The following is a 576,716-nucleotide window of genomic DNA, read 5'->3' as shown; positions in this document are numbered from 1 at the left end:
ATAGTTGCAGAAATTAGAGATTCTAGATTGGTAAGACTAGTGCAACTAGATGGAGAAATGCTACAAGGATGGGTAAACATCACACACCTAAATCCATTCCACAAGTCATTAAACACAAATTAAAGATAAAGGGGGGTCTTGGAAACGATCCCGCAAGTAGGTAGGAGGTAATAAGAGTTATTCAGTATTGTTAAACAGTGAATTTCGGTCATGCCTTTTATATCCTTTTCGTAAAATAAGTAAAAGTGTCAATAATGTTGCAGCAACATTATCATCATACCGCAACCCATTTGTGGTCGAGGGGGGAAGTAGAGTTAGTAGTCACTCGTAGGCATATTCTTTCACAACCCATAAGTTACACGTATTCAAATGCTTTTTCAATCTTTATGGTCACACATTGTATCTGTCCTTTCCATCGTACTAGTAGTCATTTCGATAATAAGTAACTAATAATGCAACTGTCAAGTAGGAGCCGTAAAATATTTTCCCGTTAGGAACAAGTTTAGTTAATAAATAACCCCCATCATAGCAAAATTAATACACCATGTGGCCCACTCTATCCTTCCCTAGTCCACATCATGAATGTCAGGTCTAGTCAACCGACGGTGGAAAAGCATGGCTAGAACAATGGGAAAAGTTGCCAGAGTAATTAGCTTCTAAATTCTAGTCAAGAAACATTCTGTCAAGTCCAGCTACTTAACTTGTAGGATAATGAAGGAAACTACAAAATTTCAATTGCAGATAGCAAAAGAAATCCAGGCCCACTCCCAAGAACAACTGCAGAAATGCAGGAGTGTGAAGCCTCAACTGACAATTGTTTACCAAAGACACAAAGAGATGGTGAAGGGAATTATCTCAATTCCACAAGATAAGTTAGATGAAAAAATTGAGCTGGCGTAGAATCTGCATGGGAAATATGATAAGTCGATTTTAATCAACAATGGGCTTACGAATTTCTTTTAGTTCTAAACTCTGAAGAGAGAGGTCTACACAGAAGATGTCCAAAAGGAAGACGAAACCAAGAACTCCAGAGTCAGGGAGGAATTCAGAGGATTGTAGAGGTCGACCTTAATCAACTTGAGAAGTTTACCAGTTTTCAGCACTCAATTCACTGCCATGCAATCCACCCACACCTTTATCATCAAAAAAAAAAAAAATCAGGAATAAAAATATCCTTGGGCGAAAACCTCTCTGAGGCACCCAGGGCAGACAGTGAGGGTGAAAACCTCATGGAGGCGCCCCAGTTGTCTCTCAAAAAAATAAATAAATGGAATAAAAAAGATCCTTGGGTGAAAATATCTTCGAGGCGCCCAAGGCAGACAGTGTAGGTGGAAACCTCATGGAGGCGCCCCAGCTGTCTCTCAAAAAAAAAAAAAAAAAAAAAGAGAAAAGAAAAAAGAAAAAAGAAACAAGCCTAATCTCTGTAAAATAATTGCAGGTTGCAGGGAATACATTGCAGGAAAAGGGGGTCGCGAAAAACGAGGACAGTGGTCCGTACCAGGCTACAGGACATCCTTACAGACACTCCCTCCATGGCCACTCGCCTTCCCTAGGATTTGATCACATTCGGGTTGAGATTCCACCTCCTACAAGAAGTTCTGGTCTTTCTACAGGAAGTTCTGTATTTCTACAAGAAACATCCTACAGAACCTTTGGGCGGGCCAAATTCGATTTTGGAAGGGGATCTGAAGCTTGGAATCTGTTGGTTAGGCCTGAATCCACCCCTTTATTCCATCCATCACCGTATGTCACCCTGTTTCATCTCTTTCCACCTCCATTGCACCCACCTAGTTATGTGTTCCTACATAGTCATACAAGAAACCCTATTTTCTTCAGATGGACAGAAAAAAGAAAAATTAAGCGACAAGTCAAGTAGAAAAGGCTCACACACTCTACCTGTTCAAGCTCCATCTAGACTCTTCATCAACGAATATATCCCTACTCGTTTAGCCTGCATCCAAGGAGGAGAAGCAGCTACAGGACATCCTACAGGAATCCTGTAGCAGCTGATCCCTCTGGAAGACATACTCTAGAGGCAGGGGTAGCTGAAACCAACAAAAAGAAACATGTAAAAAGGCTCCTCCTAGATGTGAAAACATCCTTGAAAGCTGCAACCAAAAAGAACCTATGCATGCAGCGTTTCCAACTGAAGGATCAGGTTCCAAAGCTAAGCATACAGCATCAACAAATGAAAGAATGGGTTCTAGCACCTATGCACGAGGCAGCAACAAGCGAAGCAGTGGTTCTAAGTCCCGAAGTCTGCATAACATGTCCACGACCACGCAGGTAAGTGTCTAACCTCATTTGTCAATTGCATAAACTATATTTCGAAAATTGCATGTCTGTGAAAATGGTTCGGATTGAACGAATTCGGTGGCCAGTCAACTGGCCGCCCACAGCCAGTCACATAGCTTCGTGGGATCAAAACAAGCTTAGTTACATTCAAATTTTCCAACGAGATGTGCAGCCGACACGTATGGAGTGTCCAGTCGGGGAAAATCAGCAGGACTAGCAATGGTGGCAGTGGTTAATGGCAGAGGAGAGGTAATGGCGGTCAGGGACACAGAGAGAAATGATGACTGTGACATTGGCTAACGGTTCGGTCCAGCCACCTCACCCCCTCACCACGAATTGCACCATAGTTCAAAAATGCTCGGTTGAAGACTCGCGTTACCCGCTGTTCATTTGCACTTGCAAACTTCCTCGGCCGAGGTACGTGCCCTCTTCTTCCACAATCTGTTAACCCATCATCCTCCACCAAGATTTTTGGCCTGTTTCAAAATTCTTTTGCGTACCAGGCTCGTTCAAAAGCGCAATGACATCCTACAGAAGCCGACAATAGTTCTACAGGAAGAAGCTCTACAGGAAGTACAGCATAGCCTTCCGGAGCAGAAAAGCATGGACTTTTCTTTGTCAAATTTGGAGTTCCGAGAGAGGTAGGCTCAAAAACACTCTTCCATGCGTGGTATATTTATAAAAGGTGGTGAATTGAGCTGTCTTGAATTGGAGGGTTAGAGACAAGTCTGCATGTGAGTCAAAAATAGTAGTTTACCTATGTGTTGCATGGAATTTCTCAGTTGGTTCTGCGTCAAAATTCTCCTCCACCATTCCTGTTAAGAAAATTCCTCCCTTAGAAAATATAAATCACTGTGAGGGCTAACCTGTGTATGAAGAATGTGAATTTTACATGGTTTTATGTATGTTGGGGATGAAAATTGAGCTCTGCACTCTGTCTGTGGAAACCTATTTCTTCCTTTTATACACGGAAAACCGAGTTTTGGGAAGCAAAAGCATTAGAACCAGGGAATTGGTGCAAGTTAAAAAATAAACACCTGAGAGATCCTGTCCTAGGGTTCAAAGGAGGAAACCATAAAACAGTAGTCCATCTCTACTCAGAGCATAAAACAGAGCACTCTCACTATGCTAGGGGGATTTATCAGGAAGGAACCCTCGGATTCCCGAAAATTGCGAGAACATCTCGAGGTGGTGAACCTCTTCACCCGTGCCAATTGGATGACCATTTGTGACAAAATTCAGGGTCATGACGATGAGATAATGGAGGAATTATTAATGTCCCTGCAACCTAAATCAAAGACACTGGCCATTGTGAATTTCAGAGGATTGACTCTAAATCTTACCCTTGAACTCATTAGTCGAGTTACTGATCTGCCATTGGGAATACCCTAAAGCAAAGAGGAGAGGGCATTGGGCCAAAAAGCTAAGAAATAATTCTTCCTACCCAAGGAACAGTTTGCAGAAGATAAGAACTGGGTATGGAGAGCTAGCTTACATCCTTTTTGGAGTGAAGTCAGTTTCCAAATCATGAAATACATTACCTGTGAGGGGCGGTTCAGTATTGTCTACAACTATCATTTCCGATTGCTGAGTGAACTCAGACATGGGATGGATTTACCTCCAGAACAGAAGTTAAGCATCCCCTATTTTCTTCTACAATCATTAATTAAGTGTGGCACGAAATTGAAGGAAGGGACACCGGATTAGCTAGCCCATCAAGGGTTCATCAAGATTTTAGTGGAAGATTTCCTTCACACCTAAACTGTCCCCCTCTCCTAGGAGATTTTCCCAACATGTCCAGAGATGACGATATTAGAATTATGGTCGAGGAACTCACCTCATCCAGCAGTGAAGAAAGGGAACACACTGAGGCAGGAGAGGAAGCTAGTGGTAAATAAACACAGGACAGACCACCATAGAAAGAACAAGAAGAGAAATGAGGGAAAGGCCAAGTTGTTGAGCCTAAAACTGTGGGAGGAAAAATGGCACAAACACCCGGGAAGAAACGATTGCAGAGTAGAGCAGAGAGGACTGAAAAAGTCCAAACAAAGGAGGGCACAACCAAGGAAACCACACAGAAATTAAAAGGAAAGACACATCCAGCCAAGTAGACCGAAACAGTTGGAACAATTTCTATAGGAAGCATGAAAACAGGCGACAGAGGACATTCTACAGGAAGCATGGAAACAGAGTAGCAAAAGGAGAAATCACCTGATATTTTGGCCAGGGAGGCAGCAGCTGTGCTGCCTGCCTTAAGCACATCTCCAAAGAAAAAAGGGAAGTGAAAAAGGGATCCTTCCATGTATTTTAAGGCAAGAAGGAGCATGCGGATAAAAACTGGCAGACCCCAGCCACAGTCAAAGGAGCCAATTACAAATGTGGACACCCCAGCTAAACAAAAGGAAAGGTCTCCTTCAAAGGCATCCATCACCTATGAATGGGGAAGCTCGAAAACATCCACCTGGAGAGAAAGGATTAAAATTTTCGACACAAAGACCTCTCTACAAGATGCTAAGACTATTCTACAGGAAACGCTAGCTAGGCTAAAGGAGACCGAATAATTGGAAGGAAATGTAGCTAAATCATCATATCGGGAAGAAAAGGCTAAGAACATCGTGGAACCAAGCCCCCAGGCCAGCTTGGTCTACTACTATAACTTGTTAGAGGCCGGAAAGAACATTCCCAAAAAGTCGTAGTGCCAGTTTTCCTTGCACTAGAAGAAGAGAGAGTGAGGACCCACACTTGGATGAAGATCGCCAAGTCCAAGGGTGTGGCAGATATAGGTCCCCTGGAGGAACAACTCAAAGAGGCGAGAAAGGAATTGGCTATTATATGGCATGTGGAAAGCAGCCAGTGGGCCAAGCTACAGGGAGAAAACAAGCTTCTTAAACAACAGCTACAGCTACAGGGACAGTATAAGGAAGACAGGCCCCACATCTTGGGAGAACAATAGCAACAGGAGGAGCCCACAATAGACAAAGAAACCCCTGATGAATAGCAGAGAAGAGATGCATTGCAGGCTGAAATTCAAACACTAACTAGACAGCTACAAGAGAAGGACTTGCAAGCAACACAGGAGATACAATCTCTGAAACAATAGGTGCAAGAAAAGGAGGCCCAACTGGCCTGCATGGCCAGCTGGGCAATGGAAGCTCTGCAGTGTAGGCAACCTGCCAAATCATACGCCCTATACCTTAAGGATCAGTGGTTGCAATTTCAGATTAACACCTTGGCCCAAAGGGGCATCACTCCATTTCAAAATTACCATCAATTCATGGCTTTATGTGACAACAGCTCATCAAAGGACAAGGCCAAACTATCAGAGTTCTACCTCCACATTTTAGCCCTTCCCAACATGAATTTGTGGGACCCCAATGTTGCGGTAGGACACGTGCAACTTATGGCCATGGCCTCGTGGCTAAATCACGAAGAAAAGAGAGCAGTAGAGGTCTGAAATGTTATGGACATGGAACTAAAGGAACCACTATTGATCAAAGCAGAGCCGGAGGATCCCTCAGCATTAATATCTGCCCACCAGCACTTGGCCAATGACTCTCAGACCCTACCAGATTACATGGAATGACAAGCTCAAGCCATATCCCATTTTGAGGACACAGAGAGACTGTTAGGGGATAATTGTGTTCATGCTTGCACACGAAGATGGAACACACTGTCCCGCAGCCTAAAGATAAGAGAATACCACTCCCCAACAAGGATGAGGGAGACCTTGGTAAGAGTACCCGTCTAGAAATAGTCCATGCAGAATCTTCAGGCCAACTGGATCGGCCTCAAGTTCAGTCCTCCTGTTATAGACATTTTTGTGCCTTACAGCTATAAGCATGAAATGTCCATAATCTAAGGGATCCAAAGTCCCTAAACATGTTGTTCCTACCCTTAGAGGAACAAGGCTAACAAACCACAGCAATTCACAGAAGTTGTCCACCAGAAACTGCTCAAAAACAAGTCAATTCAGGATCAATTCAGAGGCTCCACTAGCTGTCTGCGCTGAAATGCAAAGTCTGCACTGGCTACCTGCACTGCAACGCAGGTAGAAGCACTACCAGGGTGAGCTGAGCGGGAATTGACAAATGGCAAGTTCATTCAACGAGGTGTCAAGACCCAGGAAGCTTCCAGAATCTTCCTCAATGACACTTGCCTCAGTGAATTCGACTAGTGATGAGTAAGAGGTTCTCAATCTCCAAGTGGAAGCAAGAACCTCCAAGTGGAAACAAGAACTGACAGAGGGAGAGGACACTAGTCAGATCTCAAGCTGACTCATCCTCTCTCCAAACATCTATATATGGATCTCTCCTCCATGAGATCTAGAGGCTGGAATTTTGTTATTGCAAAGAATTTTGTTGGTTTGAGACTGGAATAATTGGGTGCTTAATGCTTTGAAGGGAGGTGAAGATAGGAATTCCATTTGCTGGGAAGGAGATGCTGGATTGGAGCCTTCTTGGTTGTATCCCTTCCTGAACCTTGTTATTCATCAATAAAGCTATCTTGGTTTCTCCTATATACTGATGTATCTTTGATGTATGATTGCATTAGTATGTTTAGTTTATTTCTAATCCTGAACTAGTTATGAATAGGAATCTATGTCTTTGTGTAGTGTTCTCTTCTTGTGATCTTGCAGAGACCTGTTGAAGTTGGGCGAGCGAGAAGGCAAGTAGCTGGGAACTCTCAAAGAGAAGAGAAACCGGATCGAGGGACAAACGGAAGACACCGGTTAGTCCATCCATCTCTCTTCATTCTTAATTCATAAAGGAAGAATACTAGAATAGCTGTCTCTATTTGTTGCTAAGGCACTGTCACACCTTAGGTGGATAGGATCGTCTTGCATAGGCATTTTTCCCCACAACAAATTGGCGACTCCACTGGGGAGATCTGTTTAGTCATTTTATTTGTGTCTCTATCATTGTTTGTTTCATAGACTCAACAGCAACAATCGAACTGCATCTGCTATTCTCAGATGCAAAGTAGACAACTGCTGCTTTGATCCAATCATTGGATTTGTCTATGATCTGAACAATGGACTCACAAATGATTTGATGATCCTTTGTGATAGATCTTAGTACTCCCTCAAAGCATCCCTTTGATTGTACCTTGCTTGTTGCTTTTATTTGGCCTGAAATCGTAGATTAATCAGCAAACTGTGACCCAGAACCCAGTGAGAAACTCTCGTTTCTCCTTCGGCGCAGACCCTGTGAAGAGGTTCTGCATTTCAACGCAGGTCCCGTGAAGGCTACCTGCGCTGAATGTCAAAACCCCTGTGTTGAGGGTGCGTTGATCCAGTGGGGCCTTATGCAGCTGGGGTTCTCTGCTCTGTTTTGCCTTGTTTTGATCTCTGATTTTTGCAGCCTGTAACCAGCATAGGTACCAGTCTGATAACTCCTTTTCTCTGCTTCAATTCCGCCTCCTTTTGTACAAAAAGACTGTGAGTGTTTTTATGTGTTTGTGGCGTCATTTACAGTTTTCCTTTGCAAGAGTGAAATAATCATCCTGTAGCCCTTGATTCAGATCTGTTGATTGTGATCTTAGGAGAGAGTTCATTGTTTGTTTACAGTTGATCATACATTTACTTTTTCTTTTGGTTTGAGTTTTTCTCTTTTAAGTGTTGAAACAAGTGTTCATTTCGAAAGTCGTAAAGTGTTGTATTCTCTTCTACCCTTTCTGATTTCGAAAAAGTAAACTTGTTTGTATTTTTCATTTAAAAGCAAATTCAAAGTTGTACAAAAAGATTTCTTTTTAGGCATCAATATTAAGAAAGCGGAAAACAAACACCTGCATTGTGCATTTGCATCTTGATAGTTTGCATGCTTGATTTAGGAAAATTGCATTAGAGTGTGTTGATTTCTCTTTGAGAAAAGATGGTGTCTTTCTTTTCCCTTTGTAGCTAGGATTTTCATAAGTTGAAAAGATATAAAGCTTGCTTATCATCTTTAGACTACATTTAGGAATTGTATCATACATCTCGTGGTGATCCAGAAAGGAAAACTTCTAAAAAGATCAACCTAAAATAAATCGAATGAACTTAACAACGCTTTGCAACATAACGCACAACATAGAGGTCTAGGCTAGAAACGTGTTCCGGCGTCGTAAAACCTGGTCACTGGTCGCCTCACTGATGGTTGGGTGATTCCTCCTGAGGGACGATTAGTACCAGTATGGATTGTACTCCCACGTACCGTCGCGTATATATTGGGAGACCCCTATAGGAATATAACCTTTATCAATAGGACGCCGTGTTGGCCGCCCTACTGATCGCAATGAACTAAACACAGCATTCAGGAAGATCGACCGCCCGTACCCTAAAAACTATTCTGCGGTTTTGCGAAAAGTTTGGCACACCCTCTGCCTAGAACTTCAGAGCAGTTCCTTTTGGCCTTTTTCAGACCCTATAACAGAAAAAGTCCATCCGAGCATTTGTCACTTCGGGCTCGTTAAAAAATCGAAGGAGACTAGAGTCATCTTTAGCTTTTTCTCGACTCTTTAAAATTGAAAAAGCAAGTTGTGTCTAAGCATCGTTAAAAATTTATTTTAAACGGAACAATCACCCTCTATTCCTGCGTTGATCTTTAGGTTGAGGAAAAATGGAGCACACCAACCAAGGAATTCCCCTTGGTGGAAATCCTAGTCCCTTCTCCTCTTGGGGAGATGTTGGTGCACCCCATATGGCCACATTGTCGCTTCCAGGACTGACAATTGGCTTGCCGGTCTGGCTCTTTTCAACCAATGTCGTTCAGAACACCACTATACCTGAACAGTCGAATCAATAGTTAGACCAGACCAGAGTTACCCACCAGCCTTCTACTTCATCTAATTCTTCCTCTCCTCCTTCCTCTTCGCTTGACAGAACTGGTAAAACAAAAAACCAAGCTCCTAAGGAGAAGAAGGAAAAGAAGAAGAAAGAGAAGAAGAAGAAGGAGCCAAAAGCGACTGGGGGCAAACAAGTGTCGTCTGACAAAAATCCACACACAGCACTGACTAGGCCTAAATCGCCATGTGTCATATGCAAGGGAGACCACTTCCACAGAGATTGTCCCTGCATCCCTCAGATACTAAGGGACTTGTCTCCCCGTTTGCACAATTCGGTGGTGTCAACCTCTGATAGCCATGTTGACAGCACACCGTCAACTAGTGAAAGTGAAGCCACAGGACAGAGAGGGAAAGCTAGATTTCCCTGCAAACTCTGTGAAGGCGACCATGCCATCCACCGTTGTCCCTTCTTAGACGAGGCTAAAAGATTTTTGGAAGATCGCCCGATTTTACGAGCGCAACTTCCTCCTAGATATCAAAAACTCCTGCCAAGTCCTTCACCAGTTGAGAACCTGGCTGGCCCGCCCAGGTGGTCGGCCAAAGCACCTATCATTGAAGATGAACCGTCTGAATCCATACCTGATGAAAGTCAAAAGGTTGAGGCGGCAGTTCACCCGGTTTTTCCTTCAGAGGCTCTCTCTTCGAATGATACCATCACAGAGGAGAATAAAGACGACACCGTCCAAATTCTCTTCATCAACACAGACTCCGACGAACACGGGGGCAATGCACCCATTCCTTTATCGCAGGAAGGAAGTTCGTCAGAGCGATATCCGGCCATCTATTCGGTCCCACCACCAAGCAACCTAGTTGTGTCCTTCGACTGGAACCAACTAGGCAGACCTCGGTTACCAGCCAGTATACCATTCAGAATTATCGTCCAAATATACAGAATGGTAATGGCTGGCACAATCATTGATGAGGGGGCATCTGTGAGTATCCTTTCCTCTATTGCTTGGAAAGCGCTTGGTTCGCCAGCGCTTTTGCCTGAAATGAGAAATCTATCAGGCTTCGATAAAGGAACCAGTCGACCTTTAGGGATCCTCCCCAATGTGCCTATCACATTGAAAGGGAAGACCGTTCAAATGAACATGATGGTCATTCAAGGACCCTTGGATTATAACCTACTCCTTGGACGAGAATATATATATTGCATGGGAGCCATCTTCTCCTCACTCTTTAGAGTAATGTGTTTTCCGCACGAAGGAAGAGTGGTCAAGCTCGTGGACCAGCTTTCATTTCCTGGATCACGCATCGCAAATAGTTGTGTACCATCCCTAAATGGTCTCTTCACGCAAGAAATGTCTCAACCCACGGTCCGTCCTCCCGATGAGCGCGAGTAATCCGGAAGGATATGACTGGAACCAAGGGGGCATGCGTCCTGGTCTGCTTTGGTAGGAAAACTTTGGGTATAGAGTAGGTTTCCGCGGGAGAATATGACTAGTCTGTACCCCGTCCGTCTAGGAAGAGGGGTTATTCTAGAATAAGATTCTTTTGTCAAAGTTATGTGAGTTGGCGGGCATCGTCGCTCACCTTTGTTTATCTCGGTAGACATCGCCGAAGAAGTGTTTTGTTTGAAAGTTTAATGGAACAATCTTTGGGTAACCTAAAAGAGGTAGGCCTCTCTCGGTAAAACAATTTTTTTGGGAAAAAGGAAGTAGGGGTAACCTTGAAATCGTACTTTATGCCTGGAGGCATGCAAACCTTTTTGAGTGAAAGCAAGGGGCGGCTATTTATCTTTTAAATTTTTAGGACCCCTAACCCTTTAAACTCGTAGGATTAGTCATTTTCGAACTTGCATAACGAAAGGATCCGGAGCAAAGCTTTGTGAGATGAAGCTCCATAAAAAATAGAATATTAATGAGACATTCTTATCATATGAATGGATTAATCGAGCAGTTTTAGCACACAGTTCATGCTCGTTAAAAAATAAACGCAAGATCCGAGCATTTTTAGCACATAGTTCATGCTCGTTAAAAAATAAACATAAGATTGAGCAAGTGTTTCAATCCGCATTTAAGCTCGTTAAAAAATGAACTACCCGGTAAATAACCACTATGAATGTAACATTATCAGCCATTAAAGCCTTGGTCGTGTTTGCACCGTCACCTCCACTTTTCCATTGGCCGATCGTTCACCTCCATATGATTGTTTACCCATTTTAAGAAACAGCTGCGAAGAGTGATTTCACTTAGCCATCCTTGTGACACTGCCGTGATTGGAAAATTCCAAGCTGTACCTGGAATCAGCTGCTAACCCATTTTATCACTCATTCCTCAAAAGACGAGTCTTCTTTAATCTCTTTTCATCTAACTCGTAAAATATGAAAAGATTGTCGAGTTTTGGCCTTCCAGCTCGTTAAAGCGACCGGAAGTGCTATCCCTCCTCTAGATTTTAATATTTTTGGACCTGAGGGATTATTGCACAAAAAGATCGAGCGCTTGTTTTGTTCGGCTCATTAAAACTATCGAAAACTCATCCCTTCTGTATTGTTTTATACTTTTTCGGACCTAATGGATTAGATGACGAAAAAGGACTTTCGGAGTTGACTTTACGTACCTTTTCAGACTCTCTAAAAATGAAAAGGACCGAGTTATCTTTGTCGTTAGACTTGTTAAAATCATTAAATAGCGACAAACTTGTCTTTAGACGAGAACGAGTTTCACTATCGCTAGGCTCATTAAAACATAGCGATGGGCTTGCCCGAAGGGCAAGTTATAGAACAAGCATATGTTATCCTCCTCAAGCTTGACAAAAATAAAGAGGTACTGGTCAGCAATGACTGGGGAAAATTGGGAGAAACTCAAGAAAAATTTGATGGTAGCAAGTCGCTCTTGAACATGACACTTTTCCTCCGTACCACAATCGGGTTGGGTTGTTTCGTTCACCGGTCACATCACCATGGTCTCACCATACCATCCACATTTGGGGTAATGCTACCGATCCATCGCATAAGTGTCGCCATATGTTCAAGAGAATTCATTTAGAGAAGTCAACCGTGTCCCATCCACTGCCGTACATTATCCTTCATCCTTTCATGACCGCCACCCTGAATCATATGTCACAGATCGTTTTCACCTCCATCAAAATCATTAGCTCCATTCCGTGTCATTGATGTGGGATTCATTAAGGCCCTCCTTTGACGGATCGCTTCTTGTCGACATCAGCTCATTATCCAAGAAGTTGATCTAGGAACACCCCCTTCAGTACTTTGAAGCTTGCATGCCTCAATGGCAAGTTTCTCACTTCCGGCGACAGGTATACATCAATGACCTTCGACCGAAAGATTTTGCGTGGTATTCGACGCCAAGTCCTTTATTCACACCACGTGAATTGTACTGCAGTACCTTGAGGGTCATTATCATTATCAGTGATTCCTCTCGCACTTGTTAACGGTTTACCTCATTGACCGGTAATCAAGCGATGTCTTTCCGTGTTCGACTTCAGAACATTTCTCACATGGATCGACTTGTACTTAGAGTGAAGATCAAACGAGTTTGAAGACCCCGGATCTAGTTTCATCCATCCGGGCTATGATATATATTCAGGAAAGATAAAGACATTGACATGTACATCATTGCAGCAGATAATCATCCTACCCAAAGGATGATAATTTCATCAAGATTATCAGTCTACCATCAGACGATTGTCTGTTCTATGTACAGAAAAATGAATTTATAAAGTTGAGCATGGGAATGCCCGCCTCAGCTAGATCATGAAAGCAGAATGAAAAATAATGTATTGTATTGTATCTTATTATAGGTCTCCTCCCAGCATTGGATGAACTTCGGATCCTCCTAATAAAGCATTTCACTCGATAAACGACCTCATACTTTAGGGGGCAACTGTTATAGACATTTTTGTGCCTTACAGCTATAAGCATGAAATGTCCATAATCTAAGGGATCCAAAGTCCCTAAACATGTTGTTCCTACCATTAGAGGAACAAGGCTAACAAACCACAGCAATTCACAGAAGTTCTCCACCAGAAACTGCTCAAAAACAAGTCAATTCAGGATCGATTCAGAGGCTCCACTAGTTGTCTGCGCTGAAATGCAAAGTTTGCACTGGCTACCTGCACTGCAACGCAGGTAGAAGCACTACCAGGGTGCGCTGAGCGGGAAATGACAAATGGCAGGTTCATTCAACAAGGTGTCAAGACCCAGGAAGCTTCCAGAATCTTCCTCAATGACACTTGCCTCAGTGAATTCGACTAGTGATGAGTAAGAGGTTCTCAATCTCCAAGTGGAAGCAAGAACCTCCAAGTGGAAACAAGAACTGACAGAGGGAGACGACACTAGTCAGATCTCAAGCTGACTCATCCTCTCTCCAAACATCTATATATGGATCTCTCCTCCATGAGATCTAGAGGCTGGAATTTTGTTATTGCAAAGAATTTTGTTGGTTTGAGACTGGAATCATTGGGTGCTTAATGCTTTGAAGGGAGGTGAAGATAGGAATTCCATTTGCTGGGAAGGAGATGCTGGATTGGAGCTTTCTTGGTTGTATCCCTTCCTGAACCTTGTTATTCATCAATAAAGCTATCTTGGTTTCTCCTATATACTGATATATCTTTGATGTATGATTGCATTAGTATGTTTAGTTTATTTCTAATCCTGAACTAGTTATGAATAGGAATCTATGTCTTTGTGTAGTGTTCTCTTCTTGTGATCTTGCAGAGACCTGTTGAAGCTGGGCGAGCGAGAAGGCAAGTAGCTGGGAACTCTCAAAGAGAAGAGAAACCGGATCGAGGGACAAACGGAAGACACCGATTAGTCCATCCATCTCTCTTCATTCTTAATTCATAAAGGAAGAATACTAGAATAGTTGTCTCTGTTTGTTGCTAAGGCACTGTCACACCTTAGGTGGATAGGATCGTCCTGCATAGGTATTTTTCCCCACAACACCTCCCTTGCTTTTAAGGCTACTGGAAGGAGGCAAAGAAGAGGAGGAACACAGGCAGTGGGAAGGAGTGGAAAGAAAGGCTGGATTTCATGACCATGAAGAAGGTATCACCTCAGAGGCTTGGGATGTGAGAGAGGTAGTCAAGGCAATCAAGGATGAGGAGCTGGATTAGTTCCTCAGAGGATGAGCAACCCATTTAGCAGGGGGGTGATGATGAGCCCCGAATTGGGTAAATTATTGGGCTCATTTTGCCTAATTGTTCTTGATCAATCCACCATTTTTCATAGTTTATGCATGTTTTTTGAGTATATTTATGTTAGTTGAATGAATGACGATGGTCACTTTACCAAGAAGGCTAATACGTGGTTATTTTAGGTTTTTGGACAAATTTTGGAACAAAGCCAAGCAATTATGAGCCAGATGAAAGCCAATCATGAAGGAACAAGGGTGAGGATTCGTAGGAAGGGTGTCTCGTGCATTAAATGGCCCTTCCTCAAAATCTCCACCCTCAACTCGGAGCTCAGCAGGCCACCAAAACGAATCCTAAAGGCAGCCGAGCAGCTTTGTGAAAAGTGACTGTTTACTGGCAGTTTGAATAGTCAAGCCCCTTGAGTTAAGAAGGGATGATGAAGCCCCTCATAGTGCATAATTAGGAAGGCTTTCAGCCTTCGTAGGTTACTTTTGAACTATTGTGTTTTGCACTATAGTGCTGTCATTTTCTTAGCTCATTTTCATAGCTACTGCTGTATAACTTTCTTTGTGACATGGTTATTTTTTAGTAATGAAAGCAGCTTTATTTGGCATCAGTTCTAAGTTTTTCTTAGGAGCCTACAGCTCTTGGGGTTGGGCCCAACCCAAGTGCCATGGCTTCCTTTGTGTACTGTTATTTTCTTTTGATGTCTTTGCAAAATAATTTCTGTTAAGTAGATTAAAATCTTGTTGGTTACCTAGGTCATTTTTGATGATTATAAAGGCTTTTTATGTTCATATTGAGTTGATAGGCTAATAACAGGGAATATCTTCAGAAAATGTCATCAAGCACCTCTAATCTCACCTCTCCCTCAGTGGGATCGTGAGCTGGGACAAAGGTGACCTTGTTGCCAAAAAAAACACTATCTTTTCCTCACCATGCAATCATTAGTGTTAGATTCTCATTTGCAGAAATTGATACCAGTTGTTGTTACATGTTTAGGTTCATGATTTCTTAGTTTGCATAGCTATTTCACATGATTTCATTGCAAATAAACTTCTGTTCATTTCCTTTGCTGTTACTTAGGTCATATTAGAGTAAAGTAGTTAGGTCATTGGTTCTCCAAGTCATTGTTTGTTCAGTTTGAGAAATAACTTGCAGAGCGCCTGTAATACCTCTCCATCTACCCGTACTCCATCAATCCCATCTGCTCCATCCTCTAACTTGGATTCTTGCCTCACGTTTGCCACATTCACTCGCGTAGCCCTAATTTTTGTGCAACATTGCTCTACTCCTCCTTGAACAAATCCAACCATCCTCATCACTCTTCAACTCCAACCACCAAGTCCTAGACCTCCTCACACCCTTATCCTACCCCCATACTCACTTCTCCACCTTTATCTCTCCATCCACCCTCCAAAATCTCATTTTTGAACATCCTGTAGAAAATACAGAACATCCTGTAGAACCCCTGCAGACTTCCTGTACAAGCTCACGAAAGTGGTTTCTTGATAGCCAAACTCTGTGAAACTCTCTGGAAGGGTGCTAGGGACCCCTTAGGCCCTATTCTAACCTTCCAAACCTCCTACAAGCATTTTCTCTCGCCAATCCACCTTTGCACAGTCAAAAACCAGTTAATGCACATGCGTGACAATTCTGACACTTTACTCAAACATACAAAAAGAAGTTTTTTTTCAGATTTTATTGTAGAAGTAGCTTAGGCACATGAATTTCACCTTCTTAGAAGTCAATGGCATATCTTTCAGTAGCTTTCGTCCTCTTTCTTGCATCAATAGGATTAGGTGGTAAAATTAGGGTTTGCTAGGGTTTGTGTTTCCTTTCAGCTTTTCAGTTTCCTTCTGCAAGTAGATTAGCCTCCTTTGAGTTAGCGTATGTCCATCAGTTAGAAAGCTTTTTCTCAGAGCTCATAGAAGTTTGCTTAAGCTCCTAGCGGACTTGTGCCAGCTGACCAAGTGACAGCTTCGGCAAGAGCTAGTACTTGTGCATACAGCACCGTCGCTTCCAAGTTTTTTACGAACTAACAAGTTGATAAAAGTAAAGAAGGGAGTCCCAGGAGTTGCAGCATTATTGCTGCAATACTGGAGCCCACCATCTTTTTTGGCGCTGTTGCCGAGGAAGCGTCAGAGTATTTGTGATTGTTTCTTTTATTCTATTTTTCTACTACAACCTTCTTCTAAGTATTTTATTTCATTTCCATTCTACAATTTCATTTCTGTAAAAGTAGATTAGACATTTCCTGCTTTCATAGATTAGCCTTTTAATTCCAAAGTTTCAATTCTACAAGCGTAGATTAGCATTTCAATTCCGCAATTTCAATTCTGCAAGCGTAGATTAGCATTTCAATTCCACAGTTTCATTTCAGCAAAATAGATTAGTCCTTTCCTGCTTTCATTTCAATTCTGCATTTTCATTTCCGCAAGATAGATTTTAGCTAGTTGCAATTCCATATGTTTCAGTTTTGTAGGTACAAGTAGAAAAAAGAAAAAATAACTAACAATCTTTCATTTCATGCCTCGTAGGAATAGAGACAATACCGGGAAATTCTTGCCCAACACCCCCACCACATCACTGAGTCACCCTTCTCTCTTCTTTGGTTGCAGTGATCCGGACGAACCTATAGGTGAACTCCTGAGATATACGAAGATCCTATAACAGAAGAAGAGTGAGAGAACATTCCTCTTGAGACCATGGCCTAGCACAGAAATGGTATAGGAAATGACGAGAGAATAGAAGGTGCCTTCCCCATCTGAGAGACTAATGGGAACATGAAAATGAAAAACATAAGTCCCTCAGCCTTACCTCGCTTCCATGGATTGACCATTGAAGACCCTGATACCTTCTTGTTTGATTTTTTTGTCCTTTGTCAAACTTATGACTATGCTGAGGATGAGCAAAAGTTGAAACTCTTTCCTTCTACCATCAAGGATGCAACACTATGCTGGTTCATGGGGTTACCTGGAAACAGTATCACCACTTGGGCTTAGATGCAGCAAGCCTTTAACAAAAAATATCGGGACTACTGTAGGTCAAAGGAAACAAAGGGAAAATATTTCGGATGACCATGGGAAATGATGAGTCTTTAGAAGACTACGAGGAAAGGTTCCAACTTAGTTATAAACTGGCCAGGTGCACACCTGACCCTGAATCTATGAAGCTGGTTCTGCTCCGAGTCCCTGAAGACCTTCTAGATACCCTTCATTTGCTCGCTAGAGGGGACATCTACCAACTACCTTATGAGGACATAAAGACTGTGTTTAGAAACCATTCTAGGGCAGCCCAGAAAGGAGGTAGGGGGAATCCACTTTTAGCTAGTGCCACCTTCTCCAAGCATGAGTTTGCTAATCAGATGGAAGACCTAAAAAGTGAGATGAGACACGCCATTGCCATGCAACTTGATACTTTCTAAATCCAACAAAAGAAAGAGGAAGCTGAGAGGGCTTTGGCCATTTTTTGTCCCAGATGTACAAGGAAGCACCCTAAGAACGAGTATCCATTGCACTCAGTGGAGGTATGTTTCGTTTGTGAGGAAAACCACCCCACAAACCAATGCCCAACCTTACCTAGATTTAAAGCCATGTACCAAGGGACTAAGGCAACCACTGAACCTCTCTACTTCCTCAACCAAAGGAGGCCGCATGGGCCCAGACCTTACCAGCAGGGGATGCAAGGGACATCCCAAGCTTATTATAGCCCCAACCAATCTGCTCACATACCTTCTTGGGGCCCCCCTGCTCATCCTTCCTAGTCCACACCTCCTCCGTGGTCTTATCCATCTCAATACCATACTCAACCCACTGCTCATTCATTTCACTCACATGTACAGCCACAACCTTAGTGGAATTCACCTCAACCGGGGTGGAGGCCCCAATACAACTCTCCTCCTTCCATTTTGCCTCCACCACCGGCTCAACCACAACCATTACCTCTTGCTCCTCCAAGACAACCCCAGATGCCTGCTCAACCGAACCCGAACCCCAACAACCGACAGGCCCAACAGGTATACACTGGGGAGACAACATGCCCTACCTATGTTGCGGAGATCCAGGAGATCAACCTATGATCTGGGAAGGTCCTTCCAGATCGCAAACCTCCTCCCTCGAAGGATGAGGAAGAGAAAGAGGAAAGTGAACCCAAAGCCATTCCACCCTTTCCTGAGCGACTAACAGTAACCACACAACCAAACCCAGAGGAGACTGAACCTTTGGGAGAACTTAAACAGTTGTGTGTGAAAATACCAATTCTCCAGGTCATAAAATATGTACCAATATACAACAAATTGATCAAGGAGAAGTGTTTCAGGCACCCAGGCAAGCAAAAGAGAGATGCCTTGTCTATCAATGTCATAGGACAACTGTCCGATCTAATGTTGGGGCAAGTAATCTGTCCAAAGTATTTGGACACTGGGAGTCCTGTAGTTGATGTCCACATCAATGGAACCATAATCCCCCATACCTTGATTGATTTAGGGGCTGCCATTAATGTGATGACTAGGGACACTATGCTTAAACTCAACCTTCAAAGTTCCTTAAGGAAGACCTCGACAGTACTGCAGTTAGCAGACCGCTCCACCTTGACTCCCGAAGGGACTATGGAAGATGTCCTGGTCTCTGTTGACTCTTGGGAGTACTCTGCGGACTTCTTGGTCCTTCAGCCAAAGGCAAAGCTCACTGGATACCCCCTCATTTTGGGAAGGCCTTGGTTAGCTACTACGGATGCTTACATCAGTTGTCGAGCTGGAAGCATGACCATCAAGAATGGGCCTATGTCCAAACAGTTAGTCCTATACCCTCCTGCCCAAACTCTGCTAGAACATGACTTACCACTCTGGTTGGAAGAGGGAGATGAGGATGAGGTCTAGTCTGCACCATTGTACAGAATAGAAACCACCAAGGGAGGCCCTCAAACCGAGGATGATTTGATTGAGAATTTGATTCAAAATCCACCACCCAATGCACTGTCCTTAGAGGAGTTGGTGGAAGGTACCCAAGGCAGTGCTTTAGTGGACCTCTGTGTGACTGATCTGACCTCTCCTTGAGTTAAGAATGTGGAATTTGGCCCCAAAAGAACCTTAAAGATCAGCTCCTCCCTATCTCCCTCCCAGGAGAAGGAGATGTGTAGCTTACTGAACAATCATTTGGATGATTTCTCTTGGAGCTATAAGGAGATGAAAGGATTCCACCCTTCGGTCTGTACCCATCACATTTACATTAAAGAAGATTGTAAACCAGTCAGGCAGCCTCAGAGGAGAATGAATCCAACCCTTAAAGACACTCTCAAAGAAGAATTGCAAAAATTGTTGGATGCGGGATTCATCTACCCCATCTCCGACAGTGAGTGCGTCTCACCTCTAGTGCTTGTACCCAAGAAAAACAAGAAGTGGAGAATCTATGTAGATTACCGAGAACTTAACAAAGCCACCAAGAAAGACCATTTCCCTTTGCCTTTCATAGATCAAGTGTTGGATGGACTGGCAGGGAAGAAGTTCTTCTCTTTCCTAGATGGGTTCAGCGGGTATAATCAGATCCAAATCAGCCCGGAGGACCAAGATAAGACCACCTTCAATTTCCATGGGGTAGCTTTTCCTACCGAGTCCTTCCCTTTGGGCTATGAAATGCTCCTGCCACTTTCCAGAGAGCAGTATTGAGCATATTTTCTGAGTTGGTCCACGATTCGGTAGAAATCTATATGGATGACTTTACTCCTTATGGGTCCAACTTCCAAGAAGCATTGACTAACCTAGGAAAAGTTTTAACGAAGTGCATTGAGATGAACCTGTCCCTTAGTCTCAAAAAATGTAAATTCCTGATAACTGAAGGAACTGTGCTAGGTCATAAAATTTCTCAGCAAGGATTACAGGTGGATCCTAACAAGATTGCTATCATCCAAAAGGTCCCACCTCCTCAAAAGGTAAGAGATGTTCGGAGTTTCCTAGGCTTAGCAGGATATTATAGAAGATTCATTAAAGATTTCAGGAAGCTAGCCTCACCATTGTTTAGCCTCTTAGGGAAAGATGTTGAGTTTAAATGGACTGACGACTGTCAAGGGGCTCTGGATGAGTTGAAAGATAAGCTGGTGTCCGCCCCGATCTTGAGAGGTCCAAACTGGGCCCTACCTTTCCACATCCACACCGATGCCTTGAACAAAGCCATAGGGGCAGCCTTAGGACAAGTTGAGGAGAAACTACCCTATGCCATATAGTTTGTCAGCAAAAACCTGTCCAAGGCAGAGATGAACTATACTGTAACCGAGAAAGAGTTTATGGTTGTAGTCCATTCCATAAACAAGTTCAAACACTACATCACTAGTTATCAAACATTCGTACACACTGATCATGCTGCGATTAGATATTTAATGAATAATCCAGATGTAAATGCTCATATCATTAGATGGTTACTTTTTTTGCAGCAATTTGATTTGAATATTGTCGACAAGCAAGTTAAGGAAAATGTTGTTGCTGACTTCCTATCTAGATTGGATTTGCCTGCAGGTGAAGAAGGGACAGTGGATGACCAGATGCTAGATGAACACCTGTTTCCTATATTAGTACTCTCTCCATGGTTTTCTGATATAGCAAATTACTTGGTCTCAACACAATTCCCTCCGCATCTATCCTCAAAGGAGAAGAGCAAAATTGTGAGGAAGAGTGCCCCCTTCACTTGGATTGGGGGCAACATGTTTAAACTTGGCCCAGATCAGATCTTGAGGCGTTGTGTTAGGGAGGAGGAAGTCTTTGACATCCTCCTAACCTGACACGACGGGCCCTGTGGAGGCCACTTTGCAGCAAAAAGGACTGCCTTAAAAATTCTACAGGTAGGCTACTATTGGCCTACTCTTCATCAAGATGTCAGAAGATACATCAGCCAGTGGGACCGATGTCAGAGGATGGGGAAAACGACTCCAAGGAATGAAATTCCTCTCTAGCATCAAGTGACCTTCGAGCCATTTGAGAAATGGGGCATGGATTTTGTGGGTCCTATCAACCCTCCTTCAAAGCAAAGGTCTTACATCATTTTGTGCACCGACTACCTGAAAAAGTGGGCAGAAACAAAGGCAATCAAAGCAATGACAGAAGAAAAGGTGGTTGAGTTCTTAAGGGGAAATATCTTCTACAAGTTTGGCTACCCAAGAGAGTTAGTCACCGATCAAGGAAGCCAGTTCACCTCTAACCTGATTGAAGACTTGCTCGCTCATCACAAGATCAAGCATAGGACTTCCACCCAATATCATCCACAAGCAAATGGGTAGGTGGAAGTCACTAATAGAGAATTGGAAGGGATTTTGACTAAGGTGGTGAGTATCAGTAGAAAGGATTGGGAAGATCACCTGGTTGAGGCCACCTGGGCCTACAACACCACTTGGAAGACTACAACATGTTTCACACCTTATGAGCTGGTCTACGGGAGGAAAGCTTTGTTGTCCATAGAGTTCGAGTACAACACATTGAGGGTGGCAGCTCAGCTAGACTTAGATCTCAGCCATGATCAAAGGGAAAGAACACTGCAGCTGAATGGATTAGATGAACAGAGAATGCAGGCCCTCCTCCACTCAGAAGTAGTTCAACTCCAAAGGAAGATATGGCATGACCGACAACTTAATTAAAAGAAATTCGAGCTAGGAGATTGGGCGCTACTGTATGACTCAAGATACAAAAATTTCAAAGGGAGGCTGAGGACACGATGGTTAGGACCATATACAATGGAGAAATGTAATGACAATGGTCTAGTCCTTATCAATACCATTGATGAAGAAGCCATCCTCATGCTTGTCAATGGGCATCGATTGAAAATCTACAGGAAACCCCTTTCGAGGCAGGAGTTCATTGAAACTTTGGACAAATCAGTGTTGGTAGTGGAGCAGGGCTCTGCCTCTATTCCACCCACACCTTGATCATCAAAAAAAAAAACAGGAATAAAAATATCCTTGGGCGAAAACCTCTCTGAGGCGACCAGGGCAGACAATGAGGGTGAAAACCTAATGGAGGCACCCCAGCTGTCTCTCAAAAAAATAAAGAAATGGAATAAAAATATCCTTGGGTGAAAATATCTTCGAGGCACCCAGGGCAGATAGTGGGGGTGAAAACCTCATGGAGGCACCCCAGCTGTCTCTTAAAAAAAAAGAAAAAAAAGGAGAAAAGAAAAAATAAAAAAGAAACATGCCTAATCTCTGTAAAATAATTGCAGGTAGCAGGGAATACATTGCAGGAAAAGAGGGTCACGCAAAACGAGGACAGGGGTCCATACCAGGCTACAGGACATCCTTACAGACACTCCTTCCATGGCCACTTACCTTCCCTAGGATTTGATCACATTCGGGTCGAGATTCCACCTCCTACAGAAAGTTCTGGTCTTTCTACAGGAAGTTCTGTACTTCTACAGGAAACATCCTGAAGAACCTTCGGGCGGGCCAAATTTGATTTTGGAAGGGGATCTGAAGCTTGGAATCTGTTGGTTAGGCCTGCAGCAACCCCTCTATTCCATCCATCACCGTACCTCCATTGAACCCACCTGGTTATGTGTTCCTGCACAGTCATACAAGAAACCCTATTTTCTTCAGATGGACAGAAAACAATTTCAAGTGACAAGTCAAGCAGCAAAGGCTCGCACACTCTACCTGTTCAAGCTCCATCTAGACTCTTCATCAACAAATATAGTCCTACTCATTTAGCCTGCATCCCAGGAGGAGAAGCAGCTACAGGACATCCTACAGGAATCCTGTAGCGGCTGATCCCTCTGGAAGACATACTCTAGAGGCAGGGGTAGTCGAAACCAACAAAAGGAAACCTGTAAAAAGGATCCTCCTAGATGTGAAAACATCCTCGACAACTGAAACCAAACAGAACCTGTGCATGCAGCATTGCCAACCAAAGGATCGGGTTCCAAAGACGTGCATACAGCATCAACAAATGAAAGAATGGGTTCTAGCACCTGTGCACGAGGCAGCAGCAAGCAAAGTAGTGGTTCCAAGTCCCAAAGTCTGCATAACACATCCACGGCCACACAGGTAAGTGTCTAACCTCATTCGTCAATTGCATAAACTATATTTCGAAAACTGCATGTCTGTGAAAATGGTTCGGATTCAACAAATTCAGTGGCCAGTCAACTAGCCACCCACAGCCAGTCACATAGCTTCGTGGGATCCGAACAAGCTCAGTTACGTTCAAATTTTCCAACAAGACATGCAGCCAACACGTGTGGAGCGTCCAGTCAGGGAAAATCAGCGGGACTGGCAGTGGTGGTAGTGGTTAATGGCAGAGGAGAGGTAATGGCGGTAAAGGACACACAGAGAAATGATGACCGTGACGTTGGCTAACAGTTCGGTCTGGCCACCTCACCCCCTCACCACAAATTGCGCCATAGTTCAAAAATGCTCGTCTGAAGACTCACATACCCACTGTTCATTTACACTTGCAAACTTCCTCGGCCGAAGTACGCGCCCTCTGCTTCCACAATCTGTTAACCGGTCGTCCTCCACCGAGCTTTTCGACCTGTTTCAAAATTCTTCCGCATACCAGGCTCGTTCAAAAGCGCAGTGATATCCTACAGAAACTGGCAAGAGTTCTATAGGAAGAAGCTCTACAAGAAGTATGGCATAGCCTTCCGGAGCAGAGAAGCCTGGACTTTTCTTCGTCAAATTCGGAGTTCCAAGAGAGGTAGGCTCAAAAACACTCTTCCATGCATGGTATATTTTGAAAAAGTGGTGAATTGAGCTGTCTTTAATTGGAGGGTTAGAGACAAGTCTTCTTGTGAGTCAAAAATAACAGTTTACCTGTGTGTTGCATGAAATTTCTCAGTTGTTTCTGTGTCAAAATTCTCCTCCACCATTCTTGTTAAGAAAATTCCTCCCATAGAAAATATAAAGCACTGAGAGGGCTAACTTATGTATGAAGAATGTGAATTTTACATGGTTGTATGTATGCTGGGGATGAAAATTGAGCTTTGCACTCTGTCTGTGGAAACCTAATTCTTCCTTTTATACATGGACAACCGAGTTTTGGGCAGAAAAATCATTAGAACTAGGGAATTGGTGCAAGTTAAAAAAAAACACCTGAGAGATCCTGTCCTGAGGTTCAAAGGAGGAAACCATAAAACAGCAGTCCCTCTCTGCTCAGAGCATAAAATAGAGCACTTTCACTATGTCAGGGGGGCTTATCAGGAAGGAACCCTCGGATTCCAGAAAATTGTGTGAACATCCTGAGGTGGTGAACCTCTTCACCTGTGCCAATTGGATGACCATTTGTGACAAAATTCAGGGTCATGACGATGACATAACGAGGAATTATTAGTGTCCCTGCAACCTAAATCAAAGACACTAGCCACTGTGAGTTTCAGAGGGTTGACTCTAAAGCTTACCCCTGAACTCATTAGTCGAGTTATTGATCTGCCATTGGGGATACCCTGGAGCAAAGAGGAGAGGGCATTGGGCCAAAAAGCTAAGAAATAAATGTTCCTACCTGAGGAACAGTTTGCAGAAGATAAGAACAGGGTATGGAGAGCTAGCTTACATCCTTTTTGGATCAAAGTAAGTTTCCAAATCATGAAATACATTACCTGTGAGGGGTGGTTCAGTATTGTCTACGGCTATCATTTCCAGTTGCTGAGTGAACTCAGACATGGGATGGATTTACCTCCAGAACAGAAATTAAGCATCCCCTATTTTCTTCTGCAATCATTAATTGAGTATGGCACGAAATTGAAGGAAGGGACACCGTATCAGCTAGCCCATCAAGGGCTCATCAAGCTTTTAGTGGAAGATTTCCTTCACACCTACACTGTCCCAATCTCCTGGGAGATTTTCCGCAACATGTCCAGAGATGACGATATTCGAATTCTGGCTGAGGAACTCACCTCATCCAGCAGAGAAGAAAGGGAATACACTGAGGCAGTAGAGAAAGCCAGTGGTAAAGAAACACAGGACAGACCACCATAGAAAGAACAAGAAGAGAAACGAGGGAAAGGAAAAGTTGCTGAGCCTAAAATTGTGGGAGGAACAATGGCACAAACACCCAGAAAGAAACGATTACAGTGTAGAACAGAGAGGACTGAAAAATTCCAAACAAAGGAGGGCACAACCAAGGCAACCACACAGAAATTAAAAGGAAAGACACATTCAGCCAAGCAGACCGAAACAGTTGGAACAGTTTCTACAGGAAACATGAAAACAGTTTCTACAGGAAGCATGAAAACAGTCGACACAAGACTTTCTACAGGAAGCATGAAAACAGTCGACACAGGACTTTCTACAGGAAGCATGGAAACAGAGCAGCAAAAGGAGAAATCACCTGAGATTTTGGCCAGGGAGGCAGCAGCTGTGCTGCCTACCTTAAGCACATCTCCAAAGAAATAATGGAAGCGAAAAAGGGAGCCTTCCATGTATTTTAAGGCAAGAAGGAGCATACAGATAAAAACTGGCAGACCCCAGCCACAGTCAAAGGAGCCAATTACGATTGTTGACACCCCAGCTAAACAAAAGGAAAGTTCTCCTTCAAAGGCATCAATCACCTATGAATGGGGAAGCCCGAAAACATCCACCTACAGAGAAAGGATTAAAATGTTGGACACAAAGACCTCTTTATAGGATGTTGAGACTGTTCTACAGGAAACGTTGGCTAGGCTAAAGGAGACCGAAAAATTGGAAGGAAAGGTAGCTAAATCATCACAGAAGGAAGAAAAGGTTGATAACATCGTGAAACCAAGCCCCTAGCCCAGCTTGGTCTCCTACTATAACTTTTTACAGGCCGGAAAGATCATTCCCCAAAAATTCCCAGTGCCTCTTTTCCTTGCACTAGAAGAAGAGAGAGTGAGGACCCACACTTGGATGAAGATTGCCAAGTCCAAGGGTGTGGCAAATATAGGTCCCCTGGAGGAACAACTCAAAGATGTGAGAAAGGAATTGGCTATGGTATGGCATGTGGAAAGCAGCCAGTGGGCCAAGCTACAGGAAGAAAACAAGCTTCTTAAACAGCAGCTACAACTACAGGGACAGTATAAGGAAGATAGGCCCCACATCTTGGGAGAACAAAAGCAACGGGAGGAGCCCACAATAGAAAAAGAAACCCTTGATGAACAATAGAGAAGAGATGTGTTACAGGCTGAAATTGAGACACTAACTAGATAGCTACAGGAGAAGTACTTGCAAGCAGCACAGGAGATGCAGTCTCTGAAATAGCAGGTGCAGGAAAAGGAGGCCCAACTGGCCTGCAGGTCCCTATAATACTAGTGACTACCCCATTACTATTGTAGTTATACCCCTTATTAATATTTTTGTGCCCCTATTTCCCCCATATTGTTATTACTATGCCCCATAGAATCCCTCTATTGTTATTTTTGTGGCTTTATATTATTATTGTTAGGTCGGCTGGGTTATATTGTGACTCCTTAGACTCCTATATATAGAAAGGAGGTTTTGTCATTTGTATCATCCAAGAATTGTTCATTTATGTAATGTAAAGGAGGTTTCCCCCTCGAAGAGGCTGAATTCTAAGGCGTTGATCTATCTTTTCTATCTTTTCTTGAGCTGGTTTCATAACATTTGGTATCAGATCTTTGGATTCTAGGGTTTCGCTGATCCAAACAGGTGATCGTGGCATTTTCACTATAAAACCATTTTCTGCGATGTTTCAAAAGCTACAAAAAAACCCATTTGAGAAGACATCATGCTAAATCTCGGGTCCAAATTTCAGAGCTTTGTGTGCTATATTTGCGGAGATATGATCTAAGGAAGTTTGTCTTCTTGTAGACTCCTGAATTACATTCCAAACAAGTGACCTAGGGAAAATCATCATAAATTTTTTCCCTGAGCATTAGATTGAAATTTCCTAAGAAGGTGCAGAAATAGGATGGACTGTAGTTTATTTTATATATTTTTCAGAGCCAAAGGATGAAATAGTGACTCGTGGCACGTCGTACAAGTTCACTCTTTTGAACTAGTCTATAATCAGATCACTGTGGGAGATTTCGCATAACTCTTCCTTGGAGAATCCAAATTGGATCAGAATGGTGGCATTGGAAAGCGGACACATATGGCTACCACAAGTTTCAATTTTAGAAATGGATGATCTGAAAGTACAGAGATACATCAGAGGCAATATCGAGCTCCTACAAAGTGAAAAAAAAAGGTGTGTAGATTCTTTTAAATTTTTGCTTAAGAGTGGTTTGAAAATTTATTTTGAAGGAATTCAAAGGGCTAGTAGAGCATTATTATTGGTAACGGATGCCCCAAGGAAAGAAAATGCAAACACCTAGTAATGAACCTGAAAGCTCTAGCATGAATCATGAAGAAGAAGAAGAAATGCTATATGATATATCAAAATTACAAGAACAAGTGCAACAAGTGTCACTTGCACGAAAAGAAACAGAATCTAAGATGGATGGTTTAAGGAAAGATGTAGAAGCTAATATGGATGCTTTAAAGAAAGGTGTAGAAGCTAAGATGGATTGTGTAAGAAAGGCGTAGAAGCTAAGGTGAATGGCATGGACGCTAAAATTGATGGCATGGATGACAAGCTGGAAGAATTGAAGATAAATATGAATAAGTTGCTACAAGAAATGGTCACTAATGGTGAAAGGGTACTAAAGGAAACTCATGATGAGAACAAAAGAAATTTTAATCATGATTCCATAGACTCTAATGTTGGATCGAAGACTCACCATATTCCAAAAATCGATATGAGGAAGTTTGATGGCAAGGATCCCGCCACATGGATATTACAGATGGAGAAATTCTTTGATCCCAATAATGTGAAAAACACACTAAAGGTATGTATGGCAACTTTATAATTGGAACCAAATCAGTTTGTATGGTATCAATGGCTTTGCTCTCATAAACAATTTATCACTTGGGAAATTTTTACGGAAAAATTGATAGCACATTATGAGGATACAAAAAGCAACACTTTTTTTAGCCAATTGATAAGTCTCAAACAAAAGGGTTCAATAATGGAGCACATTGAGGAGTTCCAAAAATTGAACATAAGGGTAAAAGATATTCCAGAGGAGCATAGGATTGATGTGTTCATAGGGTCTTTAAAGGATAATATCCAACATAATGTTCTCCTTTGGGAACTTGATTCATTAGAGAAGGCATTCAAGTTAGCAAGAAAAATGGAAAGCAAAATTATGGAAACCAGGAAGCATACCACTCACAACTATAAAGACAGAAGTGTTGTTGCCCCTAGTCTTCCATAACTATAAGGTTGACACCTCAACAATTGGAAGAAAAAAGAGAAAAAGGGCTTTGTTACAGTTGTGATAGAAAATACACTAAAGGTCATAAGTGTGCTGAGAAGAAATTATTCTACATAGATTGTGAAGAGAAAGAAGAAAAGGAGCAAGAAAGGTCAAGAGAAGAGGATATACTCCAGGAACAAAGCCTAGATGAAGAACAAATAAATCTGACCATATCTTGTAATACATTGGCGGGAATTACCACTCCTAAAACTATCAAGATAGAAGGACAAATCAAGAAGAAAATGGTAATAGTGTTGATTGATTCGGGAAGCACCCACAATTTTATTCATTGTAAGGTAGCAAAAGAATTGAATTGCTTCCTATATCTAGCACCAAAGTGTCAAGTGATGATTGCAAATGGAGGAACAATAAATTGCTCTAGAAAGTGCCATAATATCAAGCTATCCATGGGAGAATATGTATTGACTAGCCCAATGCTTTTCATTCCAATGGGAGGTGCTGATGTTGTACTCGGAGTCCAATGGCTACAACCCTTAGGTACAATAGCTTTTCATTTTCAAGAAATTTTTATCAAATTTTCTACGAAAGGAAAGGAAGTTGAATTAAGGGGTATTACAGGGAAACTAGGAAAGATAATCAGCTCTAATGGTATGACAAAGCTTCTAAAAAAGGAACAAAGAGGTTTAATTGCACAATTATGTTCGCTAGATGTTTCCACATCGGAATCATCTATTTCTCCAGATCTCCAAGAAGTCTTGGACAATCATTCCAAGGTATTTGATACTCCCAAAGGTATCCCACCTATGCGTGATCATGATCATGCTATTGATCTGATTCCAGAAAGTGTTCCTCCAAAGATCAGGCCGTACAGATATCCCTATGTCCAAAAGAGTGAAATTGAAGGTATGGTTGCAGAAATGCTAGAGGCTAGTATAATTCAACCGAGTCAAAGTTCTTTCTCTGCTCCAGTAGTATTGGTGCACAAGAAGGATGGATCATGGCGCATGTGTCTAGATTATAGGGAGCTCAACAAGCTCACTATTAAAGATAAGTTTCCCATTCCCGTCATTGATGAATTACTAGATGAATTGCATGGATCAATTTACTTCACCAAGTTGGATCTTCGTTCAAGATATCATCAAATCAGAATGAAGACTGAAGACATTCCGAAAAGAGCATTTAGAACTCATGAGGGTCATTATGAATTTTTGGTCATGCTTTTTGGCCTTACCAATGCACCTTCAACATTTCAAGTTTTGATGAATTCCATTTTCAAACCATTCCTTAGAAAAATTTTGTTAGTATTCTTTGATGATATACTAATCTACAGCAAGTCTTGGAAGGATCATGTTGAACATGTTGACAGGGTGCTACAACTATTGGAGGAGAAACAATTATATGCAAAAAGATCCAAATGTTTCTTTGGAGTACAAGAGGTGGAATATCTGGGTCATATTGTATCTCGTGAAGGAGGTAAGGTAGACACTAGAAAAATTAAAGCCATTAAGGAATGAAAAATCCCCACATCCATAAAGCATCTGCGAGGATTTCTCTAGGTAACAGGGTATTATCACAAGTTTGTTAATAATTATGGGAGAATAGCAGCACCTCTAACAACATTATTGAAGAAAGATGCATTTTCATGGACTCCAGAAGCAACAAAGGCCTTTGAACATCTTAAAGAGGCAATGTGCCAAGCACCGGTCTTAGCTACACCAGACTTCACAAAAACCTTTATTGTGGAATGTGATGCTTCATGAAATGGAATTGGTGTTGTTCTAATGCAAGATGAAAGACCCATTTCTTTTGAAAGTCGTCCAATCAAGGGAAATTTTTTAAGCAAAGCTATTTATGATAAGGAAATGTTGGCAATACTCCATGCACTTAAGAAATGGCAACCCTACCTAATGGGAAGACACTTCAAGGTAAAAACGGATCATGATAGCCTTAAATACTTTTTAGAACAAAGATTATCCTCTGAAGAGCAACAAAAGTGGGTCACAAAGATGTTGGGTTATGACTTTGAAATCATCTACAAAAAAGGGAAGCAAAATGTGGTGGCAGATGCACTCTCAAGAAAGGATGAGGATGTGGAAGCATTTTTGTGTGCCATTTCTATTATCCAACCAGATTGGATAAATGAAGCAGGGGAGGAATGGAAGAATGATGAAGAAGTGTGGGCACTTATTCAAAAGTTACAAAAAGATTCCATTACGTCTAATACATTTAGTTGGCAAAATGATTCATTATGGTACAAAGATCGCTTATACCTCTGTAAGAATTCCCAGCTAAAACAAAAGATTCTTATGGAATTACACACTTCTCCCTTAGGAGGGCACTCAGGAATTTTAAAAACTCACTACAGGGTTAAGAAGGAATTTTTTGGGATGGCCTTAAATCAGATATTCAAAAGTTTGTGGCAGAATGTTTGGTTTTCCAACAAAATAAAGTTGAAACAATTAAGACACCGGGTCTATTACAACCTTTATCCATTCCAAGCCAATGTTGGGAGGAGGTTTCAATGGATTTTATCACAGGTTTACGCAAGTCTTAGGGAAAGAGTTTCATCATGGTGGTAGTTGAAAGAGTTACCAAGTATGCACATTTTTGTGCATTATCACATCCATTTAAGGCCAGTACAGTTTCTACTGCATTTATGGAAACAATTCAAAAGCTACATGGAAACCCAAAGATTATTTTAAGTGATAGAGATCCCATTTTCAATGGAAATTTTTGGATAGAATTATTTTCTTGTCTTGGTACTCAGCTAGCTCATAGCTCATCTTATCATCCTCAATCTGATGGGTAAACTGAGATAGTAAACAAATGTTTGGAAGGATATCTTCGTTGCTTTGTATCTGATAAACAGACACAATGGGTCAAATGGTTGCCTCTGGCTGAATGGTGGTATAACACTTCCTTCCATATAGCAACAAAAATGACCCCATTTATGGCACTTTATGGGTATCAACCACCATCCATCACATCATATTTAAGAGAAAATTCTAAGGTTCAGGCAGTGGAACATCACATCAAACATCAACAAGTCCTCCAACTCTTAAAGGATTACCTCGTGTTGGCACAGAATAGAATGAAACAACAAGAAGATCAACATCGCAATGAAAGAAGTTTTGATGTAGGTAATTAGGTATTCCTACGGCTACAACCATATAATAAAATATCCCTCAAGAAAGTTAAGAAGGATAATAAATTATCGCCAAAGTATTATGGTCCGTACAAGGTGTTGCAAAAGATTGGTATTATGGCATACAAATTGGAGCTTCCTGCATCTTCTCGATTGCACCCAGTTTTCCATGTTTTATGATTAAAGAAGGTTATAGGCGACAAGCTCCCAGTTCAAACAATATTGCCTGAACTTGACAAGGAAGGAAAAATTATATTGGAACCGGAAGCAGTCACAGAAACAAGAACTCGACAGCTACGAAATCGATCAATTTCGGAGTATCTTATCAAGTGGAAGAACTTATCTGCTGAAGATTCCACATGGGAGGATGAGAATTTTATACAAAAGTATCCAGAACTACTCAAGCATTGAGGAAAACACGTTTTTGAAGGAGAGGGGCATGTTGGGTCCCTATAATACTAGTGATTACCCCATTACTATTGTAGTTATACCCCTTATTAATATTGTTGTGCCCCTATTTCCCCCATATTGTTATTACTGTGCCCCATAGAATCCCTCTATTGTTATTTTTGTGGCTTTATATTATTGTTGTTAGGTCAGCTGGGTTATATTGTGACTCCTTAGACTCCTATATATAGAAATGAGGTTTTGTCATTTGTATCATCCAAGAATTGTTCATTTATGTAATGTAAAGGAGGTTGCCCCCTCGAAGAGGCTGAATTCTAAGGCGTTGATATATCTTTTCTATCTTTTCTTGAGCTGGTTTCATAATAATGGCCAGCTGGGTGATGGAAGCTCTGCAGTGTAGGAAACCTACCAAATCATACGCCCTATACCTTAAGGATCAGTGGTGGAAGTTTCAGATTAACACCTTGGCCCAAAGGGACATCACTCCATTTAAAAATTACCATCAATTCGTGGCTTTATGTGATAGCAGCTCATCAGAGGATGAGACCAAACTATTAGAGTTCTACCTCCACAGTTTGGCCCTTCCCAACATGAATTTGTGGGACCCCAATGCTGCAGTAGGAGACTTGCAACTTATGGCCATGACCTCATGGCTAAATCATGAAGAAAAGAGAGCAGCAGAGGTCCGAAATGTTATGGACATGGAACTAAAAGAACCACTATTGATCAGAGCAGAGTCGGAGGATCCCTCAGCATTAATATTTGCCCACCAGCACTTGGCCAATGACTCTCAGGCCCTACCAGATTACAAGGAACGACAAGCTCAAGCCATAGCCCATTTCGAGGACATGGAGAGACTGTTGGGGGATAACTGTGTTCATGCTTGCACACAAAGGTGGAACACACTATCCCACAGCCTAAAGATAAGAGAATACCACTCCCCAACAAGGATGAATGAGGCCTTGGCAAGAGTACCCCTCTACAAACAGTCCATGCAGAATCTTCAGGCCAACTGGATCTGCCTCAAGTTCAGTCCTCCCTTGCTTTTGGGGTTGTTGGAAGGAGGCGAAGAAGAGGAGGAACATAGGCAATGGGAAGAAGTAGAAAGAAAGGCTCGATTTCATGACCATGAAGAATATATCACCTCGGAGGCCTGGGATGTGAGAGAGGCGGTCAAGGCAATCAAGGATGAGGAGCTGGATTAGTTGCTCAGAGGATGAGCAACCCATTTAGCAAGGGGGTGATGATGAGCCCCAAATTGGGTAACTTATTGGGCTCATTTTGCCTAACTGTTCTTGATCAATTCACCATTTTTCATAGTTTATGCATGTTTTTTGAGTATATTTATGTTATTTGAACAAATGAGGATGGTCAATTTACCAAGAAGGCTAATACGTGGTTATTTCAGGTTTTTGGACAAATTTTGGAACAAAGCCAAGCAATTATGAGCTAGATGGCAGCCAAGCATGAAGTAACAAGGGTGAGGATTCGTAGGAAGGGTGTCTCTTGCATTAAATGGTCCTTCCTTGAAATCTCCACCCTCAACTCGGAGCTCAGCAGGCCACCAAAACGAATCCTGAAGGCAGCCGAGCAGCTTTGTGAAAAGTGACTGTTTACTGGCAATTTGAACAGCCGAGCCCCTTGTGTTAAGGAGGGCTGTTGAAGACCCTTGTAGTGCATAAATAGGAAGGCTTTCAGCCTTCGTAGGTTACTTTTTGAACTGTTGTGTTTTGCACTATAGTGTTGTCATTTTCTCAGCTCATTTTTGTAGCTACTGCTGTATAACTTTCTTGTGACATGGTTATTTTTTAGTAATGAAAGCAGCTTTATTTGGCATCAGTTCTGATTTTTTCTTAGGAGCCTATAGCTCTTGGGGTTGGGCCCAACCCAAGTTCCAAGGCTTCCTTTGTGTACTGTTATTTTCTTTTTATGTCTTTGCAAAATAATTTCTGTTAAGTAGATTAAAATCTTGTTTGTTACCTAGGTCATTGTTGATGATTAGAAAGGATTTTTATGTTCAGATTGAGATGATAGGTTAATAACAGGGAATATCTTCAGAAAAATGCCATCAAGCACCTCTGATCTCACCTCTCCCATAGTGGGATCGTGAGCTGGGACAAAGGTGACCTTGCTACCAACAAAAACACTATCTTTGCCTCACTATGCAATCATTAGTGTTAGATTCTCATTTGCAAAAATTGATACCAGTTGTGGTTACATGTTCAGGTTCATGATTGCTTAGTTTGCATAGCTATTTCACGTGATTTCATTGCAAATAAACTTCTGTTCATTTCCTTTGCTGTTACTTAGGTCAAATTAGAGTAAAGTAGCTAGGTCATTGGTTTTCCAAGTCATTGTTTGTTCAGTTTGAGAAATAACTTGCAGAGCGCCTATAATACCTCTCCATCTACCTGTACTCCATCAACCCCATCTGCTCCATCACCTAACTCGGATTCTTTCCTCACGTTTGCCACATTCGCTTGCGTAGCCCTAATTTTTGTGCAACATTGCTCTACTCCTCCTTGAACAAATCCAACCATCCTCATCACTCTTCAACTCCATCCACCAAGTCCTAGACTTCCTCACACCCTTATCCTACCCCCATACTCACTTCTCCACCTTTCTCTCTCCATCCACCCTCCAAAATCCCGTTTTTGAACATCTTGTAGAACCCCTGCAGACTTCCTGTAGAAGCTCACGAAATCGGTTTCTTGATAGCCAAACTCTGTGAAACTCTCTTGAAGGGTACTAGGGACCCCTTAGGCCCTCTTCTAACCTTCCAAACCTCCTTCAAGCATTTCCTCTCGCCAATCCACCTCTGCACAGCTAAAAACCAGTTAAAGCACATGCGTGACAATTCTGAAACTTTACTCAAACATACAAAAAGATGTTTTTTTTTCATATTTTACTGTAGAAGTAGCTTAGATACATGCATTTCACCTTCTTATAAGTCAATGGCATCTCTTTCAGTATCTTTTGTCCTCTTTCTTGCATCAGTAGGATTAGCTGGTAAAATTAGGGTTTGTTAGGGTTTGTGTTTCCTTTCAGCTTTTCAGTTTCTTTCTGCAAGTAGATTAGCCTCCTTTGAGTTACCTTCCATCCATCAGTTAGAAAGCTTTTTCTCAGAGCTCATAGAAGTTGGATTAAGCTCCTAATGGACTTGTGTCAGCTAACCAAGTGACAGCTACGGCAAGAGCTAGTACTTGTGCATACAGCACCGTTTCTTCCAAGTTTGTTACGAACTACCGGGTTGATAAAAGTAAAGAATGGAGTCCCAGGAGTTCCAATATTATTGCTACAATACTGGAGCCCACCAATTTGCCTGCTACATCATAGCAGAGAAAAATATGAGACGCTTCTCGAGAAACAAATGCACACTGCACGCAATTTCAGTTGTAGAGTATTGCTCTCAACTGGTATGATTTTGTTCTCAACAAACTTTTTGAAGCATGAAAAGATATTTATAGGTGGTGTACCAATTTTATGTCTGGGTAAATTCTAATGTATCTAGCCATGTGGAAATGGAGGCTGCCAAGAGGGAGGGAAATGATTCTTATCGTTGAAAGATAGTCATTAGCACTCCGATATGAACCATGGAGAGTGTTGGGGGATCCGAACACGAAGGAAGTAAATTAAACGTCCTTCATAGACTGGTACAAAATGATGCTAATTGCAACAATGTTGACGTAGAGGATACCCAAAACTTTGCTAAATGATTTTTTTGAAAAAGTCTGGTTCAGAGCCTCGCATGGGCACACAGACATTCGACCACAGTGCATCCATCTAGAAACATTCAAAATGAGGCCACAAAAATTCATCCTAACTGAAGTAGCACTACATAGTGAGATGGGATCATGGTCGGGGGTGGCCTGATGGGAAGTAAAAATATAATTTTGGGGCCTTAAATTCATAGGAGAAAGAAGGATAAGTATGGGAAATTAGCATGAAAAGGCTAGCCAATGATAACTTCCACCCAATGGTGCTGCAAATGAAGGAGAAAATGTTCATGCTAAGGAAAACAATTGCAAGTTTCCACAGCCAATCAGGTGAGAGTAACCAACCCTTGTAATTTCAAGGTTACACTATGTTTTCACCCATCATTACAACTCCGTTGGATATGAAACCATCCACTGGGGTTTTTCGCACTCCATCCCAGCCAATATTCCCCAAGCGAAAGAAGAAAAGAGTCATTCGAAACCTGGTCGTTAAAAATCCAAGAACTACCTCAGTAATCCCAATTTTCGACCTTACTGATGAGTTTGGACACTCAATTTTTGCATCCCTAATAGTCAAATAAATGCCCCCCGCCACCTTTGTCACATTACATCAGTTGTAGGAATCTTCCCCATACATAGCCTCTACTTCCACGACCTTGTGAGAAACCTCCCTTTTGGGCCAACAATGAACAAATGTAGAAATAGAAGTTGAGTTAGTAGAGTGGGATAAGGGCACCACATCTACCAATGACACCTAGAAAATATCCCTAGTATCACTACTTTTTGGGTCAGACCCACCACACGGGAAAATACCAAGCACAAATATTCTGTAAGAGGATAGGGATGAACCATACTAACCACTTTTTCCTATAAATTTCCCAGTGGTCCCAAACCCTAACATTGTTCCACCTACTCTCAGTTCACCCCACTATCACATCCCATTCATTCACCCGCCTCCCACTTCGAAAAATCCATAACTAGAGGCCTACCCATATAGCAGCATTTTCCAGAGCCCGACACAATGCAAACCGACACACTACAACATTAGTCATTGGCGCAACTATTTGCATTCATACAACAAGTAGCACACAGTGCCAAAAAGATCCATGATGATTTGGCCAAAGATCATGAGCAATAGAGATAGCAACTGTAGGAGGTGACGGAAGAGTGATATCACCTGAGACAGGAAAACACATATTTACAAGCATAGACTAACCAGATCATGTAGATATTTTGATCGTTATGGCCAACGATCATTGATGCAAACATGGAAGCCTCGGTGAATATCACAGAATGCATAATGGTGAGCTGTTACAACCATATCCAAGTATCATGATCAAATCTCGTAGCCACCAATGATGACATGAGAAACAAACTGGAGACGGGAAGATCAATGCTACCAGACCCAATCGAGATATACGCGAGGACAGTCGAAGGAAAAAACAACAAAGTAGAAGCAAAGAAACAAGCACTCATTGATGCTCTTACTGATGGCTACGCCCTAATGAATAGATTCCACAACTAGCCAGAAATCCTGGCATTGAGAAATCATCTAGTATACCCCATAAGAGAATAGATACATGCATTGTTCACCAACACTAGGGACTGCGAGGACTTTGTCCACATTCAGCAAGTCAATGAACAGATCGACACAATCCAAGCGTAGGTTGATTTGATCAAGGAAGTGATCTAAAAATGGGGCTCTTAGGCTTCTTATCTAGCTTACAATAACCTCTCCCACTTCCAAAACTTGAATTTTCCCAAGTTTTTTATGATTAACCAATGCGGAATCAAGAAATGCTTGAAAACGTAGGTGTATGCTTGTATTTTTTTTAGCCGATTATTTGCTTTAAAATATGTTGTTTGTACTAATATGTGAATGTTCTTAAACTGATATATAAATGCATATAACATTAAACAAAGCAACAGTAAAAACAGACACATAATATAGCAAATTAATTTCGAGTTCACCCACAACTCTTGGTCTATGTCTCCGTGAGCTCTAATTAATTCAACTAGGTTCTCTGGGATTATGGTGTAATTCTTTTACAATACTTTGACTCAACTCCTATTGTTCTGTACAAAAACAGTGGGTTCAGATACCATTTTATCCCTTCGGCTCTTGAAGCTCTGGCTTTTGGCTCTTGGCTCTTGGCTCTGGCTCTTTGGCTCTTGGTTCTAGCTCTTGGCTTTGACTCTGGCTCTTTAGCTTTGGTTCTAGCTCTTGGCTCTAACTCTTGGCTCTTTGGCTTGGGCTCTTGGCTCTTTGGCTCTCTTGCTCTGGCTTCTTTCTGCCTTCTGCAACCTTCACGCTCTCTGGCTTTTCACTTGAACTTCAAGTGACCCCAAAGGCTCCCTCAGTTGCTTTTCACTTCTCTGCTGCTATTACTTTCAGCATTCAGCAACAAACAATCACTTAGCCACCAACAATAACTCAGCAGCAACTTGGCCACCATTCAATGACTCAGCAGCCCTCTATCTTTGACATTCATGGATTTTAATCCAAAATGGCACTGCCTGTTCATTATTCCTCTCAGGCTTTTTTTCTTCCTGCCACAATCCATACAAATCCCATCTCTGGGCGTTAGCAATCATTATTAAACACCCTCAGGGATGAATGCCACCTATTTGGTAACAGAAGGGGTCTATCAGCACTTTGAATCCTTAGTAATAGTCGTTCTCTGTTTATATAGAGAACACTCTAAAAACACAGGAAAGTCTGTATAAACACTGTTCCCCGAACCTGAAACATTCATAACTATGCTTTATATCCCTATCGAGTCTACTTAGGAATCACTATCGCATATCATAGTTAGCCTTCACCCTTCGCATTTCGTTTGATAAGTGAAACTACGAAAAGACAATGAAAAATGGTGTTTGATGGACTTCAAAATCCATACAATATGGTTTATATTGATGTTGGGTTCGACCAGTCACATCGGGCATATATATGTGTGTGTGTGTGTGTGTGTGTGCATATCGGCCCCACTCCACTGTAATGTGTCGATTGCAATCCACCAACATCGGCGATCGCACCATCGCATATTGCGTATATAGGTGTAAGCCCTACTCCATTGTGTTCGCCGATTACGATCCGCAGATATCAGCGATCGTGGTATTGCATCGGTCCATGGCACTTTATGCCTTTGACTACCTCCGACTACCACCGCTGATTGCGGTCGTCGATCGGATTTGGATTGTTGAATAGCCAATCCAACAACCCCTGTGCAACCACTATTCAAGCCTCGTGATATCCTTGTTTTCAGAGTTTTCTCCATGTTTTTAAGGCCCGATAGTGTAATGTGATAAGTCCAAGACTTCTCCTCTCTCAGTGGTCTCACCCTTTAGGGAGATTTGGAAGACTTAGAGGGTTTTTAGAGCTATATTTCAAGGGATTTTTGCCTCTTTTTCATTTGAAAAGGGGTAGCTTCATTTTATGATAGCTTTCCCATATAAAGTTCATTTTCGCTCATTTAAGTTGCGTTGGATTCAGAATGGAGGCACCTTTTACCTCTTACATGAAGTCTTTTAGACTTTGAGGTTTATCCAGGATCCATTTTTGGATCACGCCTTCCCACTAAAAGAACTTTTGGTCTCCAAAAGATTGATATACTGATCTGAACAGTAAATGAGAGTGACTCAACCTCTTCTTTCAGCCTCCCTTACACTTGCCTTTGCATAGTGCCTCTGAGCCAAAGTTTCTGACCACTTCCCTTGTCTGGATAGGATAGTCTTCTTGAGAAGAATTATCTTCCTCCTTGCCTTTCTGCAGAACTTCTACTAAAATGGTCATAGAAGGTAGTTTGAGCTTCTTTTCCTTGATCATTGATCCAAGGTGGCTCAACAAATGTGAAGTACATCTGCTCCAAAAAACTTTCATTTGTACCTGTTTGACAAGCTACCAAAAACAATTGTTAACAAAAACAAGCATACAAACAATAATTGGATGTACTAAACTCCTGCTTCAACAAAAGAAACAGATTTTCACATCTTGTGAACACCTCCATGTCTTACATCTACATACAAATGATGGACTAAACAACAAGCTCCCAAAACATGCCTTTAAAGCAAATGACTCTTCAAGTCAAGCATGTAGAAAAAGGCCATTAGGACTCTTTTTCTGAAAGATGAAACTTTCATCATTATCTCCATTTGGAGACCATGTTAACTTCTTTCAATTCAACATGGAATCACATGAAATGCATGCATTTCATCCCTCAACTTTCACTTAAGCACATTGTACTTTCGAAGCTGAAATGAAATATAATGTAGATGCATAAATAGACATGCAATCTTAATCGGATAAGAACTCTAATTGTTCCTTACCAATCCGTTTCAAAGGTACTACCTTTACCTGCATACCAGCATCATCATGTGAATCATTTTGAGACACATCATTCATGGAATCTTCACTTCCATTTCTACCATCTTCTCTTTCCACTTTCTTCAGCTTTGGTGGAAGCATTGTTGGATTTAGTGTCCAACATTTTGCAGTAAGATGTCCTTGCTTATGGCAGTAAGTGCACTGCACATGCATCCTCTTGATAGCATGATTTACCTTGTCCAATGGACCTTTCACTACTTGCTTCTTTTCCTTCTTATGTTTCCTGTATGCGACCATTTTCTTCCAACATCTAGAAACATCATGGTTATCCAAACCAAAAAATGAACATGCAACTCTTTTCCCATACATATGTGGAAATTCATCATGCTTTGCAAAATAAAAAGGAATATGTTTAGAACCAAATTTATACCTGCCTCTTTCACCTTTATTGACTTCATGAGGAGGTGAAGCAAATGAAGAAGTGGCTTCCTTTGGAACTCCATCAAACTCTTCAAGGTTTTTAGAGTCTCCCAAACTCTCTAGTTCAAGTGTGTGCTTTTGAACACCTGCATCCTGCAATTGATGTTTCAAGCTAATGTATTCCTCTTGGATACAACCTTCACACTTCTAAGGTAGAGGACATGAACTGAAACTCCTTCTTGGGACTGTTTCAATGGCTTTCATGGCATCTTTGGAATTCCCTCCATAAGACTGCCCATAGACTAGACCTAAATATTTATGCCTTTCCTCAGCCATTATTGGTTCAACAATACCTTGTGCATGCTTTCCCAAGCCCTTTCCTTCATAGCCCATATTGGACATTAGCTTGGAACTTATGCCTTTAGTATGTTTCTCAAAAGAACCAATACAAGAATTCTTAGAGGAATTTGAAGACAAACTGAAATGGCTTACCTCTTATTCAAGATGGTACTTGTCTAAAGCTTGTTGGGCAACAAAGAGTTGTTTCCAACTCATGCATCCTCTTGAGGTTCATATTTGCAATATGAAGTTACCTCTCCATTTCCTGCAATTTTTCAGCAAGCAATTGCTTCTTTTCCTCCATGGAATTCAGTTGCTTTCTAAGCATGTTGTTCTTCCTTCCATCCTCATACATTTCTCTCACCATATCCATCATGGTGGACAATTCTTGCTTCATGTCTTCATCAAAGAATCTTGTGAAGAGAGCAAAATTTGAGGACCCACTTGTAGAAGTTTTCATTGTGCCAATGAACAAAAAAACTTCAACAAGATAAATAAAGAGCTTATTTAAGCAACCTCTTGCAACAAAGCTCTTGTGCTTTGGATTGCCTTGAGGTCCTTGGGATAAAAGAATGCCTTCACCTCTTATTCATTATGAAAACTCAGCAAATAGTCGGTCTACAAACAAGCATAAAATCAGCCTCTTGTTGTTCAAACACCTTTGAGACAAGCAGTCTTCGCTCTCCCAATCAAGCATTTTGACATAATCCTTCTTTGAAGGTGGGGTTAATCAAACTTAAGCTCTGATACCATCTTATCTAAAATGACCCTCTTAGGCTTCTTGTCTAGCTTACAAGAACCTCTCCCACTTCCAAAGCTTGAATTTTCCCAAGTCTTTTATGATTAACCAATGCGGAATTAAGAAATGCTTGAAAATATAGGTGTATGCTTGTATTTGTTTTTAGCTGATTATTTTCTTTAAAATATGTTATTTGTATTGATATGTGAATGTGCTTAAACTGATATATAAATTCATATAACAGTAAATAAAGCAGCAGTAAAACAGACACATAAGACAATAAATTAATTTGGAGTTCACCCACAACTCTTGGGCTACGTCACCGTGAGCGCTAGTTAATTCAACTAAGTTCTCTGGGATTATGGTGTAAGTATTTTACAAGTCTTTGACTCAACTCCTATTTTTTTGTACAAAAACAGTGGGTTCGGATACCATTTTATCCCTTCGGCTCTTGAAGCTCTGGCTTTTGGCTCTTGGCTCTAGATCTTTGGCTCTTAGTTCTGGCTCTTAGCTCTGACTCTGGCTCTTTGGCTCTAGTTCTGGCTCTTGGCTCTGACTTTTGGCTCTGTGGCTCAGGCTCTTGGCTCTTTGGCTCTCCTGCTCTGGCTTCTTTCTGCCTTTTGCAACCTTCACACTCTCTGGTTTTCACTTGAACTTCAAGTGACCCCAAAGGCTCCCTCAACTACTTTTGGATTTTCTGATGCTATTTCTTTCAGCATTCAGCAAAAAAAATCACTTAGCCACCAACAATAACTCAGCAGCAACTTGGCCATTGTTCAATGACTTAGCAGCCCTCTGTCTTTGACATTCATGGCTTTTAAGCCAAAACGGTGCTACCTATTCATTGTTCCTCTTGGTCTTTTTGTCTTCCTACCACAATCCATTCAAATCCCATCTCTCAGTGTTAGAAATCATTTCTAAATGCCCTCAGGGATGAATGAAACCTATTTCGTAACGGCAGGGGTCTATCAATTCTTTGAATCATTAGTAACAGACGTTCTTTGTTTACACAAAGAACACTGTGAAAACACAAGAAAGTCTACGTAAACATTGTTCCCCATACTTGAAACATTCATAACTGTGCTTTATATCCCTATTGGGTCTGCTTAGGAATCATTATTGGATATCGCAGTTGGCCTTCACCCTTCACATTTTGTTTCATAAGAAAAACTGTGAAAATACATTGAAAAATGGTGTTTGACGAACTTCAAAATCCATATAATATGGTTTATATTATCGTCGGGTCCGACCAGTCGCATTGGGCATATATATATATATATATATATATATATATATATATATACATATCGGCCCCGATCCACTGTAATGTGCCGATTGCAATTCGCCAACATCGGTGATCACACCATTACATATTGCGTATATAGGTGTAAGCCCTGCTCCATTGTGTTCACCGATTGCGATCCACCGATATCGGTGATCGTGGTATCGTATCATCCCATGGCACTTTATGCCTCTGACTACCACCGTCGATTGTGATCACCGATCAGATCTGGACCATTGATCAACTATATTTGACAACCCCTATGCAACCACTGTTCAAGCCTCTCGATAGCCTTGTTTTCAGAGTTTTCTCCATGTTTTTAAGGCTCGATAGTGTAATGTGATAAGTCCAAGACTTCTCCTCTCTCGGTGGTCTCGCCCTTTAGGGAGATTTGGAAGACTTAGAGGGTTTTTAGACCCATATTTCAAGGGATTTTTTCCTCTTTTTCCTTTGAAAAATGGCAACTTCATTTTATGATAGCTTTCCCATCTGAAGTCCATTTTTTCCCATTTAAGTTGTGTTGGATTCAAAATGGAGGGATCCCTGCAATGAGACTATGTCTGAAAATAGCTTGCAACTTTCTTTTTCGTCTGATTTACAAAGGATTTGTGCCATTTGGCACCTTTTACCTCTTGCATGAAGTCTTTTAGACTTAAAGGTTTATCCAGGATCCATTTTTGGATCAGGAAGAGTCAGCAAGAACTAAGAAGGTGATTAGAGACATGAGCCCACCATTCCATCTAGAAGTTATAATTCTTAAAGAGGTTTGTGACACAAGCAGAGAACAATGGGACAATCTACAAAGTAAATGACCAACTGAGTTAATGTCTAATACGGCCGAGAACATCACTCAATGGGCTGATGCAATCCTCACAAGATGGGAAGCCGCCCTCCAGAAGTATAGAGAATTCATGCAGAAAACCATCGTAGTTGTTCTAGAGTTAGAGCCTTCATTTGAAATGGGGAAGCCTCAGAAGAAGGAAAGGTCAATGGGAGTAGATGCCACCCTGCAAGTGTTAGCTGAAACAAAGAAAGAAACAGGTCATAAGTCAACAGATTCAACACAACCAACAATGCAACCACCAACCGGAGCACCCATAGAGACACCAGCAAGACCCGATGAGATCGAATTGAATTGACTCATGGATGAGTCAAAGAATTGTGGTCAAGGCCAGTTGGGGCCCTTTTTTCGTTTTAAAAAGATTTTTATTATTTTAGCTTTCCAAAGAATGAGGAGGAAATAGGTGGTGGCAGCAATGGTTAGGTTTTCGGGAGGATAGCTGGAGGGGAAAGCAAGAATAGGCAGTTCACAAGTGGTTTTGTCAAAGTGTCAATAGAGGACATAGGCAATCGAGCAGACAGGAAGGAGGAGTGGCAGCCGAGGGAAAGAATGGTCGAGCGAGAACTGGTAGTCCACGCGGTAGGGAATTACAAAAGGAGAATACACGTAAGGAAGAGGGGTTGGTTTTTGTTGTTGGTGGTGGTGTTGCAGATGGGATAGTTGGTTGCGGTAGGATAGAACCAGAATGCACGAACATGGCCGAGTAGGACCCCTGAGTTAAAGAACAAGCCCATGAGTCTGTAAATAGGTATTCCTTGTAATCATATGTGGTAAATTCCTATATGTCATGTAGTAATCTATTGTTGAATTAATATGAAGTAAATTCCAGACATGTTTCTTAACATGGTGTGTATGGTTTTTTATGATGTGTCGACCCACTTAAAATTTTAAATATCCTATAAGATTCATGCATGTAGTAGTTTCTTAGTATTGGATGGTATGTTGTTATCTTGATTATGTATCTGATGTTTTTTATATATTACCGGCAGATGCATCCTTGACCCTATGAAAAAACCTTCTTAGTTATGGTCGTGGCATGCCTCGAGTGAGACTCCTTACCAGTTGGCTTAGTGGGTCCTAACCCAAGTTTAGAGTTAAGTTTTCCAAACAAATCCCTACATTATTGGCCCTTTCAGCATCAACCCACAGAGTGTGGACTGAAGTCTCACCCAGAGCAGTATGGGGGGATGTTGGAACCAAGTTTCGGCATCTAGAGATGAGCATGATTCCGTTTTATTCCATAAACCTTCCTTCGCATAGATCGATAAGCCCTGAGGGCTTATCAATATAACTTCTCTTAATCAAATTCTATACCTTCGTGAAGGTCTGTGACTGTCTTTCACAGACCCTAAACAGGTGATTCAACCGCTTTCGTGCCTCTGTAATTACCCTTAATTTTGTTTTTACCCAGACCGGCTTAAGTGTTTGATAACATTAACATTCATCAATATATTCTTCATGTAAACAATTATTATAAATTCTATTCATATGACAATATAATTCATGTAAAATCGTGCCTCAATAGAGTGTTAATTCATAAACCCATCATTCATCATAGAATAAAAGCGAATTCATTCATAGGAGAGGTAGATAGACAAAACACAAATATTTATAGAATAATCTCTTTATTAATACTTCAGTTCTTCTTACGGACTCAAGACTTCCCTGCGTACTCAGCTGTAGGGGTTTGCGCACTCAGCTACGAGCTCTACTTTAGGCCTCTATGCACATAGCTGCAGAGGCTCTCTTCTACTCTAAGACTCTTCGCTCTTCGCTTCTACTAACCCACTACATTCGTTGATCTCTATCATCATGCCTTATACTCTCTAAGACTCTCCTTTTTATACAATCCCATGGTCCGCGAACCATGGGTAGCTCTATACAAGCCGATACAACTTACATAATAGAAGGGTAAAAACCTTTTATGACACTTTACCATCTACGCATTTTGCAACCACATTTTGTGAAGAATTTACATTCTTTACACCAAAACTTGGGATTTTTGCCCCAAAACTTGGTCTTTTGCCCCAAAATTGACCCTAGGGGACCCTGTTCCAACATTACCCTTTGGGTAAGGTGAAAATGCTGGTGTTTTCCTAGACCACAACGATCCATTGTTGGCCCTCCGCGCTTGAACCTAGGTTCTTCTCCCCTAATGACTCTTTCGTGCCAACATTCTAGCTCAGTGTTCTAGAAAAAAATGTTCAAAACTCCAATTTTTTCTCACTCCATGAAGACCATCACATGGAAAGGACTTGTCTAGATTGGAAACGAGTTACAGACTCAGTGTACAATGGTATGAGGAACTTGGTAAATAATGTGCAGTATCAACTGGAAGACGAATATGATGAAGAATATGACGCATCTGATGAGGCACTAGGTGTCAGGCAGGTGATCAACATGTACCAATGCATGTATGCAACATAGAAAACAAACACCGAGAGGCAACCCCCAAAGAAAAATGGTCGATACAATCTCAGAATTCAAGGTGCTCCCCTTACTATTGGGGAGGTGCAAGAAAAGATTGAATTGATGAGGAAGGTTGATCTACCATCCATACCAAAGCAAAAATCACAAAGCAAGCCAAGAAAGATGGCTACAATCAAGATTACGTCCATGAGTAGTAAACTTTAGAACATTATGTTGGACAGTACAAACACGAGTCTAACCCGAACACCTTGGTGAGTTTACCCACTCTTGACTATAATATTGTTGAAGATATGAAGAAAACTCATGCAAATATCTCTTTGTTCAAGTTAGCCAAGATCAAGGGTTAGTGGGATATTATGTTGTGTGCATTGGGGAAAACATCCATAGACAGCTTAGCCTCTACTAGCAAGGGAGCAATCACATCTCCTGGTTCACTCACAACTATGCTCAACACACTTTGGATGGAAGAAGAAAACTCAATTTTCACCCCATTCTTACTCTCATTTGAAATATTTAACTGCAATGTTCACAACTGTTTGGTTGACTCTGGCACATCAGCTAATGCCATGCCACTCTACAATGCCAAGAGAATTGATGGGAATAGGTCCCCTGGGGTCAATTTTTGGGTTAAAACACAAGTTTTTGGGTAGAAGGCCTGAATTTGTATAAAGAAATGTAAAGTCTCTGCATTTTGTGGTTGTGGAGCGCGAAGATATCAAGATTCAAAAAGGGTTTCCGCCCTCAGTCTAGATAGGTTATGTCGGCTTGATGAGATCTCACCTTGGTCTACGGGCCATGGGATTGTATAAAAAGGAGGTCTTAGAGGAGTCTAAAGGGTTCAGTGAAGGGGAGTCAATGAGGATTCTATAAAGGAGCTATGAGCGAGAGTCTTAGCATAGGAAGAAGCCTTTGTAGCTGAGTGCACAAAGGCATAGGGTAGAAGTCCATAGCTGAGTGCGCAAACCCCTACAACTGTGTGTGCAGGGTAGTAAGAGTCTATACTGGAGATTTGGATCATCAATAAAGAATAATATTCTGAATTTTTTGTGTATTTTACTTCTGTTAATTGCAAGTGATTATGTTATGTTAAGCACTGGGTTTATGTTTTATTGCTAAATTCATGCACGAATCTATATGTTTTCTTATGTTATATGAATGAAAGTAGAGATATATGTTTACGCAAAGATAATCTAAATTTCATGATATAATTGGAGAAGACTTAAGATAATTCAGAGAACTATACAACAAAGTAGTTACAGAGGCACATAAGTGCCAAGGTTTCTTGTTAGGGTTATGCGAAGGACGATCGCGTACCTTCGTGGAGGTCCTAAAGGACTAATAGAGAAGTACATCAATAAGCCCTAGACGCCTATCGATCTACGCAAAGGTAGGATTAAGGTATAAAACTAACATCACAACCATCTCAAGGTGTGGAAACTTGGTTCCTGCATCCCCCCATACTGCTTCGGGTGAGACTTCAGTCTGGACTCCGCAAATTGATGACGAAAGGGCCAGTAGTGTAGGAACTTTCTTGGCTAACTAAATGCTAAACCTAGGTCAAGGCCCATCAAGCCAACAAATGGTTTTATTTCCGCGACTGGGATCTGCATAACGAGATGTGTGATTTCACATCATCGGAATCCAACTAAGAAGGAGATTGAAGAATAGTTGGATAGAACGATCAACGAGTTCGCAGCGCAAGAAAATAGGAATTGTGATTGACAAAGGAACAATGTTTGGATAGACATTTGTAAATATAAATTCACGAAATCTTCTTTTTTCTTTCCCAATTGAATTATTCGAGTGGATTGTGAAGTTGGCAGATGGTCACGGAAGGTGGAGGCTTGACAATCTGATTGTCTAGACCCCAGAGTTAGTGTGGATATTGGAAGCCTATGAAAATAAGATCATACATGCTATCGATCGTTGGCTTGACCATATCATCAGAGGGTTTGTGATAGAGTTCGCGATTGATACTTCGATCAACTACAGTGAAGCAGAGCACCTATTCTTCAAGGAGCCGCAAGGTAAGTATTTGAAATCATTAAATACTTGGATTAAGATGCTCTTGTGCGAAAAGTGGGTCATGCAGTTACCTTTATGTTTGGAGCTATGCGTAGTGGAAGGTCTTTCAGGGACGAAGGAAGAAAAGGTCATGAGTATAGCCCGCTAATTGAGGCTCCTCTGAGTGACGACGAAGGAGAAGCACAAGCTTCTTTGTTGAGCACTATTCAGTTGATAAGACAAGGGTTCTCGCGAATACCTACACTCCTCCATGCTCATCCCATCCATCCACACCGCCTCCATCCTCACCTCCACCAATTACCCCATGGCCCACACCGCCGCCACCTCCACCACTATTCAACATGGCAAACTTTGTAAAGCTACCTGTATTCAAGGGCATAGGAAATGAAGATCTGAACCAGTTTTGGTTCGTCGTGAAGGTTGTATGGGAATCTTAGGGTATCATGTACGATCAAATGAATAAAGCAATTTTGGTTAGTGCTTTGCAAGACCGCGTACTAACATGGTACATTAAGTACAGTATCGATAACTTGACATCCACATTGGCAGATATCCAGACTACGCTAAATAGGGAATTCAGTAGACCTAAGTCTTGAGTGCAATCCATTGTAGGATTCAAGGAGATCATGATGAAGCATGGGGAGAAACCTTGAGATTTGGATAAAATAATTAATTTTATGATCCATGAAGCCAACATGAACCTAACTGATGGCAGCACCGCGAATGATTTGTGTCCTCGCTTCTACCCGACCTAAGGGTTGCACTATCACAATAGAATATTGGGACCCACATGGAAGCTCTAGAAATCGTGATGAGACTACACAAGACACTAATGTAGGATGATAATCTGGGGTTTCAACAGATTCATGCACAGTTGTAAAACCTTTGCCTCGAAATGCAAAGTCTGAAGAAAGACAGAAAAGCTCGGCCAAAGGTGCGCGAAGAAGTCTGGTGCTTGAAATGAAAAGGTCAGGGGCATGACAAGGATCATTGTCTAGTCTTTCCGAACTGCATTGTAATAGGGGGACTAATTCCTCTAAGGTCAGAGGCTGTAGCAGGGCCAAGTACAGAGCCTGTGCTATGTTGTGTTATATGCCAGGTAACTTGGAAACATGCAGCCGACAATTGCTATTTGTTGCAGAAATTCGTACAGACACCACAATAGCTCTTCTGCAATTTATGTCAATTAGTAGGTCATGACGAGCGCAATTTCTGTAGTTACGAATTAATGATGGATAGGACACCTACATATAGGGTGTAGGCAGAAATGTGGCCTCCGCACCAAGGTGCAGGAGGAGCATGAGGTGAGTATCAGGGGCATGTCCGAGGACAAGGCGAAGGAGGACATCGTAGAGGTCGAGGGCAGCTTATTTGTTACAATTGTGGGGGACTAGGAAACTATGCAAGAGATTGACTAAACCCGACACGACTTTCGTGCCGCTATTGTACTCAGTTTGACTATGCAACTGAGGATTGCCCTATATTGTTGGCTAAGATTCGTGAAAAGGGGGTGCAACCTCCGTAGCTGACTCAGAACTTACAGATGATGAGGGCTGAGCCTTGCAAGGAATACCCTAAGGTAAAAATTATGCTATGAACTAGAATGGAAACTGGTGAGGATAAGGGGAAGCAGCCTGCAGAGGGTGAGTGGGTCCACAAAGCACTAGAAAAGGAAACCGAGTTTGATCTGGAATGCAAAAAAGAAACATTTATGGAAGCAAAGAAAAGTTTCATTAAGGCCTCTACCTAAAGAATTCAGGATAAACTGATTGAAGAAATGGACCCATATATGATTACCATGTTCTTGGAGACCTGCATGAAACTACTTTGTGATAATAAGGTTGTGAAGGGACTGCAGGCACTGATCAATTGGTGCACTAGAAAGGACAGCGCTACTAGCAAATTGCACGTAGTCATAAAACTTGTTAAGCATAAGGCAAGGACTAGACGTGAGATGAGACTCATCGTGCAGATAGGGGAATATGAAATGGACCAGGTTATCTTGGATCTGGGGTCCGACGTGAATGTTTTGCGAAAACAAACATGGGAAAGAATGGGGAGACCTATGCTCCAGTGGTCACCAATCCAGCTAAGGATGGCGAATCAATAGAAAATCATCCCGATGGGAAGGTTGCAAGGGTAACAATTGACATCGAAGGTGCGAGCACACTGGCGGATTTTGAAGTAATAGAGATTGTGGATGACAACAATCCCTACATGTTACACTAAAAAATGTCACCTTGACTACTTACAGTTAGTATGGCTCAAATCAACAGTCATGCTACCCTCTTAGGCAAGTCTCATGCCTCTGTTATCCATCTCAAACTCAAAGAAGAGAGAAAGTCTTGTAAAAACTATGTTTATCTCTGGGGTCGCAGGTTCTCTCTAGCCTTACCTGCGGGGACGCTGACCATGTTCACAAAATCTGCGTCCATGGACGCTCTGTATGTTAAGGGACAGGTGCGTCCCTCTGTAAAAGGCAAAATGCGCGAGTTTTATCTTGAAAAAGTTACTTGTGGTTACTTCTAGAACATTCTAGAGGTCGGTTTGATGAAATGGATGCGCCTCCAGTTGGTTCATGTATCTCTATTAAGGGGGAACTTATCCCATCAATAAGGGAGCTATCCCACCCATAGAGGGGGATGATCCCATTGATAGTGGACCTGAATAACCTCTTTACAGCACTATAAATAAAGGCATTGAGCCAAAAGGAGAGGAGGTTGGAGCTATACATTTTCTTTGGGTAAATGCTGCAGGATTTAGGTCTTCCATTAGAGCCTTTGTGAGGAGAGATTGTCTTCACTTGATTCTACTTGGGAGAGGGTGAGCTTTGTCAAAGTAGAGGAAAACCCTTGATGGACCCTGGGAGGAACTTGCACAACACCAAGGCCAGGTTGTAAGAGTTTCTTTGTTTCGTTATTAATACAAACTGGTTTATTTTTCTCAATAGCTTGTGTTAATGAGTTATTTCATGTGTTCCTTGGTCTGCATGTTGAATATATGTTTTATTATATGAAATGCAAGTGCTTGGTAATTGTTTGATTGTTTGTGGTTGCAGGAATTGACTTGAAGGAGGAGCTCATCCGGATCGTCAAGAACGGACTTCAACAACAGCGTTTTGGAATAAGGTAAGCCTAAACACTTGTAGTTTTCATGTTGTAAAAGGTGTATTTAGAGAAAGATCACTCCATTTTGTCTTGTTTGTCATTAGAATGTCTTAGACTTCTAGGAAGGTCAGTCGTGTCCGCACCCTTGACAGATTCCGTGTGACAAATTGGCGACTCCGCTGGGGAATCCATTAATGAGAGAGTCTTTTCCTTTATATGAACTTTGCTTTGAGAAAATCATTTTTATTTTCTGGTTTTTGACTGTGAGAATTAGTATTTGGGTGGCTTAGCTTTAGATTTAGTTGGCTTTAGTTTTTCTTCCTTTTTCCAGAAGGACGCAGTCTCTGTGTGCTGCACAGTGCGTCCTTGGACGCGCTGTTGTCAACTGCACAGTGCGGGGCCGCACCTGTGACAACGGGTGGCCTGCGTCTTCCTGTAAAAGTTAAGAAAATTCCATTTTTGCTTTAAATTACTTTTAGATTTTGTTTTTCCTTAGTGTTTTCTGCCCAGATCCTTTAGTACCCTGTCAAGAATTCTCACCTGAACTAGTTTTGTGAGCTTTGAGTGTTTTAGTGGTTTTCAACGAAGTTTAGACCTAGGGTTTGATTTTTGGAAAGGCTTTGTAGTGACTTTGATAGTAGAAAGTTGTCCAGCCTTAGATATCTCTGGTTAGTCAACCTTCTTAGAAGTTGGGCCTGTCGTAAAGTCTCCTTTTGTGAGCAACTTGCCATTTGAGTTGTTTTGGGTCAAATTTCGAATTACTTGTTTATAAAGTATTGATTTCCATTTTACAAAAAGAACAAAAAGATTAGAGTTTTGTTTTGGCTAGTTTTTGATTCTGCAATAAGCTAGTCCTTGATTTGATTGTGATCAAGTAAAACACCTTAGAAATAATCATTGTTAGTTTTGGCCTCGTTAAGATTGCTTAGAGTAAATTTGCCTTTAGTTTGCTTATGAGTGCATTTTCATAGATTTTAAGAGTTGTTAAGATTGATTTTTGGTTATATTAGATTTACTTGCTTTATTAAAAGAAAAATACAAAAACATCTTCTTAAAAAGTCTTGTTTCAAGTAGCTTTTTGTTTTCAAAAGAAGAAAAGAGTTTTTTCGTGCATGTAAAGAGAAGTTATGTTTTTATGCTTGGAAAAGAAAAACGAATTGTTTCTTTGATTGTCTTCAATTAAGAAGTTGCTTTTATAAAGATTGCATTCTCTCAACTTTTTAGTTAAGCAATTCATCGAAAAAGTAAAGTAGTGGATAAATCATTTTAGGTGCATTTTGTAGTGGTTTCGAGTCGAGTCAACACACCACTAGTTTCACTTCCATCACCTTTTGACTTAAGAAACAACCTTAAAAGTAACGCTTAAATTAAAATCAATCTAGTAATCTTTATTTTTCTAGGGCTCTGAAGCACCAACATAGCTTAGGCTAGGGTCTTGGAGTAGGTGAGTACTTAACTCTCCAAGACTACAAAACCAAACAGATAGTCTATCTTGAGTAGAACAAATCCAATTGTTTCAGTTACATTCTGGGAAAGCTCCTCTTAAAGGAGAAACACGAGCTCGTGTCCGAACCAGTGAGGGGATCATTCCTCCCTCGTTGGGAACGACGCCAGGCAGTACGTATTACAAACGGTAAACCTCGGATTAACCATTGTCGAGGAGCCAGGGGTCACTTATCGGTAAACCTTGGATTGTTGTCAAGGAGCCGGTAAGGGGATTGGAGCTTGCTACTCTGCCCTTGCGTGCTGTCGGAGTTTAGACTGTTCCCCCAGGTGTAATTGTTGTGATTGGTAACCTTAGTGGCCATAATATCTAGGATTCTACCCAAGGTGACGGTGGAGGGAAGGTCCCACTGTACCTGGAGCAGACGTCGGTTATACTCACTTGGATTTTCTGGGGGGTTCGCTTCACTTCGAGACGGTTAAAGTGGAGGAACTTGGTCCAGTCTATTCATTAAGCAGGTTGCCGGGGTAACTGTTCCACCCACTATTTCTGTACTGAATCCTGCGAGGTTGGGCCTAATCACCAACTAGCGTTTTTGGTCCGGAAGACTACTGTTTGTGTGTGGTTTGACGCTCTAGATTATTTAGGCGTGTGCTTCAAATTTGATTGGTTCTTTAGAAGACTTTAGGTGGTTTGATTTGAAATTTTTTACTTTGTTTTCGTGTGTTGTAGTTAAAATCTTTAATTGTGGCGGAATTACCGAGAAGGTCCCGTCGCATTGCGGGCCAGTCTCCTGAAGTTGTTTCTGTGGCCGAATTGTTGAGAAGATCCCGTGAACTTAGGGGTTCACCTCCTCGAGACGACCCCAGTAATTTAGAGGGTTTAAAGGTCCTTGTAACTCCTAGTGGCAGTAGAGTAGGTTCACCTGAAGAAGGAGAATCTTCTTTGGTAGTCCATCCAGATTACCAAAGATTAGAAACAGGTTACAATCCCGAAGCTGTTACAGTTTCCGAGCTTGCTGGTAGTTTTTCATCTGCCAGTGAAACAGGCGAAGAACCTGAAATTTCCGAACCTGTTACTCCAACTCCTAGTGTTCCTGATTCACCAAGAATAGAAAGAATTATCACCGAAAATCTTCCTGTTGGATTAATTGCTATAGAAGAACTTGTTCCAGAGGAAGAAATAGGCGTTTCTGATTCTGAAGATCTAATTACCCTTGATCTAAGGGAGCGTGAATCCATCTTTTACAGTCCTCCTAGAAGTGAATCTTGGTACCTTGCATTAACCAATTTTTTAGACAACTCAGTAGGTTTTTCTACACCTCGTACTCCGGTTCCACCTAGAGGAATTCATTCTCCTGTAAATATGTCTGGTCAGTCATCTGTGTTTTCACAAAGTCCTGAATCATTTTTACATGGCGGTCCTTCTGTTCCTACTGGGTATCAATCACTTTCTGGTACCTTTGCGGGAGCATCTCCTCAACCTGTTGATCATGGGTTATTAGTTGGAAACAGTGGTAATGTACCATTGAGTATAGGTGACGTTTATATGATGTCAGGTTCAACTCCCATTAACCAACCTCAAGGTGGCCAATTACCGCCTGGGGGGCAACCTTCGTTAATGCCTGGGGGGCAACCTCAAGGTACTTCATTCGTGACTGGGGGGCAACCTCAAGGGTATCAACCCCAAGGGTATCAACCCCAGCCTCAATATGTACCCCAAAGTCAACCTCAGTATCAATATCAACCTCAAGGATGGCAACCTCAAGGATGGCAACCCCAAGGGTATCAACCCCAAGGGTATCAACCTCAAGGATACCAACCTCAAGGTCAAGGTCAACCCCAGTATTCGTATTTACCTCAAGGTTATCAACCTACGGGTCAATACCCTGGTCAAGGTTATCAACCACCTCAAGGGCAATCATATGGGACTACACCTTACAGTTATCAACCCTATCCTCAATACGGCTATGGATCTCAGTATCCTCAACCTGTTACGAGTCAATACCCTGGAATGTTAACATGGGATCCGTCACAGGGTCAACAGATGTCGCAACCAAGTATACAGTCGGTACCTCAAGCAGGACAACCTGCAGTTCCTGGTCCACCCCAGCAACCGCAACCTGTCCAGTCAAGTGTTCAGACCCCTGTAACTTCCGTAGTTACTCAGCCGCCAATTGCACCTAGTACTCCACCTCACACGGCTGCAGCAACTACCGCTTCATCTACCATGCTTACTTCTGGAGTATCGGCAGCTCCGGTTTCTACTGTCCCTGTAACCGCTCCTCAGACATCTGTACCGTTGTCTGGACCCACGGTTCAAACCACAGTCCAGATGCCTGCAGGCCAACCTGGTACAAGTACGGTTGTTACTACTCAACCTCAATTTGTTCAACCTCCGTACCAGGGACAGTATCAACCTGGGCAAGCTGCCCAACAACCGGTTTACCAGTATCAACCGTATCCTGGGTACACTTATCAACCACCTCAGCAACCCCAGTACGGTCCGGTTAATCCTGGTTTTCCAGGAGGATATAATATCCCAAATGCGACTCCTGTTCCTAGTTATCCTGGATATCCTCCTCCTGGGGCTGGTATTGTGACTCAGAGTTTTAGAGATCCTAACCGGCAGTTACCGTTTATTGCGACTTTAGATTTACCCGACTTGACGCGCCTAACGAACGATCCAATTCAATATCTTCCGTTCTGGCCGCCAATGCCAAATAAGTTGCCCAGCGATATACCCAAGTTCGAAGGTAAGTCTGGAGAGGATCCGTCTAATCACGTGATGACTTACCACCTCTGGTGTGCATCAAATTCCATCTCAGATGATTCTATCCGCTTACGTCTTTTCCAGCGTACACTCATTGGTCTCGCAGCCAAGTGGTACATTGAGTTGCCACGGGCTTCTTTTTACAACTTTAGCCAGTTAGCTACTTCATTCTTAACTCATTTTCAGTTACCAGTCAGATACGATAATGGTACAGAATTATTAACTTCGCTAAAACAATCGACATCCACGTACATTTCTGATCACATCCATGAGTGGAGACGTCGAAGAAGATTAGTGAAAGTTTTTATCCCGGACCAAATTTTAGCTGAATGGTTTGTAAAATCATTATTACCAAGAATTACTGAAGATGTAGCTAAGGCCGGAGTAGTTACTGAGGAGCAAGTCATTGCTCAGGCACAATACCTTGACTTAGTTTACACTCAGTCGGGTACGTTACACGAGAAAATTCCGGATCTTCCAAAGTCAAACCAAATCGCTGCTGCTCCTTCGGGATCTCATGCCGCTGATGGTATGATCGGTATCGTGACTACGAAGAGTAAGAAGAAGTCTTCCAAGACCTCCAATACTCCAATTATCACTTTGCCTGATTCTCCGACAGGAGAGTCTTCTCCTCCTGAACTTACCGCCGACATTCACGCTGTAGAGTCATCTACGGCCAAATCCAAAAACGGTGGAAAGAAGAAAGGAAAGAAGAAGGCTAAAGCAGACAAGGCTCCAAAGGAGAAAACGGAAAAGTCGGAAACCAATGACGAAAAGCGCAAACCTCGCTATCCTTGTCTTATTTGTGAAGAAGATCATTTTACGAGAGACTGCCCTCATCGGGCCGAGGTAGTGAAAATAGTCAAAGGTTCTCCCACTCCTGCTGTGTTAAAAAATCCATTTCCAGAGCAGGAGAATAAGATGATAGGTTCTTCTTCGAATGCCAGTGAAGAACCCATTTTGATGATGTCTCATGTCAGGATTGCGACTCGATCGCAAGATTATGGTAGTAAGGCTCCTGTTGATGGTAAAGAAGCAGAATCTTCTCACTCTAACCCATCAACCTCAGCTCCTGGTTCCGATCCACTACAGATCGAAAAACCTAACCCAGACTTAGTGATTAAGCCGCCCGCCAAGGGTGTACTTCGAAGGTCTGCTTTCAATCCACATGCGAGAGCAGCCCAGAATTACAACATTGTTGAAGACTTAGCTGTTTCACCTTCAGCAATGTCGGCACTCGAAGTGCTGCAATCATGTCCAGCGCAACGAAAATTGCTTTTGTCGGCTATTGGAGCTGTCGATGTTCAGGACCCGAACCTAATGATCTTTGATCTAGAAAGTAGTACACCGCGTCTCCCCCATCAAATGGCTTTCCAAATTCCAGTGATAGTCAAAAACAGGCCTATTCATCGGACTGTGATTGATGAGGGAGCTTCTACGTGTATTATGTCGATTCAATGTTGGAGATCGCTTGGTTCTCCTTCGTTGAACCAATCCCCCACCATCCTTAAGGCCTTTGATGGCCGTGGGTTCCGTCCGTTTGGTATTCTACAAGAATTGCCTATAGGGGTCGAAGGTAAAACCGTTAGTCTGGATGTGGAAGTGGTTGATGCCCCTCTAGACTACAACCTTCTTTTGGGTCGAAGTTGGTCATATGCTATGACAGCGGTCGTTTCATCGGTCTTCAGAGTCATTAAGTTTCCACATAACGGTAAGATCGTGACTATTGATCAGCTGACATACTTTTCATCCGACCCAACCTCTTTAGAAACTATCCAGCATGTTGGTAAAACGACAATCCCTTATAGGGACATTGGTGTAGGTTTAGTTAAGGATTCCGGTTTACTGGGAACTTTTCCTCTCCCTCCACTCAATGCAGACCCTTCGTTTGCAACAATTCATATGATCACGTCAGAAAACATTATTTATGATGATCCTTGGTATGTTCCCTCTGACTCTGAGCTAGACTCACTCGGTGATGTTATGCCGTTGAGTCCGTATGAGATTGCTTATGAAGCTCTTATGTCTTTTACCGACTTTCATTCAACCGACCAAATGAATGTGGTCAGTGAAGAGTCACTTTTCACCTCACCCTTAGAACGGATAACGTTTCCCGAAGAAGTGTCATCTGACGAACAACTTCGCGAAATCCTAAGTGTAGATGATCTACCATGGGAAGATCTCCATCACAGATCTTCGTTTTTACCTAAGGATGATGCATTTGAAAATGATTTTTCATCTATCTTTACCGCTGAATATGTCAAAGACGCTCAGGATCCAACGAAACATTCTGATTCAGAGCTGAATTTAGGGAATATTTCTCGTACTATTCCCATTGATATTTCAGTGAAGCCCGGAATCGAGGAGAACATTCATATAGGTGCCGCATGTACTGAAGAAGAAATCCAAACTTACAAGGCCCTATTCCAAGAATTCCGCGACGTGTTTGCCTGGTCTTACGAGGAAATGCCGGGAATTGATCCTGCCATTGTTGTTCATGAAATCAAAACCTACCCGGATGCTAAACCCATTCGGCAACGGTTGCGTCAGATTCACCCTCGAAAAGCGGCTGCGATTAAAGCAGAAGTCGAAAAGCTGTTGAAAGCAGGTTTCATTTATCCGATCCCGTTAACGGATTGGGTATCGAATATTGTTCCCGTCAATAAAAAACAAGGAACAATAAGAATCTGTATCGACTATAGGGATATCAATCGAGCTTGTCCAAAAGACAACTATCCTACGCCTTATATCGATCAAATTATTGATGATTGTGCCGGAAGTGAGATGTTTTCCTTCATGGATGGTTTCTCAGGCTATAATCAAATCAATATTCTACCTGCCGATCAACCAAAAACGGCATTCATTTGTCCATGGGGGACATTTGCTTATTGCAAATTACCTTTTGGCCTTAAGAATGCCGGTGCTACTTTTCAACGGGCCATGTCTTATGCATTTCATGACATCAAGCACATTGTGCAACCCTATCTCGATGATTTGCCTGCTCATTCTTTACACCGAGCTGATCACCTTGTCCATTTACGAGCAATCTTTATGAGGTGTAGGCATTATCGAATTCGGTTGAATCCCCACAAGTGTGTTTTCTGTATAGAAACAGGTCGATTGCTGGGATTTGTTGTTTCCAAAACCGGCATTCGCGTCGATCCCTCGAAAGTCGAGGCTATCATCCAATTGCCTCCTCCTTCGAGTTTGCGCCAACTCCAAAGTTTGCAAGGGAAAGCGAACTTTTTACGCCGATTCATCCCTAACTACGCCGAGGTCACTAAAGGTTTTACACGGTTGTTGAAACAGAACGTACAATTCTTTTGGGACGAGATTGCTCAACAATCTTTTGATGCATTAAAACACGCGTTGACCCATGCACCGTTATTGCATCCTCCCAACTACAACCAGGACTACTTCTTATACCTCGCAGCTTCGCATTCCACCATTGGAATGGTGTTAGTTCAAGAAGATGAATTCAAGGCAGAGCATGTGATATATTACCTTAGCAGAACCTTAAATCCAACTGAGTTAAAATATTCACATGTGGAGAAATTGGCCCTGGCAGCCGTTCAAGCTGTCCAGCGTTTTCGTCACTACATTCTTCTCCGCAAAACTACTGTTATTTCGGATTGCAACCCTATGATTTATATCTTGACAAAACAACTGCTAGGGGGCAAGTACTCTAAATGGATCGTCATCCTGCAAGAGTTCGACTTGGAGTTTGAGAAGTCCAAGTCTAAGAAATCTTTAGTTTTTGCGGAATTGATGTGTGATTTCCCGAGTGCTGACACAGAGACTGTGGCAGAGGAGTCCATTGTGGACGAATCTTTGTTTCTTATTAGCACTTTAGATCCGTGGTATGGGGATATAATCATCTATCTCCAAACCCAAACCTTTCGGCCTGAAGCTTCCAAGGAAGACCGTCGAAAAATTCGGTTTCGATCCCAGCAATACAGAATTATTGGAGATACACTTTATCGCCGGGGGGCAGACTTAGTTTTTCGACGTTGTTTAACTCACGAAGAGGCTGAGAGAGTTTTGAATGATTGTCACTCTGGAGCATGTGGCGGTCATATGTCTGGGTATGCCACAGCTCAGAAGGTGTTGCGCGCTGGCTATTTCTGGCCGTCTATGTTTAAAGATTGTATCCTTGCTGTCAGAACATGCCACAACTGTCAAGTGTTTGATCGAAAGATGCGCGCTCCACCTGCTCCTCTCCACCCTATAATTGCCGCTGGTCCATTCGCCAAATGGGGCATTGACTTTATTACTTGTAACCCTCACTCGGCCGGGGGGCATGCGTATATCATCCTCGCGGTTGATTATTTTACGAAATGGGCCGAGGCGATGCCTACATTCGACGCAAGCGGCAAGACAGCTGCAGTTTTCGTATTCAATCATATCATAACTAGGTTTGGTGTCCCACAAGCAATCATTACGGACCATGGAAGCCATTTTCGAAATGTCATGATGACTGAGCTTACAAGCCAGCTTGGTTTGCGCCACGATAGCTCTACACCTTATTATCCGCAAGCCAACGGTTTGGTTGAGTCAATCAACAAAGTTCTAGTCGTCATGATTCGACGGATCATTGGTATCCATCGAACGAATTGGCATAACATGTTATTTTCGGCGCTATGGGCATATCGAACTTCAGTGAAAAATTCAACAGGTTTCACCCCTTTTCAGCTAGTTTATGGCTTAGAAGCTGTGTTACCTATTGAGTGCGAAATCCCATCACTTCAAATGGCTGTCGAATTACTTCCAGCTACTTCCGAAGAGGAGAAACGGTTGTTATACTTGGCTAAATTAGATGAGACTCGACGTGACGCTACTTTAGCTATCGAGACTCACGCGAAACGAATGAAAGCTCAGTACGATAAAAATGTAACCCCTCGAAGTTTTTCGGAAGGAGACCTAGTACTATTATATGATCAAGCGAACGATAAGCTAGGTGCTGGAAAATTCGTTCCCATGTGGCATGGGCCCTACATTGTAAAGCGAAAGCTAGCAAAAGGGGCTTATGAGTTAGTTGATTTTGATGGGGACTCTTTGGGCAAACCCAGAAATGGACTTTACCTAAAGAGGTATTATGCTTAAAATGATGGATGGAGAAATTTTTAGATAGGTTAGATTTCCTTTCTAGCTAGCAAGTGTGTTAGTTTAGTCAGTGTGCTTAGCTTAGCGAGTGTGGTTTTTCGTCATTATTCTGGCTTATCTTGGTTTTACTCTTGATATTGTAGATGTCGACGCCTCTCCAAACATACATTGGATTTGCTGATGGTGCTTGTCGTAGTACACGGAATATCTCTTCCGCAGCTTGGGTTATCTATTCACCCTCTGACGAGTTAGTTTCTATGCATGGGGTAAGCCTCGGTCAAACAACGAATAACATTGCAGAATACAGTGCAGTGGTTGAATTATTATCCGAATCTATTTCATTTGGAATTCGACGTTTGATAGTGAGGTTAGATTCTGAACTTGTTGTATTACAGCTTAATAGAGTTTATGCCATTAGAAATCCTGTGTTATTAAGGTTGTTTTTGAGAGTGCGTCTCTTGGAACGTGAATTTGATTACATTGAATATCAACATATTCCAAGGTCTTTGAATACATTAGCAGATGCAATTGCTTCTCGAGTGTTGGACAGACATTTATAATAATCATGCAAGTAAATTTAAAGACATTTCATCATACATGTTAAACAAGATAAGCCGGTAATAGTGATATATAGATATAGATAGAAGTGTGTCCAAAAATATATACATCGTCTTCGATCATAGGTTTAACACACCTTATGATCGGCAAAATGATAGTACAAAAAGTCAAAAATGTCACATGTGACTACAAAAGTGACTAGTCAATCACTGGTGGTGCTCTCTGTACGACACCACTGCGCGGGCTACCTTGCGCAAAAATCCTAAACGGTCCAGGGACCGCGACTACGAAGCGCTGAAGCCTGATAGGAATGTCGTCCATAGTAGTCTCAGGTATATCTGCCGTGAGACGCTCTAGATCATGCTCCAACTCAGCTAGTACTTCTGCAGCCGCGTCCTGTGGGGCGGTGCCGGTGCAGCTGGATGTCGTCTGTCGTAAGGCCGGAGATTGGCTGGACGCTGTGGTCCAACATCTGCATTTTTAAAATTTTACTGTTACTTTGAGACGATATATATGAAAAATAAAAAATACATAATTAGAAAACTTGTGAAAATGAAAGTACCTCTGTCATCCCATTGTTCTCCCTGTGGAAGAACCATGTCCGGATCACCTCTGAAATCCATTCCGGCATATGGAAAGTCTTGTATCACAAAAAGCTGGCCCTCTAGCCAGTCGAAGTAACTGTCTGAGAATCGAACCACTGCAGCACCCTCGTCAGGATGCCGGGCCATCACCGCAACCCATCGAACAAGCTTTGGCTCCCGAGGACCCAAGTCATCAACAGTGAGTTGCTGAGGGATCAGCATAGGAACTCTCTCCAAGGCAAAGCTCACGACTATAGGCCCATATCCAAAAGTTTTTAGTCGTCCGTTCTTTGCCTTGGTTAGTTGGCTCTTCATATGAGCCGACACAGCTTCGCACCAGTTGAAGATGGTGCCTTGGTAACAGTCAACTGCCATCCGCATTTGGGATCCGGAGGCAATGTGCAAGGCGGCCGCGCCACAAATCCTGGTGACCGTAAATGCAATAACTCTAAGTTCCGCCAGAGCGATGTGCTTTATCTCCACGCCTTTTTTATGGCGAGTCCCTGGTCTGCACCACTCCTCGCGGAGATCATCAAGGGATTGGCCACCCGGCCTGGTCCCCGCAAGGTTGAGTTGCTCACCTCTGTTTGGCAAGCCAGTGAGAAAGTATACATCCGAGGGCTCTATCTCGAGCTGGTGCCCTCCAATGTAAAAACATTGATCTTGAACGTTCCATCGCTCAACCAGCCATTCCAAAAATCTTACCTGGCCCCTCATGCCCGGTATGGTCCAATATTTGTACAATCCACATGTTCTTAAGGCATCCAGAGAGGGTTGGTGGTTAATCGCAGCTTCATCGTCCTCTACGTGCTCTCTCTCTCTCCAGTCTAACATGTTTTAGGTCCTGCACATCAAAAGAGTCAATTAGAAATTAATTTGAGCAATTTTGGTGGTTTTTTGAGAGAGTTGGGGTTTTGAAATGCGCCCTTTGCGGAAGACGCACCCCGGCTTTGTAGCACAGGGCGTCCGGACGCAGCTCGCCTGAAGGCGGACTGCGTCCCCCGACCTTTTTCCCGTGTGAGAAAAAGTCGGGGGACGCAGGTCACCCGAAGGGCACCTGCGTCCGCCGAGGGGCGCATTTTGAACCCAAAACCCCCCCAAAAAATGAAACAGAGACCAAAAACAAAAAACTAAACGGATAAAAATGAAGAGTGGGATGTGTAAAATACCTCGGTGAAGCGGCGTTCGATTCCGACGGTCAGATTTTCCGCAGCAACCACGGGAAGTTTCTTGTCAAAAGCTCCTTTTTCAACCTCAACAGTGAAACGGTAAAAATGACATGGTAAAAGGTCTTTTTATAGGTTTTTTGGATGAATTAGTTCATTTTTTACCATGAAAAGATGTTTTTGAATGTATTTTTGCCTATTTTAAACAGGTATGAGTAATGTGTCGCTTTTGTGCAGGACGAAGGGATTTCGAGGGAAATTGTAATTTTTCACAAACAAAATTTCAGAGTCATCTTTTAAGCCCTTTTCTGACTCCTAAAACATGAAAAGATCGCCGAGTGTTTCTTTTTCACTCGTTAAAACGGAATTAAAAGACGGTCCCCTTTTAGCTCTTTTCTGACCGCAAAATCAGGAAAAGATTGCCGGGTTTTTGTCGTTTCGAACTCGATAAGGAAATAAAACGACGTGTCCTTGATCGCTTTTTACTTTTCAGGTTAACGACACTATTATGAAAGTACTCCTTGGTCGCAAGATCAAGCGGTTCCCCCAGGTATTATTTTATACTTTTTCGGGCTTGAGGGACACAAATATACGAAAAAGTTCAACGTGGAGTCTCCTTTAGTTTTTTCAGACTCTCTAAAATTGAAAAACGCCGAGTTTCTCCTATACTGGGCTCGTTAAACTTTTACAGTAGAGGACCTGTTCAATTACAAACAGGAACGAACCACTCCTTCCTAGGGTTCGAATTTAAACTAGGTTGGACTCGTCCGAAGGATGAGCTTATAATCAAGCATATGTTATCCTCCTCAAGCTTGTTAAAAATAAAGAGGTACTTGCCAGAAATGGTGGGGGAAAAGAGAGAAGAATGAACCTGTTTGTCACCTTTTGTCTCAAAAGAAACTTTATTACCACTCTTGAACACGACACTTTTTCATTCACCTGGGTTGGGAAATCTTTTACCTCACAGTTGATCAAATCACTTTGAAAGTCTTTAACCGGGTTCCGGGGATTAACTTTGAGTTATTCGTCACCAAGCCATCTGTTGTGTCGTTATGTGTTCAAGAGGTCTGCAAGCAAAACTTTCATCTGCAAAATACTTGTCATCCATTTGACCATCCCTGAGTCAGTCCTTACAGCAACATTTCTTCAACTTGAACAATGATTTCGTGTTGCGGGCTTGCCTGCAACGGGTCGCTTTCTATCGACATCGACACATTATCTAGAAAGATGACTTAGGAATCGACAGTACCTTGAAGTCTGCATGCATCAATGGCAGGTTTCTCGCCTTTGACGTCAGTTTACATCATTGACTTTCGATCAGAGGATTCCGTGAAGTGTTCGACATCAAAACATCTATTCACATTTCACGGGTTGTGCTTGGTACTTTGAGAACCATTGACATTACTGGTGGTTTCTCTCACGCTTGTTAACAGTTTACATCATTGACTGGTAATCAAGTGGTTTCTACCATGTTCGACATCGAATCATTTAATCACATGGCTAGAATCGTACCAATTCGGGAAGTAGAAGTGAAGACCCTGGATCTAGTTTCTACCATCCAGGCTGCGAGGAGTTTTGTATTCATTGTCTATGTAGACTTATCATAAACAGATGGCTGCGTCCATACTGTATCTACAAAAGTCTATAAAAATGATGTACTGCAAGATCATTCCTGTATCAGAATAGTTAGTCCATTAGTTAAAGTTTTGAATCTGAGTATGGGAATGCCTACCTCAGTGATGATATAATCTTATCCATGTATTTTGTGTTGAAAATTGCAGGTTCCAACCAGGCCATCCACAAGGCAATCCTTGAAATGATAAAGCGCTTCACCCTTCCTAGAATTACAAAACCCTATTCTATTCCAGGCTTCGCACTTTAGGGGGCAATCTGTTACACTAAAAAATGTCACCTTGACTACTTACAGTTAGTATGGCTCAAATCAACAGTCATGCTACCCTCTTAGGCAAGTCTCATGCCTCTGTTATCCATCTCAAACTCAAAGAAGAGAGAAAGTCTTGTAAAAACTATGTTTATCTCTGGGGTCGCAGGTTCTCTCTAGCCTTACCTGCGGGGACGCTGACCATGTTCACAAAATCTGCGTCCATGGACGCTCTGTATGTTAAGGGACAGGTGCGTCCCTCTGTAAAAGGCAAAATGCGCGAGTTTTATCTTGAAAAAGTTACTTGTGGTTACTTCTAGAACATTCTAGAGGTCGGTTTGATGAAATGGATGCGCCTCCAGTTGGTTCATGTATCTCTATTAAGGGGGAACTTATCCCATCAATAAGGGAGCTATCCCACCCATAGAGGGGGATGATCCCATTGATAGTGGACCTGAATAACCTCTTTACAGCACTATAAATAAAGGCATTGAGCCAAAAGGAGAGGAGGTTGGAGCTATACATTTTCTTTGGGTAAATGCTGCAGGATTTAGGTCTTCCATTAGAGCCTTTGTGAGGAGAGATTGTCTTCACTTGATTCTACTTGGGAGAGGGTGAGCTTTGTCAAAGTAGAGGAAAACCCTTGATGGACCCTGGGAGGAACTTGCACAACACCAAGGCCAGGTTGTAAGAGTTTCTTTGTTTCGTTATTAATACAAACTGGTTTATTTTTCTCAATAGCTTGTGTTAATGAGTTATTTCATGTGTTCCTTGGTCTGCATGTTGAATATATGTTTTATTATATGAAATGCAAGTGCTTGGTAATTGTTTGATTGTTTGTGGTTGCAGGAATTGACTTGAAGGAGGAGCTCATCCAGATCGTCAAGAACAGACTTCAACAACAGCGTTTTGGAATAAGGTAAGCCTAAACACTTGTAGTTTTCATGTTGTAAAAGGTGTATTTAGAGAAAGATCACTCCATTTTGTCTTGTTTGTCATTAGAATGTCTTAGACTTCTAGGAAGGTCAGTCGTGTCCGCACCCTTGACAGATTCTGTGTGACACTACACCGTGCTCGTTGGGATTGATTGGGCCATTGACATGAATGGGGTAATCAACCTGAAAAATCAAATGATGATATTTGAAAACAAATCGCTCTGCATAGTGGTGCCACTGGATCCTACAAAAGGACCATGCTATATAGAACCAGTCCACAATTATGAAAGTGATGATGATTTGGACTAGATTTACAAGATAATGGTGCAATACCAAGATTGGGCGAATCCGACAGCAGACGGGCATATTGCATGGGACCTTGAGAGCTCCTGCACATCAGATTCAGATGAAGAACTAGAGCACTAGAAGAACCGGTTGCATGAAGTATCTACGCTGCGCTGTAATATGATGACCAAGTCGTTGTGCTGCATATCATCAGAGGTAAGAAATATGCCTCACTATGAAGGGTTAACTAACATTGATCGCTTTTTAGATGCATTCAAAAGGAAGTTCCCGAGAAGCATCACTTCCAGGCATTATATTGGGCATTGTACGCTACACATGCAAGATGGTGGGGTACACACAAGGATAGTTTTGAGGATTAGCGCGAATATAGAAGGATGGTGAGGATATGCTTTGGCTACCCAAAGGTACGACTAATAAAAAAGTATGATAGGAGGAATGGTCCACGCGGTCATTTGGCCAAATGGACTAAAGCATATGGAGTGAAGCCTCAGTCGGAATGGGTCCATATAGTTTTTCATACCTTGGATATTATACGAACGAATTGGTACTTGGAGATAGAACTTCATCATGGCACTGAAGAATGGGATGTTTTATGCCAAGGATTTCTGATGATGTTTAGTTTTGAGGATGGATTTGAATCTATCTATGAAGCATTGCAGGAGGTTAAGACAACCATCTTTAGGATACCAAAAGATCCTTTAGACATGATTCAACATGATTGGACTACCCAGCTGAGCCACGCACTGGAGTGTTACAATGTAACAATGGAAGAAGAAGACGAAGACCCGAGAAATATTAATATCCCAGAGACTAAAGGTCACCATGGAGTTGAAGGACCATAGCTAGAGTACCCAGATGTAACTGAACCGCTCAAGATTAGGCAAGTGAACATTAGCATAGAATCAGAACTAAAGTTTGCAAAGATTGGGGACTATTGGGATGACACGGCAGTAGATAAGGTCACCAAGTTGCTCTGCGAATATCAGGACTTGTTCCCCACGAAGTTTTCTTATCTGAAAGGGATAATAAGAGACCTGGGTGTCATGAAGATCACCCTAAAGCTAGACATGAAACCTATGAAACAAAGACCATACCGCCTCAATCCAAAGTATAAGGAAAGGGTCCGTGTTGAGTTAGATAATATGCTCGCAGCGGTTATTATTGAACCGGTGGAAGAATTTGATTGGGTAATCCCAATAGTGGTTCAGGAAAAGAAGCAAAAGGAAGAAATAAGGATATGCATAACCCTCAGGAAGTTGAATGATGCCTGCATGCATGATTCCTTCTCAACCCCATTCACCGATGAAGTCCTAGATAATGATGGTGGCCAAGAAGCGTATTCATTCACTAATGGGTTTTCTGGGTACCATCAAATTAAGATCCCGCTGAGAGATAGAAGTAAGACAACATTCGCGACCGAATGGGGATGTTTCTAGTATATGGTTATGCCTTTTGGGATGATAAACACGCTGGCGATGTTTTTGCACGTAGTCATCTCGACGTTCAAGGATTTTATTCATAAAGTTTGGGAAGTATACTTCGATGATTGGACAATGTTTGGATTGGTTAAGTGCCATGTGGCAAGTCTGCGCTTGATGCTAGAAACATGTCGGAGATACCATATCACACTCAATCTGAAGAAATGTTTGTTTTGCATCCCTTTTGGGATCTTGCTAGGCCATGTGGTATGTAGACAAGGCTTAATGGTAGACCTAGCTAAGATCGCGGTCATAATCAATTTGGAGGCACCCAAGAGTGTGAAACAGTTGCACACAACACTGGGGCATACAGGATACTATAGGAAATTCATCAAGAGTTATGCCCAGATTATCGCGCCGATGGAAAAATTGTTAAAAAAGGATGTTACGTTCTGTTGGAACGAAGAATGCTAGAAGAGCTTGGATGTGCTGAAGGAGAAGATGGTCATTTCACCGATCCTAGTCTTCCTAGATTGGAAGAAGGAATTTCATGTGCATGTGGATGCATCATGTATTGCACTAGGAGCAGTACTAAAATAGGCCGATGAAGGGGACTTGGATCATCCTATAGTGTTTGCAAGTAGGAATTTGTCCAAAGCATAGAAAAAATATTCCACAGCAGAGCGCGAAGGTTTAGCTATGGTGTACGTGCTCCAAAAGTTCAGGCACTATTTGTTGGGTGGACACTTTAAGATGTATACGGACCATTCCGCGTTGAAATACCTAGTCAAAAATCCTGTGATGGGGGGAAAGATATGTAGGCGGTTGTTGATGTTCCAGGAGTATTATTTTGAAGTTATTGTGAAACCAGGATGTTTAAATGTTGGATGGGATCATTTGTCGTGCATTAAAACGGGAGAGGAACCTAATAATTTTGAGGAGGGGCTACCTAACGCATAACTCTTTGTAGTGCGCATCGCAAACATTCACTTTGAAGACATTATACACTTCCTAATGATAGGTACCACTCCGGAAGGATATACAAGTCAATAGAAGAAGGAACTGGTGGTGTGTGCGGAAAACTTTTCTGTCATTACAGGGCACTTGTACAAAATGGGTTCAGATGAAATATTGTGATGTTATGTGCCATAGATTGAACGAAATATCATCCTCATTGAGGCTCATCACGGAGCGCGAGAGGTCATTATTCAGGAAAAGAAACAGAGCAGAAGATCCTGCGTGCTAGGTTATGGTGGCCAATCTTGCACAAGGATTCCAGAGCATATTGTATGGCATGAAATGCTTGCCAAAGGATGGGCAGACCCTTGCACAGGGATGAGCTTCCACTGAATCCACAAATGTCACTACAACCCTTCAATAAGTGGACGATTGACGTTGTAGGACCAATCCAACCTCCAGAAAAGAAGACAGGTGTGTGGTACATCATCACCGCAATTGAATATTTAACGATATGGGAAGAGGCACAGCCTATGAAAGACTGTACAAGTGCGATAGAAGAAAAAATTATCTTTGAGTGCGTGCTGACAAGCTTTGGTTTTCCAAGAATTCTAATGAGCGATCGTGGTACGAATTTTCTCAATGAGACAATCAACGCAATGACGGAAGAGTTTCAAGTGTACCATCAGAAGAGCACGCCTTATCATCTACAGGATAATGGGATGGTGGAAGAATTTAATAAAATTTTGGAGAGTGTGCTCACGAAGATTTGCAATGCTCAAAGAAACGATTCGGATTTTCACATATTCGTAGTGCTATGGGTTTATAGAATGACTTGCAAGAAGTTGACTGGACAAACACTGTTCAGACTGGTTTATGGCATGGAAGTTGTGATGCCAATGGAGTACATTATACATAGTCTACACATAGCGGCATTCACAGGAATGGAGGATCACAAATCCCTAGAGGAAAGGTTCGTGCAGCTAACAGAGCTTGAAGAAGATAGATTTCTAGCTAGATTCCATCAACAGGTCCAAAAGGAGCGTGAAAAGGCATGGCACAATTAGCACATCAAACTACGCACCTTCAAGGTGAATAATCTGGTTTTGTTATATGATAGCAAGTTTGATAAATTTCCAAGGAAATTTAGGATGCATTGGCTCGAGCCCTATTTCATCAAGGAGATTACCAATGGTGGAGTAGTTTAACTAGTAAAATTTAATGGAGAACCATTCCCACAACAAGTGAATGGAAGTCTATTGAAGCCATGCACCGGTGATCCAGCTAGATGACTACATGCTAGAAGGATATTCGTAGAGCTCCAGGCAGCTGAAAGGAGGTGCGATACTATAAACTACACTACACAATTGGGGAACTACATGGAATGAAGGAATGTCATAGTATCAATAGATATGCGCAAGGAATTGCGCTATCCAAGGAGGGACCGCATAGAGCAGCCAGAAAGTGACCGATATGGTCACAGTTCATGACTTTACAGTCAAAAAATGACCAAATGAAGCGCGGGGTGACATTTAAGTCAGAATTTAAGGGTGAGATCTATGAAAATCTGTTGCCAATCCAGCATTTATGAGCGAGTTATGGGGGGAACAGTCGGATTTGAATTTCAAAATGCCCATAAATTACAGATGGCTGCCCAGCGAAAAACACTTGGCATTTTGATAATTAAGGTATTAGGATCTCAGGAATGTATGAATCCTGAACTCTGTGAAGCCCTGATAGTGAATTCAGTATTTCAGAAGTTTCCAAAAGAGACACAAGCATTGTTGTCTAGCATAATGTCGTCTCCCATTGAAACCGTGAGTGTAGGAGAAGCAAAGGCAACTGAAGGAACTGACTCGAAGGTCGTAATGGCAGCTAAGGGAGCTGCCCTAGAGGCTGGAAGTGTAAACGTATTGGTAGAAGTGCTTAAATCTCCAATGATACCCGAGCCGAGGCCTACACTAACCTAGGAGGGTCCAAAATCAAATAAGGATAAGCAGAAAGCACCCACAGACAAGAAAGCCCACTGCGTAGGAAAAGGGTAAGGTGATTTCCCTGGAGCCTGAAGTCGAGGTTGAAGAACTCCATGTGTGTGCAGATGATATTGATGTGGAGGGGAAGAGTACATTGATGTGGAGGGGTTTGACCCCATTTCTAAAATTTCCAAGTACATTCCTCCACACAAAGACAGGATGAAGGTTTCGAAGGATATTGATGAAAGTAAGGTCACACTGCACACACCCTTGCTCCTAGACCAAATTGTCTTTAAAGGACAGCGCCTGGGGCACATCCTCCTGTTAAAATTGGAGGATTTGGATTTGGCCAATGCAGAACGATTTCCCCATTTAGCGACAGACCAGCTCATGCATCGTGTCTTTTACAAAGACTTTGGTGTGACCTTATTGGAGCTAACGAAATGGGTAAAATGGGTGGATAAGGTGGGTCTATTAAACATGTTGTGGGTACTTTATTATAACCGCACACCCATAACCATGGTCGTGATGAAGCAGCTATTTTTCTTGGTGCACAACAGGTTCTTATGGATAGAAGAGCTGATATGCATCACTGACATGCTAATCCATAGGCTCACTCGGTTGCCGTACTCGAGAGAAAATTCGGCCATGGCATTTGACAAAAATCCAGGCAAGCACGACCTCGCTGAAGCAATGAAGGACAAATTAAAACTCTCTAATAAGTTGTGTGCCTATGCCATCACAAGTATAGCTAACCCTCTGGTCAAGGTCGCAATGCTAATCTTGGTAGGAAAGATTATGCAAAAGTGTCGCGCAGATGAAGTTTCGGCACCAGTAGTAGGCTTAGCAGCCCAATGCACGGAGGAAATACAATTTAACTGGGCATGCTACCTGTGCGAAGAGTTCCTCACAGACTCTAGAGAGGCACAGGATCACAGCAAAACATTCCACTATGCCTGGCTACTGCTATCCATAGTGTTGGCCACATGGGAGTTACCAGAGGATAGCCGGTTTCCTCCGATCTCGACCGACCTACCAAAGGTAGCGAACTTCTCTTTGTTGAGGGCTAAGAAGGACCCTCAAAGGGTCAAGGACACAAAGGTATTTTGGATATTGATGGATATGAGCATCCATATGGCCATCAACCACAAACCGTGGTTGTTGCTAACTATGTACGAGAAGCTGCAGGAGTATGTGGAATTCAAGGCCGAGTTCCACTGGGTCTCGAGACGTGCGCGCAAGGAACCTGAGAAGAAATGGTATGACCTGCCATACCTAGCCACAGACGATGCAATTACATCGGTCCTCGACAGTTAGCCAGCAGATTGGCGCACTGCCGCAAATTTGACAGTTAGGTCTAGCAAGACCGTAGCACAACAGAAAAAAAAGGATCTCAAGCTGAAGATGGAGCAGTTGGACGCAAAAAGAAAAAAGGAGTCTAAGGACAAGGCCAAGGAAGATCATGCCACTGTGAAGCAAATGGGAGGATAGGCGAAAGAAGAAGAGCATGACTTTGATAGGTGTCAAAATTCGCATTCTCCAGAGACAGAGGAGGAGGAACAACAGTCGGACCAAGGAGGAGCGGACCTAGAGACCACTCTGTTCTGCATTAAGCACGACAAAGATCCATAGAAGGTAGGGCTGCAAAAGAAGTCTAAGGCCAACAATACGTCTCTCGATATAATCACCTTAACATAAGGTGATTTAAATGATATCGGTGATACAGTCATAGATACCACCATAGAACTGTGGCAGTAGTTCGAGCTAGAACAGAAGCAGGCCTTGGGGGCCATTCAGATGGGTCTGTGAGAGCTGCAAATCTAGGCGTCGCAAGTCTAGACCAGCATGGGACAAAGTAGTGTAGAATCAACTAGTTTGGTGCCTAGCACATTACAAGCATTAGCGATGGTGTGCACCCTGGATCCCCAAGCAATACTGTTACCGGAGGGAGCGCTAACCACAGAGACTGAAGCATACTAGACCACTTTTAGTGCCCTCAAAGGAATTAGGCTCAATTTGGTCGTGCTTCTCAGTGAGGTGCTTCACAATTTGTAGGATGGCGAGATCATGGAACTTCAGGCCTGCGAATAGTGGGCATTACAAGTAATCAGTGAGTAGAAAGTCAACAATGCTCAGATGATGGTACAAAGAGATTTTTTTGTCAACCTCGTTAAAGCCATCACAGAAAAAAATGAGCGCATGGCCAAGGTGGTGGCTAAGGCATGCAAGTATGTCCCAGAGCTAACCATTCTAGATGATGAGCTAGTAGATGTGCAGATTCGGGAGCTTGCTACTGGAGTGCATGACACCAAAACAGAGTTGGTGAAGGTTCAGTTTGAAATGAACCTCAAGATCCCAGAACTACAAATAAAGGCCCAGCCTTCAACCCTACCAGAAGTCAGAAAGAAGCATGAGATAGCTATGAAGGACATCGTGGCAGTAGTAAAAAACGTTGTAATGGAGTGTACCACACTCTTCAAGCAGGTGCTCGAAGTGGTTGCAAATTTGCAGGAAGATTCCACCTTGCAAAGGTTGGAAACGGAGGCTTGGGAGCTGCAGTAGCGATATGATGAAGTCAAAGCAATGGCACGCACCATCACCCTTACACAGATGCTAACCAAACTGCAGGAGGCAAAGGTACTAAGGAGCAAGTGGATGCAGCATAGCACAAAGAGAGTGTCCTCAAGGCCAGAATAGGGCCTTGGATTGATGAATCCTATGCACTCACTGCCACCATCGAAGGAAAGTTGGCTATTCTGCAGGTGACTTAGCAGAAGATACTATCAGATAGTACAAAGCCAGTGATGGAGTAGCTAGTTGAGGAGATGATGCAAGCGACAACACAGTGCATTACCGAAGTTGCAGTAGTCCAAGTAGAGATGGGAGGTCTTCGCGACAAGACCTTCATGCCGGCCAAGTGACTCGAGGGTAAGTCACTATGTTTGTGTTAGGGGCCTGCTGGGAATGGTTCCCTTGGGGTCAATTTTGGGGTTAAAAACCCAAGTTTTGGGACAAAAGGTCTGAACTTTGTATAAAGAAATGTAAAGTCTCCGCATTTTTTGGTCGTGGAGCGCGAACATATCAAGAGTCAAAAACGGTTTTCGCCCTTAGTCTAGATAGGTTGTGTCAGCTTGATGAGATCTGCCCTTGGTATGCAGACCATGGGATTGTATAAAAAGGAGGTCTTAGAGGAGTCTAAAGGGGTCAATGAAGGGGAGTCATTGAGGAGTCTATAAAGGATCTAAGAGCGAGAGTCTTAGCGTAGGAAGAAGGCTCTACAATTGAGTGCATAGAGGCCTAAGGTAGAAGTCTGCAGTTGAGTGCGCGGACCCCTGTAGTTGTGCACGCAGGGTAGTCAGAGTCTATATTGAACATATGGATCATCAATAAAGAAGAGTATTCTGAAATTGTTGTGTATTTTACTTCTGTCCATTACATGCAATTATGTTATATTAAGCACTAGGTTTATGTTTTATTGCTAAATTGATGGGCGAATCTATATGTTTTCCTCTGTTATATAAACGCAAGTAGAGATATATGTTTACGCAGATAATCTAAATTGCATGATAGAATTGGCGAACACTTAAGATAATTCGGAGAACTATACAGTAAAGTAGTTACAGAGGTGTTTAAGTGTCGAGATCTCTTGTTAGGGTTACGTGAAGGATGATCGCATACCTTCGCAGAGATCTTGAAAGACTAGAAGTACATCGATAAGCCCTAAAGGCCTATCGATCTACGTGAAGGCAGGGTTAAGGTATAAAACTAACATCATAACCATCTCAAGGTGTGGAAACTTGGTTCCTACATCCTCCCATACTACTTTGGGTGAGACTTCAGTCTGCACTCTACAGATTGATGCCAAAAGGACCAGTAGTATAGAGATTTGCTTGGCCGACTAAATGTTGAACCTGGGTCAGGGCCCATCAAGCCAAGAAGGATCAATGTGCAATGGAGTAAGACATCTATGCAAATCATCCAACTAGATCGAACATGTGTAACATCCATTGGTGAACTACAGTATGTGATCATCCGATTATCTCATGAAGGTCATGTTTGCCAATGCATCAACATTGTCATTGTGGGAAAAATAAATCATATTGGGTGTTATCCAAGAGTTACATGAAACATAATGTCAATCCCATCAATGGTGAGAATGAACCATTGGCTCTCATGGAACTCATGTTCAGAAATTGCCTCTTAGAAGCACAGTTGGGGTGTTATCTCTCATAGCTAGCTCCAACACCACTAGAGACGTAGTTAGGTCTTCTTCCTTTCCCAACTGATGGAAATGAAACATGTACAATAAATTGTAACACTAGTAGTAGTAGTAGTAGTAGTAGTAGTAGTAGTAGTAGTACTAGAGCATCAATCGATCTGTGTACAGATGAGTTTTGGACCATGTATTTTTCCAGATCAATGACACATGATGGCTCTAGAGTCGGGTCTGTCTTGATAGAGCCAAAGCAAAGGAAAAACTTGGTCTCAAGCTGCTTAGAGTTCAAGCGCATGAAAAACATTGTTGAATATGAAGCACTCGTATTTAGATTTCCCAAAGCCATTAGCCTCAATTTTGTTGCACTCAAAGTGGTAGGTGATTCAGAAATCATGGTACAGAAGATACATAACAACATACACTATTTTTCACCTCATCTCAAAATTTATCAAAAAGAGGTGTGGTGACTGATCTCTAACTTACAATCTTTCAATATCATTGTTCTACCAAGAATGCATAATACAACTTCCATGCTTTAGCTAATGCAACTACTAGGATGACACCAATTAGGGATAGGTTTACTATTGAAATTTTTTATAAGCCTTCTATCCCTGATAACATAACTAATCTATGTGTTTTTGACGATGATCAATAGATACTGCACTTCATGGCCAACATTGATGTCTTCAAGGATGTAGCAATTGATGAAGATGAGAACGAGTGATCTTTGTAGGCCGCAAGTGATGACAATAAAGGAAACCTCATCCCCAAGGGTGTGGTATCTCTTGAAAATATCTATGAATTGCAAAACTTCTTTCAAGTGCCAATGAATAGAAAAAACCCATAGTTCCACCATGATGCACGAACAGATCAACCTGGGAACAGAACAAGGTCTGAAGTTTGTCAATCTCAGTACGTGTTGCACACCATAGGAGCAAGAAGCCTTTGTCCGCTTGTTCAAGTAGTATCCGGATGTGTTCACATGGACATACGATAATTTGCAAACATATGACACGCGAATAATCCAACATGTGATTCCAATCAATGAAGGGGTCAAGTCATTTCAACAGAAGCTAATAAAAGTACATCCATCACTTGAACCCCTCATATAGAAAGAGTTGACTAAGTTGTTGGATGCTCGGATCATTTACAGAGTTCGTCATTCTACGTGGGTTTCTAACTTCATTCCTATACATAAGAAGTTCAGGGACATCCGCTTATGCGTTGAATTATGAAACTTGAACCATGTCATCAATGGAACATATTTTATTTTACACACAGTATCTAGAGCAAAAATGCTTTCTTTACTCGATGGTTTTTTGGGATACAACCAAGTTCTGGTAAGGTAACTTGATAGATTAAAAACTAACTTCTCTACCAAGAGGGGTAGGTTCACCTACAGAAGAATTCCATTTGGGCTTGTGAACGCAAGCGCAACCCTTCATTGTGCCATGGACATCGCCTTCCGTGGACTTATCAGATAGAGCATAGTGGTTTACCTTGATGACGTGACCATCTTTTCCAGAAAATGGTCAAACCACATACACCATCTGAATAAGATATTCGAGCCATGCCAAAAATATGGGATATCCTTGAATCCTAGGAAGAGCGTATTTGTAGTTTCTGAGGGGAACCTATTGCCAGAAGTGGGATCAAGTTTGATCCATACCAAGTTTGGAGGATCACACAGATTTCTCACCCAGATAATAAGAAATCCATGTAGTCCTTCTTGGGAAATATCAACTTCCTTCGAAATTTCATCTCGGATTATAAGAAAACAGTGAAACATATGCAAGACATGATCAAGAAGGATGTACTCTACAGCTGGGGTAAGAAGGAAAAGAATGCATTCGCCTGTATCAAGTAGGCTATAACAGATGCACATGAAATTTACAGTCCAAACTTTAAGAAGGATTTCATGTTATACACCTTCACCCATGACACTTCACTTGTTGCAATACTCACTCAAAAAGAAGAGTTGAACAACGAACATCCCATCTCCTTCATGAGTGCAAGCATGCAGGGACCCGAAATCATCTACCTCGTTGTTGATAAACAAACATATGCAGTATACAAGGTGGTGAAACATTTCAGACCCTACTTGCTGAAGAACCATTGCATAGTCTTTATACCACACCCAGCAGTCAGATCACTACCTGTACAACAAGAGCTAGGTGAAAGACATGCGAACTAGATGACAGGCTTGCAAGAGTATGATCTTGACATCAATCCAATTCATACTATCAAGGATCATGGTCTCTGTAGACTCATAGCCAAAGTAGTCCGTGCACAAGAGAAAGAAGAAGAGATCGCTGGTTGGGAGAAAGAAATCGAGATGTATGATGTAGAGTGTGCAACACCTAATTCATACAGAAACTCTTGGTACGAATATGTGCACTGGTACCTTGAGCATGGCACCATACCCTCTCACTTCTCCATGAGACAGAAGAGGGAACTTCACCTCAAATCATTACCTTATCAGTTGGTACACGGAGTGCTTTATAGAAAGCGTAGCAACATAATTTTTCTCAGGTCCCTAGAGGCACATGATTCAGAGAAGGTATTACATGATCTGCATAATGGACCAGCTAGGGGATAGTTTTCAGGAAACACCACTGTGCACAAAGTCATGCGATCCAGTTTCTATTGGCCCACATTATTCAAGGATGCACATTCTTATGCTTTCAAGTGCTCGATCTATCAGCGATGCGCTGGCGGAACACGAAGTTCAACAGCCCCGTTTCACCTTGTTGCTGTCGCACAGAATGAGTCGATCTTGTGGACAAGATAGACCTTCCTAGAATCTAAAGAAGACCTAATGACAAGCAAACCAACCAGACACTATCTTTCTCTAAATATGCTTCAATAAACAATAGCAAACAAGTGTTTTTAGGGCCTACCTTTGGTCCAACGCAAGCTTGTGGATGCCCTCGCTCCTTTGATCCAAATGATCTCCTTTTCGCGAATCTGCAAACAAAAACAAGGCAAACAAATTAAATAGCACCTGAAAAACCAATTGCATAAAACATATTTAACATGAAAGTCAAGGAGTCCATGAAACAAATAACATAAGATACTTGCTGAGAAAAATGAGTTTGATTGTATTAATTCAAAAGAAGAAGAACTTTACAACCTTTGCCTTGCGTTGTACAAGCTCCTCCCAGGGTCCAACAAGATGTCTCCTCTAATTTGACAAGTTTCACTCACTCTCCAATGGAACCAAGAGGTATGTGATCTCTCCTCTCAAGCTCAACCAAAGAGTCTTAATTTCACTAGCATTTACCCTCAAAATGTTCAGCTTCTAACCTCCCTAGTCCTCACCCCAATGCCTGTATTTATAGTGCAATGGAGGGAGGTTACTAGGTCCTCCTTCAAAGGGATAAATCCCTCCTTCAAAGGGATAGCTCCTTTAGTCAAGGGATTAGCTCCTTCTCTTTTGGGATGCATGAACCACCTCAGAGCGAACAATCCACGTCAAAATTCCTTCTAGAAAACTCTAGAATTAACCCAAAGTGAGTTTTTTAAGATAAAACTTGCGCCTTTTGACTTTCCCAGGGGTCCACACCTACACCGTTAGGGACATAGCGGGTAGGTACGCAAATTTTGTGCATAGAAGGTGCGGGACCGCAGGTGACCATGAGAGAAAGTGTGGAACCAGAGTTACATTGATTTTTAATGTCTTTCTCCCACTTCCAAAGCTTGATTTGAAGAGCTGAGGTCTTAGACTTGCTTAGGAGGACAGTACAAGTGATGATAGACCCATACTGACTGTAAATAATCATAGTGACGATATTTTTGTGTAACAGATTGCCCCCTAAAGTGCGAAGTCTGTAGTAGATGAGGATTTCATTTATCATATAGTAAGAGTGAAGTACTTTATCATTTCGAGGATCATCTTGTGGAGAGCCCGGTCGGAACCTGTAAAAACATTCAATGTAAGATATATATATGAGATCATATCATCTTTGAGGTAGGCATTCCCATACTCAGATCAAAACTAACTAGAAAACTATCTACTACTCTGATATAGGAATGACCTTGTAAAACATCACAAGTATAGACTCATGTGAACATAGTATGGACACAGCCATCTGTTTATGAATAGTCCACAATACAATGAATACAAAATTCCTTGCAGCCTGGATGGTAGAAACTAGATCCAGGGTCTTGTTGTGGTCACCAACAACCCCCCTCTTTGATTGGTATTAGCAATAACACCAAGAAAATGGGGACCCTTAACAAAAAATCCAAAAAAACATTTTATCAAAATTTTTGTGTTTTAACTCCCTAAAGCTGTATCGCAACACGAGAAGAGAGTAAGACGTTTTCTTATGCGCATAATAAGCTGCGAAGAAGCGACGCGAAATTCATCGCATCGCTTATATTGTGATGCGCTCTTAAATGAAAAACTTAAGGAATTGCCGACGGCCGATATGCGACATCGCATATCGCAACATCGCGTAAGTAGCACACAATGATTGGATGATTAAAGTGCGATCTGCGATATTGCGATCTGCGATTTGCGATCATCAATTCCTGGGATGACACATCTTGACGACACAATCCTCGACACTGCAATGCAAGTCGCAGAAATCACTCATCGCAAAATTTCCTCGACACAGTGTTCAAGGAAAGCTGTCTATAGACCAAAATTGGGTGCGCGCCTTAAAAGAAATTAATGATTGTACGCCAAAGTATCCAAGAAGGATTGTGTTGTGTTTTTCGAAGAGTCAGTTCATTATGAGTGTCATGATTATGCATTAATTAGAGCTTAAAGCTTTCATATCAATCTTTTCGTCATTACTCTTTTCCTTTGCGTAAACTGTAAGACAGCAACTAACATAAAGCAATGTGCAGGAAACATCTAAGGAAAAGGGGAAAGCGTCAATACTCGAAGAAAAGAGAGGAGATGCCTTCGCAAACGAATGCCGCATGCAGCAGGACCGCGGATTCCAGAGTATCACTCAACAGATACTGATGTCAATAGGCCATCCAAAACTCAGAGTCAAAGGCGCACAAAAGCAGCATGTTTACAAAAGATCCTGAAGCTTAGACTGGGTAAACCAAAAAGAAAAACGCTAAAGAGGGAAAACGCACCAGAAAATCCTGGAACAAAGAATGAAAGCAGTTTTCAATACAGAAAATTGTTCAGAGAGCAAAGTCCCTAACTTATTCAGTCATTCGCAAGGCCGGAAACCGAAATAGTAATAGCACAATCAGTTTGAGAGAAATTTGGGTTATTACCAAGTATACACACAGTGAATACACCAAGCCAGAGGAAAATATCTTCCAGTTTGTCAGAAAACGATGCCAGGTCTTGTTATTTCTATTTTCGTAACTCAAACGAAAGTAGAAGACAACCAGCCGACTCTTCCCAGGCGAATGTTGCATTGCTTACGGCACTAAGGAGAAAATACAGAAACAGTTAGAAATTAGATTCAATTTTTAGAAATAAATTTGCTTTAGTAGAAGGGCGGTCATTTGAAACCGTGTCCTAAATTTATGTAATTAAGATTAATTAGTTAGCAGTATTTAAACCCTTCTCAGGCATTTGGAGAAGGGTCCGGAAATTTGCCAAAAAACTTGTCCTCAGAACATGCACTTTTGCACCCTCGGAGGGGGTTTTGGTGAATGGATGGATCGAGAATTATCAATGTTTGCATTTAATGTCTGCTACTGATGTTGCACTTTTGTACTCTTAGTAGATGTTAGAACAAGTAGAGATAAATCATTATTGCTTGAAGCTTATGAGTGGAACCAGTCATAAATGGTACTTTTATCTCTTGACCAGTTTCTGCTTATATTCTTAAAGTGATATGCAGTTTTCAGTTGTTTATATGTTAATGCATGAATGTGTGGGTTACCATTTGGCACTTTTGTATGGTGGAGTCATTTATTTGTGCTCGATATATGAATAACTTATTATGCGATACGCTGTTCACAATTGTTTTGCTTAACTTTTTATGCAGAATGGTTTATCTTAATTGATTTCTATTCTTATGATAGTTGAATGATCTTTATTACCAGTTATTGTTCGAAATATCTTTAGATTGCATAATGGAAGAAATACACCCCGGGTTAGCGTAGATTAGATGTGTTTTTTTTATTAGATTACAATAGCATAGAGTTAGTTTAGAAGTTTGAATTAAATTAGATTAAAATACTCCTAGATCAACATCATCCAACTCTACACACACACACACCCCTTAGATTGGGAAACTGGTCCCATTATCCCCAGTCGGACCCGCCATACCAAATGGATAAGGAGCTGCCAACCAAGGTCCAGACCGGGTGGGTATCCCCCTTGTTGTCGACCCGATTTTCGGGGCTTCAACAGGTCTTCATTTCTACTTCCCAAAAAAGTACGATTCTATCCATGCGAATAAATGTGTTGATGTCGAACATGGTAGAAACCACTTGATTACCAGTCAATGATGTAAACTGTTAATAAGTGTGAGAGAAACCACCAGTGATGTCAATGGCTCTCAAAGTACCCAGTACAATCCATGAGATATGAATAAATGTGTTGATTTCGAACATATCACGGAATCCTTCGATCGAAAGTCAATGATGTAAACTGTCGTCAAAGGCGAGAAACCTGCCATTGAGGCATGCAGATCTCAAGGTACTGACGATTCCTAGATCATCTTTCTAGATAATGAGCTGATGTGGATAGAAAGCGATCCGTCGTAGGCAAGCCCACAACACGAAATCATAGATCAAGTTGAAGAAATTTGGTTGCAAGGACTGACTCAGGGATGGTCAAGATGGATGAAAAATATTTTTACATATGAATGGCTTATTGGTAGTGACCTCTTGAACACATAACGATACGACAGATGGCTTGGTGACAATTGACCCAAAGTTAATACCGAGAAACCGGCTGAAGAATTTCAATGTGGTTTGATCAACTGTTAGGCAAAGGATTTCCCAACCCAGGTGAATAAAAGTGTCGTGTTCAAGAGTGGTTACAAAGTATGACAAGCAGACTCATTTTTCTCTCTTTTCCCCCACCATTTCTAGCAAGTACCTCTTTATTTTTGACAAGCTTGAGGAGGATAACATTTGATTGATTATAAGCTCATCCTTTGGATGAGTCAAACTTAGTTTAAATTCGAACCCTAAGAAGGAGTGGTTCGTTCCTGTTTGTATTTGAACAAGTCCTTTACTGTGAAATTTTAACGAGTCCAGTATAGGACAAACTCGGCGTTTTTCAATTTTAGAGAGTCTTAAAAAAATGTAAGAAGACTCCAGGGTTGATTTTTTTCATAAATTTGTGTCTCCCAAGCCCGAAAAAGTATAAAATAATACTTGAGAGAACCACTTGATCTTTTACGACCAAGGAGTACTTTTCGTTAATAGTGCCCTTGACCAAAAAAAGTAAAAAAGCGATCAATGGCACGTCGTTTTATAACCAATATCGAATTCGAAACGACAAAAATCCGGCAATATTTTCATGTTTTTACAGTCGGAAAAGAGTTGTAAGTGGACCGTCTTTTAATTCCGTTTTAACAAGTTTAAAAGAAACACTCGGCAATGTTTTCATGTTTTAGGAGTTAGAAAAGAGCTTAAAGATGACTCTACATGTTTTTCTGTCGAAAATGATAGATTTCGCCTGAATAATCCTTTATTCTGCACAAATACCTTTTCAAAGTGAAACATAAACAAATTTGCGATTTATTTACTCAAAAAAATTATAAAAAGGGCCTTTGTCGATTCATTTTTACCGTTCGAGTTTGGGTGAGAAAATAGTGCTTTTGCTTAGAAAACTTCCCGTGAAGATTGTGGAAAGTCCAACCGTCGGAATCGAGCGCCGTCTTCTCCAGGTATTCCACATCATCCTACTCTTCATTTTCAACCATTTAGTTTTTTGATTTAGTCCTTCATTTCATTTTTTGGGAGGGTTTTTAGGCGCAAAACCCGTGCGCCGGGGTCCGCAGGTTTACCATTGCGGACCCGCAGACCCTGACTTTTTCTCCATTGGGAAAAATCTTAGGGTCCGCACCTTCCATGTAGACAAAGTGCGGACCCACGCACTGTGTCTAACTCGGAGGGTGCGTACCCCGCCGCAAGGGTTTTGAACCCAAAAATTCTCAAAAATGGACCAATCAAAATGTTTTCTAGCAATTTAATTAATCTTTATACTTGATGCAGAGAGTATATCATGCTAGATTGGCGTGAACGAGAGCATGAGGACGTGGATACTGCCACATGGAATCATCAACCTTCACTTGATGCTTTGAGGGCATGCGGACTGTACAAATTCTGGACCATTCCTGGCATGAGGGCTCAGGTGGATTTCTTACAATGGTTGGTTGACAGATGGAGCATACAGGACCAGTGTTTTTTCATTGGCAGCCACCGGCTCGAAATCAAGCCGGCGGAAATTTATTTCTTGACTGGTTTGCCTAAGAGAGGCGAAGACTTGACTCTGCATGGGACTAGGCCAGGTGGCCAGTCTGTCGATAGCCTCTGGCTAGAGTACTACAACAGCCAGGCTAGAGACAAAGGGATAGACATAAAGACCATATCCTGTCCTGAGCTCATGGTGATTGTGTTTACTGTCACCAGACTTTGCGGAGCTGCCGCATTACATATTGCCACCGAATCCCAGATGCGTATGGCAGTTGATTGCTTTCGAGGCACCATCTTCAGCTGGTGCAATGCTGTGATGGCCAATGTGAAAGGCCAACTGACCAGGGCCAAGAGCGGACGACTAAAGACCTTTGGTTATGGGGCTTTGGTCGTGAGTTTTGGCCTGGAGAGGGTTCCTATGCTGATCCCACAGCACCTTAATGTTGGAGCTGGGCTTCCTCGAGAGCCCAAATTGATGCGATGGGTCGCAGTCATGGCCCGTCACCCGGACGAGAGGACAGAAGTTGCTCGGTTCAAACCTAAGTATTTCCAATGGTTGGAAAGTCAGGTCTTTTCCATTCAGGACTTCCCTTACGCTGGGATAGATTTCCCTGGTGACCTAGACATGGCTCTTCCACCAGGAGAGCAGTGGGACGAGTCAGGTAAAATCCTTTTCAACTTTTCCTATTTTAATTTTTTTATTTTTCCATCGTCTCAAAACTGATAGTAAAAATTTCAAATGCAGATGTGGGTCCACAGTGACCAGCCGCTCTCCGGCCTTTCAAGAGGAGGCAACCAGTTGCACCCGTGCCAGCCCCACAGGACGAATCAGCAGAGGTTTTGGCCGAGTTGGAGGATCATCTTGAGCGCTTGACAGGGGATATTCCTGAGACCACTATAGACGACATTCGTCGTCGACTTCAGCGTTATGTGATTGGAGTCTCGGGACCTTTTAGGAGGTTCATTTGCAAGGTGGCCCGGGCAGTGGTTTCTTATAGAGATCATCACCAGTGATAGGATGATCGCCTTTTGTGGGCACATGTGACATTTTTGTTTTTTGTACTTATCATTTTGGTCGATCATAAGGTGTTTTTCAACCTATGATCGAAGACGATGTATTTTTTGACACACTCCTACATATATATCACTATTACCGACTTATCCTTTAAATCATGTTATGGAATGGTTTTAAATTTACATGTATGATTATTGCAAATGTCTATTTAACATTCGAGAAGCAATTTCATCTGCTAATGTATTTAAAGACCTTGGAATATGCTGATATTCAATATAATCAAACTCACGTTCCAAGATATGCACTCTCAAAAATAATCTTAATAACACTGGATTTCTAATGGCATACACTCTATTAAGCTGTAACACAACGAGTTCAGAATCTAACCTCACTATCAAACTCTGAATCCCAAATGAAATAGATTCAGACAATAACTCAATCACTGCATTGTACTCTGCAGTGTTGTTTGTTGTTTGACCGAGGCTTACCCCATGCATAGAAACTAACTCGTCAGAGGGAAAATAGATAACCCAAGCTGCAGAAGAGATGTTTCGTGTATTACGACAAGCACCATCAGCAAATCCAATGTATGTTTGGAGAGGCATCGACATCTGCAATATCAAGAGTAAAACCAAGATAAGCAGGAATAATGATGGAAAAACACTCTCTAAGCTAAGCACACTTTTTTTTTAACTAAAACACACCAGCTAGAAAGAAAAACTATCCTAACTAAAAATCTCCATACCCCATTCTTTTAAGCATAATACCTCTTCAAGTAAAGGCCATTTCTGGGTTTACCAAAAGAGTCCCCATCAAAGTCTACCAATTCATAAGCCCCTTTGGCTAGCTTTCGCTTGAAAACATAGGGACCATGCCACATAGGAACGAATTTTCCAGCACCTAATTTATCATTAGCTTGATCATAAACTAAGACTAGATCCCCTTCCGAAAAATTTCAAGGGGTCACATTTCGATCATACTGAGCTTTCATTCGCTTTGCGTGAGTCTCAATAGCCAATGCAGCATCACGTCAATTCTCATCTAATTGAGCTAAGTATAATAAATGCTTTTCCTCTTCGGAAGTGGCTGGAAGTAACTCGATGGCCATTTGCAGTGACGGGATTTCGCATTCAATGGGTAACATGGCTTCCAAACCATAGACTAGTTGGAAAGGAGTGAACCCTGTTGATGTTTTTACTGAGGTTCGGTACGCCCAAAGCGCTGAAAATAGCATGTTGTGCCAATTCAACTGATGAATCCCAATGATTCGTCGGATCATGATAACTAAACCTTTGTTGATGGATTCAACCAGACCATTCGCTTGTGGATAATAAGGGGTTGAACTATTGTGACGTAACCCAAGCTGGCCTGTAAGTTCAGTCATCATAACGTTTCGAAAATGACACCCATGATTAGTGATTATCGCTTGTGGGACACCAAACCTAGCAATTATATGATTGAACACGAAAATTGCAGCTGTTTTGCCGTCTGCCTCGAATGTAGGCATCGCCTCGGCCCACTTAGTAAAATAATCTACCGCAAGGATGATATACGCATGCCCCCCGGCCGAGTGAGGGTTACATGTAATAAAATCGATACCCCATTTGGAAAAGGACCAACGGAAATTATAGGGTGGAGAGGAGCAGGTGGAGCGTGCATCTTACGATCAAAAATCTGGCAGTTGTGGCATTTTCGGACCGCCGTAATACAATCTTTAAACAAGGACGGCCAGAAATAGCCAGCGCGCAATATCTTTTGGGTTGTGGCATACCCATACATATGACTACTACACGCTCGAGAGTGACAGTCATTTAGAACCCTTTCAGCCTCTTCGTGAGTTAAGCAACGTCGAAAAATAGAGTTCGCCCCACAGCGATAAAGAGTATCTCCAATAATTTTGAATTGTTGGGACTGGAATCGAATTTTCCGACGTTCCGACCTTGAAATTTCTGGCCGAAAGGATTGGTTCTAGAGATAGATGATGATATCCCCATACCACGGATCTAAAGTGCTGATTAGAAACAAAGATTCGTCCGCAATGGGCTCCTCTGCCACAGTTTCCGTGTCAACGCGCGGGAAGTCACACATTAATTCTGCAAAAACTAAAGATTTCTTAGACTTAGATTTCTCAAACTCCAAGTCGAACTCCTGCAGGATAACGATCCATTTAGAGTACTTGCCCCCTAGAAATTGTTTGGTCAAAATGTAGATCACAGGGTTGCAATCCGAAATTACCGTAGTTTTACGTAGTAAAATGTAGTGACGAAAACGTTGGACAGCTTGAACGGCTGCCAATGCCAATTTCTCCACATGTGAGTATTTTAGCTCAGTTGGATTTAACGTTCGACTAAGGTAATATATCACATGTTCCGTTCCGAATTCATCTTCCTGAACTAAGACCATTCCAATGGTGGAATGGGAGGCGGCGAGATACAAGAAGTAATCCTGGTTGTAGTTGGGAGGATGCAACAACGGTGCATGGGTCAACGCATGTTTGAGTGCATCAAAAGATTTCTGAGCTATCTCATCCCAAGAGAATTGAGTACTTTGTTTCAACAACCGGGTAAAACCCTTTTTAACTTCGGCGTAGTTAGGAATGAATCGTCGTAAAAAGTTTGCTTTCCCCTGCAAACTTTGGAGTTGGTGAAGACTCGAAGGAGGAGGAAATTTGATGATGTCTTCGACCTTTGAGGGATCAACGTGAATGCCGGCTTTCGAAACTACAAATCCCAACAATCGACCCATTTCTATACAGAAGACACATTTGTGTGGGTTCAACCAAATATGATAATGCATACACCTCATAAAGATTGTTCGTAAATGGATGAGGTGATCATATCGATGTAATGAATGAGCAGGCAAATCATCGAGATACGGTTGCACAATGTGTTTGATGTCATTAAACGCATAAGACATCGCCCTTTGAAAAGTTGCTCCGGCATTCTTAAGCCCAAAAGGAAATTTTCAATAAGCAAATGTCCCCCATGGACAAGTGAAAGTCGCTTTTGGTTGATCAGCAGGTAGAATGTTGATTTGATTGTATCCGGAAAAACCGTCCATAAAGGAAAATATTTCGCTGCCGGCATAATCATCAATGATTTGATCAATATAGGGGGTTGGGTAATTGTCCTTTGGACATTCTCGATTAATGTCCCTATAATTGATGCATATTCTTATTGTTCCCTGTTTTTTGTTAACCGGAACAATATTTGATACCCAATCCGTTAACAGGATCGGATAAATGAAACCTGCTTTCAACAGTTTTTCAAATTCTGCTTTAATTGCAGCAGCTTTTCGTGGGTGAATCTGACGCAAACGTTGCCGGACGGGTTTAGCGTCCGGGTAAGTCTTGATCTCATGAAAAACAATCGCGGGATCAATTCCTGGCATTTCCTCATAGGACCAGGCAAACACATCGCAGAATTCTTGAAATAGGGCCTTATATAATTGAATTTCGTCATCTGTACACAAGGCACCTATATGAATGTTCTCAACAATTTCGGGCTTAACCGAAATGTGAATGGGGATAGTTCGAGAGATGTTTCCCAAATTTAACTCTGAGTCGGGATGTTTCATTGGATTCTGAGGTTCCTTGACATATTCAGTCGTAAAGATTGATGATAAATCATTTTCAAAACGATCATCCTCAGGTAAAAACGAAGATCTGTGATGGAGATCTTCCCATGGTAAATCATATACACATAGGATTTCATGAATTTGCTCATCAGAGTGAACAAGTTCAGAAAACATAGTTAAATCCGAGGTTGATGTGAAAAGTGATTCCTCACAGACCACATTCATTAAGTCATTTTCGGTTGAACACGGGTCGGCAAAAGACTACACGGCTTCATAGGAAATTTCGTATGGACTCAAAGGCATGGAATTACCAAATGAGTCTATTTCAGATTCAGAAGGAACGATCCAAGGATCGTCATAAAAAATGGTGTCTGATGTAATCATATGAATGGTTGCAAATGAAGATGATGCGTTGATTGGAGGAAAAGGAAAAGTTCCCAGTAAACCGGCATCTTTAACTAATCCTACTCCAACATCCTTCTATGGGATAGTCGATTTACCGACATGCTGAATACTCTCCAAAGAGGCCAAGTCAGATGAAAAGTAAGCCAGCTGGTCTATTGTTACGATCTTTCCATTATGTGGAAACTTTATTACTCGAAAGACCGATGAAGCAACCGCTGTCATAGTGTAAGACCAACTTCGACCCAAGAGAAGGTTGTAGTCTAGAGGGGCATCAACCACCTCCACATCTAGACTAACGGTTTTTCCTTCAACCCCTATAGTAAAATCCTATAGAATTCCAAAAGGATGAAACCCACAGCCATCAAAGGCCTTAAGAATTGTCGGGGATTGATTTAGTGAAGGAGAACCAAGTGATCTCCAACACTGTATCGACATAATACACATTGAGGCTCCCTCATCAATTAAAGTCCAATGAATAGGCCTATTTTTTACTATCACTGGGATCTGGAAAGCCATTTGATGAGGCAAACGCGGTGTACTATTTTCTAGATCAAAGATTATTAGGTTCGGGTCCTGAACATCAACAGCTCCTATAGCCGAAAAAAGTAATTTACGCTGTGCTGGGCATGATTGCAGCACTTCCAAAGCCGACATTGCTGAGGGTGAAACAGCTAAATCCTCAACAATGTTATAATTCTGAGCCGCTCTCGCATGTGGATTGAAAGATGACTTTCGAAGTATACCCTTGGCGGGCGGTTTGATTACTAAGTCTGGATTAGGTTTCTCGATCTGTAGTGGATCAGAACCAGGAGCTGAGGTTGATGGATTAGAATGAGAAGATTTTGCTTCTTTACCATCAACAAGACTTTTACTGCCATAATCTTGCGATCGAGTCGCAATCCTTACATGGGACATCATCAATATGGGTTCTTCATTGGCACTCGAGGAAGAACCTATCATCTTGCTATCTTGACTTGGAAATGGATCCTTCAAAACAACAGGAGTTTGGGAACCTTTGACGATCTTCGCAACCTCTGCTCGATGAGGGCAGTCTCTTGTAAAATGTTCTTCATCAAAAATGAGACATGGATAACGAGGTTTGTGCTTTTCATCATTGGATTCCGCCTTTTTAGATTTCTCTTTTGAACTTTTGTCCGTTTTATTCTTCTTCTTTCCTTTCTTCTTCCCACCGGATTTTGATTTAGCTGTAGATGACTCTACAACGTGAATATTGGCGAAACCTCTGCAGAAGAATCTCCTGTCGGGGAATCAGGAAAGGTTATGATAGGAGAAGAATTCTTGGAAGACTTCTTCTTACTTTTAGTGTTAACCGTACCAATCATACTGTCAGCGGCATGAAATCCCGAAGGAGCTACAGTGATTTGATTTGACTTGGGAAGATCAGGGATCTTTTCGTGTAACGTACCAGACTGAGTATAGACCAAGTCAAGGTACTGTGCTTGAGCAATCACTTGCTCCTCAGTAACAACTCTGGCTTTAGCAACATCTTCAGTGATCCTTGGCAGCAAATATTTTACAAACCACTCAGCCAAGATTTGATCGGAATAAATACCTTCACTAAACGTCGTCGACGTCTCCACTCATGAATATGATCTGAAATGTACGTGGATGTTGACTGTTTTAGCGAAGTTAACAATTCCGTGCCATTGTCATATCGGACTGGCAACTGGAAATGAGTTAAAAACGAGGTAGCTAACTGACTAAAATTATAAAAAGTGCCTCGCGGTAACTCAATGTACCACTTGGCCACGAGACCAATTAAAGTGCACTGGAAAAGTCTAAGACGGATTGAATCATCTGTGATGGAGTTAGATGCACACCAGAGGTGGTAAGTCATCACATGGTTCGACGGGTCCTCTCCTGATTTACCTTCGAACTTGGGAATGTCACTGGGCAACTTATTCGGCATTGGTGGCCAAAACGGAAGATAACTAATCGGATCGTTCATTAGGCGCGACAAGTCTGGTAAGTCCAAAGTTGCGATAAATGGTAACTGCCGATTAGGATCCCTAAAACTCTGGTTCATGAGACCAGCCCCAGGAGGAGGATATCCGGGATAACTAGGAATAGGAATCGCATTCGGGATATTGTATCCTCCCGGAAAACCAGGATTAACCGAACCGTACTGGGGTTGTTGAGTTTGTTGATAAGTGTACCCAGGATACGGTTGATACTAATAAACTGGCTACTGGATAGCAGGACCGAATTGGTACTGTCCCTGGTATGGTTGATAGGTGAATTGTGGTTGACTTGTGACAACCGTACTTAAACGAGGTTGTCCTACATGCATCTGAACCGTAGTTTGAATCGTGGATCCAGACGGTGGTAAAGATGTCTGAGGAGTAGATACAGGAATAGTAGAAACCGGAGCTGTCGATACTCCAGAAGTAGGTGGGGTAGATTGAACAGATGTTGCGGCAGTTTCAGCAGTCGTTTGAGATGGAGTATGAGGCGAAGTAGGCCCAGACTGAGAAACTACCGAAGGTACAGAAGTTTGAATATTAGACTGGACTGGTTGCTGGGGTGTACCAGAAACTAAGGGTTGTCCAGTTTGAGACGAAAATTGTACACTTGGCTGCAACACCTGTTGGGTTTGCGATGGATCCCACACTATATTCATTCTGGGGTACTGACCCATAACAGGTTGAGAATATTGAGGACCATAACCGGGTTGAGGGTAGGATTGATAATTGACAGGTACATTTCCCGTTCCTTGAACATAAGATTGACCTTGGGGTGGTTGGAAACCTTGGTTTGAGTACTGACCTTGGGGTAGATTCCCTTGAGGCATGTACTGATACTGGGGTTGACCTTGAGGTATAAATTGATACTGGGGTTGACCTTGGGGTACATATTTAGTCTGGGGTTGACCTTGAGGAACGTACTGTATCGTAGGTACGTACTGTCCTTGAGGTTGCCCCCCAGATGCAAATTGTGTACCTTGAGGTTGCCCCCTAGGTGTCAATTGAGGCTGCCCCCCAGGCAGTAACTGGCCACCTTGAGGTTGAGAATTGGGAATAGAACCTGACATCATAAGAATGTCTTCTACGCTCAACGGCTTTGTACTATTGTTTCCAGTTAATAACCCTTGCTCAATCGGTTGAGGAGATTCTCCCGAAAAAGTACCAGAAAGTGACTGATACCCAGAGGGAACAGAAGGACCACCGTACAAAAAAGATTCAGGCGATTGAGTAAACATGGATGACTGACCTGACATATTTACGGGAGTATAAAAACCTCTAGGATGATAAGGAGCACGAGGTGGTGAAAAACTTAACGCTGGGTTTTCCAAATAATTAGTCAAAGAAAGATACCAAGTAGTACTCCAAGGCGAACTGTAAAAAATTGATTCACGCTCCCTTAGATCAAGAACAGGTTGATTTTCAAGGATAGGGATGCCTACTTCTTCTTCCGGAGCAAGTTCTTCAATAGCAATAAGTCCAGAAGGAAGATCTTGGGTAATTACTATTTCTACCCTAGGTGAATGAGGACCACTAGAAGTTGGGGAGACAAACCCCGATGTTGGAGTAACAGGTTCAGATATCTAAGGTTCTTCACCTATATCACTAGTAGATGAAAAGCTACCAGCAAGTTCGGAGACCGAAATAGATTCAGGATTATAACCTGTTACTAGAGTTTGGTAATCAGGATGTACAACCAATGAAGACTCTCCTTCTTCAGGTGACCCAAATTTACTACCACTAGGAGTTACGAGGACTTTCAAGCCTTCAAGCTGGCTCAGGACTTCTTCAGGAGGTTGGCCCTGAAGTCTACGGGACTTCCTCAATAAATCAGCCATGGTTACAAACTCAGGAGATTGGCCCCGAAGTCTACAGGACTGTCTTGGTAATTCAGCCACAGTTAAAAACTTTTAACTACTTCACACGCAAACAACGTAAAATATCAATGAAAACCACCTAAAGCCTCTAAAGAACCAAACAAATTTGAATCACACGCCTAAAGAATCTAGAGATCAAACACATACAAACAGTAACTTTCCGGACGGAAAACACTAGTTGGTGATGAAATCCAACGTCGCAGAATTCAGTACAGAAATGGCAGTTGGAACAGTTACCCCGGCAACCTGCTTAATGAATAGACTGGACCAAGTTCCTCCACTTAACCATCTCGAGTGAAGTGAAACCCCCAGAAAATCCAAGTGATTCTAGCCGACGTCTGCTCCAGGTACAGTGGGATCTTCCCACCACTGTCACCTTAGGAAGAATCCTAAATAATATGGCCACTAAGGTTACCAACTGAGACAAATACACCTGGGGGAACAATCTACGATCTGATACGCATGCAAGGGCAGAGTAGCAAGCTCAATCCCCTTGAAGGCTCCTTGACATAATCCAAGGTTTACTAACAAGTGACCCCAGGCTCCTCGACAATGGTTAATCCGAGGTTTACCGTTTTTAATACGTGAATATCTGGCATCGTTCCCAATGAGGAAGGATTGATTCCCACACTAGTTCAGACACGATCTCGTGCTTCTCCTTTAAGAGGAGCTTTCCCAGAGCATAAATGCAACAATTGGATTTCTTCCTACCACAAGATACAGCTACTTGTTTGTTTTTACTGTCTTGGAGAGTTAATTACTCTCCTACTCCAAGACACTAGCCTAAGCTAAGTTGGTGTATCAGAGCCCTAGAAATAAAATTTTACTAGGTGAGTTTTACTTTAAGCGTTAATTTTAGTGGTTGTTGTTTAATTCAAGAGGTGGCGGAGATGAAACTCGTGGTGTAAAGACTCGACTCGAAATCACTAAAAAGATGCACCTAAGATGATTTAAACAATCTTTTCTCTTCGATGAACTTCTATACTAAGAAAGAGTTTGAGAATGCAAATACTTTGTAAAGACAAATCTTTCTCAATTAAACAAATTTAAAGAAGAGCTTTTTCCTTTCCAAAGCACTCAAAACGAGACATCTAGTTATTTCACAAAAATTTCCCTTTTCTTTTCAAAGCACCCAATCACTACAAAAACAAAATTTTTCCAAAAGAGATTTTTTTTATATTTTGTAAATAAAACACTCAAAACTAATGAAAATGACTAACTTTGAGAGCTACAAACTATAAAAAGCTACTTGAAGTCAAAGCCTACTAAAAGTCTTTTTGAGGATGTTTTACTTAGCTAAATGTGAGCTAAGGACTAATTTATGCAGAATCACAATTAGTCAAAAAACAACCAATCTTTCGTTTTTCTTTTTTAAAAATGAAAATTCCAACTTTCAAATACAAGTTTTTCGAAATTTTGAAATGAGAAAACACAAAGCGGATTCCTCAACAAGGGGAGATTTCATAAATGGTCAGACTCATAAGAAGACTGGTAGACACCAAGGTAATCTGAGGTCCCTACGGCTTCTAAGCTCAGAGCCACTACACAACCAAAAACGAAAAACAAACCCAACAAGAAAAATTCCTAGGAATTCCACCTAAAACCCTAACGCTAATGAAATTAAACCAAGGAAATTTTTTGACAGGGAACAAGCAGGTCTGGGCAATGGCTAAAACCTATAAACAAATTCTAAACTGATAAAAAAGAGAAAAATTTAAAATTTTTCAAAATTTTGACAGGGTACACAGGTGTGTCCACGCTCTGTGCACAAAGGAAAAGTGCGTACAGGTACGCACTGTGCTTAACTCAGAGGGTGCATACCTCTCCCAAAACTATGAAAAATAAAAACAGACTCAAAATTAACTAAGTTCACCCAATCCCACAATCATCAAGTCAAAATCAGAAACAAAAAATACAGTTTCTCAGGTCAAAGTATAGACAAAGAAAACAATCAAGTCCCCAGCGGAGTCGCCATTTTGTCACACGGAATGAGTCGATCTTGCGGACAAGATAGACCTTCCTAGAATCTAAAGAAGACCTAATGACAAGCAAACCAACCAGACACTATCTTTCTCTAAATATGCTTCAATAAACAATAGCAAACAAGTGTTTTTAGGGTCTACCTTTGGTCCAACGCAAGCTTGTGGATTCCCTCGCTCCTTTGATCCAAATGAGCTCCTTTTTGCAAATATGCAAACACAAACAAGGCAAACAAATTAAATAGCACCTGAAAAACCAATTGCATAAAACATATTTAACATGAAAGTCAAGGAGTCCATGAAACAAATAACATAAGATACTTGTTGAAAAAAATGAGTTTGATTGTATTAATTCAAAAGAAGAAGAACTTTACAACCTTTGCCTTGACGCTGTACAAGCTCCTCCCAGGGTCCAACAAGATGTCTCCTCTACTTTGACAAGTTTCACTCACTCTCCAATGGAACCAAGAGGTATGTGATCTCTCCTCTCAAGCTCAACCAAAGAGTCTTAATTTCACCAGCATTTACCCTCAAAATGTTCAACTTCTAACCTCCCTAGTCCTCACCCCAATGCCTGTATTTATAGTGCAATGGAGGGAAGTTACTAGGTCCTCCTTCAAAGGGATAAAGCCCTCCTTCAAAGGGATAGCTCCTTTAGTCAAGGGATTAGCTCCTTCTCTTTTGGGATGCATGAACCACCTCAAAGCGAACAATCCACGTCAAAATTCCTTCTAGAGAACTCTAGAATTAACCCAAAGTGAGTTTTTTAAGATAAAACTTGCGCCTTTTGACTTTCACAGGGGTCCGCACCTACACCGTTAGGGACAGAGCGGGTAGGTACACAACTTTTGTACACAAAAGGTGCGGGACCATAGGTGACCATGAGAGAAAGTGTGGAACTAGAGTTATATTGATTTTTAATGTCTTTCTCCCACTTCCAAAGCTTGATTTGAAGAGCTAAGGTCTTAGACTTGCTTAGGAGGACAGTACAAGTGATGATACACCCATACTAACTGTAAATAATCATAGTGACGATATTTTTGTGTAACAGTTGCAGTGAGTGAACCATTTCAACAGTGGGGCTTAGACATAATTGGGGAAATCTTCCCACATTCATTGAGACAACACTGCTACATCTTGACAGCTACAGATTACTTCATGTGGTGGATAGAAGTAGTTCAGCTTAAGCAAGTGAACAACCAGGGATTCATCAACTTCCTCCAACAGAACATCATCTCACGATTTGGCATTCCAGTATCACTTGTGTTTGAAAATGAAACTTACTCTTCATCTTTAAAGCTTTATGATTTTGCATTGCAATATGGTATCGTGCTTAAACACTCAGCTAACTACTACTTGCAGGGAAATGGTTTTACTGAATCTACAAATGAAAACCTTATCTACATTATCAAGAAGACCATTTACTCTGAAAATAGAAACTAGAACTATGCTTTGATGAATGTTTTATGGGTTGACCATGTAGCAACCAAACTGTTAGGTCCCTATAATACTAGTGTATTCCCTCATTGTTATTAGTGTAGCCCCCTTATTGTTATTTTTGTGCCCCATAGAAGCCCATTATTCCCTCATTGTTATAAGTGTATCCCCCTTATTGTTATTTGTTGGTTAGTGGGTCTTGGCCCAAGTTCATAGTTAGTTGTGCCAAACAAATCCCTACACTACTAGCCCTTTCAGCATCAATCCATGGTGTGTGGACTAAAGTCTCACCCGAAGCAGTATGTAGGGATGTTGGAACCAAGTTTCTACACCGAGAGATCAGTGTGATGTCTTTTTGTGACCTAGATATTCTTTCACGCATATCGATAAGCCTTTATGTCTTATCGATGTAACTTCCTTTAATCAGCCTCTAGACCTCCACGAAGTTCTATGACTAACTTTTGCGAACACTGAACAGGAGAATTAGATACTTATGTGCACCATAAATTACTCTTAGTCCAATATTTACTCAGATCTACTTAACCATTCGATAGTGTTAACTTAAAGCATCATAATCTTCGCATAATCACATAACATCAATTGCATTCATATAACAATATGGATCAAGTAAAGTCGTGCATCAATATGTCATTATTTCATAAAACCATTATTCACCACAGCATAAAGCGAATTCATACATAATAGAGGTAAAGAGATAAGGAACAAGATTTTTTGCAACAATCTTCTTTATTGATGTTCAATTAAGTTTACAGACTCAAGACTTCCCTATGCACTCAGCTACAAGGGTCCACGGACTTAGTTGCGAACACTACTCTAGGCCTCTACGCACTCAACTGCAGAGCCTCTTCTCCTCTAAGACTACTATCTTGAACTTCCTTCTATTAACCCATTCCATTCATCATATCTTTGTCATCGTCCGTTAGACTCTCTAAAACACACATATTTATACAATCACATGGTTCAAAGACCATGGGTAGGTCTTCAAAAACCAACCCAAGTTACATAAAAGAAGGGTAAAACATTTTCTATCTTTTTAACTACCTACGCGCTCCACAACCACAACTTGCAGAGACTTTACATCAAAACTTGGGCTTTTGCCCCAAACCTGACGCAGGGAACCCCATTCCAATAGGCCCCCAACAAAAAGATCGTGACTCACCCTTGAGTATCTCGGTTGGCACAAAGATCTTATTGCGAAGATCCCCCAGCTCCACCTACACCATTGCTACATCAGCCACACTCTGCGTGGCTGCCTGCTTCACCTATTCGACCAGTTGTTCTGTGGCTGATCCTACACTATCTTGCTTGATCTTTTGCTGTGTAAGTTATAGGTTGGCCAACTTGTCCTATATGTTGATGGAGACTTGGTAGGTTTCTTCCAACCAAGGATCCAACCATGCCTTAAGGACTACCTCTTTTTTTGACGCTTCTTCCACTTTTTGAAGGAGTTTCTTCCCCTCCTATAACTTGGAGAAGCGATCTATTGTAGCCACTGAGCTAGCCATCACCCACACTTCGTCGTACTACTGTTGAAGCTCGCAGATCTTTGTTTGTAATCTCTGAAGGTTAGGATCTTCCTGCAGGGTCATTACTACTTCCATGGCCTACAAAAATAGCATTGTGCTGTCGACTACTACAGCATCGATAGTGGCTATTCCATCCTTAACAGTTTCTTCGCATTCTTCCCTAACTTCTAGCGGGCTCGAAGGCTGTGACTTGAGCTCCAGTTTTGTGATTTTCGTATTCAATTCAAATTGAACTCGAGCCACCTCTACCTTAGCATTGTGGACACCCATAGCAAGTTTCCTCATCTTGGCCTCAAGTGGTGCCTCCTCAAGTATGGGCAACTCTGGCACCATCCTGCATACCTTTGCCACCGCAACCGCTAGCTGAGCACTCTGTGCTATGATTGTATCCTTTGCCTTCAGGGCCTTTCTCTTCTCGGTGAAAATTTTCTCATTGATCACCTGATATTCACTTATGAGGCTGAGAGCGCGCTACTATTGATCTCTTAACTCCATTGTCACACCTGACTACAACGTGTGAAGATACTCGTTGCAAAGCGCTGCAAGGTTGAGGCTGATGTTCTTCAGAGTACTCGCAATGACCTTGTCATCAGATGATTCCATACTTAAAGACCTTTCTGGTAGCACGACTACCTCGAGATCCATTGATCTTTCCATCTTTGCAGCCTGACTGGTCCTGAGTGGCAGGCTCGTCTGTGCGGCGCTCACCTACCCCGCGCCCACTTGTACCCTGCTAGTTTGGATTTCCATCTCATGCAGATATTTTTGAATAGTACCTAGTGACTACAGGTGTTTTTGTTCGATCTGTTGCAACAATTCCATTGTGGTATCATGCACCTTATATCCAATCTCGTCAAGATCACCTTTTGTGAGCGTGATGGGATCTGGTGCTGGCTTCGTTGCTTTCGACTTCTTCCGGGGCCCCTCCTTCTATTGTTCCTTGTACCTCTTCACATGGAATGGAGTGCTTTTTCCTTCCTCACTGCCATCACCTTGCTCTGGTTGCTCCTCTTCCTTGGTTTGGGGCAAAGAGGATTTACCACTTCGCTCTGATTCACATTGCTCCTGCTCAACCTACTACTTTGCAGTGTTCTCCTATTCCAGTTGGGCCTTCTCCTCAGCCTCTTTCCTCCACTACATGGCCAACTTCTAGACTGCCTGCTTCGTTGCCTCCTTCTTTTTCTCTATGGAACTCCCCGCGCCTTTGCTGGTACCCACAACCAGATCAGATGTAGAGTGCCAATCTGTTGGCCAGCGCTTGATAACTTCTTGAATGGAATCGTCTGTGGCAAGATAGGGAAAATCAAACAACTTCTACTACAGATCCTTTCACACCCTGATATATACATGGTGGAAGTTTGCCCTGAACTTTGAGTATTCTGATAGTTGCTCGTACACAGTCGGGGACAACCATGGCTTCTAGTTGATGGCCATGTGAAGCCTTACTTCCATCAACACCCAAAAAACTTTTGTCTCTGTGACTCGTGTGGATTCCTTTATGGACCAAAGGGAGACAAACTATGCAGCCTCCGACAATCCTTTCTCCAAGGGAGGAAACTGAGTGTCCTCTGGCAGCTCCCAAGCAACTAACACGATGGAGAGTAGCAACCGCACGTGGTGGAATGGTTTTCTCTTGTCTTGAGCCTCACAACAATTCCCAAGGAACTTGCTGCAAAGGTAGTGCGACTAGTTAAACTACATGCCCTCTGCTCACTATGTAGCTAACGAGATTATTCGCTCTAGTACCTGATCCGCATGGCATTTCCTCATGAATTCACCAGCTAATATCTACGTAGCAATTTTCACCGCGGGGTCAGTGATGGATGTGATGGAGTACCCGTGTGGCTTCTTGACTAGGTCAAACTTTTCCTTCATCTTTTCTGCCAGGTCACGCTCACTTGTCTTTCCACTAAACTCCTTGGTCGGATTCAAGCCTGAATGTGGCAGAAGCGTGACCCGATGGATCAACATGTCTATGATGGGGATAGGCACGCTCAACCATAAAAATCCATCATGTACTAGAGTTAGCAGTTGCTTGATACAAATGATATTGATATTGGAGCAGTGGTAGTGGGGCACCCACAGCAGGTTCAACAACCCCGACTGGTTCACTCATTGAATCCACTCGACTTGCTCCAATGTGGTGACACTAGAATCTTTGTCGTACACCTACTTCATGTAGTTCTTCATTGCGAGGTGGGGGAACCTCTCATGGTCCACAAAATCCCAGTCTTCCATCATTAAATGGGAAACTCACGTCAGGCGCGGACCTTCAAAGGTGATGTTCTCGGGTGAGAGGGGCATATGGATGAGGAATTTCTCCACATCTGGGTCCTTGGTGACTTCCATCTTTCCTTTTCACGGAGGGATATACTCTGGCAACTTGGAGATGTGTTCCACACCCTTGGTATCTATATCCTTTATGCCCTCTTTGGCTTCCAAATTTACAAGCTTCTCCTTATCCTTCACTCGCTGCTTATCTTTCTTCTGGGCTTGGCTAGCAGAGTGATTTCTCAATGACTCGTGCACCACCATCGACCTCTTCTTCTTGTCTTTCTTTGGTTTGGGGGCTTCACGCACTGGTGTAGGCTTCAGCCTAAGTGACCTTGGCACCATGGGCATAAGAGCTGCAGCCTCCATGCTCACAACCTCTGGAACAGCTCCTTCAGAGGAGATAGTTCCTCATGTTCTTGTAGTCTCAGTGGGACCTGGTCCTACCATGATGGCGCAAATGAATTTTTAGTCTAAATCAAGCAATTTATCAAATGTGGGGCTTGTGATCAAATCTTCAAAGAACTCACGATTCATAAGTGATGAATAGCACAACCCACAAACTCTAAGGGTGCAAAGTGTCCTCTGCTGGATGGCCACACATAATTTGTAGGATATTTTGAATTCAAATTCAACTGTTCCCCCCAAAATCTGTCCATAAATGTTGATTTGGTGACAAATATCCAAAGATTTCAGTCTTATATTTAGCCTTAAATCTCCCCCCTGCTCCTCTTAACTGTCTCTTGGTTGTCAAATCATGAACAGTGACTGTAACGGTCATTTTTTGGTTATGTTACATGGTATCTCCCTCTATAGTGCAGCTCCCTTCACACCACTTCTGGTACTGTGACATCACCCTTTTTCATGCAGCCCCTATATCGCATGGTTCTACAAACCATGCAGTATATTTTATAGTCTCGTGCTCCCTTGTAGCTACCTGAAGTGCTAAGACTGTGCTATCGTCTTGTAGTCATTGGGCCAAATCCCCTGTGTATGGCTTCAATCAACTTCCATTTACCCTTCCCAAAAATGGTTCTCCATTCAACTTCGCGAGTTGAACTGTGACACCATCTGTAATTTCTTTGACTACATATGGCCCCAACCAGTGCATCTTAAACTTTCCTGGAAACTTAGCAAACATACTATCATATAAAAAAACCAAGTCATTTACCTTGAAGGTGCGTAGTTTGATGTGTTGATTGTGCCAAGCTTTTTCACGTTCCTTTTGAACCTATTGATGGAATCTAGTCGAAAACCTGTCTTCCTCGAGCTCACGGTCTGCAATTCCTATGAAATTCTCTATGCATAGACTAGGCATGATATACTCCATAGGCATCATAGCTTCTACACCATAAACCAACCGAAAAGGTGTCTGACCTGTGACTTTTTTGCAAGTAGTCCTATATGCCCATAATACTGCTAGTACATGTACGTCCCAATCATTCCATTGTGCGTTGCAAATCTTCATCAACGCATTCTCCAATATCTTATTGAAAGCCTCAAAAGTTCCATTGGCCTAAGGATGATATGGTGTAATTTTTGATGCTAACCCTGGAACTCTTATGTCAGTGCGTTGAACGTTTCATTCAAAAAATATGTACCGCTATCATGTTGGGTTCTATAATATTCTTTCCATGACTAGCCCAGGTAGTTAACGGGGGGTTAGAAGGGGGGCGAATCCCCCCTTTAGTTATGTTGATTGCCTAGCGGGGGGAGTCACAAGGGGGTTGAGGGGTGCAAGAAACCCCACTCTATGGAGGGTGGACCTACCTATGGTTTTGTGCATGTTTTTCGCACATGATTTTGGACACGATGGTTTTCAATCCGTGGTTTTGGATGCGATGGTTTTTCGGTCCATGGTATTGGATGCTTCGGCATGAATAAATATGTATTGTAACATTGAAAGGAACATAATGAAAAATCAAGCTAGTAGTCCCGATTTTGGGATGCGAGGGAAATATCTGTGTATATGTGTTTATGTGTTATGCTCTCACATTGTTTATTTTATGTGTTTTAGAATTCGTATGCAAGTAATTTCTGTACAGGGTTAAAACCTACATTTGGTATCAGAGCTGTTTTGGCTTCAAGGGGACGCCTTTGTTGCTGAGGGGTTTCACTCAGGCCTATGGTAGAACCTGTTTAGTGGGAGATCTGCAAGAGATATTCTGGTGGTGAAAGAAGATGGTGAGCAGTGGAAAGATAGATATTGAGAAATTTAATGGTCAGAGTTTTGAGTTGTGGAAACTTAAGATGGAGGATCTGTTGGTGGATAAATATCAGTGGATCGTGGTAGATCCAGGTACTAAACCAACGGGACTGTCCGATGAAGAATGGAAGAAGTTGGATTGGAAGGCAAAGAGCATAATATGATTGTGTGTCTTAGATTTAGTATTGCTAAATGTATCAGGGGAAGCTACAGCGAAGGCTTTGTGGGAAAAGTTAGGGACTTTATACCAATCTAAGTCTCTAGTAAATAAATTGTTCCTACGAAAAAAGTTGTATAACCTGAGGATGAAAGATGGAGACTCGGTGATAGAGAATTTGAATGCATTTAATACTGTGGTAAGTCAGTTATCTTCTGTTGATATTAAAATTTCAGATGAAGATAAGTGCATCAGTTTGTTGTGTTCTCTACCAGATTCGTGGGATAGTCTGGTTGCTGCAATAGGTAGCAATGCAATTGCCTTGTAGTTTGATGAAATAGTCTCACCCTTGCTGACAGAGGAAATGAGACGAAAAATATGGAGAGCCAGAATAGTGATGCCTTGTTTGTACGAGGAGGGTCCCAGAACAGAAACAAAAATAGGTCATTGAGTGGGAGGTCTAAATCTAGAGGGATATCTAAATCTCTGGGAAAACCTGTAAAGGTGGTGTGCTGGAAATGCGGAAAGGAAGGGCACTACAAAAGGGACTGTAAATATAAAGCTCCTAAAAAAGGAAAGGGATCTAATGATACTCCTTCTAGAGAGGCAAAAACCACCTCAAATCAAGGTGGGGATGTGTACTTAGCTTCTTCAAGTACACATGTAGATCACAAGGCATGGTTGATTGACTCAGGTGCATCCTTTCACTTCACTCCCCATAGAGAGTGGTTCTACAAGTATGAGAAATATGATGGTATTGATGTCTTCTTAGGGCATGATAGGAAGGCTAGAATCTTTGGTCGCTGAAAATTAAAGTTGAAGTTTCAAGGTGGAAGGGTTAGAACACTTCCGAGTGTTCTGCATATTCCTACATTAGCGAGAAATCTGATTTCTGTAAGCAAGCTAGATGGTGCAGGTGTAAAAATAGTGTTCGAGAAGGATACCTACAAGATGGTTCAGGGGGCACTAGTATTGATGCGGGGAGTTCAAATTGGAACTCTATACAAGCTACAAGGTAGCACTATTGTTGATGGGTGCAACAGTTCTGTGGTTCCTGAAAGTGGAGCAGAAAATCTAGTGGTCTCTAGAGAGAAGACCATGTTGTGGCATCAAAGGCTTGGACATATTGGAGAGAAGGGCCTTCAAATACTTCATGGTAAAGGTATGGTATAAGGTATGAGTAATAGCTCTTTGGATTTTTATTCCTGTGAAAATTGTGTATATGGGAAGCATAATTGGGTGAGTTTCCCTCTCGTGGTAAGAGGGTGAAACAGATATTAGAGCTTGTGCACAGTGATGTGTTTGGACCTATGAAGGTTCCATTATTGGGTAAGTCTGTGTACTATGTATCCTTTATAAATGACTTCTCAATGAATACATGGATATATTTCCTTAAGAAGAAATCTGAAATCTTTGACAGGTTTAAAGAATTTAACACTTTGGTGGAAAACTAGATAGAGAAGAAGATAAAGGTGTTGAGGACAGATAACAGTGGAGAGTTCTGCAGTAAGGAATTTGAAGAATTATGTAATAAGTGTGGTATAGCATGGAACAAGAATACTCCATACACACCTAAGCAAAATGGAGTTGCAGAAAGAATGAACAAGATGTTGATGGAAAGGGAAAGAAGCATGCTCAGTGGTGTCGGGTTAGGATAGGAATTCTAGGCAAAGGTGGTGGAGACATCGTGTTACCTGGTCAACAAATCACCTTCATTAGCGTTGGAAGATAAGACTCCACAAGAGGTTTGGACTAGTAAGAAACCCTCTCCTTCACATCTAAGGGTATTTGGATGTGATGCATATGTACATGTTACAAAGGAGAAATGAACCAAGTTGGATAGTAAATCTGAAAAATGCATCTTTATTGGGTATAAGGATAGTTTAAGGTATTATAAGCTTTGGAACCCAGTAACAAGGAAGGTTGTGTACAATTAAGATGTGGTGTTTACAGAAGTAAAATATGTTATTAAACATGAAGTCCAACCAAAGGAACATGAGAAGAAAGATTTTGAGCTAAAGGAGGAGGAATCAGATTCTACAGCAGATGAGGAATTAGAAGATGAAGAGCAACAAACACCAAGTGTGAGAAGATCAGTTCGCGAAAGAATGCAGCCAGAAAGGTATAGTCCATCTTATTTATGTTCAAATTTTGCTTTGACTATTACTAATGATGATCCCAAAAATGTGAAGGAAGCAGTAGATTCATAGGATGGAAAACTCTGCAAAGAGGCCATGGTTGATGAAATGACATCTTTGCACAAAAATGAGGCTTGGGATCTGGTTGGAGTTGTCGGCTGGAAGGAAACCCATTTACAGCAAATGGGCGTTCAAGAAGAATACAAATGCAAAAGGAAAGGTGGAGAAATACAAAGCTCGGTTGGAAGCAAAGTGTTATTCCCAGGTGCCGAGAATTGATTTTAGTGATATTTTTTCTCTTGCTTCCAAGGTAACTTCTAATAGGTTACTTTTATCTGTTGCTGTTGCTTTTGATTTTGAGGTAGAACAGATGGATGTGAAGACAACATTTCTTCACGGGGATTTGGAAGAATATATCTACATGAAGAAACCTGAAGGCTTTGCAATGAAGGGTAAGATAGAACTGGTATGCAAGTTAAATAAGTCTCTGTATGGATTAAAACAGTCACCAAGGATGTGCTATCAGAAATTTGATACATTTATACGGGGACTTGGCTTCACCAGAAGCAAAGGAGATCATTGTGTGTACTTTAAATTAATTGGTGACCATGTTATTTACCTGGTATTTTATGTGGATGATATGTTGTTGGTTGGAAATAACAAAGAAATTATCGAGGATTTGAAGACCCATTTGTCCTCCAAATTCGACATGAAAGATCTTGGTGCTGAAAACTATATTTTGGGCATGGAAATTAAAAGAGATCAGACAAACAGGAAGCTTTGGTTAAACCAGAGGAATTATTTCGAGACAATATTGCAAAGATTTAATATGTAGGATAGTAAACCGGTGAAGGTTCCTATTCCTGTAGGTGTAAAGTTATATGTTGAACAATGTCCCAAGACACAAGAAGAGGAAGAGGACATGTCCTGTGTTCCATATGCAAGTGCAGTCAGTAGCCTGATGTATGTGATGGTTTGTACTAGACCAGACATTGCACATGCAGTGGGAGTATTGAGCAAGTTTATGTCAAAACCAGGGAAGGAGCACTGGACAATAGTGAAGCGGGTTTTCAGGTATTTGCGTGGCACTAGTGATTATGGTTTGTGCTACCAAGGAAGACCAAGATTGGATAGAGTGTTGGATATTCGTGGCCTTGTTGATGCAAACTGGGCAGGATATCTAGATCAAAGAAGATCTACAAGTTGGTATGTGTTTAACCTATATGGAGGTGCAGTCAGTTGGATGAGTAAGAAACAATCTATAGTGGCACTATCAACTACAGAGGTAGAATACATGGCAGCCACTCATGCAAGCAAGGAAGCAGTTTGGTTGCAAAGATTGTGTTCAAGTATGGGGTTAGTACAGGGAACTATAAGGATAGACTGTGACAGCAAAAGTGAAATTTTCTTGGCAAAGAACCCTGCATATCATTCAAAGACAAAGCACATTGATGTTCAGTATCACTTTGTGAGGGATATGATAGAAGAGAAAAAGGTGTTGCTGGTAAAGGTGGACACTTTGAAGAATACTACAGATGCATAGACAAAATCTGCGAGCTCTGAGAAGTTCTCTTGGTGTAGAGAAAAATGGGTGTTGCAGGGCTAGACAAATGACTAAGCTCTCTTGTGGCCCCCTCTGGAAAAAGAACAACAAGTGGGAGAATATTTGGTTCTGTTATATTCTTTCCATGACTAGCCCACATAGTTAACTGGGGGGTTAGAAGAGGGGCGGAGCCCCCCCTTCGTTGCACCGATTACGTAGCGAGGGGAGTCACAGGGGGTTTGAGGGGTGTAGGTAACCCCACTCTATGGGGTCTGGGGTAGCGCCCTAGATAATTTTGGTTTTGGACCCTATATTAGGTTGGGAAAACCTACCTATGGTTTTGTGCATGTTTTTCGCACATAATTTTGGACGCGATGATTTTCGATCCATGGTTTTGGATGCGATGGTTTTTCAGTCCATGGTATTGGATGCTTCAACATGTATAAATATGTATTGTAACATTGAAAGGAACATAAAGAAAAATTAAACAGGTAGTCCCGGTTTTGGGATCCATGGGAAATCTCTATGTATATGTGGTTTACGTGTTATTCTCTTGCATTGTTTATTTTCTGTGTTTTAGAATTCGTATGCATGTAATTTATATAAAGGGTTGAACCCTACAGATCACTTATCAATACCTTTGGGAAACCAAACCTGGTCAACACATATTCAAAAAAAAACTTTGTTGTTTTTTCCCTGTACAGTATTTCATAGGCTGTGCATCCACCCATCTAGTCAAATATTCGGTCACATGTTTTCTTTCCTGAACGCTGAATCAGTCCTACAAAATCAATTGCCCATTTCTCAAATGGTTGCAATGACTCCTGCAAATTCATGGGCAAATCATCCTTTTGCGATGGTTTACCCATTCTCTAACATACATCACATGCCCTACAATAATCTTTATAATCTTTATGTAGCGTTAGCCACCACAACCCAGTGCGTAAAACCTTCTGCATTTTTGCTTTCCTTGCATAATTCCCTCCCGTGGCTCCTCCATGAGCTTCAGCAAGGATATTATTTCATTAAAAATCGGGCACATATCATCGAAGTATCTTGGTCGATCCCATCTTATACAGATGGCCTGCAATGACTAAGAAATTTGTCGCGTGCACCACCAACTCTTTCTTCTACTGACTGGTGTATCCTTCTGGAGTCATCCCTGTAGTAAAGAAGTGGATAATATCCACGAAGTGGTTATCCATAATGTGCACCGTGAAGAGATATACATCGGGCAGCCCTTCCTCCAAATTAGTAGGCTCCTCTCCTGTCTCAATGCGCGATAGATGGTCAGCGCCTGCATTCAAACTTCCTGGCTTCAAAATTACCTCAAAATCATATTCTTGAAATAAGAGTAGCCACCTTCATATTTCCCCCCCAACACAGGCTTATTTACTATATACTTCAATGCGGAATGGTCTGTGTACATCTTGAAATATCTGCCCAATAGGTAACGTCTAAATTTTTGGAGCACGTACACCATAGCCAATCCTTCGCACTCTTTCATCGAATAATTCTTTTCAACCTTTGCCAACTTTCTACTTGCAAATGATATAGGATCATCCATCTCTCCTTCACCAGCACGTGTTAGCACTACCCCTAGTGCAATACACAAGGCATTAACATGCACATGTAATTCCTTCTTCCAATCCAAGAAGACCAGGATCGGCACAGTAACCATATTTTCTTTCAATACATCCAGACTGCACTGACATTCTTCATCCCAGTAGAGTGTAGCATCCTTATTCAGCAATTTCTCCATAGCCGCAGTAGTTTGAGCATAACCCTTGATGAACTTTTGATAGTATCCAGTATGGCCCAGCATTGCACGCAACTGTTTAACACTTCTTAGAGCCTCCAAGTTAGCTATGACCGCAATCTTAACAGGGTCCACCATTAGTATGTGTTTTCACACCACATGACCCAGAAAGATTCTGAAAGGGACACAGAACAATCACTTTTTCAAGCTTAGCACAATTTGGTACCTTCGGCACATATCCAACATCAAGCAAAAACTGGCTACATGGTGCTTTACTAGCCCAAACACTATCCAGTCATCAAAATATACTTCCAAGAATTTGTGAATAAATTCTTTGAACGTCACGATGACTACACACGAGAATATCGTCAGCGTATTCTTGAGTCCAAACATCATTACTGTGTACTAGAAACAACCCCATTCCATTTCGAAGGTTGTCTTACTCCTATCCTATGGTGCAATCTTAATCTGATGGTACCCAGAGAACCCATCAGTGAATGAGTAGGCCTCCTGCCCTCCAACATTATCCAATACCTCATTTGTGAATGGTGTTGGAAAGGGATCATGAACACAGGCATCGTTAATCTTCCTAAGATCTACACAAATCCATATTTCTCCCTTCTACTTCCTTTATTGGACTACCATTGTGCTCACCTAATCAGATTCCTCGACTGGTTCGAGAATACCTGCCTCAAGCATCTTATCCAACTCTAAGCAAACCTTTTCTTTGTACTTGGGATTAAGGCGATATGGCTTCTGCTTAATCGGCTTTGCGTCCGGCTTCAAGGTAATTTTCATCACGCCCAAGTCTCCCATAATACCTTTCAGGTCTGAAAATTTTGTAGGGAACAAATCCTAATATTCACGGAGCAACTCGGCAACTTTATCTACTGTGGCATCATCCCAGAAATCCCCAATCTTCGCAAATTTTGGTTCTACTTCTGTGCCAATGTTCACTTTCCTAGTTTTCAATGGCGCAATGATGTTTGGATTCTCTATCTGTGATCCCTCAACCTCGTGTTTGCCTTCTGCTTCTGGTATGTTAATATTCCTTGGATCCTCATCCTCTCCTTTGATAGTCACATTATAGCACTCCACCGCATGGCGCAGCTCGGTGCTCCAATCTAGTTGAACCAATTCCAAAGGATCATATAGTATTTTGAAGATTGATGCCTTAACCTCCTGCAGTGCCTCGTCAATGCTTTCTAACCCATTCTCAAATTTGAAGGTCATAAAAAATTGTTCCTTTAAGGTGTCCCACTTTGTGGTGCCATGGTGGAGCTCTATTTCCATGTACTAATTCATAGGGATTATATCCAAAGTGTGACAGAATAAATGCACCCACTTTGGCTGTGGCTCCGTCCCATAAAGCTTAGTCCACTTTTCTAAATGATCGCATGGATCATTTCTCCCATCTTATTTCTCAGTTATCCAAAATTTTGGGTGGCCAAATCGCAGCCTCATCATTCTTTTGTAATCGTGCCATTCTTCAAAGATATCTTTATGCGTACCCCACCACCGTGCGGGCGTAGTGCGCAGCGCCAAATGCAGTGCTTGGAAGCGATGGTTCTCAGGTAATTCTCTTTCAAAGGCATCCAAAAACTTGTCAACATCAGTTAAACCATCATAATAAGGTAAACTTCGTACCTCTGATGACACACAGTGCAACGATTTAGTCATCATATTGCAGCACAGCATAGATACTTCATGCAACCTATTTTGTCAATGCTCTAATTCTTCATCTGAATCTAAAGTGCAGGAGATTTGTGTGGAGCACTTGGAAGGTATGCTTTTGACAAGAAATCTAGTGGTTTTTCAATAATAATTGTAACCTTTTCTGCATTAGGAATTCAAAGAAGATAAAGGATTTTGATAAAATGTGCAAAAATAGACAAAGGAAGCTCAAGTGCTAATAATTGACGTTTTCTATGCAGGAAGACATGCGAGCAAGGAGTTCCCGTCCAAAAGCGAGAAGCAGAGGAAAAATAACTGTTGTTCCTCCAGTGGGGAACCGGATGCAGACACGATCAAGCAAAATCAGAATTGAATAGTCCAGGAAAAGAATGCGGGATACCGGCTCGGCGAACGCAAGAAAGATTGAACGATTAGCGAATCCCTGAGGATCTTCGATCCTGAGGGATCGTTGCTTTACTTATCTATGATTATCTAGATATCTCCGTCATTTCTTTTATATAATGGCACAGCATCATTAAGCAAGAGGAGGACTGTGTTTGTAATTTTACAGTTCCAGAACAAACTTTAATCATTGAGTCTCACTGAGACCTGATTTTGTTATACTTTTGTGGATGCGATTAATATAAAAGACTTGGTGTTTATTCCGTCTCTGCGTCTGGAGTAATCTAAGGCGGTGTACCATTGGCAGCTAAGGGCCCGGCTCCGAAGGACACTTGCTTTTGTATCATTATACGGTGATTTGTGTGTGGTTTGTTTATCTTTATTACTTAGCAATCTGATAAATTCTTTATATGATACGCTATGCTCTGTTATGATCAATGAATGAATGATTTCTCCATGTAAGGACTCTGCACTGTATAATTGGATTTACACAGGGTTGAATTGTATCTTTATTCAGCCATTTCTGTAACAGAGTGCTGGTATGAATGTTACTGTCATTGGATTTATGTGAAACAATATTTGTGGGATTTGAGAGTAGCGTCATTCTGTTTAGAAACATAGTTATATCATCCAATATTCTCAGATTGCTATATTAGTGTAGAACATGTACATACAGGTGATGGTTGTTGTTCCATAAATCATTAAGGATTGCTGTTCCATTTGATTATTGTTGTTCCATTTTACTGCTGTTCCATTTCCGTTTTGTTGTTCCATTTTACTTTCCGCTGATTTATTTACCTGCCTTTGTTGTTTTGGTGTGAGAGAAGGCCTAAGGCTGTAGTGAGCCTCAGCAAGACGCTGCTTAGCTCCCAGACCTATAAGTCCATGCTCTAATTTCCCTTCTTTAATCAGTTTCTAGAGGGATGGGTTATTGCTTCCGTACCCTTGACTGATCAACTGTTTTGTGTGATTCCATCTTTTGGGTTAGTTTAGTTACAGCTTAGCATCTGTTTTCCTTTGAATCTTCTGAACACTGTACTACTAAGCATTACTCAGACAAATAGCCTTGGATTGAGCTACTTCTTGCAATAACAAAACGTTCCCGGATTGACTTATTAATGTGGAATAATTAGCGGTGTGAGAGACCCTAGTTATAGCTCTACATTTTGGCGCCGTTGTCGGGGAAGCAGTATAGCCATTTGCCCTTTATAGAGTAGTGCGCAAATCTGCTAGGGGGGAGTTGGATTTTAAAAACGGAAGGTAAGAACCTGCGTACGGAGCATGTAAAAGCCCTGCTCCACCGTCCGCTCTCTTAGCAGAATTGCTGGTTGAATAGAATTTAGTAGTTTTTAGAGTGCATGACTAAGCAGAAAAAGCTAGAAAAGAATATCAAACCTCCAGTCAAACCTGAAAAAGCCAAAGGACCGGTGACCCTTGGCCGAACAACCTTCATAGACGAAATCTATAAGAAAACTGAATCTCAGCCGTCAGTAGGCCTCAGAAAGATTCATTCTAAGCAGCCTACTAGTTCCCTTCAGGCTACAGCATCACCATCCGGAGCCTATGCTGAGGTGCATAGTCAGACTGATGAACAGGACTTCCAAGAAATTGAAAATTCTGTGTCAGAACGGCTGCAAGAAGGGAATTTAAGCAATCTTTGTGAAGGAGAAGGGGAAACAGGGAAAATAGAGGAACCAAGGTCTCCTTCTAGGATAATCCAATTGTTAAACAGCCCAGATAGGGGGAGCGCGGCCAAAGTTAACATTGAAGGCACCCCATTCCCTCAGACAGAAATCCCAGATAAGGGAAGTGTCATTAAAACAGTTCCTGCCAAGGCCGCCCTTCTCAACCTAGGAACACCCTCCTAGAAATTCCGGAAGGATATTGGCACATATTTGATCCAATGGCGCAGAATCATCCAAATACTCAAACTTCTACATTGCAATATCCTATAGTAGATTCTGCTGCAAATGCACCCATGAAAGCAATACCTCTTCAACACATCCCGACGTTTCATGGACTTACATCAGAAGACCCCGATGCATTTTTATTTGAATTCGATGTGCTATGTAGAGGGTACGATTACACCACTGACCCCCAGAAATTAAAGCTGTTCCCCTCCACTTTAAAAGGAGCAGCTCTGAGATGGTTCATGGGTTTAGGTGGTGGAGTCATAAACAACTGGGAGCAAATGAAAGAATCCTTTCTCAAAAAATATCAGGATTATTGTAGGTCGAGAGAGCTAAAAGATGAAACTTTCCAAATGACGGCTAGACCAAATGAAACTTTAGAAGAATACGTAGAACGTTTCCAGTATAATTTACAGAGATCCCCCTATGCATCACTACCTCTGCCTGATAATGTGTTGAAAACTGCATTGATTAGAGGAATGAAAGAACAGTGGATTGAAACATTGAATATCATGGGAAAAGGGGATATTTACCAAGAGAATTTTGCTGATATCATTAATTTATGCATCAGGAGTTCAAGAGGCAGCACAAGGATAAAATCAACAGAATATGATAGGTTTGTTAGAGATAACAAAATATCAACAGAAGGAGTAACACGTGTAGAACTAGGGAATTTATTAGAAAATTTTAAAACTGATATTCTAGGGACATTAACTACACAGCTTGATATTGTGCAGGCTAAACAAAAGCAAATGGAGGCAGAGCAAAATCTGGCAATTTTCTGCCCCCGATGCAGAAGAAAACACAGCCACAAGGAATGTCCGCTAGATACAGTTCAAACATGTGCTATCTGTACGAAAGACCACCTTACTGAGAGCTGCCCCTCACTTCCTGGATTGAAGGCAGTATACAAGGAAGCAGAAGAAGAATCAGAACCAGCATACTTTGTTAACCAACGTCGCCAATGGCAACCTAGGCAATCTGGTATGTTTTCGGACCCAACTTCTTCTTTCCAGCCTCCGTAGTATAATGCTCAGCAATATGGTATGTGGCAAAACCAATCTACACCCCCAGTCCCGAATTGGTCATCACAGCCGTTTCCTTCTCCGAATCCATGGATGAATCAGACAAGCCAATTCGGCTGGCCAAATTTTCCTTACACCCCACCATATTGGCAGAATAACTCATACCCTCCACAATGGATTCCCCCTACTCCACAAGGTTCACCCTGGCAGAAAAATTGGCCAAGATTGACATATAAGTCAACAGGAACTATTCCACTCCCTCAACCAACTCTGCCAGCCTTACAACAAAACCCCCAGTCTAATCTAAGGCCGCAACTCCCAGCCCAACCCAATCCCAATCCTAATAATAGACCAGTCCAATCCCTCCAAATTATAGAAACATCAGAAACTGGACCTGACCTAAGGGAGTGCAATGACCTTCAGTTACGATCTGGACGTATCATAGAAACAGAGGGAGACAAAACAGTTCACATTGAAGATCACTTACCAATAGAACAACCACCACAACAAGAGGGTGTAAATAAAGAACAGACCCATCAACAAGAAAATACATCCTCTCCTCCTTTCTCGGAACGATTAGTCATACCACGACCAGTACAACATCCAGACTTTGACATTTTGGGAGAGTTACAAAACCTGTACATAAAAATTCCATTCCTCCAAGCCATTCAAGATATTCCTATATACGCAAAAACTATAAAAGAACTGTGCATAAAAAAATCAAGGAGGAATACAACCACTAACCCAAGAGTCCAAGTAGTCGGCACCTTATCTGACTTATTATCGGGAAAAGAGACACCTATCAAATACGAAGATCCCGGAAATCCAATTGTAACTGTCCAAATCTATGGCCAAACCCTGACTAACGCTTTAGTTGATCTAGAAGCTGCAATCAATATTTTGACAACCTCTACCTGCCAAAAGCTTGGCATCACATCAGTAGAACCTACTTCTACTTTGCTAGAATTGGCAGATCGATCTGTAGTTCGACCAGAAGGCACTCTATACGATGTCATGGTTTATGTAGACTCCTGGGGATATCCAACTGATTTCCTGATAATTAATCCAAAAACCCGACTGGATGGAAATCCGCTAATACTAGGAAGACCTTGGCTTTCTACTGCCGATGCCTACATTGGTTGCCGGCAGGGAAACATGACCATAACTAAAGGACCAGATGTTAAAAATCTAGTTCTATATCCTCCAGCACAGCCAAGCCTGCCAATGATCAAAACCAATCAGTATCCTGTGTCATACCTTACTAACAATATCAGATCCCCATTGACTGTACAGAAGGCTTTAGATTTTAAGGATCAAATAGAAGATGATGCCATCAATAACTTCATTAGTCAAACTGAATCTAGATCTCACACACAGTGTTTTATGATAGAGGCAGCATTTGATAGTGAGCTAGAGGAAGACCCTTTGAAAGACGCACATGACCAAACAATACCAGTGACTGTTGTTGCCAATAGTAAAGTAGTGGAAATTGAACCTGGTAAGGCCCTAAATATCAACGCCAACCTTACAACAGACCAAGAAACAAAGCTTGTAAATCTATTACGAAAATATCAAGGAGCATTTGCGTGGGATTACCCTGACATGAAAGGGATCGATCCCCAATTATGTACCCACCACATCTATATAGAAAAAGATGCAAGACCTGTTTGTCAGCCGCAAAGAAGACTTAACCCCCATCTAAAAGAGGTAGTAAAAGCTGAACTTCAGAAACTTTTAGATGTTAATTTTATCTATCCCATCTCCGACAGTAAATGGGTCTCTCCCCTGGTGGTGGTACCCAAGAAAAATGGAAAATGGAGGATTTGTGTAGATTACAGGGAGTTAAATAAAGCCACACAGAAGGATCACTTCCCTCTCCTGTTTATAGATCAAGTATTGGACACTTGGCAGGAAAGAAATTCTTTTCTTTCCTGGATGGCTTCAGCGGATATAACCAAATCCAAATCGCCCCTCAAGACCAGGATAAAACTACCTTTACTTGCCCTTGGGGAACGTTTGCCTATCGAGGTTTGCCCTTCGGCCTATGTAATTCCCCTGCTACATTCCAAAGGGCTGTCCTTAGTATCTTCGCAGATCTAATAAATGACGGACTTGAAGTGTATATGGATGACTTTACACCATATGGAGATGATTTTGACCCAGCTCTAGATACCCTGGAAAAAGTCCTACAACGTTGTATCGCTACCAGACTTTGTCTGAGCCACGAAAAATGTTACATGATGATGACAGAAGGGCTCATTCTAGGGCACTATATCTCAGCAGCTGGCATCCAGGTAGACCCGGCTAAAATCCAGATTCTTTTGCTTATTCCTACCCCCACTACTCAAACGGAGGTACGCAGTTTTCTTGGATTTTCTGGGTATTACAGACGATTTATAGAACATTACTCACGTATTGCTGCACCTCTATATGCTTTAACTGGCAATGTTGATTTCTTGTGGACAGAAAAATGCGACCAGGCTTTTAAGGAATTGAAGAAGCTTGTATCAACAGCCCCAGTCCTTCGAGGACCAAACTGGAATTTGCCATTCCAAATCTCATCTGATGCCTCGGATACAGCAATTGGTGCAGTCCTAGGGCAAGAAGAGGATAAGAGACCATATGTTATCTACTATATCAGCAAAAATTTATCCTTTGCCGAACTCAATTATACTGTTACTGAAAAGGAATTCCTGGCTGTAATACATGCTGTTAACAAATTTAGACATTATATCATAGGCTATCCCGTTGTGTTATATACAGATCATTCTGCTATCAAATATTTGGCAAATAAACCTGTTACGAATGCTAGAATAACCAGATGGTTGATCTTATTGCAGGATTTCGACATCACAATCAAGGATCGACCTGGCAAGGAGAACTCTGTAGCTGATTTCCTCTCACGAATACCGAAAGCAATTGAAACAACAACAGTGGAAGATCAATTTCCTGACAAGCACCTGTTTGTTGTTGTTGTTCGAACACCCTGGTATGCTGATGTCGCCAATTACCTTGCAGTCGGTAAGCTACCAAAACACTTAACCCCTCAGGAACGTAAGCAGATTGTTCAGAAGAGCACTCCGTTTTCGTGGATTGGAGGCCATTTGTTCTATACAGGGGTAGACATGCAAATCAGAAGGTGTATTCGAGAAGACGAAATCTTCGACATTCTAAAAGCTTGCCATGACGGACCATGCAGGGGACATTTCGCTGAAAAGAGAACAGCACATAAAGTATTGCAGATGGGATACTATTGGCCTACAATTTTCAAGGATGCGAAAAAATTTGCACAAGCCTATGACAGCTGCCAGCGAGTAGGAAGACCTGGCCAAGCCGATGAAATGCCTCTGAGACCACAATTGGTCATTGAGCCATTTGAACGATGGGCTCTGGACTTCGTTGGGCCCATTAATCCATCATCAAATCAGAGGACATACATTCTGGTGGCGACAGACTATGTTACTAAATGGGTCGAGGCCGAATCATTACCTAAGGCTACAGAAGACTCTGTGATACAATTCTTGTTCCATTTGTTTGTACGTTATGGACTTCCGAGAGAACTAATCACCGATGGTGGACCACAATTTGTTGGAAATAAATTAGCTGCAACACTTAACAATTATCATGTCCAACATAAGATCACTACCCCATACCATCCGCAGGCAAATGGGCAAGTAGAAAGTAGTAATAAGGTAATAGAATCAATTTTAACAAAGACCATTGCATCGCATAGGCGTGATTGGGCCACTCGACTACTCGAGGCACTGTGGGCCTACAGAACCACATGGAGAAGTACTACAGGCTATTCACCTTATCAATTAGTGTTTGGAAAGCAGCCAATTTTCCCCATAGAATTCGAAATCCAAACGCTACGAACTGCACAGGAAGTCGGCCTAGATATGAGTGAGGCACAAATCAATCGATTACAGCAGATTAATGAATTGGACGAAATCAGGCTCTCTGCATTACAAAATACAGCATTGATTCAATAGCAGCGAGCTAAATGGCATGATGCACTTATCAAGAATAAAGTCTTTCATGAAGGAGACTGGGCTCTGTTATACGATTCTCAGTTTCAGGACTTCCCGGGGAAACTCCAGACTCGATGGTTAGGACCATACGAAATTCAGAAGGTACATGAAAATGGGACCCTTACCCTGATCACAATTGATGGTTCTGGATATGCATTCAAAGTAAATGGCCACCGAGTTCGCCTTTATCGAAAGCCACTCACTCGGGAATCCTTCTGTCAGCAACTACAACAAGATACTGATATGGAAATCTTAGGAGAGGAAGCGAAATCTTCCTCACCTATAATTTAAGAAATTCATTTTTATAACTTGTACATAACATCTTGTATATATGTTTTCTTGATTTTTTTGCTTGTATTCCAAGTGTTTTTGCTGTTCCTTTGCAAAAGGAGCAGCACTAGTGTTTTTTTGCTGTTCCTTTGCGAAAAGGAACAGCACTTGTGAGATTTTGCTATTCCTTTGCGAAAATGAACAACACTGGTGTGTTTTTGTTGTTCCTTTGCAAAAAGGAACAACACTTGTGCTTTTTGCTGTTCCTTTGCGAAAAGGAACAACACTTGTGTGATTTTGCTGTTCCTTTTCAAAAGGAACAGCCTTTGCGTGTTTCTGTTGTTCCTTTGCGAAAAGGAACAACACTTGTGTGTTTCTGTTGTTCCTTTGCGAAAAGGAACAGCACTTGTGTGTTTTTGCTGTTCCTTTGCGAAAAGGAACAGCACTTGTGTGTTTTTGTTGTTCCTTTGCGAAAAGGAACAGCACTTGTGTGTTTTTGTTGTTCCTTTGCGAAAAGGAACAACACCTGTGTGATTCTGTTGTTCCTTTTCAAAAGGAACAGCATTTGCGTGTTTTTGTTGTTCCTTTGCGAAAAGGAACAGCACTTGAGTGTGTCTGCTGTTCCTTTTCAAAAGGAACAGCATTTGAGTGTCTTTGTTGTTCCTTTCTCAAAAGGAACAACATTTGCGATTTTCCGTTGTTCCTCTCAAAGAAATGGTATCCTACGAATGAATTCTTCTCTCAGGAATGCCATCGACATGTTTTTGCCCTTATGGAGGATGCTTTGCCCCCATGTTCTCCTCAATCTTTTAGATACAACAATGAACTTATGCGGTGAACATAAACCATGATATACCGAAATCAGCACATCATAAATCGCTATCACTATGAAGCCAGTATGTATAAGAGGACAAGAGGAGGGACATGAACTTTTCATCTTCGCTGTCATTGTCATTTACCGGTACCCTGGTTGGTGATCTTTATCATGACGATTCCCCTAAAAATATTTCTTGATCATTACTTAGGAGTAAGAACGAACGATTTATATCTATCTGTTGGGATCATAAGACTTCTTCCACCATTCCCCGCTCTTAAGGAGTGCGGAACCACCCTTATGTGAAAATAAACAAGAGAGGTGCTCTGCAAAAGAAAACAAAAACAAAATATGAAAATTGTCAAATGCAGGATAGGGGGTCTCATTAAGAGCCAGCCTACCATGATCATAAGGATGGAAGCGAAGTGGCATTCCCATAACGGCCACCACACCAGGGATATGGTTCGAAGGTAAATTAACAAGCAAACCTTGGAACAGGGGGTCTCATCGCGAGCCGGCCTGACCACGTTTCGCGCCTACCTTGTGAATGGCATTATGGCTATCTGGTTACCAAGCCAGCATAATGGCCTGCATTTTGACAAAGCACTCTTTAGAATATACACAAAGGATCATGGTTCCGGAGGGTGAAATAAACAACTTTGCCAAGGTTATGAACACTTGTTGGCAGCAGAGCTCTGTTAATGGCATAGAAGTCGTAATAATTACACCAACAGGTATGATATTAAATTTTTCTGTCTCTTATCCTTTGCAAAGATCATATGTCACACCCGATGTATATATCGCATGAATATTCATTACCACCAATCATGGCAATGGAACTGACAGTGACCACCGGAGACTTCGTACGCTTGACAGACGTCCCATCCCCTAGCTCCTCATTATATCACGCAGGCTCTTATATAAAACGCGATCTACCTTTTTGCCTCGGTTTCGGCATTTCGTTGTTTTTCTAAAACATGGCATAATTTCATATGCTGTACTTTATGATTGGACCTCCGACTGGCTGCTGCTCCTCTCTTTGACGGCTGGGGACAGCCTATCAGATCGCGGGGGGGAGGTAATCTCATTACTCCATGATTACGTGGCTGCACACCATTCGGGCGAGATAATGTACGAAGGAATGACATGGTTTAACGGTATGATGATTCCATTCTACGGAAATTGCCATCCACGATCTCTTTTTTCGTTGCATGCTCGGTGATCTTTTCCAAAATTTGGCAACGATCATCCTCTCTGCGTCGCAAACACCGCAAGCAGTTGTTGTTCCATTTCTGAGTAGAATCATGGGCGGAAAGACGGTCCGAAGCGAACCTCACAAGCTGACAGTTTCCGCTGCTGCTCGCAAAATCCTGGAAAACGTAGGATGGTTGAATTACTTCAGCCGCCTGCAAGAATCAAATGAAGCCGTGGCGTTGGAATTCCTGCAGAATTTGCAGGAAAATTACTCCATAGTAGGAGGAAAGCGGATAGCGATTACAGAGGATATCATTGTAGAAGTCTCAGGATTACCAGCTGCTGGACCCATATGGACGCTGAAGAAGGAAAGATTACAAAAAGTTATGGAAATTTTCCAGGACGAAGGCCAAAGCTTGACAGTCAAAGGGAAAGGAGTTCTGCCGGCAACACTAGGGGAATCCTGGACCGAGCTAGCGAAGACAGTACAAAGTTATATCACCTGCAAAGGGAGAAAAGATGTGGTAAGACCTCGTCACCTGAAACTTTTAGCTGTTTTAAAAGGAAAATGTTCTGTAAATCTCCCTGCACTTTTAAATTCGCTACTACATGACGTGGCCCGAAGCCTGAGGAAGGCCCAGCACATAGATGCAGTCGTTAGCCACCATGGGCTGATTCGGTTGATAGTGAGCCACAGTCTCACTCAACAGCAAAGCACTTGGGAGGAACTGATCGCAATAGTCGAAGGAGGATCGGCTGCACCACCCCCAAAACCTGAACAGTCCTCTAGCACGCCGGAACGATTAGAGAAACGCAAGGAGTCAGCAGCAGAAAGACATGCCGCTTCAAAACGGAAACAACCTTCCGATATGCCAGAACGACCAGAGGAACCCAGAGAACCTGCTGGCACACCCGACCAACCTGAGAGACCAAGGAAGTCAGCTCGGCTGGCCCGGATATGAGGAAGGTTGGAAAGAATTCAGGGAACAACGGCCCAGCCAATTGAAATTGCGGACGAACCTCCAGAACCAGAAGGAGGACCCTCCGAAGGAAATGCTGAGTAATCAGGGCCCGGGACTGGCCAGCCGGAAGAGGAAGAAATGGTTATCGAACAGAGAAACCAAGAAGATGAGCACTCTGAGGAAGAAATGGCCACCAAACAGAGCAACCAAGAAGATGAGCACTCTGAGGAAGAAATGGCCACCGAACAGAGCAACCAAGAAGATGAGCACTCTGAGGAAGAAAGGGTTACCGAACAGGGCAATCAAGAAGAAGAAATAGCACAGCCAAGGGGTAGCCCGTTGCAGGACCCTGTAGGTGAGGAGGAATTGGTAGCAGTTCTGGCCAATATGGGGGAATATGGCCAGCCCTCCAGCACAGCAGGCGTCCCTGACAGTCCCGCAGAGGAAGAACTACCCGAGGAAGTACATGCAGAAAAGGCAGGAGAAGAAAACCTGCCTGGTTATGATAATGAAATTGAAGACAACAATCAGGGACAGTCTATCCCCAGGACGCCGGAAGATATCCCAGATGAAGAAGGAGCGGGCTTAAGGGCCAAACCCTCTGCCGAGGCAAAGGAAATTAAGAAATTAAGAAAGAAACAGCAGAGGTTGTTGGGCACTATAGCCAGGCTCCGGCAGCAAATTCGAATTTTGAAAGCCAATTTGAGAATACAAAGGACCACAAGGAAAAGGAGGAGGGCCACTACAGCAAAAACCCCGAGGACAAGAACCCGTTTTGTTGGTCGAAACCCCATCAGGAGACCTACTGCCGAGGAACAGTCTGTTGTTCCAAATGATAATGAGGAACAGGGTGTTGTTCCAAATAACATAGAGGAACAGACTGTTGTTCCATCTGACCCTGGAGAACAAACTGACATTCCAATTAAGGGAGAAGAACAGCAAGATGTTCCAATGGCAGGGGGACCTCAGCAGCCTTTCATTCGTGTCAAGAAAGAGAAAGAGAATAAGGGGATCCAAACAGAGGCACCACCCTCAGGGGTTATTCGGGTTCTGAACTCTAAATAGCGCAATAAAAAGTTTCAGGCAAAATTCCCGGCCTCTACGGCTCAATGGAAAAAGGATCCAAAAACGAGAACCTTGCACAGGATGATGAAGCAAGCCCAACAAGAATCTGAACAACTAAGAGAGCAAGCAATCCCCCGGGAGAAATACGAAGAGTTACAACAGCAACTTCGGAGTATTAGTCAATCCGAAAGCCAAGCCTTTGAGGGATGGCAGAAGGAACAAGAAAACGTTGCTAAGGTAACTCGTCGATTAGATAGTGTTGTTAAGCAGATGGACACTGTGTGTTCCTTATATAATGACGTTTTGACTTGTAGGGCCCCTGCTAAAAATTATGCTTTATTTTTGCTTGAAAGATATTTGAGATTGAAAATAAAAGCCGTTAGGGCAGGAGCACCTATCCACATCAACACTGTTAATGATTTTATAGACTGTTGCAAGCATTATGGGGTTAAGGTTCAAAGGTTATTGTGCGAGTTTTACTTGCACAACCTTGTGCTAGACCAGGAAACTGATTTAAATCCTGGCCCTTTTGTTGGCGATATACAATTCCAAGCCTTCATCTCATTTGGGGTTAATCAGCTGAAATGGCTCAGAGCTTATAACACCTTTCAGAGACAAGAAAATAGCCTAGACTTGTGGATACGAGCTGAACCTAGAAACCTAGTGACGCTATGGAGAGAGCATAGGAGTCTTATGAGGATCCCAGGTGTCTTCGAGATATTAGGACCCATGCACGAAGACTTGATCCGAAATGGTCTGGAATATTTCCTGACTATTAAAGATCTTGCCATCGACGCTGCAAAATTTCGATACCGGACCTCTAGTCCAAGCATCCAGCTCAGGGAACCATTCAAATATGAGAATTTTGAGCTGGCTGCCAGCCGATTGAACCTTTATGGGGAACGGATTCTGCAAGCAGGGCCATCCTGGTTGGGGTATCGATTTCGCAGTCCAATTATTTGGCACCCTGCACCCGGATATCAGGCCTTGTATGAGATGCCTGCAGATCAAATAGATCAGTTCTTTGATAATCTAGTTGCTCATCACGGTTGTCGGCCTCCTCACGAGATCCCTTCTCCGGCCTATTCTCTCACCGCCTTGCATGTCAACTATAATGTTTTCATGAGGCCATGAAACAGGGTAAGCAGGGGGGTGTGTGGAGCACTTGGAAGGTATGCTTTTGACAAGCAATCTAGTGGTTTTTCAATAATAATTGTAACCTTTTCTGCATTAGGAATTCAAAGAAGATAAAGGATTTTGATAAAATGTGCAAAAATAGACAAAGGAAGCTCAAGTGCTAATAATTGACGTTTTCTATGCAGGAAGACGTGCGAGCAAGGAGTTCCCGTCCAAAAGCGAGAAGCAGAGGAAAAATAACTGTTGTTCCTCCAGTGGGGAACCGGATGTGGACACGATCAAGCAAAATCAGAATTGAATAGTCCAGGAAAAGAATGCGGGATACCGGCTCGGCGAACGCAAGAAAGATTGAACGATTAGCGAATCCCTCAGGATCTTCGATCCTGAGGGATCGCTGCTTTACTTATCTATGATTATCTAGATATCTCCGTCATTTCTTTTATATAATGGCACAGCATCATTAAGCAAGAGGAGGACTGTGTTTGTAATTTTACAGTTCCAGAACAAACTTTAATCATTGAGTCTCACTGAGACCTGATTTTGTTATACTTTTGTGGATGCGATTAATATAAAAGACTTGGTGTTTATTCCGTCTCTGCGTCTGGAGTAATCTAAGGCGGTGTACCATTGGCAGCTAAATCTAAGGCAGTGTACATACAGGTGATGGTTGTTGTTCCATAAATCATTAAGGATTGCTGTTCCATTTGATTATTGTTGTTCCATTTGATTATTGTTGTTCCATTTGATTATTGCTGTTCCATTTTACTGTTGTTCCATTTACTACTGTTCCATTTCCGTTTTGTTGTTCCATTTTACTTTCCGCTAATTTATTTACCTGCCTTTGTTGTTTTGGTGTGAGATAAGGCCTAAGGCTGTAGTGATCCTCAGCAAGACGCTGCTTAGCTCCCAGACCTATAATTCCATGCTCTAATTTCCCTTCTTTAATCAGTTTCTAGAGGGATGGGTTATTGCTTCCGTACCCTTGACTGATCAACTGTTTTGTGTGATTACATCTTTTGGGTTAGTTTAGTTACAGCTTAGCATCTGTTTTCCTTTGAATCTTCTGAACACTGTACTACTAAGCATTACTCGGACAAATAGCCTCGGATTGAGCTACTTCTTGCAATAACAAAACGTTCCCGGATTGACTTATTAATGTGGAATAATTAGCGGTGTGAGAGACCCTAGTTATAGCTCTACAATTTGGTGGTACCATGAAATTTTTCCATCAGCTATTGGATTAACCCAATCTTGGTCTCGTACTGTTATTTTATAGACCTGATCCAAATCATCATCACTTTCCTCATTGTCGTGGATGAGTTCAGTGTAGCATGGTCCTTCTGCAGGCTCCAATGGTACTACAACACAGAGCGATTTACTCCCAAATGACATTGTCGGCTTCTTCAAATTTATGACCCCATTCATGTTGATAGCCCAATCAATTCCCAAGAGTGCGGGGTATGGATTGTTGTCATCCAACAATCCAATGGTACTACAATCTCTATCACTTCAAAATCAGCCAATGTGCTCGCACCTTCTATATCTACAGTCGCTCCATGCAATCGCCCCACAGGGATAATCTTCTATTGGTTTTCCATCCTTAATTCAATCAGAGACCACTGCAGCATAGGCCTCCCCATTCTTTCCCATGTATGTTTAGGAAAAACGTTCGCATTAGAGCCTAGATCCAAAATAACCTGGTCCATCCCATAGTCTCCTATTTGCACGGTGAGCCTCATTTCGTGCCCTTTCCTTGTCTTATGTTTGCCTATATTTCTAACTGCGCAGTGTCCTTCAAGAGCATTTTCCTTACCAGCACACTTGTTTATCAATTCCTGTAGCCCTTTCACAGCCTTGCTATCGCGTAGTAATTTCATACAAGTCTCCAAGAAGGTGGTAAACACATAGGGGTCAACCCCTATGGACAATTTATCCTGACTTCCTGAGGTAGAGGCCTTAGTGAAGCTCATTTTTTCTTCCATGAATGTTTCCTTCCCATGCTCTAGATCAAACCCAACCTACTTTTCTGGAGCCTTGCGGACCCACCCACTTTCTTCAAGTTGTTTCCCTTTATCATCACCAGTCTTCATTCTGATTCATAGCACAATATTTGGTGAGTGTTAGTATTGCAGCAAAAATGCTGCAACTCTTTGGCTACCAACTTCACTTTTATCAACCCGGTAGTTCGTAACAAACTTGGAAGCGTCGATGCTATATGCACAAGTACTAGTTCTCACTGCAGGTTGTCACTTGGTCAGTCGGTGTGAGATCACTAGGAACTCAAGCCAACTTCTATAGATTTTAGAATAAGCTCTATGTGTGATGAAATGAAAGAAATATTACTCTACATATGCTATTCTAACTGCAGAAAGGAGAAAGACTTGAATGTAAAGCAAAACCTAGTAAACCCTAATTAGCAAGCTAATTCTACTTTTGCCAAAAACATTATGAAACCAAGGAAAAAAATGCTATTACCTACTCAAGGAAGTAAAAAATATCTAACCATGCTATTTCTAGAAGTAAATAAGAAAAAAAACATATTTTTGGATTTTTATGTGTTTTTATGTGAATTTAACATGCATCTACTTTATTGTGTGTGAGTTTGGCAACAAATAGGTGGAGTTAGAGGGTGGTTTTGGAGGTTGGGAGAATTTAGGATGGTGTGGATAGGTCCTAAGAGGTCTTGGGTGGCCTTCTAGAGTCTTTTCCCACACTTGGCCTTCAAAAGAAATCCTATAGGAAAAACTACAGGAGGACATAGGAAAACTACAGGAGGAAAACAGGGAAACTACAAGAGGCCTACAGGAGGATGCCAAGAGAAATTTTCGATGTTTAGAGGGTGTGAGAGTGGGTGGAAAAGGTGTATGAAGGATAGAATGAGGTGTTAGGGTGCCTAAGGTCTACCATGAATCACTAGGAGAGAGAAAGATGATTGGGTTTTCTCAAGGAGACAGAAAGAAGTTCGATGAAAAATGAAGGAAACTAGGGCAGAATTGAGGTGAGGTTTGGGAGACCTATAGGGCATGGATCAGATGGAGGGTGTGATTGTTGGTAAGTTGGACTACTGCTAGAAGATATCTGCTGCATAGAAACTGATAGTCAACCAAGAAAATCAAGTAACCAATAAAATGACTGCATACTAGGAAAAACAGAGTTTTGCATTAAAATGGCCTAAACTATGATGTATAGAAGGAAATGTTGGGAAATGTTGTAAGAAATGAAAGCATGAAAAATGAATATTGTAGATCAGGAAGTGAACATGATAAAGAAGATCTAAATCAAAGCAAAACTGGACTATCAACCTACTAGAGAGCTATAAACACTAAAAGTCCTAGGAATGAGGAAAATTTGTGTTTTTGGGGCAGCAAGAGAGTCTTTGCCTCAAATCATGGTCCCAGAGGGAGGAAGAGAGGCCAAGGAACTGTTGCTAGCCTTTTGAATCTTCTTTGATAACTGCTTAACCTGCTATAGAAAGCACAAACAGACGCAAGCTATTAAATCATCAAAAGCAACTTATTCTTAACCATAAGAGAAATACATCTAACAGCAAACTAATCTACAAACTGAAGTAAAGAATACAAATACAGGTAAATAGAAGCTTGTCTACTTGGATTGGGCCCTAACCCAAGAGCTTCAGCCCTCTGAGGTAACTCAGTGCTAGCTCAAAAATGATTCCATCTTAATTATCAAAAAGTAGCAAGATTACATAAAATTGTCATAAAATAGTAAGCTCGAAATTTGAGCAGAGTTTACACAAGAAAAAAAGAAGTCAACCCTAGTGAGGCCCTATGCCTCTCTACTTATACATCTATAGCTACCAATAGCTTCCTTAAAATCAGGGAGGCTTGGCTCCCAAAACTCGAGATAACTATCAATCATCTTCCACTTGCTCAGCTGCATTCTAGTGCATGATTCGGCTGCTTGTACTCCGAGCTAAATGAAGGGGAATTTGAAGTGAGGAGCAATAAATGAGGGGTATTCCCTCATATAAGTCCTCTCCTCTATCTACTTCAAGCTATTTCTACAATTTGACCACTAGATCCTTGACTTTGACCTCGAAATCCATCAATAATTTGCATTAAATACATGTTAGACCACATGGCATAATAACTAACTCAACTCACCCTATAAGCATAAATATAATCAGAAAATCATATAATAAGCTAAGAGAACGGTTGATTTGACTAGGCTGTGACGTAAAATGAGCCCATATATTTACCCATTTATGAGGCTCATCATTACCCCCTACTAGAGGTGTTGCTCATCCTTTGAGAAACCTAGTCAATCTCTTGGTCTTTCATGGCCCTAGTGGCCTCCCTAGCATTCCAGGCTTCTAATGTGGTCTGCTCATGTTCTCCATAAAGTCCTTCCTTTCTGTCTATGTCCCTCCACTAATCCTTCTCTTATTCTTCTTCTCTTCTGCCTTCCAGCATGCCTAATATGAGTGGAGGACTTAGTTTGAGGCCAATCCAGTTGACCTTTAGCCTTTGCATGGAGTGATTGTACATTGGCACTCTTTTCAATGCCTCCTTCAACCTCATGGGGGATGGTATTCTCTGATCTACAAGCTGTGGGGTAGGGTGTTCCATCTTCTCATGCATGCATGCACACAGTCATCCCCAAGTAGCCTAAGCATATCTTCAAAGTGTGTAATGGCTTGTTGCTAATTGGCTAGATATTTAGGGGCAATCTGCGGGTCATTGGCAAGTAGGTTATGTGTGTTGATGAATGACATAGGATCTGATGGCTTATATCTTATCATCAATGGTTCATTATGCTCTTTTATTATCAATCTTTTCATTTCTACTACCCTCAATTCTTCATGGTTCATCCATGATGCCATGGCCATTAATTGCAGATCCCCTAGCTTGGCATTGGGATCCCACACATTCAGGTTTATGAGGGCCATGTTGTGTAGATAGAACTCTACCATATTTGTTTTGTCCTCGGAGGTGCTTTGGTCACACAAATCCATGAACTACCTGTAGTCTTGGAAAGGCATTATGCCTCTTTGTGCCAAAGTTTTTATTGGGAATTGAAGCCATTGATCCTTGAGATAGAGGCCATAAGATTTGGTTGGTGTTCTGGATTGTAATGCTTCTATGGATAAGCTGGCCATGTATGCCAAATGAGTCTCTTTCTCCTGTAGTTGCCTCCTTTGTAATTCATTCTCATTCTCAAGGTGGCTTCTTGTAATGGCTTCTCTGTCTCTGAGAGCACTAAATTCATTGCCCATTTCCCTGATTTTTTCTTCCATGTGGCTAATATCCTCAACTCCTTTGGACTTGGCTATATGCATCCACCTATGCATTCTTACTCTCTCTTTTTCCAATTCAAAAAATAGTGGAATTGCAAATTTCTATGGGATTATCTTTCCTCCCTCAAGTAGTCTGTAATAGGAGTCAAGATTAGGCTGGGGATCAGGTCCTTGTATCTCTTGTGCTTCCTCTTTCACCTCTAGTTGTCCTCCTATCTTTTCCTCAAGTTTTTGTGTCTCCTATAGTTTGGACAGTGTCTCTTATAGGACTGTTTTAGCCTCATGTAGGTCTAGCTTGCGGTCTTGTAGAATTTCCTTTCCTTTCCATGTAGAATATCTTGTAATCATCCTTTCATAGGTTATGTGTGTCTTGGAAGGAGATTTTTTCACCTTGGCAGATAGTGAATCTTCAATGTTAATGGGGGTATTTGATGAGGGCTGAGGTTTGCCTGTTTTAATTCTAGTACTCATCCTTGCCCTAAAATACATGGAGGTTTTTCTTTTCCTCTTCTGCTTCTGCTTGACTAGTGTACTAAGGGCAGTGAGGGCAGCTATTGCTTCTCTTACAAAGTTTCAGGGGACTCTTCTCTTTTCTCTTCCCTCTCTGCCTCCTTTTCTCCCTCTTCTGTTTCTTTTTCCTCCTCCTGTTCTGTCTCTTAAACTCTCCCCTCTTCTATTTCATTTCTTTCCTCCTTCCTCTCTTGATCTGCTATGTCACCATTGGCTTCATCTTCTCCTCCTTTCTGTTCTCCCTCCTCACTAACAGCAGGACTAACATCATACGTTAATGCCTTGATGTCATCCTCAACTGTCATATTTTTGAAAACTTCCCATGCTATAGGGATTGTAAGGGTGTGGAGGGCTTCTTCTACTAGGATCTTGATTAGGTCATGGTGATCCAGTTGTTGTGAATTTCCTTCTTGTACCTTGGTGTTGGAGTCAATGAAGGACTGAAGGAGAAAGTAAGGGATACTGAGCTTTTGATGTTCTAGGGTATCCATGCCATATCTCAATTCTTGGAGGATTCTGAAATGATATCCATAAACAATGTTGTGCCTATCCTCACAAGAAATGTATTTGATCACTTGGTAGCTAACCTCATCCCAGGGATATGGTACACTAGCCCTCCTAATTCCATTTTTGTCTTCAACAGGGGTTTCATTATCTTGGAAAACTTTCCTCTTGGCAGCCTGGCCAATTATTTTCTCATCTTTACTCCAAAGCAGCCCAAGGGGAAGGGTAGTGACCCTACTGATGAATTTAGGGGTTATTTCAATGGAGAGGCCTCTAATGGTTACAGTAGCATGAGTTCTTGTGTCAGGGACTAGAGAGAGAGCAAATTCATGGGAAATTTCATCATCAAACCCTCTAAACTTCTCAAAGAAATTCATCGAGTTTGCCCTTGTAAATATTTCCACCACTTGAGGATGTGCATGGAGTCTAGTGGAGCTAGTGGGCTCTTTTCTCATAAACCCCGCTGTCATACTACCTGTACTTATTTTAAAAAACTAGATATGGAGGTGGAGACAAATAATTTTGAGTGAAATAGAAAAACAAAGGGGACTGTGTTTTTTTTTTTAAACAGAAAGTTTTTTATGTATTTCTACCCTCTTAAAGACTCATTTTATCTTCAATTTGAGACCAACTCTTTCACATTTTGATATTCAACAGAGGGAATTCATGAACCCTACCTCTTCAAACTGAAATTTGTGCCAAAAATCGTGTTTCCTCCCTTCAAAATGACTCACTGCCCCTCCTGTAGAAGCCCGTTGTCCCTCCTGTAGATTTCCTGTAGGTGCTCCTGTAGAAAACTTGTAGGGCTCCTGTAGAAGATGCCGAGAGAAAAAATATGGAGGAAATCGATGGAGGATGGTGGATACGAGGCTGTGGGGGAATAATAAGACTATTGTGTGGCTGAGTTACGAGGAGAAACTGAAGAAAATGTGGTGAGAATGCGCGGGGAGGAGTGCTCATTACCTTTTATGGTTGTTTTCGGTTATGAGTGTTGAGCTGGCAAGGTGTACATTGCCCATATTATGACCATTGGTCCCCACCTGCTTGGTCATCATGACACCCCTTGTAATCATCCCCTCATTACTACATTGAATTTAAATCTTCCTCCCACTACCTATCTTTCGCATCTTTTGCTTGAGTTGATTGTACACACGTGTGGGTGATATCTCGATTAAGTGGAGTCAACTAAATGAAGGTGGCCAAGTTAACTGGCCACCTTCCCCTATTTTTATTTCAACCATCTTGCTGCCTTTGTATGATTCCTAACTACACAAATGTAGATAGAGGAGTGACTTAGCTACTTACCTGTAATCCAAGTGTATTTGCTGCCATCGATTGTGAGGTGTTGTGGCTTTCTCTATTGCATGCCTTCATTTTCCCTCATGCATGTTTTCTCTACTTGTTGATGTGTTGTTATGTGTTTATTTTGTTGGAGTTGAGTTGCATGTGCCTTTTCAACCTTCAGATGTGTTGTCCCTTATTGCTGGTGCTGGACTTCTATGGGATCAGCTGTTATAGGAATTCCTACAGGAGCTCCTGTAACTGCTTCTCCCCTTGAAACTTCAGCTATTTCCCTATGCTTGTAGCTCGAGAATGATGCCAGAGGTGGAGACGAATGATGGAGGGATAGTATTTAAGATTCAAGTAAATTTAATGGTGCCTTTTCCTCCTTTTATTTTTGTTTTCTTTCAAAACTGAAAAACTGTTTTTCTATGTTTTTTCTTGGAAAGGAAAAAAAATAATAATGATGCTTGGAGTGTGATGCAAGCTTGGAAATGATGGCAAGGAGGTTTGAATATGGTAAGAGGGATTATAGGTTCCTCATGAAGCTTTTCTTGTCCCTCAAACTGCCTCCTGTAGACACTTTTGGCTCTCTGTAATTCCTACAAGAGCCTCCTATAGAAAAAATAGAACCTCCTGTAGAAAACACAGTTTTGGAAGAAGAGCTATAGTGGGGTGAAAGAGATGCCAAAAATGATGGAGGAAGGTGTGGAGAAGATAAGATGGATGCTGGTATGAATGTCAAGGTCCCCTTGGCACCTTCTTCTACTCCCGGTAGTCCTCATGCAAACCTGCAATGAAATAAAAATTCATTTTTTCTTTCTCTCTCTCTTTTTTTTTTTTTTTTTGAAAACAACTAGGGCACCTCAAAGAGGTTTTCACCTTAATTGCCTGCCATGGGTGCCGCCAAGGTAGGTTTTCACCTATTTTTATAGCTCCAAATCTCACTCTTATGGTTTGTGATGCTGTACTCATGGCCTAGGGCAACCCCTCCTCCAGACCTGGTCCTAAAATTTAAAAAACAGTGTTTTATCCCTTATACGCGACATTGCCCTGAGTTAAACGCGTGTATACGCGGGTATGTGTATAGCCAACCCACGTGTATGTATTAAAACACTTAAAAAAATATAAAACTACTTATTTTCGGGCAGAGATCGCGAGTTTTACCTGTTAGTGCCCGTGGCCCAACTATTCCCAACCAACTCCTAACTAAAAAAATACTTTGGAGATGGTATAAAAAGACCTCAAAGGGAAGGCCTAAGGGAGGAGAGAAGAGAGAGAAAGGTTATGCTGAGATTTTTCCCTTGACCAGGTCTGAAGTCCCTTGTGCCTTCTGCACTTCCCCCATTTTGTACAGGAAACCTTTGTTTCCTTGTGTGTTGATGTTCATCCACCATTTATGACATCATGGAGAGAGTCATGGAAGGAGTTTATTAGAGGCTTGAGGCTGGAATGGATCCGGAAGGAAGCTTTGCTTGGATCCTGTTGAAGGTGACTCAGGTGAAAATATTCCTTTTTATGTACTTTATTTGTCTATAATAAAAGAAACACATGTCTTGGTTCCCGAAATGAATCTTCTTTATGTTAATGATATTCATGTTTAGAATTCATATATAAAAGGTTGTTTGGATTTCATAACTAACTACCTTTCTTTGTAACATGAAGATGATTTCTTTATAAGTTTTTGTCCATATACTACTGTGTTCTTTGAATTGATTGTTTTACAGGACAAAAGAGAAGAAGGGAACTCCAAGAAGGGTTTGGACCCTAAAGGCCTTCTCAAACGTAGGACCAAAGGTATGTACCCTTATCATAGAATTTTCTTATAATAGCAAAATGGCTGTATGAATGCATGTTTCTTTGAATAGATAACTTTCAGTCTGCTAGGGTTTCAACCCAAAAAGCCCTAGGGGAGTAATTCCCTCTATCAGAATTGGCGACTCCACTGGGGACAACACTCTTGTTGTTCCTAGTTTGGGTGTTTTTCAAGCCAATCAGGGCTCAGCTGCCTTGTCTGCTTGTTGTTACTATCTGGTCTGTTCTTGAACTTTAAGCTTTGCCAGTTTCTTCAGTTTGTTTTTTATTTTTCTTGAAGCTTTTCATATACGCTGTTTTTCTTAGATACAGAGGCATATATACGCTTGTTTCTTTGAGTAAACCCACGTATACGCAGGTTTCCTCAGATACAGTCGCGTATACACGCAATCTGTACTTCAGTACAGTCACGTATATATTGCAATTTTCAAGATTTATAAATTTTTTTAGTCTCTGAAGGTTTGTCTGGTGGTTTGAGTCAGTCTGAAACAGTCATTTTCCAGTATCAGTTATTTGTTTTACAGCGAGCATCTCGTTCTGATTTCTCTCTGAGTATAAGGAGTATTGGTCTTATTTTTTGTTGATTGCAAGCGTCATCGTTTTTTGCTAAAGCACGCAAGATTTCTTGCTAGGAATCTTGGCTGCTCTGATTCATCAGAGTAGGGAGATTGATCACAATCTTTGTGTTAATCTTGCTTTTGGTGACTTTTTTGTTTGCTTGACAAAATCGCTTTTTGTGACCATTCACTTCTTTCTTTCATGAAAGTTGTTGTTTGACACTTTCTTGGAATTTGTCTTTTTGATCTTTTGGTTTTCATTGCCAAAGCTTTCATTGCTGCTTTTGATTGAAGAGCGATTTTAAACACATTTATTTTTGTTGAGTTTTCATCCATTGAGTGATGTCAATTCGCAAAAGTGTTTGATTGCCTATTCTTCAATCACAAGTTTCAGTATTGAGAGCATCTTTTGAAAAGACTCTTTTGTTTGCTGCTTTGAAGAAAATCTTTTGAAAATCTTAGTTTTGCTTTCTTGAACTTGCTTTTCATTTGGTTTCCTTTTAGTAAAGTGAAAGTGCTTTATGTTTGTCTTAGTACTTGTTTTTAGTGTTTAGACGAAATGAATGGTAACATATCATATTCCATCTAGGCATTTTAAGTGGCAAGATAAAGATTGATAAGCAAGCAACTTTCATTTTTTTTGTTTTTAGAGTAGTTTTAAATCTTGCATCCACATATAGTTGTCGCATTAGGATAGATTTGCATCCCCTTTTTTAGGCATATAAAGCTTTCTTAACTTTTGTGAGTGTGAAGTGTGAATTAACAAAAAGAAAAAAAATTTGTTTTATTAGAAGTACCTCTAAACCCTATAGAAATTGCTCTTCATCGAGAAACGAAAAAGTGCAAGTGCATGTAGTTAAGTTTTTATTAATTTATTTTGTGTCAAAAAAAAAACACCACTAGTTTCACTTCCGTTACCTTGTGACTTAAAGAACAGCCTAATAAAATCAAGCGCTAACTAAAATTCACTAGAACTTTTTGTTTTAGTCAGTTACACCAACAAGATTAGGATTTTAGGTCCTTGGATTAGGCGAGTGGAGAGTTAACTCTCCAAGGCCATATAAACGTCAAACGTAGGAGTTTGAATAACAAGAGAAAATCCAATAGCGTTAGGAAGACCAGGAAAGCTCCAGATCTGGGAGTTAAGCACGAGGGTCTGTGAAGACAGGGAAGAGAGATACCCCCTCTCCTACTTGTCCGAACTTACCTCACGACTGTTCCGCCTGGCTTCTGCGACGAGTTGGTATCCATAGTTGCTGCTCCTAGGGAACTACACAGGTGGCTGTGGAGGGGAATCCCATGGCACCTGAGGTTGACATTGCATCACTCTCGACAGTACTACTGGAGGGCACCCTTGCGAAGCTTGGGGACCTGCACCGGCGCAGGCTGTTTTTAGGAGGTCAACGTAACTTCTGCTGATACCTTCGCTGATAGGACTGGGCCCTCATCATCCCAGACTATCTTCGGAAGGCCCCTTATTTCACTTTCTCGTATTTTGGTGTCCAGTCTTAATCACCCGGAGCGGAAATACTTGGAAGTTGTTTGACTGTCTGTATCTTTAGGGACTTTATAGTGTGTGCTCTGTGCTCCTAGTTGGCCTAGCTTTCAATTTTTTGAGTCTTTAGTTAGATCATAACAAAAAATTCAAAGTGGCTGACCAATCTCCTAGAAGGTCTCGAAGACTTCGTGGTCTTTCACCACCAATTTTAGAGCCTTCTCCTAGAAGGCGCAGAGGCAATACTACAGGTGGGTTCCGTCCCACGCCGGTTGACGCATCGGGGATTGATCCTCCTCTCGGGGGCATTAGCGGCCAAGCAAGGCCTGGCACTTCTGAACAAGAGAGAGACACTCCAGTCCTTTCTCGAGTTCTCTTTCAAGCGGAGAATAACATAAAGGTAGAAGAACTTTCAGAGTCGTTAGCGGCTCCAAATTCCCCACTACCATCTAGTCATCTAGACGTACTGCAATATGTTGGGACTCCGACGCATAGACCGTCAAGTCTAGGTTACGCTACGTGCTTACCATCGATGAACACTACTGGAAGCATGGCTTCTACAAGTGCTACACTATGCAAACCCCAACATCGGTGCAAGGGGGAGGAACCATTTCCGTCTCCTCTGCTTCCTTGTTTGGATCTTTTGCTAGCGCATCTTTAGTTGGGTCTACCTCCATTCCGTCCACGAGTGGAAATGCCCAAACCAATGCTTTTGGTACTGGATTCTTCCCATTTGGCACCAACTCACAGGGTATTCCATCGGTTCCATTTAGTGCTGCTACGTCCATGATGGGCAGATCGGCTTCATTCCAAGGTTTCCCTTTTGGAAGTGGTCATATACCACATTCCAACCCGACGGCAGGATCGATGCCTTTTTCTTCTGTAGGACAAAGCAGCAATCCTTTCCAAGGTTGGAATAACGCTGGGGTTAGTAGAGCAGGAACTGGGAATCCATTTATCAGCCAACAAGGGAATAGGCCGTACTCCATGGTTAGCTCGTTTCAAACTATTCCTCCTCTAGCTTCGGCTTGGAATCCGTATCAGGGGTTATCAACTCCTTACAATCCTTTCGAAGGAAATTTTGCTGGTTATGGAGGTTATACGGCCGCAGTTGGTCAAACTCCGAATTTTGCTGGACCACAAGGCTTGCCTTTTGGTTCAGCCGGTTCTACTGGTTACTTCGGGCAACCTGGTGCCTCTCAAATTCCAGGACAATCTTTTCAGAGCTTTGGAAGTTCTGCCCAGTCCGGGTGGAACCCCCAAGGTCCACCTAGGCTTCCATTTCTGGCAACGTTGAACTTGCCAGATCTCACTAAGTTAACAAATGACCCAATCAAGTACAATCCGGCCTGGCCTCCAGTCCCAACCAAACTCCCTTCGGACATTCCAAAATTCGAAGGGAAGAGTGGTGAAGACCCAGGCGACCATGTAACCACATTCCATTTGTGGTGCTCATCTAACTCCCTTATCGATGACTCGATTAGGTTGAGACTCTTTCAGCGCACCTTGACTGGTAATGCAGCCAAATGGTATATAGAGTTGCCAGGGGGCAGCTTTACATCGTTCGCTCACTTAGCCAATATCTTCTTAAATCATTTTCAGTTGCCTGTCCGCTATGATGCCGGAACTGAACTTCTGGCCACCTTTCGTCAGGATAAGGAAACCCACATTTCTGACCATATTCAGGAATGGAGACAGAGAAATAGGCTCATTAAAGCCGAAATCCCTCCGGAGTACCGTCTCGAATGGTTTTTGAAGTCTTTACAGCCCGAGATCTCCAAAGATGTCTCCATGTCTGGAGTCTATTCTGAGGAGCAAGCCATTTTTAGGGCCCAGCAATTAGAATTGATCTACTCTCAGTCTGGGATCCTACAGAAATACTTGCCAGATGCTCCTGGATCTACGGTTGACGTAGCTAAGTTGAAGCCAGGTCCGCACGTGGATGGTATCATTGGGTCAGTAGACACAACTACAGTGAACTTGTTGAATCAATTGCAGTAGTTGTCCTTGCAAGCTGCTTCTAACAACCAAGTCACATCGTCTAATCCCCCCGCTTCCCAAACTTCTTCAATAAATGTCGTCCAATCTGATAACCCCAAAGGAAATCAAAATTCCAATGGGAAAAAGAAAGGATGAGGTAAGAAAAAGAACCAGGACGGGAAGCCTGATGCAAATAAATCCGGCAACAACGCTGGTGGTGGTAGAAATGAGTTAAGAAATAAAGTTAAGTTTCCATGCAAATTGTGCAGTGGAGACCATCTAACTCATCTCTGTCGTAATATTGAAGACGCTCAGCACTTGTTAGGACAGCAAGGGACTTCTAGTTCTCAAGCTGTGTTAACCAACCTATTTCCCCAAGGACAGCAACTTCTTGCTGGCGCGAGTTCAAACCCTGGAACCTCCACTGGGGGCAACCAGGAAGGGGAAAAATCGTCAAATGTTTTTATGATGGGTTCTAATGTCCATGTGGCTACTCAGTCACTTGATTATGGTGGAGCCGAAACTTCCAAGGACAAGACTGTTCCCGGAAGTACTAACCTTCATATTGAGCGACCCCCTGTCGAGACTATACCACGGATACTGAAAGGTTCCGCTAAACGCGTGACGATTAATCCTAATGCTAGGGCCACCCAGAATTACTCCATTGTGGAGGATCTGGCTCAAAGTCCGTGTGCTATGTCCGCTTTAGAGGTTCTCCAGTCGTGTCCAGCTCAAAGAAGTGCTTTACTCTCTGCAATTGGAGCAGTCGATCCAGCTAACTCTTTAGTGCTCACTTTTGACATGTTAAATGTCAAAAAGTGACTCCCTCATCATATGGCTTTCCAAATAAAGTCTACATACTGAAAAATCAATATTTTTCGCACCGTGATAGATGAAGGAGCTTCCACATGCATTATGTCGATGTCATGCTGGAAGGCTATTGGATCACCCTCGGCTGTTCCTTCACCCACCACCTTGACTGCATTTGATGGTCATTCTCATAAGCCGCATGGGATTATCCCGGCCTTTCCTATATGTGTTGGGGGAAAGGTCGTCAATATTGAAGTAGAGGTCGTAGAAGCTAACCTAGACTATAATCTCCTATTAGGAAGGAACTGGGTATATGAGATGGATGTCGTTGTTTCGACTCTGTTTCGTGTCATTTGCTTTCCTCGTGAGGGGAAAATCGTTAAGGTTGATCAATTAGACTATTCTCCAGTCGATCCTCAAGCAAGATCTGACTCTACTGTCCCTTTAGTGGATAACCCTCACCCGCCAACTGAGAATTTAGGAGTAGGTATGTATTCCTCATTGATGGGTACATTTGATCTTCCCTCTCCTTTCACTAAAATCAATGACATTTCATCATCAAAGGAGTCTCCTCGAGAAGAGTTCTTTCGAACTTGTTATTTTTCAGACCCTTGGACCTTGCCTTCACCTACGACCACATTAGTTGAAGGACAAGTAAATGGAATGGCATTCCTTATATCTGCAGCTGAGCTTAGATATCAGTCTATCGTAGACTCTGTAGACAACCATTCTACTCCTTTTTCCGAAGAGGAGTTAGATGGTCATGTGGCCCCGGCTTGGAGCCTTGATTCTACCTCTGCCTTGGACTGCTTGGATTCGGTTTTACCTTCTGAAGAAGCAATCCTCGAAGTAATTGTTATCACTGACAAAATTTCAATGTCAAATGTCTTACATTTGTTTGATGGTAAAGCACATAAATCCTTTTAGCAGTTTCGCAGCGCAACATGTTTAGGTGATTTCGTAGCGGAAAACACCGATTTTGCACTAACTGCGCTACGAAATGGGGAATTCGTGCTGATCCATAGCACATCTCACTCCAGCTGTCATATTTTCTTGCAATTTTTTATCGGGGATAGCACGTATAAGGTCTTACATGTCGATCTTGACACGTGTTCTGTAGCCTTTTTCCCCCTCTAACTAGCCTTTGTTATGAATTTTATGGCGCCCAGGAGCAGCTGTAAATGCTTGCCAGACAATCTCAGAAACATTGCAAGGCCAACAACACTGCAGCTTAAAAGAGATCCATATGAGAAGTCCTATTCTTCCCGTTGCATGAAGGAATCGCTGCTAAAGAAAAACCGCAGTCCAAGACCAAAGTTGTTCAATAGCTGTGGCCATTCATTAATTTCGATCATACATTACTGTTGCGGGAAAGCAAAAGAATTGCCTATTCCTTTTGGACAGTTAGCAGTTGTAATTGAAAAAACTACAAGCTCATGGATGCTGCTTGTGATTGTGACAGTGGAGGATATGTTTCCTTGGGGGCATTGTTGAGTATATTTTATCATCAGTTTTCGTCTTGTTTGGAAAAGCTCAGAGACTAGAAGAATCTTCTATGCAACTACCAAGATATAATAATCACCACTGTGGACGGGAAGAGATGAATTATCAGTTCAGTTTGGGTAATTTTGAAGCTGCTGCTGCAATTCAAAAGAGGCTGGATCCAGATATAAATCCGTGAGCGCATTCTGTGGTGTTCATTTGCATTAAACTGTAGGATATTTGAAGTTCCTGCCAGGCTCTCATTTGTTTCACAATCGATCAGGCTTACCGGTATTGATCTGAATCGACAACTTCTAGAACCGACATTTTCTTTGACCGCTGTCTTCTTCTTCTCTTTGCCGGTATTGGGCGAGAAACTGCTCCCGTGTCTCCAATTCCACGCGCTCTTATCATCTTCTTCATCGACAAAAGATTCAGAGCTTAACGAGGAACTGGTATGGATTAAGTCCGATGGTGTCATCACAAACAGAGCATGAAAAAACTGTTGAATATTTAGGGGGATTATTGTGTGTTCCGTGGATATCAGTATTGTCAAATTGGTGGGAATTCGGCAGAGGATATTCCAATCGAGGCTCTCATTGATATATTTTCAAGGTTGGATTTGAAGGAAAGACGGAATGGTGCCTCTCTAGTATGCAAGGACCGGTTTAGGGCTTTCCAGGATCCGTCTTTCTGGAAAATTGTTGATTTCGAGAAGTATTTTGCAAGGAAGAGAGACACTGCTTCCTGGTGGAGTACAGAATTTGAGAAAAAAAAAAAATGAACAAAATGGTGGAGCTTGCAGTCGATTACAGTCATGGGGATCTTAGAAAATTGCATATCAAATATTGCTCTGATGAAGCGGTCACTTATTTGGCCCAAAGGTGTACAAATCTTCAACGTCTTTCAATCAAGGCATGTCAAAGTGTTACTGATGCATCAGTATGTCAAATCGCATTGGGCTGCCCCAGAATTGGGGAACTTGATATTAGTTACTGTCACAACATATCAAGGGCTGCTTTAACACCAGAGTCTAGCTACATTGCAAGTCCAGCCGCATCTTGGCTGGATGACTTTCTGGTATGGTTATCACCAAAAGCATTTGGGTGCTGCCGCAAATTTCCCAATGGGACCTACTATCCCCCTGATGATCAGCCACCTTGCTGTGCATCTGGAGATGCCTCCTGTGGAATAAGTGAGATTTGTCAGGACTGCACAACATGCTTCTTACATTCAGATCTGATTGGAGACCGCCCATCTACAACACAATTCAGAGAGAAACTACCATGGTTTTTGACTGCATTGCCATCTGCAGATTGTGCAAAAGGGGGTTATGGTGCTTACACCAATAGTGTTGATCTCAAAGGATATGAGAATGGAGTAATTCAAGCATCAGAATTCCGTACATATCATACACCCTTAAACAAACAGAGCGATTTTGTAAATGCAATGAAAGCTGCAAGGGAGTTCACTGGCAGAGTTTCATATTCTTTAAATATTTCTGTTTTTCCATATTCAGTCTTCTATATTTTCTTTGAGAAATACTTGGACATTTGGAGGACAACCTTTGTGAGTCTTTCAGTTGCACTTGGGACTGTGTTTATCGTTTGTCTTGTCATTACTTGCTATGGAAATCAGTTCTCAAGATCCTGAAAGTTCACCTGCTATAGATTCCCGTCAATCACCACATCATATGCTTTGAAAGGAGTCTTACATGAGTGCACAACCATCTGTAATGGATGCTTCAAGAGATTATCGTGCACCTTTTAAGGATGTTCCAGCAGTTAGTGGACAAGATCTCATGGGGGATTGGACTCATATGCGAGGGCTTCATTCTATACCAACAAAAGGATCAAGGCATTATTATTTACCTTCTGTGGATGATCCAGTGCTCAGTAAGTCACCCTACATGGATGTTGCGGGAGGCTCTAAGAGTTCTTTAACAGAGGAGACAAGGTCACTTTAACCATCTCTTGATCGCTTTCAAAGAGATTCAGTATTTTAAAGAGAAACTTCAGGAGAGAGTCATCAACCTATGGTTGATGTGAGGTCACGTGCTCTTGGAAAAACTCCTATTGAAGGTGGACATGACATTTATGCAGATGAGAGACATTACTTCTCTAGTTCAGGAGTTGCTAACAGTTCATATAGCTTGGATGCAAATGAAAATTATCATAAGAGTTCTTTGTATGGTTCTAGCTTACAGCCTTATGGCACTGGTGCCCAATACCATATGTTAAGTGAGGAAGCTGGGGGAAAAGGTAATTTTCCTGTTAAAGATAACCTTCCGGATTATATGCACTAATCTTATGCACTTAACCCCAGACAGTCATGGGATGGTGGCGTATTTGGTCAGAGGTTTAGTAATGCAGATGTAGAGAGAGGTAAATTCCTTTCCCGTGATTATCTTGAGTCTTTTGATAATCATCTTTCTGGATCTCAATTATGGCAACGGGCAGAGGTAACAGACAATGCATCCATTAATCAACCAGTGAGGTACCAGCCAGCTTCATACAGTTATATTTGGAACAGTCAATGGTGTTATTGATGTCATTGCATCTTTTCCTCAGGAGAAATATCTGTTTCTTGAAAAGTTGCAAGCAAATCTGTTCAAAATAATCAAGGGAGTAAGGTGCTTAAGCCATGAACACTGGTGATCATTTAGCTATGAAAGGAAGACTGTGTTTTTGAAATTACACAGCAGTTTCGTAGCGCGCTACGAAACTGCTGTAGGTGTTGTTTTTTAACGCAGACAAACAGTTTGATAAGATGATCGGAAATTTTCAAAGGAAACACCTAAGGGACATATAAGAGACCAAATGAAGCTATCACAGCCATTCAGATTATGACAAGTGTACCTTTAAAAAAGTGAAATGTTTTGACTCAAGTTTAAAGTTTTTATTATAAAGTCACTTTATTACCGGTCATTAGGGTTTGGAAGGAGTTGCATACGAGGAGTTTTGGCTTGCACACCTGTCCATCAATGAAGCCTCCAACACATCAGGAACATGGTGTTGTTCTATATTTTTGGGATATTAAAGAGCTAAAGACATGCTGCTGCATATTCGAATAAGGGGTGGAAGACTGGAACCGAAAAACAGGGGATATCACCTAGCATCACTGAGCAGATTAAAGTATTCAGCATCCAAGGCCAATATGGAGCTTTAAATGCTCATCTCAGCCATCTCAGCCAAACTGCAAAGAGTCCAGGTGTCAAAGAACAGGAAGGAATCATTCTACGAAGAAGATAGTGTTAGAGTTATAATCAAAGTAAAACTCTTTAGAACTCCACTTAGCATTAATTGTATTTAATAGTTTGTTGTAAAGCAGATAGGTGTCATTAGTGACAGTCATCGAGCTCCCCTCATGCTGGAGGAGGAAGCTCGAAGTGGTTAGAATAATGTTTCTATATATAGCTGAAATATCTATGTAAGGAGGGTTGGATATTTGAGAAAACAGAGTATTGTTTTGGCTTGTGTAAAAACTCAGTTTCAGTAATACAATTTGCTGCTTTTCTTCTCAGGATTCATACAGTGTTTCAATGCTCAAGATATGTGGTTTTGCTTTATCCTTAATGTTTTTACAGTTGTATAAATACACAATCACTCAGAATTCACTTATGTTGCTCTGATTTCCTGTGTGTATTTGTAAGCTGAGGTTTTCTATGAGATGTGTTTTGAGTATTTAAACATCACATGCCCTGACTTCTATGTATGAGTAGTGTTATAGTTCACTGAAGTATGATTAACTCCATAAGCCCAATGGAAGTCTTTGTAATGTCTGTCTAGCCAACATGTTTGTTAAATTCACCTTACAAGAGTTAGCCATCTTATCAATAGTCAAAATCAATAACCTTTTGAGAGAGCCCTCTCAGGCTAAGGAGGTTAAGCCTTAGTCAAAAGATTGGTCTGAAACAGTTACACAGAGTCTACCTGATCAGCAGCCCTTCAGTGCTTGATTTTGTGATAACATTTTGGTGCGTCTGCCGGGAGCCTGAAGTCTATTCATTCCCGAAATCATGAAGCTGAACTTCTGAAGGTAGCAGGAGCTCAGAAGGTTTTTGAGGCTGCAAATCTACCTTGGCGACTCCACACATCAAATAACAAATTAGAAGGTGACTCCACTGCTAGAAGATCAGTAGCTTGATGAAGTTACAAGATGAGTTCCACTGCAAGAATGAATGCCAGGTATGCTCCTATGAATCGGTCTCATATCCCTGGTTTTCCAAATCCTATGCCAGAGGTTGATTGGTTAGATGATCTTCCAATATTCAAAGATGAAAAGAAGGATAATGTTGCTCTCCATTCGGTTAAATTCCATATGCACGTACGCAATCTTAAGGTTCATTTCCCTGAAGATTGTCTCATGAAAATGTTTATGACCACTTTAGAAGGAAAAGCATGGTCTTGGTATAAAAGTCTGGAAAATGGTTCAATATATTCGCTTGCTAGTTTTCATGATGAATTCTGTGAAATGTATAAAGAAGGTTATCCTTCCTTATTGCTGCTTAAACATTGCTGTAAACATTCTTTAAATCTTATTCAGTACTTGGAGGATTGTTATGGTGATGATGAATTTATGGATGAAGAAATTTTAGAGGCTCTCCATAACAATGCATTTCAACACCAAGAAGAAAGTATAACATCTCATGAAATGCAGCATGAAGATCAACAGAGGTTTACTTATGAAAACCATGTTCAATCCTCTGATATTGATGTAGAGATGCAGCAGACTTGTCAGTCTTCGGATCATTATCAAAATGAACATGATTACAAACACCAAGAAGAAATGTTGGAAGAAATTTTTTATGACCTTCAGGCAGAGGAAAAGCTTGTTCAATTTTGTAATTCCTTGCAGCAGCTTACTTCAAATAATAATCATAATAGTGAGGAAAATTACATTGTTTGTGAGCATCATTCAGAAAGGCAGTTGGATAGCATATCAAATAAATTTGGTGTGGCTGAGGATAAGTTGTTTGAAGATATAGAATGTTATGAGAATCAGCAAACTAACCATGTGTTTTTTGACCCTATAGCTGAATACATGGAAAAGATTTACTGTTCAGGCTTCCAGTTATATTTTCATGTTGAAGAACAGTTACACCTCATGCTGCCTTGGTTACTTCAGTATCTGGTTTATTTTTGTTTCAAGCACAGCCAAAGGACTCAAATGTCAGATAAGATAAGTGATTGGCTACATTGGAAATTTCACATTGATTGAGCTGAAAGAAGTTTGAAATTGATAGGGTAGGTAGGTAGGATAATGCAAATAAGCTCAAGGTTGACTGAGCATTTTTCAGTAGATATAGATTTCTTTCTTCCACAGTGATCATCAAGTTCAAGCCCGAGGTGAAGGCCCAAAGAACTTAAAGAAGATGTTTGTCCAATAAATTTTATAAGGCACTGGAACTGCAGGTTCTTAGTGTACCACAAGGGCACACTATCCCAAGTGGAGCCACTATTATCACTGACAAAATTTCAATGCCAAATGTCTTACATTTGTTTGATGGTAAAGCACATAAATCCTTTTAGCAGTTTCGCAGCGCAACATGTTTAGGTGATTTCGTAGCGGAAAACACCGATTTTGCACTAACTGCGCTACAAAATGGGGAATTCGTGCTGATCCATAGCACATCTCACTCCAGCTGTCATATTTTCTTGCAATTTTTTATCGGGGATAGCACGTATAAGGTCTTACATGGCGATCTTAACATGTGTTCTGTAGCCTTTTTCCCCCTCTAACTAGCCTTTGTTATGAATTTTATGGCGCCCAGGAGCAGCTGTAAATGCTTGCCAGACAATCTCAGAAACATTGCAAGGCCAACAACATTGCAGCTTAAAAGAGATCCATATGAGAAGTCCTGTTCTTCCCGTTGCATGAAGGAATCGCTGCTAAAGAAAAACCGCAGTCCAAGACCAAAGTTGTTCAATAGCTGTGGCCATTCATTAATTTCGATCATACATTACTGTTGCGGGAAAGCAAAAGAATTGCCTATTCCTTTTGGACAGTTAGCAGTTGTAATTGAAAAAACTACAAGCTCATGGATGCTGCTTGTGATTGTGACAGTGGAGGATATGTTTCCTTGGGGTCGTTGTTGAGTATATTTTATCATCAGTTTCCGTCTTGTTTGGAAAAGCTCAGAGACTAGAAGAATCTTCTATGCAACTACCAAGATATAATAATCACCACTGTGGACGGGAAGAGATGAATTATCAGTTCAGTTTGGGTAATTTTGAAGCTGCTGCTGCAATTCAAAAGAGGCTGGATCCAGATATAAATCCGTGAGCGCATTCTGTGGTGTTCATTCACATTAAACTGTAGGATATTTGAAGTTCCTGCCAGGCTCTCATTTGTTTCACAATCAATCAGGCTTACCGGTATCGATCTGAATCGACAACTTCCAGAACCGACATTTTCTTTGACCGATGTCTTCTTCTTCTCTTTGCCGGTATTGGGTGAGAAACTGCTCCCGTGTCTCCAATTCCACGCGCTCTTATCATCTTCTTCATCGACAAAAGATTCAGAGCTTAACGAGGAACTGGTATGGATTAAGTCCGATGGTTTCATCACAAACAGAGCATGACAAAACTGTTGAATATTTAGGGGGATTATTGTGTGTTCCATGGATATCAGTATTGTCAAATTGGTGGGAATTCGGCAGAGGATATTCCAATTGAGGCTCTCATTGATATATTTTCAAGGTTGGATTTGAAGGAAAGACGGAATGGTGCCTCTCTAGTATGCAAGGACCGGTTTAGGGCTTTCCAGGATCCGTCTTTCTGGCAAATTGTTGATTTCGAGAAGTATTTTGCAAGGAAGAGAGACACTGCTTCCTGGTGGAGTACAGAATTTGAGAAAAAAAAATGAACAAAATGGTGGAGCTTGCAGTCGATTACAGTCATGGGGATCTTAGAAAATTGCATATCAGACATTGCTCTGATGAAGCGGTCACTTATTTGGCCCAAAGGTGTGCAAATCTTCAACGTCTTTCAATCAAGGCATGCCAAAGTGTTACTGATGCATCAGTATGTCAAATCGCATTGGGCTGCCCCAGAATTGGGGAACTTGATATTAGTTACTGTCACAACATATCAAGGGCTGCTTTAACACCAGAGTCTAGCTACATTGCAAGTCCAGCCGCATCTTGGCTGGATGACTTTCTTGTATGGTTATCACCAGAAGCATTTGGGTGCTGCCGCAAATTTCCCAATGGGACCTACTGTCCCCCTGATGATCAGCCACCTTGTTGTGCATCTGGAGATGCCTCCTGTGGAATAAGTGAGATTTGTCAGGACTGCACAACGTGCTTCTTACATTCAGATCTGATTGGAGACCGCCCATCTACAACACAATTCAGAGAGAAACTACCATGGTTTTTGACTGCATTGCCATCTGCAGATTGTGCAAAAGGGGGTTATGGTGCTTACACCAATAGTGTTGATCTCAAAGGATATGAGAATGGAGTAATTCAAGCATCAGAATTCCATACATATCATACACCCTTAAACAAACAGAGCGATTTTGTAAATGCAATGAAAGCTGCAAGGGAGTTCGCTGGCAGAGTTTCATATTCTTTAAATATTTCTGTTTTTCCATATTCAGTCTTCTATATTTTCTTTGAGCAATACTTGGACATTTGGAGGACAACCTTTGTGAGTCTTTCAGTTGCACTTGGGACTATGTTAATCGTTTGTCTTGTCATTACTTGCTATGGAAATCAGTTCTCAAGATCCTGAAAGTTCACCTGCTATAGATTCCCGTCAATCACCACATCATATGCTTTCCAAGGAGTCTTACATGAGTGCACAGCCATCTGTAATGGATGCTTCAAGAGATTATCGTGCACCTTTTAAGGATGTTCCAGCAGTTAGTGGACAAGATCTCATGGGGGATTGGACTCATATGCGAGGGCTTGATTCTATACCAACAGAAGGATCAAGGCATTATTATTTACCTTCTGTGGATGATCCAGTGCTCAGTAAGTCACCCTACATGGATGTTGTGGGAGGCTCTAAGAGTTCTTTAATAGAGGAGACAAGGTCACTTTAACCATCTCTTGATCGCTTTCAAAGAGATTCAGTATTTTTAAGAGAAACTTCAGGAGAGAGTCATCAACCTATGGTTGATGTGAGGTCACGTGCTCTTGGAAAAACTCCTATTGAAGGTGGACATGACATTTATGCAGATGAGAGACATTACTTCTCTAGTTCAGGAGTTGCTAACAGTTCATATAGCTTGGATGCAAATGAAAATTATCGTAAGAGTTCTTTGTATGGTTCTAGCTTACAGCCTTATGGCACTGGTGCCCAATACCGTATGTTAAGTGAGGAAGCTGAGGGAAAAGGTAATTTTCCTGTTAAAGATAACCTTCCAGATTATATGCACTAATCTTATGCACTTAACCCCAGACAGTCATGGGATGGTGGCGTATCTGGTCAGAGGTTTAGTAATGCAGATGTAGAGAGAGGTAAATTCCTTTCCCATGATTATCTTGAGTCTTCTGATAATCATCTTTCTGGATCTCAATTATGGCAACGGGCAAAGGTAACAGACAATGCATCCATTAATCAACCAGTGAGGTACCAGCCAGCACCATACAGTTATATTTGGAACAGTCAATGGTGTTATTGATGTCATTGCATCTTTTCCTCAGGAGAAATATCTGTTTCTTGAAAAGTTGCAAGCAAATCTGTTCAAAATAATCAAGGGAGTAAGGTGCTTAAGCCATGAACACTGGTGATCATTTAGCTATGAAAGGAAGACTGTGTTTTTGAAATTACACAGAAGTTTCGTAGCGCGCTACGAAACTGCTGTAGGTGTTGTTTTTTAACGCAGACAAACAGTTTGATAAGATGATCGGAAATTTTCAAAGGAAACACCTAAGGGACATATAAGAGACCAAATGAAGCTATCACAGCCATTCATATTATGACAGGTGTACCTTTAAAAAAGTGAAATGTTTTGACTCAAGTTTAAAGTTTTTATTATAAAGTCACTTTATTACCGGTCATTAGGGTTTGGAAGGAGTTGCATACGAGGAGTTTTGGCTTGCACACCTGTCCATCAATGAAGCCTCCAACACATCAGGAACATGGTGTTGTTCTATATTTTTGGGATATTAAAGAGCTAAAGACATGCTGCTGCATATTCGAATAAGGGGTGGAAGACTGGAACCGAAAAACAGGGGATATCACCTAGCATCACTGAGCAGATTAAAGTATTCAGCATCCGAGGCCAATATGGAGCTTTAAATGCTCATCTCAGCCATCTCAGCCAAACTGCAAAGAGTCCAGGTGTCAAAGAACAAGAAGGAATCATTCTACGAAGAAGATAGTGTTAGAGTTATAATCAAAGTAGAACTCTTTAGAACTCCACTTAGCATTAATTGTATTTAATAGTTTGTTGTAAAGCAGATAGGTGTCATTAGTGACAATCATCGAGCTCCCCTCATGCTGGAGGAGGAAGCTCGAAGTGGTTAGAATAATGTTTCTATATATAGCTGAAATATCTATGTAAGGAGGGTTGGATATTTGAGAAAACAGAGTATTGTTTTGGCTTGTGTAAAAACTCAGTTTCAGTAATACAATTTGCTGCTTTTCTTCTCAGGATTCATACAGTGTTTCAATGCTCAAGATATGTGGTTTTGCTTTATCCTTAATGTTTTTACAGTTGTATAAATACACAATCACTCAGAATTCACTTATGCTGCTCTGATTTCCTGTGTGTATTTGTAAGCTGAGGTTTTCTATGAGATGTGTTTTGAGTATTTAAACATCACATGCCCTGACTTCTATGTATGAGTAGTGTTATAGTTTACTGAAGTATGATTAACTCCATAAGCCCAATGGAAGTCTTTGTAATGTCTGTCCAGCCAGCATGTTTGTTAAATTCACCTTACAAGAGTTAGCCATCTTATCAATAGTCAAAATCAATAACCTTTTGAGAGAGCCCTCTCAGGCTAAGGAGGCTAAGCCTTAGTCAAAAGATTGGTCTGAAACAGTTACACAGAGTCTACCTGATCAGCAGCCCTTCAGTGCTTGATTTTGTGATAACATTTAATGATGGGTATAGATCTTCCTTGGGAAGACTTACACCATCGTTCATACTTTCTTCCTCCATTGCAAGAAGTCGAATCTAGATTCTCCGAGCTCCTCACTAGTGATGTTTGTAGGGTTTCAAACCCTTTGGCTCCAGCACACATTCGTGCCGAAGGTAATATGTCGGTAATTTCAAAAACGATACCTATAAACATCTCTAGGGACCCTAGTGTCATCGAGAATATCTTCATCGGAATTGAGTATTCCCCTGAAGAAATTCAAATCTACACCGACCTGTTCAAGGAATATCGTGATGTATTTGCTTGGTCTTATGAAGAAATGCCTGGCATTGATCCTCCTATAGTTCAACATGAGATCAAGAAATATGAAAAAGCGCAACCAGTTCATCAGAGGCTTCGGCCGGTTAACCCTAGGAAAGCTGCAGCTATCAAAGCTGAGGTTGAGAAGCTGCTAAAGGCAGGTTTTATATACCCTGTTCCTCTTACTGATTGGGTTTCTAATCCAGTCCCTGTGGACAAAAAGCAAGGAACAATCCGAGTATGCATCGATTTTAGGGACCTAAACAAGGCTTGTCGGAAAGATAATTACCCCACGCCTTTCATTGATCAGATTATCGACGAGTGTGCGGGTAATGAAATTATTTCCTTCATGGAAGGTTTTTTAGGTTATAATCAAATCTCTATCCGTCCTGAAGATCAACATAAGACATCTTTTATATGTCCCTGGGGTACCTTTGCATATAGAAAGATGCCTTTTGGTCTTAAAAATACTGGAGCCACTTTTCAGTGGGCCATGTCATATGCTTTCCACGACATCAAACATGTCATCGAGGCATACTTGGATGATCTCGCTGCTCGTTCTCAAAAGAGAACTGATCATCCTAGTCATCTTCGATTGGTTTTTGAACGATGTCGTTTTTATATAATCCGGTTAAATCCCAACAAGTGCATTTTCACGGTTACGTCCGATCGGTTGTTAGGGTTCATTGTGTCTAATGACGGGATTCAAGTTGATCCCTTCAAGGTTGAGGCAATAATTCAGTTGCCTCCCCCGTCCTCAATTTGACAACTTCAAAGTCTTCAAGGGAAGGCTAATTTCTTAAGACGGTTTATAGCAAACTATGCCAAGATCACTAAAGGGTTTATGCGTTTGCTACGGAAAAGAGTTCCATTTGTGTGGGATGACTTTGCGCAGCGGTCGTTTGATGCTTTGAAAAAGGCATTAGTCTCTGCCCCGCTTTTAAGTCCACCGGATTATGGTAGAGACTTCCTTTTACATCTTGCCACAGCAGAATCAACCATTGGTATGGTTCTGGTTCAGGAGGACGATGCTCTCACCGAGCACGTGATTTACTATTTGAGTCGAGGCTTAATAGGTCCTGAACTTCGCTATTCTCCGGTTAAGAAGTTGGCCTTGGCAGCTGTCCATGTTGTCCAAAGGCTCCGTCATTATATCTTGCTACTCAAAACTTTTGTCTTAGCGGCGGTCAATCCATTTCAATTTGTCCTTAGTAGGCGAGTGATTGGGGGCAAATATAATAGATGGATAGTCATTTTGCAAGAATTCGATCTCGAGTTCTTGTCTGCCAAGTCTAAGAAATCCATGGTTTTCGCGGAGCTAATTTATGAGCTTCCTTGTGGAGAGGATACTGTTTATGAGGAAAGTTTTCCCAACGAAAATTTATTCCTCATCTCTTCACTCGACCCTTGGTATGTAGATATCATTGTCTATCTCCAGACTTCAAAGTTTCCCTCTACTTTCTCCAAGGATGAACGTCGAAAATTACGTCACCTGGCTAAAAACTATGTTATCATTGGTGACACATTATACCGTCGAGGGGTTGATTCAATCCTTCGGCACTGTTTAACCTTAGAGGAATTAGAATCTGTGCTCAATGATTGTCACAATGGAGCTTGTGGCGGTCATCTATCAGGGCTTGCTACAGCCCAGCGCATCTTACGTGCCGGCTACTTTTGGCCTTCACTCTTTAAAGACTGTGTGGAAGTGGTCAAACGCTGTCACCCGTGTCAAATTTTTACTCGGAAGATGCACGCACACCCAGCTCCCCTTTTTCCCGTTGTCACCGTTGGTCCCTTTACTAAGTGGGGTATTGATTTTACAACTTGTCATCCGCCTTCAGCGGCAAATCACAAGTACATTATAGTGGCTATAGACTACTTTACGAAATGGGCTGAGGCCATGCCTACTTATAAGAACGATAGTGACACGGCAGCTTTGTTTCTTTTCAATCAGGTTATCTTAAGATTCGGTATCCCAAGAGAGATTGTCACTGACCACGGCAGTCATTTCCAGAATCAACTGATGTCTGAATTGGATCTTAAATTAGGTTTCCGCCCAGAGCATTCGTCCCCTTATTATCCTCAGGCCAATGGATAGGTCGAGGCAGTCAATAAAACTCTTAAGACGATACTCCAATGGACAATCGATAAAAATCGGTCCAATTGGCACATTATGTTGTATTCGGCTCTTTGGGCATACCGAACATCCGTCAAAACGGCTACTGGTTTTACTCCTTTTCAGTTGGTTTACGGGATGGAATCTATCTTTCTAGTTGAATGTGAAATTCCATCTCTTAAGTTAGCTGTTGAGCTTCTTCCTGAGACTTCGAGTCTCGAAGAGCGCCTAGTTCACTTGGAACATCTCGATGAGCAGCGTCGAGATGCCGCCACGATGAATGAGGCCAATAAGAAAAGGGTTAAAACGCAATATGATAAGTCTGTTCGTCCTCGAGTCTTTTCTGAAGGTGACCTTCTCCCGGTCTATGACCAAGATAAGGACGCCTTGGGGGTAGGAAAATTTAAGCCTATGTGGTACGGTCCTTTCATTATTAAACGAGTTTTAGAAAAAGGATTGTATGAGTTAATTGATTTCGAGGGAAACAAGCTGGTGGAGCCCCGAAACGGGCTCTACCTAAAGAAGTACTTTGCTTAGTTTTGACCAGGCAATGGCTTCTTTGTATTTTATGTATATTTGTACATATATCATCGAGAGTTTTCTGATATCAGTACTTTTTGGTCTGTTGTGGCAGGTGTTGATGGATGATTTGGTCTATTTTGAGTTCGCCGATGGTGCTAGTCGGCACACTCGGAATCTTGTTTCCGCAGCTTGGGTACTCTATTATCCAACTGGTCAATTGATGGCATCAAGAGGCATGTGCATCGGTCCTGCTTCAAACAATATGGCCAAGTATACTGCTGTTATTAATTTATTATCCAAGGCAATCTCTCATGGGATCGACTTGTTGGTAGTATATCTTGATTCTCAATTGATAGTGTCTCAATTAAATAACATTTATCGTGTACGGGATCCATATTTATATCGCCAGTATTTAAGGGTGAATTTGTTGCAAAGATCATTTACTTATATTAATTATTTTCATATTCCAAGATCTCATAGTTGGTTAGCTGATTCTATTGCTAATCAAGCATTAGACTGGCATATCTATCATTCATCACAATAAAATCAAGCATCAAAAAGTCAAACTGTATATATATATATATATATATATATATATATATATATATATATATATATATATATATATATATATATATATATATATATATATATATATATATATATATATATATATCATAAAACGTCTCGAGTGTACATATATGTGTCCAAAAAATATACAAAATTGGGACTCAAATGCCCATAATCATGTCTGGCATATCTAATGCCTCGGCTCAGGATGAGCGTCTAAGTATGTCACTATAGCATTGGCCACACGCCAAAAAATGCGAACCCAGTCACGTGGCATGCCAACCACATGATGCTGCATATCATCAGGAAGGTCCTCTATGACGGCCATCGGTACTCGGCAGCTCAGTCTCGCCAAGTGTCACTGGACGTTGTTCAGAGTCTATTCTGTATCAGCAGCTGCCTCTTCGGCTCCTCGGTCACGCCGTCCATGCCGTGGGAATCCATTTGGTCGTACTAGCCCGATGTCTGGAACATGATAATCATATCAGTCATTTGAATCTCATCAAAAATGTTTTTCAAAATTCATCATATTTGAAAAATCCAAAAAATCATAAAATCAAAAAATCTTACCAATCTCACCCCATGTTGCATTTGGTGGTAACGCTAGATCAGGATCTCCTCGGAAATCCAGCCCAGCATAGGGGTAGTCATCCACGGCGATGATCTGCTGATCCCACCAGGTGAAGAATTCATCGTCAAAGGTAGTCCTTGGGACCTCCCCACCCCCTAGACGTTTCATCAAATCAGCCCACCGGCCCATGTGTGGATCGCGTGGGGTGCTGATGGAAACTGCTACCCTGGGGCGGAGTGCAGGAACCTTCTCGAAAAAAGAAAGTACACAAGATGTTCCCATATCCAAAGTTTTTAGTCTGACCCCTCCTAATAGAAGTGATCTGGCTCTTCATGATGGCCAGAAGAGGAGTACACCAGTCGAACACAGTAGTGATCAGATGATCCATTATGTATCTTTCAGTCATTTATACTTGTATACTTAGTGGATCCGCTTGTACTTGATATGCGGACATGCTTTACTTTTTCTGAGCATGGGTATGCCCGCCTCAGACAGTGTTTCTTTCTGATCTCCTTTGGTGGCTTGGCAGGCTGAATTCTAGTGAAGTCCTCCTCAGTTTTTGACAGACTTCCTTTCCATGTACTCGCATAATATATTTCGGCCATCATGTACCCCTTCTGACCTCATATATTAGGGGGCATCTGTTATAGCTCCATATCTCACTCTTATGGTTTGTGATGTTGTACTCATGGCCTAGGGCAACCCCTCCTTCTAGACCTGGTCCTAAAATTTAAAAAACAGTGTTTTATCCCTTATACGCGACATCGCCCTGAGTTAAACGCGTGTATACGCGGGTATGTGTATATCCAACCCGCGTGTATGTATTAAAACACTTAAAAATATATAAAACTCCTTATTTTCAGGCGGAGATCGCAGGTTTTACCTGCTGATCACCTGTTAGTGCCCGTGGCCCAACTGTTCCCAACCAACTCCTAACTAAAAAACTACTTTGGAGATGGTATAAAAAGACCTCAAAGGGAAGGCCTAAGGGAGGAGAGAAGAGAGAGAAAGGTTATGCTGAGATTTTTCCCTTGACCAGGTCTGAAGTCCCTTGTGCCTTCTGCACTTCCCTGTTTTGTACAGGAAACCTTTGTTTCCTTGTGTGTTGATGTTCATCCACCATTTATTACATCATGGAGAGAGTCATGGAAGGAGTTTGTTAGAGGCTTGAGGCTGGAACGGATCCGGAAGGAAGCTTTGCTTGGAGCCTGCTGAAGGTGACTCAAGTGAAAATATTCCTTTTTATGTACTTTATTTGTCTATAATAAAAGAAACACATGTCTTGGTTCCCGAAATGAATCTTCTTTATGTTAATGATATTCATGTTTAGAATTCATATATAAAAGGTTGTTTGGATTTCATAACTAACTACCTTTCTTTGTAACATGAAGATGATTTCTTTATAAGTTTTTTTCCATATACTACTGTGTTCTTTGAATTGGTATTTTTGCAGGACAAAAGAGAAGAAGGGAACTCCAAGAAGGGTTTGTACCCTAAAGGCCTTCTCAAACGTAGGACCAAAGATACATACCCTTATCATAGAATTTGCTTATAATAGCATAATCGCTGTATGAATGCATGTTTCTTTGAATAGATAACTTTCAATCTGCTAGGGTTTCAACCCAAAAAGCCCTATGGGAGTAATTCCCTCTATCACCTAGGGACCTTATTCTTTTCCCCTTTTTTTTGACATCACTGGGCCGCCTTAGAATAGGTTTTCAACCCAATGATGGGACTCAAGTGCCTCATGGAGGTTTTCACTTGAGTCCTTATTTTTTCTCTTTTTTCTTTAGTGAGTGGGTGAAGTGGAAGCTAAGACATGCTCCACTACCATCACTGTTTTATTCAAATCTTCAATAAACTCTCACTTGGAGAGGGGTTAATTTTAGACTTTCAACCGATGTCCATTGACAAGCATGGGGATGGCTTCATCATCAATGGTTCTGATCAGAACTGAGCCATTTTCATTGAATTTCTCCACAGTGTAGGGTCCCAACCATTTAGTCCTTAGCTTGCCTTTGAAATCCTTGTATCTTGAATCATAGAGTAGTGCCCAATCTCCCTCTTGGAATTACTTCTCCCTGATATTTCTGTCATGCCATATCTTTCTCTGAATCTGAACTACCTCTGTACTGATAATGGCTTGCAATATGTATTCATCCAATCCATTGAGCTAAAGTAATCTCTCCTTCTATGAATTGCTGAGGTCTAGGTCCAACTGAGCTGCCATCCTTAGGGTATTGAATTCAAACTCTATTGATAGCAAATCCTTCTTCCCATAGACTAGTTCAGAGGGTGTGACCCCGGTGGTGGTCTTCCATGTTGTGTTGTAGGCCCAATATGTGATACTATTTCTAGGTAATCCCATGAATTAGCACATTACTGCGTCCTTGAGAGTAGAAGGGAACAGTTTCAAATTTTGCATATCTTCTGCATAGTCATAAGTTCAACAGATGACAGCAAACTCGAATAAGAAGGTGTCAAGATCTTCTATAGTCAGACCATGGAAGTGAGGTAGGGCTGAAGGACTTATATTCTTTATTTTGGTGTCCCCATTGATCTCCCAAATGGGGAAGGTACCCTCTATTCTCTCTCCATTTCCCCTGGCATTTCTGTTTTCAGCCATTGGCTCCAGAGGAATGTTTTCTTCTTCTTCTTCCCCTATAGGTTCTTCGAATATGTCTGGATTTTCACCTAAGGGTTCTTCTTGATTGCAGCCACTAAATAAGAGAGAAGGTTGGTTGTGTGAAGCAGTGTTGGTGTTGGGCAAAAATTTTCCTAAGTTATCTCTACTCCTAGGAGGCATGAAAGGGAATATTTTTGGTTGGTTTTTTGTTTCTTTTTCCCCACACTGAAAGTACCAACAGAAAATGAAATTTTGATTGAACAAAACAAATTGAAACTAGCTGAAATGAACTTGTTGAATGGAAATTTATAGAATTGAAAAGGAAAGCAAGGAAATGCAGAACTAAAAGAAAAGAAATGACTAGTCTACTTTTGCTTAAATAAACTATTAACAGAATGTTGCAATAGGAAATAGAAAAAAGCAGTAATCACAGAATACTCTGACACTTCCCCGGAAACGGCACCAAAAAGTGGTGAGCACCAGTATTACAGCAAGAATGTTGCAACTCCTGGGCTACCAACTTTACTTTTATCAACCCGGTAGTTCGTAACAAACTTGGAAGCGTCGGTGCTATATGCACAAGTACTAGTTCTCACTGCAGGTTGTCACTTCGTCAGCGGGCACAAGATCACTAGGAGCTCAAGCCAACTTCTATAGATTTCAGAAGAATCTCTATTTGTGATGAAAGGAAAGAAAGATTACTCTACAGATGCTATTCTAACTGCAGAAAGGAGAAAGATTGGAATGTAAAGTAAAGCCTAGTAAACCCAAATTAACAAGCTAATTCTTCTTTTTCCAAAAACACTATGAAAACCATGAAAGAAATGTCATTACCTACTCAAGGAAGTAAAAAACATCTAACCATGCTATTTCTAGAATTAAATAAGCAAAAAACATATTTTTGGATTTTTATGTGTTTTTATGTAATTTAACATGCTTCTAATTTATTATGTGTGAGTGTGGCAGCGAACATGTGGTGTTAGAGGGCGGTTTTGTAGCTTGGGAGGATGTAGGATGGTGTGGATGGGACCTAGGAGGTCTTGGGTGGCCTTCTGGAGGCTTTTCCTACAATTGGCCTTCAAAATAAGGCCTACAAGAAAAACTACAGGAGGACACAGGAAAACTACAGGAGGAAAACAGGGAAACTACAGGAGGCCTACAAGAGGAGGCTAAGAGTAATTTTCATTGTTTTGAGGGTGTGAGAGTGGGTGGAAAAGGTGGATTAAGGTTGGAATGAGGTGTTATGGTGCGTAAGGTCTACCATGAATCACCAGGAGAGAGAAAGATGATTGGGTTTGCTCAAGGAGAGAGGAAGAAGTTCTATGAAACATGAAGGAAACTAGGGCAGAATTGAGGTGAGGTTTGGGAGACCTATAGGGCATGGATCAGATGGATGGTGTGATTTATGGTAAGATGGCCTACTACTAGAAGAGAACTGCTGCATAGAAACTGACAGTCAACCAAGAAAATCAAGCAACCAATGAAATGAGTGCATCCTAGGAAAAACAGAGTTTTGCATTAAAATGGCCTAAACTATGATGTATAGAAGGAAATGTTGGGAAATGTTGTAAGAAAGGAAAGAATGCAAAAGGACTATTGAAAACATGATAAAAAATATCTAAATCAAAGTAAAATTGGACTATCAACCTACTATAGAGCTGCAAACACTATAAGTCCTTAGGAATGAGGAAAATTTGTGTTTTTGGGGCAACAAGAGAGTCTTTTCCTCAAATCATGGTCCCAAAGGGAGGAAGAGAGGCCAAGGCACTATTTCTAGCCTTTTGAATATTCTTTGATCACTGCTTAACCTGCTATAGAAAGCACAAACGAAAGCAAGCTACTAAATCATCAAAAGAAACCTATTCTTAACCATAAGAGAAATACATCTAACAGCAAACTAATATACAAACTAAAGTAAAGCATACAAATACAGGTAAAGAGAAGCTTGGCTACTTGGATTGGGCCCTAACCCAAGAGCTTCAGCCCTCTGAGGTAACTCAGTTCTAGCTCAAAAAGGATTCCATCTTCATTATCAAAAAATAGCAAGATTACATAAAACTGCCATAAAATAGTAAGCTCGAAATTTGAGCAGAGTTAACACAAGCAAAAAAAAATTCGACCCTAGTGAGGCCCTAGGAATCTCTACTTATACATCTAAAGCTACCAATATCTTCCTCAAAATCAAGGAGGCTTGGCTCCCAAAACTCAAGATAACTATCAATCATCTTCCACTTGCTCGGCTGCCTTCTAGTGCATGATTCGGCTGCTTGTACTCCGAGCTAAATGAAGGGGAATTCAAAGTGAGGAGCAATAAATGAGGGGGATTCCCTCCTATAAGTCCTCTCCTCTGTCTACTTTGATTTATTGTTGCATTTTGACCACTAGATCCTTGACTTTGACCTCGAAATCCATCAATAATCTGCATTAAATACATGTTATACCACATGGCATAATAACTAACTCAACTCACCCTATAAGCATAAATATAATCAGAAAATCATACAATAAGCTAAGAGAATGGTTGATTTGACTAGGTTAGGAGGTAAAATGAGCCCATATAATTACCCATTTATGAGGCTCATTAATATTCACATTTGGATCCTCCTCGCTGGGCTTGGCCCTCATCATCTGTAAATTTTGGGTAGGTTGTTGAGGTTGCGCCTTCTTCTCCTGCATCTTAACTATCAACACAAGAAATTCTTCTATTGCATGGTCAAACTGAGTGCAATATCAACATGATGGGTGTTTCTATCTCATGAATTCCTGTACATAGTGTCCTAGCATTCCGCAATTATAGAAAATAACTTGTCCACGACCTCTATCAGGTCCTCCTCCTCCTCAGCCTCATCCGCGCCATTGGTATCCTCCACGTGTTCCCCTAGCACTCTGATCTGGAGGCCAGGTTTCTACTTGCATTCGATACATGGGCATCATGTCCATGATTAATTCATAGCTACAGCAATGGCACTCATTGTGGCCCACCGATTTACAAAAATCGCAGAATAATTCTTGTGGTGTCTGCGCAAACTTTTGCAATAAATGAAAATTATTTGTTACATGTGTTCTAGCCACCTGACAAATAGCACACCATAGCATGGGCCCTATACTTGGTCCTGCTGGAGCTTCCTACCTCAAGGGAATTTTCCCTCTCCCTGTAATATAATTCATAAATACACGGCAATGATCTTTATCATGCCCCTGGATTTTACACTTAAGGCACCAAACTTCTTTGCACACCTCCAACTGAGCCACTTTTTCCATTTTCAAGTTCTACAACTCCAAGTAGAGGTTCTGTAATTCTACATGAATTTGTTGAACCCCCAAAGAAGCATCCTGGATAGGTGTCCCATGCAATCTCATCGCAATTTCCAGAGCCTCCACTTGAGTTCCTATCTTTTTTTGTGATAAATCAATCCTTAAGTGGGGTAGGACCACGGTTACAATCCAATCGTGGTGTTGACTATCTATGAGATTCATATTAGCTTGATGAATCTGGAACTTCAATATTTGATCTAATTTCCAAGGCATTTCACTAACCCTCATCGCAATTTTATTGAACCCAACTACTGATCGCAACTCATACTTAGTCTTACCGAATTCTTTGTTCAGAGTGGTCTGAGTGTCTACTAACGATGCCAATGGATTATGAGTGTAGTATTTAATGTACCATGTCAACGCATGATCTTTTAGAGTAGTAACCAACTGCGCCTTGTTTATATTATCATCTATAATCTGTTGTGTTATCCAGACAACCTTCACAACGAACCAAAATTGATTCGGGTCCTCAGTTCCCAAGTCCTTGAAAATGGGCAACTTCATTGTACTCGACATGTTGAATGGCGACGAAGGTGGTGAAGGTGTGGGTGAAGCTGTGTGTTGTGTAGGTGAAGGTGGAGGTGGCGTAGGAAAATGATGTATTCACAAAAAACTTTGTCTTATCAACTAGACAGTGCTTCATGGTGAGGCTTCTACCGCTCCTTCGTCATCACTTGAAGGAGGTTCAATCAATGGGCTATATTCAGGACCTCCTTTTTCTTGATTTCTAAAAATTCGCCCACTTTGCATAGATCCAAACATAAAGGAAATGGCATAACCCTTTTTTCACACAAGAGCATCTTAATCCAAGTATTCAAATATCTCAAATATTTACCGCACGGTCCCTTGAAGAAACGTTGTTCCACTTCACTGTAGTTGACTGAGGTGTCGACCGCGAATGCTATCACAAATCCTCCTATGACTCGATCAAGCTAGTGATCAACAATGCACGTGATCATATCTTCAAAAGTTTCAAACCTCCGCTCTAGCTCTAGGGTCCACACTATTGGACCATCAAGCCTCCACCTTCCTTGTCCATCTGCCAATTTTGCGATCCACTCGTATAGTTTGATTGGGAAGGTGCAGAAGAATATTTCATGTATTTTTTTGTATAAATATCTTTCCAACCATTTTTATTTTGTCAGGTGTGGATTTTGTTTTCTTGCCCCAAGAAATCATGAATCTTTCTATCCAACCACTTCTCAATTTCCTTCTTGGTCGGATTCCAGTGATGCAACATCACATATCTCTTTATGTAGATCCCAATCCTAACAACACAACCATTTTTTGGCATAGTGGGTCCTGACCCAGGTTCAGAATTAGTTGCACCAAACAAATCCGTACACTATTGGCCCTTTCGGAATCAATCTACGATGCGCAGACCAAAGTCTCACCCGAAGTAGTATGAGGGGATGTTGGAACCAAGTTTCCACACCTAGAGATCAATGTGATGTCTTTTTTGACCTAAATCTGCTTTTGCGCAGATCGATAAGCCTTTATGGCTTATTGATGTAACTTCCTTTAATCAGCCTTTAGACCTCTACGAAGGTCTACAACTGGCTTTTTTGGACCCCAAACAGGCGAATTAGCTACTTACGCACACCATAGATTACTCTTAGTCCATTATTTACTCAGATCTACTTAAGCATTCGATAACATTAACCGAAAGCATTATAATCTTCATGTAATCACATAACATAAATTGCATTCTGATAACAATATGGATCAAGTAAAGTCACGCATCAATACAACATTATTTCATAAAACCATTATTCATCATAGCATAAAGTGTATTCATACATAACAGAAGTAAAGATATAAGACACAGGATTTTCTGCAAAAATCTCCTTTATTGATGTTCAATTAACCTTACAGACTCAAGAATTCTCTGCGCACTCAACTGCGGCATTCCGCACACTCAGCTGCGAACACTACTCTAGGCCTCTGCACACTCAGCTGCATAGCCTCTTCTCCTCTAAGACTCTTACCTTGATGTTCCTTCTATTGACCCATTTTATTCATCATATCTTCATCATCGTCCATTAAACTCTCTAAAGCACACCTATTTATACAATCCCATGGTCTGAAGACCATGGGTAGGTCTTCAAAAACCAACTCAAGTTATATAAAAGAAGGGTAAAACCCTTTTTGGCTCTTTAACTAACTACGCGCTCCGTGACCACATCTTACGGAGACTTTACATCAAAACTTGGGCTTTTGCCCCAAAACTAACCCGGGGGATCCCATCCCAACATTATTGTTGTGCCCCATAGAAGCCCATTGTTGTTATAGTGGTGCCCTTACATTATTATTGTTATGTTGGCTCTGATTATATTTTCACCCCTTAGACTCCTATATAGAGAAAGGAGGTTGTGTCATTTGAATCATCTAAGAATTGTTCATTTATGTAATGTAAAGGAGGTTTCCCCCTCAAAGAGTCTAATTTTGAAGGCGTTGATCTATATTTTCTTCTATTTTGTGAGTTGTTTGCACATCCTCTAGATCAAAATATTGTTCCATCTGTAGCATCCAAGTTACGGGATCCTTGCCATCAAAATTTCTCATCTCTATCTATGGAATGTGGTGGTTCTCATCTCTATCATATTGGAACTTGAAGTAGTGATGGAAACAAGAACTTGACGATTACAAAATTGATCAATTTTAGAGTATCTCATCCAGTGGAAGAACTTACCCACGGAAGATTCCACATAAGAGGATGAGAATTTTATACAAAAGTATTCAAAACTACGCAAGCATTGAGGACAACGCTTTTTTTGAAGGAGATGGCCATGTTAGGTCCCTATAATACTAGTTTATTCCATCATTTTTATTAGCGTAGCCCCCTTTATTGTTATTTTTGTTCCCCATAGAAGCCCACTATTCCCTCATTGTCATTAGTGTAGCCCCCTAATTGTTATTGTTGTGCCCCATACAAACCCACTATTTTTATTATGGTGCCCTTACATTATTATTGTTCTATTAGTTTTGATTATATTATCACCCCTTAGACTCCTATATCTAGAAAGGAGGTTCTGTCATTTGAATCATCTAAAAAAATTTCTTTTTTGTAATGTAAAGGAGGCTTCCCCCTCGAGGAGGTTGATTTTGAAGGCATTGATCTATATTTTCTTCTTTTTTGTTAGTTGGTTGCATAACACTTCGCCATACTTCCTGGTTTATGGGAAAGAATTCATCCTCCCTCCAAACATCTACTTTCATGCTCTCAACTTGTCCCAGGAATCCCAAGGCAAGCCTTGACTATTAGTTCATCATAGGATGGGTACACTTCACAAGTTGCAGGAAGAAAGGATGAAAGCAAAAGAAAAATTCACACTCCACCAAAACCGTATCAAGAGATGGTTCGACAAGAAGTTTATAGGGAACGCTAACTTCGATGTGGGTAACTTAGTCTTGAGATGGGACAAACCCCATGAAGATAGAGGCAAACATACAAATTTCTAGTCCCTGTGGATTGGTCCATACACTATTCAAGAAAATCTTAGCCCACACATGTATCATCTGCAATCACTTGACGAGAGGATTGACAACCTTCATATCAACGGCCAAGACTTAAGCATTATTTGTTAGGTCCCTATAATACTAGTGATTCCCCATTATTATTGTCGTTGTATCCCTTATTGTTATTGTCGTGCCCCTATTGTCCCCATATTGTTATTATTGTGCGCCATAGAATCCCACTATTGTTATTTTTGTGTCTTTATATTATTATTGTTAGGTCGGATTTGGTTATATTGTGACCCCTTAGACTCCTATATAGAAAGGAGTTTTTTTCGTTTGAATCATCTAAGAATTGTTCATTTGTGTAATGTAAAGAAGGTTTCCCCCTCAAAGAGGCCTATTTCTAAGGCATTGATCTATCGTTTCTATCTTTTTGAGAGTTGGTTTCATAATATTTGGTATCAGAGCTTTGGATTCTAGGGTTTCACTGCTCCAAACAGGTCATCGTGGAATTTTATCTATAGCTTTTTCACTACAAAGTTTTAGAAGCTAAAAGAAATCCATTTGTGATGGAATTGGTCTGAACCTCAAGCCTCAATTTCAAATCTTGTCTCGCTGTTACACTAAAATTTGTCACCATGACTATCTGCAGTTAGTATGGCTGTATCAACTATCATACTATCCTCCTTGGCAAGTCTCATACCTCTGCTCCTCATGTCAAACTCCAAGAAAGAGAGAAAGTCCTTCAAAAGTCAATTAACTCTGGTTACGCAGTTTCTCCTGGCCTCACCTACGTGTACGCACCCCAAGTTCATAACACCTGCGTACTTGTACGCTCTGTATGTAAAGGTCTGGGTGCGTACTCCTGTAAAGGTCAAAAGGCGCAAGTTTCACTTCAAAAAAGTTACTTGTGGTCATTTCTAGAGCATTATAGAAGATGGTTTGACGTGGATTGGGCGCCTCCAGATGGTTCATGCATCCCTATGTAAGAGGAACTTATCCCATGAAGAGGGGAGCTATCACATTGAAAGAGGGGCTTATCCCATTCATGGTGGACCTGATTAACTTCCTCCACAGCACTATAAATACATGCATTGGGCCAGAGGGAGGGGAGGTTGAAAGCTGAACATTCCTAAGGGTGGATGCTGCTGAGATTAGGACTCCCTTATAGAGCTTGAGAGGAGAGATTCCCATCCTTTCTTGACTTCATTTAGAAGTGGGTGAGCTGATCAATGTAAAGGAAAACTCTTGTTGGACCCTGGGAGGAACTTGCACAACACCAAGGCTCAGGTTGTAATGGTTTCTTTTGTTTCCACTTAATGCAAATAAACTCATTTTTCTCAACAAGTTGTTATTCATGATTTGTTTCATATACTCATTGGTCTGTATGATGAATATGTGTTATTTTATAAGTTATTCAAGTGCTATGTAATCTTTTGGCTTGTTAGTGAATGCAGGTTTCGAAGAGAAGGAGGAGCGCATCTGGATCGGCGAGGTTGGACTACTAAAAAGCGTTGGACTAAAGGTATGTTACAAACATCTGATTACTTGTATTCTAAATGCATATTTAGAGAAAGGTAGTGTTTACTTGTCTTATTTGTCACTAGAAAGCCTTAGCTTCTAGGGAGGTTGGTTTTGTCCGCAAAATTGACTCTTTCTGCATGAAAAAATGGCGACTCCGCTGGGGAACTCCATTGATGTGAATGATTTTCCCTTTGTCTGAAACTTTGATATGCGAAAAGTATTTTTCTTTCTGGTTTTTGGTTGTCTGACTGTGTGTTTGGGTGGCTTAGCTTAGGGTTAAATTAGATTTTAGTTTTTCTTGGTTTTGCTAGAAGTACGCAGCCTCTGCTTTAAGCACAGTGCGTACTTGTACGCACTGCAGCTTTGTGTATAGAGCGTACACGCACCTGTGCAAACAGGTTGCCTGCGTACCCTGTCAAAATTGAGAAAATTTCAATTTTCTCCTTTTTGCCTCTTAGATTTTGTTTGTAAGTTGTTTTTACCACCCAGATCCACTAGTTACCTGCCAGAGATCTTCATCTGAACTTGTTTCATCAGTGTCAAGTGTTTTAGTGGAATTCATAGAGATTCTAGCCTTAGGGTTTGATTTTTACATTGGTCCTGTAGTGATTTTGGCTTTAGAAGTCGTAAAACCTTGGATCTCCCTGGTATTTGCAGTCTTCTTAGGAGTCGGACCTTTCATAGAATCTACCCTTGTGAGACACCTACCTTTTTTTTGTCTCTTTGCCGAATCTCGGAAAAGTTTGTTGATTGAACTGTGAATTTCATTTTACGAAAAAGAACAAAAGATTTTATGTTTGTTTTTGACTAGTTTTTTATTCTGCATTGACTAGTCCTTAGTTAAATCACGACTGAGTAAAACATCCTGGGATCATACTTTGTAGGTTTTGGCCTCATTAGATTTGCTTATTAGGTGAATTTCTTTTGATTTTCTTTTAAGTAGCTTTGGTTTGATTGTCATAGATTTGTAAAGGTTTGCTTTTTGATTTTTAAATGCTTTGTTAAGTAGGAAAAAATCCAAAAATCTCTTTTGAAAGAAAAGTTTGCTTAGGTAGCATTTGAGTCTTTGAAAAGAAAAGGAATTTTCGCGAAATAATTAGTGGTCATGTGTTGTATGTTTTGGAAAAGATAAAGAGATTGTTTCTTTGATTTTCATTGCCAAGAAAGTTGTCTTTATATCAATTTTTCATTCTCCAACTCTCTTAGCTAAGGAATTCATTGAAAAAGAGAATTAGTATAAATCATCCTAAGTGCATCTTTTTAGTGGTTTGAGTCGAGTCTACACACCATCAGTTTCATCTCCGCTACCTTTTGTCTTAAAGAAAAGCCATAAAAATTAACGCTTAAAGTAAAATCAACTTAGTAACTTTTTATTTACTAGGGCTCTGAAACACCAATATAGATCAGGCTAGTGTCTTGGAGTAGGAGAGTAATTAACTCTCCAAGACAGCAAAACCAAACAAGTAGCTTATCTTGTGGTAGGATAAATCCAACTGTTTCATTTGTACTTTGGGAAAGCTCCTCTTAAAGGAGAAGCACGAGACGATGTCCGAACTAGTGAGGGGATCAATCCTCCTTCATTGGGAAAGACGCCAGATACGCACGTATTACAAACGGTAAACCTCATATTATTTTCGAGGAGCCTGGGGTCACTTGTCGGTAAACCTTGGATTATTGTCAAGGAGCCGGCAAGGGGATTGAGCTTGTTACTCTGCCCTTGCGTGCTATCGGGTCGTAGACTGTTCCCCCAGGTATATTTGTTGCTGTTGGTAACCTTAGTGACCATTATCTTTAGGATTCTACCTGAGGTGACGGTGGAGGGAAGATCCCACTATACCTGGAGCAGACGTCGGCTAGACTCACTTGGATTTTCCGGGGGGTTCACTTCACTCGAGACGGTTAAAGTGGAGGAACTTGTGCCGGTCTATTCATTAAGCAGGTTGCCGGGGTAACTATTCCACCCACCACTTCTGTACTGAATTCGGCGATGTTGGGCTTCATCACCAACTAGTGTTTTCGGTCCGGAAGGCTACTGTTTGTGTATGGTTTGACGCCCTAGATTCTTTAGGCGTGTGATTCAAATTTGTTTGGTTCTTTAGAGACTTTAGGTGGTTTGCTTTGAGATTTTACTTTGTTTGCGTGTGCAGTAGTTAAAAGATTTAAACTGTGGCGGAATTACCGAGACAATCCCGTAGACTTCGGGGCAAGTCTCCTGAGATTGTTACCGTGGCCGATTTGTTGAGGAAGTCCCGTAGACTTCGGGGTGAGCCTCCTCAAGACGTCCCAAGTCATTACGAAGGTTTGAAAGTCCTTGTAACTCCTCCTAGTGGCAGTAAAGTAGGTTCACCTGAAGAAGGAGAATCTTCGTTGGTATTCCATCCAGATTACCAAAGTCTAGAAACAGGTTATAATCCTGAAGCTGTTGCAGTTTCCGAGCTTGCTAGTAGTTTTTCATCTACTAGTGATATAGGCGAAGAACCTGAAATATCTAAACCTGTTACTCCAACTTCTAGTGTTCCTGATTCACCTAGGGTAGAAAGAGTCATCACCGAAAATCTTCCTTCTGGTTTGATAGCTATTGAAGAACTTGCTCCAGAAGAAGAAGTAGGCGTCCCTATTCCTGAAGATCAACCTACCATTGATCTAAGGGAGCGTGAATCCATTTTTTACAGTCCACCTAGAAGTACTACTTGGTATCTTTCGTTAACTAATTACTTAGACAACTCAGGGATAGGTTTTTCTCCACCTCGTACTCCTTATCCACCCGGAGGTATTTATACTCTTGTAAATATGTCTAGTCAGTCGTTCGTGTTTACTCAATCTCCTGAATCTTTCTTGTATGGTGGTCTTTCTGTTCCTACTGGGTATCAGTCCCTTTCTGGTACTTTTGCAGGAGCATCTCCTCAACCCATTGGACATGGGTCATTAGCTGGAAACAATGGTAATAAACCGTTGGGCGTAGGAGACATTTATATGATGTCAGGTTCAATTCCCGGTTCTCAACCTCAAGGTGGTCAGTTACCGCCTTGGGGGCAGCCTCAATTAACGCCTGGGGGGCAACCTCAAGGTACACAACTTGAGTCTGGGGGGAAACCTCAAGGACAGTATGTACCCATGGTACAGTACATTCCTCAAGGTCAACCCCAGCCTCAATATGTACCCCAGGGTCAACCTCAGTATCAATTTATGCCTCAAGGTCAACCCCAGTATCAGTACTTACCTCAAGGGTATCTACCCCAAGGTCAGTACTCGAGTCAAGGTTATCAACCACCTCAAGGTCAATCTTATGTTCAAGGTACGGGAAATGTACCTTTCAATTATCAATCCTACCCTCAATCCGGTTATGGATCTCAATATCCTCAACCTATCATGGGTCAATACCCCGGAATGAACATAGTGTGGGATCCATCACAAGTTCAAAAAGTGTTGCAGCCAAGCGTACAGTTTTCATCTCAAACTGGACAACCTGTGGTTTCTGGTCCACCCCAGCAAGCAGTCCAGTCTAATGTTCAAACTTCTGTACCTTCGATAGTTACTCAGTCGCCAATTGCACCTAGTACTCCATCTCAAACGACTGCTGCAACTACCGAAACATCTGTTCCTTCCGCCACACTTACTTCTGGCGTATCGACAGCTCCGGTTTCTACTGTCTCTGCCACTACTCCGCAGACATCTTTACCCTTGTCTAGATCCACGATTCAAACTACGGTTCAGATGCCTGTGGGGCAGCCAGGTTTAAGTACGGTTGTCACTACTCAACCACAATTTGTTTATCAACCGTACAAGGGACAGTACCAATACGGGCCTGCTGTCCAACAACCGGTTTACCAGTATCAACCATATCCTGGGTACACTTATCAACAACCACAGAAACCCCAGTACGGTCCAGTTAATCCTGGTTTTCCGGGAGGATACAATATCCTGAATGCGATTCCTATTCCAAGTTATCCTGGATATCCTCCTCTTGGGATTGGTCTTGTGACTCAGAGTTTTAGGGATCCTAATCGGAAATTTCCGTTTATCGCAACTTTGGATTTACCAGACTTGACGCGCCTAACGAACGATCCAATAAATTATCTTCCGTTCTGGCCGCCAATGCCAAATAAGTTGCCCAGTGACATACCCAAGTTCGAAGGTAAGTCTAGAGAGGATGCATCAAATCACGTGATGACTTACCACCTCTGGTGTGCTTCAAATTCATCTCGGATGATTCGATCCATTTACGTCTTTTTCAGCGTACGCTCATTGGTCTCGCGGCCAAGTGGTACATTGAGTTACCACGGGCCTCTTTTTATAATTTTAGTCAGTTAGCTACCTCGTTCTTAACACATTTTCAGTTGTCGGTCAGATATGATAATTTCACCGAGTTATTAACTTCATTAAAACAGTCGACGTCCACTTATATTTCCGACCATATTCATGAATGGAGACGTCGAAGGCGATTAGTGAAAGTTTTTATCCCGGACCAAATCTTAGCTGAATGGTTTGTTAAATCATTATCACCGAAGATTACTGAAGACGTCGCTAAGGCCGGAGTAGTTACTGAAGAGCAAGTGATTGCTCAAGCGCAGTACCTTGACTTAGTTTATACTCAGTCGGGTACGTTACACGAAAATATCCCAGATCTTCCAAAGTAAAATCAAATTGTTGCTGCTCCTTCGGGATCTCATGCTGCTGATGGCATGATTGGTACGGTCAATACTAAAAGCAAGAAGAAGTCTTCAAAGAATTCTTCACCCATTATCACCTTACCAGACTCCCCGACAGGAGAATCTTCTGTTGAAGTCTCCGTTGATATTCACGTTGTAGAGTCATCTACGGCTAAATCAAAAAACGGTGGGAAGAAGAAAAGCAAGAAGAAGAATAAAGCAGACAAAAATCCAAAGGAGAAAACAGAAAAGTCGGAAACCAATGACAAAAAGCGCAAACCCCGTTATCCTTGTCTTATTTGTGAAGAAGATCATTTTACAAGAGATTGCCCTCATCGGGCCGAGGTTGCAAAACTCGTCAAGGGTTCCCAAATTCCTGTTGTCTTGAAGGACCCATTTCTGAAAGATAGCAAAATGATAGGTTCTTCCTCGAGTGTCATTGAAGAACCCATATTGATGATGTCTCATGTAAGGATTGCGACTCGGTCACATGATTATGGTAGTAAAAGTCCTGTTGATGGATCGAAAGAAGCAGAATCTTCTCAGTCAAATCCATCAACCTCAGCTCCCGATTCCGATCCACTATAGATCAAGAAACCTAACCCTGACTTAGTAATTAAACCGCCTGCCAAGGGTGTACTTCGAAGGTCCGCTTTCAATCCACATGCGAGAGCGGCCCAGAATTACAACATTGTTGAGGATTTAGCTGTTTCACCCTCAGCAATGTCGGCTTTAGAAGTGCTGCAAACATGCCCAGCACGACGAAAATTACTTTTGTCGGCTATAGGAGCTATTGATGTTCAGGACCCGAACCTGATAATCTTTGATCTAGAAAATAGTACACCGCGTTTACCTCATCAGATGGATTTCCAGATTCCAGTCATAGTCAAAAACAGGCCTATTCATCGGACTGTAATTGATGAGGGAGCTTCCACGTGTATTATGTCGATACAGTGCTGGAGATCGCTTGGTTCTCCTTCACTAAATCAATCCCTGACAATTCTTAAGGCCTTTGATGGCCGTGGGTTCCATCCGTTTGGCATTCTACAGGATTTGCCTATAGGGGTTGAAGGAAAAACCGTTAGTCTGGATGTGGAGGTGGTTGATGCCACTCTAGACTACAACCTTCTCTTGGGTCGAAGTTGGTCTTACGCTATGACAGCGGTCGTCTCATCGGTCTTCAGAGTAATAAAATTTCCACATAATGGCAAGATCGTGACCATAGACCAGCTGGCTTACTTTTCATCTGACCCAGCCTCTTCAGAAAGTATCCAGCATGTCGGTAAAACGACTATCCCTTATAAGGATGTTGGTGTAGGATTAGTTAAAGACGCCAATTTACTGGGAACTTTTCCTTTTCCTCCAATCAACGCCATGTCTTCGTTCGCATCCATTCATATGATTACATCAGATACCATTGTTTACGATGATCCTTGGATCGTTCCTTCCGAATCTGAAATAGACTCATTTGGTGATGCTATGCCTTTGAGTCCGTATGAAATTGCTTACGAAGCCGTGCAGTCTTTTACCAACCTGCGTTCAACCAAAATCGACCAAATGAATGTGGTCCATGAGGAATCACTTTTCACTTCAACCTCGGAGTTAATAGCGTTTCCCGAAGTTGTGTCATCTGACGAACAACTTTGTGAAGTCCTGTGTGTAGACGATTTACCATGGGAAGATCTCCATCATAGATCTTCGTTTTTGCCCGAGGATGATCGTTTTGAAAATGATTTCTCATCAGTTTTTACAGCTGAATATGTTAAGGAAGCTCAGAGTCCAATGAAACATCCTGATTCAGAGCTGAATTTGGGAAACATCTCTCGCACTATTCCCGTCGACATTTCAATCAAGTCCGGAATCATTGAAAACATTCATATAGGTGCCTCATGTTCAGATGACGAAATTCAGACATACAAGGCCCTATTTCAAGAATTTCGCGACGTGTTTGCCTGGTCCTATGAGGAAATGCCAGGAATTGATCCCGCAATTGTTGTCCATGAGATTAAGACTTACCCGGACGCTAAACCCGTCCGGCAACGTTTGCGTCAGATTCACCCACGAAAAGCGGCTGCAATTAAAGCAGAAGTCGAGAAGTTGTTGAAAGCAGGTTTCATTTATCCGATCCCCTTAACGAATTGGGTATCGAATATTGTTCCGGTTAACAAAAAACAAGGAACAATAAGAATATGTATCGATTATAGGGATATCAATCGTGCTTGTCCCAAGGACAACTATCCAACACCCTATATCGATCAAATAATTGATGACTGTGCCGGCAGTGAAATATTTTCCTTTATGGACGGTTTTTCCGGTTACAATCAAATCAATATTCTACCTGCCGATCAACCAAAAACGGCTTTCATTTGTCCATGGGGGACATTTTCTTATTGCAAACTACCTTTTGGGCTTAAGAATGCCGGAGCCACTTTTCAAAGGGCAATGTCTTATGCGTTTCATGACATCAAACACATTGTGCAACCGTACCTCGATGATTTTCCTGCTCATTCATTACATCGAGCTAATCACCTTGTCCATTTACGCGCAATCTTCATGAGGTGTAGGCATTATCGTATACGTTTGAACCCACACAAATGTGCATTCTGTATAGAAGTGGGACGATTGTTGGGATTTGTAGTTTCAAAATCCGGCATTCGCGTCGATCCCTCGAAGGTAGAAGCTATCATCAAGTTGCCTCCTCCTTCGAGTCTTCGCCAACTCCAAAGTTTGCAGGGGAAAGCAAACTTTCTACGCCGATTCATTCCTAACTACGCCGAGGTTACAAAAGGTTTTACACAGTTGTTGAAACAGAATGCTCAATTCTCTTGGGATGAGATAGCTCAGCAATCTTTTGATGCACTTAAACACGCGTTGACCCATGCACCGTTGTTGCATCCTCCCAACTACAACCAAGACTACTTTTGTTACCTCGCCGCCTCTCATTCCACTATTGGCATGGTGTTAGTTCAGGAAGACGAATTCGTAATGGAACATGTGATATATTATATTAGTAGGACGTTAAATCCCACTGAGCTAAAATATTCGCATGTGGAGAAATTGGCCCTGGTAGCCGTTCAGGCTGTCCAACGTTTTCGTCACTACATTCTTCTCCGTAAAACTACAGTCATTTCGGATTGCAACCCTATGATTTACATTTTGACTAAATAATTGCTAGGGGGCAAGTACTCTAAATGGATCTTTATCCTGCAAGAGTTCGACTTAGAGTTTTAAAAATCTAAGTCTAAGAAATCTTTAGTCTTTGCAGAGTTGATGTGTGATTTCCCGCGTGCTGACACGGAAACTGTGGCAGAGGAACCCATTGCGGACGAATCTTTGTTTCTCATCAGCACTTTAGATCCGTGGTATGGGGATATAATCGTCTATCTCCAAACCCAATCCTTTCGGCCTGAAGCTTCAAAGTCAGAACGTCGGAAAATTCGATTCCAGTCCCAACAATACAAAATTATTGGAGATACTCTTTATCGCCGTGGGGCGGACTTGGTTTTCCGACGTTGCTTAACTCACGAAGAGGTAGAAATGGTTTTGAATGACTGTCACTCTGGGGCGTGTGGCAGTCATATGTCTGGGTATGCCACAACTCAGAAGTTGTTGCGTGCTGGCTACTTCTGGCCGTCCTTGTTTAAAGATTGTATCATTGCGGTCCGAAAGTGCCACAATTGTCAAGTGTTTGATCGCAAGATGCGCGCACCACCAGCTCCTCTCCACCCTATAATTGTCGTTGGTCCTTTTGCCAAATGGGGTATCGACTTTATTACATGTAACCCTCACTTGGCCGGGGGGCATGCGTATATCATCCTTGCGGTTGATTATTTTACTAAGTGGGCCGAGGCGATGCCTACATTCGAGGCAGACGACAAGACAGCTGTGATTTTCGTATTCAATCACATTATTGCTAGGTTTGGTGTCCCACAAGCGATAATCACTGACCATGGGCGCCATTTTCGAAACATTATGATGACAGAACTTACAGGCCAGCTTGGTTTGCGTCACGATAGCTCAACTCCTTATTATCCACAAGCCAACGGTCTGGTTGAGTCCATCAACAAAGTTTTGGTTATCATGATCTGACGAATCATTGGGATTCATCGGTCGAATTGGCACAACATGTTATTTTTCGCGCTTTTGGCATATCGAACTTCAGTGAAAACATCAACAGGGTTCACTCCCTTCCAACTAGTTTATGGTTTGGAAGCTGTGTTACCCATTGAATGCGAAATCCCTTCACTTCAAATGGCTGTCGAATTACTTCCAGCTACTTCCGAAGAATAGAAGTGTTTATTATACTTAGCTCAATTAGATGAGACTTGACGCGATGCTGCACTGGCAATCGAGACACATGCAAAACGAATGAAAGCTCAGTATGATCGAAATGTGACCCCTCGAAATTTTTCGGAAGGAGACCTAGTGCTATTGTATGATCAAGCTAACGATAAATTAGGTGCTGGAAAATTCGTTCCTATGTGGCATGGACCCTACATTGTTAAGCGAAAGCTAGCAAAAGGGGCCTATGAGCTGGTTGACTTTGACGGGGACTCTTTGGGTAAACCCAGAAATGGACTTTACCTAAAGAGGTATTATGCTTAAATAATGGGTGTGGAGATTTTAGTTAGGTTAGTTAGGTTAATTTTTCTTTCTAGCTAGTATGTTTGTTAGTTTAGACAGTGTGCTTAGCTTAGAAAGTGTGTTTTTCGTCGTTATTCTACTTATCTTGGTTTTACCCTTGATGTTTGCAGATGTCGATGCCTCTCCAAACGTACATTGGATTTGCTGATGGTGCTTGTCGTAATACACGGAATATCTCTTCCACAGCTTGGGTTATTTATTCGCCCTCTCACGAGTTAGTTTCTATGCATGGGGTGAGCCTCAGTCAAACAACAAACAACATTGCAGAATACAGTGCAGTGATTGAGTTATTATCTGAATCTATTTCATTTGGGATTCAGAGTTTGATAGTGAGGTTAGATTCTAAACTCGTTGTATTACAGCTTAATAGAGTTTATGCCATTAGAAATCCAGTGTTATTAAGGTTATTTTTGAGAGTGCGTCTCTTGGAACGTGAGTTTGATTACATTGAATATCAACATATTCCAAGGTCTTTTAATACATTAGCGGATGCAATTGCTTCTCGAATGTTAGACAGACATTTGCGATAATCATACATGTAAATTTAAAAACATTAACATTTAATCACACATGTTTAACAAGATAAGCCGGTAATAATGATATATATAGATAGGAGTGTGTCAAAAATACATCGTCTTCGATCATAGGTTGCAAAACACCTTATGATCGGCAAAAATGATAAGTACAAAAAACCAAAATGTCACATGTGTCTACAAAAACGATCAACCAATCACTGGTGATGATCTCTATACGACACCACTGCACGGGCTACCCTACACAAGAACCTCCTAAAAGGTCCTGTAACTCCGACTACATAGCGCTGAAGCCTGATAGGAATATCATCTATAGTAGTCTCTGGTATATCTGCCGTCAGACGCTCTAGGTCTTGCTCCAACTCAGCTAAGGTCCCTGTAGCCTCGTTCTGTGGGACTGGTTCCGGTGCAACTGGTTGTCTCCTCTCAAAAGGCCGGAGATTGGCTGGACGCCGTGGGCCTACATCTGCATTTTGGAAATTGTCACGGTCAGTTTTGAGACGATATAAAAAACAAAAAAAAAAAAAAAAAAAAAAATTAAAAACACTTGTGAAAAATAAAGTACCTGTGTCATCCCACTGTTCTCCCGGTGGAAGAATCATGTCCGGGTCGCCACGAAAATCGACGCCGGCATAAGGAAAATCCTGAATAGAGAAGACCTGGTCCTCTAACCAGTGAAAATACTCCGGTCTAAATCGAACAACCTCAGTGCCCTCGTCAGGATGACGGGCCATCACCGCAACCCATCGCATCAACTTAGGCTCTCGGGGAAGCCCAGCCTCAACAGTGAGCTGCTGCAGGATCAACATCGGAACCCTCTCTAGGGCAAAACTCACAACTAAAGGCCCATAACCAAAAGTCTTCAGTTGCCCGTTTTTTTCCCTAGTCAGTTGGCCCTTTAAATTGGCCAACACAGCATCACACCAGTTGAAAATGGTGCCCTGATAGCAGTCAATCGCCATCCGCATTTGGGACCCGGTGGCAATGTGCAAAGCGACTGCGCCGCAGATTCTGGTAACTGTAAAGGCAATTACCATAAGTTCATGTCGGGATATCTTTTTGATTTCTATCCCTCTCTCCTGGTTCTGATTATTGCACCACTCTAGACGGAGACTAGCAATGGACTGGCCACCCGGCCTAGTCCCGGACAGAGTCAATTATTCACCCCTCTTGGGAAAACCAGTGAGAAAGTAAATGTCAAAGGGCTCTATTTCGAGCTGGTGCCCTCCAATGTAAAAGCACTGATCCTGGACGTTCCACCTTTCGACCAGCCACTCTAGAAATCTTACCTGTGCCCTCATGCCAGGTATGGCCCAGTATTTGTAAAGGTCGCATGCCTTTAAAGCATCAATGGAAGGTTGATGATTAATTGCGGCCAAATCGACATCTTCGTGCTCTCTTTTACACCAATCAAGCATGGTGGGCAATCTACACACCATAAAACATCTGTTAGAGTTAACAAATTTGAAAGATTTTGGTTCATTTTGGAGAAATTGGGATTCAAAAACCCACTCCACAGTGTACGCAGCCCACCTTTAGAAACAGAGCGTGTGTACGCGGGCTGTCTTAAGGCAAGCTGCGTACACCCAGCATTTTCCCAACTGAGAAAATGTCAGGGTACACAGGTCACCTTTGGGGCACCTGCGTACCCCGAAAAGCGGCCTTTGAAACCCCAAACCCTCCAAAAAATGAAACTAAAGCCTAAAATCAAATTCTAAACGGATGGAAATGCAAGGGAGGATGTTGTAGAATACCTGATGAGACGGTGTTCGGTTTCGACGGTCGGATTCTCCGCAACGACCACGGGAAGTTTCTTGCCAAAAGCCCTTTTTCTCTCCTCAACAGTGAAATGGTAAAAATGAAATGGTAAAACCCCTTTTTATAGGTTTTTTGAGTAAATGAATGTTAAATTTTTTTATTTTCCACCATGAAAAGGTATTTTGCAAAGTATTTTTATCTATATTAAACAGGTATGAGTAATGTGTTGGCTTTTGTGCAGGACAAAAGGATTTTCAGGGAAAATTGTTATTTTTCACAAACAAAAACATCAAAGTCATCTTTTAAGCCCTTTTCTGACTCCTAAAACATGAAAATATTGCCGAGTGTTTTTTTTACACTCGTTAAAACGGAATTAAAAGACGGTCCCCTTATAGCCCTTTTCTGACCGTAAAAACAGGAAAAGATTGCCGGGTTTTTGTCGTTTCAAACTCGATACTGGAAATAAAACGACGTGTCTTTGATCGCTTTTTACTTTTTAGGTCAAAGACACTAACTATGAAAGTACTCCTTGGTCGTAAAAAACCAAGCAGTTCTCTCAAGCATTATTTTATACTTTTTCGGGCTTGGGAGACACAAATTTAAGAAAAAGTTCAACCCTGGAGTCTTCTTAAAGTTTTTCATACTCTCTAAAATTGAAAAACGTCGAGTTTCTCCTATACTGGACTCATTAAAATTTCACAGTAAAGGACCTGTTCAATTAAAAACAGGAACGGACCACTCCTTCTTAGGGTTCGAATCTAAACTAAGTTGGACTCATCCGAAGGATGAGCTTATAATCAAGCATATGTTATCCTCCTCAAGCTTGTAAAAAATAAAGAGGTACTTGCCAGAAATGGTGGGGGAAAAGAGAGAAAAATGACCCTATTTGTTATCCTTTGTCTCAGAAGAAACCTTATCACCACTCTTTAACACGACACTTTTCATTCACCTGGGTTGGGAAATCCTTTGCCTCATAGCTGATTAAACCACATTGAAAGTCTTCAGTCGGGTATTAACTTTGGGTCAAATGTTACCAAGCCATCTGTTGTGTCGTTATGTGTTCAAGAGGTCACTGCAAACAAACCATTCATCTGCAAAATACATGTCATCCATCTTGACCATCCCTGAGTCAGTCCTTACAGCTACATTTCTTCAACTTGATCTATGATTTCGTGTTGTGGACTTGCCTGCGACGGATCGCTTTCTATCGACATCAGCACATTATCTAGAAAGATGATCTAGGAATCGTCAGTACCTTGAGATCCGCATGCATCAATGGAAGATTTCTCGTCTTCGACGACAATTTACATCATTGACTTTCGATCGAAGGATTCCGTGACATGTTTGACATCAACACATTCATTCACATCTCATGGATTGTACTGGGTACTTTGAGAACCATTGACATCACTGGTGGTTTCTCTCACACTTGTTAACAGTTTACATCATTGACTGGTAATCAAGTGGTTTCTACCATGCTCGACATCAACTCATTTATTCGCATGGATAGAATCGTACTATTTCGGGAAGTAGAAATGAAGACCCTGGATCTAGTTTCCACCATCCAGGCTGCGAGGAGTTTTGTATTCATTGTATAAGTAGACTAACTATAAACAAATGGTTGTGTCCATACTGTTTCTACATGAGTCTATGATTATGATGTACTGCAAAATCATTCATGTATCAGAGCAGTAGTTAGTTTGCTAGTTAAAGTTTTTGATCTGAGTATGGGAATGCCTACCTCAGCGATGTTATGATCTCATACATGTGTATTTTGTGTTGAATACTTGCAGGTTCCAACCAGGCTCTCCACAAGATAATCCTTGAAATGATAAAGTACTTCACCCTTCCTAGATGATATGAAACCCTAAATCTACTACAGGCTTCTCACTTTAGGGGGCAATCTGTTACACTAAAATTTGTCACCATGACTATCTACAGTTAGTATGGCTCTATCAACTGTCATACTATCCTCCTTGGCAAGTCTCATACCTCTACTCCTCATGTCAAACTCCAAGAAAGAGAGAAAGTCCTTCAAAAGTCAATTAACTCTGGTTACGCAGTTTCTCCTGGCCTCACCTGCGTGTACGCACCCAAAGTTCATAACACCTGCGTACTTGTACGCTCTGTATGTAAATGTCTGGGTGCGTATTCCTATAAAGGTCAAAAGGCGCAAGTTTCACTTCAAAAAAGTTACTTGTGGTCATTTCTAGAGCATTCTAGAAGATGGTTTGACGTGGATTGGGCGCCTCCAGATGGTTCATGCATCCCTATGTAAGACGAACTTATCCCATGAAGAGGGGAGCTATCCCATTGAAAGAGGGGCTTATCCCATTCATGGTGGACCTGATTAACTTCCTCCACAGCACTATAAATACATGCATTGGGCCAGAGGGAGGGGAGGTTGAAAGCTGAACATTCCTAAGGGTAGATGCTGCTGAGATTAGGACTCCCTTATAGAGCTTGAGAGGAGAGATTCCCATCCTTTCTTGACTTCATTTAGAATTGGGTGAGCTGATAAAAGTAAAGGAAAACTCTTGCTGAACCCTGGGAGGAACTTGCACAACACCAAGGCTCAGGTTGTAATGGTTTCTTTTGTTTCCACTTAATGCAAATAAACTCATTTTTCTCAACAAGTTGTTATTCATGATTTGTTTCATATACTCCTTGGTCTGTATGATGAATATGTGTTATTTTATAAGTTATTCAGGTGCTATGTAATCTTTTGGCTTGTTAGTGAATGCAGGATTCGAAGAGAAGGAGGAGCTCATCCGGATCGGCGAGGCTGGACTACTACAAAGCGTTGGACTAAAGGTATGTTACAAACATCGATTACTTGTATTCTAAATGCATATTTAGAGAAAGGTAGTGTTTACTTGTCTTATTTGTCACTAGAAAGCCTTAGCTTCTAGGGAGGTCGGTTTTGTCCGCAAAATTGACTCTTTCCGCATGACACTCGCTATATTTGTGGAGATATAATTTGAGGAAGTTAGGGTTTTTGCAGACCCCCGAATTACATTCCAAACAAATTACCTTGGGAAAATCATCATAACTTTCGCTCTGAGCATCAGATTTAATTTTTCTAAGACATTTCAGAAAGAGGACGGGCTTTAGTGTTTTGGATATCATTTTCAGAACCTAAGGTTGAAATAGTGACCCACGGCATGTCATACAAGTTCGCTCTACTAAACTAGTCTATACTCAGGTCATCATGGGAGATTTGGCATAACTCTTCATTGGAGAATCCAATCTTGATCAGTCTTGTGGGGTTAGAAAGATTACTCAAAGGGTTACCACAGGAAGAAATTTCAGATCTTGGATATCCAAAATTGCGGATATATATCAAATTCATTATAGACCTCCTATAAAGTGAAAAAAGGTGTGTAGTTTTTTTTAAATTTTTGCATAAGCTTGGTTTGGAAAAATAGTTTGAAGGAATTCAAAGGGCATATTGAAGCATTATTATCGATAATTGATGCCTCGAAGAAAGAAAATGGAAACACCTAGTAACCAACCTGAAAGCCCTAGCATGACTCATGAATAAGAAGAATAAATGCAACATGATATATCAAAATTACAAGACCAAGTGCAACAAATTTCACTCGCACAAAAAGTAACAGAAGCTAGGATGGATGGTTTAAAGAAAGGCGTAGAAGCTATGATGTATGGCATGGAAGCTAAGATTGATGGTTTAAATAAAGGCGTAGAAGCTAAGATGAAAGGCATAGAAGCTAAGATGAATGATGTGGAAGCTAAGATAGATGGCATGGAAGCTAAGATGGATGGCATGGAAGCTAAGATGGATGGTTTAAAGAAAGGTATGGAAGATTTGAAGACAAATTTGACAAAGTTTCTACAAGAAATGATTACTAATGACAAAATGGTATTAAAGAAACTCATGATGAGAACAAAATAAATGTTAATAATGATTTCATAGACTCCAACATTGGATCGAAGAACCACTATGTTCCAACGATTGATATGAGGAAGTTTGATGGCAAGGATCCTAGAACATGGATGCTATAGATGGAGAAATTTTTCAATCTCCATAATGTGCAAAACCCACAAAAGGTATGCATTGCAACTTTATATTTGGAACCAAATCAGTTTGTATGGTACTGATGGCTTTTCTCTCATAAATAAATTGTCACTTAGGCTATTTTTACGGATGAAATGATAGCACATTATGAGGATTAAAAAAGCAACACTTTTTTAAGCTAATTGATAAATCTCAAACAAAAGGGTTCAATGATGGAGCACATTGAGGACTTCCAAAAATTGAATATAAGGGTAAAAGATATTCCAAAGGAGCATAGGAGTGATGTGTTCATATGGACTTTAAAAGATAACATCCAACATGACGTTTGCATTTGGGAACCAGATTCATTGGAGAAGGCATTCAGGTTGGTAAGAAAAATGGAAAGAAAAAATATGGCGACAAAGAAGCCTACCACTCACAATCATAAAGATGGAAGTGTTATTGCCCCTAGCCAACCATAACCTACAAGGTTGACACCACAACAATTGGAAGAAAAAAGTGCAAAAGGGCTTTGTTACAAGCTGTGATAGCAAATACACTAAAGGTCATAAGTGTGCCGAGAATAAATTCTTTTACATAGATTTTGAAGAGGAGGAAGAAAAGGAACAAGAAATATCAAAGGAAGAGGATATACACAAGGAACAAACCCTATAAAAAGAAGAAATGAATCTGACCATATCTTGTAATGCATTAGCTGGAATTACCACTCCTCAAACTATAAAGATAGAAGGGAATATCAAGAAGAAAAAGGTAATGGTGTTGATTGATTCGGGAAGTACCCATAATTTTATTCATTGTAAGATAGCCAAGGAATTGAATTGCTTCCTCTATCTAGCACCAGAGTGTCAAGTGATGGTTGCAGGTGGAGGAACAATAAATTTCTCAGGAAATTCCCATAATATTCAGCTATCCATGGGAGAATATTTATTGAATAGCCCAATGCTTTCCATTCCAATGGGTCATGTTGATCTTGTACTAGGAGTCCAATGGCTACAATCATTGGGTACAATAGCTTTTAATTTTCAGGAACTTTCATGAAATTATCTTTAGAAGGAAAGGAAGTTGAATTAAGGGGTATCGCAGGGAAACCAGGAAAGATGATCAACTCTAACAGAATGACAAATCTTCTAAAGAAAGAACAACGAGGCATAATTACACAATTACGTTCACTAGAGGTTCCCACATCGAAATCATCCATTTCTCCAGATCTCCAAAAAGTCTTGGACAATCATTCCAAGGTATTTGAGACTCCCAAATGCCTCCCACCTACACCTATTCATGATCATGGTCATGCTATTAATTTGATTCTAGGAATTATTCCTCCAAACAGCAGGCCTTACAGATATCCCTATGCCCAAAAGAGTGAAATTGAACGTATGGTTTCAAAAATGCTAGAGGCTGGTATAATTCAACCTAGTCAAATTTCTTTCTCTGCTATAGTAGTATTGGTTCACAAGAAGTATGGATCATGGACCATGTGTCCATATTATAGGGAGCTCAACAAGCTCACTATTAAAGATAAATTTCCCATTCCTGTCATTGATGAATTATTGGATCAATTGCATGGATCAATTTACTTCACCAAGTTGGATCTTCATTCAAGATATCATCAAATAATAATGAAGACTGAAGACATTCCAAAAGCAGCATTTAGAACTCATGAGGGTCATTATGAATTTTTGGTCATGCCCTTTGGCCTTACTAATGCACCTTCTACATTTCAAGGTTTGATGAGTTCCATTTTCAAACCCTTCCTTAGAAAATTTGTGTTAGTATTGTTTGATGATATACTAATCTACATCAAGTCTTGGAAGGATCATGTCCAACATGTTGACATGGTGCTCAAAGTATTGGAGGAGAAACAATTATATGCAAAAATATCCAAATGTTTCTTTGGAGTACAAGAGGTGGAATATCTGGGTCATATTGTATCTCCTGAAGGTGTTAAGGTAGACCCTAGCAAAATTAAAACCATAAAGGAATGGAAAATCCCCACATCCATAAAGAATCTACAAGGATTTCTCGGGTTGACAGGGTATTATCGCAAGTTTGTTAAGAATTATGGGAGAATAGTAGCACCTACAACAACATTATTGAAGAAAGATGCATTTTCATGGACTACAGAAGCAACGAAGGCCTTTGAAAATCTTATAGAGGAAATGTGCCAAGCACCAGTCTTAGCTACACCGGACTTCACAAAAACCTTTATTATGGAATTTCATGCCTAAGGAAATGGAATTGGTGTTGTTTTAATGCACAAACAAAGACCCATTGCTTCCAAAAGTCGTCCAATAAAAGGAAAGTATTTACACAAAGCTATTTATGAGAAGGAAATGTTGGCAATACTACATGCATTTAATAAATGGGGACCCTACCTAATGGGAAGACACTTCAAAGTAAAAATAGATCATGATAGTTTTAGATACTATTTAGAACAAACATTATCTTCAAAAGAGCAGCAAAAATGGGTCACAAGTATGTTGGGTTATGACTTTGAAATCATATAAGGGAAGAAAAAATTTGTGGCAGATGCACTCTCAAGAAAGGATGAGGATGTAGAAGCATTTCTTTGCGACATTTCTATTATCCAACCAGATTGGATAAACAAAGCAATGGATGAATGGAAGAAAGATGAGGAAGTGTGGGAACTCATTCATAAGATACAACAAGATCCCATTACATATGATACATTTAGCTGGAAAAATGATTCTTTATGGTACAAGGATTGGTTATACCTATGTAAGAATTCCCAACTCAAACAAAATATTCTTAGGGAATTGCACACCTCTCCCTTAGGAGGGCACTCAGGATTTCTAAAAGCCTACCATAGGGTTAAGAAGGATTTTTTAGGGATGGCCTTAAATCGGATATTCAAAATTTTGTGGCAGAAAGTTTGGTTTTCCAGCAAAATAAAGTTGAAACAATTAATACCCCAGGACTATTACAACCTTTATCCATTCCAAGCCAACATTGGGAGTAGGTTTCAATGGATTTTATCACAGGTTTACCCAAGTCCGAAGGAAAGAATGTTATCATGGTGGTAGTTGATAGACTTACCAAGTATGCACATTTTTGCGCATTATAGTATCCATTTAAAGCGAGTATTGTTTCTACTGCATTTATGGAAACAATTCAAAAGCTACATGGAAACCCAAAGATTATTGTAAGCAATACAAATCCCATTTTCATGGAAATTTTTGGACAGAATTATTTTCTTGTCTTGGTACTCAGTTAGCTCATATCTCATCTTATCATCCTCAATCTGATTGGAAAACTAAGATAGTAAAAAAATGTTTGGAAAGATATCTTCGTTGCTTTGTGTTACACAGTAATTTATCACTGCCTTCCTGTCAGTCACCCTGCTGTGTCCAGAAGTCACAATCACTAAGTGTTTGATCCCTGAACTGGCTTAAAACCCATTTTTCCAAAGTTTTGTGCATCAGCGCGTCTGTTCATAAAATAACCGCGATGACCAGCGCCTCACAGTGTATTTCGTGCGCTGCCATCGCAGAAGAACATCACTTTTCCGCGATGACGCACAGCGCAGCTTTCCCGTGTTCTTCCGCGCTGACATGACTTGTTCAGTTATTGTTATGTGCTGACAGCGCGGCAGTCTCCATATAATCCGCGCTGATCCAGTTTGGGCGAATTTGTTCAAACAACCAGCCTTCCAGATCTCTCCAGGCTTGGTTGTTAGCTTTGTGAATATCGACTCCCTTCTATGGCATGTCTGTTCGACCCTTTGCAACTACTCCCCTTGAAGATAAGCTCATCCTTCCACCTTTTTAGGAGACTCCTTCTCCTATATAAACTTCCACCATTACCATGAGCAGCTAGTTAGAAACTAGTGGGAACTAGCTAGACTTAGCTTGGATTGTACAGAGCTTGTAGTGCTCAGATTGCTGCTATAGGTTTGGTGTGTTAGGAGTGGAAGTGATTCATTGCTTGGGGAAGTTTGTTTGTGACATTTGTGTGAGAGAGAGAGAGTTGTTTGTCTTGGGAGAACCATCCTCAAAGGTGAATGCTTGAGATACATGCTGACTGATCCCTCCTGAGAAGTTTATCGACGTCAGAACATTTGGTTGTACTCTTCTCTATTCTGATTAATAATAGATGACTGCTATTATTGTTCCATTCTCGTTTGTTTATGCAATGGATAAATGTGAATTATGTCTTTTCTGACTGGCATATAGTTACTTTTACTAGATTTCACGCTTGCGTTTGCTTTCTCTTCGTGTGTGCAGGTGTCCGTTCGCGGGGATCGCGGAGGACTGTGACCAGCCGAAGCGAAGGAGCGAAGGAGACATCTCTTCGTCCAACGACAGCGCAGGAATCCAAGTAGGTGCTCTTTACTTCTTGTTTAAGTGTAACTAGGAACATGCGTGGCAGCATTGTGTGATTGTTGCTAGACCCCTATTGGGCTAGTAGGGATCGCCTCTATCCGTAGAGGGGATTTACCTCTCCAACAATTTGGCGACTCCGCTGGGGATCAGCCTTTTTGTCTCTTGAGTCCACTTTTGTGTTTGGCTTTGATTGATCTCTTTTTGGGTTTTTGGGATTGTCTTTATTGCTTATGAACTTTCTGGGTGTTTCTGGAAAGCGTCTTTATTATTAAAAAGCTCCTGCCTTTGGTTTGGGAAGTTTTTATTTTGGCTTTCCTTGTTTTTTACTCCCAGCGCGTTTTATTTCGGAACAGTCGCGCTGACATCGCGACTCTGTTCTTTGGTTTTCTCTTCATCGCGCCTGTACGTCTAATAGCCGCGCTGACCTCGTTTTCAAGGGCAGCGTGCTTTATTCGTGTTCTTCCGCGCTGACATCGCGCCCCCTCTTCTTTGTGATTTTGGTCATCGCGTCTGTGTGCCTTATATCCGCGCTGACCTCATTTGTCCTAGGGCAGCGCGCTTTTTCCCTGACTTTCCGCGCTGACGTCGCAAAGTTGCTGAAGGCCTCCCCCTGTCAGCGCCCAGTTGCTGAAGGCTACCCGCGCTGAGCCTGAAAAACTCATTTTTGTCCAAATTGACCTCCTGAACCTCTTGCTGTGACTTTCCCTTCTTCTCCCCGCTTGTCTGATGACTTGTTTTTCACTCTCTGAACTTTGAACTGTTTGATTACGGAGCTCAACTCCATAGGGTTTCATTTTGCTTGGTTTTGAGTTTGCAAACAACTTCCCTTCTAGCTGCTTGGTTCGTGTGTTCATCCTTACTTTTGCGATTGCTGGATTGTGTTTGGGTCTCTAATTGACTGGTTGCGACTCTGGTCCGTCGGATGTTTGCTTTTCTTTATTGATTGCGCACTCTGAACCCTAGGACATCTAGTGGCCGTGTGTGTGTCAAGCCTCCCGTGAGGATCCCTGTTTGCTTGATTGACCAGCTCGTTCTAGACTCGTTTTCGCATTTTTTCAGTGATTGTCAGAGTGTATGGGATTGTGCTTCCAAGTGGTCTTTTTCGCTTCCTCCTTGCTTGCGATCCTTGCTTGTTTTGCAGAGCTTAGATTACATAGCTCGTGCAGACCTTTGTTTTCCTTTGATTTGGAAGCTTTGGTTGAATGTTTAGGGAACTTTGTGTGCTTTCATTAAGTAGTTTACTTGGTGTTCAAGTTCCTCCAAATTCCTTTAGGTGTTTTATGTCACTGAAAAGAAAACGAATTAGTAGCTTGCTTTAAAAAATCGAAAAGGAAAAGAATGTTTCATTGATTTGCATTTTCAAAAGAAAAGTTTCCTTTCCTCGCTTAAGGTTGCATTAAGTTGCTTGTTTGCTTGTACTTGTTTTGTTTGATAGAAAATTTCTTGCCCTTTCGTAGCTAGAATTCATCGAACAAAATGGTATTCTTTGGCATGTAGTTTGCATCTAGGTAATTGTGAGAGAACATACGATAGAGCTTGAAATCGAAACTTAATCTCAAGATCAACTATAAAATGAACCGAATGAATCTAAAAACGCATTGGAACTGAACGCAAATATCTAGAGGTCTAGGTTAGAGACGTGTTCCGGCGTCTTTAAACATAGTCACTGTTGTTTCACATTAGGTTGGGTGATTCCTCCTTCTGTGACTCGATAGTGGTCTAACACGGACTGCGCTCCCACGTACCATCGCGTATATAGGGAGACCCCACTAGGCTTTTATCCTTTATCCATAGGAAGCCGAGTCTGCCGCCTTACGATTCGCAATGCAGTGAACACAGCATTCACGAAGATTGACCACCCGTACCCTAAAAAGTATTCTGTGGTTTTGCGAAAAGTTTGGCACACCCTTTACCTAGAGTTCTAGAGCAGTCGCTTTTGATCCTTTTCGGACTCCCTAAACGAAAAGGTGCCTGTGAGCGTCTTGTCACTTCGTGCTCATTAAACATTCGAAGGAGACTAGAGTCATCTTTTCGTCCTTTTCTCGACTCTTGAAACATGAAAAGGTCAAGTTTGGTTCCAGTGTCTTAACAATTTATTCGGCCTCGATAACATTTCCTGGTTAGATCTTGTGTGCGCTAGCCTGAGTAGGTTTCGTGTTCGTTTGCTATGGCAACTTTTCCGGGATTCACTAACCCAGGTTCCCCCTCTGATGGGAATCCAGGACAATTCCCTCCTCTTGGGAATGTTGGTGCTCCGTATATGGCGACGTTGTCCCTACCAGGGTTAACTGTCGGGTTGCCTGTGTGGTTGTTTTCAACCTCTTTGGTCCCTACCGTATCGGCTGTTAGTCCATCAGTCCCTCCACCTGAACAACATCATGTTGATCCTAAGGTGGATCTCTCCCCTTCGACGCCTACTTCTACGTCGTCCTCTTGTACTTCGCCTGGTGAAATTCTCGATGAGAGTAACCAGGTGGCTAAGAAGAAGAAGAGGAAGACCAAGAAGAAGAAGTCCCCTAAGAGAGAGCCTACACACATAGTCCCCCTCTCAAGTCCAGCTATTCACTCCAGTACACCTGAAGTCGGGTCACCTTCTGCTCCTCCGCGGAAGGTTAAGTTTCCCTGTCGATTATGCAGGGAGGACCACCTGCTTCGTGATTGTCCTGGCATTCCCAGGGTATTAGAAGTTTGGTCTCACGATCCGGCCCGCCCTTCATCGTCCACTGATGATCATGGCGATGCTACCTCATTAGTTGGGAATGGTAAGGAGAAAGGGAAGTTTCGAATCCCCTGTCGACTTTGTGAAGGCAAACATCCCCTTCACCTTTGTCCCCTCATGGATAAAGCCTCTGCTGTGTTGGAAAGTCTTGCTGCTCCTCCGAATCCACTTCCCGCTGGTTATCAGCGTCTTTCTACAGCTGTAGATCGCGCCCCTGTTGACAAAGAGATCACTTCAGATCCTCCTTTTGTCCAGGCCCCTCTTCCCGAACATGGTTGTCCCCAGCCTGTTCCAGACCCGTCGTTGGTCGGAAAGGGTGTTGACTCGAGTTCGACTCCTCTCAAGCACTCTGTTTCGGAAGAGCAAAATTCTCATGTTCTTCTCATCTCCTCAGATTCTCCTGAGCTTGATAAAGGTTCTCTTGAAACCTCTCCAGAGAATTTAGATTCGGTTCTTTCCGAGCAGGGGGGCAACCATATGGTTCCCCCACCAAGTAGTTCGGTTATTTCCTTCGATTGGAGTCGTTTGACTACCCCTCCCCTTCCATCCCACGTGCCTTTCTGGGTCACCGCCTATGCTTGCAATAAGGCGCTGCCTGGCACTGTGTTAGACGAAGGAGCATCGGTTAGTCTTATGCCCGTTACTACTTGGCGAGCTTTGGGTTCCCCATCGCTTGTACCTGTCGCACCGCATCTCACCGCGTTTGACGGAGGAACGAGTCAACCATTAGGGATCCTGCCAAAGTTTCCTATTACTTTGGGGGGCAAGACTGTCTATATAGACATCTCGGTTACCCAAGGTTCTTTAGACTTCAGTCTTCTCCTTGGTCGTGATTATGTGTATGCCATGGGAGCCCTTGTTTCTTCACTTTTCCGTGTGGTTTGTTTTCCACACGATGGAAGAATCGTGACGTTCGATCAATTATCGTTCGTTCGTCCACAAGCCCCTCCGGCGCACTCGTCCTTCCCTCCTGGCTTTCATCCACAAGTTGCATCTGCCTCGCCGCAAATCAACTACGTGGCCACCTACCCCGTGCTCGTACCCAGTGATGACACCATCATGCATAGTGTCCTGGGGGCATTAGGTCCTGATTTCCAAGATATCGGCCTTCCCTCCGGAACCACTTTCTTGGGGGCCTCCACTTCCCGTTCATTATGATGAAGTCTGGTTGGAGCATAGTTCTTTTCCGGTGTCAAGCTCCTTAAAAAATGAATCTGGGTCTGGTCGGAGCATAGTTCCTTTCCTGTGTCAAGCTCCTTAAAAAATGAAACTAGGTCTGGTCGGAGCATAGTTCGCTTTCCTGTGTCAAGCTCCTTAAAAAATGAAACTCGGTTTGGCCAAGGATAGTTTTGATCTTGTGGCGACCTCGTTAAAAAATGCAACAAGGGTTATGAGGATAGTTCTTTTACTGTGTCAACCTCATTAAAAAAAAAAAATGAAACAACTCCCTTTTCAGATCGAGTCTTTGATTAAGATCTCGTAAAATCCCAGTCGAGTCTTTCCAAGATCTCGAAAGTGAACCTTCATTCCATCCACTTTGTCGAATGCAATGAAGCTTGGGGGGCATGTACCTCGATTTGCATTATTATGCTGGGGGCATGTGAACTTATAACAAGCATAGTTTTTCGTTTCAAGCTTGTGTAAACATGAAACCGAATCCAAGCAGAGTTCTCCATGGTTCAAGCTTGTGTAAAAATGAACCCATACCCGATTTACATCTCGTGATTGCCATTTTTATCCGCTGAATTCTGCTAGATGAGCCTTGGTTGTTTCATTCCATCACCACCATCTCTTTGGCCGATCATATGCTTTCACTTGGTTGTTTATCCTTTCCTGAGGAACCGTAGCGATGAGTGGTTTTATTAGCCAGCCTCTTGACCATTACATGTTTCGAGCAGTTCCACCATTGCCGGAACCAGTTGCTATCCTTTATACCACTCGTTCCTCTAGGACGAGTCACCTTTAAGCTCTTTTCTGACTCGTAAAATGTGAAAAGATTGCCGAGTATTTTTCCCTTTTTGACTCGTTAAAGAGAATAAAAATGGAGGTCTGCTTTCAGCTCTTTTCTGACCGTTTAAAGATGAAAAGATTGTCGAGTCCCCCTCTCGACTCGTTAACGGAACGAGAGGCGGTCACTTTTAAAGCTCTTTTTTTGACCGTTTAAACTAAAAAGATTGCCGGGTGTTTGTCGTTTCGCACTCGTTATTGGCTCCAAAACGACATACTTCCGACTCCTTTTTTACTTTTTCGGGTCGAAGTTACTATTTATGAAAAGTACTCCTCGGTTGTAATGACCGGGCGGTTCTTTCGAGCACAGTTTTATACTTTTTCGGGCTTGAGAGACACAACTGTACGAAAAAGGACCCCCCTGGAGTCTCCTTTTCCGCATTCTTTTCAGACTCTCGAAACAAGAAAAGAAGCCGAGTTTTTCCTTTGTCAGGCTCGTTAAACACTCAATGACATCGGATATTGTCAACATGACACACATCAAGCATATGTTACCCCCGTCAAGCTTGTCATCCAAAAATAATCGGGGTACCTGCCTGCAAAGGTGGGGAAAATGGAACTTTGATTACAGTCGTCTCGGCAGTACGTCACTCTTGAACATGGCACTCCGCTGTTTCGTGTCTGGGTGGGGTCATCTCATCTCGTTTTCACTAGCCTCCATGGGTTTGGGATATCCTATTTGACCTCTCATCTGTTCATTGCCGTCATCATCCTATCCGCTGCTCATTTGATGTCAAGTACTGCCAAATCCGTTACAGTGTCGTTATATGTTCAAGAGAAGTTGTCCTCTGCCACAATGCAACCTCGTTCGCTATCTCATCACAAATTATTATACCTCTGTCTCATGTCGATGATGTGGGAATCATCATGGCCCACCTTCGATCAAGGCCACTTCTCGTCGACTTCAACTCATTATCCGAGAAAGTGACTTAGAGACTCCTTCCAGGTGCCTTGGAGCCTGCATGCCTCAATGGCAGGTTCCTCGTGTTCAACGCAAGGTTTACATCATTGACCTACGATCGAATGATTCCGTGGGTGTTCGACACCAGCTCATTGATTCACACGCCACGGATTGTACCTATAGTACCTTGAGGGCCATTGTCATTATTGGTCGTACCTCTCGCGTCTGTTAACGGTTTTCATCATTGACCGGTAATCAGACGATGTTCATGCATGTTCGACTCCAACCCCTGTATTCGCATGCTTGGACTTGTACTCTGTTCGGGTCGAGATGGAGCGCAAGACCCTGGATCCTTGCTCACTGTGGTCCAGGTTGCGATTTTGTGGATAATCATTGCATGACTCATTGATGGATGGCTGCGCCCATACCTGAGTCTTCATGGATGGCTGCGACCATACCTTGTCATTATTACTGGTCTCTTTAGCTGGGTGACTGCGTCCATACCATAGACCAGTCTCGCATGTCTTTTGGATGGCTGTGCCCATGCCTAGACTGCATGTATATGATTGTCAGAGATTTTTCGGTACTTCCTGGTGGTGTTCCAGTTCGGCGTGTGTTGTAAAGCATTTCACCCCTCCCACTCTCTCGGTCTTCATGCTTTAGGGGGCATCTGTTACACAGTAATTTATCACTGCCTTCCTGTCAGTCACCCTGCTGTGTCCAGAAGTCACAATCACTAAGTGTTTGATCCCTGAACTGGCTTAAAACCCATTTTTCCAAAGTTTTGTGCATCAGCGCGTCTGTTCATAAAATAACCGCGATGACCAGCGCCTCACAGTGTATTTCGTGCGCTGCCATCGCGGAAGAACATCACTTTTCCGCGATGACGCACAGCGCGGCTTTCCCGTGTTCTTCCGCGCTGACATGACTTGTTCAGTTATTGTTATGTGCTGACAGCGCGGCAGTCTCCATATAATCCGCGCTGATCCAGTTTGGGCGAATTTGTTCAAACAACCAGCCTTCCAGATCTCTCCAGGCTTGGTTGTTAGCTTTGTGAATATCGACTCCCTTCTATGGCATGTCTGTTCGACCCTTTGCAACTACTCCCCTTGAAGATAAGCTCATCCTTCCACCTTTTTAGGAGACTCCTTCTCCTATATAAACTTCCACCATTACCATGAGCAGCTAGTTAGAAACTAGTGGGAACTAGCTAGACTTAGCTTGGATTGTACAGAGCTTGTAGTGCTCAGATTGCTGCTATAGGTTTGGTGTGTTAGGAGTGGAAGTGATTCATTGCTTGGGGAAGTTTGTTTGTGACATTTGTGTGAGAGAGAGAGAGTTGTTTGTCTTGGGAGAACCATCCTCAAAGGTGAATGCTTGAGATACATGCTGACTGATCCCTCCTGAGAAGTTTATCGACGTCAGAACATTTGGTTGTACTCTTCTCTATTCTGATTAATAATAGATGACTGCTATTATTGTTCCATTCTCGTTTGTTTATGCAATGGATAAATGTGAATTATGTCTTTTCTTACTGGCATATAGTTACTTTTACTAGATTTCACACTTGCGTTTGCTTTCTCTTCGTGTGTGCAGGTGTCCGTTCGCGGGGATCGCGGAGGACTGTGACCAGCCGAAGCGAAGGAGCGAAGGAGACATCTCTTCGTCCAACGACAGCGCAGGAATCCAAGTAGGTGCTCTTTACTTCTTGTTTAAGTGTAACTAGGAACATGCGTGGCAGCATTGTGTGATTGTTGCTAGACCCCTATTGGGCTAGTAGGGATCGCCTCTATCCGTAGAGGGGATTTACCTCTCCAACACTTTGTATCTGATAAACATACACAATGGGTCAAATGGTTGCCTTTGGTTGAATGGTGGTATAACACTTCCTTCCATACTGCAATAAAATGACCCCATTTATGGCACTTTATGGATATCATCCACCATCCATCACATCATATTTAAGAGAAAATTATATGGTTCAAGTAGTGGAAGATCACATCAAGCATCAGCAACAAGTTCTCTAACTCTTAAAGGATAACCTCACCTTGGCACAGAATAGAATGAAATAGTAGGTAGATTAGAATCGCAGCGAAAGAAGTTTTGATGTAGGTGATTTGGTATTCTTATGGCTACAACCATATAAACAAATGTCCCTCAAGCAAGCTAAGAAGGATAATAAATTATCACCAAAGTATTATGGTCCTTACAAGTTGTTTCAAAAGATAGGTACTATCGAATACACATTGGAGCTTCCTAAAGCTTCTTGAGTGCACCCAGTTTTCCATGTTTCATGCTTAAAGAAGGTTATAGGTGACAAGCTTCCAGTTCAAACAATATTGCAAAAACTTGATGAGGAAGGAAAAATCATATTGGAACCTGAAGTAGTCAAAGAAACAAGAACTCGACGGCTATGAAATTGATCAATTTCAAAGTATCTCATCAAGTGGAAGAACTTACCCGTTGAAGATTCCACATGGGAGGATGAGAATTTTATACAAAATCATCTAGAACTACTCAAGTGTTGAGGACAACAATTTTTTTAAGGAGAGGGGCATGTTAGGTCCCTATAATACTAGTGATTCCCCCATTACTATTGTCGTTGTATCCCTTATTGTTATTGTTGTGCCCCTATTGTCCCCATATTGTTATTATTGTGCCACATAGAATCCCACTATTGTTATTATTGTGCCACATAGAATCCCACTATTGTTATTTTTGTGCCTTTATATTATTATTGTTAGGTCGGCTTTGGGTATATTGTGACCCCTTAGACTCCTATATATAGAAAGGAGGTTTTTTTGATTTGAATCATCTAATAATTTTCATTTTTGTAATGTAAAGGAGGTTGCCCCCTCGAAGAGGCTTATTTCTAAGTTGTTGATCTATCTTTTCTATATTTTTGTGATCTTGTTTCATAACATTATTTTCAGTAACCTATGGGTGTGCCCCGTGCCATGTACATAGTTTGTTTACTGCTTATTGTCATTTCACTTAGATTTGTTATTTTTTCTTCAATTCATTTTTCTTTCTTAATATCATGCTATTTTTGGTTTTTCCAATAAGTTCTTCCCTCTTCTGAGTTATAGCTTTTGAATGAGTATGTGGCCGAGATCCAAAGAGTCTTGTGACACTGCAACACTTGGCATATCCTGTGTCCATCTTCTTTATGCTTGGTTATAACCTTCGGTCGATGAAGTCATGATGGAAAATATAAATCGTCTATAACGGAAGCTATGGTCTAAGCATGAACATGTGTCCGCACTATAAAACCCCATGCTTATACTCAGTCTTCTACTCTCTATGTTTAAGCTCATCCAATTAGTACAAACATAGAAGGGGAAATCTAAATGAGCAAACCTAAATTAGAGGTCTTACATGCTTCTCTGAAGGAACAACCTCTTCTACTCTCAATAACTTTGGATCTCTCTTCCACCCAAAAAATAAATAACTTCCTATGCACAGTCCTCTTTCGAAAAAAAGAAAGGCGAGAGAAGAGAACGGCTTCCTGCACAGAGAGGTGAAGCATGCAACTCCACTGAGGTACTGACCAGGCTCGTTGGAAGTGGAGAAATGCATGTGTTCTTGTGTGACTCCACCTAGGTACTGTCTAGGCTTGTTGGCAGTGGAGCAACACCAGAGATGAAAACTTATACTCTGAAAATGTTAAACTCACGAGCTAAACCACCCTTCCTTATTTTGAAACATTGTGATCAAGTTGGAACTTGTTGTCGTGTTTGACTCAGTTAGAAAAAGGTGAACCATGATTGTTCATGGGGTAAATGAGGAAACTGAAGTAACCCACACAGTGATTAAATACTCCCTAATAGACCAAGGCCCTGCGTTGTCAATGAACCGAAACAAAGAAGTTGGCATTCAACCATTGTGTTTCCAAGTGTTGTATCGGCTACAAAAACCTCCATAATTTTGGGTTGCATCCAATTTCAGAGCCTTCCTTGTTTTTTCCTTGATGATTGAAAACACTCAGGCTCATCCCATGAGCTTGTGTCGAGTCTTTACACCCTCTTTTCTTGACCATTCACTGGTCATATTTTAGCATGTTGGTCTAATGTCATGCTTGCGGTCTTGTTTTGGCTATGTTGAAAGTATGTCTTTGTGTGTACAAGTTTTTTTCACTATGCAAATATTTGTTGCACCCACACATGAATTTGTATGCAATGTCTCACAAGTGTCATCACGGTCATTCAATGATCTATCTCAAGTGTCTCACTTGTCTTTCGTACGCTTTAATTAGTCACACTAAGCATATGTTGTCTTGATGTTTTGAGGTGTCTTGTCATCAAGTCAGGTTGAGTATGTGTTTGCAAGGTCATGTATACATGAGTTGAATTTCTCACACACTTAACCATTTTGGTGAAGATCTATTGACCGAACCACCTTTCATTGGTTGGACCTACACTGAGCTGCACTATGCAGTCTCAGCGCTCAGTAACCAAGCATTGTTTCCCAGAACTGCACAAAGATTGAGGCTTTCCTCTAGGGATTGACGCTTTCCTATAGGGATTCTGCACTATACAATCTTAGAATCAACCTTGTTGACTATCACCTAGAACAGTGTAGAATTTTCCCAGGAAGTTATCTCAGTTTGCACTTCCCACAAGCCTATCCATCAAGCCTCCCTATGGTCAACCAGAGGATTTGACTAGGGCAGTGACCTAGGGCTGCACTCATCCCCAAAATTTCACATAATTTGACACCCTTCCTACCTGCACTGCCTGAATAAATTTCGCATACATGAGGGATAGGCACCCACTTCCTGTCACTGCACCGTCTCTCGAAATTGCGCAATTTTATTAGACAGTCCCCCTGCATTCCAGCTTGCCACTCCTCCTGAAAATTGCGCAATTTTCATGGACATTCCACATACCGCCCGACACCCCCGCTTAGCCTAGAAACTTTGCAGACATGTCCTACATGATTGCCTCCCATATCGATGCAATTTTGACCATCAATCTCCCGTAGCCTGATCCTGGCCTCCTCTAAAAATCTATGTAGTTTTCACTGCTAGTGACTCCTGCTGCCCAAACTTCCTTCCCTGGAAAAACTGTGCAATTGTGCCTCCCATTCCAGGCCCCACAGATGTCACTACTATCCTGGATTTCTTAGCCCAACCTCTCAGTGACTTCTATGTAGTTTTTCCCAACATCGCCCCAAAGCCTTGCATCTCAGCCTGAAATGTGCTCTACGCAATTTCAGAGCCTTTTCCTCTCTCCCGGTCACCTGCACTCGAAAATAAAAGATAATGCATCATGGTAGACTATGAATTTATGGATTTGATGTCGTCTCATCATGATTGATTGTAGAGATAGGTACATGGATACGATATGGCACGATGATGAATGGGATGAACAAGGAGTGCATGCTAGGAGACTCGTTCATGAATTGATGAACACATGTAGCAAGCCATGTACCGACGAAGGGGACACATGCACATACCACATCAAGTGGACACCAAGACCATTGAAGACTCTGCCCACCTTGTCATGTGGAGGTGAAGCTATGATACACCAAGATCACACTCGTCACTCAACAGCACAGCAGCTCGACATGGACACCACCATCAGCATGAACATACCAGCAGTGTTATGTTGAGTCATGTCATGAGTCATCTTAGCCACATCACTACTATGGGCCATATTGTTGTAATCAATGTAATGTAACACAGAATTCCAAGGGACCCACATACAAATTTAAAGAGTCATGTTAGTTGAAGATTCATGTGAGTCATGCAGTCATGAGGGGAGTCGAAGAGTCACAAGGGTCAAGTTCACCCATGGCTATACGTACCCCTCATTTGTACATGCAATGGACTTTTCACCTTGGCTCCTCCCGCATAGCCTTGAGAGTCTATAGTCCTTTTTATTAGAGGAGTGAGAAGTGGATCCAATGCCCCACTATTGGGGTTAGTGATGTATGGTGTATGGATGTGTCTTGGAACTTTCACTTAATCTAGAAGCCTGTTAATAGGCCACCACATTTTCACACATGTATTGTATTTATTTATAAGACTATTTTTTGGACACTTGTAATTCATGTTGCTTTAACCTGTACTAAGATAGTTGAACTATTTCGGTTGTTTTAGTGCACATGTTATTGGAAATGTGTTGTATCAGTTGTTATCATGGACTTGTCCATGTGGACTACTCTGTAGGACACTAAACAGATTCATTCTTGTAAAATCGTTATAAGGACCGCCGCACTCATGTAGACTACTCCGCTAGGTGTTGTACATGTTATATGCTCACTTTTTGTTTGTGACTGCAGCATTTGTGTAAACTAATCCGCAAGAAGTTGTGCAGATCCTATTGTGTTGTGTGTCTCTAACTAAGTTGGGACTATTCCCTTTCGACTTGAGACTCACTCTCACCCTCTCCCTCTACAGTGAAATAACTTAAACACAAGTGACACTAAGCGCTCACCAGGCACACGAACCTTGATGTTTGAAGATTAAGCATACCACTCTAATGTGCTAACAAGAAAGAGCTAAGGGATATATTTAAGATAATGGAAACCGGACCATTATACTAGATGTGACTTTTACACAAAATAGTGTGAAGTCTAGTTGGGACATAAAAACGGGGAGATCCCCTGAATGTTGGCAGGTCCAGCACCATCAATAGGTTTTTAGCAGATTGCTTTCTCGTGAAAAATATCGTGTGCGTGTGTATTATTTCTTATTGCATGTCTTAGATTATTGTTCTATATTGTGAATTGATTTCTGCAGAGCGGTAGAGTAGGTTTGTGTTTTTTTATTTTGATTGAAACTTCGTGAGGAGTTGCAAATCTACATCATAATTTATGCATAGTATTATAGCAGGATTCACATTATAGCAAGAATTTCGAAGTTGTTTCTCAGGAGGTTTAAATTTGGTGTTCAGTGCAATAGGATCTCTTAAAGCTGAGAAGATGACCCTCAATGAGCTGAGGCTAGAGTATGCCTTAGAAGGAACCTCTAATTTCATCGCATGGAAAGATTGCATGGAGGAGATATTGGATGACAATGGATTGCTATAATACATCAAGACAGATGTCACAAAACCACTGGAATATAATGCCCATAACCTTTCTTAGTGGAAGAAATTTGTAGCCAAGGCGAGGAGAATAATATTGGAGGGAGTATGGGATCATAGTTTCTCAAATCTCCTTGGAAAAGAAACTTTGTTCACAACATGGAAAGCACTAACATAATTGTTCGAGAATAGCAGTGACCATAGGAAGTTGGCACTCAAGGATAAACTTTCAAATATCAAGATGCAGAATAATGACACGATTCTATAGTATTATAATGATCCATCCTCTTTCGAGGAAGCAATAGAGAAACCTATATGGGTTTATGCAATGGTGGAGGAATATGAATCCATTATCAAGAATAGTGTTTGGGAAGTGGTCCCAAGACTAGCAAGTAAACTAATTGTGGGCTCGTGATGGATCTTCAAGTTTAAGCAGGTAGCAAACGGAAGCATAGATAAGTATAAGGCTAGATTTGTAGCCAAGGGCTACTCTCAAGTTGAAGGAATTGACTATGAGGAGACATTTTCTCATGTAGCAAGGTACTCATCCATTAAATAAATTCTTTCTCTAGTTGCGCAGTTGGGGTGAAAGATCCACCAGATGGATGTAAAAACAACATTCTTGAATGGATTTATTGAGGAGGAGATGTACATCGAGTAACCATATGGCTTTGTGACTTTTTTTCGAGAGTCTCATGTGTGCAAACTCAAGCAAGTGTTGTATGGTCTCAAACAAGTACCATGTGCTTGGCACATCATGATCGATAGTTATCTCACCAATTTGGGCTTCACCAAAATTGAAGGAGATAAAAACCTCTTTCATATCTTGGTAGAAGGTAAATTGCTCATTATTTTCTTATATGTTGATGACTTTATTTTAACTGGATATGAACAGTTGATCAGTTCTTGCGAGGAGGACCTTGCAAGAGAATTTAAAATGAAGGACATGGGTCTCATGCACTACTTCCTTGGGTTGGAAGTATGGCAAGGTGATGGGGATTGATTTGTTTCAAGGAAATTATGCAAATAAGATACTACAGATATTTCGCATGGAGAGTTGCAAACCCATGTAGACACCTCTAGAAACCAACTGGAGTAAGGAGACTTCCACATCATGTAAAGAGGTGGATACTACTATTTACAAATAGCTAGTGGGTTCACTGATGTAGCTTGTGAACACACAACCAGATATATGCTATGTGCTCAACCAAATGAGCCAAGATATTGTTAGGCCAACAAAATTATTTTGGAAGGAAATTAAGCATGTTTTACAGTAGCTCGAAGGCACTACCCAGTTTAGACTATGGTACAAACGGGAAAAGGGAGTGAATCTTTGTGGATTCACAGATGCAGATTCGGCGGGGAGTCCATCACAACGAAAGAGTACATTATGTGGAATTTTCATTGTTGGGTCTGCAGTTATTTCCTGGTACAATATGAAGCAAATATTTGTAGCGCTCATCTCAACAAAAGCAAAATACATGGATGCAAGTCAAAGAGCATGTGAGGTTATCTGGAAGAGAAAGATACTTATTCGATTGTTTGGTCAGATGATGGATTCAAATTTGATCTATTGTGATAATCAGAGTTGCATCAATCTATCTATGAATCTTGTTTTTCACGATCGATCCAAGCATATAGATATATGGTATCACCATTTACAGGATTATGTGCAGAGGCAGATAATGTTTCTTCAATACATTCTAACAAAGGAACAACATGTTGACATTTTGAAAAAGGCCTTATCCAGATGTAAGTTCGAGTTCCACAATTGCAGGATAGGGATGATTGATAATCCCTTTCTTGCTGAGAGGGAGTATTAAAAAATGTAGCAAGAAATTTGCAATTTGATATTACCTTGATTAAATTGAAAAAAAATGAATTTTCACATCAGCAGACAACTTCGATAAAGCTAAATGAGGTGACACGGCTCTTGTCACCCAATTAGCTTAGTAAATTCAAGTTGGAGGAGTTAGAGTTCAGTTAATAATTTTTTATTGCTAATTTGTAGCAATCAAGGTCAGTTATCGCAGGTTGTTTTCAGTTAAACTAGTTCTAATTGTTGAAGGAACTTGTGGAAGGTCAGTTGTGCAGTGGGACTTCAGTCAAACTGAATGATCATCCATTTAACTAATCAATTAACCCAAAATAGCTAGTGCATGCAGAGAATTCAAGTTCCCCGAGATTTTTTGGTGATTCTGAGGTGGTGTAACATCAGTTGTAGACTAGTCTTAAGCTTTTTAGTGATCAAAGACATGGGCTATTCACTCACAAGTTGTGCTTAGTTGAGCAAAGAAATTGTAATACATCTCTATTCATCAGATTAATTTAATCAGGCATTTGGGTTTTTAGTAGATTGCTTTCCCCTGAAAAAATAATGTGTGCATGTGTGTTATTCCTTATTACATGTCTAATATTATTGTTCTAGATTTTGAATTAATCTTCGCACAGTAGTAGAGTTAGTTTGTGTCTTGTTATTTCGATTAAAACTTTATGAGAAATTGCAAATCTACATCATAATTTCTACAGAAAAAACATGTTGGTTGATATCTCTAATTGGGACAAGGATGGCTTCTGGAATTTTTGGAACTTAGACATTGTTCCTCCACATCTATTGTATAAGGTATGTAAGCTACATTTGTTTTTGGTAGGATGCACCCCTCCAAAACAAACTAAATATGATCAATAGGTTTGGAAGAATGGGGATTTCTCAGATAGTGATAGTTATATGCTGTAATTATTTCAAATGGGATTGCCACTCAAGGCTATAATGTGGTATCAAGTATGGAAATTGGATATTCTCTTCAAAATTAATGCATTTTTTTGGCTCCTCGTGCATGAGAAACTATTGATAGCAAAGAACCTACATTGAAGGGGAATTGTTAGACCTTTGAGTTGCTCCCTATTTTTGGAACAAGAGGAATCAATCTCTCATTTATTTATACATTGTTCTTATCTATGAGAAGTCTGGAATCGTGCACTATCTCCTCTAGGCTCAAGAATAAATTTTCTTAAGCCTCCCTCCTCCTCCTCCTCCTCCTCCTCCTCCTCCTCCTCATGGGAAGGATGTTATAATGGGTCCCTCAAAGGTAAAGGACTCTTTAAACAAATTTGGATGCATTTTCTTCAATAATTTTGCTAGAAGGTGTCTAGATCATAATAACAATGTTTTTAATAAGAAAAGCAATGAGGGCTTGTATTCTTTGTGTAGAATTTTGGAAGATTTTTGGGTTCCTAACTAATATAATAGGTGTGGGATGCATAAAAAAGGAATGGCTCCTTTCTTTCCTTCCCAGCTAGCTTTCCAACAGGGAAAATATTCCAATACCAATGAAAAGGTGGAAAATGTGAATGGAAAGGGGAAATGATGGAATGGAAGAAACATCAAACATCCTTTGATGGTGCTTCTAAAAATAACCCACGAATGGCAAGAGAAAGAGAGGTAATATTATACCATGATGGAAACGTAGAAATCAAGTATAGCTGGGGGCTTGGTATGCTACCAAAAAACTCAACAGAGGCATATGGATTGTTGCAACGGCTCCTATTGGCCAAAGATGTGAAAATTGAGGAATTGATGATGCTAAGTGATTCTCAATTGGTGATCAGCATCTTGCTCTTAGTTCATTGCCTAAAAATTACAAACTCTGGAGCATCATTGATCATATCAAATATCTACAAAACTCCTTCGAGATTTAAAAAAAAAAAATCACGATTAAGCAATGAGACTGAAGGGAGGGGTCCTTCTACTAAATGGTTCCCCTTCCTTAGTCCCCTTTCCTTAGAGAAATATTTTGCAATGAATTAGATATACTAGCTTAAGGGTTAGGTCCACCTCAAGGCCATCTCCAATATTTAACAGTATATCAAATCCTCCACTATAATTTATCATGGATAATGTGGCCCATTTAACAATTACAAGACCCCTATTTATAAGGGAAGCACAAGCATAGGTTTGAGTAAGTTACTTTCCAGCCAACCTTCTTGTTACTTTATTTCTTTGGATTTTTATACATCTTGCTCTAGTGAAGTTTATTCACTGTGGGCAACGGGTTTCTACCTATTTGAATCCCATCCTCTCTCATTATGATGAAAAATAGGAACAAATAAACCCTTGGTGTTAATATGTAGGGGTACTCTATGGCCAAATACTAATTATGATTAAGGACAACCAGGCCAAGACTTGGGTTAAGTTGCAGCAAAACTTAAGAAGATTAATGACTATAGAAGAAAAGATAATTAAAGGTGATATACATTGCAAGTGAATGGAGGATATGGATGCTCATAGGGAACTCTTGAAATATTTGTAGGTAATTATAATTCAATGCATTTGTGACTTTCAGAATCAACATAATAAAACCCCTACAGGGATAGATTTGAACAACCCTCCACCGAAAGAATGACAATGAAATGTAGAACATACTTCCTTAGTATTGTTATGCAATGTAAATATTGTTGGATTTTATAGGTCGTTTTAAGAGTACCTCCAAATACCCTCTTCCTATTGGGATGGAAAGTATGCACATATATAAGGAAAATGAAGAAATACTCGAGGTAACAATTATAGTTGGTATGTTTAGAATGGTAATGTACTCTTGTGATGTATCAACCGCGATCCAGGAACGGACTTATGATCAATAAAAAATTATCATCACAATTAAAAAAAAAACCATTTTATGAGAAATGAAACATTGCAAGAGTTAACTCCATGTGCTCTCTCCTTCAAAAATATGTGTCTAACCTAATTGCTTCATTTCTAAGTTATGGAAAAGTTGATGAGTCAATGACAGGGTGTTATTTGAAAAAAAATTCCCTTGTATAAGATGATGAATTAGGAGATGAGATAAACAATCAAATCAATGCATTTTTGAGGAAGTGTGACATTTCTCATTTTCAGTTGGTTGAGAATAATGCCATGGATTCTAAGAAGAAAATTATTATTCCCATGAAAGAGTCATCTGGATATTTTCTACTCCATCTTCCTCACATTACATCTCTTCCTCGGTTTTTTTTTAAATTCATGTTTTACATGAGATGGCTATGAGGAATTACCTAACTAGCACTGTTGGAGGAAACTGATTGAGATGATAATTGTTTCGATGGAGTTCTAAGATTATTAACTTCATCCTATTATTGGAATGTGAAGTTTTATACTTCTTGGATCCAAATATTTTCTGGGTGATTTAAATGATAGAGTTGAAAAATATTAAATTCAATCATGACTCGTCTATGATGAAACCAACATAGGGACATCAAAATTCCCTGGTATGTTTAACTTGATCCAAGCTAAATTTAAAATTGAGAACAAAGGTTTCAGTTCCATCTTGGATGATATGAGATAAATTGAAGGACATAGCCCACAAGCACATTCATTTACTTTGTAAGAAGCAAACCTTTTAAAGTTGAACCTTGCTAATCGGGTAAGATGACAAGTTGGATGTAACACTTAGCTAGTCTAGACCTACCAAGCCATGATGATAGCACGAGTGTGTAAAATTTCCTGCCACCTTAAATGAGACACCTGAAATACATTATAATAGGATACCTAATTCAAATATCCTTGGGAAACGCAAACTCAGTGGCAACACCCTTTTCTATTGATGGCAAAGGGGGAGAAAATGCAGACAGGGGAAGTAGCTAATAAGAAGTATGGAGAAAATACATACAGGGGCAACAGTTGTCAGAAAAAAGAAAAGGTATTTCCATCAATAAAAAGGGGGAGATTATTTAAAATGGTTTTTATTTATGTCAAATGAATTGCAAATGAAAGGGAAAGTTATATTGTCAAACAATATTTTGATACCTTTTGAATGATATGTGGCATGCCTCCTAACTCCTCACAATTGAGGAGAAATGGATTTTTGAACGTACTCATAATATATATATTTAAATATCCTGTCATTTTCACAATTTTTGCACAAGTTAGCCCAGCCAATGGAAAAGTCAGCCCCAAGAGAAATTGACTAAATTCGCCACTCAAAAAGAGGATGTTAAACACTATATATATGCCACTTGTGTGGCTCATTTGAAGATCATCTCTAGATCTGGGCAAGCAATGAGATCTAAGACAAACCACAAATCCAAGCTAAGGGAAGAGTGTTGAGTTTGATCACAAATCCAAGCTAAGGGAAGAGTGTTGAGTTGACACAACATTTAAGCTAAGGAAGGAGAGGACCAATTTGAGATAGGGACAAGCTAAAGAATAGAGAGCTGACAAAGGAATATTGTTGAGTTATTAAGGAAGGTATAAAGAGGTGATTTTTGCAGATACCCTCTTGTATTTTTATGTGCTTTTTATCCCTGTTTATTTTAGAGAAGGTTGACTCCAAGTCTATCTCGGATGGAGGCTTGTAGGGAATCTTAAAGAAAAGTGGCATTGTTTTTTGGGTTATCTCTATGGACTAAATTTCTTGTGTTTAAATGTTGCCAATAGACATGGCTATTTTTATTGCAAAAAAAATTGTGTTTAACCTATTTTGGAGTTGTACCTTGGATTAGACCTAAACAAACCTAAATTCAACCTTGTTCTAGACTACATTAGCCCTTATTGTAGGCTCTAAGTTTTTAGTAGGTTGAGCCCTAAAACCTTTGTAGAGGCGAAGTTATAGATTTTCCAGACCATAAGGTGAATGAGGAAGTGAAGGACCACTGGTTCGTTGATCAAGCAAGAGAATAAGGTATAAGTTAGACTAGAATCTAGGCAAGGGAAGAAGGGTTGAACTTGACTAAGAAAAATTGTTGCAAAACTGAGATTATAGAATTCATTTTGGTTAGAAGGTTTCTAAAAGGGAACAAGATTAGTATATTATAAAGACATGTAGGGGGTACTGAAAGGAGTAACAAAGAGTATTTTTGTTTTCAGACATCAGTGTGGCTTAGTAAGAGGATAGGAAGCAGTGTTTGTGGGGAGCTTCGAGTATTCTAAGGTTGGGAAAATTATACAAAAGTAAGCAAAGATAATGACCTAAGATGTGGAGTGAAGCTTAAAATTGTTAATAGTAACGAAATATTGATTCATTCCCCCTCTCAAAATTATTAAAAAATAATGTATTATGTTTATGACAAGTTTTATGGCGAGGGCATAACACATAAAACAAATATACATAGAGATGTTCCCCTGGATCCCAAAATTGGGACTACCAGATTGATTTTTCGTTATTTTCCTTTCAATGTTACAATACATATATATACATGACGAAGAATCCATAAACCCCAATCCATTAACCCTGGATTAGAACATAACCATAGTTGCCTTAACCAAATCTACAAAATACCATGGACTCAAAACCATCACCCCCAAAACCATGTGCAAAATCCATGCACAAAACCATAGGTAGGTCCGCCCACCTAATATAGTGTCCAAAAAGAAATTCGTGGGGCAACGTTGTAGAGGGGGGCTACTGCCCCCCCGCTGCACCTAACACAATGAAAGAGGGGATGACTATTGGGGCTAGTCATGGGAATAACATAACACAACCCAACATTCTCCCACTTTTTGTTTTCCTTCCACGTGCGGCCACAGGAAATCTTAGTCATTGATCCAGCCCTGCAATTCCCATTGTTTCTCTACACGAAGAGAACTTCTAAGTGCTCACAGACTTTGTCAATGCATCTGCAGTATTCTTCAAAGTGTCCACCTTTACCAGAAACACCTTTTTTGTCTTCTCTCATATCCCTCACAAAGTGATATTGAACATTAATGTGCTTTGTCTTTGAATGATAAGCAAGGTTCTTTGCCAAGAAAATTTCACTTTGGTTGTCACAGTCTATCCTTATAGCTCATTGTACTAGCCCATACTTCAACACAATATTTGCAACCAAACTACTTCCTTGTTTGCAAGAGTGACCACCATCTATTGCCTCTGTAGTTGACAGTGCCACTATAGATTGTCTCTTACTCATCCAACTGACTACACCTCCTAATAGGTTAAACACATACCCACTTATATATCTTCTCTGATTCAGATCCCCATACCAGTCTGCATCAACAAATCCATGGATGTCCAAAACTCTGTCCAATCCTGGTCTTCCTTGGCAGCACAAACCATAATCACTAGTGCCACACAAAACCTGGAAAACTCACTTCAGTATCGTTCAATGCTCCTTCCCTAGTTTTGACATAAAATTGCTCAATACTCCCACTGCATATGCAATGTTTGGTCTAGTACAAACCATTTCATACATCAAACTACTGACTTCACTTGCATATCGAACATGGGACATGTCCTCTTCCTCTTCTTTTGTATTGGGACACTGTTCATCAGATAACTTTACATCTACATGAATAGGAACCTTCATCAATGTACTATCTTGCATATTAAATTGGGACATTGTTCATCAGATAACTTTACACCTACAGGAAGAGGAACCTTCTTTGATGCATTATCCTGCATATTAAACCTCTGCAGTATTGTCTCGACATACTTCCTCTAGTTTAACCAGAGCTTCCTCTTTGCCTGATCTCGCTTAATTTCCATGCCCAAAATATAGTTTTTAGCACCAAGATCTTTCATGTCGAATTTGGAGGACAATTGGGTCTTCAAATCCTCGATAATTTCATTGTCATTTCCAACCAGCAACATATCATCCACATACAAGACCAGATAAATAACATGATCACCTATTAATTTAAAATACACACAGTGATTTGATTTGCTTCTGGTGAAGCCAATTCCCTATATATAAGTATCAAATTTCTAATACCACATCCTTGGTGACTATTTTAATCCATACAGAGACTTTTTTAACTTGTATACCAATTCTTTCTTACCCATCACTGCAAAGCCTTAAGTTTGCTTCATGTATATCTCTTCTTCCAAATCCCCATGAAGAAATGTTGTCTTCACATCCATCTGTTCTACCCCAAAATCAAAAGTAGAAACCATAGATAAAAGTAATCTAATAGAAGCTACCTTAGAAACAGGAGAAAAAATATCACCAAAATCAATTCTTGCTACCAACTGAGCTTTGTATTTCTCCACCTTTCCTTCTACATTCATCTTCTTCTTGAACACCCATTTGCTGCAAATGGGTTGCTTTCCAACCGGCAACTCAACCAAATCCCAAGCCTCATTTTTGTGCAAAGATTCCATTTCATCAACCATGGCCTCTTTCCAGGGTTTTCCATCCTCAGAATCTACTACTTTCTTCATAGTTCTCGGATCATCATCAATAATAGATAAATAAAAATTTAAACAGAAATAAAATGGACTATACCTTTATGGCTGCCTTCTTTCTCAAACTGATCTTCTCACAACCGAAGTTTGTGGCTCTTCATCTTCTAATTCCTCTTTTGTTGTAGAGTTTGATTCTTCCTCCTTTAGCTCAAACTATATCTTCTCAGGTTCCTTTAGTAGAACTTAATGTTTAGTAACATATTTCACCTCTCTGAACACCACATCTTGGTTGTACACAAACTTCTTTTTTACTGGGTTCCAAATCTTATTACCTTTTATACCATCCTTATACCCAATAAATATGCACTTTTTAGATTTACAATACAACTTTGTTCTTTTCTCCTTTGGAACATGTACATATGCATCACATCCAAATGCCCTCAGATGTGAAATAGAAGGTTTCTTACATGTCCATACCTCATGTGGAGTCTTATCCTCCAATGCTAATGAAGGTGATCTGTTGACCAGGTAACATGCAGTCTCCATCGCCTGTGCCCAGAATTCTTGTCCTAACTTGGCACCGCTGATCATGCTTCTTTCCCTTTCCACCAACGTGTTGTTCATTCTTTCTGCAACTCCATTTTTCTCAAGTGTGTATGGAGTAGTCTTATCTCATGTTATAACACACTTCTTACTAAACTCTTCAAATTCCTTCTTGCAAAACTCTCCACCATTATTTGTCCTCAGCACCTTTACCTTTTTCTCTATCTAGTTTTCCACTAGAGCATTAAATTCTTTAAACATGTCAAAGACATTAGATTTCTTCTTGAGGAAATATATCCATGTATTCCTTGAGAAGTCATCTATAAATGATACATAGTACAAAGACTTACCCAGTGATGGAACCAACACAAGTCCAAACACATCACTTTGCACAAGCTCTAATATATGTTTCACCCTCTTACCACTAGAGGGGAAACTCACCCGATTCTGCTTCCCATATACACAATTTTCACATAAATCAAAATCCAAAGTGCTTTTAGACATACCTTGTTGTTGGGAAAAGTATCCAATACGGAATGACCCTATCCCACTCTAAGGGTGATAGTACCTCAGCAACAATCAAAGCAAAGCTATCTAAGGTTTCTTCTTTATGAAAGTAAAATAGGGGAAAAAGGGATCCACTAACCGATGTCTTTCGTTAATGGTTGATCCAATCTTCTCTCCTTGCTGCTTTCCCCTAGCTCCTTGCTCTTTCACCGGCCCAGCTACACCAAGATCCTGCAAAATGGCAAGAGAGGGAAACTACAAGAAGCATACATTCATAATTGATTCAAGGATTAGAATAAATCAAATACACAAGCATAACAATACATCATTGAAACACATGCATATAGAAGAACCTCAAATGCTTTATTAATGGAAGAAGTAAAGTTCAGGAAGTGATACAACCATAAGAGGCCCAATCCAGCATCACCTTCCCAGCAGAAAGAAATCTCCTCTTCACCTCCTTCAAAGCAAATCACCCAATAGTTCTAAACTCAAACCAACAGCAATTCTTTACATTCACAAGATTCCCGCCTCCCTAGACCTCATGAGAGAGATCTATATATAGGAGTTTTGGAGAAAGGATGAGTCAGCTTGAGGCTGGCATGAAGCTGACTAGTGTCCTCTCTCACTTCAGTTATTCTTCAGTTCTTGAGTCCACTTGGAGGTTCTTGCTTCCACTTGGAGATCTAGAACCTCTTACTCATCACCAGTCGAATTCCTTGATCCAAGTGTCATTTTGGAAGCTTCCTGGGCATTGACACCTCAAGGAATGACTGTGCCACATGTCCAAATTCGCCCAGCGCAGGTAGCCTTCTTTGCAGTTGACATTCAACGCAAGTAGACAGTGGAGCAGTTGACATTCAGCGTAGATGCTCAGTGGAGCAGTTGACATGATCCAGAATTGCCTTGTTTTTGAGTGTTTTCAGGTGGAGAACTGTTATTCAGTGTTGTGGTTTGCTGAACTTGTTCCTCTAGGGGTAGGAACAACATGTTTAGGGACTTTGGATCCCTTAGATTATGGACATTTCATGCTTCATGCTGTAAGGCACAAAAATGTCTATAACAGTTGCCCCCTAAAGTATGAGGTCGTTTATCGGGTGAAATGCTTTATCAGGAGGATCCGAAGTTCATTCAATCGCTGAGAGGTGACCTGTAATAAGATACAATACAATACATTATTTTTCATACTGTTTTCATGATCTAGCTGAGGCGGGCATTCCCATGCTCAGCTTTATAAATTTATTTTGGTACATAGAACAGACGATCGTTTGATGGTAGACTGATAATTTTTGGTGAAAATTATCATCCTTTGAATAGGATGATCATCTGCTGCAATGATGTACATGTCAAATGTCTTTATATTTCCTGAATATATATCGCAGCCCAGATGGATGAAACTAGATCCGGGGTCTTCAAACTCGTTCGATCTTCACTCTAAGTACAAGTCGATCCATGTGAGAATTGCGCTGAAGTCGAACATGGAAAGACATCGCTTGATTACCGGTCAATGATGTAAACCGTTAACAAGCACGAGAGGAATCACCAATAATGATAATGACCCTCAAGGTACTGCAGTACAATTCACGTGGTGTGAATAAAGGACTTGGCGTCGAACACCACGCAAAATCTTCTGGTCGAAGGTCATTGATGTATACCTGTCGCCGGAAGTGAGAAACTTGCCATTGAGGCATGCAAGCTTCAAAGTACTGAGGGGGGGTGTTCCTAGATCAAATTCTTGGATAATGAGCTGAAGTCGACAAGAAGCGATCCGTCAAAGGAGGGCCTTAATGAATCCCACATCAGTGACACGGAACGGAGCTAATGACTTTAATGGAGGTGAAAACAATCATTGAAATATGATTCAGGGTGGCGGCCATGAAAGGATGAAAGATGATGTATGGTAGTGGATGGGACACGGTTGACTCTTTCTGAACAACATCTCTTGAACATATAACGACACTGATGCGATGGATCGGTAGCATTACCCCAAATGCGGATGGTTTGGCGAGACCATGGTGATGAGACCGGTGAATGAAACAACCCAACCCGATGTGGTACGGAGGAAAAGTGTCATGTTCAAGAGCGACTTGCTACCATTAAAGCTTTGAGGTTCTCCCAATTTTTCCCCAGTCATTTCTGACCAGTACCTCTTTATTTTTGTCAAGCTTGAGGAGGATAACATATGCTTGTTCTATAACCTGCCCTTCGGGCAAGCCCATCGCTATGTTTTAACGAGCCTAGCGATAGGGAAACTCGTTCTCGTCTAAAGACAAGTTTGTCGCTATTTAATCATTTTAACGAGTCTAACGACAAGGAAAACTCGGCCCTTTTCATTTTTAGAGAGTCTGAAAAGGTACATAAAGTTAACTCCAAAATTCCTTTTTCGTCATCTAATCCCTTAAGTCCGAAAAAGTATAAAACAATACAGAAGGGATGAGTTTTCGATAACTTTAACGAGCCGAATAAAACAAGCGCTCGACCTTTTTGTGCAATAATCCCTCAGGTCCAAAAAGATTAAAATCTAGAGGAGGGATAGCTCTTCCGGTCATTTTAACGAGCTGGAAGGCCAAAACTCGGCAATCTTTTCATATTTTACGAGTCAGATGAAAAGAGCTTAAAGAAGACTCGTCTTTTGAGGAACGAGTGATAAACAGGGATAGCAACTGATTCCAGGTACAGGTTGGAATTTTCCAATCACGGCAGTGTCACAAGGATGGCTAGGTGAAATCACTCTTCGCAGCTGTTCCTCAAAATGGGTAAACAATCATATGGAGGTGAACGATCGGCCAAATGAAAGTGGAGGTGGCAGGTGCAAACACGACCAAGGCTTTTATGGCTAATAAATTTACGATCACAGCGATTATTTACCGGGATAGGTTCATTTTTTATTTAAAAATGAGCTTAAACTCTGGAGGAAACATTGCTCACTGTTTTTATTTATTTTTTAACGAGCATGAAGACCGCGTTAAAACTGCTCGGATCTTGCGTTTATTTTTTAACGAGCATGAACTTTATGCTAAAACTGCTCGAATTACCAGTCATAAGATAAGAAATGTCCCCTGTGAGATCTCTATTTTTTAAGGAGTTTCATCTTCACTAAGCTTTACTCCATATCCTTTCTTTATGCAAGTTTGGAAATGGCTAATCCTACGAGTTTAAAGGCTTAGACCTACAGGTTTAAAGGGAGGACCTAAAAATTTAAAAAATAAATAGTCGCCCCTTGCTTGCACTCCAAAAGGTTGCATGCCCCCAGGTATAAGGTACGATTTCAAAGTTACCCCTCAATTTGCAGATAAAACATTTGTTTTACCGGGAGAGGCCTACCTCTTTCAGGTTACCCAAAGATCGTCCTGTTATTTTTTCAACAGAACACTTCCTCGGCAATGTCTACCGAAATAGACAAGGGTGAATGACCTTTGTCAAACACGTAACTTTGACAAAAGAATCCTATTCCAGAACAACCCCTCTTCCATCCACAGACGGGGTACGGACTAGTCATATTCTCTCGCAGAAATTCTACCTTATACCCAGGGTTTTTTCTGCCCGAAGCAGACCAGGATGCATGCCCCCTGGGTTCCAGTCCCATCTTTCCGAATCACTCGCACTCATCGGGAAGGAGGACTGGGGGTGGAGACATTTCTTGATTGAATAGACCATTCAGGGTTGGTATGTGACTATTTGCGATGTGTGATCCCGGAAATGAAAGTTGGTCTACGAGCTTGACCATCCTTCCTTCGTGTGGAAAACACATTACTCTAAAGAGTGAGGAGACTATTGCTCCCATGCAATATATATAGTCTCGTCCAAGGAGTAGGTTATAATCCAAGGGTCCTTGAACGACCATCACGTTCATTTGAACTGTCTTCCCTTTCAATGTAACAGGCACATTGGGGAGGATCCCTAATGGTCGACTGGTTCCTTTATCGAAACCCGAGAGATTTCTTATCTCAGCAAAAGCGCCGGGGAACCCAGTGCTTTCCAAGCAACAGAGGAAAGGATACTCACAGATGCCCCTTCATCAACGATAGTTCCAGCCATTACCATTCTGTATATTTGGACTATAATCTTGAATGGTATACTGGCTGGTAACCGGGGTTTGCCTAGTTGGTTCCAATCAAAGGACACAACCAGGTTGCTTGGTGGTGGGACCGAATACACAGCCGGATATGACCCTGACGATGTTCCTTCCTGCGATAAAGGAATGGGCACATTGCCCTAATGCTCATCAGAGTCGGTGTTGATGAAAAGAATCTGGATGGTGTCATCCTTATTCTCTTCGGTGAGGGTGTCATTTGAAGATGAATCTTCAGTGACGGTGTCATTTGAAGATGAAATTTCTGAAGGGAGAACTGGGTCAACTGCCGTTTCGACCTTTGGACTTTCGTCCGGTCTGGATTCAGTAGGTTCATTTTCAATGACTGACACTTCAGCTGACCACTTGAGCGGGCCAGTTGTATTCTCAACCAACGAAGGACTTGGCACGAGTTTTTTGTATCCAGGAGGAAGTCTCAACGGTGAAACCGGACGATCTTCCAAAACTCTCTTCTCTTCGTCTAAGAAGGGACAACGGTGGATGGCGTGATCGCCTTCACACAGTCTGCAGGGGAATCTTGCTCCCCCTCTTTGTCTTGAACCTTCACTTTCGTTGGTTGACGGTAAGCATTCAACATGGCTATCAGAGGTTGATGCTCCCGAACTGTGCAAACGAGGGGACCAGTCCCTTAGTATCGGGGGAATACAGGGGCAATCTCTATGGAAGTGGTCTCCTCTACAAATGACACATGGCGATTTAGGCCCGGTCTGTGCTGTGTGTGGATTTTTGTCAGATGTCTTTTGCTTGCCCCCAGTCGCCTTAGGCTCTTTCTTCTTCTTCTCCCTCTTCTTCTTCTCCTTCTTCTCCATGGGAGCTTGGCTTTTGCCGGCTCTACCTTGCGAAGATGAAGGATTGGAGGAAGAGTTATAGGAAGTAGAAGGCTGGTGGGCAGCTCTAGACTGATCTAACTGTTGACTCGACTGTTCAGGAACCATGGTGTTCTGAACTACATTGGTTGAGAATAGCCAAATTGGTAGGCCAATTGTCAGTCCTGGAAGCGACAATGTGGCCATGTGGGGCGCACCAACTTCTCCCCAAGAGGAGAAAGGACTAGGATTTCCATCATGTGGAATTCCTTGGTTGGTTCGTTCCATGTTCTCGACCTACAGATCAACGCAGGAATAGGAGGTGATTATGTTCTGTTTAAAATAAATTTTATAACGACGCTTTAGACACAACTTGCTTTTTCACTTTTTAAGAGTCGAGAAAAAGCTAAAGATGACTCTAGTCTCCTTCGATGTTTTAACGAGCCCGAAGTGACAAATGCTCGGATGGACTTTTTCAGTTATAGAGTTTGAAAAAGGCCAAAAGAAACTACTCTGGAGTTCTAGGCAGAGGGTGTGCCAAACTTTTCGCAAAACCACAGAATACGTTTTACGGTACGGGTGGTCGATCTTCGTGAATGTTGTGTTCACTGCATTGCGATCAGTAGGGCGGCCGACACGGCTTCCTATGGATAAAGGCTTTGTTCCTATAGGGGTCTCCCAATATATACGCGACGGTACGTGGGAGCACAAGTCCGTATTGATACTTATCGCTTCACCATGGAGGAATCACCCAACCACTCAACGCTAAGATATCACGTTTAACGACGCCGGAACACGTCTCCAGCTTAGACCTCTATGTGATTGCGTTATGTTTCAAAACGTTGTTATGTAAATTCAATTTATTTTAGGTTGATCTTGTTTAGCATTTTGCCTTTATGGATCACCACGAGATGTATGGTACAACTCCTAAATGCAGTCTAAAGATGATAAGCAAGCTTTTTCAATCTTTTCAACTTATGAAAATCTTAACTACTGAGGGAAAAGAAAGACATCATCTTTTCACACAGATCATAGAGCACACACTAATGCACTTTTTCCTAAATCAACATGCAAGCTGTCAAAATGCACATGCACAATGCAGGTATTTCTTTTCTCTTTCTTAATGTTGATGTACTACAAAAAGAAAGTTGTTGTATAACTTTGAATTCAATTTCAAGTGAAAGCAAACAAGCTTTTGTCCAAAATCAAAAGACACCTTAAGATTTACTTGTTTCAACACTAGAAATACATAAATTCAAACCATATGACGAAAGCAAAAGCTCAATCAGCTATGAACAGCAAACAAACTAACTATTAAGATCAAAACGACACTTATCACAGGTCTAGATCTAAGAGGCCACAGCAATACTAGTTCACTTTCGTTATGGGAAACTGCAAATGATATAAGAAATACACAAAGAACAAACACAGTTTCTTTATACAACCGAGGCAGAATAGTGGCAAAGAAAAGTGGTTTCAGATAGGTACATTGACTGATAACAGGCTGCAAAAACAGGGATGAAAACAGGGCAACAGAAAGCAGAGAACCCCAGTTGCACAAGGCCACACTGGTTCAGCGCAGGTAGAACACTGTCAGTTTGACATTCAGCGCAGGTAGCCCCTTCGGGACCTGCGATGAAATGTAGACTGCCTTCACAGTGCCTGCAATGAAGAGAGAAACTTTCGTTTTTCTCAGGTTCTGGGTCACAGATTGCTCAAAAATCAACAGTTTTTGGCCAAATCAAAGCTATCAATCAAGTACACACTAAAGGATGAAAAGGAGGATGAAAAGCTATCACTAAGAGCTATTCAGAGTCCTTGTGGATCAGCTCTTCAAATCATAAACATGCCCAGAAACTGAGCTAGAGTAGCTGCCCTCTAGTTTGCATTTGAAGGATCCAAATGCAGTTCGATTCGGTACTCCCTGTGTTTAGGAAATGAATAGCAAAAACACAAACAACCAACAAGATACGATCCCCAGTGGAGTCGCCAATTTGTTGTTGGGAAACGTATCCAATACGGAATGACCCTATCCCAAGGGTGATAGTACCTCAGCAACAATCAAAGCAAAGCTATCTAAGGTTTCTTCTTTATGAAAGTAAAATAGGGGAGAAAGGGATCCACTAACCGATGTCTTTCGCTAATGGTTGATCCAATCTTCTCTCCTTGCTGCTTGCCCCTAGCTCCTTGCTCTTTCACTGGCCCAGCTACATCAAGATCCTGCAAAATGGCAAGAGAGGGAAACTACAAGAAGCATACATTCATAATTGATTCAAGGATTAGAATAAATCAAATACACAAGCATAACAATACATCATTGAAACACATGCATATAGAAGAACCTCAAATGCTTTATTAATGGAATAAGTAAAGTTCAGGAAGTGATACAACCATAAGAGGCCCAATCCACCATCACCTTCCCAGCAGAAAGAAATCTCCTCTTCACCTCCTTCAAAGCAAATCACCCAATAGTTCTAAACTCAAACCAACAGCAATTCTTTACATTCACAAGATTCCCGCCTCCCTAGACCTCATGAGAGAGATCTATATATAGGAGTTTTGGAGAAAGGATGAGTCAGCTTGAGGCTGGCATGAAGCTAACTAGTGTCCTCTCTCACTTCAGTTATTCTTCAGTTCTTGAGTCCACTTGGAGGTTCTTGCTTCCACTTGGAGATCTAGAACCTCTTACTCATCACCAGTCGAATTCCTTGATCCAAGTGTCATTTTGGAAGCTTCCTGGGCATTGACACCTCGAGGAATGACTGTGCCACATGTCCAAATTTGCCCAGCGCAGGTAGCCTTCTTTGCAGTTGACATTCAACGCAGGTAGACAGTGGAGCAGTTGACATTCAGCGCAGATGCTCAGTGGAGTAGTTGACATGATCCAGAATTGCCTTGTTTTTGAGTGTTTTCAGGTGGAGAACTATTATTCAGTGCTGTGGTTTGCTGACCTTGTTCCTCTAGGGGTAGGAACAACATGTTTAGGGACTTTGGATCCCTTAGATTATGGAAATTTCATGCTTCATGCTGTAAGGCACAAAAATGTCTATAACATACCTTATACCATATCTTTACCATGAAGTATTTGAATTCCCTTCTCTCCAATATGTCCAAGCCTTTGATGCCATAGCATGGTCTTTTCTCCAAAGACCACTAGATTTTCTGCTCCACTTTGAGGAACCACAGAACTGTTCCACCCGTTAATAACATTGCTACCTTGTAGCTTGTACATAGTTCCAATCTGAACTCCCCACATCAATACTAGTTCTCCTCAAACCATCTTTCATGTATCTTTCTCGAACGCTTTTTTTACACCTGCATCATCTAGCTTGCTTACATAGATCCTATTTCTAGCCAATGTAGAAATATGCAGAACACCCAGAAGTGTTCTAATCCTTCCACCTTGCAACTTCAACTTGACTTTTCAATGTGTTATAGCTCCAAATCTCACTCTTATGGTTTGTGATGCTGCACTCATGGCCTAGGGCAACCCCTCCTTCCAGACCTGGTCATAAAATTTAAAAAACAGTGTTTTATCCCTTATACGCGACATTGCCCTGAGTTAAACGCGCGTACACGCGGGTCTGTGTATACCCAACCCGCGTGTATGTATTAAAACACTTAAAAAATAAATAATTCCTTATTTTCGGGCGGAGATCGCGGGTTTTACCTGCTGATCACCTGTTAGTGCCCGTGGCCCAACTGTTCCCAACCAACTCCTAACTAAAAAACTACTTTGGAGATGGTATAAAAAGACATCAAAGGGAAGGCCTAAGGAGAGAGAGGAAAGAGAGCAAGATTATTATGCTGAGATTTTCCCCTTAGACCAGGTCTGAAGTCCTTGGTGCTTTCTGCACTTCCCCCATTTTGCATAGGAGACCCTTGTTTCCATGTGTATTGGTGATCATTCATCCTTTATATCACCATTGAGTAAGACTTGGAAGGAGCTCTTGTTGGAGGCTTGAGGCTGGAACGAATCCGGGAGGAAGCTTTGCTTGGAGCCTGCTGAAGGTGTTTCAGGTGAAATCTTTCCGTTATATGTACTTTACTTGCCTTTATATAAAGAAACACGTCTTGGTTCCCAAAACAATATTTCTTTATGCTTATGAGATTCTTGTTTTGAATTCTTATGCAAGTAGTTACTTAAAGATTTTTATAACTAACTTTATAGCATGAAGATGGTTTATGTATAAGTATTTGTCCATGTACTGTTGTATTCTTTGATTTGTTTTTTTACAGGTCAAAGGAGAAGAAGGGAACTCCAAGAAGGGTTTGGACCCTAAAGGCCTTCTCGAACATAGGACCTTAGGTACGTACCCTCAACATTAGAATTTGCTTACAGTAAAGATAATGGCTGTGTGTGTGTTTCTTTGAATAAGCAATTTTCAATCTGGTAGAGTCTTAACCCAAAGGACCCTAGGGGTACTTTCCCCTCAACCAGAATTGGCGACTCTGCTGGGGAACAACACTCTTGTTGTTCCTAGTTTGGGTAGTCTTCAAGCCAATCAAGGCTCATCCCCTCTATTTGCTCGCTCTGACTGTCTGATCTGTTCTTGAACTCTAAGCTTTTCCAGTTTTTTCAGTCGGTATTTTTTATTTTTCTTGAAAATCTTTAGATACGCTGTTTTTCTGGATTAAAGAAGCGTATATACGCAAGTTGAACTAAGTGAACCCGCGTATACACAGGTTTCCTCAGTTACAGTCGCGTGTACACGCATTCTGCACATCACTACAGGCGCGTATATTATATAATTTTCAAGATTTGTAAATTTTCTTCTTGCTGAATGTTTGTCTGGAGGTTTGGGTCAGTTTGAAGCAGTCATTTTCCAGTAACAGTCCTCTGTTTAACAGGGGGCATCTTGTTCTGAACTCTCTCTAGTTATAAGGAGTATTAGTCTTGTTTTCGTTGATTGCAAGCGTCATTGTTCTTTGACACACAAGATTTCTGGTTAAGAATCTTGACTGCTCTGTTTTGGCAGAGTAGGAAGATTGGATTCAATCTTTGTGTTCATTTTGTTTTGATGACCCTTTTGTTTGCTTAACGAAACCATTTTTGTGACCATTTTCTCCTTCGTTTCGGGAAAGTTGTTTAATACCATTTTCTTGAAACTTGTCTTTTGATCTTTTGGACTTACATTGCTGCTTTTGATTGTCGAGAGCGATTTCAAACGCATTTATTTTTGTTGGGTTTTCATCATTTGAAAGGTGTCAATTCACAAAAGTGTTTGGTTGCCTATTCATCAATCATTGGTGTCAGTATTTTTGAGAGCATTTTTTGAAAAAGACTTCTTGGTTTGATTGAAAGAAAATCTTTTGAAAGTTTTGAGTTTCGCTTTCTTAAACTTGCTTTTCATTTGATTTCCTTTTTTGCGAAGTGAAAGTGCTTTGTGTTTATCTTAGAACTTGTTTTTATTGTTTGGACGAAATGATTGGTAACACATCATCTTCTATCTAAGCATTTGAGTGGCAAGACAAATTTGATAAGGCAGCAACTTTCCTTCTTTGTTTGTAGAGTAGTCTTTAAATCTTGCATCCACATATAGTTCTTGCATTAGGATAGATTTGCATCTCTTTTTAGGCATATATAGTTTTGTTAGTTTTTGTGAGTGTGGAGTCTCAAAAGAAAAGGAAAATTTGCTTATATTAGAAGTACCTCTGAACCTCATAGAAATTGCTCTTCATCGAAAACAAAAAGTGCATGTGCATGTAGCTAAGTTTTATTAATTTCTTTTGCGTCCATAAAAACACCACAAGTTTCATCTCCATTACCTTGTGACTTAAAGAACAGCCTAATAAAATCAAGCGCTAATTAAAATCCACTAGAACTTTTTGTTTTAGTCAGTTACACCAACAAGTTTAGGATTTTAGGGCCTTGGATTAGGCGAGTGGAGAGTTAACTCTTCAAGGCCACATAAAACGTCAAACATAAGAGTCTGAATAACGAGAGAAAATCCAATAGCGTTAGGAAGACCAGGAAAGCTCCGGATCTGGGAGTTAAGCACGAGGGTATGTGAAGACAGGGAAGAGAGATACCCCCTCTCCTACTTGTCCAAACTTACCTCACGACTGTTCCACCTGGCTTCTGCGACGAGTTGGTACCCATAGTTGCCTCTCCTAGGGATCTACACAGGTGGCTGCGGAGGGGAATCCCGTGGCACCTGAGGTCGACGTTGCATCACTCTCGACAGTACTACTGGAGGGCACCCTTGCGAAGCTTGGGGGCTTGCACCGGCGCAGGTTGTTGTTAGGAGGTCAGCGTAACTTCCTCTGATACCCTCGCTGATAGGACTGGGCCCTCATCATCCCAGACTATCTTCGGAAGGCCCTGTATTTCACTTTCTCGTATTTTGGTGTCCGATCCTAATCACCTGGAGCGGAAATACATGGAAGTTGTTTGACTGGCTGTATCTTTAGGGACTTTATAGTGTGTGCTCTGTGCTCTTAGTTGGCCTAGCTTTTAATCTTTTTAGTCTTTAGTTAGATCATAACAAAAAATTCAAAGTGGCTGACCGATCTCCAAGACGGTCTCGAAGACTTCGTGGTCTCTCGCCACCAAGTTTAGAGCCTTCTCCTAGAAGGCGCAGAGGGAATACCACCGGCGGGCTTCGTCCTACGCCGGTTGATGCATCGGGGATTGATCCTCCTCTCGGGGACATTAGCGGCCAAGCAAGGCCTGGCACTTCTGAGCAAGAGAGGGACAGTCCAGTCCTTTCTCGAGTTCGATTTCAAGCGGAGAATAACGTAGAGGTAGAAGAATTTTCAAAGTCATTAGTGGCTCCAAATTCTCCACTACCATCTAGTCATCCAGACGTATTGCAATATGTTGGGACTCCGTCACATAGACCATCAAGTCCAGGTTACGCTACGCGCTTACCATTCATGACCACTACTGGAAGCATGGCTTCTACGAGTGCTATGACTATGCAAACCCCTACATCGGTGCAAGGGGGAGGAACCATTTCCATCCCCTCTGCTTCCTTGTTCGGATCTTTTGCTAGCACATCTTTAGTGGGCTCTACCTCCATTCCGTCCACGAGTGGAAATGCCCAAACCAATGCTTTTGGTACTGGACTCTTCCCTTTTGGCACCCAATCACAGGGTATTCCATCGGTTCCGTTTAGTGCCGCTACGTCCATGATGGGCGGATTGGCTTCATTCCAGGGTTTTCCTTTCGGAAGTGGTCATATACCACATTCCAGCCCAACAGTAGGATCCATGCCTTTTTCTTCTATAGGACAAAGCATCAATCCTTTCCAAGGTTGGAATAACCCCGGGGTTAGTAGCACGGGAACTGGGAATTCGTTTATCGGCCAACAAGGGAATAGGCCGTACACCACGGTTAGCATGTTTCAAAGTATTCCTCCCCTTGCTTTGGCTTGGAATCCATATCAGGGGTTATCGACTCCCTACAATCCTTCTGGAGGAAACTTTGCCGGTTATGGAGGTTATACGGCAGGAGTTGGTCAAACTCCGAATTTTGCTGGACCACAAGGTTTGCCTTTGGGTTCAGCTGGTTCTACTGGTCACTTCGGGCAGCCTGGTGCCTTCCAAATCCCAGGACAATCTTTTCAGAACTTTGGGAGTTCTGCCCAGTCTTGGTGGAATCCCCAAGGTCCTCCTAGGCTTCCGTTTCTGGCAACGTTAAACTTGCCAGATCTCACTAAGTTAACAAATGACCCAATCAGGTATAATCCGGCCTGGCCTCCGGTCCCAACCAAACTCCCTTCGGACATACCAAAATTCGAAGGGAAGAGTGGTGAAGACCCTGGCGACCACGTAACCACATTCCATTTGTGGTGCTCGTCCAACTCCCTTATCGATGACTCGATTAGGTTGAGACTCTTTCAGCGCACCTTGACTGGTAATGCGGCTAAATGGTATATAGAGTTGCCAGGGGGCAGCTTTACATCGTTCGCTCACTTAGCCAATATCTTCTTAAATCACTTTCAGTTGCCTGTCCGCTATGACGCCGGAACTGAACTTCTGGCCACCTTTCGTCAGGATAAGGCTACTCACATTTCCGATCACATTCAAGAATGGAAACGGAGAAAGAGGCTCATTAAAGCCGAAATCCCTCCGGAATACCGTCTCGAGTGGTTTTTGAAGTCTTTACAACCCGAGATCTCCAAAGATGTCTCCATGTCTGGGGTCTATTCTGAGGAGCAAGCCATTTTTAGGGCCCAGCAATTAGAATTGATCTACTCTCAGTCTGGGATCCTACAAAAGTACTTGCCAGATGCTCCTGGATCTAAGGTTGATTTAGCTAAGCCGAAGCCAGGTCCACACGCGGATGGTATCGTTGGGTCAGTAGACACAACTACAGTGAACTTGTTGAATCAATTGCAGCAGTTGTCTTTGCAAACTGCTTCTAACAACCAAGTCACATTGTCTAATCCTCCCGCTTCCCAAACTTCTTCAATTAATGTCATCCAATCCGATAACCCCAAAGGAAATCAAAGTTCCAATGGGAAAAAGAAAGGACGTGGTAAGAAGAAGAACTCGGATGGGAAGCCCGATGCAAATAAATCCGGCAACAATGCTGGTGGTGGTAAAGGTGAGTCGAGAAAGAAAGTTAAGTTTCCTTGCAAGTTATGCAGTGGAGACCATCTAACTCATCTCTGCCCTAGGATTGAAGACGCTCAGCGCTTGTTAGGACAACAAGGGACTTCTAGTCCACAAGCTGTGTTAACTAACCCGTTTCCCCAAGGGCAGCAACTTCTTGCTGGTGCGAGTTCGAACCATGGGACCTCCTCAGGGGGCAACCAGGAAGGGGAAAAAGCATCAAATGTTTTTATGATGGGTTCAAATGTCCATGTGACTACTCGGTCACGTGATTATGGTGAAGCTGAAACATCTAAGGATAAAATTGTTCCCGGAGGTACTGACCTTCATATTGAGCGACCCCCTGTTGAGACTATACCTCGGATACCGAAAGGTTCCGCCAAACGCGCGATGATTAACCCTAATGCTAGGGCCGCCCAGAATTACTCTATTGTGGAGGATCTGGCTCAAAGCCCGTGTGTTATGTCTGCTTTAGAGGTTCTCCAGTCATGTTCGGCTCAGAGAAGTGCTTTACTCTCCGCAATTGGGGCAGTTGATCCGGCTAACTCTTTAGTGCTCACTTTTGACATGTTAAATGTCAAAAAGCGACTCCCTCATCATATGGCTTTTCAGATAAAGTCTACATACCGGAAAATCAATATTTTTCACACCGTTATAGATGAAGGAGCTTCCACATGTGTTATGTCGATGTCATGTTGGAAGGCTATTGGCTCACCTTCGGCTGTTCCTTCACCAACCGTCTTCACTGCATTTGATGGTCATTCTCACAAGCCGCATGGGATTATCCCGGACTTTCCTATATGTGTTGAAGGGAAGGTCGTTAATATCGAAGTTGAAGTCGTAGATGCTAACCTAGACTATAATCTCCTATTAGGAAGGAACTGGGTATACGAAATGGAAGCCGTCGTATCGACTCTGTTTCATGTCATTTGCTTTCCTCATGAGGGGAAAATCATTAAGGTTGATCAATTGGACTATTCCCCAATCGATCCTCAAGCAAGCTCTGACTCTACTGTTCCTTTGGTGGATAACCCTCGCCCGCCGACTGAGAATTTAGGAGTAGGGATGTATTCCTCATTGATGGGTACGTTTGATCTTCCCTCTCCTTTTGCAAAAATCAATGCTATTTCGTCATCCAAGGAGTCTCCTCGAGAAGAGTTCTTCCGAACTCATTATTTTTCCGACCCTTGGACCTTGCCTTCACCTACGACCAAATTAGTTGAAGGACAAGTAAATGGAATGGCGTTTCCTATATCTGCAGCTGAGCTTAGATATCAGTCTATCGTAGACTCTGCGGATAACCACTCCACTCATTTTTCTGAAGAAGAGTTGGATGGTCATGTGGCCCCAACCTGGAGCCTAGATTCTATCTCTACCTTGGATTGCTTGGATTCAATTTTACCTTCAGAAGAAGCAATCCTTGAAGCAATGATGGGTATAGATCAACCTTGGGAAGACTTACACCATCGTTCGTACTTTCTTCCTCCTTTCCAGGAAGTGGAATCTAGGTTTTCCGAGCTCTGTACTAGTGATGTTGATATGGTGTCGAACCCTTTGGCTCCAGCACACATTTGTGCCGAAGGTAATATGTCAGTAATTTCAAAAACGATACCCATCAACATCTCTAGGGACCCTAACATCATTGAGAGTATCTTCATCGGAATCGAGTGTTCCCCTGAAGAAATTCAAATCTATACCGACCTCTTTAAGGAATATCGTGACGTATTTGCTTGGTCTTATGAAGAAATGCCTGGCATTGATCCTTCTATAGTTCAACATGAGATCAAGACATATGAAAACGCGAAACCTGTTCGTCAAAGACTTCGTCCGGTTAACCCTAGGAAAGCAGCAGCTATCAAAGCTGAAGTCCAGAAGCTGCTAAAGGTGGGTTTTATATACCCTGTTCCTCTTACCGATTGGGTTTCTAATCCAGTCTCCGTAGATAAAAAGCAAGGAACAATCCAAGTATGCATCGATTTTAGGGATCTAAATAAGGCTTGTCCAAAAGACAATTACCCCACGCCATTTATTGATCAAATTATTGACGAGTGTGCAGGTAACGAAATTTTTTCCTTCATGGATGGTTTTTCAGGTTATAATCAAATTTCTATCCGTCCTGAAGATCAGCATAAGACAGCCTTCATATGTCCCTGGGGTACCTTTGCATATCGAAAGATGCCTTTTGGTCTTAAAAATTCTGGAGCCACGTTTCAGCGGGCCATGTCATACGCTTTCCACGACATCAAACATGTCATCGAGGCATACTTAGATGATCTCGCTGCTCGTTCTCGAAAGAGAACAGATCACCCTAGTCATCTTCGATTAGTCTTTGAGCGATGTCGTTTTTATAAAATCCGATTGAATCCCAACAAGTGCGTTTTCGCGGTTACGTCCGGTCGGCTGTTAGGGTTTATTGTGTCCAATGAAGGGATTCGGGTTGATCCCTTCAAGGTTGAGGCAATAATTCAGTTGCCTCCCCCGTCTTCACTTCGGCAACTTCAAAGTCTTCAAGGGAAGGCTAACTTCTTAAGACGGTTTATAGCAAATTACGCCGAGATCACTAAAGGGTTCATGCGTCTACTACAGAAAGGAGTTCCATTTATATGGGATGACTTTGCGCAGTGGTCGTTTGATGCTTTGAAAAAAGCATTAGTCTCTGCCCCGCTTTTGAGTCCACCGGATTATGGTAGAGACTTCCTTTTATATCTCGCTACAGCAGAATCAACCATTGGTATGGTTCTAGTTCAGGAGGACGATGCTCTCGCCAAGCACGTCATTTATTATTTGAGCCGAGGCTTAATAGGTCCTGAACTTCACTATTCTCCTATTGAGAAGTTGGCCTTGGCAGCTGTCCATGCTGTCCAACGGCTCCGTCATTATATTTTGCTACATAAAACTTTTGTCTTAGCGGCAGTCAATCCATTTCAATTTGTCCTCAGTAGGCGAGTGATTGGGGGCAAATATAATAGATGGATAGTCATTTTGCAAGAATTCGATCTTGAGTTCTTGTCTGCCAAATCTAAGAAATCCATGGTTTTTGCGGAACTTATCTCGGAGCTACCTTGTGGAGATGATATTGTTTATGAGGAAAGTTTACCCGACGAACATATATTCCTCATCTCTGCACAAGACCCTTGGTATGGAGATATCATTGTTTATCTCCAGACTTCGAAGTGCCCCTCTACTTTCTCCAAGGATGAACGTCGCAAATTACGTCACCTGGAAAAAAACTATGTTATTGTTGGTGACACATTATATCTTCGAGGGGTTGACTCAATCCTCTGGCGTTGTTTAACCTTAGAGGAAGCAGAGTCCATGCTCAATGATTGCCACAGTGGAGCTTGTGGTGGTCATCTATTAGGGCTTGCTACAGCCCAACGCATCTTACGTGCCGGCTATTTTTGGCCTTCACTTTTTAAGGACTGTGTGGAAGCAGTCAAACGCTTCCACCCGTGTCAAATTTTTACTCGCAAGATGCGTGCGCATCCAGCTCCTCTTTTTCCCGTTGTCACTGTCGGTCCTTTTACTAAGTGGGGCATTGACTTTATGACTTGTAATCCGCCTTCAGCAGCGAATCACAAGTACATTATCGTGGCTGTAGACTACTTCATGAAGTGGGCTGAGGCCATGCCTACTTATAAGAACGATAGTGACACGGCAACTTTGTTTCTTTTCAATCAGATCATCTCAAGATTCGGTATCCCAAGGGAGATTGTCACTGACCATGGCAGTCATTTCCAGAATCAACTGATGTCCGAATTGGCTCGTAAATTAGGCTTCCGTCAGGAGCATTCGTCCCCTTATTATCCTCAGGCCAATGGGTAGGTCGAGGCAGTTAACAAAACTCTTAAGACGATACTCCAATGGACAATCGATAAAAATCGGTCCAATTGGCACATTATGTTGTATCCGGCTCTATGGGCATACCGAACCTCCATCAAAACGGCTACTGGTTTTACACCTTTTCAGTTGGTTTATGGGATGGAATCCATCTTCCCGGTCGAATGTGAAATTCCATCTCTTAAGTTGGTTGTTGAACTGCTTCTAGAGACTTCGAGTCTCGAAGAGCGGCTAGTTCACTTGGAACATCTCGATGAGCAGCGTCGAGACGCCGCCACGATGAATGAGGCTCATAAGAAAAGGGTTAAAACGCAATATGATAAGTCTGTCCGTCCTCGAGTCTTTTCTGAAGGTGACCTTGTCTTGGTCTACGACCAAGATAAAGACACCTTGGGGGCAGGCAAATTTAGGCCTATGTGGTACGGTCCTTTCATTGTTAAACGAGTTTTAGAAAAAGGGTCGTATGAGTTAATCGACTTTGAAGGGAACAAGCTGGCAGAGCCCCGAAATGGGCTCTACCTAAAGAAGTACTTTGCTTAGTTTAGGCTGGGCAATGACTTCTTTGTACTTTATGTATATATTTATACATATATCGTCGAGCGTTTTCTGATATCAGTGCTTTTTGGTCTGTTGTGGCAGGTGCTGATGGATGATTTGGTCTATTTTGGGTTCGCCGATGGTGCTAGTCGACACACTCGGAATCTTGCTTCCGCAGCTTGGGTACTTTATTATCCAACTGGTCAATTGATGGTATCGAGAGGCGTGTGTATCGGTCCTGCTTCAAACAATATGGCCGAGTATACAGTTGTTATTAATTTATTATCTGAGGCAATCTCTTATGGGATTGACTCGTTGGTAGTATATCTTGATTCTCAATTGATAGTGTCTCAATTAAATAACATTTATCGGGCTAGGGATCCATTATTATATCGCCAATATTTAAGGGTGAGGTTGTTGCAAAGATCATTTATTTACATTAATTATTTGCACATTCCAAGATCTCAAAATTGGTTAGCTGATTCTATCGCTAATCAAGCATTAGACTGGCATATCAATCATTCATCATCATAAAATCATGCATCAAAAAGTCAAACTGTATATATATATATATATATATATATATATATATATATATATATATATATATATATATATATATATACATATATATATAGATATATATATATATAGATATATATATATATATCATAAAGCGCCTCGAGTGTACATATGTGTGTCCAAAAATATACAAAATTGGGACTCAAATTCCCATAATCATGTCAGGCATATCTAACGCCTCGACTCAGGATGAGCGTCTAAGTATGTCACTATAGCATTGGCCACGCGCCGAAAGACGCGAACCTAGTCACGTGGCATGCCAACCACATGACGCTGCATATCCGGAGGAAGGTCCTCTATCTCGGCCATCAGTACTCGGCAGCTCAGTGTCGCCAAGTGTCGTTGGACGTTGTTTAGGGTCCGTTCTGTATCAGCAGCCGCCTCTTCGGCTCCTCGGCCACGCCGTCCATGCCGCAGGAATCCATCTGGTCGTACAGGCCCAATGTCTGGAACATGATCATCATATTAGTCATTTGAATCTCATCAAAAAATAATTTTCAAAATTCATCATTATATTTGAAAAATCCAAAAAATCATAAAATCAAAAAAAAATTCTCACCAATCTCGCCCCATGCTGCATCCGGTGGTAACACTAGATCAGGATCTCCTCGGAAATCCAGCCCATCATAGGGGTAGTCATCCACGGCGATGATTTGCTGCTCCCACCAGGTAAAGCAATCATCGTCAAATGCATTCCTTGGAACTTCCCCACCCCCAGACGTTTCATCAAGTCAGCCCACCGGCCCATGCGTGGATCATGTGGACTACTGATGGCAACTGCTACCCTGGGGCAGAGTGCGGGAACCTTCTCGAAGAAGAAAGTGCACAAGATGGTTCTGAACCCAAAGTTCTTGGTATGTCCCCTCCTGATAGAAGTGAGTTGTTCCTTCATGTTGGCCAGAAGAGGAGTACACCAGTCAAACACAGTAGTGAGACAGTCCACTGCCACGCTCATGGTTACCCGTGACGCCTGATGTAGTGAGGATGATCCGTTCACTCGAGCTATGGTGAACAAGATTATCCTGAGTGACAAACTCGCCACATGTGGGATAGAGATCTGGCTCCCGACCTTCCGATGACCCAGGCAGTAAATCTGTACATAGTCATCTACACTGAGGCTATTCCGTGTCCAGCCCCAGGAATGTACTACCTCTCCCCTTCGGGAAAGACCCGTGATAAAATATATGTCTTCCACTTCTATCATGAGTGGCATCTGATCAATCACAAATGCTTCCTCATCGACATCCCAATAATCAATGAGCCTCTCGAGCAAACGCGTGTTCGTTTTCATATTTGGCAATTTGAAGAATTTAAGCAACCCGCATCCCCGTAGGGCATCTAATGCTTCATCATTGCCCATGACTTCATTATCCACGGCTGAGTGCTCTCTTTCACGCCATGTGATAGTCATCCTGGAAGAAAAAATCATTTTCATCCGTTAGTTTTGTTTATAAAATTAGTTCGCTGCGCACACGCGGGTTCCTATATACACAGTCGCGTGTAGGGCCGTCGTATACGCGAGTTCAATATTGCCAACCCGCGTGTACGCCGCGAAGGAATTTTTTGCAAAAATCCAACGGTAAAACATCAACTAAAATTCCTAAAAACTATCACAATTAATTGCAAGACAAGTTTAAGGCTTACCTGGAAGTTTTCGGCAAGTTTGAACGGTTGAATTGGTCACAGGGAAGTTTGCTCCTTTTGCTCCACAATTTTTGCTCTCCAAGTCAAATGGTGAAAATGGTGAGTCCAAAATGCCTTTTATAAGTTTTGAAAATGCAAAATTTTTTCAAAATTTTATTTTGTTTGGCCTCATGTGACTTTTAACTTGGGAGCCTGGAATGCCGAGTTTGGTTTGTTTTTCAGGACATTTTGGACATTTTTCGACAGTTCGAGACGGTTCCATGACCGCTGCCCCGTCATGGCAAGTATCGTGTTTTCACTGGCATATAGTTTAGGGACACCATTTTTCTGTTGCATTATGCATACTAGCCTCCATATGACCGATACATCTGCCATAGGGTCCACCCCATCGTGTTATGGTTCGTAAGCCATTTTCACTCGCCGATTCTTTAAATCATGACACGATGGTAGAGCCATCCCTTTACATGGGCATCGTAGTTAGCACCTCACTGACATTTGTTGCCCATTCTGCTTCATTTTGAGTAGGCTCGGGAGTCCTTTGTAGTCCCGCCATGACTTATGCGTTGAAGACTCATTCCTCTTTGCTTCTTCGCTTCGTTCTGGCCTTATACCCTAGAGGCTCCTATGTGTGTCGAGTTGTACTTCTGCATTGCATGTTGACCATTTGCACCTTTTGGCCTAGAGCCGGCTTCACTTGGACTCGTGTTTAAGCCAACTTTTGACCATGACGTCTGCAAAATCAACCTTGCATACCTTTGACTTCTGTAGCTTGACATACCCTAATCCGTGGAAGGAACATACCTCTGAGTGTCACTGACCAGTTTTCACCTCCTTGCATTGAGCATAGGAACGTTCCTTTCCCAGGAACTAGATCATCTGTTTCACCGACACTCGTTCTTTCCACTGTACCATAGCATTCTTTTATTCTTTTTCCGGCTTAACAGAAAAAGACAAAAAAATTAAATATTCCAAAAAAGAGCGGGAACGGGACATTATTTCCATTTATTGTTGGCAGCTAGAGTCAGTCGTGTCGCCCTTGAACAAAGCACTCAAAACAAAGTCTCCTCTGCATGGGTGGGATTTAGTTTGACTTAGGTATGCCATAACCTTGTTATTGAGTCAGTTCTCCCCCGATTGGTTATCTCTTCCAATCATATGGAGGGCTCGTTCGTGCCTCCTGCATGGCGAACTTATACAGAGTCATCATATGTTGCCACATAGTCACATTGAGTCGTGCTTTTGTTCAAGGGAAGTTAGCCTGATTCGGCCTCTCTGCGGTGTCTCTTGACTCATTTTCAGTCGGCCATCCCTGGTTGTCAGTATCATGTCTATCATCACATCAGTTATATTGGTCCTTTACTCGTGCCGGTTTGAGAAGGTCCCCATTGACTTCTTGCTGGCGGGTCTTGTCCTTATCGACGACGACACCTTGCTCTGAGGACAAACCTAGAGTCGCACCCTGGCCCTATTTTCATTATTGATAGGTCACCTTGTGCTCAACATCAATCAGTATCATGGGTCTTTGACTGAGTGGTTTCCCTTGTGTTCGACATCAGCATACATTATCACACATTGGGATTCATGCAGTACCTTGGTTTCCATTTGACCCTATTGGTGGATACCTCGCCTCTGTGTCAGCTTTCATTATTGGTTGGTTCAGAGGGTTTCTGCCATGCTCTAGCCTCATCTTGTGTACGCCGGAAACGTACTTCGGTTGGGTTACTACATCTTTTTCGTCTGATTCCTTGCACATTATTGGCCTACGGGTTACACTCGCGCTAGATTGATGGAGGATGCCTTAATGCCTTCCTTCTAGCGGATCTTTCCCTATCGACTCCGACTCATTGCTCTGGGGCAAAGATCTAGAGTCCATTTGGCAGTACCTTGGGGTTTGCAATCATTAGTGGCAGATCCTTCGCTATCGACAGTGGGAAACCATCATTGTCTCCTGATCGATAGATTCTTACAGGTGTTCGACTTCAGCTCATCTATTCACACTTGTTAGATTGTATTGGGTACCTTGACGCTCATTATCATTATCGGTGAGTAGTCTCGCGTTTGTTAACGGTATACATCAATGACCGGTAATCAAACGATTTCTCACATGGTCGACTTCAGATCATTTATTCCCATGGTGTAGAAATGTACCACGGTGGTCGGTGAAGACCTCAGGTTGTATCAGCATTCATTGGTTCACTTGACAGTTGCTCCTGTTGCTACTAGTTGATACCACTCCACCTTATATGTTGCAGTCAGTCATGGCGACATTCTATATGCTGGCACCTGAGTTTGCAGTGTAGTACCATCCTATTCCATCATGTTCAGTTGGTACCTTTTGGGATCAGTCTTTGATATCAGTGATCCGTTGCATCTTTCAGCATCATTGACAGTCTTATATGTGATATTCAGACATGTACTTGCTCCTTATGATCAGATGATCCATTATGTATCTTCCAGTCATTTATACTTGTATACTTAGAGGATCCGCTTGTACTTGATATGCGGACATGCTTTACTTTTCCTGCGCATGGGTATGCCCACCTCAGACAGTGTTTCTTTCTGATCTCCTTTTGGTGGCTTGGCAGGCTGAATTCTGGTGAAGTCCTCCTCGGTCTCTCGATAGACTTCCTTTCCATGTACTTACATAATATATTTCGGCCATCATGTTCCCCTTCTGACCTCATATATTAGGGGGCATCTGTTATAGCTCCAAATCTCACTCTTATGGTTTGTGATGCTGCACTCATGGCCTAGGGCAACCCCTCCTTCCAAAACTGGTCATAAAATTTAAAAAACAGTGTTTTATCCCTTATACGTGACATTGCCCTAAGTTAAACGTGTGTACACGCGGGTCTGTGTATACCCAACCCGCGTGTATGTATTAAAACACTTAAAAAAATAAATAATTCCTTATTTTTGGGTGGAGATCGCGGGTTTTACCTGCTGATCACCTGTTAGTGCCCGTGGCCCAACTGTTCCCAACCAACTCCTAACTAAAAAACTACTTTGGAGATGGTATAAAAAGACAACAAAGGGAAGGCCTAAGGAGAGAGAGGAAAGAGAGCAAGATTATTATGCTGAGATTTTCCCCTTAGACCAGGTCTGAAGTCCTTGGTGCTTTCTGCACTTCCCCCATTTTGCATAGGAGACCCTTGTTTCCATGTGTATTGGTGATCATTCATCCTTTATATCACCATTGAGTAAGACTTGGAAGGAGCTCTTGTTGGAGGCTTGAGGTTGGAACGAATCCAGGAGGAAGCTTTGCTTGGAGCCTGCTGAAGGTGTTTCATGTGAAATCTTTCCGTTATATGTACTTTAATTGCCTTTATATAAAGAAACACGTCTTGGTTCCCGAAACAATCTTTCTTTATGCTTATGAGATTCTTGTTTTGAATTCTTATGCAAGTAGTTACTTAAAGATTTTTATAACTAACTTTATAGCATGAAGATGGTTTATGTATAAGTATTTGGCCATGTACTGTTGTATTCTTTGATTTGTTTGTTTTACAGGTCAAAGGAGAAGAAGGGAACTCCAAGAAGGGTTTGGACCCTAAAGGCCTTCTCGAACGTAGGACCTTAGGTACGTACCCTCAACATAGGATTTGCTTACAGTAAAGATAATGACTGTGTGTGTGTTTCTTTGAATAAGCAATTTTCAGTCTGGTAGAGTCTTAACCCAAAGGACCCTAGGGGTACTTTCCCCTCAACCACCATGACCAATGATTCTTGCCTTCTTTCCATCCCCTAAGAAGACATCACCACCATCATATTTCTTATTGTCACACGGAATCTGTCAAGGGTGCGGACACGACTGACCTTCCTAGAAGTCTAAGACATTCTAATGACAAACAAGACAAAATGGAGTGATCTTTCTCTAAATACACCTTTTACAACATGAAAACTACAAGTGTTTAGGCTTACCTTATTCGAAAACGTTGTTGTTGAAGTCCGTTCTTGACGATCCGGATGAGCTCCTCCTTCAAGTCAATTCCTGCAACCACAAACAATCAAACAATTACCAAGCACTTGCATTTCATATAATAAAACATATATTCAACATGCAGACCAAGGAACACATGAAATAACTCATTAACACAAGCTATTGAGAAAAATAAACCAGTTTGTATTAATAACGAAACAAAGAAACTCTTACAACCTGGCCTTGGTGTTGTGCAAGTTCCTCCCAGGGTCCATCAAGGGTTTTCCTCTACTTTGACAAAGCTCACCCTCTCCCAAGTAGAATCAAGTGAAGACAATCTCTCCTCACAAAGGCTCTAATGGAAGACCTAAATCCTGCAGCATTTACCCAAAGAAAATGTATAGCTCCAACCTCTTCTCCTTCTGGCTCAATGCCTTTATTTATAGTGCTGTAAAGAGGTTATTCAGGTCCACTATCAATGGGATCATCCCCCTCTTTGGGTGGGATAGCTCCCTTATTGATGGGATAAGTTCCCCCTTAATAGAGATACATGAACCAACTGGAGGCGCATCCATTTCATCAAACCGACCTCTAGAATGTTCTAGAAGTAACCACAAGTAACTTTTTCAAGATAAAACTCGCGCATTTTGCCTTTTACAGAGGGACGCACCTGTCCCTTAACATACAGAGCGTCCATGGACGCAGATTTTGTGAACATGGTCAGCGTCCCCGCAGGTAAGGCTAGAGAGAACCTGCGACCCCAGAGATAAACATAGTTTTTACAAGACTTTCTCTCTTCTTTGAGTTTGAGATGGATAACAGAGGCATGAGACTTGCCTAAGAGGGTAGCATGACTGTTGATTTGAGCCATACTAACTGTAAGTAGTCAAGGTGACATTTTTTAGTGTAACAGATTGCCCCCTAAAGTGCGAAGCCTGGAATAGAATAGGGTTTTATAATTCTAGGAAGGGTGAAGCGCTTTATCATTTCAAGGATTGCCTTGTGGATGGCCTGGTTGGAACCTGCAATTTTCAACACAAAATACATGGATAAGATTATATCATCACTGAGGTAGGCATTCCCATACTCAGATTCAAAACTTTAACTAATGGACTAACTATTCTGATACAGGAATGATCTTGCAGTACATCATTTTTATAGACTTTTGTAGACACAGTATGGACGCAGCCATCTGTTTATGATTAGTCTACATAGATAATGAATACAAAACTCCTCGCAGCCTGGACGGTAGAAACTAGATCCAGGGTCTTCACTTCTACTTCCCGAATTGGTACGATTCTAAGCATGTGATTAAATGATTCGATGTCGAACATGTTAGAAACCACTTGATTACCAGTCAATGATGTAAACTGTTAACAAGCGTGAGAGAAACCACCAGTAATGTCAATGGTTCTCAAAGTACCAAGCACAACCCGTGAAATGTGAATAGATGTTTTGATGTCGAACACTTCACGGAATCCTCTGATCGAAAGTCAATGATGTAAACTGACGTCAAAGGCGAGAAACCTGCCATTGATGCATGCAGACTTCAAGGTACTGTCGATTCCTAAGTCATCTTTCTAGATAATGTGTCGATGTCGATAGAAAGTGACCCGTTGCAGGCAAGCCCGCAACACGAAATCATTGTTCAAGTTGAAGAAATGTTGCTGTAAGGACTGACTCAGGGATGGTCAAATGGATGACAAGTATTTTGCAGATGAAAGTTTTGCTTGCAGACCTCTTGAACACATAACGACACAACAGATGGCTTGGTGACGAATAACTCAAAGTTAATCCCCGAAACCCGGTTAAAGACTTTCAAAGTGATTTGGTCAACTGTGAGGTAAAAGATTTCCCAACCCAGGTGAATGAAAAGTGTCGTGTTCAAGAGTGGTAATAAAGTTTCTTCTGAGACAAATGGTGACAAACAGGTTCATTCTTCTCTCTTTTCCCCCACCATTTCTGGCAAGTACCTCTTTATTTTTAACAAGCTTGAGGAGGATAACATATGCTTGATTATAAGCTCATCCTTCGGACGAGTCCAACCTAGTTTAAATTCGAACCCTAGGAAGGAGTGGTTCGTTCCTGTTTGTAATTGAACAGGTCCTCTATTGTAAAAGTTTAACGAGCCCAGTATAGGAGAAACTCGGCGTTTTTCAATTTTAGAGAGTCTGAAAAAACTAAAGGAGACTCCACGTTGAACTTTTTCGTATATTTGTGTCCCTCAAGCCCGAAAAAGTATAAAATAATACCTGGGGGAACCGCTTGATCTTGCGACCAAGGAGTACTTTCATAATAGTGTCGTTAACCTGAAAAGTAAAAAGCGATCAAGGACACGTCGTTTTATTTCCTTATCGAGTTCGAAACGACAAAAACCCGGCAATCTTTTCCTGATTTTGCGGTCAGAAAAGAGCTAAAAGGGGACCGTCTTTTAATTCCGTTTTAACGAGTGAAAAAGAAACACTCGGCGATCTTTTCATGTTTTAGGAGTCAGAAAAGGGCTTAAAAGATGACTCTGATATTTTTGTTTGTGAAAAATTACAATTTCCCTCGAAATCCCTTTGTCCTGCACAAAAGTAACACATTACTCATACCTGTTTAAAATAGGCAAAAATACATTCAAAAACATCTTTTCATGGTAAAAAATGAACTAATTCATCCAAAAAACCTATAAAAAGACCTTTTACCATATCATTTTACCGTTTCACTGTTGAGGTTGAAAAAGGAGCTTTTGACAAGAAACTTCCCGTGGTTGCTGCGGAAAATCTGACCGTCGGAATCGAACGCCGTCTCATCCAGGTATTTTACACATCCTACTCTGCATTTCTATCCGTTTAGAATCAATTTTTAGGTTTTAGTTTCATTTTTTGGGGGGGTTTTGGTTTTGGAATGCGCTTCTCGGCGGACGCAGGTGCCCTTCGAGTGACCTGCGTCCCCCGACTTTTTCTCATACGGGAAAACGGTCGGAAGACGCAGCCCGCCTTCAGGCCAGCTGCGTCCGGGCGCCCTGTGCTACAAAGCCGGGGTGCGTCCTCCGAGAAACGCGCATTTCAAAAACCCAACTCTCTCAAAAAACCACCAAAAATTCCCAAATTAATTTCTAATTGCTATTTTTGATATGCAGGGCATTAATCATGTTAGACTGGAGAGAAAGAGAGCATGTAGAGGAAGATGAAGCTGCAATAAATCATCAACCTTCCCTGGATGCCCTAAGAGCATGCGGATTATACAAATATTGGACCATACCGGGCATGAGGGGCCAGGTAAGATTCTTGGAATGGCTGGTTGAGCGATGGAACGTACAAGAACAATGCTTTTACATAGGAGGGTACCAGCTCGAGATAGAGCCCTCGGATGTATACTTTCTCACTGGCTTGCCAAACAGAGGTGAGCAACTCAGTCTTGCGGGGACTAGGCCGGGTGGCCAATCCCTTGATAGTCTCCGCGAGGATTGGTGCACACGTGGGGCTCACCATTCAAAAGGCATAGAGATAAAACACATCACTCTACCGGAACTCAAAGTCATAGCGTTCACGGTTACCAGAATTTGCGGCGCGGCCGCTTTACATATTGCTTCCGGATCCCAAATGCGGATGGCAATTGACTGTTACCAAGGCACCATTTTCAACTGGTGTGAAGCTGTGTCGGCTCATATGAAGAGCCAACTGACCAAGGCAAAGAACGGACGACTAAAGACTTTTGGATATGGGCCTATAGTCGTGAGCTTTGCCTTGGAGAGAATTCCAATGCTGATCCCTCAGCAACTCACTGTTGATATCTTGGGTCCCCAGCAGCCAAAGCTGATACGATGGGTTGCGGTGATGGCCCGGCATCCTGACGAGGGCGCGACAGTAGTTCGATTCTCAGATAGTTATTTCGACTGGTTAGAGGGCCAGCTTTTTGTGATACAGGACTTTCCGTATGCCGGAATGGATTTCAGAGGTGATCCGGACATGGTTCTTCCACAGGGAGAACAATGGGACGACAGAGGTACTTTTTATTTTCACAAGTTTTCTAGTTATGTATTTTTTGTATTTTTTATATATATCGTCTCAAAACTAATAGTAAACTTTTTCAAAATGCAGATGTTGGTCCACAGCGTCCAGCCAACCTCCGGCCTTATGATAGACTACATCCAGCTGCACCGGTACCGGCCCCACAGGATGCGACAGCAGAAGTACTAGCTGAGTTGGAGCATGATCTAGAGCGTCTCACGGCAGATATACCTGAGACTACTATGGACGACATTCCTATCAGGCTTCAGCGCTTCGTAGTCGCGGTCCCTGGACCGTTTAGGAGATTTTTGCGTAAGGTAGCCCGCGCAGTGGTGTCGTACAGAGAGCACCACCAGTGATTGACTAGTCACTTTTGTAGTCACATGTGACATTTTTGACTTTTTGTACTATTATTTTGCCGATCGTAAGGTGTTTTAAACCTATGATCGAAGACGATGTATATATTTTTTGACACACTTCTATCTATATATATCACTATTACCGGCTTATCTTGTTTAACATATGTGATGAAATGTTTTTAAATTTACTTGCATGATTATCGTAAATGTCTGTCCAACATTCGAGAAGCAATTGCATCTGCTAATGTATTCAAAGACCTTGGAATATGTTGATATTCAATGTAATCAAATTCACGTTCCAAGAGACGCACTCTCAAAAACAACCTTAATAACACAGGATTTCTAATGGCATAAACTCTATTAAGCTGTAATACAACAAGTTCAGAATCTAACCTCACTATCAAATGTCGAATTCCAAATGAAATAGATTCGGATAATAATTCAACCACTGCGCTGTATTCTGCAATGTTATTCGTTGTTTGACCGAGGCTTACCCCATGCATAGAAACTAACCCGTCAGAGGGCGAATAGATAACCCAAGCTGCGGAAGAGATATTCCGTGTACTACGACAAGCACCATCAGCAAATCCAATGTATGTTTGGAGAGGCGTCGACATCTACAATATCAAGGGTAAAACCAAGATAAGCCAGAATAATGACGAAAAACCACACTCGCTAAGCTAAGCACACTGACTAAACTAACACACTTGCTAGCTAGAAAGAAAATCTAACCTATCTAAAAATTTCTCCATACCCATCATTTTAAGCATAATACCTCTTTAGGTAAAGTCAATTTCTGGGTTTACCCAAAGAGTCCCCATCAAAATCAACTAACTCATAAGCCCCTTTTGCTAGCTTTCACTTTACAATGTAGGGCCCATGCCACATGGGAACGAATTTTCCGGCACCTAGCTTATCGTTAGCTTGATCATATAATAGTACTAGGTCTCCTTCCGAAAAACTTCGAGGGGTTACATTTTTATCGTACTGAGCTTTCATTCGTTTCGCGTGAGTCTCGATAGCTAAAGTAGCGTCACGTCGAGTCGATAATGCCTACACCTCATAAAGATTGCTCGTAGGTGGACAAGGTGATCAGCTCGTTGTAAAGAATGAGCAGGCAAATCATCGAGATAGGGTTGCACAATGTGCTTGATGTCATTAAATGCATAAGACATCGCCCGTTGAAAAGTGGCCCCGGCATTCTTAAGTCCAAAAGGTAACTTGCAATAAGCAAATGTCCCCCATGGACAAATGAATGCCGTTTTTGGTTGGTCGGCAGGTAGAATATTGATTTGATTATAGCCTGAGAAACCATCCATGAAGGAAAACATCTCACTTCCGGCACAATCATCAATGATTTGATCGATATAAGGCGTAGGATAGTTGTCTTTTGGACAAGCTCGATTGATATCCCTATAGTCGATACAGATTCTTATTGTTCCTTGTTTTTTATTGACGGGAACAATATTCGATACCCAATCCGTTAACGGGATTGGATAAATGAAACCTGCTTTCAACAGCTTTTCGACTTCTGCTTTAATCGCAGCCGCTTTTCGAGGGTGAATCTGACGCAACCGTTGCCGAATGGGTTTAGCATCCGGGTAGGTTTTGATTTCATGAACAACAATGGCAGGATCAATTCCCGGCATTTCCTCGTAAGACCAGGCAAACACGTCGCGGAATTCTTGGAATAGGGCCTTGTAAGTTTGGATCTCTTCTTCAGTACATGCGGCACCTATATGAATGTTCTCCTCGATTCCGGGCTTCACTGAAATATCAATGGGAAGAGTACGAGAAATATTCCCTAAATTCAGCTCTGAATCAGAATGTTTCGTTGGATCCTGAGCGTCTTTGACATATTCAGCGGTAAAGATAGATGAAAAATCGTTTTCAAATGCATCATCCTTAGGTAAAAACGAAGATCTATGATGAAGATCTTCCCATGGTAGATCATCTACACTTAGGATTTCGCGAAGTTGTTCGTCAGATGACACTTCTTCGGGAAACGTTATCCGTTCTAAGGGTGAGGTGAAAAGTGACTCTTCACTGACCACATTCATTTGGTCGGTTTCGGTTGAATGAAAGTCGGTAAAAGACATAAGAGCTTCATAAGCAATCTCATACGGACTCAACGGCATAACATCACCGAGTGAGTCTAGCTCAGAGTCAGAGGGAACATACCAAGGATCATCATAAATAATGTTTTCTGACGTGATCATATGAATTGTTGCAAACGAAGGGTCTGCATTGAGTGGAGGGAGAGGAAAAGTTCCCAGTAAACCGGAATCCTTAACTAAACCTACACCAATGTCCCTATAAGGGATTGTCGTTTTACCAACATGCTGGATAGTTTCTGAAGAGGTTGGGTCGGATGAAAAGTATGTCAGCTGATCAATAGTCACGATCTTACCGTTATGTGGAAACTTAATGACTCTGAAGACCGATGAAACGACCGCTGTCATAGCATATGACCAACTTCGACCCAAAAGAAGGTTGTAGTCTAGAGGGGCATCAACCACTTCCACATCCAGACTAACGGTTTTACCTTCGACCCCTATAGGCAATTCTTGTAGAATACCAAACGGACGGAACCCACGGCCATCAAAGGCCTTAAGGATGGTGGGGGATTGGTTCAACGAAGGAGAACCAAGCGATCTCCAACATTGAATCGACATAATACACGTAGAAGCTCCCTCATCAATCACAGTCCGATGAATAGGCCTGTTTTTGACTATCACTGGAATTTGGAAAGCCATTTGATGGGGGAGACGCGGTGTACTACTTTCTAGATCAAAGATCATTAGGTTCGGGTCCTGAACATCGACAGCTCCAATAGCCGACAAAAGCAATTTTCGTTGCGCTGGACATGATTGCAGCACTTCGAGTGCCGACATTGCTGAAGGTGAAACAGCTAAGTCTTCAACAATGTTGTAATTCTGGGCTGCTCTCGCATGTGGATTGAAAGCAGACCTTCGAAGTACACCCTTGGCGGGCGGCTTAATCACTAAGTCTGGGTTAGGTTTTTCGATCTGTAGTGGATCGGAACCAGGAGCTGAGGTTGATGGGTTAGAGTGAGAAGATTCTGCTTCCTTACCATCAACAGGAGCCTTACTACCATAATCTTGCGATCGAGTCGCAATCCTGACATGAGACATCATCAAAATGGGTTCTTCACTGGCATTCGAAGAAGAACCTATCATCTTATTCTCCTGCTCTGGAAATGGATTTTTTAACACAGCAGGAGTGGGAGAACCTTTGACTATTTTTACTACCTCGGCCCGATGAGGGCAGTCTCTCGTAAAATGATCTTCTTCACAAATAAGACAAGGATATCGAGGTTTGCGTTTTTCGTCACTGGTTTCCGACTTTTCCGTTTTCTCCTTTGGAGCCTTGTCTGCTTTAGCCTTCTTCTTTCCTTTCTTCTTTCCACCGTTTTTGGATTTGGCCGTAGATGACTCTACGGCGTGAATGTCGGCGGTAAGTTCAGGAGGAGAAGACTCTCCTGTCGGAGAATCAGGCAAAGTGATAATTGGAGTATTGGAGGTCTTGGAAGACTTCTTCTTACTCTTCGTAGTCACGATACCAATCATACCATCAGCGGCATGAGATCCCGAAGGAGCAGCAGCGATTTGGTTTGACTTTGGAAGATCCGGAATTTTCTCGTGTAACGTACCCGACTGAGTGTAAACTAAGTCAAGGTATTGTGCCTGAGCAATGACTTGCTCCTCAGTAACTACTTCGGCCTTAGCTACATCTTCAGTAATTCTTGGTAATAATGATTTGACAAACCATTCAGCTAAGATTTGGTCCGGGATAAAAACTTTCACTAATCTTCTTCGACGTCTCCACTCATGAATGTGATCAGAAATGTACGTGGATGTCGATTGTTTTAGCGAAGTTAATAATTCTGTACCATTATCGTATCTGACTGGTAACTGAAAATGAGTTAAGAACGAGGTAGCTAACTGGCTAAAGTTGTAAAAAGAGGCCCGTGGTAACTCAATGTACCACTTGGCTGCGAGACCAATGAGTGTACGCTGGAAAAGACGTAAGCGGATGGAATCATCTGAGATGGAATTTGATGCACACCAGAGGTGGTAAGTCATCACGTGATTAGACGGATCCTCTCCAGACTTACCTTCGAACTTGGGTATATCGCTGGGCAACTTATTTGGCATTGGCGGCCAGAACTGAAGATATTGAATTGGATCGTTCGTTAGGCGCGTCAAGTCGGGTAAATCTAAAGTCGCAATAAACGGTAACTGCCGGTTAGGATCTCTAAAACTCTGAGTCACAATACCAGCCCCAGGAGGAGGATATCCAGGATAACTAGGAACAGGAGTCGCATTGGGGATATTATATCCTCCTGGAAAACCAGGATTAACCGGACCGTACTGGGGTTGCTGAGGTGGTTGATAAGTGTACCCAGGATACGGTTGATACTGGTAAACCGGTTGTTGGGCAGCTTGCCCAGGTTGATACTGTCCCTGGTACGGAGGTTGAACAAATTGAGGTTGAGTAGTAACAACCGTACTTGTACCAGGTTGGCCTACAGGCATCTGGACTGTGGTTTGAACCGTGGGTCCAGACAACGGTACAGATGTCTGAGGAGTGGTTACAGGGACAGTAGAAACCGGAGCTGCCGATACTCCAGAAGTAAGCATGGTAGATGAAGCGGTAGTTGCTACAGCCGTGTGAGGTGGAGTACCAGGTGCAATTGGCGGCTGAGTAACTACGGAAGTTACAGGGGTCTGAACACTTGACTGGACAGGTTGCGGTTGCTGGGGTGGACCAGGAACTGCAGGTTGTCCTGCTTGAGGTACCGACTGTATACTTGGTTGCGACATCTGTTGACCCTGTGACGGATCCCATGTTAACATTCCAGGGTATTGACTCGTAACAGGTTGAGGATACTGAGATCCATAGCCGTATTGAGGATAGGGTTGATAACTGTAAGGTGCAGTCCCATATGATTGCCCTTGAGGTGGTTGATAACCTTGACCAGGGTATTGACCCGTAGGTTGATAACCTTGAGGTAAATACGAATACTGGGGTTGACCTTGACCTTGAGGTTGGTATCCTTGAGGTTGATACCCTTGGGGTTGATACCCTTGGGGTTGCCATCCTTGAGGTTGCCATCCTTGAGGTTGATATTGATACTGAGGTTGACTTTGGGGTACATATTGAGGCTGGGGTTGATACCCTTGGGGTTGATACCCTTGAGGTTGCCCCCCAGTCACGAATGAAGTACCTTGAGGTTGCCCCCCAGGCATTAACGAAGGTTGCCCCCCAGGCGGTAATTGGCCACCTTGAGGTTGGTTAATGGGAGTTGAACCTGACATCATATAAACGTCACCTATACTCAATGGTACATTACCACTGTTTCCAACTAATAACCCATGATCAATGGGTTGAGGAGATGCTCCCGCAAAGGTACCAGAAAGTGATTGATACCCAGTAGGAACAGAAGGACCGCCATGTAAAAATGATTCAGGACTTTGTGAAAACACAGATGACTGACCAGACATATTTACAGGAGAATGAATTCCTCTAGGTGGAACCGGAGTACGAGGTGTAGAAAAACCTACTGAGTTGTCTAAAAAATTGGTTAATGCAAGGTACCAAGATTCACTTCTAGGAGGACTGTAAAAGATGGATTCACGCTCCCTTAGATCAAGGGTAATTAGATCTTCAGAATCAGAAACGCCTATTTCTTCCTCTGGAACAAGTTCTTCTATAGCAATTAATCCAACAGGAAGATTTTCGGTGATAATTCTTTCTATTCTTGGTGAATCAGGAACACTAGGAGTTGGAGTAACAGGTTCGGAAATTTCAGGTTCTTCGCCTGTTTCACTGGCAGATGAAAAACTACCAGCAAGCTCGGAAACTGTAACAGCTTCGGGATTGTAACCTGTTTCTAATCTTTGGTAATCTGGATGGACTACCAAGGAAAACTCTCCTTCTTCAGGTGAGCCTACTCTACTGCCACTAGGAGGAGTTACAAGGACCTTTAACCCTTCTAAATGACCCGGAATGTCTTCAGGAGATTCACCCCGCGATTTACGGAGTTTTCTTAACAAATCTATTCCGGTAACAATCTCAGGAGACTTGCCCCGAAGTCTACGGGACTGTCTCGGTAATTCCGCCACAATTAAAGATTTTAACTACAACACACGAAAACAAAGTAAAAAATTTCAAATCAAACCACCTAAAGTCTTCTAAAGAAGCAAACAAATTTGAAGCACACGCCTAAATAATCTAGAGCGTCAAACCACACACAAACAGTAGTCTTCCGGACCAAAAGCGCTAGTTGGTGATTAGGCCCAACCTCGCAGGATTCAGTACAGAAATGGTGGGTGGAACAGTTACCCCGGCAACCTGCTTAATGAATAGACTGGACCAAGTTCCTCCACTTTAACCGTCTCGAAGTGAAGCGAACCCCCCAGAAAATCCAAGTGAGTATAACCGACGTCTGCTCCAGGTACAGTGGGACCTTCCCTCCACCGTCACCTTGGGTAGAATCCTAGATATTATGGCCACTAAGGTTACCAATCACAACAATTACACCTGGGGGAACAGTCTAAACTCCGACAGCACGCAAGGGCAGAGTAGCAAGCTCCAATCCCCTTACCGGCTCCTTGACAACAATCCAAGGTTTACCGATAAGTGACCCCTGGCTCCTCGACAATGGTTAATCCGAGGTTTACCGTTTGTAATACGTACTGCCTGGCGTCGTTCCCAACGAGGGAGGAATGATCCCCTCACTGGTTCGGACACGAGCTCGTGCTTCTCCTTTAAGAGGAGCTTTCCCAGAATGTAACTGAAACAATTGGATTTGTTCTACTCAAGATAGACTATCTGTTTGGTTTTGTAGTCTTGGAGAGTTAAGTACTCACCTATTCCAAGACCCTAGCCTAAGCTATGTTGGTGCTTCAGAGCCCTAGAAAAATAAAGATTACTAGATTGATTTTAATTTAAGCGTTACTTTTAAGGTTGTTTCTTAAGTCAAAAGGTGATGGAAGTGAAACCAGTGGTGTGTTGACTCGACTCGAAACCACTACAAAATGCACCTAGAATGATTTATCCACTACTTTACTTTTTCGATGAATTGCTTAACTAAAAAGTTGAGAGAATGCAATCTTTATAAAAGCAACTTCTTAATTGAAGACAATCAAAGAAACAATTCGTTTGTCTTTTCCAAGCATAAAAACATAACCTCTCTTTACATGCACGAAAAAAAAAACTCTTTTCTTCTTTCGAAAACAAAAAGCTACTTGAAACAAGACTTTTTAAGAAGATGTTTTTGTATTTTTCTTTTAATAAAGCAAGTAAATCTAATGTAACCAAAAATCAATCTTAACAACTCTTAAAACCTATGAAAATGCACTCATAAGCAAACTAAAGGCAAATTTACTCTAAGCAATCTTAACGAGGCCAAAACTAACAATGATTATTTCTAAGGTGTTTTACTTGATCACAATCAAATCAAGGACTAGCTTATTGCAGAATCAAAAACTAGCCAAAACAAAACTCTAATCTTTTTGTTCTTTTTGTAAAATGGAAATCAATACTTTATAAACAAGTAATTCGAAATTTGACCCAAAACAACTCAAATGGCAAGTTGCTCACAAAAGGAGACTTTACGACAGGCCCGACTTCTAAGAAGGTTGACTAACCAGAGAGATCTAAGGCTGGACAACTTTCTACTATCAAAGTCACTACAAAGCCTTTCCAAAAATCAAACCCTAGGTCTAAACTTCGTTGAAAACCACTAAAACACTCAAAGCTCACAAAACTAGTTCAGGTGAAAATTCTTGACAGGGTACTAAAGGATCTGGGCAGAAAACACTAAGGAAAAACAAAATCTAAAAGCAATTTAAAGCAAAAATGGAATTTTCTTAAAGTTTACAGGAAGACGCAGGCAACCCGTTGTCACAGGTGCGGCCCCGCTCTGTGCAGACGGCAACAGCGCGTCCAAAGACGCACTGTGCAGTACTAAGAGGGTGCGTCCTTCTGGAAAAATGAAGAAAAACCAAATCTAACTAAATCTAAAGCTAAGCCACCCAAATACTAATTCTCACAGTCAAAAACCAGAAAATAAAAATGATTTTCTCAAAGCAAAGTTCATATAAAGGAAAAGACTCTCTCATTAATGGATTCCCCAGCGGAGTCGCCAATTTGTCACACGGAATCTGTCAAGGGTGCGGACACGACTGACCTTCCTAGAAGTCTAAGACATTCTAATGACAAACAAGACAAAATGGAGTGATCTTTCTCTAAATACACCTTTTACAACATGAAAACTACAAGTGTTTAGGCTTACCTTATTCGAAAACGCTGTTGTTGAAGTCCGTTCTTGACGATCCGGATGAGCTCCTCCTTCAAGTCAATTCCTGCAACCACAAACAATCAAACAATTACCAAGCACTTGCATTTCATATAATAAAACATATATTCAACATGCAGACCAAGGAACACATGAAATAACTCATTAACACAAGCTATTGAGAAAAATAAACCAGTTTGTATTAATAACGAAACAAAGAAACTCTTACAACCTGGCCTTGGTGTTGTGCAAGTTCCTCCCAGGGTCCATCAAGGGTTTTCCTCTACTTTGACAAAGCTCACCCTCTCCCAAGTAGAATCAAGTGAAGACAATCTCTCCTCACAAAGGCTCTAATGGAAGACCTAAATCCTGCAGCATTTACCCAAAGAAAATGTATAGCTCCAACCTCTTCTCCTTCTGGCTCAATGCCTTTATTTATAGTGCTGTAAAGAGGTTATTCAGGTCCACTATCAATGGGATCATCCCCCTCTTTGGGTGGGATAGCTCCCTTATTGATGGGATAAGTTCCCCCTTAATAGAGATACATGAACCAACTGGAGGCGCATCCATTTCATCAAACCGACCTCTAGAATGTTCTAGAAGTAACCACAAGTAACTTTTTCAAGATAAAACTCGCGCATTTTGCCTTTTACAGAGGGACGCACCTGTCCCTTAACATACAGAGCGTCCATGGACGCAGATTTTGTGAACATGGTCAGCGTCCCCGCAGGTAAGGCTAGAGAGAACCTGCGACCCCAGAGATAAACATAGTTTTTACAAGACTTTCTCTCTTCTTTGAGTTTGAGATGGATAACAGAGGCATGAGACTTGCCTAAGAGGGTAGCATGACTGTTGATTTGAGCCATACTAACTGTAAGTAGTCAAGGTGACATTTTTTAGTGTAACACTTATATTCACATAACCACTCTCTATGGGGTGTGAAGTGAAAGGATGAACATGAATCAATCAACCATGCCTCATGATCTACATGTGTACTTGAAGAAGAAGCCAAGTACACATCCCCACCTTCATTTGAGGTGGTTTTCGCCTCTACAGAAGGAGCATCATCAGATACCTTTCCTTTCTCATGAGATTTAGATTTACAGTCCCTTTTGTATTGCCCTTCCTTTCCACATTTCTAGCATACCTTTACATGTTTTCCTGGAGATTTAGATCTCCCACTCGAGGACTTATTTTTGTTTCTATTCTAGGACCGTCCTCGTACAGACGCATCACCATTCTGGCTCTCCATATTTTTCTATCTCATATCCTCGTTAGTAAGGATGAGACTATTTCATCAAACTGCAAAGCACATGCATTGCTACTTATTGCAACAACCAGACTATCCCACGAATCTGGTAGATAACACAACAAATTGATGCACTTATCTTCATTTGAAATTTTAATATCAACAAATAATAATTGGCTTACCACAATATTAAATGCGTTCAAATGCTCTGTCACCAAGTCTCCATCTTTCATCCTCAAGTTATACAACTTTTTTCGTAGGAACGGTTTGTTCACCAAAGACTTAGATTGGTACAAAGTCCCTAACTTGTCCCACAAAGCCTTCACCGTAGCTTCCCCTGATACATTCAGCAATACTGAATCTGAGACACACAATTGTATTGTGCTTTTTTCCTTCCAACAACTTCTTCTAGTCTTCATTGTGTTATAGCTCCAAATCTCACTCTTATGGTTTGCAATGTTGTACTCATGGCCTAGGGAAACCCTTCCTTCCAGACCTGGTCCTAAAATTTAAAAAACAGTGTTTTATCCCGTATACACGACATTTCCCTAAGTTAAACGCGTGTATACACGGGTCTGTGTATATCCAACCCGTGTATATGTATTAAAACACTTAAAAAAATATAAAACTCCTTATTTTCAGGCGGAGATCGCGGTTTTACCTGCTCATCACCTGTTAGTGCCCATGGCCCAACTGTTCCCAACCAACTCCCAACTAAAAAACTACTTTGGGAGAGGTAAAAAAAGACCTCAAAGGGAAGGCCTAAGGGAGGAGAGAAGAGAGAGAAAGGTTATTATGCTGAGATTTTTCCCCTGACCAGGTCTGAAGTCCCTTGTGCCTTATCCACTTCCCCCATTTGTCCAGGAAATCTTTGTTTCCTTGTGTGTTGATGTTCATCCACCATTTATGACATCATGGAGAGAGTCATGGAAGGAGTTTGTTAAAGGCTTGAGGCTGGAACGGATCTGGAAGGAAGATTTGCTTGGAGCCTACTGAAGGTGATTCAGGTGAAAATATTCCTTTTTATGTACTTTATTTGTCTATAATAAAAGAAACACATGTCTTGGTTCCCGAAATTAATCTTCTTCATGTTAATGATAGTCATGTTTAGAATTCATATGTAAATGATTATTTGGATTTCATAACTAACTACCTTTATTTATAACATGAAGATGGTTTCTTTATAATTTTTTGTCCATATACTGTTGTGTTCTTTGAATTGGTTGTTTTGCAGGACAAAAGGGAAGAAGGGCACTCCAAGAAGGGTTTGGACCCTAAAGGCCTTCTCAAACGTAGGACCTAAGGTACGTACCCTTTACAATAGAATTTGCTTATAATAGCATAATGGCTGTGTGAATGTGTGCTTCTTTGAATAGACAACTTTCAGTCTGCTAGGGTTTCAACCCAAAAAGCCCTAGGGGAACATTTCCCTCAATCACATTGGACATTGTCGTTGGTTTAATACCTGGATCTACTACAATCCACTGATCTTTATCCACCAACAGATCCTCCATCTTGATTTTCCACAACTCAAAAATCTGACCATTAAATTTATCGATCTCTATCTTTCCATTGCTCACCATCTTCTTTCACCCCAAGAATCGATCCTGCAGATCTCCCACTGAACAGGGTCTACTACAGGCCCGAACAAAACCCCTCAACAGCAAAGGCATTCCCTTGAAGCCAAAACATCTTTGATACCAAATTTAGGTTTTAACCCCGTAGAGGAATTACCTACATACGAATTCTAAAAATAGAAAATAAACAATGGCGAGAGCATAACACATAAAACAAATATACACAGATATTTTCCACGGATCCCAAAACCAGGACTACCAGATTTATTTTTCAGTATTTTCCTTTCAATGTTACAATACATATATATACATGTTGAAGCATCCATTAACCCTGGATTAGAACATAACCATAGTTCCCTTGACCGGATCTACAAAATACCATGGACCGAAAACCATCGCACCCAAAACCATGTGCAAAATCCATGAACAAAACCATAGGTAGTTCACCCACCTAATATAGGGTCCAAAAAAAATTCCCAGGGCACTGCACTGGACCCCGTAGAGGAAGGCTACCATCCCCCTCAAACCCCCCAACAGGGGGGGCTGCCCCCCCCCTGTGACCCCCCTGTTGTGCTCGGTGCAACGAAGGGCCCCAGCTTCACTACTAGGGCTAGTCATGGAAATAATATAATATAACCCAATAGATATTGCACGCACTACAAAAGAGTGTTATAAGGACTTAGCCTTGACCCTCTAATAGCCTCAATGGAGGGAAAAAAAAGACATTTATAGAGTATTTTGTTTGACTTTTATCAACACTTTAAACTACCAGCGTAAATCCATCTTAAGTATGATTCTAACATGAGATGAGAGCTATCAAATTTCTTGAGATGCAAATTTCTTTTATCGGGGCAAATTAAAATGGTTTTTTTATTATTAATATATTTTTAAGTATATATCAATATTAATTCATATTAAAATATTTTATTGATAAACCACATCGAATATTGTATTATATACAACATCAAAATATTTTATTTTAAGATTTATTATTTATAAATAGATATATATGAAGTTGACAGGGACATAAATTAGTTCACGTAGATCTTCAAATAGTTTTTTTAAATCTCCTGTTGAAATATTTTTGAAAAGTATAAGGTTTAAACATCTTACTCACACATCTTTTTTATTTCTAATTACTTTACAACATATGTTTTTTTAATTATAACCGACATTATTTTTATTTTTATTTTAAACTAATGGACAAACAAATGAATTGACTTACACATCCCCTCATACTAGGCTATAGAAATGAGCCTTTCAACTCAACAAGACACAAATATTCCAAATTTTGTCAAACTTCAAAATTTGACACAATTAAAATCAACAATCTTATTTAATGATTTAATTACATTATTGAATAAATCCCTTTAATATATATATATATATATATATATATATATATATATATATATATATATATATATATATATATATATATAACTTTACTAAAAAAATATTAAGATATCTATATTTTAACAATTATGTTTCATATGCCAAAATATAAAACAGAAAAAGTGATAAGTTCCACCTTTCCACAAAAATTTTCATTCTTCACCATTATACCCAACATCTTTTCATAAAATATATAAAATGGAAGTTTGAAAATACACTTTTAACACTTCCCATTTTTTCTTTTCTTTTATTATTTTCATATAAAAATAAGATAATAATCCAAAAAGTGTGGGAAAATTTGTGTGGTGTTGTAGTCCAAATCAAATTATTGGTTCAAAATTCATAATAAGAATTGAGGATGGAAAGGTAACAACATCCCATAGGTGAGTAGAATGTTCGTCCATTCATTGAAACTAGAACTAACTCACACCTAAAGTCAACCTAATTGAAAATAATAATAATAAATTACTTGAAAATAATATCTCGATGGAAACCCTAGTTCTTTTTACCCACCAAAAGTGGGTGACCCCTAGGAGAAACTTTTCTCCTATTAATCTCTTCCAGTCAGCAACTAGTATCCCCTGAGGGCCACTAGTAGTCGATGACGATATGCCAAAAAAAAATTTCTACAAAATCTAGTAGACTTTAAAGAGGGAAACCCTACAAGGAATAAACTAGACCAAGACAAAACAATAGGATAATTGCCCACTGTCACCACAATCAAAACCCCCTTGTTCTTTATGGATTTTGACTGATGGGAGGAGTCTCAGTATGTGATAAGGTCACCTAATGGATATTCTAAGGTTAGGATATAAGGTGACATAATAATTATTTCTACAAGAAATTTACAATTTAGGTTCAATGCTCCAATGGGAGGCAATTCACTTTCTTGGTAGAGGCTTATTTGATGGGGCATAAGACCTATGGTTTGATTAATGGGTTGTGCATTGGAGAAACAAAAGGTCAAGGTTAAGAGAAAAGGTTTCCAATAATGTATATTATCAAGGTCAAGGCACATGAAACCTTCAAGAAGCCACCAAGTTTAAGGAATACAAATTTAGAGTTTCCCTCTTGGAGCAAACTACTAGGGCTAGAAATTTTATGGATGAAATTGAAGTGGATGACCACAAAAAGGATAGATTTTGTGGAAAATATTTTCCTCTTGATGTTTAGGCTCTTCTATCCCAAAAACTCACCTAGGGATTCACACCAAGCCCTAACTTACTACCTTAGCATCAAAAGGGTTGAAATTTAAAGGAAAGAGAAAATGGATAAGAAGTGTAAATGACCAGCAACTAATTGGACCAGCCTTGTCCCTTAAGAGAATGGAATCTAGGATGAGATAGATTAACCAAACTTGCTTCCAAGGAGGTGGAAATCTGATGTCCTGGCAACAAAATTTCAAGCATTTACCTATGCAATGGAAAAATGGATTTTCATGGGAGAGTTTATAGGAGTTCACCACTAGGAAAATTCATCACATTTTATGTATGAGTAATGCATACAACATTCATCTAGATAGTATTCAACTAATCTTCAAGAAATTAGGGCATAATTTAGCATAAATTAGATTCAATTATTCCATACATTATACATAGATTAAAAAACGTTCAATAATTAAGTGCACTTACAAGATAACATGCAATATTTCCATTCATTAGACAATAATATCTCAAAATAATATCCAATATCAACTCCAAATATAAAAATGCATCAAATATCTCAAATTCATTCACAAGAGAACAAGTCTAAATTATTCTAATGAGGTTAAAACTCCAAGAGGTGTGAAGATGAGTAGTTTCAATGCTATGTTCTTCTACTTATATGAGGCATGTGAATGCCTAATTATCCTAATAGCCCCTCTAAATCATAAAATAATGTGCAAACACTAAACTGGGTCACAAGCCAACCCAGTAGCCTTTGACAAATTAAACGAAACTCCAAATGTGAAAGCCAAAATTTTGATGTCATGCTAGCATAGGCTTGCTTAGGGAAAGTCTTGAGTACAATAGGTGCCTTAGCAAATGTATAAGCCCTCTAAAATAATGGCCTAAGGGTTGGCCCCTAGATCTTTTTCATAAACATCCTGTGGACACCATTTTTTGGTTTGAGGCATAAAATGGATCTCATGAGCCTCATGTGGTTAATATGTCTGACTTTGATCCAAATTTGATGGCACTAGAGATGGTGTTAGCCCACCCATGTCTCAAGGCATGATACAAACCTCATCTTGGCCATAAATCAACTATTTTTCTATGTGATCACTACTAAGCTAGTTGGGGGCATGTTGGTCAGGTGCATCATCCCATAAAAGTCAATTATATAAGGCGAAGTGAAAGAATGTTGTCGATCCTGAAGGTGCTTTTTGTAGCTTGTTTTTCACTATATTTTAAAACTGTGAAAAAGAAAGAAAAATAAATGATATATTTCAAAAAAAAAGAAAATCAAAATCAAAGTCTCAAATAAACATTAAGATTTTGATTTTATGAAGGATGGATTAATATTAGTGTTTAGAATGATGAAGTATTAATTCTATTGGGACCCAGTCATAATTGTTATATAGTTAAATGGTAGGAATTTCTATAGGACGGAGTTAAATTTTGTGTCGAGAACCCTCGATGATTCCAACCCGACATCAGGAGTTGCTCGACTATTATGCCAGCAAGTGCCTCCATAGAGAAGTCAATGATCAGTGGTTGACTATCAATCAATAGCTAATATGATCTATGGGAATGCCCCCAGTGGGCTTCCCCACTCCTGGTGGGTGCCCCGTAGCTTCACATTGAGCGAGCACGTTCCAACAGATCAGTCTTCCATGTCACCATTGTATCACTCCCACGTCACCCCATCACATTGTCATGTCTCATCTACCACTTCATCCATCCCATACATTTCAACTCAACATTAATTTTGTTTTCCCTCCAATTTTCTAGTTTTCCCATAAACCCAATTTAGTCTCATTCTTCCCATTTTATCATTTTCAGTTTTTCATATTTAGCTCGTTATAGTCACTCTCTGACTTAAAATTAAAAATTATCATCACCAGTCACTCGTTAACCAGGTATTTATACGATATATCCACTTGTTGAAGTCTTCATAATGTTAAAGAAAATTATGTTGTCGGGTTCTTCTACACACATTTCTCTCATGGACAATGAGAGGGATGTTTTTGATCCAATTTTCTCTCTAAATCTAGTGGAACTTCGTCAGCATATTTTAGTCAACCAAAAATAGTCCCCTGTGTATGTTTCAATCGTAAATTCTAGTCTTTTTGCTATAAGAATTCCCAAAACCTATGTTTTCCATTAATTTATTTATTGGTTAGTCTCTGCTCTCTACCCTCAGAAGTGTCTTTTGATGATGCATTAGGTGAAAATATATTTTAGGTGCCTTCCCTTTTAATTCAATAAGCCATGGTTTTTCCACCTTGAAATATTTATACCTCATTTTAGAAGAAAAAATGTTGTCAGGTTTTCAAAACATGTTTGGGAAGGATTATGCCTAGATTACCTTATTTTTAATTCCTACAAGAAACCAATTTCCTATACAATCTACTCATTTTTCTCTTGAAACCTTTGTTGAAGATGTAAGACCAATTCTACAAATAATTGCCAAGGTTTTGGGAAAGGAAGATACAGTTGTCATTGACCGAGCCATTTTAGGAATGTTTAATTTAATGCTGCAACCTTAGACTATACTTGATATACCTGCCTATTGGGAGAAACTGGTTAATTCTCAGTTGTCAAACCTTTCTCTTACTAGTTTTTTTAGATTTTTTTCATTAGTGACTTATCTTTTCTTTTCTTGTACACTCATGTGGATAAATTCATTCACCTAGGTCTTAATATAATGGATATGCATAAAAATAAGCAAAAAGCTATGAATTGGACAGATACCTTAAGAAGTCATGCCAATTATGAAGGATTTATATACTTCACTACTTCCTTCTTGTCAGTTGCTTACTCCATTATAAATAGCTCTCATCCACCTTGTGTTTTTCCAAAGGCTCAATCTCTTCTTCATCTTAGAAAAAATATGTAAAATTGGGTGATTAGTTCTAGTTTGAAGGCTATGCTAAGATTAGATTGTATGGAGCAGAGGTTTCCCCTTATAGACTTCCCACATTTGTACCTATGATGCTATTCTCTTTAGAGTTTATCAGACAAATTTTAAATGTTGATCAGGTTCATTTTGTCCCAACAAAGAAGGGGCACTTATTCAAATTTCCAAAAAAAAAATGGGCCTTTTATTGTGAATAATAGACAGGCCATGGAAGTAGTGGCCCAAGATTCTTGAAGGCATGCAATTACAGATGGGTGAAAAATAGTCATATGATCCCCTCATATTATTTCTAAAATAAGAGTTGAAAATTCATATGCTTCTTATACACATGAACCTCGACCAGATGTTGAAAATTTGGCAAATGGTATTCAAAAAAGAGCACAAGGACGAATAGAGATTGAAACTCCACGTCCTACTGAAAAAGGTTTGAAAAGAGGTAGTGAGGACATAATTGATTTGGAAGGTGAAACAGACCAGAGTTCAAAAAGGCCAAGGTTGTCTGAGATAGAAAAGGAGCCTGAATCTCTGGTTGGAGGCTCCTCAACTACAATGGGTTTTCAATTACAATTGGGAGATTCCACTTGTACGCCTTCTTCCCCAGTGCCTGAAGAAACTTCTCAAAGTGTTGTTCCTATTATAGAACAATTATGTGGTCAAATAGAAGAAAGAAATAGGAGGGTGAAAGAAAGTATTCAATCTCATCTTGAAGCACATTCTATTTTTAGATATCATACCAAGCTATTGTATGCCATGGATCTTGAGAGAAATCAAAAGTTGACTTTCTCTCATCCTTTTGCATTGCTTGTTTCATCATCAAGATGTTTTAAAATTGTTAACTTGACTATAGATGCAAGAGAAATCCCATTGTATGACAAGATTAATCTGCACAAGTAAACTGGAGAATTAACATACATTGACTTAAGTAAATCACCCTTGGCTGCTTGAAAAGGTGACGCTTTATTAAGAAATACGGTTAATCAGTTAAAATTGGAAAAGGTAAATTCCAAAGCCTTTTTTAGCCAAAATGAAGAGTTAAAGAAGTTAATTGTAAAAATTGGTGTAAATTCTAAATAGAGGAGTGTTGTAAAAAACCTTTTACAAGGGGCAGAGACCAAAATTCATGTCTTGAGGAAAAATCTAAAATTACATTCTATGGAGCATGGCATGGTCCTAGAGATAGCCCAAGTGGAGAAAGAAAAAGAAAATCTAACAAATTAAATTTTGCATACAAATAATGAAATTGGTGCCCTTAAAGAGATGAATTCTAGTTTGGATACAAATATGTACTATTTTATTACAACTTGATTCTAATGACCTTGCAAAGAAGCTAACTAGAGTAAAGACTAAGTTGAAGATATTAGAGGATGAGATGAAGAAGAGGCAAAGAAATCTAGATGATACAAAGCAGATTTTGAAGATAATAGAGAGGGAGTTAGCCATGGCTAAAGACACTACCTCAAAATATAAAAATGATTATCAGATTGCTTCTCATAAAATTAAATAACTAAATGAGAAGGTGAAAGGATATATGTCCCTCATTCAAGCCAGTGAGATTATTTGGAATGATATTATTAATACAATGAAGAATGTTAGGAATTTTTGTCAGTTGTAGCAGAGGAGAAAGCCATTGTTAGATATTTGGATAGCATAATTACTGCTAGTAAACAAAATCTCCAGAGAAGTGCACAATTTCCAGAAAAGATGATCGATTTCCTTAATTCTAAGTCATCACAACAGTTAAGAGAGATGTAGATTGAAGACAAAATAGAATTGGTGCTTGAGATAAACAATATGGTTTCAAAAAAATTGTATAGAAAGACATCTGAGACAAAGTTGGCAGAGATCAAAACATCTATTTTAAACTTTAACACCAACTTTGATAAGAGAACCAGAACAAGATTGTCTTCATGCTGGGATCAACAGGGAAATTTGCTTCCCTGGGAGACTTATGAAACCTTGCTAGTAGAATCCAAAAGTAAAATTTTCACTTCTCATGAAAAAATAGAAGTTCTTAAAGGGGAAACAATTGTAAAATATCTACACATGGAATTTCAACTATTATGGTTAATTATAACTCTTTTTACTGAGAATATGACTTGTAGTAGGATCATTAATTTTATAATGGATCACACAAGGTTTTTGAAAAGTCAGAGCTTGGATATGACAGTCTAGAAGAAATGCAAAGAGTGGATTTCTCCTACAACAACAACTACAGAAGATGGACCTTCAACTACACCAGAATCGCAGATTACTCAATCAGGAAAAGCCACCTGCTACTTCATCATAAATTTCCAAAATGTATTTGTAAAATGATGTAATTTTGTTTTTATTTTATCATAGATGAAGTCCTTCGAAGGACCAAATAGTTTAAAACAACTCAAGTAGTTAGAAGTTTTGACAATTGACAATTTCATAATTGTCCACATTGTAATTATCATACAAAATGAAATTTTGAGGAACGAGGAAGGGTTTTGAGATCTTGACTTCATAAGAAAAAAAAATTCATTTGTAATCCTTTCATATTCTTAGTGATTTCAGTAAAGCTTTCAAAGTGATTCCAGATATATTTTGAATGTGAAATGTTTTTCCTCATATCTTTGAATTTAATCTTGTTCTTCTATAGAAAAGAGTAATGCAAAAGTTGGTCTTTAATAATACAGTTTCATTGAAGTTGCAGTATATGTAATTTAAAGTTAAATAACCTTAATATTCGCTCCTATTTTTTGTATTTCATTTCACCTTTCTTCCATAATTTTGCTAAAGTTTAAAACCAGAGATTAAGCCACAAGTAGCATGTTGTTTAAAGCTTTCCCAAAAATATTTTTCATCCATTTTACTACAAATTAAAATCATATTCATCATCAGAAGGCCACTTTGAAAGGGTGCTTTATTCCAATAATATTTTATAGTACTTACTTGTAAAACAAACACTTCTGAAGTTTCACAATGGAACATAAAATTCAGAAATTCATCATTTTGGATAAATGTCTTGGGCACTGACCTCTACTCAGTCAGGGTTGTCTCCTAAGGTACAACATTTTTTGGCGTTGCTGCTAAGGAATGCATAACGAAGTCATTTTTCCTTTGGTTTTCTTTTATATGTCATTTATTTGTTTGGTGGGAAAATAAAGCGGTTAGGATGAGTTATCTCACCAAGAAAAGTTTTCCTAGCTCCTAGAAGGCCTCACATGAGGTCTGATACCTCACAACAAAAGGCTCTTCTACTTTCAAATCTAGAAAAATTAGTTTCCCTTCCCTATCAGCTCCTAGTACCAATTCTATCCCATGATATCCCAAAATTTATCATTCAGAAGAAGTTGTTAGAAACTTAGATTTTTCTCAAGAAAGATTGTCCCCTCCTCAGAGTATCTTTCCAAAACCTACTCTTGAAGAAGAGACATTTGAGATTTTTTCTCTCTCCTTCCTGGAAATTGAAGAAATTAAAAAAATTGTTAGTTTCACATCAGGTTGTCTCTGTTATTTCTCATCCAATTCATAAATCTATTGTTCCACCTCAATCTTTAGTATTTTCGGCAAGAAGTTATTTTGTTTCTTTTCAAAACCAAAACATGGTGATTATGGCTTTTCTTTTAAACATATATGCACCATTGAATCTTCCTCAACCTATGAATGCCATGCCTCAAGATTATCTAAAGTGGTTAACTAGATTTACAGGGGAAGATGAAATAACAGCAAAAAAAACATGTGGCAACCTTTTGTGCTTATGTAGAGAATTTGTATGTTGAATACTTGGATGTGGTGATGGGGCTTTTAGTGCAAACGCTAGATGGAAAAACAAGGAAATGGTTTAAAACCCTTCCTGCTAATTCAATAAGCACTTGGGAAGAATTGGAAAATACATTTATACAAAGATGGGGTGAAAAGAAAGATCATGGTTGCTTCTTGACTAAGTTTAATGCAATTAAGAGAAAACCAAATAAAGAGGTAGTTGAATTTATTAAGAGATTTAATAATTTATTTAATAGAATTCTTGGGGAAATAGTAGTTGAATTTATTAAGAGATTTAATAATTTATTTAATAGACTTCTTGCGGAAATAAAACCACCACTTGCTAGTGGAAAATTGGTGTTTGCAAGAGAATTTGAATCTGATTTTGGTTTTACTTTAAGGGAAAGGTTATCTCCTACTTTGGAGAAAATGCAGAAACCAATTTATCTGTTGCAAGAAATATTAAACGAAAATACCAAGCTGAAGATAAGAAGAAGGGAAAGGAGGAAGTCAATCCTGGTAGTCAGCCAAAGGATTCTCATGAGTAGAAGTTAGATGAAATGACTAAAGTTATTAGAAATATGTATAATAAATTGGTAAAATTAGAGGTGGAAAGTAAAAATCCTCTCAGGCAGATACAACAAACACAAAATATAATTTCAATCCTCAGTTTAGGACACATATGTTGGGTGTGGAGCTTGATTATCCTCTTTATACAGATGTATCACCACATTGGGCCCCATTTCAAAATGTGGTGGCAACATCGCCCGTAATATTTGAACTGCAAGGGGGGTCAAAGGAAGGGGAGGGGTGGGGGGCAGTGATCTTTAGGATCTCCCCCTTGGCGGGGGATCGGGAGCATAATCCCTGAAGCTAAAAATAGATGTAAAATTTCTTTGTAAAATGTTGTAATTTTGTAGTCAATCTGGGTCGTTCATAAGGTGGAGATCTAACGGTAGAAGTTATGTTTAATTTAGTGTTTTTTGCCCTAGAAGGCAAACCCTCGCTATATATGAGGGAACTATATTGCATCTATGTACATATGTATTTAGAGTGAGAAAGAGAGAGGAGATGTGTGAGAGCAAAGAGGGAATTACAGCGGAATTGTTGTAGGTTGTATCTCTTCAATTTGATGGATAATATAAAAGGAAGGACTAGTTGTTTCTCCATGGACATAGCCCAAATTGGGTGAACCACATATATCTTTATCTCTCTTGTTTTATGTGTTTTATGTGTTTTATGTGTTTATATTTCTGCAATATATTTTATGTGTTCTATTGCTCTGTAATATATAATTTTTCTAACAACATCCATTGCAAATTATGCAAAGGGACAAAAAGGATCAGGATCAGGTGCAACCACCTTTATACATTGAAGATGAACTAGAAGAAATAGTGGAAGAGACTCTTAGATTGCAGGAAAACCAATATTCTACTTTGTCTGAAGAAGGAGAAATAGTCACCAATGAGGATTCAAGATGGGAACCTAAAATTGCTCTAGATGATGAAGATATTGAAGAATATTGCAAAATGTTCACAGATTTTATGCAGACATAATTACATAAAAAATATGATTTGAGGTCGAGGAAAAGATCAAGAACTCAAGATCATGTGGAAGATCAATCCAACCAAGCATCTCAGCAGAAATCACCAAAACAAGATGATTTAGGGAAGAATTCATTCAATAAAATCCCAATAGCCCCAATTCATCAAGGGGAGAGTTAAAGAAACCAACAGGACACATGGATGTTGCAAAAACAGTCTCGACATTCTGTTATCAATCCACAAAATGTGCCAAAAGAAAAGCCAGCTGAGGAATAGAAATACAAAGTTGTGAAGGAGGTTCATTCTTTCAATTTGTAGAAAGAATTGGAGAAAAATAAAATTCCAATTCCATTAACTAAATTAGGGAAGAAGCCTTATTATAGAAAGTAGGCTTTTACTTTCATAAATTTATCTCAGAACAATCATGCAGTTTATACTATTAATTTACAAGAAGTGTCACTGGTGATGTTTGGCCCTCATGTGGAAGAAAAATATTCTTTCGATCCTCCTTTTTACATTTCTCATATGATGTACACTTCTATTCTTCACAATTGTATGTTGGATTCAGGAGCTTCTCATAATTTAATGCCTCTCTCAATTATGAAGCAACTTAATATGTATATTTAAAAAGTTTACAAAGACTTATATTCTCTTGATTCAAAAAAGTTTAAACGTGTGGGGCTTACTACATATTCGGTAGTTTATTTTTCTCAAATTCCATCTAGACACATTGTAATGGATGTTGTTGTCGCAGATATTTGACCTCTTTTTGGAATGTTACTTTCTAGGTCATGGCAAGCCAAGTTGGGAGGAGTTCTCAAACTTTATTTACTTATGTAATCATTCCTCTCTTTAGTGGAGAAGAAAGGAGGTTGTATCAGGAGACCATATTTGTGAAGACTATAGTCAAGGAGGGTTCAATTAATTCTCCTATTTACAGTTAGGAAAAAGATGATTTTTCCTGTTTTATGTTACAATAATCTCAAGAAATTGTTGAAGATATAGAAGTGTAGGTTCCTTCAGCAATTCAAAACAAGGAAGCAGTAGTCATTGGAGTTCAGAAGTTGCATTTTGGTGGTGCATATTCAAAGGAATGGAATGGAGCTAGGGTTCTTCTGCTTTCCCCTAAAGATCAGATTATTCCTTTTCTTATAAAATACAGTTTGACTCCACAAATAATATTACTGAATATGAGGCTCTGATTCTTGGTTTACAAGCTGCTAAAAACATAGTAATACAATGTATTTCTGTTTTTTGGGACTCTGAATTGATTTTAAAATATGTTAAGAATCCACGCCAAACTAAACATCCAAGGCTTAGAGCCTATAGAAATGAAGTGTGGGATTTACTAAACAAATTATTTTTTACTTTTAACATATAATCCCTACCAATGGGAGGAAACAGATCAACTGACTCATGGGTAATGGTAGCTAGCACTTTCAAGCCTCCATTAAATCCCAAATTGAGATATGAATTTGAAGTTATAAGCTGACCTTCCATTCAAGATAATATAAAATACTGGCAAGTTTTTGAGGAAGAAGAATACATTAAAATATTTTTATAGATGGTAGGGGAGTTTTCAAATTTAGAGATCGATCAAGAAGATGAAATTGAAGAGCTTCAAGAAGAAGAACTAAATAATGAGCTTCCTTTCAAAGATTTTATGGGAGGTCAAAAGATAGTGAAGTTGAAAATTAATGTGATCCCTAGACGTTTGGTACCCCTGGAAATATATTTTAATGCAAATGATGTTGTTGTAAATGCAAGAAAATCAAATTGGGAAGATGAAATTGAAGATTCCAACCTCGGAACAGAGTAGCAACCAAAGTTGGTGAAGCTAACAAAAGGCGTTCCAGAAGAATATAAATAGAGTTATGTGGATATTTTTAAAAGATATGTTGATTTATTTTCATGGTCTTACAAGGACCTTAAAACTTATGATACCAACATTATTCAGCACTAGATTCCTTTAAAACAAGGAGTTAAGCCATATAAGCAGAAATTGAGGCAAATAAATCCTTTATTGTTGCCATCAATTGAGAATGAAGTCAAGAAATTATTACAAGCAAAGATAATTGTCCCTCTCAGGTATTTAGATTGGGTGGCTAATTTAGTAAATATGAGGAAGAAAAATGGAGAAATCCAATTATGTATGGACTTTAGAAACTTGAATATAGAATTACTAAAAGAGAACTATCCCCTTCCAAAGATGGATCACATTCTACAGAGAGTAACAGGGTCTTCCATATTATCTATGATTGATGGATTTTCAGGTTATAATTAGATTACAGTGTAGCCAAAAGATCAAAAGAAGATAACATTCACAACCCCATGGGGAACCTTGATGTATGCAAAAAACCCATTTGTGTTAATGAATGTTGGTGCTACTTTTCAGAGGGCTATGGATATAGCCTTTGTAGGAGAAAATGAAAAGTTTGTGGTCATTTATCTAGATCATATTAATTTTTTCTCTAGATCTGATGAGGAGCATCTGAAACAACTTTAGCAAACCTTTGAGAAGAGTAGGAGGTATGGCTTATCATTAAACCCCAAAAAATATCATTATGTCTTGAATGAAGGAAAATTACATGGGCATATTTGTAGGAATTTACAGGGTAAGTTCCTCTGACAAAACACTAAAGGACACCTCTCACAAACAGATCATAGATCAATATACCAGTATTGTTGACGTGGTTAAAACCCTCAAAGAGGGAAACAGTCTACAGCCTAGTTCAACGTGGCCAATTTAGGCAATTTATTAATAAAATAATGAAAATTTACATAAGTTTCTCTCATGAACGGTTACCCTACAAATGACCCTCCATGCTCTTTAAATAGAGATCATGGACCAATCAAGTGTTAAGCCACAGATCAAGTGTCAGTAATATTGAGGAGAGAATGAACCATCGGACCACTTCATGTCTAGAACATATCATGGCCGTCAGATTGTAAGTTACAAAAGTACATAGTAAGAAAACGCACTTTACCTAACTCTACACTAGACCAAGTTATACTTAACTATTTCCTATGTGTCAGAATATCCTAACATCACCCCTTAAGAACAAATTTAGATAGGATTGAAGGATGTAAAAATATGACACAATAGGAGAAGGAAGGAGGCATTAGAGCCTATCCCCCTTAGTGACAACTTCTTGAACTCCAACCATAAATCGAAGTTTAGTAAACTTTGCCTCTGTGAGAGCCTTTGTAAAGATGTTTGCAACTTGATCACCCGTTGAACAATATTTCACTTCAATAACATGGTCATGAATGAGCTTTATAATGAATTTCATGTGCAGTTCAATGTATTTGTTGCATTGATTTTGGACTGGATATTTGCATAGTTGAATGGCACTTTGATTATCACACCAAAGTGTAGTCGGATACTGCTACTGAAAGCCAAGCTCTGACAGGATTTTACGAAGCCATAGGGCTTCCTTACTAGCTTCTATGGCACTACGATACTCTTCTTCTGTTGAAGAAAGAGAAATGGCGCTTTGTTTCTTGCAATCCCATGTAATAGGTCCTGAACCAAGAGTGAACACATAACTTGCAATAGACTTCCGATCATCATGGTCACCAGCCCAATCAGAATCAGTGAAATCAACCAATAGAGGAGATGCTTCTGCACTATAATGAATCCCAAACTAAATTGTACCTTGAACATAATTAAGTATTCTTTTAGTTGCTTTCCAATGACTTTAATGTGGCTTTTGCATAAACAGAGCAATAAGGACAACAACAAAGGAAAGGTCAGGATGAGTATGGGTTAGATACAAAATTTTTCTTACAAGTTCATAGTATAAGGTAGCATCAACTTCAGGGGAAGTACAAGTGACTGAAATTTTAGCTCCATACTGAAAGGGAGAAGGGGTTGTCTTACAGTGTTCCATGTGAAAATGGCGTAGAAGATCATAGGCATACTTGGACTGGGAAAGGGAAATACCTTCCTTGGATTGCAAGACTTAAAGACCAAGAAAATAATGCAAGTGTCCTAAGTCTGTCATTTCAAACTTCTTTTTAAGGTTGGCCTTCAAATGGTTTATAAGGTTCAGATCACTACCAGTAAGGACAAGATCAGCAACATAAAGAACAAGAATGATAAGAGACTTGCCCACTTTCTTGGTGTAGACAATATTGTCAGAATGACACCTAGAAAAGCTAGTTTCTAAAAGAAAGCTATCCATTTTGGCATAAGAAGCCCAAGGGGCTTGCTTGAGGCCATAAAGGGATTTCTTAAGCCGACATACAAGGCTGGAGTCTATTTTTATAAAGTTAGTAGGTTGTTCCATATAGATTTCTTCATGCAAGTCCCCATGCAAGAAGGAAGTTTTAACATCCATTTGATGGAATTCCCATTTGAAAGAGGCAGCAAGGGAAAGAACAAGGCGGATAGAGTTCATTTTGGAAACAAGGGAGAAGGTTTCAGTATAGTCAATTCCTTCAACTTGTGAAAAAACCTTAGCAACAAGACGAGCTTTATGTTTATCAACTTTTCCATTTGGTCCATACTTGGTTCAGTAAACCCATTTGCATCTATCAAGTTTTCATCCCTTTGGAAGAGGAACAAAATCCCATGTATCATTTGCAATAATGAACAATATTCTTCATTCATAGTTCTGTCCCAATCTAGATGTCCTGAAGCTTCTACAAAGGTGTCAGGATCATAATTCGTTGAAGCTTGAGCTAGTAAAGAAGAGGCTCTATCGGACTGAGAACGTGTACGTCATTGATCTGTAGGATCACCGGCCAGAGAACATGCTGCATCCCAACTAGCACGGACCCATTTTGGATGATGAGGAGTTGAAGGAGGATCTTGAGAAGGTGGGGGAGGATTGTCATCCTCACTGTCATCATTTGAAGAAGAAAAATTTTCAGAAGTAGAGGGGATAGAGAGAGGTGGCACATCTACCGAACTAGGCTTGTAGGCCGATATATTTTCAGCAAACTTTACATCTCTTCTAATGATAAAATTTTTGGACTTAAGTGGAATAATTTTATATCCTTTGACATCTTCAGAATATCCAACAAAAATACATTTTTCACTCTTAGGTTCTAAATCTTTATGTTTCTCATCTGGAATATGGGCCCATGCTTCACTTCCAAAAACACGAAAGTGACTTACATCTGGTTTAATTGAGCTCCATGCTTCTTCTGGAATGATATTCTTTAAAACCTTAGTAGGAGTGAGATTTTGCTATGTAATTTTCACAATTAATTGCTTCTGCCCAAAAATTAAGACTAAGTCCTTTAGATTGAAGCATACAATTAGCCATTTCCTTTAAGGTGTGATTCTTCCTTTCAGATACACCATTTTTTTATTGAGTATATGGAAAGGTATGCTGCATTTGAATTCCATTCTCAGTGCAAAAGTTGATGAATTTGTTGTTAACATATTCTTCACCATTATCAAATCTTAGCTTAAGAATTTGATGTCCATATTGTTTTTCAACAAAGGCCTTAAAGGCCAAGAACATGTTAAATACTTCACTCTTGAGTTTTAAGAAGTATACCCAAGTGCGTCTGGAGAAATCATCAATCAAAGTTAAGAAATACTTGTAGCCAGAGAATGAAACAACTGGAAGTGGACCACATAAATCACTATGCACAAGTTGTAAAGGGTCAAAGGCATGCCAAGATATCATAAACCTGTCACCATATTTACTTTACAGAGATTTTGAAGGGAGTGATAGTTTAAGTGACAAAATCGATCATGCCAAATTTTTCTCACTTCATCATTATGAACAAAAAATACCGAGGGAAGATTTGATGACCCAAAGTTGTTAAACTTATACAACCTTATAGAATCATCAGGAATGCTAGTAGCTAAAATCTATCTAAGATCTCTTAGGTCCTTAATTACAACATTGTGAGGTGAAAATTCAATTATTTTACCTTCACCTGAATGAGCTATCTGATATACAGATATAAGGTTGCAAGATAAGGTTGGAACACATAATACATGAAAACCACATGCAGAAAGTGTTATTCTTGAAGATGAAGTTGAAGTTGAAGAGTGCTCCAAATGGATGTTATGCTTCTTCATTACTACTTCCAAGGCTTCCATCTTCTTAAAGCATTTGGATTCTAAGTGGCCATCTTGATTACAAAAGTGCAATGTTTGTCAGTCTTCTTCCCTTTGTTTTTATTTGCCTTATCATTTTGTTGAAATGATTTTTCATTTTGAGACTGAAATTGCTTAGGACCCTTGTTTGGTTTAGGACCATTCTTTTTAGGATATTGCTTCTTAATATTCTTTGAATTTGTTTGTTGTTGGGTGGCTAAGGTTTTCTTAGAAGAGTTTCCAAGATTAAGAAGACTAAGATGTAAGAGCTTTTCTTGTTCTCTTATTAAAGAATCACAAAAGGCATCAAAAGAGGGGGACTTGTAGTCTTCTCCCTGAGAAATAAAGGCTTCTCTAGTAGAATGGAAGGTGGAAACAAACACAGAGTAGGCTGGTCCCAACTTAGTAACAATGGATAAATAAGGCTACCATCTTCTTTCTTAACCTTAACACCTTCCAAGAGAAGTCTAAGGGTCTTGAACTTGGACAAAAAATCTTCAATGGAAGAAAAATTATTGGGGTCCAATGTAAGAAACTCATTTTTGATTTGATGGGCTCTAATTCATTTTTGATTCCAAAAACTTCAGTGAGTTGTTTCATTGCTTCATTAGGAGTATCAAGTTTTGTGATATGGAATCTAAGGTCGGGAGAAATAGACATCCCTATCAACCCACGTGCTTGATCTTGCCTATTTTCCCATTTGGATACCTTATCTTTATCTTGAGGTTTAGTTTCTTGGCCTAAGGCTATTCTGTAAAGACCTTTACTTCTAAGTAGATCCACAATGTAGGACCACCATTAGAAGTAGTTGGTGATATCAAGAATAACTTGGCATGGACTTTCCATTTTAATAGAAACTGAAGCTGTATATTGTTGGCTAGTTGATTTGTTTATTGATTAACAATCAAGTACCACATTAAATTGTCAACCTAGGAAAGTCTTTTATTTCAAAGGCTACCGCGTACTGTATGTACTTAACTCTAAAAGCATTAAAAAGCTGTAGTATACGTAATTCTCACGTTATGTTATAACAGTGTACTGTAAAGATAAAATGAAAGCAGTTAATTTAAGATGACAAATCTGAAAAGAAAAGTGATGGATGCTCTGTTATCAGAGGATCAGGACCCTATCCTCCAAGCAAGGACATTCAGCACCTGCCCCTGTAACCAGATTGCTAATACACACTGCAATTCTAATTCACCGGTGAAGTATAGTTTCAAACGATTAACAAAACAGGGTGCCAACAAAAAGGAAATTATCAGAGGTAATGCTACAGAATCCAAAACAGAGTATCAGCATAAAGAAATTACCAAACACACTTACACACTTGACAGAAAAGTAAATGGGTGAATCTTGTGAGGAAGGTGGGCCCAGTCCCTCTCACAAGATTCCCCAGAACGCAAATACTAGATTAGATGCTCAGAACAATCTTCTATTCATCTGCCAAAAGATCTAGTTACAATGAGAGTTCAGACTTTGCTGTTATCTTTCAAAATTCCCCTTACAAAACTATTTTTCTCTCCCTTTCTCTAATGTAGATGTCTCCTCTTTATAGAGGAGACATCTATTACAATAGACTATCACAGTTCATTCAGTTAACCCTTTATGTCAAAAATAAGAGTTACAGGATGTTGTTATAACAGTGCGACAGTGTATTCTTTCTTGAGTTTCTTTCTGTTACATAGCTGGTAACCGAACTTCGACCGTCTTCTTGGGATCCTCGCATTATCCTTCGTCGTTTCCCCATGGTTGCTGATTTAGTAAACCCGTGTTGTTCCTGATATTTTAGCAACTGTCTTTTACCCTTTTTGGACAATTGATGATCATGCTGCGTCAGTGCAGAATTCTGGCGATCTTCAGATAGTTGTCGTTTGTTATTTCCAGTTGTCGCAAAATAGCATTCCCCTACTTTAGATAGTTGTCATTGCTGGCTGTAGCAACTGCGTAGTTGCTGCTTCTAGTGTCGCAGCAACTGCGTAGTTGCTGTTTCTGGTGTTACAGCAACTATGAATTATAATTCCTGCAGACTTTAGACAGTTCAACGGTTACTTGGCAACTTAGTTAGCTTTTCCAAAGATAAATATAAAGATAATCATGAATATGTAATGAACAATTAAACTTATAGATATGCGGAGAATTACTTCATACCTTGGGGTGATTAAGTCATTATGTAATCAAAGCTTTCAACTATTGAACTGAAAAAGGATAATATTATGGCCAAAATATAAGGTCAAAAATGGTCAATTCTGAATCCTAACATATATGCTGAAAATAAGTGTTCGAATGGAAATATCTCGAAACATTAGGCTGATTCAAAAAAAAATGGCTATGAAAACAGCTTCCAAATGAATAAGTTATGGCTTTTTTGAAGAAAAGTTGTTGAAGATGTCGAGGAAGTGTGTGAATGTGCGGAAATGAATGATAATGTTATATTAAAAAAAAAATCTCCCCTCCCCCCTCCCCCCAACTTTCCAAACTTAATCTAATTAGCTCACTTAAATATATGTGTGTGTGTGTGTGTGTGTGTGTGTGTGTGTGTGAGAGACTCACTTTTATAAATAAGTGAAAGTCATTTTTATAATGGTACTTTACAAGCTACCCACTGAATTGTAACTAAATAAAAGATAAAGAGACTTTTGAATTATAAGTGACTCGCTTTTTATAATGGGTGAGAACACTTTTACATAAAATAAATTTAAAACATAAGTTACATGTGCTTTTTGAAAAGGTAACTCAACAAAAAGAAAGACTTGAACTCGAGACCTCTATTCTCATAAAGTAACTTTGGACCAAGTGAGATAGTTTAAAAGGTTAGTAATTTTTGGAAAAGAGGAAGTTTTTTTTTTTTCTTTTTTGATCACTAGAGATTTAGGGTGCGTGCTTACTTGAAAAAACTCTTTGTTTGCCTACAAAACAAAAACCACAAAACCCAACATGGACATACAAAAAAGCAAACCTTACCTCTTGAAGTTAGCTTTAGCCGGAAACTAAATATTTTCCTCAATGTTTCTGATTTTCCAAGATTACACTAAGGCGTGGCGGAAAAGAGAATACGCATGAGAAAAATCCTTCCTTCCAGTTTCTGATTAGCATAGATTACACAGAGTCGCGGGGCAAAGAGCATACACAGAAATGAAAGGTATAGATCCGGTGATAAAAAACATAGAGCTAAATAAACTGAAATAAATAGATAGATGAATAGCTAGAACTGCAAATAAAGATTGTATACCTCCATATCTTTAAAATAATATAGCTAGGGATACCGGAAACCTTTTTGCATGAAAAGAAAGGGGTTCCTCACTAGAACAGATGCTCCTGACACAATAGAGTAGTCCTCTCGGCTCGAAAGCAATCAAAAATAGTAGATCTAGGAAATGACAGTCAGATGCAGTTGTATCAGCTTCATATTTGGATCACAAAGAGATGTGGCCCTCAAATAGCTCTGATACCAGGTAGGAATTTACAGGGTAATTTCCTCAGACAGAACACCAAAGGACACCTCTCACAAATAGATCACAGATCAATACACCAGTATTCTTGAAGTGGTTAAAACCCTCAAAGAGGGAAACAGTCCATGGCCTAAGCCAGTGTGGCCACTTCAGGCAATTTATTAATGAAAAATGAAAATATACATAAGATTCTCTCAGGAACGGTTACCCTACAAATGACCCTCCATGCTCTTTAAATATAGATCATGGACCAATCGGGTGTTAAGCCATGGATCAAGTGTCAATAATACCGAGGAGAGAATGAACCGTCAGATCACTTCATGTCTAGAACATATCGTGACCGTCGAATTGTAAGTTACAAAAGTACATAGTAAGGAAACACACTTTACCTAACTCTAAATTAGACCAAGTTATACTTAACTATTTCCTATGTGTCAGAATATCCTAACAATATTGTATCAAAAGAGGGAGTAAAAATGATCCTAAACAAGTTGAAACAATCAAGAATATACCTCTACCAAGGAGTAAAAAGGAAATCCAATGTGGAAACATCTAGTGAACATAATTGTACAATTACACCTCTTTGTTCCTTTTTTAGAAGCTTTGTCATACCATTAGAGCTGATTATCTTTCCTGGTTTCCCTGTAATACCCCTTAATTCAACTTCCTTTCCTTCCGTAGAAAATTTGATGAAAAGTTATTGGAAATTAAAAGCTATTGTACCCAAGGATTGTAGCCATTGGACTCCTAGTACAACATCAGCACCTCCCATTGGAATGGAAAGCATTGGGCTAGTCAATACATATTCTCCCATGGATAGCTTGATATTATGGCACTTTCCAGAGAAATTTATTGTTCCTCCATTTGCAACCATCACTTGACACTCTGGTGCTAGATATAAGAAGCAATTCAATTCTTTTGCTACCTTACAATGAATAAAATTGTGGGTACTTCCTGAATCAATCAACACTATTACCTTTTTCTTCTTGATTTGTCCTTCTATCTTGATGGTTTGAGAAGTGGTAATTCCCGCCAATGCATTACAAGATATGGTCAGATTCATTTCTTCTTTATCTAGGCTTTGTTCTTGGAGTATATCCTCTTCTTTTAACCCTTCTTGCTCCTTTTCTTCTTCCTCTTCACAATCTATGTAGAATAATTTCTTCTCAGCACACTTATGACCTTTAGTGTATTTGCTATCACAACTGTAACAAAGCCCTTTTGCTCTTTTTTCTTCCAATTGTTGTGGTGTCAACCTTATAGGTTGTGGAAGAGTAGGGGCAACAACACTTCTGTCTTTATAGTTGTGAGTGGCATGCTTCCTGGTTGCCATAATTTTGCTTTCCATTTTTCTTGCTAACCTGAATGCCTTCTCTAATGAATCAGGTTCCCAAAGGCAAACATCATGTTGGATATTATCCTTTAAAGACCCTATGAACACATCAATCCTATGCTCCTCTGGAATATTTTTTACCCTTATGTTCAATTTTTGGAACTCCTCAATGTGCTCCATTATTGAACCCTTTTGTTTGAGACTTATCAATTGGCTAAAGAAAGTGTAGCTTTTTGTATCCTCATAATGTGCTATTAGTTCTTCTGTAAAAATTTCCCAAGTGATAAATTGTTTACGAGAGCAAAGCCATTAATACCATACAAATTGATTTGGTTCCAAATAAAGTTGCAATACGTACCTTTTGTGTGCTTTGCACATTATTGAGATTGAAAAATTGCTCCATTTGTAATATCCATGTTGCGGGATCCTTGCCATCAAACTTCCTCATATCGATTTTTGGAATATGGTGGGTCTTTGATCCAACATTAGAGTCTATGAAATCATGATTAACATTTATTTTGTTCTCATCATGAGTTTCCTTTACTACCCTTTCACCATTAGTAAGCATTTCTTGTAGAAACTTTGTTAAATATGTCTTCAAATCTTTCTTCAAATCTTCCATGCCTATCTTCAAATCTTCCATGTTTGTCTTCAAATCATCCATCTTAGCTTCCACGTCAATCATCTTAGCTTCTACACCTTTCTTTAAACAGTCCATATTAGCTTCTACACCTTTCTTTAAACCATCCATCTTAGCTTCTACATCTTTCTTTAAACCATCCATCTTAGATTCTATTCATTTTTGTGCAAGGGACAGTTGTTGCACTTGGTCTTGTAATTTTGATCTATCATGTTGCATTTCTTCCTCTTCTTCATGAGTCATGCTAGAGCTTTCTGGTTCCTTACTAATTGTTTGCATTTTCTTTCCTCGAGGCATCAGTTACTGATAATAATGCTCTACTATGCCCTTTGAATTCCTTCAAAATAAATTTCAAACCAATCTTAAGCAAAAATTTAAAAGAATCTACACACCTTTTTTCACTTTGTAGGAGCTTGATATTGCCTATGATGTATCTCTGTACATTCAAATCATCCAGTTCTGAAATTGTGACTTGCAGTAGCCCTCTTCGTCCTCTTTCCAATGCCACCAGTCTGATCCAAATTGGATTCTCCAAGGAAGAGTTATGAGAAATATCCCACAGTGACCTGATTATAGACTAGTTCAGTAGAGAGAACTTGTACGACATGCCACGAGTCACTGTTTCTACCTTTGGCTCTACAAAATATATAAAAGAAACTAAAGTCCGTCTTTTTTCTATACCTTCTTACGAAATTTCAATCCGATGCTCAGAGAGAAAGTTATGACGATTTTCCCCAGGTCACCTGTTTGGAATGTTATTCAAAAGTCTGCAAAAAGACCAACTTCCTTAGATCATATCTATGCAAATATAGCACGAAAAGCTCTGAAATTCAGACCTGACCTTCAGCACGATGTATTCTCAAATGGGTTTTTTTTTTAGCTTCTGAAACATCACAGTAAAAAACATTATAGCGAAAATGCCACAATGACCTATTTGGAGCAGCGAAACCCTAGAATCCAAAGCTCCGATACCAAATGTTATGAAACTAGCTCAAGAAAACATAGAAAAGAAAGATCAACGCCTTAGAATTCAGCCTCTTCGAGGGGGAAACCTCCTTTACATTACATAAATGAACAATTCTTGGATGATACAAATGACAAAACCTCCTTTCTATATATAGGAGTCTAAGGAGTCACAATATAATCCAGCCGACCTAACAATAATAATATAAAGCCACAAAAATAACAATAGAGGGATTCTATGGGGCACAACAATATAAATAAGGGGTATAACTACAATAGTAATGGGGTAATCACTAGTATTATAGGGACCCAACAGTTCATGTATGGAGCAGTAGCCTTGTTTCCTTGTCAATTAGAAAAACCAGTTGTTGTACTTATTCTGGACGTTGAAGAGGAACACGATGCACTAACCAAAAGGATGAAATAGCTAGTGCAGTTGAATGAAAATAAAGGGAAGGGAATGGAGAATTAAATTTGCTATCAAGAGAAAATGAAACTAAATTTTGACAAAAAAGCTAGAAACATTATTTTTCAGCTTGGAGATTTGGTTCTAATATGAGATGTGAGAAGAGAGGATAAGGACAAACATGGTAAATTTGATCCTCTATGGTTTGGACCATTCTGAATAGTAGAAATCAAAGCCAATAACATTTTTATTTTGGAAAATTTGGATGGCGATCTATTGCACCTGTATTCCAATGGGTAGTACTTAATACATTATTTCCAGAATTGGATATTTTAATTTTCCATTGTAAATATCAGCTTTTTCATTGTAAATAACTAGTGAGTTATTCGTTGTAATGTTCTAAGTTATAACATGACTCCATGCCCGAAGTGAAGGCATTAATTTGTGGTTCTTAATGTTGAAGAAAAGTGTAACTATGCTTGGTATTTGTAAATGTAATTTTGATCTTTGTACTTATCAAGAAAAATAAATATTATTTTTGTAAATTATTCGAATGAGTTTCTTGCTCATTCCATAGGTCTAGGAAATTCAAATAATAAAAGCCATGTTAAAGAGCTCTTATTGAGCATGAATATGGGTCAACCTAGTGTCAAGTAGCCCTCCAAGAAAAGCATCGTCCTCCAAAGAAGAAGACTGCAGCAAAATGATGAAGAGATTAATTAAGTTGGCCTCAAAGTATATACAAATTACATTTCAGCTCAATAAAAGAGACACATCAGTTCACATTGACATGTTGGCATAATATGGAGTCATAAAACCTATAAATAGGTGGCTAGAGTCACCACAAAAATATAGACTTTTGGATAAATATCTCTGCAACTTCAGAGGTAAAGGAACTCGGAATTCAGATGGGTACAGGATTGTCTATCTTTGCATAAGGCTCAGACTTCGAATGGTATCACTGTAGCTTCAAATGAGTGCTATAGAAATAGTAACATCCTTAGCATATGTATGATGATAAGGATTTTGGTGCAAGAGGGGAACACTTTGTCTCATAATTCTAGATAGTATCATCTTGGCATAGCAGTGATAACAACAATCTCAGAGATCCAACATCAGTATACATAGTCTCAACATAATTTGGAAAAGAAAGTCCTATAATAACACTCTCTACAAGTCATGATCATAAGCATAGATATGATCTCAATGGAGATTTTGTCACAAGTTTATGATCATAATGAAGGAGAAACAGTCATGACCTCGGTGGGCCTCGTTGCAGACCTTATGAAGATATATGTGGTATAGTTAAGACCTCAATGAAAGTGAAAAGATGTTGCGGCAGTAGTGAAGATCTTGATGGTGACCTTAGTGGTGCAACAATCATTATTATCTCAACAGTGATAAAGAAGAGTATTGGTGTCTTGGTCTTGAAGTAGTAAGTCAAGGGTCATGGTATTGGTGTTTTTCAATTGGAATCTCTATAAGAAAAGTTATGTGCAATTTTTCCTCACCAAGAGGGAGAGGTTTTGGCCCTATCAAAATGCCAACATCTTTTGTTCTTGTCTCTTTGTTTTTGGTAGCTATTTGATGAAATAAGAAACACACACTATTTGGTCAATTTAATGTTCTTAAATTGAAAGCATAAATTATGACCGGAGTTGATAAACTTATGAAGTGATGGTGCACTATATATGCTAGAAGCCTATTCTTTCGTTTAGTAAGATGATGGTTATGTATGTTCTAAGATATTTGTTCTTATCTAGATTTTTATTAAAGTTAGATTTCTACAAATTAATATATGGAAGTTAAGCTACTATTAGAATAAATGGGAGTTAAGCTACTATTAGATTAATCTACCAAATCATATCTAATTGAGTATCATTCTAAAATGTCTTAAGTTATTCATCCTAAAATTATGAATCTATATAAACACCTTGCTGCTATGAAACAGAGTATTGGAATTCAAACAAAATCTTGTCTACGAAATATATATATATACAAATTCTGATCTTAAAGAGCATGAAAGGAATCTCTAATTACGAACTGCAAAGTGATACAAATTCTAATTCTAAGAAGCATGAAAAGACTAATTGTAATGAAGTGAAAAGCATTGAAGGACTAAACTATTAAATGACTATAAGCATAAATGAAATACGAAATGATAAATGAGATAACTAAGTTATACAAAATAATGAAAACAACGAAGTAACTAAACTAGAATGCAGTGATAACAAAAAACTATTAAATGAAAACAATCATAAAGCAAAGAAATGAAAACAGACTAAAAAACTTGACTATATACAGGGGCCCTCTGCATCCAGTAGGTGTAATTCACACTCATATACACATCAAATCACAGAAACTTAACTTCAAATTAACACAAGAACAAAGGTTTGTTTCACAATTCTTCAGCAATTAACTATTACTTCCTCTCTGATATTGTTTATAGAGGATACATACTTATATAAAATGTGTGCTCAATAGTTTGAGACTTCTATGCCTACAGGTCTGTTGTTCAATCCTAATTCAAATATGAAACTAGACAAGAAAAGTGTTATTTCGACGATTTGCTATTTGGAAAGCAAATCGATAAAATGTTATGCACTCGGACTTTTGTTGCTAGGTGTTTGACATGTGTCTTTGACTGTCTGTGTGATTCCTTCGGTGAATTGGCTCGAGTGAATAGGAGGATATATGTGAGGGGACCAATCCTCAACTACCCATGTGCTTAGTTGCTTCATTGGTGCACTAGAACCCCACGAACCATGGAGGTAGTTGCAGATTTATAAAATAGCTGCAAAATCGTGTTAATTCCGTAGCTAATGAAATCTTTAATATAACAATAAGGAACATTAACGAATATGAAAAATAATACATGTAAGAGTTGTTACCTTATCAAAATCTATGATTTACTGCCTTTATTGAGTTGATAGTGATGATGAAAAAGGGAAAAATGGAGGAAAACAGGTGTCAAAACAAAACAGTTATGGAACTCTACATTCCCCCACACTGAAGATTTTGTATCTCCTCATACAAATCACAAAATTTATATCTTCAACTTCTACATTTTCTTGGACACTTATGCCAGTACATCTCAGCTTTTTCACATTCTTTCCAGTAATTGCCATCCTTGGTTTTCTCATGAGAATCTTGTATTTCAAGTTTATAACCTATCTTTGCAAAGCCTTGTTTTTTTCTTATTCAGTTTCTTGTTCTTATTAAACCACGGACTTAGATGTAAGAGGAGGTTGTCACTCTTAGCTATTTTAATTTCGTTCAATGCTTTCAAGGCTTGATTTTCATTTTTTATGTACCTGTTTAATGTCTCCAATTCAAAGATTTCATGTTTCAGTATATTGACTACTAGAGGTTCTTGTGGCTCATTAAATTGACTTTATTCTTCCTCTTAAATTGGAATTGATGTTCTTGTTGTACCCCTTTCATCCAAGGACTCAATATGATCATATATCTCTTGTTGCACTGGATCAATCTTTGGCATTCTTCATCTTGGAATCTAACGAGGCGAGGTGACAGTTGGTGATGAAACCCTTGGAGGAGTTCCCAAATCTTCTTCTTTTGCCTTTGAGTTCTCTTATATTTCTATATTGACATACTCTGTGCTCTTTGAGGGTAGTCCTTTTTCTGAGTTGAGTCTGGTACCCCTTCTTAAAATTATGACAGGATCTTTTGAGTTTTATTCCTTTATGTTTTAGGCTTCTCTTCTTGTGGTGAAATCATTGTTTCTTTACTGGATTTCTTTCTTCTAACATTTCTTTTGTTTATTTTATCTAAAACTTCTGCAAGAGGGATGTCATATTCTAACAGTTTTTGTGGCTATTGTGGTTCTTGTTCCTGTGTCTTATCAATTTTTCTTTTCCTTCCCCTCTTAGGTCTACTTCTATTTGGTTTCCCATGAGTTTCTTCCTGAAAGTGATTTATTACTAAAAATATCTCCCAATTATCACCTATGTTTTGGAGATGAAATTCAACAAGTATTTTGACTAAACCATGGTGATGCATTGTATTATATATAAACTGAATTCTCCTCTGAACATTTCCTGACATCTTTCTAAGACTATTCAGCAAGAAATATAGAAGGTTTATCTCATTTTCTTCAAGAAAATCATTAGCAGCTGAATATGATAGAAAAACATACATCCAAACCTTCCTTCAAAGGTAACAAACTTTTTGGATTATTAGAAGTAGGTTCCTCTGCTTACTTTTCAATGTCGTGCTTGGGATGCCCTTCTTGAAAATGGTGGTTTCCATTGATCCAAATTAGATCCATAGAACACTGTCAAATAACCATGACTGTATCAGGTCGGAAAAAATCTCCAAAGAATCCAAAACAGCGATCAAAAACACCTTGAACCAGGGCAATGGTAGCCAGCGTGGAACGATGAGGACCTCGGTCAAAGCGCGCTGACCAAGGCCCATGGAGACTATCGAGGAGGTCAAAGTAGCAACCTGGGAGCCTAGGATCAGGAAAATAAGGTGTTTTTTGATGCACAATTAGCGCTTAGCGCTAGGCGAACAGGGCTGTGAAGGAGGAAGCCCGAGTACACGGACGCATGGTGAGCTGGAGAACCATGGGTGGAAAAGTAAAAGCGCTAAAGGAAAAAGGCGGGACCCATGCTCTAGAAAACCGGTAGTATTGATCTAGATGCCCTAAAATGGTAAGAGGTTTTGGACGAGAGTGGAGCGATTCCATTCATCGATCGACATGTGGCAAGCGGAGGTGAGAGAAAACCATCATTGATTGTGTGATATCGGTCGAGCAAGTAAACTGCGTGAAATGTACATATGGCGTTGGATCTGGGGGACTCAAATCAGACGGCTGAGATCGCACCCGATGGAGGAAGTGGAACCGATGAAGGAATGAGCCGCGATTTAGAATTTTTTTGACCACCACGGTGGAGGAAAGACTTCATCCATGACTAACTAAAGAAATGAACCGACAAAGCAGGCTGGTGTCGTTTAGAGGAGGACATGTGGCCACTCCCTGAGCGTTGATGATGATGTCAAATAGGGAACTCAAAGCGAAGCTGCAGAAGGCGAATTGATAGAGGCGGAAGAGGAACTGAACAAGTCCTGGAAAGAATGGCCTAAAAGCCATGAACAGGGACAGAATACACAGTTAGACAGTTAGTCGAAGTCGAGAGATAAGAAGTGGAACAGTGAACCCAGAGAGGAGGACTAAACACAGAGAGACAGAAAACAAAGAAAGAAGATAGTAAAGCAAAGCAGAAAGAGACAGAGGTCCGAGTTGACCGGCGGCAGCATCGAGCACCAGAGAGCTTGAAGACTCAAGCCATCCCATAGAGGATCTGTCCAGGCTGAGCACCACATTGGGCTCTTGCCATTGTAGACTAGAAGGTCACAGAGCTGGTATGAAGAAGAAGAGTTTGTGCACTCCAATGGCTTGGGGAATCCAAGAAACACCCTGCCAAGCAAATCTGCTTTAGGAGAACTCATATCGAGTCCCTGTATTGTAATTCTCTACTTAAAGACACAATAAAACAATGCCACCACTAAAAGTTGGACCGGAGATGTAGCCCTGGAGAATAGAGTGAACTCCTTATTAATTTCTTGTGTCTTTGTGTTTGCTTACTACATTTCTCAGCTGTCTTTCCATTTAAATTGTCTGTGTATTGGCAATCTGATTGATCCTTTGCTTCAATAACACAGAACACACACCAACATATGAGTCTGTAATACCTTTATTTAATAAATCTTTAACTAATGTCTCATAGGGTGAATATCAGATCAAGTGGTATCAGAGCTCTAGGCTGTAAGGTTAGACAAGCTTTTGTTGGTTTAGCTGTGAATGCTCACAAGATCAAAGCTCAAATTAGGAGAAGGAGAGTTGGTGGAAACTAATCCTAAGATTGGGAGAGTCTATCCTCGAAAGAAAATGTCAGAGGAAGGTTTTGTAGAGCCAGACCCTCAATTCATAGGGAGTTTCCTAACTATAAAGTCTATCGTAGAAGAAACTTTAGAAAGCATAAGGTGGAGGATTCATCATGCTCTAAACAAGATAAATAAGAATATGAGTCTCATTTCCATGACCACTCCAAAGGAGAAGGGGAAAGAGGAAATATTTCTCACACCTCCTAATAGCCTTGTGCATAATAAGAAAGCATCTTTGATTAAGCTAGATGTTAAATTTGATTTTCCTATATATGATGGAGAGCTAAATGCTGAAAATTTGGACAATTGGATTAGAGAAATTGATGTGTATTGCAGGGTACAGAACATAGACTCAGACAAGAGAAGATTCAGCTGGCAAGCCTATGCCTAGGAGGCATTGCCTTGGTTTGGTGGGAAAGCAGAACCCAAGCTGATATGAAACGACATGGCAAGACCATCTCTGTCTAGAGTGAATTTGTTGCTGCAATCAAAAAGCAGTTCTATCCATTGGCCTACATGCAACAAGCCATGATGAGTTGGCAAACTCTTCGACACTTGAAAGGGCAAAGTGTGCAAGGGTATACTCAAGAGTTTAGAAAGAGAGCATTGATGTTGGGTATCTCATTAGACTCACCAGAGACTCTTTTGAAGTACATTGGTGGTCTACACAGCTACATGAGGCATACCATCCTCATGTTTAATCCCACTAGTAGAAATGAGGTATCTATACAAGCTACTCATCTAGAAGCTAGAGGAAAGAATGAAAATCTAGAAGTTGGGGGACCATCCCAACCCATTGTAAGAAAGAGCAAGGAGAAAATAAAGCAGAAGTGGAAAGCAAGGAAGGCTAATACTGCATAGAAAGCCAAAGCTTCATGCACTCACTGTAAAAAGGATGGGCATGATGATGAGCATTGTTAGATTCTGCATCCAGAGCTAAGACCTAAGAAGTCCGAGGGCAACAAGAAGAAGATTGCTGCAGCTATTCAGAAATATTTGGGATCAGACTCAGGAGATGAAACAACTATAGCAGCCACAGGTATAAAAGGTAAGAATTTTGAAGCATCTACTAGCAATTTTGCTCAATCTGTTATTGATGAAAAAAATGAGAGAAAAAGACATGAGCTTTTCCATATTCGAGTTATTTCCAAAAATCAAAAGATTGATACTTTGTTTTATAGTGGCTCACAAGTATATCTAATTTTTGAAGCAATTGTAAAGAAATTTGGATTAGCAACTACACCTCACAAGAAACCATACCCATTAGGATGGTTGAATGATAAAGCACAACTACAAGTGACTAGAGAGTGCAAACTCAAGTTTTCTTTTGGGTCAACATTTGTAGATGAGGCTGAGTTAGACATAATTCCTTTGGATATATGTGGAATTGTTTAGGAAGTCCTTACTTGTATGATAGAAAGGCTATTTTCTATAGAGTTGAGAACAAGTATCTACTTGTTAAATAGGGAATCGAATACTTTGTAAGAGCTCATAAGCTTAAGAATAATTACACTCTCATAAACTCAGGACAAATAAAAAGAATGATAAATTCATGCAAACAATTCTTACTGATGGTTGTAAAGGAAAAGAAACCTGATAAAACCAATGTATTTGAGGGCTGTAATGTTGAACAGCAAGCTGATATAGAAAAGGTTATTTCAGAGTATGAGTCTTGTTTCAAGAACCTAAAGGTCTGCCACCCAAAAAGGGAATAGTACATGATATTATTTTGCAGCAAGATGTTCCATTGCCAAACATTGGGATGTACAGGTTGTCTGCTTTAGAGAATGCCAAAATCAAGAAGCAGGTGCAGGAGTTGCTCGAGAAAGGTTCATCAGGCCTAGCACATCACCATGTGGGTCACCAATCATTTTGGTGAGAAAGAAAGATGGCTCGTGGAGAATGTGCATTTATTACCGAGCACTGAATAAGATAACAATCAAAAATCATTATCCACTTCCTCGCATAGATGATCTTTTAGATCAATTAAAAGAAGTTGTTTACTTCACCAAGCTGTATTTGCATAGTGGATACCATCAGGTCAGAGTTGTAGAGCAAGATGCATGGAATACTACTTTAAAAACAAATCAGGGATTGTATGAATGGCTAGTTATGCCTTTTGGCTTAACTAATGCTCCTGCTACTTTCATGAGATTAATGAATGATGTACTCAGACCTTTTATTGATGAATTTGTTATTGTGTATCTGGATGACATTCTGATTTTTAATAAAATATGGGAAGAACATTTAAATCATGTTAAGCAGACATTAGATGTTTTGAAAAGAGAAAAACTTTATGTTAAACTCTCAAAATGTGAATTTGGCAAAACATCTCTAAACTACTTGGGTCATATAGTGGGGGGGGGGGGGTGCATTGAAAATAGATCCCTCTAAAGTGGTAGTCATTGTGAACTGGACTAAACCCAGGTCTGTTATAGAAGTGAGAAGCTTCCTAGGAGCAACACAGTGTTGGAGGAAGTTCATTTCTAACTTTTCCTCAATTGAATCTCCCTTACATGCTTTAACAGGATTGAATAAGGTGTTTCAGTGGGGAGGCAAACATTAGAAAGCCTTCGACACCTTGAAAGAGAAAATTAGTACAGCACCTGTACTAGCACTACCAGATCTACAAAGACCATTTGAGATCCAAACTAATGCCAGTGACTATGCCATGGGAGCAGTGTTGACACAGCACGGTAAACCCATATGTTATCATTCTGAGACTTTTAATCTTGTAGTAGTTAACTATCCTACATATGATAAAGAATTGTATGCATTAGTTCAGAGTGTGAAAAAGTGGAAACATTACTTAATGGGCAAAGAGACAGTAATAATTAATGATCATCAACCAGTTCAATATCTACACTCCCAAACTAAGTTGCAGCAATCAAGACATTACAGATGGATGGGTTTTCTACAACAGTTTCATTTAGTCATCAGATATAAAAAGGGCATACATAACAAGGTTTAAAACATGTTATCTAGACCCATTATAAATGCATCTACCATACTTAATCATAATTCTATGCTACATGAAAGCTACATAGAACAGTATGCTCAAGATATGGACTTTAAGGATGTATATGCAACTTTGAGTCAAGGCAAAAGAGTAGAAGAATTAGACTATCACCTGAAGGACCGACTCTTATATCATTGTGGGGAACTTTGCATTCCACAAACTGAGAGGATAAAGATAATTAGGGAAGCACACACTTCTCTGATATCAAGTCACTTTGGGGTAAGTAAAACAGTTGCACAACTGCAAAGATTCTGCTATTGGCCGAAAATGAATGAGACAATTTCTAGATATGTAAGAGGGTGTGCCATGTGTGCTAAAAGCAAGCCCAGCAATAGAAAGCTACGCTTGTACACTCCATTGCCAGTTCCTTCTCACCCTTGGGAAAGTGTTTCCATGGATTTTGTTGGAGGACTGCCTAAATCTAGGAGAGGTCATGATTATCTATATGTTGTTGTGGATAGGTTTGGAAAAATGTGTATTTTGATACCTTGTAATAAATAGATTAGAGCTAAATAGACTGCAAAATTGTTCTTTGAACATGTATGGGTTCATTTTGGATTACCTGCTTCCATTATTTCTGATCGAGACACCCGATTTGTGGGGAAGTTTTGGTCAAGTTTGTGGGAACTGATGGACACCAAGTTGAAGAAAAGCACAGCTTTTCATCCACAAATAGATGTCTAGACAGAAGTAGTAAATAGGACAGTGATCCAGTTGCTGAGAGGATATTGCAGCAAACATCCTAAACTTTCGGATGAACACTTGTGTTATGTGCAGCATGCTTACAACAGAGCCAAACACTCTTCTACACAGAGATCTCCTTTTGAGGCCTGTTTTGGTTTCACACCAAGGTCTCCTTTGGATTTTGTCTTTGGTAAAGATACCAGGGTTGATGGACACAGTGATGTGGACAAGGCAATCAGGTTCATTGAACATATCTAGGAGATCCACTAGGGAGTACAGGAATAGCTAGAAAAGATCCAAGCCAAGTACAAGGCTAGGCATGACAAGCATCGGATGGAGCATAGTTTTCAAGTTGGAGACCAAGTCTGGCTGTATATCAGCAAGGATAGGATGCAAGGTGAAGGTAAAAATCTAAAGCCTATCAGGTATGGACCTTTTAGGATACTTGAGAAGATTGGTGGAAATGATTTTCACCTTGATTTACTAGCTTACATGCACATCTACTCAGTCGTAAATGCAGATTGCTTGAGATTGTTTGAACCCTCAATGATTGAGGACCCTGAAGAGTAGAGTCAATTGCCATCTATTGATGACCTGCTACCTGAATATCTTAACGAATTGCAGGAAGACATAGTGTTGGATAGGAAGGTGAGGATGATGCGCAGGGGAGATGTTGAATACCTCAGGATTGGGCTCAAAGGTTCAAAGCCAAGCAGTGCAAAGTGGATTGAGATTGGACAAGTGAGAAAGCAAGACCCTCACTTAGTCAATGCTTGAAAACCAACTTTTGGTGGTCAAAAAGCTTTTTCAGTGGGAAGGCCGTGATCCAAATTGGATCCATAGAAGACTGTCAAAGAACCATGATTGTATCAGGTCGGAACAAATCTCTAAAGAATCCAAAACATTGATCAAAAACACCTTAAACTAGTGGCAATTGCAGCTAGCGTGGAACGATGAGGACCTTGGTCAAAGTGCGTTGACCAAGACCCTTGGAGACTGCGCAGGAGGTCAAAGTAGCCCCTGGGAGCCCCGGATCAAGAAAATAAGGTGGTTTTTGATGCGTGATTAGCACTTAGTGCTAATCACGCATCGTTGGGCGAACAGGGCTGTGAAGGAGGAATCCCAAGCACATGAACGCATGGTGAGCCAGAGAACCACGAGCGGAAAAGCAAAAGCGCTAAAGGACAAAGGCGACACCCGCGCTCTGGAAAACTGACAGTATTGATCGGGATGCCCTCAAACGGTAAGAGGTTTTGGATGACAGTGGAGCGATTCCATTCATCGATCGATGTGTGTGTTAGCTACCTATACCAATAGGTTTCATATTTCATGATTGGCAAGGGAAGGTCCAAATATGCTCTACTTTGATCATGCAAAGATCACATATTTCCAAGGAAGTACAAGGTGTGTAAATAGATTAATGCATCCCAATTTTGATGGATGGTCCAACAGTCTAATTTGGATCATGCCATGTTTTGAATTTCCAGTTGTAGATTAGAGAAAGAGGTATGTCCAAACTGTTTAATCTTGGCAGACAAGTAGCTTAGGTAGAGAAAATAGGCTCCCAACAGCTTAATCTGGGACCTTGGAAGAAATAAGGGTAGAAGTGGATACAAAAACAAAAGAAAAGCCAAAGAAAAGAAAAGGCAAGTAAGGGTCTGCAAGTCCAAGTGCACCCTCCAAGAAGAAATAAAAAATGCTAGGCAAGTAGCTGGGTAAGTAGTTGGGGTTGCAGAAAGGTTATCTTTACCATTGCAAATGTGTTAACTATGTTTACCAGAGCAAAGTCAATCAGTTGACAAGGTGTTCTTCTTCATCAAGTTGCAGCAGAAAGCATGACTAACTTCCCTTTTCCCTTTTTCATGTCATTTACTAACATTCCCTCATCACTTGTGATTCATGGAAGAATTATGGTTTCATGGTGGTTCTTAATCTTTTTAGAAGCCACATTTCTTGTCTAAAACTCTTTTCATTTTGATCTACTCCCTAAACTAAGTAAGTTTCAAACAAACTTAGTGGTATTCCCCTCACTTACCCTCCTCATCCATATTAACCTCTAATTCTATTATGTAACTCCCCTATTTTCACCTTTCCCCTACTAATGATAACACCATGGTGTATAAACCCCAAATCTTATATAAATACCCACCCCCTTGGAATTATAGCCAATAAGTCCTATGTTAGGGATCAGATGACATCTGGTCATTTTGATAAGCCTAAGCCAAACCCTCTTTCCCCTTTTTTTTAAATCCATTTTCTCACTTTTTGCCCCCATTTACACATAAAACCTATAAAACCTCGTTTCTACCTTTACCCGCTCAAAATTGCTAAAAATACATCAAAACCCACTTGTTCCCCCTTACCCAAAGTTCAAAGACCGGGCGCATAGTCACAAAATTTCACGAAAACCCATAAGTCCAATGTTCTCCGCTCATGCACATATGCCGAAAATAATCATTAAATAATCCCCGCCCCCCCACCATATCCGTTGACTATTTCGTCCTCCCGACAGCCGTCCGATTAAAAGATTGAAGATCCAACGGCTCTATTCACAGCGGAGTTGTTCCGACATCTGCTGTTTACCCGCTTTATTCCCCGGTCACATCAGTTCCCCGATAGCCGTCCGATCAGACCCCCCAGATCTGACGACCATCGTTGCATCGGAGCGGATCTCCCATCCGAAAGTTATCTTCCGATGGCCGTATTTTGGGTACGTCATACGGTAGCCACGCGTCTCCACCACCGTTCATCGGAGGTACGCCTGACACATACCTCCCCCGTACCGTAAGCGGTGCGATATGAAACCGCTGACGGTTTCCGGTTTCCCTCATCCCACCTATATTACATCAGCTCCCCGTCACCTCACGTCACTGCCACCGATGCCGTCACGTCAACCTTTGCGCTCAACCATTGGCCGATCTGTCATGCCACTTCATCATCCCCCTGGACCAATCAGAGCCCGCCACCTGGCCTGATGACGTCATGCTGACGTCATCCGACCCTGACCCCACCTATGACGTCATGCTGACGTCAGCAAAATTTCACGTTTTTTCTACTTTTGGTAAAAAGCTCTACTGTTATTTCTGCATGTGGCTCACATCCAGACCAGCACCAGCTTGCTAAAGGGATTCTGAGACTGCCAGAGCCTCCAGCACTCGCGCATTTACCATTCTTGCCGACGAATTCACCAGGTATTCTCGATAATTATCCCAGAAGTCTGTTTTATCCGTAATTCCGAGAGTAATCTGTGAACACACCTGAAAACTCGGCTTTCACCATTAAAGTACACTATAACCAGCACTTATACCCAGCCAGTGCATCCATTGCACTCCTATAAGGCCACATTGGACAAATTGAACTGAAATCTGTAGATAGTTCGCGCAGTCGTGAACCAGCTACCTTCAGTAACCAAATTCACCACAGAAGACACTCTGCTCGGTCCTGCTACTGGTTTATTGGCTCAGAGTAGTATTTCAATTGCTGCAACCTTCCCATTCACTCTCTGTCCTCTACAATTCACATCTTTCATTGAAGAAAACCTGATTGTGTTGCTCTACATAGCAACTCTACCCACAATCCTAGAAAAACCATGGACCCATCAGTCCCTCCTGTAGTACTAAATGTTCAGCCTCTGAATGCCCCTCAAAGGAACTTGAAATGGCAAGCCTTGGCAGATATGGATTACCAAATTACAGAAGAAATGATTATGGGCAGCAAATTCCACATTCATCTGTTAAATGAGTTGAAAACCAAGCATGAAAATGGGACAGATATATTGGGTATATGGGACTCTTTCCTCCCTATTTTCAAGCTCCCTCAGGTCAACCAGTTCCCTGAACTAATCCACCTGTGTGCTAAACATTATGATGCTTCTCAGAGGGCCGTTGTTGATCCATCTGGTTCAGTACTTTTCTATGTTACCCCTCAAGCTATCAGAGACATGCTTTGCTTCAACCCTCAGAAAAAGCTGGTCCCTTTGTCACTAGTGAACCTGATAAATCAAGGGGCCAAACTGACAGATGTTCAAATTATCAAACTCAATCAATTATACATTAACTCTGACATGGTGATGTACCCTCCAATTGGCCATGTATATCTCAATGGGCTGGGCAGAGACCTTGCAGACATGATTAGTCCCATCTTGGGATATAATTCAATTGAGCATATTGACATAACTGTGCTGGCAATGATGTTTATGTTTGCTCCTGGCAAGTCACCAATCTGCTATGACTATGCCACCTACATATCAGACAAGATTCATGAGCAATTGATGAATTTGGCGAGAGATAGGGTATTCAGATATACCTCCTACATCTATCATTTGATTTTGTACCATCAACATGACAGGTTTCATTTTTCAATCAAAAGAATGGATGCCCAGGGCAATCCTAGATCAGTGGTCTATTGGTCCTCTGTCTTCCACTCTACACCTGATTCTCCATACACTTACTGTGAATTTATTGATCAGTTCATCCATCCAGCTATGACAATGCTAATGAGCTCGCCTCCTCCAAGACTCACTGATGACATGCAGAGAATTCTTCAGCTGTCTAAATCTTACAGCATTGGGGATTGGTACTTCTACCAACACCACACTGTCATCAGGATATATGGGTGTGATTTGCCTCCATTCAGATTACCTAAGTATGTGCCTATGAGGCTATTTGCCCTAGAGTATTTTAGGCAATTTGGCAGAGTTGATGTGCTTCACTTTTCAGGAAAAGGCAAAAAGGCACAGTTAAAAGTGAAAAGCCAACTTGGCCATCTCATCTATAACGAGAGGGAGCAAGGATGGAGGGAAGCAGATAGAATGCTTGAGTTCCTTGGCCTCCAAACAAGTTTCCCATGGACACCCTATGACCCTAATCATTTTATAACAATGAGGAGGCTCAAATATAAGTTGTCTGCCTATGATCATCATAGTATCCCTCACATTGAAAAATATGCTAATCAAGACAAATGGAGGAGAGGGACCCTAGAAGAGCCTGTATCACAAGAAGAGCTAAATCTGAGGGCAGTAAGGAATCTAAGGAAGATGGCTGACCTTGAACTTTGTTCACAGGTGAGCTCACTTCCAAGCACACAAATTGGAGCAGCTGCATCCTCCTCAACTGCCCAACAGCAAACTACAAAAGCTGTTGAAAACATATCAGAGAAGGGAAAAGAAAAGGAAATGGAGATAGAGCCACAGCAGCTAGATAAAGAACAGTGGCAAGCAGAGCAGCAACAGCATCAACAACAGCAGGAAAGGCAGCATGAAGAAGGGCAACCTGAACGAAAGCAGCCCTTGCAGCAGGAAAGAGTGGTGGATACCCCAACTTCCACTGAGCAACAGGCTCAAAACATAGTGCCTCCTAGGCCAGAAGTCACCACTGATGCCTCGGTCCTCCAAACTCCACAGAAGGAGGACTTAAGCAGAAAAAGGGATAGAGAAACTCCTCTCACTTCATCTATCAACCAAGGAGAGAAGAGACAAAGATTAAATGACTTTTCTGAGGATGATGCAGCAATAAGACAAGCATTGGGCATGGGCCCACCCAGCAGAGAAGCTTCAGCAAGTTCCTTCCAGCAGGAACAGGACAGGACCATGGGAGGGGAGGTCAGCTCCTCCAGCCAACAAAAAGAAGGAAAAATAAGCATCAAACAGCAATTTATAGACATCAAAAGGAGGAATGATCCTATCAAAATACAGCTGTACAATCACCTGCTAAACATGGCTCCTACCAATCAGCAAAGACTTATGTCTGCCTTTGATGTAGCTGAGGGCAAAATGATCATGAGTCATTTTATGCCCACAGCACTGCATCCCCAATCTGCCTCAGATTACCTCAGGACCAACCTGGAAGTCATGGCCAAAGACATACACCCAATGGACAAAATTGAACTGCATAAACAGACTGGTGAGATGATGTATGCCTCCTTGGCAGATGAAACATTAGAAAATTACAAACTAAAGAGCAACCTTAATGCCACAGCCTCTCAACTAGAATTGGAGAAAGCATCATCCCAGGTGAAGGACAACAGAATAAGGTCCCTGGAAGACATAATCATTGAAATTGGGCATGATCCCAAAGATATTTCAGGGATACAGGAAATCTTGAAGTTGAGGGATGCTGACATGGCTGCCATGAGGAAGAAAATCAAACTCCCAGCCACCATGCAGCCTCAGACAGATGAGGTAGCCCAACAAAGGCAGGAGAAAGATACCACAGATTTGTTGATCTCCATTTATAAAGAGCTTGTTCAAGCACAAGAGAAATTAGGAGAATCAGAGGCTGCAAAGGCAGCATTGCAAGCAGCATTAAAACAAAGAGAAGAGGGTCAGACCTCTCAGCCTCCTCCTCAAATCATAAATCTTGAGGAAACTGCTCCTATCACTGCTCCTCCTCCTCAACAGACTGAACAGACAGCAACATCTACTTCAGCAGTGCCAACAACTACAGAGCAGGCCCAAAGCCTGGATATGCAAAAGCTGAAGAATGAAATCCAAATCCTGGAAGCTCAAATGACAGAGTTAAATGAGACCAGGGATAAGTTGGCCAAGGTAAATGACAGACATGATAAATCAAAGAGAGAAGTGGCAGAAAAGGGCAGGGAAATCAAAGCCCTCAAAGACAAGATCAAAGAGCTAGAGAATGAGCTCAAGTTAGATAAGGTGGTGGCTGAGCTTAAAATAGTGCTGTGGGCTAACATTGGTCAATCTATCAATGTGCAATGGCCATATATTGAGACAATCCATGAGCAATTAGAGCTCATCCCAAAGGCACAGAAGGAGGTTTACAGATCAAGAGCTTCATTGAGCAATATGCCTGAAGTGGCCACCAGAATGATCAATGTACTTAACCATAGAACAAGTTCTCAGTTGGCTACCATGGGAATTACAAATAGAACTGAGACTATCCAAATGGTCAAAAGGGTTCTCACACTGAGAAACTTAGTGCAGACATTGGAGAGAAGAACCCAGGATATGCAGACTGAGGTGAACAAGTTTTTGGAAAAGTTTCAAGTGTTAGAAAGCAGAGGACTCCCTGGCTTACTGAACAGCGCAGGGAGATTGTTCACACATGACCAGTATGCTAAAAGGGTCAATACATTTGCCACTAGCCAGATCAGTGATAAGCCCAGCACCTCAGAGGAAACAGGGCCAGCCACAGGACAGTCTCTTTACAATAGAGTCGAGAATCTGTTTTTTATAATGAATGAGATCAATCACCTGTTTGGGGTGGCTCCCAATTTCTTCAAGTACACAGAGGCAGAGGAGACAATGGATGCTACTCTCAGGCATCAACTCCCTACGCAAGAATGGTGGACAAACGCAATACAGAAGATTTTGTAAACAGGGAGTCACTTAACAATTTTGTTTCTTAAAAATATCAGTTGTCATGCAAAGCAAAGTTTAACAAAATCAGCATGCACGGCGGATTAAAGCTGAGCCAACTCAGCAGATGAATCGGCCAACAAAGCAGAAATAGAAAACTACAGCTGGCAGGGCCGAGAAAATACAGCGCAGCAAGAAATAAAGGCACATTTATCAGCATTAAAGCTAAGCATTGCAACCGACTCAATGACCTCCAAAGGTCAAAATTATCCTCTGACAGACATAAAGGGCATTTATGCTGCATTTAAAGTTGTAATAACTTCTTCTCTACTTTCTAAACAAATTTATGAAGATATTTTCTCTCTCAGATGACTCAATGCCTGAGATATTTTGTATACGCATTCCTATAAAGCCCCCTTCGCATGAGCTTGCAAAGGTTGTTGTTGATTTCTCCTAAAGAAATTCTTATGCTGTAAATCCTTTCAAAAGTTTAATAAAGAAAGCGATGGAATTTCTCGGATTTCTGAAGTGTTGAATGCGTTCTGGTGTCTGTTGATAACTGCTGGATTCCTGTGTATTTCACCATACAATAAGTCTCTGTAACTCTCTCTGTCAATTAGTTTGTTTGTTAAAATCCATATATGTTATCTGATTTTCAATACTAAGCAACAATGAAAAAGAATAACTTTCAGGATTTATTCACTGAGTACCCTGAGTTCAATCTGTGTTGTTTATGAATGTTTTCTTCAGCTATAATCTAGATAAGTGTAATTCTTAATTGCTGCACTTTTAGAATACACCTTTCACAGTGGACTTTGTCACAGGAATTCAAGTTTTGCTCCTGTGCAGTGTGTTCACCTTCACCTCACCAACTTAATAGAAAATTCTTAATTGCTTTCTGTTGGTTGACATACATCACCATTTAAGCTAATTTTGTTTGTCTAAAATACACAATAGGCCCTGCAGTTTGAACACCACCAATCCAGCGTATCAAATCATTTCACAACTCCAGACTCCATTGCCCAATGGTATTTCACTATCTAAACACTATATCATAAGACCTGAAAGAAATCCTTCAACCAAAACATAAACCAAAACCTGAGCATAATAGCTAGCCTAAAAACACCATCATAACATAGACAAATCATAAAGAGAGAGCCCTCTCTGATCACAGTTTGGCTAGAAGCTGTGATCCAAAGATTGGTCAGTGGTTACCCCGGTCGTATTCCCTTGGGAGTCATAGGGAACAACCTGGGTGTTAACAGCGTGGCAAGCGGAGGTGAGAGAAAACCGTCGTTGATCGTGCACTATCAGTCGATCAAGTCAACCGCGCGAAACATGCGTATGGCGTTAGATCTGGGGGACTCAGATCAGATAGCTAAGATCGTGCTCGATGGAGGAAGTGGAACCGATGAAGGAATGAGTCGCAATTTAGAAAGAATTGGAATCTGTTTGACCACCACGGTGGAGGAAAGACTTCATCCACGACGTAACTGAAGAAATGAACCAACGAAGCAGGCTGGCGCCATTTAGAGGAGGACATGTGGCCACTCCCTAAGCACTGATGATGACGCTGAATAGGGAACTCCAAGCGCAGTTGCAGAAGGTGAATCGACAGAGGTGGAAGAGGAACCAAACAGGTCTTGGAACGAATGGCCTAAAAGCCATGAACAGGGACAGAATACACAGTTAGACAGTTAGTCAAATTCAAGAGACGAAGAAGTGGAACAATGAACCCAGAGAGGAGGACTAAACACAGAGAGATAGAAAACAGAAATAGAAGATAGTAAATCAAAGCAGAAAGAGACAGAGGGTCGAGCTGACCAATGGCAGCATCGAGCAGCAGAGAGCTTGAAGACTCAAGCCATCCCATAGAGGATCTATCTGGGCTGAGCACCACATTGGGCTCTTGCCATTGTAGACCAGAAGGTCACAGAGCTAGTAGGAAGAAGAAGAGTCTATGCACTCCAGTGGCTCGGGGAATCCAAGAACCACCCTGCCAAGCAAATCTGCTTCAGGAGAACTCATATCGAGTCCCTGTATTATAATTCTCTGCTTAAAGACACAATAAAACAAGGCCACCATTGAAAGCTAGACTGGAGATGTAGCCCTAGAGAATAGGGTGAACTCCTTATTAATTTCTTGTGTCTTTGTGTTCACTTACTGTATTTCTATGTTGTCTTTCCATTTAAATTGACTATGTATTGGCAATTTGATCGATCTGTTACTTCAATAACACAGAACACACACCAGCACATGAGTTTGCAATACCTTTATTCAATAAATATTTAACTGATGTCACTCATAGGGTGAGGGCATCCTGATTGATGAGCCCCAAATTTGGTAACATTTTGGGCTCATTTGACCTACTTACCCTTGCTCAACCCTTCATTTTTTATCACTTATGCATCATTTCTTAGTATATTCATGTTATTTGTAGGAAGGAGGGCAGTCACTATTCCTAGGTGGCTAATACATGTTTATTTCAGGTTTTTTGACATTAAATGGAGCAAAACCACGCAGATGGAGGCAAGGAGATAGCCAAGGTGGCATTGCGGTTTTGTAGGAAGGTTGTCCACAGCCTTGAATGACCTTCCTCGTGATCTCCACCCCAACTCCAAGCTCCAACAGCTATCACCACCGAGCTAGAAGGCAGCCAACGGATTCTAAGGGAACAGCAGTTTACTTTTAGTTGGACAACCAAGCCCCACTAATTTAAGAGGCTTGGCCCTCATAATGTATAAATATTGAGGCTGTAGCCTTCGATGAAAAACTTTTGAACTTTGTTGTTTATCCTAGACTACGAGCTGATAGCTCTGTTTTGCTTTTTGTAAGCCATTTTTGGCATGTTATCAGACTTTTGACTATTATCTCTTAATGAATAAGCAGGCAGATTTGAGGTAGCTCTGAGTTCTTAAAAGGAGCTTAAGCTCTCAGGGTTGGGCCCAACCTGAGAGCCTAAGGCTTCCTTCGTTGTATTGTTACTTGTATTTCCTTTCAGCATTTCATTTCTTTGCCTTTACATGCACTTGGAAACACAGTTTGCTGATTCGAATTTCTTGATGTGATTAAGTAGGTTAGTTTTGTGGATAAAGTGCTTTCAGTAGTTTAGATTAGAGTAAGGGGATTAGAATTCATCAGAGTTCCAAGAAAAGGTTGATTGCACACTTACTTCCACCTCTATTTAGAGATTGGGAGTGCAGACCATGCCAACCACCAAAAAAACACAGTTTTACATGTTCATGCAAGCTTTAACGTAATATTTCCATTGGTAGAAGTGTCCATGCATTTAGATCTTGAGCAATAACTCTTTGTTTCAGCACCATGCACGATTTCTCTTTAACTTACATTGTTGTTCTTTGGTTTCTAATGAAACAGTTAGAGTAGGTTGATGACATTTCAGTTTTGTGCAAGATACGGGTGATTTGTTTCATTTACACTGCGCAGCACCGCTCTATCATTTCCTTATCCTTCTGAGTCATGCCTAAGCCATCTACTTACCTCCCAGTTCGATCATTTGCCTCCCAACTCTTCTATCATCCACGTTGTTTCATCTTTTCGGCCTTCCATTGCCCCTAACCTCCTCTAGATCAACCAGCTTTACACACCCCCTATCCATCTCATCTCTCTGTCCATAAGCCATCACAAGCTCCCCTCCTACCTCTATATCCACCCATACATCTCATTCACCCATCCATCACTCAAAAATCCTTTTGCAAAACATCCTGTAGAAGTTAGCAGACTTCCTGTAGAAATCCTGAACTTCCTGTAGAATCCCCTGCAGACATCCTGTAAAAGCTTGCAAACATGGTTGCCAGGCATCTGAACTTTGTGAACTCCTGTGGAATGATGTGAGGGATCCCTTAGACCCTCTCAGAGTCCTCCTGACCTTTTCCAAGCCTTACTCCCCTTTATCTACCCCTGCACAGTCAAAACCCAGTAAGAAGCACAGTCATAATAACTCCAACAACTTGAGCAAAAATACAAAAACATGTTCTCTTCAGGTGAAAGTAAGTTAAGCAAATGCATCTCATCCCAGTAGAAGTAATGGCATCACCTTTAGAAGCTGCATTCCCACCATTGCATCATAAGGATTAAGCTGGTAGAATTAGGGTTTACTAGGGTTTCCATGTTTTTTTGGTTTTCAGTTCATTCTTGCAAAGTAGGTTAATTCCCTTTGAGATATCGTTCGTCCATCACTTAAAGAGCTTCTTCTGAGGACATATAGAAGTTGGCTTGAGCCCTAGCGGACTTGTGCCATCTGACCAAGTGACAGCTGCGACAAGAGCTCGTACTTGTGCATACAGCACCGTCGCTTCCAAGTTTGTACGAACTACCGGGTTGATAAAATTAGAGAAGGAAGCTCCAGGAGTTGTAGCATTATTGCTACAATACTGGAGCCCACCACCGATCAATACTTCTGGTTTTCCAGAGCGTGGATCCTACCTTTGTCCTTTAGTACTTTTTCTTTTCTGCCCCAGTTCTTCGACTCACCATACGTCCAAGTGCTCAGGCTTCCTTTCTCAATCTGGGGCTCCCAGGGGCTACTTTGACCTCCTGCATAGTCTCCATGGGCCTCGATCAGTGTGCTTTGACCGAGGTCCTCGTCGTTCCACGCTAGCTGCCATTGCCACTGGTTCAGGGTGTTTTTGATCACTGTTTTGGATTCTTTAGAGATTTGTTCCGACCTGATATAGTCATGGTTCTTTGACAGTCTTCTATGGATCCAATTCGAATCACATGTCCATGCTTGGTTTCTTTAGCAAAACCTTCCAGTCTTCTATTTCAATACCTCTGTTCTTGAACCATTTCTCTCCAATTCATGGAAGTGCAGTGGCTTTGTGTTGAGCCTCAAACCTGCATTTCTTTACACATCCTCTCAACCTCCTTTTCCTATTCATTTCCTTCTTTTGCCACTCATTCCCTCCATCAAATTGCTCAAATCATTGTATTTTAGGACTTTTTACATGGTTTGCTAATTATGCTAATGACTGTTGTTGGTTTAGAATTTTGGTTCAAAGTGTTGCGTTTCCGCAGCTCACACAGGGTTTCCGCAGCTGATCCCGATTTCCGCAGCCAACCCCGGATTCCGCAGCTGTTTTATTAAATGACATGTTCCAGGTGTCCTCCGGGAAGAAGAGCAACATGGGCAAGTTCGTGGAACCAAGGACATGGTGTGTGTCCTTCCAGCTCACCCAAACCGGTCATAAAAACCCGTGGTCAACGAGGAAGCAAATACGGTCAACAGAGGTCATTGGCGGTGGCACGGCTCTGCGTGTTCTATTTTGGAGCACATGAAGAATAGGTGGCATCTCCCTCAGCCACGAAGACAGTGGGAAACACGAATCCAACAGCAGATTGAATGCCCACAACGACCGTTGCCTAAATCCGAGGACGCAGCAAGATTATGTGTTTTTACACAACTGCTTGAATAGCTTAGTTTTCGTTAAGTTAGTTTGCTTTCCTCTGCTATAAATAAAGCGTCTTTGAACGCTGGATAGTTAGTCGTTAATCCATTTTGTAAACTCTGTTGAAACCTCTTTTGTAAACGTTTTATAAGCTCCCCACTGTATTTTACATTTGCTGTTAATCTATGAGAAGACTGTTCTGTTTCTAAGCGTGTAACTGCTCTTTGGATTGGCTGAAGTAGGCAGAGGGCCCCTGTTTGCTGCAGCCACTGTACAGTAGTTTTACTTTTAATTTCTTGCATTTCTTTTTCTGATTTCATGTATATTAATGTACAGTTACCTTTATGAATTGCTGCATTTTATTTTTTTCAACATGTATATTAGTGTACATAAACTTTGAATTCTGCTGATTTACATTTCTGCACTTTTGTTCATGACTGATCAGTGTGTTATGCAAGTTTCTTAGGCGAGTCCGGGATAGTTTTCTTTCTTTTCTTTTCCTAACTAGTGGCATGTGTGATCATCTTGTCTAGGCTGCTGACCTTTATTTTTCTGCAGTTTGATTTTCATTAGTATCATTTCTTTAACTTGCACTTTACTTTCTGCTCAGTAGTTATCAAGTCGTTCATTTATTGATGGTTCTTTTTCTATAATCAACTAACTTTATTGGAGCCAAAATATCACTTAGTGCAGCTTGGTTTATTTTGCTTTAGGACTCACATTACTGACCTGTTCATAATTGTTCTCACATGATTAAGAAAAGGTTAAAATAGTGTGATTTGTCTCACTTAGATTAGATTTAAATGAAGAGTTAAAATAGTGTAAATTAGTGTAAAGTAGTTGTTCTTGCTTTTAATTGAGTTAATATAGATTTCATTTTCATTTTCATCAGCAGCAGAGATACTGGGCCGATGCCATTAGTCCTTTATTTGATTTTAAGCTTTGATTTTATTGCAATTGTTGTTCAAGCTTTCTTTTAGAATACTCTTTAAGTTTCAAGAAATCACTTATAAATCATCACAATCACCCACATTCACTCACTTTATTACATCTCCATCATATCACATTAGGAAAGATACAATCAAAAACAAACTAAAAAGATAAAACCGACAAAAGATTAAGAAAAGGTTATCTAAGTACATATAGTACACCTCACTTCATTAGCTTACGAGCCCCGGGTTGACATTTAAAATTTGCAATTTAGACATCACTAAATTGACCAAACATTTTGGCACCGTTGCCGGGGAAGTGAAATTAGGTAGCCATATTCTTAAGAAAAAAAACAACAAGAAAATTTCAAAGAAGGAAATTGATAACATCTCAAAGTATGCTCTCCTCTTGCACTTAATGTGATCTGGAGGATCAGAAAAGAGAGAGTTATTGGTTTAATAGTTTCTTGAGTATGCTCTCTTCTTGCACCTAGAGTGACCTGGAAGATCAGAAAGAGAATTATTAGCCCGACTTGAAGAGAAAAAAAAAAAATGACATGAATAGAGGAAGAGATTCTAGGGGAAGGTTTTTAGCTAGAGCCAAAAGTTCGATTTTTACAACTCCATCTACTTCAAGGAATAGACAAGAGACACCTCCATCATCTCCAACTTAGACTACTAGCCCTAGGATTCCTGGAATTCAAGAGGTAGGAGTCGACTCTCCCATACCTTCCATCGAATCCGAATTAGAGAGAGATCCTTTCCTTCTTTCTCCAGAGAGACAAATTGTAATTGAAGAAGTAGAATCATCTAAAGAAGAGGGAGAAATTCCTTCTCATACACCCTTAGTAGAAGAACCAGAAGACTCTGAAGTCTCCAGGGAAACTACCATGACAGAGGAAGGAGCAACTGGATTTGGTCGAGGTAGAGGTAGAGGAGGAGGAGGAAACAATGGAGGAGGTATAGGTAACATTGGAGGAAATAGGGATGGGGATAACTCATTCGGGTTTCCTATAGTTGATGAGGACTCACGAGCCACAATGAAAAACATCTCACCATCTGTCCTCCCAAACTTCCATGGGTTTAGGAATGAGGACCCTGAAACATTTCTATTTGAGTTTGAGGTGGTGTGTCGAACTTATGACTATCTGGATGACTCTCAAAAACTCAAACTGTTTCCTTCAACATTGAAAGGAGCAGCCTTGAAATGGTTCATGGGATTACTCACTCAATCCATTAGGTCTTGGAATGATATGAAACAGGCATTTTTGGATAGGTACCTGGACTATTGTATGCCCACCAATCACAAGGATGAGGTATTCAAAATGATGCAAAAAGAAGATGAAAACTTGGAGGAATTACTTGAAAGATTTCAATACAATCTGAAAAGAGAAAAAATGAGTAACTTGGATGAGGAGACCTTGAAAGCCCTTTTACTAAAAGCCATTAGAGATGAATGGATAGATATTTTGAATATGATGGGAAAAGGAGATGTATCTCAACTTCCACTTTCTGATATAGCAGAATTATGTGTCCATATCTCAAGGGGGAAATCCAAAACTCAAAAAGGGCCTAGAGATCCTTCTCTCATCAGAGAAAATAAATCTGCAACTGGATCGGTAAGTAGGGCTGAGATTGGCAACATGCTTGATGAATTCAAAACTGATATCTTAGGGAGTCTTAGTGAGCAACTAGACACCCTTAAGTTTCACAATAAGAAGAAAGTAGAAGCTGGGGCTTTGGCCATCTTTTGCCCAAAGTGTAGGAAGAAACATGCTCTAAGGGAATGTCCCTTGGATGAAAAAGTTGTAGAAACATGTGTAATTTGTTCAGAGAACCATGAGACCAAGGATTGTCCTTCAATTCCTGGGCTCAAAGCTGTCTTTCAAGAAGATCCAAATACAATCGAATCTCTCTGTTTTGTTGCAAGGAGACCTTGGCAGGGGTAACAAAATCAAGGGTTTAACAACTCTATGAATTTTCAACCCCAACCAAACTGGAATCCTTGGCAACAACCTTGGTCCCAACCTCAAAATGCTTTTCAATCTTGGGTACAAGGTATGCAAAATCCTTATGGGAGATCTGCTCAATTCTACCAATATCCTCCATCTTTTCAAAACCAACAAGCTCCACAACTTCCAAATCAAAATCCACAACTATCATTGCCATTTCCACAACAACAACCTTCTCAACAGAATCCAAATTCTCAACTCTTGCTTCCAGTCCAACAGAAGTCAAATCAACTTCCTTCTCAGCCATTGCCAAACCCCAATAATAAAAACCCTCAAAATGCCTACATGATGGAAGGTCAACAATTTCCTACCTATATGATTGTTCCTCTCAATGAAGTTCAACTTAGATCAGGTAGAGTTTTAGATAAACCTTCTATAAATGATCAAAAGCAAAGCATTTTTGAGGAAGAGTCTCTTGAAGCCAATAAGGGTTCTGAAGCATCTCTTCAAAACCCAAACACTCAAAAAGAAAAAGAAAAAGAATTAACCCCCACAACTCCCATAGTTGAGCAACCTGCATCCTTATCCACACCTCCTTTTCCTGAAAGATTACAAATTGACAAAGGAGTGGAAAAACAAATTTGGTTGCCTGACTATAATTTTCTAGATGAATTGAAGAATGTCTGTATCAAGATTCCCTTGTTACAAGCCATTAAAGAGATTCCTATTCTAGCAAAAACAATAAAGGAGTTGAGTCTTAAAAGACCAGGAAGGAAACCAAGAGATACCAGAAGGATCCACCTGGTAGGGAAAATTGCAGATATCATGATGGGAAAAATTACTATGCAGAAATATGTAGATCCCGGTAGTCCAATTGTCAAATCACATATCAATGGGGTAGAAATACCAAATACTTTGATTTATTTAGGGGCTGCTATCAACATCATGAGTAGACAGACTATGGACCAGCTAAAACTTCCTAATCTTCTTTTTACACCTACTTTATTGCAACTTGCAGATCGATCAATTATTAAACCAGATGGTGTATTAGAAGACATTCCAGTCTCCCTAGACTCTTGGGAATATCCATTGGATTTCATGATTTTAAATCCCAAGAGTAATCTAGGAGGACATCCTCTTATTTTAGGAAGACCTTGGCTAGCCACAGCTGATGCTTTCATAAGTTGTAGGTCTGGGGATATGTATATTTCTGATGGTAATTCGACAAAGAAATTCAATCTGTATCCTCCAGCAAAAGCAATTACAGAAATAGGGGATAATGAGTGGGTTGATGATGAAGATACTATACAGCCTGTCTTTACCATTTCTGAGATTAGTGAAGACAGTCAAATTCTAAACACATTAGAAAATTTTGAACCATCTTCAGAATATGACCACACACAATTTTAGTTGGATTCTGACATTGAGTGTCTATCATCTAGACAGATGTCTCTTTTCTCTATGGAAGAGTTTGGTAGTTCTGCCATTGAGATTTTTCCAGGAAAAACACTGAATATCAACGAAAACTTGGAAAAATCACAACAGGAAGAGCTAACCAAAGTCTTGCAAAAGCATTCTACTGCATTTGCATGGGAATATACAGATATGAAAGGTATTGACCCGAAGACTTGCATTCATCACATCTATATTGAGGAAAATAGTAGACCAATCAGACAACCTCAAAGAAGGATGAATCCAAACCTTAGGGAAATAGTGAAAGAAGAGCTCCAAAAATTACTTAATGTAAACTTCATTTACCCCATTTCAGATAGCCGGTGGGTTTCTCCTTTGGTTATAGTACCTAAAAAGAATGGTAAATGGAAGGTTTGCATTGATTATAGGGAATTGAAAAAAGCAACTTTGAAGGATCACTTTCCTTTACCCTTTATTGATCAAGTATTAGATACTTTAGCAAGCAAAAATTATTTCTCATTTTTGGATGGTTTTAGTGGTTACAATCAGATTCAGGTAGCACCTGAAGATCAGGACAAAACCACATTTACCTGTCCATGGGGGACTTTTGCTTACCGAGTACTTCCTTTTGGATTATGTAATGCACCCGCAACATTTCAAAGGGCAGTATTAGGAATATTTTCTGATCTAATTCATGATTGTGTAGAGGTCTATATGGATGATTTTACAGTTTATGGTAACTCATTTGAAGAAGCATTAGAAAATTTGGAAAAAAGTCCTTATAAGGTGTAAAGAAACAAATCTTTCATTAATTCATGAAAAATGCTTTATGATGTTTACTGAAGGGATTGTTTTAGGACATCATATTTTAGGAGATGGAATTAAAGTTGATAAATCAAAAGTTGAAGTCATCTCCAAGTTACCTATTCCAAATTGCCAGAAAGATGTTAGAAGTTTTCTTGGATTTACTGGATATTATAGAAGATTTATTGAAAACTTCACTAAGATAGCATCTCCACTTTTCAAATTGCTTACAAAAGACTGTGAATTCAATTAAGATCCTGACTGTCAATCTGCATTTGAAACTTTAAAAACAAGAATATCTGAAGCACCCATTTTGAGAGGACCAAATTGGAAACTTCCTTTCCATATTTCTATAGATGCTTCAGATACAGCTCTAGGAGCTGTGTTGGGTCAAAAGGATTTAATTCCTTATGCCATTTACTACACCAGTAAAAATTTGACTCCCACTGAGTTAAATTATACTGTGACTGAAAAAGAGTTCTTAGTCGTTGTTCATGCAATCAATAAGTTTAGACATTATATAACCGGCTATGAAACTTTTGTCCATACTGATCATTCTGCAATTAGATATCTCATGAATAAACCTGTTACTAATGGCAGAGTTACAAGATGGCTTTTACTTTTACAAGAATTCAATATTACTGTGTTAGATAGACCAGGGAAACAAAATACAGTAGCTGATTTCTTGTCTAGAATCCAAAATACTAATGAAGATTCTCCTGTAGAGGATAAGTTTCCAGATGAATATTTGTTTGCAGTAACTACTAAAACCCCTTGGTATGCAGACATTGCTAACTATTTGGTTACAGGGAAGCTACCTCCACACTTATTTCCTAATGAGAAAAGGAAAATCATTCAGGAAAGTTCAAAGTATACATGGATTTCTAATGAATTGTTCAAAACAGGGCTAGATTGTGTGATCAGAAGATGTGTTCGGGAAGATGAAATGCCTGACATCCTTAAGGCATGTCATGATGAACCGTGCGGTGGACACTTTGCTGACAAGAGGACTGCCTATAAAATCCTTTCTTTGGGATATTATTGGCCTTCTCTCTTCAAAGATGCAAAACAATATGTTAGAAGGTGTGACAGCTGCCAAAGAGTTTGGAGACCAACTCTTTCAAATGAAATGCCATTACAGCCACAGGTACTCATCGAACCCTTTGAAAAATGGGCTTTAGATTTCATTGGACCTATCAATCCACCATCTAAAAAAAAGAAGTATATATTGGTTTGCACTGATTATGTTACTAAATGGGTAGAAGCCAAGGCATTGCCTTCTGCCACTGAAAATTCAGTTGTTCAATTTCTTTTTGAGGATATGTTTACTCGTTTTGGTGTCCCAAGAGAAATTGTGACAGATCAGGGAAGTCAATTTACATCTAACTTGATGGAAAAGCTGATGGAAGAATACAAAATCAAGCACAGAAAATCTACTCCATACCATCCGCAAGCAAATGGTCAAGTGGAAACCACAAATAAAGTTCTTGAGAGCATCATCACCAAAACTGTTCATCTTCATAGAAGAGATTGGGCAGAAAGGCTTCGTGAAGCCTTATGGGCCTATAGAACTACATGGAGGAACACAACAGGACATTCTCCCTATGAACTTGTTTATGGGAAAGAAGTCTTGCTCCCCATTGAGTTTCAAGTCAAGACCTTCAAGATGGCAGTTCAGTTGGGGATGAATCTATCAGAAGCCCAAAAGCACAGAATGGAGCAGCTGAATGAGCTAGATGAAATAAGACAAGATGCAATTTTAAGGACTGATCTAGTTCAGCACCAAAGAACTAAGTGGCATGACAGATATATCAAGGAGAGAAAGTTTCAAAAAGGAGATTGGGCATTACTGTTTGATTCCAAGTTTAAAGACTTCAAAGGAAAATTTCAAACTCATTGGCTTGGACCATATGAGATTGATGAAGTCTTTAGAAATGGAGTAGTTCGAGTCAAGACTATTGATGAGTTTCAAACTCCTCTCATTGTGAATGGCCACTGATTGAAAATTTATCATAAGCCACTCTCAAAAGAGGACTTTGTCAAAATATTCCAAGAAAATTCTGCAATGAGGCTGGTGGAGAAGAATTCTTCTCCTCCATCAGCCTAGTCTTTGTTTCTTTCAGTTAAAAAAAAAAAAGAAAAAAAAAAAAAAAAAAAAAAAAAAGAAGAAAAAAAAATATATCTCTTGTATAAGCCTGAAAACCAATCTTGAATTGGCAGTCTTATACAGAAAATATAAGGTGAAAATCAGGGGCACCTGACACTTTATATTTTCCAAAAAAAAAAATCTCTCTCTCTTTCCATCTCATTCGCCATTTCAGTTCATCCACCTCACTTCCATCTCCATCTCCATTCCACTTCATTTTCATTCCATTTCATTCATCTCATTCCATTCCATCAATAAAAGTCCCTCTCAGGACTATTTCATTCAGTTAGTTCTTTTTCTAACTATTTTGTGAAGTTAAAGGAATGTTGTCTCAGTTTCCGCAACTGGGAACCGTTTCCACAGCTAACACCAGTTTCCGCAGCTCGAAACGATTTCTGCAGCCAGCACACTCTGTCTCTACAACCAGAATTACTCTGTTTTCAAAAATCACAGTCAGAGGTATCATCATCACCAAGGGAAGCAAGGATATGAGGCATCTGCAAGATCAGAAAGCAATAATGGGTCAACAACCTTAATCAACAAATGGCAAACTCATGAAGGTATGATCAAAATATTTTCCAAACAACAATTTAATGTCATTTTCTGCATAATTATTAAATCGTGGAAAGAGCCACTAAATGCAATGATTAGGCAAGATCATCCCACTCCTCCTCCATGATAATTCTTCATCCACCTCATACCTTTCCAACGGTCCCTTAATCATCATTAATTCAAAACTTGAAACGGGGTTGCTCCTCCATTACTGGTCGTACCTCTGTGATGTAACCCAATGTACCTAGGCTCTCCTTACCATCATTTCCGCAGCCAACGCTGAGACGTGTGTGTAAGCCACCCGACTCTAAAGGATTCGGCTGTTATTCCGTCCACTTATCACTCCATTTCCGCATGCATTGAACTCATTTCTCGTGTTGTCTTCTACTTCCTCATATCACACCATTTCCACTCTCATTTCCGCTGCAAACTCCATGGCTTTGTTTCAAACCCCGATTACAGTTCTGCAATAACCTTGCATTACATTACGGCTCCTCCACTTACAGCCGTAATTCACCTGTGTTTTTTTTCCCGTGAGCATCCTCCTTGAGCATCCACACACAGTCAAAGCTTCAGCCGAAGTTGAGAGCCGAAGATGGGGAAGCTGCTTAGAGCTGAACCTGAGGGTCCGAAGTATTTAGAAGGGTATCCACAGACGAAGGAAGCATTAAAGAAAGAAAAGTGGTTGAAGTTCATTCAAAAATTCAGAGGGTATGATAAGGAGGTAACGAAAGCATTTGCTCAATCCTTCAATGGACACACCGTGGAAGTAGGGGACCTGAAATTCACCATAATAGAGGCCACAATAGCAGCAGCAACCAGTTTACCACAGCAGGGAGACAGATGGTTTAAGAACAGAGGGCTGGAAGATCAGGGATGGAAAGACATGCTTAAGAACCCAGGTATGGATACTTCCATATTTACCAAAGGAATTCCTGTGAACCTAATTAAAGAAGAATGGTATGCGCTGTTATTACTTGTTCAGAAGTTTATTACATGTGAGGGTAGGTTTGGCACTATGTATATGTACCATGCAAGGATTATGATGAATTTCATGGAAGGCCATGCCCTCAATTTACCCTACTTTCTGTTAGCAAGCCTAAAGAAAATGAGTTCCACTGTCCAAAAGCATGTAGGCCATATTGAATCCCACTTATATCGTCACGGGTTTATTAGAATTCTCATAGAAGAGCAATTGAAGAATAACAAGGATACATGGGAAAAGCTTCTAATCAGAAACCATTTCCAAGAGGTGACTGAAGCCTCTAGCAGTTCCCCTAGAATCCCAAAAAGAAGTAGGAGAAGAGAAAGAGATGTTGCAGCCCAAGATCCTCCTATAGTAGAAACTCAAGAAATTGCTCAAGAAGAAGAGGAGGGAGCCAGAACTAAGAAGCAGAAAAAGGATAAAGGGAAAACAATTGTTCAAGAATCACATCCATCACCTGAACCTTCAGTAGAAGAAGACTCTCAAACCTTGGCTGATAGACTAGTACAACTTCAAGTTGTTGCCCTCTCAAAGAAGAAACAGAAAGAAAAACAGAGTGCCCAGCAAAAGAGCACTAGTGCACAAGTGAGAAGAAGCAGTAGACTTAAAGGAAAAACGAGTGTGACTAAAGAAAAACAATCACATTTCATTGACTTAGGAACACCTGAAAAAGGTCCAGCTCAGCAAGACATAGAGGCAAGTCCTCCACGTGAGGAAAGTCCTTTTCAATAGGAAAGAGAAAACAGTCCTCCTTTATCAGAATTTGAGTTCAGGCCGAGAAAAACACCTGAGGTTGATTCCACCCAGCAAGAAGCCTATAACTACTTAGAGACCTTGGAGCAATCAGTTGCAGGTCCAAGCACTATATTGCCCCTTGATGAACAGGTCAAATCTTTAAAACAGGAGGTGTTTGAGCTAGAAGTCCTGAACTGGCATATTAAACAAGAAAACAAAGCATTGAAAGAACAAAGCAAGGTGGAGAAAATTGTTCATGACAATACCATGCTTCACTTAGGACTCTGGCAGAAGAAGAACAAAAAATTGAAGAGAAAATGTAAGAAGCTGAGCAGGGCATTGATCAATTTGAAATTCAGGTGTTTAGTCAGAAAACCAAGGACAATTTTGGCAGCAAGGAGAAAGAGAAGAAGGCTAGATGTTTTGGCAGAAGCATCTGAGCACATGGATTGAAAAACAATGACAAAGTTTTGGTTGCATGAGGACATGCAACACCTTTACAGTGGGGGTATGTGTTACACTAAAAAATGTCACCTTGACTACTTACAGTTAGTATGGCTCAAATCAACAGTCATGCTACCCTCTTAGGCAAGTCTCATGCCTCTGTTATCCATCTCAAACTCAAAGAAGAGAGAAAGTCTTGTAAAAATCATGTTTATCTCTGGGGTCGCAGGTTCTCTCTAGTCTTACCTGCAGGGACGCGGACCTTGTTCACAAAATCTGCGTCCATGGACGCTCTGTATGTTAAGGAACAGGTGCGTCCCTCTGTAAAAGGCAAAATGCGCGAGTTTTATCTTGAAAAAGTTACTTGTGGTTACTTCTAGAACATTCTAGAGGTCGGTTTGATGAAATGGATGCGCCTCCAGTTGGTTCATGTATCTCTATTAAGGGGGAACTTATCCCATCAATAAGGGAGCTATCCCACCCATAGAGGGGGATGATCCCATTGATAGTGGACCTGAATAACCTCTTTACAGCACTATAAATAAAGGCATTGAGCCAAAAGGAGAGGAGGTTGGAGCTATACATTTTCTTTGGGTAAATGCTGCAGGATTTAGGTCTTCCATTAGAGCCTTTGTGAGGAGAGATTGTCTTCACTTGATTCTACTTGGGAGAGGGTGAGCTTTGTCAAAGTAGAGGAAAACCCTTGATGGACCCTGGGAGGAACTTGCACAACACCAAGGCCAGGTTGTAAGAGTTTCTTTGTTTCGTTATTAATACAAACTGGTTTATTTTTCTCAATAGCTTGTGTTAATGAGTTATTTCATGTGTTCCTTGGTCTGCATGTTGAATATATGTTTTATTATATGAAATACAAGTGCTTGGTAATTGTTTGATTGTTTGTGGTTGCAGGAATTGACTTGAAGGAGGAGCTCATCCGGATCGTCAAGAACGGACTTCAACAACAGCGTTTTGGAATAAGGTAAGCCTAAACACTTGTAGTTTTCATGTTGTAAAAGGTGTATTTAGAGAAAGATTACTCCATTTTGTCTTGTTTGTCATTAGAATGTCTTAGACTTCTAGGAAGGTCAGTCGTGTCCGCACCCTTGACAGATTCCGTGTGACAAATTGGCGACTCCACTGGGGAATCCATTAATGAGAGAGTCTTTTCCTTTATATGAATTTTTCTTTGAGAAAATCATTTTTATTTTCTGGTTTTTGACTGTGAGAATTAGTATTTGGGTGGCTTAGCTTTAGATTTAGTTGGCTTTAGTTTTTCTTCCTTTTTCCAGAAGGACGCAGTCTCTGTGTGCTGCACAGTGCGTCCTTGGACGCGCTGTTGTCGACTGCACAGTGCGGGGCCGCACCTGTGACAACGGGTGGCCTGCGTCTTCCTGTAAAAGTTAAGAAAATTCCATTTTTGCCTTAAATTACTTTTAGATTTTGTTTTTTCTTAATGTTTTCTGCCCAGATCCTTTAGTACCCTGTCAAGAATTCTCACCTGAACTAGTTTTGTGAGCTTTGAGTGTTTTAGTGGTTTTCAACGAAGTTTAGACCTAGGGTTTGATTTTTGGAAAGGCTTTGTAGTGACTTTGATAGTAGAAAGTTGTCCAGCCTTAGATATCTCTGTTTGGTCAACCTTCTTAGAAGTTGAGCCTGCCGTAAAGTCTCCTTGTTTGAGCAACTTGTCATTTGAGTTGTTTTGGGTCAAATTTCGAATTACTTGTTTATAAAGTATTGATTTCCATTTTACAAAAAGAACAAAAAGATTAGAGTTTTGTTTTGGCTAGTTTTTGATTCTGCAATAAGCTAGTCCTTGATTTGATTGTGATCAAGTAAAACACCTTAGAAATAATCATTGTTAGTTTTGGCCTCGTTAAGATTGCTTAGAGTAAATTTGCCTTTAGTTTGCTTATGAGTGCATTTTCATAGATTTTAAGAGTTGTTAAGATTGATTTTTGGTTATATTAGATTTACTTGCTTTATTAAAAGAAAAATACAAAAACATCTTCTTAAAAAGTCTTGTTTCAAGTAGCTTTTTGTTTTCAAAAGAAGAAAAGAGTTTTTTCGTGCATGTAAAGAGAAGTTATGTTTTATGCTTGGAAAAGAAAAACGAATTGTTTCTTTGATTGTCTTCAATTAAGAAGTTGCTTTTATAAAGATTGCATTCTCTCAACTTTTTAGTTAAGCAATTCATCGAAAAAGTAAAGTAGTGGATAAATCATTTTAGGTGCATTTTGTAGTGGTTTCGAGTCGAGTCAACACACCACTAGTTTCACTTCCATCACCTTTTGACTTAAGAAACAACCTTAAAAGTAACGCTTAAATTAAAATCAATCTAGTAATCTTTATTTTTCTAGGGCTCTGAAGCACCAACATAGCTTAGGCTAGGGTCTTGGAGTAGGTGAGTACTTAACTCTCCAAGACTACAAAACCAAACAGATAGTCTATCTTGAGTAGAACAAATCCAATTGTTTCAGTTACATTCTGGGAAAGCTCCTCTTAAAGGAGAAACACGAGCTCGTGTCCGAACCAGTGAGGGGATCATTCCTCCCTCGTTGGGAACGACGCCAGGCAGTACGTATTACAAACGGTAAACCTCGGATTAACCATTGTCGAGGAGCCAGGGGTCACTTATCGGTAAACCTTGGATTGTTGTCAAGGAGCCGGTAAGGGGATTGGAGCTTGCTACTCTACCCTTGCGTGCTGTCGGAGTTTAGACTGTTCCCCCAGGTGTAATTGTTGTGATTGGTAACCTTAGTGGCCATAATATCTAGGATTCTACCCAAGGTGACGGTGGAGGGAAGGTCCCACTGTACCTGGAGCAGACGTCGGTTATACTCACTTGGATTTTCTGGGGGGTTCGCTTCACTTCGAGACGGTTAAAGTGGAGGAACTTGGTCCAGTCTATTCATTAAGCAGGTTGCCGGGGTAACTGTTCCACCCACTATTTCTGTACTGAATCCTGCGAGGTTGGGCCTAATCACCAACTAGCGCTTTTGGTCCGGAAGACTTCTGTTTGTGTGTGGTTTGACGCTCTAGATTATTTAGGCGTGTGCTTCAAATTTGATTGGTTCTTTAGAAGACTTTAGGTGGTTTGATTTGAAATTTTTTACTTTGATTTCGTGTGTTGTAGTTAAAATCTTTAATTGTGGCGGAATTACCGAGACAGTCCCGTAGACTTCGGGGCAAGTCTCCTGAGATTGTTACCGGAATAGATTTGTTAAGAAAACTCCGTAAATCGCGGGGTGAATCTCCTGAAGACATTCCGGGTCATTTAGAAGGGTTAAAGGTCCTTGTAACTCCTCCTAGTGGCAGTAGAGTAGGATCACCTGAAGAAGGAGAGTCTTCTTTGGTAGTCCATCCAGATTACCAAAGATTAGAAACAGGTTACAATCCCGAAGCTGTTACAGTTTCCGAGCTTGCTGGTAGTTTTTCATCTGCCAGTGAAACAGGCGAAGAACCTGAAATTTCAGAACCTGTTACTCCAACTCCTAGTGTTCCTGATTCACCAAGAATAGAAAGAATTATCACCGAAAATCTTCCTGTTGGATTAATTGCTATAGAAGAACTTGTTCCAGAGGAAGAAATAGGCGTTTCTGATTCTGAAGATCTAATTACCTGCCGATCAACCAAAAACGGCATTCATTTGTCCATGGGGGACATTTGCTTATTGCAAATTACCTTTTGGCCTTAAGAATTCCGGTGCTACTTTTCAACGGGCCATGTCTTATGCATTTCATGAAATCAAGCACATTGTGCAACCCTATCTCGATGATTTGCCTGCTCATTCTTTACACCGAGCTGATCACCTTGTCCATTTACGAGCAATCTTTATGAGGTGTAGGCATTATCGAATTCGGTTGAATCCCCACAAGTGTGTTTTCTGTATAGAAACAGGTCGATTGCTGGGATTTGTTGTTTCCAAAACCGGCATTCGCGTCGATCCCTCGAAAGTCGAGGCTATCATCCAATTGCCTCCTCCTTCGAGTTTGCGCCAACTCCAAAGTTTGCAAGGGAAAGCGAACTTTTTACGCCGATTCATCCCTAACTACGCCGAGGTCACCAAAGGTTTTACACGGTTGTTGAAACAGAACGTACAATTCTTTTGGGACGAGATTGCTCAACAATCTTTTGATGCATTAAAACACGCGTTGACCCATGCACCGTTATTGCATCCTCCCAACTACAACCAGGACTACTTCTTATACCTCGCAGCTTCACATTCCACCATTGGAATGGTGTTAGTTCAAGAAGATGAATTCAAGGCAGAGCATGTGATATATTACCTTAGCAGAACCTTAAATCCAACTGAGTTAAAATATTCACATGTGGAGAAATTGGCCCTGGCAGCCGTTCAAGCTGTCCAGCGTTTTCGTCACTACATTCTTCTCCGCAAAACTACTGTTATTTCGGATTGCAACCCTATGATTTATATCTTGACAAAACAACTGCTAGGGGGCAAGTACTCTAAATGGATCGTCATCTTGCAAGAGTTCGACTTGGAGTTTGAGAAGTCCAAGTCCAAGAAATCTTTAGTCTTCGCGGAATTAATGTGTGATTTCCCGAGTGCTGACACAGAGACTGTGGCAGAGGAGTCCATTGCGGACAAATCTTTGTTTCTTATTAGCACTGTAGATCCGTGGTATGGGGATATAATCATCTATCTCCAAACCCAAACATTTCGGCCTGAAGCTTCCAAGGAAAACCGTCGAAAAATTCGGTTTCAATCCCAGCAATACAGAATTATTGGAGATACACTTTATCGCCTGGGGGCAGACTTAGTTTTTCGACGTTGTTTAACTCACGATGAGGCTGAGAGAGTTTTGAATGATTGCCACTCTGGAGCATGTGGCGGTCATATGTCTGGGTATGCCACAGCTCAGAAGGTGTTGCGCGCTGGCTATTTCTGGCCGTCTATGTTTAAAGATTGTATCCTTGCCGTCAGAAAATGCCACAACTGTCAAGTGTTTGATCGCAAGATGCGCGCTCCACCTGCTCCTCTCCACCCTATAATTGCCGCTGGTCCATTCGCCAAATGGGGCATTGACTTTATTACTTGTAACCCTCACTCGGCCGGGGGGCATGCGTATATCATCCTTGCGGTTGATTATTTTACTAAGTGGGCCGAGGCGATGCCTACATTCGACGCAAGCGGCAAGACAGCTGCACTTTTCGTATTCAATCATATCATAACTAGGTTTGGTGTCCCACAAGCAATCATTACGGACCATGGAAGCCATTTTCGAAATGTCATGATGACTGAACTTACAAGCCAGCTTGGTTTGCGCCACGATAGCTCTACACCTTATTATCCGCAAGCCAACGGTTTGGTTGAGTCAATCAACAAAGTTCTAGTCGTCATGATTCGACGGATCATTGGTATCCATCGAACGAATTGGCATAACATGTTATTTTCGGCGCTATGGGCATATCGAACTTCAGTGAAAAATTCAACAGGTTTCACCCCTTTTCAGCTAGTTTATGGCTTAGAAGCTGTGTTACCTATTGAGTGCGAAATCCCATCACTTCAAATGGCTGTCGAATTACTTCCAGCTACTTCCGAAGAGGAGAAACGGTTGTTATACTTGGCTAAATTAGATGAGACTCGACGTGACGCTACTTTAGCTATCGAGACTCACGCGAAACGAATGAAAGCCCAGTACGATAAAAATGTAACTCCTCGAAGTTTTTCAGAAGGAGACCTAGTACTATTATATGATCAAGCGAACGATAAGCTAGGTGCTGGAAAATTCGTTCCCATGTGGCATGGGCCCTACATTGTAAAGCGAAAGCTAGCAAAAGGGGCTTATGAGTTAGTTGATTTTGATGGGGACTCTTTGGGCAAACCCAGAAATGGACTTTACCTAAAGAGGTATTATGCTTAAAATGATGGATGGAGAAATTTTTAGATAGGTTAGATTTCCTTTCTAGCTAGCAAGTGTGTTAGTTTAGTCAGTGTGCTTAGCTTAGCAAGTGTGGTTTTTCGTCATTATTTTGGCTCATCTTGGTTTTACTCTTGATATTGTAGATGTCGACGCCTCTCCAAACATACATTGGATTTGCTGATGGTGCTTGTCGTAGTACACGGAATATCTCTTCCGCAGCTTGGGTTATCTATTCACCCTCTGACGAGTTAGTTTCTATGCATGGGGTAAGCCTCGGTCAAACAACGAATAACATTGCAGAATACAGTGCAGTGGTTGAATTATTATCCGAATCTATTTCATTTGGAATTCGACGTTTGATAGTGAGGTTAGATTCTGAACTTGTTGTATTACAGCTTAATAGAGTTTATGCCATTAGAAATCCTGTGTTATTAAGGTTGTTTTTAAGAGTGCGTCTCTTGGAACGTGAATTTGATTACATTGAATATCAACATATTCCAAGGTCTTTGAATACATTAGCAGATGCAATTGCTTCTCGAGTGTTGGACAGACATTTATAATAATCATGCAAGTAAATTTAAAGACATTTCATCATACATGTTAAACAAGATAAGCCGGTAATAGTGATATATAGATATAAATAGAAGTGTGTCCAAAAATATATACATCGTCTTCGATCATAGGTTTAACACACCTTATGATCGGCAAAATGATAGTGCAAAAAGTCAAAAATGTCACATGTGACTACAAAAGTGACTAGTCAATCACTGGTGGTGCTCTCTGTACGACACCACTGCGCGGGCTATCTTGCGCAGAAATCTCCTAAACGGTCCAGGGACCGCGACCACGAAGCGCTGAAGCCTCATTGGAATATCATCCATAGTAGTCTCAGGTATATCTGCCGTGAGACGCTCTAGATCATGCTCCAAATCAGCTAGTACTTCTGCTGTCGCATCCTGTAGGGCCGGTGCCGGTGCAGCTGGATGTCGTCTGTCGTAAGGCCGGAGATTGGCTGGACGCTGTGGTCCAACATCTGCATTTTTAAAATTTTACTGTTACTTTGAGACGATATATATGAAAAATAAAAAATACATAATTAGAAAACTTGTGAAAATGAAAGTACCTCTGTCATCCCATTGTTCTCCCTGTGGAAGAACCATGTCCGGATCACCTCTGAAATCCATTCCGGCATATGGAAAGTCTTGTATCACAAAAAGCTGGCCCTCTAGCCAATCGAAGTAACTGTCTGAGAATCGAACCACTGCAGCACCCTCGTCAGGATGCCGGGCCATCACCGCAACCCATCGAACAAGCTTTGGCTCCCGAGGACCCAAGTCATCAACAGTGAGTTGCTGAGGGATCAGCATAGGAACTCTCTCCAAGGCAAAGCTCACGACTATAGGCCCATATCCAAAAGTTTTTAGTCGTCCGTTCTTTGCCTTGGTTAGTTGGCTCTTCATATGAGCCGACACAGCTTCGCACCAGTTGAAGATGGTGCCTTGGTAACAGTCAACTGCCATCCGCATTTGGGATCCGGAGGCAATGTGCAAGGCGGCCGCGCCACAAATCCTAGTGACCGTAAATGCAATAACTCTAAGTTCCGCCAGAGCGATGTGCTTTATCTCCACGCCTTTTTTATGGCGAGTCCCTGGTCTGCACCACTCCTCGCGGAGATCATCAAGGGATTTGGCCACCCGGCCTGGTCCCCGCAAGGTTGAGTTGCTCACCTCTGTTTGGCAAGCCAGTGAGAAAGTATACATCCGAGGGCTCTATCTCGAGCTGGTGCCCTCCAATGTAAAAACATTGATCTTGAACGTTCCATCGCTCAACCAGCCATTCCAAAAATCTTACCTGGCCCCTCATGCCCGGTATGGTCCAATATTTGTACAATCCACATGTTCTTAAGGCATCCAGAGAGGGTTGGTGGTTAATCGCAGCTTCATCGTCTTCTACGTGCTCTCTCTCTCTCCAGTCTAACATGTTTTGGGCCCTGCACATCAAAAGAGTCAATTAGAAATTAATTTGAGAAAATTTGGTGGTTTTTTGAGAGAGTTAGGGTTTTGAAATGCGCCCTTTGCGGAAGACGCACCCCGGCTTTGTAGCACAGGGCGTCCGGACGCAGCTCGCCTGAAGGCGGACTGCGTCCCCCGACCTTTTTCCCGTGTGAGAAAAAGTCGGGGGACGCAGGTCACCCGAAGGGCACCTGCGTCCGCCGAGGGGCGCATTTTGAACCCAAAACCCCCCCAAAAAATGAAACAGAGACCAAAAACAAAAAACTAAACGGATAAAAATGAAGAGTGGGATGTGTAAAATACCTCGGTGAAGCGGCGTTCGATTCCGACGGTCAGATTTTCCGCAGCAACCACGGGAAGTTTCTTGTCAAAAGCTCCTTTTTCAACCTCAACAGTGAAACGGTAAAAATGACATGGTAAAAGGTCTTTTTATAGGTTTTTTGGATGAATTAGTTCATTTTTTACCATGAAAAGATGTTTTCAAATGTATTTTTGCCTATTTTAAACAGGTATGAGTAATGTGTCGCTTTTGTGCAGGACGAAGGGATTTCGAGGGAAATTGTAATTTTTCACAAACAAAATTTCAGAGTCATCTTTTAAGCCCTTTTCTGACTCCTAAAACATGAAAAGATCGCCGAGTGTTTCTTTTTCACTCGTTAAAACGGAATTAAAAGACGGTCCCCTTTTAGCTCTTTTCTGACCGCAAAATCAGGAAAAGATTGCCGGGTTTTTGTCGTTTCAAACTCGATAAGGAAATAAAACGACGTGTCTTTGATCGCTTTTTACTTTTCAGGTCAACGACACTATTATGAAAGTACTCCTTGGTCGCAAGATCAAGCGGTTCCCCCAGGTATTATTTTATACTTTTTCGGGCTTGAGGGACACAAACTTACGAAAAAGTTCAACGTGGAGTTTCCTTAAGTTTTTCAGACTCTCTAAAAAAGAAAAACGCCGAGTTTCTCCTATACTGGGCTCGTTAAACTTTTACAGTAAAGGACCTGTTCAATTACAAACAGGAACAAACCACTCCTTCCTAGGGTTCGAATTTAAACTAGGTTGGACTCGTCCGAAGGATGAGCTTATAATCAAGCATATGTTATCCTCCTCAAGTGATCCAGGTGGATGTTGGTGGCCAACCACCAACCCATTTGGACCCTCACAATTGTCTCTTTCAGTCTTTTCAGTTTCCTTAATTGTAGCACAGTTTACTATTTTTAGCAGTTTTTCGGGTCCTGAACTTCCGGAGCCGTTTTGAGGCCCTAAACGACGTTTTTTTGGGATTCTGGGGCAACATGGGTCGTAGACCAATGTTGCCTCCCAAAGTGGTAGTACTCGGATAGATCTTTCTAACGAGCTATCGTGCGCGTCAAACGGAGATCGTATGCCAAAGTTACGACCCCGGGAAATTGATGTACCAATTTACCCAAACGGGGCCCACAATTTGGCGTTTCATCTTCTAGGGTTAGGTTTCGGGATGTGAAGGGTTTTCCATTGTTTCTCAACAATAAATAGGCCTTCGAGCCTCATTGTAATACAGTTCGGAACAGTTCAGAGGCATGTAGCCGCACATCTCTTCTCAGAGATAAGCTACCATCGCCCTAGCTAGTTTCTTTCCATTTCTGGTTGTAAGCAGATTTCAGTATTTTCCATTAATGAAATGAAGCATTATTTCCGCTGCATCTATGTGTTTATGGTTATTGCATCTCTGTATTTATGGTTATCTCTGTAATCTATTGCGTTCCTGTTTAAATCCGGATCAGTGGTATCAGAGCGGTCTGCTTTTTCTCTGTTTTTCTTTGCATGTCCCCAACGAGGTCGGGATATAAGGAGTTAGGGCTTGAACTGGTCGAACCTTTGCAAGACCAGCCTCGCAAATCCCGACGGCCTCCCATGGCGGATGAGAAGAAAGACGAGGGAGCAGGAGATCCTATCAAAATCTTGCTCGAAGAAGCGCTCGAGCGGCAAAGGAACGCGATGATGGATAGCTTTGCGCAGATCCTTCAGCGGCTACCCAGAGGCGACGCATCGACTTCCAACAGCGACTCTGGTAATGCCACGCCGTTCAAGGTACAAGTTAATTTTGAAATCCCCATCTTCGAGGGTCAAATAGACGCAGATGCCGTAGATAAATGGTTAAATCTGCTAGATGGGTATTTTTCTGTTCATGAATTTTCGAGTCGGGAAAAGATTGTTTTCGCTCTTCTCAAAGCAGCCCCCCACGTCAAGGACTGGTGGGAAACCTACTGCGAGCAGAAGGATGAAAGTACAGGCTCACTATTTTCAGCCGCACCCACTTGGAATGACTTCCGAGATGCCATCAAGGAGCAGTATTACCCTGTCGGAACCTATGAGGACAAATACATCAAATGGACCACACTGCGGCAGGGGCGAGACCAAGATGTGCCGGAGTTCACAAACATTTTTCATACCCTTCGCACACAGTTGGGTATCAAAGATTCTGAGCTACATTTGGTACTCAAATACCGTGGCTGCCTGCACAAATACATCCAGGAAGAGATGGTGTTCTTGAACATCTCCTCACTCGGCACAGCATACCGATATGCTGTCAAAATCGAGCAAAAGTTCAAACAGAAGAAGCGAGACTTTGGATCTGCAAACCCGAAGCCCAAAGGACAAAGCCAAGGCGGGGTGACCCAAGATAACCCGTCGAAGCCACAAGAAAAGAACAACACCACAAAGCCGAAGAAGGACATAGGAAAGTGGTGTGAGTTCCACAAAAGTCCCACTCATAACACAAGTGAGTGTCGGACCAAGCAGTCGCTGGTGGCCGAGTTGAAGGCTTCCGAATCAGATGCATGTTCTGATCCTGAGCCAGAACCCGACAAGGGGAATGGCAAAGGGAAGCAGATCATTGATGCGGATCCCAGCGCCACTGTTGCCACTGCCAAGATCCAGAAAGATGAGCCCACAGATCCAGAAGAGGGGGAGCGTCTTTTCCACTCACAGATGTGGGTGAAGGGTTCGCCGCTACAATTCATTGTCGACAGTGGCAGCCAAAAGAACCTCATTTCAGCAGAGGTCGTGAAGCGGTTGGGCCTACCGACTACACCGCACCTGCAGCCGTACAGTATCGGGTGGCTTCATGAAGGGCGAGATCTGAAAGTTCGCCAGCAGTGCCGCCTTCCCTACAGCATCAAGCCCTTCACAGACGAGGTATTGTGTGATGTTACACCTCTGGATGTTTGCGATGTATTATTAGGCCAACCATACTTGTGGAGGCGACATGCTGTGTATGAGTCAAGGCCTCGTGCTGTCATTATTTCTTTGAATGATTCATTATACAGGATACCAGAGGTAGCCCCACCTACCGCCACATCTTTGATCACTACCAAAAAAGGCAGCAAGCTCATATCACAGACCAGGAAATTCATCTGTCTGGTTCACTCCCAAAGTAAGGGGAAGATCGTTGCTACATCCATGACCCCTGCAAAGGGTTCCTCCACGCAGCAGCAACAGCAAAGGGATACGGTCATGACAAAACACAGGAACAACTTCTCCTCACGGACATGGGTACCACACAAGTTTCAGGTGGGAAACAAAGTTTGGTTACATCTGCAGAAAGAACGCCTTACAAGAACCCATCAGAAGCTCAGACCACTCCGACATGGTCCTTACAGCAGTACCAAGGCTATGGGGAACAATGCTTTGGAGCACAGCATTCCTCCATTCCTTCGCTTGCACCGAGTATTCAATGTGGACCATCATCGACCATGCTTCCCACCATCACTGGACACATCACAGATTGCAGGACAAGTTCAGCAGATGGAGGAACTCAACGCAATGGGGACCATTGCTTCCTAAGGGGGGAGGAATGATCCAGGTGGATGTTGGTGGCCAACCACCAACCCATTTGGACCCTCACAACTGTCTCTTTCAGTCTTTTCAGTTTCCTTAATTGTAGCACAGTTTACTATTTTTAGCAGTTTTTCGGGTCCTGAACTTCCGGAGCCGTTTTGAGGCCCTAAACGACGTTTTTTTGGGATTCTGGGGCAACATGGGTCGTAGACCAATGTTGCCTCCCAAAGTGGTAGTACTCGGATAGATCTTTCTAACGAGCTATCGTGCGCGTCAAACGGAGATCGTATGCCAAAGTTACGACCCCGGGAAATTGATGTACCAATTTACCCAAACGGGGCCCACAATTTGGCGTTTCATCTTCTAGGGTTAGGTTTCGGGATGTGAAGGGTTTTCCATTGTTTCTCAACAATAAATAGGCCTTCGAGCCTCATTGTAATACAGTTCGGAACAGTTCAGAGGCATGTAGCCGCACATCTCTTCTCAGAGATAAGCTACCATCGCCCTAGCTAGTTTCTTTCCATTTCTGGTTGTAAGCAGATTTCAGTATTTTCCATTAATGAAATGAAGCATTATTTCCGCTGCATCTATGTGTTTATGGTTATTGCATCTCTGTATTTATGGTTATCTCTGTAATCTATTGCGTTCCTGTTTAAATCCGGATCATCAAGCTTGTTAAAAATAAAGAGGTACTTGCCAGAAATGGTGGGGGAAAAAAGAGAAGAATGAACCTATTTGTCACCTTTTGCCTCAGAAGAAACTTTATTACTGCTCTTGAACACGACACTTTTCATTCACCTGGGTTGGGAAATCTTTTACCTCACAGTTGACCAAATCACTTTGAAAATCTTTAACCGGGTTCAGGGATCAACTTTGAGTTATTCGTCACCAAACCATCTGTTGTGTCGTTATGTGTTCAAGAGGTCTGCAAGCAAAACTTTCATCTGCAAAATACTTGTCATCCATTTGACCATCCCTGAGTCAGTCCTTACAGCAACATTTCTTCAACTTGAACAATGATTTCGTGTTGCGGGCTTGCCTGCAACGGGTCGCTTTCTATCGACATCGACACATTATCTAGAAAGATGACTTAGGAATCGACAGTACCTTGAAGTCTGCATGCATCAATGGCAGGTTTCTCGCCTTTGACGTCAGTTTACATCATTGACTTTCGATCAGAGGATTCCGTGAAGTGTTCGACATCAAAACATCTATTCACGTTTCACGGGTTGTGCTTGGTACTTTGAGGACCATTGACATTACTGGTGGTTTCTCTCACGCTTGTTAACAGTTTACATCATTGACTGGTAAGCAAGTGGTTTCTACCATGTTCGACATCGAATCATTTAATCACATGGCTAGAATCGTACCAATTCGGGAAGTAGAAGTGAAGACCCTAGATCTAGTTTCTACCATCCAGGCTGCGAGGAGTTTTGTATTCATTGTCTATGTAGACTTATCATAAACAGATGGCTGCGTCCATACTGTGTCTACAAAAGTCTATAAAAATAATGTACTGCAAGATCATTCCTGTATCAGAATAGTTAGTCCATTAGTTAAAGTTTTGAATCTGAGTATGGGAATGCCTACCTCAGTGATGATATAATCTTATCCATGTATTTTGTGTTGAAAATTGCAGGTTCCAACCAGGCCATCCACAAGGCAATCCTTGAAATGATAAAGCGCTTCACCCTTCCTAGAATTACAAAACCCTATTCTATTCCAGGCTTCGCACTTTAGGGGGCAATCTGTTACACTAAAAAATGTCACCTTGACTACTTACAGTTAGTATGGCTCAAATCAACAGTCATGCTACCCTCTTAGGCAAGTCTCATGCCTCTGTTATCCATCTCAAACTCAAAGAAGAGAGAAAGTCTTGTAAAAATCATGTTTATCTCTGGGGTCGCAGGTTCTCTCTAGTCTTACCTGCGGGGACGCGGACCTTGTTCACAAAATCTGCGTCCATGGACGCTCTGTATGTTAAGGAACAGGTGCGTCCCTCTGTAAAAGGCAAAATGCGCGAGTTTTATCTTGAAAAAGTTACTTGTGGTTACTTCTAGAACATTCTAGAGGTCGGTTTGATGAAATGGATGCGCCTCCAGTTGGTTCATGTATCTCTATTAAGGGGGAACTTATCCCATCAATAAGGGAGCTATCCCACCCATAGAGGGGGATGATCCCATTGATAGTGGACCTGAATAACCTCTTTACAGCACTATAAATAAAGGCATTGAGCCAAAAGGAGAGGAGGTTGGAGCTATACATTTTCTTTGGGTAAATGCTGCAGGATTTAGGTCTTCCATTAGAGCCTTTGTGAGGAGAGATTGTCTTCACTTGATTCTACTTGGGAGAGGGTGAGCTTTGTCAAAGTAGAGGAAAACCCTTGATGGACCCTGGGAGGAACTTGCACAACACCAAGGCCAGGTTGTAAGAGTTTCTTTGTTTCGTTATTAATACAAACTGGTTTATTTTTCTCAATAGCTTGTGTTAATGAGTTATTTCATGTGTTCCTTGGTCTGCATGTTGAATATATGTTTTATTATATGAAATACAAGTGCTTGGTAATTGTTTGATTGTTTGTGGTTGCAGGAATTGACTTGAAGGAGGAGCTCATCCGGATCGTCAAGAACGGACTTCAACAACAGCGTTTTGGAATAAGGTAAGCCTAAACACTTGTAGTTTTCATGTTGTAAAAGGTGTATTTAGAGAAAGATTACTCCATTTTGTCTTGTTTGTCATTAGAATGTCTTAGACTTCTAGGAAGGTCAGTCATGTCCGCACCCTTGACAGATTCCGTGTGACAGTATGTTGAGCCTCAAACCTGCATTTCTTTACACATCCTCTCAGCCTCCTTTTCCTATTCATTTCCTTCTTTTGCCACTCATTCCCTCCATCAAATTGCTCAAATCATTGTATTTTAGGACTTTTTACATGGTTTGCTAATTATGCTAATGACTGTTGTTAGTTTAGAATTTTGGTTCAAAGTGTTGCGTTTCCGCAGCTGATCCCGGTTTCCGCAGCCAACCCCGGATTCTGCAGCTTTTTTATTAAATGACATGTTCCAGGTGTCCTCCAGGAAGAAGAGCCACATGGGCAAGTTCGTGGAACCAAGGACATGGTGTGTGTCCTTCTAGCTCACCCAAACTGGTCATAAAAACCCGTGGTCAACGAGGAAGCAAATATGGTCAACAGAGGTCATTGGCGGTGGCACGGCTCTGCGTGTTCTGTTTTGGAGCACGTGAAGAACAGGTGGCATCTCCCTCAGCCACGAAGACAGTGGGAAACACGAATCCAACAGCAGATTGAATGCCCACAACGACCGTTGCCTAAATCCGAGGACGCAGCAAGATTACGTGTTTTTACACAGCTGCTTGAATAGCTTAGTTTTCGTTAAGTTAGTTTGCTTTCCTCTGCTATAAATAAAGCGTCTTTGAACGCTGGATAGTTAGTCGTTAATCCATTTTGTAAACTCTGTTGAAACCTCTTTTGTAAACGTTTTATAAGCTCCCCACTGTATTTTACATTTGTTGTTAATCTATGAGAAGATTGTTCTGTTTATAAGCGTGTAACTCCTCTTTGGATTGGCTGAAGTAGGCAGAGGGTCCCTGTTTGCTGCAGCCACTATACAGTAGTTTTACTTTTAATTTCTTGCATTTATTTTTCTGATTTCATGTATATTAATGTACAGTTACCTTTATGAATTGCTACATTTTATTTTTTTTCAACATGTATATTAGTGTACATAAACTTTGAATTTTGTTGATTTACATTTCTGCACTTTTGTTCATAACTGATCAGTGTGTTATGCAGGTTTCTTAGGTGAGCCCGAGATAGTTTTCTTTATTTTCTTTTCCTAACTAGTGGCATGTGTGATCATCTTGTCTAGGCTGCTGACCTTTATTTTTCTGCAGTTTGATTTTCATTAGTATCATTTCTTTAACTTGCACTTTACTTTCTGCTCAGTAGTTATCAAGTTGTTCATTTGTTGATGGTTCTTTTTCTATAATCAACTAACTTTATTGGAGCCAAAATATCACTTAGTGCAGCTTGGTTTATTTTGCTTTAGGACTCACATTACTGACCTGTTCATAATTGTTCTCACATGATTAAGAAAAGGTTAAAATAGTGTGATTTGTCTCACTTAGATTAGATTTAAATGAAGAGTTAAAATAGTGTAAAGTAGTGTAAAGTAGTTGTTCTTGCTTTTAATTGAGTTAATATAGATTTCATTTTCATTTTCATCAGCAGCAGAGATACTGGGCCGATGCCATTAGTCCTTTATTTGATTTTAAGCTTTGATTTTATTGCAATTGTTGTTCAAGCTTTCTTTTAGAATACTCTTTAAGTTTCAAGAAATCACTTAGAAATCATCACAATCACCCACATTCACTCGCTTTATTACATCTCCATCACATCACATTAGGAAAGATACAATCAAAAACAAACTAAAAAGATAAAAACGACAAAAGATTAAGAAAATGTTATCTAAGTACATATAGTACACCTCACTTCATCAGCATACGAGCCCCGGGTTGACATTTAAAAGTTGCAATTTAGACATCACTAAATTGACCAAACACTTTGGCTATAAATGACTTTGTCACTATGAATTTGATGTCCCCTATCTCCATTTCGACTCCATCAAAGGCCCTGGTGAAGGATTTGGTCACTTCTCGGTGGAAGTCGTCGAATTTCTCTACAAATTCTAGCCACTATGCTTTCTACCATAATTCTTTTGTTTGTGGATACCCCACCAAAAATATCTTCCCTGTTGGCTTTGTTCTAACTATCACACCCATGGCCAAGAAGCTTTATTTCAAAACTGTTTTGTTTGACAAGGTAGGATGGCTTGGTAGGATTTTTAGATCATAGAGGCCCAGAGTGTGAGTGATGGAAAAATCAGAGCATAGGTAGTGAGGGTATAAGGAAATGAGGCAGAATCTAACCGTTAAGATCATTCATGTTTATGTTTTGGGTGGTCGATTTGATGGATCGAGGTATAAGCTATGATGACTGGAAGTGAATGGTGTATTTATGCAAGATTTGATATGACACTACCAACTCCTTGAAATAATGATTTTGATTTTTCAGTAGTACTATGTCTTACAATTCATATATGTAATGTTTTGATCCATATTATTAAATTAAATAAGTGCATGCCTTTGATTTATTTGCTTGCTAACCTTTGGTTTCCTTTTATGTTGTCTTCAAGTACTTTGCAGTGGAGGGAGTCAATCATTCCTTCAGTTGTATGGTCAAAAGTGTCTGTCAAATTGGATGTAGAAATTCATCAAAGCTACAAAAAATCAATGATTATGTAGCTATTTATTATTTTTGAAAATAAATGGATACAAGAAAATGGGATTCTATAAAATGGAATACAAAGAAAATTTAAGATGCCAAGAATTCTAGGTTTTCACGTTGAATTTTCTGCATAAACATGCCAAAAATTGTTGGTTTTCATGTTTTTACATATTTATTATTATTATTATTATTATTATTATTATTATGAAAAAGAAAATTTTAAGGTGGAGAAGAAGAAGAAGAATTCTTAACCAACTACAAATTAGAGTTGTCTTGGAAAATATTTACAAATTCCTCCTTTATCATTGGCTTGTCATAGATCCTGAGTCGCTGTCCATTCACTAAGAGAGGAACTTTTTCTTCATCAATAGTCCTAATTCTAACTGCACCATTATCAAAAACATTTTCAATCTCATAAGGCCCAAGCTAGTGAGTTTGAAATTTTCCTTGAAAATTTTTGAACTTTGGATCAAAGAGCAATGGCCAGTCTCCTAGATGAAATTTTCTTTCTTTGATGTATTTATCATGCCATCTGGATCTTTGTTGTTGGACTAAACTATTCTTTTGGATAGCATCTTTCCTTATTTCATCAATCTCATTCAGTTGTCCCATTCTTTCCTTTTGTTCTTCTGATAAGTCAAGTTCCAACTTGAATGGTGTCTTGTAGGTTTGAATCTGGAACTCAATTGGTAATAGGACATGTTTCCCATAAACAAGTTCATAGGGAGTATGTCCTAAAGTGTTTCTCCATGTGGTATGGTAGGCCCATAAATCTTCTAGAAGCTTTTATGCCCAGTCCCTTCTGTGCAAGTGAACTGTCTTGGTGAGGATTACTTCAATCACTTTATTGGTACACTCTACTTGTCCATTTGCTTGTGGATGGTATGGAGTAGAATTTCAATGCTTGATTCTATATTCTTCCACTATCTTTTGCACTACTCTAGATGTAAATTTATTTCCTTGACTTGTTACAATTTCTCTTGGGACACCAAAACGAGTAAAAATATCCTCAAAAAGAAATGAAACTACGGTGTTTTTAGTAGCAAAACAAAGTTCTTTAGCTTCTACCCATTTAGTAACATAATCAGTGCATACAAGAATATATATTTTTCTATTTTGAAGATGGATTAATTAGTCCAACAAAATCCAAAGCCCATTTTTCAAAGGGTTATATGAGTAACTGAGGTTGTAGTGGCATTTCGTCTGAAGGAACAGGTTTCCCCATTCTTTAACAACTATTACACCTCTTAATATATTCCTTAACATCCTTAAAAATGGGAGGCCAATAATATCCTAAGAGAAGGACTTTATGAGCAGTTCTTTTGTCATCAAAATGACCTCCACATGGCATGCTTTAAGTATTTCAGATATTTCATCTTTTCTTACATATTTTCAGATGATGAGATCTACCCTTGTCTTGTATAATTCTTCATTTATCCTTGAATAAGATGCACTTGTTTGGATTATTCTTCTCTTTTCTCTAGGAAACAGATAGGAGGGTAACTTTCCTAAAACTAAATAATTGGCAATATCTGAAAACCAAGGTGATTTAGTAGACACTGCAAAAACATATTCATTAGGAAACTTATCCTCTACAGGTGTATCATTGTTATCATTTTGAATTCTAGATAAAAAGTCAGCAATTGTGTTTTGTTTTCCAGGTCGGTCCAAAATGGTGATATTGAATTCTTGTAACAGTAATAGCCATCTTTTTACTCTCCCATTAGTAATTGGTTTATTCATTAAATATATAATGGCAAAATGTTCTGTATGAATGAAAGTTTCATATAAATTAATGTAATGTCTAAATTTATTAATGGCATGAATGGCAGCTAAAAACTCCTTTTCGGTTCAGTATAATTTAGCTCTGCAGGAGTTAAATTTTTACTAGTATAATAAATGGCATAACGAGTGAGGTATTTTTGTACTAACACAGCTCCTAGAGTTGCATCTGAAGCATTAGTTGCTATATGAAAAGGCAATTTCCAATTATGTCCTTTTAATATGGGTGCTTTAGAGATTTTATTTTTAGAGTTTCAAAATCCTTTTGAAAATCAGAGTTCCAACTAAATTCATAGTCTTTGGTGAGTAATTTTAAAGAGTGGAGATGCAATATTTGTGAAGTTTTCTATGAATCTTCTATAATATCCAGTAAAACCAAGAAAACTCCTAACATCTCGTTGACAACTTAGGATTGATAATTTGGAAATAACTTCTACCTTAGATGAGTCTACCTTAATTCCACTTCCTGAAATATGGTGATCTAAAACAATTCCTTCATTAAACATCATAAAACATTTATCATGACTTAATGAAAGATTTGCCTCTTTGCATCTTATGAGAACTTTTTCTAAATTTTCAAGTGCTTCTTCAAAAGAATTTCCATAAACTATAAAATCGTTCATATACACTTCCACGCAATCATGAATAAGCTCAGAGAAAATTCCTAGTACTGCTCTTTGGAATGTTGCTAGAGCATTGCATAATCCAAAAGGATGTACTTGGTAATCATAAGTCCCCCATGGATAGGTGAATGTGGTTTTGTCTTGATCTTCAAGTGCTACCTGAATCTTATTATACCTACTAAAACCATCCAAAAATGAGAAATATTTTTTTCCCTGCTAATGTATCTAAAACTTGATCTATGAAAGGAAGTGGAAAGTGATCTTTCAAAGTTGCTTTATTCAATTCCTTGTAATCAATTCCTACTCTCCATTTTCAATTTTTCTTAGGAACGATTACTAGGGGTGAAACCCGTTGAATGTCTGATATTGGATAGTTGAAATTAATATTTAACAGTTTCTGCAATTCTTTATGTGATTTACGTCGAAGCTCTACGTATTAATTCATTTTAAGTTTGGATTCATTCTTCTTTGTGGTTATTGAACTAGTCTAACATTTTCTTCAATATAGATATGATGCATGTAGATTTTAGGATCAATTCCTTTCATTTCAGTGTATTCCCATGCATATGCAGAAGAGTGCTTTTGCAATATTTCTACCAGTTTCTTTTTCTGTAATTCTTCCAGGTTTTCATTGATGTTCAAGATTTTCCCTAGAAAAAATTCTATTAAAGAATTTCCAAATTTTTCCATAGAATGTAAAGACATTTGTCTAGATGATAGATATTCAAAGTTACATTGTCCTTGAAAATTTTGACTGTCGTCACAATATAAAGACAGTTCATTATTTTATATTGAATTTAAAATTTGATCCTCCTCATTTATTTGTGGAATAGTGAAAATTGGTTGTATATCATTATCTTCATCTATCCATTCTTCATTTTCTATTTCTATCATTGTTTTTGGAGGTGGGTACAATGTAGATTTCTTTGTCAAGCTTCCATCTGAGATAAACATGTCTCCTGATCTACAACTAATAAATGCATCAACTGTAACTAACCATGGCCTTCCTAAAATTAATGGATGTCCTCCTAAATTATTCTTGGGTGTTAGGATCATGAAATCAACATGATATTCCAAAGAATCTAAGGATACATATATATCTTCTAACATACCATCGGGTTTAATTACAGACCTGTCTGCTAATTGTAACAATGTTGGTGTGTATTGAAGATTGGGAAGCTTCAATTTATCCATAGTTTGTTTGCTAATTATGTTTATGGTTGCTCCTATATCAATCATATTGTCTGGTATTTCAGTTCCATTGATGTTCGTTTTTACAATGGGGCTTCCTGGATCTAAATATTTCTGAATTGTTGTCCTCCCCATCATAATATCTGCAATTTCCCGACTAGTTGAATTTGTTTTATTTCTTTTCTTTTTCTTCTTGATCCTTTAGCACTCAATTCCTTAATTGTTTTAGCAAAAGTAGGTATTTCTTTTATTGCTTGTAATAAAAGAATTTTTATACAGACATTTTTCAATTCATCTAACATATCATAATCAGGAAATATGATTTGTTTTTCTACTCCTTTATCGATTTTCAACCTTTAAAGAAAAGGTGGTCTTGAGATAGATACTGAAGGTTGTTCTATAATAGGATTGTTATTAGAATGTGTGGGATTTTTTTCTGTTTCAATACTTTCTTTTTGAGGAAGGGAAATTTCTTCTTAATAAGAGTTATTATTATCTTTTTGAGAATTCTTTTTTGTTTCCTCAATAACAACAGATGGTTTCTTCCTTTCTAATACTTTACCATACCTTAATTGAACATTATTCAAATCTAATGGAGTTATCATATAATTTTGAGGATTTTCTCCTTCTAATTTGTAAACAGGTTATGAAGTTTTATTGTTTGGATTTGGCAGTGGTTGAACGCGTAATTGATTCGGTCTTTGTGAAAATGGAAAAGAAAGTTGTGTATTTGCATTTTGAGCTTGAGCTTGAGGTAACTGGTTGGCTTAAGGGAAGCATTGTGGTGGAAAATTTGGATAAGGTGGCAGATATTGCTGATATTGACAATATCTTCCATTAGGATTTTTCCATTCTTGATTCCAATATTGTGGTGGTTGAGCCCAAGCCTACCATGGCGTAGGTGGATACCAATTATTTTGTGAAGATTGTGCAAATTATTGAGGATTAAAACATTGATTTTGATTTGTATGAGGATTTTGCCATGGTCTTTTGGAAATAAAGTAAAGGGGGTCTACTTGATTTGGCATTCCTTCTTCACTAAACACAGCCTTAAGACCTAGTACAGAGGGACATTATTTTGTATCGTGGTTTTCTGCACATATAACATAGGTTTCTATGATTTTTAAATCTAAAGGACATTCTCTCAAAGCATGCTTCTTTCTACACCTAGGACAAAAGATGGATAATGCATCATTTTCGACTTTCTGCTTGTTTTTTATTTTAAGGGTGTCAATTTTCTCACTAAGACTCCCTAAAATATATGTTTTAAAGTTATCAAGAAAACTACCTATTTCTGCCCTACTTTGTCCCAGCTACAGATTTATTTACTCTTGTTAAAATAGGATCCCTTAAACTTTTTCCTATTCTTGCTTTATCTCTTAAAATATGTACACATAGATCACAAATATATGAAAATGGTAATTGAGAAATATCTCCTCTTCCCATTAGATTGAGAATACCAATCCACTCATCTTTAATGGATTTAACTAAGAGAGCTTTCAAAGTTGCCTCATCCAAATTATTCATTTTTTCCCTTTTTATATTATAAACAAATCTTTCAAATAAGTCTTCAAGATTCTCATCTTCATTTTGTACCATTTTGAAGACTACATATTTGATGCTATTAGGCATACAATAATCCGTTTATTTTTCTAAGAATGCATCTTTCATTTGTGCCCATGTCCTTATATAATTTGTTTCTAAACTCATAAACCATTTCAATGTTGCATCCTTTAAGGTGGCAGGGAACAATTTTAGTTTTTGTGCATAATGCAGATAATCATATGATCTACATAATACTTCAAATTCAAAGAGAAATGTCTCTGGGTCTTCACTTCTTATTCCATGAAAATGGGGGAGATTAGAAGGCGATATGTTTTTCATTGTTAATGTTGTATCTTCATCAAGGATAGGGAACCCAAAAGGTTCTGGATTTCGTCTTCCTCTACCTCTACGACCTCCATTGTTTCCTCCTCCTCCTCCTCCAATCCTATGTTGTTCACCATTGTCATGGGGTACTTCTCTTTCTCCTTCTTCAACCATGATTGATTCCTCAGAAGAGATATATGGTTCTACAACATGATTATCTAGTTTTTCTTTTGGTTCTTCTATCAATGGTTTGTAGTAAGTTTATTCCTCTTCTTCTTCAGAAGGAAATTCCAACTCTTGAGCTAGAAGTTGTTCTCCAATTGAAGATAGAAAAATTATTCCAATTATTGGAGATGTAGGATCTACTTCTATCACAACACTTGTTGATGAAGTTGGTGAACCTTTAGATTGGATTTCGGATCTTAAGACTACAGGAAGTCTATATTGGCCAAATATGGATGGAATTCGATTTTTTGTGGGTGGTGTGGCACTACAAGGTCGTGATGGAGTGAGTGATGATGTAGGAATTAAACTTCTTCCTCGACCTACAAACCTAACTCTAGAGTCTCTTTCCCTATGCATGTCATGTTTTTATTTGATGATTTTTTTTTAGGCTTCTATTTACACTTCTCTGGTAACGGCGCTAGAATGTTTGGTCAATTTAATGTTATTAAATCGCAAGCATAAATTATCGATCGAAGTTGGTAAACTTATGAAGTGCAGGTGCAATATATATGCTAGAAGCCTATTCTTTCGTTTAGTAAGATGATGGTTATGTTTGTTTTGAGATTTTAGTTGTTATCTAGGTTTTTATTAAAGATAGATTTCTACAAATTAATATATGGAAGTTTTAAAGCTACTGTTAGAATATATGGGAGTTAAACAACTGTTAGATTAATCTACCAAATCATATCTAATTGAGTATCATTCTAAAATGTCTTAATTTATTCATCCTAAAATTATGAATCTATATAAACACATTGCTGCTATGAAACAGAGTATTGGAATTCAAACAAAATCTTGTCTACAAAATATATATATACAAATTCTGATCTTAAAAAGCATGAAAGAAATCTCTAATTACAAACTGTAGAGTAATACAAATTCTAATTCTAAGAAGCATGAAAAGACTAATTGTAATGAAGCGAAAAGCATTTAAGGACTAAACTATTAAATGTTGAAAATAGCAACAAGAAATTCTAAAAATAGAAGTGCTAAAAATAGTATTGCTATAAATAGCATTTCAGGATACCTTCCTATTTTAGTTAGTCCCTGAACTAAAATAGAGAAGTAAAAATTTTAATTTGATCTTACCAACTGTTTGAAAAATAATTAATTAATTCACCATGAGTTAATTAGTTGTAGAAATGAAACATGAAGTCTATGTGAAGACATGCAACAGTTTCTCCATTGATTGAGGAGTTTATCCTTTAGTTAAAGAGATAAGGATGAGTTGTAATATTGAGTGTAATTAGTTGGCTTATTTAACTGAGTCAAGTCCAGTTAAATTAATTCAAATAGTTTATTGAGTTAATTGTGAGTTCAATTAGTTAATGCATGCTTGCATGAAACTGTTGCACTTCAGATAACTGAATATTCTCTCATAAATAACCCATGCATGTCAATTCAGTCAGAGACCTAGTTGAGATCAGATGGTGGGACAGTGTACTATCAGTTCCAGGAATATTCCTTGGTGAATATCTCTTGCATGCAGAAGGAATTCTTTCCTTGAGGATTGTGTAGTTACTTCTTCATTTTTAGTGAGTGTGATGAGGCCAATTCACACATGTGGCTTCACTGGACCCCAAGAAAAACTGTGCAAGGAAATAGGAGGCTTGGAGGGCTTGAGGAGGACATATGTAGTGTCTATTTAGTCTGTGAGCTGTAATTGTTCTATTGCAGAGAGAGCAGGATAGCTTGTGAAGCTGATTCTTTATGTAATCTGATCATATTTCCACTTGTATGATATTACAGAGATTGGGGTTTTAGGCTCGGGCTTTCCCTAGGATTATTCTTCTATGTTCATGTGATTTCTTTCTCTTCATCTGTTATATGTGTTCTTATTGATCTTGCTCATATTCTATTAAGCTTCCGCATAATTTTTTTTACAAGTAGATCAAGTATTTTGCTTTAGTATATTGCATTATTAGATGATCTACAGTGGGAAATTCTACATGGTATCAGAGCAAAGGTGATCAAGGAAGAACAATATACAAGAAGGGAGAAGTTCAAAGTTTGTGGTTCCTGAATATAGAAATCAAGTTCTTATCACATCTCAATTTCACCAATGGCATTCCACGGCTTAAGACATCTTGATGGCAGTTCGAATTATATAGCTTCGAAGGATCGCATGGAAGTAGTATTAGAGGATAACGGTCTAAAGGACTTCATTGATCAAGAAGTCCCCAAGCCCATAGTGGCTAATGTTACTGAATTGGTGGAATGGAAGAAATGTGTGACTAGAGCAAGGAGAATCTTTCTAGAGGGAGTTCGAGACCACATAGTCTCGAGTCTCCATGGGAAGGAGACACCTTTTTCGATGTGGAAAACATTGAAATATATATATGTGAATAGCAGCAATCAGAGGAAGTTGGCACTGAAAAGCAAGCTTCGAAAAATTAAGTGTGAAAAGGGTGACACAATCTTTATGTTCCTGAACAAGCTCACCACCTGCAGGGATGAGCTTGGAAGTATGGGGATCACGACAGCTGATGATGACATGGTGAGTCTTGCACTCCTCAGTCTTCCTAAGAGTTGGCATAGCTACCAAGACTCGGTTAATGGAAGGAAAAAACTACCAGATTGGGAATGACTTTGGTCAGATCTGATGCAGGAGGAGATAAGAAGAAGCACCAGAGATGGATCATCATTGAAGCAAGATGATGAGGAAAATCTAGCCTTAGCGAGTAAGGCGAGGAAGGGGAAAGGGAAGGTGTCCCAATCCAAATCCAGTTCTTCCAATGGTGGGAAGAAGTTTGACAAATCAAAAGTGTGATGCTTTCATTGCCATGAAGTGGTCCATTATGCTACGAATTTTCCACACAAGAAATCCAAGAAGGGTTCCTCTAAGGTATCTGATGGTGAGGCACTGGCCTCACAGTTTGAGCTAGATTTATCTTTTATCGTATGCATGCTTTCCTCCATGGTTGGATGTGTTTGGTACCTGGATATTGGAGCTTCATTCCACATGTCAGGTGACAAGAATCTTTTCAGTACACTGGAGGAGACGGATCTCCAGATGCAGATCGAGATGGGCGATGATGGAAAGTATTATGTCTCAGGTGAAGGTACGATTGTGTTTCAGAGGGAGCATGGAGCTCCCCTCACTCTGACTGATGTAAAGTATGTACCAGGTCTGAAGAATAATATTGTTTCCATTGCTATGCTAGAAGATAAAGGCTATGATGTAGTATTTAGCAAAGGAAAGGTATTCCTGAGGCATATCGGCACTAGACAGACAAAGAGAATACGGATTCAAGTTAAGAATCTCTACAAACTGGAGGTAGACGATTATGTTGCTTTGAGTTCCAAAGCTGAGATGGTGCAGAGCAAATATGTTGGTGAGCTATGGCATAGAAGATTGGGCCACTTGCATCATGGAGCCCTAAAGATCATGCAGCAGATTTCTACTAGATTACCCAAGGGAAAACTAGAGTAGATGAATACATGCAAAGGTTGTACCTTGGGTAAGTATGTGAAATATTCCTTTCAGGATCGAGATAGTAGAGCTAGAGCAATCCTGGAGTGAGTTCACTTAGATGTTTGTGGACCATTCTCTACAGCCTCCACCGCTAAACAATGGTACTATGTTATTTTTATTGATGATTTTTCTCGTAGATGTTGGATCTACTTTATGCAAAAGAAGGATCAGACCTTCTTGAGGTTTTGTGAGTTTAAAGCCTTGGCAGAGAAAGAATCTGGAAAGAAAATAAAAGCCTTGTGTAGTGGCAATGGTGGAGAGTATGTCTCCCAACAGTTTAAAGACTTCTGCGTTGTATAAGGAATTAAACGAGAGATGACGGCACCCCATAACCCATAGTAGAATGGGGTGTCCAAAAGGAAGAACAAATCGATTGTGGGAGCAGCTCAACCGATGTTGAATGACCAAAGCCTACCACTGCGTTTGTGGGTTGAGGCATGCAATACAACAGTATACTTGCATAACAAAAGCCCGCACCATATACTGGGAATGAAGACACCTATGGAGGCCTTTTCTGGGAAGCGACTAGATGTGCGTCACTTCTGAATATTTGGATCATCATTTTACTGTCATGTGACCAAAGATGCCAGAAGAAGCTAGATCCCACATCTGATTTGGGAATACTTGTGGGGTACACTGATACACCCCACAACTATCAGGTTTACTTTCCTACCAGTCAGAGGACTGTGGTATCTGAAGTTTGATGAGCAGAAAGCCATGTAAGTATCACTTGAGAGGGAGCTCAAGTTGCATGTAGATGAGGAACTTTAAATTCCTAAGGAGGAGGAGCCTCATATTGATGCGTAGTAGCCGCATGCAGAGGATACAGGAGTGGAGACATCCACTCATGTTGAGACTTCCAGAAATGGGTGGAAACACTCAAGGGAAGCTGACAGGTTGATGCTGGATGCATGGGAGGATGTGGGACAACCATCTTCTCAGCGCAAACAGAGGAGGTCACCCGAGCAGTACAATGGTTACATGGCCTTGGTTGGGGAGTGTGTAGATTTTGAGCCTTCTTCATTCGAGGAGGCAGTTCAGTAACCAGTCTAGGTTGATGCAATGGTGGAGGAATACGACTCCATCGTGCAGAACTGTGCTTGGGATGTTGTCCCAAGACCTCAAGACAAATAAGTGGTGAGTTCCAGATGGCTTTACAAGGTAAAACAGGCAGTTGATGGCAGTGTTGAGAAACATAAGGCAAGGTTTGTTTCCCAGGGTTTCTCACAGGTTGAGGGGATCAACTACAATGAGAATTTTTCTCCTATAGCAAGGTACTCATCGATTAGATCAATGTTGGCATTATCAACTCAGATGGGGTGGAAGATCCACCAGATGGATGCGAAGACAACATTCCGCAATGGGACGATTGATGAGGAGGTGTACATTGAGCAGCTAGAAGGTTTTGAAACCTTCAATCATGAGTCGCATGTGTGTAGACTCAAGAGGTATTTGTATGGGCTAAAGCAAACACCCTGTGCTTGGTACACCAAGATCAACAACTATTTCACCGGGTTGGGCTTCACCAAGAGTGAAGCAAATGCTAACCTTTACCACATCATGGTAGAAGGTAAGTCATTGATCATTGTTATTTATATCGATGATCTGATTTTGATAGGTGAGATTAGCTGATACACTCTTGGAAGGAGGTCCTTGCAAGAGAGTTTGAAATGAAAGACATGGGTCTTATGCACTACTTCCTAGGCATGGAAGTGTGGCAGAGAGATGGAGAAGTTTTTGTGTCTCAAGGCAAGTATTCCAATGAGATCCTCAGGCAGTTCCATATGGAGAAGTGCAAACCCATGCAGACTCCTCTAGTTGGGAACTGGAGGAAGGAGGATGCTACTTCGGGTGAGGTAGTAGCTACTGTTAGTGTCGGTATCTTCATCCCTCCATCAGTGATCAAATTTCTCTTTTTTCATGCATATTAGGTGTCTCATCTGATCAGTTGCATTCCATTAGGTCATGGATCAACTGATGGTAGTGGTTCTTTGTCAATTTCCCTCATGCCATTCATCTGTTGGCCTATTTTCACATGTACAGGTCATTTGCTGTCATTTTTATTTCATTCCATTTGCAAAAGTCATTTTAGGGTTTTAGGTCTCACTAGGTCTAGGGTTTGTCCATGGTCTTCAAAAACTCAATAAGAGGTCAGTAGGCACATGAAGATGTTTAATAAGTTCACAAAATCACAAATTTCACCGATGATTTGCTTCATAAAGGGTTTTTACCTCAAAACTGAGTTTTGAGGTGAAAACAAAGTTTTTCTATTTCATGTACAAATTTTATGTAATTTTAATTTTTTCATAATAATGTAATAAAGCTTCAACTACAGCCCTTGGTCACCTTGCCAACTCCAGCACTCTAGCCATTGCAAGAAACAAAAAAACATCCAAGCATCAATTCATCAAAAGATTAAAAAAAAAGAGCCAAACTGCAAAAAACAGAGTTTTTAAAGCAAAGTGAAAAGGAACTTTAGAAAAATGGGTTTCTAAATGAAAAATTAAGGTCAAGATGGATATAAATTCATCCTTAGTGTTTGAAAACTTCATTTTGTGCAAGAGAGAGAGAGCAAGGGATAAAATCACATTTCCAGGAGAAAGAGAGAAATTTGCAACAAAATTTCAAGTTTTTGCTGGTGCGATGCACCTAGGCACTGGCGCGACACACCTGGGAACTGGCACAACGCACCTGCTTGGCGCTATGCATCAGGCGTAGGTTTTACAAAGCAAATTTAACATGCGCTATGCACAGAAAGTGCGCTATGCACCTGGGCGTTGGCGTGGCACATCTATTGGTTGAGTCACAAAACACATTGCATTGCTTTTCCAAGCCTCCAAATTTGCAAACAATCTCTCAACAAGTAAGTACACCCTCCCATCTAGTCTAGCAAGAGATATTTTCATCCATGGTGGTGATTTGAATGTTGAAAAATGAAACCCTAGCTGCTCTCAAAGTTGTCTTACCAAAATTGTCTAAGGTTTGTTATTTTTGTTGTTTTCACTCCCTTGTTATGATTTTCCTCTATCCCATTCCCCTGCACTAAATTTCCCTAATTCCCTTCCTCTTTCCCTCTCCCATTTACACTCACCTTACCCCCTATCACCAAACCCTAAAACCCTATACATAATTCCTACCATTCCCAAAACCCTAATCCTCATTTCCTAAAACCTATACATTCCATAAAACCCTATTAACCCTTCTGCCATCATTAAAACCCTCATTCACCATCCTAATATCAGTCAACCCTTTCATCCTCAAAAAGAAAACAGCAGTCACCCTATACTTGAGAAAATTTCTTCATACTCATCGTTCTTCACTCCACATTTGCATGTATGGAAATAGATTCAGCATATGAGAGAGATCATGAAACTGTCAGTGATTCTTCCCAAGAGGCTCATGCACCAAGAAAGCCACATAAGGGAGGAAAACACATCCAGGAAGAGCCCACCAATCTCACAGAGTTACTAGCTTGCCCTCTTGCAGTAACATGTTTTAAACATCAGTCTTGTTACCAGTTTTGTGAGATGGTGGAGAGGGTGAAATATCACCATGAGCTTGCAAGATTATTTGTTCTTCATCTTCACAATGGCCAGGTGAACCTAGCTGGTGTCTCCTTCACTTTGACACCTGAAACTATTGTAGCAACAATAGGCATTCCTAATGTGGGAGAACAGTGGAATAAGGGACATCATGTGGGAAAAGAGCATTATGAGCCTTACATCAAGGCTAGTTATCAAAGGCAAATCAGTAGGATCTTTCATTTGAGATGTCTAGAAGACACTTATGCTCCACTCATGAAACTCATTATCAAATATTTCACTTTTGAAGGGAGGTTTTCTTGTCTGTATACTTATCATGTTAGATTGCTAATGCACTTTACAAGAGTGAGGATGATGAACCTCCCCTATTTCATATGCAGAAATATTGAGAAGATGGCTACATTTGTGCAAAGTAAACCTCTTCCTCGACAATTCAGTAGCATTAACCATTTTTTATTGATCAAGATTGTTGTTTTGCATCAACTGAGTTTGCTGAATATTTCATGGGATACCTTCATTTCACATGAGGTTTTCAAAAGCTCTCAAGTGACCCCATTAGTGCTTCAAGAGGAAGGAGGGCCTTCAAATCAACCAGAGGTTCATGAAACTGAAACTACAGGTGTGCAAGTGTTTGTCACTTATGAAAAAGGCTCAAGGAGAATATTTGCAGCTGCCAAACAAGTATTATCTCCACTAGGGGTGGAAGGGGTCTCGTTTCCTTCACCAGACCACAAGCAAATGCTATCTTCACCTGGGATGAAAGGGGCTTTGCCTTCTTCTTCAGCAATACAGGTATAGGATAAAAGAAAATAGCCTTTGCATGATGAAAGGCCTTCTGAATGTCAAGAGAGATATTTTGTTTTGATTCAGGAAGAGGACATTGATTTGGGCTCCCAAAGCTCAAGACTCAAGGAGTTCATCAAAGAGAAAAAAGCTAACATCCATGCCTTATCACTTGACCTTGAAAGGGCTAAGTGGATTATCAACTTCCTTGAGCAAGAAAAAAAGAAACTTACCGACAAACAAGAACTCCTGGAGCTACAGATCATCAAAGAAAATCGGCAGAAGTCCAAGAGGGAAAACGGCAAGTTGACATCCATTGAACAAAAAGAAAATGACCAGGAATATTTGTTAGAGAAGGTGAATATGCACTTGTAGAAGCTTCTTCAGAAAGCCAACAAGGAGAAAAAGATGTTGCGCCACATGGCTTAGCACTATTTGGCCCAAAACAAAATTTGTAAAACAAGGATAAGAAGCCTAAAAGCCAAGTTAAGGAGAACTTTGAGGAGCAAGAAAGAGCAAGATAAGCTCAAGATCTTGGCTAAAGCTTCATTGGCCTAGCAAAGCACCTAACACAGATCACTCATGCCAAACTTCAAGGAATTTGGTGAAATTTTTTGCATTTTTGAATTTTTCAGGCAAAAAATAGGTTTTTCCGGCAGGTGCGTAGCACCACCGGCGCTACGCTTTTGATGGGGACATCCATTTGCAAAAAACTTTGCATTTTTGGATTCATCATGAAAATTTATGCTTTCTCAGAAATGGCTGTGACGTTTTGACAAGTTTTGGACCTCCAAAAGGGCTAAAAACACCCTAGAAAATGCTCTTTCTGCCACTTTTTGGCCACATAGGAAGTAGTCTTGGGAGATTGCAATTTTAGAGGGGCAAATGGACTCCAAATTGAAAAATTCAAGTTGTTCCAGAAAGTAGACTCACCAAGCTTTCGAATGAGCTATCTTGAACCTGATTTGAACCTCGGGAAGCCTTCCAAAAGCAGCTTGGAAAAATCACTACGCACAGAAAAATGACGCTACGCACAGGATGAAAAAGTGCCAATTTTGCCTGTTTGCTGAGAATTTCACCTAGTTTCCTTCCTGTTTGACTTTTTCTCTCTCATGGTCAAATTCATGATGTAATATGATGTAAATTGATGTACTATGATTTAAAAATGATGAAAATTGACTTAAGGAGGTAGATACATCAGTTGTAGGTGGTTTTGAGCTTTAGTGAATTGGTTTCCTAAGTTTTAGAGGCAAGCTATTCCACTGCCTACTTTGTGTTCCTAGTTTAGATATGGTTGAAACCACCCCTTTCTCATGGATTCGACCCCTGATGGATATCACAGGTGGTTTGGATGTCTATATCATGTGTTTTTTCAGTCATTTGTCAGGGTTGGACTCTTGTGGATGCTTTGAGCACTATTGTACATCACTTCTGCAGTTTGGCAAGGAAATAGACCAAGGTTTTGCAGCATTTTGTGGGATTCCTATGTCAAGGTGAATTAGTATTGTTTTCTCCTCTGTGATTCAGTTTATCATATGTTTATGTGTGCCATTATCTCTCTTTTCCTCTGCATAACTAAATGGATCAAGTGTAAAGGTAGAATTCATTGATGTTTCAGTGCTCTGCCTTGGGGTTTATTTAGTTTTAAATGTTTTCTACTGTTTCAATAGGACTCATGACACTTGCATGCCCTCTCCAACTCCTCACCAGTATTTAGACTCATCATTACACCTAAATTGAAGTACTAAGACACTTGACTACCTCACCCCATAGAAACCTCTGCAAATCTGAGCTCATTCCCCGGACCCAAAACTACCTTCCTCATCTGATCCAACAAACCAACTTTAAACTCAATCAAACTTCTCTGAGCATATACCTAGCCTAAAATTAGTCTTTATATCAGTCATCTCTTGCATTATTTGCCATATTTCCTGATATTGACAAGGAGAGATCCCTCTCCCGACCTGGTAGGGCTAGCTACTAGGTTAAGCGTCGTTTGATGTTACCCTAGACCTGCCTTTCTCAGCCTAAGGTAGATTTGGACCCTAACAGCTACTACTATTTATTGGTAGCTGGTGGGTTCACTTATGTATCTGGTGATGTTGTGGGGAAAAATGCCTATGCAGGACGATCCTATCCACCTAAGGTGTGACAGTGCCTTAGCAACAAACAGAGACAGCTATTCTAGTATTCTTCCTTTATGAATTAAGAATGAAGAGAGATGGATGGACTAACCGGTGTCTTCCGTTTGTCCCTCGATCCGATTTCTCTTCTCTTTGGGCATTCACAGCTACTTGCCTTCTCACTCGCCCAGCTTCGACAGGTCTCTGCAAGATTACAAGAGAAGAACACTACACAAAGACATAGATTCATAAACATAACTAGTTCAGGATTAGAAGTAAACTAAACATACTAATGCAATCATACATCAAAGATACATCAGTATATAGGAGAAAACCAAGATAGCTTTATTGATGAATAACAAGGTTCAGGAAGAGATACAACCCAGAGGGCTCCAATCCAGCATCTCCTTCCCAGCAAAATGGAATTCCTATCTTCACCTCCCTTCAAAGCATTAAGCACCCAATGATTCCAGTCTCAAACCAACAACAATTCTTTGCAATAACAAAATTCTAGCCTCCAGATCTCATGGAGGAGAGATCCATATATAGATGTTTTGGAGAGAGGATGAGTCAGCTTGAGATCTGACTAGTGTCCACTCCCTCTGTCAGTTCTTGATTCCACTTGGAGGTTCTTGCTTCCACTTGGAGATTTGGAACCTCTTACTCATCACCAGTCGAATTCCCTGAGGCAAGTGTCATTTTGGAAGCTTCCTGGGTTTTGACACCTTGGGAAATGAGCTTGCCACATGTCCATTCTCGCTCAGCGCAGGTAGCCAGTGTTGGCTTTGACATTCAGCGCAGATAGCCAGTGGAGCCATTGACATGATCCTGAATTGACTTGTTTTTGAGCAGTTTCTGGTGGAGAACTTCTGTGAATTGCTGTGGTTTGTTAGCCTTGTTCCTCTAGGGGTAGGAACAACATGTTTAGGGACTTTGGATCCCTTAGATTATAGACATTTCATGCTCAATGCTGTAAGGCACAAAAATGTCTATAACAGTTGCCCCCTAAAGTATGAGGCCGTTTATTGGGTGAAATGCTTTATCCAGGAGGGTCCGAAGTTCATCCAATGCTGGGAGGAGACCTGTAATAAGATACAATACAATACATTATTTTTCATACTGCTTTCATGATCTAGCTGAGGCGGGCATTGCCATGCTCAGCTTTATAAATTCATTTTTTGTACATAGAACAGACAATCGTCTGATGGTAGACTGATAATTTTGGTGAAATTATCATCCTTTGAGTAGGATGATCATCTGCTGCAAGGATGTACATGTCAAATGTCTTTATCTTTCCTGAATATATATCGCAGCCCGGATGGATGAAACTAGATCCGGGGTCTTCAAACTCGTTCGATCTTCACTCTAAGTACAAGTCGATCCATGTGAGAATTGTTCTGAAGTCGAACATGGAAGGACATCACTTGATTACCGGTCAATGAGGTAAACCGTTAACAAGCGCGAGAGGAATCACCGATAATGATAATGACCCTCAAGGTACTGTAGTACAATTCACGTGGTGTGAATAAAGGACTTGGCGTCAAACACCAAGCAAAATCTTCTGGTCGAAGGTCATTGATGTATACCTGTCCCCGGAAGTAAGAAACTTGCCATTGAGGCATGCAAGCTTCAAAGTACTGAAGGGGTTGTTCCTAGATCAACTTCTTGGATAATGAGCTGATGTCGACAAGAAGAGATCTGTCAAAGGAGGGCGTTAATGAATCCCACATCAGTGACACGGAACGGAGCTAATGATTTTGATGGAGGTGAAAACGATCTGTGACATATGATTCAGGGTGGCGGTCATGAATGGATGAAGGATAATGTATGGCAGTGGATGGGACACGGTTGACTCTTTCTGAACGACTTCTCTTGAACATATGGCGACACTGATGCGATGGATCGGTAGCATTACCCCAATTATGGATGGTATGGCGAGACCATGGTGATGTGACCGGTGAATGAAACAACCCAACCTGATTGTGGTACGGAGGAAAAGTGTCATGTTCAAGAGCGACTTGCTACCATCAAATTTTTCTTGAGTTTCTCCCAATTTTTCCCCAGTCATTGCTGACCAGTACCTCTTTATTTTTGTCAAGCTTGAGGAGGATAACATATGCTTGTTCTATAACCTGCCCTTCGGGCAAGCCCATCGCTATGTTTTAATGAGCCTAGCGATAGTGAAACTCGTTCTCGTCTAAAGACAAGTTTGTCGCTATTTAGTGATTTTAACGAGTCTAACGACAAAGATAACTCGGTCCTTTTCATTTTTAGAGAGTCTGAAAAGGTACATAAAGTTAACTCCAAAATTCCTTTTTCGTCATCTAATCCCTTAAGTCCGAAAAAGTATAAAACAATACAGAAGGGATGAGTTTTCGATAGTTTTAACGAGCCGAACAACACAAGCGCTCGATCTTTTTGTGCAATAATCCCTCAGGTCCAAAAAGATTAAAATCTAGAGGAGGGATAGCACTTCCTATCCCTTTAACGAGCTGGAAGGCCAAGGACTCGGCAATCTTTTCATATTTTACGAGTCAGCTGAAAAGAGCTTAAAGAAGACTCGTCTTTTGAGGAACGAGTGATAAACAAAGTTAGCAGCTGATTCCAGGTACAGGTTGGAATTTTCCAATCATGGCAGTGTCACAAGGATGGCTAGGTGAAATCACTCTTCGCAGCTGTTCCTCAAAATGGGTAAACAATCATATGGAGGTCAACGATCGGCCAAATGAAAAGTGGAGGTGACGGTGCAAACACGACCAAGGCTTTAATGTCTGATAAGGTTACATTCACAGTGGTTATTTACCGGGATAGGTTCATTTTTTAACGAGCTTGAACGCGGAAAAACACTGCTCAAACTTATGTTTATTTTTTAACGAGCATGAACTATGTGCTAAAACTGCTCGGATCTTGCGTTTATTTTTTAACGAGCATGAACTGTGTGCTAAAACTGCTCGTTTATATGGTCAAATTTTGATTTTTTACCATAACTAGCTTAGCCCTTTTCAAAGATAGTACTGCATTCTCAATTACTGCATCAAACTTAGTTAGAAATGAATAACATTTATTTGAAAACGAGATTAAAACCCTAATATTTCTCTTTGAACTACGTAAAAAGCAATTAAAAAGTGTTTTTACCTCTCATTTTACCATTTCATTTGAACTTGGTTTGTTGGAGCTTTGGAGGTGCCTCTTCCCCCTTGATTTTCACCAGCTGATTTCGGGAGATTCTGTGGACGATTCTCGGTGCCGTCTGGACCAGGTAGGAGCTAAACCCTAGCTCTTTCTTTTCATGGTTTCATTTTTCCATTCTGTGCCTGTTTTCCTGTCTCCCTGAGCACCTGGGGTTTTGTTAGGGCGCTCTGCCATCAGCGCAACTGGTTCAATCGAAACCTGCGCTGAATGTCAAGCTGCCTTAAGGCAGTTTGACCTTCAACGCAGGTGGAACACTGGCTAGCTGCGTTGGGCACAGAAAACTGGTTTTTTTGCACAGTTATTGATGAAATTTTGCCAGTTTCTCATCAAATCCAGGATCTTACTCTTTCTCTTGTTTGTTTTGCAGGGACCTTTGAGCAAAATGTCCCTTACATGGCGAGAACGAGAACATGAAGAAGAGGACATGATTGCCCTCCATGACCCTGTCACGGCGAACGCGCTGCGGAACTGTGGCCTGCTGAAGTTTTTCCGTATCTCTAGTATGAGAGCACAGATCTCCTTACTGCAGTATATGCTTGATGCTTGGGATCCTATCAACCAAGTATTCTAGATTAGGGGCAAATCCATCCCCTTAACCATAGTAGACATTTACTTCTTGACTGGGTTGTCAAGGCGGGGTGCCCCCATTTCTTTCTCAGGTTCGGCCCGAGGGAATGACTCCGTGAGAGATTATGTCCGCCAGTATTGTAGGGAAGGATCTCAGCCAAGCAGAGACGGCAAGGTCGTTATCCGTGAGATTACTGACAGGTCTCTCAGGTCCATTTTGTATACTATTGGTAGGATGGCCGGTAGTGCATCTCTTCACGTTGCCAACAGATCTTATGTGCAGCACGCCTTGGAGTGTCTCCAACCGAAAGTATTCAACTGGTGTGATGCGGTACTTCTTCAGATGAAAAGTCAGTTGACCAAGGTAAAGGACGGGAAGCTGAAGGACTTTGGATTTGGTTCTATTTTGACTGCCTTTGCCTTGGAAAAGATACCACTGATGCAGCCTCAGTATATTGCACTCGACTTGCCTTCTCCCACCGATCCACGCATGCAGAGATGGGTTGATCACATGTCTAGGCATGCTGGTCAATCTCAGATTTCTTTCACTGATATCTTCTTCAGGTGGTTCGAGCGTCAGGAGATGGTCTATTCTGAGTATCCATATGTTGGCATGGATTTCCGAGGTGATCCGGATTTGGTGCTACCGGATGGCGAACAGTGGGGCGCTATTGGTAAAATCTTCGACCATATCATTGTTTACTGTTTTTATTCATAATGTTTTTGTGCTTTACTCTATCAAGACTTTAATCAAACTCTTGTGTGCATTGCAGATGTTGGTCCTGTTCGTCCAGCAGTTCGCCCGAGAGCGCCAGTCGCTGCCCCAGCAGGGGAGCCTGCTGGGAGGGTTATTCTTCGCGACCTTGACGTGGCTGAGACCCTTACAGCTGTGCAGGAGCAGGTTGAGAGCCTTACTCTCGGTATTCCGGATGTACGGATCGACGAGTTACCTTTACAGTTGCAGCGGCATACTACTGGTGTGCCTAGACGATGGACTCGTCTCTTGCGCATGATTGCACAGGCCGTGACGTGCTATCATGAGCATCACTAGGCTAGGGTGCCCCCTAGCATTTTTTGAGTTTTTTGGGTCATGCGACCAATTTTTTCTTGGTTACAGAACATTATGTGTAAATGATAAACAGCTTTTATATATATATTTTGATTTTCGGGGTTTATTCTGGTTGAATTATATGATCCACTTGTACGATAAATAGCAGGATTGCGGACAGAATATATACCATTGAGTTGTAGTATCACGAGTTGTGAGTCTAGCCTGACGATTAGTCGGCGTATACCATGGGTGATGGCATCAGAGAGTAGTTCTATCAACGCGCTATACTCAGCGATATTATTCGTTGATTGCCCAATACACACACCTCTGAAACTCACTAACTCGCCGCTTGGATCAAAGATGGCCCAGGCCGCGGAGGACAGGTTCCTCGAACTACGACTTTCTCCGTCAGCATATCCCACACATGCCTCAGAAAGGTTCGACATCTGCAATAAATGTAAAAAGGTGGATTACTCGACCAAAATAAACACTTTAGCAAAAACAAAATACAACAAAAGCACACAAGTTACTATTTAAGCATAGTAACGCTTGAGGTACAACCCATTGCGGGGTTGCGCCAATGGAATTCCGTCATAATCCATTAACTCGTAGGCTCCTTTTGCTAACACTCGTTTAACAATATAGGGGCCCATCCATAAAGAATTAAATTTACCTGCTCCCAATTTGTCGGATTCTTGGTCGTAAAGCAAGACCAAGTCACCTTCTGAGAAGACACGGGGTTTGACATTTTTGTCGAACTGCGCCTTGACTCGTTTCTTATGGGCTTCGTTAGCCAAAGCGGCGTCAAGACGGGTTTCATCCAATTGGATTAATTCCAAGAAACGAGCCTCTTCTTCTGAAGTTCCAGGGAGGAGGTTGATTGCGAGTTTAAGAGACGAAATTTCGCACTGGACTGGTAAGACTGCTTCCAGGCCATACACCAGTTGGAAAGGTGTGAACCCGGTCGCATTTCTTACTGATGTTCGGTAAGCCTACAAGGCTGAGTACAGGATTAGGTGCCACCTTCTTTTGTGAACTTCGATCATCCTTTGCAACATACGCTTCAGGACCTTGTTGATTGCTTCAACTTGTCCGTTGGCTTGCGGATAATACGGGGTAGAGCTGTCGTGGGATAGCCCTAGCTTGGTAGCTAATTCAACCATCATGTGATTGCGAAAATGCGATCCATGATCTGTAACTATAGCCTGTGGTACGCCGAACCTGGCGACTACATGATTGAAAAAGAAAAGGGCAGCTGTTTCACCAGTGTTATCTAATGTAGGCATCGCCTCGGCCCATTTGGTAAAATAGTCAACGGCGACTATAATATACCCATGCCCCCCGGTCGAGGTGGGGTTACATTGCATGAAATCGATGCCCCATTTGGCGAAAGGCCCCACAGCAACTATTGGCTGTAAAGGTGCGGGTGGTCTTCTGGTTTTGCTATCAAAAATTTGACAAGCATGGCAACTTCTGACTGCGGTTATGCAATCTTTGAACATGGTTGGCCAGAAGTATCCTGCTCGTAAGATTTTTTGTGCCGTTGCATATCCAGATTGATGCCCCCCACACGCGCCTGAATGACATTCATTCAGGGCTTTTTTGGCCTCCTCATGGGTGAGGCACCTCCTCAAAACTGTATCGATACCACGATGGTAAAGCGTATCACCGACGATCATGTAGTCTTTAGCTTGGTATCTTATACGTTTCTGTTCAGAGTGAGAAGTGTTAGGCCTGAACTTTTGGGTTTGGAGATAAATTATTATATCTCCATACCACTCATCGCTTGTAGATATCAGAAACAAATTCTCGTCCATGATTGATTCTTCGGAAGTTTCATCGTTGGACGACGATGGGAGATCGCAAAATAATTCTGCGAAAACTAGAGCTTTATTTGATTTGGATTTTACAAATTTCAGATCAAACTCTTGAAGGATCGCTATCCATTTTGAATATTTGCCCCCCAACAACTGTCGCGACAGTATATAAGTCATGGGGTTGCAATCTGATAAAATGGTAGTTTTCCGAAAGAGGACATAATGTCGAAATCTTTGAATCGCTTGAACAGCTGCAAGCGCTAGTTTTTCAACATAAGAATATTTTCTTTCTGTATCATTCAAGTTTTTACTTAAATAATATATAGGATTTTCAATTCCATCGACTTCTTGAACTAAAACCATACAATGGTCGTATCTGCTGCAGCTAGATACAGGTTAAAATCTCTTTGATAGTCTAGGGCATACATCAATGATGCTTTTACTAGAGAATCTTTCAGAGCATCAAAGGAAGCTTGCGCCACCTGATCCCAGACAAAAGGTACATCCTTTTTCAAAAGACGAGTATAACCTTTAGCAAGTTCTGCGTAATTTGGAATGAACCTCCTCAGAAAGTTTGCTTTCCCTTGGAGTTTCTGAATCTGAAGCAAATTTGAAGGTGGAGGCAAATTAATGATTGCCTGAACCTTGCAAGGGTCGAGACGAATCCCATCCTTAGAGACTACAAAGCCAAGTAAATGACCAGAACCGACGCAAAACACACATTTGTGCGGATTGAGTCTTATCTTGTAGTGTCGGCAACGTAGAAATATCGCTCTTAAATGCTGCGGATGATCAGTCTGCTTTCGCGAATGAGCCGGAAGGTCGTCGAGATATGGTTGAACTATGTTCTTGATGTCATGGAAGGCATAATTCATTGCCCTCTGAAACGTCGCCCCTGCGTTCTTTAAACCAAAGGGTAATTTTTGATAAGCGAATGTGCCCCATGGACAAATAAAGGCAGTCTTTGACTGGTCCTGTGGGTGGATATTTATTTGATTATACCCGGAAAATCCATCCATAAATGAAAAGATTTCACATCCGGCGCATTCATCAATTATCTGGTCGATGAAGGGTGTAGGGTAGTTGTCTTTCGGACAAGCTTGGTTTACATCCCTGTAATCGACACACACTCTAATTGTCCCTTGTTTCTTCATAAGAGGGACAATATTCGATACCCAATCGGTTAGAGGAACTGGGTAGATGAAACTAGCATGGAGAAGCTTTTCAACTTCTACTTTAATGGCAGCGGCTTTCTTGGGGTGCACCTGCCAAAGCCGTTGTCTTACTGGTTTGACATCAGGATACATCTTAATTTCATGTTCAACGATACTCAAGTCAATGCCTGGCATTTCATCATATGACCAAGCAAAGACATCTCTGAACTCGCGAAAAAGAGCGTTATATATTTCCAGTTCTGAAGGAGAACAACCTTTGCCGACATAAATATTCTCTACAACATTTGTTTTAGTCGAGATATTTATGGCTATAGTCTCTTCTATATTGGATAAGTTTCGCTCGGAATCCACCGTATTTACAGTATTTGATAGGAATTCAAAAACTGAAGGGTGATAAAGGTCATGTTGAGTATCTTCTTCATATTCTAGAAGAAGGGAACGATGGTGGTGATCATTCCATGGTGTCCCCTCAATCGACATTGATTGTAGGATTCCTTCGTCAGTCCCATGCACTTTCGACCAAGGATCTAATGAGGTACCATATTCTCTAGACCTATCTACCCAAACGCTCGAGGAGCGTTGATTTGGGTTCGCCTCCCATGCCCGAAACATTGATTGCTACAATATTTCTATTGGGCTTGGGGGCAAAACCATTGCATGATCCATGTCGATATCATCTTCTGCGACCTTCGTAGAAGATATCATGTTGCAGGCTGCTACTAACGCTATTTCTCCTATATAGATGGGAGGTGGAAGCGCGAAAGTTCCCATCAATGTGGGGTCTTTCAGTAGGCCTACTCTGATATCTTGAAGCGAATGGTTGCTTCCATGGATCATGGCAATGCTTCCTGTAACTTGTGAACCATTAGGGAGGAAGTTCTGTTGGTCGATGACCGTAATCCCTCCTTGAAAAGGGAATGCGATCTTCCTAAAATAAGTCGATACCACAGCTGCCATGGCATATATCCACGGTCTTCCCAGTAGGATGTTGTAGTCAAGATTCCCATCGATGACTTCAACATCTATTTCCACTGTTTTTCCCCCTAGTTCAACCTTCAAGTTATTTAGGTTACCGTACGGGGTGTACGTCCTTCCGTCGAATGCTTTTAGTGTCGTCGAAGATCCCGACAAGGTTGGAGACCCTAAAGTTTTCCAGCAACTCATCGACATGATACATGTAGATGCCCCCTCATCAATAATTGTTCGGTGAACAGTTTTGTTGAGGGCTTTCACTTGAATAAGGAAAGCTAGTTGAGCTGGTAACTGAGGATCGTATCCTTTGTGGTCGAAGGATACAAGATTGGAATCCTTAGGATCAATCCCACCAATAGCTGATAACAACGCCTGCCTTTGGGATGGGCAATTTTGTAGTACCTCAAGAGTCGACATAGCGGATGGCGATTGGGCCAAATCTTCCACTATGTTATAATGCTGCGCCGCTCTGGCGCGAGGATTAAATGTCGACTTGTGTACTACTCCCTTTGGCAGTTTTATTGTTAACTCAGGAATGATGGGCGGTACAACTTCTATGGAAGTTGTCGTCGAACTACTTGGTTGATCTTTACCTTTGTCGTTCGACAGCTGCGGATTCCCATAATCTTTGTTCCTTGTCGAAATCAAAGCATCATTTTGTTGCTTGGAGATTGACAACATTAGCACTTGCAACGGGGAAGCATTACCACTATCAACCAGATTTTGACCTGGATTGGGAAACGGATCAGTTAACACAGCTGAGGTTTGTGAACTCTTGAAGAATCTTTTAAGCTCAGCTTTGTACGGACAGTCTTTCGTCCAATGATCCTCATCACATATCTGACACCCTGAGGGGGGTGGTTTCCCTTTCCTAGGAGGGTTTGAAGAAGTTTTCTCAGGGGATGACTCACCCTGTTTCTTCTTCTTCCCTTTGTTTTGCTTCTTCTTGCTTCCTGGTTGATTGGTTTCTTTGCCTCTATCTCTTGATACGGCATTTACTTCCAGACCAAGAATTTCTTCTTTCGCATTTTGATCTGAAGTCTTACGGGCTTTCTTAGACGAAGCCTTTGTCGATTTCGCGTTTGTTGTGCCAATCACACCATCGCCGGCATGAGAGTCATTATTTGATTTAGGAGGAGGAGGAATTGAGAATTCCGGTCTAGGGGCGTCAGGTATTTTGTCGTAGAGCGTGCCAGACTGAGTGTATACTAAGTCTAGATATTGTGCACCAGCAATAACTTGCTCCTCTGTTACGACTCCCCCCTTGGCCACATCTTCCGTTATGGCAGGAAGTAACGACTTTATAAACCATTCAGCTAATAGTTGATCGGGAACGTAAGTATTCACCATCCTGCGACGACGACGCCACTCATGTATATGATCAGATATATGGGTGGCCGTCGTCTGCTTGAAGTTGGTTAAGATTTCTGTTCCAGTTTCATACCTTATTGGTAATTGAAAATGGGTTAAGAAAGTCGTGGCTAGGGAACTGAAATTGTCGAAAGAGGCTCTAGGTAATTCAATATACCATTTTTCCGCTGGACCCATTAACGTCCTCTGAAAAAGGCGAAGCCTTATCGAATCATCGTTCAGGGTGTTCGACGAACACCACAGATGAAAAGTCATCACGTGATTCGATGGGTCTTCACCTGGATTTCCATTGAATTTAGGAATGTCCGATGGAAGTTTGTGAGGAATCGCTGGCCACCAAGGGGCATAAGCAATTGGATCGTTTGTTAATCAGTGTAAATCGGGTAACTCTAAAGTTGCCACGAATGGTAACTGTTGATTCAGGTTAGGTGAGGCGTACCCAGGGTACGATGGAATTGCCTGAGCAGTGGGCCTTTGCATACCAGCATAATGTAATTGATGTTGGTATGACTGATACGGTTGGTGGACTTGACCACTATAAAGTGGTTGGTTTTGACCGTTTTGAATGTACGGTTGTCCACTGTTCGCAAAGATCTGCTGCTCAGAACCTTGGTACACTTGCTGGAATTGTGGTTGTTGGTATTGCACGAGCCACGGTTGTGAAGCCATGTTCTGTTGCGCTATACTAACCGTAGGACCAAGATGTGGGGTAATTGTACCCGTTTGGACCTGTGTCGCCCCACCAGTTGGCGATTGTGGTTGTGTCACAGGGTCAAGGGGCTGTTGCATTACAACTTGAGAAATCTGAGGTTGACATACAACAGGCATCGTTTGAACTTGTGACACTGTTACAATAGCTGGTGTCATTGGGATGTTCGACATAGGTACACATTGTTGCATAGAATACACAACTCTTGGTTTTTGGGGTAGCATAGGTACCCAACCACTTGTCGTAACTCCAGTATAACCTGAATACTACTGAGAACTCCCGTATGGGTATCCTCCCGGAGGGGGTAATGAAAGGGCATACTGCCCCCCATACGGTGGCAACCCGGAACTCAAGGGAATTGTTTGCCCTTGGGGACTGGATGGCCCAAATTGACCTCCATAGGGATCAATTTGTCGAGTTTCAACATAAGAGTTGCCGGATATTATTCCGGAGGAAAAAACTGGAACAGACCACACTGTCGAAATAGTCCCTGGGTGGACTCCTTCTGGCGGTTTTGAGCTAGTTGGGACAGATGGTACGCCGGCAAACATTGTCGGAGTGACGGCAGGTCGTTCTGCTGTCACTGTGTCGTTCGACACAGTCCTAGATGTTGACGGCTGCTCAGACATTTTGATTCTATCCAATAAATTGCCTAGCGAATCTACAGGAACTTCCACTGGTGATAGACTAACTTCTGATGTAGAAGGAAAAAGAGTGACCCATACTCCAAAATGGGTTGGAGTACTTGCTTTCGGATCCTCTACAATTTCCTCTATCACAATCAAACCAGGTGGAAGAGGAAGACCGTCAGGTCCGTAAAATATTTCTGGTGCCGAAGAAGGGGTTGAATCGACAGCGACAGTTGTTTGAGGAACAAGACTCTCTGGACCGGTTACAGATGGAACTGGTTCAGTAACACAAGTATTTGTTCTCAGACTAGGATCAGTATCACTGTCCCTCTGTGGCTGTTGAACTTCTTCAATAAAGGCAGGGTTTCCAGAAATGTTTGGAGTAACCGGAATCTCAGATGTTGTCGGAACACTTGTTCTAACTTTGATAGGAGATTTCGAACCGGTTAAACGAGTTCGCTTTGTCCGTACTGTTTTCGATTCCGGAGACAAAGACGGTTGACTCGTAAGCCTCCACGAAAGTGTGTTTCCGAATTGAATGAATTTTTTAGACGCTTTAGACACAACTTGCTTTTTCACTTTTAAAGAGTCGAGAAAAAGCTAAAGATGACTCTAGTCTCCTTCGATGTTTTAACGAGCCCGAAGTGACAAATGCTCGGATGGACTTTTTCTGTTATAGAGTCTGAAAAAGCCCAAAAGAAACGGCTCTGGAGTTCTAGGCAGAGGGTGTGCCAAACTTTTCGCAAAACCACAGAATACTTTTTAAGGTACGGGCGGTCGATCTTCCTGAATGCTGTGTTCAGTGCATTGCAATCAGTAGGGCGGCCGACACGGCTTCCTAAGGTTAAAGATTAAATTCCTATAGGGGTCTCCCAATATATACGCGACGGTACGTGGGAGCACAATCCGTACTGGCGCTATCGTCCCTCAGGAGGAATCACCCACCTTCCACGAGATCGACAGTCACCAGGCTTAACGACGCCGGAACACGTCTCTAGCCTAGACCTCTATGTTGTGCGTTATGTTGAAAAGCGTTGTTAAGTTCATTCAGTTTATTTTAAGTTGATCTTTTTAGAAGTTTGCCTTTCTGGATCACCACGAGATGTATGGTACAATTCCTAAATGCAGTCTAAGATGATAAGCAAGCTTTATGTCTTTTCAACTTTGAAAATCCTAGCTGCTAAGGGAAAAGAAAGACACCATCTTTTCTCAAAGAGCAATCAGCACACTCTAATGCACTTTTCCTAAATCAAGCATGCAAACTATCAAAATGCAAATGCACAATGCAGGTGTTTGTTTTCCGCTTTCTTAGTATTGATGCCTACAAAGAAAGCTTTTTGTACAACTTTGAATTTGCTTTTAAATGACAAATACAAACAAGTTTACTTTTTCGAAATCAGAAAGGGTAGAAGAGATTACAACACTTTGCGACTTCCGAAATGAACACTTGTTTTGACACTTAAAAGAGACAAACTCAAACCAATAAGCAAAAGCAAATGTATAATCAACTGTAAATAGCCAATGAACTCTCTCCTAAGATCACAATCAACAGATCTGAATCAAGGGCTACAGGATGATTATTTCACTCATGCAAAGGAAAACTGTAAATGATGCCACAAACACATAAAAACACTCACAGTCTTTTTGTACAAGAGGCAGAATTTAAGCAGAGAAAAGGAGTTATCAGACTGGTACCTATGCTAGTTACAGGCTGCAAAAATCAGAGATCAAAACGGGGCAACAGAGAGCAGAGAACCCCAGCTGCACAAGGCAAAACTGGATCAGCGCAACCTCAACACTGGGGTTTTGACATTCAGCGCAGGTAGCCTTCACGGGACCTGCGTTGAAATGCAAAATGCCTTCACAGTGGTCGCGCTGAAGGATAAACGAGAGTTTCTCACTGGTTTCTGGGTCACAGATTGCTAATTAATCGACGGTTTCAGGCCAAATAAAAGCAACAAGCAAGGTACAATCAAAGGGATGCTTTGAGAGGGTACTAAGATCTATCACAAAGGATCATCAAATCATTTGTGAGTCCATTGTTCAGATCATAGACAAATCCAGTGATTGGATCAAGGCAGCCACTGTCTACTTTGCAACTGAGAATAGCAGAAGCAGTTCGATTGTTGTTGTTGAGTCTATGAAACAAACAATGATAGAGACACAAATAAAATGACTAAAACAAATCTCCCCAGCGGAGTCGCCAATTTGTTGTGGGTAAAAATGCCTATGCAGGACGATCCTATCCACCTAAGGTGTGACAGTGCCTTAGCAACAAACAGAGACAGCTATTCTAGTATTCTTCCTTTATGAATTAAGAATGAAGAGAGATGGATGGACTAACCGGTGTCTTCCGTTTGTCCCTCGATCTGGTTTCTCTTCTCTTTGGGCGTTCACAGCTACTTGCCTTCTCGCTCGCCCAGCTTCGACAGGTCTCTGCAAGATTACAAGAGAAGAACACTACACAAAGACATAGATTCATAAACATAACTAGTTCAGGATTAGAAGTAAACTAAACATACTAATGCAATCATACATCAAAGATACATCAGTATATAGGAAAAAACCAAGATAGCTTTATTGATGAATAACAAGGTTCAGGAAGAGATACAACCCAGAGGGCTCCAATCCAGCATCTCCTTCCCAGCAAAATGGAATTCCTATCTTCACCTCCCTTCAAAGCATTAAGCACCCAATGATCCCAGTCTCAAACCAACAGCAATTCTTTGCAATAACAAAATTCCAGCCTCCAGATCTCATGGAGGAGAGATCCATATATAGATGTTTTGGAGAGAGGATGAGTCAGCTTGAGATCTGACTAGTGTCCTCTCCCTCTGTCAGTTCTTGATTCCACTTGGAGGTTCTTGCTTCCACTTGGAGATTTGGAACCTCTTACTCATCACCAGTCGAATTCCCTGAGGCAAGTGTCATTTTGGAAGCTTCCTGGTTTTGACACCTTGGGAAATGAGCTTGCCACATGTCCATTCTCGCTCAGCGCAGGTAGCCAGTGTTGGCTTTGACATTCAGCGCAGGTAGCCAGTGTTGGCTTTGACATTCAGCACAGATAGCCAGTGGAGCCATTGACATGATCCTGAATTGACTTGTTTTTGAGCAGTTTCTGGTGGAGAACTTCTGTGAATTTCTGTGGTTTGTTAGCCTTGTTCCTCTAGGGGTAGGAACAACATGTTTAGGGACTTTGGATCCCTTAGATTATGGACATTTCATCCTCAATGCTGTAAGGCACAAAAATGTCTATAACAGGTGAACACACGACTCAACTTATTCTTTGCGGTGAACTAGCTGAGTAAAGCTATGGTTCAGCCTATCAAGTTGTTTTGGAAGGCAGCGAAGCATGTGCTGAGATACCTCTGAGGCACATCTCAGTTTGGATTATGGTACAAATGGACAGAGGGAGTGAAGCTTTAGGGCTTCATAGATGTGGATTGGGTAGGAAGTCCATCAGATCGAAAGAGAACTTCTAGAGGAATCTTCAACCTTGGTTCAGTTGCAGTGTCCTGGTATAGCAGGAAACAGATATCAGTTGCACTTAACTCAGCAGAGGCTGAATACATGGCTGCTAGTCAGGCTGCATGTGAGCCCATTTGGATGCGGAAGATTCTAGTGGGATTGTTTGGTCAGAGGACTGATCCTACATTGATCTACTATGATAATCAGAGTTGCATCAAATTCTCTGAGAATCCAGTTTTTCATGACAAGTCCAAGCACATTGATATCCAATATCACCATCTTCGAGACTGTGTAGTCAAGAGGATCATGTTGTTTCTGTATGTTTCGACCAAGGAACAAGATGCAGATATTTTGTTGCATTGTCAAAATGAAAGTTCGAGTTCCACAGAGACAGGATTGGGGTTACTGGTAATCCCTTTCTTGTTGGGAGGGAGTGTTGAAAATAGCAACAAGAAATGCTAAAAATAGCACTACTATAAATAGCATTCCAGGATACCTTCCTATTTTAGTTAGTCCCTGAACTAAAATAGAGAAGTAAAAATTCAAATTTGATCTTACCAGTTGTTTGAAAAATAATTAATTAATTCACCATGAGTTAATTAGTTGTATAAAATCAATCCTAAAGTCTATGTGAAGACATGCAACAGTTTCTCCATTGATTGAGGAATTTATCTTTCGGTTAAAGAGATAAGGATGAGTTGTACTATTGAGTGTAATTAGTTGGCTCAGTTAACTGATTCAAGTCCAGTTAGATTAATTCAAAAAGTTTGTTGAATTAATTCTGAGTTCAATTAGTTAATTCATGCTTGCATGAAACTGCTGCACTTCAGGTAACTAAATATTCTCTCATAAATAACTCATGCATGTTAGTTCAGTCAGAGACCCAGTTGAGATCAGATGGTGGGATAGTGTAATATCAGTTGCAGGAATATTCCTTGGTGAATATCTCTTGCATGCAGAAGGAATTCTTTCCTTGAGGATTGCACATTTACTTCTTCCTGTTTAGTGAGTGTGATGAGGCTAATTCACACATGTGGATTCACTGGACCCCAAGAAAAACTGTGCAAGGAAATAGGAGGCTTGGAGGGCTTGAGGAGGACATATGTAGTGTTTATTTAGTCTGTGAGCTATAATTTTTCTATTGCAGAGAGAGAAGGATAGCTTGTGAAGTTGATTCCTTATGTAATCTGAACATATTTCCACTTATATGATATTATAGAGATTGGGGTTTTAGGTTGAGACTTTCCCCATGATTATTCTTCTATGTTCATGTGATTACTTTCTTTTCATCTATTATATGTGTTCTTATTGATCTTGCTCATATTCGATTAAGCTTCCGCATAATTGTTTGTAGAAGTAGATCAAGTATTTTGCTTCAGTATATTTCATTATCAGGTGATCTACAGTAGGAATTTCTACATTAAACAAATGTAAGCATAAACGAAATAAGAAATGATAAACGAGATAATTGAGTTATACGAAATAATGAAAACAGCGAAGTAACTAAACTAGAATGCAGTGATAACAAAAAGAAATTATATGAAAACAATCATAAATAAATGAAATGAAAATAACCTAAAAACCTTGACTTTCTGTAGGGGCCCTCCGCATCCAATAGGTGTAATTGACACTCACATACACATCAAATCACAAAAAGGTAACTTCAAATTAATACGATAATAAAGGTTTGTTTCACAATTCTTCAGGAATTAACTAGTACTTCCTCTCTAATATCGTTTACAGAGGATACATACTTATATAAAATGCATGCTCAACGTTTTGATACTTCCATGCCTACAAGTCTATTGTTCAATCCTAATTGAAATATGAAACTAGAAAACAAAAGGCTTATTTCGTTGATTTTCTATTTGGAAAGCAAATCGAGAAATTGTGATGCACTTGGACTTTTACTACTACGTGTTTGACCTATGTCTTGAACCATGCCACTGTGTGATTCCTTCAGTGGATTGGATCGAGTGAATAGGAGTATATCTATGAGGGGATCAATCCTCAACTACCCATCTGTTTATTTTCTTCATTGACGCACTACAACCCCACGAACCATGGAGGTAGCTGCAGATTTATAAAATAGTTGCAGAATCATGTTAATTTTGTATCTAATGCAATATTTAATATAACAATAAGGAACATTAACGAATATGAAAAATAATACATGTAATAGTTGTTACCTTATCAAAATATATGATTTACTGCCTTTATTTAGTTGATAGTGATGATGAAAAAGGGAAAAATGGAGGAAAAGGGGTGTCAAAACAAAATAGTTATGGAACTCTACACACACTCTAATAGTGTAAAAAGAGATTATTTTTCTAATAAGAAAATTACAAATTCCTCACAAATAGTTATCAAGTCAAGAAGAATCGCATTAACTACATGTGCCCTAGATTCTTCAACATGGTATCAGAGCTAAGGTTCTAAAGTCTAAGGAATGGCAGAAAAGAGACATTCAAGGATCAAGTTTGCATCTAAGTGAATCAAAAGATGAGTTTGAAAATATGTGCAATGATGCATCTCATATTCATATCAAGGAACAGTCTCGGATATCATAGTCTTGTTGGCAATCACAGTTTTGGGTTCATACTACAAAACTCAAATCTATGTCACAAATGCTGAAAACAACCATGATATTACAAAACCACGTATCAATCATCCTCTGTAATCTTGGGTCTGAAATTCTCAGTTTTACTTCACAGTCTCGGTGCTTCCAATGATGAATGGCTCAATGCAACAACAAATGATACTGCACAGTAATGCTACACGACCTCGGTACACAGCGATGCTTTATGTCTCAGGCTCACAGTGATATTTTATACTACTACATGATTTAGGGATGCCACTATTGCAAGAACAATAATAGTCTCGGATCTCCTCAAGAAGAATTCAAATTGGTGGCATTATAATCTCACTTCATGGTGTCAAGATCATAGAACCTCCTCAATACAAATATCTCACACAGTTCAGTTTCTCATACTTACAATATATCTTGGTTTTGCAGCATGCAGTCCTGGTGACATCACAATATGATAAGTGTTGCATACTACCTCAGTAAGGTCACAGTTTGGATATAATGTTTCTAAGAAAAACTAGGATAAATCTAATTGAGCTAAATAAGTGTTAGCTCCTCTATTCTATGCAAGAAGTGTTAAGTCTCAGTGCCATAAAGAGATGATCAGTATCTACACTTTTCTACTAATACTCCATGGTCTATTTATGTGTCAGCAATACGGTACCATATATCAATAACTATAAATACATGATAACGAGTCAAAGTTCCTTAGAATTTAAGATGATGAAGCAGTTTCAAACATCATAATAACATATAGTCTAGAGTTGTTTTTGCCATGCTTGGTGCTGGACATTGCAAGGAGTCTTGGTAAGAGGTTTTCAATAATTCTCTAGTAATAATATCATTCAAAGAAGAATCAAGGTAAGGATCTCCTCTTCATGTGCCAAGTAATTATATTTCATGGTTATGATCTATATTTTCTTTAAATTACTTCATTGTACAAATAAATATGTTGGTCCTTGTATAAGGAGGATAGTCTCAATCTTTATAGATAGGTGAAGTCATTGAAATAGGTCTCCTTTGAATTCATGCGAAGAAACTTTTAAGGTTCTCTTGCATAGATAATGTTGGAGACTTAAAAGAAGCTGGAAGAAGAAAATATGGTCCTTAAAGGACAATATTAAATAGAGGATAAAAATAAAATTCATGCTATTGGTTAGGATGAAAGGAGTTGAATGGATTCCATGATAAGAGGGACTATAATTCTTTAAGTTAGCCTCTCTCTATAAAGTCTCTTTCTGGGCTCCTAGATCCTGCATATAATGTGAATACAATATGTTACAGTATTAGAAACAAGATCTCGTGACATCATCACAGGGGTGGCTATGATCATGAGGATAAGTAAGATACATCTGTCAACAACTTAGGGTTTCTATGAAAGAAGTAAAGTTGTAGGCAACCATTTTGCAGAACTCAAACATTTGAATATTTCTTATCATGCAACAAAGTGGAAATATCTATTGGATAGGGATCTTTAATATCCTCAAGATTCTCTAATGGAATCTTCAATATAATATTCATTGATCCAGGGATGAAGCAAGTGTTTCAATATAAACTTCAACTTGTCGAGTTCATGAATAATGATGTGATGACATAAGATAATTTCAAGTTGTTGAAGATCTTTCAATCAAGGAAGTTATTAAAAGAAGCCTCGACTACCTAAAGGTAAAATGAGGTATGTATACTTGTATTTAAGTTTTATAATGTCATGTCATATGGTTGTAGATCAATACTTCTATCTTGAGAAGCATGATCAAAGGAAAAGGATCTCCTCCTCTGAAAGAATGCAGAAAGACATAAGTCACACCAGATGAAATCAACATAATATGTCCTCATATGAAATATGAGGTGGCTTACTACAATTACATAACTCTGATTAGAAAAATCCAAAAGGCACCTAGGAATGGAATGTGTAAAGAAGGAAGAGTTCATGAGATACGCATGTTACACTAAAAAATGTCACCATGACTATTTACAGTTGGTATGGCTCTATCAACAGTCATGCTATCCTCCTGGGCAAGTCTTATGCCTCTGCTCTTCATGTCAAACTCCAAAAAGAGAGAAAGTCTTTGTAAATGTATTTATCTCTGGGTACGCAGGTTCTCTCAACCTTACCTGTGGATACGCACCTAATGTTCACAAAAGTTGCGTACTTGTACGCTCTGTATGTAAAGGGGCAAGTGCGTACCCCTGTAAAGGTCAAAATGCGCAAGTTTCATCTGTAAAAAGTTACTTGTGGTCATTTCTAGAGCATTCTAGAAGGTTGTTCGACGTGTATTGAGCGCCTCCAGATGGTTCATGTACCCCTACCAAAGAGGAACTTATCCCATCAATAAGGGAGCTATCCCATCCAAAGAGGGGATTATCCCATTGATGGTGGACCTGATTAACTTCCTCTTGAACACTATAAATACAGGCATTGGGCCAGAAGGAGGAGAGGTTGAAAGCTAAACATTTCTAAGGGTAGATGCTGCTGGAATTAGGACCCCCATTTAGAAGCTTGTGAAGAGAGATTGCCATCTTTTCTTGTTCTATTTGGAGGTGGGTGAGCTTTGTCAAAGTAAAGGAGAACTCTTGATGGACCCTGGGAGGGACTTGCACAACACCAAGGCTCAGGTTGTAATTGTTCCTTTTGTTTCCTATTCATGCAAATGAGTCCATTCTTCTCAATAACTTGTTATTTATGAGTTGTTTCATGTACTCCTTGGTCTATGTGTTAAATATGTTTTATTTTATGAGATTATCAAGTGCTATTTAATTGTTTGATTGTTAGTGAATGCAGGTTTCGAAGTGAAGGAGGAGCTCATCCAGATCAGCGAGGCTAGACTGCTACAACAGCGTTGGACTACAGGTAGGATCTAAACACTTGATTTCTCGTATAGTAAATGCATGTTTAGAGAAGGATTGCTCTTGTTTGTCTTGTTTGTCACTAGAGAGTCTTAGGCTCCTAGGGAGGTTGGTTGTGTCCGCACTATCGACTCTTTTCGCCTGACAAAATGGTGACTCCACTGGGGACTCCATGGATGTGAAAGTCTTTTCCTTTGTATGCAACTTTGATCTGAGAAAAGTCATTTATTTTCTGGTTTTTGGCTCTGTGACTTTGTATTTGGGTGGGTTAGCTTAGGGTCAGATTGAATTTAGTTTTTCTTGGTTTTTTCAGTAGTACGCACCCTCTGAGTATTGCACAGTGCATACCTGTACGCACTGTTGCTGTGTGCACAGAGCGGGCCCGCACCTGTCTTAACAGGTTGCCTGCGTACCCTGCTAAAAATTAAGAAATTTCCATTTTTTACATTTTTCCTCTTAGATTTTGCTTTTTCTTAGTTTTTACTGCCCAGATCCATTAGTCTCCTGTCAAAGATCTTCACCTGAACTTGTTTCGATAGCATTGAGTGTTTTAGTGGATTTCATAGAAGTTTAAGCCCTAGGGTTTGATTTTTGAGTAGGTCCTGTAGTGACTTTGGCGATAGAAGTTGTCAAGCCTTAGATCTCTCTGGTTTTGTCAGCCTTCTTAGAAGTCGGACCTGTCATAAAGTCTACCTGTGAGAGCAACTTACCTTTGAGTTGTCTCTTTGGCAAATTTCGAAGTGCTTGTTGATTGAGTATTGAATTCCATTTTGCAAAAAGAACAAAAAGATTTGGGTTTTGTTTTGACTGGTCTTTTGATTCTGCATTAGCTGGTCCTTGGCTTGATTATGGTCAAGTAAAACAACCTAGAATCATCTTTGTAGGCTTTTGCCTCGTTAGGTTTGCTTAGAGTAAATTTCTTTTTGATTTGCTTGTGAGTCAATTTTTCATAGATTTTATAGATTTTGAGATTGATTTTCGTTAAAATAGATTTATATGCTTTATTAAATAAGAGAAAATACAAAAACATCTCCTTTGAAAAGTTTTGTTTCAAGTAGCTTTGAGGGATTTTGACAGAAAAAGAATTTTTCGTGCACGTAAGGAGTGGTCATGTTTGTATGCTTGGAAAGATAAAGAGAATTGTTTCTTTGATTGTCTTTACTAAGAAAGTTGTTTTCTATAAAATTTGCATTTTCCAACTCTCTTAGTTAGGAGTTTCATTGAAAGAGAAAAGTAGCGTAAATCATCTTAGGTGCATCTTTGTAGTGGTTTGAGTCGAGTCTACACACCATTGGTTTCATTTCCGCTACCTTTTGTCTTTAAGAAAAACCATAAAATTAACGCTTAAAGTAAAATCAACTTAGTAACTTTTATTTACTAGGGCTCTGAAACACCAATTTAGATCAGGCTAGTGTCTTGGAGTAGGAGAGTAATTAACTCTCCAAGACAGCAAAACCAAACAAGTAGCTTATCTTGTGATAGAATAAATCCAATTGTCTCATTTGTACTCTGGGAAAGCTCCTCTTAAAGGAGAAGCACGAGCTCGTGTCCGAACCAGTGAGGGGATCAATCCTCCCTCGTTGGGAACGACGCCAGACACGCACGTATTACAAATGGTAAACCTCGGATTAACCATTGTCGAGGAGCCAGGGGTCACTTGTTGGTAAACCTTGGATTATTGTCAAGGAACCGGCAAGGGGATTGAGCTTGATACTCTGCCCTTGCGTGCTGTCGGAGTGTAGACTGTTCCCCCAGGTGCATTTGTTGCGGTTGGTAACCTTAGTGACCATTATCTTTAGGATTCTACCGAGGTGACGGTGGAGGGAAGATCCCACTATACCTAGAGCAGACATCGGCTAGACTCACTTGGATTTTCCGGGGGGTTCACTTCACTCGAGACGGTTAAAGTGGAGGAACTTGTGCCGGTCTATTCATTAAGCAGGTTGTCGGGGTAACTGTTCCACCCGCCACTTCTGTACTGAATCCGGCGATGTTGGGTTTCATCTCCAACTAGCGTTTTCGGTCTGGAAGGCTAATGTTTGTGCTTGGTTTGACGCCCTAGATTCTTTAGGCGTGTGATTCAAATTTGTTTGGTTCTTTAGTGACTTTAGGTGGTTTGATTTGAGATTTTACTTTGTTTTCGTGTGTAGTAGTTAAAAGTTTTTAGCTGTGGCGGAATTACCGAGACAGTCCCATAGACTTCGGGGCAAGTCACCTGAGATTGTTACCGGAATTGATTTGTTGAGGAAACTCCGTAGATCACAGGGTGGATCTCCTGAAAACGTCCCGAGTCAGTACGAAGGATTGAAGGTCCTTGTAACTCCTCCTAGTGGCAGTAGAGTAGGTTCACCCGAAGAAGGAGAATCTTCCTTGGTAGTCCATCCAGATTACCAAAGTCTAGAGACAGGTTATAATCCTGAAGCTGTTACAGTTTCTGAGCTTGCTGGTAGTTTTTCGTCTACTAGTGATACAGGCAAAGAACCTGAAATATCTGAACCTGTTACTCCGACTTCTAGTGTTCTAGATTCACCAAGAGTAGAACGAGTTATCACCGAAAATCTTCCTACTGGTCTGATTGCTATTGAGGAACTTGCTCCAGAGGAAGAAATAGGCATCTCTAACCTTGAAGATCAACTTACTATTGAGCTCAGGGAGCGTGAATCTATCTTTTACAGTCCTCCTAGAAGTACTACTTGGTACCTTTCGTTAACCAATTATTTAGACAACTCAGGGATAGGTTTTTCTACACCTCGTACTCATTTTCCACTTGGAGGTATTTATACTCCTGTAAATATGTCTGGTCAGTCGTCCGTGTTTACTCAAACTCCTGAATCTTTCTTACACGGCGGTCCTTCTGTTCCCACCGGGTATCAATCACTTTCTGGTACCTTTGCGGGGGCATCTCCTCAACCCATTGATCATGGGTTATTAGCTGGAAACAATGGTAATATACCGTTGGGTGTAGGAGACATTTACATGATGTCAGGTTCAGTTCCCGTTTCTCAACCTCAAGGTGGCCAATTACCGCCTGGGGGGCAGCCTCAATTAACCCCTGGGGGGCAACCTCAAGGTACACAAATTGTGTCTGGGGGGCAACCTCAAGGTCAGTATGTACCTATGGTGCAATACATGCCTCAAGGTCAACCCCAGCCTCAATATGTACCCCAGGGTCAACCTCAGTATCAATATTTACCTCAAGGGTATCAACCCCAAGGGTATCAACCTCAAGGGTATCAACCTCAAGGTCAAGGTCAACCCCAGTATCCGTATTTACCTCAAGGTTATCAACCTCAAGGTCAATACTCGAGTCAAGGTTATCAACCACCTCAAGGTCAGTCATATGTTCCAGGTATGGGAACTGTACCTTTCAGTTATCAATCCTATCCTCAACCCGGTTATGGATCTCAGTATTCTCAACCTGTTACGGGTCAATTCCCCGGAATGATGGTGTGGGATCCATCACAGGGTCAACAGGTGTTGCAGCCAAGTATACAGTTGGTACCTCAAGCTGGACAACCCGTAGTTTCTAGTCCACCCCAGCAACCGCAACCTGTCCAGTCAAATGTTCAAACTTTTGTAACTTCGGTAGTTACTCAGCCGCCAATTGCACCTAGTACTCCATCTCAAACGGCTGCTGCAACTACCGCTACATCTGCCGCACTTACTTCTGGAGTATCGACAGCTCCGGTTTCTACTGTCTCTGCAACCACTCCTCAGACATCTTTACCGTTGTCTGGATCTACGATTCAAACCACGGTCCAGATGCCTATAGGTCAGCCTAGTATAAGTACGGTTGTCACTACTCAACCTCAATTTGTTCATCAACCGTACCAGGGACAGTACCAACATGGGCAAGTTGTCCAGCAGCCGGTTTACCAGTATCAACCGTATCCTGGGTACACTTATCAACAACCTCAACAACCCCAGTACGGTCCGGTTAATCCTGGTTTTCCAGGAGGATATAATATCCCTAATGCGATTCCTGTTCCTAGTTATCCTGGATATCCTCCTCCTGGGACTGGTCTTGTGACCCAGAGTTTTAGAGATCCTAACCGGCAATTACCATTTATCGCAACTTTGGATTTACCAGACTTGACGCGCCTAACGAACGATCCAATTCAATATCTTTCGTTCTGGCCGCCAATGCCAAATAAGTTGCCCAGTGATATACCCAAGTTCGAAGGTAAGTCTGGAGAGGATCCGTCCAATCATGTGATGACTTACCACCTCTGGTGTGCTTCAAATTCTATCTCGGATGATTCGATCCGCTTACGTCTTTTCCAGCGTACACTCATTGGTCTCGTGGCCAAGTGGTACATTGAGTTACCACGGGCCTCTTTTTACAATTTCAGCCAGTTAGCTACCTCGTTCTTAACTCACTTTCAGTTGCCGGTCAGATACGATAACGGCACGGAGTTATTAACTTCACTAAAACAATCGACGTCCACGTATATTTCTGATCACATTCATGAGTGGAGACGTCGAAGAAGGTTAGTGAAAGTTTTTATTCCGGACCAAATCTTAGCTGAATGGTTTATTAAATCATTATTACCGAAGATTACTGAAGATGTAGCTAAGGCCGGAGTCGTTACTGAGGAGCAAGTCATTGCTCAGGCGCAGTACCTTGACTTAGTTTATACTCAGTCAGGTACGTTACACGAGAAGATTCCAGATCTTCCAAAATCGAATCAAATCGCTGCTGCTCCTTCGGGATCTCATGCCGCTGATGGTATGATTGGCATCGTGAACACAAAGAGCAAGAATAAATCTTCCAAGACTTCTACTACTCCTATAATCACCTTGCCTGATTCCCCGACAGGAGAGTCTTCTCCTGAACTTTCCACCGATATTCACGCTGTAGAGTCATCTACGGCCAAATCAAAAAACGGTGGAAAGAAGAAAGGAAAGAAGAAGGCTAAAGCAGACAAAGCTCCAAAGGAGAAAACGGAAAAGTCGGAAACCAATGACGAAAAGCGCAAAATTCGCTATCCTTGTCTTATTTGTGAAGAGGATCATTTTACAAGAGATTGCCCTCATCGGGCCGAGGTTGTGAAAATAGTCAAAGGTTCTCCCACTCCTGCTGTGTTAAAAGATCCATTTCCAAAGTAGGAGAGTAAGATGATAGGTTCTTCCTCGACTGCCAGTGAAGAACCCATTTTGATGATGTCTCATGTGAGGATTGCGACTCGGTCGCAAGATTATGGTAGTAAGAATCCTGTTGATGGTAAGGAAGAAGAATCTTCTCACTCTAATCCATCAACCTCAGCTCCTGGTTCCGATCCACTACAGATCGAAAAACCTAACCCGGACTTAGTAATCAAACCACCCGCCAAGGGTGTACTTCGAAGGTCTGCTTTCAATCCACATGCAAGAGCGGCCCAGAATTACAACATTGTTGAGGACTTAGCTATTTCACCCTCAGCAATGTCGGCTTTAGAAGTGCTGCAATCATGCCCAGCACAACGAAAGTTACTTTTGTCGGCTATCGGAGCTGTTGATGTTCAGGACCCGAATCTGATAATCTTCGATCTAGAAAATAGTACACCGCGTCTACCCCATCAAATGGCTTTCCAAATTCCAGTGATAGTCAAAAACAGGCCTATTCATCGGACTGTGATTGATGAGGGAGCTTCTACGTGTATTATGTCGATTCAATGTTGGAGATCGCTTGGTTCTCCTTCACTGAACCAATCCCCGACCATCCTTAAGGCCTTTGATGGCCGTGGGTTCCATCCGTTTGGTATTCTACAGGAATTGCCTATAGGGGTAGAAGGTAAAACTGTTAGTCTGGATGTGGAGGTGGTTGATGCCCCTCTAGATTACAACCTTCTTTTGGGTCGAAGTTGGTCATATGCTATGACAGCGGTCGTTTCATCGGTCTTCAGAGTAATAAAGTTTCCACATAACGGTAAGATCGTGACCATTGATCAGCTGACATACTTTTCATCCGACCCAGCCTGTTCAGAGAGTATCCAGCATGTCGGTAAGACGACAATCCCTTATAGGGACGTTGGCGTAGGTTTAGTTAAAGATTCCGGTTTACTGGGAACTTTTCCTTTCCCTCCAATCAATGCAGACCCTTCATTTGCATCAATTCATATGATTACATCAGACACCATTATTTACGATGATCCTTGGATTGTCCCATCTGAATCTGAGATAGACTCATTCGGTGATGCTATGCCTTTGAGTCCATATGAAATTGCTTATGAAGCCGTCATGTCTTTTACCGACTCGTGTTCAACCCAAATCGACCAAATGAATGTGGTCAGTGAAGAATCACTTTTCACATCAACCTCAGAACGGATAACGTTTCCCGAAGTCGTGTCATCTGACGAGCAACTTCGCGAAATCCTAAGTGTAGACGATCTACCATGGGAAGATCTCCATCATAGATCTTCGTTTTTACCTAAGGATTATGCTTTTGAAAATGATTTTTCATCTATCTTTACCGCTGAATATGTCAAAGACGCTCAGAATCCAACGAAACATTCTGATTCGGAGCTGAATTTAGGGAATATTTCTCGCACTATTCCCATTGACATTTCAGTGAAGCCCGGAATTGAGGAAAACATTCATATAGGTGCCTCATGTACAGAAGATGAAATTCGAACTTACAAGGCCCTATTCCAAGAATTCCGCGATGTGTTTGCCTGGTCTTACGAGGAAATGCCAGGAATCGACCCTGCCATTGTTGTTCATGAAATAAAGACCTACCCGGACGCTAAACCCGTCCGGCAACGGTTGCGTCAGATTCACCCTCAGAAAGCGGCTGCGATTAAAGCAGAAGTCGAGAAGCTGTTGAAAGCAGGTTTCATTTATCCAATCCCGTTAACGGATTGGGTATCGAATATTGTTCCGGTTAACAAGAAACAAGGAACAATAAGAATCTGTATCGACTATAGGGATATAAATCGAGCTTGTCCAAAAGACAACTATCCTACGCCTTATATCGATCAAATTATTGATGATTGTGCCGGAAGTGAAATCTTTTCCTTTATGGATGGTTTTTTGGGCTATAATCAAATCAATATTCTACCTGCCGATCAACCAAAAACAGCATTCATTTGTCCATGGGGAACATTTGCTTATTGCAAATTACCTTTTGGGCTTAAGAATGCCGGAGCCACTTTTCAACGGGCGATGTCTTACACATTTCATGACATCAAGCACATTGTGCAATCGTACCTCGATGATTTGCCTGCTCATTCTTTACATCGAGATGATCACCTTGTCCAGTTACGAGCAATCTTTATGAGGTGTAGGCATTATCGAATTCGGTTGAATCCCCACAAGTGTGTATTCTGTATAGAGACAGGTCGATTGCTGGGATTTGTTGTTTCAAAAGCTGGCATTCGCATCGATCCCTCGAAGGTCGAAGCTATCATCAAATTGCCTCCTCCTTCGAGTTTGCGCCAACTCCAAAGTTTGCAAGGGAAAGCAAACTTTTTACGCCGATTCATTCCTAACTACGCCGAGGTCACTAAAGGTTTTACATGGTTGTTGAAACAGAACGCTCAATTCTTTTGGGACGAGATTGCCCAACAATCTTTTGATGCACTTAAACACGCGTTGACCCATGCACCGTTGTTGCATCCTCCCAACTACAACCAGGACTACTTCTTATACCTCGCAGCTTCGTATTCCACCATTGGAATGGTGTTAGTTCAAGAAAATGAATTCGGAGCGGAACATGTGATATATTATCTTAGTAGGACATTAAACCCCACTAAGCTAAAATATTCGCATGTGGAGAAATTGGCCCTGGCAGCCGTTCAAGCTGTCCAGCGTTTTCGTCACTACATTCTTCTTCGTAAAACTACAGTTATTTTGGATTGCAACCTTATGATTTATATTTTGACTAAAAAACTGCTAGGGGGCAAGTACTCTAAATGGATCGTTATTTTGCAAGAGTTCGACTTGGAGTTTGAGAAGTCCAAGTCTAAGAAATCCTTAGTTTTTGCGGAATTGATGTGTGATTTCCCGCGTGCTGACACAGAAACTGTGGCAGAGGAGTCCATTGCGGACGAATCTTTGTTTCTTATCAGTACTTTAGATCTGTGGTACGGGGATATAATCATCTATCTCCAAACCCAAACCTTTCGGCCTGAAGCTTCAAAGTCAGAACGTCGAAAAATTCGGTTTCAATCCCAGCAATACAGAATTATTGGAGATACACTTTATCGCCGGGGGGCAGACTTAGTTTTTCGACGTTGTTTAACTCACGAAGAGGCTGAGAGGGTTTTGAATGATTGTCACTCTGGAGCATGTGGCGGTCATATGTCTGGGTATGCCACAGCTCAGAAGGTGTTGCGCGATGGCTATTTCTGGCCGTCCATGTTTAAAGATTGTATCATTGCGGTCCGGAAGTGCCACAACTGTCAAGTGTTTGATCGCAAGATGCGCGCACCACCTGCTCCTCTCCATCCAATAATTGCCGTTGGTCCTTTCACCAAATGGGGTATCGATTTTATTACTTGTAACCCTCACTCGGCCGGGGGGCATCCCTATATCATCCTCGCGGTTGATTATTTTACTAAATGGGCCGAGGCGATGCCTACATTCGACGCAAGCGGAAAAACAGCTGCAGTTTTCGTATTCAATCACATTATAACTAGGTTTGGTGTCCCACAAGCAATCATCACTGACCATGGGAGCCATTTTCGAAACATCATGATGACTGAGCTTACAAGCCAGCTTGGTTTGCGCCACGATAGCTCTACTCCTTATTATCCGCAAGCCAACGGTTTGGTTGAGTCTATCAACAAAGTTCTGGTTATCATGATCCGATGAATCATTGGTATTCATCGGTCGAATTGGCACAACATGTTATTTTCAGCGCTATGGGCATACCGAACTTCAGTGAAAACTTCAACAGGGTTCACTCCTTTCTAGCTAGTTTATGGCTTGGAAGCTGTGTTACCCATTGAATGCGAAATCCCATCACTTCAAATGGCTGTCGAATTACTCCTAGCTACTTCCGAAGAGGAGAAACGTTTATTATACTTAGCTCAATTAGATGAGACTCGACGTGACGCTGCATTGGCAATCGAGACTCACGCGAAGCGAATGAAAGCTCAATATGATAGAAATGTGACCCCTCGGAGTTTTTCGGAGGGAGACCTAGTGCTGTTATATGATCAAGCTAACGATAAGCTAGGTGCTGGAAAATTCGTTCCTATGTGGCATGGACCCTATATTGTAAAGCGAAAGCTAGCAAAAGGGGCCTATGAGCTGGTAGATTTTGATGGGGACTCTTTGGGTAAACCCAGAAATGGACTTTACCTAAAGAGGTATTATGCTTAAATGGTGGGTATGGAGATTTTTAGGTTAGGTTTTCTGTCTAGCTAGTATGTTTGTTAGTTTAGATAGTGTGCTTAGCTTAGAAAGTGTGTTTTTCGTCGTTATTCTGGCTTATTTTGGTTTTACTCTTGATATTGCAGATGTCGACGCCTCTCCAAACGTATATTGGATTTGCCGATGGTGCTTGTCGTAGTACATGGAATATCTCTTCCGCAGCGTGGGTTATCTATTCGCCCTCTGACGAGTTAGTTTCTATGCATGGGGTGAGCCTCGGTCAAACGACGAACAACATTGTAGAATACAGTGCAGTGGTTGAATTATTGTCTGAATCTATTTCATTTGGAATTCGACGTTTGATAGTGAGGTTAGATTCTGAACTCGTTGTATTACAGCTTAATAGAGTATATGCCATTAGAAATCCTGTGTTATTAAGGTTGTTTTTGAGAGTGCGTCTCTTGGAACGTGAATTTGATTACAATGAATATCAGCATATTCCAAGGTCTTTAAATACATTAGCAGATGCAATTGCTTCTCGAATGTTTGCTGTTGGGAAAAGTATCCAATACGGAATGACCCTATCCCACTCTAAGGGTGATAGTACCTCAGCAACAATCAAAGCAAAGCTATCTAAGGTTTCTTCTTTATGAAAGTAAAATGGGGGAGAAAGGGATCCACTAACCGATGTCTTTCGCTAATGGTTGATCCAATCTTCTCTCCTTGCTGCTTGCCCCTAGCTCCTTGCTCTTTCACTGGCCCAGCTACACCAAGATCCTGCAAAATGGCAAGAGAGGGAAACTACAAGAAGCATACATTCATAATTGATTCAAGGATTAGAATAAATCAAATACACAAGCATAACAATACATCATTGAAACACATGCATATAGAATACACAAGCATAACAATACATCATTGAAACACATGCATATAGAAGAACCTCAAATGCTTTATTAATGGAAGAAGTAAGGTTCAGGAAGTGATACAACCATAAGAGGCCCAATCCAGCATCACCTTCCCAGAAGAAAGAAATCTCCTCTTCACCTCCTTCAAAGCAAATCACCCAATAGTTCTAAACTCAAACCAACAGCAATTCTTTACATTCACAAGATTCCAGCCTCCCTAGACCTCATGAGAGAGATCTATATATAGGAGTTTTGGAGAAAGGATGAGTCAGCTTGAGGCTGGCATGAAGCTGACTAGTGTCCTCTATCACTTCAGTTATTCTTCAGTTCTTGAGTCCACTTGGAGGTTCTTACTTCCACTTGGAGATCTAGAACCTCTTACTCATCACCAGTCGAATTCCCTGATCCAAGTGTCATTTTGGAAGCTTCCTGGGCATTGACACCTTGAGGAATGACTGTGCCACATGTCCAAACTCGCCCAGCGCAGGTAGCCTTCTTTGCAGTTGACATTCAACGCAGGTAGACAGTGGAGCAGTTGACATTCAGCGCAGATGCTCAGTGGAGCAGTTGACATGATCCAGAATTGCCTTGTTTTTGAGTGTTTTCAGGTGGAGAACTTTTATTTAGTGTTGTGGTTTGCTGACCTTGTTCCTCTAGGGGTAGGAACAACATGTTTAGGGACTTTGGATCCCTTAGATTATGGACATTTCATGCTTCATGCTGTAAGGCACAAAAATGTCTATAACAGTTGCCCCCTAAAGTATGAGGTCGTTTATCGGGTGAAATGCTTTATCAGGAGGATCCGAAGTTCATTCAATCGCTGAGAGGTGACCTGTAATAAGATACAATACAATACATTATTTTTCATATTGTTTTCATGATCTAGCTGAGGCGGGCATTCCCATGCTCAGCTTTATAAATTCATTTTGGTACATAGAACAGACGATCGTCTGATGGTAGACTGATAATTTTGGTGAAAATTATCATCCTTTGAGTAGGATGATCATCTGCTGCAATGATGTACATGTCAAATGTCTTTATATTTCCTGAATATATATCGCAGCCCGGATGGATGAAACTAGATCCGGGGTCTTCAAACTCGTTCGATCTTCACTCTAAGTACAAGTCGATCCATGTGAGAATTGCGCTGAAGTCGAACATGGAAAGACATCGCTTGATTACCAGTCAATGATGTAAACCGTTAACAAGCGCGAGAGGAATCACCGATAATGATAATGACCCTCAAGGTACTGCAGTACAATTCACATGGTGTGAATATAGGACTTGGCGTCGAACACCATGCAAAATCTTCTGGTCGAAGGTCATTGATGTATACCTGTCGCCGGAAGTGAGAAACTTGCCATTGAGGCATGCAAGCTTCAAAGTACTGAGGGGGTTGTTCCTAGATCAACTTCTTGGATAATGAGCTGAAGTCGACAAGAAGCGATCCGTCAAAGGAGGGCCTTAATGAATCCCACATCAGTGACACGGAACGGAGCTAATGATTTTAATGGAGGTGAAAACAATCTGTGAAATATGATTCAGGGTGGCGGTCATGAAAGGATGAAAGATGATGTATGGTAGTGGATGGGACACGGTTGACTCTTTCTGAACGACATCTCTTGAACATATAACGACACTGATGCGATGGATCGGTAGCATTACCCCAAATGTGGATGGTTTGGCAAGACCATGGTGATGAGACCGGTGAATGAAACAACCCAACCCGATGTGGTACGGAGGAAAAGTGTCATGTTCAAGAGCGACTTGCTACCATTAAAGCTTTGAGGTTCTCCCAATTTTTCCCCAGTCATTTCTGACCAGTACCTCTTTATTTTTGTCAAGCTTGAGGAGGATAACATATGCTTGTTCTATAACCTGCCCTTCGGGCAAGCCCATCGCTATGTTTTAACGAGCCTAGCGATAGGGAAACTCGTTCTTGTCTAAAGACAAGTTTGTCGCTATTTAATCATTTTAACGAGTCTAACGACAAGGAAAACTCGGTCCTTTTCATTTTTAGAGAGTCTGAAAAGGTACATAAAGTTAACTCCAAAATTCCTTTTTCGTCATCTAATCCCTTAAGTCCGAAAAAGTATAAAACAATACAAAAGGGATGAGTTTTCGATAACTTTAACGAGCCGAATAAAACAAGCGCTCGACCTTTTTGTGCAATAATCCCTCAGGTCCAAAAATATTAAAATCTAGAGGAGGGATAGCTCTTCTGGTCACTTTAACGAGCTGGAAGGCCAAAACTCGGAAAACTTTTCATATTTTACGAGTCAGATGAAAAGAGCTTAAAGAAGACTCGTCTTTTGAGGAACGAGTGATAAACAGGGATAGCAACTGATTCCAGGTACAGGTTGGAATTTTCCAATCACGGCAGTGTCACAAGGATGACTAGGTGAAATCACTCTTCGCAGCTATTCCTCAAAATGGGTAAACAATCATATGGAGGTGAACGATCGGCCAAATGAAAGTGGAGGTGGCAGGTGCAAAGCACGACCAAGGCTTTTTATGGCTGATAAATTTACGATCACAGCGGTTATTTACCGGGATAGGTTCATTTTTTATTTAAAAATGAGCTTAAACTCTGGAGGAAACATTGCTCACTGCTTATATTTATTTTTTAACGAGCATGAAGACCGCGTTAAAACTGCTCGGATCTTGCGTTTATTTTTTAATGAGCATGAACTTTATGCTAAAACTGCTCGATTCTTATGTTTATTTTTTAACGAGCATGAACTATGTGCTAAAACTGCTCGATTCTTATGTTTATTTTTTAACGAGCATGAACTATGTGCTAAAACTGCTCGAATGATAAGTTTGCATGCCCCCAGCATAATAACGCAAATCGAGGTGCATGCCCCCCAAGCTTCATTGCATTCAACTCGGTGGTTGGAATGAAGGTTTACCTTTGAGAAAGGGGATTTGTTTCATTTTTTAATGAGGTTGAAACAAGATAAGAACCGTCCTCGGTGTCCAAATCCATTAGATGTAGAAGGTTTCATATTCCACTGTGGCCACTTCCGCCAGATTACTCGGAGGCGGTAGGGCAAAAGTACCCATTAAGGCAGGGTCTTTTAGGAGACCTACTCCGATATTTTGGAGCGAATGATTCCTTCCATGGATCATTGGAATGCTTCCCGTAACTTGCGAACTGTTGGGGAGAAAAGATTGTTGGTCAACGATTGTAATTCCTCCTTGGAAAGGAAATGAAATCTTCCTAAAATAGGTCGACACAACAGCTGCCATGGCATATATCCATGGTCTTCCTAGTAGGATGTTGTAATCAAGATTCCCATCGATGACTTCAACATCTATTTCTACCGTTTTTCCCTCTAGTTCAACTTTCAAGTTATTTAGTATACCATATGGGGTATATTTCCTTCCGTCGAATGCTTTTAACGTCGTCGCAGACTTCGACAAGGTTGGAGATCCTAAAGTTTTCCAACAACTCATCGACATAATGCATGTAGATGCCCCCTCATCAATAATTGTTCGATGAACAGTTTTGTTGAGGGCTTTCACTTGAATAAGGAAAGCTAGTTGAGCTGGTAACTGAGGGTCATATCCTTTATGATCAAAGGCCACAAGATCGGAATCTATTGGGTCAATCCCACCTATTGCTGATAATAAAGCTTGCTCTTGGGAGAAGCAATTTTGCGGTACCTCAAGTGTCGACATAGCAGACGGCGATTGGGCCAGGTCCTTTATCTGTGCTATTTTCGCACAAGGATTAAATGTCGATTTGTGTACTGCTCCCTTTTGTGACTTTATCATTGGCTCAGGGACGATGGGTGGCACAACTTCGGTCAAAGTTGTTGTCGAACTACTAGGCTGTTCATTAGCCTTGTTGTTCGACAACTTTGGATTCCTGTAATCCTTATTCCTCGTCAAAGCATCATTTTGCTGCTTTGATACAGACAACATAAGCACTTGGGATCGGGAAGCATTTTGATTAGCAACCAGTTCGGTTCTCGGGCTTGGAAACGGATCATTCAACACAGCTGAGGTTTTCGAACGCTTAAAGAATCTTTTAAGCTCAGCTTTGTATGGACAATCTGCTGTCCAATGATCCTCATCGCATATATGACACCCCGTAGGGGGTTTCCTTTTTCTCCCTTTCTTTTTATTCTTGCCCCCTGGTTGCTTCAGCCGTTTGCCCTTGTCGTCCGACACGGCACTTACTTCCGAGGCAAGAACTTCCTCATTTGCATTTTGACCGGAAATCATACGGGCCTTTTTAGATATAGCCTTTGTCAATTTCATGTCTGTTGTGCCAATCACGCCATCGCTGGCATGAGAGCCACTATTTGATTTAGGAGGAGGAGGAATTGAAAATTCCGGTCTAGGGGCGTCAGGTATTTTATCATAGAGCGTGCCGGACTGAGTATATACTAAGTCTAGATATTGTGCACGAGCAATAACTTGCTCCTCCGTTACGACTCCCCCCTTGGCCACATCTTCCGTTATGGCAGGAAGTAACGACTTTATAAACCATTCAGCTAACAGCTGATCTGGAACGTAAGTCTTTACCATCCTGCGACGACGACGCCACTCATGTACATGATCGGATATATGTGTGGCCGTCGTCTGCTTGAAGTTGGTTAAGATTTCCGTTCCAGTTTCATACCTTATCGGTAATTGAAAATGGGTTAAGAAAGTCGTGGCTAGGGAACTGAAATTGTCGAAAGAGGCTCTAGGTAATTCAATATACCATTTAGCCGCTGGACCTGTGAATTTCCTCTGAAAAAGGCGAAGCCTTATCGAATCATCGTTCAGGGTGTTCGACGAACACCACAGATGAAAAGTCATGACGTGATTCGATGGGTCTTCACCTGGATTTCCATTGAATTTAGGAATGTCCGATGGAAGTTTATGCGGAATCGCTGGCCACCAAGGGGCATAAGCAATTGGATCATTCGTCAGCCGGTTTAGATCTGGTAATTCTAGAGTTGCTACAAAGGGCAATTGTTGATTCAGGTTAGGCGGAGCATACCCAGGATAAGATGGAATCGCCTGAGCAGTGGGTCTTTAAATGCCAGCATAATGTATTTGATGCTGGCAACTTTGACAAGTTTGATGGGCATAACCGTTATTATACGGTTGCCCATTACTTACAAAGACTTGTTGCTCGGGTCCTTGATATGATTGCTGGAATTGCGGTTGTTGAGTTTGAACCAGCTCCGGTTGTTGGACCATTTGTTGTCGTCCAATACTGGATGATTGACCAAGATGAGGAGTCATAGTACTTGTTTGAGCCTGAGTCGCTCCAAATAAGGAGGCACTAACCGGAGGTTGTGATTGAGTTGTCGAGACAAGAGGCTGTTGTATGGCAACCTGAGAAACTTGGGGTTGACATACAACAGGTAGCGCTTGTACTTGCGACGCAATCAATATACCAGGTATAGTGGCAACACTCGACACAGGGTGGACTGGTTGCATTGAATATGCAACCCTTGGTTGCTGAGGCAGTATTGGTACCCAACCATTGGATGTAATTCCAATTTGACCTGAACTTTGTTGTAAACTCCCATATGGTTGTTCTCCGGTAGAGAACAATGAAAAGGCATACTGCCCTCCATATGGTGGCAGTCCAGTACTTAAAGGACAAATTGGCCTTTGAAGACACATTGGATCAATTTGTTGAGTTTCAACATAAGAAATACCAGATGATAATCCGGATGAAGAGATAGGAACTAACCATGTCGCCGAAGCAGTCCCTGATGGGACTCCGGCTTGTTGTTGATAACTTGCCAGGACAGATGGTATACCATCGAACATCGTTGGGGTAGCAGCAGGAGGTTGTGCCACTGCTGTGTCGGATGACACAGTCCTAGATGTCGACAGTTGTTTAGACATATTTAGTCTATCCAAAATATTTCCTAGCGATTCTACAAGAACTTTGTGATGAAGGTAGACTAACTTCGAAGATCAACGCAGGAATAAAGGGTGATTGTTCCGTTTAAAATAAATTGTTAACGACGCTTTAGACACAACTTGCTTTTTTAGTTTTAAAGAGTCGAGAAAAAGCTAAAGATGACTCTAGTCTCCTTCGATGTTTTAACGAGCCCGAAGTGACAAATGCTCGGATGGACTTTTTCTGTTATAGAGTCTGAAAAAGGCCAAAAGGAACTGCTCTGGAGATCTAGGCAAAGGGTGTGCCAAACGTTTCGCAAAACCACAGAATACGTTTTACGGTATGGGCGGTCGATCTTCGTGAATGCTGTGTTCACTGCATTGCGATCAGTAGGGTGGCCGACACGGCTTCCTATGGATAAAAGATATATGCCTATAGGGGTCTCCCAATATATACGCGACGGTACGTGGGAGCACAAGTCCATATTAGTGCCACCGACTCTCAGGAGGAATCACCCACCTTCTTCGAGATCGACAGTCACTATGTTTAACGACGCCAGAACACGTCTCTACCTAGACCTCTATGTGTTTGCGTTATGTTTCAAAGCGTTGTTATGTAAATTCAATTTATTTTAGGTTGATCTTGTTTAGCAGTTTGCCTTTATGGATCACCACGAGATGTATGGTACAACTCCTAAATGCAGTCTAAAGATGAGAAGTAAGCTTTTTCAATCTTTTCAACTTATGAAAATCTTAACTACTGAGGGAAAAGAAAGACATCATCTTTTCACACAGATCATAGAGCACACACTAATGCACTTTTCCCTAAATCAACATGCAAGCTGTCAAAATGCACATGCACAATGCAGGTATTTCTTTTCTCTTTCTTAATGTTGATGTACTACAAAAAGAAAGCTGTTGTATAACTTTGAATTCAATTTCAAGTGAAAGTAAACAATCTTTTGTCCAAAATCAAAAGGCACCTTAAGATTTACTTGTTTCAACACTAGAAATACATAAATTCAAACCATATGACGAAAGCAAAAGCTCAATCAGCTATGAACAGCAAACAAACTAACTCTTAAGATCAGAACGACACTTATCACAGGTCTAGATCTAAGAGGCCACAGCAAGACTAGTTCACTTTCGTTATGGGAAACTGCAAATGATGTAAGAAATAAACAAAGAACAAATACAGTTTCTTTATACAACCGAGGAGGAATAGTGGCAAAGAAAGGTGGTTTCAGATAGGTACATTGACTGATAACAGGCTGCAAAAACAGGGATGAAAACAGGGCAACAGAAAGCAGAGAACCCCAGTTGCACAAGGCCACACTGGTTCAGCGCAGGTAGAACACTGTCAGTTTGACATTCAGTGCAGGTAGCCCCTTCGGGACCTGCGATGAAATGCAGACTGCCTTCACAGTGCCTGCAATGAAGAGAGAAACTCTCGTTTCTCTTGGTTTCCGAGTTACAGATTGCTCAAAAATCAACAGTTTTTGGCCAAATCAAAGCTATCAATCAAGTACACACTAAAGGATGAAAAGGAGGATGAAAAGCTATCACTAAGAGCTGTTCAGAGTCCTTGTGGATCAGCTCTTCAAATCATAAACATGCCCAGAAACTGAGCTAGAGTAGCTGCCCTCTACTTTGCATCTGAAAGATCCAAATGCAGTTCGATTCGGTACTCCCTGTGTTTAGGAAATGAATAGCAAAAACACAAACAACCAACAAGATACGATCCCCAACGGAGTCGCCAATTTGTTGTTGGGAAAAGTATCCAATACGGAATGACCCTATCCCACTCTAAGGGTGATAGTACCTCAGCAACAATCAAAGCAAAGCTATCTAAGGTTTCTTCTTTATGAAAGTAAAATGGGGGAGAAAGGGATCCACTAACCGATGTCTTTCGCTAATGGTTGATCCAATCTTCTCTCCTTGCTGCTTGCCCCTAGCTCCTTGCTCTTTCACTGGCCCAGCTACACCAAGATCCTGCAAAATGGCAAGAGAGGGAAACTACAAGAAGCATACATTCATAATTGATTCAAGGATTAGAATAAATCAAATACACAAGCATAACAATACATCATTGAAACACATGCATATAGAATACACAAGCATAAAAATACATCATTGAAACACATGCATATAGAAGAACCTCAAATGATTTATTAATGGAAGAAGTAAGGTTCAGGAAGTGATACAACCATAAGAGGCCCAATCCAGCATCACCTTCCCAGCAGAAAGAAATCTCCTCTTCACCTCCTTCAAAGCAAATCACCCAATAGTTCTAAACTCAAACCAACAGCAATTCTTTACATTCACAAGATTCCATCCTCCCTAAACCTCATGAGAGAGATCTATATATAGGAGTTTTGGAGAAAGGATGAGTCAGCTTGAGGCTGGCATGAAGCTGACTAGTGTCCTCTGTCACTTCAGTTATTCTTCAGTTCTTGAGTCCACTTGGAGGTTCTTGCTTCCACTTGGAGATCTAGAACCTCTTACTCATCACTAGTCGAATTCCCTGATCCAAGTGTCATTTTGGAAGCTTCCTGGGCATTGACACCTTGAGGAATGACTGTGCCACATGTCCAAACTCGCCCAGCGCAGGTAGCCTTCTTTGCAGTTGACATTCAACGCAGGTAGACAGTGGAGCAGTTGACATTCAGCGCAGATGCTCAGTGGAGCAGTTGACATGATCCAGAATTGCCTTGTTTTTTAGTGTTTTCAGGTGGAGAACTTTTATTCAGTGCTGTGGTTTGCTGACCTTGTTCCTCTAGGGGTAGGAACAACATGTTTAGGGACTTTGGATCCCTTAGATTATGGACATTTCATGCTTCATGCTGTAAGGCACAAAAATGTCTATAACAATGTTGGACAGACATTTACGATAATCATGCAAGTAAATTTAAAAAACATTTCATCACATATGTTAAACAAAATGAGCCGGTAATAATGATATATATATATAGATAGGAGTGTGTCAAAAATATACATCGTCTTAGATCATAGGTTGAAAAACACCTTATGATCGGCAAAAATGATAAGTACAAAAAACCAAAAATGTCATATGTGTCTACAAAAGTGACTAGCCAATCACTGGTGGTGCTCTCTATACGAGACCACTGCCCGCGCTACCCTACACAAGAACCTCCTAAAAGGTCCTGGGACTGCAACCACATAGCGCTGAAGTCGAATGGGAATGTCATCTATGGTGGTCTCTGGTATATCCGCCGTCAGACGCTCTAGATCCTGTTCCAGCTCGGCTAAGGTCTCTGCGGCCACATCCTGTGGGGCTGGTGCTGGTATAGCTGGTACTCTCCTCTCAAAAGCCCGGAGGTTGGCTGGACGCCGTGGACCTACATCTGCATTTTGAAAATTTGTGCTGTCAGTTTTGAGGCGATATATAAAAACAAAAAAATATATACATAATTTGAAAACTCGTGAAAAATGAAATACCTCTGTCGTCCCACTGTTCTCCCTGTGGAAGAACCATGTCCGGATCATTCCGAAAATCCATTCCGACATAAGGAAAGTCCTGAATAGCAAAGACCTGGCTCTCTAGCCAGCGAAAGTAACCATCAAGAAATCGAACAACTGCTGCTCCCTCATTAGGATGCCGGGCCATTACCGCAACCCATCTCGTCAACTTAGGCTCCCGAGGAGCCCCAACTGGAACTATAAGATGCTGGGGGACCAGCATTGGAACTATCTCTAGGGCAAAGCTCACGACTAAAGGCCCATATCCAAAGGTCTTCAGTTGTCCTCTCTTTGCCCTGGTTAGTTGGCCCTTCAAATTAGCCAACACAGCATCGCACCAGTTGAAAATGGTGCCTTGGAAGCAGTCTATAGCCATCCGCATTTGGGACCCGGTGGCTTGGTGCAAAGCGATCGCGCCGCAAAGTCTGGTAACAGTAAAGGCTATCACCATAAGTTCAGGTCGGGATATGTACTTGATTTCTATCCCCTTCTCATGGTTTTGATTGTTGCACCACTCTAGCCGGAGACTAGCAAGGGATTGGCCACCCGGCCTAGTCCCGAATAGAGAAAGTTGCTCGCCCTTGTTAGGCAAGCCAGTGAGAAAATATATGTCGGAGGGCTCTATCTCGAGCTGGTGCTCTCCGATGTAGAAGCATTGTTCCTGGACGTTCCACCTTTCAACCAGCCACTCAAGGAATGGCACCTGGCCCCTCATGCCAGGTATGGCCCAGTATTTGTACAGTCCGCATGCTTTTAATGCATCAATGGAAGGTTGATGACCTATCGCAGCCAAATCAACGTCCTCGTGCTCTCTTTCGTTCCAATCAAGCATGATGTGCTCCCTACACATCATAAAACATCAGTTAGGATCCATAAAATTTAAAAATTTTGGTCTATTTTGGAGGTATGAGGTTTTCAATTTGCGTTTTGCGGGGTACGCACCCTGGCCTTTAGGAACAGAGCGTCTGGACGCAGCTGCCCTTAAGGCCGGGTGCGTACACCCCGTAATTTTCCCATTGAGAAAATATCGGGGTACGCAGGTCAGCAGTGCATGACCTGCGTACCCCGAAGTGTGCATCTTGAAACCCCAAGACCCCCAAAAAAAGTCAAATAAAAGCTTAAAAATGAATTCTAAACGGATGGAAATCAAGAGAGGGGTGTTGTAGAATACCTGGTGAAACGGCGTTCGATTCTGACGGTCGGATTCTCCGCAATCTCCACGGGAAGTTTCTTGTCAAAAGCCCTTTCCTCAACCTCAACAGTAAAATGGTAAAAATGACATGGTAAAAAGTCTTTTTATAGGTTTTTTGGATGAATGAATGCTAAGTTTGTTTATTTTTCACCATGAAAGGACATTTTTCAATGTATTTTTACCCATCTTAAACAGGTATGAGTAATGTGTCGTTTTTGTGCAGGACAAAAGGACTTTAGAGTAAAATCATCATTTTTCATGAACCAAAACATCAGATTCATCTTTTAAGCTCTTTTCTGACTCCTAAAACATGAAAAGATCACCGAGCGTTTCTTTTACACTCGTTAAAATGGAATTAAAAGACAGTCCCCTTATAGCTCTTTTCTGACCGTAAAAACAAGAAAATATTGCCGGGTTTTTGTCGTTTCAAACTCGATATGGAAATAAAACGACGTGTCCTTGATCGCTTTTTACTTTTCAGGTCAGAGACACTAATCATGAAATTACTCCTTGGTCGCAAGATCAAGCGGTTCTCCCAGGTATTATTTTATACTTTTTCGGGCTTGGGGGACACAAATTTACGAAAAAGTTCAACCTTGAGTCTTCTTAAGTTTTTCAAACTCTCTAAAATTGAAAAACGCCGAGTTTCTCCTATACTGGGCTCGTTAAAATTTCACAGTAAAGGACCTGTTCAATTACAAACAGGAACGAACCACTCCTTCCTAGGGTTCGAATCAAAACTAGGTTGGACTCATCCGAAGGATGAGCTTATAATCAAGCATATGTTATCCTCCTCAAGCTTGTTAAAAATAAAGAGGTACTTGCCAGAAATGGTGGGGGAAAAGAGAGAAGAATGAGCCTATTTTTTATCTTTTGTCTCAAAAGAAACTTTATTACCACTCTTGGACACGACACTTTTCATTCACCTGGGTTGGGAAATCCTTTGCCTCACAGTTGATCAAACCACTTTGAAAGTCTTCAGCCTGGTTCCGAGGATTTACTTTGAGTCATTCGTCACCAAGCCATCTATTGTGTCGTTATGTGTTCAAGAGGTCTGCAAACAAAACTTTCATCTGCAAAATACTTGTCATCCATTTGACCATCCCTGAGTCAGTCCTTACAGCGACATTTCTTCAACTTGAACAATGATTTCGTGTTGTGGGCTTGCCTGCAACGGGTCGCTTTCTATCGACATCAGCACATTATCTAGAAAGATGACTTAGAAATTTTCAGTACCTTGAAGTCTGCATGCATCAATGGCAGGTTTCTCGCCTTTGACGTCAGTTTACATCATTGACTTTCGATCGAAGGATTCCATGAAATGTTCGACATCAACTCATTCATTCACATCTCATGGATTGTACTGGGTACTTTGAGAACCATTGACGTTACTGGTGGTCTCTCTCACACTTGTTAACAGTTTACATCATCGACTGGTAATCAAGTGGTTTCTACCATGTTCGACATCAACTCATTTATTCGCATGGCTAGAATCGTACCAATTCGGGAAGTAGAAATGAAGACCCTGGATCTAGTTTCCACCATCCAGGCTGCGAGGAGTTTTGTATTCATTATCTAGTAGACTAATCATAAACAGATGGCTGCGCCCATAATGTGTCTACAAAAGTCTATGATTATGATGTACTGCAAGGTCATTCCTGTATCATAGTTAGTCTGTTAGTTAAAGTTTTGATCTGAGTATGGGAATGCCTACCTCAGCGATGATATAATCTTATACATGTATTTTGTGTTGAAAATTGTAGGTTCTGACCAGGCTCTCCACGAGATAATCCTTGAAATGATAAAGCGCTTCACCCTTCCTAGATAATACAAAACCCTAATCTACTACAGGCCTCGCACTTTAGGGGGCAATCTGTTACACTAAAAAATGTCACCATGACTATTTACAGTTGGTATGGCTCTATCAACAGTCATGCTATTCTCCTGGGCAAGTCTTATGCCTCTGCTCTCCATGTCAAACTCCAAAAAGAGAGAAAGTCTTTGTAAATGTGTTTATCTCTGGGTACGCAGATTCTCTCGACCTTACCTGCGTATATGCACCTAATGTTCACAAAAGCTGCGTACTTGTACGCTCTGTATGTAAAGGGGCAGGTGCGTACCCCTGTAAAGGTCAAAAAGCGCAAGTTTCACTCCAAAAAAGTTACTTATGGTCATTTCTAGAGGCTTCTAGAAGTATGTTTGACGTGTATGAAGCGCCTCCAGATGGTTCATGTACCCCTACCAAAGAGGAACTTATCCCATCAATAAGGGAGCTATCCCATCCAAAGAGGGGATTATCCCATTGATGGTGGACCTGATTAACTTCCTCTTGAACACTATAAATACAGGCATTGGGCCAGAAGGAGGAGAGTTTGAAAGCTAAACATTTCTAAGGGTAGATGCTGTTGGAATTAGGACCCCCATTTAGAAGCTTGTGAAGAGAGATTGCCATCTTTGCTTGTTCTATTTGGAGGTGGGTGAGCTTTGTCAAAGTAAAGGAGAACTCTTGATGGACCCTGGGAGGGACTTGCACAACACCAAGGCTCAGGTTGTAATTGTTCCTTTTGTTTCCTATTAATGCAAATGAGTCCATTCTTCTCAATAACTTGTTATTTATGAGTTGTTTCATGTACTCCTTGGTCTATGTGTTAAATATGTTTTATTTTATGAGATTATCAAGTGCTATTTAATCGTTTGATTGTTAGTGAATGCAGGTTTCAAAGTGAAGGAGGAGCTCATCCGGATCAGCGAGGCTGGACTGCTACAACAGCGTTGGACTACAGGTAGGATCTAAACACTTGATTTCTCGTATAGTAAATGCATGTTTAGAGAAGGATTGCTCTTGTTTGTCCCTTTTGTCACTAAAGAGTCTTAGGCTCCTAGGGAGGTTGGTTGTGTCCGCACTATCGACTCTTTCCGCCTGACAACGCAACCCTGATGAAGGCAATCAACATCCAACAAGATCAATAAGACTTGACTATAAAATCTCCTAGAAATATATGAAGACTCTGATTTGAAAAGATGTAGACCCTTGGAAATGGATATCTTTGTGAGATGTGGCAACATGAATGCAGGATGTTGATACCTACATAAAGATGTCATGATGAAGAGCCACCTAGTAAGGTACGATTTGATTTAATGATATAGTTGATTTCTTGAATAATATCTAGATAAGTTCATACAGGGCTACTTAGAAGTACAACTATTATTCATGTGGTGAATGGAAGAAGCATGATGAGAAAGAAGTAGCCATATGACAAATGTTCTAGATATGAAGTAGTCCACTTTCCATGAAGAAAGGAATGACATGACGAACTAAGGAGGAAAGTGATCGATGATTTTTTACCTACAAGAAAGAATCTCAACTAACTTTCATGATATCAAGGAGAAAAGTTGATCAAGCAACTGAAGTACCCATGAAGAAGAAGTTGTTGATGTATAAAAGAGTCCCTAGCTAAGAGGGATCTCTGACAGGTCCATGATCAAGATGGATCTTGGATTAGATCACCCCTAATTAAAAAGGAGTGAAAGTTTTGTTTTTTAATCTCATGTGTCATGCACTAGACTAGGACTAACAGCCGTAAATCTAGGTGAAGACCATGAATGGAAATGTAGACACATGATAGACAAAACATTCTTGTCTTCACCTAGGAGGAAAGAATGGAGGATTGGTAATCATCTAGAATCTGATTCTCTTTGAGGATGTGTCGGGAATCCAAGATAAGAGTAGGAAAGAGGACCGATATTCTTTGAGGATTAGAAACCCAAGATAAGAATAGTCCTAGAAGGTCATACTGATAAAGGTGTCTATAAATCATTGGTCTCGCCAACATTGTTCTCTGATCTTATGAGAGATAGAGTTGTTAGTCAAGGCCTTGATATAAAAAATGGTGATTACTATGATGCTATAACATATGGGTTACCAATCTCATTCTTCTTATGAGAAATTCTTCAGATTGAGAATGACCAAGAACAATTGTAAATACCTCCCTAGTTAAGAGGGAGTGTTGAAGAAAAGTGTAACTAGGTTTGGTATTTGTAAATGTAATTTTGATCTTTATACTTATCAAGAAAAAGAAATATTACTTTTGTAAATTATTCAAATGAGTTTCTTGCTCATTTTATAGGTCTAGGAAAGTCAAAGAACCATAGTCATGTTAAATATATCTTCTTGAGCATGAATATGGATCAACCTAGTGTTATGTAGCCCTCCAAGACAAGCACCATCCTCCAAAGAAGAAGACTTCTAGTAAAACGATGAAGAGATCAGTTAAATCGGCCTCAAAGTATATACAAATGAGATGGTGGCTCAACAAAAGAGACACATTAGTTCACATGGACATGTCAGCTTATTATGGAGGCATAACGCCTATAAATAGGAAGCTAGAGTCGCCACAAAAACATAGAATTTTGGAAGTATCTCTGCAACTTCGAAGGTACGGAAGTTGGATTTCAGATGGGTACAGGAATTTCTATATTTGCATAAGGCTCAGACTTCCAATGGCATCATTGTAGCTTCAAATGAGTGCTACAGGAATAGTAACATTATCGGCATAAGTATGATGATAAGGGTTTAGATGCAAGAGGGGAAAACTATGTCTCAACATTCTAGACAATATCATCTTGGCATAGCAATGATGACAAGAATCTCAGAGATCGTACATAAGTCTACACAGTCTTGGCATAATTTGGAAAATAAGGTCCTATACTAACACTCTCTGCAAGTCATGATCATAAGCATAGATATGATCTCAATGGAGACTTTGTCACAATGTTATGCTCACAATGAAGGAGAAGTAGTCATGAATTCAGTGGGCCTAGGTGCAGACCTTAAGAATATCTCGGTAGTATAGTTAAGATATCGATGAAATTGAAAAGATGTTGCAGCAGTAGGGAAGATTTTGATGATGACCTCAATGGTGCAGCAATATTGATGATTATTTCAACAATGACAAAGAAGAGTATTGGTGTCTTGGTCTTGAAGTGGCATAGTAAGTCAAGGGTCATAGTCTTGGTGTTCGTCAATTGGAATCTATATAATAATAATTATGTGCAGGTTTCCCTCTCTAAGAGGGATAGGTTTTGGCCTTGGTAGAATGCCAACATCTTTTTTTCTTGTCTCTTTGTTTTTGGTATATATTTGATGAAATAAGAAACACACTAATAATGTCAAAGAGAAGATTGTGCTAATAAGAAAATTGAAAATGCCTCACAAACAGTTATCAAGTCAAGAAGAATCTCATTAAATATAGGTGCCCTAGATTCTTCAACAATTAGTGCTTCATTCTAAAGCAATGTCCCCAAGTAGAGCTAGATGTTGTAGCTCATTTTTCACTATGTTTTAAAACTGTGAAAAAAAAAAAAAAAAAAATGATGTATTTCAAAAAAAAAAATCAAAATCAAAGTCTAGAATAAACATTAAGATTTTTATTTTATGAAGGGTGGATTAACATTAGTGTTGAGAATGATGCATTATTAATTCTATTGGGACCCACTTGGAATTGTTATATAGTTAAATGGCGGGAATTTCCGTTGGGCAGAGCTAAATATCATGTCAGGATCCCTCGATGGTTCCAACCCGACATCACAAGTTGCTCGACTATTATGCCAGCAAGTGCCTCTGTAGAGCAGTCAATGATCGATAGTTGACTATTAATCAACAATTAATATGATATGTGGGATCACCCCCAGCAGGCTTCCCCTTTCTAGTGGGTGCCTCCATAGGTTCACAGCAAGCGAGTGTGTTCAAGTAGATCAATCTTCCACACCACCATTGTGTCACTACGACGTCACCCAATAACATCTTCACATCTCATCTGCCACTTCATCCATCCCATACACATCAATTCAACATTAATTTTGTTTTCCCTCCCATTTTCTCGTTTTCCCATAAACCATGTTTAGTCTCATTCTTCCCATTTTAACATTTTCAGTTCTCCACGTCCATAGCATGTCACAATCACTATCTGGCTTAAAATTCAAAATTATCATCACCATTCACCTGATAACCAAGTATTTAAGCACCATCTCCACTTGTTGAAGTATTCAGAATGTCAAATAAAGTTGTGTTGTTGGGTTCTTCTACCCACATTCCTCTCATGGACATTGAGAGGGATGTTTTTTATTCAATTTTCTCTCTAGAATCTAATGGAACTTCGTCAACATATTTTATTCAACCAAAAGGAGTCCACTATGTATACTACAGTCGTAAAGTCTGATATTTTTTCTGCAATAATTCCCCAAAACTATGTTCTCCCTAAATTTATTTACTGGTTAGAATCTGATCTCTACCCTCATAAGTGCTTTGTGATGAATTCATTAGGTGAAAATATTTTTCAGGTGTCTTCCCTTTTAATTTAGCAAGCCCTAGTCTTTCCACCTTCAAATCTTTATAAATAATTTTTAGAAGAAAATATGTTGTCAACTTTTGAAACTTATCTGGGAAGGATTATGCCTATATGACCTTATTTTTAATGCCTACGGGACAACAATTGCTTATAAAATCTACTCAGTTTTCTCTTGAAACCTTTGTTGAATATGTAATACCAATTCTGCAAATAATTGCCAAGGTTTTGTGAAGGGAATATACAATTTTCATTGGCCGAGCCATTTTGGAGATGTTTAATTTAATTTTACAAACTAAGATTGTACTTGATATACCTGCCTATTGGGATACACTGACTAATTCTCAATTGTCAAACCTTGCTCTTACTCGTTGTATTAGATTTCCTTCATTAGTGACTTATCTTTTCTTGTACCATCATGTGGATAAATTCATGCATTTGGGTCTTAATATAATGGATATGCATAAAAAGAAGTAATCAGTGGTAAACTGGACAGTTGTAACAGCCCCGGTGAAAATTCCATGTAAAAAAACACGGATGATGGGACATGTATTCAAAGTTGAATGTTGGGCAGGACATCCTAGTGTGGGTGTCAATTCGGTTTTTATGGCTAAGTAAATTGGAAAAGTCAATGGGGAAGGCTTTGGAAAGTAAAAATGGCATTTTGACACATTTATTTATGAAAATAATGGAAATTAGGAGAAAAGTAAGGTGAAAGGTCATAGGTTGCATGTGAGGAGGAAATTGAAGGAAAATAATTGAAAATGAAGAAAATAGAGGCCTCATTCATAAAAAGGCTTATGAGGATCAATTGGAAAGCTCTTAGTTAGTGTTAAGATTTTTCTATGGTTATGCATGGGATCAAGAAAGGTAAAGAAGGAAAGAAGAAGGAAGGATCAAGAAAGGAAGAGCAGGATCAAGCAGTTATAGCATGGTTCTCTACAGGTATCGATTTGCATGTGTATTTTCCTTGCTAGATTTGGAACGCATGGTATTGCATGTGGTTATTTTGTTGTTGTTGCAAGCGTTTTTCCACGTGTAACATTTTTTCAGCCTAGCCTTGCCATTTTCGGATAGCCATGGTATGATGGGGTTCTCATGTTTTGGTTGAGTTGGAATGTCGGATGAATTCGATGTTGAGTGGGGTTGATCTCTTAATGATAGAGCACATGGCCTAGTGGTCCCTAAACCAGACTGTGGATCATGGTAAAGCCACTGGACTAGTAACCCCTAAGCCAGATTGTGGGTTGTGGTAAAGCTCGGATTGTGTTGCCTCGATGGACCTAGGAATCCTTTTCGGTGAATGGAAGGATATACGATAAATCCAAGATGTGGTTTTCTCTCTATTGGGCCTAGTAATCTCAGGTTTGTCATATGCAGTATATCTTGGAGAGTGGGTCTCGATTTAGGGTCTAGTGATCCAGGTTTGGATTGTGGTAAAGCCTGAGAGACTAGGAGATGGGAAAATTCCTCACGGTGTAGGTGGAAAAATCTAGTCGCATCCATGCTTATTTGGCCTAGTGATCGAGTGGAGATCATGGTAAATATTTTAATGATGTGTTCATTATGTTAGCCTAGTGATCTAGGATGGATTACAATAAAGCCCGGTTTCTATTGATGAGGGTGAGGTGGTTTAGCATCAATGTGCCCTAGTTGGTTCTTTTGGTTTGAGTCCCACGTTCATTCTTGGAATATGGCATGGGGGTAAATGGATGAAGAGATATTTAGCTCAGCCATTATATGGTTGGGTGGAACGTGGAAGTCCCATCCCAGGTTTGGTTTTTTGTATCATTAATAAAAGGTTATTTCTCCTTGTATTTCTATGAGAATTTTGACGGATTATATGTGGTCTATATGGGTGTACTTTCATGAGTATTTATGTTGTTATTATGTTGGTTATATATGTGTATTTATGACAGTAGCTATGTATGGCTCTCAGCATGCTTTTTCTTGTAAATGAATGGATAATGTTTCTATTGCCTAACAGATGATAATTCAGAAAATGGCATGAGGGAACAATGGTTCTTAGCGATCCTCAGATAAGTACAAGATCTCTACACTTAATTTTGTTGTTTACACTTGTATGTTATGTTAGTGCCTGTCAGTATTTCCAGGCACCAGTGATCAAATGTGCTTTTTCAAAGTTTTTTTATAGAAACCTAGGTCAAATTTTTGTCATTCCATTAGGTCATCATGCAAAAATTTGGTTACTGGATGTAGTCTCAGGTTTGTCTCCAATCCTTTTAAATCATTTTTATTCCTTTCTGGCTCATATCACCTTTGTGATGAGAGTACTTCAGTCATGAGTTGTCTTCATCATCATATTCATTTTTATCATGATTTCATTCAGCCAAGGTTCACATTAGGTTTTAGGGTTTCTGAGGTCTCCATTAGGTTTTAGGGTTCCCAAATCATAATTTTAGAAGTTTTCATCATCAACTTCAGGTTGCATTACATCAAGTCCAAGTAATTGGCCTTGTGTTTACAATATTTGTCTCTCAGTTTTGCTTGGAAATCTCATTTCCCTCTCCTAGATTTTTGAGGGAATTTTTCTTCGTTTCATGACCTCCATGGTAACAATATCAACAAAAATTGTATCTTGATGCTCATAAACCGTCCCCTATCCTTAATATACTTTCCTAAACACTTCATGTCACTCCTATCCCTCAAATCACCATTTTCCCACAAACCCTAGCCTATTGCTACAATTTTACACTTTTCTAGGCTAGGCCTACGTTTTGCCCTTTTGGACCCCTTCCTCTCACTTAATCCCTGAAATTCCACTTTCCCCTACTTCATAACATTCCTCCCTACCTCCAAAATTTTTCCTAAGAATTTAGAAGCCCCCTATCCCCTTTATTTCCCTTCATTCTTATAAATTTCCCAAATCCCTTCTTTTGCCTACACTAAACCCCAATTTTCCCTCCCATTGAGCTAGGGTTTGCTATAGAATCAGAGACATCTAAGTAGAGGAGGCATAAGAGAGGTCATATCAGCAATTATAATGCCATTTCAACTCATAAACATCATTTCTCCATCATTTTTCAAAGTCATTCCAAGGGACAAATCATTTTCCACACATATGGCTAGTTTTTCTTCAAAGGATGGTTCTGAGCAAGTGAAGATGAATTTCACAAAATCGAAGAGATGTTTTGTTAATAACACACCAAGGAAGAAAAACCTCCTTCGTTTTTTACACAGGTGTCATGGTTTGGGAGAAATGTCTAAAATACACTTGCTACAGGAGCGTTGCTGCACTTCTGGAGATACCTTGGGAAAATCGTTTTTTCTCCTAGCTGAAGTATTTGAATCACTTGCTTTATGGCTCCATTGATAACTAGACATCTAGATATTTCCAACGAGTTATCAAGCTCTCAATTTGGAGCTTGGAAAGGCCTCCAAAATTTCTCTACAACACACCGTTGCATTTTTCCCTTAAAGTGTTGCGCTTTTCCCTTAAAGTGTTGCGCTTTGCCTTGAAAGTGCTACGCTTTTCCTTTGGATGTTGTGCTTTGCCCTGAAAGTGCAATGGTTTGCCTTTGGATGTTGTACTTTGCCTTGTATTGCTTCATTTTTCCTTGAGTTGCTGCATTTTGTCCATAACAAAGCAAGTTTGTCTCCAAGTGCTCCAAGCTTATCTCCAGGTGCCTCCACAGCGTGACAGCATAAATTGGCTTCATTTGCAAGAGCATTGAAAAGATGGCTTACATTGTACAGAACAAAGAATATGAACATTAGATGAATAGTATTTGCCATCACTCTCTAATCAAGATAATTGTCCTTCATCACCTCAATCAGTTAAATATTGCATGGGAAACCTTCATTCATAATGATATCTTCACTACACCACCAGCTCAGCCTGTTAGACCTATTCCATCACCATCATTGGTGCCTCAAAGGGAAGTAGGACCATCTAGCAATACTACAATAAAGAAAGTTAAGAAGAGAAAAAAGACTAAAAAGGATAAAGACATAAAGACATATCAGAGAGGACCTAGGCTAGTGTTTGCAGCAAATAGGAAAGTGTTTTCTCCACAGATTTTGGAAGGGGCCTTGCCTTCTACATCAGCAAAATAGGATCAGCAACATAAGGGTCAAGCATTTGAAGAAGAAGCTCAAGGAAACCCTAACAAGCCAAAAGGACAAGGAGAAGCTTGATTTACTTGCTGAGGCCTCCCTCATGGCATAGAATATCATATTATAGCTTCACTCAGCAATTTGCGGAAGATTTGAAGAATTTTTTTTCATTTTCAAATTTTTATGGTTTTTTATTATTTTAAAAAAGATAGTCTAAGCTTTAAACGTTGCGACCTGGACGCTACGCTTAGTGTGGTCATGATGTAACTTCAGTATTTCAAGGTTTAAATGATGTAATCATAGATAAATAGGCATGATAGGTTGTTTTTATGCTTAATTAGTCCTCATAAAGGTAGCAAAACTCAATTTGAAGTCTAAAATAAGAGTTTGTGTTTGACCTTCTTACTCTCTCTGGTTTGTTAAGATATTCTTGGTAATTGTTCCACCACCTAAGGATTCGACCCCTGAAGGTGGGGAAAAAAAATTTTTGAGTCTATATGTATTATTTCTCATTCAGTGAGAGGGGTTGGACTTTTGTGGAGAGGCATCTACCTTATGTTTTCTTACAGCTAATTAAGCAGCAATTACAACTATATTTCAAGAATACTTGTTCAGTGAGCCTATGGTGTCAGTTTCCTTTCAGATAAGTTTCTAATTGATGAAATCATCTCTCTTTTCATGCTTTATCTTTTTTTTATGGTTTTCCTTGCAGTTATATAGACAACATTCTTAGATTTAATCTATGTTTATGTGGAAAATAATGCTTGTGCTTCTTTTCTTCTATGACTAATGAATTCATGCTTATACATGCTCATTATGTTCTCTTAAAATCTCAGACCTATACTACATTAACAAAATCTTAATTTCACCATAACACACTAATATCTAGCTCCTCTTTATGCCTGTTACTATACACTTGAGACCTTGACCAAATTACCTGCTCTAATCCCTCGTCCAGCAAATTAAAAACCCTAAATTCTCAAATACCCAAACAAGACTTGTATATCTAGCCTAAAACCTATTTCTTTTTAGTTATTCATTGAAAAATGCTTAGAGAGATCCATCTCTGGTTCAGTAGGGCTAGCTACTGAACTGGAAGTCGTTTAAGGTTACATCTTTCAATCTCCTCCTCAGCCTGGGACATTGTAGGGGATAAAATTTTGGCATCGTTATCAGGGAAACGAGTGATATATCTTCCATGGGAAAGAACGACAAGGATAGGAACTGATTGCTAATGGTGAATAGTGATCAGACACAGAGAGGTTGTGCATCTTTCACCTGGCGACTCCAGTGTCAAAGAATCCAAAGGTTTAGAATTTTCATGGCGACTCCACTGTTCAAAAACTGGTAGTTTCAAGATGGATTCAACTGCTTGAAGGTATGCTCCTATGGATCGAGCTCATATTCCTAGTTTTCCAAAGGCATGCCTTGTGTATATTGGAAGACTTATTTGTCGAAGTTCAAAGACGAGAAAGGAGAGCATGCTGCTCTTCACTTGGTCAAATTTCACATCCATGTATTTCCATTTAGGTATCTGAAATGTTTGCTCTATCCCCATGGTATTCAGATATAATATATGTGCTAAAAAATCTATCACCACCGCCCAACATGACTAGAAATAAAGCAAGAACACTCAAGTTGAAGGCTGCCAAGTTTTGCATTCTAAATTATGCATTGTATTGGAAAGATCCCGGTGGTGTTTTGTTAAATTTTTTGGTGGAAGAGGAGGCAAAGAAATTCATGGAGGATTTCCACGGAGGAGAGTGTGGTGGTCACCTTTTTTGGAAGTCAACAGCAAATAAAATTCTGAGAGTCAGGTACTATTGGCCGACATTATTTGCTGATGTATATAAAATGGTCAAGCGCTATCATAAATGTCAAATTTTCGAAGGAAAGCAGAAGTTACAGCATTTTCCACTTAAGCCTATTGAGGTGAGCGCTCCTTTCCAGTAGTGGAGGTTGGATTTCATTGGTGAAATTCATCCCGCTTCTTCCGGTCAGCATAGATGGATCCTCACAGCGACAGATTATTTCAAAAAATGGATTGAGGCAACTCCCACCAGACAAGCTACAGATACGGTAATCATTTCCTTTCTTGAAAATAACATCTTGTCTCGCTTTGGTTGTCTGAATAAGTTAATCACCGATAATGCAGCAGCTTTCAAATCAAAAAGGATGGTAGAATTTTGTCATAAATATCATATCATTTTGGGTCACTCAACAGCCTATCATCTGCAAGGTAATGGATTGGTGGAGTCTTCGAATAAATCATTGATCAACATCATCAAGAAGTTTCTGGAAATAAATAAAAAGAGCTGGAATAAGAGGTTGGTCCACGCGCTTTGGGCAGGTCGGATCAGTCAGAAAAAATCCATTGGTATGTCACCGTTTGAGCTTGTTTATGGAGTTGACACAGTATGTCCAATCTCTCTCACTACCCCAGTAGTCAAACTTCTTCAGGAGGCTGGAAGTGAAGAATATCCCATGCAAAGAAGGTTGAATCAAATGATCCACTTGCAGCAGACAAGAGAAGAAGTTTTCAAGAACACATCCAAATTTTAGGAGAAAATAAAGAAAATTTATGACAGAAAAGCAAAGGCAGATAAATTTCAGTTGGATGATGTGGTGTTGAAGTGGGATGCAAGGAATGAAGAGAAAGGTAATCACGGAAAGTTCAAGAATCTTTGGAAAGGTCCTTTCAAGATTGCAACATATAGGGGTCAGAATGCCTTTCTTCTGAAGGAAATGAACGAGGAAGATTTTCCAGGAGGGTCGATCAATGGTCGGCTGCTCAAGCGGTACCACTGCTGAGTTATTAACATTGCTTCCACTATCATTGTAAATACCATTTTTGTTTCAGTTTGGTTTCAGTCTGTCAAGTTAGTTTTTGAGTCATTTCAATGTCAAGTTTGAGTCAATTTTTGGTCTTTTTAATTTCATAAATGAGTCAGAGTCCTGTGTTGTTGTCAAAATGATGACTCCATAGCCCAATGGATGCAAGGCACTGTCTAGCTCTTCCAGACATTTTCTTTTCTTGGCACTTCCAAGGAGCTACCAGCCCCCATTGGAGCCAATGTTAGAGTCGGTCTGGTCAGTGCTCCATCAGAGATCAAAACTCTTTATGCATTTCATTTTTAGGTGTCCCACTCCATTCATTCAGCTGCATTTGGCTAGGGGCATGCCATGATCTGACAGAGAAGGGTATGCTAGTCATCTCCCCTCATGTCTGGTCCCTGCTAGTTTAGGTCTTTTGTCAATGATCACCAAAGTCCATGACAGTCAAGGTCTGGTCCTCTAATAGACAAAAGTCATTTTTGGTCATTAGGTCTAGGAATTAAACAATTTGGTCTTTAATATGTCCAGTAAAGCCATGCAAGCTAGAGTGATGCCCTTGCAAAGTAATGATTCACAGAGTTTCATTGTCATATTGATAAACTTCGATTGTTCTTCAAAACTCTGTTTTGAAGAAAAGTCAAACAGTGTTATTGGTGACAAAATTTTCAAAAACGTCGACAGTTGATTTCTTCAGGTGCAATCATGGTTTCTGTGGCCAAATTTCCTTTCAAGCAATCCCTGCAAAGAGTGTCGAAAATCTCATCGTTTGAGCCAAAATTTCAGAGGAAAAGTGAAAATCAGGGTTGTTTTAAAGTTAGTGAAAATGTTATGAAACCAGCTCACAAAAATATAGAAAAGAGAGATCCACGCCTTAGAATTCAGCCTCTTCGAGGGGGCAACCTCCTTTACATTACATAAATGAACAATTCTTGGATGATACAAATGACAAAACCTCCTTTCTATATATAGGAGTCTAAGGAGTCACAATATAATCCAACCGACCTAACAATAATAATATAAAGCCACAAAAATAACAATAGAGGGATTCTATGGGGCACAGAAATAACAATATGGGGGTAATAGGGGCACAACAATATAAATAGGGGGTATAACTACAATAGTAATGGGGTAATCACTAGTATTATAGGGACCCAACATGCCCCTCTCCTTCAAAAAAGTGTTGTCCTCAACGCTTGAGCAGTTCTGGATACTTCTGCATAAAATTATCATCCTCCCATGTGGAATCTTCAGCGGATAAGTTCTTCCACTTGATAAGATACTCTGAAATTGATCGATTTCATAGCTGTCGAGTTCTTGTTTCTGTGATTGCTTCCGGTTCCAATATAATTTTTCCTTCCTCGTCAAGTTCTAGCAATATTGTTTGAATTGGGAGCTTGTCACCTATAACCTTCTTTAAACATGAAACATGGAAAACTGGGTGCAATCGAGAAGCTGCAGGAAGCTCCAATTTGTATGCCATAGTACCAATATTTTCCAACACCTTGTACGGACCATAATACTTTGGTGATAATTTATTATCCTTCTTAGCTTGCTTTAGGGACATTTTCTTATATGGTTGTAGTCGTAGGAATACCCAATCACCTACATCAAAACTTCTTTCACTGCGATGTTGATCTGCCTGTTGTTTCATTCTATTTTGTGCCAACACGAGGTTATCCTTTAAGAGTTGGAGGACTTGTTGTTGATGTTTGATGTGATGTTCCACTGCCTGAACCTTAGAATTTTCTCTTAAATATGATGTGATGGATGGTGGTTGATACCCATAAAGTGCCATAAATGGGGTCATTTTTGTTGCTGTATGGAAGGAAGTGTTATACCACCATTCAGCCAGAGGCAACCATTTGACCCATTGTGTCTGTTTATCAGATACAAAGCAACGAAGATATCCTTCCAAACATTTGTTTACTATCTCAGTTTGCCCATCAGATTGAGGATGATAAGATGAGCTATGAGCTAACTGAGTACCAAGACAAGAAAATAATTGTGTCCAAAAATTTCCAGTGAAAATGGGATCTCTGTCACTTACAATAATCTTTGGGTTTCCATGTAGCTTTTGAACTGTTTCCATAAATGCAGTAGAAACTGTACTGGCTTTAAATGGATGTGATAATGCACAAAAGTGTGCATACTTGGTAAGTCTGTCAACTACCACCATGATGACACTCTTTCCCTCAGACTTGGGTAAACCTGTGATAAAATCCATTGAAACCTCCTCCCAACGTTGGCTTGGAATGGATAAAGGTTGTAATAGACCTGGTGTCTTAATTGTTTCAACTTTATTTTGCTGGCAAACCAAACATTCCACCACAAACTTTTGAATATCTGATTTAAGGCCATCCCAAAAAAATTCCTTCTTAACCCTGTGGTAAGTTTTTAAAAATCCTGAGTGCCCTCCTAAGGGAGAAGTGTGCAATTCCATAAGAATCTTTTGTTTTAGCTGGGAATTCTTACAGAGGTATAAGCGATCTTTGTACCATAACGAATCATTTTGCCAGCTAAATGTATCAGAAGTACTGGAATCTTGTTGTAGCTTTTGAATAAGTGCCCACACTTCTTCATCGTTCTTCCATTCCTCCCTTGCTTCGTTTATCCAATCTGGTTGGATAATAGAAATGGCAAACAACAATGCTTCCACATCCTCATCCTTTCTTGAGAGTGCATCTGCCACCACATTTTGCTTCCCTTTTTTGTAGATGATTTCAAAGTCATAACCCAACATCTTTGTGACCCACTTTTGTTGCTCTTCAGAGGATAATCTTTGTTCTAAAAAGTATTTAAGGCTATCATGATCCGTTTTTACCTTGAAGTGTCTTCCCATTAGGTAGGGTCTCCATTTCTTAAGTGCATGGAGTATTGCCAACATTTCCTTCTCATAAATAGCTTTTCTTAAAAACTTTCCCTTGATTGGACGACTTTCAAAAGCAATGGGTCTTTCATCTTGCATTAGAACAGCACCAATTCCATTTCTTGAAGCATCACATTCCACAATAAAGGTTTTTGTGAAGTCCGGCGTAGCTAAGACCGGTGCTTGGCACATTGCCTCTTTAAGATGTTCAAAGGCCTTTGTTGCTTCCGAAGTCCATGAAAATGAATCTTTCTTCAATAATGTTGTTAGAGGTGCTGCTATTCTCCCATAATTCTTAACAAACTTGCGATAATACCCTGTCAACCCAAGAAATCCTCGCAGATGCTTTATGGATGTGGGGATTTTCCATTCCTTAATGGCTTTAATTTTTCTAGGGTCTACCTTAACTCCTTCATGAGATACAATATGACCCAAATATTCCACCTCCTGGACTCCAAAGAAACATTTGGATCTTTTTGCATATAATTGTTTCTCCTCCAATAGTTGTAACACCCTGTCAACATGTTCAACATGATCCTTCCAAGACTTGCTGTAGATTAGTATATCATCAAAAAATACTAACACAAATTTTCTAAGGAATGGTTTGAAAATTGAATTCATCAAACCTTGAAATGTTGAAGGTGCATTGGTAAGGCAAAAAGGCATGACCAAAAATTCATAATGACCCTCATGAGTTCTAAATGTCGTTTTCGGAATGTCTTCAATCTTCATTCTGATTTGATGATATCCCGAACGAAGATCCAACTTGGTGAAGTAAATTGATCCATGCAATTCATCCAGTAATTCATCAATAACAGGAATGGGGAACTTATCTTTAATAGTGAGCTTGTTGAGCTCCCTATAATCTGGACACATGCGCCATGATCCATCCTTCTTGTGCACCAATACTACTGGAGCTGAGAAAGAACTTTGACTCGGTTGAATTATACCAACCTCTAGCATTTCTGCAACCATACGTTCAATTTCACTTTTTTGGACATATGGATATCTGTACGGCCTGATGTTTGGAGGAACACTTCCTGGAATCAGATGAATAGCATGATCATGATCACGCATAGGGGGGAGACCTTTGGGAGTCTCAAATACCTTGGAATGATTGTCCAATACTTTTTGGAGATCTGGAGAAATAGATGATTCCAATGTGGAAACATCTAGCGAACATAATTGTGCAATTACACCTCTTTGCTCCTTTTTTAGAAGCTTTGTCATGCCATTAGAGCTGATTATCTTTCCTGGTTTCCCTGCAATACCCCTTAATTCAACTTCCTTTCCTTCCACAGAAAATTTCATGAAAAGTTCTTGAAAATTAAAAGCTATTGTACCCAAGGATTGTAGCCATTGGACTCCTAGTACAACATCAACACCTCCCATTGGAATGGAAAGCATTGGGCTAGTCAATACATATTCTCCCATGGATAGCTTGATATTATGGCACTTTCCAGAACAATTTATTGTTCCTCCATTTGCAATCATCACTTGACACTCTGGTGCTGGATATAGGAAGCAATTCAATTCTTTTGCTACCCTACAATGAATAAAATTGTGGGTGCTTCCTGAATCAATCAACACTATTACCTTTTTCTTCTTGATTTGTCCTTCTATCTTGATGGTTTGAGGAGTGGTAATTCCCGCCAATGCATTACAAGATATGGTCGGATTTATTTGTTCTTCATCTAGGCTTTGTTCCTGGAATATATCCTCTTCTTTTGACCTTTCTTGCTCCTTTTCTTCTTCCTCTTCACAATCTATGTAGAATAATTTCTTCTCAGCACACTTATGACCTTTTGTGTATTTGCTATCACAATTGTAAAAAAGCCCTTTTGCTCTTTTTTCTTCCAATTGTTGTGGTGTCAACCTTGTAGGTTGTGGAAGACTATGGGCAACAACACTTCCGTCTTTATAGTTGTGAATGGTATGCTTCCTAGTTGCCATAATTTTGCTTTCCATTTTTCTTGCTAACCTGAATGCCTTCTCTAATGAATCAGGTTCCCAAAGGCGCGCATCATGTTGGATATTATCCTTTAAAGACCCTATGAACACATCAATCCTATGCTCCTCTGGAATATCTTTTACCCTTATGTTCAATTTTTGGAACTCCTCAATGTGCTCCATTATTGAACCCTTTTGTTTGAGACTTATCAATTGGCTAAAAAAAGTGTTGCTTTTTGTATCCTCATAATGTGCTATCAATTCTTCCGTAAAAATTGCCCAAGTGATAAATTGTTTACGAGAACAAAGCCATTGATACCATACAAACTGATTTGGTTCCAAATATAAAGTTGCCATACGTACCTTTTGTGTGTTTTGCACATTATTGAGATCGAAGAATTGCTCCATCTGTAATATCCATGTGGCGGTATCCTTGCCATCAAACTTCCTCATATCGATTTTTGGAACATGGTGAGTCTTCGATCCAACATTAGAGTCTATGGAATCATGATTAACATTTCTTTTGTTCTCATCATGAGTTTCCTTTACTACCTTTTCACCATTAGTGACCCTTTCTTGTAGCAACTTCTTCAATTCTTCCATGTCTGTCTTCAAATCTATCTTCAAATTTTCCATCGAATCCTCCATCTTAGCTTCCATGCCCTTTATCTTAGATTCCATGCCATTTACCTTAGCTTCTGTTATTTTTTGTGAGCGTGACATTTGTTGCACTTGTTCTTGTAATTTTGATATATCATGTACCATTTCTTCCTCTTCTTCATGAGTCATGCTAGAGATTTCAGGTTCCTTACTATGTGTTTGAATTTTCTTTCCTCGGGGCATCATTTACCGATAATAATGCTTTACTATGCCCTTTGAATTCCGTTAAACCACGCTTACACAAAAATTAAAAAAAAAACTACACACCTTTTTTCACTTTATAGAAGCCTGATATTGAATCTGATGTATCTCTGTAATTTCAAATCATCCAATTCTAAAATTGCTAACTGTAGTAGCCTTCTGTGTCCTCTTTCCAATGCCACAAGTCTGAGCCAAATTGGATTCTCCAAGGAAGAGTTATGTGAAATCTCCCACAATGACTTGCTTTTAGACTGGTTCAGTAGAGCGAACTTGTACGACGTGCCACGAGTCCCTGTTTCAACCTTTGAATCTGAAACACACATACAAGAACCTACAGTCCATCCGCTTTCTGTACCTTCTTACGAAATTTCAATCCGATCCCCAGAGAAAAAGTTATGACGATTTTCCCAAGGTCACCTGTTTTGAATGTAATTCAGGAGTCTGCAAAAAGACCAACTTCCTCAGATCATATCTCCGAAAATATCGCGCAAAAAGCTATGAAATTCGGACCCAAGGTTCAGCGCGATTTCTTCTCAAATGGGTTTTTTTTGCGACTTCTGAAACGTCACAGAAAAAAGTTATAGCGAAAATTCCACGATGACATGTTTGGAGCAGCGAAACCCTAGAATCCAAAGCTCTGATACCAAATGTTATGAAACCAGCTCACAAAAAGATAGAAAAGAGAGATCCACGCCTTAGAATTCAGCCTCTTCAAGGGGAAAACCTCCTTTACATTACATAAATGAACAATTCTTGGATGATACAAATGACAAAACCTCCTTTCTATATATAGGAGTCTAAGGAGTCACAATATAATCCAGCCGACCTAACAATAATAATATAAAGCCACAAAAATAACAATAGAGGGATTCTATGGGGCACAGAAATAACAATATGGGGGTAATAGGGGCACAACAATATAAATAGGGGGTAGAACTACAAATTTAATGGGGTAATCACTAGTATTATAGGGACCCAACAGAAAAAGTGCCAAACATGACATTAGAAAAGTGGGTTTTTTGAAAAGGCAAATTTAAATCAAGACCACCAAGTCTTTATACACAAGTTTTCATCCAAAATCAAACTCATTGTGAAATAAAAGGCATAGAGGAGACGTTGCAAAGGTTTAAGAGTGCAATCGCATGTTTTAGAGCAAGTTGGAGGCGGTTTACAGGGGCGCGACGCACACAGAGCCCGCCCGCAGTGCAATTTTCCAACGGGTGCGGCGCACACCCAGACCGCGGCATGTTGGGCTTTGCGCGCAGCGCACAGAGACAAAGTGTCCATAAATTCACCAAACTCCCTCAAATTTTTGTGAGGCCCCTCTAATTGCAAGGTAGGCTCGAAACATCACTTGTTCATCAATTTTTATGAGTGATATGGTGGTTTAGTGCCTGTGTTTAAATGCAAAAAAAAAAATTCATAAAGTCAACCTCAAGAAGACACCAAATAAAAACCATTTTGCTAGGGTTGTGTAACAGTGTTATTACTGCCAAGGCTTTATTTTTCCTACCCTACCCCTGTTCCTTATTCCCCTATGTCATTTTTCCTATTATCACTACCCTAACACTACCAAACTCATATTCCCTTTCCCCTCCTCCTATTGCTCAATAAAAACCCCAAACCCTACCTTATTAAAACCCCAAACCCTAACCTATCAAAATACCCAAAATCCCTACAAATCCCTAAACAAAATTCTCCCTATAACCCCTATTCCCATTACATTACTCCCCTCCTAATACTCCCTTGTTTCATTGTCCCCCTTGGTGGTAGATATCACAAACAACACCCAGCTTCACCATCATCAAAGGGGCAGCCTAAATACAGTTTATAAACAACAGTCATGGCATCTGAGGGTTCATTAGAGTATGAGGTGGAGACTCACAGTGATATACCTTCAGGAGAACAAGCTCCCAGGAGACATCATAAGAGTGGCAAACATGTTAGGGATGAGCCAAACACCCTCACTGAGTTGCAGGCATGCCCGCTTGCTATGTCATGTTTCCAGCACCTAGCATGTTTTGAATTTTGTCAAAGGGTAGAAAATGTCAGAGTTCATCATGAGTTGGCCGGTCTGTTTGTGCTTCACCTACATGGAGGTCAGTCTATCTTGGTCGGGGTCACCTTCACATTGACACCCAAAACTATCTCAGTGGCAACAGGCATACCAAATGTTGGAGAACAGTGGCATAAGAAAAAGAAGGTGGATAGGCATCATTATGAGTCTTACATTAAGGCCAGTTGTTTGATGCATCTCACAAGAGTCTTCCCATTCAGATTTTTGAAAATGAGTATGCTCCGCTCATGAAATTGATCATGAAGTACTTCAGTTGTGAGGGGAGGTTTTCTCGACTATATGCCTATCACATCAAGTTGCTCATGCACTTTACCAGGGTGCGGATGATGAACCTCCCATTTTTCATTTGCGGGAACATAGAGAGGATGAAAATTTTCATGCAACATAAGACCCCTCAGCAGCTGCTCAATAGTGTTTATCACTTTGCTCTTATCCGGATTTTGGTGGATCATCAGTTGGGATTGCAGGGCATTTCTTGGGAGGACTTCATGTCTCGTGACTTCTTCAGCGCTCCACGGGTGGTATCAGAGGCAGAGCATGAGATAGGTGGTCCTTAACATTAGTATGAGTGACATGAGACTGCTACTATGCCAGTATTCATCACCTATCAGAGAGGCATTAGACATTTCTTTGCAGCGGCAAAGCGAGTGTTATCTCCACCCGGGGTGGAAGGGGCCTCGCTTCCTACATCGACAACATAGGAACAAGACAAAGGTAAGAAGCCCATGCATGATCAGGTGCCTTCAAGTGAGCCATCATGTGAATGAGAGACAGAATTCGTTCTCCTTCATGATGATGAGACAGATACAGAACCTACAAATGCAGAGCTTGGAGAGATCATCCAGGAGCAGCAATCAGTGATTGAGGCCTTATCCCTTGACTTGGAGAGGGCTAAGTGGAACATGAAGTACCTAGAGCAAAGAAACAAATAGCTAGAGGATCAGCGGGCGATTATGGAGCTGCAAAACATTCGTGAGCATCTCTAAGCTGCTCAAAGGAGAAGAGTTGAGCTCACATCATTGGAGCAAGAGATCAATGAGGATCGGGAGGCCCATCTCGAGAGCATGAACATGCACTTGGAGAGGCTGCTGGACAAGGCCGATCAGGACCTTTCCTTGCTGAGACACATGGCTTATCATTACAGGACACGAAATATGAGTGCAAGGGCCCGGATAAGGAGCTTAAAGGCAAAATTGAGCAAAGCAACCAAAGAGGCAAAGGAGGCAAAAGAGGCAAAAGAGAAAGATCAGCTTAGAATCTTGGTTGAGGCTTCTTTGGCACAGCATAGCACCTCATAGAGGACCTCCAGCCCAAATTTCAAGGAATTTGGGGAAATTTTGGTCACATGACAAATTTTTGGGCAAAACACAGGTTTTTTCTCCCAGTGGTGTGGCGCTAAAAATTGGGAGCTCCAAATGAAGAATGGTTTGCATTTTTGGATTCAGCATGGAAAATCACGACCACTGGTGCTTGGACAATAAATTTGGGCAAGATCTGAGTCTCCAGGAGGTCAAAAACACCCAAAAAATGGCCTCTCTACCCCTTTTTTGACACACAGGAAGCAGTCTTGGGAGAATGAATATTTGGAGGGGAAAATGAGCACCAAATTCAGAAATTCTAGTTGGGTTAGAAAGTAGACAGGATAGGCTTTCCAACAAGCCCACTTGGCCACATTTTGGACACCTATAATTGCCCCAAAGTAGCACGGTGCACAGAGGAAAAATTACCAAATTTGCTTCCGTTTCGCGAAATTTTGATTCGCGACTTCTCCAAGTGGGCCCGCTCATCTACACTTTGGTTTTTCGGCACCTAATGTGGAATTTAAAGTATTTTTTCCCCATATTGGCTTCTATCCAAGTGGAGAAGGAAGGCAAACGGTCACCCAAGCCATTTGTCATGTTTGTAACGTTGCACCTATAGCTGATGGTTGGCTCTTCATCTCCATTTTGTAATGATTCGAGTAACTCCCCAACCCTTGGGCATTCTATCTCTTCATGGCACATTCTATATATTGTATGTAAACCGTTTGCAAAGGGTTGGTTGGCTTGTAACTTCTGGGAGACTGTTGGAAAGAAACTCTGCTTCTTCACTGTATATTTTTGACAGAGAATTAATGAAAGGCAGTGCCTCTGTTTCATGAGATTCATGTTGTTGTGAGTGTAGCAAATGTGTCTCTTATGTTTTCATATGTATTTCGTTATGTTTCATAATTCAATTCATGTTCATTTCTAGTGAAATTTTCTGAGTTAGATAAGGTAGAATTCAATTTTATTGCTCTGCCTGTGGGAAAATTTCATGTTCAGTGTTCTTCTTCTGTTGAAAAGGATTCATGTTCCTATGCCCTTTTCACTCTCCTAAACAATCTCTCCATTCCACGTTATTTTAAACTAAATTGCTACACTTTCCACCTCCCTTGCCTCACGAAGTAATCTGTGCCTTTGTATTAAATTCTCTGTTCTTTGATGACCATTGGTCCCATACCATCCCAAAAGCTCAATCATTCATAAAAAATTGTTTTTGTATCCCTATTCACTTACTAGCCTAAGATCAATACTTCACTGTGTCATCTCAGACCATTTTTTGCTTATCTATTCACTGAGCGTGACTCAGAGAAAGCCCTCTCCTGTTCTGGTAGGGCTAGCTACCAGACTAATCGTAGTTTGTGGTTACCCTGAATTTTGCCTTCCTTCAGCCTAGGGCAGATTTAGGTGCTAACAGAATGTATGGATGAGGAAGAGATCATTGGAGCCTTCTATGATTTTTCCTTCCAACAGCAATCTAAAGAAGCTAATCACTTTGATGCACAAGATCATACTCAGCGTAGCCTCCTCTTTGATTGATGAAGAAAAAAATTATGAATATTTTCTAGATGCTCATAAAGATTCCCCATAGGAAACAATTCTGGCAACAACACAACACACTGATCAGCTAGAGGTTAAGGAAGAAATTCAGCAGCCTGAAACTAATCAAGAAGAGGAGAATAATGAAAAATAACAAGTTATTTAGATCATGTGGATGTACACCTTAGCACTGTTGTTTTTGAACAAATTCCTCTTTCCAATCATCAGGTAAAAGTAGTAGAGCATATCATTGAAGAATCATTTGTTGATTTGCAACAGTCTTATTATCCACAAGAACATCCCCAACCGATAATAATTTCTACAGCTAAAAATGAAATTGATCAGATTGTAAAGGATCAAGAAAAGAGCAATGAAAGAGAATATTTTGTTATAAAGGATCATGCAAAAGAAAATTGTCTTCAAGAAAATTTCCAACAAACAATGTCTTCTTTGACTGAAGATAATATTAATCAACAATCAATTAATGAAGATCACATTCATTCCCTTGAATCGTATGAAGGTATTCGGCAGTGTTCAGGAGACCAAGACATTGATGAGGAGTGTCAATCAAATTTCCCTTGAAATATTTCATTTCTTGAAAAAAAAAATTTCAAGATGAAACTTGTACATATATATGTTCATAATTTTTAGAAGACCAAGAGCACACTCTTGCTGAAATTCATCATGAAGAGAAACAAGCTGCAATAGAAGATGTTTCTTGATTCCTCCAAATCAGCAAGAGATATTTTTTAGTGATTTTCAAGATCATGTGGTAAATTCGTTATAGCCAATAATGAAGGTCGATATTGTAGTATTCATTGATGAAGGTGATCAGTTTCGGCACCTAGACAAATCAACAGTTTGGAATGAGGTTTGCTTTCTTGTTTTAAATCATCCTAAAAAGCATATGTTGAATGCTTTCCATGATCCTCTTGTGAGTTTATTGTAGTCACCAGTAGAAGAAGAATTTTCCAAGTTTGTTAATATATGTATTGCACCCAGTGGAAAAGTTGAGTTGCCACTTGCTTTTTTCCTCTACCTTCTCAACAAAAATACGAGCAGAATTCAAATAAGTATCCATTTGCTATATTGGTTACACTGGAGGGATCATTACACATGATTGTATATAGATCTTCATCAGGTGGGTGGTTATCATCAATATTTTAAGCCCAATGTGAAAGCTCTAAGATCTAGATGGTCTGCTGCCATAAGTAAGTTTAGTTAGTGTGTTTTTTTATAGTCAAGTCAGTTTAGTTTGCAAGAGTTAGTAAGTCAGTCAATTTTCAGTTTGAGTCAAGTCTATGGAATTTTGACTCCATTTCCCATTGAATAAGGCTACCTGGTCTACAGTGTTCTTGACACATCCAAGGATTTTCCATCCCCAAATGGAATCAATGTTAGTGTCTGTCAATCATGCCAGTCACCAGTGATTAAATGTGCTCTTTCGAAGTTATTTTATAGGGTCCTCGGTCAAATTTTTTTCATTCCATTAGGTCATCGTGAAACAATTTGGTCACTGGATGTAGTCTCAGGTTTGTCTCCAATCCTTTTAAAGAATTTTTATTCCTTGTTGGCTCATATCACCTTTGTTCTGAGTGTACTTCAGTCATGAGTTGTCTTCATCATCATATTCATTTTTACCATGATTTTGTTCAGCCAAGGTTTCCATTAGATTTTAGGGTTTCCAAGGTCTCCATTAGGTTTTAGGGTTCCCAAATCATCATTTCAAAAATTTTCATCATCAACTTCAGATTGCATTACATCAAATCCAAGTAAGTGGCCTTATGTTTACCATATTTGTCTCTGAGTTTTTCTTGGCAAATCATTTCCCTCTCCTAGGGTTTTCAGGGCATTTTTCTTGGTTTCATGACCTCCATGGTAAAAATATCAACAAAAACTTATATCTTGATGCTCATACATCTTACCCTATCCTTAATATACTTTCCTAAACACTTATGATCACTCCTATCCTTCAAAATCACCATTTTCCCACAAACCCTAGCCTATTGCTACAATTTTACACTTTTGTAGGCTAGGCCTATGTTTTGCCATTTTGGACCCCTTCCCCTCACTTAATCCTTGAAATTCCACTTTTCCCTACTTCCTAACATCCCTCCCTACTTCCCAAAATTTTCCTAAGAATTTATAAGCCCCCTATCCCCTTTATTTCCCTTCATTCTTATAAATTTCCCAAATCCCTTGTTTTTCCTACACTAAACCCTAATTTTCTTTCCCATTGAGCTAGGTTTTGTTATGGAATCAAATACATCTGAGCAGAGGAGGCATAAGGGAGGTCATATTAGCTAGCATGAGGCCATTTCAGCTCGTAAACATCAATTCTCCATCATTTTTCAAGAAGTCATTCCAAGGTACAAATCATTTGCCACACATTTGATGTTTTCAGGTAAAAAGGCAGGTATAGTGTGAAAGTTTCAAACCATTGGGCATGGAGTCAAGGAGTAAGACTGCTGGTGCATTTTCTTGGTCATAGGAGGAATAAGGAGCAAGGTAGCTGCACATGGAAAAATTTTCAAAGTCTAAAGGATGGAAAGAATGCTAAGGAAGGAGAGGCAATTAAGAATCTCTTAGTCAGCTTAACACAGGAGGGCGGATGAGCTTTATCTAAGGGCAGTAAAGAATCCCTAGATAACTGTCAAACACATGTGAATTAGGGTAAGTATGAGCCACGGGGAATTCATATTCATGTCCAATTCATTTTAGATGAAAACATAAAGAAACGGGAGAAATTGAGCCTAGAGTGCAGTTAAACAAGTTCTAAGCTAATCTTTCTCTTTCCTATTTAGATGGTGAAAAATGAAAACAGAGGTAAGAAGCACTTATTGATTCATGTTGCAGCACAAGAATTCCATCATTCAGTCTCCAAAGACCATTAACAACCCATCAGACAGTCATTCCTCCAATCTCTTCAGCAATATTTGATTAAAGAAAAAGTCTCAGGCATACAGTGCGAGTCTCTAATGAAAAGTTATCAATCGACCAACCCTTGAAACAATGCAGAGGGTGGTATATATAGGAAAAATTCTCCAAAATTGTTTATTACAGATGTGACCTAAACAGGTCTGAAAGTAAAAGATTACTTTAACCTAAACCTATTAGAAATAAATGCAAGAAAATATCTATGGGCTACGCTGAGGGCAGCCGTATCAAAACTAAATTAATGTGTTGTCCTTGGTGGCTCAGTGCAGTGCTTCTGCAATAACTGTGCATGGACTTCTGCTCCATTGTAGTTCGGTGGCTTTAAGTGCTTTAACTGTGATTTGAGAGCTGGGATGGGCTTCCACCTCCTGATTTGACTTTGTTGGAGGCCATTCAATGTTGACCTGCTTTGGGAACTGAATATTTTCATTAAAAAATTTAACTGATACTCTTTTTCGCTTCATCCTTCCTCTGATACTCTTTGATGAATCAATCGGGCCGGTTCTCTCTTTCGATGTGGGTCAAATCAAAACTTAATGGCCACTGTTCGGCCCTCTGTTTCCTTTAGAACTGTCTTTTGATCCTTTCTGCATGCCTCGCGAAGAAAAATGGGTCATTCGGCGCCTTTTGGGCTTGCTGGGGGCTGCGGAATGAGGGTCTTTCCACTTCGGCCCTTTTCCCGTAGCCATGCACGATTAGGCGCTAATCGTGCATGAAAAACTGCCTCGGAATTTGAATCTAGGCTTCCTAAGCACGATTTTCACCTTTCGCCTCAAAATTGATGATGACGTCAGCGGGTGGGACCATGGTACGGCGGATGACGTGGCAGGATGACGTCAACAGGGTGACATCAGCATGTACGGTGGATGACGTGGCAGTGGTGACTCGGCAGGAGGCCGATGTTGTGCAGGTAACGTGGCGTGGTGACGAGGCAGACACATAGAACTAGATAAGTGACATGGGGCGCGTATACAGAAGGCGAAAAGCGGTTTCATCGGACCGCTTTCTGTACGAGGGCGGTATCCGTCAGAGCCCTTCCGATGCAATAGAAACTGGACAAGTGTCTTTAGTACGGCGGAGAAACCGCCTCGCCATCAGAAGCTAACGGCCGAGCAGCGGGGCGCCTCCGAAATTTCTGAGAGCCGTCGGATGGGGAGGGCCCGATCTGACGGTGGACGGAACAGGTGAATCGGCGGGGAAATAATGGACGGGCGCGCGAATATTCGGATCTTCATAAACGCCGCGGGGAGGGTTTATACTTTGGTTTTGTGGGTTTATACAAGTGGGGGAGAACAAAATTTAATGTTTAGTAACACTTTAAACATTATCTTTGTGCAAATGAATGCGGAGGGGTAAAGTTATAGGGTTTTGAGGACAGCAAGGTGGGTAAAGGTTCTTGGTCTAACCAGAGGTTTAGACCAATCCCAGTTTCATGACACGGATGGGTTCACAATAGTCCCAGGTGGAATACTGTGTCCCAAAACTGAAAAATGCATAGCTATAGTGCTATGAGGTGGGGTATGTACATGGGAGAGTTATTAACATAGATTTAGTAGGGGAAGGGAAAAACAGATAGGGATTTACATAATAGAGTTAGTGGTTAATATGAAGATGATGAGAAAGCGCTAAGGTAAGGAACCTTAGGCTATTTTGGGGAGATAGAACTTTGTAAAAGAAGAATGGAAATCCTTGAGTGAGGCAAATCTTCACCAAGGCCAATGTTATGGAACATGATGAGACTAAGAGGCTCAAGTAGATCTTGACCTCTTTGGGAAAATTAGTGAGTGATTTGGGGAATAAGAAGAGAGGGGAGTTAGTTATGTCTAGTTTGATTTCCTCTTGATGAAAAATTGCATCCTGACTGTGATCTGAAAAGATATAACACTTAAAACCACAAAATTGATCATGGATCACCATTCTGCAACCTCGAAAATTTCCTACCCAGCCTACTTTCCTAACATTTTTTCTTCTTTTGGTAGGTGCACTTAGACTTGCAGACCCAGCTTTACAATTTTTTCTGTTCTCCTATCTAAGTCTATACTTATTTCTGCCAAGGGCCCAGATTAAGCAGTTGGGCTCCTTTGATTCTCTACCTATCTACAGATCTGCCAAGATTAAGCTGTTTGGACAGATATCATTTTCTATTTTCTAAAACAGGAAATTGAAACCTAAGGAGGCCAATATTAAGCTGTTTGGCCTTCCCTTTTATAGAACATTCTTTCTAAAAATGGTTCAGTCACCAAAATTTGGAACTCAGTAGTGGCATTTGGACTAGCACACTTCATGGCTTCTTCTTTGGTCTCTTCTGGAAATATGGAACATTGCAGTATGCAAAGTATGACATATTTGGCATGTAAAATGTCAATCATGAAAAATGAACACCTGTTGCAACAGGAGGCTAATAGGACAAAGGCGATCCCTACTAGCCCAGACCGGGTCTAGCAATAATCATACAACACTATAGCGCAAGTTCCTAATTGCAAATTAATAGACTAGTGATGAAGGCCTACCTGGATTCCAATGCTAGTGCTTGTAGAAGAGGTGGTGCTCTCGTTCCTTTGCTCCGGCAGATCACAATCCCCACGATCTCCGCAAATGGACACCTGCACATACAAGAAACGACGCAAACACAAACATAAAATCTAGCGTATGCAACTATATATTAGTCAGAAAGGATATAACTCATCATCATCACAAATAACAATAAGAGTGGAACCATAACCAATAGTCGTTCATTAACAATTCATCAAAGAAGAATACAACCAAAGTTCTGACGCTAGATTCTCCTTTGGCTGGGTAGTCAGCAGCACATGTCTTGCAAAGCTTGTTGGGAATAGGGACAAGCCTCTCTCTCTTTGGTTATTGGACAAGAATCTCCTTGCTTGGATTTGGCCTTGTGGGAATTAAGAAGGCTCTTGCAGCATGAAGCTCTTGGAAACTTGACAATTCTCAATCTCTGGAACTATGGAACTAGCTTTGCCAAGGAAAATGGACAAGCTTTTATAGATGGAGGAAGGGGAGTTGGGATCATCCACAATAATCATGGGATTGGCCATATCATCAAGGAAGCTTCCATGAGAGGTGGAAAACCACTTCCTCTCTATGGAAATCTGTAGCCAACCCACCCAACTCAAGATAGATTCAATCCAAGAATTTATTAAGATGAAACTCCCACCATTTGTTTGTTAAAAAACACCATTGATTATGGTTGGTACGGGTGTGACTCTGTGACAGAGCGCCAACTGGCTTGCCCTCTTTGAGGATTTCCCCCATTGGCGCGAGGGCTACAATATAGAACCGCGCCAATGGAAAAAGGGCTATTTTTAGGGTTTTTTAGCAGGAGATGTCTTCAGGGCAAACAAATCTCATGTTCAGGGGAATGCAATGCAAGTGTTTGTAGGCCATGTCCCTTCTCATAGGTCCCAGAATGAGTCCTCCAAGATGTAGGAGAGGGGTAGCAGGGACGGTGACAAATTGTTGGTAACAACTTATATGCTTTGTTGTGGGGAGAGTAACCAAGAAGAATGCCTTCATCTGCTCTAGGTTCAAAATTACCAAGGTTTTCATCAATATTTTTGATGTAACATTTGCTTCCAAAAATTTTGAATTATTTTACTGTGGGAGTCTTACCATACCAAAGTTCATGAGGAGTTTGAGTGTTGTTCACCCGGACGTTTGTCTTGTTGAGAATAGTGACGGTAGCAAATGCAGCTTCACCCCAGAAGGTTGCAGGAGTCCCAGACTCATCAAGCATTGCTCGAGCCATTTGTTGAACTGTTTTGTTCATCCTTTCTACTACTCCATTTTGCTGAGGAGTCCTAGCAGTAGAGAATTCCCTTCTTATTCCATGTTCTTCACAAAAATTGAAAAATTCATTCGAGGTAAATTCCCCACCTCTATCAGACCTGAGGCATTTGATTCTGCGATCTGATTCATTTTCAACCAAGGCTTTGAATGCTTTGAACTTTCGAAAGCTTTGTCTTTATGCTTCATAAGTCTTATCCAACACATCCTGGAAAATTCGTCAATGAACAGTATAAAGTATTCTTCTCCTCGAGGTGACCTTTTCCTAGATGGACCACATACATCAGTATGGACAAGTTCAAGTGGCCTACTAGCTGATCTTTCCTTCTCATGGAAATTAGTTCTGGTTTGCTTCCAAAACTAACATGATTTGCATATTTTGTTGTCTAGAATTCTGATGTCAGGGAGATCATGAACCACCTGATATTTAGATGCTTTCCTTATCTGAGAGAAGCTAATATGCCCCAATCCTTTTTGCCATACCTATTGTTCATCATTCTTGCTAAGATAGCATTGTCGTTGTCCTCCCTTGAGTATGTATAAATTATTTGGAGTTCTTATGCCTTTAATCATGGTTTCTCTTGTATCAAGCTCACGAACAGTACATCCATTTGATCAAAATATTACCTCATTTCCTTGATCACACATCTGACTGACACTTAATAGATTATGCTTTAAGCCATCAACATACATAACATTCCTAGCTTTGACCTTTTCTTTCAAAAAAATAGAACCTTTACCTTTTATAAATGCAGGGGTGTCATTTCCAAATGAGACCTTCTTTTCCTTTTCTAAGGCACTATATGATTGAAGTTTTTCTTTATCACCTGTCATATGTTTCAAGCATCCACTGTCGATGTACCACTGATTTTCCTGCCCTTCCGCATATAAGGCTATGCCACATCTTTCTGGTTGCGTTTCTTTCTTCCTCCATGTTTTGGGGCTCAATGAAGCTTGCTCCTTCTGAGTTGTTTGCTGAAACCTACTCCTGCATTCAGAATCTTCATGACCAAAGTTGTTACAGATAGAACATTCTATTTCATTTTCAAGAGCATAAAAGTTATTGTAGGTTCTTTTCATGATTCCAGTCACACTCCTTTCATTTCGTGCTTCTCTGGTCATGATGGTCTTGTAGGCAACACATTGAGATGCTTTATGTCCAAAGTTATGACAAGAGAAACATTGGCCATTGAAGAAATTCCTGCGATCATCAAACCTTCCATTGTAATAGCCATTCGTTCTTGAGGTAAATTGAGAATGATTTACCTGTGGTTGGTTGTAGTTATTGTTCATCCTTGAAGTAGATTGCCCTCGATATACTTGGTGATTTATGTTCATTCTTGAAGTAAATTGTCCCTGATTTACCTGTTGATCTTCATTGTGCCTTTGCTGTCGATTTTCAACCTGTTCACTTCTCCTTGCATCTTCAAGATAGCTTTTGGAGGTAGATGGCTTCTGTGCTTGAGATGTTTCTTCAGTATACCCACGACCTGTCTTGATTAGAGGAGAACGCTCCACTTTGATAGTCTCATCTAAAGTTTCAGATCCTTTAGCAAATCTTAGATTAAGAGCTTTTGTTTTCCCAATGTCCTTTCTAAGTCCCACAATTTCACATTCTAACTTTTCATTGTGTTTCTCCATTTCAGCAAGTTGGAATGTCAGAGTATCTATAATCATATTCTTTTCTTCTAATCAAATTTTGAGTTTAGAAATTTCTTCATAGAGACCTTCTTCATCTATAGCATCCAAGAAATCATCATCTTCAAAATCCATCAAAAGTCTATGATCATTACCTTGCTCATCTTCATCGCTATTTGAAAATCCATCACTGTCTTCATGTGTGTAAGAGCTCTTCCTACTTACATTCTGTTTTTTGTTCCATCTAATTGATCTCTTACCTTTGTCAAGCTTATCTTTATGAGGACACTTGGCAGCATAGTGACTGACTCTTCCACAAGCAAAACATTTGAAAGGTAGCTTGCCTCTGAATCTTCCAGAACCCCATTGAAGGTTCTTGACAAAATTTTATTCTTCCTCTTCTTCCGACATATGTCCTGATTCATTGTAATATCCTTTTCCTGAGGCTTTGAATGCAGCTTATCTCTTGTCTAATGGTCCCCCTTTTCTCATTTCATAAGCGGTTAGGATTTCGTGTAGCTGTGACATGGTAAGGCTCTGTAGATTCTGTTTTTCTTCTATGGCAGAAACTTTTGATTCAAACTTAGAAGACAAAGATCTTAGAACCTTTTCAACCAAAACAACTGATTTTATTTCTTCACCCAAATTTTTCGTACAATTAACAATCTCATCTATATGTAGGAAATAGTTAGCCACACTTTCACCATTGTACATTCTAAGATTTTCATATTGAATTTTGAGAGTTTGTAGTTTTGCTCGTTTTACCTAATCATCTCCTTCATAGCTCAAAATGATCTTGTCCCATATTTCTTTTGCGGTTTTGAGTTGCATAACCTTGACGAATTCTGATTGAGATAGACTCCCTAATAGAGTATTGACGGCCTTTGCATTTGTTTCATACTGCTTCTTACCAGTCGTATCTGTAGGAGTTGCTGATGGAAATGTGTATCCTGTTTCCACAATATCCCAGACTTCTGTACCAAGAGATTGAAGATATGTTGTGATTCTTACCTTCCAATAGACGAAGTTTCTCCCATCAAAAATTGGTGGCCTGATCGATGCTTCTTTCTCGTAATTTCTCATGATGATATATCTTCCTTCAAGCGATCAAGCTTCTTCTGAAGGACCTGCTCCGATACCATTTGTTGGAAATAATACTGAGAGGGGGGGTGAATTAGTATTATCTAATCAATATAACTTTTTCATTTCTAAATTCAGTTTCATATACACTACTTCAATTAAGGAAAACCGTGTGTATACGCAACTGTGTGAAATGCAACAAGCGTATATCTTATAATTAAGTTAGTTGCTTCTTAATGAGTGCATTAGAACATTATTAACCATAAGAACAGTAAACAGGAGCAATAAAGTAGAACAAATCACAACACACATGAACACCAGGATGTAAGGTTGAAACCCAATGTGGGTGAAAACCACCTGCTACAATTCATCTCTATCTTTTTTTAATTAGAAACTTCTTTTTACAATGATTTTGTATTGGTGCAGTCTTATACCAATACACAGGCTACTACCTGCAGAAGGCTACAACCTTATCGCATTCTCCAGCTTCTTCTGGAAGGGAGCTATAACCCCCTTAGCTCTTGTACTAGCTGAGGTACTAGTACGCAGGTGCTGACCTATAGAAGACTAAAACCTTGTTTTTTCTTCCAGGGACCACGTTTCATGAATAACATCAATCACACATCAAGTATATCTGCATCAACCAATATCTTTTGCACCAAACAAACTAAATCAAATAATCACCTCTCTGAATGCTATACCCAGAAAGCAATAACAGTAACCAAACAACAATTCTGAACCCAGAACCCTGCAGCAATAAACAGAAGTAGCTAAAACTTATTTCAAGAGATGTACACTACTTCAATGTGTACAACCTGCGTGCATACACTTCTGAATTGAGGCCAACCAGCGTATATGTTGTTTTTACTTACTGAACTAGCATGTATATGCGCCTATGATGTACCGAACCTGCGTACAGATCTATAAAATATAGTTCACTCTTTCAAATATTCAGACATCATTTATACCCACAAATAAACACACAAAGATACTACTATTCAAGTCTTTAGTTTTGACCCATCAATAGAACTTATCCATCTTCTTGCGCTCAGGTTCCTCCTTGATTCAGATTCAGCTATGCACCATTAACCAATCACCAGTATTCCAGATCTTGCTCTTCATAAGATATTCAATACTTCATTCACTGCCTTTGCCAAATGATCTCCTCCTTTTATAGTCTTAGGCCTTACTCAAACCATGGTCCAAAACCATAGAGAACCAATACTAGGGACCCAAAACCTGGGTTCAATACTTTGGATGCAATACCAAGATCCAAAACCATAGGTCCAAATACCATGGTCCTAAAAGATATGCTTTCCCACATGTACGCGCTTTTCTGTGCATGAAAGTGCATGCATATGCATACGCGACTTTTGATCGGCCATACCGCGTGTATACATGACTTTGTCAAAGGAAACCTGCATATATCTCTTTTTCTTTCATCCTGAGAGCCTGAACAGTGATCTGCCATCTGAGTGAGTTGCCATCAAGGACAACACTTGTGCCATAATTCCAAACATGTGTCATAATGCCAACAGAGAAATCCAGTGGCATACACGCTTGTTTGCCCTAGTGATCGAGTGGAGACCATGGTAAATTTTGTTATGATGTGTTCATTGCATTGTCCTAGTAATCTGAGATGGGTTACGGTAAAGCTTGGTTTCATAAGGGTGATGTGGTTTAGCCTTGGTATGCCCTGGTTGGTTCTATTGGTTTGAGTCCCACATTCATGCTTGGAATATGGCATGGGAGTGAATGTTTGAAGAGAGATTTGGCTCAGCCATTCTATGGTTGAGTGGAATGTGGAAGTAACATCCTCGGATTGGTTTTTGCATCGTTAATAAAAGGTTTTTTCTCCTCGTATTTCTATGAGAATTTTGATGTATTATATGTGGTATATATGGTTGTACTTTCGTGATTATTTTGTTGTTATTATGCTGGTTATATATATATATTTTTTATGACAACAGCTATGTATGGTTCTCAGCATTTTTTTTCTTGTAAATGAATGGATAATGTATCTATTGCCTAGTAGATGATAACGCAGAAAATGGCATGAGGGTACAATGGTTCTTAGAAATCCTTAGATAAGTACAAGATCCCTACACTTAATTTTATTGTTTACACCTATAGGTTACATGTTGATGATATGTTTGACGAAATGTCTGTCATGGTTAAGCTTGGTTAGGTCAAGCCCTTGATCAATTTTTGTGTTATAGGCTTTTCCTTTGTGTCATTTAATGTCTTGAAAAGTCTCATCAAGTTCTACGCACTGGGATTTAATTCATTGAAATGCTAGGTTAACTCAGGGGTTGGGCACCTGGAGTGGTGTATTAGCTCCTGGGGGGTCCTGAAGCACTTGAGGAAGGTCTGTAAGGTCTTGTTTTGTCGAATCCATTTCGTTAAGGTTACCTACGAGGTTGATTCTTATCATAGTGGCCTCTCATCGTATGTTTACCTTGGCCGGTCAGTTTCTTGGGTAGATGTGGGAGGAGGGTGCTACAATAGATACCTTAATAATCAATGCCAATTATGAAGGATTCATATACTTCACTACTTCCTTCTTGTCAGTTGCTTACTCCATTATAAATAGCTCTCCTCCACCTTGTGTTTTTCCAAAGGCTCGATCTCTTCTTCAGGTTAGAAACTATGTATGGGTGGTTGTTTCCAGTTTGAAGATTATGCTGAGATTAGATTGTATGGAGTAGAGGTTGCCCCTTATAGAATTTCCACATTTATACCTATGAGGTTATTCTCTTTATAATTTATCAGACAAAGTTTAAATGTTGATCAGGTTCATTTTGTCCCAGCAAAGAAGGGGCACTTATTCAAATTTCCAAAAACAATTGGGCCTTTTATTGTGAACAATATACAGGTCATGGAAGAAGGGGGGAATATTCTTGAAGACATGCAATTACAACTGGGTGAAAAATGATCTTTTTATCCCTATCATATTATTTCTAAAAGTATAGTAAAAAATTCATATGCTCCTTATACACATGAACCTCGACCAAATGTGGAAAAATTGGCAAATGGTGGTCAAACAAGAGCACAAGGAGGAATAGAGATTGAAACTCCACATCCTACTGAAAAAGGTTTGAAAAGAGGTAGTGAAGACATAATTGATTTAGAAGGTGAAACAGACCAGAGTTCAAAAAGGCCAAGGTTGTCTGAGGTAGAAAAGGAGCCCAAATCTCTGGCTAGAGGCTCCTCAGCTACAATGGGTTTTATGTTGCAATTGGGAGATGCCACTTCTACACCTTCTTCCTCGGTGCCTAAAGAAACTTCTCATAGTCTTGTTCATGTTATAAAACAATTGTATGGTCAAATAGAAGAAAGAAATACGAGGGTGAAAGAAAGTATTCAATATCAACTTAAAGCACATTCTATTTGTGAATATCACACCATACTATTGTCTGTCGTGGATCTTGAGAGAAATAAATTGAAGATTTCTTTCTCTCATCCTTCTACATTGTCTATTTCATTAGCATCAGGTTTTAAAAATTTTAACTTAACTGTAGATGCAATAGAAATCCCATTGCCTAACAATAGTAATCTAAACAGGAAAACTGGAGAATCAATCTACAGGGACTTAAGAAAAACATCCTTGGTTGCTAGCAAGGCTAAAGCTTTATTAGGAAAGGTGGTTAATCAATTAAATTTGGAAAAGGAAAATTCCAGAGCCATGTTCACCCAGAATGAAGAGTTAAAGAATTTAATTGTAAAAATTGGTCTAAATCCTGAAGACAGGAGTGTTATATAAAAACTTTTTCAAGGGGTAGAGACCGAAATTCAGGTCTTGAGGAAAAAGCTAAAAATACCTTTTGTGGAGAATGTCATGGCCCCAAAGATATCCCATTTAGAGAAATAAAAATAAATTCTAACAAATGAACTTTTGCAGAGAAATAATGAAATTGATGACCTTAAAGAGATGAATTCTAGTTTGCAACAGAAACTGGATACACATGTCTATATTGTTTTAGTACAACCTGATTCTGATGACCCTGCAGAGAATTTGACTAGTGTAAAGACTGGGTTGAAGATATCAGAGGATGAGATGAAGAAGATGTAAAGAAATCTAGATGATACAAAGTAGATCCTGAAGATAACAGAGATGGAGTTAGTCGTGGCTAAGTAAACTACCTCGAAATATCAAAATGATAATCATATTTGTTCTCATGAAATTAAAGAACTCAAGGAGAAGGTGAAAGGAAATATGTCTCTCATTCAAGCCAGGGAGATTATTTGGAATGATATTATTAATACATTGAGTAATATTTGGGAATTTTTGTCAATTGTAGTAGAGGAGAATGCCATTGTTAGAGATTTGGAAAGAATAATTACTGCTAGTAAACAAATTCTCCAACAACGTGCACAATTTTCCAAAAATATGATCGATTTCCTTAATTCGAATTCATCACAAGAGTTAAGAGAGATGTAGATTAAAGACAGAACATAACCGATGCTAGAGATAAACAAGATGGTTTTGAAAATTTTGTATAGAAATAGAGTTGAGACAAAGTTGGCAGAGATCAAAGAATTTGTTTTAAAGCTTAACACCAACTTTTATAAGAGAAGCAGAGCAGGATTGCCTTCATGTCGGGATCAACAGGGAAATATGCTTCCCTGGGAGACTTATGAAACCTTGTTGGTAGAAGCCAAAAGCAAAATTGGCATTTATCATTAAAAAAAGTAGTTCTTAAAGGGGCAACAATTGTAAATTATCTACACAGGAACTTTCAGCTGTTATGGTTAATTAGAACTCTTTTTAATGAGAAGCTAACTTATAGTAGGATCAATAATTTTAGAATGGATCACACTGTTAGCTACCTATACCAATAGGTTTCATATTTCATGATTGGAAAAGAAAGGTCCAAATATGCTCTGCTTTGATGATGCAAAGATCCCATATTTCCATGAGGAGACGAGCTGTGTATATAGCTTGATGTGGACTCAATTTTGATGGATGGTCCAACAGCCTAAGCTGGATCATGCCATGTTTTAAATTTTCAGTTGTAGAATAGAGAAAGAAGTCTGTCCAAACTGTTTAATCTTGGCAGACAAGTAGCTTAGGTAGAGAAGTAAGGCTCCCAACTGCTTAATCTGGGACCTTGGAAGCAATAAGGGTAGCATTAGATAGAAAATCAAAAGGAAAAAGCCAGAGAAAAGAAAAGGCAAATAAGGGTCTGCAAGTCTAAGTGCACCCTCCAAGAAGAAACAAAAAAATGCTAGGCAAATAGATGGGTAGGCAGATGGGGTTGCAGAAGTGTCATTCCTTACAATTGAAGGTGTGCTAACCTATTTCACAAAGCAAAATCAATGGATTGAGAAGGTCTTCTTCTCTATCAGGTTGTAGCAAAGCAAAGAAGCATGTCTAACTTCCCAATTTTCCCCTTTTCCATTCATTACTAACATCCCCTCATCAGTTGAGATTCATGGAAGAATTGGTGGTTTTATGGTGGTTCTTAGTCCTTTAAAAGCCACATTTCTTGTCTAAAATTCTTTTCATTTTGATCTACTCCCTAAGCTAAGTGATTTTCAAATAAACTTAGTGTTATCACTCCCCATCCACCCTTTTCATCTATATTAACCCCTAACATCTATTATGTAATTCCCCTATGTTACCCTTTCCTTACTATTATAACACCATGGTGTATAAACCCCCAAGCATTCTATAAATATCCCTCCCCTTGGCATTATAGCCATACGTTCTCTGTCAGGGATCAAATTGACAGCTGGTCAGTTTGAGAACCCTAAGCCTTACCCCTTTTTTCCCCTCTTAAAGCCATTTGCCCCATTAAAACCTTCATTTGCTAAGAAAAACCTTATGAAAAAAACCCCTTTTACCCATAACCCGCTTCACTTGCAAAAAAGCACACAAAAACCCACTTTTTCCATTTTATCCAAAGTATCGGCGCGATATTATTTTTATTTGAAAATACATTGGAAAACCATCAAAATCCGCCACATCCCAAAGGTTTCCGCCGAGCACCAGTCCCAAAAGATATATTATTTTAATCCCGCCCCCCTTCCGTATTGTCCGATCACCTCACTAATCCGTCAACCGTCCGATCAAGCGCCTTTGATCGGACGGCCATTATGCATATCGGGTTGGGCCCGACGTCCAAAAATTAGCGCCCGAGAAACTGTCAGAGGGTGACGTCAGGCCTCTGCCACGCGTCGCCCTCACAATTTCTCAGGTCACCCTCTGACAAAACCGCGACCGTATCTAAGGCGGTCCGGGAAAAAACCATTACCGCTTATGATTTACCGTCGGTTCTGCTATGCCTGCGTCATCACCACGTCAGACCCACGTCAGTGCCACCCCGCCGTCATGTCAGCACTCTTGTCCGCCCCTGCGCTGATATGTCTACCACCTCATTATCCTCATGGACCAATCACAGCTTGCCACATCACCCGGTGACGTCATGCTGACGTCATCCGACCTTGACCCCACTTGATGACGTCATGCTGACATCATCCCAAAAACGCGCCAATATGCCAAAAATCCATATTTTAGCCAAAACTTCGTGTTTTTCCCACTTTTTGCCAAAGAAACTATTGTTATTCCTGCATGCATTTCACGACCAAATCAGCGCCAACCTGCACAACTCAACTCTGAAACCGTGGGCGCCTCCGTCGTACCTGCATTTGCAACTGTTATCGGCAATTCGCAAGGTATTTCTCAAAATCGTTCCTGCACCTGGTTTTATCCATATTTCTACAAGCAAGCTGTTTAAGAGAATGTAAAGCACTGAAATCACCATCAAGCATCCAGTGACCTGCACCCATTCCAACTGGCGAGGCAATAAACCTTCTGCCAAGCCTGCATTTGACAAAATTGACCTGAATTCACAAGTAGTTCGCGCAGTCGTGAACTAGAAACCAAAAATTACATAAATTCACCATAGAAATGCTCTTGTCAGTCCTGCTACTATTTTTATCAGTCCTATAAACGGTATTTCAATTGCTGTCTGCTCAATTCACCCTCTGTTCCCTACAATTCACATTTACATTGTAAAGAAACTCCTCTGCGTTGTTCTGCTCACTCAAAACAGTTTACATACAAATCAGAAGCCTTACTAGCCATGGAAACACCAATAGCCCTGAATATCCAGCCTCTGAATGCCCCTCAAAGGGAGTTAGAATGGAAAGCCCTGGGAGATCTAAATTATCAGATGATAGACTGGTTCCCAATGGGTTCTAAGTTCAATACTGACATGCTAAATGAATTGAAAGCCCAACACCTTGGTGGAGCTGATATTTTAGGGATTTGGGACTCAAGTTTGCCCATTTACAACCTCCCTCAAGTCAATGCCCTTCCAGACTTGATCCACAGATGCCAGGAATGCTATGATCCATGCCAAAGAGCTATTCTCAGTCCTACAGGCTCAATCTTGTTCCATATCACCCCAGAAACCATAAATGAGATGCTGCATTTCCACACTGCAAGGCCATTGACCCCTCTCTCCATGCTGGACTTAGTAAAGAAGGGGAGTAATTTTTCAAGTGCCCAGATCATCAAAATTAATCAGTTATTCATACAGCCAAGCTTTGAAACTATGAGAACTCCTCCTATTGGATATCAGTACCTGAATGACTTGGGCAGGATGCTGGTGGATTTGATCAGCTACGTCCTGGGGTACAAGGGAATTGAGGATGTTGATGACACTATAATGGCAATGCTGTCCATATTTTCTCCTTGAAAGTCTCCAGCTGTACACTATGACTATGCCACATATATTGCAGAAAAGATCCATGAACAGCTAATGAATCTACAAAGGGAAAGGGTGTTCAGATACACCTCATACATCTACCATCTGTTCTTATTTTATCAACCAGACAGTTTCTCCATTCCCCTCAAGAAACTTAATGCCCAGGGGAATCCAAGGTCAGTTGTGTTTTGGGCTTCAGTTTTTCATCATATTTCTAAATCACCATATACATACTGTGAATTCATAGACCTGTTCATTCACCCAGCTATGACATTGCTGTATGGTGTCCCTCCTCCAAGGTTGACCGATGACATGCAAAGAATTCTCCATCTCTCCAAGGTCTACAGCATTGGTGATTGGTATTTTTACCAACACCACACAGTAATCAGAATATATGGCTGTGAGTTGGACCCTTATAGGCTGCCAAGGTATGTCCCTATGAGACTTTTTGCCCTAGAATACTTCAGGCAGTTTGGAAATGTCGACTGCTTCCATTTCCAAAGTAAGAACAAGAAGGTGCAGCTGAAGGTAAGGAGCCAGCTAGGCCCTTTTCTATACAACAAAAGAGAGGAGGGATGGAAGGAGGCAGATATGATCCTAGAGGGCCTCAAATTGCAAACCAGTTTCAAATGGATACCTTATGACCCTAATCATTTTATTTCCCTCAGGAGGATAAAATACAAATTGGGTAACTATGCACATCTAAAGCTGCCTCATGTAGAGCAATATGCCAATTCTTTGAGTTGGAAAGAGGGCACTCTACAAGAGCCAATTACTAGAGAGAAGATGCTAGAAAGAGAGGCTAGGAATATTCAAAAAGAGGCTGACTTGGAAAGTTGTGGACAGGTTTCCTTCTCATATCAAAGGCAACTTGGAGCAGCTGCCTCATCTTCAACAACACATCAGCAAGCTGCCATGGACACTCAACAGACATCCAACAAAGGCAAAGAAAAGCAAGTGGAGCAGAAGCAGCCACCTCCCATAACTGAAGAGCAAACAGAAAAAGAGGTGGAACAGCAAGAAGAAGTGCAGCAGCAGGAAGTACATCAACAACAATAGCAACAACAAGAAGAACAAAGACAGGAACAGCCTGTACAGCAAGAGCAGACAGTGGAAGCCCCAAAATCCACTAAGCAACAGCCACAACAAACTGTGCCTCCAAGGCAAGAAACATCAGCTGAAGCATCAATCCTCCAAACTCCACAAAAGGAGGATATAAGCAGAAAAAGAGACAGAGAGACTCCCCTTACATCATCCATAAATCAGGGAGAGAAAAGACAGAGAATGAATCCTTTCTCAGAGGAGGAAATGCCAATGGGACAGTCTTTGGGCATGGGCCCACCTAGCAGGGAAGCATCCGCAAGTTCCTTCCAAGAGGAACAGAACAGAACAGTGGGAGGAGAAGTCAGCTCCTCAAGCCAGCAGAGAGAAGGTGAACTGAGCATCAAACAGCAGTTCATTGACATAAAGAGGAGGAATGAGCCAATAAAGATACAACTATACAATCATTTGTTGAAAATGGCTCCCACTAACCAGCAAAGACTGATGTCCGCATATGATGTTAGTGAAGGCAAAATGATCATGAGTCACTTCATGCCAACTACATTGCAACCACAGTCGCCTTCAGACTACTTGAGGACCAATCTTGAGGTCCTTGCCAAGGACATCCACCCAATGGACAAAATTGAATTACATAAGCAAACGGGTGAGATGGTGTATGCCTCCTTGGCAGACAAGACATTGGATAATTATAGGCTAGAAAATAGCCTTAATAATACAGCTGCCCAACTTGAGTTGGAGAGAGCATCCTCTCAAGCAAAGGACAACAGAATTAGGTCCTTAGAAGATATAATCATAGAGATTGGGCATGATCCCAAGGATATCAAGGGCATACAAGAAATATTGAAGTTGAGGGATGCAGACATGGCAGCTTTGAGGAGAAAGATCAAAATTCCAGCCACAATTCACCCTCAAACAGATGAAGTTGCCCAGCAGAGGCATGATCAGGATGCCACAGCTTTGCTGGTGTCTCTATATAAGCAGTTAATCTAGACTCAAGAAAAGCTGGGAGAATCAGACGCTGCACAGGCAGCATTACAGGCAGCTTTGAAGCAAAAAGAAGAAGGTCAGACCTCCCAGCCTTCTCCTGAAATAATTAACCTTGAGGAAACTGCTCCAACTACTGTTCCTCCTCCTCAACAAACAGAACAGGCAACACCATCCACCTCGGCACCACCACCAACAACAGAGCAGGCCCCAAGCCTGGACATGCAAAAGCTGAGAAATGAGATTCAGGCCTTGGAAGCACAAATGACAGAACTAAATGAGGCCAGGGAGAAATTAGCCAAGGTAAATGAAAGATATGACAAATCCAAGCAGACTGTGGCAGAAAAGGGCAGGGAAATAAAAGCCCTCAAAGACAGGATAAAGGAGCTAGAGAAGGAGCTCCAACTGGATAAAGTAGTGGCTGAGATCAAGACAGTGCTATGGGCTAATATTGGCTAGTCTATTACTGACCAATGGCAGTATATTGAGACAATCCATGAGCAGTTGGAGCTCATTGCAAAAGCACAGAAGGAAATTCAGAGATCAAGGGCAGCTCTAGGCAATATGCCTGAAATTGCCACCAGGATGATCAATGTGCTCAATAATAGAACAAGTGTTCAGTTAGCAACTATGGGAATTTCTAACAGGACTGAAACTATTTTGTTGATAAAGAGGGTCCTTACACTGAGAAGCTTAGTGCAGACATTAGAGAGAAGGACCCAAGACATGCAGACCGAGGTGAACAGATTTATGGACAAATTTGTGGTATTACAGAACAGAGGTCTCCCTGGCTTACTGAACAGTGCAGGAAGACTGCTTACCCATGAGAAATATGCCAAGAGGGTCAATACATTCGCCACAAGTCAGATCACTGAAAGGCCCAGCACCTCAGAGGAAACAGGGCCAGCTACAGGACAAAGTCTCTACAACAGAGTGGAGAATCTATTCTTTATAATGAATGAAATTACACACCTGTTTGAAGTGCCTCCTAACTTCTATAAATACACAGAGGCAGATGAGACTATGGATGCAATTCTTAGGCATCAACTGCCCACACAGGAATGGTGGACTAAGGCAATACAGATGATCCTATAGACCAGGAAGCCATTCTTCAAGTTTTTCATCAAAAAATACAAATTGGCATGCACAGGAAAACTTAGTAAAATCAGCATGCATGAAAAGATGAAAGCTGAGCCAACTCAGCAGAACTTTCGGCCAGCAAGTCAAGATGGACAGCTACAGGTGACAGGACCGAAAAGTCACAGCAGAGCAGCCACATCAGCGCATTTTCCAGCATTTAAAGCAGATCATTCCAACCGACTCGGTGGCCTCCAAAGGCCAAAATATCTTCTGACTGATAGAAATGAGCATTTATGTTGTATTAAAAGCAGCAATAACTTCTTATCTGTTGTTCTGTACAAAGTTGGTGAAACATTTATTTCTCAGATGACTCAACGCCTTAGATATTTTGTATTACCGTTTGTATATATTTGCCCCTCGCATAAGCTTGCAGGGGTTGTTGTTGATTTCTTTAAAAGAAGTTTCCTATGCTGTAATCTTTGCAGAGTTTAATAACAGAAGTGATGGAATTTCTGAAGTTCTGAGTTGTTTGAATGCGTTCATGGTGTTTTGTTGAAGTTTGCAGGATCCCTGTGCATCTCATATACAATAAGTTTTCTGTAACTCTCTTCGTTTTGTGTTTCAATCTTTTACAACCCATAAATGTTTCTAAGTTCTAAGTATTTAGCAGCAAAGAAAAAGAATAGCCTTCAGGATTTATTCATGGAATACCCTGGGCTCAATCTATGTTGTTAATGAATGTTTTCCTCAGTTATAATCTTGATAAGTGTAATTCTTAATTGCTACACTTTCAGAATATATCTTTTACAGTGACCTTTGTTTCAGGAATCAAGTTTGCTCCTGAGCAATATATTTCACTTTCACAGCATTAGCTTAATGGAGAATTCTTAATTGCTTTTCATTGGCTAAACATGCATCATCATACATCATCACTCAAGCTTTAAGTTTTGTTTTTTGGGATACCCAATAGGCCCTGCAGTCTGAACATTCCCACTGAAGCATTTCTAACATTTCATAGCTCTAGACTCCATTGCCCAATGATATACAACTGTCTAAACATTACATCTTAGGTATTGAAAGACATCATTCAACCAAAACATAAACAAAAACCTGAGCATAATAGCTAGCCTAAAATACTATCATAACAGAGACAAATCATAAAGAGAGAGCCCTCTCTGATTACAGTTTGGCTAGAAACTGTAATCCAAAGATTGGTTAGTGGTTACCCCGGCCGTATTCCCTTGGGAGTCATAGGGAACAACCTGGGTGTTAACACACACAAGGTTTATTAAAATTCAGAGCTCGAATATGACAGTTTGGAAGAAATGCAGAGAGTGGATGTCTCCTACAGCAACAACAACAGAAGTTGGACCTTCTACTACACCAGAATATCAGATTACTCAATGAGGAAAATCCACATGTTACTTCATCACAAATTTCCAAAATGTATTTTCAAAATAAAGTAATTTTGTTTTCATTTTATCATAGATGAAGTCCTTCGAAGGACCAAATAGTTTAAAATAGTTCAAGTAGTTAGTAGTTTTGACAGTTGAAAGTTTCATAACTTTCCTCATTGTAATTATCATATAAAAGGAAATTTTGAGGAATGAATAATTTTTTTGGTTTTTTGGACTTCAGAAGAAAAAAACTTTCCTGTGTAATCCTTTCATCTTCTTCATGATTGCAATAAAGCTTTCGAAGTGATTCTAGACAGATTTTGAATGTGAAATGTTTTTCTCATATATGTGAATTTAATGTTGTTCTTCCATAAAAAAGAGTAATGAAGTAGTTGGTATTTAATAATATATTTTCACTGAAGTTATATTATATGTAAGTTAAAGTTCAATAACCTTAATATGTGCTCCTTTTTTCTGTATTTCATTTCATCTTTCTTCCATAATTCTGCTAAAGTTTAAAACAAGAGATTCTGCCACAAGTAGCTTGTTGTTTAAAAATTTCCCCCAAATATTTTTCATCCATTGTACTACAACTTAAAATCATATTCATCATCAGAAGGCCACTTTGAAAGGGTGTTTATTCCAAGAATATTTTATAGTATTTACCTGTAAAAGAAATACTTCTGAATTTTTACAATGGAACAACAAATTTAGAAATTCATCATTTTCCATAAATGTCTTGGGACTGACCTCTACTTAGTCGTGGTTGTCTCCTAAGGTACAACAGTGCCCGTGGATACAAGTGATTCTTTACAACTGTTCAGAGGCACATATCTCTCAATGCCTCACCTGTGGATGTCAATGTGTTCCTTTGGAGGACCTGGACCCTTGTTAAGTTTCCCAAACATATAGATGGAACAACCTGTCCTTTGCATAAAATATAAAAAGTTGGGACTTTTACCATTAGGTACATTTAATAATTATTTAATCTAAGTGAAGTAAGCTTGAAATAAATGGGCAAATTAACACTTGCTGCAATGCTTCTCTTCCAAAATTATAGCCTTAGTCACGTAATGGTGTTACCTCCCTAGGTAGGAGTGGTTAATAAATGATCCTAATAGGTGTTCTCAACCCCCAAGGGGAAGTGAAATTGAGAACACCTAATAAGATCGTCCATTAGTCACTCCTACCGAGGGAGTTAAGACCATTACGTGACTAAGGCCACAATTTTGGAAGAGAATCCTTGCATGAAGTGTTAATTTGTCTATTTCTTTAAATCTTGCTTCACTCAGATTCAATAATGATTAAATATACCTAATGGTGAAAGTTGTAATATAAGTTTGGACAACTTAACTAGGGTCCAATTTCTCCAGCGGTGAGGCATTGAGAGCCAGTGATATCCAAACAATTGTACAGCATCACTTGTATCCATAGCATTCCTGCACTTCTCTCTATATCATTTTCTTTCTAGGATGATGCACCTAGACCAGCATGTCCCCTCTGTGGATAGAGGTGATCAATGATTGGGTCTAGCATCAAACTAAACAAAAGAACATACACTTTCTTAGCTTATGTTTGAAAAATGTAGAGAGAAGGAGAAACCTACCTTGCTCTCATGCTAATCACTCAATCCTTGGAGATGGATCTGAATCTTTTTCTCCAGGCCTCACTCTTTACTTGTTATTCATGTCTGAGTACCCGGAAGGAAGATCAAATATTTTTGCAACATACAAGCACATATATGGCATACGCCAAACGTAAAATACTTAATAGATCAAGGATTATTAAGCTAAAAGCATAAACATTTACACAATTATGGAAAGTGAACATCAAATGTATATATTAAGAAGCTAAAAAGGGAATCATAAAACCTATTTCTTGATGTTGGAGACCTCCTTTTGGTGGATGTCCAAGTCCAAGTAAAGAATATTCAAGTGCTCCTTCTCCAAGCTAGAATGGGTAGCATGTAAGCATAATCTCAGCATAGGTATGCAGCAATCAATGACCAACCATTTGGGAATGGAATGGATTGAATTTTTAGGAAGGGAGAGGAAGTTAGGGATCCACAAAAGAGGGAGGAACATCCACATCTCAAGGGGAAAGCCCATGATGATAATATTAAGAATTCCAAATGGGAGATCTCAACCATAGCAACAATAACCAATATCCAGCTCGTTGTTCCCAAAGGTTCTAGTAGGCGTTGCTTCTCCTCCAGTTTGGGAAAACCTGCCAAAAGAGGTTCGGCACGAGTTTTCCTATGAAAATCCACGCTGGTAGCATGAGTGTATAAATGAGCAATGTACCATCAGCATGGGTAGGCAATGGAGCAAAACATGTTGATGCTAAGTTTATGGTTTTTATTCAACCTTCTTCAACATGGATTCAGGGCATTTCTCCTTTGATTCTTCAGGGAGGTTTTGGTTTTTATATCATGATGGATATGCTACATAGTAGTCAACGCCTTGGCACTTTAGGATATGGACAGGAAGTGAATAGGAGGTGTGAAAAGATATTATGTAACAGGAACTTACCTCTACTCGGTCGAGGGTTATCTCCTAAGGCACAACAGTTCCTGTGTGTTAGAAAATTATATATTACAAAGAAATGGAACACATAAAATATATTGCAGAAATATAAACACAGAAAATACATAAAACAGGAGAGACACAAATATATGTGGTTCACCTAGTTTGGGTTACGTCCACGAAGAAACAGTCAGTCCTTCCTTTTATATTATTCAGCAAAATGAAGAGATACGACCTACAACAGATCTTCTGTAATTCCCTCTTCGCTCTCAATTTCCTCTCTCTACCTCACTTAGAATACAAATCTCATTAACCACAATACAATTCCCTCATATATAGCAAGGGGTTGACTTCTAGGGCAAAAAACCCTAAATTAAACATAACTTCTACTATCAGATCTCTGCCTAATGAACGGCCCATATTGACTACGAAATTACAAAATTTTACAAGGCAATTTTACATCTATTTTTAGCTTTAGGGGCGTTGTCCCTGATCCCCCACCAGGGGGGGCTCCAAATAATCATCATCCCACCCCCTAGACCCCCCTAGTAGCACACATTTATGGGCAGCGTTGCCGCCACATTACCAACTGGGGTCCAATGCGGTGATACCTCTAAATAAAGAAGATAATCAAGATCCACACCCAACAACCTCCCGCTTGGAGACTGATTATAGAAACTCCATCGTTGCTTCATTTGATATACAATGACTCCACTTTGGACCTAGTTGTTTCACATCTTCTTCATCATACTTGAAGACCAATTGAAACTGAGCAAAATATCAGTTTCTCCCTAGTTACAACTTTTGTTAATATATTTGCAGGATTCTGGCTAGTGTGTATCTTTTCCAGCTTCAAATTTTCATCTTCCAACACTGACTGTATGAAATGGCACTTGAGTTGTATATTTTTAGTCTTGGAATGAAATGTAGAGTTCTTTGCAAGATGTATGGCACTCTAGTTGTCAATGTATAACCTACATATCTCCTACTTCTTACCCAATTCATCCAGAAACCTTTGTAACCAAATCATTTCTTTACTATCCTTTGTAGCGAAAACATACTCTGCTTCCATTGTTGAGAGTGCAACAACACTTTGCAGTTTTGAAACCCAACTAATAGTTGTTCCACCTACAATAAACACATACCCTGTTGTGCTCCTCTTGTTACCTCTATCACCTGCTATATCTACATCAACATATCCATGTAGAGAAATGTTTGAAACACCAAAGCATAATGCTTGATTTGTGGTACCTCTAAAATACCTGAGAATCCACTTCACTACCATCCAATGTTCTTTCCCTGGATTGTTCATGTACCTACTTATAACTCCCACTGCATGTGAAATATTAGGCCTTGTGCGGACCATTGCATACATTAAGCTTACAACTATTGATTCATATGGAACTTTAGACATATAAGCCATTTCTTCTTGAGTCCTTGGACACACATCCTTACTTAGTTTGAAATGGCTAGCCAAAGGTATAATAACTGGTTTTTCATTATGCATATTAAATATTTTCAACAACTTTTCTATGTACTCACTCTGAGAGAATGTTAATTTTTTATTCTTCCTGTCTCTAGTTATTCTCATACCAAGGATTTGTTTTACACCACCCAAATCCTTCATTGCAAATGGGTTCATCAATTTTCTTTTGAGCACATTTATTTCACGCATGTTAGAACCTACAACAAGCATGTCAGCTACATACAATAACAATATAATATTGTTGCCATCATTTTGCCTTTTGAGATAAACACAATGATCAAAGTGACATCTAGTATAACCTTATTCAGACATAAACCTGTAAAATTTTAGATGCCACTGCCTTGGAGCCTGTTTTAAGCCATACAAGCTCTTCTTCAACCTGCACACTAGTTTCTCCTTCCCTTTTATCTCATATCCTTGTGGTTGCTGCATATATATCTCTTCCTCCAAATCCCCATAGAGAAAGGTTGTCTTTACATGTAACTGCTCAAGATGAAAACCTTTAGTTGCTACAAGACTTAAAATAGCTCTAATTGAATTCATTTTAACAAGAGGGGAAATATCTCATCAAAGTCTATACCATTTTTCTGTGAAAACCCCTTCACCACAAGTCTAGCTTTATACCTTTTCCTACCTCCATCTTCTTCCTTAAACCTATAAAACCATTTATTCTACGATGGTGTTTTACCTGTAGGCAACCTGACTAAGTCCCAAGTCTGTGTTGGGCATGGATCCCGACAGCATGTTTTTGGGGCTCAAAGCCCAAGTTTTGGTCAATTGTATTGTAAGACTCCGCGAATTGTGGGCACGGAGCGCGAAGTTTAGGATGATTCATAGGGTTGTCTGCTCTAAAATATTTTAATTTATTGTAAAGTTGTCTCAGCCTACCCATGGTCCGTGGACCATGGGATTGTATAAATAGAGCAAAGCTTTAAGTGTAAAATGAGATTAATGATAGATAGAATAGCAAAGGCATGGTTCAAGCTTAGAGTTGGATCTAAAGTGTATTGGGTCATAGTAGTAGGAAGAGGCTTTGCAGCTGAGTGCGCAAAGGCCTAATAGAGTCCGCAGCTGAGTGCACAGACCCCTGCAGCTGAGTGCGCAGGGTGGAGTTGGGATTGTACTTGAAGAGGAACACTAATAAAGATAATTTTGATTCGGAATATTTTTCATTTGTGTTTCTGTTTATATTTATGGATTTATAGTGTTTATGGTTACGTGCACTTATCTGAATGTTGAATGATTAATAAGAGTATTGGGCCCACACAATTTAAGATAAAGCACTAATATAATAGCGCAGCAAGTATAGGGATCAAGGTAGTACTTTATTCGCACCCTTACAGAGCTACGTGAAGGTAGTGGCACAGGTCGCGAAGGATAGACAACTAGGCAGAGCAGCGCGAGCATGTAGGTTCAGACCGCGAACCTCTTGAAACTTCATCAAGACATCCCTAGGGTGCAGAAACCTGGTTCTAGCACCCTCCCATACTACCTTGGGTGAGACCTCAGTCCGCACACCGCGAACTGTTTCCGAAAGGGCTAGTAGTATGGGGATTTGTTTGGCTAAATCACTTTCGAACTTGGGTCAGGCACCACTAAGCCAACAAATGGTTCCTTTGCCAGGATTGAGATCTGCATAAGGGATGTCTGATGTCGTGCTATTGGAACCCAACAAAGAAGAAAATTGAAGAGTGGTTGGAAAACAAGATTCACGAGTTCGCGACACAAGAAAATAGAACTCCGCAAGTATCTAAGAAAAAATGGTTGGAGCGCTATGTGTATACGAAAATCCACGAGATCTTCTTTGCATCCTTTCCTTCTGAGCTGTATGATTGGATCGCGAAGTTAGTCGATAGCCAGGGAAGGTGTAGGCTCGACAAACCAATAGTGTGGACTCCGAAATTACTGCATAGACTAGAAGCATCAGAGGAAAAGATCGTGTGAGTTGTGGACCATTAGCTTGACCGAATAATAGGGGGATTTATCGCTGAGTTTGCAGTAGAAATGACCGTGATCTCCAACGAGGCAGAACGATGTTTTCTCGAGGGATCACGAGGTAGGTATATTAAATCTTTGAATACTTGGATTAAGATGCTATTGTGTGAAAAAAGATTCATGCGAATGCATTAATGTTTGGGACTACGCGGAGTGGAAATATCTACAAAAGTAGCGAAGAATTAGAAATCAATCCCTTAATTTCACCCTCGCGAGAGAGCGAGGAAGAGTTCGTTAAGGTTTCTTCGAGAAGCGTGGTTAGTTTGATAAGGCAACAGATTCCACGGTTACCACCTCCACCCACACCACCACCCGTTTCACCTCCCTCACCTCCATCTCCATCCACTCCACCCCCACCACCTCCACAGTTTAGTATGGCAAGTGCGATCAAACTACCAGTATTTAGAGGAGTAGGGAATGAAGATCTGGACCAATTATGGTTCATGGTACGAGAATTATGGGATGCACAAGGTGTCACGGACGATAATATTATGAAGGCTACATTGGTGAGTGTGCTGTAGGATCACGCATTGACATGGTATATCAAGCACTCTAACGACCACCCAAACACAAGGATAGCAGAGATCCAGGTTGCGCTAAATAGAAAATTTATTAGGCCAAAATCAGAGACACAATCAATCATTGGGTTTAAAGAGATCACGATGCTCTCGGGCGAGACTCCCTGAGATCTGGATCAATGGCTGAAGAGTATGATCCGTGAAGCCAATATGACGTTAACAAATGGATAGCATCATGAATGGTTCGTACCATCTCTGACACCACACTTGAGGATGGAACTGTCACAACAGAAACTTTCCACCCAGGCCAAAGCATTGGAAATGGCGATGAGGTTACATGAGACCCCGATACAAGACCCTGGGTTGGGAGTTCAACAAATCCATGCGCAACTACAGAATCTATGTTTGGAAATGCAAATTTTGAAGCAGGATAGGGCACCACGGCCAGAGGTGTACAAGGAAGTATGGTGCATAAAATGTAAAGGCCAGGGCCATGACAAAGATCATTGGTCACGAACTACTTGGCAGGAGGAGGGACAATTCCATTGAGACCGGAGGCACAAGCACAACCAAGCATGGCACATGCTTTATGGTGCATGATTTTTCATATAGGAGGGAAACACATGACAGATAATTGTCATTTATTGTAGAAGTATACACAGACACCCCAGAAATTGTTTTGTAATTTCTACAGGGTGGTAGGCCACGATGAGCACACTTGTTGTGGTTACAAGCTAATGATGGATCGAACCCCTACCTATAGGATGCAGACTGAAACGTGAGCCCTAGACCCAACTGTAGGGATGGCGTGCACTGGATTTCAGGGGCAAGGTTGAGGACGAGGAGGAATGGGACCAAGAAGGGGCCGTATAGGATATCTTTTTTGTATTGTGCTCAGTTTGATCATGAAACTATAGACTTTCCTACGTTGATCACACAAATGCACGAAAAAGGGGTATTCTAGCCTCCTCCGAATCAGAATATAAAAATGATGAGGTCTGAACCGCGCGAAGAAGACCCGAATGTGAACATGCTGCTCAGAAGCGATACGACCATGGGAGAGGATAAGGGAAAGAAACCAGAGAAAAATATGTGGGTTCACAAGGCTCCTACAAAGGAACCCGAGTTTAACTTAGAACGTGCAAAGGAGACATTCATAGAAGCTAAGAAGAGCTTCATGGAGGCCTCCACTTCAAGTAGTAAGGATCAACCAGATCCAGGAATGGATCCTTCGATGCTCACTACCTTTCTGGAAACATGCATGAAATTGTTGCGTGAAAACAAGGTAGTTAAAAAACTACAGGAGATGATCACTAGGTGCGCAGGGTCAGGAGAACCGTGCGTAGTTCAGAAATTGGGGAAGCATGCATTGCACACTGGAAGGGAAATGAGGTTGACTGCATAGATTGGTGAATATGAAATGGATCAAATAATCCTAGATCTAGGTTTGGACGTGAATGTATTACCAAAGAAAACATGGGAACACATGGGCAGGCTCGCGTTACAACGGTCCCCTATTCAATTACGAATGGTCAACCAACATAAGATTTTTCCCATGGGGAGGTTGCAAGGGGTAACAGTTGATATTGAAGGCACGAGCGCGCGGGAAAATTTTGAAATAATAGAGATTTTCAATGAAAGCAATCCCTATCCCACCCTGCTAGGAATAGATTGGGCCACCGATATGAATGGAGTCATCAACCTGAAGAAGTGCAAAATGATCTTCAAGAAAAAGTTGCTACGCGTAGTAGTCCCACTAGACCCAGCCGAAGGAGCATGCTACACTGAACCAATATGCGACGATGATAACGACAATGATCTTGATTGCATATACAAAATAACTGTGCAAGACCAGGATTGGGTGAGTTCGATTGCGGATGGGAGAATCTCGTGGGAGCACGAAAGCTCCTACACTTTGGATTCAGACAAAGAAGTGGAGCGATGGCAGAATCGGTTACACGATGTGAAAACGTTGAATTGTAACATGATCGTTAGATCACTGCGTTGTGTAACAATAGAGGTAAGAGAGCTGCTAAAAAATGATGGATTGACAGTGATGGACAAATTCCTGAGCAAATTTGAAAGCGCAGTACCCGAACAGTAGTAGTTCGATGCGTTGAAGTGGGCCCTATGCACAACACCCACGCGATGGTGGGGTACACATCAAGGAAATTTTCAGGATTGGCGCGGATGTAGCAGGATGATGTGGCTACAATTTGGAAGCCCCCAGCTTTGAACAAGAGTCGGTCAGCAAGGATGGAGAAACTTGTGCTCCCACCTGTCTCGATGGGTACAGACATGTGCTGTGCAGCCCAAAGAGTAGGAAAGATGGCATGCAGCACAAGTTTTTCATGTGGAAGCATTCAATGAGGTATGTGGAGTCCTGAACAGGGTTCACAAGCGAGATGAACTAATTGGGACCTGCACATACCAGCGGTTTGATGGGCCTATAGGGCCACGTGAAAAAACCTGAGCGCAGAGAGGATTCTGAAACAGAGGAGCAGAGTCAACACCATAATTGTGGAGGAACTAAATCCTCACGCAATAGCTCCCATATTTGGGACAGTACGCAAGGACTAGGACAAACGAATTATGTAGCTACGTGAGGACGAACATATGTGGACTCAGAAAGCCATTTTACGAGGCGACATTAAACATCACAAAATCGAAGAAGATTGGGTACGAATAGGGAAGAAAAGCATGCCGATGAACGCGGAGATCAAAAAACTAGAAAACAAAATTGTGCAAGCATGTCTCGAAGATAAGACAAGATATAGACAAGATACTGGAAAAGTTACAAGACAAGATACAGACAGCCATACCACTGCATTAGAAGATTGTCGTCGAGAATTTGTGACTCTTCTACCATGGCTGCAACCGCACCTTACCAAACAAAGTAACCAGGGGAGCGCACTGAAAAAGGAAGAATGCGCAGCACTGACTGTCGCAAGGGTAATTGAGGAGTGCCCACGGACTAGGCTAGAAGGTGAATTGAAATCTTGCACCGGTAGTGCGACCACCTGACTAGTCATAGGGAGCATAGTCTCAACACTCCAAGCAGTTGAAAGAGAGCGCAGGACTATAAAAGAGTTTGTGGGGGAACTACGCAATAAGGCAGTTAAGTACAGGATCAGCATGTCACAAGGGTCGCGCCCGCATAGAGGGGGTTTTGTTGCCACTCGGGTAGACTGGGAAGTGACCGTTGGTGTCACTGTTCATGACAAGATGTCAAATTTAAGATAAAGAGGAGTGGGTGGTGGCCTATTGAGACACAAATTCAGAACTAGATTTGGGACATTCTACCGCAAAGAATGCATTAATGACTAAGAAAATGAGGGGAATAGTCAAATTCAAATTTGCAAGGCACTATAAAGCTACCAAGGCTGGCCACAAGACAACACTTGTTTGCTTGAGATTTGAGCTGTTACAAAGAGCACAAAGTGTTGAGCGCCAAGCGGTTTTTGAGGCCCCAAAGTCACAAGCAACTACAGACAGCTTTGTTGGGCAGCAGATTCCCCCATAGCAAGTCTTTGGGGCTTAAAGCCCGCATTTTTGTCAATGTAATGTAAAGATCCTGCAAAATGCTGGTGCAAAGCACGAGATTCTAGGGTTGTCTACCCTAAAATAATGTAATTTAATGTAAATTGTGTCAGCCTACCCATGGTCCGTAGACCATGGGATTGGTTAAATAGAGCGAGGCTCTAAGTCTAAAGATAGTCTTAGTGGTTTTTGGAAAGTAATAGTTAGATTCGAAGGCATGGTTAGAGGATAGAAATGGATCTGAAGGTATTGGGTCATAGTAGTAGGTAGAGGCTCTACAGCTGAGTGCACAGAGGCCTAGTAGAGTCTGCAACTGAGTGCAAGGGCCCCTGCAGCTGAGTTCATAGGGTGGAGTCGGGTCTGTATTGTACTGAACTTGAGAAGGTTGATTAATAAAGATAAGTTGATTCAGAATATTGTGCATCTATTTGTAGATCTAGATTTCTATGGGTTGTTTATATTTATGCATTTATATGTGTTTTGGTTACGCACACTTATCAGAAAGTAAATAAGTAATAAGAACATTTGGATCACAAAAACTAAGTTAAAGCACTAATATATTAGCACAGTAAAGATCGGGATCAGGATAATATTGTATTCACAAAGGTGTGCATGGGTTTTGAAGGATAGAAAGCTGTGTGGGTCAGCATAGCGCACGGGATAGTATCACGCACTTCCAGAACCCTCATCAAGACATCCCTAGGGTGCGGAAACCTGGTTCGAGAACACTCCCATACTACTTCGGGTGAGACCTCAGTCCGCGCTTCGCGGACTGTTGCCGAAAGGGCTAGTAGTACCGAGATTTGCTTGGCTAAACTCATTGCTAAACCTGGGTCAGGCCCCATGTAGCCAACAAATGGTTCTGTTGCTGGGACGGGGATCTGCATAAGGGATGTCTGATGTCGTGCCACTGGAACCCAATAAAGAAGGAAATTGAAGAGTGGTTGGACCAGAAGATTCACGAGTTCGCGACACAAGAAAACATAACTCCACAAGTATCTGAGAAAAGGTGGTTGGATCGCTATGTGTATACGGAAATCCACAAGATTTTCATTGTATCCTTTCCATCTGAGCTGTATGAGTGGAGCGCAATATTAGCTGACAGCCAGAGAAGGTGTAAGATCTACCAACCGATAATGTGGACTTTGAAATTAGTGCGTAGACTAGAGGCATAAGAAGACAAGATTGTGCAAGCTGTGGACCATTGGCTCAACTGGATAATAGGGGGATTCATCATTGAGTTCATAGTAGACACAACTGTGAGCTACAGTGAAGCAGAACGACATTTTCTCAAGGGACCGCGAGGTAAGTACATTAAATATTTGAATCCCTGGATTAAGATGTTGTTATGGGAAAAGTGGGTTATGCGAATACATTAATGTTTGGGACTGTTGGAAATAATACTGTGGGGGTGAATCAGTATTAGCAAATCACTAACTTTTTCATTTCCATACATAGATTCATATACGCTACTTTAGTTAAGGGAACCCGCGTGTACACGCAACTGTGTTTAATGCAACTAGCGTATATCCAGTAAACTTATGATTCAGTTAATCCATTATATGTTGATCTTTAATCAGTGCATCAAAACTTCATTAACCATATGAACAGTAAACAGGTGCAGTAAAATAGAACAAATCATCACACATAAGAAGCACACATGAACACCATGATATAAGGTGGAAACCCAATGCGGGACAAAAACCACTTGCTGTTGTTTTCTTTAAGATGAGAAAAACCTATTTACAATCTTGTACTAGTGCAGACTCATACCAGTACGCAGGCACCCACCTACAAAAGGCTACAACCTTCTCTCATTCTCCAGCTACTACTGGAAGGGAGCTACAACCCCCTAGCTCTTGTACTAGCTGATATGTTTACTAGTACGTAGGTGCCGTCCTACAGAAGGTTACAACCTTCTTGATTCATTACAACACCATAATATGAAGGCCACGTTTCATCCAATTTTCATACTGGACCCATCAACAACATTGAAGCACAAAATCAATCACCACTGCAATACAACCATCAACTACACTTGCATCATTCATTTCTGAATCACCGAACACTGAATCACTGAAACTCTATCAACAAAACACAGTCACCAGAACTCAGAGCAGAACATAGAATTCTACAACAACAACCAGATCCAACTGAAACTTCAAATATCATATCTCACAATGTATACGCTACTATGATGAACCAAACCAACGTGTATAAGCATTGTTACCAAATCTAACCCGCGTACAGATCTGCAAATATTTACTCATAACTTTGCAGCTATTCCAACATTATCCATACCCAAATCATAACATTTATACAATAAAACATGCGTCAATATTACAGATCTAGTCTATCCATGATCAAACCATGTAATGATAATGCATTCCAAGCCTTATGATCTCGATCCATCATCCATCATCAACCGCATAGGTGCATCCTTGGTTCAGATCAAGCAAAGCATCAAAAACCCATAACCAACATACTAGATCTCACACTTCATCAAATATTCAATCCTTGCACCCTTGCCCTTTGGCCTAATGGTCTTCTTCTCCTTATATAGGTTTAGGCCTCTCTCAATACCATGGTCCAAAACCACGTAGGACCAATACCTTGGACCTAATACTTGTGGTCAATACCTCAGACCAAATACCATGGACCAAAACTTAGTTTTCCGACATGTACGCGCCTTTCCTTCTGTGAAAGTGCGCATTTACGTTATACGCGCCCTTGTATATAGTGAACCTGCATGTATACACTACTTGGTATATAGTGAACCTGCATATATACACGACTTGGTATATAGTGAACCTACGTATACCTTTCTTTCTTCATTCTGTGAGTCTAAACTATGATATGTCATCTAAGTGAGTTGCCATCATGGAAAACACTTGAGTCATACTTGTATCATAATGCCAACAATCTCCCCCATTGGATTTGATGGAAACAACCACACCAAGTCACTCTCCCCCTTTGACATCAAGGGAAAAGGGCGGACCAAGATATTCTCTCCCTTGATATACATTTTGTTGTCCATACTCCCCCTGAGTACATGCTGAAATCTCTGATTGAGCTCTTTGTACATGCTAAGATGTACCAATATGTTCATGCTTCCTCTAAGCACATTTTTATCGAACTCCCCCTTTGTACATGCCAAGATGTGCCAATCCGTCCATGCTCCCCCTGAGCATATGCAGAGTCTGCAAAGAAATTTTACAAAAGAATAACATAACTCCACAACTCAACTAAGTGAGTATGACCTTCCTATCACCAATGACTCATACATACATCAATCTCCCAACCAAGTGGGGATACACCATTTTGACTCATCCACCCAACCAAGTGGGGATATACCAAATGTTTATACATGACTGAAATAGACATTATTACATCATCCTTCCCATGCAAACTGGGGTTACAAATTACATCATATGACTCATGGGTCTTTAAAAGAAATACATGACATTTTTAACAAAGACCAACGACCTAAACAAGACCATGATAGTCATCAACAACTATCATACACCATATGATCTGCACCATAAGCATCTCTCATCAACATCAGCAACCTGTAACCTACAATACCATTCTTTTGACCAACCAACAATAAGTAGCAAGATGTATCATTTAGCCACATAAGCATTATCACCAAAGACTTCTAACCATAATGCCAAAAATGCATTATTCGAAGCATATGCTCCCCCTGAACCTATGCCATATGTTCACTGTCAGATCTGATCATGCATATATCAGCAAGAAGTATCAAGGCATCATCATCATCAAGTTAGGATGAAAAAACACTTCTAAACAACATCTTATGAGTACCAACACATTTCCACGCATCATCATCAAATTGTAACCATTATCAAACAGAGAAAATAATGGACTGAATCATATTTGACCCTTTTTCCTAAGTCTATCCCACTGCTTTTCCTCAAACCAACATATACGTGACTGTGCAGCTTCGAACTCGTGTATACACGCGACTTGTCTTCATGAAACTTGTGTATGAGTTTTAGAACATTGAGTTCCACACTTTCAGCTCCCTCTGAGTCTATCATGTCCGTATACTCTGCTATGCCACATCTTATTGACTGTACTTCCTTTTTCTTCCATATCTTCAACTGTGATGATGTTTGCTCCTTTTGGTATGGTTCCCGTACTTTGTTCCTGCATTCCTTTGTTATATGTCCAAGCTTGCTACATGCATAACATCTCATATGTTTCATATTCCTTCTATAGCAGTCAATGGCTTTGTGACCAAACATATTGCAAGCAAAAAAATATCCCTTAAAGTACCTGGAATGTGATGATATTTCTATATGATGGTATTGAACCATTCTACTTCTGCATCTGGCTACAACATGTCCAAAATTATGACATACATAACATTCAACATTATTCATCAGAGGAAATAACCCTCTATCACTTCCATATTTAGGAGCAAGAGATTTTCTTTGAATATTATATTTCCTTGGTTGTTGATGGGGTTGACCTCTCAACTCCTTGTTGAGCATTTCAGATTTTGCATTAGAGTTCCTTGTCTCACCTTGTGATCTAGATTCACCTTCAACATATTCATAAAAACCAAGACCAATTTTGATATCAAGTGACCTTTGACTACTAAGAATATCATCCAAAATCTTAGTATTGTCTTGAAATCGTAATAGTTTATCTTTTTCTTCTAATTTACCTTACAATATATTTACCTCAAGCTGATATTGTTCTTCCTTTTCCATATATTGCTTCTTCAAGATTTCTTTAGACTTTCTTCCTTCTTCCGCTTGTTGCCTTAGTTTGAGAATCTCATTTTCTTGTTCTTCATTCTGCTCCTGTAGCATTTGACGTACTCTGAAGGCACACTCCAGCTGAGCTTTTAAGCTGATAACTTCTTCTTTGAGGGCACTTTCCCTTTTGTTAAATAGATCTTGTTGATATATGAGTTTCTCTGATGCTTCATTTGCTTGCTCATCTTCAATCTGAGGTGATTCGGAATCTGAATACTTGCTTCCACTCAACGACAGGCTGTCATTGTTCCTTTGAGTTTTCTTCTTCTTCTTATGCGCTTTCTTTCCCATTGTTCTACGGATCTCCTTCAAGCGATCAAGCTTCTACCAAAGGACCTACTCTGATACCAATTGTTGGAAATAATAGTGAGAGGGGGGGTGAATCGGTGTTAGCAAATCACTAACTTTTTCATTTCCATACTTAGATTCATATACGCTACTTCAGTTAAGGGAACCTGCGTGTACACACAACTGTGTTTAATGCACCTAGTGTATATCCAGTAAACTTATGATTCAGTTAATCCAATATATGTTGATCTTTAATCATTGCCTCATAACTTCATTAACCATATGAACAGCAAATAGGTGTAGTAAAATAAAACACGTCATCACACATAAGAAGCAAACATGAACACCATGATATAAGGTGGAAACCCAATGGAGGACAAAAACCACCTGTTGTTGTTTTCTTTAAGGTAAGAAAAACCTGTTTACAATCTTGTACTGGCATAGACTCATATTAGTACACAGGCACCCACCTGAAGAAGGCTACAACCTTCTCTCATTCTCCAACTACTACTAGAAGGGAGCTACAACCCCCTAGCTCTTGTACTAGCTGATATGTTTACTAGTACATAGGTGTCGGCCTACAAAAGGCTACAACCTTCTTGATTCATCACAACATCATAATATGAAGGCCACGTTTCATCCAATTTTCATATTGGACCCATCAAAAACATTGAAGCACAAATTCAATCACCACTACAATACAACCATCAACTATACTTGCAACATTCATTTCTTAATCACCGAACACTGAATCACTGAAACCCTGTCAACAAAACACAGTCACTAGAACACACAGCAGAACACAGAACTCTGCAACAACAACTAGATCCAACTATAACTTCAAATATCATATCCCATAATGTATATGCTACTATGATGAACCAAACCAGTGTGTATACGTGTTGTTACCAAAGATAACCCGCATACAAATCTGCAAATATTTACTCATAACTTGGCAACTATTCCAAACATCATTCGTACCCAGATCATAACATTTATACAATAAAACATGCATCAATAATTCAGATCTAGTCTATCCATGATCAAACCACATAATGATAATGCATTCCAAGCCTTATGATCCTGATCCATCATCCATCATCAACCGCATAGGTGCATCCTTGGTTCAGATAAGCATCACAAACCCATAACTATCATACTAGATCTCACACTTCATTAGATATTCAATCCTTGCACCCTTGCCCTTTGGCCTAATGATCTTCTTCTCTTTATATAGGTTTAGGCCTCTCTCAATACCATGGTCCAAAACCATGTAGGACCAATACCTTGGACCCAATACCTGGAGTCAATACCACGGACCAAAACTTAGTTTTCTAACATGTACGCGCCTTTCCTTCTGTGAAAGTGCATGTGTACGTTATACTCGCCCTTGTATATAGTGAACCTGCGTGTATACACTACCTGGTATATAGTGAACCTGCATATATATGCCACTTGGTATATAGTGAGCCTGCGTATACCTTTCTTTCTTCACTCTGTGAGTCTGAACTATGATCTGTCATCTGAGTGAGTTGCCATCAAGGACAACACTTGAGTCATACTTGTATCATAATGCCAACAGGGATGACGCAAAGCGGAAAGATATACAAAGGTAGCGGGGAATTAGAAAACAATCCATTAATTTCACCTTCATGGGAGAGTGAGGAAGAGCTCACTTAGTTCTCTCCGAGAAGTGCGGTCAGTTTGATAAAGCAGTGCATTCTGCAGTTACCACCTCCACCCACGCCACCACCTGCTTCACCTCCCTCCCCTCCATCTCCACCCACTCCAACTCCACTAACCCCACAGTTCATCATGGCGAATGCAATCAAGCTACCCATATTCAAAGGAGTGGGGAATGAGGATTCGGACTAGTTATGGTTCGTGGTATGAGTAGTGTGGGAAGCGCAAGGTGTTATGAACGACAACATTAAGAAGGCTACATTGGTGAGTGCACTGCAGGATCGCGTATTGACATGGTATATTAATCACTCTAACGACCACCCAAAAATAGGGATAGCAGAGATCTAGAATGCGTTGAATAGAGAATTTAGCCAATCAAAATCCGAGACACAGTCAATCATCGGGTTGAAAGAGATCGCGATGCTTACAAGTGAGACTCCCTGGGATCTGGATCAGCGACTGAAGAGTACGATCCATGAGGCGAATATGATGCTAACAGATGTACAACACCGCGCATGGTTTGTGGCATCCTTGACACCGCACCTGAGGATGGCGCTGTCACAACAAAAGCTTTCAACCCAAGCCGAAGCGTTGGAAATGGCGATGAGGTTGCATGAGACCTCGATACAAGATCCTGGGTTGGGAGTTCAACAAATCCACGTGTAACTACAGAATCTATGCTTGGAGATGCAAATTTTGAAGCAGGATAGGGCATCGCGGCCAGAGGCGCACCAGGAAGTATGGTGCATTAAATGCAAAGCCAGGGCCATGACATGGATCATTGTCCAGTATTCACGAACTACTTGGCAGGAGGGGGACCAATGCCATTGAGACCAGAAGCACAGGCACGGCCAAGTGTGACACCCACGTTATGGTGCGCGATATATCAGATAGGAGGAAAACACACAACAGACAATTGTCATTTGCTGTAGAAGTATACATAGACTCCCAAGCAACTGTTTTGTAATTTCTCTAGGTTGGTAGGCCATGACGAGCGCACTTGTCACAGTTACAAGCCAATGAAGGATCAGACCCCAACCTATAGGATGCAGACATAAACACAAGCCCTCGACCTAGCTGTAGGGATGGCGCGCTCTGGATTTCAGTGGCGAGGTCGAGGACGAGGAGGAATGGGACTAATAAGGGGCTACAGACAGTTGATTTGATACAATTGTAGGGGACCAGGGCACTACTCCGAGGATTGTACCAACCCGATGAGAATATCTTGTTCATATTGCACTCAGTTTGATCATGAAATGATAGATTGTCCTACGTTGATTACACAGATGCGTGAGAAAGGGGTACTCCAGCCTCCTCCGACTCAAATATCCAAATGATGAGATCTGAACCGCGCAAGAAAGACCCAAATGTGAACATGATGCTCAAAAGCGACGCAACCATAGGGGAAGATAAGGGGAAGCAGCCCGAGGGAGATACATGGGTTCGCAAAGCTCCTATAAAGGAACCTGAGTTCAACTTAGAACGTTCAAAGCATACGTTTATGGAAGCTAAGAAGAGCTTCACGGAGGCCTCCACTTCATGTAGTAAGGATTAGCCAGAGCCACGAATGGATCCTTCCATGCTTACTACCTTTCTGGAGACATGTATGAAACTGATGCATGACAACATGGCAGTTAAGGGGCTACAGGAGCTAATCACCAGGTGCACAGGGTTGGGAGAACCGCGCGTAGTCCAGAAACTGGGAAAGCATGCATTGCGCACTAGGAGGGAAATGAGATTGACAGCGTAGATTGGTGAATACGAAATGGATCAGGTAATCCTGGACCTGGGGTTGGACACAAATGTGTTACCAAAGCAAACATGGGAAGGCATGGGAAAGCCCACATTGCAGTGGTCCCCTATTCAATTATGAATGGAGAACCAATAGAAGATTGTGCCCATGGGGAGGTTGCAAGGAGTAACAGTTGATATCGAAGGCACGAGCACACAGAGGGACTTTGAAGTGATAGATATTATTGATGACAGCAATCCCTATCCCGCGTTGCTAGGAATAGACTAGGCCACTAATATGAATGGAGTCATCAACCTGAAGAAGCAGAAGATGATATTTGAGAAAAAGTCATTACGCATAGTAGTCCCGCTAGACCCGGCCGAAGGAGTGCGCTACACTGAACTAGTGCATGACGATGGCAGTAACGATGAGTTGGATTGTATTTACAAAATAACTACGCAAGATCCGGATTGGGTAAATCCGACTATGGATGGGAGGATCTCGTGGGAGTGCGTAAGCTCCTGCACCTCGAATTCAGATGAAGAAGTTGAGCGCTGGAATAATCGATTGAACGAAGTGACAACGCTAAATTGAAACATGATGATTCTATCACTGCATTGCGTAACAACATAGGTCTGAGATCTGCCAACATATGATGGATTGACAGCGGTGGATGAATTTTTGAGCAAGTTTGAAAGTGTTGTACTAGAACAACAGCGGTTTGATGTGTTGAAGTGGGTGTTGCGCGCAACACCTGCACGCTAGTGAGGAACACATCAAGGAAATTTTTAGAACTGGCGAGGACGTAGAAGAATGATGCGCCTACGATTTGGGAAACCCCAACTAAGGTTAAAATACAAATAAGATAGGCGAGATGACCCACGCACACACCTCATGAAATGGACCAAGGCCTATGGGAATAACCATAGCCTGAATGGGTACATTTATTCTACCATACCCTGGCTGTCATACCCATGAACTGGTATACTGAAACAGAACTCCAACATGGTATGAGCGAATGGGATGTCTTGCGTGAGGGATTTTTGTTAACATTCACCTTTGAAGACTGATGGTCGGATACTGTTGATGATGTGCTGCAAGCAGTAAAAGTTGTCATCTTCAAAATACCACAGGAGCCACTAGAAGTGCTTCAACCAGCATGGGCAACCCAGTTAAGTAGTTCCCTAGAATGTTATAACGTGCAAGTAGAGGAGGATAATGACAACCCCCGAAATATTAATATTCCAGAAACGAAGTCTATCGCAAGGTTCGAGGACCATCAATTGAGGACCCCGATATCACTACACCACTAAAAACAAAGCAAGTAAACATTGGCACAGAAGAAGAGCCAAAGTACGCGACACTTGGGGACTATTGGGACGATGCTACGATAGATAAGGTCATCGAATTACTCTGCGAATATCAAGACTTGTTCCCGACCAAAATCACGGACTTAAAGGGGATCATTGGCAACTTAGGGATGATGAAGATCACTCTGAAACTGGACGCGAAGCCAATTAAGCAACAACCTTACCGCTTGAATCCAAAGTATAAAGAAAAGTTCTGCAACGAATTAGACAAAATGCTCGTGGTTGGAATTATTGAACCAATGGAAGAATCCAACTGGGCGAGTCCTATGGTAGTACAGGAGAAAAAACAGAAGGGAAAAATTAGAATATGCATGGACCTCAGGAAGCTTAATGACGCCTATGTTCATGATCCATTCCCGACACCGTTCACAGTTGAAGTATTGGAGAATGTTGGCGGTCAGGAAGATTACTCATTCACAGATGGCTTCTTAGGGTACCATCAGATCAAGATCGCACTGGAAGATAGGAGTAATACAAACTTCGCAACCGAATAGGGCTGCTTTCAATACACTGTTATGCCCTTTTGACTGAAGAATGCACCAACGATATTTTCACGCATAGTGGTGGCCGCGTTCAAAGAATATATCCACAAGTTCTTGGAAGTCTATCTGGACAATTGGACTGTATTTGGGTTAGTTAAACACCATACAGCATGCTTACGTTTGATGCTAGATACTTCCCGCCGACACTAGATTGTGTTGAATCTTAAAAAGTGCACCTTCCTCGTTCCCTTTGGAAACCTGCTAGGCCATGTGGTCTGTAAACAAGTACTGATGGTGGACCCTATGAAGATTGTTGTTATTCTGAATCTACAAGCGCTGTGAAGTGTCAAACAACTACGCGCTACTTTGGGGCACATTGGTTACTATAGAAAGTTTATCAAGAGCTATGCCCAAATAACAGTGCCAATGGAAAAACTATTGAAAAAGGACGCTACATATTGTTGGAATGATGATTGTATGAAAAGTTTGGATGTTCTCAAGGAGAAACTGGCATCCACTCCCATCCTAGTCTTCCCAAAACGGGACATAGAATTTCATGTACATGTGGATGAATTGTGTATTATGCTGAGAGCTATACTTACATAGGAAGGCGTAGAAGGCATGGATCACGCGATTGCATTCATGATTCGGTGGTTGTCCAAAGCCGAAAAGAACTACTCTACTACTAAGCGCAAAGGGTTGGAAATGGTGTACGCACTCTAGAAATACCAACACTATTTACTTGGTGGCCACTTCAAGATGTATATTGATAATTCCGCGTTGAAATACCTAGTGAACAAGAATGTGTTGGGGGGGCGCATATGCAGATGGTTGTTACTGTTTCAAGAATATGACTTTGAGGTCATCGTCAAACTGGGATGCCTAAATGCAAGACCAGATCACTTATCATGAATTGAGACAGGCGAGGAGCCAACAAATTTGGAGGAGGGACTACTTGATGCATAGTTCTTTGCAGTGCGCATCGTGGATGGCCATTTCAAAGATATAATCCAGTTCTTAACCACAGGGACTACGGTGAAGGAATATTCAATCCAGCAGAAGAAGGAATTGGTGGTACGCGCGGCAGACTTTTCTGTCATCACGGGGCACCTCTACAATATGGGAAATGATGAGATATTGCGAAGATATGTACTTGAATTTGAATGAGGATAGATCCTCGCGTAAGCACATGGGGGTGTTGCACGAGAACACTATTCAAGACACACGACTGCATAGAATATTCTTCGCGCTGGGCTATGGTGGCCAACCTTGCACCAAGATTCGAAATCACACTGTCAGGCCTGTGACATATGTCAAAGGACTAGAAAACCATCATGAATGGATGAGATGCTACTCAATGCACAGATGACGCTATAGCCATTCAAAAAATTGGAAATCGACTTTGTGGGGCTGATCAAACCTTAAGGAAATATGGGTGCATGCTACATCATCATCGTGACAAAGTACCTGACTTGATGGGCGGAAGCACAGCGAGTTATGGACTGCATAGCTGCTATGGCTACAAAACTTTTGTTTGGCAACGTCTTGACACAGTTTGGTTGCCTGAAAATCTTAATGAGTGACCGTGAAACGCATTTCCTGAATGAAACCATCAGCGTGCTCACCAAGGATTTCTAGGTGTATCATCAGCAAAGTACACCATACCATCCGCAAGCTAATGGGACCATAGAATCATTCAACAAAATACTGGAGACTGTGCTAACCAAAGTATGTAACGTGCAATGAAATGACTGGGACATGCACATACCTACCATATAATGGGCATACAGAACCACGTGCAAAAAATTGATGGGTCAGACACCATTCAGGTTATTCTATTGCATGGAAGCAGTCATGCCAATGGAATACATCATCCCCAATTTGCGAATCGCGGCACTTACAGGCATGTCAGACCGCGAAGCCTTGGAAGAGAGGCTCACGTAGTTGCAAGAACTCGAGGAAGAATGGTTTCTAGTGGGATTCCATCAATAGGTACAGAAACAGCGTGAGAAAGCCTAGCACGACTGCCATATCAAGTTGTGCACATTCAAGGTAAATGATTTAGTGTTGTTGTATGACAACAAGTTCGAAAAATTTCCTGGAAAATTCAGAATGCATTGGTTGGGACCATATGTGGTAAAAGAGGTCATAGATGGAGGCATGGTCCAGCTAGTCAAAATTAATGGAGAACCCTTCCCAGGAAGAGTAAATGGCAGTCGCCTGAAGCCCTACACGAGTGGGCCGGCTGTCTGACTAATTGACTAAAGCATAGTCTTCGCGACCCGAGTAATCGGACAAGGGTGCGGGACTATAAACATAAGTACTAGAAGTCGGCACCAAAGAGGTGAATCAAGTCAAACGTAGATGATTCAAAAGCAGAACTGGAGCAGATACAGCCGACGGCAGCACAATATGGTGCAGACCTTCACCCCGCATAGGCCTAGTTGGATGGAATTCGCACAAAAATCGTTGCACCAGTCAAGTGACTCGGGACGAGTCACGATGATTGTGTTGGGGGCACGTTGGGCAGTGGACCCCCCCATAGCAAGTGTTTGGGGCTTAAAGCCTGTGTTTTGGTCAATGTAATATAAATATTCCGCAAAATACTGGCGTGAAGCGTAATATTCTAGTGTTGTCCGCCCTAAAATAATGTAATTTAATGTAAATTATGTTGGCCTACCCATGGTCCGCGAACCATGGGATTGTATAAATAGAGCGAGGCTCTAAGTGTAAAGACAGTATTAGTGGTTTTTGGAAAGTAATAGTTAGATGCGAAAGCATGGTTAGAGGATAGAAGTGGATCTGAAGGTATTGGGTCATAGTAGTAGGTAGAGGCTCTGCAGTTGAGTGCACAGAGGCCTAGTAGAGTCCGCAGTTGAGTGTGCAGGCCCCTGCAGCTGAGTGCACAGGGCAAAGTCGGGTCTGTATTGTATTGAACCTGAGAAGGTTGATTAATAAAGATAAGTTGATTCAGAATATTGTGCATCTGTTTGTAGATTTGGATTTCTATTGGCTGTTTATCTTTAAGCATTTATATGTGTTTTGGTTATGCACACTTATCAGAAAGTAAATAAGTAATAAGAACATTGGGCTCGTGCAAACTAATTTAAAGCACTAAAATATTAGCACAGTAAATATCGGGATCAGGATAATACTATATTCACAAAGGTGCGCACAGATTGCGAAGGATAGAAAGCTGCACAGGGCAGCGCAGCGTGTGGAATAGGGTCACGCACTTCTAGAACCCTCATCAAGACATCCCTAGGGTGCAGAAACATGGTTCCAGCACCCTCCCATACTACTTCGGGTGAGACCTCATTCCGTGCTTCGCGGGACTGTTGCTGAAAGGGTAAGTAGTACCAGGATTTTCTTGGTTAAACTCACTGTTGAACCTGGGTCAGGCCCCACGTAGCCAAAAAGCTCAAACGAGATGACAACTACTAGGAGAGGTTTTTGTTTTGTCGAAAGTACCACCGAGGAAGCCGCACAGATCCCTACGCCTTAAGTGGGGGATGTGCCGAAAATCCCAAGATCACCTTGGATGCCAAGGCCCAAGAAGGACAAACAGACAGCGGCACCAATCCGCATGTCCCCATGAAATCCATGATTTGTTAAACTTTCCATGGAGGAAAAGGGCAAGGCTATCAACCTTGAGATAGACGATGAGGAGGAGGACCTACAGGCCCTCGTAGATTGTTAGGATATTCCGACACATAGGAAATAGTTAAGTACAACTTGGTCTAGTATAGAGTTAGGTATAGATTTAGGTAAAGTGTGTTTCTTTACTATGTACATTTTGTAACTTACAAACCGACGGTCACGATATGTAGTGATCCGACGGTTCATTCTCTCCTTGGTATTACCGACACTTGATCCGTGGCTTAACACCCGATTGGTCCATGATCTCTATTTAAGGAGCATGGAGGGCCATTTGTAGGTTAACTGTTCATGAGAGAAGCTTATGTAAATTTTCATTCTTTTATTAATAAATTGCCTGAATTGGCCGCGTTGGCTCAAGCCGTGGACTGTTTCCCTGTTTGAGGGTTTTAACCACGTCAAAAGTACTGGTGTATTGATCTGCGATCTGTTTCTGAGCGGTGTCCCTTGGTGTTCTGTCTGAGGAACTTACCCTATAAATTCCTACATGGTATCAGAGCTATTTGAGGGCCGCGTCTGTTGGTGATCCAAATCTGAAGCCGGTAGAACTACATCCGACTACCGTTTCCTACATCTACTGTTTCTGACTACTTTTGGGCCGAGAGGACTACTCTGTTGTGTTGGGAGCATCTGTTCCAGTGAGGAACCCCTTTCGTTTCACACGAAAAGGTTTCCGGTAGCCCTAGCTGCGTCATTTTTAAGATCTGGAGGTATACAGTGTTTATTTGCAGTTTACAGTTATTTTCTCTCTGTTTATTTCGGTTTTCGGTTTATTTAGCCTTTTTTATTACCGGATCTATACCTTTCATTTCTTCGTATGCTCTTTGCCCTGTGACTCTGTGCGATCTGGGCAAATCAGAAATAGAAAGGAAGGATTTTTCTCATGTGTATGCTCTTTTCCGCTACGCCTCAGAAACATTGAGGAAAATATTTAGTTTCCGGCTAAATCTAACTTCGAGCCGCAAGGTTCGTTTTTGAAAATATTTAGTTTCTCGCTAAAGCTAACTTCAAGCCGCAAGGTTCATTTTTTTTGTATGTCCGTGTTGAGTTTTTTGTTTTTTGTTTTGTAGGGAAAAAGAACTTTCTCAAAGCAAGCACGCAACCTAAAGCATCAACCCCCTCTCTCTCTCTCTCTCTCTCTCAAACTTTTTGTATAGCTCACTTGGTGCAAAGTTAATTTATGAGAGTAGAGGTCTTGGGTTCAAGTCTCCATTTTGTGGGGGCGGATTTTTCATTTCCGCACATTCCCGCACTTTGTCGGCGACTTCATCAAATTTTCTTCAAAAAGCCATAACTTCTTCATCCGGAAGCCGTTTTCAGAACCGTTTTTTTTTAAACAGCCTAATTTTTCGATATCTTTCCATTGAAACACTTAGTTTTAGCATCTATAGCTTCAGTTTTTTTTAAATGGAAAGTCCATGCCAAGTTATTCTTGACAGCACCAACTACTTCCAATGGTGGTCCTATATTGTGGATTTACTTAGAATTAAAGGTCTTTACAGAATAGCCACAGGCTAAGAGACCAAACCGAAAGATGAAGACAAGGCAGCTAAATGGGAAAATAGGCAAGACCAAGCACGTGGGTTGATAGGGATGTCTATTTCTCCAGATCTTAGATTCCATATTGCAGAACTTGATACTCCTGATGAAGCAATGAAACAGATTACTAAAGTCTTTTGAATTAAAAATGAACTTAAAACCCATCAACTTGAAAATGAATTGCTTACATTGGACTCCAACAATTTTTCTTGCATTGAAGATTTTTTGTCCAAGTTCAAGACCCTTAGACTTTTCTTGGAAGGTGTCAAGGTTAAGAAAGAAGATAGCAGCCTTATCTACTCCATTCTTACTAAGTTGGGACCAACCTATTCTGTGTTTGTTTCCACCTTCCATTCTACAAGAGAAGGCTTCATTTCTCAAGGACAATCCTACAAGTTCCCTTCCTTTGATTCCTTTTGTGATTCTTTAATAAGAGAACAAGAAAAACTCGTACACCTTGTTCTTCTTCATCTTGGAAACTCTTCTAAGAAAGCGTTAGCCACCCAGCAACAACCAAATTCAAAGAATCCTAAGAAGTCGTATCCTAAAAGGAATGGTCCTAAACCAAACAAGGGTCCTAAGCAATTTCCGCCTCAAAATGGAAAATCATTTAAACAAAATGATAAGACAAATAAAAACAAATGGAAGAAGACTGATAGACATTGCAACTTTTGTAATCGAGATGGCCACTTAGAATCCAAATTCTTTAAGAAGATGGAAGCCTTGGAAGCAGCAATGAAGAAGCATAACATCCATTTGGAGCAATCTTCAACTTCAACTTCATCTTCAGGAATGGCACTTTCTGCATGTGGTTGTCAAGCATCTCGGTCTGGCTATGCACTAAATGTATCTTCTTCTTCTCATTCTCATGAGTGGCTCATTGATTCTGGAGCTTCTTATCACATTGCCAAAAACAAAGCCATGTTTTCTTCTTTAAATGATTGTAACACCAAAAATATATATGTTGGTGATGATAGATCTCTTAGTGTTGTAGGGACTAGAACTGTTCATCTAGAAAATGGTCAGTTTAATGATGTATTATGTGTTCCAACCTTATCCTGCAACCTTCTATCTGTATATCAGATAACCCATTCAGGTGAAGGTAAAATCGTTGAATTTTCACCTCACGATGTTGTAATTAAGGACCTAAGAGATCCTAGACAGATTTTAGCTACTGGCATGGCTGATGATTTTACAAGGTTGTATAAGTTTCACAACTTTGGGTCATCAAATCTTCCCTCAGTATTTGTTGCTCATAATGATGAAGTGAGCAAACTTTGGCATGAGCGATTTGGTCACTTAAACTATCGCTCTCTTCAGAATCTATGTAAAGAAAATATGGTGACAGGTCTTCCAATGGTATCTTGCAGAGATGGTGTGTGTTCCGGATGTGTACTCAGAAAACATCATCGGGACAGTTTTGAAAACCATGCCTTTTGGCACGCCTCAGCCCCTTTACAGCTCGTGCATAGTGATTTATGTGGTCCACTTCCAGTTGCTTCATTCTCTGGCTACAAGTATTTCTTAACTTTCATTGATGATTTCTCCAGATGCACTTGGGTATACTTCTTAAAACTCAAGAGTAAAGTATTTAACATGTTCTTGGCCTTTAAGGCCTTTGTTGAAAAGCAATCTGGACATCAAATTCTTAAGCTAAGATCTGATAATGGCAGAGAATATGTTAAAAACACATTCATCAACTTTTGCACTGAGAATGGAATTCAAATGCAACATATTGTTCCATATACTCCACAACAAAATGGTGTAGCTGAAAGGAAGAATCGCACCTTAAAGGAAATGTCTAATTGTATGCTTCAATCTAAAGGACTTAGTCTTAATTATTGGGCAGAAGCAATTAACTGTGCAAATTACATAATAAATCGCACTCCTACTAAGGCTTTAAAGGATATCACTCTAGAAGAAGCATGGAGATCAATCAAACCAGATGTAAGTCACTTTCATGTTTTTGGAAGTGAAGCATGGGCCCATATTCCAGATGAGAAACATAAAGCTTTAGAACCTAAGAGTGAAAAATGTATTTTTGTTGGATATTCTGAAGATGTCAAAGGATATAGACTTATTCCACTTAAGTCCAAAAATGTTATCATTAGAAGAGATGTAAAGTTTGTTGAAAATATATCGGCCTGCGAGCCTAGTTCGGCGGATGTGCCACCTCTCCCTATCTCTTCTACTTTTGAAAATATTTCTTCTTCAGATGATGAAAGCGAGGATGAAAATCCTCCCCCACCTTCTCAGGATCCTCCTTCAGCACCTTAGCTTCCAAAATGGGTCCATGCTACTTGGGATGCAGTAGGTGATCTTGTCGGTGATCCTACAGATCAGCGATGTACACGTTCTCAGTTCGAGAGAGCCTCTTCTTTACTGGCTCAAGATTCAGTGAATTATGATCCTGACACCTTTGCAAAAGCTTCAGGCCATCCAAATTGGGAAGAAGCTATGAATGAGGAATATCATTCATTATTGGCAAATGATACATGGGATCTTGTTCCTCTACCAAAGGGACAAAAACTTGTTAGATGCAAATGGGTTTACAGAACCAAGTATGGACCGGATGGGAAAGTTGATAAACATAAAGCTCATCTTGTTGCTAAGGGTTTTTCACAAGTTGAAGGCATTGACTATACTAAAACCTTCTCCCCTGTTGCCAAAATGAACTCTATCCGCCTTGTTCTTTCCCTTTCTGCCTCTTTCAAATGGGAAGTCCATCATATGGATGTTAAATCCGCCTTCTTGCATGGAGACTTGCATGAAGAAATCTATATGGAACAACCTATTGGCTTTATACAAATAGACTCCAGCGTTGTATGTCGGTTTAAGAAATCCCTTTATGGTCTCAAGCAAGCTCCTCGAGCTTGGTATGCCAAAATGGATAACTTTCTTTTAGAAAATGGCTTTTCTAAGTGTCATTCTGACAATACTGTCTACACCAAGAAAGTGGGCAAGTCTCTTATCATTCTTGTTCTTTATGTTGATGATCTTATCCTGACTGGTAGTGATCCCAACCTTATAAACCATGTGAATTCTAGCCTTAAAAGGAAGTTTGAAATGACAGACTTAGGACACTTACATTATTTTCTTGGTCTTCAAGTCTTGCAATCCAAGGAAGGTATTTCCCTTTCCCAATCCAAGTATGCATGTGATATTCTACGCCATTTACACATGGAAGACTGTAAGCCAGCCCCTTCTCCCTTTCAGTCTGGAGTCAAACTTTCAGTCACTTGTACTTCTCCTGAAGTTGATGCTACCTTATACCGTCAACTTGTATGAAAACTTTTGTATCTAACCCATACTCGTCCTGACCTTTCCTTTGTTGTTGGCCTTGTTGCTCGGTTTATGCAAAACCCACATGAAAGTCATTGGAAAGCAGCTAAAAGAATACTTCGTTATGTTCGAGGTACAGTTCAGTTTGGGATTCATTACAGTGCCAAAGCATCTCCTCTATTGGTTGGCTTCACTGATTCTGATTGGGTTGGTGACCCTGATGATCGGAAGTCTACTGCATGTTATGTGTTCACTCTTGGTTCAGGACCTATTACATGGGCTTGCAAGAAACAAGGTGCCATTTCTCTTTCTTCAGCAGAAGCAGAGTATCATGGTGTCGTAGAAGCTAGTAAGGAAGCCTTGTGGCTTCGTCAGATCCTGTCAGAGTTTGGCTTTCAGCAGCAGCATCTAACTACACTTTGGTGTGATAATCAAAGTGCCATTCAACTATGCAAAGATCCAGTCCAACATCAGCGCAGCAAACACATTGAACTGCACATGCACTTCATCGAAAAGCTCATTCATGACCATGTTCTTGAAGTGCAATATTGTTCAACAGATGATCAAGTTGCAGACATCTTTACAAAGGCTCTCACAGAGGCGAAGTTCACTAAACTTTGATTTATGGTTGGAGTTCAGGAAGTTGTCACTAAGGGGGGATAGGCTCTAGTGCCTCCTTCCTTCTCCTATTGTGTCATATTTGTAAATCCTTCAATCCTATCCCAAGTTGTTCTTAAGGGGGGATGTTAGGATATTCCGACACATAGGAAATAGTTAAGTACAACTTGTTCTAGTATAGAGTTAGGTAAAGTGTGTTTCTTTACTATGTACATTTTGTAACTTAGAATCCGACAGTCACGATATGTAGTGATCCGACGGTTCATTCTCTCCTCGGTATTATCGACACTTGATCCGTGGCTTAGCACCCGATTGGTCCATGATCTATATTTAAAGAGCATGGAGGGTCATTTGTAGGTTAACTGTTCATGAGAGAAGCTTATGTAAATTTTCATTATTTTATTAATAAATTGCCTGAAGTGGCCGCGTTGGCTCAGGCCGTGCACTATTTCCCTCTTTGAGGGTTTTAACCACGTCAAAAGTACTGGTGTATTGATCTGCGATCTGTTTGTGAGCGGTGTCCTTTGGTGTTCTGTCTGAGGAACTTACCCTGTAAATTCCTACATAGATGAGATAGAGGCGGATGACGAAATGATAGAAGACATATAGTCGATGCGCACTACAGCACAATTGCCTGAATATGTTCCCCCACGGAAAGGGAAAGTTAAGGTACCCAAGGATCTGGATGCCACTAAGAGCGCACTCCAAACCCTGCTCCTCCCAGATGGAGTCCTGAGTCCTTTTCGAAGACTCGGCCCTGGGCCGAGTGCCCACAATGAAATTTGAATACTGGGACCTCGCGGACGGTGAAAAGTTCCCACATTTACAGACTAAGAACCTAATGAAACAAAGCAAGGAGGGGTCTGTTACAATGCTAAAACCGTAGAAATGGCTACGGGGTGTGGAGAAGGTTGAGGTACTCCACCTCCTATGGACTCCGCATTTTCAGCGCGCACCAATCACAATCTTTCTCATCAGGTAGCTACTTTTCCTAGTACACGATGGGTACTTGTGGCTGGAGGAGCCCATTCCCATCACGGCGGAGCTTATCCACAATATTTCTCGACTTCCATGTAAGGGAAAGGACCCAGCAGAGATAGTTCACAAAAGCAGAGAACGAGTGTCTTCTAATGAAAATCCACACACAGCACCGACCAGGCCTAAATCGCCATGTGTCATTTGTAGAGGAGACCACTTTCACAGAGATTGTCCTTGCATCCCCCGGATACTAAGGGACCAGTCTCCTCGTTTGCACAATCCGGTGTCATCAACCTCTGGAGATCATGTTGAAAGCACACCGTCAACTAGTGAAAGTGAAGCCCCAGGACAAAAAGGGAAAGCTAGATTTCCCTGTAGACTGTGCGAAGGTGACCATGCCCTCCACCGTTGTCCCTTCTTAGACAAGGCTAAAAGATTTTTGGATGATCGTCCGGTTTCACCGTTACGACTTCCTCCTGGATATAAAAAACTCTTGCCGAGTCCATCACTAGTTGAGAACCCAGCTGGCCCGCTCAGGTGGTCGGCTGAAGCACCTATCATTGAAGATAAACCAACTGAATCCATACCAGACGAAAGTCAAAAGGTCGAGGCGGCAGTTGACCCGGTCTTGCCTTCAGAGGTTCTATCTTCGAATGATACAGTCACTGAAGAGAATAAGGATGACACCGTCCAAATTCTCTTCATCAACACAGACTCCGACGAACATGGGTGCAATCCACCCATTCCTTTACCGCAGGAAGGAAGTTCGTCAGAGCCATACCCGACCGTCTACTCGGTCCCACCTCCAAGCAACCTAGTTGTATCCTTCGACTGGAATCGACTAGGCAGACCCTGTTTGCCAGCAAACATACCATTCCGAATTATCGTTCAAATATATAGAATGGTCATGGCTGGTACCATCATTGATGAGGGGGCTTCTATGAGTATCCTTTCCTCTATTGCTTGGAAAGCGCTTGGTTCGCCATTGTTGTTGCCTGAAATGAGAAATCTGACAGGCTTTGATAAAGGAACCAGACGAACTTTAGGGATCCTTCCCGATGTGCCCATAACATTGAAAAGGAAGACAGTTCGCATGAACTTCATGGTCGTTCAAGGACCCTTGTATTATAACCTACTCCTTGGATGAGACTATATTTATTGCATGGGAGCCATCGTCTCCTCACTCTTTAGAGTAATGTGTTTTCCGCACAAAGGAAGAGTGGTCAAGCTCGTGGACCAGCTTTCATTTCCCGGATCACGCATAGCAAATAGTCATATACCGTCCTTAAATGGTCTCTTCACACAAGAAATGTCTCAATCCCCAGTCCGTCCTCCTGATGAGCGCGAGTAATTCGAAGGGATATGACTGAAACCCAGGGGGCATGCGTCCTGGTCTGCTTCGGCAGGAAAATTTCGGGTATAGGGTAGGTTTCCGCGGGAGAATATGACTAGTTTGTACCCCGTCTGTCGGTGGAAGAGGGGTTATTCTAGAATAAGATTCTCTTGTAAAAGTTATAAGAGTTGGTTGATCTCGCCACTCACCTTTGTCTATTTCAGTAGACATCGCCGAGGAAGTGTTTTTTTTGCACTGCGAATAGAGCAATCTTTGGGTAACCTGTAAGAGGTAGGCCTCTCCCGATAGAACAAATGTTTTGTCTGCAAATTGAGGGGTAACCTTGAAACCATATTTTATACCTGGGGGCATGCAAACCTTTTGGAGTGCAAGCGAGGGGCGGCTATTTATTTTTTAAAATTTTTAGGACCTCTAACCCTTTAAACTCGTAGGATTAGTCGTCACCAAACTTGCATAAAGAGAGGATGTGGGGCAAAAATCTAAAAGTTGTCGTTTTTATATGAGACATTCTTATCATATGACTGGATTAATCGAGCAGTTTTAGTGCATAGTTCAAGCTCGTTAAAAAATAAACATAAGATCGAGCAAATGTTTCCACGCACGTTTAAGCTCGTTAAAAAATGCACTATCCTCCGGTAAAAAACCACCGTGAATGAAGCATTTTCAGCCATTAAAACCTTGGTCATGTTTGCACCATCACCTCCACTTTTCCATTGGCCGATCATTCACCTCCATTTGATTGTTTACCCATTTTGAGGAACAGCTGCGAAGAGTGATTTCACTAGCCATCCTTGTGACACTACCGTGTTTGGAAAATTCCAAACCTTACCTGGAATCAGCTGCTACCCATTTTATCACTTGTTCCTCAAAAGACGAGTCTTCTTTAAGCTCTTTTCATCTGACTCGTAAAATATGAAAAGATTGTCGAGTTTTGGCCTTCCGGCTCGTTAAAGAGACAAGAAGTGCTATCCCTCCTCTAGATTTTAATCTTTTTGGACCTGAGGGATTATTGCACAAAAAGATTGAGCGCTTGTTTTAATCGGCTCGTTAAAACTATCGAAAACTCATCCCTTCTGTATTGTTTTATACTTTTACAGACTTAAGGGATTAGATGATGAAAAAGGAATTTCGGAGTTATCTTTACGTACCTTTTCAGACTCTCTAAAAATGAAAAGGACCGAGTTATCTTTGTCGTTAGACTCGTTAAAAAAATTAATAGCGACAAACTTGTCTTTAGACGAGAACGAGTTTCACTATCGCTAGGCTCGTTAAAACATAGCGATGGGTTTGCCCGAAGGGAAAATTATAGAACAAGCATATGTTATCCTCCTCAAGCTTGACAAAAATAAAGAGGTACTGGTCATAAATGATTGGGGAAAAATTGGGAAGAAAACTCAAAGAAACTTTATTGGTAGCAAGTCGCTCTTGAACATGACACTTCCACTCCGTGCCAGAGTCGGGTTGGGTTGTTTCATTCACCGGTCACATCACTATGGTCACGCCATACCATCCACATTTGGGGTAAATGCTACCGATCCATCACATAAGTGTCGCCGACATGTTCAAGAGAAGTTATCCAGAGAAGTCACCCGTGTCCCATCCACTACCATACATTATACTTCATTCTTTCATGACCGCCACCCTGAACCATATATCACCAGATCGTTTTCACCTCCATCAAAATCTTTTGCTTCGTTCCGTGTCATTGATGTGGGATTCATTAAGGCCCTCCTTTGATGGATCGCTTCTTGTCGACATCAGCTCATTATCCAAGAAGTTCATCTAGGAACACCACTTCAGTACTTTGAAGCTTGCATGCCTCAATGGCAAGTTTCTCACTTCCGGCAACAGGTATACATCAATGACCTTCGACCGAAAGATTTTGCGTGGTGTTCGAAGCCAAGTCCTTTATTCACACCACGTGAATTTTACTGCAGTACCTTGAGGGTCATTATCATTATCGGTGATTCCTCTCGCGCTTGTTAACAGTTTACATCATTGACTGGTAATCAAGCAATGTCTTTCCATGTTCGACTTCAAAACATTTCTCACATGGATCGACTTGTACTTAGAGTGAAGATCGGACAAGATTGAAGACCCCGGATCTAGTTTCATCCATCCGGGCTGCGATATATATTCAGGAAAAATAAAGACATTGAAATGTACAGCATTGCAGCACAGATAATCATCCTACCAAAAGGATGATGACTTCATCAGAATCATCAGTCTACCATCAGACGATTGTCTGTCCTATGTACATGAAAATGAATTTATAAAGCTGAGCATGGGAATGCCCGCCTCAGCTAGATCATGAAAACAGTATGAAGATAATGTATTGTATTGTATCTTATTACAGGTCTCCTCCCCAGCATTAGAAGAACTTCGGATCCTCCTAATAAAGCATTTCACCCGATAAACGGCCTCATACTTTAGGGGGCAACTGTTATAGACATTTTTGTGCCTTACAGCTATAAGCATGAAATGTCCATAAACCAAGGGATCCTAAGTCCCTAAAAGTGTTTTTCCAGCTCCTAAAGAAACAAGGTCAACAAATTACAGCTTCTCCCAGAAGTTCTCCACAAGAAACTGCTCAAAACTAGTCAAATCAGGATCATTTCAGATGCTCCACTAGCTAGCTGCGTTGCAAAGCACCCAAATACACTGGCTAGGTGTGTTGCAACACACTTGAATGCACTACCAGGGTGCGTTGAACGGGAAATGACAAGTGGCAGAGTCATTCCACGAGGTGGAGAGACAATGGAAGCTTCCAGAATCTTCTCCAATGACACTTGCCTCACTGAATTCGACCAGTGATGAGTAAGAGGCTCTCAGTCTCCAAGTGGAAGCAAGAACTGACAGAGAGAAGCCACTAATCAATTCATGAGCTGACTCATCCTCTTTGCATACATCTATATATGGATCCCTCACCAAGAGATCCAGAGGCTGGAATTTTGTACATTGCAGAGAATTGTTGTTGGTTTTGTGATAGATATCAGAGTATTGGGTGATTTATGCTTTGTTAGAGGTGAAGAAGGGATTCTATTGATCCAGGTGGATCTTGGTGGCCACCTGCCAAGCCCACCTAGACCCCCACCATTGTTCCTCTCAGCATTTTCAGTTTCCTTAATTGTAGCACAACTTACTATTTTTAGCAGTTTTTCGGGTCCTGAACTTCCGGAGCCGTTTTGAGGCCCTAAACGACGTTTTTTGTGGAATCCAGTGGCAACATGGGTCCATGGAATGGACCGATGTTTTCCATCCCAACAATGGTAGTTCTCGGATAGATCTTTCTAACGAGCTATTGTATGCGTCAAACGGAGATCGTATGCCAAAGTTACGACCCCGGGAAGTTGGTGTACCAATTTACCCCAAACGGGGCCCATAGTTTGGCGTTTCATCTTCTAGGGTTAGGTTTTGGAATGTTAAGGGTTTTTCCACTGTTTCTCAACAATAAATAGGCCTTCGAGCCTCATTGTAAGACAGTTCAGAGGCATGTAGCCACCACATCTCTTCTCAGAGATAAGCTACCATCGCCCTAGCTGGGTTATTTCCATTACTGTTTGTAAGCATATTTCAGTATTCTACATTAATGAAGTAAAGTATTATTTCCGCTGCATATCTATGTTTATGGTTATCTCTGTTTTTATGGTTATCGCATCTCTGTATTTATGGTTATCTCTGTAATCTATTGCGTTCCTGCTTAAATCCGGATCAGTGGTATCAGAGCGGTCTGCTTTTTCTCTGTTTTTCTTTGCATGTCCCCAACGAGGTCGGGATATAAGGAGTTAGGGCTTGAACTGGTCGAACCTTTACAAGACCAGCCTCGCAAATCCCGACGGCCTCCCATGGCAGACGAGAAGAAAGACGAGGGGGCAAGAGATCCTATCAAAATCTTGCTCGAAGAAGCCCTCGAGCGACAACGGAACGCGATGATGGACAGTTTCACCCAGATCCTTCAGCGGCTACCCAGAAGCGACGCTTCAGCTTCTAGCAGCTACTCTGGAAATGCCATGCCCTTTAAGGTACAAGTTAATTTTGAAATCCCCATCTTCGAGGGTAAAATAGACGCAGATGCGGTAGATAAATGGTTAAATCTGCTAGAAGGGTATTTTTCTGTTCATGAATTTTCAAGTCGAGAAAAGATTGTTTTCGCTCTTCTCAAAGCAGCCCCCCCACGTCAAGGACTGGTGGGAAACCTACTGCGAGCAGAAGGATGAAACTACCGGCTCGCTATTTTCAGCCACACCCACTTGGGATTCATTCCGCGATGCCATCAAGGAGCAGTACTACCCTGTCATAAGCTATGAGGATGAACACATAAAATGGACCACGCTGTGGCAGGGAATGGACCAAGACGTGCCGGAGTTCACCAATCTCTTCCATAACCTTCGCACAAAGTTGGGTATCAAGGATACGGAGCAGCATTTGATACTCAAATACCGTGGCTGCCTGCACAAGTACATTCAGGAAGAAATACAATTCCTGAACATCCCCTCGCTCGGCACAGCATACCGATATGCTGTCAAGGTCGAGTAGAAGTTTAAACAAAAGAAGCGAGACTTTGGGTCTGCGACTCCGAAGCAAGGGAAAGGTGCCCCTAAAATGCAGAACAAAGGGCAAAGCCAAGGCAGGGCAGCCCAAGACAACCCGCCAAAGCTGCAGACAAAGAACAGCACCGCGAAGACGAAAAAGGACACGGGAAAATGGTGTGAGTTCCATAAGAGCTCCACTCACAACACCAGTGAGTGTCAGGCCAAGCAGTCACTAGTGGCCGAGCTAAAGGGTCCAGAATCAGATAACTATTCCGACTCTGAGTCAGAACTCGACAAGGGGAATGAAAAAGGGAAGCAAATCATTGACGCGGATCCCAATGCCACTATTGCTACCGCCAAGATCCAGAAAAGTGAACCCGAAGATCCAGAGGAGGAGGACCGTCTCTTCCACTCCCATATGTGGGTAAAGGGCTCCCCGCTACAGTTCTCGATAGCGGGAGCCAAAAGAACCTCATTTCGACGGAGGTCGTGAAGCGGTTGGGCTTACCAACCACATCACACCCACAACCATACACCATCGGGTGGCTTCACCAAGGACGGGATTTTCGCGTGAGCCAATAATGTCGCCTTCCATACAACATCAAGCCCTTCACGGATGAGGTATTGTGTGACATCTCTCCCCTTGAAGTTTGTGATGTATTATTAGGACAACCATACTTGTGGAAGAGACATGTTGTGTATGAATCAAGGCCCCGGGCTGTTATTGTTACATTGGGGAATAAGTTGTACAGGATACCAGAGGTAGCACCGCCTACCGCCATCTCCTTGATTACTGCAAAACAATGTAGTAATCTCATTTCCAAGACTGGGAAGTTTGTTTTCCTGATGATACGCCCTCAAGGAAAGAAGAAGTTGGTGGCCACGACCTCCAGACAGAACCCCTCCGCACGACAACTACAGATGGATAAGGTCGTGAAGGAGTACGAGGACATCTTCACATCCCCCGCAGGGGTTCCGCTGCACTGTCAGGTCAAGCACTCCATCGATCTAACCCTAGGTGCGCCGCTACCCAATGGACCAATTTATCGGCGTTCGATTCTAGAGAACGATGAAATCAAGAGGCAGATTCAGGAGTTACTACAGAAAGGTCACATCCGTCCGAGTTCATCGCCTTGTGGGAGCCTGATTGTGTTGGTACAGAAGAAGGATGGGACTTGGAGACTCTGTATTGACTATCGGGCATTGAACAAGATCACTGTTCGTAATAGGTACCCGATCCCACGGATTGATGACCTCTTGGACCAACTAAAGGGGGCAAAGTACTTCAGCAAGATCGATCTGAAGTCAGGATATCACCAGGTACCAATCGAACCCTCTGACGTGTGGAAGATTGCCTTCAAAGCCAAGGAGGGCCTCTTCGAATGGTTGGTCATGCCTTTCGGATTGACGAATGCTCCTGCAACCTTCATGAGGCTAATGGATGACATCTTGCGAACATTCACCAACTCATTTGTAGTGGTATACTTGGATGACATTCTGATCTTTAGCCAGAGTTGGGAAGAGCACCTCCACCACATCCGACAGGTTCTTCAAACACTGCGACAACACAAGCTGTGTGCCAATTTGGAGAAATGAACTTTTGGCATGACCCAGGTTCAGTATCTGGGATACATTATTGATGAACAGGGGGTGCATGTGGATCCGGCCAAGATCCAAGTCATTCGGGATTGGCCAGCCCCGAACACTCTGACAGAGCTCCGCAGCTTTCTAGCCCTTGCCAACTTCTATTGCAGGTTCGTGTTGGGGTTTTCTCATATCGCTTGGCCCTTGAGTCAAGTCACCAAGGGAGGAGCGAAAGCGAAATTCTTTTGGTCTGAATCTCAATAGAAGGTATTCATAGAATTGAAAGATCGCCTTTGCACAGCACCAGTGCTCACATTACCAGATTTACAACAACCATTTGAGGTCGAGACAGATGCCTCTGACTATGCTATTGGGGTAGTCCTTACTCAACACGGGCATCCAGTGGCATATCACAGTGAAACACTTTCAGACACAGTATGGAAGTATCCAACCTATGATAAAGAGATGTACTCCATTGTGCAGGCCTGCCGACAATGGAAGCATTACATTTTGGGGAAGGAAACAGTCATCCACACAGACCACCGACCCCTGCAGTTCATACAGACCCAAGGGAAATTGCAGAATGATTGCCATCAGAAGTGGTCTACATATCTGCAACAGTTCCATCTGAACATCAAGTACAAGAAGGGCAGCACCAATCATGTTGCAGATTGCCTCAGTCGACCACCAATCATGGCGTTAACCACTGTGCTCAACTCTTGTGGGCACGAGACTTCTGATTGGCCACTTCTCTACAAAAGTGACCGAGAATTTGGCCACACATACCAGACACTCTTGGGGGGTCAGCATATTCCAGATTTTCACCTCCAAGGTGCACTATTATGCCACCTGGGTCATCTTTGTGTTCCTTCAAGCGAGCGTGCTAAGATGATTTGGGAAGCACACTACAGTTGGGCTGCTAGACATTTCGGGGTTGAGAAAACAGTGGCAGTACTACAAAAGTATTTCTATTGGCCAAATCTTCGACAGGATGTCAGGAAGTACATCAGATCATGTACTGCCTGTGCCATTGCCAAACCAACCATCAAGAAGCAAGGCCTCTATACCCCGTTGCCTACCCCTAGTCGACCTTGGGAATCCATCTCCATGGATTACATGTCAGGGCTTCCTTCCACCAAGCATGGAAATGATTGTGTTTTTGTGGTCGTCGATAGGTTCTCGAAGATGGCCATTATGGCGGCCTGCAAGAAGAATATCACAGCAGAATCCACTGCTAAACTCTTCTTTGAACGAGTGTGGGTGCACTTTGGGATCCCACAGTCTATCATCTCAGATCGGGACAGTCGGTTCCTCAGTACATTTTGGTCTAGTCTATGGTCAATGCTGGACACCAAACTCACTAAGTCCACAGCCTTCCATCCTCAAACTGATGGCCAGACCGAGGTTTTCAATCGAATGATTGTACACATTCTGCGCATGTGCAACTCAAAGCATCCACGCACATGGGATGAGAGCCTCCCTTATGTTCAGCATAGTTACAACCGAGCTCTTCACAGCTCGACTGGCCACAGCCCTTTTCAGGTGGGCTTGGGATTCCAACCACTATGCCCCATTGATGTGGCCCTGCCACTTGCAGCTACTCACACAGCTTCAGCTCATGTCCAGTCCGAAACAGATAAGGCAACCAGCTTCATTGAGCACATCCAACATATTCGCCAGCAGGTCCATGACATTCTAGAGAAATCAAATGCCAAGTACAAGCAGCGACATGATCAACACCGGGTGCCACACAAGTTTCAGGTGGGCGACAAAGTCTGGTTGCATCTGCAAAAGGAACGCCTTACTGGAGCCTATCGGAAACTGAGACCACTCCGATATGGTCCTTACACCATTACTAAGGCTGTGGGGGACAATTCATTTGAGCTCAGCACTCCCCCATTCCTTGGCCTACACCCAGTGTTCAATGTGGATCGCCTTCGGCCATACTTTCCACCATTGCTAGACACATCCGACATTGCAGAGCAGCTCACACCCACAGAATTAAACCCAGATTGCATGGAACAGGCTGCAACTGATTGGATCATGGACACACAGATCAAGAACACTTGCCAACAGAATATCCAACTATATCGAGTTGTCAAAGCAGGCCAATTCCTTCACCAGGGCAAGTGGTTCACCAGGGACCAAGTTCAGCAAAAGTTTCCTCATCTCATGGAGGAACTCAACGCAATGGGGACCATTGCTTCCTAAGGGGGGGGGGAATGATCCAGGTGGATCTTGGTGGCCACCTGCCAAGCCCACCTAGACCCCCACCATTGTTCCTCTCAGCATTTTTAGTTTCCTTAATTGTAGCACAACTTACTATTTTTAGCAGATTTTCGGGTCCTGAACTTTCGGAGCCATTTTGAGGCCCTAAACGACGTTTTTTGGGGAATCCAAGGGCAACATGGGTCCATGGAATGGACCAAGATGTTGCCCGTTCCAACAATGGTAGTGCTCGGATAGATCTTTCTAACGAGCTATTGTATGCGTCAAACGGAGATCGTATGCCAAAGTTACGACCCCGGGAAGTTGGTGTACCAATTTACCCCAAACGGGGCCCATATTTTAGCGTTTCATCTTCTAGGGTTAGGTTTTGGAATGTTAAGGGTTTTTCCACTGTTTCTCAACAATAAATAGGCCTTCGAGCCTCATTGTAAGATAGTTCAGAGGCATGTAGCCACCACATCTCTTCTCAAAGATAAGCTACCATCACCCTAGCTGGGTTATTTCCATTACTGTTTGTAAGCATATTTCAGTATTCTACATTAATGAAGTAAAGTATTATTTCCGCTGCATATCTATGTTTATGGTTATCTCTGTTTTTATGGTTATCGTATCTCTGTATTTATGGTTATCTCTGTAATCTATTGCGTTCCTACTTAAATCCGGATCATCTATGCTGGGAGGTTGATGCTGGATCAGGAATCATCGGTTGTAACTCCTCCTAGATCTTCTTGTTTTATCAATAAAACTATTTGAGTTTCTCCTACATGCTCGTATATCCTTGATGTGTGTTATATTTGTATGTTTAGCTTAAATCTGATCCTAAGCTTTTTATGAACATAAATCCATGTCTTTGTGTAGTTTCTTTCTTCTGTGAACTTGCAGGAACTTGGTGACGCTGGGCAAGTAAGTGAGCGGATAGCTAGAAGCTGCCAAAGAGAAGAGATATTGGATCAAAGGACTAGCGCAAGACACAGGTTGGTCCATCCCATTCATCTTCGTTTATAATTCATAAAGGAGAATACAAGAATAGTTTTCCCTGTTTGTTTCTAGGTCTCTGTCACAACCCAGTGGGATAGGGTCATTCTGAATAGACACTTTTCCCGAAAACACACGAGCATGTAGGTTTGGACCATGAACCTCCATAAACTTCATCAAGACATCCCTAGGATGTGGAAACCTAGTTCCAGCACTCTCCCATACTACCTCAGGTGAGACCTCAATCCGCGCATTGCGGACTGTTGCTGAAAGGGCCGATAGTCTTGGAATTTGTTTGGCTAAATCATTTCTGAACCTGGGTCAGGCCCCACTAAGCCAATAATCTAGTTATGTGCTAAGGAGTCCATCTCTTCTTTCATGGATTGCTCCCACTTCTTCTTGGTTTCTACTTGCACTGCTTCTTCATAACATTCTGGTTCACCAGAATCAGTCAACAATACATAATATAATGAAGGAGAGTATCGTTCAGGGGGTCTACTTATCCTGATAGATCTTATAACACCACTTTCAGGCATTTGAGGTGCTTGTTATTGTTGTGGTTGCTGTTGTTGTTCTGGCTTATTGATCATTATGATTTTCAAACACCTTCACTTTTTTTGTGATCTCATCAAGAACTATGTATTCTTTTTTTTCTTTTTCCTTTTTCTTTTCCTGCATCTGATCCTTATACAAAAGCTTTTCATTGAATATGACATCTCTGCTCCTAATGATTTTTTGTTTTTCATAATCATAAAAGAGATAACCAAAATCATTAACACCATATCCAATAAAGGTACATTTCTTTGATTTTGCCTCAAGATTTTTTCTATTTTCTTTATTAATGTGGACAAAGGCTTCATAACCAAAGGTCTTTAAAAATGAGTAATTTACCTTTTTACCTGTCCATGCCTCCTCTGGAATACCACCATCCAAGTAACTTGAAGTCCCTTTGTTTATTAGATAAACAACAATATCTATAACATCTACCCAAAATTGTAAAGGCAATCTTGCCTGCGATCTCATGCACCTCGCACACTCCATGGTTGTCTAGTTCATCCTTTCTGACACACCATTTTCTTGTGGTGTTCCTAGAACTGTCTTCTCTCTATGAATTCCATTCTTTGAATAGTACCTATCAAACTCTTTGTTTCAATATTCACCTCCATTGTCTGCTATGAGACACTTCAACCTTTTACCTGTCTCATTTTCAACCAAATATTTCCATTTCTTGAAAATATCAAATACATCAAATTTATTTCAAATACAATAAATCTAGGTTTTTCTTATTGCATCATCAATAAAAGTAACATAATAATGAGATCCACTGAGAGATGATACCTGAGAAGGTCCCCATACATCTATATGCACAAGCTCTAATTTTTCACTCTTCTTTTCTTTCCCAACTCTGAGGAATCTAACTCTCTTATGTTTTCCATAAACACAATTCTCACATAATTTTAAAGCAACATGCTTCAAACCTAGAAACAAATTTCTTGAGTGAAGAATCTGCATCCCCTTCTCACTCATGTGATCGAGCCTATGATGCAACAATGTTGTATATTCTCTTGTAGAGGTTAAAGAATTAACAGAATTAGAAATACAATTACATAAATACAGTGTACAAACCTTTTCTCCTTTTTCTATTACCAGGGCTCCTTTAGTGACATTCTAGGTTTTATCTGTAAAAGTAGTCACACAGCCTTCACCTCCCAATAGCCCTGTTGAAATTAGATTTTTCTTCAGATCTAGAATATTCCCTACCTCCTTTAGTAGCCATTGATTTCCATTCTATTTTTTTATGAAAAATGTACCCATTCTAACGATTTTACAGGGTTTATCATCACCCAATCGAACCTGTCCAAAATCTCCTTGAACATAATCATGAAAATGTTTCCTATCAAGTGTGGCATGGAATGAAAGAATCAAAGCATATTGCAACACATCACCTGTCACATTCGCATCATGATTTTTTTCTTGTTACGCGTCTCCTTCTTTTCCCTTCCAAAACTTGCAGTCTTTCTTCAGGTGTCCTTTCTTCCCGTATTTCCAGCACACTATCCCCGATCTAGACTTGGATCTATCTTTCCTTGACTTAATGCGATATCTTGGGCTCTTTCCTCTTTCCATTTTTCTTCCCCTAGTCTCTGCAATCAAGGCATTACCTAATGTCTCACCGGAGCTTGTCTATCGCATTTCCTCACTAAGGATTGCACCGACAACATCATCAAACTTTAAAGTACTAGATCGAGAGATAGAGTTACTAATGGCCATAACTAAACCATTCCAACTTTCTAGAGATGAGAACAGAAATAATAGAGCCCTAACTTCATCATCAAAAGTTACCCCTACAAAAATCAACTAATCGGTAACTATATTAAACTCACTTAAATGATCGGCAATAGATCCACCTTCTGACATCTTCATATTAAATAAACACTTCATAAGAAATACCTTATTTGAGGCTGAGGGTTTTCCATATAATTTGGCCAATGCCGAAATTAAACCCTTTGTTTTTGTTTCCTTTGAAATATTAAAGGCTACTGACACTGCTAGGAACAGTCGTATTGTTCCAAGTGCCTTTCTGTCGAGAATATCACATTCTGTGTTTGTCATACTTGTTGGCTTCTTTGTCTTTCCACTCAATGGTAGGTACAGATCTTTCTGGTACAAATAATCTTCCATCTGCATCTTCCATAGCTGGTAGTTTTGGCCATTAAATTTTTTGACCCTAAACCTACCATCTTCCGCCATTGCTCCCACTCGAACCAAGAACCTTTCTCTCTTATGAGTTTATCTTCCAAATAGACCTTCGACTCTCATACCAGTTGTTAGAAAAATATATATTACAGAGAAATGGAACACATAAAATATATTGTAGAAATATAAACACATAAAACAAATAAAATAAGAGAGATACAGATATACGTGGTTCATCCAGTTTGGGCTACATCCATGGAGAAACAACCAGTCCTTCCTTTTATATTATCCAGCAAAATGAAGAGATACAACCTACAACAGATCCGCTATAATTCCCTCTTCACTCTCAATCTCCTCTCTGTACCTCACTCAGAATACATATCTCCATAGCCATAATACAATTCTCTCATATATAGTGAGGGGTTGCCTTCTAAGGAAAAACCCTTAAATTAAACATAACTTCTACCCTCAGATCTCCACCTAATGAACATGTTGGGTCCCTATAATACTAGTGATTACCCCATTACTATTGTAGTTGTATCCCTTATTAATATTGTTGTGCCCCTATTATCCCCATATTGTTATTACTGTGCCCCATAGAATCCCTCTATTGTTATTTTTGTGGCTTTATATTATTATTGTTAGGTCGGTTGGGTTATATTGTGACTCCTTAGACTCCTATATATAGAAAGGAGGTTTTGTCATTTGAATCATCCAATAATTTTTCATTTATGTAATGTATAGGAGGTTGCCCCCTCGAAGAGGCTGAATTCTAAGGCGTGGATCTATCTTTTCTATCTTTTTCTTGAGCTAGTTCGTAACATTTGGTATCAGAGGTTTGGATTCTAGGGTTTCGCTGCTCCAAACAGGTCATCGTGGAATTTTCACTATAACGTTTTTTCTATGACGTTTCAGAAGCTAAAAAAAAAAACCCATTTGAGAAGACATCACACTGAATCACGGATCCAAATTTCATATCTTTTTGCGCTATATTTGCAGATATATAATCTGAGGAAGTTGGTCTTTTTGCAGACTCCTGAATTACATTCCAAACAGGCGACCTGGGGAAAATCATCATAACTTTCTCTTTGAACATTGGATTGAAATTTCGTCAGAAGGTATAGAAATAGGATGGACTAAAGTTTCTTTTATATCTTTTTCAGAGCCAAAGGTCGAAACAGGGACACGTGGCACGTCGTACAAGTTTTCTCTACTGAACTAGTCTATAATAAGGTCACTGTGGGAGATTTGACATAACTCTTCCTTGGAGAATCCAATTAGGAACAAATTGGTAGCATTGGAAAGAGGAGATAGAGGGCTACTACAGGTTGCAATTTCAGAACTGGATGATCCGAAATTACAGAGAGACATCAGAGGCAATATCGAGCTCCTACAAAGTGAAAAAAGGTGTGTAGATTTCTTTAAATTTTTTCTTAAGCTTGGTTTGAAAAATTGTTTTGAAGGAATTAAAAGGGCATAGTAGAGAATTTTTATCGATAACTGATGCCCCGAGGAAAGAAAATGCAAACACCTAGTAAGCAACTTGAAAGCCCTAGCATGACTCATGAAGAAGATGAAGAAATTCTACATGATATATCAAAATTACATGACCAAGTGCAACAAATTTCACTCTCACAAAAGCTAACAGAAGCTAAGATAAATGGCGTGGAATCTAAGATAAAGGGTGTGGAAGCTAAGATTGATGATTTGAAGACATATTTGAAGATAGATTTGAAGAGAGACATGGCAGATTTGAAGACAGATTTGAAAAATTTTCTATAAGAAATACTTACTAATGGTGAAAAGGTAGTAAAGGAAAATCATGATGCTAACAAAAGAAATGTTAATCATGATTTCATAGACTCTAATGTGGGATCGAATACCCACCATATTCCAAAAATTGATATGAGTAAGTTTGATGGCAAGGATCCCGCAACATGGATATTACAGATGGAGCAATTTTTTGATCTCAATAATGTGCAAAACACACAAAAGGTATGTATTGCAACTTTATATTTGGAACCAAATCAGTTTGTATGGTATCAATGGCTTTGCACTCGTAAACAAATTATCACTTGGGCAATTTTTATGGAAGAATTGACAGCACATTATGAGGATACAAAAAGCAACACTTTTTTTAGCCAATTGATAAGTCTCAAACAAAAGGGTTCAATAATGGAGCACATTGAGGAGTTCCAAAAATTGAACATAAGGGTAAAAAATATTCCAGAGGAGCATAGGATTGATGTGTTCATAGGGACTTTAAAGGATAATATCCAACATCATGTTCGCCTTTGGGAACCTGATTCATTAGAGAAGGCAATTAGGTTAGCAAGAAAAATGGAAAGCAAAATTATGGCAACTAGGAAGCATACCACTCACAACTATAAAGATGGAAGTGTTGTTGCCCCTAGTCTTCCACAACCTATAAGTTTGACACCACAACAATTGGAAGAAAAAAAAGCAAAAGGGCTTTGTTACAGTTGTGATAGAAAATACACTAAAGGTCATAAGTGTGCTGAGAAGAAATTATTCTACATAGATTGTGAAGAGGAAGAAGGAAAGGAGAAAGAAAGGTCAAAAGAAGAGGATATACTCCAAGAACAAAGCCTAGATAAAGAAGAAATTAATCCAACCATATCTTGTAATGCATTGGTGGGAATTACCACTCCTCAAACATCAAGATAGAAGGACAAATCAAGAAGAAAAAGGTAATAGTGTTGATTGATTCAGGAAGTACCCACAATTTTATTCATTGTAAGGTAGCAAAAGAATTGAATTGCTTCTTATATCTAGCACAAGAGTGTCAAGTGATGGTTGCAAATGGAGGAACAATAAATTTCTTAGGAAGGTGCCATAATATCAAGCTATCCATGGGAGAATATGTATTGGCTAGCCCAGTGCTTTCCATTCCAATGGGAGGTGTTGATGTTGTACTAGGATTCCAATGGCTACAATCCTTGGGTACAATAGCTTTTAGTTTTCAAGAACCTTTCATGAAATTTTCTGTGGAAGGAAAGGAAGTTGAATTAAGGGGTATTGCAGGGAAACCAGGAAAGATAATCAGCTCTAACGGTATGACAAAGCTTCTAAAAAAGGAACAAATAGGTGTAATTGCACAATTATGTTCGCTAGATGTTTCCACATTGGAATCATCTATTTCTCTAGATCTCCAAAAAGTCTTGGACAATCATTCCAAGGTATTTGAGACTCCCAAAGGTCTCTGACCTATTCTTGATCATGATCATGCTATTCATCTGATTACAGGAAGTGTTCCTCCAAACATCAGACCATACAGATATCCCTATGCCCAAAAGAGTGAAATTGAACGTATGGTTGCAGAAATGCTAGAAGCTAATATAATTCAACCGATTCAAAGTTCTTTCTCTGCTCCAGTAGTATTGGTGCACAAGAAGGATGGATCATGGCGCATGTGTCTGGCTTATAGGGAGCTCAACAAGCTCACTATTAAAGATAAGTTTCCCTTTCCTGTCATTGATGAATTACTAGATGAATTGCATGGATCAATTTACTTCACCAAGTTGGATCTTCGTTCAGGATATCATCAAATCAGAATGAAGACTGAAGACATTTTGAAAATAGCATTTAGAACTCATGAGGGTCATTATGAATTTTTGGTCATGCCTTTTGGCCTTACCAATGCACCTTCAACATTTCAAGGTTTGATGAATTCCATTTTCAAACCATTCCTTAGAAAATTTGTGTTAGTATTTTTTGATGATATACTAATCTACAGCAAGTCATGGAAGGATCATGTTGAACATGTTGACAAGGTGCTACAACTATTGGAAGAGAAACAATTATATGCAAAAAGATGCAAATGTTTCTTTGGAGTACAAGAGGTGGAATATCTGGTTCATATTGTATCTCATGAATGAGTTAAGGTAGACCCTAGCAAAATTAAAGCCATTAAGGAATGGAAAATCCCCACATCTATAAAGCATCTGCGAGGATTTCTCGGGTTGACAGGGTATTATCGCAATTTTGTTAAGAATTATGGGAGAATAGCAACACCTCTAACAACATTATTGAAGAAAGATGCATTTTCATGGACTCCAGTAGCAACAAAGGCCTTCGAACATCTTAAAGAGGCAATGTGCCAAGCACCGGTCTTAGCTACACCGGACTTCACAAAAACCTTTATTGTGGAATGTGATGCTTCAGGATATGGAATTGGTGTTGTTTTAATGCAAGATGAAAGACCCATTGCTTTTGAAAGTCGTCCAATCAAGAGAAAGTTTTTACACAAAGCTATTTATGAGAAGGAAATGTTGGCAATACTCCATGCACTTAAGAAATGGTGACCCTACCTAATGGGAAGACACTTCAAGGTAAAAACGGATCATGATAGCCTTAAATACTTTTTAGAACAAAGATTATCCTCTGAAGAGCAACAAAAGTGGGTCACAAAGATGTTGGGTTATGACTTTGAAATCATCTACAAAAAAGGGAAGAAAAATGTGGTGGCAGATGCACTCTCAAGAAAGGATGAGGATGTGGAAGCATTGTTGTGCGCCATTTCTATTATCCAACCAGATTGGATAAACGAAGAAAGGGAGGAATGGAAGAATGACGAAGAAGTGTGGGCACTTATTCGAAAGTTGCAACAATATTTTAGTACGTCTAATACATTTAGCTGGAAAAATGATTCGTTATGGTACAAAGATCGCTTATACCTCTGTAAGAATTCCCAGCTAAAACAAAAGATTCTTATGGAATTGCACACTTATCCCTTAGGAGGGCACTCAGGATTTTTAAAAACTTACCACAGGGTTAAGAAGGAATTTTTTTGGGATGGCATTAAATTAGATATTCAAAATTTTGTGGCGGAATGTTTGGTTTGCCAACAAAATAAAGTTGAAACAATTAAGACATCGGGTCTATTACAACCTTTATCCATTCCAAGCCAACGTTGGGAGGAGGTTTCGATGGATTTTATCACAGGTTTACCCAAGTCTGAGGGAAAGAGTGTCATCATGGTGGTAGTTGACAGACTTACGAGGTATGCACACTTTTGTGCATTATCACATCCATTTAAAGCCAGTACAGTTTCTTCTGCATTTATGGAAACAATTCAAAAGCTACATGGAAACCTAAAGATTATTGTAAGTGATAGAGATCCCATTTTCACTAGAAATTTTTGGACAGAATTATTTTCTTTCCTTGGTACTCAGTTAGCTCATAGCTCATCTTATCATCCTCAATCTGATGGGCAAACTGAGATAGTAAACAAATGTTTGGAAGGATATCTTCATTGCTTTGTATCTGATAAACAGACACAATGGGTCAAATGGTTGCCTCTGGCTGAATGGTGGTATAACACTTCCTTCCATAGAGCAACAAAAATGACCCCATTTATGGCACTTTACGGATATCAGCCACCATCCATCACATCATATTTAAGAGAAAATTCTAAGGTTCAACTAGTGGAACATCACATCGAACATCAACAACAAGTCCTCCAACTCTTAAAGGATAAACTCGTGTTGGCACAGAATAGAATGAAACAATAGGCAGATCAACATCATAGCGAAATAATTTTTGATGTAGGTGATTGGGTATTCCTACGGCTACAACCATATAAGCAAATGTTCCTTAAGAAAGCTAAGAAGGATAATAAATTATCACCCAAGTATTATGGTCCGTACAGGGTGTTGCAAAAGATTGGTACTATGGCATACAAATTGGAGCTTCCTGCAGCTTCTCGATTGCACCCAGTTTTCCATGTTTCATGTTTAAACAAGGTTATAGGTGACAAGCTCCCAGTTCAAACAATATTTCCAGAACTTGATGAGGAAGGAAAAATTATATTGGAACCAGAAGCAGTCACAGAAACAAGAACTCGACAGCTACGAAATCGATCAATTTTGGAGTATCTTATCAAGTGGAAGTACTTATCCACTGAAGATTCCACATGGGAGGATGAGAATTTTATACAGAAGCATCCAGAACTACTCAAGCATTGAGGACAACACTTTTTTGAAGGAGAGAGGCATGTTGGGTCCCTATAATACTAGTGATTACCCCATTACTATTGTAGTTGTATCCCTTATTAATATTGTTGTGCCCTTATTGTCCCCATATTGTTATTACTGTGCCCCATAGAATCCCTCTATTGTTATTTTTGGGGCTTTATATTATTATTGTTAGGTTGGCTGCGTTATATTGTGACTCCTTAGACTCCTATATATAGAAAGGAGGTTTTTTTGTTTGAATCATCCAAGAATTGTTCATTTATGTAATGTAAAGTAGGTTGCCCCCTCAAAGAGGCTGAATTCTAAGGTGTGGATCTATCTTTTCTATCTTTTTCTTGAGCTGGACAGAATGCCCCAGATTGACTACGAAATTACAACATTTTACAAGGAAATTTTACATCTATTTTTAGCTTTGGGGGCGCTACCCCTGATCCCCCACCAAGGAGGGGGCTCCAAATAATCGTTGTCAACCCCCCCCCTAAGACCCCCCTGGCAACGCAAATTTATGGGCAGCGTTGCCGCCACATTACGAACTAGGGTCCAATGCAGCGATACCTCTGAATAAAGAAGATAATGAAGCTCCACACCCAACACCATGGAACAGGTGATGATTTACAACTCTTCAGAGGCACATGTCTCTCAATGCCTCACCATTGGGTGTCAATGTGTTCCTTTGGAGGACGTGGACCCCAATTAAGTTTCCCAACCCTATAGATGGAACAACCTGTCATTTACACAAAATATAAATAGTTTAAACTTTGACCATTAGGTACTTTAATCATTATTTAATCTGAGTGAAGAAAGCTTGAAATAAATGGGCAAATTAACGCTTCATGCAAGGCTTCTCTTCAAAAATTATGGCCTTAGTCATGTAATGGTGTTACCTCCCTTGGTGGGAGTGGTTAATAGACGATCCTAATATGTGTTCTCAACCACCAAGGGGAATTGATGTTGAGAACACCTAATAGGATCATCTATTAACCACCCCTACCAATGGAGGTAACACCATTACGTGACTAAGGCCACAATTTTCGAAGAGAATCCTTGTATGAAGTGTTAATTTTTCCTATTTCTTTCAAGCTTGCTTCACTCGGATTCAATAATGACTAAATATACCTAATGGTGAAAGTTGTAGCATTGTATATTGTGTGTACTTAATAAGTGGTTCCCTATATAAGTTGGGACAACTTAACTAGGGTCTAGGTCCTCGAGAGGTGAGGCATTGAGAGCCATGGACATCCGAACAATTGTAGAGCATCACTTGTATCCATGGGTGCCTTCAGAACCCATAGGGTTCCAACACTTCTCGCTATATCATTTACTTTCAAGGATGATGCACCTAGACCAGCATGTTACCAATTGGCTTAACAGTGACCACAAAGGTAGGCAGTTGATCCAGGGCATATATGAGGTTTTTCTCATGCCTTGAGACATGGGAGGGCTACCACGATATTCAATGCATAAAAAATTGGAGTATATTCATGCATATTGACCACAGGGAGACCCAAGAGACCTATTTTGTGCCCCCAACCCAAAATTGGGGTCCACAGGATGTTTATGATAGAGATCCAGGGGCCAGCCCATAGACCATGATTTTAGAGGGCCTCTACACTTTCTAAGGCACCTATTTCCCTCAACGCTTACACTAAAAAAGCTTATGCTAGCATGATTTCATCATTTCGGCTTGCACAAGAGGAGTTTCATTTGATTTTTCAAAGGCTACTAGGTCGACTTATGACCTATATTAGTATTTTCACATTATTTTATAATTTAGAGGGGCTAGTAGGCTAATAAGGCATTTCTATGCCTCATGTATGTAGAAGAACATATCATTGTAACTTCTCAATATCACACCTCTTGGATTTTCAGCCTCATTAGAGGAATTCATACTTGTTCTCTTGTGGATGAATTAGAGAACTTGGATGCTTTTTTATATTTGGAGTTGATATTGGATATCCTTTGAAGCTATTCATTGGCCTAATGGATGGAAATAGCATGTTATAGTGTAATCACACTTAATTGTTGAATGTTTGTTTATCTATGTCTAATGTATGGAATAATTGAATCTAGTTCATGCTAAACTATGCCCTAATTTGTTAAATATCAAATAAATGTTATCTAGATGAATGTTGCATGCATTACTCATACATAAAATGTGATGAATTGTCCTAGTGGCGAACTTCTAGAAGCTTTGTCATGAAAATCCATTTTTCCGTTTCATAGGTAAATGCTTTAAATTTCATTGCTAGGGTATCAAATTTTGGCCTCCTTAGAAACATTTTTGGGTAGTTTATCTCATCCTAGACTCCATTCTCCTAGGGGAGAAGGGATTGGTCCACTTATGTGGTGTTCATTACACTTCTTATCCATTTTCTCTCTCCTTTAAATTTCGTCCCCTTTAAGGCTAAGGTAGTAAACTAGGGATTGGTGGGAATCCCTAGGCAAGGTGAGTTTTGGGGATTGGAGAGCTTAAACATAAAGAGGATAGTATTTTCAACAAAATATATCATTTTCATGGGCATCCACTTCAATTTCATCAATAAACTTTCTTGCCCTAGTTGTTTTCCCCAAGAGGGAAACCATAATTTTTTCTTACTTCATCTTGGAGGCTTCATGAAGGTTTCATGTGCCTTGGTCTTGCTAATATACATTGATGGAAATATTTATCCTAACCTTAACCTTTGTTTACTCCACCACTCAACCCATCAATCAAACCCTAGGTCTTGTGCCTCATCAAATAGGCCTCTACCATGAAGTGAATTTCCTCCCATTGGAGCCTTGAACCTAAATTGTGCATTTCTTGTAGAAATTATTATTGTGTTACCTTCTATATTAACCTTATAATATTAATTTAGACTCCTTCTCACATATTTAGACTCCTCCCATCGTTGAAAATTTGTAAAGAGCGAGGGGCTTTGCCTATCATGATAGTGGGTCATCAACCCATTGTTGTCTCTTACTCTAGTTTATGCCTTGTACGGTTTCCCTCTCTAAATCCCACTAATTTTTGCGGTAACGGTGCCTACATTCTGTTAGTGTCGGTATCTTCATCCCTCCGTCAGAGATCAAATCCTCTTGTTGCATTTCATATTAGGTGTCACGCCCAGTCAACTGCATTCCATTAGGCACATGGATCATCTGACAGTATTGGCTTCTCCTACAGTTTCCCTCGTGTCATTCACCTACTGGCTCATGTTTATTCATCAAAAAATTGTATACAGTCACCTTTTTGTCTTAAAAATTGGAAAAGTCTTTCCTAGGGTTTCATCGTCATTTAGGTCTAGGGTTTCATTAGGGTTTCAAAAAGTCCAATAATAACCAACAGGCACATGAGGAGGTTCCAACATCAATAAATTTCATGATCAAGTGTTCAGAGATGTGTTTTTCCTCAAAACTCTGTTTTGAGGAAAAACAGGGTATTTTTAGATTTTATTGTACAAATTCATGTAATTTTATTCCCTTCATATGTAAATTAATTCACCTACAACCCTAGTCACTTTTCCTAGCCTCAGTAGCTCCAAACCCCTGCAAAACAAACAAAACATAAGCCATTCAGTTCATCACAAGTTCTAATAAAGTGAAAAAGCTCAAAACAGAGTTAAAATAAAGTCATTTTCAAAACATTGTAAAAGTGGGTTTTGCAAACCAAACATTTTAAGGCTCCTTGTATATAAGTCATTTCTCCAATTTGAAAAGCTCATTTTCACTGAAAGACAAAGTTGGGCAAAGCAAAGTCGTGTTGGTGAGAAAGTAAGACAAAGTTGGTGAAAAATTGCCCCAAGACATAGGCGTAGTGCATTGGGCAACTTGCGCAGCGCACATAACAGGCACAGTGCATAGGGCCGCGATCTCCAATTCAAATTTACATGGGCGTGATGCATACATAGGGTGGGGCGCATTGGGTTTGATGCACGGCGCATAGAGCCGGTAAGCCCAAAATCTTCAGCAACTTCTCCAAAACGCCAAAATCACCCAAATCTTCCAGTGTATAAGTAAGTACAGTCCTCCTCTTAGCTAGTGAAAGATTTTGCTACAAATTTTATGGTGGTTGTCTTATGGTGATTGTTTAAAAAGAAATCAAACCCTATCCCTTGAAATCTCTCAAAATAAACTGCTGCCTAGGGTTTGAAACTGTTGTTTTGGCTGCCAAGTCAATTTTGTTATTCTCTCACCTTTCCACTCCCTCACTCATTTCCCTGATTCCCCTATTCCCTAAATTCATACATTCCTAAAACATCATTTATTCCTACCCCAATTCCCATTTCCCAAATCCCAAATACAAATTCCCAAACCCTAGTCCTATACCAAAAGCTCCCAAATTACTCTCTAATTCCTTATTCCCTTAACTAAAACCTATCCCAATAGTCCCTAAATCCCTCATTTTTCCCTCCCTCTACAATCCCTCATATCACTTTTCCCCTTGGTGGCAGAAATCAAAAACATCATAAATCACCTACTTCTCATCAAGACAGCTCATCCACCTAGCAGAGATGGAATTTGATCCCTCATATTCTTATGAATAGGAGACACACAGTGACTCACCTATAGAGGTACATGCACCTCGGAGGCCTCATAGAGGTGGCAAGCATATTTGAGAAGAACCAACCACTCTTTTTGAGTTACAAGCCTGCCCTCTTGCTATCACTTGTTTTCAGCACCAGTCCTGCTATGAATTTTGTGAGAAGGTTGCTAGCATTCAGTTTCACCATGAGTTGGCTCGTTTGTTTGTGTTGCATTTACATGATGGTCAAGCCACTCTAGCCGGTGTCACTTTCACATTAACACCAAAATCTATTTCACTAGCAACCGGTATTCCTAACATTAGAGAGCAATGGAAAAAGAGGCAGCAAATTGACCAGCAGCATTATGAACCATACATCAAACCCAGTTATTTGAGACAGCTCGGGAGAGTTTTTCCTTTTCGGTACCTCAAAGATTCATATGCTCCTTTAATGAAACTGATCATGAAGTATTTCAACTGTGAGGGCCGATTTTCCCATTTATATGCTTATCATATCAGACTGCTGATGCATTTTACCAGGGTGAGGATGATGAACCTCCCCTACTTCATGTGACAAAACATTGAGAAGATTACCACCCTAGTATAGCACAAGACTCCTCAGCGGCAGTTCAATAGTATATATCATTTTGCTCTCATTAAAATTGTGGTCATCCATCAGCTTGGCTTATAGGGCATCACTTGGGAGGACTTCATTTCTCGTGAGTTTTTCACAGCTCCTCAGGGACCTTCAGAGACTGTACATGAGACAGGTGGACCTTCATATCAGCATGAGGGTCATGAGACACAGACCGCTAGTATGTCGGTGTTTATCACTTATCAGAAGGGCACTAGACGGTTGTTCGCAGCAGCTAAGCGAGTATTATCTCCACCTGGGGTGGAAGGGGTCTTGCTTCCGTCATCAGCACAATAGGTTCACGACAAAGGCAAGAGGGCACTACAAGATGAAGGACCATCAGGTGAGCGGGAGACTAATTTCGTTCTGATTGAGGGTGATGATACAGATATGGGCCCCCAGAGCACAAACCTCAAAGAAGTCATTCAAGAGCAGCAGGCAGACATCAATGCCTTGTCCCTCAACTTGGAAAGGGCTAAATGGAAAATACAGTACTTGGAGAAAAGAAATAACCAGCTTGAAGATCAGCAAGTGATTATGGAGTTGCAAAACATTCGGGAGAATCACTAAGCTGCCTAAAGGAGGGGGTGGAGCTCACTTCACTTGAGCAAAAGGTTAATGCCGATCGGGAGTCATCACTTGAAAGAGCCAATATCCACTTGGAGAGGAGGCTTAAAAAGGCTATCAAAGAGAAGAATATTTTGAGAAACATGGCATATCATTATTTGTCAAGGAATATGGTGTGCGAAGCTAGAATCAGGAGCCTGAAGGCAAAATTGAAAAGAGCATCAAGGAGGCAAAAGGAGCATGAAGGACTTCAGATATTGGTTAAGGCTTCCTTGTCCCAACACGATGCTTGATGAAGAATACTTAGCCCAAATTTCAAAAAATTTGGGGCAATTTTTGCATTTTTTGAATTTTTGGCACAAAAAAAGGATTTTTTGCTCTATGCATCACGCCACCTGGCGCTCGCTTTTGATAGGAGCCTCCAAATGATAAAAACTCAGCTTTTTTGGATTTGGCATGAAACAATATGCTTTCCTACCAATGGCCAAGAAATTTTGACGGGTTTTGAGCCCTCAAAAAGGTCAAAAACACTCAAAAAATGAGCTCACTGCCCCTATTTTGACACACAGGAAGCAGTGTTCGCAGAACTGAATTTTGGAGGGGAAAATGGAGGCCAAATTGGAAAATTCTACTTGAGTTGGAAATTAGACAGGCATACCTTTCCAACAAGAATACTTGGAGCGAATTTGGACACCGGGAAGGCCTTCCAAAGTGGATCCAAACAAGCGCTATGCATAGAGAATCAGGCGCGGCGCATAGAGGAAATTTGGACCAGTTTGACCAGGAATGCTCTGTTTTTTGCCTATCTTTTGCCAGTTTGACTTTTTCACCTTCTTTGTGTCAAATTTGTGATTTAATTCAATTTACATCGATGGATCATGATGTAAATATGTAAAATTTTCACTTATGAAGGTATATTCATCAGTTTAAAAGTTGTTTGAAACTGAATGAATCAGTTCCCTTGTTTCTAGAGGCATGTTGTTCTGTTGCCTGATTTCTAATTCTCAATTTAGAATTAGTTGAAACAGCTCCTAAACATGTGAGCTCAACCCCTAGATGCTAGGATGAGCTATGGTTTGTCTATATTATGTAGTTTTTCAATCATTAGCATGGTTGTACTTTCGAGAAAGCCTTGAGCTTCATTGTACACTCATATCAGCATCTTGGCTAAGGAATTAAGACCAGGGTTTGCAGCACTCTTTGGGATCCCTGTGGCATTTTGTTTTGGTACAGTGATTTTCTTTGTAATTTTGAATTTACTTATTTGTTATGTATGACATTATCTATCTTGTTTCTTCCTAACTAAATCAAACAAGAGTGTAAGTAGAATCCATTGAAATTGCAGTGCTCTACTTGAGGTTTGCTTTAGTTTCTTGATGTTTTCAGCTGTTTGGAGAGGATTCATGGTTTCTCTTGCCCTCTTCAACTCCTCACCTATCTAATCCCTCCATCTCAATCAATTTTAAGTGCCAAAATTAGTTGCCTACCTTTCCCCATTGAGACATCTGCAAGACTGAGCCTCATTCCCCGCACCCAAAATCTGCCTTTCCATTAGAGCCAACAAACACATCATTTTATCCAATCAAATTCTTTGCACATATACCTAGCCTAAGATCAGTAGTTAAATCAATCATATCTCAAGCCCTTAGTGATCATAATTTGCTAAGATTGACTCAGAGAGAGCCTTCTCTCGACCTGGTAGGGCTAGCTACCAGGTTAAGCATGGTTTGATGTTGGCCCTGGATCCTACCTTTCTCAGCCTAAGGTAAATCTAGGCACTAACATAGTGGAGAACATACTGGGGAAGAGATTGTTTGTTTGTTATTGTTCTTCATTTTATAAACTATAGACGAAGTCTGAAGATTAGCCAGGTAGCCTTCAAAACGCTTTTGCTTTGCATTAGCGCAAGTGGATAAATGCTACTTCAGTCAATCTCCGATCTAGTCTTATAAACAGAATATCTAACTTGCAAATCACCCCAGTACATCTCATAATTATAAGCTTTTGGATGATAAGTTTAGGATTTGATAGGTTGAACAAGTTGTTAATGTCCATTTGATTTCTTGGAAATAATAGCACACTGGCTTCCAGAAGATACACCAGAGCTAATCCAGATCCAGATCCCCCTCCTGTGTACTAAAATCCCAATCTTATTCCGAGAATCCTTTGCCAAGGAAGTTCTGTGATTCCCGTGTTCAAATCTCATTCATGTCCTGTTGGTTTTGAGTATCTCGAGGATCTTGAGTTTGATGAGCAGTTCGAGTTGTCTTTGTTTGAAACCAAATCTGAAAGTGTTGTTGCTTCAACTGCCTTAAATCCAGAGTTTGTTAGAAATCTTGAAACTGAAAGGGCCAATAAATCTATTGATGATTATATATTGAATCAGCTCCAGACTTCAATTGTGGCTTATAATATTGGTTATATCTTAGAGACTGCATCTGCAACCCTTGGGTCATCTGGATTAGCATCTAGCTCAAGAATTCCCACCAAACCTCCTTTCATTCCTACCATTCCTGTGCAGCCTACTGTCTCTGATCAAAAATCTGCAGTAGTGTCGCCTCCATCCACTCCTTCTACTCCTCAAACATCCAAAATTGCTTCGCCTCCACACACACCTCCTCACACACCCCATACATCAACTCTACCCACTCCCCCAACATCCCCAAGACTGATTGCAAATCCACCAAGAGCAATGGCTGCTCGTTTTGCACCCCTCGTGATGCCTCAAAATTTGGATGATATGCCCGCTGATTATCAAAGTAAAATTCCATTGTTTGACGGCACTCCTCACAGTGTTATAGCTTAGCAACATGTGGATAGAATGACAGATTTCTTTGACCTCCATGAGATTGATGCAGAAAATGTGACCATGAGATTGTTTGTACAAACCTTTGGTGGTGAAGTGAGGAAATGGTTCAGAGCTTTGCCGGCTGCAAGTATCACTACATTGGCTAATCTGCAGAGACAATTCTTGGATCGCTGGGAAGTGAAGAAAAATCCTCTTCAAATCCTTTCCGAATATGAGAACATCAAGCGAAATGTTGGTGAGTCTGTTCAAGATTATTGTATTATATTCAATTCAGTTTACAATGCAATTCCTGATCATATAAAGCCACCTATGGGGCTGGCCTTGATTAAGTTTCCGGACGGTTTTGATACTGATATGGCCTATCAATTAAGAGAGAGAGATCCGGCTACTTTGGAAGACATGCAGAAAATTGCAGTCAGTGTTGAAGCTAATCTCCTTGCCAAGAGAGCTAGAGCAAAGGCTAAAAAGAAGGTAACAATAAAGGAAGAGGTTTCCACTTTAGATCAAGTGCTTCGGAAGATGGAGAAGATGTTCGACAAATTGACAATTGACAAATCTGAACCACAAGTCATAAATCCTAACTTTCGTGGCCAGCAGCAGCCACAATTTAGGATAAAACAAAGAGAGCAGCGAGCACAAGATCAAGCAACGCAGCAGCAGGTGAAGACACCCTTGCAACAGAATTTTGTACATGGCTCGGAATCAAATGAGGAGGAGAATGTAATTGGAGAAGAGAATCATTTCTTTACATCCGATGATATGCCAATTTTCATCACTCAAGATGAGGAGTACTCTGAGAATTCAGCTGAACAGAGGGATGAAAATTTCATTCTGGCAAATGAAACAGTTCTTGAGGAAGAGTTCGATGAATACCAAAGAGGATACATGAATTCTTTTTCAGCTCAGCAGTGACAATATTCACTCCAAAGTAGAGATGTGCCCATAAATCCAATTCAGAAAAGGAAGGAGGCAGCAGTGTCAAAGAATGATCCTCCCATTGTGCAGAAAAAGGGAAAAGAGACAACTAACCCTAACACCAACAAAACACCATCAGCACGTGAAAGACCCAATCAGCCAAATGTGTCAAAGGAGAAAAAAGAAAAGAAGGATGTTTCAGCGAAAGAGGTAGAAAAAGTCTCAGTTTTTAACTTAGAAAATGAAATTGCTAAGTTGAAAATATCCATTCCTTTGACTGAGTTGATGAAGAATAGCAATTATAAGGGTCACATGTCTAAAATTTTGAATTTAGATCCATCATCCGACATGGTAAACATGGAGGATGACAGTCCCAAGCTGATCTTTGGGCCAGCATTGGAAGGTCAGTCTCAAGATAGTGATGTCGCTCCTTTTTATATCAGTCTCAGGGTACATGACTTTGTGTTACATAATGCTATGTTTGATTCCAGAGCCTCTCATAATCTCATGTCTGAGGCCATCATGGAGAAATTGGGATTGGATATCACCATAAAGTATCATGACCTTTACTCTTTTGATTCAGGTAGAGTAAGGTGCATTGGTCTTATCAAGGACTTGGTTGTCAGTTTGGATCAGATTCTGGCTAAAAATGTTTTGATGGATGTGGTGGTGGCGGATATATCTCCTAGATTTTGCATGCTTCTTTCTAGATCTTGGGGAGCAAAGATTAAAGGGACAATGCAGCTTGATTTCTCCTATGCTACCATTCTTGTGTTCGGTCAGATGAGGAAACTATACCGGGAACAAAAAATGAAGTACATGATCACTAGCAAGGAGAAGCCGGTAAATCATCCAATCAACTATGTACATACTGATTTAGAATCATTTGTTTTGTATTCAGATGGCTTTAATGATGTAAATAGACAAGTAGTTGAAGTAGAAGACATTCCCGAGATCACTGAAAATTTCAAAGAAGTCTTAAAACAAGAAAGGCAAAGACTTGATAGTACCGCTGAGCAATTAGCCTTCCGATAGTAGCAACATATTAATGGACAGCAAGGAAGAGAAACAAAACAAACAGAATTTTAGTATTTGGAAGAGGATGAAGCAGGCCTGTACAGCATGGATTTTGATGGCGTAGTAGGAAGGGAAGGTGTTGGAATTGGTATTTGGATACGCAACCCTGTTTTCACCCCAAACAAAGTGCCAAGCAATGTAAGGCTCTGTTCTTACAAACTAGCTTTTGACAGTTCAAATAATGAGGCTGAATATGAAGCTTTAATTGATGGTTTGAAAGTTCTTAGAAAATTGAATGCTAAGAGGATTTCAGTGTATGGCGACTCCAAGTTAGTTATCAAGTAGGTGAAAGGGGAAAACCAATCTAAGAATCCTCGAATGCGGGCCTACCACAATGCGGTGTTGGATATCTTGAAAGTACTTTCTAATTATACTTTAACATGTGTCCTTCATGCACAAAATGTCATTGCAGATTCACTTGCAACAGTGGCAAGTAATTTGAAAATTCCGATGAACTAAAACAACAAGTTTGAGATTCACATGAAGCATCGCCCAGCTGTCCCCGACAATCAAAGGTATTGGCAAGTGTTTCAAGATGATGATGAGATCGATGAATTTCTGCAAAATAAAGGTAAGTTCAAAGACACTTCTATTGATTTGGAGTATGATGATGGTGAAGTGGATATAGAAGTAAATCAAATGGAAGTTTTGCAACTCAAAGACAACATCATTCTTAAAGGTCTAATACCTTTAGAGGCGTTGTTCGATCAGGATGATGTGGCCCGGAAACCGAGCTTGCTGCCAACCGAGAAAGGAGTTGAGGATGTGAACATTGGATCAGCTGAAAATCCTAAGATGGTGAAATTATCAAAGACATTGCCTCCACAGGTAAAAGCGAAGCATATCAGTTTTTTATCCTCTTTTACTGATTTATTTGCTTGGGATTATTCAGATTTGAAGGCATATGACACAAGCATAATTCAGCATATCATTTTGATCAAGCCAAATCAAAAACCTTTTTGTCAGAAGCTAAGAAGAATAAATCTGAAGTTGCTGCCCTCAATCGAGAAGGAAATGAATCGGTTGTATAAAGTTGGTATATATTCCCCATAAGATTTTCAGATTGGATTTCAAACTTGGTGCCCGTCCGCAAGAAACCAGGTGAGATCCGGTTATGCATTGATTTTAGAAATTTGAACAAAGTATCCTTGAAAGACAACTATCCATTGCCTAAGATGGATCACATACTTCAGAGAGTAGTTGGAGCATCCCGCATGTCGCTATTCGATGTTTATTCGGGTTATAGCCAAATTCTGGTCCATGAGGATGATAGAGACAAAACAATGTTCACCACTCTGTGGGGAACTTTTCATTATGCGAAGATACCTTTTGGATTGAAAAATGCTGGTGCAACCTTTCAGCAGGCGATGGATATAGCATTTTCTAATGAAAAATATGTCTTTCTAGTTGTTTATCTTCATGACTTAACCGTTTTCTCTAATTCAGATGAAGAGCACCTTTATCATTTGAAGATTGCGTTTCAGTGGTGTAGGAAGTATGGCATCTCTCTCAATCCAAAGAAAAGTTTGTTCGCCATGGATGAAGGCAAGCTTCTCAGGCATATTAATTCAAAGGACGGCATCGGCATCGATCCAGCTCGGGTGGAGGCCATTCAAAAGATTGATTTCCCATGAAGTAAGAAAGAAATCCAATCCTTCAATGGTAAGATAAATTTCTTACATCGCTTTGTGCCCAATCTTGCGGAACATTTAAGAGAAATCACAAACATGCTCAAAAAAGATAGTGCATTAAGGTGGACTAAGGAAGCAGTTAAGTCTTTCAATTTGGTGAAATTAGCTCTTTCTTCAGCTCCAGTTTTGATCAGCCCGGACTATACTCGAGATTTTATTTTGTTTTCATTTGCCTCAGATCATACTATCGCAGTGGTCTTGATGCAGAAAAGAGACCAGCTTGAGAAACCAATTGCATTTTTCAGCAAAACCATAAGGGATGCAGCATTGAAGTAAAATATAATTGAAAAATAGGCCCTTTCTTTAGTAAAAGAATTGAAATATTTTCGTGTTTATATCTTGCATTCTCACATCCTTGCTTATGTCCCTAATGCTGTTGTTAAGGATGTCTTAGTGCAAACAGATCCGGAAGGGAGAAGAGGCAAATGGATTGTTGCCTTGCTGGAGTATGACATGGAAATCAAACCGACAAAACTCATTAAAGGATAGGGGTTGGCTAAACTAATGGCTGAGTCAAATTTGCATGCCTTGGACATTAATCTAATTGTTGCTATGTCTGAGGAAGATGAAGAGAATCTACCCTCTTAGGTATCAGAAATTTTCCTTCTTTCTCCTTGGTATTCGAACATTGTTTATGTACTCCAAAATCTGTCATCACCACATGGAATGGCTAAGAATAAAAGTAGGACACTAAAATTGAAGGCTTCAAAATTTTGTATTATGAATGATGCACTCTATTGGAAAGACCCCGGTGGTGTCTTGCTGAATTATTTAGTAGAAGAAGAGGCAAAACAGGTTATGGAAGACTTTCACAAGGGAGATTGTGGAGGCCATCTTTTCTAGAAGACAACAACCAATAAAATCTTGAGAGTGGGGTATTATTGGCCAACTCTTTTTGCTGATGTGTACAAAACAGTGGCCAGCTGCCACGAATGTCAGATTTTCAAGGTAAGAGGAAGTTGCAGCCTTTACCACTCCAGCACATTGAAGTAAGTGCTCCATTTCAACAGTGGGGTTTGGATTTCAATGGAGATCCATCCTTCTTCTTCAGCGCAGCATAAATGGATCCTTATAGTGACAGATTATTTCACCAAATGGATTAAGGCGATTCCTACGAGGCAGGATACTGATTCGGTAATTATCTTAGTTCTTGAAAACAACATTTTGTCTCGTTTTGGCTGTCCAAATAAGCTGATCACTGACAGTGCAGCAGCCTTTAAATCAAAAATAATGATTGACTTTTGTCATAAGTATCAAATCACTTTGGGTCACTCGACTGCCTATTACCCACAAGGAAATGGATTAGCAGAATCCTCAAATAAATCTCTTGTCAACATTATCAAAAAGTTGTTGGAAACTAACAAGAAAAGTTGGCACAAAAAGCTGGTCAATGCACTTTGGGCAGATAGGGTAAGTCAAAAGAAATCTATAGGCATGTCTCCTTTTGAGCTTGTGTATGGTGTGGACGCAGTCTTCCCGACCTCTCTGGCTGTCCCGGTGCTCAAATTTTTGCAAGAAGCCAGCAACGAAGATAATAGTTTGCAGCGAAGTCAAATGATTCATTTGCAGCAAACTAGAGAGGAGGCATTTCATAACATTTTCAAGTTGTAGGAGAGAATTAAGAGGATATATGACCGAAAAGAAAAGGCAGACAGGTTTGAAATCGGAGACATAGTGCTGAAATGGGATGCAAGGAATGAAGAGAAAGGTAAACACAGCAAATTTGAAAATCTTTGGAAAGGACCGTACAACATTGCTGCACATCGGGGCCCGAATGCTTGCCTTTTGCAAGAGCTGAATGGTGAAGACTATCCTGGTGGGCCAGTCAACGGTCGGCTCCTCAAACGCTATTATTTGTGAAATGTTTTCTACTGTCCTACTCATCATTGTATATACTAGTTTGTTTAAATTCCATTGCAAGTGTGTACTATTTCATTCTTCAGTTTGGGGCCCGCGGTGAAGGCTATAAAGCTGAGGTTTGCTTTCAGATTTGGTTTGGTTTGATAGAGTCAGGTCTTTCAGTGAATTTCAGTCTTGAAAATGAGTCAATTTTGAGTCACATTCAGTCCTGAAATTGAGTCATTGAGTCAAGAGTTTGGTTTCGGTTTGTCAAAGTTATTGACTCCATAGCCCAATGGATGAAGGCATTGCTTGCTTTCCCAAAGATCTGTAGTTCTTAGCACCTCCAAGGAGCTACCATCCCCATTGGAGCCAATGTTAGTGTCGGTATCTTCATCCCTCCATCAAAGATCAAATCCTCTTGTTGCATTGCATATTAGGTGTCCCGCCCAGTCAGCTGCATTCCATTAGGTGCATGGATCATCTGACAGTAGTGGCTTCTCCTACATTTTCCCCCATGTCATTTACCTGCTAGCTCATGTTTATTCATCAAAAAATTGTATACAGTCACCTTTTTGTCTTAAAAATTGGAAAAGTCTTTCCTAGGGTTTCATCGTCATTTAGGTCTAGGGTTTCATCAAAAAGGGTTTCAAAAAGTCCAATAATAACCAGCAGGCACATGAGGAGGTTCCAACATCAATAAATTTCATTATCAAGTGTTCAGAGATGTGTTTTTCCTCAAAACTCTGTTTTGAGGAAAAACATGGTATTTTTAGATTTTGTTGTACAAATTCATGTAATTTTATTCCCTTCATATGTAAATTACTTCACCTGCAACCCTGGTCACTTTTCCTAGCCTCAGTAGCTCCAACCCCCTGCAAAACAAACAAAACATAAGTCATTCAGTTCATCACAAGTTCTAATAAAGTGAAAAAGCTCAAAACAGAGTTAAAATAAAGTCATTTTCAAAACATTGTAAAAGTGGGTTTTGCAAACCAAAAATTTAAAGGCTCCTTGTATATAAGTCATTTCTCCAATTTGAAAATCTCATTTGCACTCAAAGACAAATTTGGGCAAAGAAAAGTCATGTTGGTGAGCAAGTAAGACAAATTTGGTCAAAAATCACCCCAAGACAAAGGCGCGACGCATTGGGCAACTGGCGCGGCACACATAACAGGCGCGACACATAGGGCCGCAATCTCAAGTGCAAATTTACACGGGCGTAGCGCATACACAGGGCGCGGCGTGTTGGGTTTGATGTGCGGCGCATAGAGCCAGCAATCCCAAAATCTTCAGCAACTTCTCCAAAATGCCAAAATCACCCAAATCTTCCAGTGTATAAGTAAGTACAGTCCTCCTCTTGGCTAGTGAAATATTTTGCTACAAAGTTTATGGTGGTTGTCTCATGGTGATTGTTTAAAAAGAAATCAAACCCTATCCCTTGAAATCTCTCAAAAGAAACTGATGCCTAGGGTTTGAAACTGTGTTTTGGCTGCCAAGTCAATTTTGTTATTCCCTCACCTTTCCACTCCCTCACTCATTTTCCCTGATTCCCCTATTCCCTAAATTCATACATTCCTAAAACATCATTTATTCCTACCCCAATTCCCATTTCCCAAAATCCCAAATACAAATTCCCAAACCCTAGTCCTATACCAAAAGCTCCCAAATTACTCTCTAATTCCCTATTCCCTTAACTAAAACCTGTCCCAACAGTCCCTAAATCCCTCATTTTTCCCTCCCTCTACAGTCCCTCATATCACTTTTCCCCTTGGTGGCAGAAATCAAAAACATCATAAATCACCTACTTCTCATCAAGAAAGCTCATCCACCTAGCAGAAATGGAATTTGATCCCTCATATGTTTATGAAGAGGAGACACACATTAACTCACCTACAAAGGTACATGCACCCTAGAGGCCTCATAGAGGTGGCAAGCATATTCGAGAAGAACCAACCACTCTTGTTGAGTTATAGGCATGCCCTCTTGCCATCACTTGTTTTCAGCACCAGTCCTGCTATGAATTTTGTGAGAAGGTTGCTAGCATTCAGTTTCACCATGAGTTGGCTTATTTGTTTGTGTTGCATTTACATGATGGTCAAGCCACTCTAGCTGGTGTCACTTTCACATTAACACCAGAATCTATTTCACTAGCAACCGGTATTCCTAACATTGGAGAGAAATGGAACAAGAGGTAGCAAACTGATCAGCAGCATTATGAACCATACATCAAATCCGGTTATTTGAGACAGCTCAGGAGAGTTTTTTCTTTTCGGTACCTCAAAGATTCATATGCTTCTTTAATGAAACTAATCATGAAGTATTTCAGTTGTGAGGGCCGGTTTTCTCGTTTATATGCTTATCATATCAGACTGTTGATGCATTTTACCAGGGTGAGGATGATGAACCTCCTCTACTTCATGTGCCGAAACATTGAGAATATGACCACCCTAGTACAACACAAGACTCCTCAGCAGCAGTTCAACAGTATATATCATTTTGCTTTCATTAAAATTGTGGTCATCCATCAGCTTGGCTTACAGGGCATCACTTCGGAGGACTTCATTTCTCATGAGTTTTTCACAACTCCTCAGGGACCTTCAGAGACTGTACATGAGATAGGTGGACCTTCATATCAGCATGAGGGTCATGAGACACAGACCGCTAGTATGCTGGTGTTTATCACTTATCAGAAGGGCACTAGATGGTTGTTCGCAGCAGCTAAGCGCGTATTATCTCCACCCGGGGTGGAAGGGGTCTTCCTTCTGTCATCAGCACAACAGGTTCAGGACAAAGGCAAGAGGGCGCTATAGGATGAAGGACCATCAGGTGAGCGGGAGACTGATTTCATTCTCATTGAGGGTAATGATACGGATATGGGCCCGCAGAGCACAAATCTCAAATAAATCATTCAAGAGCAGCAAGCAGACATCAATGCCTTGTCCCTCAACATGGAAAGGGATAAATGGAAAATACAGTACTTGGAGCAAAGAAATAAGCAGCTTGAAGATCAGCAAGTGATTATGTTCAAAACATTCCAATGAATCGCCAAGCTGCCCAAATGAGGGGGGTGGAGTTCACTTCACTTGAGCAAGAGGTTAATGCCGATCGGGAGTCATTGCTTGAAAGATCCAATATCCACTTGGAGAGGAGGTTAGAAAAGGTTATCAATGAGAAGAATATGTTTAGAAACATGGCATATCATTATTTGTCAAGGAATATGGTGTGCTAAGCTAGAATCAGGAGCATGAAGGCAAAATTGAAGAGAGCATCAAGGAGGCAAAAGGGGCATGAAGGACTTCAGATATTGGTTGAGGCTTCCTTGGCCCAACACAATGCTTGATGAAGAAGACTCAGCCCAAACTTTAAAAAAATTCTGGCACTTTTTTCATTTTTGGAATTTTTGGCACAAAGAACAGCATTTTCTGCTCTATGCGTCGCGCCACCTGGCGCTTGCTTTTGATAGGAGCCTTCAAATGACAAAAACTCAGAATTTTTGGATTTGGCATGAAAAAATATGCTTTCCTACCAATGGCCAAGAAATTTGGACAGGTTTTGAGCCCTAAAAAAGGTCAAAAACACTCAAAAAATGACCTCACTGCCCCTATTTTGACACATAGGGAGCAGTGTTGGGAGAACTAAATTTGGAGCGGAAAATGGAGGCCAAATTGGAAAATTCTACTTGAGTTGGAAATTAGACAGGCATACCTTTCCAACAAGCATACTTGGAGCGAATTTGGACACCAGGAAGGCCTTCAAAATTTGATCCAAACAAGCGCTACGCATAGAGAATCAGGCGCGGCGCATAGAGGAAATTTGGACCAGTTTGACCAGGAATGCTCTGTTTTTCGCCTATCTTTTGCCAGTTTGACTTTTTCACCTTCTTTGTGTCAAATTTGTGATGTAATTCAATGTACATGGATGGATCATGATGTAAATATGTCAAATTTTCACTTATGGAGGTAGATTCATCAGTTTAAAAGTTGTTTGAAACTGAATGAATCAGTTCCCTTGTTTCTAGAGGCATGTTGTTCTGTTGCCTGATTTCTAGTTCTCAGTTTAGAATTAGTTGAAACAGCTCCTAAACATGTGAGCTCGAACCCTAGAGGCTATGATGAGCTAGGATTTTTCTATATTATGTAGTTTTTCAGTCATTAGCATGGTTGGACTTTTGAGAAAGCCTTGAGCTTCATTGTACACTCATATCAGCATTTTGGCTAATGAATTGAAACCACGATTTGCAGCACTCTTTGGGATCCCTGTGGCATTTTGTTTTGGTATAGTGCCTTTATTTGTAATTGTGAATTTATTTATGTGTTATGTATGACATTATCTATCTTGTTTCTTCCTAACTAAATCAAACAAGAGTGTAAGTATAATCAATTGAAATTGCAGTGCTCTACTTGAGTTTTGCTTTAGTTTCTTGATGTTTTCAGTTGTTTGGAGAGGATCCATGGTTTCTCTTTCCCTCTTCAACTCCTCACCTATCTAATCCCTCCATCTCATTCGATTTGAAGTGCCAAAATCAGTTGCCTACCTTGCCCCATTGAGACCTCTACAAGACTGAGCCTCATTCCCCGCACCTAAAATCTGCCTTTCTATTAGAGCCAACAAACGCATCATTTTATCCAATCAAATTCTTTGCACATATACCTAGCCTAATATCAGTAGTTAAATCAGTCATATCTCAAGCCCTTAGTGATCATAATTTGCTGAGATTGACCCGAAGAGAGCCCTCTCCCGACCTGGTAGGGCTAGCTACCAGGTTAAGCGTGGTTTGATGTTGGCCCTGGATCCTACCTTTCTCAGCATGAGGTAAATCTAGGCACTAACACATTCATGTCCCTATCTCTGAGATATTTCTATCTTCAGGACTCTTCATTTCGTAATCCCCTCATTTTGGTGCCATTATTGTAGATCTGGTAAACTAGGGGAAATTTCTTTTACAATAAAGTTCTTCATCCCTCTAAAGTGATGTCATCACTCCAAATCTCTCGAACTTTTTTTATCTTCATCAAACCAATCTTAGGGGGTACCCTCTGTATGCAGGTCAAAGTTGCTAGCTTTATCTCTATGCTCACAGCTAGAATTCAAGATCTGAATGGAATCCCTTTTATCTCAATGTGAATCCTGCATAGGGGTAGGAAACTTCAAGAAGAGCATTCGCTAAAATATTACAGTTTAGCCAAGGATGCCTTAATCCTCCTAGTCTCAAGATTAAATGAAGGAGCTAAACGATATGGTGTGCCCTCTTCCTCTTAGTCATGATCCTTTAAGTATGTTCTAAAACTAGGGATCTCTCAACCGACTCCCGAATATCTCTTAGGGCCATTCATCATTTTCGAATAAGCAGAGGAGATTCCAACTCCAGAGGTGGTCCAGAGGTGGATAACACCCAATCTAATATTTATATCATGACATATGAGCATGATGCCATTATTTTTTACTTTAAAGGGCTTTTTCCATCGGAATTTGTGCTCGGAGAATGGATGAATCAAACTTAATCCCTGAATATGAAACCATATTTTGGTTTGAATGGTTTCATTGTGGTTTATTTCAAAAATTAAGTGTATCATCAAAGGTTTTTTATCAAGGACCCTAGTTTTCGGACTGCTCTGGGCTCTAATTTCATCCATGGTTCCCAAAATTCAACCTTCTATCAATAACATCTCTAGCCACTCTTTTTTGGGTAGGACTCCCTAATATTCCCATTCATTTATTAAAGTTGAATACCTTAGCTTCTATAGAAAACTCACTCAATTGTTTTATTAAGATAGATATAAGCAAGCTTGGGAGGGGTATTATAACCTCTGCACGCATTTGTGTTGAAATAGATCTCAGTAAAAATTTTCCTAATCAAATCCTCATCAATTAGAATGGCCTAACCTTCGCAGTTGATGGAGTACAAAAGCACAGTCTTTCATTGGAGGAATTGTCAATAGCCAGGTCATCTTCATATGCTTGTCCGTCTTCTCGAGGGAACTCTCAACTCCTCAAATTCCAAGAGAAAGAATCGATGATGGAAAGATCCAAAAGGATATAATAATTATTTAGCTCACACGCAAGACAACATGCAGAAATAAAAAGTTTTTTTAGCCAAACCAAGTCCTTCAACCTCAACTCAGCACCACAGAGCTCCATTTTTATTTTTCTTTTTTTTCCTTTTTTCTGTGATGGGTTTCCAATATCTTCTTTTAACGTGAAATGCACTTTTTATTTGAGAGGGGTTTTCGGCGAGATTGCTCGGCCTTTTTTCATCCCTATTGAGATTGCTCGCCCTTTTTTCAATTTCTATGACCTCCCTAAATTTTTGGCAATGCACTTATTATGGTGATGATTTCATATTGTTTCTATAGCCTCTTTCCTTTTTCAACTTGCTTCACATATATAGGTAATCATTACTCTTTTTTCAATATTTGAAAATTTATAGGTAATATTACTCGTTTTTCAAGATTTGAAAATTTATTTTACTACCAAGTAACAGTAAGGTTCTTGGTCCATGTTATCACTTAAGGAAACTCTCCTAGGTTGCATATCAGAGATGCCCGGTAACATATAATCTTCAATATTGTTCTCTGAACTATTGGAATAAATGATGGTTTGGATCAAGCCAAATAACCATTTCAACTATGTTTTTACTCAAGACATGCATGAACACCCTCAACTTACAAGGCTTTAGACCACTAATATTCAATAGTTTGTAGATTCAATGAATGGATGGAGAATACTAACCATACCAACAGATGCATATATATAAACACATATGAATGGCTAGCTACAAGCAGTAAAGAAGCTTGCAAATCTAATTTATCAATGCAAAGATAAGATGACAGTTATCTAGCATTAGATACAGAAGAAACATGAATAAACTATCCAAGTGCAAGATTAGAACAGAAGAGAAATGGACATTGAACATATAACAGCAAGAGAAGCTTGTATCACTAATGAATGAAGATGAGATGCTTGAGTAGCAAAGTCTCTATAGTCTCCAGAAGTTGAACCTTTATTAAATCTAGTTTCCAGCCTTTTATAGACCTTTTACAATGCTCCTGAGCTCTCAAAGGCTCGGAGTCTTAATCTATCCTCTATGTCCCTTCACTGTTTGATTCCTTGAATCAGCAAGCATGGCTTGGAGGTTTCTTCTTCTGACAAAAGAATAACCACATTCAGATATTTTGGATAGTTTTTTGCGCTATCTGGGAGCTCTCTCATGCCAGAGATGCCCCATAATTTTTGTTGGTTTTGGATAAGATGCGTTGTTGATGTCTCATGGCTGATTCTGTTTCGGGCTAGCTGCGCGTGCTCCATGAATGTTTCTATTTGATTTGGCTGTGTTGTGTTGTCTATGCCCCCTGATCACTTTTCGGCTTCTACTTTGTGGTGGAATGGCTCTTTGGGCCTATGAAATCCCTCTAAAATGCGGACAGTGACTGTTTTCTATTTAATACAGAAAACACAGCAATACTGTAAAAAGCCCACCCATTTCTGTGTATTTTGGACTTCAAAAGTCCTAAAAAATGGTTTATTCACCTATCAGGTCTGCACTTAGGGTTATCACAAGTCACATTCGGCCCATTCCCTGCATATTTCCTTTGTATTATGAAATACGTAAAACACTGAAAATACATGGAAAATGGCTTTCCCCAGACTTCAAATATTATATATTTCATTCCCGAACCCTTTCGAGTCCGAGCTTTATCGCATATTTCAAAACCTAGCTTCCATTTGTATTCAATTAAATAACTAAATACACTATAAATGCATTGAAAATTGGCTTTCCGCGAGCCTGAAATATTATGTATTTCATTCTTAACACCATCGGGTTCACATCATCGCATTGCACACATGAAGGTGTAAAGGCTCCGACCCTTGGTTTTCTCGATTGTGATCCGCCGATGCAATGTGGGCCGTCGATCTTCATGCATGAGCGACGGTCCACATTGAATCACCGATTGCAGTTGCTCATTGCATATTGTCTGCGTCGATACCTCCGTCGATAGTGACCCATCGATCTGATCATTAGCGATCGCTGATTAGCAGTGTCTTGCGTCAATTACCAATGCCCGCCTGTGCCGATCAGATCCACTGATGCGATCCGTCGATCAAATCTAGACCGTTGATTGGCCAGATCAGACGACTGTCATGCATTTGGACTATTAAGCCTGCAATTTTTGTTTTTTCAAGGTTTTGGAGTGTTTTTGCCTCCCAATAGTGTTTTTCTGCCCTTCCAAGGGCTCTTTGCATGCGATGGTTTTGACTTTGAATGATCCTAAGTAATATTTAAAGACTTTGGGGCATACTTGGATCCTTTGGCATGATTGTAAGCAGACTTTGAAGACTTTGGGAGTGTTTTTGGTCCATTTTTGGGCCAAACGCCAACAAAGCTAACAGTCCACATTCCATCTATATGCAAAGAGCTAGTTTATATCAATCAAGTAATTACTTTCCAAATGTATTTGGTATAATCAATTAAATATTACCTACTTGACACCAATGGTACCTTTTACCCATTTTTCATACTTATCTCCTTTAACAATCCATACTAGGTTTTTTTAATTTAAATCATCTCTATGATTATTAATCTTATAAACTATGTGTTGAAACATACTTTTTTTTTGCAATTTAATGAGAGAGTCTTGTAACTAGAAACAGTAATAATCATGCAAGTAACCTTAACATTTTCACAATGGATTTATATACATCACCCCTCCTTCTGTCTTAACATGGCCATCTAATGTTTTATAACTATTTAAATGTATGGAACTCGGTATTTTACTGCAACTACACACTTATGTGTCCCCTTCTTTATTTAGCCATATACTTCCTTGATGTCACAGTTAATGAATTTCTCTCTATTCACTATCCCATAGTCACGGGGTATGAGTCCACACATGCTCTCCATATGATAACATTTCAATTACTATTTTTATAACTTAACTTTCGTAATGATTTTTTTCAATGTACTTATGCCAAGATTCTTCACTTGTTATTGCTTTGACTTTTAACACAAACATTTATTTGATTTCTCATTTATGATTGATTTCTATCCCTTATCCTATGGATCACTAAATATTTTGTTATCATTTGCCCTTAATTAGGTCACAATGTTGAACCTAGGGCTCTGATACCACTCGTAACATTCCCCGTATTTATATATATCATTAAAAACAAAATTTTACTATATGTGGTTGTGTTCTACATAACTACAATATCACAATTATTACCTTTACATTCAACATATTAAAGGTAAAGAATTGTACAGTTAGCAAAAGATTAGAATCAATATGGTCATCTCAATTCTCAACATAGACTTGGTAGTTTAAATGGATAATAATATTTTACAATTCAAGTAGCCATGAAATAAAAACTGATGTAGGCAGCCATTTTCCCGTACTGAAATCTATATTGTCATATGACTACATTAAACACTTTAAATTGTTCACGATGGGTAACTAATATGGTGGAAAGAAATGAATCAATTCCTTTAAAAACTCCTTCAATGATCCAACCATCATGAGGGAGTTGACCTCAAAATAATTATTGTTACAGTTTTATTTTATTTTCTTATAATTTGCAACTTCCTTGCTGATATATATAACCTATGATTATTAAATTAGATCTTACTCTAGCCTATGTGATCAATAATTATTTTTATATATATATATATATATATATATATATATATAGGTTTTTAATGCATAAAAGTTTCATGGTATAACAATCTAAATATTCTTAGCATAATTCAATTTACATAAATCCATTTTATGTTAGAGCATAATATCATACATTGGGAAGGTTCTTAACAGCCTAGTTGTCAAACATATTATCTTTCTTGTTCACTTGACACACTAGCAATGTCTTTACTATGATCATCAGTGATGCCCTAGGGTTTAATCGAACGGCTTAGAGTTGAATTGGGTAGTTAAGACATAACTACCCTCTTGCCCTCCGTCGTAATTCCGGCTGATTCACACCTCTCGCCTTGTTTTCACCAAACCCTATATGTGGTATTTCAAACCTTAACTAGGTCTGCTATCTTTCACTTCACACCAGTGAGTATCAGCTTTAGTAACCAGTTTCTTATGCCTCAGTTTCTTTTTTACTTCATTTCGAACATGAGGTTTATTTGAAATCATTTTTTTCTTACAGAGTTGGTGGTTTTTCTGGGTCGACCTTTCATGAGAGGAGTATCTAATTGACTCCTTCAATCTTATGTTGTCATAGTAATGTGAAGGATCATAATGATTTATTATATATATATATATATATATATATATATATATATATATATATATATATATAGTGTTGGAACTTTACACCCAACTGAATGGATTTCATCGACACAATCTCAAAGTTGGAATTTTCTATGCTTCTGCTGAAATGTCTAGCTTCCACAGGTAAAAATGAGTGTTCCATTATTAATTTTCTATGACCTAGATGACTTGGTTCTTTGTTTGACATTAAACTCCTTGATTTATTTATATATACGTGTTATTCTTTCAATGTCAAGATTCTTCTGTTAAGGATTCCTCACAACATTAGAGTTTTGCGTACAAACTTGTCTCTCAGTTCTGACAAGACAGGGTTGGCTCGAAATTTACCCTCCTAACTATTTCAAATTCCTTTAGGGTGTTCATTTCCTAAGATTGAAATCAATAATTTTTTTGTCTTTAGTAGAGTTTTCGTTCTTGTCTTACTCCTTAGACTACGTTCAAATAACAATTTGATACAGTTCCTAGTTTGAAATTTATGGGTATGCTCTTCTTCAATATTATGGTTTCCCTAATGCCTTTCTCGAGAATAATTATCCTGGTATCATTATTTATAGGAGGAGTGTGCACTGCAAGTCGCATGAAGATTCAAACTCTAGGTTTCCTAGCATTGAATTCTTCTATCATGTTCGCAGGTTGAGTTCCAATACCATGTCATCTCAAAGTTTTCTAGAAATTTTGACTGGGGTTTATAGAAGGTGTTTTAGGTTGAACTATGGTTCAATTATTGGCTTTTGCTTCAACTATTAAACATTTTAAGAGTTCATGGTTATGACCCTTTAATCAATATTGTTCAAATCTTTCGACAGAGTTTCATTAAATTCATACCATAAATCATATTTATGGAATCCATATCAATCGATTAATTATTGGCATGCTACCGATTTTCCAAATATTGTTTTTGAGTTACTTCAAGACGTAATCTTGTTTGCATCATGTATCCACTAAACCACACACTATCCAAACAATTTTTTTTTAAATGTAATTGGAAAAGGTATACATTATACTTTTGATGCATATCTAAGATGGAAACACTCAATAAATGATGTATAATGGTCATATGATTGTCATTCCCTTTACTATATGGTTGGTAATTACCGATCAGGTGTCTATGTATAGAAACATTAACAAATACATATATATTCTTTTTAATAGTTGCAATTTGTATATGGTTTATAAATTCGCATATTACACACATTGGTTTTATAAGTTGATATTTAAAAGACCTAATAACCTACCCCCCTAGCTCCTGGAGGAAATGGGATTTTGGAGGCTTTGATTGTTTACAGTTGTTTACCGTACGGTGTACTCTTGCCTCAAATTGTGATCTTCATCGACAGTCCATCTTTTGGTGCCTTCAACGAATGGTGTTGATTGCACTCAGGGTTTATGTGGCATTTACTCTTCACCCTTGTCGCAGTCACACTGTTGTTACTCTTCTATTCTTTAATGTTCATGGTTGCAGAGCATGTTTTTTTTGGGAGATAGGTATAGCCTCCAATAATTCAGAAACCCTCTTGAATTTAGCAACGCGTTGCTCCTTCTTTCCTTTAAGAGTGTTTCCTACAATTTAAGCTACCCACTTTGCTACCTATGCATAGGATTTACAGTGAATCCCTTCCAATTGAGGTCAGAAGGTTGTTTTTGATGACGACCATCCTTATGCTTCCATAATTTAGGTATGTTCTATTTAGATTCAAATTCATTGAGATTTCTTGCATTATATTTGTTCATATCCACTTACCATAGTTATTTTGTTAACAATTGATGGCAAGGACAACGGTGGTGGCATGAATAAGGATGAATGGGATGAGCTTCTTCCATTATAATGGTTTCTAGGAAAAGCCCCTCGACCGAGTTCGCCCCAGATTCCAGGTTTCCAAACTACCTTACTCCGGGTAATGATGGTTTCCATACTCAGTAGGCTCCAACTTAATGTTTGCACTAATGTAGATATTGATAAATTTAGGGTAAATACTCCAGTGCAAAAGGATTGTGCTCTTACTCCCTAGATTCGAGGTTTCCAAACTACCTTACTCCGGGTAATGATGGTTTCCATACTCAGCAGGCTCCAGCTTAATGTTTACACCAATATAGATACTGATAAGTTTAGGGTAAATACTCTAGTGAGAAAGGATTGTGCTCTTGCTTGCTTAATTTACTGAATTTATCTTTGTAGATTAATTTTTTTGGGTTGTTACCCTACAAACCCTAAATCTAGTTTTTTAATTTAGTTTTTGGATTGAACGATGAAACCCTAGTTGGGTTAACGGTTCCCTATTTGTTTTGCTGTAAAAATTAATTAATTTGACACATAGATGTTATTTGGCTTTTGTCGTTTCTGATACTTAGTCTATATGTTGTATAAACTGGATTGTTAGTAAGGATTACGAAATTTCATAGTTTTATTTTAATTATAAAGGGTTTTTTTGACTGCTTTAATGGAGGGTTTCATTTCTCTTTTAATTTTTAGAAAACTTGTTAGTTTTTCTTATTAGTCTTTAACATGCTTGGTAAATAAATTAGTAATTTCCCTTCTTCTTTGCAATTGTAATATTAGACTATTGTCATGACTATTTTAAATGTAACTCAGTACATACCCACTATTAAATTTTGGATTCAGTTTCATGTTTCTGTACCTTATTCTACAAGAATTTTCCTCGGCCTAGATAATAATATCTTGGTTCTTAGTTCTTTGATGCAGAATGATTACTTTATTTTCTGTCATTTTCTATGTACTTAATTTGTTTCTTTGGTAACAAACATTAAAATCCTCAGACTTTTTTTCTTATTGGTTGTCAAGTAGCAGAGTTTTAATTGACATTTCTTAGTTCTTTCATTCTTACATCTTAATTCTAAAGTCTGTCTCTAGAAAGTAGTTAACTACTTGTTCTTTATTCCTTTATTTGCCTCACTATAACTGAAAATTTCGAAGACATGTATTTGTCTATAAAAAATACATCTTAAGATTTTATTCATTTCACGCAACGAACCCTAATTAAATTTCTGCAAATAAAATTTACTTATCTGTTATATGTGCCAGTTAGCACCGAAATCTAGTTCAACCTTGAAGGTAAAATTCCAGTGTCCTCCTAACCATGAGATTAGAAACTTCAGGCTGAGTCTCCCCTGGAGCTACTCCACACATGCAGGAAAGTTCATATTATCAACTATTATGCATTATGGCCATCTGGTCCTAACCAAACTTAGCCCAGTCTAGCCTGAAAATTTGTCTGACCTCTCAGCACAGAATTTCTTTGTTCTCAGTTCTTTCCTTTTCCTCACCTCAGGTACATCATACCCTCTCGAGTGTTTTTCCTTGAGAATAAATCTTCAAGGAGTAGTTATGGGTAGGTAACCACCTGCCCTAACTACCTGACATGTGAGAAATATGTAATTGGCATTATTCAAAATATTTGTTTCCTGCATAGCTTAATCATGTTACTTAAACATAAGTAAATATAAAATTATTGTTTTAGACTTCCTAAATCAATTAATAGTATCAAGTTTGTCTGGTTGTGGTAATTAATATTTACAATTACCAGGGGACATCACATCTCTCCCCCCTTAAATTAAACATCATCCCGATGTTTATGTACTGCAAAATAAATTTGGGTAAGCCTCCTTTATAACCTGTTCATCCTCCCAAGTGGCTTCTTCTAGCCCAAAGTGCTGCCATTGCACTTTAACTTGGGTGATAACTCGCCTCCACAGCGTTACTTCTCTCTGATCAAGTATACCCAAAGGCTCGACTAGGAACTCGCCTTTCAACTCGACCCACACACAATATGGAAAAAAATAAGTCAGACTTTCTTTTGCAGACCTCTATTTCAAACTGACTATAATAAATAAATATTTTCTATGATCTTTTAAGTTACATGTATGCCCTGCCAATTGATTATATAGCTAGGATCATATATGTATTTTTTTAACACAAAAACATGAGCACAGCTCTGCGCTATTCTCAGAGTTATTTCTAGCGAATGCCTAGGAAACTCTAGAAAAATCAGTGCATGTGGAACTTAACAAGGTGTGACATCTATTTTCCCCAAATTCCTCATTTACTTCAAGATATTTTGGGTTGTTTGAATTTTGAGGGATTTGGTTCAAACATGTTCACGGATGGTAAAAAGACCCATAAATTGATCAAGTGTCATTGCAACAAATTGACATGTAACATATTTCCCCCTAAAGTGTGAATTTTGTAAAATAAGTTTGAAAGATGGAAGTTCTTTATCATTCCAAGGATTGGATTAGAGACAATGGTTGAAAACCTACAGGGAACATTCAAGAGTTACAATGCAAATATGTAGCAAAAATCATCTTTGATGTAGGCATTCCCATACCCAAAGTAAAGTGAACTCAATGAATAGGAATGGAACAACCAAAATAGATAGTAGACGCAACATGGACGGAGCCACCTGCCATAAATAGGTCTAATATAAAATCTCCTTGCAACCAAGATTAATGAAACTATATCCAGGGTCTTGATCTCCATCTCTCAATCCGTAGTACGAATCTAATCATGCGAGTGAAAGTTTCGAATTCGAACATGGCAGAAACCACTTGATTACCAGTCAATGATGTGAATCGTTAATAAGTGCAAGAGAAACCACCAATAATGAAAATGGTTCTCAAGGCACTTCTAGTACAATCTATGAAATGTGAATAGGTGATCTAAAGTCGAACACTCATATAATCATTCGATCGAAGGCCAATGATGAGAACCTGTTGTCGAAAGTGAGAAACCTGCCATTAAGGCATGCAGGTCTCAAGGTACTGAAGTTTTCTAGATCAACTTCCTAGATATTGAGTTGAAGTTTATAGGTAGCGACCCATCATAGGAAATCCTACGACATGAAACACAATGTCAAGTTTTGAAAATAGTTTGCAAGGACTGACTCAAGGATGGCCAATGCAATTGAAAGCTAGAAATCGCAAAGGGATTTTGAATTGAGGTTGAACTTCTCTTGCACAATTAACGACATGAAAATTGACTTAGCATCGTTTTACTTAACGATAATACCAAAAACCATGAATGCTTTCAAATGAGGTTTGATTAATTGTAAGACAAATGGATTTCCCAACCCAGACATGAGTGTGATGGAGTGTCGTGTTTAAGAGCAACATGCTGCCTTTAAAAATGATAATGTAAAATGAACACCTTTTCCCAATTTTCCCTCACCATTACTAGCAAGTACCTCTTTATTTTTTACAAGATTGAGGAGGATAACGTATGCTTGGACTGTAAGCTCATCTTTTGGATGAGTCCATCGAAGTATTTTTAATGAACCCTAAGAACGAATGGTTCAGTCCCGTTATGCTTAACGGGTCCTATATTGTTTAGTTTTTATGAGTCCAATAAAGGAGTAATTCGATGTTGTTTTCTTTTAAAGAGTTTGAAAAGGACACAAAAATAAAACTCATTCATTTCTTTTATCGTAAACTTTTAATGAGCCCGGAGAAAGTAAAGCTTAGCGTTTTTCAATTTTAGAGAGTCAGAAGAAAAACATAAGTAGACTCCATCAGGTTATTTTTCGTAACTTTTAGTCTCTTAGGTCCAAAAAAGGATAAAATAATACAAGAGAAAACTCTATTGACCATGTTCCTTCAACGTATACCTTTTTCGTAAATAGTTCTAACTCAGTCCGTAAAAGGGGAAAACTTATAATGAGTGGATGATTGTTCATTTACTTTTACGATTTTGAACAAGCAAGTACTCAGCAATATTTTCATTTTGAAAGAGTCTGAAAAGGGATTAAAAGAGGACTCCATGATTTTCGCTTTTTGTAATTGTTTAAGAGCATGAAAAGTGATCAAAGTCTGCTAAATGGTCAAAATGATTGATCCTCACTTCATAACCTATCCTACACATTTAAACTCAATAAATCGTCATAACTGCTCGAAAATATCATTTCCCCTCTCAAAAAGTTAAACCCTATAAAAGTTGGAACAGTAAATTATTTTCACAATTTTCACTTTTACCGTTTGAGAACAGAGAGAGGATTTTTTACCACTAGACTTCCAAGACTGATTCTGAGCTAACCGGTGGACGAAATCGTGCACCACTTCTTCCAGGTAGAATATCTCTCCCTAACTTAGTTTTTCGTCTATTTAAAATTCCATTTTAAGCTTCTAGTTAATTGTTTGGGGAAAAACTATGTTTAAAAATGTTCCCTCGGCCTTGCATTGGTTCCTCTCAGGTGGGCCCGAGCAGGCAAGTAAAATTTTCCATACAGAAAATTGCAGCCTGCACAGAATTTTTCTGGAAAAATCTGTGCAGTTGCGCCCTAACTGTAAAACGGCGACGAGGGTTTTTTTTAAACAAGATTTGTGCCTTAAAAAACATGATATGGCTTTCAAAAATATTTTTAATCCTTTTAAAATTTTCATTTCAGGATATTATATTGTTCAAAACGGAGTGGAGGGAAAGAGAGAATGAAGCCAATGATCTGGCATCTTTCGCAGATCCATCTACCATGCAGGCTCTTAGAACTTGTGGCCTCCTGAAATACTGGCTCATTCTTGGGATGAAAGCTTAGGTAGATATGATGACATGGTTGGTAAGAACCTGGAATGTCCAGGAATAATGTTTTGTGATTGTAGATCATCGCGTTACCATTGACGTTGATGACATCTATTTCTTGACTAGGTTGTCTCAGCGGGGAGTTGACATTTCATTATTCAAATAGAGGACAAGAAGGAGATACTACTAATGGGTATCTACGGTGCTTTTGCAGGGGTGCACCACCCATGGATGGCAGAATTGATATTCAGACCATTGAACTCTTGCCCCTAAGGACCATTAATTTCACTATTAGCAAGATGTGTGGCAGCGTTGCCCTTCATTTAGCCACACGGGCACAAATGCAGATGGCCATGGAATGTTGGGAATCCACGGTGTTCAACTGGTATGAGGCAGTGGTGGTGAACATGAAGGGACAGTTGATGATATGCAAGAATGGGAAACTGAAGAATTTCGGTTACGGCGTCATTCTTGTTGCATTTTCCCTATAAAATATTCCTCTTCTCCAACCACAACAGATTCTAGCAGATGAGGGGGGGCTTAGGGATCCATGCATGATGAGGTTGGTTGCACTGATGGCACATCATGGAGGTGATGGACCAGTAGTGAGCTATACTCCAGATTTTCTTGACTGGTTAGGCTAGAAGATTGTTTCGATCAAGGAATTTCCATATGTCGGGATGGATTACAGAGGTGATCCTGATATCCCACTTCCGTCTAGAACTCGGTGGGGTGATCTAAGTGAGAATTTATCATTTGACATATTTCCAATTTTTTAAATTTTTATGTGTTTTTTTCTTCAAACGCTAATTATTTGAAATGCATGCGCAGACGTGGTCCCAAACTGACCAGTAGGGCTAAGACAATTTCAAAGATGAGGCAAGAAGCCTATAGCAGCTAACCCAAAGGTAGAATATATCTTGACAGAGCTAGAACACAACCTTGAGAGGTTGACTTCGAATATCCCAGATACTAGGATGGATGACATTCTGTGCGCTTATCGGAGACATGTAATTGGCGTTTTAGGGCCGCTTCAATGTTTTCTACGTTGAGTTGCTCGTGTTGTCATTTACTATCATGAGCATCATCATGATTAGCTATTCTAGTTTCTAGAACCACATTTTGATTTTTGGTGTCAGCATATTCATAAAATAAAACGCCACGAGGCCTTATGTCCTCAGATGACATATTTTGTAGATGCATTTTGATACAAACTCTATTTTAATGAAAAAATACTACTTTTTCCTATTGTTTATCTTGATCAATATATTAATGAATATTGTTTTTAATTTACAAATGTTGCAAATGTCTATTTAACACATGATTCACCAATGCATCTGTCAATGTGTTTAAATATCTCGAAATGTGTCGATATTCGATAGAATCAAATTGCCTTTGCAAATGACGGGCCCATAAAAACACTCTTAACATTATTGGACTCCTTACTATATAGACATTGTTTAAGTGTAATACCACGAACTACGAATCTAACCTAACGATCAATCGTCGGATACCAAATGTGATGGCATCAACTAATAGCTCAATGACTACGCTATATTCCATTATGTTATTTTTTGTTTGACCGATACATATTCCATCAATAGAAACTAGCTCATCACTGGGTGAATAGATAACCGAGGTTGCGGAAGATAAATTTTGACTACTACGACTAGCACCATTAGAAAATCCAATGTAAGTCTGATAGAATGTCTACATCTAAAAATCAAGTTAAAAATGAGATAAGTAGGAGAAGTAGTAGAAAATGCGAAAAAATTTAACTATCACGCATACCTAAAAAAACGATAAATAATGTACAGATCTACACCAAAATTTTATGCATAATATTTCTTTAGGTAAATACCATTTCTGGGCTTTCCCAAAGGAATACCATTGTAATAAACCAGCTCATAGGCTCTTTAGCTCATATGTGTTTTATGATGTAAGGGCCATGCCACATGGGTTCGAATTTTCCCGCACCTAACTTATCATGAGCTTGATCATAAACCAAGACTAGGTGACCTTCTGAATATAAAATAGGATTAACATTTTGATCAAATTGAGCTTTGACACATTATTTGTGAGCCTCGCTAGCTAGTGCGGCATCATGGCAATTTTCATCTAAATGTGCTAAATGTACAAAACGTTCTTCATCTGTAGAGGTAGCAGGTAGTAATTAGATAGCTAGTGTTAGGGATGAGATTTCACATTCAATGGGTAATACTACTTCCAAACCATAAAAAAGTTGGAAAGGAGTAAAACCCATCAATGTTTTTGCAGTAGTATGGTAAGCCCACAATGCTGAAAAGAGCATAGAATGCTAGTTTCCTTTATGAATACCAATTATATGTTTAATCATATTGGTTGAAACTTTATTGAAAGCTTCGACCTGACCATTAGCTTGTGGATAGTGTGGAGTAGAGCTATCATGGCATAGGCCGAGTTATGTGGATAGTTCAAACATCATAAAGTTACGAAAATAACTACCATGGTCTATAACAATGGCTTTTGGAACACAAAATCAAGCAATCACATGATTGAAAATGAAAATTTTTGTAGTTTCACCGTCATCTCTATATGTAGGCATCATCTCAACCCATTTCGTAAAGTAATCGACTACAAGGATAATATATCCATGCCCCCAACCGAGTGAGGGTTACATGTGATGAAATCGATGCCCCATTTGGAAAAAGGACCGATAGCTATGATAGGGTGAAGAGGAGTTGGAGGTGCTCGCATTTTGTGATTGTAGATTTGGCAATTATGGCATTTGCAAACTGCAGTAATGCAATCTTTAAACATTGAAGGCCAAAAATAACCAACACGTAATATCTTTTGGGTAGTAGCATACCTAGACATATGACCGCCACATGCTCCAGAGTGGCAGTCATTTAATGTTTTTTCGGCCTCTTGGAGAGTCAAACAACATCGAAATATAGAATCGATACCGCGACAATAAAGAGTGTCACCAATAATATTGTATTGTTGGGATTGGTATCGTATTCGAAGACGATCAATTTTAGATAACTCAGGCCTAAAAGTTTGTGTTTGGAGATATATAATGATATATTCATACCATATATTTGACATAACAATAAGAAAGAGAGATTCGTCAGCAAAGGAACCTTTTGCTACAATTTCTATATCAGTATGAGGAAAGTCACACAAAAGTTTGGCGAAAATCAAAAATTTGTTTGATTTAGATTTTTCAAATTCCAAATCAAACTCTTGTAAGATAACTATCCACTTGGAGTATTTTCCCCCTAGAAATTTCTTCCTGAGAATATATATCATAGGGTTGTAATTTGAAATGATAGTTGTTTTTCAGAGAAGTATATAGTGACGGAATCGTTGGACAGCTTATACAGCTGCAAAGGCTAGCTTCTCCACATGTGTGTATTTAATCTTGGTTTTAGTGAGACTTCTACTCAAATAATAAATCACATGTTCGCTACTAGAATCATCCTCTTGGGCTAACACCATGCCAATAGTAGCATCGGACGCGGCTAAGTATAGAAAGTAATATCGATGATAATCAAGTGGATGCAGTAACAATGCATTGGTAAGTGTGTGTTTTAATGCATCAAAAGTTTTTCAGCAAGCTCATCCCAAAAAAACTATTTTCCCTTTTTCAATAGTGGAGTAAAACCCTGGGTTAGTTCGACATAATTTTGGATGAATCTATGCAAAAAGTTTTCTTTCCCTTGCAAACTTTGGAGTTGAGTAAGCCTGGAAAGAGCAGGCAAATTCAGAATCGCCTCCACCTTGAGGGGTTCGACACAAATGCCTTCTTTCGAAATGATGAAACCTAGAAGCTGACCTGATTGCACACAAAAGACACATTTGTGCGGATTCAAGTGAATATTATAATGCCTGCACCTAATGAAAATTGATTTTAAGTACAATGGGTGATCATGCCTTTTCATTGAATGCCAGCAGGTCATCTAAATAGGGCTGAACAATATGCTTGATATCATGGAATGCATAAGACATTGCTCGTTGAAAATTTGTGCCACCATTTTTCAGACCAAATGGAAGTTTGCGATAAGAAAAAGTTCCCCATGGTCATATAAACGCAGTTTTGTATTGATCAGCAAAGAGTATGTTTATCTTATTGTAGCCAGAAAATAAATCCATGAATGAAAAAATTTCATTCCAAGCACATTCATCGACAATTTGGTCGATATACAGATTTGGATAGTTGTATTTAGGACAAGCTTTATTAATATCTCTGTAATAAACACATACTCGAATAGTTCCTTTTTTTATTAACAGGTACATGTTTGATACCCAATCAGTCAAAGGAACTGGGAAAATGAATCGTGCTTTCAACAATTTTTCAACCTCAGTTTTGATAGCAGCATCTTTCTGTGGATGTATAGGATGTAATCGTTGTCTAATGGGCTTAGCATCTGGATAAGTTTTTATTTCATGTACAACTATGCGAGGGTCGATTCCTGGCATTTCTTTGTATGACCAAGCAAAGATGTCATGGAATGCCTGAAATAGGGCTTTGTAAGTTTGAATCTCTTCTAAAGAACAAGAAACTCCTATATGAATATTTTCAGTTATCCCAGGTTTCACTGAGATATCTATGGGTATCATTGTCGATATGTTCCCTAAATTCTGTTCAGAATTGGAAGAAAGGGTAGATATTGGACATTGAGGATCACTAAGAGTCTCAAATGAAAACATAGGTGAGAACTTATTCTCAATTTTGTCAAAGGATGGAAAGAATGTTGAATGATGATGAGTATCATTCCATGGCATTTCATCCAAGGTCATAACTTCCATAATCCCTTCATCAATTAAGAAATTTATGTTAGAAGGATCAGGCATAGAGATTAGTTTCAAGCGTGGCAAATGAGAATATTCATCAATAATCGTATTCATTTGATTGCCTTCAAATGTGGATGAGTTTGAAAAAGACTGAACAGCCTCATAATATAACTCAAAAGGGCTACGAGGCATCTCACTACCATATAAGACCATTTCTGACTCTGAAGGTACTTTCCACGGATCACCCAATTCGAAAGTACTTGATGTAATCATATTAATCTGGGCATCATTATGAGGGAAATTGGGTGGAGGGAATGCAAAATTTCCCATCAAAGATGAGTCTTTGATAAGACCAACACCAACTTCTCCATATGTAGTCATTGATTTTCCAACAAAATGCACACTACTAGTGGAATTAAGGTCTGAGGTATAGTAGGATAATTGATCTACCTTCACAATTCTTCCTTCGTGAAGAAACATGATCATCCTAAAATATGACGAGACTAATACCAACATGGCATAAGTCCAGCTCCAACCAAGCAAAAGGTTATAGTCAATTTGAGCACCAACAACCTCAATGTTTATTACAACCATTTTACCCTCTAATTCGATTGGTAAATCATTTAAAATGCCATAAGGATGAAAAGCTATTCCATCAAAGGCTTTCAAAGTTGTGAGATATTGATTGATTGTTGGATAACCTAAATCTTTCCAACAGGCAATGGACATAATACATGTCGATGCTCCTTCATCAATCATTGTTTGAAAAACTCGTCGAGTTTTGACATGAACTGGTATCTGAAAAGCCAGTTGGTGTGGGAGACGCGGGACATAATTTTCGAGATCAAAAATAATCAAATTGGGGTCATGAGGATCTACTACTCCTATGGCTGATAATAACAACTTCCTTTGTGTTGTACAAGTCTCCAGCACTTCAAGAGCCAACATTGTCGAAGGTGACATAGCCAAATCTTCGACGACGTTATAGTTCTGAGTATCCCTAGCATGAGGGTTAAAGGCTGAATTTTGAAGCATACCCTTAGGAGGTAGATGAACTATCATATCAAGGTTTGGTTTTTCAATGAAACGGTTCAGAAGAAGGAGGAGTAGATGTGGAATTTTGACCATCTGGACTGGAGTCATCTCCATCTTCAACACAGCTATTTGATGTGTAATCTGGATCTTGTTTCTACCATAACTTTGGAAGACATCATCATGATATCTGCCAATGCGGATGAGGAGGATTGGTAATGAGAAACCATTTTGTTGTCTTGGAGAGGAAAGGGGTCCTTCAAAACAGCGGGAGTGGGTGAACCTTTGACAAATTTAGAAACTTTCGCATGATGTGAACACTCCTTGGTGTAATGATCTTCATAAAAAATTAGGCAATGATAATGAGGTTTCTTCTTTTCATCAGATGGTTCATTCTTGTTTGATTTATCCTTAAAACGAGTGTCTTGTTTACCTTTCTCTTTTCCCTTTTTCTTATTTTTAGAGTGCTTACCCTTGCCAATAGATGACTCTATGGCATTAATTTCTGGAGAAGGATATTCTTCAGGTGGATCAGATAGAGTAGAAATCTGAGTTTTCTTAGAATTTTTCTTTTTATTTTTATATTTTTGGCTCAAAAAACCAATCATGCCATCCGCGACATGTGATTGTGTAAGCGTTGGATTAGTTTGACCAGGGCAGGGTAAATCAGGGATCCTTTCATACAAAGTACCAGACTAAGTATAAACAAGATCAAGGTATTGAGCCCGAGCAATTACATGCTCCTTAGTTACAACACCTCCTTTGGCCACATCTTCAGTTATTACTGGTAAAAGAGATTTTATGAACCATTCGACCAAAGTCTGGTCTGGAATGTAAACTTTAACCAGGTGAAGTCTTCATCTACATTCATGAATGTGATCTGAGATATGGGTTGACATTGACTCCTTTAAAGAACTTAAAAGTTTGGTTCCATTGTCATATCGAATGGGCAACTGAAAATTGGTCAAAAAAGCTTTAGCAGGGGCATAAAATCTATTGAAGGAAGCGCACGGCAATTCTACATACCATTTGGCTGCCGAACCAGTTAAAGTTCGATGAAAAAGTCATAATATAATAGAATCGTTGATTAATGAGTCGGACATGCACCAAAGATGATAGTTCATAACATGGTTTGATGGATATTCACCTAAATTATCTTCAAACTTAGGAATATAACTCAGCAACATAATAGGAATTGTTTACCAAAATGGTAAATAAAGAAGAGGATCATCATTTAACGGAGAGAGGTCAGGCAAATCCAAAGTTGCAATGAAAGGAAACTAGTGGTTAGGATCCTAAGATGGATATTGATAACCCTAAGGGACGAGTCTTGTATTGGGAGGAGGATACCCAAAATATCTTGGAATAGCCTAAGCAGTTGGTATCTGCATACCTCCTGGATATCCAAGATGATCCATACAGTATTGCAGCTGCATAGGTACTTGAAACGTATGACCTGGGTATGGTTGATTTTGAAACAAGACACTCTGGCCCATTTGATCTTGAATGAACTGTCCTTGAAAGGGTTTATTTTGCAAAGGTGTCATGACCTTGGAGAAATTGAGCTTGAAAAGGTGGACCTTGAACAAACTATCTATGGGGTTGACCTTGGAAAGGTTGCCCTTGAAACAGAACTTGCATATATGGGACATTAGGTTGTACAATAGGTATTTGGGTCATGGATAGAATTGTAGGAATAGATTGAACACCAGATACCTAATGTAAAGATTGAACAAGGGATTGCACTGTTACTTGTGATATAAGTGGGACAGTTACCTATGATACTCCTGGAATGGGAGTTTGAGGTGAAACTAAACCTTGGTTCTGAACAGTCGTTGGTACAGCAGACTGTACCACGGTTTCATGAGTACTTGGGAGAGGATTTTGAAGTGGTTGTTGAGTAGGTGTCGATGGATTAACCTGGACAATGGGTTGGAATTTAAAAGGTATACCTTGAAAAGGTAATTGATGTATAGGTTGTCCAATAGGTTGAACACGTTGATACATGGGCACTTGAGAAGCAACTGAAATTGACTGTTGATTTAACGAAGGGTTCTAGATTGTATTCAGTCCAGGGTACGGCATTCCAACAGCGAGTTTAGGCATAACAGGTTGACCAAAACTAGTTTGATGCATTCGAGCATAATTAAGATAATTTCCAGTAGGGGGTTGCCCCCCAGCTATAGGGTAAGATCCACCAAAAATTTGTCCTCCATGTGGAGGATACGATGGTTGCCCCCCAGGAGGGTAATAACCACCTGTTGGGTTGATTTGAGGATTACCAACATTACCAATAAATCATATTAATAAATTGTTCAGATGTCAAACCTTCACGGGTATGATTAATTACACCAGTAGACATATTTGAATATGAATTTGAGGAAGACGCTCGTGAATAAGCTCCAACAAGAGAGTGATATTCAGGCAGTAGAAAACCACCATACAATGTGGACTTCGGAGAAGTGGAAAACATAGATGTGTCTGATGAGGTACCTCTAGAAGCCATCATAGACTAGTAAAAACCTGGTACATAGAGTAAGGAGTCGTGTATCATGGAATCCCTTGTCCTAAAAAGTTCAAGGGTGTGAAATACCAAGGGTCAGGGTGAAGATATCTAAACAAAATCTCTAATATATCTTACGGTTCACTGGTAGAAACTATTGGTTCTTCCTCTTCGTCTGAAACAAGTTCTTCAATGCTAATGAGACCAGGAGGGAGACTATCAGTAATAATATGTTTCACGCGTGGTGAATGTGGAGGATCTGGAATATGTGTTGTAGAAATCATATGTTAGGTCCCTATAATACAAGTGATTCCCCCATTACTATTTTCATTGTAGCCCTTACTTTTATTTTTGTTCACATATTGTCCCCATATTATTATTATTGTGCCCCATAGAAGCCCACTATTGTTATTTTTGTGCCCTTATATTATTATTGTTATGTCGGCTTTGATTATATTGTGACCTGTTAGACTCCTATATATAGAAATGAGGTTTTTTCATTTGTATCATCCAATAATTATTCATTTGTGTAATGTTAATGAGGTTTCCCCCTAGAAGAAGATGATTTTGAAGGCGTTGATCTATCTTTTCTTCTATTTTGTGATCTGTTTGCATAACATTTGGTATCAGAACTTTGGATTCTAGGGTTTCACTGCTCCAAACAGGTCATTGTGGAAATTTTTCTATACCTTTTCTTTTATGAAATTTTAGAAGCTAAAAAATCAACCCATTTGAGCTAAAATATCTCTGAACCTTGTGTCTAAATTGTAGATATTTTCAAGTTATATTTTCGGAGATATGATCCAAGGAAGTTAGGGTTTTCATAGGATCCGAAATTATATCTCAAACAGTGACCTAGGGAAAATCTTCATAACCTTTTTTTTTAGCATCAGATTGAAATTTTGTAAGAAGTTACAAAATGATGACGTCCTATAGTTTTCTTTATATCGGTTTGAGGTCCTAAGGTCAAAACCGTCACATGGAGCTTCATATAAGTTCGCTCTAATCCGGTCATCGTGGGAGATTTGTCATAACTCTTCCTTGGAGAATCCAATCTTGATCATGATTGTGGGGTTAGAAAGAGGACTCATAAGGCTACCGCAGGGCACAATTGTAAACCTTGAAGATCTGAAATTACAAAGATACAGCAGATTCAATATCGAGCTCCTACAAAGTGAAAAAAGGTGTGTAGTTTTTTTAAAATTTTGCATAAGTTTGGTTTGAAATATTAGTTTGAAGGAATTCAAAGGGCATAGTGAAGAATTATTATCATTAATTGATGTCCCAAAGAAATAAAATGGAAACACCTAATAAGCAACCTGGAATCTCTAGCATGACTCATGAAGAAGAGGAAGAAATGCAACATGATATATCTAAATTATGAGACCAAGTGCAACAAATTTCACTCTCACAAAAAGTAGCAAAAGCTAATATGGATGGTTTAAATAAAGGCATGGAAGCTAAGATAGATGGTATGAAAGACAACATTGAAGATTGGAAGAAAGAAATGGAAGGTTGGAAGGAAGGTTTGACAACGCTGCTACAAGAAAGGCTTCCTAATTGTGAAATGGTAGTAGAGAATACTCATAATGAGAACAAAAGAAATGTTAATCATGATTTCATAGACTCTAACATTGGAACAAAGACCCACCACATTCCAAAGATCGATATGAGGAAGTTTGATGGCAAGGATCTCGTAAAATGGATACTACAAATGGGATAATATTTCGATCTCCATAATGTGCAAAACACACAAAAGATACGCATTGCAACTTTATATTTGGAACTAAATCAGTTTGTATGGTATCGATGGCTTTTCTCTCGTAAACAAATTGTAGCTTGGGCAATTTTTACGGAAGAAATGATAGCACATTATGAGGATAGAAAAGGCAACACCTTTTTTAGCCAATTGATAAATCTCAAACAAAAGGGTTCAATGATGGAGCACATTGAGGACTTCCAAAAATTAAAAAATAAGGGTAAAAGATATTCCAGAGGAGCATATGATTGATGTGCTCATAGGGAATTTAAAGGATAACACCCAACATGAGGTTTTCCTTTGGGAACCTGATTCATTAGAGAAGTCATTCAGGTTAGCAAGAAAAATGGAAAGAAAAATGATGACAACAAGGAAGCCTACCACTCAAAACTATAAAGATGGAAGTGTTGCTTCTCCTAGCCTTCCACAACCTACAAGGTTGACACCACAACAATTGGAAGAAAAAAGAGAAAAAGGGATTTGTTACGGTTATGATAGAAGATACACTAAAGGTCATAAGTGTCCTAAGAAGAAATAATTTTACATAGATTGTGAAGAGGAGGAAGAAAAGGAATAGGAAATGTCAAAAAAAGAGGATATACACCATGAAAAACCCTAGAGAAAGAAGAAATGAATCCGAACATATCTTGTAATGCATTGGATGGAATTACCACTCCTCAAACTATCAATATAGAAGGACATATCAAGAAGAAAAAGGTAATAGTGTTGATTGATTCGGGTTGTACCCATAATTTTATTCATTGTAAGATATCCAAGGAATTGAATTGCTATCCAGCACCAGAGTGTCAAGCGATGGTTGCAAGTGGAGGAATCATAAATTTCTCTAGAAAGTTCCATAATATCAAGCTATCCATGGGATAATACGTTTTGAATAGCCCAATGCTTTCCATTATAATGGGTGGTGCTAATGTTGTACTAGGATTCCAATGGATACAATCCTTGAGTACAATAGATTTTAATTTTCAAGAAATTTTCATGAAATTTTCTTTAGAAGGAAAGGAAGTTGAATTAAGGGATATCGTAGGGAAACTGGGAAATATAATCAGCTCTAACAGAATGACAAAGCTTCTAAAGAAAGAACAATGAGGTGTAATTGTACAATTATGTTCGCTAGAGGTTCCCACATTGAAATCATTTATTTCTCCAAATCTCCGAAAAGTCTTGGACAATCATTCCAAGGTATTTGAGACTCCCAAAGGCCTCCCACCTATTCATGATCATTATCATGCTACTCATTTGATTCCAAGAAGTGTTCCTCCAAACATCAAGCCTTACAGATATCCCTATGACCAAAAGAGTGAAATTGAATTTATGGTTGCAGAAATGGTAGAGGCCGGTATAATTCAACCTAGTCAAAATTCTTTCTCTGCTCCAGTAGTATTGGTCAACAAGAAGGATGGGTGATGGCGCATGTGTCCGAATTATAGGGAGTTCAACAAACTCACTATTAAAGATAAATTTCCCATTCCTGTCATTGATGAATTATTGGATGAATTGCATGGATCAATTTACTTCACCAAGTTGGATCTTCGTTTAGGATATCATCAAATTAGAATGAAGACTGAAGACATTCTGAAAACAGCATTCATTTGTAGCTTTGGAAAGTTTACTTCCTTCCCTATTCCAAAGCCATATACTTAAGCTATTGTCGCTAGTAAGAACCCTAAAAAATGTAAAATTCTAGATGAATTTTAATTAAACTGTATTATTAAGTTGCTATTTACTCAATAGGTAATGAAGGTGAAACTTATGATGTTATGACATGACTCGAAATCTTAATGCACTCAAAAATACAATAGCAACTTTCAAATTCGATGAAATCCTATTTAGAGGAAAGAAAAAGTTTCTTTGATTTTTCCGAAATGAAACGAAAAACTCACAACTTTTCCAATTTCCTAAAAAAACCAATTTCACTTTAATGTAATGAAAATGCAAGAAACAAACCAAATTCCATATTTCCCTAAATGTCAAATAAGCCAAAATACTCTTTATATTTCATCACTCAAAACTTCCAAGCACATAGAAATCAATCAAGTGAGCTGGAGAAAACACATTTTCCTTATGAATGTTTTGATTTAATGATTAATAACAATGTAATTGTTTAGATAATCTTCGGCAAAATCACATAACCAATCTTTTGTCGACGCGTTTCGAACCAACCAGTGTGGTTCATCGTCAGGACAAGTTGAAGAACCAATCCGGCTTAGCTTGATTAAATAAAGTGTGCAGAGACTCCAACAGCTATAATGCCAACGACTAATTTGACCTAATGATCCTGGTCAAACCACTAATTTAGTTAATTAACATTCTTAAAAATAGCTAAAATAGGTAAATAAAGGAATTCATTTGTTAATTTAAAAATAATAGATATAATATTATTATTAGCTCAAATATTAAGAGAATTCCTAGTATAATATCCATATCTAATATTTTAATTATAATGGTCATTAATAAATTATATCTCGTATAATAGTTCATATTTATTAATTAATCTATATTTATTATTATTCCAATATTGTTTAAATACAAGTAAATGGTAATAAATCACTATTATTCTTAGAATTTAGTTACATTAGGTAATTGTGTAATAATTATTTAATGGTCCATTGGTAAGTTAGATCTTCTCTATTTTGTTCTTTAAAATATATCATCTTTATTTATTATTTAAATATAATGGTCCATTCGAAATTAAAATAATAAGCTATATAAAATAATATATGTTTATTCAATAATCTATATCTACTTAATAATTTATAATTCCAAACAAATAGTATTCTTGTTAAATCATTATTATTCCTAGAATTTAGTTACATTAGGTAAATACCATAATTTAGGGTTGTTAAAGTCCATGTTTATTAATGATAGCATAACTAATATTATTGGTATATCATAATTTATCCTTTAAACCTAATGGTCAAATAATCAATATTAATTCAATATTTATTTATTCCAATAAAAATAATAAAGTTAACTAAGTCATTAGGTAAATATATTATTACTTATAAGGTAAATACCATAACTTAGGGTTGATAAAGTCCATGTTTATTAATAATAGTATAACTAATATTATTGGTATATCATAATTTATCCTTTAAACCTAATGGTCAAATAATTTATATTCATTAATAATCAATATTTATTCAATATTTATTTATTCCAATGAAAATATTAAAGTTAACTATGTCATTAGGTAAATATAAAGTTAACTATGTTAACAATGTAATTGTGAGAAATTTCCAATATTGAAAGCGACAATTTCCTTTATCAAGCAAAAACGACCACAATTCCTTCACAAAAGCACTAGATCTCAAGAAAATCTAATTTTCAATTCAAAATGAGTTTGACCACAAATAAGAAAAAAAAACTAAGTCTAACTGGTGATTTTGACAAAATAAAATAAGAATATCATAAACAGAAGGACAACTATCTTGTTTTGATCAATTAGCAAATCAACTAGGCACAACCCTAAGTAATTTCTTCAAAGAGATCTAATTCTCAAAAAACATTAACAAAGCACTCAAATGAGTTCAGAAGAGACATAACACAGTCTAAACAAAGATAATGACACTTCCAGAAAAACAAACTCAGGTCTGGGTTGAAGCAAAAGCCAAATTTTCAAAAATTCTCAAGGCCTGCGCAGATAAACAATACAAAATATAGCACATGCACCCGGTTGCTAAGGAAACACTGGCACAGAATAGCGCTCTATTAGTGAACAAAAATAGGTTAGGGGTAAAAAACTCAAGAAAAAATAAAAATTCAAAGAATCAACCACATAGATCTGAAAGGTCATTAATTTATAAAAAAACAACTAATGAAAAGGACGAGAACAGAGACGTTCCTCGATATGGCCACCAATTTTCTACACTAGACAAATCCCTCTTGCATACAAGAGTGGTCTCCCTAGATCCTTGATGAAAACTAGAAACAAGCAAGACAATTAAATTGACCCTTTCCCTAAGTTGAAGTTGTTTGAATTATAAGAATCAAAGCTAATGGATGAGCCTCTTACCTATTTCACGAAATTCTCGATGAAGATCCCTTGTTGTGATTCAATGCAGCTCCTCAATGCTTGATAAGACCTGTAAATATCGACCATTAAAGGATCAAAATCACATGTGATATAATAATCCAAACAGCTTAACCTAATGATCAAGGAAATTAGGAATTGACTTTGCCTTAATAAACATTATAAACAATTATAAACCATTCATCTTTCCAATAAGACAAATTAATGGGAGAAAGTGTTCATTTGTATTAATCAATGATTAAGAGAAGCTTTACAACCTTCGCCTTGATTTCGTGAGGTCCCTCCCAAATGCATTTAATCTCCTCATTAAATGACAAGCTTTCCAATCTCAAACTAACAACATAAGTTTATCTTCTCTGAGTTCTGGCCTCCTCAACCCCTCTACCCTCTAGTCATTTTATACGCAAGAGGAAGGAGTTTCAGATCCAAAAGAGGAGGATAAAACTCCTAAATTGAGGGATTAGGTTTCCATGAGAAAAGGGATTAAGGTGCATCATCTAAGGGTTATAGTTTGAATAATCGTCACCTAGAAGCTTTTAGTTGGGAGATATTTCACCAACTATATTTCTAGAATGTACTTTTTATTTTTACTTTCTTTAATTCACCTGCGCAGGTTTATAGTGGTAGACAGAGCGCAGCTCTTCGCTGTTCTCAAAGTTAATTCCAGCGAATACGTGGGAAACTCTAGAAAAATCAGTGCAAGTAGAACTTAGCAAGGTGTGACAGCTATTTTCCCCAAATTCTTCATCTACTTCAATATATTTTGGGTTGTTTGACTTCTGAGGGAGTTGGTTCAAACATGTTCACGGATGGTAAAAAGACCCATAAATTGATCAATTTTCATGGCGACAAATTGACATGTAAAAACTACCACCATTATTAAGTCATTTTGTTTTTAAGACTTAGGTAGCCCCATAATAAAATTGATGGAAATGTTTCCCATTTCCATTCCTGAATAGGTAATGGGTGGAGCAGTCCATCTGGATATTGATGCTTCACTTTCACTTGTTGACATTCCAAACTGCGAGCTAAATAATCAGCTACTTCTTTCTTCATACCGGGCCAGAAATATTCCTTTCTAAGTGTAGTGATTAATTTCTGATACCTGGGATGAGCTGCATAAGGATTTTTATGGTATTCATCTAAAATTAATTGTTTAATATTTTTTTGGTTAGGTACATACATTCTTCCTCGATAAATCAACATTTCTTCTTGATTTACCTCATATCCCATTTGTTGTTCACTGTTGTTTGAATTTTTAGCTTGCTTCCATAAAAATTTATATTCAGGGTCTCATTTTGTTGCTTCTTTAATTTGCCTTTTAAAGGTGGTATGAACCTCACTAAAAGAGATTTCATAAATACAGTTTACTTTCCAACTCAAGGCATCTACGACCCGGTTTTCCTTTCCTTTCAAGTGTTTGATTTCAAAATCAAATTCACTCAGGAAAGAAACCCAGCAAGCTTGTCTAGCATTCAAGGTAGGCTGCTTGAAATAGCTAGTTAAACTATGATGTTCTGTCATTAACAATAATTTCTTACCCAATAAATAATGTCGCCACATATTTAACATGTGGATAGTCGCCGTTCGTTCCAAGTCATTGGCAAAATACTTTTGTTCATACTCCTTAATCTTTCGTGAATCATAAGCGATAGCTCTTCCTTCTTGCATTAGCACACCCCCTACACCTTCCTTGTTGGCATCTGTATAGACAACATATTCTTTTTTCAGGTCTGCAATGCTTAAAATAGGTGTAGTGGTAAGTAACTGCTTTAATCGGTCAAAACTTTAAGTCTAACAGGGTATTCCACTAGTGAATCGACTCAATTATCTCATTTTATGGAAGTGTCCTACCCTTCCTCCCCTTCCTCAACAACGTCATGTCTAAGGAATCAATTTCATTTCCTCTCTTTGACCTCCTTCACCTAGGTTCCATGTCTCTAGGTTTCCTTAAGTTTTTTCCCCTTTGGCCCCCATTTTCCTTAATAGATAATGTATCTCTAGGGAGAGGAATAACTATCTCATAAATGTATGGAAGTAAAACTCTCTATTCACATATTTTCCCTTGGGGTTTTTACCCGCATTAATGATTATGAATGGATTCTCTTCCTTGCATAATGATTATTGTCTTGCTTCTGCCAACTAAAGACCCATATTCATTAGAGTTTCAATTTTTATCGCACTTTCAGTAGCGTTTTCATTAGAGAGAACTATTTAAAAGTGTTTGTATCAATTTTGTTTTCCTTGTTTAGGGCAAAATGATTTCATTTCATTTCAAGTATATTTTTCATTGTAAATTAGCCATAGGCTTTGTTTTTAAGTTATTTACTAGCGCTATTTTTACAACTGGATAGGCAGTTAAAGATTTTCTCTGAACCCTTCTGTATTTGTAAAATCTTGAAAACAATGATGTATTAATCATTTTAAGTTGAATATTCCTCCTTCATTTTGTAGTTCAAGTTGGTTCTGATAATACTAAAGTCTTAGGAACTATGTTTTCTTTCCAGAAAGACTACTCTCCAAGTTATGATGTCCTTCTTGGCTTTCCTAATATAGTTAATTTTTTTGTTACTTAAATAACATGTAGAATGTTTTCCTTTCACAAACAATTAGGAGTTTATACAGATTTTAACTCCGTTAATTCCTTTAACAAAAATTCATGCCTTATTTTCGACAATATATATAAATATATCCCACTTTCATGAAAAATTAAATACTTATCTGATTTACCATGGCTATTTTTAACTGCTTAGGCCCAAATGACTGTAATAAGTTGATTTTCCTCCCAACCTTGAGACCAACTTCCGAGCTTGAGTCTCCCCCCGAGCTATTTGCTCACATGCAAGATTTTTACCTTAAGACTCACCGTCTTAGGATGCCACAGCTATCTGGTCCTAACCAGACATAGCTCTACAAATCCGTCTGACATATTAGCACGGTATCCTTTTCGTCTCCTTTGATCTCAGGTACCAACACCCTCTTGATCTTTTTCCTTGAGAATAAATATTTAAGGAAATTAGTTAGGGATAGGTAACCGCCTATCCTAACTACCTGGCATGTGAGAATTTCATAATTGTCATCATCAAGACATTCGCTTTATGCTTATCTTAGTCAAAATAATATATATATATATATATATATATATATATATATATATATATATATATATATATATGTCTAGTTTGTTTTAACTACAGTAATAAAATATTTACATTCACTGGGGACATCACATCTTCCCCCCTAAGATTAAACATCGTCTCGATGTTTCTCTGCTGCAAATAGATTTGGAAAATTTTCCTTCATAACTTTTTCATCCTCCCAAGTGGCCTCCTCTGGCCCAAAGTGATGCCATTTCACTTTAACCTAGGTGATAACTCATCTCTGCAGCATTACTTCTCTCTGATCGAGTATACCCATGGGTTTGACCAAGAACTCGCCTTCTGGTTCAACCTATATAAAACAGAGAGGGAAGAAAATTTTAATCAGTGCTTTTCTTTGGTAATTTGTCTTGTCACTTACTTCTAATATTTTATTTCCTTAAAATAAAATGTGTTTACATGTATGTCCTGCCAATTGATTATATGGTTGGGATCATATATGTATTTTTTTAATACAGAAATATTTTTTTAACACACATAGATGTGTATGTTATGCACACGTATGTGGCTGGGCAAAGAAAGTTGATAAGCCATAGGCCCAATTCAGGCCAAAATTTGGAAGGGACCGCAAAATCAGAGTGCTAATGTAGCACACCCTCCCCAATGCAAGGTACTCTTCCTTGCTTTTACATGAACTTAAACATGATCCTCGACTTGAAACTCCTGAAAACTTCTTTACCAGTTAGAAAAAAAAAAATTGTTGATCTTGAGAAGTCTTTAAATTGGAGCGTACTTTTCTAACCATGTCATCCATCTCTTTTAGCATGTTAGATCCTAGCATTAATTTACCCTCTGGGCCACCCCAACTAGAGGGTATCCTGCACTTGCATTTGTATAATAATTCAAACATATTCATCTGCAAGGATGTATGGTAACTGTTGTTGTAAGAAAACTCCACTAGATGTATATAATCCTCCCATTTGGTAGGTTGATGCATTACATACGTCTACAGCATGTCTTACACTTCTTTCTCAGTCTGACCATCCGTCTGAGGGTGATAGGCGGTGCTAAAATGCAGTCGTGTGCCCAACCCTTCAAATAAGGCCTTCCAAAAAGATGATGTAAATTTTACATCACGGTCAGAAATTATAACCTTTAGCATTCCATGTAGTTTAAAAATATTTTGCATGAATATCTTAGTAACTTGAACAGCTTTATAAGTAGATTGTATGGGTATGAAGTGAGAATATTTGCTCAATTTTTCTACTACCACCATTATGGAGCCATTCTTCTTTTTAGACTTAGGTAATCCTATAATAAAATCGGTCTTTTGCGGCTCTATGTCAGATTGCAGTCACGATCTTTTGGTCTTTTGTGTCAAATGGTTCAGTGAGTCTGGTAGTTGCCCCTGCGAGGGTATATTTCATGTCAAAACTTGTTCTCCCAGGGGTCATAGTTGGCCCTGGACTTGTCTTACTGACTGTACAGCTCATATGTAAATACCACTTAATATAATAGATAGTCTTTTACCGAGAAAAAAAAATCCTATAATAAAATCAATGGAAATAGTTTCCCATTTTCATTCCAAAATAGGAAAGGGGTGAAGTATTCCAGCTGGGTGTTGGTGTTCCACTTTCACTTGTTGACACTCTAAACAGAGGGCTAAGTATTCAGCCACCTATTTCTTCATACCGGGCCAGAGATATTCTTTTCTGAGTGCAGTGATTAATTTCTGATATCCAGGATGACCTGCACATGGAGTTCTATGATATTCATCTAAAATTATTTGTTTAATATTTTTTTGATTTGGTACATATATTCTCCCTCTGTATATCAATATACCATCTTGATTTACCTCATATCTCAGTTGTTGTTTGGTGTTGTTCGAATTTTTAGCTTTCTGCCATAAAATTTTGTATTCCGGATCTTGTGTTGCTGCTTCTTTAATCTGCTCTTTAAAAGTATGTACTTCACTAAAAGAAACTTCATAAATACAGTTTACATTTCGACTTAACGCATCCGCGACTCGATTTTCTTTCCCTTTTAAGTGCTTTATGTCAAAGTCAAATTCACTCAAAAAATCGATCGAGTGGATTGCCTAGCATTCATGGTAAGCTGCTTAAAATAGCTAGTTAAACTATGATGATTTGTCATTAGTAAAAACTTCTTACCCAATAAGTAATTTCGCCACATTTTTAATGTGTGGATTACTGTCATCAGCTCCAAATCGTAAGCCTAATACTTTTTTTCATGCTCTTTAAGTTTCCGAGACTCATATGCAATAACTCTTCCCTCTTGCATTAACACACCTCCAACACCTTCCTTGTTGGCATCTGTGCAGACCATGTATTCTTTATTTGGATCTGTAATACTTAAAATAGGTGCAGTAGTAAGCAAGTGTTTCAACTGGTCAAAACTTTTTTGACATTCTGTGGTCCAAGTGAAGGTTTTTCCTTTCTTTTGCAAGGAATTAATGGGGTATGCCACCCTAGAAAATCCTTTGACAAATCTCCTCTAGTATTCAGCCAGACCCATGAATGATCTTATATCAGCTACATTTTTTGGTACTAGCCATTCCATTATGGTTTTTATTTTTTCTGGGTCCACGACAATTCCATCCTTGGTAATGATATGTCCTAAATATTGAATTTGTTCTTTAAAGAAGTCACACTTGTTGTACTTAGCGTACAATTGATGCTCCCTTAAGGTTTGCAAGACAACTCATAGATGCTCCTTATGTTCTTCTATATTCCAAGAATAAATCAATATATCATCAATAAAGATCAATACAAACTTATCCAATTATTGATGAAAGACGTTGTTCATTAGACACATAAAGGTCACGGGAGCATTAGTTAGCCCAAAAGGTAATACAACGAACTCGTAATGCCCATAGCGAGTTCTAAAGGTTTTTTTGGCTATGTCTTCTACCTTTATCCTAATTTGATGGTACCCTGAGCGAAGATCAATCTTCAAAAATACAATTTCTCCCTTCACTTGGTCAAACAATTCATCAATACGAGGCAAAGGATATTTATTCCTAAGGTTCTGTCTTTCTTTTTTACGAAGAGTACAGGGGCTCCCCAAGGTGAAACACTTGGTCGAATATACTTTTTATCGAGTAGTTCTTGTAACTGCATTTTTAATTCAGTCAATTCTAGTACACTCATACGATAAGGAGCTCGAGACACTGGGGCAGCTCAATAGTGAAGTCTACATTCCTTTTTGGGGGAAATCCCAAATCTTCTTGAGAAACACATCTAGAAAATCTTGTACCACAGGTATATTTTCTAAGGTACAAATTTTTTCTATTGAGTTAATATACCCCAACTGTATGGCATAAATCTGATATCCTTTCCCAATACATTTCGCTAATTAGGAGGTTGTTATTGGTCTTATTTTCAGTGGTCTTCATATATCCTGAATTTCTTGTCTCAAACCCTCTTCATCCAGGTAATTAATAGTTTTGTCTTTACAATTAATGAGGGACAGACACTTTTCCAACCAGTCCTTGCCTATTAGGACATCATAGGATCCTAACTATAAGACATTTAGATCTGCCATAATAGGCTGACCTGCTGATTTCATAGGGAAATTGTTGAGTTTAGCCAACACCCTTCTCTTTGCTCCAATGGCGAGTTGTACTAGCCAAGGGTTTTTAAATTTAACAGATTGTAAATGACATTGCTCAACCACCTTTGGACTTATATAACTCAAAGTAACTCTTGTTTCAATCAAAATAGATACAATTTGGTTGAAGATCTTACCTTCAAATTCCACCTTTTTTGGTTGGTACTCTGCTTGATGGTCTTTGAGGGTAGCATTCATTTTACGAATACTCCTTACTACTTCTCCCATAGTTGATGCTTCTTGAATCTGTGCTACCTGATATGTCCCCTTGCGATACGGACAATTTTTAACATATTGTGGTCCTCCACATCCCCAACATTATACTAGGGGTTTGGTTGTTGTCTCTACTTCAATTCTTCCAGACTGTTTGTTCATCTTAGCCTCACTTGGAAACTTGAATCTAGGCTGATTTCTGTTCATGTTTGAAATTAGTGATGCTTGTGGGGTCCTTTGTTGATAGCATATTTATTGCCCTTGCTACCAGAGGAAAACTTAACCCCCCTTTTTTCAGACCATATCTTTCCTCCATCACCCTTGGGTATGTTTTCCTAAAAGAATATATGGGCCTTTTGTATAAGTTCATCCATGGTCTTTGAATTGTCAAATGCAATACGTTCCTTCATGAATAACGGCAAACTGCTGATAAATCTTTGTACATTTTCTTTCTCTTCTCTATGTAGGGAACATATCGCAGCAAGTATATAAATTTCGTCATGAATTCATCTATGGATAGCTGACCCAGCCGAAGGTCATGAAACTCTTTCACCTTTTCATCACAAAATCTTTCAATTAAGTATTTTTCCTTAAAATACCTTTGAAACTTCTCCCAAGTTACATTCTGCTCGTTAACACCACATACCATTTTCACCTCTTCCCACCACAAGGTGGCCTTTCCTTGCAACTGATAAATGGCTAGGTGATCCTTCAGATTATGATCATATTCATACAACTGGAAATACTTATTCATGTTGATAAATCAGGCTTCCGCAACTTCCTCCTGATCACCATCAAAGAGGGGAGGTTTGATCTTTTGAAACTCGCCTTGCAGCTCAATTTTATGTCATTTTGTATTTTTGTGATCTGATACATTATCAGATTCCTCCTCTCGATTCTCTTTATCCCCTTCTTTTTTTGAGTTTTCGTTTCTGAGTTCCTACTCTCTAGTCATGTTTCCATGTTCGGGACTGGGAATCATTTGTCGTTGATTCTGTCAATCAGACAAACTTTTCATTATTTTCTCTTGTTCTTGCATCAGTCTTTCGTTGTCTTCTCGCAACCTGGCCATTTCGTCCTTTAATTCTTGCACAGTTAAAAGATTTCAGGGTTTGTGCTACGATGTTCTTCTCCCAATTGTACCCATACCTCGGGATTGGCTTCTAGAAGTCATGTTCATGTCACAGGTCTGTGTGGTGTAACTCTATTCCTCCTCATGCTACTTGCTTTTCCTTCTTCTCTCTTTGTGCATATCATAAACATTGTTATTCACTTGATCCAAAGGTCTCATTTTTGTAATCTAAGCGCTCTGATACCACTTGTCACATCACCAAAAAAACAATTATTTATTTATAACGCTAAACAATTAATAAAATAAATTTGATTACAATTCATTTATTATTGTAATAATGTCACCAACAAATCAGCATTTTATTCTAGGGCTATCTTAATGTTTTTATGCCAGTACACATACCCACGTTATGCCTAGTTGTACATTTAAATTTGGTTAGGTTTTGATGTGTTATTAATGCTTTTCTCATTTTCTTAAACATTTAATATGCCACTACAGCATATCCTCCACATCGCACACTTAATATCCTAATGCATTTGACTCCCCCTACTTAGTGTTGGTGGTTCGGGACTTCGGGACTGTTCTGCATGCCTTCTAGTTGTTGAGCAATGTCTTGGGATGGTCATCCAATCCATGGTCCACTGAGTAGCATGGGCATAGAATGGCGGAGAGCATAGACGAATCCCTTTTTCATTCCTGGCGGCATGGTTTGGCACTTTCCTTACTGTTCAACAGAACTCTTCCACTCAGACTTGATCACTGCATGATTTTGCAGGTTTTCTTTGTTCCTCTTCTGCCCATGGATTCTTGGCGAAACTCTTCCATTTCTTTGTACTCCTTCATGTCTGAGACTCGACTATTGAGTTGTAGAGGCCCTTTTCATTACCTTTGTCCTCAGGAGCTTCTCTGTCAAAATATTTCTCTACAGGTATCCAGTATTTCATTTACTCTTAGTAGTTTGTTTCACCTTCATTGTTATTATACTGCATAACTGAGGTTTCCTTGTTGACATGCAGGGTACCTCTGGAGGGCTTACACAGCATGAATATGTCAGAGAAGGTCGAGTCTCCACCTCTTTACCCTTGACTATGGGATGCAAAATTCACTTTCTCATCGGGTATGTGAAGAGGAAATAAATGAGATATGTGAAACCTTATTTAAGGGTTTGGGCTTTCATTCTGCCATTATTGTATTTGCAAACTTGGGTCTTTCTAGAGAAAAATTTCTTCGGCTCTATGTACGGCTTTGTCTCAGTTGTTGTTATTGTTTATTAAGAACTGGCTGTACCATTCTAATCTACTTTTCTTTTTCTCCTCTAGGGTCTATCGTGCGGTCTGATCTGATTCTATTACTACAGACTTTGGACTCGAGCTTGTGAATTTAGTAATTTGTAATTATCTTTATTAAAAGGATTGGTGTCGAATATATGTATATAATATATTTCTCACAGCTACCTCAATTGGGTTCTTTGTAGTAGAACTACTATCTAGTTTCTGAACCTCCTATTTGGGGTTGCATGTTTTGATTTAATGTGATTTTTACCTAATACTGTATGTATTTTGAGTTGAGGTTGTTGCCATTCAACCGAGTCGTCTTCCTTCATATTTTTCAAAGGCTTGTTCATTCAACTCCAGTTCTGGAATTTACGATCTTTGTACTCATTTTTCTTTTTAGAAATACTATATCATATGTTTCCAGTAATATGGGTATTTTGGGGTTTTGAGCCACGTTAATGATTATAAATGGTTTCTCTTCCTTGCATAGTGATTCTTGTCTTGCTTATGCCAACTAAAGACCCATATTCATTAGAGTTTTGGCTTTTATCATATTTTCAGTAGCGTTTTCGTTAGAGAGAACTATTTACGAGGCCGAGGTTGTCGCCAAAGTTGCTCAGTTCCATCATCGTAAATTCAGGGAAGCTATTGAGATTGAAAGAAGGCCGAACTGTTAAGAAATTTACCCAAGAACACAAATTAATTACCAAGAATTACTGAGAGAAACAAATATAAAAATAACCTTAATTACCAAGAATTACTGAGAGAAACAAATATAAAAATAACCAGCAACAACCATAAACACATAAACGCACATGTTTATCCGGGAAAAACCCAATCATAATGAAATTTCATTATCCTTGGCCAAAACCCTGGGCAATCCGGCCAAGTGAGCCTTCACCGCTCACCTCCAAGCCTTGCATTACAATGAAGTCCTTCCAGCCTTTTATAGGCTTCATTACATATAATACCACGGGCAGAATACCATGGGTGCACAATACCATGTGCCCCAAAACCATCACTGTTTAACCTGGTCAACTTTGACTCTATCCTGAGTCAAGTTTACTTAACAATTCCCCCCTTAAACTTGACTTGGGGTTCCTTGACTAACTCCAGCCAAACTTGCTAAGTGAGACAATCCCACTCACTCTAGCCCTTACCCCCCCTCAGAGTTTTTACCCGGGGTATTGTTAACCCGACATCCCCCCTATCACCTAGGTCTAACTCAGACTTTACCAGTGATCACCAAGGGGTACACATGCCTTACCAGGTCTTACAGTAGTATGCCCATTTACATGCAATAAGTTTGACTTCATTAAATTTATTTATTTATTTTTATTTTTATTTTTTATTTTGTTGCTCTTTTAACCCATCCTCTCTTATTTAATGCGACCAAGTAGCTGCTTGCATTCAGGTGACACGTGTACATGGTCCGGTCCAGAATAGTATACTGCGCTTAAACTGCCAACGCCTTTCCTGGAGGAAAAAACCACTTCGCTGACGAAGAATACGCAGATCTCTTTCACTTGGCGGTATTCTTGACCTACAAAGATGGACATGTCCAGAACCCAACGAGTGGTATCAATCTGAACGCAATTGGAAGCGTCCATGGGATAACTTCTGTTGGGAAACAGAAAGCCGAAGGCTTTCGAGTAAACGCTCTCTCTGCCGCAGAAGCTTCCCACTATATTCAACATCTGAACTGAACTATTGTTGTCTCTGTCTTCATTTCGTGGGGACAATTCAACGACATTCTTTGGAGTCTGGACCATCCCTCCACCAAACTCAACCCTTCTCATTCATGTCCATATCAACATCGCTCTGCGCAATCGACCAGAAAATTGAAGCGATCGATGAAAAGAAGGGAACACAACGGACTCTCGGAATGAACTCCGTTCAACGGACACACTTGCAAGTTGGTTCCCATAGCTTTGGTTATGGCTCTTCCTTCAATGTAGTAATGATTTTACTTACAGTATCTTTCCTCTTGTAACCATACACGTTTTTCATGAACCATCGACTTGAGGAAAGATCGAACCGGTTATGCTCTGGTCATTGCCAAATCCATAGATCCACGTCAGATATGACTAGATCCGTCTTTTTTTTTACACAAAAATATGTTGAGAATCAAACCCTACGTAACAGATCCGTTCTCTTCTCACGAAGACTTTTCCAATAAATTTCACTGAGTTTTGATCTGACATCTTCTCCATTGATTTGGGCATATTTTGGGCTTCATTCTGCAACATATTCTCATCATACTATCACACATCGAATCTTTTCACTGTGTAGATTTTTCTATCCATTGGGCCAAAATAAATCTTTCACTGCAGATGCATACATTTGAAGCCCAAACCCTCAACCATGGCTCCGATACCAATTGTTAAGAAATTTACCCAAGAACACAAATTAATTACCGAGAATTACTGAGAGAAACAAATATAAAAATAACCAGCAACAACCATAAACACATAAACACACATGTTTATCCGGGAAAACCCCAAATCTGGGGAAAAACCCAATCATAATGAAATTTCATTATCCTTGGCCAAAACCCTAGCCAATCCGGCCAAGTGAGCCTTCACCGCTCACCTCCAAGCCTTGCATTACAATGAAGTCCTTCCAGCCTTTTATAGGCTCCATTACATATAATACCACGGGCAGAATACCATGGGTGCACAATACCATGTGCCCCAAAACCATCACTGTTTAACCTGGTCAACTTTGACTCTATCCTGAGTCAAGTTTACTTAACACGAACATCTCAATAGAGATGACGGCTGGAAGATCAGTAGATGTTGGATCCTCGCCCTTTCATCCTACTCTTTCTCTCCCTGCCCCCCCGCTGTCTCATCTTCTTTGCTTTCGTTTGGGTTTGTCCTTCTTGTTTTAGGCCTTTTCCGATTCTTCTCCTTCTTTTTTATGTTAGGAACTCTTTCTATTTACTTCTTCCTGCCCCCCCTGCTTTCTCATCTTCTTTGCTTTCGTTTGGGTTTGTCCTTCTTGTTTTAGGCCTTTTCCGGTCCTTCTCCTTCTTTTTTATGTTAGGCACTCTTTCTATTTACTTCTTCCTGATAGATATTAATGGATATGATTATAACTATTATTATATTATTAATATGATCGTAGCTATTATATATTATTATTATTAATTTATTTATGTATTTTTTTTTATTATTATTATTATTATTATTATTATTATTATTTTAATAATTTATTTATGTATTTATTATTATTATTATTATTAATTATTTTTTTCACGTTCTTAATTAGTTTTATTCAGTTTTATTTTTTAGGATTAGTACTATATAATTACTATAACTAACTATCACCTTAAATTACCTTATAAATATTTTTATGAAAGTAAGGTCCTTTATCTAATTAATTACCATTAAATTTATATAAATAAGAAAAATTTTAACCGACCAAGAAGTTATCACCATTTAAAATTATTTCTTTTAAAGGTTTCTAGTTATTATAACTAACTAGCCTACCTTATATATTTTTATATATTGACCCTTTCCCCTTAATTTACATTTTATATTATACCTTTCAACTAACTTTTATTATAAATACATATATATATATATATTATTACTTTCTAATAATATATAGGTATTATAACTAACTATCATGTTAAAATTGCCTCACATATATTTATATTTTATATATATATATATAAGTCATGTCCTTAATATAACTATTTCCCTTATAAGTCACAATTCTTATTAAACTAATAACAGAATCAACATCTATAATTATTTCTTTTATATAATCTAAATAACTCCCATTAAATTATCATTTTGAATTTTTGACTACAGTCCTTAAGTCAAAATTAGTCGTTGATCAAGATAGCCGTTGGGGGCTCTGCTCAGACTATTTAGCATGCATAGCTGGATCTGTTTCTTCAACTTGTCTTGACGATGAGCCACACCGGTTGGTTCGAAACGCGTTGGCAAATGTCTCTCTTTATGTGATTTACGTTGAAGTTCTATTTAAAAGTCCTTGATCAATTTTGTTTTCTTTTTTAGGGAAGAATGATTTCGTTTCATTTCAAGTATATTTTTCATTGTAAATTAACCACATGCTTTGTTTTTAAGTTATTTACTAGCGTTATTTTTACAACTTGCTAGGTAATTAAATATTTTCTCAAAACCCTTCTATATTTGGAAAATATAGAAAACAATGATGTATTAATCATTTTACGCTAAATATTCCTCCTTTGTTTTGCAGTTCAAGTTGGTTTTGATAATACTAAAGTCTTAGGAACTATGTTTTCTTTCCAGAAGGACTGCTCTTCAAGTTATGATGTCCTAATATAGTTAATTTTTATGTTACTTAAATAACATGCAAAATGTTTTCCTTTCACAAACAATTAGGAGTTTATACAGATTTTAAATCTGTTAATTCCTTTAACAGAAATTCATGCCTTACTTTCAACAATATATATAAATATATCCCACTTTCATGAAAAAGAAAATACTTATCTGATTTACCAGAGCTACTGTTAGCTTCTTAGGGTCAAATGACTGTAATAAGTCGATTTTCCTCCCAACCTTGAGACCAAATTCCAAGCTTGAGTCTCCCCCAAGCTGTTTGCTCACATGCAAGATTTTTACCTTAAGAATCATCGTCTTAGGATGGCACAGCTATCTGGTCCTAACCAGACATAGATCTACAAATCTATCTGACATATAGCATAGTATCCTTTTTGTTTGTTTTCTCACATGCAAAATTTTTACCTTAAGGCTCACCCTCTTAGGATGGCACATCTATCTAGTCCTAACCAGACATAGATCTGCAAATCCTTCTGACATATGTCATGGTATCCTTTTTGTCTCCTTTGATCTCAGGTACCAAAATCCTCTTGATCTTTTTCCTTGAGAATAAATCTTTAAGGAAATTAGTTAGGGATAGGTAACCACCTATCCTAACTACCTGGCATGTTAGAATTTCATTACTTTCATCATCAAGACATTCACTTTATGCTTATCTTAGTCAAAATAATATATATATATATATATATATATATATATATATATATATATATATATATATATATATACTTATAATAATAATGTCGAGTTAGCCCCAAGGGCTAGCTCAGTTGGTCAAAAACCGTGCCTCACCATCGGGAGGTCACAGGGTCGAATCCACCCGAAGCCCTTCGGGTTAGGTCTTGCAATAGGCCGAGGGGCGATTTAGCCTAGCTATCGCCCAGATTTTTCCGTGGACGTAGCGATCACTCACTGACCATGGTACTCGTGAACCACATGCAAAAATATATATATAATAATAAGAATAATAATAATGTCAAGTTTGTTTTAACTGCAGTAATAAAATATTTGCATTCACTAGGGACATCACATTATTCAACCTAAGAGAGATTTGATTCCTCTTAAGATGAATAGATGAATATATGTTGGTTTAAAACCAATTTTGAAATATACATACCATGCATCTATGGTTCTTTTAAACAAAACATAGATATATATATATATATATATATATATATACACACACATTGAAATATATTATTTATTCATGATTCACATTTTCCACATTACAATGTTATATTGTCATGCCTTTTCATGAAGTAGAAAACATATATTATCTATATATGTATAAATTAATTAAAATGTTACAAGACTATCTTCATCTATATGAGTATGTTCATATTTAATTATTTTTGTTATTATTGTTATTAATTTTTTTAAATATTACATATCAAAATCCATATTAAACATTGGAAGGTATTACAAATGTGAAAAATGAAGTATTTAATTTATGCCTGACATTGATTTGTTTTGTTATTACTAGTTTTTTATTTGTTAATGTAAATATTATTTTATTATTTTTGAAGGTAACATGACATGACAACATCTCCCCCATACTCGGTTGTAGAGTCTCTCTTGGCCCAATAGAGGTACTCTCTTATGTAGTATGGTATTATTGGTGCTTGGTAGATATTGAGTTAAGGTGGATCTAAGCTGGTCTAAAATAAATTAAACTCTCAAACCAGGTATGGAACAGATGTTGTAAGGTTATGTTATGTAAACATTTTGAATAAGTCAAATTACATAACAATAAAAATAAAAGTAAAATACATCTTATCTTCTAAGGTGAAAATGTTTATTATGTAAACATTTTACTTAGTCAAATAAAATAATGCAATTAACAATTATATTTATTAATAAAAATAAAAACAACCCTACCTTCAAACTTTTACTTAGTCAAAAATAAAATAAACAAAATGGGAGGATTGGAGGACAGAGAGAGAGAGAGAGAGAGAGAGATGGGAGAAGAGAGAGGAAGGAAGGAGAGGAAGGGAGAGAGAGGAAGGAGGAGAGAGGGGACTTGCAAGAGAGGAGGAGAGAGGGAAGGATAGAGAGATGGAGTTGGAGGGGGGGAGAGGGAGGGAAAAAGAAATACAGAGAGAGTGAGAAGTGGAGATAGAGAGGGGGTAACAAGGGAGATATGGAGAGAGAATGTATTTTTAGGGGTGAGATAAAGAGACAAAGAAGAAGAGATAGAGAGAATGAGAGAGGGAGGGATATAGTAACATAGTTGGAGAGAGAGAGAGAGAGAGAGAGTAATGGGGAAAGAGAGAGAATTGGAGGGAAGAGAGAGAGAGAGAGATGGAGGAAGAGAGAGGGAGGTAAAAGAGAAAGGAAGAGAGAGGAAGAATGAGATACGGGACTTGAGAGAGAGGAGGGGAGTGATGGGGGAAGAGAGAGGATTGGAGGGAAGAGAGAGAGAGAGTGAGAGTGATGGGGGAAGAGATAGGGAGGTATGAGAGAAAGGGAGAGAGAGGAAGTACAAGAGAGTGGACTTGAGAGAGAGGAGAGAGGGAGGAATAGATAGGGAAATGGATTTGGAGGGGGAGAGAGGGAGGGAAGAAGAAATACATAGAGAGTGATAAGTGGAGAGAGGGAGGGAGTGATAAGGGAGAGATGGAGAGAGAATGTGTATGTTTGGGAGTGAGATAAAGAGACAAAGAAGGAGAGATGGAGATAATGGGGGAGATAAGGATGGATGGAGATAATGGGGGGAGAGAAGGTAGAGGAGAGAGGGAGAGATATAGTAATGGAGTTGGAGAGAGAGAGAGAGAGAAGGAAGTGGGAGAGAAATGGAGAGAGAGGATTTGAGAGAGTGGAGAGAGGGAGGGAAAGAGAGATGGATTTGGAGGGGGAGAGAGAGGGCGGTAAGAAGAAATAAATAGAGATAAAAAGGTGGAGAGAGATATGGAGTGATAAGGAAGATGGAGAGAAAGGGAGAGAGGGTGAAATAAGGTTAGACAGATAGAAGCAAGGGAGAGGGAGAGAAGGGGAAGAGAAAGAGGGAAAGAAAGGGAGAGGAGGAGGGAGGGAGGGATAGATAGGTTGGAGAAAGAGAGTGTATGTTTTGAGGGTGATATAGAGAGACAAAGGGAGATAGAGATATAGATGGAAAGTGAAGAGAGGGAAGAAGAGAGAGATGGAGAGAGGGAGGGAGGGACATAGAGATTGATAGATATGGAGTAAGAGATTGTGCTTGTTTGGGGGATTGCGATAGAGAGAAAAAGAAGGAGAGATGGACAGAGATATAGACATAGATGGAGGGGGAGAGAGGGAATAAAATTTCCTGCACTAGATGCATCGATTTCAGTGTAGATGGTGATTTCTAATCCTATTTTATTGCTTGCACTAGATGCATTGATTTTAGTGTAGATGTTGATTTCTGATGAGATTTGATTACTTGCACTAGATGCATTGATTTCAATGTAGATGTTGGACTCTAATAATATTTGATTGTTTGCACTAGATGCATTGATTTCAATGTAGATGATTTTTAATCCTATTTAATTGCTTGCACTAAATGCATTGATTTTAGTGTAGATGGTGATTTCTAATCCTATTTGATTGTTTGCACTAGATGCATTAATTTCAGTGTAGATGTTGGTTTATAATCCTATTTTCTTACTTGCACTAGATGCATTGATTTCAGTGTAGATGTTGGTTTATAATCTTATTTTCTTACTTGCACTAGATGCATTGATTTGAGTGTAAATGTTGATTTCTAATCCTATTTGAATGCTTGCATTAGATGCATTGATTTCAGTGTAAATGTTGTTTTCTAATCTTATTTGATTGCTTGCATTAGATGCATTGATTTCAGTGTGTTGTGGCCACAACCACCACCCTATGAAAACTTGCCCTGGTGGAAATTTTGAATGGGTCCCCTAGAAATCTGATCTTTCATCTCTTCGAATGACATTTTTCATCCTAGTGATTTTAACTCTATGAAGAGCCAAATCTTCCACTCACAAATGGTTAAATCCCCTTAACAAATCCCTCGCATACAACCTCGTTTAAGCCCTCCATTCCTAGGTTCATCAGGATTTGTTTAACTCAAAACCCTCTATTGCATCATTTTCCCATCATAATTCCTTACAACGGAAATGCTTTGAAAAACATGCATAAACCCTTTTGGGCCTATCGCAATCAACACAATGCATTTATGGCTTCCAAACCCGACATATTTTATTAACCCAAATGCATATATTTCGGGTCCGGAGCCCCATCGCAAATTGCTATTGGCCAAGCCCCAAAACCATATATATAAAGGGTGCATATGTCTTCCAGACCCGACGACCATATTAACCACGATATATATTCTATCGGGTCCGCCCTCCCAATCGCATATCGCAATCGGCAGGGCCCGGGGCCTACATATAAGGCATATCGTTATACCCCGGACCCGCCAATTATTATGAACTGGAGAATATAGCATTTCAATTCCGGCCTTATGGCTGGACATGGTTTTCCCCATATATTCCTTTGTTTTTTGAAAAACATTGAAGTCCCGGTTTTCAAAGGCAAGCCTGTTATTACGAACCCGTCAATAGTATTAACGCACATATATATATATATATATATATATATATATATATATATCAGGTCCGGGGCCATGTTGCATGTTGCAATCGGCGGAGCCCCAGGCTTGTGCATATTGTGATATGTGATAAGCTGGACCCGACGATATTTATAGGCCTCGATATATAAAATTTGAGGTCCGACCTGAGCAATCGGGGCGGGATTCTTTGTTTTCCTGTGTTTTCCAAAATTTCTTATATAACGAAGGGAGCGGGTTTTTAGTGTAAAAGGCGAGCCTGTGGAGTCCCGATAGTGTAGTCGCACATCAGGGAAGTGGAAGGCATGGGTCCTGCAACCCACAGAGGGGTCGATACCCGATTGCGATTAAGTGAAGCCCTTGAAAACTGTGCCAAACCTATGGATTGAGCGGTAAACTGTGTGTTATGTGTGTTTTGTGCTTAAATCCTTTTTCACACTTGTGCCCCGTAATTTTATAAAATTTAATGAAGGCAGAGTTTATTTTTTATTTGAAAATTTCTGTTATATTTATCATAATCATGAAGCTAATGATAACCATCTCTGCAGGTGAGGACCGAGAGAAGGCAAGCGAACCTAAGGATGGTTGCATAAGCTTCAAGTTTGACTCCAAATAAAAGATGCATGTGTAGATCTGAAGAGTTTACCTTGTGGATATGTCTATTTGAATATTGGGATCTATGGTGTGGTGGTCATATGTCCAGATGTTGCTTATATATTCCTAAAGCAAAACCGCCCCAGATTGCATCATGAAGAGATGACACACAATCATCCTCTCTAATCAACAACCATTTAGTTCCTAGGAAATGAAGCACTCTAATGAAAAGAAACGCCCTCTACGTGTCAATAGTGACACCGACTATCTTCCTCTATTTCTTTTGATTGGTATAATGAAGGAAGGAGAGGGAAGGTGAAGGGAGAAAAGGGAAGACCGAGAGTCATTTCCAGGGGCGAAGATATGGGGGCTTTTTGTTTTGAGAAGAATAGTTTTGATTTATTGTGAATAAGGAGGATTGTTTGGTCGAGAAGGAGCCTGTAGTTTCTGATTTATTTTCCTTTGCTTTGAGGTGTTTTGAAGCAGGGTGTTGTTGCTGGCATGAATATAAATGTGATTTTTGTTTATGTATATTGATGGCATATTTTTCATGATTAGTCTTGTTTATTTGAATATGATTCAATTACATGGTTAACTCATGAGTGATCTCTGATTCAAAACCGTATTAAACACCAATTGCTAGTTTATTTGTACGGAAAGGAATGTGTATTCCTGTATGAGTAATCTGATTGCAATCAAGCTCTAATACAGCCTTGTTCATCTATGAACTCAGTAATTGATTCTTTTGGACTTGGAATTTATTTATGGTGTTTAATCTCTTTTATTTTTCTCTTGCAGGATAGATTAAGATAGCTAGGACAAGATTAGAGTAGTTAGAAGTAGCGTAGATAGAATATAATACATAGAGGTTATTTGTTTTCTTTTGTTGATTTAATTGAAGTATTCCTCCCAGAAGCAATCTATCGACGCATTTAATAGTTTACGGGGTCCTTTAAAACCCGTTGGAACTAGCCATCCCAAACGAAAGTAGGTCTAATTGGGGTTTGCAATCGTGTTAGTTCCCCATGTTGGCATAGCGGAAATTTGCCATGTCAACACAGTGTAGATGTTGATTTCTAATTTTATGTAATTGGATGTATGATGGTACATTAATTTTAAAGTGGTTGGATTAACATTGTGCATTGATTTCAGTGTAAGCACAAAAAATTATTGACAATGTACATTGATTTTTGTGTTATAGTAATTCGACCTATTAATATTGGAGAGAAAGAGAGACAAGGTATGATGTTTACTACAAAACATCTAGCTAATGATTTAAATGGTTTACAATGTACTTTTCATATAATCGATATGAAAACATGACAAAATTAACAAGTTTGACAATAAGAATAGTTGAAGAAAATAGTTTGAGATTAATCGCAGTGAAGGCTATTTGTAATTGACTATATTCTTATTATTCACATTTTCTATCATTCAACACTATTACATTTTCACTTTGCATTCAAAAATTGTATTTCATCATTTTTCATCATTAAAGTTATTAACAATATTTATCATCTCAACAAACTTAGGTAACTAAGGAAACGTAAAATTAAAATGACCAAATGAATTTGAGACATATTTAGAATATTTAAAATTATTATATTAATATTAGATGAATTTACATATTTGATCAATTTAATCATATGTTCATTAAATTTTCTTTGGCCGCACACCACTGAAACCAACCTAGATCCATCTTAACTATGGATCTATCAAGCGTCGAGAGGGATCAAATCTCTCGAGGTGAAAACTTTTCCTCAAGTTTTTCACTCAAAAAATAGGTTTTCACCTTGAGATATTTGATCCCTCTCGACGCTTGATAGATCTAGAGTTAAGATGGATCTAAGCTAGTTTAAACTGGTTTTTTGACTATATATATGTATTCAACACCCTTAAAAACCCCTATGGCATTACGATTATGCAGGGGTTACCCATCAAGCTTGTGATTTCAATAAATTCCTGTTAGATTTTAGAGAAATTAGACCGGAAAATCTTCCAAAAATATCACTAAAGACAACTTCTAATTTAATTACAACTTTATTAAAAGAACATAATTCATACATATATTTATATTCAAACAAGCATTTTAAGCAGCCCACATCATTTAAACTTTTTAACACTAATGAAATACCATGAAACTTTACCTCATCCATCAAAGAAAAACAAGTTTCATGAAAGGTTTTGTTTAGTAAGTTAAGGACACAGCCCTCAACAAGATAGCCCATACAAAATCTATGACCCACTCCACTCAAATTCTACATCCTCTTCTCTAGGAAGCACCGACCAAGGGATTTGTATATATAAACCACATGGCCAGGAAAACGAAAAACTCATCTATATCATCATCATTTTTTTGCGAGGAAGTGAAAACCAATAGCGACCCTTGTGGCATTATCAACCCTTGCATCCATTCCAAAATGGAGACTTTCACCGAGCAAGAAGAGGCTACGAGGGTCGCAACAATTTTCCAAATGGTACAAGACTCTATCTCGGCATCACAGAGAGGACAAGATAACAAACGAAGAAGAAAGAGGAAACTCTCTACAGATTTAGTGTTCGTCCTTACATGGAGAGAAGCAATTATACGTTTTGCAGAAAACCTTCCCATGGAACTTTTGATTCAAGAGTTTGATCATTTTTACCAATGTCCGACCCAACAAAAGGATTTGTGTAGGCAAATCGGGTCAAAATTCCATGGCTATAACTGTCCAGAAAGAAAAAGAGAAAAATGGGGAAGTCATTTATCTTCCAGTTGATATACTGGTGAACATTGTTCTAAGACTTCATCCAGCTGATTTGGTAACTTCTCAGTCCATATCCATCACTGGGTTGCAATTTATGATTCCAAATATTTCCAGGGTATGCATGACCTAATGGAGCAATTCATTATAGTGAACAACCATAACTTAGATATGTGGGGTTTCAATGTTATTCCAGGCGTCGGTTTCTGATTAAGGTCCCTTGTAATTGGGACACCTTGGGCATGAAGACTTTGGGTGTCAAAGCAGGCTACAACGGTTTATTTTTGGTGGCCAGATCTGACTTAACGTTATTCGTTATAAACCCACTTACCAGTCAGTGCAAAAGTTTGCCTAGGATTTTCCCACACACTCGCAAACGTATTCAATTTATGAAATCTGTCATTGTTTATGGAACAACAGAGATGATCGTCGATGAAGAAGCAATAAGAAGTTACAAAGTTTTCTTGTTCGGTATTTGTGAAGATAATGGCAATGGTTTTGTGCATCTTGCTAGATATGACTCCACAATAAACAAATGGAGGGTTGAAAAAATTTGCCTCATGGGACACTATGGCCCATTATCCTCAGCATTGTTTCCAGGCCCTCTACGGAGTTATCGTCGTGTAGATAATGTTATTGTTTGTTTCTCTGCAACCACTGATTTCTTTTATTACTCCTCTGAAGTGAATATAGTAAATAAAGCACCGGGCTATACCCTAGCACGCCAAGGTCAACATAGTAAGAGGAATTGAGATCCAAAATTTTTACAGGGAAAGTGATATTAATGTTACATTTCCCACCATCGTTCCCTGTAATCTAGGTCACCATGTTTTGAGTGGGAGATTGAAGGGAAAAAGCAGTGTTGGAGGTGCATATGGGAGGCTTCCTATAGTCCCCCATTCTGATCTGGGCATATAGAACTTTGATGGGCTCATAGGGCAATGGAATCTGGTGAAGGTCATCACAGTTGAATTTATGCAAACCATTATTGAATCCTCCGAGGGTACTGATTTTCTTGCAGTAGGAGATGGTTCAGACAACATTTGGCTAATGTTGAAGAGTAGTAAATATATGTTGTAATATAAAATAAGCATTGGGATCTTGCAACTGCAACCCGGTTGTCCATGAGGTGGATACGTGGATGCCAACATTAATTGGAGGGTTATTTTTGAAGATCTCAAAATTTATGTAGTAGTTTGATTGATCGTTGTTGGGCTTAATTACATTTATAAAGGAGATTGATTCGCGGAATCCTTCTGCATTTTGTAAATGACGTTTTGAGGTAATGGGGATTAGCTTTATATTTTTATTACTTTTATTGTTCATCACACTTTATGGTATTGGATTGGGCAAAAAAAAGGTATTTCTACTTATAATATTGTCTAAAACTTCTATATATTATTTAGCTTTATAATTTTGAACTTTTACTGTGGTTCATAGTATAACTAGCTTTTCTTTATTTTATTTTATTTGGGTTATAAGTAGTTTTCAAAATATTTGCACTATGAGGCCATTTATAATTTAGTATGAGGAGATGTCGAGGTGTAATTTAAATATGTCAACATTTTTTAAATGCTCAGAGTCTGGGCTATGTTGAGGAGTAACGTAAGTACACAGTCTAAAACTTATATATATTATTTAGCTTCATAATTTTTAACTTGTATTGTGGTTCACATTAAATTTATGGTATAAATAGTTTTTCTTTATTTTATTTGGGTTATAGGTAGTTTTTGAATATTTTCACTATGAGTTTGTCTACAATTTAGTATGGAGAGATGTTGAGATGCAATGTAAGTATGTCAACATTATTTAAATGCTCAGAGTTCATGCTATGTTGAGGAGTAATGTAAATATGTCAACATTTTTTATTGTTGGCCCAATAATATAACAAAATTACTCAATAAGCCAAATATATAATTGGCCAAATGATATTATATATTTAAATGGGGTGGGATTAGTATGATTCATAGTTGCTTCATATCCAAATCGAGGATGTTTGGTCTATAGAAGGCTTGGGTAAAGAGTCAATGAACATCATAGATCGATATTAGAGCTCCTACATATCTTCTAATTCAGGGTTATTCTTTGTTTTTGATGTGTGTGATCCCCAAGGAAAAATGTAAGGTTTTGGCATATATTTCACTCCCTATTTGTTCTTCTAAGATTTATGTGTACAAGTTTTCCTTTTTTAGGGTTTTTGTAGCATTGTTGAGAATATATTGTTAATAAAAGTTTCAAAAAAAATCCATGGCTTTTCTAAGGTCTTATAGTGAAACTGTTGAAGCAAACAAGTAAATGACAAACTTCAGTGGTCATTACATCTTGGAAAATGCATTATGTTGTCTTTCTCATAGAATGTTATTACTATTCATATTGCCTCAAGTAGCAACCACACTCATTAATTATGGATGATTCTAAAAAATATAAATAAAATTAATTAGATGTTAATGATTTTTAAAATAAGTATATTATAAAAAAAATATTTTAAATTAAATGTGAATATTAAAAATTAATAGATATAAATAACCAAACTAGATGATTTTAACTCCATGTTTATCAAGCACAGAGAGGGATCAAATCTCTAGAGGTGAAAATATTTCCTCAACTTTTGCACCAAAATAAAAGGTTTGCACCTTGGAATCTTTGATCCCTCTCGCGCCTTGATAGATCCACAATTAAGATTGAACTAGGTTGGTTATAAACATCAACATTAATATTAAATGTAGCTTAAGGGAATGTAAAAATTATGTTTTTCTAGTGCATTTTAATTATTAGAAGTAAAATTTCATAAATATAACCAAATGTATATCGGGGAATGCTAATATACAAAACCTAATATGTAATTTTTTGTTATCATTTCATTGTTCTGTTTAAATTCTAACATTTTAATTTATTTTAGGAATATAGGGTTATCAAAATTCCTCTTCTTTTAATTAGTTTAAACTTCACTTTTGACATTAGATTTTTCCAATGATATAAATATCATTGAAATTTGAGATCTAGACGCAATGTTATGGCACATAAGTTTAGTTATCTTATGCTATGTTAGCAGTAGCATAGCTAACTTATGGTTGACAAGTGGTATTCTAGTATCCATGTATCACCACCATATTATGCCATGTCATCTAAGACGTGGCTTACATGTCACAGTTCATGTGCTCATGTGTTGCCACTACATCGAATAATCTCCACATGACAAGGAGTCAACCATCCAATCACATCTAGATCAAGAAAATCCTAAAAGTGTTAGGAATTAGCCATGAGCAAGACAAGCAAGAAAATTGTTGGAAAAGGCTTAGTGCCTGCATGTTATACCATATTGATCACAACATGTGAATTTATAATACATCAATTGACCTTCGAGATCTTCTATATCTAGATCTAGATCACACTGGCAACTCGTCAATGGATCATTATGACACCTCATCAAGGTAAGAATAACAATTGTATTCTCAAACTTTGTTCTTAACTAGCAACTTACAGTGTAGTTTGAATAATTGTACCAATAACATTTGTTATCTTCCATATGAATTTGTTGGACTAATTTTTTATGAAGATATGTTTGAAAAACTACCAATATATGAATTCCTAGAATTGTTCAGGTACTATATCTAAACATTTCCCTTGAATAATTTAAATGATTTTATGTTAAGGAGACTAATTGCTATGTGGGTATCCTTAATTTTTGACTGAATGTTGATAAGACTTTGAAACTTGAATCTTGACATATGATGTTCCCCCTTGTCAGGTGCAAGGTGAGAAGTTTTCAATATTTCATTATGGAAAGGATCCAAACATAGGTATTCGATTCTTTAGCTGGTGATTTTTATATTTAACCACTAACCATATTCCATGAAATTGGTGGTTTATGGTTTACCACTAACCAATCTGCTTTGAATAATGCAGTGGTTTCATGATGACCACTAACCATTCTTCTTTGAATAATGTAGTGTTTTTTTATGACCACTAATGAGACTACTTTGATTTGGATAATGTGGCGGTTTATGGGTTACCACAAAAATAATGTAAACTTTGAAACAGGAACTATAAACTCAAAATGGGAACTCTAGCCAAAAAACCCCAAAAAAACATGAAAAACAGTGCTAAAAACGAAAAGTGTGTATACTGGAATGATGGTTTTTTTTTCAAGGGTCAATTTTGAACATGTTTTAAAAATGGCAATGAAAACGAATTTTTGTGCAAATTTTGTGCAAAAAATAACCTGAAAATGAAAAGTCTTGATACTGGAACGATGACTATTTTTATGGTCAATTTCCAACATTTTTAAAAAATGCCGGTAAAACCGAATTTTTATGTGCAAAAATTGTTCAAAAAACACCCTCAAAACGAAAAGTGTTGATGCTAGAATAACACTTTTTTTCTAGGGTAAATTTTCAACATTTTGAAATAATGGTGTAAAAGATTTTATCATGACTCTGAAAAACATTAAAATTTCAAAAAAATAATGAAAACATAAAATTAAAAATAAAAACAATAAAAAAAGCTAAAAAAATAGCAAAATGTAAATAAAAATATATATTAAAAATAGAACATAAAATTAAACCAAAAAAATAAATAAATAAATAAAAATAAAAAAATCAATCATAAAAATGTTAAAAAAAACAAAATTAACCTATAAAAGATAAGAATTAAAAAATTAAATATATATATATATAAAAGAAATAAATAATAAGAAAAACATATTTTCAAAAAAAATAACCTTTTTTTAATCTCGTAAACCATAAAAATATATATATATATGAAAAACAAAAAAAAAACAAAAACAAAAAAACCAAAATCTAAAAAAATTATAAAACTAAGTAAAATAGAAAATTTTTAAAAATCATTAACAAAACTTAAAAAAGCAATAAAAATTAAAAACAAACTAGATGAAAAAAAAATTAAAATAAATAAATAAATAATATATATATATATATATATATATATATATAATTTTAAAAAAACAAAAACAAAAAAAAAAACATTTAAAATTTAAATAATTTCTTTTTAAAATAAAATTAACATATTTAACAAAATTTATTTTTTATTTAAAAAAAAAACAATTTTATCGGCCACCGCCTGACCACCCGTGGGGGTGGCTGGGTGGTGGCTATTCGATTCTCGGAATCGGATAGCCACCGCCTAGCAACCCCTATAGGCGGTCGAGCGGTGGCTATCTGATTCCGAGAATCAAATAGCCACCCCCATGGGCGGTCGCACGGTGGTTATCCAATTCCAAGAATCAGATAGCCACCACCTCACCACCTGTGGGGTAGTTATCAGATTTTCGGAATCGAATAGCCACCACCTAGCCATCCATGGGGGTGTGGCCCTGGGGAGCAGAGCTGCATGCATATATGTTTTTTAAAGTTTTAATCGTAAATATATATTTTTTAAAGTTTTAAATGGTTTTTATTTTTTTTAAATTGAAAATATAGGTTTTTTTTAATCCAAAATATATATATTTTTTAAAATTTAAAATGTTTTTAGCCTTTTCTTTTTAATTTTAAAATATATATATATATATATATATATTATTTTAATTGTTTTTTGGTTTTTTTTATGAGTATATTTTGATTTTTTTATGTTTTTTTTTATGTTTTTAATCTTGATTTTAATAGTTTTTAAGATTTTTATTGGCTTTTTTTTAATTTTCTATATTTTTTTAATCTAGTTTGTTTTTATTTTTTCTTTTTGTAGTTTCTTGTTAATGTTTTTTTTATTTTTTCTATTTTTAGTTACTTAATTTTATAGTTTTTTCCCCAAAATTTTTAATGGTTTACGACGTAATTTATTTATATTTTACATTTTGTGTTTTTTTTGTCTTTTTTATATATATTTTTTTATTTTTTTATGTCAAAAAAAAAACTGACATAAAAAGTTTTAAAGTGTAATAAAATGCAACATTTAAAAAAAATATCCACACTTAATACATTAAAAAATTTAAAGTGTCAAAAATTGTTAAATTTAGAAAATAATCAAAAAATAGGTCTTTTAAAAAAAGGGCTTGATGCAAAATCAACACTTTTTTAAATCAGCATGCAAATCACTAACATTCTAAAACGTAATGTACATAAAAAAATTTAAAGTGCCAAAAACTATGCTCTAAAAAAATGTGTGTTATGCATCGCCTCTTTTTCACTTTTTTGCTATTTCTACGAAACGGGTAATAGTATCGGTTCCCGTTTCAAAATTTACATTGTTCAAAACATATTCAATTCATCAATATGCTCCCCCCCTTAAGGTGTGAGTACCTTTTTTTTACTAGGTAGTAAGACTGATGTAATTTCTTCACTCCTTGATTCCATCTCCAGGAATTTATCTATCCATAATTAACTTTCTTTTTAGCCTTTTCCTACTTTTGACATCTTTTTGATAGGTGATTTGTCTTCCCAATAAATCATTTCAAAAGTTTTAGCTTAACACTAAAATTTAATCCTTCCCAAGCTCATCTAAAAATCAGGGGGTCTTTATGGGCTAGAGAAATATAATTGATAAGATACTCTTGGTTGAAGATGCTTTTCATTCCAACAATTCAAGAAAGGATAAAGGAATGCTCATAAAACTTGACATGGAAAATGCAGTTTATCGAGTCAATGAGGATTTTTTGTGTAAGGTTCTCTCTCAGTTTGGTTTTAATAAAAGTTCATAAAATGGGTAGAGGCTTGCATCTCCCTTGGTGAATGATCGCTCCTCTGGATTTTGCAAAGCCACTAGAAGCTTGTGCCAACGGTATCTTTTTCACCTTTCCTCTATATTTTGATGGTTGGCTCCTTAAGTAGGGGCCTTGAACATGAGAGAATAAATGGAAGCTTATTAGGGATAAGATACGTCTCAAGCATAAAGAGTATATATCACTCCCAATTTGTAGATGACGTGCTCTCTTTTTTCTGGCGAGGGGGCTCGAAAATTATTGCTGAGCATCTTAAGGCTATCTTAGACCAGTTTATTCAGACCTCTAGTGGGCTTGTTAATCATCTGAAATCGCAGATCTATTCTTGGAATATTACTCCCTGTCTATAAATATAGTTGGGTTTCATTCTTGGATTCCATCCCATAGATTCTTGAAAAGAGTTTCACTATCTGTGGATCCTAATTTGTCTAAAGTCCCACACTGCCCTTGCATGGTGTGGCAATAGATTCTCATCAAGACAATATTATCCACTCTTCTACTTTACCATTTTATGGCCCTTCTTTCTCCTTGAGGAATCTTATGTGAAATGGCCAAAATTATTAGGAATTTCTTATGGGAAAGCGGAAAATGGAGTAACAAAAAGTACCTCTTGGTCAAATGGGTAGTGGTTAAATCTCCAAACACTTATGTGGGATAAGGGATTCATGACCCAACCTTGATGAATGTGGCCTTGGGGCAAAGCCTGTCTGGTGATATATTTCAAGAAAAAATTCCTATTGGAAAGAAGTATTTCCCCCAATGCAAATACTATAATATTTTAGCTCCTTCTACTCCAAAGGGTTTTTATTCCATATGGAAACTCTTTTTTACATCCATGTATTTGATCAAAGAACACCTATCAAGGTATCTTGGGAATGGACTACAAATCAATATTTGGACTAATAAAATTCTTCATTGGTAGCCAAAAAATAGTCGTGAGGATCTTCAACCATTAAAAGAGTGTACGGGTATTCCATGTAGTCAGATGATCAACCTTGGAAATTGTGCAATCCATTTTGGAGAAATTACTTAATAATAGGGGCCTAATTTCTCAAGGAATTGCGCAAGGAAATAGGGGCTCAAGTAGAGGAAAATTTTGACTAAATATGGGTCAGAGCTTCTTAGTGGGAAGAGAGATAGGTTATTCACTTACAGGTTGTGCTCAGTTGAGCAAAGAAAATGTAATACATCTCTATTCATCAGATTAATGCAAGCATGCATTGGGGTTTTTAGCATATTGTTTTCCCCTGAAAAATTATTGTGTGCATGTGTGTTATTTCTTATTGCATGTTTGAGATTATTATTCTAGATTGTGAATTAATTTCCGCGAAGCAGTATAGTAGGTTTGTGTCTTGTGATTTTGATTAAAACTTCATGAGCATTTGCAAATCTACACCATAATTTCTACATGGTATCAGAGCAAGATTCACATTAGAGCAGAAATTTCGAAGTTGTTTCTCATGAGGTTCAAAGACTATGATGCATTAAGCACTAAGGCAGAGAAGGTGCAGAGTCGCGATGTCAACGAACTTTGGTATAGAAGACTTGGACATTTGCATCATGGCACCCTGAATATTATGCAACAAATAACCATTGGCCTTCCCAAAGGATCACTTGAGCAACAGGATGTATGTAAAGGATGTACTTTGGTGAAGTACACGAAATCCACATTCCATGATCAGGACAACAAAGCACATGAATTCTTAGAAAGGATCCACTTTGATGTCTATGGACCTTTCTCGACAGCCTCCACTTCCAAGCACAAATATTTTGTCAATTTTATTGATGACTTCTCACAGAAGTGTTGGATCTTCTTCATGCAGAAGAAATATGAGACATTCTCTAATTTCATAGAATTCAAGGCACTGGTTGAGAAAGAAACTGGAAAAAAGGTGAAGGCTCTCAGGAGCGATAATATAGGTAAGTATGTGTCGAATGAATATTAAAAATTTATGTGCAAAGAAGGCATTCGATGAGATTTGACAGAATCCCATAACCCACAGCAGAATAGGGTGGTTGAGAGTGTTGGCTCGTTGGGGCCTGACCCAGGTTTGGAGTTAATTAGCCAAACAAATCCCTGTACTACTGGCCCTTTCGGCAATAGTCCGCGAAGCACAAACTGAGGTATCACCCGAAGTAGTATGGGGGGGTGCTGGAACCAGGTTTCTGCACCTTTGAGATGTCTAAGGGTTTGATTTGGTCCAACTATTAGTCCCTTCGCGCACTTCCCTGGCCTTCGTGCCCTGATATATTTGCCTTCGCGCAGCCCTAACCAGGGGTTGTGGGACTTCCGCACTGCTGGGGCAGCGCTCTGCTCTATTTCCCTCAATCACACCTGAGATCTTACTTATCTTCTTACACCAGTTAGTTATCTTCGTGTAAATGGATGCCTTACATTATATTTATTTATACAGCATATTCATATGATTTCACACAGAAAATAAATAGTAAACTTGCAATTCATACCCAATAATACATAAAACAGGAAAATATACACAGAAATATGATAAAACTTATCTTTATTAATGCTTCCAAAGGTTACAGACTCGACCTGCCATACACAGTCAGCTGCAGGGTTCCTCGCACTCAGTTGCGGACTACTAGGCCTCTGCGCACTCAGCTGTAGAGCCTTCTCTTACTCTACGACCCAAAGAAACAACTTACACTTCGACTCAATCAATTCCTTAGACTCATCTTTTTCCTTCTTGATGTCTCCTCTTACACCTAGAGCCTCACTCTAATTATACAATCCCATGGTCCGCGGACAATGCGTAGATCTTTCAAACTGAAATTACAATACAAAAACCAGGGCAGACAACCCTATGACTCTATTATGAATTCGCTTTTTGCGCCCACAAATCGCAGATTCTTTACAATGGACTTAGTCAAAACTTGGGCTTTAAGCCCCAAAACATGCCTTGTGGGGGATTCCATGCCCAACAGGCCCCCAACATAAACATCGTGACTCGCCCTCAAGTCACTTTGTCGGTGTGGAGATCTTTGCGCAAAATCCCTCCAACTTTGCTCGAACAGCTGCAAATTTGGAAGTGCACTGAGCGACTGCCTACTAAATCTTCTGTAAACGTTGTTCCGAGACCGCAGTGTCGAAACTGCTTCCCTGGATCTATTCCTACGTCCCCTCATCGGTTTATAGTCCCATGCCTGCTTCCGGCTACTTAGAGCACGAAGACTGTGCTTATGTCAGCTAGTCAGATAGTCGAGCCACCCGTGTAGGGCTTCAACTGACTGCCATTCACTTTTCGTGGAAGAGGTTCTCCATTTAGCTTGACCAACTATACCGCGCCTCCGCTTGTGACTTCCTTAACAACGTATGATCCCAACCAATGCATCTGGAACTTCCCCGGGAATTTATCAAACTTAATATCATATAGTAACGCTAAATCGTTTACTTCAAAGGTGCACAACCTAATATGTCGATCGTGTCAGGCCTTTTCCCACTGCTTTTGTACCTGGTGATGGAAGCCATCCAGAAACCGTTCCTCTTCAAGTTCCTCCAACTGCACGAGCCTTTCCTCCAAGGCTCCACGGTCCGTCATACCTGTGAGTGCTGCTATGTGCAAACTAGGCACAATATACTCCATTGGCATGACAGCTTCCACTCCATATACCAACCGGAGGTGTATGTCCCATCAGTTTCTTACACGTTGTTCTATAAGCCCATAGTACTACAGGTACGCATAAGTCCCAATCACTCCCTTGCGCGTTGCATACTTTGGTCAGCGCAGTCTCCAGGATTTTGTTAAAGGCTTCCATTGTCCCATTGGCTTGTTGGTGATACGGTGTGATTTTCTGATGATACACCTGAAACTCTTCTGTTAGCACGTTGATTTTTTCATTCATGAAATATGTACTGTGATCGCTTATTAAGATCTTTGGACATCCAAATCGTGTCAATACATGTTTGAACATAAACTTCACATCCGTGGCGGCCATGCAATCTTTTACCAGCTACGCTTCTGCCCAACGAGTCAATGGAACCATTTGTTTGCCTGTTGGGGCCTGACCCAGGTTAGGAGTTAATTAGCCAAACAAATCCTTGTACTACTGGCCCTTTCGGCAACAGTCTGCGGAGCGTGGACTGAAGTCTTACCCGAAGTAATATGAGGGGGTGCTGGAGCCAGGTTTCCGTACCCTTGAGATGTCTGAGGGTTTGATTTAGTCCAACTGTTAGTCCCTTCGCCTAGGTTACTTTGCGCACTTCCCTGGCCTTCGCGCCCTGATATATTTGCCTTTGCGCAGCCCTAACTAGGGGTTGTGGGGCTTCCGCACTACTGGGGCAACACTCTGCACTATTTCCCTAAGTCACACCCAATATCTTACTTATCTTCTTACACTAGTTAGTTATCTTCGCGTAAATGGATGCCTTATGTTATATTTATTTATACAGCACATTCATATGAGTTCGCACAACAAATAAATAGTAAACTTGCAATTCATACCCAATAATACATAAAACAGGAAAATATACGCAGAAATATGATAAAAATTTTCTTTATTACAATGGTTACAGACTCGACCTGCCCTGCGCACTCGGCTACAGGGGTCCGCGCACTCAACTGCGAACTACTAGGCCTTTGCGCACTCAGCTGCAGAGCCTTCTCCTGTTCTACGACCCAAAGACACAACTTACACTTCAACTCAATCAATTCCTTAGACTCATCTTTTTTCTTTCTTGATGTTTCCTCTTACACTTAGAGCCTCGCTCTATTTATACAATCCCATGGTCCGTAGACCATGGGTAGATCTTTCAAACCGACATTACATTACAAAAACCAGGGCAGACAACCCTATGACTCTATTATGACTTCGCGCTCCGCGCCCACAAATCGCGAAGTCTTTACAATGGACTTAGTAAAAACTTGGGCTTTAAGCCCCAAAACATGCCTTGGGGGGGATTCCATGCCCAACAGAGAGAAAGAACTGTAGCATTGTGGGAGAAATGAGGGTGATGTTGAATGGACAAGGCCTACCTCTGCACTTGTAAGTCTAGGCATGCAACATAATAGTCTATTTGTTGAACCGAAGTCCTCATCGGATTCTAGGTATGCTTACACCAGAGGATGATTTCTTGGGGAGAAAGTCAGAAATGTCGCACTTTAGGATTTTTGGAGCCTTTTTCTACTGCCATGTCTCCAAAGAATCAAGGAATAAGCTCGAGTTGACAGTAGGATTCGGGGTATTTGTGGGTTACACAAAAACTCCCCACAACTACCAAGTGTACTTTTCATCCCTCGGAATGGTATTTGTGTGAAGGGATGTAAAATTTGATGAGTAGAAATAGATGTGTTGCTCTCTTGAGAGGGAGCTTCAGATCCCACTAGAGGAGGAGCTTTTTAGCTTCAAATGAGGAACCTCAAGAAGTTTTGGAGCATCCACAAATTGAGGAGCAGAGATTGGAGACAACCACTCAAGCAAAACCATCCAGGGAAGGTATAAAAAGGACCAGGGAATCTAAGAGACTTGTGCAGGATGCAAGGGAGGATGTGGGTGCTCCTTCAAATTTGGGTAGGCAAAGAAAGTCACCTAATTGGTACACTGGCTACATGGCTCTAATGACTGAGCTTGTAGAGACTGGGCCATCCTCTTTCGAGGAAGCAGTAGATAAACATGTATGGGTTGATACAATGGTGGAGGAATATGAATACATTGTCAAGAACAATGTTTGGGAAATGGTCCCAAGACTAGCAAATAAATTAGTTGTAAGTTTGCAATGGATCTTCAAGGTTAAGAAGGTAGCATAAATAAGCTTAGAGAATTATAAGGCCATATTTGTGGCCAAGAGGTACTCTCAAGTTGAATGAATTGACTATGAGGAGACCTTTTCTCATGTAGCAAGGTACACATCCATTAAATCAGTTCTTGCTATGGTTGCACAGTTGGGGTGGAAGGTCCACTAGATGGATGTAAAAACAACATTCTTCAATGGAGTTATTGAGGAGGAGGTGTACATCGAGCAACCGGAAGGTTTGAGTCTTTTGATCAAGAGTCTCGTATGTGTAGACTCAATCGAGTGTTGTACAGTCTCAAACAAGCAACTCGTGCTTGGTACACTAAGATCGATAGTTATCTCGCCAATTTGGGCTTCACCGAAAGTGAAGCAGATGCAAACCTAGATCATATCTTGGTAGAAGGTAAATTGCTCATTATATTCTTATATTTTGATGACTTGATTTTAACTGGTGATGAACAACTGACCAGATCTTGCAAGGATGACCTTGGAAGAGAATTTAAAATGAAGGACATGGGTCTCATGCACTACTTCCTTGGGTTGGAAGTATAGCAAGGTGATGGGGAACTATTTGTGTCTCAAAGAAAGTATGAAAATGAGATACTACAGAGATTATGCATGGAGAGTTGCAAACCCATGTAGACACCTCTAGCAACCAACTGGAGGAAGGACACTGTCACTTCAGGTAAAGAGGTGGATGCTTCTATTTACCAACATTTAGTGGGTTCACTGATCTACCTTGTGAACACACGACCAGATATGTGATATGCGTTCAACCAGTTGAGCCAAGCTATGGTTAGGCCAACCAAAATATTTTGGAAGGAAACTAAGCATGTTTTATGGTACCTTAGAGGAACTAACATGTTTGGACTATGGTACAGACAGACAAAGGGAGTGAAGTTGTGTGGCTTAACAGATGCAGATTGGGCGAGGAGACCATCAAACTGAAATAATACATTATGTGGAATTTCTAGATTTGGGTCCGCAGTTGTTTCCTAGTATATCAGGAGGCAAATATTTGTGGCACTCAGCTTAGCAGAAACATAATACATGGTTGCAAGTTAAGCAGCATGTTAGGCGGTCTGGATGAGTAAGATACTTGTTGGATTGTTTGGTCATATGATGGATCCAACTTTTATCTATTGTGATAATCAAATTTGCATCAATCTATCTGAGAATCATTTTTTTCACGATCGATCCAAGCATGTAGATATTTGGTATCACCATTTACAGCACTGTTTGCAGAGGCAGATAATGTTGCTTTAGTACATTCCGATAGAGGAACAAGATGTTGACATTTTGACAAAGGCCTTGTCAAGATGGAAGTTCGAGTTCCACAAGTGTAAGATAGGGGTGGTTGATAATCCCTTTCTTGCTGAGAGGGAGTGTTAAAAAATGCAGCAAGAAATCCTCAATTTGATTTTGTCTTGATTAAATTGAGAAAAAACAAATTTCCACATCAGTAGACAACTTGGATGAAGCTAAGTAAGGTGACATGGCTCTTGCCACTAAGTTAGCTTAGTAAATTCGAGTTGGAGGAGTTATAGTTCAATTAAGCATATGTGATTGCTAATTTGTAGCAATCAAGGTCAGTTATCTCAAGTTATTTTTAGTTAAGCTAGTTCTAACTGTTGAAGGAACTAGTGGAAGGTCAGTTGTGTAGTGGGACTTTAGTAAAACTCAGTTATTAATCAGCCAAAATAGCTAACGCATGCATAGAATTCGAGTTCCGCGAGTTTTGTGGAGATTCCAAGGCAATGTAACATCAATTGTAGACTAGTCTTGAGTGTACAGGTGTTGCATGCAATCAGATGATTAACCTTGGAAACTGCACAATCCATTTTGGATAAATTCCTAAATAATAGGGGCCTAATTTCTCAAGGAATTACGCAAGGAAATAGGGGCTCAAGAAGAGGGAAAAATTGACTAAGTCTGGGTCAGATCTTCTCAGTGAGCAGAGAGATAGGTTATTCACTTGCAATTTGTGCTTAGTTAAGAAAATATATTGTAATACATCTTTATTCATCATATTAATGCAAACAAGCATTGGGGTTCTTTGCAGATTTCTTTCCCCTGAAAAGATAATGTGTGCATGTGTTATTTCTTATTACATGTCTGAGATTATTGTTCTAGATTGTGGATTGATTTCTGAGGAGCGGTAGAGTAGGTTTGTATCTTGTGATTTTGATTAAAACTTCATGAGCAGTTGCAAATCTACATCATAATTTCTATAGAAGAAAACATGCTTGTTGATGTATCTAATTGGGACAAGGATGGCTTCTGGAATTGTTGGAACTTGGACATTGTTCCTCCACATCTATTGGATTAGTTTTGTAAGCTACAGCCATTTTCGGAAGGGTTCACCCCTCAAAAACAAGATACATATGATCAATGGGTGTGGAAGAAGTTAGTGCTAGCTATTTGTTGTATTTCTTTCAAACTGGATTTTCACCAAAAGCTATAATGTGGTATAAAGTATGGAAATTGGATAGTCCCTTCAAAATCAATGCCTTTTTTTCTCCTCATGCACGAGAAACCATTGACAACACAAAACCTACGCTGAAGGGGAATCGCTAGACCTTTGAGTTGCTCCCTATTTCTAGAACAAGAGGAATCAATCTATCATTTATTTATGCATTGTTCCTATGTATGAGAAGTTTGGCATCATGTACTCTCTCCTCTACACTCAAGAAAAAATTTGCTTGAGCATCCCTCCTCCTCCTCCTCCTCATGGGACGGATTTTATAATAGGTCTCTCAAAGGTAAAGGACTCTTTAAATAGATTTGGATGGATTTTATTAAATTATACCTTTGCTAGAAGGTATGGCTAGATCACAATAAAAAAAAATTTAATGGAAAAATCCATGAGGGCTTGTATTCTTTGTGTAGAATTTTGGAAGGGTTTTGGGTTCCTAACTGATATAACAGGTGTGGGATCCCTCAAAAAGGAATGGTTCCTTTCTTTCCTTCCCAGTTAGCTTTCTAATAAGGAAAATATTTCAATACCAATGAAAAGGTGGAAATTGCGAATGGAAAAAGAGGAAATGATGGAATGGAAGAAATATTAAGAATATTATTTGTTAAGCTTTGATGGTGCTTCTAAGAAGAACCCACAGGTGGCAAGAGAAAGAGAGGTAATATTAAACCATGATGGAAACGTAGAAATATGGTATAGCTGGGGGCTTGGTATGCTAGCAAATAACTCAACATAGGCCTATGGATTGTTGCAAGGTATCCTATTGGCCAAAGATGTGAAATTGAGGAATTGGTGATCCAAAATATTGCTCTTAGTTCATTGCCTAAAAACTAAAAACTCTGGATCATCAATGATCAGATCAGAGATCTACAAAATTCCTTCTCCAAAAAAAAAAAAAATCACATCTTGCATATGCACAACTCCATGGAGATAGCCTTGCAAATAGAGCAGCGAGACTACAGGAAGGGATCCTTCTGCGAAATGGTTCCCCTTCCTTGTTCCCCATTACTTAAAGAAATATTTTTCATTGAATTAGATATACTAGCCTAAGGGTGAGGTACACCTTAAGGCCCTCTCCAATATTCAATAGTATATCAAAACAACATGATTACAATTTGATTCAAACAATAATTCCAAAGCTAGACAGGAAGGAAGTATGGCCTCCACTATCAATTATCATGGATAATTTTGTCAATTTTACAATGATAAGACCCATTTTAATAAGTGAACTGCGCAACATAGGTTTGAGCAAGTGCCTTTCCAGCCAACCTTCTTGTTACTTTCTTTCTTTCAATTGTTATACATCTTGCTCCAGCAAAGTTTATTCTTTGTGGGCAAGGGATTTTTACCTATTTGAATCCCCTCCTCTCTTAGTACGATGACAAACAGGAACAAAGAAACTCTTGGTGTTAATATGTAGGGGTTCTCTATTGCCTAAATACTAATTATGATTAAGTCCAACCAGGCTAAGACTTGGATTTAGTTGCAGCAAAATTCAGGAAGATAAATGACTACAGAAGAAAATATAATTAAAGGTCATCTACACTACAAGTGCATATATGATATGGAAACTCTAAGGAAACTCTTGGAAGATTTGAAGGTAATTCTACTTCAACACATTTTTTCTTTTCAGAATCGGTGTAATGAAACCCCTACAGGGACAGATTTGAACAATCCTCCACCGAAATAATTTCAATGAAATGTAAAACATACCTCTTTAGTATTGTCATGCAATGTAAATATTGTTGGATTTAATAGGTATTTTGAAGAGTCTATACCTCCAAATACCCTCTTCCTCTTGGGATAACAATTACGCATGTATATAAGGAAAATGAAGCAATACTCGAGATAACATGTATAGTTGGTATCTTCGGAATGGTAATGTACTCTTGTGATGTATCAACCACGAGACAGGCACAGACGTTTGATCAATATAAAATTATCATCACTGTTAAAAAAATTTGATGAGCAATCAAACATTGCAAGAGTTAACACCATGTGCTCTCTCCTTCAAAAAGATGCTTCTAACATACTTCCTTCATATGTAACTTATTGAAAATTTGATGAGTCAATGACAAGTTGTGATTTGAAAAAAAAAATCCCTTGGATAAGATAATGAATTAGGAGATGAGATAAACAATGAAAGCAATGCATTTTCAAGGAAGTGTGGAATTTCTCATTTTTTGTTGGTCGAAAATAATGCCATGGAATCTAAGCAAACAATTATTATTCCTAGAAAAGAGTCATTTGGATATTTTTTACCCCATCTTCCTTGCATTACATCTCTTCCTTGGTTTTTTTTTCTAATTCATGCTTTATATGATATGGCTATGAGGAATGATCCAACTAACACAATTGGAGGCAACTAATTGAGATGACAATTGTTTCGATGGAGTTCCAAGATTACTAATTTCATCCCATTATTGGAACGAGAAGTTTTCTTCTTGATCCAAATATTTTATGGGTGATTTAAATGATAGAGTTAAAAAAGATTCAATTCAATCATGACTCGTCTATGATGAAACCACCATCTAGACCTCCAATTCCCTTGGTCAGTTTAACTTGATCTGAGCTAAATTTAGAATTGAGAACAAAGGTTTCAGTTCCAACTTGGATGATATGAGAGAAATTAAAGGTCACAACCCACAAGCACATTGATTTACTTTGTAAGAAGAAAACATTTTAAATTTGAACCTTGCTAATCAAGTAAGATGACAAGTGGGATGTACCACTTAGCTAGTCTAAACCTACCAAGCCATGGTGATAACACGAGTGTGTAAAATTTCCTACCACCTTAGATGAAACACTTGAAACACACTATAATAGGCTACATAATTCAAATGTCCTTGGGAAGCGCAAACTTAGGGAAAACACACTTTGCTATTGATGTCAAAAGGGGGGGTAATGCGAATAGGGGAAGTAGTGAACAAGAAGTATGGAGAAAATATAGACAGGGGGAACAGTTATCAAAAGAAGCAAAAGTATTTCCATCAATAAAAAAAGAGGGAGATTGTTGAAAATGGTTGTTATTTATGTCAAAGGCAGTGCAAATAAAAAGGAAAATTGTATAGTCAATTAGCATATTTTGATACCTTTTTTACGGTAGGTGGAACACCTCCTATCTCCTCATAGTTGAGGAGAAATGGATTTTTGAACATGTTCATAATATATATTTAAATATCTTGTCATTTTCACAATTTTTTCATAAATCATCCCAGCCACTGGACAAGTCGGCCCCAAGACAAATTCACTAAATTCCCCCCCCCCCCAAAAAAAATTGACGTCAAACACTATATATGCCATTTGTGTGGCTTGTTTGAGCATCATCTCCATATCTGGGCAAGCAAGCTAAGGGAAGAGTGTTGAGTTGACACAACATTTGGACTAAGGAAGGAGAGGACCAAGTTGAGATAGGGACAAGCTAAAGAATAGCGAGCTGACAAAGGAAGATTGTTGAGTTGTTAAGGAAGGTATAAAGAGTTGATTTTTTTGGATATCCTCTTGTATTTTTATGTACTTTTTATCACTATTTATTTTGGAGAAGGTTGAGCACTGGCCTATCTAGGACGCGGGCTTGTAGTGAATCTTAAAGAAAAGTGACAGTGTTTTCCGAGTTATCTCTATCGGCTAAATTTCTTGTGTTTAAATGTTGCCAATAGACATGGCTATTTTGATTGCAAAAATTTGTGTTTAACCTGTTTTGGAGTTGTAACTTGGAGTAGATCTGAACAATCCTAAATTCAACCTTGATGTAGCCTACATTGGCCCTTATTGTAGGGTCTAATTTTTTAGGAGGTCGAGCCCTAAAACCTTTGTAGAGGCCTAGTTATAGATTGTCCATACCACAAGGTAAATGAGGAAGTGAAGGGCCACTGGTTCGTTGATCAAGCAAGAGAATAAGGTCTAATGTAGACTAGAATCTAGGCAAGGGAAGAAGGGTTGAAGTTGTAGAAATTTTGAATAATTTAACACATATTCAATGGAGATTATCCTGATCATGTACTATTGCGGAAAACATACACAATACATAAGCTCCTCTACGTTGATCAACAATATAGCAGCATCAATAACAATAAAACATCAAGAGCATTCACACATTAACACAGTATGTATCACGGGGAAAGCATCGCGCTAAAAACCCCACACTATCTGTATATTAATGATTGAGTCATGTAACATTACACAGCATAATACTTCTCACAAGTATCTCCACCTCTGTTACACACAATACAGCTCAGATCTGATCTCCAAATCTCTTCCACTGCTTGCCTGCCTCCACTGCTCAATACCTGCTCAAGAACTGATGAGAATTGCTTCCCAAACTCGATTTTCACCTGCAAAATAGTCACTCACTCTTTGTGGACGTGAGCAAAGGCTAAAATGCGGGCCAAATACGTGAGCAAACTCATTGGCATACTCAATCCCTTGATTGTGCAAGATCTGATGCACAACTATAGTCACAACTGATAGCAATCTGATTCTCTACCACTTGTCCCTGTTGAACTGAACATGCACTGACATGCAACTGAGTTAACTGATGTATTCTTTAGTTGTATTATGAGTTAATAATTAGTTTAACAACTCATCATTAGTCTATCTGTAGTTAGACTAACTACAACCAGTTTAACTAAGTTAAACTGAACACAACTCCATCAACTGTACCTCCAGTCCACTAAACTCAACTCACTTGAGTTCTAACTGAAGTCATGCATGCAACAACTCAACTGACTCATAAGAAAAACGAATTTCCTTCTGACAGCTGCATGTGCCACTTCCGTAGCTCAAACTGAAGTGCTCCAAGAGAATAAGATTAAGTTTATAGTCCAAATATTATTGTGAGATAATAATATTTGACTTTTCTATTTTTGACAGCCAGTCTAAAAATAGACTTGATCACTCACACTGTGATCACTCACACTTTTATCAAAAATAGAAGTCCATCTATTTTCCCAACTTGATCAATCATCCATAAACATAGACATGATCCATATGTCTAAAAATAGACATAGTCTAAAAATAGACTTGCGCCAAAAATAGCCTGCGGGCCCACTTAGTGAAGGCGACTCTTTTCACTAAGCTCCATCATCTTGTTGCAATCTCAACACTCCCTCTCGACAAGATATGGATTATCAGTAACCCCTATCCTGCCTCGGTGGTACTCGAATTTGCTCCTGGTGAGAGCCTTCGTCAGAATATCAGCATCCTGATCCTCCGTTGGAATGTACGAAAGTAACATGATCCTCCGCTGCACACAATCTCTGATATGATGGTACCTGATGTGCTTGGACCCGAAAAACCCGACCAGGATCATCCTCATCCACACAGATCTCTGCTTCCTGCTGTACCAAGAAACTACTGTCGATCTGATACTGAAGACCCCTCCTGATGTGCTCTTTCTGTCCGTTGGGCTCCCTGCCCAATCTGCATCCGTGAAGCCACATAGCTTCACCTCATCCTCCTGTCTATACCACAAACCATATCCCGATGTGCCTCTCAAGTAGCGCAATACATGCTTGCCCGCCTTCCAGAAGAGCTTGGTAGGCTTAACCATAGCTTGTGAAAGCTGGTTAACTGCATAGCATATATCAGGTCGTGTATTGACCAAATACATCAGCGACCCCACCAACTGTCGATAAACAGTGGCATCCACTTCTTCTCCCGAAGTGGCATCCTCCTTCCTCCAACCTCCAGGAAGAGGAGTATCAACAGGCTTGCAGCCATGCATGTTGAACTTCTCCAGTATCTCCCGAGCATACTTTCCCTGAGAAACAAACAGTCCACCACTGCGCTGCCATATTTCCAATCCTAGGAAATAGTGAAGGAGGCCCAAATCCTTCATCTCAAACTCTGTAGCAAGATCCTTCTTGCATGACAGTATCAACAGCTCATCACCCGTTAGAATCAAATCATCAACATACAGTACAATGATAAGCAACTTACCCTCCACCACAATCTGGTATAGGTTCGGATCCGCCTCGCTCTTGGAGAATCCAAGTCCTGTGAAATAGCTGTCTATCCGTGTGTACCAAGCACGTGGTGCTTGCTTCAACCCATACAGCGCTCTCTTGAGCCTGCACACATGCGACTCGCTGCTGAAGACTTCAAAGCCTTCGGGTTGCTCAATGTACACCTCCTCCTCAATGACTCCGTTGAGGAACGCAGTCTTCACATCCATCTGATGAATGTGCCATCCCATCTGCGCTGAGAGAGCAAGAATCGTCCGTATGGAAGAATACCTTGCGACAGGTGCAAAGGTCTCCTCATAATCGATCCCCTCAATCTGTGAAAAGCCTCGGGCAACAAATCTTGCCTTGTACTTCTCCACACTCCCGTCAGCTGCCTGCTTAACTTTGTAGATCCATCTCGAACCTACCACTGATTTCCCTTCCGGTCTAGGAACAATCTCCCATGCACTGTTTCTGACAATAGAATCATACTCTTCCACCATGGCGTCTACCCATGCGGGATCCTCCACAGCTTCCTCGAAAGAGGATGGCTCAGTCACAACACACTTGCTCATAAGAGCCATGTATCCAGTGTACCGATCAGGTGACTGTCTCTGCCTGCGTTGGGCTGTAGGTGGTCCTACAACTTTCTCTGCATCTTGAGCCAGTCGCTCAGCTTCTGTCAAGCGCTTTCGCCCTCTGATGGTTGGCGCTGCATGAGTGGTCTCTTCCACTCCATGAACCTCGTCCTGTGGCTGATCCACGTCCTGAAGCTCATCCTTAGGAACTAATAGCTCCTCATCTGCATGCAAGTGTAGCTCCCTCTCAAGCGAACACTTCATGGCTTTCTCCTCCTGAAATTTTATATCCCGTCGCACAACAGTTTTACCACTGTCTGGCAAATACGCACGATAGTTGTGGGGCGTATCAGTGTACCCCACAAATATCCCAACCTCTGCAGTCGGCTCCAACTTCTTTCTGGCATCCTTCGTCACATGCATGTAAACGTTAGCACCAAAAATCCTCAAATGAGAAAGATCAGGCTTCTTACCAGAATAAGCCTCCTCGGGTGTACTCATGCCAAGTATCCTATGAGGACAACGGTTCTGCACATAAACTGCTGTATTGCATGCTTCCGCCCACAAGTGAAGGGGTAGGCCCTGATCATGCAACATTGCCCGTGCAGCACCCACAATCGTTCTGTTCTTCCGCTCAACTACCCCGTTCTGCTGTGGGTTATGGGGAGCTATGAGCTCTCTACGAATCCCTTCTGCCTTGCAGAAATCCTTGAACTCGTCCGAGATGTATTCACCACCATTATCGCTCCTAAGAGCCTTCACCTTCTTCCCCGACTCCTTCTCGACCAGTGCTTTGAATTCACAGAACTTTGAATATGTCTCGCTCTTCTTCTGCATGAAGAAGATCCAGCACTTACGAGAGAAATCATCAACAAAAATCACATAATACCTGTGTTTTGCTGTCGAAGCAACTGAGAAAGGTCCACACACTTCTGTGTGAATTCTCTCAAGGATCGTCGTGGCGCGACTATCCTTCTCGTGAAAGGTGGCTTTCACAAACTTCCCCAAAGTACACCCCTTGCATTGATCTGACTGCGCAAGTGTGCCTTTAGGAAGCCCTGTAGTGATCTGCTGCAGTATCTTCAAGGCTCCATGGTGAAGGTGACCCAATCTCCTGTGCCACAACTCGCCATCATCCCGGCTCACCAATCCTTCTGCCTTGCCTGCCATTGCTGCGCATCCATCTACATGCAACTGATAAAGGTTCCTCACTCGAACCCCTATCTTCCGGGTCTCACCAGTTGTCTTGCTGCGCAGGAAGGCCTTTCCCTCGCTGAAAACAACATCATACCCCTTGTCTTCTAACATCGCCACTGAGATGAGATTCTTCTTCAATCCTGGAACATGCATGACTTCCTTCAATACAAAGGGTTTACCAGACTCCCTCTCAAAGGAAATGGTACCGATACCGGTCGCACTGTATCTACCATCATCGCCCATCTCGATGTGCACTCCAAGATCTTTGTCCTCCAGATCAGAGAACAAATCTCTATCTCCCGTCATGTGAAAAGACGCACCACTGTCCAGAAACCACACTGATCCCATCACACTTGAAACCAATCATGCGATCAATGAAAAATCAAGCTCAAACTGAGAAGCTAAAGCCTCTCCCCCTGCAGATCCAGCAGCTTGCTTGTTCTTCTTCTTCTGCGGACAATTTGTGGCATAGTGTCCATGCTGGTGACAGTGAAAACACTTCACCTTGGACATATCCTGCTTCTTGCCTTTCGCACCAGACTGAGAAGCTTTCTTGCTCTTCCCTTTCTTTGCTTTGGCAGCCAAAGCACAATTCTCTTCATCAGCTCCCTTTGATGAAGATCCGTCCTTGGTACTCCGCCTGATCTCCTCCTGCACAAGATCTGACCATAGTCTTTCCCATCCTGGCAACTTCTCCCGACCATTGACAGAGTCCTGATAGGAATGCCAACTCTTCGGAAGACCAAGGAGAGCCAAGCTCACCAAGTCCTCATCATCGACAGTAACCCCCACACTTCCCAGCTCATCTCGACACTGAGTGAACTTCGTGAGATACTTGGGAATACTGTCTCCCTTCTCGCATTTGATGTTTCTGAGTTTATCTTTGAGCGCCAGCTTCCTCTGATCGCTCTTGCTTTGGAATAATTCTGTTAATGATTTCCACATCAAATATGGAGTAGCCTTTCCATGGAGGCTGGACACAATGTGATCCTTCACGCCCTCCAACAGAATTCTTCGACATTTTGCGATCTTCTTTTGCCAAGCATCAGCTTGAGTAGCATCAGTAGGCTTTGGGATATCCGTATCTATGAATTCCTTCAGCCCGTTATCATCCAATACTGCCTCCATCTTGTCCTTCCATGCAATATAGTTTGAGCTGCCCTCAAGAGCATACTCCAATCGCAATCCGTTGAAAGACATTGCTGCGTTGTCACCAAGAAAACACTGCTGCAAATTCGAATTCCACCAGCAACCAACTCAACTGCTTCCGATCAACCCTCGCTTGATATCCTGTAAAAATCTCTTCTACAAATCAAGCTGCTCCGATACCATGTAGAAACTTTTTCTACAATTATCTTGCTCTGATACCATGTAGAAATTTTGAATAATTTAACACATATTCAATGGAGATTATCCTGATCATGTACTATTGCGGAAAACATACACAATACATAAGCTCCTCTACGTTGATCAACAATATAGCAGCATCAATAACAATAAAACATCAAGAGCATTCACACATTAACACAGTATGTATCACGGGGAAAGCATCGCGCTAAAAACCCCACACTATCTGTATATTAATGATTGAGTCATGTAACATTACACAGCATAATACTTCTCACAAGTATCTCCACCTCTGTTACACACAATACAGCTCAGATCTGATCTCCAAATCTCTTCCACTGCTTGCCTGTCTCCACTGCTCAATACCTGCTCAAGAACTGATGAGAATTGCTTCCCAAACTCGATTTTCACCTGCAAAATAGTCACTCACTCTTTGTGGACGTGAGCAAAGGCTAAAATGCGGGCCAAATACGTGAGCAAACTCATTGGCATACTCAATCCCTTGATTGTGCAAGATCTGATGCACAACTATAGTCACAACTGATAGCAATCTGATTCTCTACCACTTGTCCCTGTTGAAATGAACATGCACTGACATGCAACTGAGTTAACTGATGTATTCTTTAGTTGTATTATGAGTTAATAATTAGTTTAACAACTCATCATTAGTCTATCTGTAGTTAGACTAACTACAACCAGTTTAACTAAGTTAAACTGAACACAACTCCATCAACTGTACCTCCAGTCCACTAAACTCAACTCACTTGAGTTCTAACTGAAGTCATGCATGCAACAACTCAACTGACTCATAAGAAAAACGAATTTCCTTCTGACAGCTGCATGTGCCACTTCCGTAGCTCAAACTGAAGTGCTCCAAGAGAATAAGATTAAGTTTATAGTCCAAATATTATTGTGAGATAATAATATTTGACTTTTCTATTTTTGACAGCCAGTCTAAAAATAGACTTGATCACTCACACTGTGATCACTCACACTTTTATCAAAAATAGAAGTCCATCTATTTTCCCAACTTGATCAATCATCCATAAACATAGACATGATCCATATGTCTAAAAATAGACATAGTCTAAAAATAGACTTGCGCCAAAAATAGCCTACGGGCCCACTTAGTGAAGGCGACTCTTTTCACTAAGCTCCATCATCTTGTTGCAATCTCAACAGAAGTTGACCAACAAAAATTGTTGCATAACTGAGATTGTAGAATTCATTATGGTTAGAAGGTTTCTAAAAGGGACAAAGAGAAGCATACTATGAAGACATGTAGGGCATACTAAAAGGAGTAAACAACAAGTAGTTTTGTGTTCAAATATCAATGTGGCTTAGTAAGAGGATAAGAAGTAGCTTTTGTTGGGAGTTTCAAGTATTCTAAGGTGTAGGTTTTAACCCTGTACAGAAATTACCTGCATACGAATTCTAAAACACAAAAAATAAACAATGCGAGAGCATAACACATAAAACACATATACACAGAGATTTTCCCCTGGATCCCAAAAACGGGACTACCAGCTTGATTTTTCATTATATTCCTTTCAATGTTACAATACATATTTATACATGCCGAAGCATCCAATACCATGGACCAAAAACCATCGCGTCCAAAACCATAGACCGAAAACCATAGGTAGGTTCGCCCAACCTAATATAGGGTCCAAAAAAAAATTTCCCAGGGCGCTGCCCCGAACCCTGTAGAGGGGGGCTACCCGCCCCCCTCAAACCCCCCACTGCGCAATCGACGCAATGAAGGGGGGGCTCCGCCCCCCCTCTAACCCCCGGTTCACTACGTGGGTTAGTCGTGGAAATAATATAACACAACCCAACAATCTCCCACTTGTTGTTTTCTTTCCACACGGGGCCACAAGAGAGCTTAGTCATTTTTCTAGCCCTGAAATACCCATTGTTTCTCTACACCAAGAGAACTTCTCAGAGCTCACAGATTTTGTCAATGCATTTGCAGTATTCTTCAATGTGTCCACCTTTACCAGCAACACCTTTTTGTCTTCTATCATATCCCTCACAAAGTGATACTGAACATCAATGTGCTTTGTCTTTGAATGATAAGCAGGGTTCTTTGCCAAGAAAATTGCACTTTGGCTGTCACAATCTATTCTTATAGCTCCCTGTACTAACCCCATACTTGAACACAATCTCTGCAACCAAACTGCTTCCTTGCTTGCATGAGTGGCTGCCATGTATTCTGCCTCTGTAGTTGATAGTGCCACTACAGATTGTTTCTTACTCATCCAACTGACTGCACCTCCAAATAGGTTAAACACATACCCACTTGTAGATCTTCTCTGATCCAGATCTCTAGCCCAGTCTGCATCAACAAAGCCACGAATATCCAACACTCTGTCCAATCCTAGTCTTTCTTGCTAGCACAAACCATAATCACTGGTGCCACGCAAATACCTGAAAACCCGCTTCACTGTTGTCCAGTGCTCCTTCCCTGGTTTTGACATAAACCTGCTCAATACTCCCACTGCATGTGCAATGTCTGGTCTAGTACAGACCATTGCATACATCATGCTACCGACTGCACTTGCATATGGAACACGGGACATGTCCTCTTCCTCTTCTTGTGTCTTGGGACACTGTTCAGCAGATAACCTCACACCTACAAGAATAGGAACTTTCACCAGTTTACTATCCTACATATTAAACCTCTGCAGTATTGTCTCGACATACTTCCTCTGGTTTAACGAGAGCTTCCTCTTTGTCCGATCTCTTTTAATTTCCATGCCCAAAATATAGTTTGCAGCACCAAGATCTTGCATGTCGAATTTGGAGGACAATTGGGTCTTCAAATCCTCGATAATTTATTTGTCATTTCCAACCAGCAACATATCATCCACATACAAGACCAGATAAATAACACGGTCACCAATTAATTTAAAATACACACAGTGATCTGCTTTGCTTCTGGTGAAGCCAAGTCCCCGTATAAATGTATCAAATTTCCGATACCACATCCTTGGTGACTGTTTTAACCCATACAGAGACTTCTTTAACTTGCATACCAGTTCTTTCTTACCCTTCACCGCAAAGCCTTCAGGTTGCTTCATGTACATTTCCTCTTCCAAATCCCCGTGAAGAAATGATGTCTTCACATCCATCTGTTCTACCTCAAAATCAAAAGCAGCAACAATTCAGATCGTGGGTTAGTCGTGGAAAGAATATAACACAACCCAACATAAGGTTGGAAAAATTCTACAAAAGTTAGCAAAGACAATGACCTAGATGTGGAGTGAAGCTTAAAATTGTTAATAGTAAACAATATTGATTCACTCCCCCTCTCCATAAAATACATCTTTCCACAACTCATTAAAAAATAATGTATTATGTGTATGAAAAGTCTTATAGTTCTTGAATCTATCCAATTTGTCTAAATCAAAGAATAAATTTAATAATTTTGATATGATGAATTGTTTATCAAGTGCACACAATCAAAAATCTATAAGACAAATAGGAGATGTTGCACACACTACAAAAGAGTGCTATAAGCGCTTATCCTTGACCCTCTAATAGCCTCAATGGAGGAAAAAAAGAAAGACGTTTTTAGAGTATTTTGTTTGACTTTTATCAACACTTTAAATTACCAACATAGATCCATCTTAAGTATGGATCTAACATGAGCCAAGAGGAAAATTTTAATTTTATCAGGGAAAATTAAAATGGTTTTTATTATTAATATATTTCGAGTATATATCAATATTAATTCATATTAAAATATTTTATTGATAAACCACATTGAATATTTTATTATATACAACATTAAAATATTTTATTTTAACATGTTTTTTCTATAAATAGATATATATGAAGTTGACATGGACATAAATTAGTTAACTTAGATCTTCAAATAGTCTATTTAAATCTCCAGTTGAAATAATTTTGAAAAGTATAAGGTTTAAACATCGTATTCACATATTTTTTTTTTACTTCTAATTACTTTACAACATATTTATGTTTTTTAAATTATAGCCGACATTATTTTTATTCTTATTCTTATTTTAAATTAATGGACGAACAGACAAACGGACAAACTGACTTACACATCCCCTCATATTGGGTTGTAGAATGAGCCTTTCAACTCAACAAGACACAAATATTCCTGATTTTGTCAAACTTCAAACTTTGACACAATTAAAATAAAAAATCTTATTTAATACTTTAATTACAATATTGAATAAATCCCCTTTTATATATATATATATATATAACTTTCCTTAAAAATATTAAAATATCTATATTTTAACAATTTAGGCTTCATATGCCAAAATATAAAAGAGAAAAAGTGATAAGTTCCACCTTTCCACCAAAAAAAAATTTGTATTCTTCACCATTATACCCAACTTCCTTTCATAAAAGATATAAAATGCAAGTTTCAAAAAACACTTTTAACCTTTTCTATTTTTGCTTTTCTTTTTTTATTTTTATATAAACATAAGATAATAATCGAAGTGTAGGTTAATTAATTGTGTGGTGTTGTAGTCCAAATCAAATTATAGGTTCAAATTTCATAAAATGAATTGATGATGGAAAGGTAACAACATCCCATATGTGAGTAGATTGTTCTTTCATCCATTGAAGCTAGAATTGACTCACACTTAAGCTCAACCTATTTGAAAATAATAATAATAAATTACTTAAAAAGAATATTTGGATGGAAACCCTAGTTCTTGTTACCCACCAAAAGTGAGTGACCCCTAGGAGAAACTTCCCATTCATCTCTTCTAGTCAGAAGCTAGTAGCCTTTGAGGGCCACTAGTAGTCGATGACGACATGCCAAAAAATATTTCTATAAAATCTAGCAGAATTTAGAGAGGGAAACCCTACAAGGCATAAACTAGATCAAGACACAGCAATGGGATAATGGCCCATTGTCACCACAGTAAAAACCCCCTGCTTGTTATGGATTTTCATTGATGGGAGGAGTCTCAGTATGTGATAAGGTCACCTAATGGATATTCTAAGGTTAGGATATAAGATGACACCAACGTAGATCCATTTTAAATATAGACCTAACATGAGATGAGAGGGATCTGATTTCTTCACTTGCAAATTTTTTATGGGCAGACATTATTTAAATGTTTTGTATAGTTATTTAATTTATTTTTTATTTTTAGATTTTTTTAAAAAATGGCCAACATGAGGAAAAATTCAACTTTGATGATGGACCGATAGGCTTACACATCATATTGAGCTATAGAATGAGCCTCTTGGCTCAATAATAATTTTTTCTACAAGAAAAGCACAATTTAATTTCAAGGTTCCAATGGGAGGCAATTTACTTTCTTGGTAGAGGCCTATTTGATGAGGCATAAGACCTATGGTTTGATTAATGGATTATTCATTGGAGTAACCAAAGGTCAAGGTTAGGAGAAAAGGTTTCCAACAGTGTATATTAGCAAGGTCAAGGCACATGAAACCTTAAAGAAGCTCCCAAGTTGAAGACCCTCTTGGAGCAAACAACTAGGGCAAGAAATTTTATGGATGAAATTGCAATTGATGCCCACAAAAAAGGATAGATTTTGTGGCAAATACTATCCTCTTGATGTTTAGGGTCTCCAATCCCAAAAATTCACCTTACCTAGGGATTCACACCAAGCCCTAACTTACTACATTTTAAAGGAAAGAGAAAATGGATGTGTGTAAATGACCACCAACAAATTGGACCAGTCCCTTGTCCCTTAAGAGAATGAAGTCTATGATGTGATAGATTAGCCAAAAATGGAGGCTGAAATTTGATGTCCTCACAATAAGTTTCAATCATTTACCTATGCAACAAAAAAAATGGATTTTCATGGGAGGGCTTCTAAGAGTTCACCACTAGGATAATTCATCACATGTTATGTATGAGTAATGCATACAACATTCATCTAGATATGATCCAATTGATCTTCAACAAATTAGGGCATAATTTAGCATAAAGTATATTCAAGTATTCCAAACATCATACATGGATAAACAAATATTCAACATTTAAGTGTGCTTACAAGATAACATGCAAGATTTCCATCCATTAGACAATAATAGCTCCAAAGAATATCCAAGATCAACTCTAGATATCAAAATTCATCAAAGATCTTCAATTCATTCACAATAGAACAACCCTGAATTCTTTTAATGAGTCTGAAAATCCAAGAGGTGTGATGATGAGTAGTTACAATGATATGTCCTTCTACTTATATGAGGCATATGAATGCCTAATTAGCCTAATAGCCCCTCTAATCATAAAATAATGTGCAAATACTAGTCTAGGTCACAAGCCAACCTAGTAGCCTTTGACAAATTAATTGAAACTCCACATGTGCAAGCCAAAATGTTGACGTCATGCTAGCATAAGCTTGCTTAGGGCAAGTGTTGAGGAAAATAGGTGCCTTAGCAAGTGTATAAGCCCTCTAAAATCACGGTCTAAGTGTTGACCCCTAGATATTTTCCATAAACATCTTGTGGGCACCAATTTTGGGTTTGAGGCACAAAATGGATTCTCATGAGTCTCATGTGATTAATATGCATGACTCTACTCTAAAGTTGATGGTGCTAGAGATGGTGTTAGCCCTCCCATGTCCAAGGCATGAGACAAACCTCATCTAGGCCCTTGATCAATTATTTGTCTTTGTGATCACTATTAAGCCGATTAGGGGCATGTTGTTCCAGGGGCATCATCCCATAAAAGTAAATGATATAGGGTGAAGTGTAAGAATGTTGTGGATGATGAAGGCGCACATGGATACAAGTGATGCTTTACAACTGTTCGGAAGCACATGGCTCTCAATGCCTCACCTGTGGGTGTCAATATGTTCCTCTGGAGTACCTGGACCCTAGTTAAGTTTCCCAAACCTATAGATGGAACCACCTATCACTTACACACAATATACATCGCTACGACTTTCACCATTAGGGATATTTAATCATTATTGAATATAAGTGAAGCAAGCTTGAAAGAAATGGGCAAATTAACACTTCATGCAAGGCTTCTCTTCCAAAAGTATGGTCTTAGTCACGTAATGGTGTTACCTCCCTAGGTAGGAGTGGTTAATAGATGATCCTATTAGGTGTTCTCAGCCCCCAAGGGGAAGTGACATTGAGAACACTTAATAGGATTGTCTATTAACCACTCCTATCGAGGGAGGTAACACCACTACGTGACTAAGGCCACAATTTTCGAAGAGAAGCCTTGCATGAAGTGTTAATTTGCCCATTTCTTTCAAGCTTGCCTCACTCAAATTCAATAATGATTAAATACACCTAATGGTGAAAGTTGTAGTGATGTATATTGTGTGTAATTGATAGGTGGTTCCATATATAAGTCTGGACAACTTAACTAGGGTCTAGGTCCTCCAGAGGTGAGGAATTGAGAGCCATGGGCCCCTAAGCAATTGTAGAGCATCACTTGTATCCATGGGCACCTTCAGCACCCACAGCGTTCCTGCACTTCTCTATATATCATTTACTTTTATGGGATGATGCAACCTAGACCAGCATGTCCCCAATTGGATTAGCGGTGATAACAGAGGTAGGCAGTTGATCCAGGGCCTAGATGAGGTTTGTCTCGTGCCTTGAGACATGGGAGGGCTACCACCATATTCAGTGCCCTAAAAATTAGAGTAGAGTCAGGCATATTGACCACAGGGAGACCCAAGAGACCCATTTTGTGCCCCCAACCCAAAATTGGGGTCCACGAAATGTTTATAACAGAGATATAGGGGCCAACCCCTAGACCATGATTTTAGAGGGCCTCTACACTTGCTAAGGTACCTATTTCCCTCAACGCTTACACTAAGCAAGCTTATGCTAGCATGATGTTAGCATTTCGTCTTGCACATGTGGGGTTTCATTGATTTGTCAAAGGCTACTAGGTCGACTTGTGACCTAGATTAGTATTTGCACATTATTTTATGATTTAGAGGGGCGAGTAGGCTAATAAGGCATTTGTATGCCTCATATAAGTAGAAGAATGTATCATTGTAACTTCTCAGCGTCACACCTCTTGGATTTTCGACCTCATTAGAGGAATTCAGACTTGTTCTCTTGTGGATGAATTGGAGGTCTTGGATGCATTTTGATATTTGGAGTTGATCTTGGATATTCTTTGAAGGTATTCATTGGCCTAATGGATGGAAATAGCATGTTACCTTGTAAGCACACTTAATTGTTGAATATTTGTTTATCTTGTCTAATGTATGGAATAATTGAATCTAGTTCATGCTAAATTACGCCCTAATTTATCGAACATCAATTAAATGTTATCTAGATGAATGTTGCATGCATTACTCATACATAACATGTGATGAATTGTCCTAGCGGTGATCTTCTAAAAGCTCTTCCATGAAAATCTATTTTTCCATTTCATAGGTAAATGCTTGAAATTTCATTGTTAGGGTATTAAATTTCGACCTCCTTAGAAACATTTTTGGCTAATCTATCTCATCCTAGACTCCATTCTCCCAAAGGACAAGACACTGGTCCAATTGGTTGGTGGCCATTACACTTCTTATTCGTTTTCTCTCTCCTTTAAATTTTAGCGCCTTTAATGCTAAGGTAGTAAACTAGGGCTTCGTGCGAATCCCTAAACAATGTGAGTTTTGGGGATTGGAGAGTCTAAACATCAAGAGGATAGTATTTGCAACAAAATCTATCATTTTCATGGGCATCCACTTCAATTTCATCAATAAGATTTCTTGCCCTAGTTGTTTGCCCCAAGAGGGAAACCGTAATTTTTTCCTTCAACTTGGGGGCTTCTCGAAGGTTTCATGTGTCTTAGCCTTGCTAATATACATCGATGGAAACATTTTCTCCTAACCTTGACCTTTGGTTACTCCACCACTCAACCGCAAACCCTAGGTCTAGGTCTTGTGCCTCATCAAATAGGCCTCTACCATGAAAGTGAATTGCCTCCCATTGGAACCTTGAACCTACATTGTGCCTTTCTTGTAGAAATCCTTAGTGTCACCTTATATCCTAACCTTAGAATATACATTAGGTGACCTTCTCACGTATTTGGACTCCTCCCATCGGTGAAAATATGTAAAGAGCGAGGGGCTTTGTCTGTCGTGATAGTGGGCCATCACCCCAATGTTGTATCTTGCTCTAGTTTATGCCTTGTAGGGTTTCCCTCTCTAAAGCCCGTTAATTTTTGCAGCAACAATGCCTACATTCATCACCCTATCTCTCAGAGATTTCCATCTTCAGGACTCTTCATTATATTCAATACCCCCTCATTTTAGTGCCATTGCTGCGAATCAGGTAAACCAAGGGAAATTTATTTTACAACAAAGTTCTTCCCACCTCTAAAGTGATGTCATCACTCCAAATCTCTCGAACTTTTCGATCTTCATCAGGTCAATCCTAGGGGATACCCTTTGCATGTAGATCAAAGCCTCTAACTTTGTCTCTACACTCACAGCGAGAATTCAAGATCAGAAGGGAATCCCTTCCATCTCAATGCGACTCCTGCATAGGGGTAGGTAGCTTCAAGAAAGGCATTCGCTAAAAGATCACAATATAGTCAAGAATGCCTCAATCCTCCTCGTGTCAAGATTGAACGAAGGAGCCAAACAATAGGGTGCATTGTCTTCCTCTTAGTCATGATCCTTTAAGGATGTTCTAAAGCTAGGGATCTCTCAACCGACTCCTGAATATCTCTTAAGGCCATCCATCATTGTCATAAAAGCAGAGGATATTCCAGCTCCAGAGGTGGATAACACCCAATCCAATATTTTTATCATGACATAAGAGCATAATGCCATTATTTACTACTTTAATAGGCTTTGGTCATCGACATCTATGCTCGGGGAATGGGTGAATCAAACCTAATCCCCGAATACGGAACTATTTTTTGGTTTGAATGGTTTTATTGTGGTTTATTTCAAAAATCAATTGGATCATCAAAGGTATTTTTATCAAGGACCCTAGTTTTCGGACCGCTCTGGGCTCTACTTTCTATGATGGTTCCCCGAATTCAACCCTCTATCAATGGCATCTCTAGCCACTCTTGTTTGGGTAAGACTACCTAATATGCCCATTCATTTGTTAAATTTGAATATCTTAGCTTCTGTAGGAAACTCACTCAATTGTTTTATTAAGATAGATATAAACAGGTTTGGGAGGTGTATTATAACATTTGCACACATTTGTGTCAACATAGATCTCAGTAAAAAGTTGCCTGATTAAATCCTCATCAATTGGAATGGACTAACCTTCGTAGCTGATGGACTACAAAAGCACGGTTTTTCATTGTAGGACCTGTCAACAGCGAAGTCATCTTCATATGCTTGTCTGTCTTCTCAAGGGCACTCTCAACCCCCCGGATGCCAAGAGAAAGAATCAAGGATGAAAAGATCCAAAAGGATCTAAGAATTCTTTAGCTCACAGGCAAGACAACATTCAACAATAAAAAACTTTTGTAGCCAAACCAAGTCCTTCAGCCTCAACTCAACCCAACATAGCTCCATTTTGTCCCTCAAACTCCAAGCTCCATTCCTCGAATGAAGAAGAAAGAGACACAACCATGACCTTGGGTTCATATAGGAGCAGGCACAAAAATCTTCATGATTCATATCACTCGTGCAGTGATAAGGAAGCAGCCACGGTCGCAGACCTTCCAGAAGTGGAATTGCCTCAAGTAAATGTAGCCAGTGTCTCCACGCCATCTACTTGTGAAAACCTATGAAACCGGATTCGTCCAAACCCCTGGACGAATCCCGAATCGGACGAATCGGACACGATTATGTCCTGACACGTGTCATGTTTCAATGACTCGTCGTGTCATATCCGGGTACGTCGTGTCATGAGCGAGTCAAAAAAAATGAAGAACGTGTCATGATTTTGGAATCGAATCCTGGTTTCGGATTCGTTTTTCGGGCTGCTGTAGGTTTAAGTTCGCTGTTCTCATTCCCATTTGACCGCATTTGCAACCTTAACATCGATTTGGAGCGAGTAACAGCGATTTGGAGCGGCGGACCGCATTGCAATCTGCAGGTTTAAGGTTAGTTTGCTGAGCTGTTAAAACTTAATATGTATCACGATTCACGCCTTATCAGTGATCAGTTTGCATAAATTGCGTGACACAAAACCCTTGAACCACTGTAATGTTGGGTTACGGGTATATAGAACCAGTCACCACAACGTATGGAGCAACGCCATATAATCTGAGCCACTACGGGTATATAGAACCTCAGACCGGGTACAATGCTCCAGTCGTTAAGAACGAGCCTTTGAAATCATGAACGAGTCGCCAGTGTTATATTATCACTGTGCGATCCATTTCTGTGTGAGTTATAGATAGATGCGGGCCACCAATGACCATGATACATATATGAACCATAGTTAAATTAATAAATAGACAGAACAAAGGTATACGCCACGGCCCACTGTGTTTTATAATAAAGGTTACATATGTAATATTTCAGCGCTGCAATGACAAGTAGAAAATGCTTGCGTAATGTTCAACTTACGGCTATCGATATATACAAAAACATCATAATTTAGTTCTGCAGTGAAGATCCATGTTAGAACAGGCCATTAACCTATAAATCAGAGTCAAGAATGAGTTCGTTGTACATTTCTGGGCATAGTTTAGCCTCCATAATGTGATTGAAATGCTAAACGGAGTAAGTGTGGGGTCATCCTCTGCGTATTATTGAATTCTGGGCCGAGTTTCTCCACATTGGCATGAGTTGGAAAGAGCTGAAGTCTTCCTCTTAGTGGCTGTGCGTATAGCTGATAAAGATAGCCCATTGTGCATAGGCCTAGAGTACTCAGAAGTGCCACAAATTCAACATATTTAGGGCTGCTGAGAACACTGTCTTTTATAACACTCAGACCTTGGCCTGTCCTGGCAGTGTAGAAGTTTACAACACTGTCTTTAATTTTTTATACAGCAACATAGAATACATTATACAGCCAGTTGGCAGTGAGCCACTGCTAGCCTATAAAATGAACTTGATTCTTGTTCATTTCTTTTGCTGTTTGCATTTTAAAAAATTTACAGCAGTTTGACTGTTTGTTCATTTTTTTTACAGGTTGAGGTAACATGGCTCAATCAACCGCAGGGGCAGCAAGGAAGGGCAAGAATGTCATGGGTAGAGATGCTCTTCCTCCCCCAATATCATCAGAGTCTGCTGCAAGTAATCTTGAGGGAAGAGGAGTTAAAGACAATAAAAAATATCCATTGTGGAAATATGTCGCAAGAGAGGATGGGTCAAACAGCAAGGGAAAGGGAGGAGGCAATGTGCAATGGAAATGCAGCTTTTGTAACATTTCTTTCACAAGCACATATCACCGTGTGAGAGCACATTTGTTGGCTATACCTGGTAAGGGGATTGGAGCTTGTAAAGATATTCCTAAACAAAAGAGAAAAGAATTGGAAAAGGAGGCCCATGTTGGTATGGAACATGTGGCACTGGCTTCAAAATCAAAAGCACCCAAGGGCAAGAATGAAGACCCCCTTCCATTTTTGAGGAAAGCCACCTCCAAATTTCCATTTGAGAGTTCTACTTCTACTGGGGGACAAGCATTAAAAAGAAGATCACTTGGTCCAATGGACAGGATTTTCCAAAAAGAGAGACGGGACGAGCTTGATCTCACCATTGCCTTCTTTTTCTATCAAAACTTCATATCATTTAATGTTGCACGTTCACCTTTATTTGTTGAGATGTGCCAAGCTCTAACTCAAGGGGCTCCAGCAGGGTATGTGCCTCCTGGGTCAGAGAAGCTGAGAACCACATTGTTGACGAAGGCAAAAAAAGAGGTGCAAAAAATGCTCGAGCCTATTAAGGCATCATGGCCAACATCTGGGGTTAGCATTGTTTCTGATGGATGGACAGATCCAGCACGACACCCAATCATCAACTTCATGGTGTCTTCCTTGAATGGTCCAGTTTTCCTGAAAGCAGTGGATACACTTGGCGAATACAAGGATGCACAATTTATGGGTGAGTTATTTATTAGAGTTATTGAAGAGGTAGGTGTTGATTCTTGTGTGCAAATCATTACAGATAATGCACCTGTTTGCAAGGCGGCTAGCATGATTGTGGAAGCTAAATATCCACAAGTGTTTTGGACACCTTGCATTGTCCATTCATTGAACTTAGCACTGAAATCCATTGCTTCTGATGTGCTTTGGATTGGAAGCATTATTGAGGATGCAAGACATATCCGTAACTTTGTGCAAAATCATACAAATGCCCTCACTATCTACAAGGAGTACAGCAATCTATCATTGTTGAAGATTGCTGATACACGGTTTGCATCTTCATTCATGATGTTGAAGAGGTTGAGGGAGGTCAAGACTGCTCTTGGGTCCATGGTTATTTCTGAGTTTTGGTCTTTTTGGAGAAAGACAGATCAGGCAGCCTCTAAAAGAGTGAAGGACACGGTACTAGATGATGCTTGGTGGGAGAGGGTAGATCTAATTATTTGGATCATGGACCCTATCATCTCTTTGCTTCGAGTTGCAGATACAGACAAACCCATCCTAGGAGAGGTTTATGAGGGATGGGATTCCATGATTGAGTCTGTGAGGAGCATTATTCTACAGAGTGAGTGCCCCCCGTATGAGACATCACCAGAGGCCTTCTGCGATACCATACATGATATTCTTGTCCGCAGATGGGACAAGAATTGTACACCTTTACATTGTTTGGCTCACTCATTGAACCCCAAATACTACAGCCATGAGTGGCTGAATGGTGGACCTTCCCGCAGATTCCCTCCTCACATGGATGGTGAAATCTCACAGGGGAGGAAAGAGGCGCTTCAGCGGATTTATCAGGATAGTGCATTGCTTGCTGAGGTGGAGGATTCCTTTGCAGAGTTTTCCACTGGCACTGGTCGGTTTGGAGGTTATGATGTGATTAGAGATAGGGGGCTTAAGAAGCCCTACTCTTGGTGGGCATATCATGGGGCAACAAGCCGTCCTCTTCAGCAGTTAGCCATGAGGCTCCTCTCTCAGGTGACTTCATCCTCTTGTTGCGAGAGGAATTGGAGCACATATGGGAATTTGCATACTATGAAGAAGAACAGGCTTGAGCAGTCCAGGGCAGAGACAATGGTGTATGTGCACACCAACCTTCGTCTTATTTACAGGCAGAGGGAAGAGTGGTTGAGGGGAAAGACAAAGATGTGGGATGTCTTTCCTGAAGATATGGGTCTGGACACCACTGTTGAGTTGGCATTGGCCAACATGGATCTCGGTGATCCAGTGCTAGACCCTATTAGTTTTGATGACTCAACCTCCATACCAGCAGATGCAGAGGCGACTATGGATACAGGGGAGGAGGAGGATGCAGAGGAGAGCAGTGGGGACCATGATGATGGGGACAGTGATGCTGATTCTGATGCTGATTGATGCCTTGAGGGCCTGAGGCTTGTATACCTATAGTTGTTTTATATTTTCTATTTCTATTTGCCATTGGCATTGCACCAACACTACCTATGTAACAGATTTTGATTTGATGACTTAATGAGAAAACTACAGTTGTCAGTGTGTTTATCTTACTATCTTGTAGTTGTAAGTTGTCTTTCAGTTATGAATTATGAATCATGATTTAAATTTTTAATAGATTTATCATTTATCATTTATGTGACCAGTACCACTGACATTTATTTGAATTTTGTATGTACTATGCATGCTAATAGCTATAGATGAAGATCTATGTTTGAAATCAATAAATTTGTATCATTAATTAAAATTTGTGTAAGAAATATGCTAATAACTAATTTTTAAGATATATATATATTTTAAATATATATATATATATATATATATATATATATATATATATATATATAAAAAAATAATATATAACGTGTCCTAACGTGTCTTGTTCCGGGGGTCAGCGTGTCCCGAATCCGACACCACGAATCCCGAATCCTACGTGTCCCGAATCCCCGTGTCAGGTGACTTAGGTGAAAACTTTTCGTGATGGATTGATGTTCGTAAGAAAGAAGAAAAAACCTTCAGAAAACCACATGACCATTCTTGGCCTCAAAGACCGAAATCTCAGTACATGTATTTGCATATTTAGTCTCCAGTTAGTTTGTCTTTCGGTTTTGGATTTAGATTTGGTTTGACAAATCAATCCAAATTTCTCAGCGTTTCATGTAATAACCTATTCTAAAAGTAATACAATTTTTAATCCAAAACAAAATAATATTTACTAAAATGCAATTGGTTTGTATAGCTTTTTAGTCCAAATCAAAACATCCCATAAATAAAAAGACATCGTTTTTTTCACAATTATTTAAACCATGCCATGCCATTAAAGTCTGTAGCGAGACTCATAAAAGAAGATAAAGAATGTGAGATTTTTTTCAATACCTCCGTGGTAGACAAGTCTATCAGCTATAATTTTTTTGTTCAATCAAGAAGCAATCCAATCAATGGTAAAGTCTGTAGCGAGACTCATAAAAGAAGATAAAGAATGTGAGATTTGTTTTAATACCTCCGTGGTAGACGAGTCTATCAGATATAATTTTTTTGTTCAATCAACAAGCAATCCAATCAATGGTAAGTGTGAGGCTCATTCATTTATCTTCTTCGGTTGAGAATTAATTTATATTCTTCTTATGTTAATACAGCTCATAGTTAATCCCAGATACCATTAAATAAATTTCCATTCTTCAATTTTCCAACTTCATATTAATCAATCACAATATAAGAATATAACTATTAAAAGAGTTCCCAGATACCATTAAATAACTTTCTATTCTTCAATTTTCCAACTTCATATTAATCAATCACAATATGAGAATATAACTATTAAAAGAGTTTGTTTCTAGCACATAAATATTTGACCATTGGATGCATATTGTGATTGGCCATGGCTAACGTTTGGCAAGGTTTGAATCAATTATTTCAAAAAGATCAATGCATCACGACACTTCAAAAGTGCCAAGTCAAACTTGGGTCAGAATAAAAAATCTGTCCTAGTTATCCAGAATTGACTCAAATTCTAACCCACTAGTACTCACCGACCTTTTGATGGCTCAACGGGTCGGACTGATGGGCCCATCTAAAAACTCTGGGTTTAGAGTTTTTTGACGGGCTCATCAGCATTAACTATACTTCATTTTATTTAAGTATTTTCTCTACTGCATATATTTTCACCAAAACCGAGTTCAACCACTCCAACCTCATTGAGTTTTGCAATTTGGCGTTAAAGGTTTGAAAAACATCACTTGTTATTTGGGATCAAAGCAAAATGACACAAGAAAAATTACTGGTATGAAATACTCTCTAATAATATATACCTTTATGCAAATGTGTTTGGATGAAGAGGCTAACTCCTGCACATGTAACTGAAGAGTGCAGGAAATTGGGTATGAGTTGTGCTTACTGTTGCTTAATTTAACAATCTAATCTTCTTTTTCATTCAGCGGCTCTGGAGAAATGTTAAGGCAAAAGCTATTATTAAGGTTTAATCTCCAGATAAAAATGTAAAATTCAATCTACCTGAAGTTCTTGTAATGCTTAACAAATTGAGGGCCTTGTTTGGCCTATGTATGGACTGCCATTTTAGCTGAAGTTAAAAGAACCAACAAATCACAATGCTCATTAGTGTGAGGGCAAAAAGATTGCATTATTTTCAAATATTTTACACTTACATTTATAGAATACACCAATCTCAAATTTGAGAAACGATAAGGTCTCTCGTGACATTCTACCTTCTATGTAGGTCGTTCATCCTGCTGCTCTTCATACACATCTTGATTGTGTATGAATGAACACATCCATATCCATATCCTTAGGGCTTGATTCGTGCCATCATTGGCCCTTGTCCCTTTGCATCCCATATGATCAAATGTGCAATGAGTCTCCCAGGTTACAGAACCTATATGCACAAGCTGGAGGTCTGCAAGCTGGCCCCTCTGAGACATAAGAAAATGAGATTGCCGACATGGCAGCAGCACTGCCTCAGCTGAGATGGGGTGAAAAACAAAAGAGGTTTGAAAGAAGTTGA

General features: G+C 40.1%; 1 protein-coding gene and 1 long non-coding RNA gene across 8 annotated transcripts in view; one reads left to right on the top strand and one right to left on the bottom strand.

Moving 5' to 3' along the window:
• The first annotated feature begins 494,861 nt into the window (after nt 1-494,861).
• LOC149147589 (uncharacterized) lies at nt 494,862-495,781 on the top strand. The gene is made up of 2 exons (XR_016263375.1): nt 494,862-495,087; nt 495,201-495,781. It is a non-coding gene; the product is annotated as an uncharacterized LOC149147589 (long non-coding RNA).
• An 80,535-nt stretch (nt 495,782-576,316) lies between these two features.
• The window catches only part of LOC149147587 (protein LATE ELONGATED HYPOCOTYL-like), a 19,021-nt gene continuing 18,621 nt past the window's right edge, over nt 576,317-576,716 (bottom strand). For all 7 annotated transcript variants that reach the window (XM_089438822.1, XM_089438824.1, XM_089438826.1 and 4 more), the window contains one exon: nt 576,317-576,716. This exon is cut by the window's right edge and continues 837 nt beyond it. The gene's annotated coding sequence lies outside the window, so the exon portion shown is untranslated.

Source organism: Pinus tabuliformis, chromosome 9 (genome assembly GCF_031772625.1).
Source record: "Pinus tabuliformis cultivar Carrire ecotype Pingquan chromosome 9, CPIR1, whole genome shotgun sequence".
NCBI classification, from domain to species: domain Eukaryota; kingdom Viridiplantae; phylum Streptophyta; class Pinopsida; order Pinales; family Pinaceae; genus Pinus; species Pinus tabuliformis.
Note: the sequence above shows the minus strand (reverse complement) of the source record. Positions and strands in the feature narration are given on the sequence as shown.